Raw genomic sequence first — 576,716 nt, forward strand, 5'->3', positions numbered from 1 at the left:
TGCAAAAAAAAAAAAAAAAAAATTGTCTGAAATCAAAACAGCAGTCTCAGGAACACGTTCATTTTGATAGTTGAGAATCTACCCATCACTGATAATTTCATTCTTATATATACTTATATTCTTTTGAGCCTACACCAATCCCCTTTATTTCTTTTGTTGCTTCTATTTTCCTCAACAGGACCTCTAGTATTGTTATAAATAACAATGGCGATAGCGGGCACCCCTGTCTGGTTCCCTTTGTTATCTCAATTTTGTCTGTGAAGTTATTATTAACTATCAATTTAGCATATTGTTCCGAATAAATAGCCCGAATACCATTTAAACGTTTTTCACCGATATCCATAAATTCTAAATTTCTTTTCATAAAATGCCAAGACACATTATCAAAAAAAAATTCAGCATCCAGAAACATTAGGGCGGCTTGTTTGTCTCTCCTGGAGTCCAGATATTCCATTATATCAATTATATTTCTTTCTCTCCCCCCCCCCCCCACGGAATAAATTTATTCACAGGAAAAAAAGGTGCGTGGGTTTTTTAAAAAGTGAAATCACTCTCATCATTTATTAAGTTAAAAAACAGCAATTGAAAAGCACCGATCAGACATTGCATTTCGAAGCCTCCATCGCAAACTCAAATCTGGTTGCAATTTTTTGGGGGGAGGGGGAGGATCTTGGCTTTTTTAAAAGGGATTCAGCATTCGGGGAATTCCAAGATGCAGGATAGAGACGCATTCGGGGTGGGCTAAAGACCTCAAGGGATCCCACTCTGACATTTGGAAATCTCTCCTCTCCTAGGGCTCCCTTCTGGCTAGCCTAAGGGAGGAGGGAGGGGCGGGGCTGGCTGCCCTGGCGTTGGGAGATGGGGGCCACATGGGGAGAGAACGGGGTGTCAAGGGGCCATGGCGATCCAGCCGAGGATGAGGAGGGAACCACCATACGGGGCTGCCTTGGTCAGGATCGGGTCCCCTGTCACGGCGTGGTAATACAGGACGCCAGAGAACATCCCCATGCCCAGAGACAGGATGCTGCCGGCCATCATGGGATAGCGGCAGTGGGGCACAGCCAGGAGGGCCAGGCTGTGGAGGAAGTGGTATTTGTTGGCCATCTCGTAGAGCTCTTTCAAGTCGTCATCTCGGTCGCTGCGACGGAAATCGTGAGCCCCGTAGGCGGCCGCCCCGACGGCTGCAGCCCCGCTCAGCGCAACAAGCCGTCAGAAAAACGCCCCGGCGCCCGACATACAAATTATATTTCTAACATTGTCCTTCATCTGTCTACCAGGTAGAAATCCAGTTTGGTTCTTTCCAATCTCCTCTCCAAATACATTTTTAAGTCTATTGGCCAATATACTGGCAAATAATTTGTAATCATTATTTAGGAGCGAGATTGGCCTATAATTTTTCACCTGCCTTATGTCCGTGTCTTGTTTGGGAATTAGTGCACTATGGGCTTCTTTCCAAGTAATATATTTTCTTTTTTTAAGAGGAAAAACACATTGGTTTAAAACATTATATATTTCCAGCCTGATGTGTTGTTGTTTTTGAAGCCAAATTCAATGGAAATGCATTGTTTGAAGAGTGAATAGATGTATATGCAGAATATGTAAACGTGCACTGTGAAAGCTTTGTAATATTACTTTTGTGATTTTGGGTAAAATTGATGGATGAAGAAAGTGTTGAACTAAAAGCAAACTGTGTGCTTAACTTGTGTTTGTATCTTTTCATTTCTAAAGGGACCTTTACAAATTGAATTTAAAATAAACAAGCAAACTCCAAAATTAAAAAAAAACAATAGAAAAAATAATATTGGTTGGAGCTTTTCTCTGCTTCCTCTAGCTACTCTCCCACAATATATACTGCCGGGGAGGACAAAGCATATGCACAGCTTTGCCACCCATCTCTCAATATGCCCTATACATTTTACTTCTGGTTGGGCTGGAGCTGGCATTTTTCTGATGTCAGCACATTCTGTCATTGTTGCCTCAAAGCCAATAATATTTATGCTTTAAAAATGCAGAGGAAAAGAACGATAATAGTTATTTTATATGGGTACATGGACAAAGTCTTGTTTGCTATGGCAAGTAAAAATTGCACAAAAGAAGAAAAAGTAATTCCACCAGACTTAAGAAATCCATCTTAATATCATTCATAGAGCAATAAATAGCATTAAGTGGGCCAATCCAGACATAGATCATACAACCCTAAACCACTTGGAGACACAAGATGGATTTTGTTCCAGTCAAATAAATCACTTATTTTCTAAGGGAGCAATATTTACAGCAGTGGAAGGGGAACAAATTAACACTATTTTCAGTATAGAAAAGGCCCAGGGGTGGAATTAAGAAGTATAGGCACATCGATCCCACCCACCCCTCACACCCTTTATTTATTTTTTATTAATGAGAACCTGCAAATCCACTGTTTTATGGAATTGTAGTTGAACAAGGAAAACAAGAAAATAGTATTGCCGCTCTCTTTTATTGGTTTTGTTAAAATAGGATTTTCCATTCTGACTGGCCAATTTGACTGCAGCAGCCTGCTGCTGATATTATGGATAATGTTTTCTGAATGAAACTTGGATCAGAATGTTATGCCGTCCTGCATTTCAGATGGAAATAGGAACACTCTTCCTGGCCCAGTCAATTACCACCACCCCCCCCCCGCTACTTTTTATCAGCCAAGAAGGGCAAGAGTCCGAAGCACAAGTCGTTGCCCTGACTAATACAAACACCTTGTCCACATCCTCAAGCCTTACTATCTGAAAATTATCCAAAACAACAGGACTAGACAGTGCTCTGGACACCCATGAGACTCATCTGCTATAACAGCAGAGTCAAGATCCCAGCGGATGCAAGTGGTTTTATCCTCAAAATGCTTTGCAAACAAGTCACAGTGCTTACACATAGCTACCATTGGTTCCACCACCTCCTTGAGTCGGACTGTCTTTCTTCTTCATTAGCGATCACTTGCAGCTGAGTATACTGCTATCTTCAGTACCACTATGTATGCTTAATGATGAGCCCACACCACTGTTCAGTTGTATGCAGCCAGATCTTTCCTCCATCTTTCAACTTGTTTCCTTTCCCTAAGTTCTGCAGTATACCAAGGAGTCAAGTGGGAGAGGATGCTCAGAAGTGATCATGTCAAAAGCCTGAGCCATTCAGATGTTCCAGAGGCTGGCCAGGGCTTTGATAGGAGTGCCAGTCATATCACAGAAAAAAACCTCAGCGTTACCTGGAAACCCATTAGATACACCAGCCTCCAGAGGCGGATAATCCTAATAGGTCCCTTGCCTCTAGAAAGGTGAAAAGTGGTGCTATGTACTGAGCTGAATAGGATCCAAAATGCAGCAGTCTGATTGGTCCTAGAACAATAGGCTCCAAAATGCAGCAGTCTGATTGGTCCTAGAACAATAGGATTCAGAATGCAGCAGTCTGATTGGTCCTAGAACAATGCAGCAGTATGATTGGTTGGCAGGAGCCACCCAATCCAGCTCCAGATAGAAGTGAATCCACAACCCGATTGGCCTACAGGAGAATTCCGGAATTAGCCAATCACGTGCAGCCCATTGTGTAAATAATGTATATAAAGCAGATACTTTGAGGGGGCTTCCATTCCCTCCTCACCACCATGAGCTGAATAAAGAGCATGAAATCCACTCTCGACTCTGAGTATATTTCACTGGCGACGAGGATGGGATCCCGCTGAGCTGACCACCACACACAGCACCGCGGCACCGCCACCTGCCGCACCGCTGCCTCACACCGTGTATCCAGGCTTCAGCTCCGGGACCCAAGGAACTAAGAATGGCAACCAACAGCAGCTTCTCGCCGTTCAACCCAGCATCCGGAGACTGGGAAGGGTATGCCTCCCGTTTCACCTGCCTCCTAGAAGCCAAAGGGGTCACCGACGAAGAAGATGCCAAGAAGAGGGCGATATTCTTCAGTGTCTGCGGAGAGGAGACGTTTGAAATCGCCCGGGCTCTTCTTGCGCCTGAAGACGTCACTACTGTTCCATACAAAACAATAATGGAACGGCTGGAGGGGCACTTTTCGCCGTAGCCCTCAGTGGTGGCTCGTCGAAATGCCTTCTACGCAAAGCGGCAAGCCCCTGGGGAAACCATAACTGGGTTTGTGACCTCTCCGCCAAGCTGCCCGGTTCTGCAACTTCTCAGAATTGGAGAACATGCTTCAGTGGCCTGAAGGATGAGAAGCTGCAACGACGCCTCTACACTAAGAAGGACCTAACGTTCCAGGTCGCCCTGGAGGAGGCCCTGGCAACAGAAGCTGCCGAGAGGTCAACGCAAGAGGCACGAACCAAGCCTGCTGTCCCAACCGAGGGTCCACCACGAAGACCTCACCGACGACTCAGGATCTGACAGGGAGGAGGTGCACCGAGTACAGCAGCGCACTCAAGCAGCACACAGACCACAGCTGCCTCAGCTGCGGGGAGAGTCACGAGAAGAGGACCTGCCGTTTCCGCAACGCAGAGTGCAGGCAGTGCAGAAAATTGGGACATATCGCCCGGGTGTGTCGGGCTCGGCCCACCCGACGCCAGGCATCAGATGACCAATCCAAGAGCTCCAGGTCCCAGGGCCCAACGCACCAAGGCAACTCGACAGAGCTCACAGACTTCCAGGTATACCAGTTGCCCCACCCCAATGTAGAGAAAATTTATGTAGAGGTACAGATAGAGGGGGCCCCGTGCCACATGGAGCTTGACATGGGTTCAACTCTATCCATAATCTCGGCAAGGACCTTAAAGAAACTGTGTCCTACTGGGGGTCCCAAACTCATGCCGGCCCCATTCACCCTCCGGGACTTCCAGAAACGTAAGGTCCCCACAATGGGGGTGGGGACCTTCAGGGTGCAATATCGAGGGTGGACGCGGCAACTGGACTTGCTTGTGGTCAAGGGCCCCTACATTAGCTTACTGGGATTGGCATGGTTTGGACCACTGGGGCTAGCCGTCACCGGGGTGAACCACACTAGCTTACAAGTGGACGTGGACGCCATATGCAAGGAATTTCCGGGGGTTTTCGATGGGAAATTGGGACAGTATACGCCCCCCCATTGCTCTACAGCTTGACCCCGCAGTACGACCTGTCAGGCTCAAGGCCCGCTGGGTCCCGTTTGCCCTGAAACCTCGTATAGACGAGGAATTGGACCGGCTCGTGGAGCAAGGAGTGCTGGAGCCTAATGCTCCCTGGGAAACCCCAATCCTCACACCCGTCCAGCCTAATGGTACAAATGTACCATAAACAAGGCCCTCACGGCCCACGCATACCCAGTGCCAGTGGTCAGCCATGTCCTTGCCACCCTGGCTGGGTCAAAATTTTTTGGCAAGCTGGACTTGGCCCAAGCATATCAACAGCTGCCACAGCAGAGGCACAGACGACTGTGACGCACAGAGGAGCGTTCAGGGTAAAGCGGCTGCAATTCGGTGTCAGCGTGGCACCAGGAATATTCCAGAATCTAATGGACTCTCTCCTTAAAGGGATTCCTGGCGTCACCCCCTTCTTCGATGATGTGTTGATTGCTGGGCTCACACCAGAGGAGTTTGAGGACCGCCTCCGCACCGTTCTGCAGCGTTTCCAGACGGCGGGTCTCAAGGTGAAGCGGGAAAAATGTCTACTAGGAGTGCCTCAGGTGGACTTTCTGGGATTTATGGTGGACGCAGAAGGGGTCCACCCAACTGGGGACAAGGTACGGGCCATTTGTGATGCCCCAGCGCCCAAGAGCAAGACTGAACTTCAGGCCTTCTTGGGACTATTGAACTTTTACCATTCCTTCCTTCCCCACAAGGCGGCGGTAGCGGAGCCCCTACACAGACTCCTGGACAAGCGGGCTCCTTGGGTGTGGGGCCAGCGCCAGGAGGCCGCATTCCAGGCAGTCAAGGACTTGCTTGTCTCAAACGCGGTCTTGGCACACTTCGACGAGAGGCTGCCGGTGGTGCTAGCATGCGACGCCTCGCCCTATGGCATCGGCGCTGTCCTGGGATTCCCGGATGGAAGAGAAGTACCGGCGGCATACTTTTCCCAGACACTCAACGCAACCGAGCGGAACTACGCACAAATCGACAAGGAGGGTCTGGCAATCGTGAAGGGAGTAAAAAAATTCCATGATTTCTTGGATTACCGTGGTGACTGACCACAAGCCGTTGCTTGGCTTGTTTGCCCCCGAAAAGCAGAACCCCCCCAAGTGCTGTCTCCTCGTGTCCTCAGGTGGTCAATTTTCCTTGCCAGCTACCAGTATGCACTGATTCACCGCCCTGGGAAGGCGATGGGTCATGCGGATGCCCTCAGCAGGCTACCACTACCGGAAACAGGCCCCGACCAAGCACCTGCACAAGAGGTTATGAGCCTGGAGCTGCTTCCCGACCGTCCCATTCAGGCACAAGAAGTTGCACACCATTCCAAGAAAGATAGGGTCATCTCCCGGGTCCTGGACTGGGTGTGGAGGGGATGGCCCAGCAGCAGCCTTGGGCCAGAATTCGCCGGCTACACAACCCACAAACATGAACTGTCTGCCCACAAGGGGTGCCTGTTATGGGGAAGCAGGGTCGTTGTTCCCCAGCCCCTCCGAAAAAGGGTCCTCAGAGCCCTACATGAGACACACCCAGGGGTAGTGAGAATGAAGGCCCTTGCCAGGAGTTATGTGTGGTGGCCGGGGATCGACGGAGAGATAGAGGCCTGGGTCAAACACTGCCAGGCCTGCCAAGAATCCCGTCCAAATCCCACAAGGGCCCCAAACTTTCTTTGAACTAACCGACAGTATGGACTTGATTGATATATGGAGGACAAAGAACCCCTTAGGTAAAGAAGGAACTTTCTTTTCTGAAGCCCACTTGTCATGGACAAGAATCGACCAAATATGGATAACTAGAGGGCTGGCACCTAAGACCAGAAAAGTGGAAATCAGCCCAAAAACCTGCTCCGACCATAATGCTATGAAAATGGAATTGAGACTTACTCAAATCGGTTCCTTCAGATGGAAAATGAATGACACCCTATTAAGAGATCAGGAGATCGTGAAGAAGGCCCAAAAAACTCTAAAAGACTATTTTGAAATAAATTTGAACACCACGGTGGAAAAGAGAACAATCTGGGACGCAAGTAAAGCGGTTATGAGAGGGTTTCTGATACAACAGAATATGATTAAGAAAAGACTCTGGAATGGAAAAAAGGATAAGATTTTAGAGAAGATAAGAGATGGAGAGAAAAAATTGAGATCAAAACCAAAATCTAAGGAGGTTTTGAGAGAAATTAAATTCCATCAAGCACAATATGCTAAATTGATAAATCAAGAAGTTGAGTGGAAAATTAAACAAATGAAACAAAGATCATTTGAATCAGCGAATAAGTGTGGAAAACTGCTAGCATGGCAGTTGAAAAAGAGACAAAAATTGAATACTGTCACTAATCTAGAGATTGAAGGGAGAAACATTCAGAAACCCGAAGAAATTAGAAAGTGCTTCCAGAGATATTTCAAAAAACTCTACACGCAGGGGCCACAGGAAGAGACTGAGATAATCCATTAATTTTTAAAAATTGGTCTATCAAAATTAGCCCAGGAAAAGAGAACAATCCTGAACTGTAAAATAACACAACAGGAAATTGAGGGTGCCATTCAGAATATGCAACTAGGCAAATCTCCAGGCCCAGATGGACTTACCTCCAAGTACTATAAGACATTAAAAGACTACTTGAGACAACCACTAATGGAGGTTTGCAATCAGATTATGGAGGGGAAGAAGGCACCGGAATCGTGGAAAGAAGCATTCATCACATTGATACCTAAACTGGAAACTGAAAAGACTCAACTTAAGAACTGCCGTCCCATCTCACTCCTAAATGTGGATTACAAAATTTTTGCAGATATTTTGGCAAGTAGATTTTAAAAAAGTGCTAAATGAAGTAATTCATAAGGATCAGGCAGGCTTTCTCCCAGGTAGACATTTGTTTGATAACACTAGGAATATTATTGACATTTTGGAACTTTTGCAAACTAATATTAATACGAAAGTAGTGTTAATCTTTATTGATGCGGAGAAGGCTTTTGACAACATTTCTTGGAAGTTTCTGAAGAAAAATTTGGAAGGGATGGGAGTGGGACGGGGGTTTGAAAATGGAATAGAAGCAATCTATTCAGAGCAAAAAGCTAAACTGATAGTGAACAATGTGGTGACAGAAGAGTTTAAAATCGAAAAAGGAACACGACAGGGGTGCCCCCTATCCCCTCTTTTATTTATTTCAGTCCTGGAGGTGCTTTTGAACATGATTAGGGAGGACCGGTTGGTGCAAGGAATACAGGTCGGAGTGAAACAATACAAACTGAAAGCTTTTGCAGATGACTTGGTTTTAACATTACAGGAGCCAGAATCTAGTACAAAAAGAGTTTTAGAACTGATTTATGAGTTTGGTCGGGTGGCGGGATTTAAGTTGAATAAGCAAAAAACCAAGGTTTTGGGGAAAAATTTGACACCTTTAGAAACAGATGGGTTTCTGTTTACCTTTGTCTGCTTCTATACCTTTAACCGGGTTCGCAAACTATAGTCTATCGCCTTTGTTTCCTGAGAGCTCCCCCTCTTCTGCCGTCTCCACTCCCACTACGGCCTCCTCGTCATCTTCATCTGATTCCACTACCCCCTCCCCTACTCCTGTGATGGCCTGGGATTCCGATTCGGAGGATGAAACAGAGGAATCCCAGCCTGCACAGGAGTCCCCGCCTCCAGGGCCGGCTGAACTGGGGCAAGGCCTAGAGGCTGAAGAGCCTGCACCTGTGGCAGTGCAGCAGGAGCTGGGCCCAGGTGAAGTCCTCCTGGCCCCAGAGGGGCCTGATGACTCAGTGGCCACAGGTGAGCCTCCTCCAGGGCCCAGTAACCCTTCGGCCTCTCCTGATCTGCAGAGGCTTAGGGCAGAGAGGCGAAGGGAACTAGTTGCCCCCAGGAGGAGTGCTCGCCTTAAGGCCAGAGTAGGCGGGGCTCCTGGGGGTCGGGACCGCCCCTGACCTTAGAAGAGGATAAAAGCCCACTCATCCCGGCCCCAGGTTGCGGGAGCAACGTCGTTGTTGGCTTCGGACCTTCCTGTGATCCTGATCCTTGCTCGGCCTCCTGTTCCTGACTAACCGGTACTCCTGTTCCCTGATCGGCTTCCTGTTCCTGACTATCCAGTACTCCTGTTCCCTGCTCGGCCTCCTGTTCCCGACCATCCGGTGTTCCTGTTACCTGCTCAGCCTTCTGTTCCAGCGTTCCTGTTCCCCGCCCGTCTCTCTGCATCGGACCTCGCCCCGCTTCGTGTGGACTCTGCTACACTCACGGTACCTTACCCCCGGGACCAGCACAGTTTGCTCCCGCCACACCCGCACTCCCCCTTCGTAGGGGTGCGTTCGGGAAGAGCCAGAGGCCATGGAGGACCAGGCGGCTGCACTGGTGACTTTGGCCAAGGAGAACCAGGCCTTAACTCACACCGTGCAGCAGCTCAGTGACGCGGTCGTGGCACTCCAGCAACGCTTAGAAGCCCTACCGGCTCCTGGGGCCGACGCCCCGACTCCTGGCAAGTACCCAGTGGCTTTGCCTGAGAAATTTGATGGAGCCCCGGCCAGCTTTCCTATGTTCCTGGCCCAGGCCAAGCTATATATTCAGGGGCGAGCCCGGAACTTTCCTGACGACCGCACCAAGGTGCACTTTTTGATTAGTTTGTTAAAGGACCAGGCGGCCAAGTGGGCGTTGCCGCTACTCAGGCAAGACTCCACCTTGCTGGCAGACTATACGGGGTTTTGCAATCGTTTGGAGGCCGCGTTCGGCAACCCCCAGAAAGGGAGTCAAGCCAACCGGGCGATTCGGCGGTTGAGACAGGGCAAGTCCACGGTGGCCGCATACACCACAGAATTCCGGCTGCTGGCACAGGACTTGACCTGGAACGACTCGGCTCTCCGGGACCAGTATCTCGAGGGGCTTTCAGATGAGATACTGGACCAGCTGGCCACGATGGAACGCCCCACCACGCTAGACACCCTTATCCAATGGAGTCTACAGATTGACGATCGGCTAGAGGACCGGCGTCAGGCTCGGGACCGCCGGCACCTCCAGTTCTTGGCCCCAGTGTCGACCAGCAGCCCCACGGGTCCAGCTAAGTCATTGGAGGAACCTATGCAGCTTGGGGCAGTGCGGCCACGCCTCTCCCCCGCAGAGAAGTCGCGGCGTCGGGAGGGGAATCTTTGTCTCTATTGTGGCGGAAGCGGACACTATGCAAGGTCCTGTCCTGAGAAACGCCAGCCGCAGGGAAACCACCAAACCCCAGTAGCTGATGGCCCTGGCTACCGGGGGTCCCAAACAGCACAGAATGGGGCCGCACCAATTGAATTACAACACCTTATGGTTCCGGTACATCTATACCCTCCAGGAGGGCCATGGATTCTTACCCATGCGCTGGTGGATTCGGGCGCAACCCGCTCTTATATGGACGCTGCTTTTGCTGCCCAGCATCGGGTGCCACTGCGGAACAAGCCAGAACCGGTGCAGGTGGAGGCAATCGACGGACGGCCCCTGCGTTCGGGTGCCGTCACTCAGGAGACCCAGCCCCTGGTCCTGTGCCTCCAGCAGCACCGTGAGATGCGAACTCTGGATATTGCCTCCATGCCCCGGTTCCCCCTGGTGCTTGGGATGGACTGGCTGGAGGCTCACAATGTGCGGATTGACTGGGTCAAACGGACTGTACACTTCCCAGACCCCAGTTCTCCGGCTGAGACTGAGATGCTAGCAGCTGCGCCCACTGAGGAGGTTGCTGCAACGCTCCCCGCTGAATACCGGGACTATCACGACGTGTTTGAGGAACGGGGGGCAGACCAGCTGCCGCCGCATCGGTCCTTTGACTGTGGCATAGACCTCCAGCCCGGAGCGCCTCTACCGGTGAGTCGCTTATACTCGTTAACCGAGCCAGAGCGCGAGGCTTTACAGGACTTCTTGCGCAAGAACCTAGAGCGTGGGTTCATTAGGCCTTCTACCTCACCCACTGCTGCGCCAGTGCTCTTTGTTAAAAAAAAATGTGGGGAGCTCCGCCTTTGCCATGATTACCGGGCCCTGAACAAAATCACCATCCCGGACCGGTACCCTTTGCCCCTTATTTCGGAGTTACTGGAGCGGGTGCAAGGGGCGCAGGTGTTCACCAAGCTAGACCTCCGGGGTGCCTACAATTTGATTCGGATCCGCGCCGGGGATGAGTGGAAGACCGCATTTGGGACCCGGTACGGACAGTTCGAATACCTGGTTATGCCCTTTGGTTTGTGCAACGCGCCTGCTGTGTTCCAACGGTACATCAACCACGTGTTCCAGGACTTGCTAGACAAGTATGTGGTGGTGTACTTGGATGACATTCTGGTTTACTCCCGTGACCCGGCGTGCCACGAAGGCCATGTCCGGACCGTGCTGCAGCGCTTGCGCGAGCATCGTCTGTATGCAAAGCTCAGCAAGTGCGAGTTTCATCAGCGGTCAGTGGACTTCCTGGGTCACCGACTCTCACCAGGTGGGGTGCAGATGGATCCTGGGAAGGTGGCAGCGGTTCGAGAATGGGCGGCACCTCGGAACCGCAAGGACCTACAGCGTTTCCTGGGGTTCGCCAACTATTACCGAACCTTCATTGCGGACTATGCTCACCGCACCACCCCGTTGACCCGACTACTGCGCCCCAAGACGCCGTTTTCCTGGGACAAGGAGGCGGAGGAGGCGTTTCAAGGGTTGAAGGCCTGTTTCCAGAGAGCGCCAATCTTGCAACATCCGGATCCTTCTCGACCCTTTGTGGTAGAGACTGACGCCTCCAGTACGGCTCTCGGTGCCGTCTTGTCTCAGCAGCACGGACCGGAAGCGCCACTTTTACCCTGCGCCTTCTATTCCCGCCAGCTCCTCCCAGCGGAGCGTAACTATACTGTGTGGGAGCGGGAACTACTGGCCATCAAGGTAGCCTTTGAGGTCTGGCGCCACCATCTTGAGGGGGCACGACATCCGGTGGAGCTGAGAACCGACCACCGGAACCTGGAGTACCTCCAGACCACCCGCAAGCTGAACCAAAGACAGATCCGGTGGGCGTTGTTCTTTTCCCGGTTCCAGTTTCGGATCCGCTACATCCCTAGCTCTCAGAATCAGAAGGCGGATGCTCTGTCCCGGAAACCTGAAGACAACGCAGACACGGTACAGCAAGCAGAACCCACCACGATTCTACCTCCGGCTGCATTCCTGGCCACCCAGGAGGCGCAGCCACTGCAGGTTCGGGTGCGGGAACAACAGCGGGTCGACGCTTGGGCCCAGGATCGTCTCCGGGAGCTGGCTGAAGGGTCCAGTCCACAATATCCGGGGCTGGTCCTGCATCAGGGCCTGCTGCTGCACCACGGTCGTCTGTACGTCCCGCCAGGGCCACTACGGCTGGAGGTTCTCCGGATGGCCCATGATGCCCCAGCAGCGGGGCACTTTGGACGGTATCGGACCACCCATTTGGTCAGTCGGGAGTTTTGGTGGCCCCGCCTGAAGGCTGACGTGGCTCGCTACGTTGCTGGTTGTGATGTCTGCCGTCGCGCCAAGGGTCCTACCGGGCGACCCCCCGGCCTACTTCAGCCATTGCCAGTTCCACCGCGCCCTTGGCACACGGTTTCATTGGACTTTATAGTGGAATTACCCTCGTCTCGTGGCTGTACCTGCCTTCTGGTTTTCTCCGACCATTTCACCAAGATGGTACACTGCGCTCCCTGTCCATCTGTACCCACAGCCAAGGAAACTGCGCAGCTGTACCTTCAGCATGTCTTCCGCCTGCATGGACTACCTGAGCGCGTGGTGTCCGACCGGGGCGTTCAGTTCACATCCCGGTTCTGGCGAGCATTACACCAGACCCTCGGGACAGAGGTCTGCCTCTCGTCAGCCTACCACCCACAGACCGATGGCCAGACGGAACGGGCGAACGCGGTGCTAGAGCAGTACCTCCGGTGTTACTGCAGCTACCAGCAGGATGACTGGGTCGACCACCTGGCATTGGCGGAGTTTGCCTATAACAACGCGGTGAATGCGTCCACCCAGCAGACCCCGTTCCAGGCCAGCTATGGTTATCATCCACGGCTGTTTCCAGAGGTGCTGCCGGCATCCGCAGTCCCGGCAGTGACGGAGTGGCTTCAGGAGCTCCAGTCCCAGCAACAGCTTTTGGTGGAGCAACTGCACCAGGCCAAGGAAGCGTACAAAGCCCAGGCCGACCGCCACCGCCAGGTGGGGCCGGAACTTCGCGTCGGTGACCTGGTTTGGCTCTCCACTCGCCATCTCCACCCCTCTCGACCTTCGCGGAAGTTGGACGCCCGCTTCACCGGCCCGTTCCCTATCGTGGACCAAGTCTCTCCTGTGGCATTCCGTCTCCGGTTACCCGCAACCCTGAAGGTTCACCCGGTCTTCCACAGGTCCCTTTTGAGTCCTGTGGCCCCACCCGACGAGTTCCACCCAAACCGTCCCCAACCGCAGCCAGTGTTGGTTCGGGGAGAGCCTGAGTACGAGGTGGAACGCATCCTGGACTCCCGATACCGCAGGGGAAAGCTACAGTATCTCATTGACTGGAAGGGGTACGGACCGGAGGACCGTTCGTGGGAACCAGCAGCCAACGTCCACGCACCTGCCTGCCTCCGAGAGTTCCATGCGACGTACCCCGGCAAGCCGGGTCCGGACCCTCGGTTGAGGGGGGGGCCTGGGAGGGGGGATGGTGTGATGGCCTGGGATTCCGATTCGGAGGATGAAACAGAGGAATCCCAGCCTGCACAGGAGTCCCCGCCTCCAGGGCCGGCTGAACTGGGGCAAGGCCTAGAGGCTGAAGAGCCTGCACCTGTGGCAGTGCAGCAGGAGCTGGGCCCAGGTGAAGTCCTCCTGGCCCCAGAGGGGCCTGATGACTCAGTGGCCACAGGTGAGCCTCCTCCAGGGCCCAGTAACCCTTTGGCCTCTCCTGATCTGCAGAGGCTTAGGGCAGAGAGGCGAAGGGAACTAGTTGCCCCCAGGAGGAGTGCTCGCCTTAAGGCCAGAGTAGGCGGGGCTCCTGGGGGTCGGGACCGCCCCTGACCTTAGAAGAGGATAAAAGCCCACTCATCCCGGCCCCAGGTTGCGGGAGCAACGTCGTTGTTGGCTTCGGACCTTCCTGTGATCCTGATCCTTGCTCGGCCTCCTGTTCCTGACTAACCGGTACTCCTGTTCCCTGATCGGCTTCCTGTTCCTGACTATCCAGTACTCCTGTTCCCTGCTCGGCCTCCTGTTCCCGACCATCCGGTGTTCCTGTTACCTGCTCAGCCTTCTGTTCCAGCGTTCCTGTTCCCCGCCCGTCTCTCTGCATCGGACCTCGCCCCGCTTCGTGTGGACTCTGCTACACTCACGGTACCTTACCCCCGGGACCAGCACAACTCCCCTCTCCTCCTCCTGTCTATTCCTTATCTCTCCTTCCTCTTCCTCCTCCCTACTCCTTGATCTGATCTCTGCCTTTCCCAAATCTTTTTCATATCTTCTCAAGAACTTATCCGCCTCCTGTGTGTCCAACAATCTAAATTTTTTCTCTTTATAGAAGAAACCAATCCCTTCCGGGAACTCCCATCGAAATGGTATCCCGTTTCTCTTCAAAGCTGCTGCCACTTGTTTATATCCATCTCTTTTGCGAAGTAGCCTAACCGGTATTTCTTTGTAAATAATAATAGGCCTTCCATCAATTCTTAATCTATTAGTACAGCTCTTTCTCAAAATTAGATTTTTTATTTCCAGAGAGTTGAAGATCACCAAGCAATCCCCCAAGAATTTACTCGCTTTCAAATGTTTGGGCCTAGTCATCCTAAATACATTATCTACGGTAGATGCCATCTCTTCCTCACTTAGACCTAGCCAATTAGAGAGTTCTTTAATCATTTTCCCTAAAATTTTTATCCTGGAATGTAAATGGGCTGAACGAGAAAGTTAAAAGGAATAAAATTGAGAAAGTTGTGAAAAATAAGAAGTATGATGTAATTTGCTTTCAGGAAACTCATATTGCTAAGAAACACAAACATATCCTGGTGAATAAAAAACTAGGAATAGACTTTATTAATTCCGATGTTAAAAAAAAAAGAGGAGTAATATATGTTAAAGAGAAGTGGGAACCAACTCTGATTTGTAAAGACGAGGAAGGAAGAATTCTAGGGATTCAATTAAATTTCCGGGGGGAAAAAATTAATGTTGTGACGGTATACGCTCCGAATACAAACAGAGCAGAGTTCTTTGAGAAACTTGAAAGTATGCTATTAGACCTAGAAGCCCACAAATTAGTCCTGCTAGGGGATATGAATGGTGTTTCAGCGCCAGATTTGGACAGGAGCGAAAAGAAGGGGAAACTGAATAGGGGGAAATTGCCGAAATCATTCAGTGACATGGAGGGAAATTTAGACCTAATTGACATCTGGAGGCACAAAAACCCTACCTCTAAGCAGTTTACTCATTATTCCGAACCCCATCAGAGTTGGGGCAGAATCGACCAGATCTGGATGACAAGAATACTCTCGCTGAGAGTTAAAAAATGTGAAATTCATCCCAGGACAATATCTGACCATTGTGCCCTAGATATGGAAATTAAAAGTGAAGTGAAGGGACAATATAGGTGGAGGATGTGTGAGAACCTATTTGATAACGAAGAGGTGAGGGAAAAAATTAAAGGCACCCTAAAAGAATATTTAGATTTAAATTTGAACAAAGGAACCCCCTTAGATGTGGTATGGGACGCCAGTAAGGCGGTTCTGAGGGGCCTTTTAATACAACAAAGCAATTATAGGAGAAAGGTAAGGGAACGTAAGAAAGAGGATATCCTCTCTCAATTGAGAAAATACGAGAGAAAATTGATTATAAACCCAACAGATGACGATGCCATCCGTGCCTCCAAGGTGCTTCAATCTCAATACTCAGCAATACTAAATCAGGAGATAGAATGGAAAATTAAATTTACAAAGCAAAGGTATTTCGAGTCAGCAAATAAAATGGGGAAATTACTCGCTTGGCAGCTAAGAAAAAGAAAGAAACAAAATGTGATAAATAAAATAATATCGGAGGATAATATCATAGAAGACCCAGAGGAAATAGAAAATAGGTTTACTCAATTCTTTGAAAAGCTGTATGAAAGAGGAAGAGAAAACAGTGTAGAAATTAAGAATTATCTGGATCAAAGCGAAGGGAAATATATACTAGAGGAGGATAGAACACAATTGAACAAGGAGATCACAGTAAACGAGATTAAGGAGGCCATCAGTAGGATGAAGATCGGGAAAGCCCCCGGGCCGGACGGTTTGTCCGCAAAATATTACAAAACGTTAGAGGAATATCTAGCCCCGGTGCTTAAAGACATGATTAATAACATCCTCCAGGGAGGGAAGATCCCGGTTTCGTGGAAAGAGGCTTATATAACCCTGATCCCAAAAACAGAGAAAGAAAAAACAGATATAAAAAATTATAGACCAATCTCTTTGCTTAATAACGATTATAAGATCTTCGCTGATATTATGGCCGGTAGACTTAAGAAGCTTTTAATGAAATATATACATAAAGACCAAGTGGGATTCCTCCCTAATAGACACCAGAAAGAAAATGTTCGCCATATATTAAACATCATTGAATACCTAGATATGAGAATAGATATCCCTGCAGCATTAATCTTCATAGATGCCGAAAAGGCCTTTGATAACGTCTCATGGGAATTTTTATTACAATGTTTGGAAAAGGCAGGCATTGAAGGTCCTTACATGAAAGGTATCAGGGCAATATATTCAGAACAACAGGCCAGGCTGATTATAAACGATAATCTGACTAAACCCTTTAAGATCAAGAAAGGTACAAGGCAGGGCTGCCCATTGTCCCCCCTGTTATTTATAATGGTACTAGAAGTAATTGCAAATAGAATAAGAGAGGCAGTAAATGTGAGGGGGATAAGAATTGGGAAGAAAGAATTCAAGCTTAAGGCCTACGCCGATGACCTGGTTTTGTCCGTGGAGAACCCAGCGGACAGTGCAAGCAGGGTGGTAGAACTTCTGGAGGACTTTGGCAGACTGTCGGGTTTCAGATTAAATAGGAAGAAGACAAAAATTCTAATAAAGAATATGACTGAACAGGATAAAACCCAACTGGAAGAAAAGACTGGCATTAAAATTGTGAATAAAGTAAAATATTTGGGAATTTGGCTCTCACCTAAAAATATAAACCTGGTTGAAGACAATTATAATAAGGTATGGCAGGATATTAAAAAGGATTTAGACACCTGGCATAGACTGAAACTTTCATGGACAGGGAGGATGGCTGCAATCAAGATGTGCATCCTTCCGAGACTATTATTTTTGTTTCAAAATATCCCGATAATTAAAGGTACCTCCCTCTTTAGGAACTGGCAAAAAACCCTGACCAAGTTCATTTGGCAGGGGAAGAGAGCCAGAATAAAGTTTAAATACTTAACAGATTCAAGAGAGAGGTGCGGATTTGCAGTCCCGAACATCAGGCTTTACTATGAAGCAGCTTGCATATGTTGGCTAAAGGAGTGGGCCACCCTCAGAAATACAGATCTTTTAGATTTGGAGGGTTTTAATATCAGATTCGGGTGGCACGCCTACCTTTGGCAAGAGAAAGGGGAGGTTCACAGAGGCTTTTCTAATCATATAATTAGAGGCTCATTATTAGAAGTGTGGAAGAGGTATAAAAAATTGATCGAAAAAGGCACCCCTTGGTGGCTCTCCCCAACTGACATCATTAAAATAAAAAAAATAAATATGACTGATGAAAGATGTACGTATGAGGACCTTCTAGTAAAGACAGTAGTAGGATGGAAGGTGAAGCCCTATGAGGAGTTGAAAGACAAAATAAAAGAATGGCTTCATTTCCACCAGATTAATGCTTTATGGGGCGAGCATAAGAGATTGGGGATGAGCGAAAAAAAATCAAGGTTTCAGGTGGAAATTTTGGAGAGTAATGACAAACTCCTCTCCAAAATGTACAAACAATTATTGGAATGGGATACCAAAGAAGATATGGTGAAGGGAGTGATGGTAAAATGGGAGAAAGACCTCGGTCATAACATAGATTATAACAAATGGCAGACACTCTGGACGAAAGGTGTAAAATTTACAGCATGTGTAGCCCTTCGTGAAAATTTAGAGAAAATGATGTACCGCTGGTACCTGACCCCAGCAAAGTTAGGAAAGATGTATAAATCTGTTGATAATACCTGCTGGAGATGTAGAGACAAGGTTAGGACCTTTTTCCATATCTGGTGGACCTGTGACGTAGTGAAGGAATTCTGGAGACAAATTTATGACGAATTGAAAAAAATTCTGAAGTATAATTTCCCCAAAACCCCTGAGCTGTTTCTTTTAGGTATGATTGGTAAAGAAATAATGAAAATAGACCAAACCTTTGTTCAATATGCCATGGCTGCGGCGAGGATTCAAATTGCACAAAAATGGAAAACTCCTGACTTACCTACGGTCGGAGAGTGGCAAATGAGGCTATATCAATATATTGAACTAGCGAGATTAACACAAAAAATAAGACAAAACAACACAGTTAAATACAAAGACGAATGGAATAAATTCTTAATTTATTTTGAGACCATCCAGGGAATAAATAACTTATCAATAGACGATAATTAAAATCATCGATGTATAACGTTTTAGCAATACTGGAGAAGTAATATAAGAATAGGTAACTCCAAGACCGAGTTGGACGGAAGTTCTGTTATTTGTATGTTTTTTTTTCTTTTTTTGTTTGTCGTTTTCTTCTTTTTTTTTCCTATTCTTCTTTCTGATGGAGACTTTTTTGTATGTATATATTTGTAATACAATGTAATCTGTGTATCTTTTGTAAACAAACTTAATAAATTTTCAAAAAAAAAAAGAAAAAGAAAGAAAGAAAAAAGAAACAGATGGGTTTCATAAAGAGACAGAGTTAAATGTGGTCAAAAAAGTGAAATACCTAGGGGTTAATTTGTCTGCTAAAAATTTGAATCTATTTAAAGATAATTATGAAAAATGTTGGTCAGAAGTTAAAAAGGATCTAGAAACTTGGTCAAGATTGAAACTTTCCTTGTTGGGCCGAATTGCAGCTATAAAAATGAATGTATTGCCAAAGATGTTGTTTTTGTTTCAAACCCTACAGATTGTGGACAGAGTGGAATGTTTTGGAAAGTGGCAGAAAGATATTTCTAAGTTTGTCTGGCAGGGCAAAAATCCCAGGATAAAATTTAAAATTCTAACTGATGCAAAGGAAAGAGGGGGATTTGCCCTGCCGGAAGCTGCAGTTTTCTGTTGGATGAAGGATTGGTTACTCTTAGAGAACACTGATGTCCTAGATCTGGAAGGGTTTAATAATGCTTTAGGATGGCATGCATATTTGTGGTACGACAAGGTAAAGACTCACAAAATGTTCAAAAACCATATTGTCAGAAAAGCAATATTTATTGTCTGGACAAAATACAAAGACTTATTAGAAAACAAGACCCCGAGATGGTTATCACCAATGGAGGCCAAGGCCCGAAAAAAACCCAATATGGAAGCCGGTTGGCCGAAATATTGGGAAATAATAGAAAAAATTGGAGATAATTGGAGGCTGCAGAGCTTGGAGAAATTAAAGAATAAGGTGCAAGATTGGTTACATTACGCTCAAATTCAAGAGGTTTTCAAACTGGACAAAAAAGTAGGATTCCAGGTGGAAAAATCGAAACTAGAGACAGAATTGCTCGAACCAAAGACTAAGGTACTTTCGAGAATGTATAACTTGCTGCTTAAATGGAACACTCAAGACGAGACAGTCAAATCAGCCATGATAAAATGGGCTCAGGATATTGGGTATAACATTATGTTTGAGGACTGGGAAAGGTTATGGACCACCGGAATGAAATTCACGGCATGTAATGCCTTGAAGGAAAATATTATGAAAATGATATATAGGTGGTACATGACCCCAGTCAAGCTTGCAAAGATATATCACCTGTCTGATAATAAATGTTGGAAATGTAGGGAGGCTGAAGGGACATTCTTTCACCTCTGGTGGACCTGTCCAAAAGTGAAGGCCTTCTGGGAAATGATCTACAATGAGTTAAAAAAGGTATTTAAGTATACCTTTCCCAAGAAACCAGAGGCCTTCCTCTTGGGCATTGTTGGCCAGAAAGTGTTAAAGAAGGATAGAACTTTTTTATGTATGCAACTACAGCAGCAAGAATACTCATCGCAAAATACTGGAAGACACAAGATCTACCCACACTGGAAGAGTGGCAGATGCAATTGATGGACTACATGGAACTGGCTGAAATGACTGGCAGAATCCGAGATTTGGGAGAAGAAACAATGGAAGAGGACTGGAAAAAAATTAAGGACTATTTACAAAAACAATATAAGTTGTATGAATGTTAAAATGTTACACGATTCGGAAATTATAGCTTCAGCAATTAGATTTGGGCAATTGGAAATTATGTTTTAGGAAAGGAAAGATTAAAATCTAAGGTAATGCTATGTTTAATTTAAGATATAAGCATCTGATGAAAGTATCTTAAATTCAGAGGTATAGTATTTGAAAAGTACAAAATAAGATATGAAACAAGGTAATAATTTGCTGATATATTTATTATAAAGAATGCAGGGTAAGGGAGATGTGAGGAAGTCCGGTTAGTTATATAAAGAATGTTATGAAAGATGAGGTTTTTTCTTTTTTCTTCTTTTCTTTTTCTTTCTTGTTTTTCTACTTTCTTCTTCAATGTATGCTTCTAAATTTGTATCTGGAAATTTAATAAAAATATTTAAAAAACAACAACAAAAAAACAACAAATCCCACAAGGGCCCCAGTCCAGTCATGGGAGTCCGCCCGATCACCATGGTCATGCCTGCATGTGGACTTCGCTGGCCCCTTTCAGGGGAAAACATTCTTCATAGTGGTGGACTCCTACACCAAATTGTTGGAAGTCACACTGGTACCATCCACTTCCACGTCCGCAGCCATCCGGGTACTACGCAGGCTGTTTGCAACCCACGGGCTCCCTGACACTCTCGTCTCAGACAACGGGACCGCATTTATGTCAGGAGAATTCCAAACCTTCACAGCGCAGAACGCCATCCGCCACCTCCGTTTGGCGCCATTCCACCCTGCCACCAATGGCCAAGCAGAACGCATGGTGCGGACCAACAAGGACACCCTCAGCCGCATGACGCAAGGGGATTGGGAGTACCGCCTTGCCACATTCCTGCTAGCACAGCACCCCCAGCTCAACGACTGGCCGGAGCCCCGCTGAACTACTAATGGGTCGGTGCCTTGCAATCAGATTGGACTGCCTTCACCCCAATAGAGCTCAGGATGAGGTAGTGGTGGGGGAAGGCAGGAACCCCCAGACCTTCGTGGCCCAGGACCCAGTGTACGCAAAGAATTTTGGGGCAGGCCCAGCATGGGTACCCGCCACAGTCACCAGGGTCGCTGGCCCCGTGTCGTACGAGGTGCTAACGGATGGGGGCAATGCTGGCGCCGCCACTGCGACCAGATACGGCGACGATTCCCGGGAGAAAACCAGGAGGAGGACAGGTCAGAGGAGTCCCAAGGGAACAGTGGGGCAGTGAGGCCCATAGAACAGGAGGGGCCAGCAGGAGAGGCAGAATCAGTAAATACAGAGAGGACACGCGAGGCCGAAAGGACACCGGAACCAGAACCACGACTGAGCGAGCCGGTTGCGCCAGACCAAACGGCCCCATCACAGCCAGCATCATTGGAACACAAGCCATAACCTGAACCCCGGACCAGGGAACACCCCAGGCTGCAACGCACACGTAGGCCGTCGGTGTACCTTGAGGACTATGAATGCAACCTCCCGGACAGGACTGGAACTTAGAGGGAAGGGGTGTTATAGAATCATAGAATCATAGAGTTGGAAGAGACCACAAGGGCCATCGAGTCCAACCCCCTGCCAAGCAGGAAACACCATCAGAGCACTCCTGACATATGGTTGTCAAGCCTCTGCTTAAAGACCTCCAAAGCAGGAGACTCCACCACACTCCTTGGCAGCAAATTCCACTGTCGAACAGCTCTTACTGTCAGGAAGTTCTTCCTAATGTTTAGGTGGAATCTTCTTTCTTGTAGTTTGGATCCATAGCTTCGTGTCCGCTTCTCTGGAGCAGCAGAAAACAACCTTTCTCCCTCCTCTATGTGACATCCTTTTATATATTTGAGCATGGCTATCATATCACCCCTTAACCTCCTCTTCTCCAGGCTAAACATGCCCAGCTCCCTTAGCCGTTCCTCCTAAGGCATCGTTTCCAGGCCTTTGACCATTTTGGTTGCCCTCCTCTGGACACGTTCCAGTTTGTCAGTGTCCTTCTTGAACTGTGGTTATGTACTGAGTTGAATAGGATCCAAGCTGCAGCAGTCTGATTGGTCCTAGAACAATAGGATCCAAAATGCAGCAGTCTGATTGGTCCTAGAACAATGCAGCAGTATGATTGGTTGGCAGGAGCCACCCAATCCAGCTCCAGATAGAAGTGAATCCACAACCTGACTGGCCTACAGGAGAATTCCGGAATTAGCCAATCACGTGCAGCCCATTGGTTAATAATGTATATAAAGCAGATACTTTGAGGGGACTTCCATTCCCTCGTCACCACCATGAGCTGAATAAAGAGCATGAATTCCACTCTCGACTCTGAGTATATTTCAATTGGGTTCAAAGTCTAAATTTCAACAGAAAGTCATCTGACCATCAGAGGGCAAGCAGAACCTTAATACTCCCTCCATCCTTCCTCCTATGACTAGGCGGACAATGACCTTTTAACACACTGAAAGCTCCCAAGTCCAAAAGGTGTGAAGGGGGCCAACTCCCACTTGCACGGGCAAAGGCACTTTATCTGCGACTGGTGCCACCCACCCAAGCCACTGTTTGAACGGCTGAGATGTAGGAAACATCACAATATCATACTCTGGGAAGGTACTGTCAGTACAGGACTGGACCAGAGCAGGCAGTCTGAATTGTCAACCATTTTGCATTCTATATTCCCTATCTTTTAAACAACCCTCGTTTGTTGCGGTTGTTGCGGCAGTTTTGCGGCTCTTAAAAGCCAGAAGGGTACTAGCAGCAGGACCAACCTACACCCCTCAGCTGTTTAGAACCTTCCTTAGGCACAATTTATGCATGATCTTTGTTTTGCAGCCTTTTCAGAGCATGAGGTTAATCCCCTGTTCTCCTTGTTTTCCTAAAGAAAATGAGATTTTCAATGTTTCTGGGGGGGTTTCAAAAATTGTTATTGATTTTCCAGCTCCGAGACAGAGCACTCTGCATTTTTTGCCATTTGGGTGCAATCAAACTGCAGATTCTGAACTACACATGGGCTGATACCCCGGGATGCACCACTGAATTGTTCTTCCAAAATCTGTGCTTTCTTATTTCTTCACCTTTTTGTTTCCTCATCGTCTTTTACAAAGGAAATGGGGCTGCTGCAGTTGGACAGTTGCCTTACTTGGTCATATGGCCCAAATGGTTGGAGGCCCATGGTCTTAAAGCTTAAGACATGCCTGCAAGGAGGTGTGGGCCAGCTCTGACACAGAGCACGATGCATTTTCTGCCGTGTGGGTGCAATCAAACTGCAGAATCTGAACTACACGTGGGCTGATACCCCGGGATGCACCACTGAATTGTTCTTCAAAAATCTGGGGGTACACCACCTAAGCTTTGAGCTACCTCTCCAATAGTGACCCATCAACACCAAACAGTTTGTCGTTGGCTTCCTTGGCATAGTTCTTCAAGTAGGAGGCTTCCTTAGCAAAGTAAACAGTAGCAAAGTAAACTGCGCTATTAACGGACAAGGCCAAGCAGGCGTTAAAGATGTCTGTGCAAATAGGCTTTATCCAGGACGCTCCTGTGCCATGGAAAAGGTCTCTGTCCAAGGAGGTCTGGTCCTCTACTGAGTGTATCTGGGAAATGCGCCTCTTCTGCCTTCTGATCGGCTACACCTGAAAAGAGCCACTTCTGCCACTGTGAAAGTTGAGCTCTCTTGAGGTGGTAGGAGGACCCATGCAGCAGGATAAAGCCCACAATAAAAACCGAGAGGATCCTCTCCTGTGAGGGCTACAGTGGGAAGGACTGGAGCAAGAAACCATAAACAGTGTGCAGTAAAGGTAAATGTTTGTAAAACGATCCTGAGAATTTGTTGGGCTGCAGACTTAGGCAAATTTGGGCTGAGGCAAAAAAAAGTCCTGAAAACCATTCTCTTAGAGTTAGTTTTTCCATTATTAATGCCTTAGTTTCATACTTGGATGCTTCATATATAGTTAGTGCTGATGAATAAAGTATACCTGATGATTACTTAGAGGTGCTTAGCTTTCCTTTAAAGCAAATAATGGGTACAATGATGGAGTTTTCTGCTTCTCACAATTCCTTTGTCAGCTGAGTTTCTTCCAAACCTCTAATCTATTTTTGAAAAGAGTCTTGGTAATAGTAATAATAAGCAATAATGGGAATATTGTTGGCTCTGTACCGTGCCATGCTAATGAGTACTCCTTTTTATTTTAATGTTTTCTTGTTTAAGGAGAAATATATTAGTTTGCTCCCTTCCTTGCTAACTTTCCTGCTGTGGAATTCTTGAAAACTGGCAAATTTTAGCCATTAAACAGGAACTTTGAATAGAAAGCATGTATTAACAATATCCCCAATCTTCCCTAGGCAGCATGGCCAGTGGTCAAGGATGATGGGGACTGGCCTCCAGAGGACCAAAGATTCTCCATTCCTGGTGCAGGTAGAAGAATTGTAATTATTCCACCACAGGGAAAAATAATACATAGTGGGGGGGGGGGGATACAGATGTGTGTCTTTGTGTGTCACAATGGAGTTGGCAGGAAAGGGAGCGGCCCACCTAGCACTCACTAGAGCAGCAGCAGTGTCCTGGAAGCCTCCCTCAGGCCTCTCAAGCTGTAGCGATGAGTGCAGGCTCCGCCCCCTAGGCCAGATGGAGTTGGCAGGAAAGGGAGCGGCCCACCCAGCACTCACGAGAGCAGCAGCAGCAGTGTCCCGGAAGCCTCCCTCAGGCCTCTCAAGCTGTGGCGGTGAGTGCAGGCTCCACCCCCTAGGCCAGATGGAGTTGGTAGGAAAGGGAGCGGCCCACCCAGCACTCACTAGAGCAGCAGCAGCAGCAAAGAGCAAGATGATCCACGAGGATACGTGCTTCAAAAACATGTTTTTGGGCCATGGTATGGCCAGGAAGCCGTGGATCCATTTTGTTTGTCGTACAGGCTGTGCTCCTGGCTATGACGTGTGATTTTTACGATGAGTTATGGGTGGCCCAATGCAAAAAGCGTGAGGATCCATGAGGAGCTGTGCTTCAAAACCCCGTTTTTGGGCCATGGAGTGGCTAGGAAGCCGTGGAATTTTTTTTTTAAAAAAAAAAATTGTGGTGCTGCTGTGACCCTAGCTATGGTGTGTGATCTGAAGGTGAGTTAGGGAGGGGCCCAATGCAAAAAACATGAAGATCAATGAGGATTTGACAGTGATTTGACGGTGAGTTACAGTTGGCCCAATGCAAAAAGCGTGAGGATCCATGAGGAGCCGTGCATCGAAACCACATTTTTGGGCCTAGAACGGCCAAGAAGCCATGGATCTGTTTTTTTCCTGGTGCAGGCTGTGCCCCTGGCTATCATGTGTGATTTGATGGTGATTTTGGGTTGGCCCAATGTAAAAAGCGTGAGGATCCATGGGGATACGTGCTTCAAAAACATGTTTTTGGGCCACGGTATGACCAGGAAGTGGTAGATCCTGGATTTTTGTGGTGCAGGCTGTATGTATGATTTGACGGTGAGTTTGGTTTGACCCAGTTCAAAAAGCATGAGGAAACCATGAGAAGGACACACCACTCTTTCCTGCCCCCCCCCCTGTGGGCAGGGGAAAGAGATAGACAGAAACGTATTTACATGTCTTTATTTCTGTCTTTGCAGCGTTACAGAAAAACACGTCTGCTCTCTTCAAACTCCAGCAGCCGAGAGACAAACTCCTCCTGTACTTCCTGCACAGCTCATATTACACTCTGAGCTAATTCCGGTGCTTCGCACTGTGAATAGACTGTCCCTTTGTTTCCCACGGGACAGTCCCAACATTCCTGTTTATGTTTTGCTTTCAAGCTAGCAGCTCGCTGCCTCATTGCTTCTCTATCGTAACATACTCCCCCATATGAATCAATGTGTGCTGTGAGCAAAGTGTGATCCAGAGAAGAAAACAAACAGTTGTTATACATATAACACTCCCCTGTTGTTTCAGTTCCACCCTTGGAACTACCCGCCACTGGTTTCCCCAGTGTACCTCTCTGGTTGTCTGACTTCCAAGGAATGAGTGCATCTGCATTACCTTGGCTAGGGAATGTAGTGTTACACTTAGCAACTCCCTGTTGTGTCTTTGTCTCTGACTTAGACACAGCTTCAACCTGCCTTGAGTTGTCAACAATAGTAACACATGCTACAGCTGAGTTAGCAAACTCTTTTGAATACCTCTTGGTTGGTACACCCTTTGTACCTGTCTCAGACCTACGTATGAGGTGCTGATCTCTCTGCTCACTAGTTCAGTCTCAGGACTCTTTGCAGAACCAGTTCCAATAGTAAACAGTGGTTCATCCTTCATCTGTGAAGGTCTAGCCATTGTGTGAGATTTCCTCTCAATGACTGTGTCAACTGAGCTCTTTGAGCTATCACTGTCACTCTGAGTACCACTGTAATCCGTAAAATCATCATCATCATCTGAATTGTCTTTGGTGGGAAATGTGTGAACAATTACTCTCTCCTGTTCAGGAGCACTCTCTAGAAATTTCGTGAGAATCACCTGACCAGATTCAGACAAAATTACTCTGTAGAGACCCTTTTCATAACCCACAAAAATGCTTCTGGCATTCTTTACTCCACCTGGAGCTTCAGTCCTCACATGAGACCCAAAAACCTTAAAATGGGCAACAGAAGGTTTTCTATGGAACAGCTTCTCAAAAGGAGAATTTCCCAAATCTTTTGAAACCTTTCTCAACCATGTGTGACAATAACACATTAACGACTCCGCCCAAAACTCATGTGGCAAATGTGACCTCAGTAATTGCGCCTTCATGCCTTCTTGCAATTCTTTGTTCACTTGCACACAGACACCTCTGTTCCATGCTTCTGCAGAAACAGCAGTCTTGTGCCTTATGCCTTTCTTATCCAGGAAATCCTGAAAATCCTGTAAAAGAAAAACTGGCTTTTCATCTGTGAAAAGACAATCAATGTTAGCATCATGAACATTTTTAACCTTGTCACAAAACTCTTTAAACCTTTCTAAGGCTTCTTGTGGTTTCTCCAACACATATACCCAGACATAATGAGAGAAATAATCCACACACACAAGATAATATCTTGCATTGCCTCTAGATGGTGCTAGAGGACCAATCACATCAGCATACACCCGCTGAAATGCCCTGTCGACCTTGGTCGTCTTTTTGACGTTCTTCGACACACCTGCAAGAGAAATTATGTTAGAATCAGATGAATTACAATTCATGCAATCACTTTGATCAAAAGTCAACAAATACAGTCCATCTTTCTCTCTGGCAAAAAGATACAGTTCTCCATCTTTGAAGATCTTGCAGCTCTCTCTATCATAGGACAAAGTCAGTCCTTTCTTTGTGATCTGCGAAACACTCAGCAGATTGAACTTTAAATCAGGAACCAAATACACATTGTTGATAGTCAAGTTCAGACTCTCAAGATACACAGTTCCAAACCCGGTCGCTTCCAGCTCCTGACCGTTGGCCTGTTTCACAGTGAAGCTTTGCTTCTTAAACGTTGAAAACAGTCCTTTGTGTGATGTCATGTGTTGAGTCGCCCCAGTGTCCAAAATAAACGTGTTTTCCACTTCTGGTGTGGCTCCTTTCAACATCAAAGCTTTTGCAGGTTTCACCTGGGACTTGGTACGACTTTTGCCTGACGCCTCAGGCTTTGCAGAGCTGCCCTTAGCTCCTTTCTGTTGACGTGGCTTCTTACAGTTCCACTGAAGATGCCCAGTCTGTCCACAATTGAAACAACGGAGAACGTTCAAAGCAACAGCCTGTTCTTCACTAGCAATAGCAGTGGGGGTGTCAGTACTCCGAGCTTCTCTCCCCCTGTCTTTGACATCTATTGCAGCAAGGCGATCTCTCTCATTGAGAACCACGGTGCAGACTCTCTCCGCTGTGAGATCCGCGGCAGGTAGAGAACCAAGCTGACTTGCAACTGTTTTATAAGTCCGATTTAGGCTGTTAATAATCATAAAGCAAAATATCTCTTCCTGTAGAGGGAAATTGCGTTCCGCCATCTGCTGGCGTAAGAATTTCATCTCTGTCAAATGTGCTTGTACATCTCCATCGGGCGCAAGCCTTAGATTGGTCAGCTTTTCAAAATGCAGCAACACTGAAGAACCAGCATCTCTTTGATGTATTCTACGCAGCGTCTGCCAAATCTCGCGCGCGTTATCTAAATCCTGAATATGCACGAGCTGGTCATCCGAGACACACAGAATTATGGCCGTCCTGGCTTTCACATTCTGTGAATTCCAACCTGGCGTTGGTGCTGCAGGGATGGGGTTCTCAATCACCCCAAAAATCCTCTGATTCTGAAGCAGGGCTTTCATCTTTACAGACCATGAGGAATAATTGTCATTAGTCAGTGGAGGTGGGTAAGGTAAGCCTCCCCCCTTCTTAGCATCCATCTCGGATCCAGGCCTCAGCTCTCCTCTCGAGCCTGTAAAATCCAAGAGTCAATTGGTTGTTTACTGCCTCACACCTGGCAGTTCAACGCAAGCTGTTTGAAAGTCTTTCCAAAAGCAGCTATAAAGACAAAACATTCACTGTTTCCCAGCCTCACACTGTGCCAGCCCCTTTGTCCGTTGTTTGCCAGTAACTTTCCACTGCACTGACGTATCGTTGCTTAGCAACTATACATTCCAGGCATACCAAGATAAGCGAAGTATGTGGCCTCTCACAGTGCTGGTTTCATCCAAACGCAGACACTCAGTGAACCGAAGAATGCTTCAATTCGCGTTCACTTTCACAGCCATAAAATCAGCATACCTTAGGGGTTCCGTTGCTTAGTAAACACCTTCGTCGGTGCCCAGCCGTCCGTGTAGCTCCCAGCTGCACGTTACTGTTTCTTCCCTCTTGGTGCAGAGGATGAAGTACAATCCATCAACCGCTCTTGCAGCTTACATGGATCAAAACCATCGGCCCGTTGCTACCAGATGTTGGGATTCAAGCCATTATCAGGAGAAACTGGCCACTCTCCAGGCACCCGGCTTGATCTCCGGTTGACCTCCCTGTCTGCATTCTCCGGCAGGATCCAGGCAGAGGTCGCGATCGGCGATCCTCCTCAGCGTGAGAAGGACACACCACTCTTTCCTGCCCCCCCCCCCTGTGGGCAGGGGAAAGAGATAGACAGAAACGTATTTACATGTCTTTATTTCTGTCTTTGCAGCGTTACAGAAAAACACGTCTGCTCTCTTCAAACTCCAGCAGCCGAGAGACAAACTCCTCCTGTACTTCCTGTACAGCTCATATTACACTCTGAGCTAATTCCGGTGCTTCGCACTGTGAATAGACTGTCCCTTTGTTTCCCACGGAACAGTCCCAACATTCCCGTTTATGTTTTGCTTTCAAGCTAGCAGCTCACTGCCTCATTGCTTCTATATCGTAACAGTTTTTGGGCCATGGTTTAGCCAGGAAGCTGTAGATCCTTGTTTTTTGAAGTGCAGGATGTGCTCCTGGCTACGATGTGTGATCTGGCAGTGAGTTATGCGGGGCCCAATGCAAAAAACATGAGGATGTATGAGGATCCATGCTTCGAAACCACGTTTTTTGGGCCATGGTTTGGCCAGGAAGCTGTAGATCCTTGTTTTTTCTGGTGCAGGCTGTGCCCCTGGCTATGATGTGTGATTTGATGGTGAGTTTGGGGGGGCCCAATGCAAAAAAACCTGAGGCTTGATACGGAAGGGGAGGGGGGCATGTCTTCTTCACCTCCTTCTTAGCTACAATATATCCATTTATTTCCAATTGTCAATGTCAAAAGGGACTAAAATCTATAAAATGCATAGAAAATCAACGTGCCAATTTGCTCAATTTCTCTAGGACTCCATGACACCTCCCCTGTCCTCCATAATCCCTCAAGCAAGGTGCCAAGACCCTAATCCTGTCAAATCACTCTGCCAAGCCTTTTCTCCGGGCAATGCCAGGTGGCAGACCATGCATACATGGACCATTGTCTTCTCATCACTCAGGATGTGCTTATCTGCGCATATCTCCAGCTCTGCATATTCCCCCCCGCCATATGTTAATCCTATGTGACCCAACCTCTTCTTAATGTATTCATGATGTAATCTGTGTAACCCAACCTCTTCTTAATGTATTCATGATGTAACTGGGATGTATTTTGCACTGTATTCTGGGACATGGAGGGAAGTTTCAAAAGTTCATGTCACCCCTTTCTCGCTGTTCAATCTCACCTTGAACCTGTTGCGCAATAAACTTGGATCTTCTGCAGTTTGCTCCTGTCTCCGGCTGAGCTCATTTTCCTCCGCAGGGACCCGCGGACTTAGTCTGACGAGCTGGGTGGCAGAGCAGCCTCGCACCCAGATTTTACCGTAACAGGCTCAATGCGGATCCATGAGAATACGTTCTTCAAAACCACGTTTATGGGCCTAGAATGGCCAAGAAGCCGTGGATCTGAGCTTTTTGATGTGTGATTTCATGGTGAGTTGTGGTGGCCAATGCAAAAAGCAAGATCATCCATGAGGATACGTGCTTCAAGAACAGGTTTTTGGGCCATGGTATGATCAGGAAGCGGTGGATACTAGATTTTTGTGGTGCAGGCTGTGCCCCTGACTACAATGTGTTATTTGACCGTGGGTTTGGGGTGGGCAATGCAAAAAACAAGATGATCCATGAGGGTCCGTGCTTTGAAACCACGTTGTGCTTCGAAACCACCATGATGTTTGATCTGATGGTGACTTCGAGCTGATCTAGTGCAAAAACCATGAGGATCCATGAGGATCCGTGTTTTTTAACCATGTTTTTGCGCCATTGCAGCACCATGAAACAGTGGATGCGTGATTTGTTTGGTTCTGCCTACAGACTAAGATGTGGTCTGGAGTATCATGTTGTTTTTATTTTGTTTCAATATAAAAATCATATGAATTCATGAGGATCCATGCTGTGGATCCATGTTTTTGTGGTGCTGCAAAGTGTTGGATCCACGTTTTTTATAATCCAGTCTGTATCCAGGTGTGATTTGACACTGGATTTGTTGGAGTTATTTTTTAAAAAGTGGAGGATCCATGAGGATCCGTGTAGATCCGCCTTTAACCCAGTCCCCCTACAGAGTAAGACATGGCCTACAGTATCATGGTGTTTTTATTTAATTTGAATGAAAAAATCATATGAATTCATGAGGATCCGTTTAAAATCAGCTGGATCCGCCTTTTACCCTTTTCCTGTGAGGACTCTGCCGCCCAATCACCGCCGTGCTCAAGTCCCGTATTCCCGCCTCGCTTTACTTCTGCCTCAGTATCGTGCAGCCGCAGTGTGTGAGCAAGGCATTGTTGGTTTCTGCTTTCCTTCACTGTGCAGCGAAAGGGCTTGTCACGAGACAGGCGTTTACATTCCACAGTCTGTACTGTTGGAGTTTCTCACGGGAAAGGGAGGCTGGATGTGACGTACACTGGTTTCCTGTTTTTCACTGTGTGATTCTCTCTGAGCTGTCGAGGAGAGAGGATGCATTTTTCTGCTCCGGCAGAGGCAAGATGTCTTTCTGTAATATACCAGCTTTGAACTATAAATAAAGCAATATAGAGTATGCAGCACATACTCCTCATCCTTCTGCTGGGCACGAGACTCTGCTTTAAATTAACACGTGGTTATGGGCTCCAGAAGTCGAATCGGAGTGCCGGCAAAGGATCGGAATGCAGAGGGACAGATCGGATTGGTATCTGCTCTGCGCGTAAAAGTGATTGATGAGGTATGTGCTACTGCTCCGGGCAGCCTGCCAGCTTCTAGTTAATGGCTTTATGGCTTTATGGCTGGACTTTGAACCTTTAAAGCCGTTTTGCCGGGAACAGGCAAAAGGCTCCCAGGCACAGGTCACTATGCTGGGGAAATCGAAAGTAACTTTTGGAATAAAGCAGCTGCAGCATTGACGCAGCAGGATTTAAAGCAGCATATATGACGCTGAAGGCTAATGCCAGAGTCATGATGGCCCTTCAGGATGCTTGTGGGATTCCTAAGCTCAACAAGAAAAACTATGCCGACTGGGTTCTGTATGCAGAGGCAATTCTGCGGAAAGAGGGTTTGTTTGAGGTGATTACAGACACCCCCCCAGTTCCAGTTACAGATGCATGGGAAGCTAAAGATTCCAAAGCAAGGGGAACTCTTACATTGATAGTATCCCCAGAAGAGCTCTGTCTATTGCGTGATAAGACCTCAGCCAGAGAAATTTGGGACGCTTTGAGAGAGGCTCACTTAAGGACAGAAGCTGGATCCACTATGTTTTACTTTAACAAGCTGCATAATATGGCTCTTGCTGAAGGTGGAGATGTGCGTTTACATCTGATGGAGATGCAAAATCTGAGACATGAGCTGCAACAGAGAGGACTCAACTTTCCAGAGGCTGTGTATTCTTTCATGATACTACAATCTTTGGGTTCAGGTTGGGAGTCTGTTGCAACCCAGATTGCTGTGCAGCCAACCGCTCAGCTGACAGTGGACTTTGTTACTGCCGTGATATTGAATGAAGCAGATCGCCGGGGTGCTAGCTGCATGGGCAAGGGGGAGTCTTCACAGACGTCATCCCATAGTGCAGTGGAACCACCAGATGGCGCCAAAGCTTTGAAGGCAGTGAAATGCTACTCGTGTGGACGTCTAGGCCATATGAAGAGGGAATGCAGATATCCCAGGGCCAAGACAGAGCAGCGCAGCGAAAGCTCATCGCGCGGAAAAGGCCAAGGCAAAGGCAAAGGTCCGGTGTCTAGGACAACGCAGCACAAGGCTATGGTTTCACGCTTCACTCCAAAGGTTGCAGAGGTCCAGAAGACGTCTAGATCTTTCTTCGTTGTTGATTCAGCGGCAACTCACCACATGTGCAACGACAAGAGACTGTTTGTGTCTTTTACACCGCAGGAAGGTGCGATTCACCAGGCGGATGACCACACTATTCCGAGTAAAGGCTACGGAACTGTTGTTCTTCACAGTTTGGACTTATCGATACAGAATGTGCTTTACGTGCCAGACGCCAAACATAATCTGCTCAGCGTTGGACAGCTGAATGAGCGGAACATTGACGTGTCCTTCAAGAACAAGAAGTGCATCATCACAAAGAAAAATGATTATGTATTGCATGCTGAATATGTTGATCGTTTGTTTGTTTTGTATTATGATGATGTTGAAAAGGATGACACTTGTTGCATTGCAGGTTCTAACAAAAGTTTGCATGCAGAATGTATTCATGATTTTCACCGAAAATTTGGTCATTTGCATTTTGAGGCAGTATCTAAAATGCCTGTCTTGGTTGAAGGTATGACTATTAAACCCTGCAGGTACCACATGAAGTGCAAAGCATGCGCAGCAAACAAGGTGAAAATGGCTGCGAAAGGTAAGGTGTCTAGTAGGCAAGCTACGGAACCATACCAGGTTGTTCATGCTGATTTGGTTGGACCACTAGCGCCCTCTTTGGGTGGAAATAGGTACTTCATGGTTCTCATTGATGCAGGGAGCGAGGCAAAGCCCCAGAACAGGAGAACGGGCTGGCGGTGTGAGGGTTGGGAAGGAGTGAGAGAGCGCAGCTGACTGCCTCGGAGACTCCTGCCCGGAGAAGCAGGTAAGGGGCGGTGGTGAAGGGGGAGTACAAAAAAATCATCATCATAACAACAGTTAATTATCATGAATTATTGTTATTGGGTGCTGGTGCTTCTATTCTCCTTCTCTCTCAGCTACTCCTCACACCTTTTTTTTTTATTCCTCTCCCGTCATTTCTATCACATCCCAGAAGGTGCCTTTGCTTCTCCTCTCCCCCATGCCAGGAGAGGGGTGCTCTCCTTATATATGGCTGTTTCTCTCCTGACTAGAGATGGGAAGGCCTGGGGGGGGGGGGAATGGGGAAAACCCCCAGGTATTTTCTGTTTTTTCCCAAAGCCGCTTTTTCTGGAAAAATGGAAAAAAAAGTTTGATATAGGTTGAATATTCCACACACTCTTCCCCCCCAATTTTTTCCTGAAAAAAAATGGCTTGGGGGGGAAAAACTGAAAAAAACTGTTCCCTCCCCCCAATTTTCCCACCCCCCAGGCCTTCCAGCACCCACACTTTGGTGCCCCGTGCCAACTGACACCAGGCAGGTGCTCTCACTGTACTCTTTCTGGGTGCTGCTCAAAACATTTTCGTTAGGGCCAGCCCATCTGAACACGTAGAAGCTGCATGTGATTTACCACTGCTGACTTTAAAGATCTTTTGAATACTCTTAAATACCTGCTTTTAACTGTGTTTTATCAATCATTTTAATATTCCGTTGTATATTTTTGTAAACTGTTTAGAAAGCTCTCTTACCATCATGCAGTTTATAATAAAGGTAAAGGGACCCCTGACCATTAGGTCCAGTCGTAGACGACTCTGGGGTTGTGGCGCTCATCTCGCTTTACAGCTTCCGGGACATGTGGCCAGCATGAGTAAGCTGCTTCTGGCGAACCAGAGCAGCGCACGGAAATGCCGTTTACCTTCCCGCCGGAGCGGTACCTATTGATCTCCGCTAACCCAGAAATAGTACCTCGGGTTAAGAACTTTGCTGAGTGGGATGAGAACAGAAATCGTGCTCCGGCGGTGCGGCAGCAGCAGGAGGCCCCATTGGCTAAAGTGGTACCTCAGATTAAGAACAGTTTCAGGTTAAGAACAGACCTCTGGAACAAATTAAGTACTTAACCCAAGGTACCACTGTACTTGCACTTTGACGTTCTTTCAAACTGCTAGGTGGGCAGGAGCAGGGACCGAGCAACAGGAGCTCACCCCGTCGCGGGGATTTGAACCACCGACCTTCTGATCGGCAAGTCCTAGGCTCTGTGGTTTAACCCACAGTGCCACCCGCATCCAGTTTATAATATATAATAACAAATTCAATAAAAAAACCACATACACGCCTTTTCCTTTCAGAGTTTAAGCCGTAGTGCAACATACTATTCAGTAACTGGATGTTGGTTACTTCTTGGCCTGGCATGCAGAAAAATTGCCTTATGCTTTGCGCTGCCTGTGGTCAAGTAGAGATTGAAAGACCTGGGGGGAAACGGGGAAAAACAGGTGTCCCCCCATTTTTCCCCAAAGCCTTTTTTTAGAAGTCCATGAGAAAAATGACAAAGAGGAAGAGGAAGAAGAAATGGAAAATGATAGCAGTAGTTCAAAAAATGAGATAGAATAAACTGTATATGTTGTTTCTTCTGGTTTTGTTTTTGTTTTGGATTTTGTTTTGGATTATTTTTTTAAGCACTACTCAAAGGGTAGACCTTCTATGGAGCTTGAATACTGAGGTGGACCTTAAATTTATTTGCTGTTGGTTCTAAGGGGCAAATCTGATTATTTTTAATGTTGATGGTTTCTTGCGTGCTGAGGTCCCCCAAAACCCCTACCCAATAACTCACACATCACACATAATTTTTGTTTAAGGTTTTTGGCATAATTTTGGCCACAACTTTGTTATCATACAATTGAGAGTGGTTGCTTAGGCATTGGTTATGACTAGCTGTCCCCCCCCCCCGCCTTGGGGGGACAGCACTGACTCCCTAGTCAGTCCCAGAGGAACAAGGTCAGGGTCAGCTGGAGCTGCGACACAGGCCCTCAGCTACTCCGCGCATGTTCCTTGAAGCTTACGCGGCCTGCACCCTGCCGTCAGGGTTTGGACGAAGGGGATGGTAAGCTTCAGAATTCCTTTAACGGAATACCCGTCAGCAGCAGCATTGGAGGGGCAGGCACAGCCTATCCATACCCCTCCACCAACCAATTTTAACCAATGCCTAACCGCTAACCTTACAAGTTGTGACGATTTGCTAAGCAGTAGGCAAAACCCAAAAGGCACGCACTAATCAGCCAATTGGAAAAATTCCTACTGGGCCCCCGCACCAATGCGAACGACCCCATGACAGGCAGAGCAAGGTCAAAGCGCAAGCCCAATCAAGGGAGGGCGGGCGGGAGATCCGGTGTCCACAGCGAAAGAGAAAGAGAAAGCTGTGGACCTTGCTTATATATAACCACTGATCCCACCCCTAAATTGGCAACATCAATTTTACCCCAGTAACAACATCCTCCAATCTGCTCCAGGCCCCATGAACTCTATACTGCCTGGCAACTAGATGGGGTTTTGTTCGGCCCCATCCGCAACACGTGCTCTCTTTTAGTGAGAACACGCTTTGCGTGCTGAGGTCCCCCAAAACCCCTACCCAATAACTCACACATCACACATAATTTATGTTTAAGGTTTTTGGCATAATTTTGGCCACAACTTTATTATCATACAATTGAGAATGGTTGCTTAGGCATTGGTTATGACTAGCTGTCCCCCCCCCCCCGCCTTGGGGGGACAGCACTGACTCCCTAGTCAGTCCCGGAGGAACAAGGTCAGGGTCAGCTGGAGCTGCGACACAGGCCCTCAGCTACTCCGCGCATGTTCCTTGAAGCTTACGCGGCCCGCACCCTGCCGTCAGGGTTTGGACGAAGGGGATGGTAAGCTTCAGAATTCCTTTAACGGAATACCCGTCAGCAGCAGCATTGGAGGGGCAGGCACAGCCAATCCATACCCCTCCACCAACCAATTTTAACCAATGCCTAACCGCCATTCGAGCCCTTACGCTTGCCGCCAACCACTCACAAATCAAGCCACACCCTCAACTTGGACACCAAAGCATCCAACCACGCATCATTCCCAACTGTAGAGAGGTGAACCCCGTCATCTCTATAAAATTCAACCGCCTGGAATGAAATAAGAGGGTGAGGTATCACACACCCGCCCAGATTCACCACCAGCTTACTTGCCGCGGAATTAATCCGCTTCCTTGCTCGTTCAGTGGCAGCTGGGCAAGGACTACCTCGCCAAGTGCGGCGTTGAAGCAGCTGTGACCAAATTAACTTAGAGGTCGGCACCAGTGCCGCCAACTCCCCCAGGTCCTGTAAAATGGCAGCACGCAGCCCGTAGCAGGAAGAGGAAACCATATCATTCTCCCCGAGCTGCACCATGATCGCCGAAGGAGGGCCAAACCGTAGGACACGCCGTTGCATGAGAGGTAAGAATTCCCTCCACAGCATCCCCCTTCTGGAGATCCAGGACACCTGTACGTGCTGCGGAAAGCCCAGGCCATCGCCCAGTCCAGACTGACGAGCTCTGTCCGCAGCCCAATGCACAATACTGTGCCCTACTATCCAGATACGGATAGCGGCCCGACCTGAAGAATTTTATTATTCTTTATTTTATTTTATTTTATTTTATTTTATTTTACACTTCCTTATTAACATGCTTCCCGGCCTCTTTGGTGGTAGTTTGTCTAGGCACTGGTTCCTGACTAGCTGCACCTGACCTCAGCAGGGCAGCACTGACGATTGGGCCCCACCATATCGTCAGTACCAGCAACATTGTGGGGGAGCAATGAATCCCAAGGCAATCGCATCCCGCCAGGTGTCGTTCCCCATAGGGGAAAGATGCACCCCCCCATCTGCCCCAAAGAGGGGAACAGTCTTGAAGAAAATAGCAGGGTGCAATATCACAGAACCACCTAAAGCAAGGACCTATTTTATTTTATTTGTTAGTTTATTTCATATGTTATTTTATTTTATTTTATTTACTTTATTTATTTTATTTTATTTTCCACCGCCATATTAACATGCTTTCTGGCCTGCTCGGTGGTAGTTTGTCTAGGCATTGGTTCCCGACTAGCTGCATCTGACCTCAGCAGAGCAGCACTGACGACTGGGCCCCACCATATCGTCAGTACAAGTAAACAGCGTGGGGGAGCAATGAACCAGGATCAGACTCAAGCTCACCCCAAATGCTCCCAGGGACTCTTGCGTGGCCCTACCCCACGAAAGGGGATGACAAAGCATGGCAAATCCTTGGTTTCCTTTAATGGAATATCTTTGCGCATTGGAGGGGACAGGTGCTCCAACCCCCCCTCCAGACCACCTTGAACCAAATGCCTTAAATTATTTTGAGTCCAGGGAGAGCTGCCATCAACTCAAACCAAGCACTCTTGCATGCAGGAATGCAAACTTATGCTGGAGGAAGACGGCAAATCATTCCCGCCTAGCTGTACCACCAGCCCTGCGGGAGGACCTGCACAGGTCACACTCGACCGCACCAAAGGAAGGACGTCCTCCCAAAGCATTCCCCATCTGGACATCCAGCATATGTTCACATGGGCAGGAAGACTGAGATGGCGCCCCAGTCCAGACTTGTCAGCGCGCTTGCCAGCCCAGTCTACAATGCTGTGGCCCAAATGTGCACCGCTGCTCCTATGAGAAAAGGAAATAACAGACAAGCATCAGCACAGACATCATTGTGACACTTCCTGATATAACCCTTGTCAGCGTCAGACTTCCAATGACCCGTATTCAAAATCCTGTCTACTGACAGGCCCCCAGTGTGCAGCCGTTGCAGCAGCCCTATTCGGAAGGAATGAGGCGTGTCCAGCGGTAGGCAAGCCGCAGGCCGTAATAACTGGTGCACGACGTAAGCACATTAATGCCTGGCTAACGGGAACCCATTTTCATGCACTAGGAGTGGGCCAGCCCCCAGGGGAATGAAAAGCCAAATTTTTCTGGTATCCATAACCGTGCAAGGGCCCTCCTCATCTGTAATGGGAAGCCTGATTGTGGCACTCCTGCCCACTAAGTCTGTTTTAGAGTTCCCAACTCTAATGACAAGCTCCAAAGGATAAGGAAAAGTCCTGAAGCAATAAGCCTCCAGACTCTCAGCCCCGTGCTGGCTCCAACAACCATTTCCCCAACCCTCAGTGCCCAAAATGCAATGGAATACTGAAAGGAGTCTCGCCTTGATCTTTTACCAGCAGACAAGTTTTAACTTGTTGCAGATCCTGCATAGGTAAAATTGCCCGACTTCCTGCCCACTGTCCTATGAGGTTGGAGCCTATTCCAACCTTCCAAGGCCCTGCGCATTACAAACTTTATGCAAGGGTCTCTGAAAAATAAAGCTTCAGTATAACAGACATTGCAGCGGACTGAATTCTTATAGTTATAACAGCACACCCAATCTGCGGCAGGTGGACCAAATACTGCAGGATCTGCTCAGAGGATGGGGGCCAGTTCATCTGAATGGCCGAGGACTGCCAGCTTAAGGCTAAGAAATCCATCCAGGCCTTCCCATAAGAGCTAAAAGCAGAAGGGGAAATGGAAGCTGCTGCTCTCTGTAATTACTAATTGTTGTCAAAATGCCACAGGTGGTCTGGAAAAGTCTGGCAATAGCTGAGTGTCTGGAGCCCAGGATCTGAAGCGCTCCATCTGAAAATGGGATAGAGTGTCAGAGACATCATTAGAGGATCCCGTAATCAGGAGAGCAGAAGGCACAATATTAAACCTAAAGCGGTGCAGCTCAAAAGCGTGAGCGGAGGGGCGGAGACTCTGCTGGAGCGTGAGGACTGTTTAGCCAAGACGCTCACCACTACCTGGTTATCAGACCAAAAGCAGATCCGATGGTCACTGAAACTCCTCGGGCCACATGTGAACTGCTACTACAATGGGGAAAACTCAAAAGTTAGGTCACATGATTGCCTCACCATACCGGGCTTGAGGCCATGGCTTTGCACACCAGCAGCCCCTGAAATAAAAAACCAAAGGGCAAAGATCCAGCAGCATCAGCATGAACCTGAAAAATCCCTGTTCAAGTATCCTGCCATGGCCAACTACTATTGCATACATATAGGAATTGCAACCATTGCATGAGATCCCATTGCATGAGAAAGGTAAGGGGACCTCAGGCCGCAGGCAGCCTGGCCTAGTGGGAAGGGAAGGGGCGGCCTGGGGCAACCACTCTGCATGCAAGATTAATTAAGTGACCCAGCAAGATCGGATCTGATGAAGCATCACTTGCTACAGAGGAAGTATTACAAAATAACTTCCTTCAAGGCAGACAGCTTCTCCATAGGTATGTTGTAGCAACGATATCCAACTGGATCCCTAAATAAAATGGGAATATGGGCAAAAGGTCTTGAGGTATTGCTTGCCAGCTTCCAGCCCCGCTTGGGCAGGGGGCATCTTGTGCTGCCATCATAATACGTAAATTTACAGGGCCGACGCTGGCCAGAACCCCTAAAAAAGTCCCGACAAAACTGCCGCCGAGCCAGCTTCCTTTTCAGACACACACTGTGCAATGCAAAAACACACTCCGTGCAGTGCTCACACAATCCAAGCAATGCAACTATACTCCGTGCGATGCAGCTACACGCTCCGTTCAATGCAACTACACACTCAGTGCAATGCAAAAACGCACTCCGTGCAATGCAAAAACGCATTGCAACTTCATGCAATGCAACTACCCTCCATGCAATGCAACTACACACTCTGTGCAATGCAACTACACACTCCATGCAATGCAACTACACACTCCATGCAATGCAACTACACACTCCGTTCAATGCAACTACACACTCCGTGCAATGCAAAAACGCACTCCATGCAATGCAACTACTCTCCATGCAATGCAACTACACACTCCGTTCAATGCAACTACACACTTCATGCAATGCAACTACACACTCCGTTCAATGCAAAAACACACTCCGTGCAATGCAACTACCCTCCATGCAATGCAACTACACACTCCGTGCAATGCACTCTCTGTGCAATGCAAAAAAAACACACAAAAACACACACACTCTGTGCAATGCCACTACACCCTCCGTGCAATGCACACACACTCTGTGCAATACACACACACTCTGTGCAATGCACACACACCCTCTGTGCAATGCACACACACCCTCTGTGCAATGCACACACACCCTCTGTGCAATGCACACAACCTCCGTGCAATGCAAATGCAAATCTCTCACGCAATGCAATGCAAATGCAGCCCGTGCAGCGCTGAGCCCTGCAACACACAGAGCAAACTGCAGTGCGGGCACACAAAGGTGCTTTCTCCCGCTTGCATATTGCAAACGTGGCGCCTGTTACATCCCTCGCAGTGAGGGAACCACCAAAAGGCCCTCGAGACTGGACCTAAGTGTCCAGGTAGAGCAATGGGGGAGCATGCAGCTGTCCCATACAGGGACCAATCCTGCAACCTAGGCATTACCGGCACTATGCGCTGACCAGCTGAGCTATCCAGGATGATCCCTAAAGACCCAGGACAGCCTCACCCAGACCCCTGTAGAGGTCCAAGGTGATGTCTGAATCATGATCCCTGCTCCTCTTTGCCCTACTCCTGGATTGCAGCCTTCGAAGATGCTTCCTTCTGGAAGAAGACACCTGGGGCGTCCACAAGTCATCCCCTGCAGGAGAGGCAAGCTCTTGAGGCATTTGCAAAAGCCCAGTCATAGTCCGCAAAAACTAAACAATGTAAGGAACCGGTGAAACCAATGCTTCATGGACCACATGGGGACACTATTCAGGCCGGAAACGCTTCCAGGCCATCGAATTCTAGGGCAAAGCCCTAGGATCACCTGCTAGGCCAGGCATAAATGTTTCCAGTGAAATAGCAGTGTTGAGGCAGCCCACAGCTTGTCCAGGCACCCCTGCTTGCCCTTTTAGAGGGACGCACCCCTTCAAGAAACCCAAAGTTCTTTTATCACAAATGGGCCGAACTACCCAGCAACAGAATAGCCCAAAAGGAGCAGTTTGTTTTGTTTTGTTATAACAATGGCTAAGAGGGGGATATGAACCCTGTCTCCCAGGTCCTAGTCCTACACTTTAGCCACTAAACCACAATGGCTCGCCTCTAAAATGGCAGTCGCCACTATCAGGGCAAAACAAACTTAAAGAAAATAAACTTGTTCAGAAACAGCATAGTTCAAGAGCATATACGGAGTGCTCATAGTCATTGGAGGCACAGAGAGCCTCTGTTAGGATATTTCCGTTCCACCTTAAAGGGAGCAGGCTTTGGGAGTCACAGAGTCTGCGCATGTCCTATTCACAGGATGTTTATGTTCTGATATTCCTTTCGATTTCAGATGGTCAGAGACGCTGACTGAGAATGGACGTGTTTTCTTTTGTTCTGTTCATGTTCTAAATAAAGTCTGTAAATATGCTCTTCTGCTCTTCTGCGGTGCAAGCTTTTGACTGTGCTTTCTGCTGAAAGAGGGTGCACCAGCCTAGGAATGTGGCTAGGAATTTCCAAAGGCTTTGTGCCCCTAACTGTTGGATCTGCGTGACTACGGGAGGCCGATGGACGTCCAGAACTCCGGCTTGGGGGCTCAGATGGACGTTATCTCCCTGGCAGTTTCCCAACAACAAGGTTTCGGGCCCAGATTCATAGCACCTACAGGAGAGTAAAGCTGCAACAGACTGCGTTTGAGAGGTATGAAGTGGGGAAAGCGAAAGGAAGGGACGCTTTTCTGTTTTAACCTCGGCAAGGAGCCTTTGATCTCCGGCAAGGCTTAATTGGCCTGGGAGCTGCGCCAAAAAGGCTTCGTGATTAATAGCTGCCAAGATAATGAGTCTCTAAGTTAAAATAGACTCACGGCTAAAGTAAAAGCTGGAATGGAGTTTTTCCAAGCTGATGGGGATACTCAGTGTCCTAAGTTGGATGGGCAGAATTATGAAACCTGGGCAAAATGGTGTGAATCTTTGCTGCGTCAGTTTCGGGTGTGGCATACCGTGAGTGAAGCCCCCCCAGTTCCTCTGACAGAGAAATGGAAATCAGCTGATTCGAAAGCGATAGACGTAATAGTCCTATCCGTATCTCTTGAGGAAATTAAGACGCTGGCTGGCAACACCACTGCATGTGGAATGTGGACTGCTTTGATGAAAGCTCACAAGCCAATAATCCCAGCCCAGAGTTTGACTGCATCGGAGGTCCTAGCTGTTTCCCAGAATGCGAGTGAATGCAGGGATGCTGAGGGCACCGGTTGCAAGCTGCAGGGGGAGCTGACCGTCACGTCATCCCAGGCAGCATTCCAGCCCCCAGGGGGAGCCAAGGAGTCGGCAGCTGAGAGCTCTGTTTCTCGTGAGAACCAAGGTCATCGCCTTTGCAGAGGCCGGAAAGGCAAAGGTAAACAGAGCCAGACGCAGGCGTCTGCAGATGGCCAGGAGCAGAGGGAGGGTGAAGCGTTGTTTGCTGGCACAGCTTCACCAAAGGCTAAAGGCACGTCTGCTGACCAGAAGCAGGGGGGCAAGCTGCAAAAGCCCACGCCAGTGGAAAGCAAGGTTTTGCTTGCTGGCACAGCTTCACCAAAGGCTAAAGGCACGTCTGCTGGCCAGGAGCAGCAGGGGGGCAAGCTGCAAAAGCCCACACCACTGCAAAACAAGGGTTTGCTTGCTGGCACTGCTTCACCAAAGGCTAAAGGCACGTCTGCTGGCCAGGAGCAGCAGGGGGGCAAGCTGCAAAAGCCCACGCTTGTGCAAAACAAGGGTTTGCTTGCTGTTAAGACTGCTCCAACAGCCAAAGGCAGGTTTGTTGTTGATTCAGGCTGTACGCGCCACATCTCAAAGGATCGGCATCTCTTTATCTAATTCAAGCCTCAGGAAGGTGAGATCCACCTGGCTGATGGAAGGACGTTGCAAATTGCTGGAGAAGGGACTGTGAAACTTGCAAGTCTGCACACAACCATCAGCGGTGTACTATATGTTCCAGGCGCTGCAAGCAACTTGTTGAGCGTCCCACAGCTTACTGGGCGTGGTTTTCAGATTTCCTTCAAGAGGAGCATCTGTGTCATCAGTAAAGGCAAAGAGGACTATTTGCATGCAAAGTTTATGGATGGTTTGTTCCATATAACTTATGATGACGCTGCTGTTGTATCTAATGCTGATTCTTGTTGTGTTGCACAAACTAACAAAGTTCTTCATGCAGGTTGCATTCACGATGCGCATCGAAGGTTTTGTCACCTCTCTTGGAAAGCACTGGCCAAGATGCCAGAGGTGGTTGAGGGTTTGAACATCAAACCCTGTAAATTTCACATGAAATGTGTATCTTGTGCAGAGAACAAGGTGAAGGTTGCTCCAAAAGGCAAGGAGTCTAGCAGGCAGGCTTCCAAACCCTACCAGCTAGTGCATGCGGACCTGGTTGGTCCACTTGCGCCCTCTTTAGGAGGAGCAAGGTACTTCATGATTCTGATTGATTCTTTTTCCAGGTACATTCATGTGTATTTGCTCGAACAGAAATCGCAAGCGTTTCCGAAGTTTAAGGAATTCTGTGCTTGGTTGGAGAATGTGCACAGTAAACGTATTTCTTGTTTGTTTACTGATCGGGGCGGGGAGTTTACTTCTCAGCAGTTTGAAGCTTTCCTGACTGAGAAGGGAATCCAGCATGACATGTCAACGCCCAGATCGCCATGGATGAATGGTCTTGCGGAGAGAGCAAATCAAACATTGCTGCAAGGAATCAAAACCTTGTTGCATGATGCCAATCTCCCTGATAAGTTTTTGGGGGAGGCTCTGGGGAATTTGGTTTACTCCTATAATCGCAGATTGTCATCACCCATTGGCTGTACCCCCTATGAGAAGATGTTTGGCAAGAAACCCAACACCAAACACATGAAAATATTTGGTTCGGACATGTGGGTACGCACACAACAAACCAACAAGCTTGGGAAGCGTGGGGCACATGGTTTGTTCATGGGGTACGAAAAAGGTGCATACAGGGTATGGATGACTGACTCTAAGTACATTAAGTTCACAAGGAGTGTTGAGTACAATCCTAAGTGGGGGGGAAATGTGGGAATTTTCCAGAGTTACCCAGAGGAGGATGAAGGTGATGTCAAGCAAGCAGCTAAAGATGAGAAAGCTGCTGCTGCTGATGATGAGGATGATGATGATTATGATGATCAGAGTTCGGATTCCAGTTCAGTGGGCGCTGCTGCTGCTGGTGTCAGTGACAGTGATGACACAGCAGACTACAAGAGCGCACAGGCCTCAGTCAGACCATCTGATGCGTCTGACAATGAACTGGAAGAACCACTGTTCACCATTGGTCATTTTTCGCCTAAGAAAGAGGAGATAAGTCCAGAAGACTTGCGTCTAGTACGTAGGTCTGAAAGGGCGACCAAGGGCAGACCTCCAAAGAGGTATGCTGATGAGTTTGCTAAGACAGCAACTGCTGTTCTTAGTAGCTCAGAGAAGGTGTGGGAACCTTCAAGCTTCAAAGAGGTTCAGGAGTTAACCTCTAAAGATGCTGAGCCTTGGCTTAATGCCATGAAGGCTGAAGTTGATTCCTTGAACAGGAACCAAACTTGGGAACTGGTACCGGTAGTCCCAGGAATGAGACTGGTTGGCAGCAAATGGGTCTTCAAGGCCAAGACAGACCAGAATGGCAAGGTAGTCAGACACAAAGCCAGATTGGTTGCCAGAGGTTTTTCACAGGTACCAGGACAGGATTACCATGAGACCTACTCTCCCACAGTCAAATATGAGAGCATTCGGCTGATGCTCAAGATCGCTGCGGAGGAGAAACTGCATGTTTCCCACCACGACATTAATACAGCTTTTTTGTATGGGATTTTGGGGGAGGAGCTGTTCATGCTTCCACCTGATGGGGTGCAGATACAGAAGGGAATGGTCTGTAAACTGCAGAAATCCTTATATGGTCTAAAGCAGAGTGCCAGGTGTTGGAACACAAAACTCACTGAGACATTGCTTTCTCTAGGTTTTCACCAGGGCAAAGCTGATCCATGTGTGTTTGTCAAGGAGGAGGGGCAAAACAAACTGTATTGTTTATGTTTTGTTGATGATCTTCTGATGTTTTGGAAGAATCAGGCTTTTTACCAAAGCACCCTAGCTCAGCTGAAGGAGCACTTTGACATGAAGGATCTTGGTGAGGTATCCAACTATCTTTCTCTGCAGGTGGAGAAGGACCAAGCAGGTAATTTTCTGGTACACCAAACACAGAAAATTGCTGATGTATTAACCAGGTTGAATTTGGTTGATGCAAACCCAGCAGACACACCGATGGTGACAGGTTACCAGGTAGACAGTACTGCTGAAGCGTTTTCTGACACAACGCTATACAGATGCATTCTAGGCAAGATGAATTTCATTGCCAGATGTTCAAGACCTGACATAGCTGTAAGCTGTAATCTGCTTAGCAGACATGCCAACAATCCTACGGTTCAGGATTGGAAAGCTCTGAAGCGCATAGCCCGCTATTTGAAAGGGACTATGCACTACAGGCTGAGGTTCACCAGTCAGAAGACTGGAGGTCTTGAAATCTTTGCAGATGCAAGTTTTGGAAGTGACACCACAGATGGTACAAGCACTTCTGGAGTATGCTACATGTACAACCACTGCCTGTTTGACTGGTTGTGCAAGAAGCAGACAACAGTGAGCCTAAGTTCCTGTGAAGCAGAACTCAATGCTCTGTCATTTTCACTCATGGATTGTGAATGGTTGATGCAACTGTTTAAGGACATCAGGGTGTCTGTGAAATGTCCTATACAAGTGTATCAAGACAATAGATCGTGTTTGGCTTTGCTGAACTCCGAGAGTTGCAAGCAGAGAACCAAGTACTTGCAGATTAAGCTACATCGTGCAAGAGAGTGTATTCAGAAAGGACTGATTCGGGTGTCCTACATGGCAGGAAATGAAATTCCTGCTGATCTGTTGTCTAAGGTTGTTAACAGAGAACAACTTAAGGTTTACACACAAAGGTTGCAATTGGGTTGAACCACAGGTACTACAGGTTACACGGAAAGGGGGAGGATGTTAGGATATTTCCGTTCCACCTTAAAGGGAGCAGGCTTTGGGAGTCACAGAGTCTGCGCATGTCCTATTCACAGGATGTTTATGTTCTGATATTCCTTTCGATTTCAGATGGTCAGAGACGCTGACTGAGAATGGACGTGTTTTCTTTTGTTCTGTTCATGTTCTAAATAAAGTCTGTAAATATGCTCTTCTGCTCTTCTGCGGTGCAAGCTTTTGACTGTGCTTTCTGCTGAAAGAGGGTGCACCAGCCTAGGAATGTGGCTAGGAATTTCCAAAGGCTTTGTGCCCCTAACTGTTGGATCTGCGTGACTACGGGAGGCCGATGGACGTCCAGAACTCCGGCTTGGGGGCTCAGATGGACGTTATCTCCCTGGCAGTTTCCCAACAGCCTCTGCCGCCCTCTGTCTGCCTCAGATATACATTAGCAGCAAATGAGCCTGCAAGCAGGTACATTCTTATAGAGAGGTCAGAGACTTAACAATTAACTGCTACCTGTAGCATACTTAGGCTTGGAAGTTATGCGCAGGCCGAATAGGGCTCCATGCCTCTGCTCTTGAGAATCTTAGTCTCATAGCAATATTAAAGGAACTCAAAATAGTGCTCCCGCCCAAGGCTAGATTAAAATTTGGCCAACAGCGCTGCACACACTCAAATAAAGCCAACCTTCGGGGTGCTATAAACGAAAGTGATTCCAGCTAAGCTGGGAACAGCCCTGACTAGCCCCACAATTTACAACAGGAGAAATGGGGGAAAACTTTTTGCGAAAGAAAGGCAAGCCACAGATACAGGGAGAATCTTCCCACAGGGCAGGGTAAGGGGTGGGGTGGGAAATCGAACAGGAAAAAGGGGAATTGAATTATTTAAGGGACTAAAGAGGATTAAAAGAAGGGGGAAATAAAGAAATGTAACCAGACAATGAGAAGTTTGCATCACTGTCCTCCAGACAGTCCAAGTGCTCCATGTGATCCGGTGTCCACAGCGAAAGAGAAAGAGAAAGCTGTGGACCTTGCTTATATATAACCACTGATCCCACCCCTAAATTGGCAACATCAATTTTACCCCAGTAACAACATCCTCCAATCTGCTCCAGGCCCCATGAACTCTATACTGCCTGGCAACTAGATGGGGTTTTGTTCGGCCCCATCCGCAACACGTGCTCTCTTTTAGTGAGAACACGCTTTGCTTTTTTTGTTGCTTTTGAGGAAAAGGGGTTGGTTACCTGTTTTATTGCAAGCATAATACTTTTATCTACACTGTGTTTTATGCAATTTGTAAAACTACTCCACACTGACCTTTTTTTCAATTTTTCCAAAATTTCCATTTTCCCCCCGGGAAAAAACAGAGGGGAAATGTTTTTTTCTCGTGGGTTCAAAATTTCCGGAAATTTTACATCTCTACTCCTGACGGACACGCAGAGACCCCGTCCCCCCACTGCATGTGTTTGACTTTTTGCCCCTCACCATGGGCGTAGCCAGGATTTATGGGGGGGGCGGAACCTCATCTAAGTATTTTGTATGGACTTACTTGATTTAGGGGGACAGCTGCCCCCCTTAGCTGTGCCTTGTTGCCTCGACCATCCACGTGCTACCACTTGTTGGAAACTGGCCCCCTTGGGAAGGCTGGCTCATCTTCCCAGGCTTGTTGGGGCCTGTTTGCCGGTGACCTACCCTGGCTGGCATCCCGGCAGACCAGGGAGATCTTGATAGGTGACACCTCCCTGATGAAAGGTGCACACCCCCTTCCCCCTTGCATAGCAGCAGGAGAAAGAAAACAGTCAGAAAGTAGACTATTTCATCTCTACTTTATTCATGACTGTACACTGTACAAAAAGCATGTCTGCTTACTCAGTCTCCTCCGAGCAACTGCGCTAGACTTCCTCGACACAAACAACAGGAAGGTCGCATATTAGACAGAGAACAAATCCCTGAGAATTGCTTGGAACATCCTGTCCCACGGTTAGACCCATCATGAGATGTAAACATCGAACTGCTTGTTCGCAGCTGCGTAGTACTCATATCCCAACAGGCTACGCCCATGCCCTCAACGGACATATTTTCTCACCTCATTTGTTCTCCATGCAACTCAGTTTCCCCCTCACAGCAGGCACACAGGAGCCCCCCTTTCTGCATTTTCTTCCCATATGATTGTTTTCCCCGCTAAACAGCACAGAAGAGTCTCCCCGCCATTTTTTTTATCTCTCTTGCGCCCGCGCACACACACACAAAAACAACAACACCCCATGCACTTGCTGCTTCCCTTCTAATACACACCTGGGGAGAGCCCCCAAATATGTGACTTTCCTTCTTGATCTGCACACACACAGGAGAGGGGTCTTGTGTGTTTGACCTCCTATGACACATACTTCAACCCACCAGAGAACTGCCCATTTATATTTCCCCACCCCCATCCCCACTGCAACCACCTAGGCTGAAATAATTTCCTGGTAGAGCATATACAGTATTTCACATGCAGAAGGTCCCAGTTTAAATCCCCAGCATCTCCAGGTGGCCCTGGAAATGTCCTCTGTGTGAAACTCTGGATGGTTGATGCTAGTCTGTGTAAACAGTGGTCTGAATTGGTTTAAAGGAGAGCCTGATGGGACAGGCTATGACCCTGTCACTTGCTGGGGATTGGAGTGGGGAGCGTTTTAGATAGTATCCTAAATACAGAGCTATATTGTATCGTTGCACAATTGGGGTTTTTTATACTGTAACTTAAGCATGCAAGGGCGTCTACTTGAATAAAACATGGGGGGGGGGAGGTTAGCCCCACCACCAATCTTAGCAAAGGTAGTACCTAGTGCTGGTGAAGGTTTATTCCCTCCTCACCCCACTTTTTATCCACCAAACAGCTCTGTGAGATTGACTGGTCTCAGAAACAGTGACCGATCCAAGGTTACTCTGAATTTTTAAAGTTAAAAAGGGACTTGAATCCATTTCTCCCCATCTGGTTGCCTCCACCCCCCCCCCCAAAAAAAAAATCAACAAGGGTTGGCTGGCTGCAAAATTATGCATTTGCCTGCTTGGGCATATTTTTAGAAGCCACCTTATTTCTGTGACAGTAAATTGTTTCAAATTGCTTTTAAATAATTGTGTTTTAACTGTTGTAACAGTCCATGGACCTTGGATGAATGAATAACAATAATAGTCATTCCACTGGGGTCTCTATGCGGGTTATCTCATTTGACAAAATGATTGGCTTTTGTAAAATCCTTCAATTGGAACATCTTTATTTAATTGCTCTGACTCTTTTAATAATATTGGAAGGTCGAACTCTTGAAGAGTCTCCTGAGAAGAAACATCAGGTAGATGCAAGTTTTTCTTTTGGCCATGTAGCTGTTCTTGCCGAGCAGGAAATATTTGCACAGCAGTTTCTTGCTCACCATTCTCTAGAAGTTCTTGTGCCAGATATTTAAGGTTTGCAGATTCCTGATGCTCGCTGCTGTGGTGTGATTTGTATAACGTGCACAGGTCTACTTCATAGTCCACACAGCCTGTATGCATATGTGGTGTAAGTTCTTTCATGTCACCATTATGGTCTGTCTGATGTTCATCCAGGACTGTATTCAGAGTCTCTCTTAATAAATGCTCTCTATCTGAGCCAAGTTGAATTAGTGGATCAAGTCTTTCTGATGGTTCATCCACTGATGAACATGTGTGAGGATTCCAAGGTCAGCATAGAGGCAAAGGAGCAGCATGATACTACGTTATGAGCCTTTGTGCCTGTCAGTGGGAAGTTTTCCCTAAGTCCCATAGCTTCCACACTATCTGCAGCATCTTTGTTTTGTTGGTCCATCTTCTGTTCTAAGGACCGTTTATTCTGGATCTTTTTTGAAGTCTGGGGAGAGTCTTGTAAGTCTACTTACTGACTCCCTCAACTGAGTCATAGTCCCCTTTTCTGTGAGGTATGTAAATCTGGTCTTGTTGCTATGGAGACGGAGCCTCTGTTCCTCTGGCTTTGCTGTTCTTGGCTGAGCTCTTTATCTCACCAAGGTCATTGCTTAAACACAAGCAGCTCTGGAGGGGAGGGGAGGTGTGGGGGTGGGCTGAAAAAACCAGCTGCTCTGCTGTTTTTTCTACAGCAGACCAGCAGACAATTTGCTTTGCAGCTCTTGCAAACAGTAGCAGAATGGAATCAGATTTCTTCTTCCTGCGTATCTAAAGGCTTCTTGCAGAGTGCCTTAAGCTCAACAACCTGGTAACAGGTTTTCAGCTTTTGTCCTTGCTCTTAGGGATGTTGCCCTTGCTGGAGATTTTAGTCGCAACATTGCAACAGGAAATCTAAACTTGGTTGCAAGGTGGCGCTATTGAATTGCAAAAAGCACGTGTTCGTTTTGAACCCTGGGCCGAATGTACCTCGACCCCAAGGAGTTGGCTCCAATGAGTGATACCCAAGTGAATGTGATATGGACATCAGTGCTTCTGGAGATGTAAGCCTTTGTAGTTTTCAGTGGTGCCCTCAGGGAAGTGGTTCAGTGTAGCTAATACTCTGCCCTCCAACATTCCACATCCTCACCCGTTCTCCAGCAGCCGCTATGAGCTACCCAAGGGAGGGGGTTGGTGGCGGCGGCGGCAATGGCCATGGAGAGTCCACAGGATGCTCCCTCACCGCCGCAGCTCAGGACAAGTGCCGGCTCCTCCCTGAGTTTGGTGGCGGCAGCACTGACATGGGGAGACAGGGACATTCCCAGATCAAATCAGAAGCCAGGATGGCTTTCGTAATTCTGGGACTCTCCCTGGAAAATAGGGATACTTGAAGGGTGTGCAAGGGTATGCAATACTGAGAAAGTTGGGCCAATGGTCCTCAGCAGCACAAGGCAACTTCCTATGTCCTCTCTGTCACTTATACTTCCAAACAGACAAGTATATGAAATTGAGCCCCAGTCCTGACTTGGTTTCTAGGTTGCTCCCCGCTGCCTCTGCGTATCTTCCTCTGCTACTGCATTCCCACCAGCCTCTGTCTGGGCTCTGACCCTCCTAACTACCCCCATAGCAGCAGAGCATGTCTCTCCCCCTCCCCTTCACCACCCTCTCAAGTCCCCTACGTGGGAAGCAGAATGCCTTCCAAATGTTGGTGTGGGACTCTGGGAGAAAAAGGGGGCCACTGCCTCCATACAAGGCAAGTGAGTGTTACTGTGGCACCTATAAAATTCCGGTGAAGCAGTGAGGTGGCTGCTCCTGTGTTCACCATCTGGATGACCCCTGGAAGATTGAAAGAGCAGGTGTGGAGTGGACAGTGGCAGCAGTAGCAGGATACTCTTGGTGATGGGCTCTGGGAAGCCATTCTGGGATGCTCTGCATGTTGCCTCTTCTCTGTACACTGCCCAAAGCAAAGGTGTGTGGCAGATGGGCAAATCCTTTATCACCTTTGTGGGAAGCTTTTGCTGCTTTGCCTGTCTGTGTTCTCTGTACAGTAAATCATAAATAACTTGTCTGCAAAGACAAAAAGATTTCTGGGGCTGGGTCTTCCAATCACTTTGCTACGAGATGGTGCTTGCTTGCCGGTGTAGGGAATCAGTCACTGTTTGTTCCAAACAAGTCTCCCCGTTACGTTACTTGCTCTCACTTACAGAATCTGGTTTTCTTTTCTTTAATGCTGCTCTCCCTTTATCTGTCCCCATATGATGTCTGCACTCTGTGGTGCCCATGCTGCCCAATGTGAAATTCATAGTTACACACAGCAAAGCAAGCTTTTCTTGAATGAAAAGTTTACTTTCTGTGAGGAATGTAGGAGGCACTCTGTATACATTAGTGGCCAAAATTGTGGAAACCTTTTGGAAAAAGTGTATCTATAAAATTATACCATAAAATTATATATCAATGGAAAGATAATTTAATGAAGAAGGTAATGCAATAAATTTTATGAAGGATTATTTATTACAACAGCAGTCATCAAGAAGAAACATGAAACACATAGAAAAAATGAGATATACAAAAATTCTCACCATGTCAGTTAATACTTAGTTGGGTAACCTTTAGCTTTAATTACGGTCTTACAACGCCTTCCCATGGAGTGGACCAAGTTTCTTTAGTTCTGCAGTTGTAATAATGTGAAACCCAGATTGAATTATTGCCTCTATTAATTGGGTTTTATTGCTGAGTTGCTTCTGACTAACAAGGTTCTTTAGTCGGCTCCATAGATTTTGGATTGGGTTAAGGCATGGGTAGGCAAACTAAGGCCCGGGGGCCAGATCCGGCCCAATCACCTTCTAAATCTGGCCCGCGGGTGGTCCGGGAATCAGCATGTTTTTACATGAGTAGAATGTGTCCTTTTATTTAAAATGCATCTCTGGGTTATTTGTGGGGCCTGCCTTGTGTAACAGAGACTTGGTTGGGTGAAGCAGATGGGCCTGTCCTTGCCGCTGCTTGTCCACCAGGTTTCTCTTACGCACAGCAACCCAGGCCTTGTGGGCGGGGAGGGGGGGTTGCAGGGATTTTTAGGAAGTCATTAGTTTGCTCCAGGCATCCTATTGGGAAGACCCAGTTCTCTGAGTGCATGTTCTGGAAGTTGGGCAATAGGGGCAGTACAGGATTCCTTTTGGTGTACCGACCTCCCCGCTGCACCAAGGATTCCCTGCCCGAGCTGCTTCAGGTCATGGCGGATGTTCTCCTGGAGACACCTAGTTTGGTTGTCCTAGGGGATTTTAATATCCATGCCGACACGACCTTACAAGGGGCCGCTCGGGACTTCGTGGAAGGCATGGCCTCCATGGGGCTGTCCCTGAATAAGTTTGGCCCAACCCATAGCCGCGGACATGCCTTGGACCTGGTGTTTACCTCCATGGATGTTGGTGTTCTGACACTAAGTAAAAGCGAAACAAAAGAAGTGCCATGGTCAGACCACTTCCTGGTGCAACTTGACTTCTCCGCGACCCTTCCCCTCTGCAGGGAGGTGGGACCGATTCAGATGGTCCGCCCCCGCCACTTAATGGATCCAAATGGTTTCCAGAGAGTGGTAGGGGATGCTTTATCCCATGTTGATGGCCTTTCAGCTGATTCCCTGGTGGCCCGCTGGAATGTGGAGTTAACCAGGGCTATTGACTGTTTGGCTCCGAAGCGCCCTCTCCGATTGCATGGAGCCCGGACAGCCCCGTGGTTTTCCACGGATCTGAGGGCAATGAAACAATCGTTGAGACGGCTAGAGCGCCGGTGGCGGATGACCCATTCTGAAGCTGACCGGACACAGGTTAGAGCTCAATGTCGAGCCTACCAAGTGGCGGTAGCGACGGCGAAGAAGGCTTTCTTCACCGCCTCTATTGCATCTGCAGAAAACAGCAGCAGGAGACTTTTTCAGGTGGTCCGCAATTTAGCGGAACCACCTGCTACATCGGGGCCCAGTATGATCTCCACATGATCTCCTGCAATGATTTCGCAAAGTTTTTTGCAGATAAAGTCGCTCAGATTCGGGAAGAGGTAGACGCCACCGTGGGAGCAGGGCGGGGGCGGGAGAGTGCTAGAGTCCTGTCTCGTCAAATTGCGTGGGATCAATTCCAATCTGTTACCTCCGAGGATGTGGACAGGCTGCTTGGACGAGTGAAACCAACCACCTGTCTCCTTGATCCTTGCCCATCCTGGCTTATAAAAGCTAGCCGGGAAGGGCTGGGCGAGGGGCTTTGTGGGGTGGTGAATGCTTCCCTCCGTGAGGGAGCCTTCCCAGACCCGCTGAAAGAGGCGGTTATTAAACCGCTTCTTAAAAAACCATCTTTAGATGCGGCCACGATGGCCAACTATCGCCCCGTCTCAAATCTTCCATTCTTGGGCAAGGTGATTGAGCGAGTGGTTGCTGAACAACTCCAGGCATGCCTGGAAGAAGCGGACCATTTGGATCCCTTCCAGTCAGGATTCAGGCCTCATCACGGGACTGAAACTGCCTTGGTCGCACTGGTTGATGATATCCGGCGGGCTAGGGACAAAGGTGAGAGCTGTTTCCTAGTTCTGCTGGATCTCTCAGCGGCGTTTGATACCATCGACCATAACATCCTTCTGGACCGTCTTGAGGGGCTGGGAGCTGGGGGTACTGTCATACAGTGGTTCCGCTCCTTCCTCCTGGGCCGTGTTCAGAAAGTGGTGGGGGGGGTGAGTGTTCAGACCCCTGGGCTCTCACTTGTGGGGTGCCTCAGGGTTCTGTCCTCTCCCCCATGCTTTTCAACATCTACATGCAGCCGCTGGGAGAGATCATCAGGAGGTTTCGGCTGGGTGTTCATCAGTATGCGGATGATACCCAGCTCTACCTCTCTTTCAAATCAGAACCAGTGAAGGCAGTGACGGTCCTGTGTGAGTGTCTGGAGGCGGTTGGAGGATGGATGGCGGCAAACAGATTGAGATTGAATCCTGACAAGACAGAAGTACTGTTTTGGGGGGACAGGAGGTGGGCAGGTGTGGAGGATTCCCTGGTCCTGAATGGGGTAACTGTGCCCCTGAAGGACCAGGTGCGCAGCCTGGGAGTCATTTTGGACTCACAGCTGTCCATGGAGGCACAGGTTAAATCCGTGTCCAGGGCAGCTGTTTACCAGCTCCATCTGGTACGTAGGCTGAGACCGTATCTGCCCGCGGACTGCCTCGCCAGAGTGGTGCATGCTCTGGTTATCTCCCGCTTGGACTACTGCAATGCGCTCTACGTGGGGCTACCTTTGAAGGTGACCCGGAAACTACAACTAATCCAGAATGCAGCAGCCAGACTGGTGACTGGGAGCGGCCGCCGAGACCATATAACACTGGTCTTGAAAGACCTACATTGGCTCCCAGTACGTTTCCGAGCACAATTCAAAGTGTTGGTGCTGACCTTTAAAGCCCTAAACGGCCTCTGTCCAGTATACCTGAAGGAGCGTCTCCACCCCCATCGTTCTACCCGGACACTGAGGTCCAGCACCGAGGGCCTTCTGGCGGTTCCCTCACTGCGAGAAGCCAAGTTACAGGGAACCAGGCAGAGGGCCTTCTCGGTAGTGGCACCCTCCCTGTGGAACGCCCTCCCACCAGATGTCAAAGAGAACAACAACTACCAGACTTTTAGAAGACATCTGAAGGCAGCCCTTTTTAGGGAAGCTTTTAATGTTTGATGTATCACAGTATTTTAATATTCTTTTGGAAGCCGCCCAGAGTGGCTGGGGAAACCCAGCCAGATGGGCGGGGTTTAAATAAATTATTATTATTATTATTATTATTATTATTATTATTATTATTATTATTATTATTATTATTTACTATTATTATTATTTTATTTTACATGAGTAGAATGTGTGCTTTTATTTTAAATGCATCTCTGGGTTATTTGTGGGGCATAGGAATGCATTAATTCCTTTTTTTCAAAATATAGTCCGGCCCCCCACAAGGTCTGAGGGACAGTGGACCGGCCACCTGCTGAAAAAGTTTGCTGAGCCCTGGGTTAAGGTCTCTAGGCTATGTATTTTGGGGCATTTACATTCCCATTAATGATGCAAATTCTGCTCACACCTTTTGCTGTCACACAACCCCAGATCATAACACTAACTGGGTGTTTCATGGTAGGTGTAATGCAAGTAGGATGTAAATCTCCTCTGATTCTTCTCACATATTTCATGCCATCACTACTAAGCAAAGAGATTTTGGTTTCATCACTCCAAATAGCACTGTCCCATTGTTCCGCTGTCCAGTTAACATGGGTTTTTTCCCAGTTTAATCTTTTCAACCTTTGTTTGAGAGATAACAATGCCTTTTTTAAAAACAATGGTGACAGGGAGCGGCTGCCGAGACCACATAACACCAGTCTTGAAAGACCTACATTGGCTCCCAGTACGTTTCCAAGCACAATTCAAAGTGTTGGTGCTGACCTTGAAAGCCCTAAATGGCCTCGGTCCAGGATACCTGAAGGAGCGTCTCCACCCCCATCGTTCTGCCCGGACACTGAGGTCCAGCCCAGAGGGCCTTCTGGCGGTTCCCTCACTGTGAGAAGCCAAGTTACAGGGAACTAAGCAGAGGGCCTTCTCGGTAGTGGCGCCCGCCCTGTGGAACGACCTCCCATCAGATGTCAAAGAAATAAACAACTATCTGACATTTAGAAGACACCTGAAGGCAGCCCCGTTTAGGGAAGTTTTTAATGACTGATGTTTTAATGTATTTTTAATCTTTTGTTGGAAGCCTCCCTGAGTATCTGGGGAAACCCAGCCAGATGGGCGGGGTAGAAATAATAAATTATTATTATTATTCCATGGAATTCTAGCATTTAGACCATATTCCTTCAATCTGCGCTGAACAGTACTAGCAGTCAACTTCACATTACGTTGCGCCATGTCATCTTGTATACACCCAGATGATTTTCTTCTGTCACGTAGGTACAGTCTCTCAGTTCTTCTATCGTCACTTGCTGTTGTGCACCTTTTCCTGCCTTTACCAGTCTGATTTTGTAGTGACTAAGTCTCCTTCTTGTTGTTTAGTCGTTTAGTCGTGTCCGACTCTTCGTGACCCCATGGACCAGAGCACTCCAGGCACTTCTGTCCTCCACTGCCTCCCGCAGTTTGGTCAAACTCATGCTGGTAGCTTTGAGAACACCATCCAACCATCTCGTCCTCTGTCGTCCCCTTCTCCTTGTCTAAGTCTCCTTACACCTCATCAAAAATGTAGGAATGCCACCTTTGGTTAAGTTTTCACCATTTTTTATTCTAATTTCTTCATAACTGTTCACTTGATAGTACTATTTTACATCACTTTCTGGGTGACCAGTCAACTCTTTGTGCCATTCCTTTAATTTTATTACATTTTACAAGCTCACTAAATGAAAGAACACACACAAAAATAATCAACTTGATAGCAATCACATAAAAACACTGACAAATGTCCTCCTCTCAGCTCCAGTACATAACATCAATAGCTGAATCCTCCTCCTCCTTCTTCTTTGGCAATCACTCGTAGCCGAGTAAGATTATCTTCCATAAACACGGATTTAACAATGAGTCCGTAAGTGACTATGGAAGCCAATTCTGGACCCATAAGTCCTTCCACAGTGGGGACATTGGTTTCCGGGCGGGAGTTGATCACAGTGTGGATTTGCCAAGTGTGCCTTCCTCTTAGCACGTTTCTCCCTTGCGTCCTGAGTTCGAGTGTCTTCAAAGCCCAGGACACCTTTGGTAAAGGCTGTTCTCCAATTGGAGCGCTTGCAGGCCAGTGTTTCCCAGATGTCTGCGTTTATACTACATTTTTTAAGATTTGCCTTGAGACAGTCTTCAAACCTCTTTTGTTGACCACCAGCATTACGCTTTCCATTTTTAAGTTCAGAATAGAGTAGTTGCTTTGGAAGACGATAATCAAGCATCCACACAACATGACCAGTCCAACGAAGTTGATGTTGAAGAATCATTGCTTCAAGACTGGTTGTCAGGGGTTTAGGAGCAGAAGCACGGGCAAGGGAGGAAACAGAGAGCGAAGGGGAGGAGGCAGAAGAAAAGATGAGTGACGACGACGACCCGAGATCTCCTAGTCTTTCCAGTGAATCAGAGGATTCACAGAAAGGAGCACCAGTGGCGAGGGCAAGGGGGGAGTCTAGGGGGGCACCCCAGGAAGACAGAGCCAGAGAGGACTCAGGGGGGAGCAGCTGGAAATCGGGACCAGCGTCACCGCCAGGAAGCAGGGAAGAGGAAGGGAGCCAGGGGGGAAGCGCTGGCAGCTCACCACAGGAGGGAGGACATGAGTCAGGAGTGGCCACACCTCCACAGGAGGGAGGGCATGAGTCGGGGATGGCCACACCTCCATCGGGGAGCGAAGAAACGGTTGAGAGGAAAGTGGAAGGTTGGGCGCGCGCGCCAAGTTCAAATGCAGAGGAAGGCGGCGCAGTAAGCAGCCCCGAAAGAGAGCCAGGTCCTAAAGCCCGGCGCAAGGAGGCAGGAGGGTCTGGGTCAGCGTCAGAAGAATCCCGGAAGGAAGAAGCCCCGGGGGGTAGAGGGACCCAGAGGAGGACAGTCAGGAGGAAAAGGTGGAGCAAGGCTAGGATATTAAGTTGGTGCACACAGGGCGGAGACTCAGACGGAGCTTCGCCGACCTAGCTACTAGGCGTAGAGTTGCGCGCAGCAGCGTGAGAATGGAAACTGTAATTCAATAAAGACTTTTACTTAATGACCGCTGGCTAGCGTGATCCTCTGTGAGCTGGGATCTTCAAGCAGCTCTGACAGTAAGCTCCGTCTCATCTTGTGGGCATCTACAGCCTCGAGGAGGGGAGAGACACAGGTGCCTACTAGCAAGCTCACGAACGGCAGACGACATGACGGCTGAGCAGCAGATAGAGGAACTCAGAAACGCGGTGGCACAACTGAACGCCGAGGCTCTAGCATCCAGGAAGAGGGAGGAGGAAGCAGCCGCAGCCTGCAGGGATCTCCAGGTCAGGTTAGACGTGCTGACAAAGCAGACACCCCGGCAGGAGGGCATTGGGTTGGCGAGACGGACAGGCGGGCTGGTCTCTCACTTCGATGGGAACCTGCAACAGTATCCCAACTTTAGAGCCGACGTACTGTGCGCACTGCAACTGCTGCATAAAGACTTTAGAGATGAACAAGAGAGAGTGGGGTTCATCATGTCCCATCTGCATGGGGATGCGAGAGCATGGCTACGCAATTTATGGAGAGATAAGGATCCGGCGCTACAGAATGCAGATGCCTTTATTAAAGCAATGGATGGGTGTTTTTTATCAAGTATTGACGTGGATCTTGCACGGAAGGAGGTCCAACGGTTTGTCGGCTTTGCGAACTTCTATCGCAAGTTTATCAAGGGCTTCGCGATGCAGACAGCGGCCATCACTGACACGCTTAGCTCCAAGAAGAAGAAGTTCGTTTGGACAGCGCAGGCGGAGCAGTCCTTTCAGGCACTCAAGCGTCTCTTCGCGTCGGAAGAGCAGCTGCTTCATGTCAACCCCAGCAAGCCGATGAGGGTGGAGACAGACGCCTCGGACAGAGCCGTGGGGGCGGTCCTGTTGCAGAAAGACCCGCAGGGGGTGTGGCGACCGGGAGCGTTTTACTCCAGGAAGCTCAGCAAGTCCGAACAGAACTACACCATCTGGGACAGGGAGTTGCTGGCCATTCACGCAGCGTTCAAGGCGTGGAGGCACTTTCTGATCGGCGCCAAGCACACGGTGCAGGTTTGCACGGACCACAAGAATCTAGAGCACTGGCGCACGGCACAGTTCCTGAACCAGAGGCAGATACGTTGGGCTGAGTTCTTTGCAAACTTCGACTTCCGAATAGAGTATGTCCCGGGGGACACCAACATCATGGCAGACGCTCTCTCCCGTAAGCCACAGTATCTGGAGGACGCAACACCAGCGGCCGCCATGCACATCTTCGCACCAGCAGTGTGGGCGTGCGCCGCGGCGACCGTGGACCTAGAGGCGGTGCGACGTGCGTTGCAGGAGGACTCCTTCGCACAAGCAAAGATGGCAGAGGTGCAAAGGGGCAAGGCAGCGGCCGACGGTTTCCGGCTACGAGATGGATTGCTCATCCGAAAAGGGGCCATCTACGTGCCGGGAGACGAACTTCGAGCCAAGGTGCTGCAGCAGCTGCACGACGCGCCCACGGCCGGGCACTTTGGCAAGGAGAAGACGGTGGAATTAGTAGCCAGGGATTTCTGGTGGCCTGGAATGAGAGGGGAGGTCGCAGACTACGTGGCGAGGTGCGACACCTGCCAGAGGGCCAAACCAGTGCACAAACCGCCGGCCGGACTGTTGGAACCGCTGCAAACTCCGGTCGAACCTTGGGAAAGGGTGGCTCTGGACTTTGTCACGGATCTGCCCAGCTCAAGGGGCAAGACGGCAGTGCTGGTGGTGGTGGACCTGTTTTCCAAGATGGCGCATTTCATTCCGTGTGCGAAGGTGGCCACGGCGGAGCAAACCGCCAAACTGTTCATAGACCACGTGTTCAAGGTTCATGGTCTGCCACGGTCTATTCTGTCCGACCGGGGGCGGCAGTTCATCTCGAATTTCTGGCAGAAGCTGATGGGCTTCCTGAACGTCAAGATCAACCTGGCGTCGGCGAGACACCCGCAGACCAACGGGCAAGCGGAGCGGGTCAATGCCATCATGCAGCAGTACCTGAGATGTTATGCAAATCAACAGCCTGCGACGTGGGTGGATTACCTACCGCTTGCCGAGTTCGCCTACAACAACACGAAGCACGTGTCCACGGGGGTCACGCCGTTCTTCGCCAACAACGGGAGGCACCCCAGAACCTTCCCGGGACTGGAAAGAATGGGGGAGGGGGAGCCGCAGACAGCGGATGCGTTCGCGTCGGAGCTGCAGGAGGTCCACGATCAGCTGAGGCGCCACCTGGAGCTGGCCAAGCACGCATACAAGGTACAAGCAGACAAGCACAGAAGGGTTGGAGAAGAGCTCCACGTGGGAGACTGGGTTTGGTTAGCAGCCCACGCAGTGCCGGCCAGGTCGTTGGCCAAGAAGAAACTAGGGCATAAGCAACTGGGGCCCTACCAAGTCGAAGAGCAGGTCAACCCGGTAGCTTTCAGACTGGCACTTCCGGAGGGTTCCAGAATGCATCCGGTATTCCACAGATCGGTGCTCACTCCCTACAAGGCACCGCACAGGTTCCAGGAACCCGGAACAGCGCCGAGTCCGGTCAGAGACAGAACAGGGCACGCGGAAGTGGCACAGAAGGAGCGCATCAACGAAGTCACTGAGATTTTGGACTCCAGATGGGGGGAAGAGGGGGTAGAATACTTTCTCGCCAAGGAGGGCACCCCGGCCAGTGCGAACAGCTGGGTGCCGGGCTACGCCTTGGACGAACCTCTCCTCAAAGACGAGTTTCATGCCCTCTTTCCCCATAGACCTATGCCAGCAGAATATTTTGACGACTGGCTTTTCACGCCCACACTTTCGGCCAGCACTTTCCGGGGGTTCGACTCGGACGGGGACCCGACACAAGACGTCCGTTCCCCGGAGGGGTCACCCTCGGGATCTGCATCAGAACCCTCGTATTGGTGGGACGATAGGCCAGAGGAGCAGTGGCGCAGACGGTGGCTGGAAGGCCCAGGACGAGCAACACCGACAGGAGGAAGTGAGGGAGAGACGGACATGGACGTTTTCGGGGACGACCCTGGTTTCGAGCACGGCGGCACAGAGATGGAAGCGGAGGTGACTGTCGTCGACGAGAGCGGGGAGGAAGACCCGGGAGACTTCAGATGGAGGCCTGCCACGGGAAGCGACCGATACCCGACGTTCGTCCCTTTGCAACAGCAGCCCCCAGCTCCAGCACCGGAAGGAGGGGAGGGGGGAATGGGGGGCTTCGAGGGGGGGATGGATGTCAGGGGTTTAGGAGCAGAAGCACGGGCAAGGGAGGAAACAGAGAGCGAAGGGGAGGAGGCAGAAGAAAAGATGAGTGACGACGACGACCCGAGATCTCCTAGTCTTTCCAGTGAATCAGAGGATTCACAGAAAGGAGCACCAGTGGCGAGGGCAAGGGGGGAGTCTAGGGGGGCACCCCAGGAAGACAGAGCCAGAGAGGACTCAGGGGGGAGCAGCTGGAAATCGGGACCAGCGTCACCGCCAGGAAGCAGGGAAGAGGAAGGGAGCCAGGGGGGAAGCGCTGGCAGCTCACCACAGGAGGGAGGACATGAGTCAGGAGTGGCCACACCTCCACAGGAGGGAGGGCATGAGTCGGGGATGGCCACACCTCCATCGGGGAGCGAAGAAACGGTTGAGAGGAAAGTGGAAGGTTGGGCGCGCGCGCCAAGTTCAAATGCAGAGGAAGGCGGCGCAGTAAGCAGCCCCGAAAGAGAGCCAGGTCCTAAAGCCCGGCGCAAGGAGGCAGGAGGGTCTGGGTCAGCGTCAGAAGAATCCCGGAAGGAAGAAGCCCCGGGGGGTAGAGGGACCCAGAGGAGGACAGTCAGGAGGAAAAGGTGGAGCAAGGCTAGGATATTAAGTTGGTGCACACAGGGCGGAGACTCAGACGGAGCTTCGCCGACCTAGCTACTAGGCGTAGAGTTGCGCGCAGCAGCGTGAGAATGGAAACTGTAATTCAATAAAGACTTTTACTTAATGACCGCTGGCTAGCGTGATCCTCTGTGAGCTGGGATCTTCAAGCAGCTCTGACACTGGTGATCTTTGCTTCTTCCAGTACACTGATATTAGTTCTCCTGTCTTCCCAAGTGATGTGTAAAATTTTTCGGAGACACTGTTGATGCTATCTAAACACTCATGCTCATTGGCTACCTTCCAATGAAGGAAAGCTACAGCATATCAACCTAAGCAAGTTGTGCTTCCTTTTTCTGGTTATTTGGCTATAACCTTTGATAGAATACAGATAATTGAACAAAGTTTCTTGTATTACATTCTTCATAAAATTATCTTTCCATTGATATATAATTATATATATATATGTGTGCTTGTAAAAAATAAACATCCTGTGGTCGTCATAGTGCAGGGTTCACTAACCCATAACCCTTCCTGGACTACAACTCCCACCATAGGAAACCTAGGAAGCTGTCTTATACTGAATCAGACCTTTGGTCCATCTAGCCAAGTATTGTCTACACTGACTGGCAGCAGCTCTTCAGGGTTTCAGGCAGGGTTACCTGGCAGTTTTACCTGGAGATGTTGGAGATTGAACCTGGGACCTTCTGCATGCAAAGCATGTGCTCTAACCACTGAGATACAGCCCTTTCCTACCATTGGCCATGCTGACTGGGGCTAATGGATACTGGAGTCCCAGCAACAGTGTTAGAAACTGGGATAGGAAAGCTAGGAGCCATGTGGCTTCTGGGACCTAGGTTGTGGGTGCCAAAACAAAATGTCTAGGTGCCATTTTTTTTTTAATTTTTACTGCCGTGCCACCCCGCAGAACACCTGATTTGGTTTCAGGAATATTGGGGGAGAAGCAAAAAGGTTACAGATGGTGAATAAATGAGGCTGTATTAAATAATTCAGAAGTAGTAACCAAAGGGAAGGCGATTCTAAGATAACAATTTGAACTTAAACTCAACAAAGACGTAGATGCAAATGTGGTGTGGGACACAGGCACGGTGGTCATGAAGGGGATATATGATCCAACAGAATGCATACCAAAAAATAAGAGAGGCAATTATTCAAGGTATTTTAAAGGAACTAACAAAAAGAAAGAAAGAGATTAGTAAGAAATCAGGTAATAGAGTTAGAACAAGAGATAAAAATATTACAAACACAATACTCTGTTAATTAACCAAGACATAGAATCAGGTGGTCTGCAGAGTCTTGTGCAGCCACGCTAACCCACAAAACACCTGATTCTCCCAGAGGCGCTGCATCAGAGAAAAGAGGCATCTTGCGTATTTTGCTGCTGTGGTGCCCGGCAAACCAGCTGACTGTAGCCAGGCAGGCGGAGATACTAGGCCCCAAGGGTGGCGCCCGGACATCTCCAGTCACAAAAGGCCGGTTGCCAGTTGCAAAATGCGACTGGCGCCCGGCTAATTTTGAACGCTGCTATTATGGTGCTTGTTGATATATGGCAGGCATGTCCAACTTCAAGTAGCCTGTGATCTACATCTACCATCCATTATCAAAAACTGGCAGTGATCTACCACACTCTTCCATTGGCATTCTTCAACTGTGAGAACAGGATGCTGGACTCGGTGGGTACTTAGCCTGAGCCAACAGGCTCTTCTTATGTTCTATTTTCTCCACCACTTAGGCTGGGTTCAAACCTTGGAGGTGTGAGAGACACAGCAGCAATGCTCCTTCCCACTTCACCCCAGAAAGGCCAGGGAAGAGCCCATGCTGTGGCTTCCCACTGTGCCACAGTTTGACCCACTTTCCTGAGGTTTAGGCTTGCTGTGGGGGGAGGTGACCTTCTCTGGCCAGCTCCTATAGCACCAAGATAACTTGAAGGATTTTAAAAACACTGAAAAGAGAGAAGTAAAAGCTGAGATGTAATACTAGTTCCTGAATGATATTAAGATAACTCCTTGGTTGCCCATTACCTATCAGTGCCCTGAGATAGCAGGAGCAAAGGTATGCTTCACTTCTGCCAGGAAGTGTGCCATGCCTTGAGGCAGAATCCCCAGCCTGCTGCCACCCAGCTGCTTGGGAGCACAATACTCACCAGCCAGTGTCCTGCCTGGAGGAAGGCTGCCTTAAGGCAGAAGTGCACAAGCTACAAAGGTTGCCGTGAGTGCATTAAATAAAGACATTTGCAAGTCTGAGAGACCCAAACTTCTGTGGCCTGATGAAATTCTTCACCTTTTTCTGACACTTGCCAAAGAAAGCACTATTTTGTTTTTACATGTGGTGGGCTCATTGCAGGCAGGGCTCCTTCCCTTCCTCCTCCAAGACATTTGCAGCTCAGTATTGTCTGTGAAGATGAATGAACTAAGACCCACTTGGCAGAGGACTCAGAAACCCACCACTTTTGAGGTGCCTGTATGTATCTCGCAAGGTCCATTCCCTTCCTCCCTGTCAAAGGGAGCCGTGCAGCTGATGCTGTTTCTGGTCCTGATCCTGCCTTCCCTTGGCAGAGATGCGGCTCCTCATCGTGCCTGGATGAAGTCCCTCCCTCGCCCCACCTGCTTCTCATTGCTGCCTCCATTTCCTGCGCTCCTGCCTCACACATGCCTCAGTTTTTCTCCCCTTATACCACCTCGCAGATCATTTCTATATATGTTTTCACACTGTGTTCAGGAGGGCTTCCTCCCCAGTAAATGTACCTATATATATTTTTAAAAAAATCATTAATAACAATCCAATGGAGGCCACATCAATACAATACCAAATCATGCCAAATCACATACACTCAAAAAAGCCAATTAATCAATTCCGAATTCAATGTTTTTGGATGACTTCCCGTGTTCCGGTTATCTGGAGTTGATGTTAATCCTTGGTCCTGCTCCAATTCTCTTAATTAGTCCAAATTCCACAATTCCGATCTTAATCCTTGGTTTTAGCAGCCACTGGTGTGCTGACTTTCATTTGTAATAATAATAATAATTTATTATTTATACCCCGTCCATCTGGCTGGGTCCCCACAGCCACTCTGGGTGGGTTCCAACAAAACATTAAAATACAATAACCTATTAAACATTAACATCTGTGGGCCTGACAAGATGTCTCGGGAAGTGTGCTGTCTCCCCGGGGCTAAGATCCAAGATGTAACTGAAGGACTGCAAGGAATCATAAAACCCACTGACAAATACCCCTTCCTCTTGGTTCATGTGGGAACCAATGACACTGCAAGCAATAGCCTCCAGAAGATCCAAAGAGAGTACGAGGCTCTGGGCAGGAAATTGAAGCAACTAAATGCACAAATTGTCATCTCATCTGTCCTCCCAGTTGAACGACGTGGCCCAGGGAGAGAGGGAAAAATAGTGGAAGTAAACAGCTGGCTTCACAAATGGTGTAAACAGGAACAGTTTGGATTCTTAGATCACGGACTGCAGTTTCTTGAAGATGGACTTCTGGCAAGCAATGGGCTGCACCTCACAATGGTTGGGAGGAATGTTTTTGCCAAAAATCTCAGAAACCTCATCAGGAGGGCTTTAAACTGACTAATGTGGGGGAGGGAGACAGTGCTCCTGAAGGTAGGAGTCTATCAATTAATGAAGATGATCATCCAAATGTCATAGACCAAATGGAGCAAACAGCACGTGGACCTAGTGGTGGGAGGAAAAAATCCTTAAATAAGAGACACGGGGGAATGATTAATGGACTTCAATGTCTGTACACTAATGCGCAAAGCATGGGAAATAAACAAGATGAGCTTGAGCTCTTGGTACAGCAAACTAAATATGACATAATAGGCATCACTGAAACCTGGTGGGATAAGTCCCACGATTGGAATGTAATAATGGGGGGATACAATCTATTTCAGAGAAACAGACCAGACAAGAAAGGAGGAGGAGTGGCGTTATATGTCAGGGATGTGTATACCTGTGAAGAGATCGAAGATTTAGAACCTCAAAGCCAAAGTGAGAGCATTTGGGTCAAAATTAAGGGAGAGAAGAATAACAGAGACCTCATTGTGGGAGTTTACTATAGATCCCCAAGCCAAACGGAGGACATAGATGATGCCTTCCTGGAACAGATGGCCAAGCATGCAAAAGGAAGGGAGATAGTAGTAATGGGGGACTTCAATTACCCGGATATTTGTTGGATGTCAAACTCAGCCAAGAGCATAAGGTCAAACAGATTGCTCACTGGCCTTGCAGACAACTTCATTGTCCAGAAAGTGGGAGAAGCAACAAGAGGAACAGCCATTTTAGATCTGGTCCTAACCAATGTTTTGTTTTTTTAAAAAGATATTTTATTAGAGTTTTCCAAGTTATAACAAGAAAAGTAAAAACTGCACAAAAAAGAAAATACAAAAAAGAAAAACATACAAAATAAAAACAATTAAAAGCACATTAATTTTCATAACATATCTTCCATACACTTATTTTCCCAGGCCTCCTCAAACCTCCCTTTTTTGTATTCCAGTTCAATTTGTTAGTTCAGCAAATCCTTACCATCAAGTTTTTACCCTATTCTAATCTTTCATTACATTGCCTTACTCTATTCTCCTCATTGTCCTATAAAAACCTTAACCTAAATCTTATTTTTAGTAACTTCTCTTAACCATTATATTCTTTCCTAATCCCTTAAACTTTTATACCAGAGCCAAGCAATTTCATTTCATCCATCCATCTAGTATTCATCAATTATGTAGAATAATCCTAATAACAAAAAAATAGGAAAAAGAAAAAGAAAATCTTCATCCAATGTCCCATCCCCCAGGTCCCGGGTTTGTCAGTCCATTTGTCCATTAAACTGGCACATTAACCTGGTGACCTAATATCCGAGGGTCTTAAATCTCTTCCACGTCCCTTCCACTGTTTTTCTTCATATTTTCTTTTCACTTGTGTAATCTCCAATTCAATAATGCTTTTGCCTCCTTCCAGCCAAAAGGTCCCTTTTCCACAGTCCAAACTGAGCTCCATGTAGTACTTAAAAGCATGTTTCAAAGCCCCCCCCCCCCCAGACTTTAGAATTCCCATTTCTCCAAGCCTCTCACAGTCCACTACCAGACTCGGAAAGTCCATATGTCCCTGCTCAGGGGGGTCAATCCAACCCCCCATTTCCAGTTCGATCCAAACTTCTTCTTTCCGAGTCTGATTTTTTCGAAAGCCAGTTGCCAATTCCAAAGATTCATGTTCCTGCAGGGCTGCAACCTCCGTCTGTGGCTCCATTTCTGACTCCCCAGGTTCAGCAGAATCCTCTTCTTTCTTCTGTTCTAACAAGGCACAATCTTGGTATAAATCCTGGGTAAACTCCATACTTTTTTCTACTGCCTGTCCAAGATTTCCCACAGTCTGCTTAAGGTTCCCAACCAAGTCAGTCATCAAATTCATTCCCTCATGAAATTCTTCCAGTAGAGCATTTGTTTTGAGAAAAGCGCACAACAACATTTCTGAGTACATTGTCCTTCAAGGTCACCATTCAATTCCCACAGGTTATACTGTAACGGCTGGAAAATCCCTAGTTACAGTTTCACTATCTCCCCCTAGAGGGAAAACTTCTGTTACAAATCCAGCCCCAAAGTTTCTTTTACTTTTAGATACTTTGTCAATCGTTGTTAGTTTAAAGTTACAAAAAGAAACAGTGGAATCGCAGCTTTTTTCCCCTTTCTTTTAGCTATCTGTCAAACAGCTTCTTTCGTGGTCAATGAGCTTCAAACGTCAGTCCTGACACCCGGACGGCGGAAAATTACTTTATTTTAAACTTCTGCAGGAATAAAACAGTCCAAAGAAAGCACTCCCTTCTCCTGCTGCCGAAGGGGGGGTTCAGCTATTTTAGATGATGAAATCCACTCCTTTAAAATAGTTTTCAAAACTCTAGTTTACTTTGTCTTTGCTTTGTTCAAACTACAAAAAAAGGAAGGTTGACTTCCTGTTAGACCTTTCCGTTTCAGTACCAAATTGTAATGCCTTTTTGAATCCAATTCCTTTCTTTTCCCAGTTCCTTAAATTGTGGCTCAATTTTCCCGAGTTTAGGTACTCACGGTGGTTATTTTTAAAATCCAAATTGTCCAAGAAGAAGGCAGCGCTCTCCGGCAACGGCTGTGCGGCTTCGCTCCACGGAAATAGCGGTAGACTCTCAGCACCGCGCCACTTCCCCCTCTTCGCTTCGGGGCCCGTTATTGGGCTCCTTTGCGGGTTGGGGGGGCGCTAAGGGTGCCCGCCGAGTCCCAGGGTCACAGGCTTCATCCGCCTGTGATTTCTAAAGGGTCCCCGCTTCGCCGTAGCGGGAAAGACCCGTTTCGTGCGGAGCTTGTCCCTCCGTTTCAGAGGGAGTCCGCCATCGCCGGAGGCGCCATCCCGGAAGTCCCCTAACCAATGTTGATGACCTGGTTAGTGGGGTAGAAGTGGAAGGATCATTAGGTGCGAGTGATCATGCTCTTCTGAAGTTTACTATACAGCGGAAAGGAGCAGCCAAGCATACTAGGACTCAATACTAAAATACTAAAAGGAAAGGGAGTTCATGATGGCTGGGAGTTTGTTAAGAGGGAGATATAGTAAAAGCACAACGTCAGGCAATACCAATGAGACGGAAACATGGAAGGTGCCTAAAGAAGCGAGGGTGGCTATCTAAAGAACTTTTAACTGACTTAAGATTAAAAAAGGATGTGTACAAAAAATGGAAAAGGGGGGAAACCACCAAAGAGGAATTCAAACAAATAGCCAAATGTGGAATACACAAGATGAAACAGTTAAATCGGCCATGATTAAGTGGGCACAGGACATTGGTCATAACATTATGTTTGCTGACTGGGAATGGTTGTGGAACACCGGTATAAAATTTACGGCATGTAATGCCTTAAAGGAAAATATCATGAAAATGATTTATAGGTGGTACATGACCCCAGTCAAGCTAGCAAAAATTTACCATGTGCCTGACAATAAGTGCTGGAAGTGTAAGGAATCTGAAGGTACTTTCTACCACCTTTGGTGGACGTGCCCGAAGATTAAGGCTTTCTGGGAAATGATATATAATGAAATGAAAAAGGTACTAAAATGTACCTTTCCTAAGAAACCAGAGGCCTTTCTCTTGGGCATTAGTAACCAATTGGTGTCGAAGAAAGATAGAAATTTTTTTATGTACGCTACTACAGCAGCAAGAATACTCGTCGCAAAGCATTGGAAGACCCAAGATCTACCCACCTTGGAAGAATGGCAGATGAAGGTAACAGACTATATGACATTGGCTGAAATGACCGACAGAATCCGTGAACAGGGGAAAGAGACGGCGGATGAAGACTGGAAGAAATTTAAAATTTATCTTAAGAAATATTATAAAATTAATGAATGCTAGAATGTTGAGGTTCTTAGTAAGGAAAGGAGATTACAGCGACAAAAGACTAAGTAAAAGAAAAGAACAAACAAGGAACTAAATTTGATAAAAATTTAATTTAGGACTTGCTGAAACAATCTGGGAATTGGGATGTAGAAAGGGTAGGTTTGGGGGAGTCAGAGAAATGAGGTTTATGAAAAAAGGAGATGAATTTATACATGTTTGTTTTGTCTTTTTATTTGTTTGTATTGTTCATAAAAACTTTGTAAAATCAATAAACAATTTTATAAAAAAATAAATAAAAGCAACAAAAAAGGCTTTTATGGGTATGTCCGTAGCAAAAGGAAGAACAAAGAAACAGTGGGGTCACTCAGAGGAGAAGATGGTGAAATGCAAACAGGGGACACAGAGAGGGCTGAACTCCTCAATGCCTTCTTTGCCTCAGTCTTCTCCGATAAAGAAAACAATGCCCGACCTGAAGAATTTGGAGCAAATGATTCAGCAAAGGAAACACAGCCCAGAATAACTAAGGAGATAGTACAAGAATACTTGGCTAGTTTAGATGTATTCAAGTCTCCAGGGCCAGATGAACTGCATCCAAGAGTATTAAAAGAACTGGCAGGTGTGATCTCAGAACCACTGGCAGTCATCTTTGAGAATTCCTGGAGAACAGGCGAAGTCCCGGCAGACTGGAGGAGGGCAAATGTTGTCCCTATTTTCAAAAAGGGGAAAAGAGAGGACCCAAATAATTACCGCCCAGTCAGTCTGACATCAATACCAGGGAAGATTCTGGAGCAGATCATTAAGCAAACAGTCTGTGAGCACCTAGAAAGAAAAAAAATATTCTAAACGAAACAGTGGATGTATGATTTTTGTGGTTCATGCTGTGGCCACAGACATGTGATCTGACGGTGGGTTTGGGGTAGCCCAATGCAAAAATCCTGAGGATCCATGTGGATCCATGCTTTGTAACCACGTTTTAAGTGGGGAGGGAAGGAAAAGCACTCAAGGGACAAGGAGCACACGTGGGGGGTGTGGAGAAGGATGCTGCTAATAATGCAGAAGAGGCTCCTCTCCGGCTTTGCTCCTTTAGAACAAGCAGGCTCTGCGTCTCTCCCTCCTCCCCAGCAAGGAAACCACGATAGTAACCACTCTGAGACAAATCAAGAAAAATTGCGACCAACACTCTCCCCCAACAAGTGCAGTGAGGTCAACACACACACACACACACACACACACACACACACACACACAGAGAGAGAGAGAGAGAGAGAACTGGCCCTAAAGTCGCAGGGCGCTGGAAGTCGCAGGGTCGCTGGGGGAGTGAACGGGAAGCAGAGAACGATCCCTCACACACACAGACACACAGAGTGTCAATTCTAAAGTCGCAGGGGCGCAGGGAGAGCGCAGGGGCGCAGGGAGAGTGAACGGGAAGCAAGGGGAGAAGGAGCCCTCACACACACAGAGACACACACAGTGTCGATTCTAAAGTCGCAGGGAGAGTGAACGGGAAGCAAGGGGAGAAGGAGCCCCCCCCCCACACACACTGTCAATTCTAAAGTCGCAGGGGCACAGGGAGAGTGAAGGGGAAGCAGGAGGAGGAGAACGATAGCTCAAGCACACACACACACACACACACAGCCCCTACAGTGCCTAATCCAAAATCGGACAGCAAAAAACTGCAGGCAGGGACAGAGAGCAGGGGTTGTTTTAAAGCAGCCAACTCCCGCTCTGCTTCTCTCCCTCCTTCCCGGCTCCGCTAGCTGACAGGAGCCACTTACACCTGCTTTGCTGTTTCAAAGCGAGCCACGGACTGCTCACGACTGCAGCAGATTCCCCCGCCATCTGTAGGCATTCGCTCCATAACACGCACAGACATTTCCCCTTACTTTCTAGGAGGAAAAATCTGCGTGTTATGGAGCGAAATTTACGGTACTTTTGTCTCCAAATTGCTAACCTTATCTCCCAATATCCCAAACTGTTCTTGTAGAACTTTGTTTGAGTTCTCAACATCTCTATGTACTTGTTCCTTCAATGATAAATTAGATTTTTCCATGTCACTACGGACCTGTTGTGTAAATTCTTGCATTGATTTCATCATCTCTTTCCTAAATTCTAAAAGCTGCAGTGCAAAAGGGTCTGTCTGTTTTTTGTCGCCTTTTTCCCCATTATCGCCCTGTACACTGGCCCATCTTGCAGCTGCAGCAGCAACTGAAGCTGCTGTTTTACGTGTTGTTATTCTGTCTGGCCCCGACATTTCTTATCTGTTGGTTCCAAGTATTGTATGAGTTGTTCAAGGTCACACCTGCCAGCTCTGAATCTGTTCGGCTGTACAGCTATCACCCCCTCCCAGCTTTCTCCCGGTTTCCCTTTCCCTTTTGTCAGCTATCTCTCTCCCCGTCACACTTTCACATTCACTTTTATCCCCTAAGCAAAGGAAGATAAAAAAAGAAAAAAGGGGAAACTTTCAATAAAACATGTAACATAGAATATGTAAATACAATATTTAACAATAAGGGGGGGGACCAGTTAATATTCCAAGAACAAGGGAGGTAAATTAAAAGATATATTAGGCCAGTCCAATTTCCAATATTGTCTTGGAACAAAAGGTATGCACAAAACAAATAAAAAACCAGCAGAGAAGAAATTATTCTTTAAATTATACTTATCTACTTATAGTCTCTCAAATGGTGGTGGTTTGCAATATTTCCATAACTTGTAGGTCCTTTTAGTTAGTTCTTATTTTTAATCCCATGGCTGTAGTCTTGTTTTCCAAATCGCAAATTCACAGGCAACTAAAGTTCCAGTTATCAAGCAGCTAGGCTTTGATTAACAAATCTTATTTGGAGACCTCTCCCATTTCTTCTTTTTTCTTTTTAAAGGGACGTGGGTGGCACTGTGGCACTGTGGGTAAAACCTCAGTGCCTAGGACTTGCCGATCGTATGGTCGGCAGTTCGAATCCCCGCGGCAGGGTGAGCTCCCGTCTTTCGGTCCCAGCTCCTGCCCACCTAGCAGTTCGAAAGCACCCCTAAAAAGTGCAAATAGATAAATAGGTACCGCTATATAGCGGGAAGGTAAACGGCGTTTCCGTGTGCTGTGCTGGTACTGGCTCGCCAGCTGCAGCTTTGTCACGCTAGCCACGTGACCCGGAAGTGTCTCCGGACAGCGCTGGCCCCCGGCATCCTAATTGAGATGGGCACACAACCCTAGAGTCGGACACGACTGGCCCGTACGGTACCTTTACCCATTTCTTTTTGGGGTACTTTAGAGTACTTGGGAAGCTGTTCCAGGCTCTTTTCTACTTTTATTTTGGAGGTTGCCCCCCAAATGTGCAAGAGTTCCCTGCAGGCTTCCTGTCTTTACTTCCCCCTTTCTTCTTTAGCTCTTCCAAATTTTTTTATAAAGTTGCTTAAACCTCCAGCTGTGTAGATTTTCACTTATATCTCACTGGGTAACTGGATACAGCTAAAGTTGCAAGCCATTAGAATGTAACCATCCTTCCAGTCAAAGTTAGCTGTAGCAATTCTCCATAGCAATAAACAAGGTCTGAGTCCCATTCACAAAAAAGTTCCCTTGCAGAGCCTGTCCGCAAAGATCGGAAACTGGCTTCCTATTTTGTTTCCGTTTCGCCAAATTGAAGTTTTATGGTCTAACTGCGCCTTTAAATTGTTTTATTGGCTTTTAACTCTAATTAGGAAGGTCTGCTGCTTCTGGTGACGGATCGTAGCTTCAGCAGGAGGTTGCGTTGTTGCCTGGAGCGTTCCCAAGCCTCTTCCTCTTTCCTCCCGTGTGCTAAACAGCAGCCGGGGGGTGCTTGGGGGGGGGGGGAAGAATTCTTGCTCTGCAGGAACCCTTGGGTCCCCACACTCCTGTGGGGTTTTTTTGGGGGGTGCGCTGAGCTCTGGCGCTGACCTCAAAGCCTCTCCGCAAGCTCTGTGTCACAGACGACACTCAGCACACCGACATTTTCCTCTGCAGCAGCCGGAATTGAAGTCTGTTTTCATATAATTTAGTTTATTGGATTTTTTACTTTGGTTTATTTTTGTTTAGTTAGAAATTATAAGAAAAGAGTACAGTGGTGCCCCGCAAGATGAATGCCTCGCAAGACGGAAAACTCGCTAGACGAAAGAGTTTTCCGTTTTGGAGGTGCTTCGCAAAACGAATCTCCTATGGGCTTGCTTCGCAAGACGAAAATGTCTTGCGAGTTCCTGCGGTTTTTCCCCCTTCCCCCCTTTTTCTAAGCCGCTAAGCCGCTTATCTGCTTATCCGCTAAGCCGATAAGCCGCTAAAAGCCGCTAAAAGCCGCTAAAAGCCGCTAATAGCGCTAATCCGCTAATCCGTCAATGGGCTTGCTTCGCAAGACGAAAAACCCGCTAGACGAAGAGACTCACAGAACGGATTCTTTTCCTCTTGCGAGGCACCACTGTATGTACAAATACAAGTTTAAATCAATATTTAATGGTATAACTATTTAAGGCTGTACATGCACCTAAGATCGTGTATGGATGTAAATTAATTAAAAAAAGAGAGAGATCGGCCCTTGGGGAGGATTGTGGCACCAGCAAACTATTAAAATACAATAGTCTTTCAGATATTAAAAGCTTCCCTAAACAGGGCTGCCTTCAGATGTCTTCTAAAAGTCTGGTAGTTGTTTTTCTCTTTGACATCTGCTGGGAGGGCATTCCACAGGGCGGGCGCCACTACCGAGAAGGCCCTCTGCCTGGTTCCCTGTAACTTGGCTTCTTGCAGTGAGGGAACCACCAGAAGGCCCTCTGGGCTGGACCTCAGTGTCTGGGCTGAACAATGGCTTTGACAGGGGCGCCAGTCATATCAGCCGAAAAGTCCCCCAGACCTGTTTGAAATCCATCAGCCTCCGAGGGCGGACCTTCCTAATAGATCCCCCTCTGCGGAGGGGGAAAGGTGCTGACATCCTAAATCTCAACAGGAAGTGATCTGACCACGACAAGGGTCTGATGTCAATGCCCCCCACCTTCAAATCACCCTCTTCCTGTCCAGTCCAGAAAACAAGGTCCAGAGTGTGGCCTGCCTTGTGTCTTGGGCCGGTGACATGTTGGAACAGCCCCATGGTTGTCATGGCAGCCATTAAGTCCTGAGCCGCCCCAGAGCCAGCTGTCTCAACATGGATGTTGAAGTCTCCCAGAACCAGTAGTCTAGGAGTCCCCAACACTGCCTCCAAGACCAACTCTGTCATCTCAGGCAGGGAGACTGCTGGGCAGTGAGGCGGGTGGTAAACTAGCAGAATCCCTAATCTGTCCTGATTGCCCAACGCCAGGAACAAACACTCTAGGTCCCCCCCCAAAAAAACTGGACAGAGAGCCTGGAGATAGAGAATCTCTATGTTGTTGTTGTTTAGTCGTTTAGTCGTGTCTGACTCTTCGTGACCCCATGGACCAGAGCACACCAGGCACTCCTGTCTTCCACTGCCTCCCACAGTTTGGTCAGACTCATGTTTGTAGCTTCGAGAACACTGTCCAACCATCTTGTCCTCTGTCGTCCCGTTCTCCTTGTGCCCTCCATCTTTCCCAACATCAGGGTCTCTTCCAGGGAGTCTTCTCTTCTCATGAGGTGGCCAAAGTATTGGAGCCTCAGCTTCAGGATCTGTCCTTCCAGTGAGCACTCAGGGCTGATTTCCTTCAGAATGAAGAATAGGTTTGATCTTCTTGCAGTCCATGGGACTCTCAAGAGTTTCCTCCAGCACCATAATGGAAAAGCATCAATTCTTCGGCGATCAGCCTTCTTTATGGTCCAGCTCTCACTTCCATACATCACTACTGGGAAAACCATGGCTTTAACTATACGGACCTTTGTTGGCAAGGTGATGTCTCTGCTTTTTAAGATGCTGTCTAGGTTTGCCATCACCTTTCTCCCAAGGAGCAGGCGTCTTTTAATTTCGTGACTGCTGTCACCATCTGCAGTGATCATGGAGCCCAAGAAAGTGAAATCTCTCACTGCCTCCATTTCTTCCCCTTCTATTTGCCAGGAGGTGATGGGACCAGTGGCCATGATCTTCATTTTTTTGATGTTGAGCTTCAGACCATATTTTGTGCTCTCCTCTTTCACCCTCATTAAAAGGTTCTTTAATTTCTCCTCACTTCTGCCATCAAGGTTGTGCCATCTGCATATCTGAGGTTGTTGAAAAAAACCCCCACAATTTAAAAGGCTATCGAAACAGTTTAAAAACAGTTTTTTAAAAAAGAGGTCCTCTCTGCTGAGCAGCAGTCCTCATGGGCCTGTCAGGCCCCGCTCTAGGCCAGGTGGAGAGAGGCAGGAATGGGGCCCTCAGGCACTCAGCAGAGGAGTCCTCTGGTTGAAACCCAGATATCGCCCAGCCCTACTATTGCATAGCTCTGTCCAAGTGCTAAGTACTTTTATGCTGCTTTACAAATGTGTCCACCACCTAGTTGATTTGTGCAGTATATTTGCCTGTAAAATAAATATAAAGAAAGTAGTGGGGGTTATTGGGAATGTTTGATGTTTTATTGTGTTCTTTATCTGCAGGAAGCTGCCTAGAGTGGCTGGGGAAACCGAGTCAGATGGGCAGAGTACAAATAATAAAATTATGATTACTATTATTTGGTTACAAAGAACAGGAAGTAAGTGACACAGGGTGGCATCACTAGAAAGTTATCTGTGATTAAGCCAAGAGTAAATGCAAACATGGGAAAAGTGAGACCCACTAAAAACCACAGGCGGGAGAAGCCTGTGGATGTGGGTGAATACCTATACAGAAACTACTCAGGAATCGATTCAGGAATCTACTTTGACATGGCAAGCTGTGGAGAAGACGAGGGAGAAAGCTGTTGTTAAATCTCAAGTAACACAAGTGGAGAGAGCCCCAGCCTTACAGAGGCAATTTGATGAATATAAGCTGTTGCCTTTTACGATTGAATTTAGAGAAAGCTGTGAAGAGAATCAGAACTTACAGGGTTAAACAGTTCTGAGTGACGTCTCACATTCTGAGACGTGGTTATGTTCACATACGGGAGTGGTTTCTCTGTGTGTGAGTCTTTTTTCGGTTTGACCGAGAGGCGAAAGATGTGTGCTATTTCGCCGGGATGATTTAAGATGTTTTGCTACACGATTAAAGACTGTTGGAGATAAGCAACAAGCCTGCGTACAGTCTGATTTATTACCCACACACTGCAACAGTTTCTACCGCTGTGGAGACTCTGCTGAGACCAAGCTACGAGAGGGCTAGGCACGGGAACGCAGTGGCGCAGCAGAATGTGCCGGACGCCATCATAAAGCCACAGGTTATGGGAGGTCAGCCAAGCTTTGGAAGCTGTTGCCAAGTCGTGCTGGTGTGTGTGGGAGCCAGCTGGAGTCCTGCCTAATGTTTGAGGCAGCGGAGCTCGCTGGGGAGGATCTCATCTCCAGGACCGGGTGCCAGGAGGAGCGGCTGTTACGTGAGTAGGCTCAGCCCCGGGGAGGAAGGCAAATGGCTCAGCCCCAAGAACATGGCTTTGAGCTTAAGCTGCCATGTCAGAAACTGGATAGCCAAAATTGGCTGCAGTGGAGCTTTCAAGCAGAGCTGTTATTGGTGGGGGAGCAGCTGTGGGACGTTGTCGAGCCACCACCGAAGGCAGCTGGGAAAGCAGAGGCTAAGAGAGCTGCAGAGCAAAGTGAAGTTGAGAAGCGTGTGCTTGTTTTTTTGGCAGAGAATGTGGATGCTCATCTGGTGCCTGTTGTCCTGGGTGCAAGAAGGCCAGAGGCCGCTTGGCTAGCACTCCAAGAAGCTTGTGGAGCTGGAGTGGGAAGCAAGGGCCGAGAGGTGGCTGCATCCGAAGGGGAGAGGCAAGATGGCGCCGGCCACATTCTTGAGAGCCGATACACAGCTGGGAGGAGCTGTGAGCCCCCACAGGGGGGCAAAGGGACTGTTACTGCTGCTGCTGCTGCTACTGTTGCTGTTGCTGAGTCTGAGGGCTGTGTGGATGCTGCAACGTGTCTGTGTGAGGAGCCTGGGAAGAGGGCAAGTGCTGGGAGCCCTTTACCCACCATAGGGGGTACAGGAAAGCATCCTGGGAGCCTCGTGAGAAGAGGGGGGGCCAGGCCAGCAGAAGACACAGTTCAGGCTTTTTCCACTTGTCGATGTTTTGTCTGTGGGTCAGTCAACCATCTGCGTCGATCCTGTCCGCAGAGAGCCAGAGAGGCCGGGCAGGATGTCTCCAAGGTCGCTTCCCATGGCAGTCAGCCAGGTTCCCATGGCAGCCAGTCCAGGAGAGGAGGCCAGCGTGGGAAAGCGAAGGGAGGACGTGACTCAGGGAGTGAAGAAGGTTCTTATCACCTAGCTGCCTCCATGGCAACGCTACGGGACAACTCCAGTGAGGACAGAATGATGCGTTGGGTCATCGACTCAGGAGCCAGCCATCACCTGATGCCAGCGCCACCTAGTGGCGAAATGCTGAACTGCAGAGCTGTTTCAGCTGGGAAAACTGTTGTTTTTGCTGATGGATCACAGAGGCCTTTATCTAACGTGGGAAATGTGTTTGTTTCTTTTTTACAGGCGGAGCTGAAAGTCTGCGTTGTGCCAGAGATGCATTGTTGTCTTTTATCTGTACCTGCTCTTGTAAAGGAGGGTTATAAGGTTTGCTTTGAAAATGATGCTTGTTCCATTTCCAGGGGTGGGAGACAACTGGTCAGTGTTGCATGTCAGAACAACCTCTTTGTTCTGGAGACACCTCTGGAGGGTAAGGGAGATGCCGAGACAGCACAGGCGAAGTGTGCTAATGTTCCCATTCATGATTCTTGTGTTCACTTGTGGCACAGGAGAATGTCGCACAGCAGTTTGGAAGATGTCCAGAAGTTGCCCCAATGTACGAAAGGTTGCAAACTGAAAGCATGTGGTAAATCCCTGGTTTGTAGGGCATGCAGAAGGGCAAAGGTACAAAGGTGCAGTTATCCCAGAAGGGAGAGGGTAACCACAAAACCTTTTGAGCTTGTGCACACAGACCTTTGTGGGCCCATGCCAAGTCCGAGTCTGGGCGGGGCCAGGTATGTGCTGACGCTGATAGATGATTTTAGCCAGAATGGCTGGTTCTTCTCGCTGAAGCAGCGAAGCGAGGCAGCGCAACTGATTAAAGACTGGGTTGCGGCGGTGGAACTACAGTTCTCCACCAAGGTTCAGGGGTTCAAGAGCGACCGAGGTGCAGAGTTTACTGGGTCTGCTCTGCAGAGTTTTTTCAGCCAGAAGGGAATACGTCACAGGGTGACGGGTGCTACTTCTCCTCAGGAGAGGGGCGTGGCGGAGCACAAGAGTAGAATACTGGCTGCAGTTGCTGATGTTCTACTGTGTGACTCCGGTTTGCCTCAGAGTTTTTGGAGCGAAGCTTGGAGGGCAGCCAACTTTACGATGAATAGGTCCTATAACTCGGTTATAGGTGACACACCGTTTTTCTTGTTGCACCGGAAAAAACCGCAAGTGCATTTCTTCCGTGTGTTTGGTTGCGAAGCCTGGGTGCTTGTGCCAAAGGCTCAACGGAAGGAAGGTGATCCGAGGTTCCAGAAAATGATCTTCTGTGGATATGAGCCTGCGACAAAGGGGTGGAGGTTTGCATATCCAGAAGGTGATCAGACCAAGCTTCTGATCAGCAAGCATGTTGAGTTCTGTGAGCAGAATGGTTGGTCAAGACTCAATGAGGGTCCTGACGTTCTCTCAGAATGTCTGTCTGATTCTGAGGAGGAGGGAGAGCCAGAAGCTGAACCTGTTGCTGAGGACCAGGTCTCTGAACAGGGTCAAGAACAGGGTTGGGCATCTCCACAGGTTGTTAAAAGAGAGCCCAAGAGTGAGCCTTCGTCTCCTGTTAGCAAAGTGCAGAAAGCCCGAAGACGCAGTAAGTCAGAGGGGGAGTCTTCTGATGTAGGAGACACACTTGCTGGCCCCAGTGGGTCAGAAGGAGCACCTGAGACTGTGCTCAGACAATCCGCACGCACAACAAAGGGGGTGCCACCTGAGAGGTTTCAAGTCACCAGCGCGTGGGTTGATTTCGCGCAGTGCGAACCTGGGAGTTTTGAGGAGGTTCAACAGTTGCCTGAGACAGATGCCAGAAAGGGGCAAGAGGCAATGGGAAGGGAGTTGAACTCAAATAGGTCTGTAGATGTGTGTTCACAGTTTCCCTCAGGATGCGAGACGAGAGGGGGTGTGAAGAGAATCAGAACTTACAGGGTTAAACAGTTCTGAGTGACGTCTCACATTCTGAGGCGTGGTTATGTTCACATACGGGAGTGGTTTCTCTGTGTGTGAGTCTTTTTTCGGTTTGACCGAGAGGCGAAAGATGTGTGCTATTTCGCCGGGATGATTTAAGATGTTTTGCTACACGATTAAAGACTGTTGGAGATAAGCAACAAGCCTGCGTACAGTCTGATTTATTACCCACACACTGCAACAGTTTCTACCACTGCGGAGACTCTGCTGAGACCAAGCTACGAGAGGGCTAGGCACGGGAGCGCAGTGGCGCAGCAGAATGTGCCGGACGCCATCATAAAGCCACAAAAGCCAGATTTGGAGGGGTGGAGTCCCGCTTGGATTGGAGAAGGAAAGTTGGATAGATCCCCTTATGCAGGGATGTTCTGGCTTTTGGGATTTGGATTTGGGTCAGGGGGAGATTGGAGTTGTGGGGGCCTTTACCTTCGGATGGATTTTGAAACACGCTCTGAAATATCTCTTGGACTTTAGTTCTGACTATGGAGAATGGGCTGACCTGTCGAGAAGGAATAAAGACATTGTTAGGTTGGAGTTTCCCCGAGATCTACTCCTCAGAGCCAAAGGAAGGAAATTAAGAACAAGATCAGCAGAAGATAAGGTAAAGTGCATGTATAAATATGAAGAAGATCTGCAGAAGGGACATGGAAAAGAGTTAAGAGCCTCGGACAGAAGATCACCAGGTTGATGGACCATATGGAATTGATAGAAAGGACTGACAGAATCCGAGACCAGGGAGAAGAGACGGTGGAAGAAGATTGGAGAAAAGTTTAAAATTTATTTAGAGAAATATTGTAAAATTAATGAGTGTTAGAAAAATGTTGGAATGAAATTACATGGCTTTAGTAGAAACGTTATAAGGAGTTAAGTATAAATAAGTTTTAGGGTTTTAATGGTAAGATAAGGTTAAAATAAATTAAGACAATTAAATGACAGAAAACAGTGAAAGATGGAAAGGATTTGCTGAAATAATTAATAACTAGAACACAAAAAGGGAGGTGTGAGGAGGTCGATGAAACAAGTTAATGAAGGACAAAGATATGGAAATATTGGATGTGTTTTTAATTGTTTTTGCTTTTGTTTCTGTTTTGATGTATTGTGACTTGTGTTTTTTTATGTATTTTTACTTTTTCTCTTTCTCTCTCTTTTTTTTTACTTCTTTCGGTAATCTTTAAACTTTTAATAAATATTATTTTTAAAAAAGTGAAAGTGAAAATTTCACTAGCCTTTATCTGCTTTAATGTTTATTTGAGGTAAATATTTATATTTTATTAGAGAGAAATTTTGAATTGACTTAAAACAAGCCTATCCAAGAAGCAGAGAACAGTTTGCGTATTAAGGATCCATAGCTAAAGCTGAAGTTTGCGCATCCCATTTCTTGTGAGCTTGTGGAATTTATTTATCACTTCAAATTTCTAAACTGCTTCTCCTCTCCAAAAGGAAACTGGGGAGCTAACAACCATCAAACTGCTACATGTAAAAACCTGGAAGACATCAACTGAACCACAGGAAGCTATAGCTGTTAATGCATTCACTCTAAAACTTCCCTAAACTGCATTTCAAAGGCCTTGAGAAATAATAATAAAAAGTGTTAACAATCTTCCTGGGTGCAACTATAGTATGAGACTGCCCAATTTCCCCTGGGAACATAGGAGGGTTGTGCATATATTATCTTCAAGCATTGGCAGATTCCTTGTTCATTTTCTCGGTAGTGGTACTCGCCCTGTGGAACGCCCTCCCACAAGATGTTAACGGAAAAAACAACTACCAGACTTTTAGAAGACATCTGAAGGCAGCCCTCTTTAGGGAAGCTTTTGATGTTGAACAGACCACTGTATTTTAATACTTTGTTGGAAGCCGCCCAGAGTGGCTGGGGAAACCCAGCCAGATGGGCGGGGTGTAAATATTATTATTATTATTATTATTATTATTATTATTATTATTATTATTATTATTATTATTACAACCATTTTGGATTACAACCACGTCAAACCCGGAACCTGTTTTGGTTTACAACCAGACCTCCAGAACGGATTATGTTTGTAAACCAAGGTACCACTGTATTGGTAGTTCTTGTATGTACAAGTATGGGTTTGTGTATGGGAGCTTCTCCCTGAGATAACTTGGGAAGGGCTGTAGCTCAGTGGTGGACCATCTACTTTGAATTTATTTTATTTTTTTTTGAAATTTTTTATTGCGTTTCTTTTCCATTGGTTCACAACATCTGTTACACCACAGTAAACAAGAAACATTTTTATATATAAACAGATATAAAAAAAAGAAGAAAATAAAAATAAAGAAGAAAGAAAAAAGAGAGGAAAGAAGAAACAAAAGCAAGAAAGTTGGGTTACATATTATCTTTTCCAAGAGTTACTCTCTTATGGACCTCCTCACGTCCTCCCAACATTGCATTCTTTAACCTCACATTGTCAGCAATTTGTTACCTTATTTCTAAACTTACTGTACCTTTCAATTATTATGTAACCAACTTCAAAGTAAATTGTAATTCCATTTTAGTACCTTTATAATAAACATAATATATTTGTTTCAAATTTGTCTTATTTTTCTCTGTTAATATCTTACTTTATCATTTGCCTAATTAAATTGCAAGAGCATGGCATTTCAGGATCGTGCACATTTTTAACATTCAATCAACTTATAATACTTTTGTAGATAGTCCTTAAATTTTTTCCAGTCCTCCTCGACTTTTTCTTCGCTCAGATCTCGGATTCTGCCAGTCATTTCAGCCAGTTCCATATAGTCCATCATCTGTGTCTGCCAGTCCTCCAGCGTGGGTAAATCTTGTGTCTTCCAATGCTTTGCGATAAGAATTCTTGCTGCTGTGGTTGTGTACATAAACAAAGTTCTGTCCTTTTTTAACACCTTCCGGTCCACCATGCCCAGAAGGAAGGCCTCCAGTTTCTTGGGAAAGGTATATTTAAATACCTTTTTCAGTTCATTATATATCATTTCCCAGAAGGCCCTCACTTTCGGGCAGGTCCACCATAGGTGAAAAAAGGTCCCTTCTGCCTCTTTGCATTTCCAACATTTATTGTCAGACAAATGATATATCTTAGCTAGTTTGACTGGGGTCATGTACCACCGGTATACCATTTTCATAATGTTCTCTTTCAGGGCAGTACATGCCGTGAACTTCATACCGGTGTTCCATAACCTTTCCCAGTCCTCAGACATGATGTTATGTCCAACATCCTGTGCCCATTTTATCATGGCAGATTTAACTATTTCATCCTGTGTATTCCATTTAAGCAGCAAGTTATACATTCTCGAAAGTACCTTAGTCTTTGGTTCTAACAATTCCGTCTCCAATTTCGATTTTTCCACCTGGAAACCAACTTTTTTGTCCATTTTAAAAACCTCTTGAATTTGAGCATAGTGTAGCCAGTCTCGCACCTTGCCTTTTAGTTTATCCTGGCTCTGCAACTTCCAGTTATCTCCAGATCTCTCAATTAGTTCCCAATATTTTGGCCAGTAGGCCTCCATATTGGGCCTTTTTTTTAAAGCTTTAGCTTCCATCGGTGATAGCCACCTCGGGGTCTTACTTTCTAATAAGTCCTTGTACTTCAACCATACGGCAAAAATTGATTTTCTGACAATATGGTTTTTGAAAAGTTTATGAACTTTCGCCTTGTCATACCAGAGGTATGCATGCCAGCCAAAGAGATTGTCGAACCCTTCCAGATCTAGGACATCAGTGTTCTCCAACAAAAACCAATCCTTCAACCAACAGAAGGCTGCAGCTTCATAATACAACCTCAAGTCCGGCAGGGCAAATCCCCCTCTTTCCTTGGCATCAGTAAGTATTTTGAATTTTATTCGGGGCTTTTTGCCCTGCCAGACAAACCTAGATATATCCTTCTGCCATTTTCCAAAACACTCCACTCTGTCCACGATCTGAAGGGTCTGAAACAAAAATAACATTTTCGGCAAGACACACATCTTTATAGCTGCAATTCGACCTGACAAGGTAAGTTTAAGTCTTGACCAAATTTCCAAGTCCTTTTTAATTTCCAACCAGCATTTTTCATAATTATCTTTAAATAGGTTCAAGTTTTTGGTGGACAAGTGTACCCCCAAGTATTTCACTTTTTTAACCACACTTAATTCTGTTTCTTTCTGGTACCCATCTATTTCTGAAGATGTCAAATTCTTAACCAAAACCTTAGTTTTTTGTTTGTTCAACTTAAATCCCGCCACCCGACCAAAGTCCGAGATAAGTTCAAGTACTCTTTTTGTACTAGATTCTGGCTCCTGTAATGTTAAGACTAGGTCATCTGCAAAAGCTTTCAGTTTGTATTGTTTCACTCCGACCTCTATACCTTTCACCAACCGATCCTCTCTAATCATGTTCAGCAACACCTCCAGTACAGAAATAAATAACAGAGGAGATAGAGGGCACCCCTGTCGTGTCCCTTTTTCAATTTTAAGTTCCTCCGATACCACATTGTTCACTATCAGTTTGGCTTTTTGTTCTGAATAGATTGCATCTATTCCATTTTCAAACCCCCGCCCCACTCCCATCCCTTCCAAGTTCTTCTTCATGAACAGCCAAGAAATGTTGTCAAATGCTTTCTCCGCATCAATAAAGATTAGGGCCGCCCTTGTGTTCCTAATCCGCAAAAGTTCCAAAATGTCTATAATATTCCTGGTGTTATCAGACATATGTCTACCAGGGAGAAAGCCTGCTTGGTCCTTGTGAATTACTTCATTTAGTACTTTTTTAAGTCTACTTGCCAAAATGTCTGCAAATATTTTGTAATCCACGTTCAGGAGTGAGATGGGACGGTAGTTCTTGAGCTGAGTCTTTTCCAGTTCTGACTTAGGTATCAATGTGATAAATGCTTCTTTCCACGTTTCCGGTGCCCTCTTTCCCTCCATAATCTGGTTGCATACCTCCATCAAAGGTTGTATCAAGTAGTCCTTCAAAGTCTTATAGTATTTGGAGGTAAGCCCGTCTGGGCCTGGAGATTTACCAAGTTGCATATTCTGGATGGCACCTTCAATTTCCTGTTGAGTTATTTTGCAATTCAAGATTGATCTTTTATCTTCACTTATTTTTGATAATCCATTTGTCTTTAAAAAATTGTCTATTTCAGGTTCTTTCTGAGGCCCTTGTGCATAAAGATCTTTAAAATATCTGTGGAAGCATTTCCTAATTTCTTCTGGTTTCTGAACTATTCTTCCTTGAATCTCTAAATTTGTAACCGTGTTTAACTTTTGTCTTTTTTTCAGCTGCCAAGCTAGCAGCTTTCCACATTTGTTTGCTGATTCAAACGATCTCTGTTTCATTTGTTTGATTTTCCATTCTATCTCTTGATTAATCAGTTTCGAATATTGTGCTTGATGGAATTTAATTTCCCTCAGCACTTCCTTCGACTTAGGTTTGGTCCTCAATTTTCTCTCTCCTTCACTTATTTTCTCCAAAATTTTTTCCTTTTTTCCATTCCAGATTTTTTTCTTAATTGTATTCTGTTGTATCAGAAACCCCCTCATAACAGCTTTGCTTGCGTCCCAGATTGTTCTTTTCTCCACTGTAGTGTTCAAATTTATTTCAAAATAGTCCTTTAGAGTTTTTTGGGCCTTCTTCACAATCTCTTGGTCTCTTAACAAGGTGTCATTCATTCTCCATCTAAAGGATCCGGTTGGAATGAGTCTCAATTCCAGTTTCAAGGCGTTATGGTCGGAGCAGGTTTTTGGGCAGATTTCTACCTTTCTTGTTTTAGGTGCCAGCCCTCTAGATATCCAGATTTGGTCGATTCGTGTCCATGACAGGTGGGCCTCAGAATAGAATGTTCCTTCTTTACCTAAGGGGTTTCTTGTCCTCCATATATCAATCAAGTCCATATTGTCTGTCAATTCAAAAAAGGTTTTAGGAAGTCTGCCGTCTGTTGTTAGATTCTGGTTTTGAGATTTGTCCATGTTTGTTGAGACTACCCCATTCATGTCACCCATAAATATAATATTAGAATAGTCCAGGTAGTCCATCATAGTCTCATGCAGCTTCTTATAGAATTCTGATTTTCCATCATTTGGTGCGTAAATTCCCAATATCAAAATTTTTTCTCCTTGTGTTTGGATTTCGATTGCCAATATTCTTCCTTGGTCATCCTTAAATAGAAATTTTGGTGACAGGCTCTCCTTTGCATATATCACCACACCTCTTTTCTTGACTTTGTCCGAAGAGATAAATTCTTGGCCTAGTCTTTTATTAATTAGCACTTTCCTGTGGAGCCTAGGCACGTGTGTTTCTTGTAAACATATTATGTCCAATTGTTCTTTTTTTAAGATGTGGAAAATCCTCCTCCTTTTTTCCGGGGAATTCCCGCCATTTATGTTCCAACTAAGAAGCTGCAGAGACATCTTGTTCTAGAGTTGGTCCTAGAGTGGGGTGTCTTCCTTTTCCTCCGATCCCGAGGGCGTAAGCGTTGGCCCACCTCCAGGTGGTGCTGGTGTGGGCAAGGGTGGTAGCCAAGCTGCTCCTTTCTGTAGATCTTCCCCGTGGTCGTGCAGGAACTTTTGGTTGTCTTCAGTTGTTCTGATTTTAATCTTCCTTTCTTTGTAAGTAAAAGATAGTCCTTGTGGAAACTCCCACCTATAGGGTATTGCGTTGTATCTCAGCAATTTAGCTAGCTCTGAGTAGGTAGCTCTGAGTTCCAGTAGCTGTCTCGGGATATCTCTGTAGATCTCCACCCTTTTATCTTGTGTTTCTATTGCTTTTTTGAAATGAAGGCCTAGGATCTTATCTCTCTCCTCCTTTGATCTCAGAATTACTAAACAGTCTCTGGATCTGTCCTTCCTTGCCAATCTTCCCAGTCTGAATGCCGAGACAATTTTAAAATCTGTATCTTCCTTTATGCCCCAGAACTTGGAGAATTCTTGTGTCAAGTATCCAATCAGATCTCCTTTCTCAAGTTCTGGGATGCCTCTCAATTTAAGATTATTCTCACGATTTTTCAATTCCACCATTGACAGATAGGCTTGTTGTTCACCCACCTGCTTGTGCAGAGGCTTAACTTCTCCCTTTATCTCCTCGACCTCCTTCTGTAAAACTCCCACTTTCTGAATAGCTTCCCCAGCTAACTCACGATTTTCAGCTGTTGCTCCTTGCAGGTTTCCTATTGCTTGTGTATGCTGGGAAACTTGTTCAGTCAGTTTCTGGATCGAGGATGTCGCTTTATCTATTTTCAAAGACTGGTCATCCACCTTTTGGTTTAGCTTTGACAACTGATCCAATATTTGTTTCAAAACTGCGTCTGATCCACCTGCTGCCATATCTTCCTCAGTGGACTTCTCAGTCTTTTCAACTTCTGCCTTTTGCGTCACCAACACAGCTGGCACCGATGATCGGCGTCCCTGGGTCAGAGTTGTTTGTAAAAGTTGTGCTGGTTTTTTTTCCTTCTCTTTTTCCTTGGCCTCTTTAGTTTCCTTAGCTTTAGATGCTCTTGTTCTCCCTGCACCACTCATTACACATCTGTCAATGTTCAAGGTCAAACTGTCAATTATCTCATGGGAGAGACAGACCCATTTGTAAGCAGTCAGTAGGGAGGAAGTCAAAACAAAAAGTCAGTTCCCAGGTTTTTATAATTCCACAATCCTCTAGGGGGAGTGCCACCAAATTTCAGGAACAAAGAAAGAAGTTCTCCGCCATTAATATTTCAAATGACGCAATTCAGAAAAAGTACAACAGTTCCTGCATAGCCCAAAAGTTCACCAGAGCACTTTTTGTTTTAAACAAAGTTTCATAGAAGGTGCCTGCCACAATGTCACATCCACTCTGATACTGCTCAAAAGTATCAGTTTAGCTCCACAAATTTCAACAACAGTATCCTCTCTGGCAGTCCGATAATCTGGCTCTTTAAAATTACAGCCCTGCAAACAGGAGGAAAGTTCCAACTTATACTTAAAGCTCCTTTTAATTCGTTAGCAGTTCCTCTCTTCAATTTAAAAGAAAGACAACTTCATAAGCGCACGAAAGTTAAAACTTCCCAAAGTCCCTTTTGAAGTGCGTCCCGCTTTTCAAGTCCTTGCTTTGAACTTGTCAGCAATGCCGGGAGGCGGACTTCCCTTTATCGTCTCCCGGTTTCAGCCAAATTTTCAGCAGATTCTTTGCCAATCTAATGCCCCTTACTCACGGGTATGTTACTTGCAGCTTGATGTTGATTTTAGGAAGAAAGGTCAGCGCTCATCTGCAACAGCCGCGCGGCTTCACTTCCGCGGAAAGAGCGATGAACTCACAGCACCGCTCCCCCTCCTTCACTCCGGATCTCCTTACGGGGTCCCTTCTGTGATTTCGGGGTAGCTTCTGGTGCCCGCCGAGTCCCACGGCCACGGGCTCACTCTACCCGTGGTTTTTCTTTATGGGTCGTCGCTATGCCGCAGCGTACGACCCTTTTCCGCGGAGCCCCTCTTCAGAGAACGAAGAGGACCGCCATTACAGTTTCGCGCCGCCTCCGGAAGTCCTACTTTGAATTTAAACAGTCCCAGAGTCAGTTCTCAGTATCTCCAGGTAGGGCTGGGTGTTGTCCTCTGTAGGAAACCCTGGAGAGCTGGTGCCAGTCAGTGCAGACAATATTGTGTTAGATGGAACACAACGATCCAACAGGAGGCAATGATGGCCACCAAATCAGATGGCTTTAAAAGAGGTTTGGGCAAATTCAAGGAGCATAATGCCGTCAATGACTACTAGCTATGACAGCTATGCTCTGCCTCCATGGTTGGAGGCAATAATACTTCTGGATGCCAGTTTCTGGAAACAGCAGGAGGGGAGAGTGCAGTTGTGCTTGGGTGTTGCTTGTCAGTCTCCCACAGGCATCTGGTTGGCAACTGAGAACAGGGTGCTGGACTAGATGGGTGATTGGCCTGATATGTCAGGCTCATCTGTGTTCTTTTGTGTGGCTCGATATAAAGCAGCTTTCTATGTTGTTGAACTTTACTCAGAACATTTCTGTGTTCGTGTTTTCAAATAATTACAAATAATTATTTCTCTTTCTCTTTTTATTTTTGTGTTTATCTGCAGAATGGGTGCATGTCGTTGGTGCACCTCTGATGATTCAGTCGTCAACCTGCTAAAAAGTTATGCTTCCTCTACATTGCCTGCAAATGAATTTGCTTCAGCCAATAATGATCTCTGTTACTGCATAGAGTGTGTGGATGAGTACCATAAAGCAAAGGATGAGTTGCCATCCTTCCATGAGGTAATTTGCTTTGATTGATAGCCCACTATATCCTGGCTGTGTTGGGGCTGGCTGATGACAGAGACAGTCATAGCAGATTTGGGCAGGCAGAAGGCCAGTAGTTATTTGATAGCTTCAGGGGTGGGTAGCTTGATTCAGCTGGTGGTAGAGGTTGGTGGGGTTGCTCACCTGAAGTCGCAGTGATGTCATCAGGTGTCTCATTCCCCCCTCCCCTATGTGATGTGCAGCACTTTGAAGCAGCAGCAACAACAAAATATTGGGGGTGCCAAACAAATCTCTTCCTTACCTTCCTCCCGCCTGCTGAAATCTGCTTTGGGCTGTAAAGTGGGTGGTAGCCACCCTGGTGTATGATCCTAAGAACTGGCTTAAAATAAGATCTCCAATTAAAAAAAGACAGCCCACATGACTGCCCCCTGGAGAGCTGATGGTCAAGCAGAGCAGGCAATACTTGGATAAATGGGCCAGTGATACAAAGCTGGTTTATATGTAAGAAATAGGACCTGTAAAGGTGCCCTTAGGAATGTAAGCACTGCGCAGTTCCAGCTCACTTAGAATAATAATAATAATTTATTATTTATACCCCGCCCATCTGGCTGAGTTTCCCCAGCCACTCGGGGCAGCTCCCAATCGGATATTAAAAACACAATACAGCATTAAACATTAAAAACTTCCCTAAACAGGGCTGCCTTCAGATGTCTTTTCCTTGACCTCTGATGGGAGGGCGTTCCACAGGGCAGTCACCTCTACTGAGAAGGCCCTCTGCCTGGTTCCCTGTAACCTCACTTCTCACAGTGAGGGAACCGCCAGAAGGCCCTTGGCGTTGGATCTCAGTGTCCGGGCTGGAAACCCAGCCAGATGGGTGGGGTATAAATAATAAATTGTTGTTATTATTATTATCGCCCAGTCCTTCCCGGCTAGCTTTTATAAGCCAGGATGGGCAAGGATCCAGGAGACAGGTGGTTGGTTTCACTTGTCCAAGCAGCCTGTCCACATTCTCGGAGGTAACAGATTGGAATTGATCCCATATAACATGACTAGACAGAACTCTAGCACTCTCCCGCCCCGGCCCTGCTCCCACGGTGGAGTCTACCTCCTTCCGAATCTGAGCGACTTTATCTGCAAAAAACTTAGCAAAAGCATTGCAAGAGACCTTGGGGTCTCTACCAGGCCCCGGTGACGAAGGTGGTTTCAATAGATTGCCAACCACCTGAAAGAGTCTCCTGCTGCTGTTTTCTGCAGATGCAATAGAGGCAGTGAAGAAGGTCCTTTTCGCCGTCGCCACTTGGTAGGCTTGACGTTGAGCTCTAACCTGTGTCCGATCCGATTCAGAATGAGTTTTCCGCCACCGTCGCTCTAGCCATCTCAACGATTGTTTCACTGCCCTCAGATCCGGGGAAAACCACAGGGCTGTCTGGGCTCCATGCAATCGGAGAGGGCGCTTTGGAGCCAGGCAGTCAATAGCCCTGGTTAACTCCGCATTCCAACGGGTCACCAGGGAATCAGCTGAAAGGCCATCAACATGGGATAAAACATCCCCTACCACTCTCTGGAAGCCATTTGGATCCATTAAGTGGTGGGGGCGGACCATCCAAATTGGTCCCACCTCCCTGCAGAGGGGAAGGGTCGCGGAGAAGTCCAGTTGCACCAGGAAGTGATCTGACCATTGGCACAGAATAAAAGTGTGGTGTAGCTTTTTCTGGGGGTGATGCACTTGCTCACTTAAACTTAATGGAGGGGGAAACACAGGGATTTGGACCAGGGAACAGCAATGTGAAAGGAGGGCAGGGATCTGTGAGTGGACAGAAATCTGTTAATGTTAATACATAACATAGCATACATTTAATATTGTTTCAGTTGTGTGTCACAAGCACATTAGCTATATAGCTTGCTGGGTTCTAGCCAACAATGTTTTCCAGGTAGACCCATTGAAATATATATCTGCCTAAATTAGTCATGCCCATTAATCTAAATCGGACTTCAGTTCAAAGAACACTAGATACAATCAACTGCATTTTTTTAAAGTTGCACTCATAAGCTGGCTGCAGCAATTATGAAAGTAAATTTTCTGCATTTAACTCACTTTGTAAATGAGTGTTTCCTTGTGTGAAAAATAAAATTGCCTGCAAGTCCTTTTCTTCCCCTTGCAACCCTAATGTTTCTCTGTCTCTGTCTGTCTGTTTGTCTGTCTCTCTCTTCCTCTCTCCCTCTCCTTAAAAAGAAACGCCTGAGTTCCTCTTTGCTCTGAAAACAGAGCTCAAATTAACTGTTGCTGTTTAGACTTTCAAGTGGGAGCAGCTACTTAGTTTTGTTTTGTCCCAGTCACCCTTGGTGTAACTCAAAATCTGAATTGCACGAAGCATGATCTAACTAATTAAGTCTGCTTAAGTGTACTATACACAAAGCTATTACCAGCTGCAAACTTTGGAGGAGTTTTTTCACCATGCCCAGCTTTTTCCTCTCCTCTGTCTCATTCTTCTGGCATACACATTTTAATACTTATCTAACCCTGAAAAAGAGTTCCGGGGAGTGCCAAGACTTGCTGACTACAGTCTGACATTTCAGCTTCTTCTAACAACAAGACTAAACTAATGAATATAAGAAGAGCCTGATGAATCAAGCCAAAGGGGGCCCACCTAGTCCAACATCCTGTTCTCACAGTTAGTTGTGTGAAACCCATCAGCAGGGCCCGAGCACAAGAGCCCCCTACCAGTGGCGGAGCGGAGAGCAGGCGGGGGTGGGGCTGGCATGCACCACCCGCAGCGGTGTGGTACGCCCAGTGCAGGCGGGGGGGGGGCAGGTGCGATGGCACCCTGCCGGGATCGCGCTGCCGGGGGCGGTGCGCTCCCCCCACACTCCTCTTCCTCCACCAGTGCCCCCTACCCTCCTGTAGTTTCCAGCAACTGGTATTCAGAAGCATTACTTCCTCCCAACTGTGGAGACAGATCATAGTCATCATGGCTAGGAGCCATTGATAGCCTTCTCCATGAATTTATCTAATCCTTCTTTTAAAGTCATCCAGGTTGGTGGCAACCACTGCCTCCTGTGAGAGCAAGTTCAATAGTTTAACTATGTGCTGCATGAAGAAGACCTTTCTTTTATTTGTCCTAAATCTTCAAGCATTCAGCTTCATTGGAAGTCCATGAATTCTAGTGTTATCAGAGAGGTAGGAAAACTTTTTTCCATGTCATGCAAACATTTATAAACTCCTACCATGTCACCCCTTACTCGCCTTTTCTTTAAACCAAGAAGTCCCAAACATTGCAACCTTTCTTCATAGGGGAGTCACTCTATTCTTTTCATCATTTTGGTGGCCCTTTTCTGAAGGTTTCCAAACTTTACAATATCCTTTTTGAGGTGAAGCAACCAGAGCTGTGCACAGTACAGTGGTACCTTGGTTTAAGAACAGCTTAATTTATGAACAGCTTGATTAAGAACGCTGCAAACCCAGAAGTAGGTGTTTTGGTTTGTGAACTTTGCTTTGGAAGCAGAACATGTTCCGCTTCCTGTTGAGTGTAAATTGAGTCCCCTGCTGCTATGGGAAAGCACGCCTTGGTTTAAGAACGGACTTCCGGAACGGATTAAGTTTGTAAACCAGGGTACCACTGTATTTGGAATGTGGTTGCTCCATAGATTTGTATTGGTGTGCTTGGAATTTTTTTTCTCTTAATGGACTAACACTATGCCCTCGTTATTTTAACAATTTTCAAAGAGGTAGCCATGTTACTCTGTTGCAGCCTAAGCAACTAATTTCTTGGTCTTTAGGTGCCACCGGGCTTTCTGGGTTACTGCAGTTTTCTGTTTTTCTTTTGTCTGCCACCTCTTTGCCTTTCTGTTGTATTGCTTCCTTTCCTGTTTGGTTTAATGCTTAAGCGTCTTTTCAGTATTTTGTCTGGCCAGTTAGCCTGACTCATAAAACAGTTTGTTCTTCCTTGCCTGGATCTTCCAGGATCTTGGCTATATATCTTTTCTAAAACCTTGCACAGTTATTGAGAGTCCAAACGTGTGTTTGAAGACTGTGATTGAATTACAAGATGGCCAGGGATATGTTTGTGTGGCTGCTGAATAGACTCCATGTAAGTAAAGTACACAGCACCATTTGCCAGTGCTGAGCTCCATTCTGTCTTGACCCTTCCATTTGCAGCATTTTTGTGTTGGCACAGCTTTTAAATTTCATTTCTTATTTAAAAATGTCTTCTCTGCCTTTGAAATTGTTACAAAGGAAGCTGTCTTGTAGATAATTAGACCACTAGTCAATATAGCTCAGTATTGAGAGTCTCTCCCAGCCCTGCCTGGAGATTCCTGGGATTGAACCTGGGACCTTGTGCATGCAAATCAGGTGCTCTGAGCTGCATCCCTTCCCCTTACAGCCCCTGCTGGGAATCTGAGGTGAGAGACCCACATAGCCCATAGTTGCCCCCAGTTCCAGTCACCACCACACAGAGGCAGCTGAAAGTCCAAAAAGTTTACTGGTGCAGGCGATATTACAGTTCTGGACAGTGCTATATACATACAGCTTGTAGGCTTTCCAGATACTATTGATTTCTGGCAACTTTAACTTGTTGCAGGATCTTAGCCAGACCCAGTTGAATATAGCAGAGCATATGCAGACTTCCAGAAGCAATCAGTTGCAGGCAGGTAGGATCCTCTGTTAGGAAAAAGCACCTGTGCTGGTCCCGGGGGTAAGGTACCTTGGGTGTAGCAGAGTCCACACGAAGAGGGGCAAGGTCCGAGGCAGAGAGCCGGGCGGGGAACAGGTACGCTGGAACAGGAGGCTGTGCAGGGAACAGGAACACCGGATGGTCGGGAACAGGAGGCCGAGCAGGGAACAGGAGTACCGGATAGTCAGGAACAGGAAGCTGAGCAGGGAACAGGAGTACCGGATAGTCAGGAACAGGAGGCCGAGCAGGGATCAGGAACACAGGAAGGTCCGAAGCCAACAACGACGTTGCTCCCGCAACCTGGGGCCGGGCTGACTGGGCTTTTATCCTCTTCTAAGGCCAGGGGCGGTCCCGGCCCCCAGGAGCCCCGCCTCCTCTGGCCTTAAGGCGCGCACTCCTCCTGGGGGCAACCAGTTCCCTTCGCCTCTCTGCCCTAAGCCTCTGCAGATCAGGAGAGGCCGAAGGGTTACTGGGCCCTGGAGGAGGCTCACCTGTGGCCACTGAGTCGTCAAGCCTCTCTGGGGCCAGAAGGGTTTCACCTGGGGCCAGCTCCTGATGCACTGCCACAGGTGCAGGTTCTTCAGCATCTAGGCCTTGCCCCAGTTCAGCCGGCCCTGGAGGCGGGGACTCTTGTGCAGGCTGGGATTCCTCTGTTTCATCCTCCGAATCGGAATCCCAGGCCATCACACCATCCCCCCTCCCAGGCCCCCCCCTCAACCGAGGGTCCGGACCCGGCTTGCCGGGGTACGTCGCATGGAACTCTCGGAGGCAGGTAGGTGCGTGGACGTTGGCCGCTGGTTCCCAGGAACGGTCCTCCGGTCCGTACCCCTTCCAGTCAATGAGATACTGCAGCTTTCCCCTGCGGTATCGGGAGTCCAGGATGCGTTCCACCTCGTACTCAGGCTCTCCCCGAACCAACACTGGCTGCGGTCGGGGACGGTTCGGGTGGAACTCGTCGGGTGGGGCCACCGGACTCAAGAGGGACCTGTGGAAGACCGGGTGAACCTTCAGGGTTGCGGGTAACCGGAGACGAAATGCCACAGGAGAGACTTGGTCTACGATAGGGAACGGGCCGGTGAAGCGGGCGTCCAACTTCCGCGAAGGTCGAGAGGGGTGGAGGTGGTGAGTGGAGAGCCAAACCAGGTCACCGACACGAAGTTCCGGCCCCACCTGGCGGTGGCGGTCGGCCTGGGCTTTGTACGCTTCCTTGGCCTGGTGCAGTTGCTCCACCAAAAGCTGTTGCTGGGACTGGAGCTCTTGAAGCCACTCCGTCACCGCCGGGACCGCGGACGCCGGCAGCACCTCTGGAAACAGCCGTGGATGATAACCATAACTGGCCTGGAACGGGGTCTGCTGGGTGGACGCATTCACCGCGTTGTTATAGGCGAACTCTGCCAATGCCAGGTGGTCGACCCAGTCATCCTGCTGGTAGCTGCAGTAACACCGGAGGTACTGCTCCAGCACCGCGTTCGCCCGTTCCGTCTGGCCATCGGTCTGTGGGTGGTAGGCTGACGAGAGGCAGACCTCTGTCCCGAGGGTCTGGTGTAATGCTCGCCAGAACCGGGATGTGAACTGGACGTCCCGGTCGGACACCACACGCTCAGGTAGGCCATGCAAGCGGAAGACATGCTGAAGGTACAGCTGAGCAGTTTCCTTGGCTGTGGGTACAGATGGACAGGGAGCGCAGTGCACCATCTTGGTGAAATGGTCGGAGAAAACCAGAAGGCAGGTACAGCTACGAGACGAGGGTAAGTCCACTATAAAGTCCAATGAAACCGTGTGCCAAGGACGCGGTGGAACTGGCAATGGCTGAAGTAGGCCGGGGGGTCGCCCGGTAGGTCCCTTGGCGCGCCGGCAGACATCACAACCAGCAACGTAGCGAGCCACGTCAGCCTTCAGGCGGGGCCACCAAAACTCTCGACTGACCAGATGGGTGGTCCGATACCGTCCAAAGTGCCCCGCTGCTGGGGCATCATGGGCCATCCGGAGAACCTCCAGACGTAGTGGCCCTGGCGGGATGTACAGACGACCGTGATGCAGCAGTAGGCCCTGATGCAGGACCAGCCCCGGATACTGTGGGCTGGACCCTTCAGCCAGCTCCCGGAGCCGATCCTGGGCCCAAGCGTCGACCCGCTGCTGTTCCCGCACCCGAACCTGCAGTGGCTGCGCCTCCTGGGTGGCCAGGAATGCAGCCGGAGGTAGGATCGTGGTGGGTTCTGCTTGCTGTACCGTGTCTGCGTTGTCTTCAGGTTTCCGGGACAGGGCATCCGCCTTCTGATTCTGAGAGCTAGGGATGTAGCGGATCCGGAACTGGAACCGGGAAAAGAACAACGCCCACCGGATCTGTCTTTGGTTCAGCTTGCGGGTGGTCTGGAGGTACTCCAGGTTCCGGTGGTCGGTTCTCACCTCCACCGGATGTCGTGCCCCCTCAAGATGGTGGCGCCAGACCTCAAAGGCTACCTTGATGGCCAGTAGTTCCCGCTCCCACACAGTATAGTTACGCTCCGCTGGTAGGAGCTGGCGGGAATAGAAGGCACAGGGTAAGAGTGGCGCTTCAGGCCCAATCTGTTGAGACAAGACGGCACCGAGAGCCGTACTGGAGGCGTCGGTCTCCACCACAAAAGGTCGAGAGGGGTCAGGATGTTGTAAGATTGGTGCCCTCTGGAAACAGGCCTTCAACCCCTGAAACGCCTCCTCTGCCTCCTTGTCCCAGGAAAACGGCGTCTTTGGGCGCAGTAGCCGGGTCAACGGGGTGGTGCGATGAGCATAATCAGCGATGAAGGTCCGGTAGTAATTGGCGAACCCCAGGAAACGCTGTAGGTCCTTGCGGTTCCGGGGTGCCGCCCATTCTCGAACTGCTGTCACCTTCCCCGGGTCCATTTGCACCCCATCTGGAGAGAGCCGGTGACCAAGGAAGTCCACAGTCCGCTGATGGAACTCGCACTTGCTGAGCTTTGCGTACAAACGGTGCTCACGCAAGCGCTGCAGCACGGTCCGGACATGTCCCTCATGGTGAGCCGGGTCACGGGAGTAAATCAGTATGTCATCCAAATACACCACCACGTACTTGTCTAACAAGTCCTGAAACACGTGGTTGATGTAGCGTTGGAACACAGCAGGCGCGTTGCACAAACCGAAAGGCATAACCAAATATTCGAACTGCCCGTACCGGGTCCCAAACGCTGTCTTCCACTCATCCCCGGCTCGGATCCGAATCAAGTTGTAGGCCCCTCGGAGGTCCAGCTTGGTGAACACCTGTGCCCCTTGCACCCGCTCCAGCAGCTCCGGGGTAAGGGGTACCGGTCTGGGACGGTAATTTTGTTCAGGGCTCGGTAATCATGGCAAGGGCGAAGTTCCCCACATTTCTTCTTAACGAAAAGCACTGGTGCCGCGGTAGGCGAGGTGGAAGGCCTAATGAACCCACGCTCCAGGTTCTTGCGCAAGAAGTCCTGCAAAGCCTCGCGCTCTGGCTCTGTTAGGGAATATAAGCGACTCACTGGTAAAGGCGCTCCGGGTTGGAGGTCTATGCCGCTGTCAAAAGGCCGATGCGGCGGCAGCTGTTCTGCCCCCCGTTCCTCGAACACGTCCTGGTAGTCCTGGTACACGGCTGGGAGCGTGGGTGCTGCCTCCTCTGAGGGCGCGGCCGCCAGCGTTCCGGATTGAGCATGGGAACATGGGTCTGGGAAGTGCACGGTCCGTTTGACCCAGTCAATCTGAACGTTGTGGGCTTCCAGCCAGTCCATCCCGAGCACCAGGGGGAAGCGGGGCATAGAAGCAATGTCCAAAGTTCGCAACTCCCGGTGCTGCTGGAGACACAGGACCAGGGGCTGGGTCTCCTGAGTAACAGCACCTGAACGCAGAAGTCGTCCGTCAATCGCTTCCACCTGGATCGGTACTGGCTTGTTCCGAAGTGGCACCTGATGATGGGTGGCAAAAGCAGCGTCCATATAGGAGCGGGTTGCCCCTGAATCTACCAAAGCATGGGTGAGGATCCAGGGCCCCCCTGGAGGGTATAAACGTACCGAAACCATAAGATGTTGCAAGTCCATTGGTGCGGGCCCATTCTGTACGGTTTGGGACCCCCGGTAGCTAGGGCCATCAGCTACTGGGGTTGGCGGTTTCCCTGCGGCTGGCGTTTCTCAGGGCAGGACCGAGCGAAGTGTCCACTTCCGCCACAGTAAAGAGAGAGATTTCCCTCCCGACGCCGCGCCTTCTCTGCGGGGGAAAGGCGTGGCCGCACTGCCCCGAGCTGCATAGGCTCCTCCGTTAAATCAGTTGTGACCGTGGGGCTGCCGGAAAAAGCTGGTGCCGTGAACTGGGAGTGTCGGCGACCCCGGGCCTGACGACGATCCTCCAACCGGTCGTCTATTTGTAGACTCCGTTGAATGAGAGTGTCCAGCGTGGTGGGGCGTTCCATTGTGGCCAACTGGTCCAGTACCTCGTCCGAAAGCCCTTCGAGATACTGGTCCCGCAGTGCCGAGTCATTCCAGGTCAAGTCCTGTGCCAACAGCCGAAACTCCGTGGTATATGTGGCCACCGTGGACTTGCCCTGTTTCAAACGCCGAATCTCCCGGTTGGCTTGACTCTCTTTCTGGGGGTTGCCGAACGCGGCCTCCAAACGATTGCAAAACCCCGTATAGTCCGCCAGCAAGGGGGAGTCTTGCCTGAGTAGCGGCAATGGCCACTTGGCCGCCTGGTCCTTTAACAAACTAATCAAAAAGTGCACCTTGGTGCGGTCATCAGGAAAGTTCCGGGCTCGCCCCTGAATATACAGCTTGGCCTGGGCCAGGAACATGGGAAAGCTGGCCGGGGCTCCATCAAATTTCTCAGGCAAAGCCACTGGGTACTTGCCCGGAGCCGGGGCGTCGGCCCCAGGAGCCGGTAGGGCTTCCAAGCGTTGCTGAAGTGCCACAACCGCGTCGCTGAGCTGCTGCACGGTGTGAGTCAAGGCCTGGTTCTCCTGGGCCAAAGCCACCAGTGCAGCCGCCTGTTCAGCCATGGCCTCTGGCTCTTCCCGAACGCACCCCTACGAAGGGGGAGTGCGGGTGTGGCGGGAGCAAACTGTGCTGGTCCCGGGGGTAAGGTACCTTGGGTGTAGCAGAGTCCACACGAAGAGGGGCAAGGTCCGAGGCAGAGAGCCGGGCGGGGAACAGGTACGCTGGAACAGGAGGCTGTGCAGGGAACAGGAACACCGGATGGTCGGGAACAGGAGGCCGAGCAGGGAACAGGAGTACCGGATAGTCAGGAACAGGAAGCCGAGCAGGGAACAGGAGTACCGGATAGTCAGGAACAGGAGGCCGAGCAGGGATCAGGAACACAGGAAGGTCCGAAGCCAACAACGACGTTGCTCCCGCAACCTGGGGCCGGGCTGACTGAGCTTTTATCCTCTTCTAAGGCCAGGGGCGGTCCCGGCCCCCAGGAGCCCCGCCTCCTCTGGCCTTAAGGCGAGCACTCCTCCTGGGGGCAACCAGTTCCCTTCGCCTCTCTGCTCTAAGCCTCTGCAGATCAGGAGAGGCCGAAGGGTTACTGGGCCCTGGAGGAGGCTCACCTGTGGCCACTGAGTCGTCAAGCCTCTCTGGGGCCAGAAGGGTTTCACCTGGGGCCAGCTCCTGATGCACTGCCACAGGTGCAGGTTCTTCAGCATCTAGGCCTTGCCCCAGTTCAGCTGGCCCTGGAGGCGGGGACTCTTGTGCAGGCTGGGATTCCTCTGTTTCATCCTCCGAATCGGAATCCCAGGCCATCACAGCACCAATGCAAAAGCCAGCTGCAAGTGGCTGGAATGCAAAACAGGATGTTGTTGTCTCGAACTGTACTGTTGGAGAAAAGGGGGAGTCTATTCTCTGTACTGAGCACCGGATGTTAGCTCAGAGTGTCATCTGACCTGTGCTGGAAGTACAGGGGTGGAGTTGTGACTCTTCTGATGGAGTCTGAAGGGTGCAGTCACGTTTCTATGTACTGCTGAATGACAGGAATAAAAGACATGTAAATAGACTCCTGTCTGTCTCATTTCCCCTCTCTGGGGGGAAAAGCTGGGAGAGAGAAGCAGAGGGTGTGTTCTTCTCACATCCGAGGAGAATCGCCGGTTTACGACCTAGCCTGCCGGGAGACGCAGACGGAAGGTAAACAAGTATCTCACTCAGTTTGCCTCGGGGGAGGCCAGTTACCTCTGACTGTGAGCTGAGATACTGACATCCTCTACATGGATCACTGCCTTGCCGTGGCGAAGGGGCTTGAATAACTCAGAGAAGCTATGAGCTATGCCGTGCAAGGCCACCCAAGATGGACAGGTCATAGTGGAGAGGTTTGACCAAACGTGATCCACCTGGAGCAGGAACCGGCAAGCCACTCCAGTATTCCTGCCAAGAAAACTTCATGGACAAAGACAACAGGCACATAAAAGTTATGATGCTGGAAGATGAGCCCCTCAGGTCGGAAGGTGCCAAGGAAGAGGAATGCTACTGAGGAAGAGCGGAGGATAAGTACAAGTAGATTCAGAGCTGATGAAGCAGCTGGGCCAAAGCCGAAAGGATGCTCAGTTGCGGATATGCCTGGAAGCGAAAGGAAAGTCCAATGCTGTAAAGAAAAATATTGCATAGGAACCTGGAACGTAAGAACCATGAACCTGGGTAAGTTGGATGTGGTCAAAAATGAGATGGCAAGAATAAATATTGACATCCTGGGCATCAGTGAACTAAAATGGACGGGAATGGGCGAATTCAGTTCGGATGACCATCATATCTACTACTGTGGGCAAGAATCCCGTAAAAGAAATGGAGTGGCCCTCGTAGTCAACAAAAGAGTGGCGAAAGCTGTACTGGGATGCAATCTCAAAAATGATAGAATGATCTCGATACGAATCCAAGGCAGACCTTTTAACATCACAGTAATCCAAGTTTATGCACCAACTACTGGTGCTGAAGAAACTGAAATTGAGCAATTCTATGAAGACTTACAACACCTTATAGAAGTGACACCAAAGAAGGATGTTCTTCTCATTATAGGGGATTGGAATGCTAAAATAAGGAATCAAGAGATAAAAGGAACAACTGGCAAGTTTGGCCTTGGAGATCAAAACGAAGCAGGGCAAAGGCTAATAGAGTTCTGTCAAGAGAACAAGCTGGTCATCACAAACACGCTTTTCCAACAACACAAGAGACGACTCTACACGTGGACATCACCAGATGGGCAGCATCGAAATCAGATTGATTATATTCTCTGCAGCCAAAGATGGAGAAGCTCTATACAGTCAGCAAAAACAAGACCTGGAGCTGACTGTGGCTCAGATCATCAGCTTCTTATAGCAAAATTCAAGCTTAAACTGAAGAAAGTAGGAAAAACCACTGGGCCGGTAAGATGCAATCTAAATCAAATCCCTTATGAATACACAGTGGAAGTGAGGAACAGGTTTAAGGATTTAGATTTGGTGGACAGAGTGCCTGAAGAACTATGGATGGAGGCTCGTAACATTATACAGAAGGCAGCAACGAAAACCATCTCAATGAAAAGGAAATGCAAGAAAGCAAAGTGGCTGTCCAACAAGGCCTTACAAATAGCGGGGGAGAGAAGGCAAGCAAAATGCGAGGGAGATAGTGAAAGATACAGGAAATTGAATGCAGATTTCCAAAAAAATAGCAAGGAGAGACAAGAACGCCTTCTTAAACGAGCAATGCAAAGAAATAGAGGAAAACGACAGAATGGGAAGAACCAGAGATCTGTTCAAGAAAATTGGAGATTTGAAAGGAACATTTTGTACAAAGATTACCATAATAAAAGACAAAAGTGGAAAGGACCTAACAGAAGCAGAAGACATCAAGAAGAGGTGGCAAGAATACACAGAGGAATTATACCAGAAAGATATGGATGTCTTGTACACCCCAGGTAGTGTGGTTGCTGACCTTGAGCCAGACAGCCTATGGCAAGTTCTTAAAGAACTGGGAGTGCCTCATCTGTCTCCTGAGAAATCTCTATGTGGGACAAGAAGCTACAGTTAGAACTGGATATGGAACAACTGATTGGTTCAAAATTGGGAAAGGAGTACGACAACTCTGTACATGGTCTCCCTGCTTATTTAACTTATATCCAGAATTCATCATGCGAAAGGCTGGGCTGGATGAGATTGCTGGAAGAAATATAGAATCATAGAATCATAGAGTTGGAAGAGACCACAAGGGCCATCGAGTCCAACCCCCTGCCAAGCAGGAAACACTATCAGAGCACTCCTGACATATGGTTGTCAAGCCTCTGCTTAAAGACCTCCAAAGCAGGAGACTCCACCACACTCCTTGGCAGCAAATTCCACTGTCAAACAGCTCTTACTGTCAGGAAGTTCTTCCTAATGTTTAGGTGGAATCTTCTTTCTTGTAGTTTGGATCCATTGCTCCGTGTCCGCTTCTCTGGAGCAGCAGAAAACAAACTTTCTCCCTCCTCTATATGACATCCTTTTATATATTTGAACATGGCTATCATATCACCCCTTAACCTCCTCTTCTCCAGGCTAAACATGCCCAGCTCCCTTAGCCGTTCCTCATAAGGCATCGTTTCCAGGCCTTTGACCATTTTGGTTGCCCTCCTCTGGACACGTTCCAGTTTGTCAGTGTCTTTCTTGAACTGTGGTGCCCAGAACTGGACACAGTACTCCAGGTGAGGTCTGACCAGAGCAGAATACAGTGGCACTATTACTTCCCTTGATCTAGATGCTATACCCTATTGATGCAGCCCGGAATTGCATTGGCTTTTTTAGCTGCCGCGTCACAATGTTGGCTCATGTCAAGTTTGTGGTCAACCAAGACTCCTAGATCCTTTTCACATGTACTGCTCTCAAGCCAGGTGTCACCCATCTTGTATTTGTGCCTCTCATTTTTTTTGCCCAAGTGCAATACTTTACATTTCTCCCTGTTAAAATTCATCTTGTTTGTTTTTGCCCAGTTCTCTAATCTGTCAAGGTCGTTTTGAAGTGTGATCCTGTCCTCTGGCGTGTTAGCCACCCCTCCCAATTTGGTGTCATCTGCAAATTTGATCAGGATGCCCTTGAGTCCATCATCCAAGTCGTTGATAAAGATGTTGAATAAGACCGGGCCCAAGACAGAACCCTGTGGCACCCCACTAGTCACTCTTCTCCAGGATGAAGAGGAACCATTGATGAGCACCTTTTGGGTTCGGTCAGTCAGCCAGTTACAAATCCACTGAGTGGTAGCATAGTCAAGACCGCATTTTACCAGCTTCTTTACAAGAATATCATGGGGCACCTTGTCAAATGCCTTGCTGAAATCAAGGTAGGCTACACCCACTGCGTTCCCTTCATCTACCAGGCTTGTAATTCTGTCAAAAAACGAGATCAGGTTAATCTGACATGACTTATTTTTCAGAAATCCATGCTGACTATTGGTGATCACAGCAATTGAAGTCCCCCATTACTACTATCTCCCTTCCTTTTGCATGCTTGGCCATCTGTTCCAGGAAGGCATCATCTATGTCCTCCATTTGGCTTGGGGATCTATAGTAAACTCCCACAATGAGGTCACTGTTATTCTTCTCTCCCTTAATTTTGACCCAAATGCTCTCACTTTGGCTTTGAGGTTCTAAATCTTGGATCTCTTCACAGGTATACACATCCCTGACATATAACGCCACTCCTCCTCCTTTCTTGTCTGGTCTGTTTCTCTGAAATAGATTGTATCCCTCCATTATTACATTCCAATCGTGGGACTTATTCCAACAGGTTTCAGTGATGCCTATTATGTCATTTTTAGTTTGCTGTACCAAGAGCTCAAGCTCATCTTGTTTATTTCCCATGCTTTGCGCATTAGTGTACAGACATTGAAGTCCATTAATCATTCCCCCGTGTCTCTTATTTAAGGATTTTTTCCTCCCACCACTAGGTCTGCGTGCTGTTTGCTCCATTTGGTCTATGACATTTGGATGATCATCTTCATCAGTTGATAGACTCCTACCTTCAGGAGCACTGTCTCCCTCCCCCACATTAGTCAGTTTAAAGCCCTCCTGATGAGGTTTCTGAGATTTTTGGCAAAAACGTTCTTCCCAACCGTTGTGAGGTGCAGCCCATCGCTTGCCAGAAGTCCATCTTCAAGAAACTGCAGTCCGTGATCTAAGAATCCAAACCGTTCCTGTTTACACCATTTGCGAAGCCAGCTGTTCACTTCCACTATTTTTCCCTCTCTCCCTGGGCCACGTCGTTCAACTGGGAGGACAGATGAGATGACAATTTGTGCATTTAATTGCTTCAATTTCCTGCCCAGAGCCTCGTAGTCTCTTTTGATCTTCTGGAGGCTATTGCTTGCAGTGTCATTGGTTCCCACATGAACCAAGAGGAAGGGGTATTCGTCAGTGGGTTTTATGATTCCTTGCAGTCGTTCAGTTACATCTTGGATCTTAGCCCCGGGGAGACAGCACACTTCCCGAGACATCTTGTCAGGCCCACAGATCACTGCTTCTGTTCCGCTCAGTAGGGAATCCCCTATCACCACTACACGCCTCCTCTTAGGTTTGGTCGGGGTTCTTCCGTGAGCTGTCCATTCCAAGGTCGCCTGCACATTCCCTGAGGACTGACTTTGCTGCTTGTCTTCATATACCTGATCGACTATAATGAGGGAGAGATCCTCAAATGGAGTCTGCTCTTCGTCTTCCATGCTAGGGGAGAGGACCTCAAAGCGATTGTGTACTTCTAAACAATCAGAGCAAACCCTGGGCCTCCTACTTCTTTGAGTCACGTTTCTCCATATATCTGGCTCCTGTGTTGGTGAACTAGCCTCCTTCTCAGGGGTGTCCCCTGTCTCCTCCTTGGTGGAGACGGTGTGCTCTGTTGCTTCCAAGAAGAGCTCCAGCTCTCTAATTCTTTGGAGCGTAGCTACACGTTCCTCCAGTTGCTGGACTTTGTCTTTTAAGAGGGCAATCAACATGCAATTGCTGCAGGTAAAGCTGCCTGCAACCTTTGGCAAGATGGCAAACATTGCGCAGGAACCGCAGGCGACTGCAGCTGTTCCCTCCCCTTCCATCTTGAGAACGTGTCGTTGGGGGTGGCTACAGCGGTCCTCCATCATAAAAAGCGTGAAGACAGGACAAATAACTCCCCCCACAAAAAACCCTAGGTTTCCTCCAACAAACGTTTGAGACTAGCTCCCCTAAATTTAAAAGATGGATCAAACTACCCTGCAAGCTCTGATAAGCTCCTCCAACAGCTAATCACCTGCCTCAACAGAAATCCTGTCCCCTCTGACCTTTGCACAGGGAGAACAGCTAATCAGCCACAAAGAAACACACACACACACACACACACGAAAACCCTTTTTGCTCCTTCTTCAACTGCTGCCCTGCAAGCTCAACTGCTGCCCTCAACAACCTCAGATATCAGGTTACATACGCTTCAGGTTATTGACTCCGCTAACCCAGAAATAGTGCTTCAGGTTAAGAACTTTGCTTCAGGATGAGAACAGAAATTGTGCTACGGCAGTGCGGCGGCAGCAGGAGGCTCCATTAGCTAAAGTGGTCTTCAGGTTAAGACCAGTTTCAGGTTAAGAACGGACCTCTGGAACGAATTAAGTACTTAACCCGAGGTACCACTATACAAAGCTGAGATGCTTCCTTTCTCCCAACAGCTTCACGGGCCCAGAGTGTTCCTGATAAGCATCACCAGTCTCCTCCTCAAAATACCCAAACAGAGAGACAGTCTTTAGACAGTCAGGGATTTGAGGTTAGAGTAGGAAAAGGTTTTTGGTTGCTGCACTTCTGCATTGTTACTTGATTTAACTTTTGGCCCAGTATTTAGTTCTAGTTTTTCTGGTATACTGCTGCATTATTTCCTCTTTCTAGTCCCAGCTTTTGCCTTCTCTTTGAGAGAAGATAGAATTTAATGATTTCAAACACCCATCCCTTCATTATTTTGTTGCTCAGTCTAACTTTTGAGCTGCCATCCTGTGTTGGGGATTGGCTTAGGAACAGTTGTATTTCATTTTTTTTCAGTCTCTCTTTTCTCATTACAGAAGTCAGGTTAATTTTGTTTTTTGATTTCATTTTGTTTCCTTTGTTCTCTGGTGATGCTCAGACAAAACTATTTTCACTTTTAAAGCTATTTTTTACTCTAATGTATTAACGGGATTAATTTTCCCTGGGCTTCCTTTGCTGGATTGATTTAAACTTCTGCTTTGAATAGTTAGCTGTTTTTCTTTTTCTCCCTTTGGAAACCTAATATACTTTTAGGGGGGTGGTGGAGGAGGAAGGCCAGGAGCAGAATTGTCTCAGCAATAACTAATTTTGCCTGCTCTAATCAATGCATGTCACCATATGCTTTAATACAGTTTTATTTCACATTTAATTCACAGGCTAATTATTGTACTCTTCTTTTCTGTGAAGATGCTGTTCCTTAATTTTTCTTACCCCTAAATTTCATTGGGCTGTAGCCAATGTTAGTCCCACTCAGAGTAAACCCATTGAACTTTATGAACATGACTGGTGTACATTAATTTAAATGTGTCTACTCTGAGTAGAGTGAAGTCAAGTGGGCCTTAGAAAGCACTGCAAATAACAAGGCCAGTGGAAGTGATGGTATTCCAGCTGAACTATTTAAAATTTTAAATGATGATGCTGTTAAGGTGCTACACTCAATATGCCAGCAAGTTTGGAAAACTCAGCAGTGACCAGAGGATTGGAGAAGATCAGTCTACATCCGAATCCCAAAGAAGGGCAGTGCCAAAGAATAATAATAATAATAATAATATAATAATAATTTATTATTTATACCCCGCCCATCTGGCTGAGTTTCCCCAGCCACTCTGGGCGGCTCCCAATCAGTGTTAAAAACAGTACAGCGTTACATATTAAAAACTTCCCTGAACAGGGCTGCCTTAAGATGTCTTCTGAATGTCAGGTAATTATTTATCTCTTTGACATCTGATGGGAGGCCGTTCCACAGGGCGGGCGCCAGTACCGAGAAGGCCCTCTGTCTGGTTCCCTGTAGCCTCACTTCTCGCAATGAGGGAACCGCCAGAAGGCCCTCGGCGCTGGATCTCAGTGTCCGGGCTGAACAATGGGGGTGGAGAAGCTCCTTCAGGTATACTGGACCGAGGCCGTTTAGGGCTTTAAAGGTCAGCACCAACACTTTGAATCGTGCTCGGAAACGTACTGGGAGCCAGTGCAGATCTCTCAGAACCGGTGTTATGTTGTCCCGGCGGCCACTCCCAGTCACCAGTCTAGCTGCCGCATTCTAGATTAATTGCAGTTTCCGGGTCACCTTCAAAGGTTGCCCCACGTAGAGCGCGTTGCAGTAGTCCAAGCGGGAGATAACTAGAGCATGCACCACTCTGGCGAGACAGTTCGCGGGCAGGTAGGGTCTTAGCCTGCATACCAGGTGGAGCTGGTAGACAGCTGCCCTGGACACAGAGTTAACCTGCGCCTCCATGGACAGCTGTGAGTCCAAAATGACTCCCAGGCTGCGCACCTGGTGCTTCAGGGGCACAGTTACCCCATTCAAGACCAGGGAATCCCCCACACCAACCATCTCCCTGTCCCCCAAAAACAGTACTTCTGTCTTGTCAGGATTCAACCTCAATCTGTTAGCCGCCATCCATCCTCCAACCGCCTCCAGGCACTCACACAGGACCTTCACCGCCTTCACTGGTTCTGATTTGAAAGAAAGGTAGAGCTGGGTATTGTCTGCATACTGATGAACACCCAGCCCAAACCCCCTGATGATCTCTCCCAGCGGCTGCATGTAGATGTTGAAAAGCATGGGGGAGAGGACAGAACCCTGAGGCACCCCACAAGTGAGAGCCCAGGGGTCTGAACACTCATCCCCCACCACCACTTTCTGGACACGGCCCAGGAGGAAGGAGCGGAACCACTGTATGACAGTGCCCCCAGCTCCCAGCCCCTCTAGACCAGTGTTTCCCAACCTTTTTTGGGCAAAGGCACACTTGTTTCATGAAAAAAATCTCGAGGCACACCACCATTACAGCCCCATGACGTCAGCGCGCAGCGTCACGCCGGGAGGGACATGAATTGCTAGCAAATTACATAATCACCTCCTTGAGGGCTGGCTCATCTTCTCCGAAGGCAGAACCCCATTAATTAACAGCACAGACTCACACCATAGCCAAGACGAGGGGGGAAAACCTCAGTCATGCACAGTCATGCACATGTGGGGGCTAAATGAGGACGAAGACCGGGCAGAGAGCAGGGTTCAAATCACCCCACCTGGCCAGGACAATACCTGGGTGCTCCCTTGGGCCACTCGCCTGACCCACCTCGCAGGGCTGTTGTTGCGAGGATAACACAGGGAGAACCACGCGCGCCCCCGGGAGCTCCTTGGAGGAGAAAGCGGGCGATGAATGCAATGCACGAAATATATGAGAGGCGACCAGGTTTTGCAGGTGAGGGGCCCCCGCCAGCCTCCGCTTCCAACACCCGGTGCAACGACGCCGAAGTTTCCCCCCCGGGCTCGGCTCAGGGAGCAGCGCTGCTCCCCCCCGGCTCCCCTTCGCCCTCCCGGCTCTCTCTGCCGCCCACTGGGGACCCCCCTCACCTGCCAAGTCCGGAGCGCCGGTGGAAGTTGCATGCATGCATGCAGGGCGCCGCGTTGCCATTGCATTGCACTGCACTCCATGCAACGCCTGCACGCATGCATTGCCTTGCACGCCCGCCAAGGGGTCTCCCCGCGGTCCGATGCGTCCCCTCCGGCGCGGATGCAGCATTGCAAAAATAAAACCCCCCCGACGCAGCCCTACCTGGGGGGCAGCCTCCGCCGCTCCGCCTCCGCGGGGATCCCCGGGCTCCATCCTGCCGCCCGATCTCCGCGGGGGCGCAGGCAGGCTGCGCGGGGTCTGCACGGAAGAGCCCCTGCCCGCCCGGCTGCCGCCGCTGCGCTCATTCCATGGCCGGGAGAAGAGCGCTTCAAACAAAACGCCCGGCCCGCCAGGCCACGCTGGGAAACGTAGTTCGCGCACCCCGCGCGGGCGCGGAGCCCAAGGGCGAGGGGACTACGGATCCCGGCAGCCCCCGCGCCGGGGACGGAGGGGGAGAGGCCGGGTGCAGGGATGGAGGGACGGGTGGGCGAGCGAGTGAGTGAGTGGCAGCCGCCAAGCTTTGGCCGAGAGCCAGGAAGGGCCTCCCTGGAGGAGGAGGAGGAGGAGGGAGGCGCAGAGCGGGAGGGAGGGAGGGAACCCCAGGGGTCATCTAGTGACGGCGCCCCAATCGAAAATTTGACTTTTTTTTTTAAAAAAATATCTTTCGAATTTTTTAATTTTTCCCGCGGCACACCAGGCAACATCTCGCGGCACACTAGTGTGCCGTGGAACAGTGGTTGGGAAACACTGCTCTAGACGGCCCAGAAGGATGTTATGGTCTATGGTGTCAAAGGCCGCTGAGGGATCCAGCAGAACTAGGAAACAGCTCTCACCTTTGTCCCTAGCCCGCCGGAGATCATCAACCAGCGCGACCAAGGCAGTTTCAGTCCCATGGTGAGGCCTGAATCCCGATTGGAAGGGATCCAAATGGTCCGTTTCCTCCAGTCGTGCTCCAAAGAATGCTCCAACTACCGCACAATTGCACTCATTTCACACGCTAGCAAGGTTATGCTTAAAAATCTACAAGGAAGGCTCAAGCAGTATGTGGACCAAGAACTGCAAGCTGGATTTCGAAGGGGCAGAGGAACCAGAGACCAAATTGCAAACATGCGCTGGATTATGGAGAAAGCTAGAGAGTTCCAGAAAGACATCTACTTCTGCTTCATTGACTATGCAAAAGCCTTTGACTGTGTCGACCACAGCAAACTATGGCAAGTTCTTAAAGAAATGGGAGTGCCTGATCACCTCATCTGTCTCCTGACAAATCTCTATGTGGGACAAGAAGCTACAGTTAGAACTGGATATGGAACAACTGATTGGTTCAAAATTGGGAAAGGAGTACGACAAGGCTGTATATTGTCTCCCTGCTTATTTAACTTATATGCAGAATTCATGCGAAAGGCTGGGCTGGATGAGATTGCCGGAAGAAATATCAACAACCTCAGATATGCAGATGACACAACCTTGATGGCAGAAAGTGAGGAGGAATTAAAGAACCTTTTATTGAGGGTAAAAGAGGAGAGCGCAAAATATGGTCTGAAACTCAACATCAAAAAAACGAAGATCATGGCCAATGGTCCCATCACCTCCTGGCAAATAGAAGGGCAAGAAATGGAGGCAGTGAGAGATTTTACTTTCTTGGGCTCCATCACTGCAGATGGTGACAGCAGCCACAAAATTAAAAGACGCCTGGATACAACCTACCGTAATTTTCGCTCCAAAACACACACTTTTTTGCTCCTAGAAAGTAAGGGAAAATTCCTGTGCGTGTTACAGAGCGAATGCACGGATCGGAGCCATGGCTGCCGTCAGTCAAGCAAAGCGGGAGCCGCTTACACGCTCTACGAGGCTCTCACTTTGCTTGCTTTAAAGCGACCTGGAGCAGGGGAGGAGGGAGGGAAGGAGAGCCATGGCAGCAAAGCCGGCAGCAGCCGCTTACACGGGAGGAGGGACAGACGCTAAGCAAAAGTCTGCGTGCTCTAAACAGAGCAATGAGGCTGCAGAGGGACTGCAGGAAAGATAAAATTTAAGCAACCAGCAGCAAAATAAAACCAACCTCGAGCTCTGAGCCAGCGCAGTGAAAACCAGGAAGTAAAAAAAAAAGGCTGGGGAGGGCTTGAGGGAGAGGGGAAAACTTCGTCTCAGCTGATCGGCTGGGACAGAGCAGCTTGTTTTCAGGCAGGATAGATTTGAGCATTGTCTGGGTCCTAGTGCCCCTACCGCTTTTTTGTGCTCCATTCTATTGCTGCTGGTGGCTGCTTATCGTTCAGGCTGCAAGGAGGAGCGCTTTTACACAGCTAATGGCGAATCCCCTGCAATCCAAGTCCTCCTCACTTGCTCAAATCTATTCTGCCTCAAAACAAGGAGCGGAAGGAAAAGGCTGCAAACTGTTAAATGGAAAAAACCCCAGGCACAGGGCAAATACCTTAAGTATACCTTTAAAGCAACAGTGCTCTTTCCCTCCCTCCTCCCCGCTCAGCTCGCCGAAAAGCTCCTTCTCCACGCGTGCTCCTTGTCCCTTGAGTGCTTTTCCTTCCCTCCCCACTTAAAACGTGGTTACAAAGCACGGATCCACATGGATCCTCAGGATTTTTGCACTGGGTCACCCCAAATTCACCATCAGATCACATAGCATTTCCATGGCTACAGCCTGCACCAAAAAACACACACGCACCCACTGTTTCATGGGGCCGCAATGGCGCAAAAACGTGGTTACAAAGCATGGATCCACATGGATCCTCAGGATTTTTGCATTGGGCTACCCCAAACTCACCGTCAGATCACATGTCTGTGGCCACAGCATGAACCATAAAAATCATACATCCACTGTTTCGTTTAGAATATTTTTTCCTTGTTTTCCTCCTCTAAAAACTATGTGCGTGTTATGGTCAGATGCGTGTTATAGAGCGAAAAATACGGTAATTATGCATGATGTACTTTTGCTTTCTTTTATCCTATATAATTCCTTGTGATTCCAGTTACAGATAGGTAGCCGTGTTGGTCTGCCAGTCAAAATAAAAAAATTCCTTCCAGTAGCACCTTAAAGACCAACTTTAAGACCTTTAAGACCTTTAAGGTGCTACTGGAAGGAATTTTTTTATAATTCCTTGTGAGTTATACTTCTATAGCCAAGAAGCTTGAATGCAGTCATTTGTTATCTGTTGTGGTATCTTTCTATATATATATAAAATAAATGATTCTGATTTATTCCTTCTTAAAACTGACGTGTTCTCTCTGGTTGTTGCCACTTGACCATTTAAGGCTTTTAAACAGAGATCTTCCTCAGTCTGTATCTCTATTGGAATAGCTTTTAGATCTTTTAATTATTTTATCACTTGTGTGTTTGGTGCCCTGGGTTCCTTTTGGGAGGAAGAGGGGGATATAAATTTAATAAATAATAATCTACAGATTCTGTTGTTTTCAGCTGGTGTCTTCTTAGGACAGCAGAGTCAGTTGCTCTCTCTGTTCTAGAATTTTATAAGGTTCCCCCCCCCCACCAATTGCAGATCCTGTGCAAGCTTGAAATCACTCGCCTTATTACCCACTTGGAGAAATCAATGCAGGAGGAAGATGACAGTGACCTCTTCATTGTAGACAAAGATGGGGAAACGCAACTGTGCCATTATACGGATTCCAACTTTGAGGAGAACCTCAGAGTGCCATTGTTGGAAATGCTGAAGTACCCCTACCTGTTACTTCATGAACGTCTCAGTGAGTATCTGGTGGCACCTGAACATGATCCAGTTCTCCCCCTGCATTAGTAGTTCAATAAAAGCAGCTATGGAAAGTCTTCTCAGAATACAGCTGGAGGTGATATGTTGACTGGGATTTGTTTTTTTGTTTTTTTGTTTTACTACCCCCCCCAAAAAAAACCTATTACAAAAGGAGTATTATTTTTATTTATAGAATATATATTCTGCTGCTCATCTAGGGTTGTAACCTTTGGTTGGGCAAAATATGGGACTGGGGGGGGGGGCTAAAATTACTTTACCTGATGCAGAATGAAATGACTTCAAAGCAATCAATCAATGTTATTACGGCAAACAGCCAGCATACTAAACCAGAATTTCTGCATAATTCTCTACATAAGCAATAAAAATGATAAATATGGGGTTTAACAATCAATATACTAATTGAATGTACTTAAAAAGTGTGTTTAGAGGAATAAAATACCATAAAAGTTTAAAAGAATAGGAGTTTTAACTAAGAACTGTAGCGGTTTATAACATTTTATGCAGCTGTGTAATCTTTTGCTTTCTTTGACTTATGGCTATTGCATAAAATCTAGCTACATTTCCAATGCTGGTCATACTCATAGGGAAGACCCAATGAAATTTATAGATCTAAGTTAGCAATGCACATTAATTTCAATGACTCATATCCTCCACACATGCTGATATACTGGGCCAAGGGTGTATAGGGCTTTAAAGGTCAGCAACAACTCTTTGAATTGTGCTCGGAAACGTACTGGGAGCCAATGCAGATCTCTCAGGACCGGTGTTATGTGGTCCCGGCGGTCACTCCCAGTCACCAGTCTATCTGCCGCATTCTGGATTAATTGCAGTTTCCGGGTCACCTTCAAAGGTAGCCCCACGTAGAGCGCATTGCAGTAGTCCAAGCGGGAGAGAAGCAGAGCATGCACCACTCTGGCGAGACAGTCCGCGGGCAGGTAGGGTCTTAGCCTGCATACCAGGTGGAGCTGGTAGACAGCTGCCCTGGACACAGAATTAACCTGCGCGTCCATGGACAGCTGTGAGTCCAAAATGACTCCCAGGCTGCGCCCCTGATCCTTCAGGGGCACAGTTACCCCATTCAGGACCAGGGAGTCCCCCACACCCGCCCGCCCCCCCAAACCGTACTTCTGTCTTGTCAGGATTCAACCTCAATCTGTTAGCCGCCATCCATCCTCCAACCGCCTCCAGGCACTCACACAGGACCTTCACCGCCTTCACTGGTTCTGATTTAAAAGAGAGGTAGAGCTCGGTATCAGTAGAGCTGGGTACTATTTCTGGGTTAGCGGAGTCTGTAACCTGAAGCGTCTGTAACCTGAAGCTTCTGTAACCCCAGGTACCACTGTATTGGGCAAACCAAGTCCTGCCTATTTGAACAGACAGGAATAGCTTCCCTAAGCAGGTCACCATTTGGAGTTTCACCATTTGTCTAGAGGAAAGTAACTCAGTTATAGCGATTCTGCCAGTCTCTGCTTCCTCTTCCTCCATTTGTAATCTAAGGGGTAGCAAGGTTGGTCTGCAATACAGGGGTATAAGAAGTGCTGGAAAAAATGATGACTTTTTAAAAATCCCACAACCAGTTCTAACAATTGTAGGCGACATGTGCCATCATAAAATATGCATTTAGTTCTGTGTGTGAGAAGGGCGGGGGGAAGCATCTTTCAAAAACAATTAATTGGCAGGATTAATAGAGGACACCTGGATTAACAGAAGACATCAGTGATCACTTGTATTCACACAGACCAGAGCTGCTGCTTTTGGGACAAAACACTAATAATAAAAAGGTAGTGCATCAAAACAAAGAAAGCCCCCTTCCCCAAATGCCTGACCATGTGATTCATTTTGCAAACAAAACAAAGCGAAGCTAAACACACTCCTTTCTGAACTTCATGAAAAGGCGAGTCAGGTATCTCCCTTAAGACGCTTTATAGGATAAAACCATCTGATTAGTGACTGTTCCTGTTCTATGATTCTTTGAGGATGACTTTCATCTTATGCAGGGATCATTTGCCTTCATATTATGGTGGTTCCAACAGCCCTAACATTTGGCGTTCTCTTTTTTAAATTGTTAGGTGAGCTGTGTGTGGAGGCTCTTTGTAAAATGGAGGAAATCAACTGCTCCTACCAGGTGGCTGGGAAACACCCTGGGATCTATCTGCTCATGGTACATCCTAATGAAGTGGTGAGCTGCTTTAATTTCCTTTTTCCGGTTATTCTTTTCATCCTTTTCAGTTTTGCTACGTAGGATTAAGCTGTCCTAAACAGATGACAGATGAAATAGATCCTCCTTGACACAGTGCACAGTTAAACTATGGAACTTGCTCCCACACAGCGGCATGTGGTCAATGGACATGGGGGACTAGGCTAGTCCCCTAAATCAGAGGTTTTCAACATGTGTGCCTTCATAATCTGAAGCAGTAATGCTTCTGATTGCCAGTTGCTGGAAACCACAGGAACGTGGATGCTCTTGTGCTTGGGTCCTGCTTGTGGGTTTCCCACTGGGGCATCTGGCTGGACACTCTGAGAAGAGGTTATAACAACAACAACAATTGATTGTTGTTGTTGTTGTTATTATTATTATTAATATTTATACCCCACCCATCTGGCTGGGTTTCCCCAGCCACTTGGGACGGGTCCCAACAGAATATTGAAAACATGATAAAACATCAAACATTAAAAACTTCCCTAAACAGGGGTGCCTTCAGATGTCTTCTAAAAGTCAGATAGTTGTTTATTTCCTTGACATTTGATGGGAGGGCATTCCACAGGGTGGGCACCAACACTGAGAAGGCCCTCTGCCTGGTTCCCTGTAACCTCACTTCTCACAAGGAGGGAACCGCCAGAAGGCCCTCGGAGCTGGACCTCAGTGTCCAGGCTGAAAGATGGGGGTGGAGACGCTCCTTCAGGTATACTGGACCAAGGCCGTTTAGGGCTTTAAAGGTCAGCACCAACTCTTCGAATTGTGCTCCAGAACATTCTGGGAGCCAATGTATGTCTTTCAGGACCAGTGTTATTTGGTCTCGGCGGCCGCTCCCAGTCACCAGTCTAGCTGCTGCATTCTGGATTAGTTGTAGTTTCCGGGTCACCATCAAAGGTAGCCCCACATAGAGCATATTGCAGTAGTCCAAGCAGGTGATAACTAGAGCATGCATCACTCTTGCAAGACAGTCCACGGGCAGGGAGGGTCTCATCCTGCGTACCAGATGGAGCTGGTAGGCAGCTGCCCTGGACACAGAAATGACCTGCACCTCCATGGACAGCTGTGAGTCCAAAATGACTCCCAGGCTGTGCCCCTGGTCCTGCAGGGGCACAGTTGCCCCATTCAGGACCAGGGAGTGCTCCACACCCACCCACCCACCCCCTGTCCCCACAAAACCGTACTTCTGTCTTGTCAGGATTCAACCTCAATCTGTTAGCCGCCACCCATCCTGCAACCGCCTCCAGACACTCACACAGGACCTTCACTGCCTTCACTGGTTCTGATTTGGAAGAGAGGTAGAGCTAGGTAACATTTGCATACTGATGAACACATAGCCCAAACCCCCTGATGATCTCTCCCAGAGGCGTCATATAGATGTTAAAAAACATGGGGGAGAGGACAGAGCCCTGAGGCACCCCACAAGTGAGAGCCCAGGATTCTGAACACTCATCCCCCAACACCACTTTCTGGACACGGGCCAGGAGGAAGGAGCAGAACCACTGTATAACAGTGCCCCCAGCTCCCAGCCCCTCTAGACGGCCCAGAAGGATGTCTTGGTTGATGGTATCAAAGTTTGCCCTGCGCCTTTGGGGGAAGCAGCCAGCGCCTGCGCGCCCACCCTGAACCCATCCCAGGGTGGTAGATTACTGCCAGTTTTTTATATTGGATCGTAGATCACAGCCTACTTGAAGATAGACATGCCTGCCCTAGGATAACCAAACTAGGTGTCTCCAGGAGAACATCTGCTACGACTTGAAGCAGCTTGGCAGGGAATCCTTGGTGCAGCGGGGAAGTTGGTACACCAAAAGAAATCCTGTACTGCCCCTATTGCCCAACTTCCAGAACATGCACTCAGTAAACTGGGTCTTCCCAATAGGAGGCCCTGTGTACGCTAATGACTTCCTAAAAATCACTGCAACCCCCCCTCCCCACCCATATGACCTGGGTGGCTGTGGGTAAGAGAAACCTGGTGGACAAGCAGCGGCAAGGACAGGCCCATCTGCTTCATCCAACCAAGTTAGGTTACACATGCCAGGTCAAGTCCTCCATACTGGAGTAGATAGATGGGCCTGTTAGAACACGCTTCCTGCAAAAGGATGGTTGCTTCAAGATTGCATTACTACAATGCACTCTGTGTGTGACATTCCTTGCGCTTGATCCAGAAGCTGCAGTTTGTGCAGAATGGTGCATCATGGTTGCTGACAGGAATGAGACCGTGTCAGCATATAACACCTATGCTCACATACCTGCACTGGTTGCCCATTTGGTATATAAAACACTGAACAGCTTGCAACCAGTTTACTTGAGAGATGGCCTTACCCCATATATGCCCATTTGACTGCTTCAGTCTGCAGAACTGACACCGATACAGGTGTCACATAATACTCGTTCTGCCGTTGAAGGAAATCAATCTTTTAGCATGGCAGCACCTACACTTTGGGGCTCCCTGCCTACTAACAATACTGTACTCTTTTCAGCACCTGCTAAAAGCCAAGAAGAACACCATTCCAAAAATGAGTTTGACGATTCCCTTGCCTTTGATGAAAAGAGACACTTAAACTCTTTTTTAGCCCTCTCTTACCAGTCACAGGAAGAAATCATTAGCAGAATGACTTCCTTACAATACACCCTTATTCACTTTCGGCCTCCAGAGAAAGCTAATACAATCACGGATCAAATTATGGAAATAATGTCTAACCAACACAGAGGTAAACAAAGGGAAGAGGTGGAGAACCCCCCCCCCCACATAAACAAAGATAATCAAATTGATAAGGAACACCCTCCTATCAGAGAGTATAACTATGCTGTCCCAAGTTATTCTATAACCTCTGTTGAATGGCTCCAAAGAAGATTTCTTAATCTGGAAGAATTAGCTCTCCCTGACCTGAAATCAACAACCCAAATTCTAACTACTAAAAAGGAGTTCTCTAACCCTTTGATAGGAGGCGGGTCTGTGTTTGTGGACAAAGTTGGGGAATCAAATCAAATTGTAGAACTGGATTGATATAATGATTCTAGTAATGATAAGTTCAATAGAGTTTTCAGCACCCAGTGCCACACAAACCTGGGGGGGGGGGGGAGACACACATGAAGTTCAAGCCTTGTCTGACTATGAAGTTATAACTCCAATAAGGAATTCAGCAGGCCAGACGCACAATCAACCTGTCCTAAACAATACATGCAAGGTCTTATCATGGAATGTGGCAGGATGGTCCCCCAAGTTAGAAGATATGAATTTTAAAGAATTCTGCATAAATTTTGATATTCTCTGCCTACAAGAAACTTAATAAAAACATTCCTTCCAGTAGCACCTTAGAGACTAACTAAGTTAGTTACTGGTATGAGCTTTCGTGTGCATGCACACTTCTTCAGAACATTATCTGTTGCTGGAATTCAGAAGCTGACAAAGACTTGACCAGCAATGAACTTTTTATTGCTTCACACACAGAGATAGCCAGATACACTCCACATTAGTAAGTTGCAGGATTGAGTTTCCGACTTCTCCTTCCCTCATTTAAGCCTCCCTCCCAGCAGCCTTCTGAGACTCAGCTCTAAATTGCTTTGCCCTTTTCTCTGCTCTACCCTCTCAAGCTCTGAAGGGGAGAGGGAAAGGGGCTGGAACAGAACTGTCTTGCAGAGCAGGAGACGTAGCCCTGGCAGAGTCTGTGCCCACACTGAGCCAGTGTCAGGAACTGGCTAGATAAGTAGTGCTGGCAGCCAGTTATCCAGGAGGGACCAGGGAGTGACACTGGGGAAGAAGAGGATTTTGAGCCTGGTTCAGACTGGTGGGACATGGAAGAGCAATCCACGGAGGGAACTAGCAAGGAAGCATCAGAGCTGGAGAGTTTGGGGGAGGGGGGTCCTCTGATTTCCAGCAACAGATAGCGGCCAACGCCTTCGCCAAAGAGAATTTGGCTGCGCCGAGGGAGTGAAGCACCAGGATGGAGCTTTTTTCAGAGAAAGATGGCCAAGTTCTACGTCAGTGCCACGACAGCTCGCTTCGGACAGCATAAAACCTTGTATCACTTGATGTGGCAGGTTTTGGTTTTTCAAAAAATCATTTTTATTGGTTTTCCAATAAAAACAGCCAATCAACATATCCGGATCATAATCCAATTAAAAATAATAAACTAGAATTTTTTTAAATGACAGAGCTTGCAGTGTTTCTTTGTGGCTGATTAGCTGCTCTCCCTGTGCAAAGGTCAGAGGGGGCAGGGTTTCTGTTGAGTCAGGTGATTAGCTGTGGGAGGAGCTTATCAGAGCTTGCAGGGCAGCTTGATCCATCTTTTAGATTTAGGGGAGCTAGTCTCAAACGTTTCTTGAGGGAGACCTAGGTTTTTTTGGGGGGGTTATTTGTCCTGTCTTCACGCTTTTTAAGATGGAGGACCACTGTAGCCACCCCCAACGACACGTTTTCAAGATGGAGGGGGAGGGAACAGCTGCAGTCGCCTGCGGTTCCTGCGCAATGTTTGCCATCTTGCCAAAGGTTGCAGGCAGCTTTACCTGCAGCAATTGTATATTGATTGCCCTCTTAGAAGACAAATTCCAGCAACTGGAGGAACGTGTAGCTACGCTCCAAAGAATTAGAGAGCTGGAGCTCTTCTTGGAAGCAACAGAGCACACCGTCTCCACCAAGGAGGAGACAGGGGACTCCCCTGAGAAGGAGGCTAGTTCACCAACAAAGGAGCCAGATATATGGAGAAACGTGACTCAAAGAAGTAGGAGGCCCAGGGTTTGCTCTGATTGTTTAGAAATACACAATCGCTTTGAAGTCCTTTCCCCTAGCATGGAAGACGAAGAACAGACTCCATTTGAGGATCTCTCCCTCATTACAGTCGATCAGGTATATGAAGACAAGCAGCAAAGTCAGTCCTCAGGGAATGTGCAGGCGACCTTGGAACGGACAGCTCATGGAAGAACCCCGACCAAACCTAAGAGGAGGCGTGTAGTGGTGATAGGGGATTCCCTACTGAGGGGAACAGAAGCAGTGATCTGTGGGCCTGACAAGAGGTCTCGGGAGGTGTGCTGTCTCCCCGGGGCTAAGATCCAAGATGTAACTGAACGACTGCAAGGAATCATAAAACCCACTGACAAATACCCCTTCCTCTTGGTTCATGTGGGAACCAATGACACTGCAAGCAATAGCCTCCAGAAGATCAAAAGAGACTACGAGGCTCTGGGCAGGAAATTGAAGCAATTAAATGCACAAATTGTCATCTCATCTGTCCTCCCAGTTGAACGACGTGGCCCAGGGAGAGAGGGAAAAATAGTGGAAGTGAACAGCTGGCTTCGCAAATGGTGTAAACAGGAACGGTTTGGATTCTTAGATCACGGACTGCAGTTTATTGAAGATGGACTTCTGGCAAGCAATGGGCTGCACCTCACAACGGTTGGGAAGAATGTTTTTGCCAAAAATCTCAGAAACCTCATCAGGAGGGCTTTAAAATGACTAATGTGGGGGAGGGAGACAGTGCTCCTGAAGGTAGGAGTCTATCAATTGATGAAGATGATCATCCAAATGTCATAGACCAAATGGAGCAAACAGCACGCAGACCTAGTGGTGGGAGGAAAAAATCCTTAAATAAGAGACACGGGGGAATGATTAATGGACTTCAATGTCTGTACACTAATGCGCAAAGCATGGGAAATAAACAAGATGAGCTTGAGCTCTTGGTACAGCAAACTAAATATGACATAATAGGCATCACTGAAACCTGGTGGGATAAGTCCCACGATTGGAATGTAATAATGGAGGGATACAGTCTATTTCAGAGAAACAGACCAGACAAGAAAGGAGGAGGAGTGGCGTTATATGTCAGGGATGTGTATACCTGTGAAGAGATCGAAGATTTAGAACCTCAAAGCCAAAGTGAGAGCATTTGGGTCAAAATTAAGGGAGAGAAGAATAACAGAGACCTCATTGTGGGAGTTTACTATAGATCCCCAAGCCAAACGGAGGACATAGATGATGCCTTCCTGGAACAGATGGCCAAGCATGCAAAAGGAAGGGAGATAGTGGTAATTGGGGACTTCAATTACCCGGATATTTGTTGGATGGCAAACTCAGCCAAGTGCATAAGGTCAAACAGATTCCTCACTGGCCTTGCAGACAACTTCGTTGTCCAGAAAGTGGGAGAAGCAACAAGAGGAACAGCCATTTTAGATCTGGTCCTAACCAGTGTTGATGACCTGGTTAGTGGGGTAGAAGTGGAAGGATCATTAGGCGCGAGTGATCATGCTCTTTTGAAGTTTACTAAACAGTGGAAAGGAGCAGCCAAGCATACTAGGACTCAATTTCTTGACTTTAAGAAAGCCAACTTCATAAAACTTAGGGAAGTGCTTGGTGAGATCCCATGGACAGTAATACTAAAAGGAAAGGGAGTTCATGATGGCTGGAAGTTTGTTAAGAGGGAGATAGTAAAAGCACAACGTCAGGCAATACCAATGAGACGGAAACATGGAAGGTGCCTAAAGAAGCCAGGGTGGCTATCTAAAGAACTTTTAACTGAGTTAAGATTAAAAAAGGATGTGTACAAAAAATGGAAAAGGGGGGAAACCACCAAAGAGGAATTCAAACAAATAGCCAGCACATGTAGACACAAAGTCAGAAAAGCTAAAGCACAGAATGAACTCAGGCTTGCTACAGAGGTTAAAAGCAACAAAAAAGGCTTTCATGGGTATGTCCGTAGCAAAAGGAAGAACAAAGAAACAGTGGGGTCACTCAGAGGAGAAAATGGTGAAATGCAAACAGGGGACACAGAAAGGGCTGAACTCCTCAATGCCTTCTTTGCCTCAGTCTTCTCCGATAAAGAAAACAATGCCCGACCTGAAGAATTTGGAGCAAATGATTCAGCAAAGGAAACACAGCCCAGAATAACTAAGGAGATAGTACAAGAATACTTGGCTAGTTTAGATGTATTCAAGTCTCCAGGGCCAGATGAACTGCATCCAAGAGTATTAAAAGAACTGGCAGATGTGATCTCAGAACCACTGGCAGTCATCTTTGAGAATTCCTGGAGAACAGGCGAAGTCCCGGCAGACTGGAGGAGGGCAAATGTTGTCCCTATTTTCAAAAAGGGGAAAAGAGAGGACCCCAATAATTACCGCCCAGTCAGTCTGACATCAATACCAGGGAAGATTCTGGAGCAGATCATTAAGCAAACAGTCTGTGAGCACCTAGAAAGGAATGCTGTGATCACCAATAGTCAGCATGGATTTCAGAAAAGTAAGTCATGTCAGACTAACCTGATCTCGTTTTTTGACAGAATTACAAGCCTGGTAGATGAAGGGAACGCAGTGGATGTAGCCTACCTTGATTTCAGCAAGGCATTTGACAAGGTGCCCCATGATATTCTTGTAAAGAAGCTGGTAAAATGTGGTCTTGACTATGCTACCACTCAGTAGATTTGTAACTGGCTGACTGACCGAACCCAAAAGGTGCTCATCAATGGTTCCTCTTCATCCTGGAGAAGAGTGACTAGTGGGGTGCCACAGGGTTCTGTCTTGGGCCCGGTCTTATTCAACATCTTTATCAACCACTTGTATGATGGACTCAAGGGCATCCTGATCAAATTTGCAGATGACACCAAACTGGGAGGGGTGGCTAACACCCCAGAGGACAGGATCACACTTCAAAACGACCTTGACAGATTAGAGAACTGGGCCAAAACAAACAAGATGAACTTTAACAGGGAGAAATGTAAAGTATTGCACTTGGGCAAAAAAAATGAGAGGCACAAATACAAGATGGGGGACACCTGGCTTGAGAGCAGTACATGTGAAAAGGATCTAGGAGTCTTGGTTGACCACAAACTTGACATGAGCCAACAGTGTGACGCAGCAGCTAAAAAAAGCTAATGCAATTCTGGGCTGCATAAATAGGAGTATAGCATCTAGATCAAGGGAAGTAATAGTGCCACTGTATTCTGCTCTGGTCAGACCTCACTTGGAGTACTGTGTCCAGTTCTGGGCACCACAGTTCAAGAAGGACACTGACAAACTGGAACGTGTCCAGAGGAGGGCAACCAAAATGGTCAAAGGTCTGGAAACGATGCCTTATGAGGAACGGCTAAGGGAGCTGGGCATGTTTAGCCTGGAGAAGAGGAGGTTAAGTGGTGATATGATAGCCATGTTCAAATATATAAAAGGATGTCACATAGAGGAGGGAGAAAGGTTGTTTTCTGCTGCTCCAGAGAAGCGGACACGGAGCAATGGATCCAAACTACAAGAAAGAAGATTCCACCTAAACATTAGGAAGAACTTCCTGACAGTAAGAGCTGTTTGACAGTGGAATTTGCTGCCAAGGAGTGTGGTGGAGTCTCCTGTTTTGGAGGTCTTTAAGCAGAGGCTTGACAACCATATGTCAGGAGTGCTCTGATGGTGTTTCCTGCTTGGCAGGGGGTTGGACTCGATGGCCCTTGTGGTCTATTCCAATTCTATGATTCTATGATTCTAGTCCAGATTGTAATTATTAATTTTCCCGGGCTCTCCATAGTCTGGACCTTTGAAGCATATCTCCAAATCTTTGTTCCTGCCTTTTCTCGTTTTCATATTTTCCGCCTTCTGATCTTAACGCTTTAAAGTTCTCCGTCCCTGACTCTGCGATTCTCAGTCATGTCAGAAATCATATATCCTTTCATCTGTTGAATACAGCTTTATTTGTGTATATATATTTTTTCAACTGTCTATTTGCCTTTGCAGCTTTCACTGACTCCGTTCCAATCTTCCAATCCGGGCTGTTGTCCAAGCTTTTTGTTTGAGATTTAATAACATAGTAGCTTCCACATTGTTAAGTTATTACTGTAAATTGTTAAGCATACTGTTTGTAATAATGCAATGTAAATGAGCTGTATTCCACAGATATAAGTCATTTGGCGATCAATCAGTCTCTCGGAGACCACACAATTCCCCCCCTCTGTGCCCTATGGGGGGGGGGGCTGCTAGAAATCCATCAGCCTTCTCTCTCGCTCATAATGCAAAAAACTTCTGCAAACAGCTGCACTATATGTTGTCCCAAATTGTTATCTCCAGTCATTACAAAGTCAGCCAGCAAATATTTCCCGCTTCTCTCGAAAAGGGAGGAATTCTCATTTTTCCGTGCTGGGTCATATTAACAAGCGCCATCTTGTTTCTACATTTATCTTTATCAAGTCTTTCAAGTCTAAGTAAAGCTGTGCAATTGAATACTTGTTGTGCTCTGGGACCCAGTGTCCTGCTGCGTGCACCTTGATGCAAGCTGACAATCTCAGATGCGGCAGTTTTGGTGGCTGTGGGTGCCTGAGGACGTCAAGGAGTAGGTTCACGCCTGCAAAAGCTGTCAGTGTGCCAAGCGGCCCCAGGAAGCCCTGGTGGGGCTACTGCAACCCCTGCCTACACCGCAGGGGCCCTGGGAGACCATAGCCATGGACTTCATTACTGAACTGCCGTCCTCGTGACAGCAGACTGTGATCTGGGTGGTGGTGGACCTGTTTACCAAGATGGCACATTTTGTGTCTTGCAAGGGGCTTCCAACAGCCTAAGAGACAGCCCAGTTCTTCATAGATCATGTCTTCAAGCTGCACAGTCTGCCACAGCGAATTGTGTCTGAAAGAGGAACCCAGTTCACCTCCCAGTTCTGTAAGAAGGTCATGCAACTTCTGGACATGGAACTGTGCCTCTCTTCAGCTCATCATCCGGAGACCAACAGAGAGGCAGAGAGAACCAGCAACACACTGCAGCAGTACCTGTGCTGTTACGTCAGTTACCAGCAGGATGACTGGGTGGCCTTGCTCCTTTTGGCCGAGTTTGCGTATAAAGAAGTCTGACCCATCTTCTTTAACTTTCCATATGCTGGTGGAATCCCACCACTCCAAATGGTTGGCTCGCATTGAAAGCAGAATCAGAACATGTGGCCTATCACTCGAGTCGCTGCTTATGCTCCCATAATTGCAAGCATTCCAGACAATCAAGTGCAGAATCCTAGAGATTGAATTCCAAGCCCTTAGCAGTACAGCCAATAAAACCTGTTCCCCATTGGGGTTGGGAATTCTACCCTCATTTGGCCAGGGCCCTCCATATTTACATTACCTTTATGCTCCCCACCTAAGCAGAGCTATTTCCCTCTCAAGATTTCACATCTTGCCATCTAGTAAGATGTTAGATTCTTGAAAATCCCTTATTCTGAAAGGTACTGCCCTTGTGGCACAAAACAGGCTGTATCTATCACACACGTTTTGTTTCATTGCCCAGTTTATGCAAAAATAAATGATTAGTATTTGGCCCCCTTATTGAAGGAGGGGATCTTCCAGGGTGACCTATCTGTTGAATAACTGTAGGAATGACTTGGAGAATGCGGCAAGATTTTGGAGTGACGCCATGAAATTACGTCACCATAGGTCCTAAGAGCCACCTTTGTATCTCACAACGTCTGGACAGTTTTATCCTAACTCACAACGTTTTCCAATCCATGTATACGACATACTCTTACTATGCCAATAAAGGAGATTGATTGAGAACTAACTTATACTTAAGAGTACACCCATTGAAGTTAACAAACCTAAGTTGATCGTGCCTGTCAGGGGACTGCCATCAAAAGGGGGGAGGGAGGCAGGAACGATAGGGAAACAGACATGCAGCTTCCGCCGCCTAGTTTTCGCAAGGGAATCAAACATAAGGAAAAGAGGAGGAGATTGGGGGTGTCCAGCTTCTTATGATGGGGGGGAGGAAGAACCCACTCTTGGAATCTGCTACTGACTGAGGCAGACATGAACTTTGGACTTCTGCACTGTACATAGTTTGCACCAAATAAAACCTATAAAAAGGCAGGTCGGAGTCCTGGCTGTTTACTCGTGAGCAACCATACGCATCCTTGACAGCGCCCATCAATTTCAGTGGTCCTGCTCTGCATAGGACTGACACAGGATACAACCCATAGTAACATCCAAACTGTTCTACATTGTTATTAACACAGTTCTATTTTTAGTAATTCTGCCCAGAATCTTTTTTTAGAAAGGTTGTTGTTAAAAGGTGGTCTCTTGTCCCTCAGTGTCTAGGGTGGTTGGGAAGTGAGGAGGCTAGGATGTTCACAACCTTCAAATAAGCATTTCTAGAAATAGATATCTAGGCTGTCTGGTTTGGGATTTGAACCTTTATCTTACGCTTTATAATAGTTGCTTTTCATGCCAACTTGCTTCCTGCCCCAATTTGTCTTAACAATTACTGTTGTGATTCCTTACTGTAGTAATTCCTAGTGTCCCTCCAAACCCACAGATTCGTCAGTGGGCCATCCTGAAAGCCAGGAGCCTGGGGAAGGTGGACAGGGACGACTATTACAACATCCAGGAAGTGTTGACGTGCTTGTTCAGAGTCATAGAGCTGGACCACTTTGAAAACTCTGATACTTATAACCTTGCAATAGTTGAGAAGGGGAATCTTATCTTGTTGCCTCGCCATCTGTATGATACCACCAGTTACAAAAACTACTGGCTAGGTGAGTAGAAGCAAGCTGAGATGTTAGGCTTGAACCATTCTGTAGAGAGTGGTAGCATTGTAGTACAGCAGAGATGGCTAAACCTTTTTGTCTTTTGGCGCATGGGCAACATTGGCTCATAACAAAACCTCTGAGGGCTTCATGCCAGCACTGTGTGTGCCCCCAAAATGGGCATGGGGTGAGCATGGGTACAACCACCCCACACTCAGTCTGTGTGTCTTCCCCTCCAGTGCATGCATGCATGCATGCACACACACACACACACACACACAGACGGGAAGCTACCTTACACTGAATTTGACCATTGGTCCATATAGCTAAAAGCTTACTAACCTGTGGTCTTAGATGTTGCTGGAATATGTTTCTCATAATCTTGGACTATTAGCTTGCCAGTTGGGGCTGATGGGAATCATAGTCTAATAGAATTTAGAGGGCTGCAGGCTTGCGCCCTGAGGCTCCTTTGCTCCTGTTCCTTGTAGAATGAAAACTTTCCTTCCTTTACCTGTATCAGACATTTTTTGTGGCATTTAACTGTTGCATATATCATTTTTAAAAATTACACCATCTCAACTATGTTTGTGCAACCTGTTCAAAGAAATGTGTAATGAAAAACAGGGGAAGCTAACATGATGCCCTCCAGATGTTGTTGGACTCCCAACTCCCATCAGCCCTAGTCAATATGGTCTGCTGCCAGGGATGATGGGAGTTGTATTTCCAAGCTCTAGAGGGCTCCAGAGATTAAAAGTTTGAGTGGCATGCTAGCAGGTGCAATTACAAAAGTAGGTTTTGTTTTGGTTGTGGATTAAGATCGGGAGTTAAGCCAACACCCAGTGATAGCTCCTGAACTTTCTCATTTTCATTGTTGTAGGTATCTGTATGTTGTTGATGGTGCTGGAAGAACAAGCCATGGATTTGTTGTTGTTTGGCCCAGACAAGCAGATTGACTTCATGCCGTGCATAATGAAAGCCATGAAGAAACCAACGGAGGGTAAGTAACTAATAATCATTGGGGGCAGCGATACAAGCAAATTAAAAACAGTCTGAGTGTCCACTCTCTTAAGGTAAAATCATTCCTTTCACAGAACTTGTACGCCAAGTAACTTACTTAATGTGGAAATGTTATGGTATAGTATATGATGGCTGACAGATAGTTTCTTTTTTAAAAAAACTTTTTTATTTATTCAAAATGAAAAAGTAAAAGAAAAATCATTATTCCATTTTGCATATCATACTTTGGAAAAAAACAAAACCAAACCCATATACACAAAAATAAAGAAATACTAAAACTTCCACCCGTGTAGCTTCCCTCCACCACAACTTGACATCCTTTGTACTATAAATAGTTTAACATTGTGTCTTGTATTATCCAATATATATCCATTATTAATTTTACCTTAGTTTGATTCATCTTTACATACGTATTCTACGCATAGCAATATATTATTCTTAGAGCAGTGTTTTTTCATATAGTCCTCAAAACATTGCCATTCCTTCCTTACATTTTGGTTGGACTGATTTCTTATGGCTGCCGTTAATTTGGCCAATCTTATAAATTCACATAATTTAATTATCCAGTCTTCTTTAGTGGGAATGATGTCTCCTTTCCAATTTCTAGCAGGTAGCAATCTGCCTGTGACTGTGGCATATAAAAACATCCTTTTCTTATCCTGTGGGATGTCATTTCCTAAAATACCCAATAGGAATGCCTCCAGTTTCTTCTCTCTAGAAATTTCGAACTTTTTTTTCTTTAATTCTTCATGGATACATCCCCAGAAGTTCTTAACTTTCTCACATCCCCACCATACATGGAACATTGTCCCCTCAATTTTATTACATTTCCAACACAGGTTGGATTTTAGTTTATATACCTTGACTAATTTAGAGGGTGTCATATACCACCTATATAACATTTTTACCAGATTTTCCATAATGGTGTAACAGGCGGTAAATCTGATGTCTGGTCTCCAAAGTTTTTCCCACTGCTCCATCTGCATTGTGTGGCTGATGTCCTGGGCCCATTTTACCATAACATCTTTTACTTGCTCATCTTTCAGGTCCCATTCAAGTAATAGATCTTAAATTTTAGATAATAATAATTTCTTATTGCTCTTTAATAATATAATTTGTAATTTGGATTCTTCTTTTCCGAAACCTATTTTTTCATCTGAATTAAATACATTATTTAAATGGTGGTATTGTAGCCAATCGGTGAGATAATGCCTTATCTCTTCAAATGATTTCAATTTCATTTGCCCTTGATCTTCTTTTAGTAGTTGGCTGTAAGTTCCCCAATTGCTATTCATATTTATATTTTTAACTGCGAAGGCCTCTAATGGGGACAGCCACCATGGCATTTGAGGTTCAAGTAATGGTTGGTATCAGTCCACACCTTATAGAGGGCATTCCTAACTATATGATTAGTAAACCCACTGTGGACTTTGACTTTATTGTAGCCAAGGTAGGCATGCACACTGACAACTGGGAAATACTGGCCTGTGAGTGCTCCAGTTGGAGAACAGCCTTTACCAAAGGTGTCCTGGGCTTTGAAGACACTCAAACTCAGGATGCAAGGGAGAAACGAGCTAAGAGGAAGGCACGCTTGGCAAATCCACACCGTGATCAACTCCTGCCCGGAAATCAATGTCCCCACTGTGGAAGGACGTGTGGGTCCAGAATTGGCCTCCACAGTCACTTACGGACTCATTGTTAAAACCGTGTCTATGGAAGACAATCTTACTTGGCTACAAGTGATCACCAAAGAAGAAAAAGAAGAAGCCACCCATATCTGTTGTTGTAACTCTCCAAGTCCAGTAAATCTGTCTTCTCTAACTAGATCCAATCCTTAATCCACGTCAGGAACGCTGCCTCGTAATACTTTCTTAAATTTAGAAGTGCAAAGCCCCCTCTCTCTTACCCATCAGTAATTCATTATTTATACGGGATTTCTTACTCAGCCAGATAAACATTGTCAAATCTTTTCTCCACCTATCTAAACATTCAATTTTCCCTATAATCGGGATCATTTGAAAAAAGGAAGATCATTTTGGGGAGCACATTCATTTTTATTACCAAGATTTTCCCCCAAAATGAAAGTTTTAGTTTGGTCCAAATTTCCAATTTTTAAAAAAATTCTTTCCAAAATTTATTATAAAAAAGGTTAATATTTTACACTGTTATTTCAATTCTGAGATATTTTGCTTCTTTCACTATCATCAAACCCGTTTTATCCTGTAGCTCCTTTTTCTCCTAACCCCTTAAATTTTTAATCATTAGTTTTGTTTTTGATCTGTTGAGTTTAAATCAAGTAGAATCATAGAATCATAGAGTTGGAAGAGGCCACAAGGGCCATCGAGTCCAACCCCCTGCCAAGCAGGAAACACCATCAGAGCACTCCTGACATATGGTTGTCAAGCCTCTGCTTAAAGACCTCCAAAGAAGGAGACTCCACCACAATCCTTGGCAGCAAATTCCACTGTCAAACAGCTCTTACTGTCAGGAAGTTCTTCCTAATGTTTAGGTGGAATCTTCTTTCTTGTAGTTTGGATCCATTGCTCCGTGTCCACTTCTCTGGAGCAGCAGAAAACAACCTTTCTCCCTCCTCTATGTGACATCCTTTTATATATTTGAACATGGCTATCATATCACCCCTTAACCTCCTCTTCTCCAGGCTAAACATGCCCAGCTCCCTTAGCCGTTCCTCATAAGGCATTGTTTCCAGGACCTTTGACCATTTTGGTTGCCCTCCTCTGGACACGTTCCAGTTTGTCAGTGTCCTTCTTGAACTGTGGTGCCCAGAACTGGACACAGTACTCCAAGTGAGGTCTGACCAGAGCAGAATACAGTGGCACTATTACTTCCCTTGATCTAGATGCTATACTCCTATTTATGCAGCCCAGAATTGCATTAGCTTTTTTATTTTTTTATTTTTTAATAATTTTTTATTGCTTTTTTTTCCAAGGTCAAAATACATCGTCAATAAGACAACAAAAGCGATTTTACAGAAAAAAGAAGAAATTATAAAAAAAGAAAAAGAAAGAAAATTGACTTTTTCAAGTCTATTTTCATAATCGACTGGACTTCCCCACGTCCTCCATCCCCTGCTTTCTTTACAATAAAAATAAACAGCAAATTGATACCTTATTTTATGTGTTTTTGTACTTTCATTTAGTTATATAATCTATAATTTATACTTTTCAAAGTCATAACTTAATTTCCATCATTTACAAATCTCAATACCGAAGCATATTTTTCCCGAAAGCTTAGCAAATTCTCAACATTCATATAACTTATAGTGTTTTTGTAGATAGTCCTTAAATTTTTTCCAATCCTCTTCCACTGCCTCTTCTCCCAGATCTCGGATTCTGTCGGTCATTTCGGCTTGCATTAGCTTTTTTTAGCTGCCGCGTCACACTGTTGGCTCATGTCAAGTTTGTGGTCAACCAAGACTCCTAGATCCTTTTCACATGTACTGCTCTCAAGCCAGGTGTCACCCATCTTGTATTTGTGCCTCTCATTTTTTTTGCCCAAGTGCAATACTTGACATTTCTCCCTGTTAAAATTCATCTTGTTTGTTTTTGCCCAGTTCTCTAATCTGTCAAGGTCGTTTTGAAGTGTGATCCTGTCCTCTGGGGTGTTAGCCACCCCTCCCAGTTTGGTGTCATCTGCAAATTTGATCAGGATGCCCTTGAGTCCATCATCCAAGTCATTGATAAAGATGTTGAATAAGACCGGGTCCAAGACAGAACCCTGTGGCACCCCACTAGTCACTCTTCTCCAGGATGAAGAGGAACCATTGATGAGCACCTTTTGGGTTCGGTCAGTCAGCCAGTTACAAATCCACTGAGTGATAGCATAGTCAAGACCACATTTTACCAGCTTCTTTACAAGAATATCATGGGGCACCTTGTCAGATGCCTTGCTGAAATCAAGGTAGGCTACATCCACTGCGTTCCCTTCATCTACCAGGCTTGTAATTCTGTCAAAAAACGAGATCAGGTTAGTCTGACATGACTTATTTTTCAGAAATCCATGCTGACTATTGGTGATCACAGCATTCCTTTCTAGGTGCTCACAGACTGTTTGCTTAATGATCTGCTCCAGAATCTTCCCTGGTATTGATGTCAGACTGACTGGGCGGTAATTATTTGGGTCCTCTCTTTTCCCCTTTTTGAAAATAGGGACAACATTTGCCCTCCTCCAGTCTGCCGGGACTTCGCCTGTTCTCCAGGAATTCTCAAAGATGACTGCCAGTGGTTCTGAGATCACATCTGCCAGTTCTTTTAATACTCTTGGATGCAGTTCATCTGGCCCTGGAGACTTGAATACATCTAAACTAGCCAAGTATTCTTGTACTATCTCCTTAGTTATTCTGGGCTGTGTTTCCTCTGCTGAATCATTTGCTCCAAATTCTTCAGGTCGGGCATTGTTTTCTTTATCGGAGAAGACTGAGGCAAAGAAGGCATTGAGGAGTTCAGCCCTTTCTGTGTCCCCTGTTTGCATTTCACCATTTTCTCCTCTGAGTGACCCCACTGTTTCTTTGTTCTTCCTTTTGCTACGGACATACCCATGAAAGCCTTTTTTGTTGCTTTTAACCTCTCTAGCAAGCCTGAGTTCATTCTGTGCTTTAGCTTTTCTGACTTTGTGTCTACACGTGCTGGCTATTTGTTTGAATTCCTCTTTGGTGGTTTCCCCCCTTTTCCATTTTTTGTACACATCCTTTTTTAATCTTAATTCAGTTAAAAGTTCTTTAGATAGCCACCCTGGCTTCTTTAGGCACCTTCCATGTTTCCGTCTCATTGGTATTGCCTGACGTTGTGCTTTTACTATCTCCCTCTTAACAAACTCCCAGCCATCATGAACTCCCTTTCCTTTTAGTGTTGCTGTCCATGGGATCTCACCCAGCACTTCCCTAAGTTTTATGAAGTCGGCTTTCTTAAAGTCAAGAAATTGAGTCCTAGTATGCTTGGCTGCTCCTTTCCGCTGTCTAGTAAACTTCAGAAGAGCATGATCACTCGCGCCTAATGATCCTTCCACTTCTACCCCACTAACCAGGTCATCAACATTGGTTAGGACCAGATCTAAAATGGCTGTTCCTCTTGTTGCTTCTCCCACTTTCTGGACAATGAAGTTGTCTGCAAGGCCAGTGAGCAATCTGTTTGACCTTATGCTCTTGGCTGAGTTTGACATCCAAGAAATATCCGGGTAATTGAAGTCCCCCATTACTACTATCTCCCTTCCTTTTGCATGCTTGGCCATCTGTTCCAGGAAGGCATCATCTATGTCCTCCGTTTGGCTTGGGGATCTATAGTAAACTCCCACAATGAGGTCACTGTTATTCTTCTCTCCCTTAATTTTGACCCAAATGCTCTCACTTTGGCTTTGAGGTTCTAAATCTTGCATCTCTTCACAGGTATACACATCCCTGACATATAACGCCACTCCTCCTCCTTTCTTGTCTGGTCTGTTTCTCTGAAATAGATTGTATCCCCCCATTATTACATTCCAGTTGTGGGACTTATCCCACCAGGTTTCAGTGATGCCTATTATGTCATATTTAGTTTGCTGTACCAAGAGCTCAAGCTCATCTTGTTTATTTCCCATGCTTTGTGCATTAGTGTACAGACATTGAAGTCCATTAATCATTCCCCTGTGTCTCTTATTTAAGGATTTTTTCCTCCCACCACTAGGTCTGCGTGCTGTTTGCTCCATTTGGTCTATGACATTTGGATGATCATCTTCATCAGTTGATAGACTCCTACCTTCAGGAGCACTGTCTCCCTCCCCCACATTAGTCAGTTTAAAGCCCTCCTGATGAGGTTTCTGAGATTTCTGCCAAAAACATTTCTCCCAACTGTTGTGAGGTGCAGCCCATCGCTTGCCAGAAATCCATCTTCAAGAAACTGCAGTTTGTGATCTAAGAATCCAAACCGTTCCTGTTTACACCATTTGCGAAGCCAGCTGTTCACTTCCACTATTTTTCCCTCTCTCCCTGGGCCACGTCGTTCAACTGGGAGGACAGATGAGATGACAATTTGTGCATTTAATTGCTTCAATTTCCTGCTGAGAGCCTCGTAGTCTCTTTTGATCTTCTGGAAGCTATTGCTTGCAGTGTCATTGGTTCCCACATGAACCAAGAGGAAGGGGTATTTGTCAGTGGGTTTTATGATTCCTTGCAGTCGTTCAGTTACATCTTGGATCTTAGCCCCTGGGAGACAGCACACTTCCCGAGACATCTTGTCAGGCCCACAGATCACTGCTTCTGTTCCGCTCAGTAGGGAATCCCCTATCACCACTACACGCCTCCTCTTAGGTTTGGTCGGGGTTCTTCCATGAGCTGTCCGTTCCAAGGTCGCCTGCACATTCCCTGAGGACTGACTTTGCTGCTCGTCTTCATATACCTGATCGACTGTAATGAGGGAGAGATCCTCAAATGGAGTCTGCTCTTCGTCTTCCATGCTAGGGGAGAGGACCTCAAAGCGATTGTGTACTTCTAAACAATCAGAGCAAACCCTGGGCCTCCTACTTCTTTGAGTCACGTTTCTCCATATATCTGGCTCCTGTGTTGGTGAACTAGCCTCCTTCTCAGGGGAGTCCCCTGTCTCCTCCTTGGTGGGGACGGTGTGCTCTGTTGCTTCCAAGAAGAGCTCCAGCTCTCTAATTCTTTGGAGCGTAGCTACACGTTCCTCCAGTTGCTGGACTTTGTCTTTTAAGAGGGCAATCAACATGCAATTGCTGCAGGTAAAGCTGCCTGCAACCTTTGGCAAGATGGCAAACATTGCGCAGAAACCGCAGGCGACTGCAGCTGTTCCCTCCCCCTCCATCTTGAGATCGTGTCGTTGGGGGGTGGCTACAGCGGTCCTCAATCATAAAAAGCGTGAAGACAGGACAAATAACTCCCCCCACAAAAAACCTAGGTCTCCCCCAACAAACGTTTGAGACTAGCTGCCCTAAATCTAAAAGATGGATCAAACTGTGCCGCTGCCCTGCTAGCTCTGATAAGCTCCTCCCACAGCTAATCACCTGACTCAACAGAAAGCCTGCCCCCTCTGACCTTTGCACAGGGAGAACAGCTAATCAGCCACAAAGAAACACACACACACACAAGAAAACCCTTTTTGCTCCTTCTTCAGCTGCTGCCCTGCTTGCTCTGATAAGCTCCTCCCACAGCTAATCCCCTGCCTCAACAGAAACCCTGCCCCCTCTGACCTTTTCACAGGGAGAACAGCTAATCAGCCACAAAGAAACACACACACAAGAAAACTCTTTTGCTCCTTCTTCAACTGCTGCCCTGCAAACTCTGATAAGCTCCTCCCACAGCTAATCCCCTGCCTCAACAGAAACCCTGCCCCCTCTGACCTTTACACAGGGAAAACAGCTAATCAGCCACAAAGAAACACACACACACAAGAAAACCCTTTTTGCTCCTTCTTCAACTGCTGCCCTGCAAACTCTGATAAGCTCCTCCCACAGCTAATCCCCTGCCTCAACAGAAACCCTGCCCCCTGTGACCTTTGCACAGGGAGAACAGCTAATCAGCCACAAAGAAACACACAAGAAAACCCTTTTTGCTTCTTCTTCAACTGCTGCCCTGCTAGTACAATCCAGAAACCTCACCAAATGCTGATATTTTTTCCAGCGCTTTAGGTATACTCGATTCTGGGTCTTCTACTGTAATGATTAAATCATCTGCAAAGGCTTTCACTTTGAAAGCCTTTTGGCCCAGGGTAATTCCTTTAATTTCTTCTTCATTCCTCAATACCGAGTTTAGTATTTCCAAAGTCAATATATATATATATTATTAGTTTCAATTATACAACACCAAACATTAAAACAACAAAAAGACAAACAAAACACAAAAAACAGCAAAAAAGGAAATACATTACATAACAAAAGACACCAACAAATTAAACTTACAATAACTAAATAACTAAATCACACAACAATGATTGACTTCCTTCAACTCTGTTTCGGGATATGTTACAAGAGGTTTTCTATCTGCAGTTTCGTTTTCTTAAACCTCTTTACGTCGCAAGCATTATATCGAGCCTACTGTGATTTTTAGGTTTTTTACATCTGTTTCAATATATGTCATAAATTTATTCCATTCATTATTAAACTTTGTACCTTTTTGGTTTCTTATTTTCTGTGTCATTTTTGCCAATTCTATATAATCAAATAATTTAGCTTGCCACTCGTTTATAGTTGGGATTTTTGATGTCTTCCAATTTTGTGCTATTAGTGTTCTAGCAGCCACTGTTGCATATTGGAAAAGTGTTTGGTCTTCCTTTTTAATTTCTTCTCCAATTATCCCCAGAAGGAAGGCCTCGGGTTTTTTTGTGAAGGTATATTTAAATTTTTTTTTAGTTCATTGTAAATAGATTTTTTTAGTTCATTGTAAATCCAAGATTTAGAACCTCAAAGCCAAAGTGAGAGCATTTGGGTCAAAATTAAGGGAGAGAAGAATAACAGTGACCTCATTGTGGGAGTTTACTATAGATCCCCAAGCCAAACGGAGGACATAGATGATGCCTTCCTGGAACAGATGGCCAAGCATGCAAAAGGAAGGGAGATAGTAGTAATGGGGGACTTCAATTACCCGGATATTTGTTGGATGTCAAACTCAGCCAAGAGCATAAGGTCAAACAGATTCCTCACTGGCCTTGCAGACAACTTCATTGTCCAGAAAGTGGGAGAAGCAACAAGAGGAACAGCCATTTTAGATCTGGTCCTAACCAGTGTTGATGACCTGGTTAGTGGGGTAGAAGTGGAAGGATCATTAGGCGCGAGTGATCATGCTCTTCTGAAGTTTACTATACAGCGGAAAGGAGCAGCCAAGCATACTAGGACTCAATTTCTTGACTTTAAGAAAGCCGACTTCATAAAACTTAGGGAAGTGCTGGGTGAGATCCATGGACAGTAATACTAAAAGGAAAGGGAGTTCATGATGGCTGGGAGTTTGTTAAGAGGGAGATAGTAAAAGCACAACGTCAGGCAATACCAATGAGACGGAAACATGGAAGGTGCCTAAAGAAGCCAGGGTGGCTATTTAAAGAACTTTTAACTGAGTTAAGATTAAAAAAAAATGTGAACAAAAAATGGAAAAGGGGGGAAACCACCAAAGAGGAATTCAAACAAATAGCCAGCACATGTAGACACAATGTCAGAAAAGCTAAAGCACAGAATGAACTCAGGGGTCACTCAGAGGAGAAGATGGTGAAATGCAAACAGGGGACACAGAAAGGGCTGAACTCCTCAATGCCTTCTTTGCCTCAGTCTTCTCCGATAAAGAAAACAATGCCCGACCTGAAGAACTTGGAGAAAATGATTCAGCAAAGGAAACACAGCCCAGAATAACTAAGGAGATAGTACAAGAATACTTGGCTAGTTTAGATGTATTCAAGTCTCCAGGGCCAGATGAACTGCATCCAAGAGTATTAAAAGAACTGGCAGATGTGATCTCAGAACCACTGGCAGTCATCTTTGAGAATTCCTGGAGAACAGGCGAAGTCCCGGCAGACTGGAGGAGGGCAAATGTTGTCCCTATTTTCAAAAAGGGGAAAAGAGAGGACCCAAATAATTATCGCCCAGTCAGTCTGACATCAATACCAGGGAAGATTCTGGAGCAGATCATTAAGCAAACAGTCTGTGAGCACCTAGAAAGGAATGCTGTGATCACCAATAGTCAGCATGGATTTCTGAAAAATAAGTCATGTCAGACTAACCTGATCTCGTTTTTTGACAGAATTACAAGCCTGGTAGATGAAGGGAACGCAGTGGATGTAGCCTACCTTGATTTCAGCAGGGCATTTGACAAGGTGCCCCATGATATTCTTGTAAAGAAGCTGGTAAAATGCGGTCTTGACTATGCTACCACTCAGTAGATTTGTAACTGGCTGACGGACCGAACCCAAAGGGTGCTCATCAATGGTTCCTCTTCATCCTGGAGAAGAGTGACTAGTGGGGTGCCACAGGGTTCTGTCTTGGGCCCGGTCTTATTCAACATCTTTATCAACGACTTGGATAATGGACTTAAGGGCATCCTGATCAAATTTGCAGATGACACCAAACTGGGAGGGGTGGCTAACACCCCAGAGGACAGGATCACACTTCAAAACGACCTTGACAGATTAGAGAACTGGGCCAAAACAAACAAGATGAATTTTAACAGGGAGAAATGTAAAGTATTGCACTTGGGCAAAAAAAAATGAGAGGCACAAATACAAGATGGGTGACACCTGGCTTGAGAGCAGTACATGTGAAAAGGATCTAGGAGTCTTGGTTGACCACAAACTTGACATGAGCCAACAGTGTGATGCGGCAGCTAAAAAAGCCAATGCAATTCTGGGCTGCATAAATAGGAGTATAGCATCTAGATCAAGGGAAGTAATAGTGCCACTGTATTCTGCTCTGGTCAGACCTCACCTGGAGTACTGTGTCCAGTTCTGGGCACCACAATTCAAGAAGGACACTGACAAACTGGAACGTGTCCAGAGGAGGGCAACCAAAATGGTCAAAGGCCTGGAAACGATGCCTTATGAGGAACGGTTAAGGGAGCTGGGCATGTTTAGCCTGGAGAAGAGGAGGTTAAGGGGTGATATGATAGCCATGTTCAAATATATAAAAGGATGTCACATAGAGGAGGGAGAAAGGTTGTTTTCTGCTGCTCCAGAGAAGCGGACACGGAGCAATGGATCCAAACTACAAGAAAGAAGATTCCACCTAAACATTAGGAAGAACTTCCTGACAGTAAGAGCTGTTTGACAGTGGAATTTGCTGCCAAGGAGTGTGGTGGAGTCTCCTACTTTGGAGGTCTTTAAGCAGAGGCTTGACAACCATATGTCAGGAGTGCTCTGATGGTGTTTCCTGCTTGGCAGGGGGTTGGACTCGATGGCCCTTGTGGTCTCTTCCAACTCTATGATTCTATGATTCCCAAAACTTTCTAATTACCTCACATGACCACCACATGTGATAAAAATTGCCTTCCTTAATCTTACATTTCCAGCATGATTTGTCTCCGGTTTTGTACATTTTTTCTAGTTTTACAGGCGTGATGTACCACCTGTACATCATTTTATCCATGTTCTCTCTAAGTGTTGTACATGCCGAGAATTTCATACCTTTATTCCAGAGTTTCTTCCACTTATCAAACTCTATGTTGTATCCAAAGTCTATTGCCCATTTCACCATTACTTCCTTTATTTCTTCATCTTTGGTGTCCCATTCAAGCAACTGGCTGCACATTTTTGATAGGAGTTTTGATTTGTTTTCTAATATTTCTACCTGGAATCTGGATTTTTTTTTGTTCATCCCATTCTTTTTATCTTCAGTCCACATAGCATTAATTTGGTGAAATTGGATCCAACCTGTCAGTTTATTCTTTATCTCTTCATATGGCCTAATCTTCCATCCATTTTCTGTTTTTACTAGCAGATCTTCATAAGTCCATCTTTCTCCTTCAATGTTTGTTTTTTTTATTGTTAAGATATCGATTGGTGATAACCACCTAGGGGTATTTTTTCCCAATAATTTTTTGTTTCTCTCCCATACTTCCAACAGTGGCCCTCTAATAATATGATTAGAAAATCCTTTGTGGACCTTTTCCTTATTACGCCACAAATAAGCGTGCCAACCAAATCTTATATTGAATCCTTCTAAATCTAACAGATCTGTGTTTTTGATGACAATCCAATCTTTAACCCAGCAAAGGTACGAGGCTTCATAATACAGCTTCAATTTTGGAACCGCAAATCCTCCCCTATCTCTTTGATCTGTGAGTAATTTGAATCTAATTCTTGGCCTTTTTCCTTGCCAAATAAATTTAGAGAGTACTTTCTGCCAATCTTTGAATACTGAGGTTCCCCTGATTATCGGTATGTTTTGAAATAAGAACAGCAATTTCGGTAATAAACTCATCTTAATTGCTGCCATTCTTCCCGACCAAGAGAGTTTTATTCTGTTCCAGGTATCCAGGTCCTTCCTTATTTCTTTCTATGTGTTTGTGTAGTTGTCTTCCATTAAATTTATATTCTTCATCGTTAGCCAAATTCCGAGGTATTTTACTTTTTTAGTTGCTTTGATCCCCGTCTGTAATTCAAGATGGTTTTTTACCTATTCTTTCATATTTTTAGTCATCATTTTAGTTTTTGTTCTATTTAATTTAAAGCCGGATAACTTTCCAAATTCTTCTAGCAAATCTAACACTTTACCGACACTTTTTGGGGGATCTTCCAGCGACAACATAAGATCATCGGCATATGCTTTCAATTTATATTCTTTCACTCCAATTCTTATTCCGCGTATCTCTGAAGTTTTCCTTATCTTATTTGTAATTATTTCTAACACCATAATAAACAAAAGAGGTGACAGAGGGCACCCCTGTCTTGTACCCTTCGAAATTTCAAAGGATTCTGTTAAGTTGTTATTAATAATTAATTTAGCACTTTGTTGTGAATAAATTGCTTTTATTCCTTCCAGGAATGTGCCCTCTATCCCTGTCATTTCCAAACATTTTATTAGAAAATGCCAGGATACATTGTCAAAAGCCTTTTCGGCGTCAATAAACATTAATACCGCGGGAATTTCATTGTTGCATTCTAGGTATTCAATAAGGTTTATTATATGTCTTATGTTGTCTTTTATTTGCCTATTAGGTAGAAAACCAGCTTGATCATTATGAATGAGATTGGCTAAGCACTTTTTAAGTCGACTCGCCATTACATCTGCAAAGATCTTATAATCATTATTTAATAATGAAATCGGTCTGAAGTTCTTAATATTAAGTTTATCCGAGTCAGGTTTCGGTATTAGCGTAATGTATGCTTCTTTCCAGGACTCTGGTATTCTTCCTCCTCTTAAAATCTCATTCATTACTTCACAAAGCACCGGTGTTAAAAGTTCTTCTAGGACTTTGTAATACTTGGCCGATAAGCCATCTGGCTCCGGAGCTTTCCCCAGTTTCATCTTCTTTATCACCTCCTGAATTTCCTCTACTTTTATGGGTTTATTTAATAGACTTCTTTCCTCCTCCGATATACTGTTAATTCTGTTTTCTTCTAGATATTTTCCTATTTCTATTACATCTTCTTCTTCTCTTTTATATAGATTTTCATAGAATTTAAGGAAGCTCTTTTTTATTTCATTAGGATCCTCCAAGACTTGTTCTTCTACTTTTACTTTATTGATCACATTTTGTTTTCTCCTTTTTCTTAATTGCCACGCCAAGAATTTTCCAGTTTTATTTGCAGACTCGAAATTTTTTTGTTTCATTAACTTAATTCCCCATTCCACCTCTTGATTTATTAATATTGAATATTGTGTTTGTAACATCTTATACAATTGCTTATTACTTTCATCATTCGGTTTCTCTATCAAGTTCTTTTCACATTCTCTTAGTTGGGTAATTAACTCTTCTTTTTTTGTTCTCTCTCCTTTTTTCTATAACTATTTTGTTGTATCAAAAAACCTCTTAGCACTGCCTTACTAGCATCCCAGACTATATCTATATTTGTTTCTCTATTAATGTTTAGATCAAAGTAGTCTTTCAAGGTGGTTTTAGCCTTTTTAATCACTTCCTCTTTTTCAAGTAAATAATCGTTCATTCTCCATCTGTACATACCCTGGGTCTCCCATTTTAAATGTAACATTATTGAACTATGATCAGATAGTGTTCTGGGTTGTATCTCACATTTCGACACTCTTATTGTTAATTCTCTTGAAATCCAAATCTGATTCAGCCTGCTCCAACTCTGATGTGGCTCTGAAAAGTGGGTGAATTGTTTTGTCATGGGGTTTTTATTGTGGCTTGTTTATGGAGTCCGGCACATTCTGCTGCGCCACACTGGACTCCTGTGCGTAGCTCACTGTCAGCGTCCTTCAGCAGAGTCTCCGCAGCGGTAGAAAACTGTTGCAATGTGTGTGTGATAAATCAGACTGTATGCAGGCTTGTTGCTTATCTCCAACAGTCTTTAATCGTGTAGCAAAACATCTTAAATCATCCCGGCGAAATAGCACACATCTTTCGCCTCTCGGTCAAACCGAAAGAAGACTCACACACAGAGAAACCACTCCCGTATGTGAACATAGCCACGCCTCAGAATGTGAGACGTCACTCAGAACTGTTTAACCCTGTAAGTTCTGATTCTCTTCACATTTATGTCTCCATATGTCTATTAAATCTAAATTTTCCTCAAGGTCATTAAACAATCTTGGAAGTTTCCCTTGATTTAAATTCTTCCTTTTCGAGCTTCTGTCTAATTTTGGTGTAGGCACTCCATTTAGATCTCCAAGTAAAACCAATTTATTATTCTCTAGATCCAGTAAAACTTGTTCCAATTTCTTAAAAAACTCCGTTTTGTTTGTATTTGGCGCATAGACCGTTACCACATTGAGTTTTTCTCCCTGATAGTTAATTTGTACTCCTAGGATTCTTCCTTCCTCGTCCTTGCATACTAATTTAGGTTCTATTTTCTCCTTCACATAAATTACTACCCCTCTTTTTTTCTTAGAATCTGAATTGATAAACTCTGTTCCCAACTTTTTGTTTATTAAATATGTTTGTGTTTTTTGGCGACATGTGTTTCTTGGCAGCAAATCACATCAATATTTTTTTTCTTTACAATTTTCTCAGATTTATTTCTCTTAGACTTTTCGTTAAGACCGTTCACATTCCAAGACAGAAACTTAAGGGTCATTTCAATATTTAACTAGCGTACGCTTTATCCTAATTTCTGATTTAAATTCTGGTACTTCTATTTCCAATGGTTTCCTCGTCTTCCCCCTCCTCCTCCTCCCCCGATTCCGCCTCTTCTGCTTCATCCTCTGCCTCTCTTCCCCTCCTCTCTGTCCCTTCAGCCTCTTTCCCCCCTCTTCCCCTCCTCTCTTCTATGCCCATCTCTCCTCCTCTAGGTCTTTTTTCTTCTTTTCCAAGATCCTTTTCATATCTTCTCAGAAACTTTTCCACTTCTTGTATGTCTGTCAATTTGAACCTTTTGTTCTTGTAAAAGGAGGAAATCCCTTCTGGGAATTCCCATTTATACTGTATTGTATTTCTCTTCAGGACACCTGTTAATTGTCTATATCCTTCCCTTTTGCGCAGAATCCTAATTGGAATTTCTTTAAAAATAATAATTGGGCAGCCTCCAATCATTAATTTTCTTTTGTAGCTTGTTCTTAATATTGTGCTCTTCATTTCAATTGAGTTAAATATGACTAAACAATCACCGGGAATTTTTTTTTGACTTAGTTTGTTGGGATTTCACTCTTATTCTGAACGCATTTTCTATTGTGTATGCTACTTGTTCTTTTATCTCCAACCATTCTGCAAGTTCTTTGATCATTTTTTCTCTTATATTCTCGTTTACTTCTTCTGCTACACCTCTAAATTTTAAATAGAGTTGTTTCTGACGCATTTCTGTCATGGCTAGATTGTCCCATAATTGATCTTGCGTTTTATTTAAGTCTTTTATTTCTTCCTTTAATTTTTCTGTCTCTTTCTTTTGGTCCCTCAATTCTTTTTGGGTTCTTTTATTTGTTTCTTCAATTATTTTTGACTTGACTGTCAAGTCTTGTATCTTACTAGAGAGTTCTCCAACAGCACCTTCTATTTTCCTGTCTATCTGTTCCTGTATCTCTCCCAATTTGCTTTCCATATTGTCAGGGAACTGCCATCGGAGGAACAGGTGGTGGAAGGGCTCACGGAGGCTGGGAGAGACCCAGCAGCTGAAGCAGGAACCAGCAGGGGGAGAGGTGGGTCTCTGAGGGAAAGCGAGCAAGAGGGAGGGCTCAGGGATACGTCCAGCGAGAACAGTGGGGAGGTTTCTGAACCTCCCATAGGGAGACCCACTCCTCGCCGGAAACTGTCAAGCTGCGAGTCCAGAAGACGTGTTTCCGTTAAGGAGCTTTTATGCTGGAAGCGATTCCGAAAGCAACCACTGTCGGAATCTGCAAGTGACTAGAGCAGCCATGTCTGAGGGGCTCTGTCACAGACAGAGGTTTGTGGGCTTGAACAAACTCTGAGGGACTACGATTTTACGCACAAGCAGCTCATCATCCCATCACACATATGTAATTCACTTTGCTTAAATTCATTTTTAATCTTTAACCGTAAAAAGTCTAAATCTCTAAATTCTTCTTGTCGGGATGCCTTTCTCTCTCCTGGCGTCCCTCCTACCTTCCCCCCGTTTTTCCCCAACATTTTGTGGTTTATTTCTCAGTAATCAACTTTGATTTCAACTCTCTCCCTCTCTCTTTTACCCTTTCTATATTTTCAACACTTTTATCTATCTATTCTTATATCACTTCCTTATATCTCTTTGTTTTCCTTAATAACGTGTCCCCTTTAATTTCAATCCAGACTTTATGCCCAAAGGAAAAGAGAAATCTTTCAGTAACTTGTTCAATATTATCCAATCCCACTAGCCTTATCAATAACTTTGTGCCATCATATATTTGATTTTATTAGTATGTTAGTATGTTAGTTCCAAAAACAGAAGAACGAAGAACAAAAATAAAGACAAAAATCAAAGATGGTAATATCTTTTTACAGTCCAAAAAAGGTTGTTCAGTCTCTATCAAAATCTGTGATTTTCAGCCACTTGTCGGCCTGGTCCAGTTCACAAAGGATGTTTCAAACATTCATTGCCATCTAATTCCTCTGGTCCCAAGTTCTGTTAAGTCGATCTTTATAAACCTAGGGGGGATGTATATATTTAAATAAGTCCTCAATAGATGAATCGGATGACGCCCAACTTTCAGGGCCTGAAGTTATTCAATATATTTCTAAGTTGTTAGAGTTCAAATGATTATTCAACTCGGGATGTGGGAAGACGTCTTGGATTGGGTACAAGTCCTGCCGATGTTGGTGAGGTCAGGTTAATTTTTTCTCAAGACGGGGGGGGGGTAGGAAAGATGAGTTGTTAATTGTATTATTATGATAGAAAACAAAAGGGGGAAGAAAAGAAGGCAGAAAGTAGAAAGCAAACAGATAGAAAAAAGAAAAGGGTAAGATGGCAAAATAGTTCTCAAATTTAAGACCAAAAAAAAAGGACCAAAAGAGGAGAAAACCTCTAATTTAGAGATGAGAATAACATGAGGAAACGTGGGGAAAAAGAGAGTAGGAAGAGAGAAAACCAAGATTTTATAGGCAAAACATGAATGCAAACTTTGCGAAGAGTTCTAAAATTCAAAGGGTACTAAAGTTCTTAAGTTTAAAGTTCCAGATGTTTTAGATTCTTAGGTTTACCCTCCAAGCCGTTCCAACATACGTAGAAAAAGTCCCAGAGTGAGGAGCGAGGAAAAGTTCTTTTCAGGGTTTCTCTTTTTGTCTCTTTGAGCCGTTTTTCAAACTGTCTTTCTACTCTCCTTCTAATCTCTTCTCCCCCCCCCTTACTCCTTCCAACTGTCCTTTTATGCGGCTCTAAAAGGTTTCATTTTAAACAGGTCTGTAAAGTTTCCTTTCTCTTTCTTATTCCCAAAAAAGGTACACAGAGTTCCCAAGCAATGAAATGTTTCAGATTCTTTAATCTCGACAGTAAAGTCCGAGACGTTTACTTTGTATTCACTCAGTCAGGCAAAGGGATACTTCCTTCCTCAACCTTGTGACTTTGTAACCTGCGCCATTTTAATCCTCTGCCGAGGTGAATTCCTGAGTTAAATCGTCTAACATCCGACGTTCTCTTAGTGTATTTTTGGATTTTATAGCATAAGAAAGTCTACTCACACTAAGGGTTCCGTTCTTGCAGTTTTGGAGGTTCGTCGCATTCTTCAGTGAGAGCCAGAGGCATCGTAATACAGGGTCGGTGCTTTCCCTTTTGCGCTTGCAGTCTCGCCGCTCTCGAGATCTTCCCCCCAAAAAACAAACCCCGAAAAAACAGCGAAACCGCTTCCACACGGCTGGGTATCTTATCCCTCAAGGGTCTCCCCCTTGAGATTTTTGGGGGGGCGCAGTGCCTTTGCGGCTCCCCCAAGCCCGTGTATTACTCGGAAAACTCCTCCAAGGGTTTTCCGCGCTCCCTTTCTGCTCGCGACGAAAACCTGAAGTCATTTCCAAAGTCAATATGAATAATAAAGGAGAGAGTGGAATAGCTGTCAACTTTTCCCTTTTCTTGCAAGGAATCCTATTCGGAATAAGGGAATTTCCCTTAAAAAAAGGGAAATGTTGACAGCTATGGAGAGTGGGCAGCCTGGTCTTGTACCTTTTTCTATTGATATATATTCTGTTTCTGCATTATTGATTATTAGGTTGGCTTTTTGTTTTTCATAAATAGCTTTTATGCCTTTGGTAAATTGTTCTCCCATTATAGCTAGGGCAATAGCTTTCTTTAAAAATTTCCATGATAAATTATCGAAAGCCTTCTTGGCATCCACTAACATGAAAGGAGCTTTCTTATTTGGCTTTAGGTCTAAATACTCAATTAAATCTATCACTACTCTCACGTTAGCTTTCATGTGATGGTCTGGGAGGAATCCGGCCTGATCTTGATTAATTACATCCTTTAGTACCGATTTCAGTCTGTTGGCCAGAATTCCTGCGTACAATTTGTAATCGTCATTTAAAAGTGAGATAGGCCGATAATTGGTAACAGATTCATAAGGCGATTTATTGTTTATGGATTAGAATTATGTTCGCTTCTTGCCATGAATCTGGGATTTTACCATCTTAGATTATTTTGTTCATAAGTGACTTCATTGGTATGGCTAATGTCTCTTCCAATTTCTTATAATGGATTGCTGGTAGCCCGTCTGGATCAGGTGACTTTGAATGCGAAATAATCTGGTGTATCTCCATCATGGTAATTGGCGAATTTAGTTGGTCAATCTTCTCTTCTGGTATTTTGGGAATTTCTTTCCCTTGGAAATACTTTATTATGTCCTGTTCTTCTGCTATTCCTGCCTTATATAAATTTCAAAAGTATCCTAAAAAAGAATTGGTTATTCCTTCTTGGTTGTCAAGGTAAGTGTGGATAAGCCCCAAGGAGCAGAAATCAATTTGGTTGCACCTTCTTCAGATTGCTATTCTATGAATTAATTTCTGCAACTCTCATTCATTTATCCATAGTACATTTGTTGTAGCTGCTCCATGAGAAAAGCATCCAGTTCAGCAACATTAACCCCCCCCCCATTATAACATTGCCTCATATATATTTACTTCTGCTTAAAATCTTCTGTCAGCACAGTTAATTCTTAAAATCATTAGTGTCAGGGCTGCCTCAGATCTCAGCTCACAAAAGATCAACGCCAGGTTCTTCTTATATACAAGGACGTTTATTGCAGTTCATAGTAAGTTCCACAACCGAGGCGCGCAGCCCCCACGTCTGTTAACCTTAGACGGTAGAAGTCCCCTCTGAATCGGTCCCTCCCCTACACCAGTTTAATAAGCTAACGCTGCTCCACCTTTTTCTCTCTTTCCTTTTCCGCTGGGTCTTTCTGCCCGCCGGGGTTCCTCCCCTCCTGGATTCTCCTGAAGCGGAATCTCCAGACTGCTCCTCCCCCCTCCTGCGGGCTTTGGGACCTGGCTCCTCCTCCGGGCTCCCTGTTCTTCTGCGCGCCTCCTCATTTGAACTTGGCGCGCGCGCCCAACCTCTGACCTTCCTTTTGACAGTTATGCTACTCCCCTCACTGCCCTCCTCCTCTTCCGGGAGAACGGCTTGCTCTGATCCCTCCTCTTTCTCTGTCGCCGGAGCTGCTCCCTCTGACACACTGGAACCTCCCCCCCCCCTTCGCTGCGCTCTGGTGGGGAGGCTGGCCCTGATTCCCAGCTGCCGCTTTGGGGTCCCCTGCTGGCCCCCCGCTCCTGACACTTTCCCCCTGGGGCTCCCCTTGCCCTTACCACAGGCGCCCCCTTCTGGGAATCCTCTGATTCGCTGGAGAGACTCATGGAATCCCTTGCGTCATTGCTATCCTCTTCCTCGCTGTCCTGGGATTCCTCTCCATCGCTCTCCATCTCCTGCCTTCCCTGTGTCTCTGTCCCTGTACCCCTGACATCCATCCCCCCCTCGAAGCCCCCCCTTCCCCCCTCCCGCTGCTCGGGTGCAGGTTCCGGAAGCTCCGCAGTTGCCGGGGTAGATCTTGGATACAGTTCGTCGACGTCAATCTCCTCTGCTTCCAGTTCATTGTATGCGTGCTCGAAACCAAGGTCCTCTCCCAACACATCCATGTCCTCCCCTCCCCCTGTTTCTTCGGACGACGCTGTTTGCCAGGGCCCTCTCAGCAATCTCCTGCGCCACTCCTCCTCTGGTTGGTCGTCCCACCAGTAAGAGCGATCCGTGTCCACCCCCGAGCACGATCCCCTTGGAGGACTCGATTCTGGCGTGGTCTCCTCTGCTGAGGAGAACCTCCGGAAGGTGCTGCCTGAAAGTGTGGGCGTAAAAAGCCAGTCGTCGAAATACTCCGCTGGCATGGGCCTGTGTGGGAGAGTGCATGGAACTCGTCCTTAAGAAGAGGTTCCTCCAGAGGATAGTCCGGCACCCAACTATTGGCACTGGCCGGGGTACCCTCTCTGGCGAGGAGGTATTCCACTCCCTCCTCCCCCCATCTCGAGTCCAGAATCTCCGTGACCTCGTTGAGTGTTTCGGCCCTCGGTGACTCCCCCCCCCCCTGGAGACTCCCTGCGTGGGTCCGGTGCCGTCCCTGGCTCCTGAAACCTGTGTGGGGCTTTGTAGGGCGTAAGCACCGACCTATGAAAGACCGGGTGCATTCGGGAACCTTCCGGGAGGGTCAACCGATAAGCTAGGGGGTTGATCCTGGCCTCAACTTGGTATGGCCCCAGCTGTTTGTGGCCTAGCTTCTTCTTAGCTAATGACTTAGCAGGCATCGCCTGAGCTGCTAACCATACCCAGTCCCCCACCTGTATGTCTTCTCCTGCCCTCCTGTGTCTGTCTGCCTGCACTTTGTAAGCGTGTTTAGCTAGCTCTAAGTGCCGTCGGAGCTCCTTGTGGATCTCCTGCAATTCTGCCGCCAAATGCTCAGCTCCCTGCGTCTCTCCCTGCGCCGTCGTCTCCAATCCCGGAAAGGTTCTGGGATGCCGCCCATTGTTGGCGAAGAACGGCGTCACCCCCGTGGACGCGTGCTTCGTGTTGTTGTAGGCAAACTCGGCCATCGGCAAGTAGTCCACCCAAGTCGCAGGCTGTTGATTGGCGTAACATCGCAGATACTGCTGCATGATGGCGTTGACCCTCTCCGCTTGGCCGTTGGTCTGCGGGTGTCTCGCCGACGCTAAGTTGATCTTGACGTTCAGGATACCCAGGAGCTTCTGCCAGAAACTGGAAACGAACTGGCGAACGCGGTGGACAGGATGGACCGCGGCAAGCCGTGCACTCTGAACACGTGGTCTATGAACAGTTTGGCGGTCTGCTCCACTGTCGCCACCTTCGCGCAAGGAATGAAATGCGCCATCTTGGTGAACAGGTCTACAACCACAAGCACCACCGTCTTGCCTCGCGAACTGGGCAGATCAGTAACAAAGTCCAGCGCCACCCTCTCCCACGGTTGCAGTGGCGTCTCCAACGGTTCCAGCAGTCCCGCTGGCTTCTGGTGCACTGGCTTGGACCTTTGGCAAGTGTCACACCTGGCGACGTAATCCGCGACCTCCCCTCGCATCTGGGGCCACCAAAAATCTCTGGCTACTAATTCCGCCGTCTTTTCCTTGCCGAAGTGGCCAGCGCTGGGTGCGTCGTGCAACTGCTGCAGAACCTTCATGCGGAGATCGTCTCCCGGAACGTAGAGAGCACCTTTACGGGTTAGCAGGCCGTCGCGTATCTGGAACTCTTCGTCCTTCGCTGTGCCTCTCCGCACCTCTTCCATCTTGGACTGTGCGAACGGATCCGTCTGCAGCGTGCGACACACCGCCTCCAGGTCCACGGCGGCTGAAGCGCACGCCCACGCCTGCGGTGCAAAAATGTGCTTGGCTGCCACCGGTGCCGCTTCCTCGAGATACTGCGGTTTCCTGGAGAGCGCATCTGCTATGACATTGTTGTCGCCTGGGATGTACTCTATCCTGAAATCGAAATCCGCAAAGAACTCTGCCCAGCGTATGTGCCTCTGGCTTTGTAGCTTCGCCGTGCGCCAATACTCTAGGTTCTTGTGGTCCGTGCGGACCTGCACGGTGTGCTTGGCTCCGATGAGGAAGTGCCTTCACGCCTTGAAAGCTGCGTGGATGACCAGCAACTCCCTGTCCCAGATGGTGTAGTTCTGTTCCGACTTGCTGAACTTCCGGGAGTAGAAAGCGCAGGGCCTCCAGTTCCCCTGCAGGTCTTCCTGTAAGAGGACGGCCCCCACCGCTCTGTCAGATGCATCAGTCTCAACCCTCATGGGCCTGCCGGGATTCACGTGTAGCAGCTGTTCTTCGGACGCGAAGAGACTCTTATGCCTCCTGAAGGACTGCTCCGCCTGGTCTGTCCAGGTGAGCTTCTTCTTCTTGGAACTGAGGGTGTCCGTGATAGCTGCCGTCTCCTTGGCGAAACCCCTGATGAACTTGCGGTAAAAGTTGGCGAAGCCGACGAACCTCTGGACCTCCTTCCGATTTCGCGGGCTCTTCCAGTCCAACACCGCGCGGACCTTGGCGCTGTCCATGGCTAGTCCCTTGTCGGACAGCCTATAGCCCAGAAAATCCACCTCCGTCACGTCGAATTGGCACTTCTCCAGCTTGGCGTAGAGCCTGTGCTCCCGTAGCCTCTGCAGGACTTCCTTAACGTCACTCTCATGAGCCTCCTGTGATTCCGAGAAGATCAGGATGTCGTCGAGGAAGCACACGCACTTCTTGTAGAGGAGTCCCGCTAGCACGTGGTGCATAAATGCTTGGAAACAGTGGGAGCCATTTTGGAGACCAAACGGCATAACTCTGTATTCATAGGTGCCCAACAGCGTGAACATGGCCGTCTTCCACTCATCACCCTCTCGCATGCGTATGAGATTGTATGCTCCGCGCAGATCCAACTTGGTGAAGATCCTCCCCTTCCTCACCGTCGCGAGCAGGTCGTCAATCTTGGGCATGGGAAAGGCCGTGGGCTTTGTCTTCGAATTTTTGAATCTATAGTCTACGATCAATCTTTTTTGGGGTGTGTCCTTCTTCACGAAAAACACAGGACTGCCCCCTACAGCCTTGGATTCCCGGATGAATCCCCGCTGCAGGTTGTGATCTATGAACTCCCTGAGCTCCTGCATCTCATCCTCGGACATGGAATACAGTTTCACAGTCGGCAGCGTTGTCCCTGGCAAGAGGTCAATTGCGCAATCGTAGGGCCGGTGGGGTGGCAACTGGTCAGCCTCTTTTTCGCAGAAGACCTCCAAAAACCCCTTGTACTTGAGGGGTACTGCTTGCGCCATGCTGAGACGTAGCTGCTGCCCCTCCTCTTGGCCCTCCTCCTCCTGACTGGTCTGGATGCAATGCTGCGCGCAGTAGGACGAGCAAAAGGTGAGCTGCCGCTGGTACCACGCCATGGCCGGGCTGTGCCTATCTAGCCAACTCATGCCTAACACTATAGGCGTGTCTGACAGGCGGGTGACGTTGAAACTGATGACCTCTCGGTGATTCCCAATCTGCAGCACCATGGGTGGCGTCTGTTGTACCACCTGCCCACCCAGCAGCTTCCTGCCATCCACTGTGACGACGTTTAAGGGCAGCGTGGCTGGTAGAAGCTCTATGCGATGCTGCTTGATGAACTGCACCCCCACGAAGTCTGCGTTGCTGCCAGAGTCAATTGTGATGGGGACTTCCAGGGTGCGTCCATTAGGTAGCTGGAGAGTTGCAGTGAGCTGCACCACTGGCTTGGGTGGAAGTGGGTCTGTAGGCTGCAAAAGCGCTGGGGACTGCCCTACTGACTCGCCTGGCTGTGCCCCAGCATTTCTGCTTCCAGCCAGGCATTGTCGTTTCCCTGAAACTGCTCTCCATGTTGTGCTGCTGCAGTTACTGTTGCTAAGGCTGCAGTGTGCTTCTGGAGCCTCTGGGGACACTCTTTGGCCATGTGCATCGCACTGTCACAGATGTAACACTTCCTGTTCCCTCTAGGAGGCTTCGCCTTGACTGCTCCGGACGCTGGGGCTCCGGCAGCTGTCTGAGCCTTTGCACCACCAAGTTCCATTGGTTCCTCCCCTGCCTGCAGCTGAGGTGAGGGACGTGTACGTCCTAGATCCCTGGGAATAAAAGGAGGCGCTCTAGACGGTGCGTGGATCTGGCGACCCTCCTCATTGCGCCAAGGGCGTTCTTCGTGGCGCACTCCAATTGCGAGCGCCCGCTGCACATCTTCTGCTAGGGTTTGAGGTCTGTCCCCCCTAGCCAATTCATCTTTTACAGAGCCAGACAGCCCCTCCCAAAACAAGTCTCTTATTGCCAGAGAGTCTTTCTCCCACCTCAGCACATTCAGCAAGGCGAAAAAGCGAGCATGGTACTGACGTACTGTAGCCTTGCCCTGCCGTAAACCATGCATCTCTTTGCGTGCTACATCCACATCCCCGGTAGATTGGAAGCAAGCGTCCATGGCTTTGATAAATTCATCGGAGTCAGGGCTGCCTCAGATCTCAGCTCACAAAAGATCAACGCCAGGTTCTTCTTATATACAAGGACGTTTATTGCAGTTCATAGTAAGTTCCACAACCGAGGCGCGCAGCCCCCACGTCTGTTAACCTTAGACGGTAGAAGTCCCCTCTGAATCGGTCCCTCCCCTACACCAGTTTAATAAGCTAACGCTGCTCCACCTTTTTCTCTCTTTCCTTTTCTGCAGGGTCTTTCTGCCCGCCGGGGTTCCTCCCCTCCTGGATTCTCCTGAAGCGGAGTCTCCAGACTGCTCCTCCCCCCTCCTGCGGGCTTTGGGACCTGGCTCCTCCTCCGGGCTCCCTGTTCTTCCGCGCGCCTCCTCATTTGAACTTGGCGCGCGCGCCCAACCTCTGACCTTCCTTTTGACAGTTATGCTACTCCCCTCACTGCCCTCCTCCTCTTCCGGGAGAACGGCTTGCTCTGATCCCTCCTCTTTCTCTGTCGCCGGAACTGCTCCCTCTGACACACTGGAACCTCCCCCCCCCCTTCGCTGCGCTCTGGTGGGGAGGCTGGCCCTGATTCCCAGCTGCCGCTTTGGGGTCCCCTGCTGGCCCCCCACTCCTGACACTTTCCCCCTGGGGCTCCCCTTGCCCTTACCACAGGCGCCCCCTTCTGGGAATCCTCTGATTCGCTGGAGAGACTCATGGAATCCCTTGCGTCATTGCTATCCTCTTCCTCGCTGTCCTGGGATTCCTCTCCATCGCTCTCCATCTCCTGCCTTCCCTGTGTCTCTGTCCCTGTACCCCTGACAATTAGGTTTTCAGACTTTCTTCATTTCTTACTGTTTGTTAAGCGGTGCTGTTCTATTGCATTCACCACTTGGGAGCACCATAACCATTCAAATGCAGTCATAACAGTGAAAAATTTCCTATTATCTGTTACTTTGTCAGTTGCCAGCTCTGTGGGAGGAGGCCGCTACATATTAAAACACAGAGATAAGGAAGCCAGCCAAGCAAAGGCAAGACATGTAGCAACATCCAGTTAAGGAGAGTGTTAAAATTGATTGATTGATTATATTTCTATCCTGCTTTTCACTCAAATGAATCCCAAAGCGGCTTACAAGCAATAAATAATAACAACACGATAGAACATAAAAGAACATCACAGATGCAGGATAAATCATACAGAATAATTAACAAATTGTCAGTGAAACATCACAATTAAAGCAAAAGTCATATATATGCTTAACAAATCAATGCAGCATTTATAATAAAAATCACTATTAACAATAAAAATATTGCAATCAAAAGATAAACTAAGCACTGTTAAATTCATACAAACACTCTCCCCACCTCCATGACTCATAATCATGACTCGATTCAGCTCACTAAAATACAAGTGCCTTGCACCACCCTCCTTCCCAATAAACCTTCAGAATGGAGGTTTATTGGACATTAGGCGGATGTGCAAGGCAGGTGGAAAAAGCCATTACTTACTGGACAAAATACCATATTGGCCCAAATATAAGCCACACTCTCCCCCCCCCCCCAATTCTGACAGTGAAAAGTTAAAGTGTGGCTTATATTCACAACTTTACATCGTCAACAAAGCAGCGTGGCTCCCCCCCCCCCCCCAGGAAGCAGCCCGGGTATTGTCTTTTTTTCTCCCCCCCCCCTTTCAATTTTAAAGGTGCAGCTTATTTGCGGGTGCGGCTTATATTCGGGCCAATACGGTACAGCTCTGAATCTCAAGTGAGTTCTTTTCAAGCTTTCTACCTTCAACTTTCCCCATTGACCTGGCGCCAGATTCACCCTTCATGTCCTGTTAAATAGTGTATGGTCCATTATGGAAAATTCTGTGGCATCTTCTAGAATCCATGTGTGTATGTGTACACACACACACACACATGGCTACCACCCCTTTGCCTTTCCCATACACCTGACCACCACACCTCCCTTCACCCCTCCCTCCCTTATCCCCCTCACAGAGCAGTTTGCTAAACCGCTGTGTGAATAAATATGGATACTGTTTGGCAGAAATTTGCTGGTGATTAGAAATCCTATCAAGTCAAAAGTTGGATGTGTTTTGGCAGTTAATTAAACCAAAGTTCAGTTCTCCCCAATTTCCAAAACAAGACGGGCATTGTTCTGGAATGAAAACAGCTAACATGAAAAGTAAAGTTGAAAACCACTTAAGAGTGGCATTGCGGCAAAACAATCACTGTAAAAGCATAAGACAAATGGGAAAAAAGCAGAAAGTTGGCGCTGTAAAACATCATCCGGTAATACATGGCATGGAAGACTTGCAGGGGTTACAAGTTGCCCATGAATTCAGCATCAAGTCAGTTCTCCACCCCATTATATGTATTATAATTATATTATACATTATATGGAAAGGAAATATTTATTACAATTTATCCGTCCAATCTCCTGTGTGTGGGTTAAGCAGAGTATTAAAACCCCGTATTTGGCAGCAAAATGTAGAAGCTTTGGAACTAGGCTGCAAAACCTTATCTCTTCTGAGCAATTCCAGCTTATAAACTGTCTTCCCTTTGGTTTCCCTCTTAAAAAAAGAATAGGGTAACAACTTATAATCTTATAAAATAAACTTAAAATATAGTCTTTACTTACTTAACAGTCTTGCATTGGATCACAGGAATGAGTGAGCCTTTTTGTTGTTGTTTTTGCTGACTGTATAGAGCTTCTCCATCTTTGGCTGCAGAGAATATAATCAATCTGATTTCGATGCTGCCCATCTGGGGATGTCCACGTGTAGAGTCGTCTCTTGTGTTGTTGGAAAAGCATGTTTGTGATGACCAGCTTGTTCTCTTGACAGAACTCTATTAGCCTTTGCCCTGCTTCGTTTTGATCTCCAAGGCCAAACTTGCCAGTTGTTCCTTTTATTTCTTGATTCCCTACTTTAGCATTCCAATCCCCTATAATGAGAAGAACATCCTTCTTTGGTGTCATTTCTATAAGGTGTTGTAAGTCTTCATAGAATTGCTCAATTTCAGTTTCTTCAGCACCAGTAGTTGGTGCATAAACTTGGATTACTGTGATGTTAAAAGGTCTGCCTTGGATTCGTATCGAGATCATTCTATCATTTTTGAGATTGCATCCCAGTACAGCTTTCGCCACTCTTTTGTTGACTACGAGGGCCACTCCATTTCTTTTACGGGATTCTTGCCCACAGTAGTAGATATGATGGTCATCCGAACTGAATTCGCCCATTCCCGTCCATTTTAGTTCACTGATGCCCAGGATGTCAATATTTATTCTTGCCATCTCATTTTTGACCACATCCAACTTACCCAGGTTCATGGTTCTTACATTCCAGGTTCCTATGCAATATTTTTCTTTGGAAAAGAAAGCATTGGACTTTCCTTTCGCTTCCAGGCATATCTGCAACTGAGCGTCCTTTCGGGTTTGGCCCAGTCACTTCATCAGCTCTGAATCTACTTGTACTTGTCCTCCGCTCTTCCTCAGTAGCATGTTGGACACCTTCCGACTTGAGGCGCTCATCTTCCAGCGTCATAGCTTTTATATGCCTGTTGTCTTTGTCCATGAAGTTTTCTTGGCAGGGATACTGGAGTGGCTTGCCGGTTCCTGCTCCAGGTGGATCACGTTTGGTCAAACATGTCCACTATGACCTGTCCATCTTGGGTGGCCTTGCACGGCATAGCTCATAGCTTCTCTGAGTTATTCAAGCCCCTTCGCCACGGCAAGGCAGTGATTCATGAAGGCTTTTTAGATGAGTCTAAAAAGCCTGGGACACAAATTTTCACGGCCCTCTAATGGCTATGGTGGCTGATTTACCAGAAGTAATGTATTTAGAAGTAATGTATTTAGAATTCACCTCTATACCACCTCTGTTTGTAACCCAGGTGAGGGACCACCTTTTAAATAAACCACTGGCACTTGGTAAGTGTGGATAAGCCCCAAGGAGCAGAAATCAATTTGGTTGCACCTTCTTCAGATTGATTTAATTAATTTCTGCAACTCTCATTCATTTATCCATAGTACATTTGTTGTAGCTGCTCCATGAGAAAAGCATCCAGTTCAGCAACATTAACCCCCCCCCTCCGATTATAACATTGCCTCATATATATTAAAGGTAAAGGGACCCCTGACCATTAGGTCCAGTCGTGGCCGACTCTGGGGTTGCGGCGCTCATCTCGCTTTATTGACCGAGGGAGCCGGCGTACAGCTTCCGGGTCATGTGGCCAGCATGACTAAGCCGCTTCTGGGGAACCAGAGCAGCACACGGAAACACCGTTTACCTTCCTGCTGGAGCGGTACCTATTTATCTACTTGCACTTTGACGTGCTTTCAAACTGCTAGGTGGGCAGGAGCTGGGACCGAGCAACGGGAGCTCACCCCGTCGCGGGGATTTAAGTATATTGAGGTATAAGATCATAAAAATAAGACAAAAATTAAGCAGAAGTAATAAATTGTCAGGGAACTGACATCGGAGGAAAGGGAGGTGGAAGGGCTCACAGAGGCTGGGAGGGAGTCAGCAGCGAAAGCAGGGACCAGCAGGGGGAGAGAGGGTACTCTGGAGGAGGATCTCAGGAATGCTGAGAGAGACGCAGCAGCCAAAGCAGGAACTAGCAGGGAAGAGGGAGGGATGAGGGACACGTCCAGCGAGAACAGCGGGGAGGTGTCAGAAGCTCCCATAGGGAGACCCATGCTTCGCCGGAAGCTGCCACGTCGTGAGTCCAGGAGACGCGTTTCCGTTAAGGAGCTTCTATGCTGGAAGCGCTTCCGCAGACAGCCACTGTCAGACTCTACGAGTGACTAGAGCAGACATGTTTGAGGAGCTCTGTCACACACAGAGGTTTGTGGAGCCGCACAAACTCTGAGGGAGCACGATTTTACGCACAAGCAGCTCATCATCCCATCACAGCAGTCTGACAGTCTCTGTACGCTGCCTGTGCAGGAGAAAGCATCATGAGCGACCCAGCCGGAACCGAAGGAGCAGGGGTTGGAGCTGGTCCAAGCTTGGAAGAAAGATACCGAGCGTTGGAAGTCCAACTTGCGCTGCAGACGGCGAGGCTTGAGGAGAGAAGGGCTCAGGATGCAGACAAGAAGGGGAGAGCCACCCAGTTCCCCAGAAAGGTACCAGGATTGGTGCAGAGGTTTGGGGGGGACCCCAAGGACTACCATGCCTTTAGGACAGAGATGCAATATGCCCTTAATGTGCAGTTTGATGAGTTCCCTGATGAGGAATCGCGAGTTGCGTTCGTGATTGGGCATCTTGAGAGGGGGGCCAGGGACTGGGTTAGGCCCCTGATGGCAACGCACAATGACGTCTTAAAGGACACTATGAAGTTCTTTCGTGCAATGGATATGTTTTCCAGCGATATTGAGGAAGGGGTGGTGCGCAGACAGCTAATGGCTTGCAAGCAGGGAAGCCGATCTGTCCGTGAGTACTGGACTGAGTTTACCATGCTGGTTCACAGATTGGGGTGGGATTTATCGGCGGCACCCATTCAGATGCTATTTGAAGAAGGTCTTTCTTCGGCTGTGAAAGACGAACTGTCCCGGAGCCCCAGGGCGGTGTCTATGGATCAGCTGACCAAATCTGCGCTGACCATAGGAGCGCGCCAGGAGGCAAGAGCCTTGGAGAGGCGGGAAGGGAGAGGGGAACGTTGGAAGGAGTTCCGCATTCCAGACATTCCTGAGCCAGCTTTCCCGCCGGCAGAGCCGATGGAAATCGGAACAGCGCGCGCGCGCGCAGTTTCAAAGCCCAGTGAGGGGGCTAAGAAGGAGGGAAAGGGCGCCCGGAAATGCTATCTCTGCCAACAGCCAGGCCACTTTGCCAGAGTCTGCCCCCAGAGGAAGGAATGGCAAGGGATGGTGGGAGCTGTTGAGGGAGGAGAGCAGGGAGAAACGGAGCAGGTAAAAGCCAACGCCTGGTTGCCACAGTCGGGGCACTGCAGCCAGGCCAAAGAGCAGTGAAAGTGCCCGTGCCAGAAGCTCCTCAGCCTGCTCTAGTGATTGAAGTGTCGCTAGAGCTGCAAAATGGACACCCCCTAAAAATAAAGGCGCTGTTGGACTCAGGCAGCTCCTGCAATTTTATGAGCAAGGAGTTTGCTGCTGAACACCAGATACAGATGATCCCTTTAAGCAACCCCCTGCAGGTGACCACGATCGATGGCAGGGAGTTGTTGGGAGGAGGAGTCAGCTTGCAGACCGTCCCAATGATAATGAGGGTGGGAAGGCACACAGAACTGATAGCGTTTAATGTGGCCACCTTGGGAGGCGCTCCCATTATTTTGGGAATGAGCTGGCTAGCGCTACATGATCCGCTGGTGGGCTGGCATCAAAGAGTGGTTTCCTTTGGTTCAGCACATTGCTTAGAACACTGCAAAGGGGAAAAGGGTTCAGCAGGGGCCCAAGCCACCCTAGCAGGGACTGAAGTAATGGAGAAGGTGAAGGTACCACCACAGTATGCAGATCTCAGCGACGTGTTCAGCGAGAAGGAAGCTGACCAACTACCCCCGCATAGGCCCTTTGATTGCCAGATCAATTTACTCCCTGGAGCACAGCTTCCTGTAGGCAAGTTGTATGCCATGTCAGACAGAGAAATGCAGGAGTTGCGAGAGTTCATTGACAAGAACCTGAAGAGAGGCTTCATCAGAGAGTCCAAAGCAGCGGGGGGTAGCCCAGTGTTTTTTGTGGATAAAAAGCACACGGACAAGCCGAGACTTGTATGTGATTTCAGGCGGTTAAATGCAGTGACAGAACCAGTGGCTTTCCCTATGCCCAGGATTGATGATATTTTGACCAGGGTGCGGAAGGGAAAAATTTTTACAAAGCTGGATCTAAGGGGGGCGTACAACCTGATACGTATAAGGAAAGGGGATGAATGGAAAACCACCATGTTCACCCCTTTGGGGGCATTTGAATATCTCGTTATGCCTTTTGGATTACAAGCAGGCTCAGCGTGCTTTCAATCGTTTATAAACCACGTACTGGGTCCTTTGCTCTACAAGAATTGCGTGGCCTTCCTAGATGATGTGTTGGTGTATTCGGAGAATGAGGAGCAACATGTGAGAGACGTCAGAGAAGTGTTGAGCAGGCTGCAAGCCAACAGGCTGTGGGTGAAACTGGAGAAGTGTCAGTTTCATACCAAGGAGGTGGAATTCCTGGGGTACCTCCTGTCAGACAAGGGATTGGCCATGGATCCCGGCAAGGTTCAGGCAGTGCTGGAATGGAAAACACCCAAAACCAAGAAGGATGTGCAGAGGTTCCTAGGGTTTGGAAACTTTTATCGTAAGTTCATCCGAAAGTTCGCCCACCTGACGGCGCCCGTTACGGACTGTCTCAGCAGTAAAAAGAAGTTTGTTTGGACTGCGGAGGCGGAGCGAGCGTTTGAGGAACTGAAAAGGGCCTTCGCCGCTGAAGAACAACTTTTGCATGTGGATTTACAAAAAAAGCTGAGGGTCGAAACAGACGCATCTGACAGAGCCATAGGGGCGGTGCTTCTTCTTCTGCAGCCAGGGAAGGAGGAGTCAGAGTGGCGACCGTGTGCCTTCTTTTCGCGAAAGCTGAACAAATCCGAGAGGAACTACACGGTGTACGACCGGGAACTTCTTGCTATTCATGAGGCTTTCCGGAGATGGAGGCACCTGCTAATTGGTGCACAACATAAGGTGCAAGTGTGCACGGACCATAAGAATCTAGAGTATTGGAGAACTGCGCGAGTGCTCAACCAACGGCAGTTGAGATGGGCCCAGGAGTTCTCCAAATTTAACTTTGAGATTTGTTACGTGCCAGGCCCAGAGAACGTTAGGGCGGACGCTCTCTCACGCAAACCTGAATATTTGGAAGGGGAGGGAGCACCCGAAGAGACCCATGTCATTCCAGAGGACCGTTGGGTGTGTGGGGCGGCATTGGTGGGGCAAAGGGAATTGGTAGAGGGTACGGTGCATGATGAATACGCCCAGGACAAACTCAGGGGTCTCAGGAGGGAGGGAGACAAACCCGGGGGTTTTGAGGAGAGAAACGGGGCGTTGTACTACAAGGGAGCGTTATATATACCTGAAGGTGAATTGAGGGAGAAGGTACTCAAGCAACTGCACGATAGCCCCACAGCAGGGCATTTTGGGCAACACAAAACCATGTGGCTGGTTACCAGGGAATTTTGGTGGCCCAAGGTCAGGGAAGATGTGCGGGAGTATGTGAGAGGGTGTGACCAATGCCAACGAGCCAAGGGGGAGAGGCGGGCACCGGCAGGTTTATTAGAACCACTACCCACACCTGAAAGACCATGGGAAACAGTGGCAATAGATTTCATGACTGATCTGCCAAGGTCCAGAGGGAAAACAGCCATCATGGTTGTGGTAGACCTGTTAACCAAAATGGCCCACTTTATAGCCTGCTCACATGCGGTCACAGCAGAAGAAACCGCTAAATTGTTTGTAGAAAATGTGTTTAGGTTGCATGGCGCCCCCTTGAGGGTGGTTTCAGACCGAGGGAAACAATTTACTTCCAGGTTCTGGAGGAAGCTCATGAGCTTACTGCATGTAGAGGTTAATTTCTCAACTGCCCGGCATCCAGAAACCAACGGGCAGGCGGAAAGAGCTAATGGTGTCCTCCAGCAATATTTGAGGTGTTATGTGAATGACAGAGAGAATGATTGGGTGGAAGAGCTGGCGTTGGCAGAATTTGCCTACAACAATGCAGAGAACGTCTCCACGGGGATGAGCCCCTTTTTGGCTAATCACGGGTGCCATCCCCGAGCCTTCCCAGGGGGGGAAGGGGAGAACTGGAGCGTTCCAGCTGCAGAACAGTTCGTTGAAGAAATGGAAGCGATCCATCGCCAGCTCCAACTTAACTTAAACAGGGCTAAGGAGGAATATAAGAGGCAGGCAGACAAAAACAGAAGGGAAGGTGAAAGCATTAGGGTGGGGGACCAGGTGTGGCTGTCAACCCAAGGGTTACCATTCAAAGGGGGTTGTAAGAAGTTAAGACCCAAAAGGCTGGGCCCATTTGAAGTCACGCAGCAGGTCAACCAAGTGGCTTTCAGACTCCGGTTACCGAACCACATGAAGTTGCACCCAGTTTTCCACAGGTCGTTGCTGTCACCGTATAAAGGGGACAGAGAAGGGAGGGTCAATAGGGGACCAGCAATGGAGGAGAAGGAACACAGCTACCATGTAGCGGAGATTCTCGATTCCAGGTGGAAGGGAGATCAAGTAGAGTATTTGGTAATGTGGGAAGGGGAGCCGGAGTCGGAAAACACCTGGGTCATGGCAGAAGATGTAGATGACGAGGTTTTAATAGAAACTTTTCATCAGAGATTCCCACGTAAACCTCAGCCAGTGGCGAGGTTCAGGAGGGAATACTTTGCCACCACCGACGAAGAAGAAGAGTTGGAGGGGTTCTCTGATTCCGAGGAGGAGGAGGATTCAGCGAGCCGGAACGAAGACCGATGGAGGGAAATGTTCGAGACGTCTGAAGATGAAGAGGATTCTTTTCGGGGTTTTATCTCCTCACCGCCCAGAGGAGAGAGTATGGGCGGGGGGGAAGGGGGCCCTGGAGGGGAGGTGGATGTCAGGGAACTGACATCGGAGGAAAGGGAGGTGGAAGGGCTCACAGAGGCTGGGAGGGAGTCAGCAGCGAAAGCAGGGACCAGTAGGGGGAGAGAGGGTACTCTGGAGGAGGATCTCAGGAATGCTGAGAGAGACGCAGCAGCCAAAGCAGGAACTAGCAGGGAAGAGGGAGGGATGAGGGACACGTCCAGCGAGAACAGCGGGGAGGTGTCAGAAGCTTCGCCGGAAGCTGCCACGTCGTGAGTCCAGGAGACGCGTTTCCGTTAAGGAGCTTCTATGCTGGAAGCGCTTCCGCAGACAGCCACTGTCAGACTCTACGAGTGACTAGAGCAGACATGTTTGAGGAGCTCTGTCACACACAGAGGTTTGTGGAGCCGCACAAACTCTGAGGGAGCACGATTTTACGCACAAGCAGCTAATCATCCCATCACATAAATATTTAAAGAACCGGAAGGGGAAGTTGAGGGAAGTCATGAGGAAGGTTTTTTTGTGTGTGCGTTTTATATGACAAATGTTACATTGTGTTATTTGGTTGAATATAAAATTGTAAAATCCAATAAAATTTATTTTTAAAAAACAGCATCATTGACCATATTACATGTATGGGAAACAAAACAGCTTTGACCATATCATTGCAAAAGTGTTTTACACAATAAAATGAACAAGGGCTCTGAGACGTATTTTGTTTTTATTAAATAATCAATAAAACTTATTTTTTTTAAATATATCAGATGACATTGTAACATCAGAGGGTACAATTTTAACTATTCTCACGAATGTGTGAGTGTACCGTATTTTTCACCCTATAGGACGCACTTTTTCCCCTCCAAAAATGAAGGGGAAATCTGGGTGCGTCCTATGGGGCGAATGCAGGCTTTCGCTGAAGCTTGGAGAGCGAGAGGGGTCGGTGCGCACCGACCCCTCTCGCTCTCCAGGCTTCAGCAAGCTATCAGCAAGCCTGGGGAGCCCGTGGGAGTTCCCGCAGGGCTCTCTAGGCTGCAGAAGCAGCCTGCTTCCCGGGCAGACATCGGGCAGCCCCAGAAGCTCGGGGGACAGCGGGGAGGCGCAGCGCCGCCATCCCGCTGTTCCCCGACCTGGTTTGGATTCCCCGACCTGGTTTTTTGGGGGGGAATAAAGGGGGGGGGAATTTTCCTTTATTTCCCCCCAAAAAAACTAGGTGCATCCTATGGGTCGGTGCGTCCTATGGGACGAAAAATACGGTATTTCAGGCTCAAAGAGACCTTAAACCTGTCCAAAAAAACACACCTTCAAAATCAATTTATTTTATAACCACAAAAAACACCCTCCTTATTTTTACAGCATAATAAGTACATGGTTAGCCCATTCTACAACAAAAGTATGATGCACGTGTTAGTTGTGGTTTGTGCGCTATGGCTTATTGAACATACCGGGAATAAAATGACAAAAAATCACTTTGAATGGTTGGTGACCTTTTTCTGTGGCACCTAATACCATTTTTATACCTTATTTTGAAAGAGACCACAATTAGCTTTATTTTGATACCAAAATAAGCCCAATTGGTTGAAAAATAAGCGAAATGAGGTTTTTTCTAAACTGACACAGAAATTGCATTAGCCTAAATTGCACAAAAATTGAAATTTTCAAAAAATTCTCCTGTGCTCAATTTTGGACCAAAAATCTTTTAAAATTTATTTGAGGTTATCTCATAGTGGTGATGGCTTGTGAATGCTCTTCGCAATAAGTACCTCTGATCACTCAATCGCCACTTCCTGCCCACCTCCCTCTGCCTGTTCCTGCTCCTCCCTGGCATTCTCCGGCAGTACCATGACACATTAAAAAAACTGAAGAAAATCTGAGTTGTGAGAGCACGGTCAAATATTAAAATCAGGTGATTTGTGATTTGGCGTGGAATGATCCTCGGTTGAAATTCAATCTGATGGAGCCTTCCAAAGAACTTGTTCACTTATTTTTTGGAAGTTTTGGTTGGTCTGGATAAAAGGTGTTGCCTGATACTGGAGTTTTACATTTTTTCTCTTGTACCCAACAAGTTTTTCTTTACTGTTTTTAAATGTACATGTTTTTATTGTCTTCTAAGTGCTATTTCCCATCTAAGCATGTTTTGATTTGTTTTGGGTTTTTTTTTAGATGAAAGCATCAATCCTTTCTGGCCTGCGCTCCACTGTTTCATGGTGATCCTGGATAAGCTTGGGTCTAAAGTATGGGGACAGGTCATTGATCCAATCCAGGCATTTCAAACTATTGTCAACAATGCGAGCTATCAGAAAGCAAGAGAGACTATTCGCCAAAGTTGCATCAGGTTGGTCCTTTATCCTTTTATTATTATTTTTAAAATACAGCACTTTGCACATTCTCTTTTCACAGAGGTAAATAATTCAGGTAAAATCCCAGTTAGCTGGAAGTATACAATTGTGGTGCCAATTTACAAGAAAGGACAACCTATAGATCTTGGCAACTATAGGCCAATTAGTTTGCTTTCCATAATGGGGAAATTATATGCCCATTTCATTTGCTTTAAATTAGCAACATTTCTTGAGGATAATAACATAACCTTTGAAGCCAAGGCTGCTTTCCGTATGAAGTACTCAACATCTGACCACTGTCTTGTGCTGTCACACCTAGCAGAGAAATATACTAGGACCACTCCAAGGCCATTTATATATGGCCTTTATGGACCTAAAATCTGCCTTTGACTCCATCCCTAGATCCAAATTATGATCAAAGTTGTATTCAGTGATGGAGGACAAGAGACTCCTATACCTTATAAAAGCCTTATATAGTGATAGCAATATGTAGGTTGCTGGGGCAACTCTCTAACAAAATCACAATGTTAAGAGGGGTCAGATAGGGTTGTATTCTGCCCCCCCCCATTGTTTAATCTTTTTAGAAATGACTTAGAGGAAGTCTTAATGGGTCCAGAAGGACACTGTCCAAAGATGGGGGCAAGAAGCACCCCACTTCTGTTTGATTTGTATCTGAATAGAATGTGAAGTCTTTTTCAGTTGGATTTCTCACTCTCCATATGTCTGACAGGTCAAAAAAAACTTTGGTAATCTGCTAGCATTCATTACTTTTTGTGTCTGTGTTTTATCCATAAGCGTTGATGCAACTCCATTCAGGCCCCCATCCAAATCATTTTATAATCCAAATAGTCCAGAAGTCTTGTTTCCAAGTTCTTAAAAAATTCTGCTTTGCCATCATTTGGTGCATAAATTCCCAACAGCAAATATTTTTTGCCTTGTGCATTGATTTCTACTGCAATATATCTTCCCTAATCTTTGAACATCATTTTGGGATTCCATTTTTCTTTCACGTAAACAACCACTCCTCTTTTCTTCACTTTGTCAGATGAAATGAATTCTTGACCAAGTCTCTTATTCTGAAGGAATTTTCTGTGTAATCTAGTAACACGAGTTTCTTGCAAACAAATTATGTCCAAATTCTGTTTTGCTAACACATGGTATACTTGGTTCCTTTTTGGTCGTGAGTTCAAACCATTAACATTCCATGAGTATATTCTCAATACCATCTTAAACTATTCAGGAGCTCCTGCCCCTGGCGTCTGCTCACTTTCCAATCCCAGATCCTTGGCATTTTCCCCCAGGAACCCTGTTTTTTCTTCGACGGTCCTAATTCTTTGTTTCCTTCCTTGAAATTTAAAGGAGAGGCCTTCTGGAAATTCCCACCTAAAAAAGATGTTCTTCCTTCTCAGAGTTCCAGCCAAGTCTGCGTAGTTATTCCTTAGGTTCAAAAAATGCTTTGGAATTTCCTTAAACAAAACAATTGGCTTATCTTTAATCTTCAAGCTTTTTTTGTAATGTAGACCCAATGTCAATCCTTAAGATTATCTTGTTCCAATTGGGGTGCGCCTCTTACTCTCAGTTGATTCTCCCGTTCCTTCATCTGTAAAAAAGCAATTGCATTGAGCGCATCCTGTTGAATCTTCCCCACGTCAGGCACTCTCACTGTTTCCAATTCCCTCAGTCTTGTTTCGTGGGCAGCAACTTCCTCCCTGACCTCTTGAATGCCTTTTTTCACATCTACAGATTCTTGTTTCAACTCCTGTACAGTCTGCTGAGTTCCTCTCACACCTGCTCTTATGTCTGTTAACATTTGCATCACCTCCTCTTCAAAAGTTGGTGCTTTAGAAGGTCTTCTATCTTTACTGAGAAGAATAACAGAGACCTCATTGTGGGAGTTTACTATAGATCCCCAAGCCAAACGGAGGACATAGATGATGCCTTCCTGGAACAGATGGCCAAGCATGCAAAAGGAAGGGAGATAGTAGTAATGGGGGACTTCAATTACCCGGATATTTGTTGGACGTCAAACTCAGCCAAGAGCATAAGGTCAAACAGATTCCTCACTGGCCTTGCAGACAACTTCATTGTCCAGTAAGTGGGAGAAGCAACAAGAGGAACAGCCATTTTAGATCTGGTCCTAACCAATGTTGATGACCTGGTTAGTGGGGTAGAAGTGGAAGGATCATTAGGCGCGAGTGATCATGCTCTTCTGAAGTTTACTATACAGCGGAAAGGAGCAGCCAAGCATACTAGGACTCAATTTCTTGACTTTAAGAAAGCCGACTTCATAAAACTTAGGGAAGTGCTGGGTGAGATCCCATGGACAGCAATACTAAAAGGAAAGGGAGTTCATGATGGCTGGGAGTTTGTTAAGAGGGAGATAGTAAAAGCACAACGTCAGGCAATACCAATGAGACGGAAACATGGAAGGTGCCTAAAGAAGCCAGGGTGGCTATCTAAAGAACTTTTAACTGAATTAAGATTAAAAAAGGATGTGTACAAAAAATGGAAAAGGGGGGAAACCACCAAAGAGGAATTCACAAAGTCAGAAAAGCTAAAGCACAGAATGAACTCAGGCTTGCTAGAGAGGTTAAAAGCAACAAAAAAGGCTTTTATGGGTATGTTCGTAGCAAAAGGAAGAACAAAGAAACAGTGGGGTCACTCAGAGGAGAAGATGGTGAAATGCAAACAGGGGACACAGAAAGGGCTGAACTCCTCAATGCCTTCTTTGCCTCAGTCTTCTCTATGGCAACGGAGAGGTCAGAGTTGCCATGAGTTCCAAGAAAAACAAACATGGAGTCCAGCACACTTCCCTGCTTAGCTCTGCAGCCTGTCCGTGCTGATCCAAAGATCCTTCCTGCCTCTCCCTCTTGCCGGTAGCAGAGATAAACACAGCGGTGAAGCAATTGCAGCGTGTGGTAATAAATCCAAACACACAGGCGTTTCTTATCTTCTTAGCCTTTAATCAAGTAGAATAACATCGTAAATTAAACCTGGCGAAAACTCGCCCATTCTCCCTTTCGGTAGCGTTCCCGAAAGCAGACTGAAACAGACTGAAACCCTCAGAGTCAAACCACTCCTACAAGAGTTTCTATCCACGCCTCAGGAAAGAGACGTCACACTGAACTCCTTAACCCTGTGAGTTCTGAAACCAATAACACCCCCTCTCGTCTCGAACCCTGAGGGAAACTGTGAACCCCTATTTACAGACCTCTTTGAGTTCAACTCACCTCCCATTGCCTTTTGCCTCCCACTGGCCTCTATCCCAGGCAATTGTTGAATCCCTTCCACACTCCCAGAATCACACTGTGCGAAACCCACCCATGCACTGGTGACCTGAAACCTTTCCGGTGGAACCCCCTTTGTGGTCCGAGTTGACCGCCGGAGCACAACCTCGGCCACTCCTCCTGACCCACTGGGGTCAGCAAGTGTGTCTCCCAGCATAGAGGACTCCCCCTCTGACTTGCTGCGTCTTCGGGCCTCCTGCACTTGGCTAACAGGAGATGAAGGCTCGCTCTTGGGTTCCCTCTTAACCTGTGGAGAAACCCACCCCTGTGCTTGACCATCATCAGCAACCTGGTCTTCAGCAACAGGCTCCGCCTTTGCCTCTCCTTCCTCCCTTTCTTCCTCCCTTTCCTCCCCCTCAGAATCGGACAAGCATTCTGAGAGAAATTCAGAACCATACCTAGGCTGTGACCAACCACCCTGCTCAAAGAACTCAGCATGCTTGCTGACCAGCAGCTTGGTCTGATCACCCTCTGGGTATGCAAACTTCCACCCATTTGTTGCAGGATCATATCCACAGAAGATCATGTCCTGGTACCTTGGACCACCCTCCTTCCGTTGTGCTGTTGGTATCGGCACTGAAGCCCCGGAACCGAACGAACGGAAGAAATGCACCTGTGGCTTTTGCTTGTGCAACAGAAAATACGGTGTGTCACCTACATCGTGATTGTAGGACCTGTTAAAAACAAAGCTGGCAAACTTCCAAGCCTCACTCCAAAAGCTCTGAGGCAGCCCAGAGTCACACAGCAAAACCCTGACAACTCCAGCCAGTGCTTCACTCCTGTGCTCTGCCACGCCTCTCTCTTGAGGAGACTTTGCACCCGTCACCTGGTGACGAATTCCCTTTTCCTTGAAGAACTCCTTCAGAGCAGACCCAGTGAACTGTGACCCATGGTCGCTCCTGAACTCTTGCACCTTGGTGGAGAACCTTAGTTCCACCTCCGCAACCCAATCCTGGATCAGTTGCGCCGCCTCTCTCTGCGACCTGAGAGAAAAACACCATAAATTCTGAGAAAAATCATCTGCCATCGTTAGCAGAAACCTGGCCCCACCCAGACTCTCACACTTCATTGGCCCTGTAAGGTCTGTGTGAACCAACTCAAAAGGTTTTGTGGCTACCCTCTTTACTCCGGGAAACCTGCACCTTTGAACCTTACTGCATGCCCTGCACACTAGGGACCTCCCACATTCTCGGAGTTGGCATCCTTCAGTGCAGCTGGGCAGCTTCTGCACATCTTCCAAACAAGCATGAGACATTCTCTTGTGCCACACATGAACACATGAATCATGGCTGGGAACACTAGCACACTGCGCCTTTGCTTTTCCTGCATTCCCACCACCCTCCAGAGGTGTCTCCAGAACAAAGCGATTGTCCTTGCCCTCCACGTCGAAAAGCAGCTTCCCCCCTCTGGAAATAGAACAGGTGTTATTTTCAAAACAAATTTTGTACCCCTGCTTCGCAAGAGCAGGTATCGATAACAGGCAACACTTCATCCCTGGTACAATGAAACACTCCAGCTCCGCCTGCAAAACAGAAACATATACATTTCCAACATTACACACTGATTTTTGTGTTCCATCAGCTAATGTGACAGTCATTTCACTTGAAACAGCCCTGCAATTCCGCAGCTCCCCAGAAGATGGCGTTATCAGGTGATGACTGGCTCCACTGTCGATTATAAACTTCACAGCTGTGTCCCTGCTGGCATTACTCTGTAGCGTTGCCATGCCAACAAACGTCTCGCTGCCCCCTCTGTCCTTGGCAGCGTCCGAAACCGCAACATCCTGCGTTGCTCTGAAGAGTTCCCAGACAACTCTGCAGCACGTAACTCCCTCTGCAGCAGATGGCTGACCTTGAAGCCTTTAGCTGTGTCCTGTTTCCCAGGCTTCGACTTTCGACGCAAACAACTCTTGGCAGCCTTTGGAAAAAGAGGCTTTTCTGTGCTTTTACTGCTCACCGCCCCCCCCACTGCTCCCAGGGCTCCCAGGACGCTTTCCTGCACCCCCAGTGGTAGGTAAAGGGCTCCCAGCAGCTTGCCTCTCTCCAAGCTCCTCACGCAGACACGTTGCATCACCTGCGCAACTTTTAGACCCTGCAAAACTTGCAGCAACAGCAGCAGTGGCAATAGTCCCTTTGCCCCCCTCAGGGGTCCCACAGCCTTTCCCAGCTGTGCACCGGCTTTCACGAAGGTGATTAGTGCCCTCTGGCCTCCCCTGTTCTGATGCAGCCATCTCCCGGCCCTTGCTTCCGCCCCCAGCGTTGCACTCTTCCTGGAGAGCTAGCCAAGCGACCACAGGTTTCCTTGCATCCAGAACTATAGGCCTTAAATCAGCACTCACGTTCTCAGCCAAAAACGCCATCACACGCTCCTCAGCTTCACGTTGGCTTGCAACAGCCCCAGCTGACGTAGACATCGGTGTGACCAATTCCCAGAGATTGGCTCCAACTAGGGACAACTCTGCTAAATAACTCCACTCCAGCCACGTTTGGATTGTTAACTTTTCACATGGCAGCTTAAGCTCAAAGCCATGTTCCTGGGACTGAGCCATCTCCTCCTCCCCCGGGGTAAGCTTACTCACGACAGCATCAGCTTCCTCCGGCCTCTGGCAGATCGGCTCAGGCAGACCGCTTCTCCCCAGCGAGCTCCTTCCAGCCTCAAAGACAGCTCCGGCTGGCCCCAGCAACTTTCCTGCTGGCATCCCCCACATGTGGGACGTTCCTGCAATGCTTCAAAGCGTTGGCAAACTGCCCATAACCTATGGCAACGGAGAGGTCAGAGTTGCCATGAGTTCCAAGAAAAACAAACATGGAGTCCAGCACACTTCCCTGCTTAGCTCTGCAGCCTGTCCGTGCTGATCCAAAGATCCTTCCTGCCTCTCCCTCTTGCCGGTAGCAGAGATAAACACAGCGGTGAAGCAATTGCAGCGTGTGGTAATAAATCCAAACACACAGGCGTTTCTTATCTTCTTAGCCTTTAATCAAGTAGAATAACATCGTAAATTAAACCTGGCGAAAACTCGCCCATTCTCCCTTTCGGTAGCGTTCCCGAAAGCAGACTGAAACAGACTGAAACCCTCAGAGTCAAACCACTCCTACAAGAGTTTCTATCCACGCCTCAGGAAAGAGACGTCACACTGAACTCCTTAACCCTGTGAGTTCTGAAACCAATAACATTCTCCGATAAAGAAAACAATGCCCGACCTGAAGAATTTGGAGCAAATGATTCAGCAAAGGAAACACAGCCCAGAATAACTAAGGAGATAGTACAAGAATATTTGGCTAGTTTAGATGCATTCAAGTCTCCAGGGCCAGATGAACTGCATCCAAGAGTATTAAAAGAACTGGCAGATGTGATCTCAGAACCACTGGCAGTCATCTTTGAGAATTCCTGGAGAACAGGCGAAGTCCCGGCAGACTGGAGGAGGGCAAATGTTGTCCCTATTTTCAAAAAGGGGAAAAGAGAGGACCCAAATAATTACCGCCCAGTCAGTCTGACATCAATACCAGGGAAGATTCTGGAGCAGATCATTAAGCAAACAGTCTGTGAGCACCTAGAAAGGAATGCTGTGATCACCAATAGTCAGCATGGATTTCTGAAAAATAAGTCATGTCAGACTAACCTGATCTCGTTTTTTGACAGAATTACAAGCCTGGTAGATGAAGGGAACGCAGTGGATGTAGCCTACCTTGATTTTTACAAGGTGCCCCATGATATTCTTGTAAAGAAGCTGGTAAAATGCGGTCTTGACTATGCTACCACTCAGTGGATTTGTAACTGGCTGACTGACCGAACCCAAAGGGTGCTCATCAATGGTTCCTCTTCATCCTGGAGAAGAGTGACTAGTGGGGTGCCACAGGGTTCTGTCTTGGGCCCGGTCTTATTCAACATCTTTATCAACGACTTGGATGATGGACTCAAGGGCATCCTGATCAAATTTGCAGATGACACCAAACTGGGAGGGGTGGCTAACACCCCAGAGGACAGGATCACACTTCAAAACGACCTTGACAGATTAGAGAACTGGGCAAAAACAAACAAGATGAATTTTAACGGGGAGAAATGTAAAGTATTGCACTTGGGCAAAAAAAATGAGAGGCACAAATACAAGATGGGGGACACCTGGCTTGAGAGCAGTACATGTGAAAAGGATCTAGGAGTCTTGGTTGACCACAAACTTGACATGAGCCAACAGTGTGACGCGGCAGCTAAAAAAGCCAATGCAATTCTGGGCTGCATCAATAGGAGTATAGCATCTAGATCAAGGGAAGTAATAGTGCCACTGTATTCTGCTCTGGTCAGACCACACCTGGAGTACTGTGTCCAGTTCTGGGCACCACAATTCAAGAAGGACACTGACAAACTGGAACGTGTCCAGAGGAGGGCAACCAAAATGGTCAAAGGCCTGGAAACGATGCCTTATGAGGAACGGCTAAGGGAGCTGGGCATGTTTAGCCTGGAGAAGAGGAGGTTAAGGGGTGATATGATAGCCATGTTCAAATATATAAAAGGATGTCACATAGAGGAGGGAGAAAGGTTGTTTTCTGCTGCTCCAGAGAAGCGGACACGGAGCAATGGATCCAAACTACAAGAAAGAAGATTCCACCTAAACGTTAGGAAGAACTTCCTGACAGTAAGAGCTGTTCGACAGTGGAATTTGCTGCCAAGGAGTGTGGTGGAGTCTCCTTTTTTGGAGGTCTTTAAGCAGAGGCTTGACAACCATATGTCAGGAGTGCTCTGATGGTGTTTCCTGCTTGGCAGGGGGTTGGACTCGATGGCCCTTGTGGTCTCTTCCAACTCTATGATTCTATGATTCTATGATTCTATGATTCTACTTTTACTTTTCTCAGACTTATCTACCCCATTAGCCATAGCTATTCCAAAGTTTCAAGGTCAGCTCACCCAGTCAGAGTCCACCAGATTTTTAGTGCGCAGGCAGCAGCAGGCAGCCCAACAGCTTCCCTCTTTCAAACTCTTATTCTCTTTCCTTATTTTATTTTATTTTTTAATTTTTTTAATTTTATTTTATTGGAACCACAAAATTAGTTCAAACACTTATATCCAGTTCAAGGAGGGTAAAAGAAAATCTGTGTGCTATTTTAACAATCTCAGATAGCAGCAGTTACTTTGTAATCCCCAAAGAGGAGAACGAAAGTTGAATGTATCTGCTCCCTTTGTGACATAATAATGGAGTCTAGCCTTCCCCTGCCGGGAGAACCGCTTCTAAAAAGAAAGAGTCCACGACCTGCAAGGTTTGAAATAAAAACAACATTTTTGGCAAAACATTCATCTTAACAGCAGCAATTCGGCCCAGCAAGGAAAGCTTCAATCTCGACCAAGTTTCCAAATCTTTCTTAACTTCTGACCAACATTTCTCATAATTGTCCTTAAACAAATTCAAATTTTTAGGCGTCAAGTTTACCCCCAGGTATTTCACTTTCTTAACCACAGTTAACTCTGTTTCCTTCTGAAACCCCTCTGTTTCTAAAGACGTCAGGTTTTTCCCCAAAACTTTAGTTTTTTGTTTGTTCAACTTAAATCCTGCCACCCGACCAAATTCTTGTATCAGTTCCAAAACTCTTTTTGTACTAGATTCTGGCTCCTGTAGTGTTAAAACTAAGTCATCTGCAAATGCTTTCAGTTTATATTGTTTCACTCCGACCGTGATCCCCTGTATTTGCCGGTCCCTCCTAATCATGTTCAGCAAAACCTCCAGGACTGATATAAATAATAGGGGGGATAGGGGGCACCCCTGGCGTGTTCCTTTTTCAATATGGAACTCCTCTGTCACCACATTGTTCACTATCAACTTGGCTTTTTGTTCTGAATAAATTGCTTCTATTCCATTTTCAAACCCCCGTCCCACTCCCATCCCTTCCAAGTTTTTCTTCATAAATTTCCAAGAAATATTGTCAAAGGCCTTCTCAGCATCAATAAAAATTAACACTGCTTTAGTGTTAATATTTGTTTGCAAAAGTTCCAGAATATCTATAATATTCCTAGTATTGTCAAACAAATGCCTACCAGGAAGAAAGCCTGCTTGGTCCTTATGAATTACTTCATTTAAAACTTTTTTCAATCTGCTTGCCAAAATGTCTGCAAATATTTTATAATCCACATTTAGGAGTGAGATGGGACGGTAGTTCCTAAGTTGAGTCTTTTCAGTTTCCACTTTGGGTATCAATGTGATGAAGGCTTCTTTCCACGTTTCCGGTGCCCTTCCTCCCCCCATAATCTGATTGCAAACCTCCATTAGTGGTTGAATCAAGTAGTCTTTTAGTGTCTTATAGTACTTGGAGGTAAGCCCATCTGGGCCTGGAGATTTGCCCAGCTGCATATTCTGAATGGCATCCTCAATTTCCTGTTGTGTTATTTTACAGTTCAAGATTGATCTCTTCTCCTGAGATAATTCTGATAAGCCGTTGAGTTTCAAAAATCGTTCCATCTCAGACACTTCCTCAGGCCCTTGTGTATACAGCTTTTTAAAGTATTTCTGGAAACACTTTCTAATTTCACCTGGTTTCTGGATATTTTTCCCTTCCACCTCTAGATTGGTAACATAGTTAAGTTTCTGTCTTTTTTTCAACTGCCAAGCCAGCAGTTTCCCACATTTATTTGCTGACTCAAAGGATCTTTGTCTCATTTGTTTAATTTTCCATTCCACTTCTTGATTTATCAATTTCAAATATTGTGCCTGATGGAATTTAATTTCTCTCAAGATCTCTTTAGATTTTGGTTTAGATCTCAATCTTTTCTCTCCATCTCTTATCTTCTCTAATATTTTATCCTTTTTCCCATTCCAGAGTTTTTTCTTAATTGTGTTTTGTTGTATCAGAAACCCCCTCATTACAGCTTTACTCGCATCCCAGATTGTTCTTTTTTCCACTGAAGTGTTCAAGTTAATTTCAAAATAGTCCTTTAAAGTTTTTTTGGGCCTTCTTTACAATCCCTTGATCTCTAAACAGGGTGTCATTCATTTTCCATCTGAAGGAGCCGGCTGGAGTAAGTCTCAATTCCATTTTCAGGGCGTTATGGTCGGAGCAAGTCTTTGGGCAGATTTCCACTCTTATAGTCTTTGGTGCCAGCCCTCTAGTTGTCCAAATTTGGTCGATTCTTGTCCATGATAAGTGGGCCTCAGAAAAGAAAGTTCCCTCTCTACCTAGGGGGTTCCTTGTCCGCCAAATGTCAATCAAATCCATATTGTCTGCCAGTTCAAAAAAAGTTTTCGGTAGTCTGCCATCCTTAGTTAAATTTTGGTTTTGTGACTTATCCATCAAGGTAGAGACCACCCCATTCATATCTCCCATCATAATGATGTTCGAATAATCCAGATAGTCCAATAATGTCTCATGTAGCTTCTTATAAAATTCTGATTTCCCCTCATTTGGTGCATAAATTCCTAATATCAAAACTTTTTCTCCTTGAGATTGTATTTCAATTGCCAAGATTCTTCCTTGCTCATCTTTAAACAAAAATTTCGGTGCTAGGTTCTCCTTTACGTAGATCACCAGGCCTCTCTTTTTCACTTTGTCTGATGAAATAAATTCTTGGCCTAGTCTTTTGTTGATTAGTACTTTCCTGTGGAGCCTAGTCACATGCGTTTCTTGCAAGCAAATTATATCCAAATGTTCCTTTTTCAAAATATGAAAAATCCTTTTTCGTTTTTCTGGGGAATTTGCCCCATTAATGTTCCAACTATACAGCTGCAGAGACATCCTGTATCAATCTGTTGTTGCTCTTTATGGGGTGTCCTCTTTTTTGTCCGGATCCGAGGGAGATGGTGCTGGTTGTACTTCAGGCTGTGGCGGAGGCCAAGCGACTCCCTTCTGGAGGTCCTCTCCGTGGTCGTGCAGGAACTTCTGGTTGTCCTCTTTTGTTTTAATTCTAACCTTCTTTCCTTTGTATTTAAATGATAGACCTTGTGGGTACTCCCACCTATATGGTATCCCGTTACTTCTCAAAAGTCTTGCTAGGTCAGTATAAATAGATCTGAGATCCAGTAATTGTTTTGGTATATCCTTATAAATTTCCGCTCTTCTGTCCTGGATCTCAAGTGATTTATTAAAATGAAGGTCAAGTATTTTGTCTCTCTCCTGTTTGGTCCTTAGAATAATCAGGCAGTCTCTGGGTCTGTCCTTCCTGGCAACACTTCCCAATCTAAATGCAGTTGTTATTTTAAAATCTTCGTCTTCCTTTATACCCCAGAATTTGGAAAATTCTGCTGTCAAGTAACCAGTCAAATCTTCTTTCTCAAGCTCTGGGATAGAACGTAATCTCAAATTATTTTCCCGATTTCTCAATTCCACCATAGACAGGTAGGCCTGCTGGTCACCAATATGCTTGTGTAGTGGCTTTACCTCTCCTTTCAATTCATCCACTTTTTGAATTGCTTGGTCAGCTTTTTCGTTCGCAGCTTCGGCCAGTTTCCGGTTCTCAGAGGTAGCGTCTTTTAGATTCCCAATTGCTTGTGAGTGCTGTGCCACTTGTTCAGATAGCTTTGTAATAGAGGATGTGGCTAGGTCAATTTTTGCTGTTTGGTCATCAACCTTCTTGTTTAAGATTGCAAATTGTTGTAGCATTTCCTTCAAAAGTGTATCAGTTCCACCTGCAGCCATATCCTCTGTTGATAGTTGTTCAGCTTCCTTTAGTTCAGCTGTTGTTGAAGATTCAATTCCCTTCAATTCAGCTGTTGTTGGAGGTTCAATTCCCTTCAGTACAGCAGGAACTGATGATCTACGTGACTGAGAAGTCAAAGTTGTTTGCACAAGTTGGCCTTTCACTGCTTTCGCTTTTGCGGATCTTGTTTTCGGTTGGCCACTCATTCCCCACCTGTCTATGAGTCAAGGTCAAATTGTCAAATGTTCCATGGGAAGAACAGACCTCAATGTAGATAACACCAGCAGAGAGTCAAAACAAAGTTAGTTCCCAGGAAATTGTAAATCCCAGTCTCCACTAGAGGGAGTGCAGTTAGAGGGAGTACAGTTAGAGTTCATGAGAGAAGGAAAAAAGTTTTAGCCGCCATTAAATTCCTGCAGCTAAATAGTTTATCAATAGTCCTTAAAACTTTTTTCCACTTGCAGAGAACTTTTTTCCACTTGCAGAGCCCTTGCAAAGTTGCCACAAAAGTCACATCCCAAGGTGCAGGATACAGTTACTTAGTTGTATGTTCCAGAATTGCCTCTATGTATCTATTTCAGTTTTTATAGATTGTATCCGCAAAAGGCATTCTTTCCCCCCGCCATCCCGAGGCTGGGTTTTGAACTTTAAAATCCACCAAAGGAGAAGGTTCCCAAATTGCTTCAACACAATAGAGTAGATAAAAGAGAAAACTTGCCTTTCATTTCAGCCACCAATTCTGTCAGACGCGTAATACTTCCAATTTTAAAATCCCTTTCTACGGCTTCCAGCCTGTCAGTTCCTTTGCCTTTGATCTGTAAGCCTTGCCGGAAGACGGACTTCCTTTTTTTCGTCTCCCGCTTTCAGCCAAATTTCTAAATTTGTAAATCCAAAGTAGAGTAACTCTTACTCACGAGTAGATAATTTGAAGTCCAATGGTTAAGGAAGAAAGGTCGGCGCTCATCAGCAGCAGCAGCCGCGCGGCTTCGCTCCCGCAGAAAGAGCGATGAACTCTCAGCACCGCTTCCCCTCCGCGCTTCCGGAACCCCTTACGGGGTCCCTTCTTCGTTTTGGGGGTCGCTCCAGGTGCCCGCCGAGTCCCACGGCCATGAGCTCACTCTGCTCGTGGTTTTTCTTAATGGATCGTCGCTGTGCCGTAGCGAACGATCCTTTTCTGCGGAGCCCCTCTTTAGAGACTAAAGAGGACCGCCATTGCCGTTTCGCGCCGCCTCCGGAAGTGGAATGGAATGTTTTGGAAAGTGGCAGAGGGATATTTCAAAGTTTGTCTGGCAGGGCAAAAAGCCCCGAATAAAGTTTAAAATACTAACTGATGCAAAAGAAAGAGGGGGGTTTGCCCTGCCAGACTTAAGGCTATACTACGAGGCGGCAGCCTTCTGCTGGTTGAAAGACTGGATCTTATTAGAGAATACAGATGTCCTAGACCTGGAAGGTTTTAACAATTCGTTAGGATGGCATGCGTATCTGTGGTACGGCAAGGCAAAAACACATGGAATGTTCAAAAACCATATTGTCAGGAAAGCAATTTTTATGGTCTGGATGAAATACAAAGACTTACTTGAAAGTAAGACCCCGAGGTGGTTATCACCAGTGGAGGCTAAGGCGTGGAAAAAACCCAATATGGAGGCCGGCTGGCCGAAATATTGGGAATTAATAGAAAAAATTGGTGACAATTGGAGGTTGCGGAGCTTTGAAAAATTAAAGGATAAGGTGCAGGATTGGTTTCACTATGCCCAAATTAATGAGGTTGTTAAGTTGGACAAAAAAATAGGATTCCAGGTGGAAAAATCGAAACTTGAGACAGAGTTGTTAGAACCAAAGACCAAGGTATTATCGAGAATGTATAACTTGCTGCTTAAATGGAATACACAGGATGAGACAGTTAAATCAGCCATGATAAAGTGGGCTCAAGACATTGGTTACAATATCATGTTTGAAGACTGGGAAAGGTTATGGACCACCGGTATGAAATTTACGGCATGTAATGCCTTGAAAGAAAACATTATGAAAATGATATACAGGTGGTACATGACCCCAGTCAAGCTAGCTAAGATATACCATTTGTCTGATAACAAATGTTGGAAGTGCAAGGAGGCTGAAGGAACATTCTTTCACCTTTGGTGGACCTGTCCAAGAGTGAAGGCCTTCTGGGAAATGATTTATAACGAGTTAAAAAAGGTGTTTAAGTACACCTTTCCTAAGAAACCGGAGGCCTTCCTCTTGGGCATTATGGGCCAAAAGGTGCTAAAGAAGGATAGAACGTTTTTTATGTATGCTACCACAGCAGCAAGAATTCTTATCGCCAAATATTGGAAGACTCAAGATTTGCCCACACTGGAAGAGTGGCAAACGCAACTGATTGACTACATGGAGTTGGCCGAGATGACCGCCAGAATCCGAGATCTGGGAGAAGAAGCAATGGAGGAGGATTGGAAAAAATTCAAGGACTATTTGCAAAAATTTTATAAGTTATATGAACTATAAAATGACGCATAACCTGAAATGTTAGCCCCAGCAATGAGAGTGCAATATCTATGAAATTGGATAATATTATTGAAAGAATCAAAGTTTAAATGTTAAAAATAATAATATGTTTTGTTTTCAGAGTAAAGGGATAATAAGGGATTTAAACTTAAACTGCAATTGAAAGTACAAAAGAAACACATGAAACAAGGTTATAATTTGCTGATAAATTTATTGTCAAGAATGCATTGTGCGGGAGATGTGGGGAAGTTCGATAGAAAGTTGAAGTAAGCTGTTGAAAGGTTATGATTCTTTATATCTTCTTTTTGTGTTTTTTCTATTTTTTCTTTTTTTTTCTCTTTTCTGTCTGTGATTGAAAAAAATGCAATAAAAATTACTTTAAAAAAAATAATAATTAAAAAAATAAAATAAAAAGAAAGAGTCTAATCCACTGTCAAGTCTATCTCAAGCAGGGTCTCAAATCAATCAAATTCTCCCCCCTTCCCCCTGCAGAAAGAGGGGTTTGACATATTTCCTTGGAAGTTTTGACAGGTCTTTTAAAGTTACGGCTTCGGTCAGTGGTAACTGCTTTCACTTTTACTTCAGCGGAAGGGATCGACCTCCGTAATTTAAATCCCTTTCGTTCCAATTAACTGTCCAAATTAAAATCTTTTTTACTCACAATTGTCCAATCCTTGATAATTTGGTCGGAGAAATTGGTCGCTCACAATTGCCGGACTTGGAGCTTTGCGTTATGAAGAAAGTGAGTAAATTCCACAGCACCCGCGTCTCCAACCCCGCTCGCTCTCGGGGCTCTTATTAGAGCTTACCGGGGAGCAGAGGAGTCACTAAGGGTACCTGCCAGAACACCAGGTCCTCAGAAAGCCCGAGCTGAGGTTTTTTGGGGGCTCTGCGACACTCTTGCGGTCGCCCCAATCTTCAAAACGCTGGGGCTCTTTCTTCCGAAAGAGCTCCCATCCGCCATTAATCGCACGGCCAACCAGAAGCCTTTTCTTTTTTTTCCTTATTATTTACTGAAATTTTATTGATGTTAGCAGCCCTGAGCCCGGTTCTGGCTGGGGAGAGCAGGGTATAAATAAAATTTATTACTATTATTATATCATTTGCTATCTGTACTCCTAGCTCTTTACTCCATTTTTGTCTTTCATATTCTAAATCGTATTTCTTCCTGTTAAGTAAAGTTTTATATAGGGCAAGTGTAGGATTTTTTGTTTTTGTTGCAGAGACTAAATCTTGTAACAGCATGGGTGTTTCCGATGCTGCTATAGCATCAGGGCCAAACTGCTTTTCCAACATATGTTTCAATTGGATATATTGCCAGTGTATTTCACTGGTTAATCCATACTTTACCTGCAAAGTCTTATATTCCACAAATTTGTAGTTCTCATCAATTAAATGATTCAGTGTCAAAATACCTTTTTCATCCAGTTTTGCCAAATTATTACAGTGGTACCTTGGGTTAGGAACTTAATTTGTTCTGGAGGTCCGTTCTTAACCTGAAACTGTTCTTAACCTGTGGTGCCACTTTGGCTAATGGGGCCTCCCGCTGCCGCCACACGATTTCTGTTCTCATCCTGAAGCAAAGTTTTTAACCTGAAGTACTATTTCTGGGTTAGCAGAGTCTGTAATCTGAAGCGTATGTAACCCGAGGTACCACTGTACTAGATTTCCAATTTTTAGTTTTGGGTTGGCCCATATTGTTAATTTCTCATGCTGGTAAGGGTCATCCTTATTATTTTTATATATGTTCATCCAAATTTTTATGGGTGCTTTAATAGTCTCCAGATTAATGGGATATTTCTTATAGTTGTAGCTGAGATTGGTCCACCCCACAAGAGATTCAATGAAACTATATTTGAGAGTAGCCCAACTGGGATTCCTGCTAGCTCTCCAACAATTTGTCTTGCTCAGCAGGTAGGCCTGGTGATATAATTCCAGATTTGGGAGTCCAAAACCACCTTCCTTAGTTGGAAGTTGCATTTTGTGTAATGATATTTTTGGTGGCTTTGTACCCCACAGGCACAATCTAAATATTTGATTTATTTTTTGAAAATATAAGTTGGGAATATATATTGGTAATCCTCTAAGAATGTATAAAAGCTTTGGAACAATAGTCATTTTGAGGACATTAACCTTTCCCCAAAGGGAAAGGTTTGGAGGTCCCCACCTTTCAGTATCAAAATAAATTTCTTTTATAATTTGATTCAAATGTAATTTTACGATTTGGTTAACATCTGATGAAATCATTATGCCCAAATATTTAATAAAGTCTTTGCACATCCAAAATTGATGGTTTTTATACAATGTAGCCTATTTGTATACAATGCCCTATTGGCAAAATCTCTGATTTTGTCCAATTTATGGAATAGCCCAATATTCAGCCAAAGGTTTTTATTTTCTCCATAATTATTGGAATTGTATCTTCTGGTTTTGTAATAAATAGAAGGATGTCATCTGCAAATAATACAATTTTGTAATTTTCTTTCTTGTGTTTCACCTCCTTGATATTACTCTTGTTAGTGGTTCCAGGCATAGATTAAATAGTAATGGAGAGAGAGGGCATCGTTGTCTTGTTCCTCGTTTTAGATTAATCACATTAGATATTCTACCATTTGTAACAGTCCGAGATGTTGGATTTTTGTAAATCATTTTAATCCAGTTACAGTATTCTGTAGGGAAGCCAAATTTACATAACACGATCCCTATGAATTCGTTATAGATTCTATCGAAAGCCTTTTCTGCATCTAGTGACATTATCATAAACTCCTCTTGTTCTTTAAATTTATCAAATCTATTGTTAATCTTACATTATCTGTGGCTTGTCTTGTTTTTATAAAACCTGTTTGATTATTAAGTACCAAGTCTTGGATGACTTTTTGTAATTTTTCAACCAGTATTGCATTCAGAATCTTTGCATCGACATTCATTAATGAAATTGGTCTGTGATTTGCACATTCAGTGGGGTCTTTGTTAGGTTTTGGTATAATTATTATGAAAGCTTCATTAAATGTTGCAGCATAGACACCTTTATACCTCATAAACTCATATTGCTTCCTCATAAACTTCTAGAAGTCTGGGGACTAATAAATTTTTGAATATTTTATACTATTCTATAGGAAAACCATCTGGTCCAGGTGATTTTCCATTACCCATTGTTTCTATTTCATTCTCAATATCAGGGGGGCTGATAGCATATCTTTGTGATATTCTTCAATGGTTGGTAGTTTGATATCCTGAAAAAAGTTTTCCACCTCATCCTCTGGTATATTTTCTGGCCCTTCATATAGCTTTTTGTAGAATTTTAAAAAACCGTTATTTATATCTGTTGATGAGGTCGCTGTGACCCCCCCCTTTCTTATTAAAGGTATTATTTGGTTCATTTTCTTCTGCTTTAGATGATTAGCTAGAATTTTTGTCGGTCTTTCTCCCTGTTCCCAATATGTTTGTCTTAGACATAATAAGCTGAACTCAATTTTTTGAGCTAGTATATTATTCAGTTCTAGTGTTTGTTGTTGTATTCTTTCATATGTAACCCTAGATGGGTTATTTGCCATATTGCCCCATAATGTTTTAAAAGATTTTTTTAGGTTATTTTCTTTTAATTTTTGCATCTTGACCTTGTTGGCAGAGAAAGATATTTTCTTCCCTCTGATATAAGCTTTGTAGCCTTCCCATTCCTTCAGTCTTGGCATTAATGATTTGGAGTTATTTTTAAAATATATTTGCGTATCTTGCGTTATATATTGAATGAAGTTTTTATCATTTAGTAATGATATATTAAGATACCATCTCCTCATACCTTCCTGGGTATTGGATAGATTACATTCCAATATTACTGCTGAGTGATCAGCTATAATGGGAATATCAATGTCACATCGGCTAGTAAAGGAGTGTAGTGATGCTGATGTTAAAAAAAAATCAATTCTGTGCTGGGTATTGTGAATTCCTGCAAAATATGTATAGGATTTTTCCTTAGGATGGTGTAGTTTCCATGAATCCACTAAATTCCAGTATATCATATAATAATTAATTGTCTCTCTCTAACCTTCGTCATTTTTTTCCTAGCTGTAGAAGTGCCGTCCATCTGCAGGTCTAAAATTTCATTAAAGTCTCCACCTGTGATGGCCTGGGATTCCGAGTCTGAGAGCGATCCGGAGGAATCCCAGCCGGCACAGGAGTCCCCGCCTCCAGGGCCGGCTGAACTGGGGCAAGGCCTAGATGCTGAGGAAACTCAAGAGCAGGCACCAGGTGAAACCATTCTGGCCCCAGAGGTGCTGGAAGACTCAGTGGCTACAGGTGAGCCTTCCCCGGGGCCTAGTAACCCTTCGGCCTCTCCTGAACTGCAGAGGCTTAGGGCAGAGAGGCGAAGGGAACTGGTGTCTCCCAGGAGGAGTGCTCGCCTTAAGGCCAAGAGAGGCGGGGCTTCTGGGGGCCGGGACCGCCCCCGGCCTTAGAAGAGGATAAAGGTCAGGCAGCCCGGGCCCAGGTTGTGGGAGCAACGTCGTTGTGGAGGATCTGCTTTACCCAGTCCTTGATCTGCACTCCCGGTGTGCCTGTTCCTCGCCCGGCTTCCTGTTTCTGACTCTCCGGTGTTCCTGTTCCTCGCCTGGACTCCAGCTTCTGCCCTACCAGTGTTCCTGTTCCTCGCCTGGACTCCAGCTTCTGCCCTACCAGTGTTCCTGTTCCTCGCCTGGCTACCTGCTTCTGCCCTACCAGCGTTCCTGTTACCCCGCCCGGCTCCCTGTCTCGGACCTCGCGCCTCTTCCAGTGATCGTCTACCCTGCTAGAGACTCTGGACTGAACTTGGGCTACGGTAATAGTACCTTATCCCCCCTGGGACCAGCACAGTTTGCTCCCACCACACCCGCACTCCCTCTTTGTTGGGGTGCGTTCGGGAAGAGTCAGAGGCCATGGCCGACCAAGCGGCTACACTGTTGGCAATAGCCCAGGAGAACCAGGCTTTGAGGCACACCGTGCAGCAGCTCAGTAACGCGGTTACGGCACTGCAGCAGCGTTTGGACGCCCTACCGGCTCCTGGGGCCGACGCCCCGGTTTCTGGCAAGTACCCAGTGGCCTTGCCTGAGAAATTTGATGGGGCCCCGGCCAGCTTTCCCATGTTCCTTGCCCAGGCCAAGCTGTATATTCAGGGGCGCGCCCGGAATTTCCCTGACGACCGCACCAAGGTGCATTTTTTGATTAGTTTGTTAAAGGACCAGGCGGCCAAGTGGGCGTTGCCGCTGCTCAGGCAAGACTCCCCCTTGCTGACAGACTACGGGGGGTTTTGCAATCTGTTGGAGGCCGCGTTCGGCAACCCCCAGAAGGGGAGTCAAGCCAACCGGGCGATTCGGCGGTTGAGACAGGGCAAGTCCACGGTGGCCGCATACACCACAGAATTCCGGCTGCTGGCACAGGACTTGACCTGGAACGACTCGGCTCTCCGGGACCAGTATCTCGAGGGGCTTTCAGATGAGATACTGGACCAGCTGGCCACAATGGAACGCCCCACCACGCTAGACACCCTTATTCAACGGAGTCTACAGATTGATGATCGGCTAGAGGACCGGCGTCAGGCTCGGGGCCGCCGGCACCTCCAGTTCTTGGCCCCAGTGTCTACCAGCAGCCCCACGGGCCCAGCTAAGTCATTGGAGGAACCTATGCAGCTTGGGGCAGTGCGGCCACGCCTCTCCCCCGCAGAGAAGTCACGGCGTCGGGAGGGGAATCTATGTCTCTATTGTGGCGGAAGCGGACACTATGCACGGTCCTGTCCTGAGAAACGCCAGCCGCAGGGAAACCGCCAAACCCCAGTAGCTGATGGCCCTGGCTACCTGGGGTCCCAAACAGCACAGAATGGGGCCGCGCCAATTGAATTACAACACCTTATGGTTCCGGTACATCTATACCCTCCAGGAGGGCCATGGATTCTTACCCATGCGCTGGTGGATTCAGGGGCAACCCGCTCTTATATGGACGCTGCTTTTGCTGCCCAGCATCGGGTGCCACTTCGGAACAAGCCAGAACCGGTGCAGGTGGAGGCAATCGACGGACGGCCCCTGCGTTCGGGTGCCGTCACTCAGGAGACCCAGCCCCTGGTCCTGTGCCTCCAGCAGCACCGTGAGATGCGAACTCTGGATATTGCCTCCATGCCCCGGTTCCCCCTGGTGCTTGGGATGGACTGGCTGGAGGCTCACAATGTGCGGATTGACTGGGTCAAATGGACTGTACACTTCCCAGACCCCAGTTCTCCTGCTGAGACTGAGATGCTAGCAGCTGCGCCCACTGAGGAGGCTGCTGCAACGCTCCCCGCTGAATACCGGGACTATCACGACGTGTTTGAGGAACGGGGGGCAGACCAGCTGCCGCCGCATCGGTCCTTTGACTGTGGCATAGACCTCCAGCCCGGAGCGCCTCTACCGGTGAGTCGCTTATACTCGTTAACAGAGCCAGAGCGCGAGGCTTTACAGGACTTCTTGCGCAAGAACCTGGAGCGTGGGTTCATTAGGCCTTCTACCTCGCCCACTGCTGCGCCAGTGCTCTTTGTTAAAAAGAAATGTGGGGAGCTCCGCCTTTGCCATGATTACCGGGCCCTGAACAAAATTACCATCCCGGACCGGTACCCCTTGCCCCTTATTTCGGAGTTACTGGAGCGGGTGCAAGGGGCGCAGGTGTTCACCAAGCTAGACCTCCGGGGTGCCTACAATTTGATTCGGATCCGCGCCGGGGATGAGTGGAAGACCGCATTTGGGACCCGGTACGGACAGTTCGAATACCTGGTTATGCCCTTGGGTTTGTGCAACGCGCCTGCTGTGTTCCAACGGTACATCAACCACGTGTTCCAGGACTTGCTAGACAAGTACGTGGTGGTGTACTTGGATGACATTCTGGTTTACTCCCGTGACCCGGCGTGCCACGAGGGCCATGTCCGGACCGTGCTGCAGCGCTTGCGCGAGCATCGTCTGTATGCAAAGCTCAGCAAGTGCGAGTTTCATCAGCGGTCAGTGGACTTCCTGGGTCACCGACTCTCACCAGGTGGGGTGCAGATGGATCCTGGGAAGGTGGCAGCGGTTCGAGAATGGGCGGCACCTCGGAACCGCAAGGACCTACAGCGTTTCCTGGGGTTCGCCAACTATTACCGGACCTTCATTGCGGACTATGCTCACCGCACCACCCCGTTGACCCGGCTACTGCGCCCCAAGACGCCGTTTTCCTGGGACAAGGAGGCGGAGGAGGCGTTTCAAGGGTTGAAGGCCTGTTTCCAGAGAGCGCCAATCTTGCAACATCCGGATCCTTCTCGACCCTTTGTGGTAGAGACTGACGCCTCCAGTACGGCTCTCGGTGCCGTCTTGTCTCAGCAGCACGGACCGGAAGCGCCACTTTTACCCTGCGCCTTCTATTCCCGCCAGCTCCTTCCAGCGGAGCGTAACTATACTGTGTGGGAGCGGGAACTACTGGCCATCAAGGTGGCCTTTGAGGTTTGGCGCCATCATCTTGAAGGAGCACGACACCCGGTGGAGGTGAGAACCGACCACCGGAACCTGGAATACCTCCAGACCACCCGCAAGCTGAACCAAAGGCAGATCCGGTGGGCGTTGTTCTTTTCCCGGTTCCAGTTCCGGATCCGCTACATCCCTAGCTCCCAAAACCAGAAGGCGGATGCCCTGTCCCGGAAACCCGAAGACAACGCAGCACCCACCACGATCCTACCACCAGCTGCATTCCTGGCCACCCAGGAGGTTGAGCCACTGCAGGCTCGGGTGCGGGAACAGCAGCGGGTCGACGCTTGGGCCCAGGAACGACTCCGGGAACTGGCCGAAGGATCATGCCCTCAGTATTCAGGGCTGGTCTCGCATCAGGGTCTTCTGCTGCACCACGGGCGCCTGTACATCCCATCAGGGCCGCTGCGGGCTGAGATTCTCCGGATGACCCATGATGCTCCAGCGGCGGGGCACTTTGGGCGGTATCGGACCACCCATCTGGTAAGCCGTGAGTTTTGGTGGCCCCGTTTGAAGGCCGACGTGGCTCGCTACGTCGCTGGTTGTGACGTCTGCAGGCGGGCCAAGGGGCCTACCGGGCGACCCCCCCGGCCTTCTTCAGCTGTTGCCGGTTCCACCACGTCCTTGGCACACAGTTTCTTTGGACTTTGTAGTGGAGTTACCCCCGTCTCGTGGCTGCACCTGCCTTCTAGTTTTCTCCGACCACTTCACGAAGATGGTGCACTGTGCCCCCTGCCCATCCGTACCCTCAGCTAAGGAAACCGCGCAGCTGTACCTTCAGCATGTCTTCCACCTGCATGGCCTACCTGAGCGTGTAGTGTCCGACCGTGGCGTTCAGTTCACGTCCCGGTTTTGGCGTGCTTTGCACCAGGCCCTCGGGACAGAGGTCTGTCTCTCATCTGCTTACCACCCACAGACTGATGGCCAGACGGAACGGGCGAACGCGGTGCTGGAACAGTACCTCCGGTGTTACTGCAGCTACCAGCAGGACGACTGGGTCGACCACCTAGAGTTGGCGGAGTTCGCTTATAACAACGCGGTGAATGCGTCCACCCAGCAGACCCCGTTCCAAGCCAGTTATGGTTTTCATCCACGGTTGTTTCCGGATGTGCTGCCGGCATCTGCGGTCCCTGCGGTGACAGAGTGGCTTCAGGAGCTCCAGTCCCAGCAACAGCTGTTGATGGAGCAGCTGCGCCAGGCCAAGGAGGCGTACAAGGTCCAGGCCGACCGCCACCGCCAGGTGGGGCCGGAACTCCACGTCGGTGACCTGGTATGGCTCTCCACTCGCCACCTCCACCCTTCTCGACCTTCGCGGAAGCTGGACGCCCGGTTCACCGGCCCGTTCCCTATCGTGAACCAGGTCTCGCCTGTGGCATTCCGTCTCCGGTTGCCAGCACACCTGAAGGTTCACCCGGTATTCCACAGGTCCCTTCTGAGTCCGGTGGCCCCACCCGACGAGTTCCACCCGAACCGTCCCCGACCGCAGCCAGTTTTGGTGCAGGGAGAGCCTGAGTATGAGGTGGAACGCATTCTGGACTCCCGATACCGCAGGGGAAGGCTGCAGTATCTCATTGACTGGAAGGGGTATGGGCCAGAGGACCGTTCCTGGGAACCAGCGGCCAACGTCCACGCGCCTGCCTGCATCCGAGAGTTTCATGCGGCGTACCCCAGCAAGCCGGGTCCGGACCCTCAAGTGAGGGGGGGGCCTGGGAGGGGGGATGGTGTGATGGCCTGGGATTCCGAGTCTGAGAGCGATCCGGAGGAATCCCAGCCGGCACAGGAGTCCCCGCCTCCAGGGCCGGCTGAACTGGGGCAAGGCCTAGATGCTGAGGAAACTCAAGAGCAGGCACCAGGTGAAACCATTCTGGCCCCAGAGGTGCTGGAAGACTCAGTGGCTACAGGTGAGCCTTCCCCGGGGCCTAGTAACCCTTCGGCCTCTCCTGAACTGCAGAGGCTTAGGGCAGAGAGGCGAAGGGAACTGGTGTCTCCCAGGAGGAGTGCTCGCCTTAAGGCCAAGAGAGGCGGGGCTTCTGGGGGCCGGGACCGCCCCCGGCCTTAGAAGAGGATAAAGGTCAGGCAGCCCGGGCCCAGGTTGTGGGAGCAACGTCGTTGTGGAGGATCTGCTTTACCCAGTCCTTGATCTGCACTCCCGGTGTGCCTGTTCCTCGCCCGGCTTCCTGTTTCTGACTCTCCGGTGTTCCTGTTCCTCGCCTGGACTCCAGCTTCTGCCCTACCAGTGTTCCTGTTCCTCGCCTGGACTCCAGCTTCTGCCCTACCAGTGTTCCTGTTCCTCGCCTGGCTACCTGCTTCTGCCCTACCAGCGTTCCTGTTACCCCGCCCGGCTCCCTGTCTCGGACCTCGCGCCTCTTCCAGTGATCGTCTACCCTGCTAGAGACTCTGGACTGAACTTGGGCTACGGTAATAGTACTTTATCCCCCTGGGACCAGCACACCACCAATTATCAGATACTGATACGATAAAGAGCTGAATCTCTTAAAACAGTTGTGAATAAACTTAGTATTTGAAAATATTCAAAGAGGGATAGAGAGAGAAAAGAGAGGAAACTAGGAAATAGCTCTAGCTACAAATAGGAAGAGTTCTGAAAAGGTAGGCACAAATATATACAAATGACCAACAATTTATAATAATAGTAACAGTACTAACGATAAAAAAGGAAAAAGAAAACTACTTAGTGTGAAATATTGCTCAGGGTAAAGGTCCTGCAGGCTTCCGTGGTTCATATCTGCTTTCCCCGGACCTCTGAGCACAGCAGAGTAAACACAGCGTATTTAGCCTTTTAGCCTTCTGCCCTCTGTGCTTGCCTTTAGCGTGCAGAAATCAAAAGTCCAGTCAGCTTCTCTAATCTAGAAGCGTTTATTTACAGCAGTATAAATCATCACCCAGTGTCTGGTAAAAAGTACATCTCTGTTCCGTACAAAAACGAAGCCAGAATAACAGAACAAAGAAACAGATCCCGGATGTGTGACGTAGGATCTCTCCGCCCCCTCAGAAGGCAGGACATACGAACTGAGCTGTTTAACCCTGTAAGCTCAGGTTCTCCTCACACTTAGTACACTTAACAATAAAACACAAATAGATAACAAAAGAAAAAAAAGAAAAAATGCATGACTTCCGCTCTGTAGAAGACGCAAACATTCACCCCCTCGAGCTCCTAATTTCACCAATATAATGATTGGGAGCTTTTGACTTAGCACATAAGGATTTAAAGGAATTGTCGATTTGCTTCATTTCCCCCTTTTGATTATCAACTTACCGTATTTTTCGCTCTATAGGACGCACATTTCCCCCTCCAAAGATGAAGGGGAAATGTGTGTGCGTCCTATGGAGCGAATGCAGGCTCCTTGGCTTCGCGGCGACTCACCTGACCTGGAAGCCGGAGGAGGAACAGAAGGGTTTCCTTCTGTTCCTTCTCCAGCTTCGCTGAAGGGGCGCTGCGCCTTCTCTCTCTCTGCGCAGCGCCCCTTGAGCGACGCGCCTGTCATGCGAAGCCGGAGGAGGAAGAGAAGGGACTCCTTCTGTTCCTTCTCCAGCGACGCGCCTGTCCTGGCTTCTGTCTTAGCCCTGCACAGCCTCTTCGGGCAGGGGAAGCCTTCATCCCGCTGCCCTGAAGAGGCTTGGCGCAGTTATCCCAGAAGCCAGAACAGCCACACGTTATCCCAGAAGCCAGATCCCTCTTGCTGTTCTGGCTTCTGGGATTCAGAATAATTTTTTCTTGTTTTCCTCCTCCCAAAACTAGGTGCAACCTATGATCCGGTGCACCCTATGGAGCGAAAAATACGGTATATACATAAGTAAACAACATACATGGTTTGAGACTTATTGAATGACAAATCAATATTTCCACGGCATTTCGACTTTAATAGTGGTATAAAACCAGTTGACTATTAACCCGAGGGTATATAGAATTCCACCATTATTAAGTTACTAATATATCTAGAGTTTCATGGCTCTATGCCAAAGATACTTTGTTCAGATGGTGAGTCAACATGAGTTGGAGGTTCTTCAAGCAGAAAGGTCAGGTCAAAGAAGAGCTTCAAAATGGAGGGCATTACCCCCACACCATTTTCAATTAGAGTAGGAGAAAAAGGAAAAGCCCCCCTACCCTTCACCATGGCTCTTTATCCACAATTTATTGCTTGGAGGTAGGCTATCGCATTATCATGGTTTTGAAAACGGCGCAGTTCATCATTTATCTTTAAGCAGAAAGTAGCTGGGTATATTGTAAAGTGTTGTATTTTTAATTCCCTTGCTAGCTTGTGAGCAGGAGCAAATAGTCGTCTCTTTTCTGCCACCATGGGAGCATAGTCTGGGAAAATAGAAATTATATTTCCCCTCCATTCAAGGGGTTTAGCATTCGACTTTTCCCGGAAAGTTTTAAGGATATAATCTCGCACCCTTGTGCACGCAAATTGAATTATTGTTATAGAATCATAGAATCATAGAATCATGGAGTTGGAAGAGACCACAAGGGCCATCGAGTCCAACCCCCTGCCAAGCAGGAAACACCATCAGAGCACTCCTGACATATGGTTGTCAAGCCTCTGCTTAAAGACCTCCAAAGTAGGAGACTCCACCACACTCCTTGGCAGCAAATTCCACTGTCGAACAGCTCTAACTGTCAGGAAGTTCTTCCTAATGTTTAGGTGGAATCTTCTTTCTTGTAGTTTGGATCCATTGCTCCGTGTCCGCTTCTCTGGAGCAGCAGAAAACAACCTTTCTCCCTCCTCTATGTGACATCCTTTTATATATTTGAACATGGCTATCATATCACCCCTTAACCTCCTCTTCTCCAGGCTAAACATGCCCAGCTCCCTTAGCCGTTCCTCATAAGGCATCGTTTCCAGGCCTTTGACCATTTTGGTTGCCCTCCTCTGGACACGTTCCAGTTTGTCAGTGTCCTTCTTGAATTGTGGTGTCCAGAACTGGACACAGTACTCCAGGTGTGGTCTGACCAGAGCAGAATACAGTGGCACTATTACTTCCCTTGATCTAGATGCTATACTCCTATTGATGCAGCCCAGAATTGCATTGGCTTTTTTAGCTGCCGCGTCACACTGTTGGCTCATGTCAAGTTTGTGGTCAACCAAGACTCCTAGATCCTTTTCACATGTACTGCTCTCAAGCCAGGTGTCACCCATCTTGTATTTGTGCCTCTCATTTTTTTTGCCCAAGTGCAATACTTGACATTTCTCCCTGTTAAAATTCATCTTGTTTGTTTTTGCCCAGTTCTCTAATCTGTCAAGGTCGTTTTGAAGTGTGATCCTGTCCTCTGGGGTGTTAGCCACCCCTCCCAGTTTGGTGTCATCTGCAAATTTGATCAGGATGCCCTTGAGTCCATCATCCAAGTCGTTGATAAAGATGTTGAATAAGACCGGGCCCAAGACAGAACCCTGTGGCACCCCACTAGTCACTCTTCTCCAGGATGAAGAGGAACCATTGATGAGCACCCTTTGGGTTCGGTCAGTCAGCCAGTTACAAATCCACTGAGTGGTAGCATAGTCAAGACCGCATTTTACCAGCTTCTTTACAAGAATATCATGGGGCACCTTGTCAAATGCCTTGCTGAAATCAAGGTAGGCTACATCCACTGCGTTCCCTTCATCTACCAGGCTTGTAATTCTGTCAAAAAACGAGATCAGGTTAGTCTGACATGACTTATTTTTCAGAAATCCATGCTGACTATTGGTGATCACAGCATTCCTTTCTAGGTGCTCACAGACTGTTTGCTTAATGATCTGCTCCAGAATCTTCCCTGGTATTGATGTCAGACTGACTGGGCGGTAATTATTTGGGTCCTCTCTTTTCCCCTTTTTGAAAATAGGGACAACATTTGCCCTCCTCCAGTCTGCCGGGACTTCGCCTGTTCTCCAGGAATTCTCAAAGATGACTGCCAGTGGTTCTGAGATCACATCTGCCAGTTCTTTTAATACTCTTGGATGCAGTTCATCTGGCCCTGGAGACTTGAATGCATCTAAACTAGCCAAATATTCTTGTACTATCTCCTTAGTTATTCTGGGCTGTGTTTCCTTTGCTGAATCATTTGCTCCAAATTCTTCAGGTCGGGCATTGTTTTCTTTATCGGAGAAGACTGGGGCAAAGAAGGCATTGAGGAGTTCAGCCCTTTCTGTGTCCCCCGTTTGCATTTCACCATCTTCTCCTCTGAGTGACCCCACTGTTTCTTTGTTCTTCCTTTTGCTACGAACATACCCATAAAAACCTTTTTTGTTGCTTTTAACCTCTCTAGCAAGCCTGAGTTCATTCTGTGCTTTAGCTTTTCTGACTTTGTGTCTACACGTGCTGGCTATTTGTTTGAATTCCTCTTTGGTGGTTTCCCCCCTTTTCCATTTTTTGTACACATCCTTTTTTAATCTTAACTCAGTTAAAAGTTCTTTAGATAGCCACCCTGGCTTCTTTAGGCACCTTCCATGTTTCCGTCTCAATGGTATTGCCTGACGTTATGCTTTTACTATCTCCCTCTTAACAAACTCCCAGCCATCATGAACTCCCTTTCCTGTTAGTATTGCTGTCCATGGGATCTCACCCAGCACTTCCCTAAGTTTTATGAAGTCGGCTTTCTTAAAGTCAAGAAATTGAGTCCTAGTATGCTTGGCTGCTCCTTTCCGCTGCATAGTAAACTTCAGAAGAGCATGATCACTCGCGCCTAATGATCCTTCCACATCTACCCCACTAACCAAGTCATCAACATTGGTTAGGACCAGATCTAAAACGGCTGTTCCTCTTGTTGCTTCTCCCACTTTCTGGACAATGAAGTTGTCTGCAAGGCCAGTGAGGAATCTGTTTGACCTTATGCTCTTGACTGAGTTTGACGTCCAACAAATATCCGGGTAATTGAAGTCCCCCATTACTACTATCTCCCTTCCTTTTGCATGCTTGGCCATCTGTTCCAGGAAGGCATCATCTATGTCCTCCGTTTGGCTTGGGGATCTATAGTAAACTCCCACAATGAGGTCTCTGTTATTCTTCTCTCCCTTAATTTTGACCCAAATGCTCTCACTTTGGCTTTGAGGTTCTAAATCTTGGATCTCTTCACACGTATACACATCCCTGACATATAACGCCACTCCTCCTCCTTTCTTGTCTGGTCTGTTTCTCTGAAATAGATTGTATCCCCCCATTATTACATTCCAATCGTGGGACTTATCCCACCAGGTTTCAGTGATGCCTATTATGTCATATTTAGTTTGCTGTACCAAGAGCTCAAGCTCATCTTGTTTATTTCCCATGCTTTGCGCATTAGTGTACAGACATTGAAGTCCGTTAATCATTCCCCCGTGTCTCTTATTTAAGGATTTTTTCCTCCCACCACTAGGTCTGCGTGCTGTTTGCTCCATTTGGTCTATGACATTTGGATGATCATCTTCATCAATTGATAGACTCCTACCTTCAGGAGCACTGTCTCCCTCCCCCACATTAGTCAGTTTAAAGCCCTCCTGATGAGGTTTCTGAGATTTTTGGCAAAAACATTTCTCCCAACCGTTGTGAGGTGCAGCCCATCACTTGCCAGAAGTCCATCTTCAAGAAACTGCAGTCCGTGATCTAAGAATCCAAACCATTCCTGTTTACACCATTTGCGAAGCCAGCTGTTCACTTCCACTATTTTCCCCTCTCTCCCTGGGCCACGTCGTTCAACTGGGAGGACAGACGAGATGACAATTTGTGCATTTAGTTGCTTCAATTTCCTGCCGAGAGCCTCGTAGTCTCTTTTGATCTTCTGGAGGCTATTGCTTGCAGTGTCATTGGTTCCCACATGAACCAAGAGGAAGGGGTATTCGTCAGTGGGTTTTATGATTCCTTGCAGTCGTTCAGTTACATCTTGGATCTTAGCCCCGGGGAGACAGCACACTTCCCGAGACATCTTGTCAGGCCCACAGATCACTGCTTCTGTTCCCCTCAGTAGGGAATCCCCTATCACCACTACACGCCTCCTCTTGGGTTTGGTCGGGGTTCTTCCGTGAGCTGTCCGTTCCAAGGTCACCTGCACATTCCCTGAGGACTGACTTTGCTGCTGGTCTTCATATACCTGATCAACTGTAATGAGGGAGAGATCCTCAAATGGAGTCTGCTCTTCATCTTCCATGCTAGGGGAGAGGACCTCAAAGCGATTGTGTATTTCTAAACAATCAGAGTGAACCCTGGGCCTCCTACTTCTTTGAGTCACGTTTCTCCATATATCTGGCTCCTGTGTTGGTGAACTATCCTCCTTCTCAGGGGAGTCCCCTGTCTCCTCCTTGGTGGGGACGGTGTGCTCTGTTGCTTCCAAGAAGAGCTCCAGCTCTCTAATTCTTTGGAGCGTAGCTACACGTTCCTCCAGTTGCTGGACTTTGTCTTTTAAAAGGGCAATCAACATGCAATTGCTGCACGTAAAGCTGCCTGCAACCTTTGGCAAGATGGCAAACATTGCGCAGGAATCGCAGGCGACTGCAGCTGTTCCCTCCCCTTCCATCTTGAGATCGTGTCGTTGGGGGTGGCTACAGAGGTCCTCCATCATAAAAAGTTTGAAGACAGGACAAATAACTTCCCCCACAAAAAAAACCTAGGTCTCCCCCAACAAACGTTTGAGACTAGCTCCCCTAAATCTAAAAGATGGGTATAACTGCGCGCGCCGCTAGGCACGCGCCGCTGCCCTGCAAACTCTGATAAGCTCCTCACACAGCTAATCCCCTGCCTCAACAGAAACCCTGCCCCCTCTGACCTTTACACAGGGAAAACAGCTAATCAGCCACAAAGAAACACACACACACACACAAGAAAACCCTTTTTGCTCCTTCTTCAACTGCTGCCCTGTTATATATGTTTCCCCTCTTGCTTTCTTGGTTTTCAGTGGAAAACTTTTAACACCATTTATCTCCACCTTTAAATCCAGCTGTAGCTCCAGCATTTCCATTAAACAGCTCTCTATATATTCAGTTACCTGAATTCCTTCAGGAGGAAGGTTTTTAAGACCTAAAATTTTAAGGTTTTTCCTTCGATATCAGATTCCAACTGGAGTAAGCATTTGTCCATCAGGCTTTATGTTGCAAATGACATTTTCTCCAAGACATTAACACGCTGTTCAAGTGTGTTCATATGAGATGTTAAAACTTGTAGATCTATTCTCATTTGTGATGTATCCTGTTTAATCACTGACATTTCTGTCTTAAGCTCCCCAATGTCTTCTTTAATAGACCGTAATAAGTGAATCATCTCATGTGACTCTGACAATATTTGGCCTTCCTGCATTTCCGTTGCTCTTTTGTCAAAGCTCTTCTTTCTTCCTGTGGCTTTTGGGGGAGTTAGAGCTGATGCGTCTCGCTTTGTTTGTTTTGAGACTGTATTATTTTTTTGACATGCTCTTCTAGCCCTCAGCAAGCCCTCCGCGTCTTTTTGACGTTTGATATTGCCCAGCTGCTAAAATGCTGATAAGCTCAGATATAATTGTTCTTAAGTTCCCTCCAAAACCTTCCTCCAGTCCATAAATCCTTAAATAGGTTTTAATCACCTTTAATTTATACTTCTCCTTGCATTCACGCTGCGGAGCTTCTCAGCGTGCCTGCTCACGCCTCCTTCCCAAGACCAGAAGTCCTCAGGACCCCAGCTATGTCACCCCTTGTCTGCAGAGCCGGCAGCCTCTCACCCTTTTTCAAACACCCTCCCTTGAGGAGTGTTCCCTCAGCCTCCTTTCCCCTCTCCTTGGGAGTTCTCCAGGCAGCTGCTGCCGCCGCCCCGGTCTTTGAGCTGCCCCCCTGCCCCAAAGAGAGATGCCTTCTCACACTGCCCCACAGAGGCCTGGGAAGTACCCCCCGGCTAGCTCCAGAGGCACCATTTGCCTGGGGAGCTTGTAGCCAGGGCTGCTGCAACAAACAGCTCTGCAAGCCTATGGGAGGCAGAGATGCGAGGGAGTGAAGGAAAGAGGGATAGAGGCCCATGTTGCTCTCTGCACCCCTGACCATCATCCAAGGCACCCCAGGGTGTCACAGCACATTGTTTGAAATCACTGCAGTAGACCAACATTGTTGTTGTTGTTTTGTCGTTTAGTCGTGTCCGACTCTTCGTGACCCCCTGGACCAGAGCACGTCAGGCACTCCTGTCTTCCGCTGCCTCCCACAGTTTGGTCAAACTCATGTTAGTAGCTTCGAGAACACTGTCCAACCATCTCGTCCTCTGTCGTCCCCTTCTCCTTGTGCCCTCCATCTTTCCCAACATCTGGGTCTTTTCCAGGGAGTCTTCTCTTCTCATGAGGTGGCCAAAGTATTGGAGTCTCAGCTTCAGGATCTGTCCTTCCAGTGAGCACTCAGGGCTGATTTCCTGAAGAATGGATAGGTTTGATCTTCTTGCAGTCCATGGGACTCTCAAGAGTCTCCTCCAGCACCATAATTGAAAAGCATCAATTCTTTGGCAATCAGCCTTCTTTATGGTCCAGCTCTCACTTCCATACATCACTACTGGGAAAACCATAGCTTTAACTATACGGACCTTTGTTGGCAAGGTGATGTCTCTGCTTTTTAAGATGCTGTCTAGGTTTGTCATTGCTTTTCTCCCCAGAAGCAGGCATCTTTTAATTTCATGTCTGCTGTCACCATCTGCAGTGATCATGGAGCCCAAGAAAGTAAAATCTCTCACTGCCTCCATTTCTTCCCCTTCTATTTGCCAGGAGGTGATGGGACCAGTGGCCATGATCTTCGTTTTTTTGATGTTGAGTTTCAAACCATGTTTTGCGCTCTCCTCTTTCAACCTCATTAAAAGGTTCTTTAATTCCTCCTCACTTTCTGCCATCAAGGTTGTGTCATCTGCATATCTGAGGTTGTTGATATTTCTTCCAGCAATCTTAATTCCGGCTAGGGATTCATCCAGTCCAGCCTTTCGCATGATGAATTCTGCATATAAGTTAAATAAGCAGGGAGACAATATACAGCCTTGCCGTACTCCTTTCCCAATTTGGAACCAATCAGTTGTTCCATATCCAGTTCTAACTGTAGCTTCTTGTCCCACATAGAGATTTCTCAGGAGACAGATGAGGTGATCAGGCACTCCCATTTCTTTAAGAACTTGCCATAGTTTGCTGTGGTCAACACAGTCAAAGGCTTTTGCATAGTCAATGAAGCCGAAGTAGATGTCTTTCTGGAACTCTCTAGCTTTCCCCATAATCCAGCGCATGTTTGCAATTTGGTCTCTGGTTCCTCTGCCCCTTCGAAATCCAGCTTGCACTTCTGGGAGTTCTCGATCCACATACTGCTTGAGCCTTCCTTGTAGAATTTTAAGCATAACCTTGCTAGCGTGTGAAATGAGTGCAATTGTGCGGTAGTTGGAGCATTCTTTGGCCCTGCCCTTCTTTGGGATTGGGATGTAGACTGATCTTCTCCAATCCTCTGGCCACTGCTGAGTTTTCCAAACTTGCTGGCATATTGAGTGTAGCATCTTAACACCCCTTCATGGATCACAGACCAACATAGAAGCAGATAAAAACAGTAGATAAAAACACGTAAAACATGTAAATCAAGCCCTTTGTTTTAGACCTGTGGGGCACATACCATCCTCTGACGTATGTAAGGAGCAGTAAGGAGATATTGAACTGCCTTGTGTGTCCTGGGAATTTGTGTATGATTGGCAGAATAAAACTAACACGTATGTTTGTGTAATACTGGCAGTGGAGGAAAACATGGTCAATTGTTTCTATGTGTACAGAACTGCAGGGGCATTTTCTCTCCTCATAAGGTGTCAGAGTGAAAGCTCTTCACTGTTTTGGTATTTCAAGATTGGTTAAATATGCTATTGGATGAGGCGTTCCCAAAGCAAAGGAAGGATTAGACTCTGATAATAAAATACACACAGAGGCTTGAACCAGCAAGACTTTGGGAGGAGTGTGTATCTCACCGTTTTTTATTTATTTAAAATTTATTTATTTTTTAATTTTAATTTTTTTTGTAAGAAGAGTTTAAGATAGTAGAGGTTAAGGTAGCAGGGGTACTGTGTTCTCTTCATGTTCATGTATGTGTTCTTGTATCACATAACGATGTCTAGCAGATATTCCTAAAGGAGAGCGTAACATCCTCTGCCTATTCTTTTCTAAAATTGAGCAACGAGGCAGGACCCATGCCAGTCTGCTGAGGCAGCACTGAGTATCAGATAAATTTGCAGGAATGTAATTATAACTTCTTTGATTACACGTGAAAAACCAGCTATCTGGTAAGCGCACATGAGCATAATTAAAAGTAATCTGTTGAACACGTGAGCAAGTCCAAGTTGGCCTTCCTGTGTCCAGACAGCGAGTTGCTTTCTCACTGCAATTCACAATCTGAGCACAAGAGGTGTCTGGTGGTGCTGCAACTCTAGGTGTGTATAACAATATTGCATCCAGAGGTAACTTTTTTGTCACTGTTCCCCAATCATGGAGATTAGTATAACCAATGATACCTTTAGAAAGGCAGCCAGAAAACCACTTTCCCATGTTTGTTATTAAGAAAGGAAACAGTTAATTGATTTAAGGTAAAGTTCAAATATATAAAAGGATGTCACATAGAGGAGGGAGAAAGGTTGTTTTCTGCTGCTCCAGAGAAGCGGACACGGAGCAATGGATCCAAACTACAAGAAAGAAGATTCCACCTAAACATTAGGAAGAACTTCCTGACAGTAAGAGCTGTTCGACAGTGGAATTTGCTGCCAAGGAGTGTGGTGGAGTCTCCTACTTTGGAGGTCTTTAAGCAGAGGCTTGACAACCATATGTCAGGAGTGCTCTGATGGTGTTTCCTGCTTGGCAGGGGGTTGGACTCGATGGCCCTTGTGGTCTCTTCCAACTCTATGATTCTATGATTCTATGATTCTATGAAAGTTAACAGGAGTTAAAGCACATGAAGGACATCCACCAACAATATCCTTAGCTCGTGTCAGAGGAATGGAAAAAATGTTTTATGCAGCTGCTTAGCTCCCTGGTGAAAAAATGTATGGCTGTCAATTGCATTAGAAAATAATGGTCAGAGAGATTTCAGAGCAGAATCAGCATGTTGATTACCTTCTGAAAGTGCATCTTTGCATCCTGTATGGGAGCAAACGTGAGAGTAAACATGAGCAGCATAGAAAGGCATAGTTCTATTTGTCAAGAGATATTTCAGTGTCAAGAACAAAGAGAGTAGATTAAAATCTAGCATCGGAGAAAGATCGGAATTAGCCAAATGTGATAAAAAGATATCCCACTTCACACAAAATCACAAAATGCAGTGGACGTGTAGGCTGGTCTCTGTCAGTTTTCTGATTAGCTGCAAAAAAAATGCCAGTTATTTTCAGAGTCCTTATACGTTAAAACGTTCTAAAGGTGTTGAATAGGAACCTGTTTGAATCAAAACCAGGCATGAATCTTTTAGGAGGGTTAAAATAAACTATCCCAAATATAATCAGGAAATGCAAACTGATAGGGAAGAGAAGAACTCATTAAGGATTCGTGTTCCTGTTTAGAAAAAAGCAAATAACAAGCAGCAATATCAAATCCAGTGTTAGGCAATTTAGAGTGTAGCCACTCTAAAATCACTATTCTGTCAGCAGTGTCTGGGGGAAAAAGGAGTCCTGTAGGTGAAAACATTGTATTTAAGGAAAATCACGCGTATGAAGTGACCCCAAAACTCTGCAACTCCTGTAAAGTAAATTCATTAGGAATTTTAAGTTCAGGGAGGAAAGGAGAAAAAAGTCTGCAAATAAGCGATGAAGAATGAGTCTCACTGTCTGAGGTGGAATCAGACCTGTATGCTATGTCTTAATTTTATAAACCACCATAGGGAACTGGAACTGAAAAGTAGCAAGTTCTGCTGTCAGTAGATTCAAACCAGCACTGCCCATAGCGGCATGGCGCAGATTTGTCACAGGAGACTGTGTTAAAAGCAAGTGTGTTAGAAGAGCCAGCTATTGCTTCTAATTTAGCTTCAGTAAAAGACTGACAATCAGCTGGCACAACAGTCTTTGTTCTCCCATTTAGACTCAGGCATTGCCTGTCTTTAGCAGGATGAGCTGAAGGAGACAAAGCTGCTGCTAGGAGGGCAGGTTTGTGAGTCTCGGTGTCAATATTCTGGCAAGGCTTACTCATTTGAGCAATCTCTGTTTCTGACTTCTGGTATATCACTTTAAGAGCAGTCTTGCAATCAGCATTTTCATAAGCCAATTGTTTCATTGAAACTTCAGAGGCTTCAAGGTTTGGAATTAAAGTACTGGCTGCTCTTAGCCCATCAAGAATGCCATCCAAGCCATTTTCTGCCACACTTCGCTTCAATTTGTTAAAAACTGCGAAGGGCAATGATTCATGGGCTCTCTGTCCCTGTGCATTCTGAGCAACAGGACAGACTGCTAATAATGGCAATGTAACAGCTTCTTCACTGCTTCCTTCTGCCATAATTTGGAATAGTCAATTTTTGCACTGTAGTCTGAGCCCTTTATGGCGCATTGCCCACTAAATAAGTAGGTGACATGGCATTTACAGTCGACCCAGGCAAATGAAGGTGCCGATGGCAATGGAATTACCTTTGGCATGACCTCAGAGAGAGGCTGAGATGGGAGGAACAATATTACAGCATTTTTAAAGGCAGCTAGGGTGACAGCAGCCACGAAATTAAAAGACGCCTGCTTCTTGGGAGAAAAGCAATGACAAACCTAGACAGCATCTTAAAAAGCAGAGACATCAGCTTGCCGACAAAGGTCCGTGTCAGGGAACTGCCATCAGTACCGGAGGGGGAGCGCAAAAGCCAGAGGGATTCCAGAGGGCGTCCAGGGATCGGGAGAAGCAGCCCATCTTCTGGGGAAGAAAATCGGCGTAGCACCAGTGGAGAAGGGGGGCAGGTGGGGGAAGTGGCAAGGCGGTCCCATGACTCCTTGCCTGGGACCAGCGGAGAGAGTAGGGGTCCTCCGTTGCCCACACCCTCTCTGCGCAGAAGGCTTTTGCGCAGAGAGGGTAGGCGGAGACTAGGCGTCAAAGAACTTCTTTGCTGGAAGAAGTTTAAGAAACGCCCACTCACGGATTCTGCCAGCGATTGAGTCAGCCACGGGTGAGTGGCTGTCCGGACAGAAGAGGTTCACTTTGGCAGCCCAGCCAGGTGTTTGCACCCAGCCAGGGAGATAGGCACCTGCTTACACACGAGCAACCCCTAGAACCATTGCAGCAATCCGTGAGTCCCTGACGTTGCTTGTGCGCAGCCCGGGGGAGACAGCATGATGAGCCAGACAGGACCAGCCGGAGAGACAGAGCAAGAAGCCATGGTGCGAGGTCTGGTCGAGAGGAATCGAGACCTGGAGGCACATGTCGCTACCCTGTCAGCGCGGCTGGAGGAGAGGCGGGCTCAGGATGCGCAGGTCAGAGCCACCCCGATAGGGAGGAAGGTCCCCGGGCTGGTAAATAAGTTTGGAGGAAAGCCCCAAGACTACAGTGCTTTCCGAACGGAAATTCAATACGCTTTGGAATTGCAGAAAAATGACTTTGCTGATGACGGGGAGGGGGTGGCGTACATTATTGGACATCTGCAGGATGGGGCGCGCGAATGGATCAGGCCCTTGATGGCAATGGGGAATGATGCATTAAAAGATCTTAACAAACTAATAAAAAAATGTTGTTGCTTTAAAAAAAAAATAAAACAGAACTCCACTCTGGACTTGTGTAGGCCTTTTCGTCTCCTGAAGATGTTCTGCAAGGCAGCAGAGGTTTAGGATCAGAGTTTTCCTTCTCCTAGATGGGCTACCTTCCCAGGTTGACGAGCCCCATCTGACCCTCACTTCCCTCTACAGCACATGCAGAAATTGCCTTCTTGACCATTGGACCTACTATTTGTCTTGTCTGCTCAATCTGTTGCAGCCTGTCTTTGCATGCAAGGGAAGTCCCTTACTCACTCTGGGTTTGAGACCCATCAGCTACTCTTACCTCATTTAGCTGGCCAGTGAAAGCCAGCTCCGTATTGCTCTCCTTTACTTTGGATCACATCAGCACTTTACATTCTTGGCACAATTTGAATTCCAACAGATATTGGGGAAGTTGAAGTCTCCCATGACTACTATACCTCTCTACCTCTCTTTTTAATTGGAACCAGTGAAGGCAGTTGTCAGGGGTTCAGGAGCAGAGGCGAGGGCAAGGGAGGAAACAGAGAGTGAGGGGGGGGAGTCCGAAGAAAAGATGAGTGATGACGACGACCCGAGATCTCGGAGTCTTTCCAGTGAATCAGAAGATTCACAGAAAGGAGCGCCAGTGGCCAGAGCAAGGGGGGAGCCTAGGGGGACACCCCAGGAAGAAGGGTCCAGAGGGGGTTCAGAGGGCAGCAGTTGGAAATCGGGGCCAGCATCCCCAACAGAGCGCAGTGGAGAGGAAGGGCGCCAGGTATCGAGCTCCGGCAGCTCGCCGCAGGGGGGAGGGCATGAGTCAGGAGTGGCCACACCTCCATCGGGGAGCGAAGAAACGGTCAAGCGGAAAGTGGAAGGTTGGGCGCGCGTGCCAAGTTCAAATGCACAGGAAGGCGGCGCAGTAAGCAGCCCGGAAAGGGAGCCAGGTCCTAAAGCCCGACGCAAGGAGACAGAAGGGTCCGGGGGGTCAGCGTCAGAAGAGTCCAGGAAGGAAGAGACCACGGGGGGCAGAGGGACCCAGAGAAGAACGGTCAGGCGGAAAAGGTGGAGTAAGGCTAGGGTATTAAGTTGGTGTACAGGGGGCGGAGACTCAGACGGAGCTTCGCCGGTCTAGCTTATAAGACGTAGAGCTGCACGCGGCAGCTTGGAAATGGAAACTGTAACTCAATAAAGACTTTTATAAAGTGAATGCTGGCTAGCGTGATCCTCTGTGAGCTAGGATCTGGGAGCAGCTCTGACAGTAAGCTCCCTCTCAACAGTTTTGGCACCTAAAGCCTCACAGAGAGGAGAGAAGGCTGGTGCCTACTCGCGAGCTCACGAACGGCAGACAAGATGACGGCCGAACAGCAGATAGCGGATCTCAAAGAAGCAGTGACACAACTGAATGCCGAGATACTTGCATCCAGGAAGAGAGAGGGGGAAGCAGCTGCCGCCTACAGGGATCTCCAGATCAGGTTGGAAATGCTTACGAAGCAAGGGCAACTGACACCCAAACCGGAGGGGATTGGGTTGGGGAGAAGAGCAGGCGGTCTAGTCTCTCACTTCGATGGGAATTTACAACAGTACCCCAACTTTAGAGCAGATGTACAGTGTGCCCTGCAACTGCTGGACAAGGACTTTAGAGATGAGCAAGAGAAGGTGGGGTTTATCATGTCCCATTTGCATGGAGATGCTAAAGCATGGCTGCGCAATTTGTGGAGAGATAAGGATCCGGCGCTCCAAAATGCAAATGCCTTCATTAAAGCGATGGATGGGTGCTTTTTATCAAGCATAGACGTGGATCTTGCCCGGAAGGAGGTACATGGACTGAAGCAGGGGAGGGCCAGTGTAAGGCAGTATCATGCCCGCTTTTTTGCATTGGTCAGTGCCCTGGAATGGGACAGAGATTCGGCTCCCGTCAGAGACCTGTTTTGGGAAGGCTTGAGCGGCGCGGTTAAAGACGAAATTGCGAGGGGGGAGAGACCCCGGAGCACGCAGGAGATCGTTCAGAGGGCGCTGGCGGTTGGGGTGCGTCTGGAAGAACGTCCATGGAGCAGGGACGAAGGGCGTGGAGGGCGCGAACCAGCCAGAGGCTACTCCTTCGTTACCAGAGAAGCAGCGCGTGCGCAATCCACGCCTCCGCCAGGCGGAGGAGCGGAACCTATGGAGGTTGGAGGTGCAAGGGCTCAGTCAGCAGCCAGAGCCCTAGCACCGGGAGCAGTGAAAGCGAAGCCTCCTAGAGGGAACAGGAAGTGTTACATCTGCGATGATCCACAGCATATGGCGAAAGAGTGTCCCCAGCGGCTCCACAAGCACACTGCAGCCTCAGCAATGGTAACTGCAGCTACTCAGCAAGGAGAACCACAGCAGGGAAACGACGGAGTCTGGCTGGAGACAGAGGCACTGGGGCCCAGCCAGACGAGTCAGTGAAGCAGTCCCCAGAGCTTCTGCAGCCCACAGACCCCCTCCCGCCCAAACCAGTAGTGCGGCTCACCGCATCGCTCCAGCTACCCAATGGACTCACCATGGACGTGCCAATCACCATTGACTCAGGAAGCAATGCGGACTTTATAGGGCAAGACTTTGTCGACCGGCACGCTATACAGTTGCTACCTGCCACGCTGCCCCTGCAGGTCGTCACGGTGGATGGCAGGGAGCTGCTAGGGGGGCAGGTGGTGAAGCAAACGCCACCAATGGTGATGCGACTTGGAAATCACAGGGAAGTCATCAGCTTTAATGTCACTCAACTATCGGACACGCCTATTGTATTGGGCATGAGTTGGCTGGACAAGCACAGCCCGACGCTGGCTTGGTACCAGAGGCAGCTGACCTTCGGCTCTTCCTATTGTGCTGAACACTGCATCCTGCCCCGGCAGGAAGGAGAGGAAGAGGAGTCACAGCTGCAGCTGGGGACGCTGCAAGCAGTTCCCCACAAGTACGCAGAATTTTTGGAGGTTTTCTGCGAGAAGGAGGCGGACAAGCTACCCCCCCCACAGACCATACGACTGCAAGATTGACCTACTGCCAGGGGCGGCGGTGCCAAAAGGGAAGCTGTATTCCATGTCTGAGGACGAACTACAGGAACTCAAAGAGTTCATAGATCACAATTTGGAGCGCGGTTTCATCCGAGAGTCCAAGGCAGTGGGGGGCAGTCCTGTATTCTTTGTCAAGAAGAAAGACACGCCCCAAAAAAGGCTCGTAGTGGACTATCAGACCTTGAACGCTATGACCAAGCCATCGGATTTCCCCATGCCCAGGATCGACGACCTCCTCGCGACGGTGCGCAAAGGCCGCGTGTTCACCAAGTTGGACCTGCGAGGGGCGTACAACCTCATTCGCATGCGGGAAGGCGATGAGTGGAAGACAGCCATGTTCACGCCCCTGGGCACCTACAAATACAGAGTTATGCCTTTTGGATTGCAAAATGGCTCCCACTGTTTTCAAGCTTTCATGCATCACGTGTTGGCGGGGCTCCTCTACAAGAAGTGTGTCTGTTTCCTGGATGACATACTGATCTTTTCTGACTCGCAGCAGGATCACGACAGAGACGTCAAGGAAGTGCTGAGCAGACTGCAGCAGCATAGGCTCTACGCCAAGCTGGAAAAGTGCCAGTTCGACGTGTCGGAGGTGGATTTCCTGGGCTACAGGTTGTCAGACAAGGGGCTCGCCATGGACAGCGCCAAGGTTCGCGCGGTGTTGGATTGGAAAAGCCCGCGCAACCGGAAGGAGGTCCAGTGGTTTGTCGGCTTTGCGAACTTCTATCGCAAGTTTATCAAGGGGTTTGCGATGCAGACGGCGGCCATCACAGACACGCTCAGCTCCAAGAAGAAGAAGTTCATCTGGACGGAGCAGGCGGAGCAGTCCTTTCAGGCACTCAAGCGTCTCTTCGCGTCGGAGGAGCAGCTACTACACGTCAACCCCAGCAGACCGATGAGGGTGGAGATGGACGCATCAGACAGAGCCGTGGGAGCAGTTCTGTTGCAGCAAGACCCGCAGGGGGCTTGGAGACCGGGAGCGTTCTACTCCAGGAAGCTCACCAAGTCGGAACAGAACTACACCATCTGGGACAGGGAGTTGTTGGCCATTCATGCAGCATTCAAGGCGTGGAGGCACTTCCTGATCGGAGCCAAGCACACAGTGCAGGTCTGCACGGACCACAAGAATCTGGAGCACTGGCGCACGGCGCGGTTCCTGAACCAGAGGCAGATACGTTGGGCAGAGTTCTTTGCGGACTTCGACTTCCGTATAGAGTATGTCCCGGGGGACACCAACGTCATGGCGGACGCCCTATCCTGTAAGCCGCAATACCTCGAGGAGGCGACGCCAGCGGCGGCCATGCACATCTTCGCACCGAGAGCGTGGGCGTGCGCTTCGGCGACTGTTGACCTGGAGGCGGTACGGCGTGCGTTGCAGGACGACTCCTTCGCGCGAGCAAAAATGGCAGAGGTGCACAAGGGCACGGCGGCGACCGGCGAGTTCCAGGTTCGCGATGGATTACTCATCCGTAAAGGGGCCATCTACGTGCCGGGAGAAGATCTTCGCGCCAAGGTACTGCAGCAGTTGCACGACGCGCCCACTGCCGGGCACTTTGGCATGGAGAAGACGATGGAATTAGTCGCCAGAGACTTCTGGTGGCCCAGAATGAGAGGGGAAGTCGCGGACTACGTGGCGAGGTGCGACACCTGCCAGAGGGCCAAACCAGTACACAGACCGCCGGCGGGACTGCTGGAACCGCTGCAAACCCCGTTCGAACCATGGGAGAGAGTGGCCCTGGACTTTGTCATGGATCTGCCCAGCTCGAGGGGCAAGACAGCAGTGCTAGTGGTGGTGGACTTGTTCTCCAAGATGGCACATTTCATTCCGTGTGCGAAGGTGGCCACGGCGGAACAAACCGCCAAACTGTTCATAGATCACGTGTTCAAGGTTCACGGTCTGCCGCGGTCTATACTGTCCGACCGGGGGCGGCAGTTCATCTCAAACTTCTGGCAGAAGCTGATGGGCTTCCTGAACGTCAAGATCAATCTGGCGTCGGCTAGACACCCGCAGACCAACGGGCAAGCGGAGCGGGTCAATGCCATCATGCAGCAGTACCTGAGATGTTATGCGAATCAACAGCCTGCAACGTGGGTGGATTACCTGCCCCTCGCCGAGTTCGCCTACAACAACACGAAGCACGTGTCCACGGGGGTGACGCCGTTCTTCGCCAACAACGGAAGGCACCCCACAACCTTCCCGGGACTGGAAAGAATGGGGGAGGGGGAGCCGCAGACAGCGGATGCGTTCGTGTCGGAGTTGCAGGAGGTCCACGATCAGCTCCGGCGGCACCTGGAGCTGGCTAAACACGCATACAAGGTGCAAGCGGACAAACACAGGAGGGTTGGCGAAGAGATCCAAGTGGGAGACTGGGTCTGGTTGGCAGCCCACGCAGTGCCGACCAGGTCGTTAGCGAAAAAGAAGCTAGGGCATAAACAACTAGGGCCCTACCAAGTCGAAGCGCAGGTCAACCTGGTGGCCTTCAGGCTGACGCTTCCGGAGGGATCCAGGATGCATCCGGTGTTCCACAGACACCCTACAAGACACCGCACAGATTTCAGGAACCAGGAACGGCACCGAGTCCGCTCCGAGAGGGGACCGAGCAAGGGGGAGTGCCACAGGAGGAGCCCATCAACGAGGTCACAGAGATTTTGGACTCTAGATGGGGGGAAGAGGGAGTAGAATACCTTCTCGCCAGGGAGGGCACCCCGGCCAGGGCCAATTGCTGGGTGCAAGGTTACGCTTTGGAAGACCCTCTGCTCAAGGACGAATTTCATGCCCTCTTCCCACACAGGCCCATGCCAGCAGACTTTTTCGACGACTGGCTTTTCACACCGACGCTTTCAGCCAGCACGTTCCACGGGTTTGACTCGGACGTGGAACATTCACTGGACACACACTCCCCGGAAGAATCACCCTCGGGATCGGCCTCGGATGCCTCGTATTGGTGGGACGATAGACCAGAGGAACAGTGGCGCAGGAAGTGGCTGGAGGTTCCAGGTCGAGCGACGGACCCGGGAGCGACTGAGGCGGAGACGGACGTGGACATGTACGGGGAGGATCTTGGGTTCGAGCACGGAGGCACAGAGATGGAAGCGGAGGTGACCGTCGTCGACGAGCGCAGGGAGGAAGAACCGGACGTCTTCAGTTGGAGGCCCGCCACGGGAAGCGAACTGTATCCGGCATTCGCCCCCATGACACTGCAGCACCCAGCACCCGCACCTGAAGGAGGGGAGGGGGGTAGGGGGGGCTTCGAGGGGGGTGGATGTCAGGGGTTCAGGAGCAGAGGCGAGGGCAAGGGAGGAAACAGAGAGCGAGGGGGAGGAGTCCGAAGAAAAGATGAGTGATGACGACGACCTGAGATCTCCGAGTCTTTCCAGTGAATCAGAAGATTCACAGAAAGGAGCGCCAGTGGCCAGAGCAAGGGGGGAGCTTAGGGGGACACCCCAGGAAGAAGGGTCCAGAGGGGGTTCAGAGGGCAGCAGTTGGAAATCGGGGCCAGCATCCCCAACAGAGCGCAGTGGAGAGGAAGGGCGCCAGGTATCGAGCTCCGGCAGCTCGCCGCAGGGGGGGGGGCATGAGTCAGGAGTGGCCACACCTCCATCGGGGAGCGAAGAAACGGTCAAGCGGAAAGTGGAAGGTTGGGCGCGCGCGCCAAGTTCAAATGCACAGGAAGGCGGCGCAGTAAGCAGCCCGGAAAGGGAGCCAGGTCCTAAAGCCCGACGCAAGGAGACAGAAGGGTCCGGGGGGTCAGCGTCAGAAGAGTCCAGGAAGGAAGAGACCACGGGGGGGCAGAGGGACCCAGAGAAGAACGGTCAGGCGGAAAAGGTGGAGTAAGGCTAGGGTATTAAGTTGGTGTACAGGGGGCGGAGACTCAGACGGAGCTTCGCCGGTCTAGCTTATAAGATGTAGAGCTGCACGCGGCAGCTTGGAAATGGAAACTGTAACTCAATAAAGACTTTTATAAAGTGAACGCTGGCTAGCGTGATCCTCTGTGAGCTAGGATCTGGGAGCAGCTCTGACAGCAGTGAATGTCCTGTGTGAATGTCTGGAGGCGGCTGGAGGATGGATGGCGGCTAACAGATTAAGGTTGAATCCTGACAAGACAGAAGTACTGTTTTGGGGAGGCAAGGAGCAGGCGGGTGTGGGGGACTTTCTGGTCTTGAACAGGGTAACCGTGCCCCTGAAGGACTAGGTGCGCAGCCTGGGAGTCTTTTATTTTTCATCCTTAACCTCCCATTCCAATAATGTTCCATACATTCTTGAGATCACCTTGTTCTTATTTTGTAATAACTCTGTCTAGTAATGAGATTTCATTTTTAAAACCGTTTTTCTTGTCTGCCTCAAACACTTCATTTAGTTGGTGATACTGAATCCACCCTGTTAGGTGATGTCTTATTTCCTTGTACTCTTTTAATATCAAATTACTATCTTTTTCTTTTAGTAAATCTGTCAGGGAACTGCCATCGGAGGGACAGGTGGTGGAAGGGCTCAAGGAGGTTGGGAGAGACCCAGCAGCGGAAGCAGGAACCAGCAGGGGGAGAGGTGGGTCTCTGAGGGAAAGCGAGCAAGAGGGAGGGCTCAGGGACACGTCCAGCGAGAACAGTGGGGAGGTTTCTGGACCTCCCATAGGGAGACCCACTCCTCGCCGGAAACTGTAACGCCGTGAGTCCAGAAGACGTGTGTCAGAGCTGCTTAAAGATCCTAGCTCACAGAGGATCACGCTAGCCAGCGATCATTAAGTAAAAGTCTTTATTGAGTTACAGTTTCCATTCTCAAGCTGCTGCGTGCAACTCTACATCTAGTGGCTAGATCGGCAAAGCTCCGTCTGAGTCTCCGCCCCTTGTGCACCAACTTAATATCCTAGCCCGGCTCCACCTTTTCCGCCTGACTGTCCTCCTCTGGGTCCCTCTACCCCCCGGGGTCTCTTCCTTCCGGGATTCTTCTGACGCCGACCCCCCGGACCCTCCTGTCTCCTTGCGCCGGGCTTTAGGACCTGGCTCTCTTTCAGGGCTGCCCCCTGCGTCACTTTCCTGTGCATTTGAACTTGGCGCGCGCGCCCAACTTTCCACTTTCCGTTTGACCGTTTCCTCGCTCCCCGATGGAGGTGTGGCCACTCCTGACTCATGCCCTCCCTCCTGTTGTGAACTGCCAGCGCTTGCCCCCTGGCTCCCTTCCTCTTCCCTGCTCTCTGGCGGTGACGCTGGTCCCGATTTCCAACTGCTCTCCTCTGAGTCCCCTCTGGCTCTATCTTCCTGGGGTGCCCCCCTAGACTCCCCCCTTGCCCTGGCCACTGGTGCTCCTTTCTGTGAATCTTCTGATTCACTGGAAAGACTCGGAGATCTCGGGTCGTCGTCATCACTCATCTTTTCTTCTGCCTCCTCCCCTTCGCTCTCTGTTTCCTCCCTTGCCCTTGCCTCTGCTCCTGAACCCCTGGCATCCATCCCCCCCTCGAAGCCCCCCATTCCCCCCTCCCCTCCTTCTGGTGCGGGAGCTGGGTTCTGTTGTGTCAAAGGGACGAACGTCGGATATCGTTCGCTTCCCGTGGCGGGCCTCCATCTGAAGTCTCCCGGGTCTTCCTCCCTGCTCTCGTCGACGACGGTCCCCTCCGCTTCCATCTCTGTGCCGCCGTGCTCGAAACCAGGGTCGTCCCCGAAAACGTCCATGTCCGTCTCTCCCTCACTTCCTCCTGGCGGCGTCGCTCGTCCTGGACCTTCCAGCCACTTCCTGCGCCACTGCTCCTCTGGTCTATCGTCCCACCAATACGAGGGTTCTGAGGCAGATCCCGAGGGTGACCCCTCCGGGGAACGGGCGTCTCGTGTCGGGTCCTCGTCCGAGTCGAACCCCCGGAACGTGCTGGCCGAAAGCGTGGGCGTGAAAAGCCAGTCGTCGGAAAAGTCTGCTGGCATTGGTCTATGTGGGAAGAGGGCATGAAACTCGTCTTTGAGCAGAGGTTCGTCCAAGGCGTAGCCCGGTACCCAGCTGTTCGCACTGGCCGGGGTGCCCTCCTGGGCGAGAAAGTATTCTACCCCCTCTTCCCCCCATCTGGAGTCCAAAATCTCCGTGACTTCGTTGATGCGCTCCTCCTGTGCCACTCCCGCGTGCCCGGTTCTGTCTCTGAACGGACTCGGTGCCGTTCCGGGTTCCTGAAACCTGTGCGGTGCCTTGTAGGGAGTGAGCACCGATCTGTGGAACACCGGATGCATCCTGGAACCCTCCGGAAGCGCCAGGCTGAAGGCTACCGGGTTGACCCGCTCTTCGACTTGGTAGGGCCCCAGTTGCTTATGCCCTAGTTTCTTCTTGGCCAACGACCTGGCCGGCACTGCGTGGGCTGCTAACCAGACCCAGTCTCCCACGTGGATCTCTTCGCCAACCCTCCTGTGTTTGTCCGCTTGTACCTTGTATGCGTGTTTGGCCAGCTCCAGGTGGCGCCGCAGCTGATCGTGGACTTCCTGCAACTCCGACGCGAACGCATCTGCCGTCTGCGGCTCCCCCTCCCCCAGTCTTTCCAGTCCCGGGAAGGTTCTGGGGTGCCTCCCGTTGTTGGCGAAGAACGGCGTGACTCCCGTGGACACGTGCTTCGTGTTGTTGTAGGCGAACTCGGCGAGCGGCAGGTAATCCACCCACGTCGCAGGCTGTTGATTCACATAACATCTCAGGTACTGCTGCATGATGGCATTGACCCGCTCCGCTTGCCCGTTGGTCTGCGGGTGTCTCGCCGACGCCAGGTTGATCTTGACGTTCAGGAAGCCCATCAGCTTCTGCCAGAAATTCGAGATGAACTGCCGCCCCCAGTCGGACAGAATAGACCGTGGCAGACCGTGAACCTTGAACACGTGGTCTATGAACAGTTTGGCGGTTTGCTCCGCCGTGGCCACCTTAGCACACGGAATGAAATGTGCCATCTTGGAAAACAAATCCACCACCACCAGCACTGCCGTCTTGCCCCTCGAGCTGGGCAGATCCGTGACAAAGTCCAGGGCCACCCTCTCCCATGGTTCGACCGGAGTTTGCAGCGGTTCCAACAGTCCGGCCGGCGGTCTGTGCACTGGCTTGGCCCTCTGGCAGGTGTCACACCTCGCCACGTAGTCCGCGACCTCCCCTCTCATTCCGGGCCACCAGAAATCCCTGGCTACTAATTCCACCGTCTTCTCCTTGCCAAAGTGCCCGGCAGTGGGCGCGTCGTGCAGCTCCTGCAGCACCTTGGCGCGAAGTTCGTCTCCCGGCACGTAGATGGCCCCTTTACGGATGAGCAATCCATCTCTCAGCTGGAAACCGTCGGTCGCTGCCTTGCCCCTTTGCACCTCTGCCATCTTTGCTTGCGCGAAGGAGTCATCCTGCAACGCTCGTCGCACCGCCTCCAGGTCCACGGTTGCCGCGGCGCACGCCCACACTGTTGGTGCGAAGATGTGCATGGCGGCCGCTGGCGTTGCGTCCTCCAGATACTGTGGCTTACGGGAGAGAGCGTCCGCCATGATGTTGGTGTCCCCCGGGACATACTCTATTCGGAAGTCGAAGTTCGCAAAGAACTCAGCCCAACGTATCTGCCTCTGGTTCAGGAACTGTGCTGTGCGCCAGTGCTCCAGATTCTTGTGGTCCGTGCAAACCTGCACCGTGTGCTTGGCTCCGATCAGGAAGTGCCTCCACGCTTTGAACGCTGCATGAATGGCCAGCAACTCCCTGTCCCAGATGGTGTAGTTCTGCTCGGACTTGCTGAGCTTCCTGGAGTAAAACGCTCCCGGCCGCCAAACCCCCTGCGGGTCTTTCTGCAGCAGGACTGCCCCCACGGCTCTGTCCGAGGCGTCTGTCTCCACCCTCATCGGCCTGCTGGGGTCGACATGCAGCAGCTGCTCTTCCGACGCGAAGAGACGCTTGAGTGCCTGAAAGGACTGCTCCGCCTGCTCTGTCCAGATGAACTTCTTCTTCTTGGAGCTAAGCGTGTCCGTGATGGCCGCTGTCTGCATAGCGAAGCCCTTGATAAACTTGCGATAGAAGTTCGCAAAGCCGACAAACCGTTGGACCTCCTTCCGGTTGCGTGGGCTTTTCCAATCCAACACCGCTCGAACCTTGGCGCTGTCCATGGCGAGCCCCTTGTCAGACAACTTGTAGCCCAGAAAATCCACCTCAGTCACGTCGAATTGGCACTTCTCCAGCTTGGCGTAGAGCCTATGCTGCCTTAGCCTGCTCAGCACTTCCTTGACGTGTCTGTCATGCTCCTGCTGCGATTCCGAAAAGATCAGGATGTCATCTAAGAAACAGACGCACGTCTTGTAGAGAAGTCCCGCCAACACGTGATGCATGAAAGCTTGAAAAACGTGGGAGCCATTTTGCAATCCAAAAGGCATAACTCTATATTCGTAGGTGCCCAGTGGCGTGAACATGGCTGTCTTCCACTCATCTCCTTCCCGCATGCGAATGAGGTTGTACGCCCCTCGCAGGTCTAACTTGGTGAACACGCTGCCCTTCCGCACCTTTGCTAGGAGGTCGTCGATTCGGGGCATGGGGAAGTCCGATGGCTTGGTCACACTGTTTAAGATGCGATAGTCCACTACAAGTCTTTTTTGGGGCGTGTCCCGCTTCTTAACAAAGAATACAGGACTGCCCCCCGCTGCCTTGGACTCCCGGATGAAACCGCGCTCCAAATTATGATCTATGAACTCTTTGAGTTCTTGCAGTTCGTCCTCTGACATGGAATACAGCTTCCCTTTAGGCAGCGCCGCCCCCGGCAGCAGGTCAATCTTGCAGTCATATGGTCTGTGAGGGGGTAGCCTGTCTGCCTCCTTCTCGCAGAAAACTTCCAAAAATTCTGCGTACTTGTGGGGAATCGCTTGCAGCTTGCCTAGCAGCAGCTGTGACTCCTCTTCCTCTCCTTCCTGCCGGGGCACGATGCAGTGTTCAGCACAAAAGGAAGAGCCGAAAGTCAGTTGCCTCTGGTACCAAGCCAGCGTTGGGCTGTGCTTGTCCAGCCAACTCATGCCCAATACAATGGGCGTGTCCGATAGTTGAGTGACGTTGAAGCTGATGATTTCTCTGTGATTCCCAAGTCGCATCACCATTGGTGGCGTCTGCTCCACCACTTGCCCCCCGAGCAGCTCCCTGCCATCCACCGTGACAACCTGCAGGGGCAGCGTGGCAGGCAGCAACTGTATAGCGTGCCGGTCGACAAAGTCCTGCCCTATAAAGTCCGCATTGCTTCCTGAGTCAATGGTGATTGGCACGTCCATGGTGATTCCATTGGGCAGCTGGAGCGATGCGGTGAGCCTCACTACTGGTTTGGGCGGGAGGGGGTTCACGGGCTGTAAAATCTCTGGGGACTGCGTCACTAACACGTCTGGCTGGGCCCCAGCGCCTCTTCCTCCAGCCAGACTGCGTCGTTTCCCTGCTGTGGTTCTCCTTGCTGCGTTGCTGCAGTCACCATTGCTGAGGCTGCAGTGTGCTTGTGGAGCCTCCGGGGACACTCTTTCGCCATATGCCCTGGATCCTCGCAGATGTAACACTTCCTGTTCCCTCTAGGAGGCTTCGCTTTCACTGTTGCCGGTGCTAGGGCTCTGGCTGCTGACTGAGCCCTTGCACTTCCAACCTCCATAGGTTCCGCCCCTCCTCCTGGCGGAGGCGTGGATTGCGCACGCGCTGCTTCTCTGGGAAGGAAGGAGGAGCCCCTGGCTGGTTCGCGCCCTCCACGCCCTTCGTCCCTGCTCCACGGACGTTCTTCCAGCCGCACCCCCACCGCCAGCGCCCTTTGAACGACCTCCTGCGTGGTCCGGGGTCTCTCCCCCCTCGCGATTTCATCTTTAATCGAGCTGTGCAGCCCCTCCCAAAAGAGGTCTCTTACAGGGGCCGAATCTCTGTCCCATTCCAGGGCACTGACCAAAGCGAAAAAGCGGGCATGGTACTGCCTTACGCTGGCCCTCCCCTGCCTTAGTCCATGCACCTCCTTCCGGGCAAGATCCACGTCAATGCTTGATAAAAAACACCCATCCATCGCTTTAATAAAGGCATCCGCATTTTGGAGCGCCGGATCCTTCTCTCTCCACAAATTGCGCAGCCATGCTTTAGCATCCCCATGCAAATGGGACATGATGAATCCCACTTTCTCTTGCTCATCTCTAAAGTCTTTATTCAGCAGTTGCAGTGCGCACAGTACGTCTGCTCTAAAGTTGGGATACTGTTGCAGGTTCCCATCGAAGTGAGAGACCAGACCGCCTGTTCGTCTCGCCAACCCAATTCCCTCCTGTCTGGGTGTCAGTTGCCCTTGCTTTGTAAGCACGTCTAACCTGACCTGGAGATCCCTGCAGGCGGCAGCTGCCTCCTCCTCTCTCTTCCTGGATGCGAGAGCCTCGGCATTCAGTTGTGACACTGCTTCTCTGAGTTCCGCTATCTGCTGCTCAGCCGTCATGTCGGCTGCCTTTCGTGAGCTCGCTAGTAGGCACCTGCTTCTCTCCTCTCCTCGAGGCTGTAGATGCCCACAATTATGGGACGGAGCTTACTGTCAGAGCTGCTTAAAGATCCTAGCTCACAGAGGATCACGCTAGCCAGCGATCATTAAGTAAAAGTCTTTATTGAGTTACAGTTTCCATTCTCAAGCTGCTGCGTGCAACTCTACATCTAGTGGCTAGATCGGCAAAGCTCCGTCTGAGTCTCCGCCCCTTGTGCACCAACTTAATATCCTAGCCCGGCTCCACCTTTTCCGCCTGACTGTCCTCCTCTGGGTCCCTCTACCCCCCGGGGTCTCTTCCTTCCGGGATTCTTCTGACGCCGACCCCCCGGACCCTCCTGTCTCCTTGCGCCGGGCTTTAGGACCTGGCTCTCTTTCAGGGCTGCCCCCTGCGTCACTTTCCTGTGCATTTGAACTTGGCGCGCGCGCCCAACTTTCCACTTTCCGTTTGACCGTTTCCTCGCTCCCCGATGGAGGTGTGGCCACTCCTGACTCATGCCCTCCCTCCTGTTGTGAGCTGCCAGCGCTTGCCCCCTGGCTCCCTTCCTCTTCCCTGCTCTCTGGCGGTGACGCTGGTCCCGATTTCCAACTGCTCTCCTCTGAGTCCCCTCTGGCTCTATCTTCCTGGGGTGCCCCCCTAGACTCCCCCCTTGCCCTGGCCACTGGTGCTCCTTTCTGTGAATCTTCTGATTCACTGGAAAGACTCGGAGATCTCGGGTCGTCGTCATCACTCATCTTTTCTTCTGCCTCCTCCCCTCCGCTCTCTGTTTCCTCCCTTGCCCTTGCCTCTGCTCCTGAACCCCTGACAACGTGTTTCCGTTAAGGAGCTTTTATGTTGGAAGCGATTCCGAAAGCAGCCACTGTCGGAATCTGCCAGTGACTAGAGGAGCCATGTTTGAGGGGCTCCGTCACAGACAGAGGTTTGTGGACTTGAACAAACTCTGAGGGACTACGATTTTATGCACAAGCAGCTCATCATCCCATCACAAAATCCTTATATGTAGCCCAATTTAATTCCATGTTTTTCTTTTTTACCGTTATCGCTTCTAAGGGTGAAATCCACCAGGGTGTCTTAGGCTCCAGTAATTCTTTGTATTTTACCCATACTCTATATATCAATTTTCTTATGATAGTATTAAGAAATCCCCTGTGGACCTTCACCTTTTTGTATCCTAAATACTCATGCCACCCATAGCAGTTATTAAACCCTTCTAGGTCTAATAAGTCCCCGTCTTGTAATATTATCCACTCTTTTAAGTCTCTGACCCACTCTTAAACCTTTAATTTCTTGATTACATCTTATTATTTATGCTAATACTTCTAAAATAATCATTGTTTAATAAAGATACTGGTCTGAAATTCTTTGGGTATGGGGTTCCTTGATCCTGTTTGGGGATTAGTGTTATATATGCTTTTTCCCATGAAGATGGAATTTCTTCCCCTTGAAGAATTCGGTTCATTACCTCCATCAATGGCAATGCCAATGTTCCTTGGAATACTTTGTAATACACCAAGGATAGTCCATCAGGTTCTGGCGATTTCCCTAATTTGGCTTGGGTCACTGCCGTATTGCTTACATGTGATGGTTTGTGTATGCTATTCGCAATAAGCACCCTCTGCTCACTCAGAGAGGTATTTACAGTTCTTTATTTTGCATGTGTAAAAGCAGCACAGTACAATCATGCATCCGAATCGTCTGGTTCAGATTCGGGGAGTGGTCTTGTCCTGCTTCTCCTCCAACAGAAGAGGCGGCTGGAATGTTCATGGGACGTCTCTGATCCCTGCGCTTTAACCCTCTCCTTTCCTGTGCTTCAGCATCGGAGAGCCTTGCCTCCTCCTGGCTCTCCCCCTCTTCCCCTTCCGTCATCTCCCTTCATCTTTCCTTCTGACTGTTCCCGCTCTGACTCTTTTCTTCCCCGACTCCAAGGCGTCCCTTGCCAGTCCCGTGACATTCCATTCCATCAGAGTTTGTTCTCTCAGTGTACCAGGACACTGGGCACACATAACTTCTTGGTTAAAAATAATGTTTTTTCTCTGTTAGAATAGGTTAGTCAAAGTTCATACACAGATGATAAAACTAATACAGCATGTGGAGTCCTAAAGGCTCAAAATGGATCCTGACAAGATGAAGGAAAATGGAAATTTCTCCTTCACGTAAACTATATCTTAGTGTTAAATTTGAAGCAGGCATTTGAGCAGAACCTGGGTCTCAGTTTAAGTTTGAGAATAATTTAAGTGCTCCTTGTGACAAATTACATTGTAAGACCATAATCATTCCAATAGCCTCGGGACTCCAAGTCAGTGAGGAAATAACACTGAGCTTAATTACATTTTATTCTGTTCTTTTCTGCCCCCCCCCCATCTCGAGCTTTCAGAATAGTGTGTACTACACATTTAAATAAGTAGCTAATGGTATATATATATATATATATATATATATATATATATATATAATTAAGTTTTAACAATAAAAGAAATTTCAAGAAAAATACAAAAACAAGAAAAATACAAAGTCACAAAATACAATACAAAAATACAAACATTAAACACAGCGAAAGAAGAAAAAAGAAAAAAAGATAAAAGATAAAGAAACAAAAATTCCCTCTTTCTTAATTTTCATCTTCAATTAACTTATTTTCCCGACTTCCTCACGTCTCCCGTTCTTGTATCCCTTTTTAGAAATTTATTCAGCAATTTCATATTCTAACAATTTGTCTATTATTATTTCAATCTTACATTTTACTTTGTTGCTAAAGCCCCTGAAATCGTTTCAATGACTTTAACATTCATAAATTTTACAGTGTTTCTGCAAATAAATTTTAAATTTTCTCCAATCTTCTTCCACTGACTCTTCCCCCTGGTCTCGGATTCTGCCAGTCAATTCCGCCATCTCCATATAGTCTATTAGTTGCATCTGCCAGTCTTCCAAGGTGGGTAGGTCTTGTGTCTTCCAGTGCTTTGCGATGAGAATTCTTGCTGCTGCTGTAGCATACATAAAGAAAGTTCTGTCCCTCTTTAACACCGTTTGGTCCACTATGCCCAGGAGGAAGGCCTCTGGTTTCTTCGGGAAAGTATATTTAAATACCTTTTTTAGTTCATTATATATCATTTCCCAGAAAACCTTGATCCTTGGGCACGTCCACCAAAGGTGAAAGAATGTACCTTCAATTTCTTTGCACTTCCAACATTTATTATCGGGCAAATGATAGATTTTTGCAAGCTTAACTGGGGTCATGTACCACCTATACATCATTTTCATAATATTCTCTCTTAAGGCATTACATGCCGTAAATTTAATTCCGGTGGTCCACAACTTCTCCCAGTCAGCGAACGTAATGTTATGGCCTATGTCTTGTGCCCATTTTATCATTGCCGATTTTATAGTTTCTTCCTCAGTATTCCATTTCAACAGCAGATTATACATTCTCGAAAGTGTCTTTACATTGGGTTCTAACAATTCTGTTTCTAACTTCGATTTTTCCACCTGGAAACCAATTTTTTTATCCAAGTTGTAAACCTCTCTTATTTGAAAGTAATGTAACCAGTCTCGCACCTTTTCCTTAAGTTTGTCATAACTCTGCAGTTTCAATTTGTCACCTTCCTGTTCTAGAATTTCCCAGTATTTTGGCCATTTGGTTTCCATATTAAGTTTTTTCAAGGCTTTCGCCTCCATAGGTGATAGCCACTTTGGAGTTTTGGTCTCCAAAAAGTCTTTATACCTTATCCAGACATTAAACAGTGATTTCCTGACAATATGGTTTCTAAATGCCTTATGAGCTTTAACCTTGCCATACCAAAGATATGCATGCCACCCAAATACATTATCATACCCTTCAAGATCCAACACATCTGTGTTCTCAAGAAGCAGCCATTCCTTCAGCCAGCAGAAGGCTGCTGACTCGTAATAAAGTTTTAAGTCTGGCAGGGCAAGCCCCCCTCTGTCTTTAGCATCTGTAAGAATTTTAAATTTTATTCTGGGCTTTTTGCCCTGCCAGACAAATCTAGATATATCTCTTTGCCACTTCTTGAAACAATCCATCTTGTCAATAATTTGCAGTGATTGGAATAAAAATAACATTCTCGGCAATACATTCATCTTAATGACAGCAATTCGACCCAGCAAGGAAAGCTTCAGATTCGTCCAAATTTCTAGATCTTTTTTCACCTCTGACCAGCATTTCTCATAGTTATCTTTAAATAAGTTCGCATTCTTAGATGTCATATTCACCCCCAGGTATTTTACCTTCTTCACTAATGTTAAGTCTGTCTCTTTCTGAAACCTCTCTTTCTCTATCGGTGTCAAATTTTTCTCCAAAACCTTAGTTTTCAGTTTGTTCAATTTAAAACCTGCCACTTGACCAAAATCCTGGATTACTTCTAAGGCCCTCTTAGTACTGGATATCGGCTCCTGTAATGTCATAACGAGGTCATCTGCAAAAGCTTTAAGTTTATATTGTTTAACTCCGACCTGGATACCCTGAATCAGTTGGTCCCTTCTAATCATATTTAGTAAAACCTCCAGGACTGAAATAAAAAGCAATGGGGAAATTGGGCAACCTTGTCATGTCCCTTTCTCTATTTTAAACTCTTCTGTAACCATAATGTTCACTATCAGTTTGGCTTTCTGTTCTGAGTATATCGCACCTATACCATTTTCAAAGTTCTGACCAACCCCCATCCCTTGAAGATTTTTCTTCATAAAACTCCAGGATATATTGTCAAAGGCTTTCTCCGCATCTACAAAAATCAAGACTGCTTTTGTGTTAATGTTCACCTGCAGTTTTTCTAGAATGTCAATTACATTCCTCGTATTGTCCGATAAGTGTCTTCCTGGAAGAAAGCCAGCCTGGTCTTTATGTATCACTTCTGCCAAAACTTTTTTCAATCTTTTGGCCAAAATGTCTGCAAATATTTTGTAATCCACATTAAGTAGGGATATAGGGCGATAGTTCTTTAGTTGTGTCTTTTCAGACTCAGTTTTCGGTATAAGTGTGATGTATGCTTCTTTCCACGTTTCCGGTGCCTTTTTCCCTTCCATAATTTCATTACAAACCTCCATCAAGGGTTGAATTAGACAATCTTTCAGAGTTCTATAGTACTTGGAGGTTAGTCCATCAGGTCCTGGAGATTTACCCAATTGCATGTCTTGAATTGCGCCTTCCACTTCTTGTTCGGATATTTTATGATTCAATAATACTTTGTTTTCTTGAGAAATTTTTTGTAATCCATTGGTATTCAAAAATTGGTCAATTTTCGACTCCATCTGCGGCCCTTGTGCATAAAGTTCTTAAAAAAATCTCCGAAAACAGTTTGTAATCTCCTGTGGCTTCTGGATGTTTTTTCCATCCACTTCAAGATTAGTGACTGTATTAAGTTTTTGTCTCTTCTTCAACTGCCATGCTAGCAACTTTCCACATTTATTAGCTGATTCGAAGGTCTTTTGTTTCATCTGTTTGACTTTCCATTCAATATCCTGATTTATCATTTTCATATATTGAACTTGGTATAACTTGATTTCTCTCAGGATCTCTTGAGATTTTGGTTTAGCTCTCAATTTTTTCTCTCCTTCTCTTATTTTCTCCAAAATCTTCTCTTTTTTCTCATTTTGGATTTTCCTTTTTATTGAATTTTGTTGTATCAAAAACCCTCTCATTACAGCTTTGCTTGCGTCCCAAATTGTTCTTTTTTCCACTGTAGTCTTCAAATTTATCTCGAAGTAGTCTTTTATTGTTTTTTGGGCCTTCTTAATAATTTCTGGATCTCTAAACAAGGCGTCATTCATCCTCCATCTGAAGTATCCGGTCAATATTTGTTTCATTTCCATCTTCACAGGGTTGTGGTCGGAGCAAGTTTTTGGGCAGATTTCTACTTTTCGAATCTTGGGAGCCATTCCTCTGGTTATCCAGATTTGGTCAATCCTTGTCCATGTCTTTTGGGCTTCAGAAAAGAATGTCCCTTCTTTATCTAGGGGGTTCTTAGTTCTCCAAATGTCAATTAAGTCCATATTGTCCGTCAGTTCAAAAAAAGTTTTTGGTAGTCTTTCATCTTTTGTCACCACTTGTCTTTCTGACTTATCCATATTTGTCGACACCACTCCATTCATATCTCCAAGCATAATAATGTTTAAGTCCATAAAGTCCAACAATGTCTCATGCAATTTCTTGTAAAATTCTGATTTCCCCTCATTTGGTGCATATATTCCTACTATCAAAAATTTCTCACCTTGATACTGTATTTCAGTAGCCACAAATCTTCCTTGATCATCCTTAAAAATAAATTTAGGTGATAGACTTTCTTTTGCATAGATCACAACTCCTCTCTTTTTAACTTTATCTGATGAGATGAATTCTTGTCCTAATCTTTTGTTGATTAAAACTTTCCTGTGTATTCTAGTAGCGTGAGTTTCTTGCAGGCATATCAAGTCCAATTTTTCCTTTTTCAATTCTGGGGAATTCAAACCTCGAATATTCCAACCTAATACTTGCAGAGACATTGTGAAGTTATTCTGCTTCTCCTCCAACTGCTCCCAATGTTTGTTCTTGGACTGTGGGTGGTGTCGCTTTTGATTTATCCTCCAGTATTGGCTTTGTTGGGTCTAGAATTCCTGGTCTCGGCCTTTGTTCTCTGCTGTCCACTTCCTTATATAGATCTTCCTCATGCACCTTCAAAAACTTCTCTTTATCCTCTTCCGATTTTATTTTAACTTTTTTCCCTTTGTAAGTGAAGGACAGCCCCTGTGGGAACTCCCACCGGAAAACAATGCTGTTTCTTCTTAATAGGGTCACCAAATCACTATATTTCGCTCTAAGATCCAGCAGGTGTTTTGGGATATCTTTGTAGATCTCTATCCTTGAACCCTCTATTTCAAGTGGTTTCTGGTAGTGTAGGCCTAATATTTTATCTCTCTCTTCTTTAGATCCAAGTGTTATTAAACAGTCTCTTACCTTGTTCTTTCTTCCCTCTTTCTTCCCTCTGCCAAGTCTAAAGGCTGTCACTATCTTAAAGTCTTTCTCTGGATCAAGGCCCCAGAAATCTTCGAATTCCTGTGTGAGAAATTCAGACAAGTTACCTTCTTCTGATTCTGGTACCGCCCTGATCCGCAAATTTAAGTAGCTAATGGTTTAAACCTGTCATGGACTGTCTGGATGCGGGGGAGTGGTGGGAGGTGCCAGCTGGAGAACCCCCAAGGGATCCTCCAGGGGAAGAAGGCTCAGAGCCAGGGGACTGATGGTGGGATGCTGAAGAGTGGTCAGAGGAAGAAGAGGGAGCGGACTGGGAGTAGGTGGTGTTGGAAGCTGAAGAGGTAACAGGGTTTAGTGAACAGGAAGAAGCTGGGGCAGAAAGTCATAATTCAGAGGCTGGAGAGGAAGGGGGCCAGTAGACCAAGAAGAGGCAGGCTGCTGAAGGACTAAGGAGTGTCTCCCTTCTATGACCAGCTCCGCTCCCCCCGGCCTCCCAGAACATGCAGAGAAATGAAAAGAGCAGAGGAGAGATTGGTTGCGTGCAGACGTAGTCTCCGACTGCTTGGAAAAACCCCTGGAGAGGAGAGACCATAGGCAGCTGTGGGAGGGCAGGGACCTTCAGTCCTTGCAACTTCTGCATTGGGCCAAGACCTACTGGGAAGAGTTGCTGGGATCACTAGGCCTGCACTGTTTTTGTTTCCTTGAATAAAGAGTTAACTTCACTGACACCAGTGTTTTTTTATTGCTGACCTTCACATGACTGGCTCCTGACAAAACCCTTGGCTTTCTTAATATTTTTGAAGGACTAAATCTGAGCCCATGTCGGACTATGGAGATGAATTTGTCACTTGCAGCCAACTGGCGTATGACTACCACATTGAAAAGCCCCACAAGGTAACTTGCTTGTTGATCTGTCTTACTGTCTTCTTCCATGCTTGAAACATGGCTATATGGACGGTTCTGGATTATAGTTATAGAGAAGTATCAAATCACATCTGTCCTCTAGAACAGAAGCAGTTTCCCTCCTCCATGTTTGTTTGAAGGGTGGTTTTTTATTGGCGACAGAATTCACCCCCTTGAAAACCTTGTCTTTTTTTCATTTTTTAAAAAAATGTTTCTAGCCTTGTTGGCTGGCAATACCCCCCCCCCCCCCGCAAAAAAAAAGATCACTGTATAGTGACTAGTATAGGGACAGGGGACCTGTGGCTACAACTCCCATAATTTCTGATTGTTGGCCATGCTAGCTGGGGCTGGTGGAATTTGAAGTCCAGCAACACTTGAAGGGTGACAAATCCCCCTTTCCCATCCTAGTGAAATCCTTGAAGTGAGGCGGGTTGTTGTTGGATATGCAGAGCAGGAAAGTTGAGAACATGCTGCTAAACATTGACTTCCTGTTTCCTGTTTCAGGATACCATTTGTCCTGATTACTGCCTCTACTTGTACAAAGATATGCAGACCCTGACCGACCTGTTACATTCTGACATCGGCCAAGACATGCAGTTGCACAACAGCACTTTTTTATGGTTCATCCCTTTTATCCACTCCCTTATGGACCTGAAGGACCTGGGGATTGCCTACAGCATAGTGGTCATTCATCACCTGTGTTTGGAAATCCAAAATGTCCTCAGTGGCACTGTTGAGACTTGTGACAAAGTGTCTGAGTTCTTCATCTGGATCTTGGTGACTGTTGTTGAGTGCAGCCTTAAGAAAAATTGCCTTCATTTTCTGTGGATCAGCTCAGAAATGTGGGTGTGGATAGTGGTGAAATGTGTCATGCTTCCAAGTACGGTGTTCATGCCTGGCATTGAGAGAAGAGTAGTCAGGAATAGCTTAAGAAGCACAGTGACATCACCATCTTGGGAACCTGAGCCCATACAGTTTGCCTGCATGAAACTGATCCGTAACATCCTGAAGGAAGGGTATCAGGTTGTGCAGTCACCCACTTGTAAGCAGTTCCTTGATGAACTCAACTTGCTTCGCCGTAGCCACAAGCACTGGGAGCTGAGTTCCCTGCAGGCTCTAGAATTACAGAACACTCTGAAGGAAATCATATGGAGCATCATGAGCAAATCGTTAAATCCTTCCTCCCTTGTGAAGAGCCCTCCTGTTTGTGTAACTTCACCTACTTTCCTGATGAACCACAAAAGGCAGGAAGACAGGTGTCCAATGAATATGGACAATGAGCACCTACCCTGCTTGTCTGTGTTAGCAAAAAGACACATGGATGCCCAGAAAAATGTGGTGTCTCATCAATGGCCAGGGGTCCAAAACAAGCAAGATCCCTTCTACAAAAGCTTTGGCCTCGGTTTTCAAGACCTGGAGACCAAAGACTTCAGCACAAAGGAGAAGCCCAGTTCTTCCAGATCTCTTACAGAAAAGAATGGTAACAGCAGCAGTGCTTTGGAGAGAAAGGTTGGTCTAAATGACATTACAAGCAAAATCAGATCTCTGAAACCAGGCAGCACCCTGCAATTAAAACTGTTACCTGAAAGCAGTAGGAGAGGAAATACCAATCTGGAGCCAGGAACAGAAAAGCTGCAGTTGGTCAGAGACAGAACAAAGAGCCAGGAAGGGCAGAGGAGTGAAATCATTGTAGCCAGAGGCAGCACATCAGACACATTGCCTTGCAAATCAGAGGCAAGCTCAGGCAAGGCCTCTGTTGTGTGTGCTAAAGGAACCAGTTTACCCATTGACTCTAGCCAGGAAAGCATCATCCGTCACCAAAAATGCATTAAGAGGAAAGCTAAAGGCGCTGTTAAAACTTTGTCTGCCCGAGAGAGCAACAAGTTGTCTGCTGGTGCAGATGATTCCCCAAACCAAGTCATTATTTCTGACGCTTCTTCAGATGAGGATGAAAACAAAATGAAAGCTGGTAGAGAGAGCAGGAAAGGGCAAGTGGACGTGTGCCTTGAGAAGAAATTCAGTGCCCCAGAGCAAGAGCCATTGACTACTCCAGACCTCATACATCATACAGCAGCTCGTGAAGGCCACATCGGCAAGGGAAATGCAGTGGTATGCTCAAATTTCACAGGGATATGTGCTGGCAATGGAAGCTGTTCCAGGTGCACAGATCCAGTTCTGCCCAGTACATCAGCATCTGCCAGTCCTTCAGGGTCAGCACCTGCTGTCAAAGAATCCACTATTCAGCCAGGGAAGAGCTCTGCAGAATATGGGCAGGTTAAAACAGCTAGAGAAAGTCCCAAGGGAAGCATCAAGCCAAGCATGCACAGTAAAAAACCACTGCTGGCAAAACTGGCAAGATCTACTCCTGCTCTGGTCCCACCCAACGAAATCCAGCATATGCCAGCCCCAACCTTAGTGACAGAAAAACATGGCCTATCAGAGAAAGTCCAAAGAGCAGCCGAACTTGCTCAGTGCACACAGGACAGTCTTGCTGAGTTGCGCAGTTACAGGGAAATTGTTGGCGAGGTGGATGTTCCCCAGGAAAGGACATCACAATTAGTAAATGCTCAGCAACTAACTACTAGAAATAAGAACAATTTTGCCTGCCAAAAACGTCAGCTCTATAGGCAGACAAACCCCAAAGAGAGAGAGAATTGTCAGTGTACTCACGGAGAAACTCAGGAGGCTCAGCCAGCCAAAAAACCCAAGGCGGCAGAGCTAAGACCTGTGCAGTCTGCCAGTATGGTGGGGGTGGAAAATCAGAAGGAAAGTTCTGCTGGAGCTAGTAAAACCAATCATTTGACCTTTCCAGAACCCTCCTCTAGCCCATGTGACGAGGATGTGGCTTTGAAAAAGAGAGAGCCCCAATTGAATGAGAACAAAGATGGTGACGGCTTCTTTCTTACACAGTTGGATCCAGTGGACATGGAACTGTGTTCACAAATAGAAGATGGCAGTTACCTCTCAAACATGGAAGTCAATATATCTGCAAGCCCACTGCAGGGTAGTAATGATGACTTGCAGTTCAAGACCCCGACGCTGAGCAGCATTCTCCAGCCTCGGATTTCAAACAACACCCCTCAGTTGCTGAATGTGCAAAATAACCATATTGTCATGGCGCTGCCCACCCCCAGAGCTGGTTCTTGGAACAAAGTGCACCAACCCTTTGCACAAGCAAACATTGTGAATGCCCAGCAGAGAGACCATGGGATTTTCACCAGAGAGGTGCTGAAGTGGAACTATGACATGTTTGCAAACTTTAAACTGTTTGGGCCACCAAGCCATCTCCTTCAGTCTATTGTTGCCCCTGTCACAGCCAAGTTTGAGGATTACAATGACTACTTCAATACTTTCTTCCCCTTAATGATGCTAAATGCATTTGAAACGGTAAGCTGGCAACAGACCACCTCATTTTTCTCTTTCCTCCTCAAAGGAAATCCTCCCACTAGCTGCAATTAAACTAACTCTCTCTCTCTCTCTCTCTCTCTCTCTCAAGTTGACACATGTTTCCAAATACACATCCATTTTGTGTTCAACTTCCCCGCCCCCCTCCATGGTTTCCCCCGTAATTTTTAAATTTGCTGCATATTATCAATATTCTATACCTTGTCTTTTCCACACTGTACTCAACAACAAGTATTCAGTTGCTGTTCTTCATTCAAATCCTACCTACGTTTTAACATGTTTACAATAATTCTTTAAATATTCAACAAAAGGTTTCCACTCCTCCTTAAAACCTACCTCTTCTTGATCTCTAATTTCCATAGTTAAGTTTGCCAATTCGGCATATTCTGTCAGTTTAAACTGCCACTCTTCTTTAGTAGGTGTTTCCTGATTTCGCCATTTTTGTGCATAGAGTACTCTTGCTGCTGTTGTAGCATACAATTGGTTCATCTGTCTTCTTGAAACATCTGACCCAATTATCCCTAAGAGAAATGCCTTGGAGTTTTTTGGGAGCATCACCTTATGTAATTTTTTAACCTCATTATAAACCATCTCCCAAAATCTCTTAGCCACTTTACATGTCCACCACATATGGTAAAAAGTGTCTTCTGCTTCTTTACATTTCCAACATAAGCCTGACTCTGATTTGTACATTTTTGCTAGCTTACTCGGTGCCAAGTACCATCTGTGAGTCATTTTCATAAAGTTTTCTTTCAAAACATAACACACTGAAAATTTTATATTCAATTTCTACAGTTTTTCCTATGCCTTCGTCTCTATATTGTGCCCACATCGCTAGTTCAGTAGATCATAGCAGATTTATCTATTTCAATCTTTAGTTTCTCATCCTAAAAGCCTCTTATACACCTTTGAAATTAGTTTTCCTCTGTTCTCTAAAAACTCTTTTTCAAACTGAGAGCTTTGATTAATAAACCCATGCTTCTTACCTTGTTTAAATACTTCAATCAGTTGATAGTATTGCAACCAATTGATCAACCAATCCTTTTTATCCTCTAACTTCTTAAGCAGGCATAGGCAAACTCGGCCCTCCAGATGTTTTGGGACTGCAATTCCCATCATCCCTAGCTAACAGGACCAGTGGTCAGGGATGATGGGAGTTGTAGTCCCAAAACAGCTGGAGGGCTGAGTTTGCCTATGCCTGTTCTTAAGCATCACACCCTCTTCTGTGAGGTCCAGTAGGTCCCTATAGGTCACCCATTTCTTTTCCATGTTTTGTTTTTTTCTGTGAAATTGCTTTTTTAATTACATTTTTCAAAACTATTTTGACAAAAATACAGATCCAATATTTTCAAACAAATACCGTATTTTTCGCCCTATAGGACGCACCGCCCTATAGGACGCACCTAGTTGTTTTTTTTTGGGGGGGGGATAAAGAAAAAAAAATCCCCCCCAGGCACAGGGCTGGCGCGGGGGGAGCCTAAGCTTCCCCCCACCCCAGCCCCCAGAACAGCCTGCTATCCGCAAGCCTAGGGAGCCGCGCCAGTCTGTTTGGTTTAAGTTAATCCTGCTAATGAGCTTACATGTGTACAATAACATTTCCAGTAAGTCTTTATACTTCTCTCAGACTCTATATAAGTTCTTCCTGAGTACATGATTTGAGAACTTTTTATATATTGTCGCTTTACCATACCATAAACATACGTCCCAGCTAAATTCATTACCGTATCCTTCTAGATCTAGCAATTGTGTATTATCAATACAATCAAAAGTCTGGCATTGCAAAGCCACCTCTATCTTTAGTATCCATCAAAATGTTATGCTTTATTCTTGGCTTTCTCCCCGCCAGACAAATACTGAAATATCTCTTTGCCATTTCTTAAAGCAGCTTGTGTTATTTATTATTGGTATTGTTTGGAATAAGAATAACATCTTAGGTAAAATATTCATCTTTATGGCTGAATCCTTCCTAAAAATGAAAGTTTCATCCTCCCCAATTAAACTTAAGCCACACCTGCACATACATTTAAATCAGTATTGTACCACTTTAAACAGTCTTGGCTTCCCCCAAAGCATCTTGGGAACTGTAGTTCATTAACGGTGTCAAGAAGAGGCTCCTATTGCTTGATTGTTAAACCACTCTAGAAATTGTAGCTCTGTGTGAGAGGAAAAGGGCTCTCCTAACAACTCTCAGCATCCTTGACAAACTCCATTTCCCAGGATGCCTATGTCAAGGACATGGCTGAATCGAATGCCGGGGAAGAGTCCGACTCTGGAGACCAAAGATCGCAGACAGAGCAGGAGGAGGTGGGCTCGACCCCCTTTCATCAAGACTCAGCTAGAGAAAGGGGAGGGGGAGAGATAGACGGCCGTGGGAGGGTTGCTAAGCAACCAGCAGAAAGGCAGCAGACAGGGAGTTCTTCTTTTGAGAGCTGAAAAGGTTAGAATGCAACGGAAGTGCAAAAGGGGAAAGGCTGGACTTTGGCATCCTTCTTGCTGTGACAAGGGTGACTTAGAGTGACTAACTTGTTTCAAGAGTGTCAGGCTGGGAGCTGCACTCTGGATGTAATTTATTATAAATGTACCATAAAACTGACAGGGAGTCATTAAATCTTATCAAGGCTTGCTTGCCTGTCTGAGATCATTACAGCCTATGCGGGAAGGAGCCATGGCTGTTTAAAGTGGTATAACAGTGCTATGTAGGGTGTGGATGTTGTCTTAGGACAGGAGGTGGGGGAACATCTGTGACCCTCCAGATGTTACTCAACTACAACTCCCATCAGCCCTAGCATATGGCCAGTGGCACCAGGGATGGGTGGATGGATGGGCATTGTAGTCCAGCAATATCTGGAAGGCCAAAAGTAATAATAATAATAATAATAATAATAATAATAATAATAATAATAATAATAATAATATTTATTACCCCACCACTCTGGGCGGCTTCCAACAAAATATTAAAAATACAATAAAACATCAGACATTAAAAACTTCCCTAAACAGATTCCCCACACCAGCCTTTGAAAGGTGTGTCTCGTTCATACAAAAGGGATTTTTGTAAGCCTAACTGTTGCACTAGTGTAGTAGTGGACTCTAGGGTTTTTTTGGCAAGGGGGAGCGGGGTTTAAAGTGTCCCATTTGGGGTTTTTTTGGATGGGGCAGGTGTTGAATGTTTTTATTTAGTTTTACAAATGTATGTATCAAAATTATGCTAATACATCAATAGACATTTTTTTTAAGCAATACAGTCCTCCCTCCCAATCCCACTAAGTGAAAGCATGTGTATTTAACAAAATATATTGCATCACAATTGTCCATGAGTAGATGGAGGCTGCTAATTCGATGGATTCCCAAACAGGAAAGTAATAACAGAACATAATATGTCCATAAAATGGTTGGAGTCTTATGTTCAATATAGAGCTTTCAGATATTTGGTAAGTTTCTTCATTAATATCACTGTCCATACCTTTTGTCCTCATAAGAAAAGTTGCAAGTTTGCTAAATTTCTCCAGTTTTGTGCCACCAGTTGTTGGGCTGCTGCAAGCAGGGATTTTATTATTTCCTTAGACTGTAACTCCTTTTGCTCTCTGTGAAAATCAGTCAATAAAGTTAACTGTGGTGAGCCACAGACTCTCTGGGCCCCATTTATGAGCAGGGAATCCTGCCCAATGCTTTTAGCAGCCCACATGTGGTGGAAGAGCAGTCTCTTAAGCCTATGCTTCCATTTCCCTGCAGATGGCACAGGAGTGGCTAGAGAACCAGAAATCAAAAGAGCAAAGGCCTTTTGAGTTGAATTTGCTGAACTTCAACGCAGACACAAATGAAGCAGATTTTACAAGTGAGTGAGAATTTCACTGCATATAAACAAATGGGAAGTAGAAATGCAGTCCTGTTTTTAATGGTGGTTGTAGTAGATAACAGAAGTGTTTGTGTTAACACTAGACTGTTGGGGTGAGCAGTCAAGGGCTATTATACTTTATTCTGCCTGTATCTTTTTTGCTTTTCTGCCCAACACAGAATGTTGATGTGTATTTTAGCCTGTTTTCAGTTTCTCGTTGATTTGATTTTAAAAAAATGTTTTAAATAATTTTTTTACCAATTATTTTATTATTTTAATCTTTTGGTAAACTGCTTTGAAGTTGTGAAAAACCAAACAAGCGGTGTATAAATTTTATGAAATAAAATAAACCAATATCTGTGACAAACAAACTGATATCCAGGTGCTGCAAATGATTAAATGAATAATGAATAAAAATCAATTTTATTTGATTAAAATAAAAAGAAAAAAAACGAGGATTGAGGCAAGGTGTGCCTGCTTTATCTCAATACCCAGAATGATTTCTCTCTCCAAAATGGACCTCAGCAGGTCTCATCTCACCAATGAAAAAGCTCATACAACTAAATTGAGTGAATATTTATTAGAATGTGTGACTGGGTAACCAAAAACATCTGGAATTCAAAGTTCAGCTGTAGCAACTTGTGCTCGACATGCCTACTGTTTTATTAAGAGCTTTTGGTAACAACGTAGTTGTATCTGTATGTGGCTAAATGCTTGCATATTTTTGTTCTGTGTTCAAATTACTTCTCCAGTTAACATCTCAAGAAGCAATTTAGAGAAACAGCTGCACCCAAAGGAATGTGACTTGGTGTTCTTAATATTGTCTGAAAAGCAAAACTTCTATAGCAAAGAAGGCAAGGCAGAGAGCTGTCCATTACGCCATGTGGGCTATGTGACTCGGTTTTATACTGGTAGGTTTTTTTAAAAAAACAACTAATAAGTAAGTGTACAAGACAATTATGTTAGCCAACCCTTGGTGTCAGTAAGTTATTTGATTTGGGATGGGGGACCCATTTCTGCTATTTCAGCATGAAATTCTGGCTCAGTCCAGGTATTGCACCAAGCTTTGTGGTTAAGAAAGCTTATCTATAGTTTGGCATGAAGTTTTGAGTCGACAAACCATGGTTTATCATCCACTGGCAAGCCAAGAAGCCATGGATTGAGATCAGAAGCCATTGTTTGAAGTGGGGTTACAAGCCACAGTTTTGGGAAATGGAAGCAGGCAAAGAACTCTAAACAATGTACAGTCTGTTAATATGTATGCTAGAAAAGCTCTCAAATCATGATTTGAATGCTAGATGATAATGAATGCATACACCGTGGTTTCTGAATTGTACCCCTGTGTATCTCTCTCTCTCAGAGATGAAAGAGCAGGATGCCTGTCTCCTGTCTGTCAAGACACAAGGAAATTTGTCCGGTGTTGATAAGAATGTCAGGTGTGTGGTGGTCAGTTCTTTGGTGACAACGGAGCAAATGTTCAAGGCCCTCCTTCTTCTGAACCGAAGCCCTCTAGCCAAAGCCATAATCAGCCCACAAAACTCTGACTTCTGTCTGACAGGCTCAACTGTGGACTTGGAGACTTCTGTAAGTGTTTGTTTTAAAAGGCAATATAACCCAGTTCTGACTTGGGGAGGTATAAGATATTTTGCTACCCATTACACAAATCGTATGCCAATGAGCCAGGTGTTAAGCTGAAACTCCCTCAGAGATGGGCAGAGAAGACCAGAGAGAGGCAAGAGAATATTTCTACTCCAGCAGCCAACTTTCCGGAGGTGGAGGCAGGGGATAGGAGGAGAGACAGTTAGCTGTTAAGATTAGCAGCAGATGGAAGCTTTCTCCTGCCATCTCCAGGGAAGCCTTCGGAATTATGGTTCACACACCGCCGCTTTTCAAGTGTTGCCCGTAACATGTGGCCACAAATCTGCATCTCTTGGGAACATGGTCTTTTAGATGTGAGACAAGGGTGGGGACCTCAGTCCCAGGGACCAAATGCCACCCTCCAGGCCTCTCTGTTTTGTTTTGTTTTAATCTTTTTTATTAATTTTCCAACACAAATAAACAATCATATCAGAATTTCCACAAATTTAACTCTATTTGGACTTCCTTCAGCTTCTCTGACAATCATCCATATTTGCCTCCCAGTTACGCATTTCTTCTGTTTATATTGCCATTAACCTTCCCTCCCACTTCTATTTCTTTCAAACAATATATCTCAACTTTCACAGTGCTTCTTGGAACCCCACTAGCGTTGTTTGCACATCACACGTTCTTTTCAGATATTCAACAAATTTCCCCCAGTCCTCGATGAACTTTTGGTCTCGAAGATATCTGATTTTCCCAGTTAGTCTGTCCAGTTCTGCATAGTCTGTCAGCTTCAGTCTCCATTCTTCTACCGTCGGTATTTCCTCTTGTTTCCATTTCTGGGCCAGCAGAATATGCTGCTGTAACTGCATATTGGAAAGGTTTACAGTCCTTTCTTCTTATTTCCTTTCCTGTAATTCCTAAAAGAAATATCTCTGGTTTCTTTGCAAATGTACATTTTAACATCTTTTCCATTTCATTGTATATCATCTCCCAAAATCCCTTCACTTTCTTACACTCCCACCACATGTGATAAAACGTTCCTTCTGTTTCCTTACATTTCCAACACTTATTACACGTCTTATACATTTTTGCTAATTTTACCGGTGTAAATATCTTTCATATTCCATTCCAACAATATTTTGTACATTTTTGACAGAATTTTAGAATCATTATTTATCACTTCTGTCTGGAACTTTGAGTCTTTTTCTACATAACCCTTTTCTTTGATATCTTTTTTAAACATTTCATTAACCTGAAAATAATGCAACCAGTCATAAACATAGAATCATAGACTCATAGACTCATAGAATCATAGAGTTGGAATAGACCACAAGGGCCATTGAGTCCAACCCCCTGCCAAGCAGGAAACACCATCAGAGCACTCCTGACATATGGTTGTCAAGCCTCTGCTTAAAGACCTCCAAAGAAGAAGACTCCACCACACTCCTTGGCAGCAAATTCCACTGTCGAACAGCTCTTACTGTCAGGAAGTTCTTCCTAATGTTTAGGTGGAATCTTCTTTCTTGTAGTTTGGATCCATTGCTCCGTGTCCGCTTCTCTGGAGCAGCAGAAAACAACCTTTCTCCCTCCTCTATGTGGCATCCTTTTATATATTTGAACATGGCTATCATGTTCTCTAACTTGTTCGTATGGCTTTAGTTTCCATTTTCCTCCTTCTTTGATTATCAATTGACCATATATAATCCAGTTACCTCTCATATTTATTTTCTTTACACTCATAACCTCTAATGGAGACAACCAGTGTGGAACTCTGGGTTCTAATAGGTTTTTGTACCTATCCCATATTTCTATTAGTGAGCTCCGAAATATGTGGTTCCCGAAACCTTTATGAATTTTATTCTTTTCACACCATAAATACGCGTGCCATCCAAATCTGTTGTCAAATCCTTCTAAATCTAATAACTCCTTATTCTCTAATTTTATCCATTCTTTCAACCAGCAAAGACATGCTGCTTCGTAGTATAGCAGGGCGAAGCCTCCTCTTTCCTTTGCATCTGTTAATAACTTAAATTTAATTCTCGGCTTCTTACCCTGCCAGATATACCTTGAGAGCACTCTTTGCCACTCTTTAAAAATTACTACCCCCTTTATTATGGGGATAGTCTGAAACAAAAATAACATCTTTGGAAGAACACTCATTTTAACCATAGAGATTCTACCCCAAAAAGATAACTTCAATCTTCCCCACATCTCCAAATCTTTCCTTATTCCATTCCAGACCGGTGTATAATTATTCTGAAACAAATCAATATTTTTAGGAGTTAACCAAATTCCTAAATATTTTACCCTTTTCACCACCTCTATCTCTATTCTTTGTTGCATTATTTCTATCATACTTTGATCCATATTTTTAGCAATTATTTTAGTTTTCTTCTTGTTTAGTCTGAACCCTGCCACATTTCCAAATTTCTCAATCTCTTCCAATACTTCTTTTACACTTTCTAATGGTTCTTCAATCGTAATTACTAGATCATCTGCAAAGGCTTTCACTTTGTATTCATTCTGACCAACTGTTACCCCTTTTATTAATTCATTTTGTCTCATCGACCTCAAAAAAACCTCTAGGACCTTTATAAATAGCAGTGGTGAGAGTGGACATCCCTGTCTAGTTCCTTTTGTTATTTTGATATCTTCTGTAATCACATTATTAACAATTAATTTTGCTTTCTGCTCTGTATAAATTGCCTTTATCCCATTAAAAAACTCTATCCCCACATCCATATATTCCAAGTTCTTCAACATAAAATCCCAAGCAATATTGTCAAAGGCCTTTTCTGCATCTACAAACATTAATATAGCTTGTTTCTCATTCCTGGCAGTCAGATACTCCAAAATATTAATTACATTTCTTATATTATCTTTCATCTGCCTGCCTGGAAGGAAACCCGCTTGATCTTTGTGAATAATTTCTTGCAATATCTTTTTCAATCTGTTCGCTAAAATCCATGCAAATATCTTATAGTCTGTATTAAGCAGTGAAATAGGCCTGTAATTTTTAACTTGTGTCAAATCTGAGTCCTGTTTAGGGATAAGTGTAATAAATGCTTCTTTCCACGTTTCAGGGATGTCTCTTTCTTTTAAAATATTGTTCATGACTTCTTTCAATGGTGTCATTAAAGCATCTCTCAGTTCTTTATAGTAGCCTGATGTAAATCCATCTGGTCCAGGGGCTTTCCCCCTTTTCAGTTCCTTTATGGCCTCTTTTATCTCCTCGTTTCCTATTGGGGCATTCAGTTGGTCTTTCTTTTCTGCCGGGATCTTCTGCACTTTTTTTTTTCAAAAATCGTTCTATTTTCCTCATATTATTTCTTTCTCTGTTTTTATATAGTTGTCTATAAAAGTCCAAAAATCCTTTTCTAATTCCTTTCGGATTGTCAACCTCTTCTCCGTTTACAATAATTTTATTAATTGTATTTTGCTCTTTTCTCTTTTTGGTTTGCCACGCAAGCCATTTACCAGATTTGTTCGCAAATTCAAAGTTTTTTTGTCTTAACCTTTTAATATTCAGTTCTATTTATTTATGATCATTGCAAATTGTGTTTGTAAAGTCTTAATCTCTTGTTTTATTTTTAAATTATTTGGTTTTTTAATTAATTTTTGTTCATTGTCCATAATCTGCTTTAGGATTTCTTTTTTCCCTTTTTCTCTATTCTTATTCTTCAAACAATTCTGTTGGATAAAGAAACCTCTCATCACTGCCTTGCTTGCATCCCATACTACACTCATCTTTGTTCCTTTATTGCTGTTGTCCACAAAATACTCAGTTAGTTTCTTTTGTGCTTTTTCAATGATTTTTTGATCGTCGAAGAGGTAATCATTGATTCTCCATCTAAAGGTTCTTTCCTCGAATCCTTTCAATTCCATTTTTATTGGATTATGGTCTGAAATTATTCTTGGTTGGATCTCAATTTGAAGAATTCTTGGAGTCAAATCGTTCGACACCCATATTTGATCTATTCTTGACACTGACTGATTCAGTTCAGAGAAATAAGTGAATTGTTTTTCCAATGGATATCTGAGTCTCCAAATATCGATCAAATTATAATTCTTTACCATTGCGAAAAAAGTCTTAGGCAATTTTCCTTCTTTGCTTGATCCATCTCTTAGTCTGTCCATTTCCAATGAGACCACTCCATTCATTTCTCCCATTACTATGATTTTCTGGTCCATATATTCAAATAGTTTTTCTTCTAAAGATTTATAAAAATCTGTCTTGTTTCCATTAGGTGCATAGATCCCGACAATTATCAAATTTTCGTCCTGCCATTTGATCCGTACTGCAATCATCCTTCCTTCTTCATCTTTGAAGATTTGTTGTGATTCAATTTTACTTTTGATATATAGAACTACCCCTCTTTTTTTCTCTTTATCTGAAGATACAAATTCGTTTCCTAATCTTTTGTTAATCAAAATTTTCCTGTTTCCTTGCGACGTGTGTCTCTTGTAAACATATAATGTCCAGATTGTTCTTTTTTAAAAATTGTTCAGTTTTATTCCGTTCCCCCCCCCTCATTCATCCCATTAATATTCCAATTCCATAATTTTAGTGCCATGGTGATTTCCAATTAAATAAATTTAGTTTGCTTTTTACGCTTTTATAATTTATCTGACTCTTCTTTTTCCTCTTCTTTTTCTTCTTCTACCTTTTCCCCATTCTCTTCTTCTTCTTCTTCTTCTTCCCCCGATTCTAATTCATCCTGGGCACCTGCTCCTTTTTCTGCTCCTTTGACTTCTCCAATTTCTCCATCTTCTACTTTTAGTTCCTTATACCTTCTCAGAAACTTCCCTGTTTCTTCTGGACTCGTCAATCTGCGCTTTTTGGTTTTGTAGAAAAATGAAATTCCCTCCAGAAATTCCCACCTGAATTCAATGTTGTTTTTCTTAAGGACCTTAAAGGTGATTAGACAGTCTCCTGGGAATTTTCTTGTTTTTGATGTTCTTACTCTCATTCTAAATGCATTTTGTACTGTTTTAGCTACCTCTTCTATTGGTAATTCCATCCATTGGGCTAATTCCGATATCAGTCTCTCTTTAATATTTTCATTCTGTATTTCCAGAATAGCTCTCAACCTCAGATTAACTTCCCTCTGTCGCAATTCATTCATAGCAATCAAATCTTTAATTTCTTCTTGTGATTTATTTAATTCCAACATCTCCACTCTAATCCTCTCTTCCTCTCGCTTCACTTCCTTCATTTCTTGTTTCGTCCTCTTAAATCCTTCCTCCAGCGATTGAGTTCTCTTAGATAACTCTTTTAATTGTCCTTTAAGTTCATTAACTGTCTCATCAATTTTTTTATCCATTTTCCCAATCTTGTTATCTACTGATTCTAGTTTTGATTCTAAATTCTTTTCACTTTGTTTTATTTTGGCAAACATTCTCAAAATTTCTGCTTTAAACTCTGTTTCTTGTTTGGACCCCTTCCTCTCTACTGGTGTCCCCCCATCTGCCCCTTTCTTTTGCTGGTGTGACATCTTTATTAATTATTCCTTATTATTCAAACAATCTTCAAATATTGATTGAACCAATTTTTACACTTTTACACTTTGTCAATTTTCCAATTTCTAATTATATCATATAGTTCAACCGTAGTTTGGGGGTGATGAGGATGATGAAGAGTATAAGATCAGAGTAGAAACCGGAACAAAACAAACTAAATCTTCTTGCCACCAATTAGGCTATTCCTCAGAAAAAATTGCTTCCCAGATAAATCCAATACCTCGCCCAAAGGAAAAGGAATTTCCAAAAATTTCCAAAAATCTTCCCACAAGGCTTCCCAGAAATCTTCCCATAAAAAACCCTTTCCAAGATTATATCCAATTAATCACGTTCCAAAAAAATTATATCCAAGTGACAAAATCTCAGAGGCAAAATTCCCAAAAAGATGAAGAAAAAAACAATAAAAACAAACGCAGAACCCTTCACTGGACTAAAAAGGCACAAGTCACTTCTCAGTATTATATCTCTCAGTATTATATTCCTTCGCCAGGAAAAAAATCAGAGAAAAACAAATTGTAGTATCTCGTTCCTTCCACTAGGGTAACAGACAGTTCCTTTAATATACGCAGTTTTAGACTTAAAAGTTCCCAATTCATAAAAAAAGGAAAGAAAAAAAAGGGGTTTCCCAATTGTAATTAATATGCTTAAGTGACAGAGGCAGCTATAATCCTATTTAGCATTAAGGATTCCCATAATAAAGTCTAAAAAGACCTTTATCCGCTGTTTCCACCTAACCGTCGTTCCAATAGAGTTTTAATAATGGAGTCGGAAGCTCCTTTTCCGTTTCACTGTTCTTTGTTCTTTTAAAAGTGAAAGTAACAAAGCACTTCAGCCTTCTATGTTTCCCTCCGTTGCATCAAAGACCACAAACTTCTTCAATCTTAACTTTCTGCTCTCCCTTTCTAACTTTAGCAGTCTTAAAACTTTGTAGCTTCTTAAAGAGTTACTTTTAAATAAAGTTCTAGGAGAGAAAGAAAACAGTAACCGCCAGTGGCAACTCACTTTCCCTTTCCAGCTCTGCGCGCCGCGTTACATCTATCCTGATTCCAGATGACAGCTGAACTCCATATTTTTCTCTTTATATTTCGAATCTTTACTTGATTTGTTACCATGAAATTATAATCCAATTAGGTCCGAATTTCTTCTATTTGAGAATGGAGCGCTTCTCTTGCAAGCTCGGGGCTTCGCTATTTGGGTGTAGAAAATGGCTTCCCGTAGCCCGCAGCCCCGCTCCGCCGTTCTCTTCGCTCCTTTTGGAGTTACCTGATGGCCGGGCGGGCTGCTCCTGGCTTCGCTGGGAACCTGTCACTCCGGGTGACCCCCCCAGAGATTAAATTTGGGGGCTACTGCGCCCTGTAGCACCCCTTTTTGCCCGAAATAGCACAGGATTCTCCTCACAGAAAAATCCTTGCTTGCGGCAGGATCGCGCTCCACCAGAAGTCCCTCCAGGCCTCTCTGACTGGCACTTGCAAGTCTGCCTAGGCCACACACACTGTCCCCAGTGTGCGTACATTCCTCTGTACGCAGGAGAACTGCGACATACATCCAGTGGAGCTGTATGCATGCTTAGCAGAGTTCTGCAAGAAGCGAGGCTGTGTAGGCGTGTGACATCACAAAATTTATTAATTTACAACAAATCAAAACAACAAAACATGACTGGTGTGAGCAGTGTCTCTCACACACGTCTTCTCTGTCCAAAAGCAGAGAACAAAGAGCAGAAAAATACAAACACACAGAACGGAAGTTCTCTTGTCTGAGTTTATGTTCCCACACTTCCAGCAGTGTGGAATGTAGATAAGGATCACATGATCCAGCAATGCGAGAATGAATTAGAGACACCCAGGCCTTGCCCTTCACTGGCCTTGCTTTGCACCCTCCTTGAGTGGTGGTGGTGTTATCTGCCTGGTTGGGATGTGTCCTTGAGCTCTGATCAAGCCTCTTGCTTGCCTGAATTTGGGAGGAGAGTGGTGTCTTGAATGTGAAGAAAGGTAAAACCCACCATGTTTGCGTTGCTCACTTTTGTCCCTGCCATGTGGCCCTCAGAATGTTGTTCTGGAAGGAATGTGGCCCTTGGACTGAAAAGGTCCCCCTGCCACTACCCAGTGCATAATTCCATCTACACCTTTTTTGTCTCCTGTTTGGCTGTATCTCACATGGATGTGAAATTTAGCTGCTTGGGAAATTCACTGAGTCCCACCTGTCTTTCCATAGCCAAAATTAAGCTTGAGCGCACATTAGCCAACCTTCCCCCAGCCTGACACTCCCCAGGTGTTTGGGGCTACAACTCCCATCACCTCCAACCATTGGCCGTGCTGGCCAGGGCTGATGGGACTGGTAGTCCAAAACATCTGGTTGGCACAAAGCTGATGAACATCAGCAGCAGTCTTCCACAGTCTCCTCCTTCCTCTTCATTTATTTATTCAATTTATATCCCACTCTTCCTCCTGAAAGTTGAACTTGGGCCTTAGGAGAGAATGACATTGTGATAACATTCCTGTGGCAATTTTCTGCAAAATGAGAGGTCCATTGAAGAGAGACTTCCAAATCCTTGGGGCTTTTGTACCTCTGAAGTGAGGACAGATAACGCAGGGTCAGTTTGCACAAAATGCTAAACCAAACCATGGCTTAGTGCAAACTTGCAGGTGCTCAAAGAGGAGATGGTGGCTAGTTTGATTCGCCTTGAGGTCCTGCTACTGTGAGCTAAACCATGGTTTGGCTTGCATGTGTCTTCTGGACTTGGACATGTGGTTCAAACTTTAAGCGAGGCAAACCACAGGCTTAAGTTTGGAAAACTTGCTGTAGCCCAAACCAAGACCTAGCTCACAGCAGTAGAATACTGTAAGCAAAGCCATCACAGTCTCCTGTTCTGCGAACCCACATGCTCACACTAAGCCATGGTTTGGCATTGTATTAGTGTGAACTAGGTCACAGAAATCTCGGAACGGTCTGTTCTGGTGAGAGATGCACCTTTGTCCTCTCCTTTGCCCCACAGTCTTCGTACATGAAGGAGCTTAATGAAGATCAAAGGACAGCTATTGAAACTGCTTACACCTTCGTGATGAAGCTGCCTTCATTGCCCAAAGTTTGCTTGATCCATGGGCCACCTGGGACTGGGAAATCTAAGACTATCCTTGGGCTCCTTTACCGAATCCTCAGCAAGGTAGGTCAGGTTAGTAACACCCTGCATGTGCTGGTCCTTGTAAGATGTGTGAGAATATCGAGAAGGCTGGACAACAAATGGCATTCCAGTAATTATTATTATTATTATTATTATTATTATTATTATTATTATTAATAATAATATAATTTATTTGTACCCTGCCTTCCATATGCAGCTTCCAGCGTATATAAAGACGTAGTAAAACATTAAGCCTTAAAAAGCTTCCCTATACAGGGCTGCCTTCAGATATCTACTGAAGGTAATATAGTTACTCATCTCCTTGACATCTGATGGGAGGGCGTTCCACAGGGCGCCACTACTGAGAAGGCTCTCTGTCCTGTTCCCTGTCACTTCACTTCTCGCAGTGGGAACCGCCAGAAGGCCCTCGGTGCTGGTTCTCTGTGTTCATGCTGGATGATGGGGGTGGAGACGCTCCTTCAGGTATACTGGGCCAAGGGTGTTTAGGGATTTAAAGGTCAGCACCAACACTTTGAATTGTATTGGGAAACATACTGAGAGCCAAGGTACATCTTTCAGGACCAGTGTTATATGGTCTCGGCAGCCACTCCCAGTCACCAGTCTAGCTGCTTTCAAGAAGGGCATCTGTGTCATCAGGAATGGCAAAGAGGACATTTTGCATGCAAAGTTTGTTGATGGCTTGTTCTTGATAACTTATGATGACAAAGCTGTTGGTGTATCTAATGTTGAATCTTGTTGTGTTGCACAAACTAACAAAGTTCTTCATGCAGGATGTATTCACGAGGCGCACCAAAGATTTGGTCACATGTCTTGGCAGGCACTGGCCAAAATGCCTGGGTTGGTTCAGGGTTTGAACATCAAGCCCTGTAAGTTTCACATGAAATGTGTATCTTGTGCAGAGAACAAGGTGAAGGTTGCTCCAAAAGGCAAGGTGTCTAGCAGACAGGCTTCCAAACCCTACCAGCTAGTCCACGCAGACCTGGTTGGTCCACTTGCTCCCTCTTTGGGTGGAGCAAGGTACTTCATGGTTTTAATTGATTCTTTTTCCAGGTACATTCATGTGTTTATGCTCCAGCAGAAGTCAGAAGTGTTTCCTAGGTTCAAGGCGTTCTGTGCTTGGTTGGAGAATGCTCACAGTAAACGCATTGGCTGTTTGTTTACTAATCGAGGGGGTGAATTCACTTCCCAGCAGTTTGAAGCTTTCCTGACTGAGAAGGGACTCCAGCACGACCTCTCAAGTCCCAGATCTCCATGGGAGAATGGACTTTGCGAGTGGGCAAACCAAACTTTGCTGCAAGGCCTAAAAACCTTGTTGCATGATGCCAATCTCCCTGAGAAATATTGGGCGGAGTCTTTGAATACTTTTGTTTATACGTATAATAGGAGACTGTCATCGCCTATTGGTTGTGCTCCCTATGAGAAGATGTTTGGTAAGAAACCTTATGTCAAGCACATGAGAATCTTTGGTTCTGACATGTGGGTCCGCACCCCACAGAGCAGCAAGCTTGGGAAGCGTGGGGCACATGGTTTGTTCATGGGGTACGAAAAAGGTGCATACAGGGTATTCATGACTGTCCATTAGGTTCACAGAGTGTTGAGTACAATCCTAAGTGGGGGGGGGGAATGTGGGAATTTTCCAGAGTCACTCAGAGGAGGATGGAGATTATGAGGAAGCTGAGGATGATGATCAGAGTTCGGATTCTAGTTCAGTGGGCGGCGCTGCTGCTGCTGTCAGCGACAGTGATGACACAGCAGACTACAAGAGCGCAAAGGCCTCAGTCAGACCATCTGATGCGTCTGACATTGAACTGGAAGAACCACTGTTCATCATTGGCCACTTTTCTCCTAAGAAGCAGGAGATGAGTGCAGAAGACTTGCGTCTAGCACGCAGATCTGAAAGGGCCACAAAAGGCAAACCTCCAAAGAGATTTGCTGATGAGTTTGCTAAGACAGCAACTGCTGTTCTTGGTAGCTCAGAAAAGGTGTGGGAACCTTCAAGCTTCAAAGAGGTCCAGGAGTTAACCTTGAAGGATGCTGAACCATGGCTTAATGCCATGAAGGCTGAAGTTGATTACTTGAATAGGAACCAAACCTGGGAGCTGGTGCCAACAGTCCCAGGAATGAGGCTGGTTGGCAGCAAATGGGTCTTCAAGGCCAAGACAGACCAGAATGGCAAGGTTGTCAGGCACAAAGCCAGACTGGTCGCCAGAGGTTTTTCACAGATACCAGGACAGGAATACCACGAGACCTACTCACCCACCGTCAAGTATGAGAGCATTAGACTAATGCTCAAGATTGTTGCAGAGGAGAAACTGCACGTTTCTCATCACGATGTGAACACAGCTTTTTTTGTACGGGATTTTGGGGGAGGAGCTGTATATGCTTCTACCTGATGGAGTGCAGGTACAGAAGGGAATGGTCTGTAAACTACGGAAGTCCCTATATGGCCTCAAGCAGAGTGCCAGGTGTTGTGACACAAAACTCACTGAGACATTGCTTTCACTAGGTTTTCACCAAGGCATGCGTGCTTGTCAAAGAGGAGGGGCAAAACAAACGGTATTGTTTATGTTTTTTTGATGATCTTTTGTTTTGGAAGAATCAGGCTTTGTACCAAAGCACCCTAGCTCAGCTGAAGGAGCACTTTGACATGAAGGATCTTGGTGAGTGTAATGTGTATGGGTTGCTCGTGCGTACGTTGCCGCCTCTCCAGGCTTTGTTGCCTTGCTAAACCTTTCAGTCTGGGCAGCCCTTCACTTTGTGGCTGCCTCAGTCGCTAGCAGAATCCGTCAGTGGGCGTTTCTTAAATCTTTTCCAACATAAAACAACAAATGTTTATTCGGCTTTACGCCCATCATGAAGCACAACACAACAAAACAAATCAAATAAAACAGCGGACTCATACAAACCACAAATAGTATAAAACAGTTCACAACTCACAAGGACAGATATTAGCCATTCATAAAAAGTTTAAGATTAAGATTAAAAAATTTTGGCACTACACTAAAAACAATATCTGATGTCATTATAGAAAATTCTTATGACTATCAATAATCAGCTAACATTCCGTTCCGTCTCTTGTACGAGAGGACGGCTGTTAGGAATTTAGCAACCTGTAGGGTAATATAAGGATCCACATCTTGAAGTACCCAGGCAAGCTGTAGGTCTACTGGTTTGTCAGCCGTAGGCTGGATTATGGGGTTTAGTATACTAGCACGGGCTGAACTGTACAAAGGGCAGATAAACATAACATGATGTAGAGATTCAGATGTTTCCATTTCACAAGCACACATTGAAGAGACTTGGCCCTTAGTGAATCTATGTCTCAGCACGTTTGTTGGAAAAACATTGAACCTAGCTCTAATGAAGGCATAACGGTGAGACGCGGTCATAAGCGATGTTAAGTAAGACGGAGCACAGTAGATAGGGGTTATGCCGAAAGTTAACGGCGAGCAGGCTCCACCACCAGCTACGAAATTTTGGTAAAGCTCAGCATCGTCCAGCCTTTGATTTATGCACCTTTTTGCCACATTTAGATCCAGTTTGAGCAATTCAGTGGGTGAGATTTCATAGGACAGCAATTTGGCATGGATTTTTCCTGACCACAAATTTGTGAAGTCATCCCGCCACATGCATTGAATTAGATAGTGGTTCGGGAGTTTATGCCATAGATCCAGTAGATCAAAACTCTCCTCCATATGACTAACTCCACTGAGGGGATCTTCATTTCTAAGCGAATGGCCGCATTACTTACGCATGTTGGTAATTTTAAAAGTCTGCGTAAGAATTGGCTTTGAAGTGTCTCTAAAGGTGAGAGGTTTGCAAAGGCAGCCCATAAAGGAGCAGCATAGGCCATTGTGGCCATCACTTTGATGCTATACACTTTCAAGGCCGCAGGGATGAATAAGGCCCCCTCAGAGTAGAAAAAGCGGAGGAGGGAGTGTGATAGGGCTTTTGTCTTATTTTGAAGATATTCAATGTGCGCTTTCCACCCTAAATTATATTGAAAATAAATTCCTAAATATTTAAATTTATGTACTTGTTCAATTTTCATGCCCTCCAGCTTCCATGAATAAAGTTTTCGACTTCTTGAAAATATCAGTACTTTAGACTTGATGTGGCTGATAGACAGATGATTAGAATGGCAATATGTCGCGAAAATCTTTAATGCCCTCCTTAAACCCACTCTAGAGTAAGAGAGTAGTACCGCATCATCTGCGTAAAGAAGTAAAGGGCAACGGTAATCAGCTATGCGAGGGGTGTGGATAAATTTTTGTGCGATGGCTAATGGGTTCCTCATATCACTGATAAATAAGTTAAAAAGAAGCGGCGCTAAAATACAACCCTGGCGTACACCCTTATTTACTGGCACTGGGTTAGTCAGGTCTCCAGCAGGGGATAGTCTCACCCTGGCCACGGACCTGGCATGAAGTTGGGAGATAAGCCACAGGAGCCTTCTATCTATTCCCCAACAGGCAAGTTTATCCCATAGCAATTTCCTCGGAATACTATCAAACGCAGCTTTCAAATCTATGAAAGCTGCGCAAAGTTGGCCCCGTCGAGGTGTCGAGTATTTCCGGGCTAAGTGATAAAGTATAATTGCCTGGTCTGTTGTAGATCGGTTTGATCTAAATCCAGCTTGCTCATGTCCAATCAGGTCAGCCTCAACTGACCACTTCATCAACCTTGTCAGCAAAAAACGGGCATATATTTTCCCAATGGACGATAGCAGACTGATATTCCGATAATTCCCTGGGTCACCGGGAGGGCCTTTTTTGTAGATAGGAATTATAATGGCCTCCTTCCACGTTCCTGGTATTAAGCCCGTGGCATTTATTGCATCAAACGTTTTAGCTAAGATCCCTGCCCACCATGCAGAATGAAGCTTTATGGCCTCAACTGGGACCAAATCTGGCCCAGGGGCCTTACCAGTTTTCAGCTCAGCTATCAATTCTAGGATTTCAGCAGGGTCGGTATTGGGCCAGACGGGAAGGGGATTAGAAGGTCTCCAATGAGTGGCCGGAGCTTCTGCCACTGAGAAATATTTTCTCAGGAACTGCTCCCATGTAGGGGCCGGGATTACCGTTAAGGGATACTTCGTGTTTCTTCCCTTTATTAAGGACCAAAATTTCCGGGAGTTATGAGATTTCGAGGCAGAAATTATAGTCTGCCAACGATTTGTATGCCATTCCCGTTTGGCCGATTTCTGGGCCTGTTTGTATGCTTTTTTAGCCAGGGAATAAGATGGAGGTAAAGCCGGAGCGCCGGAAAGTTTATAATCATTGTATATTGTATGAAGATGGAGTCTGGCTAGTTGTTTGACCCCCAGTCTCCTCCTACTCTCTCTGCGCGGAAGTCTTCTGCGCAGGGTGGGCGTGGGTAGCGGAGGACCAGTGCTCTCCCCGCTGGTGTCCGGTGAAGAGTCCTGGAGCCCTCTCGCCGATTCCCCCATCAGCCCCTCTATATCCCTGGTGTTGCGCTGATTTGCTTCCCCATCTGCGGAGCTGCCTCTCTCCCTGCTGGGCCCTTCTCCAGCATCATTTGAGAGCCTTCCCTCTGCCTCTAGCTCCGATGTCAGTTCCCTGACATCCACCTCCCCCCCCAGGACCCCCTCTACCCCCGGCCCGACCTGTTGACCCAACTTCGTCCCTTTCTTCGGCCGACGATGCGGGGAACCCCCGGAAGGAGCTGTCGCCATCCTCTGAGGATTCAAAACCCGCTTCCCACCCGCTCTGCTCCCTTCCCACGGGGTGGGCCTCCCAGTCTGATTCTTCTTCCTCCGAAGCCTCTTCTCCTTCCCCTTCGGAGACAGAAAACCCCACAAAATCCTCTTCATCGTCTGTGGTTCCAAATTGCTCCTCCCAGAATCTCGCTAGTGGTTTGGGTTTGGCCGGGAACAGGCGGTGGAATTCCTCCACCAGATACCCGTCAGTGATTGCCTCCGCGGGAACCCACGTGTTTTCCGAACCGGGTTCTCCCTCCCAAGCCACCAAGTACTCCACTTGGCGCCCTCGCCACCTTGAATCAAGTATTTCCGTGGCCAAGTTGTGGTGCTCCCTCTCTTCTACCTGCGGGTTTGTGGTGACTTCTCCCTCTCGCCCCGGGAATCCCCTTCCTTCCCTGTACGGCGAGAGTAGGGACCTATGGAACACCGGGTGTATCTTCATGCTGTCTGGCAATTTGAGCTTGAATGCCACGGGGTTCACCTGCTGTGTTACCTCAAACGGTCCCAACCGCCTGGGTTGCAACTTTTTGCACCCCCTCTTAAAAGGTAACCCTTGGGTTGACAACCACACCCGATCTCCCACCCGTATGGTCTCCCCTTCCCTACGGCGCTTGTCTGCCTGCCTCTTGTAAATTTCCTTGGCCCGCTCCAAGTTCATCTTAAGTTGCTGGTGCAGGGCTTCCATTTCTTCCACAAACTGCTCTGCTGCCGGTACACTCCAACCTTCCTCCCCACTCCCCGGGAAGGCCCTGGGGTGACACCCATAATTGGCCATGAACGGGCTCATTCCCGTTGACACATGTTCAGCGTTATTGTACGCAAATTCAGCCAGCGCTAGTTTTTCTACCCAATCGTTCTGCCTCTCGCTGACGTAGCAGCGTAGGTATTGCTGGAGAATACTGTTCGCTCTTTCTGCTTGCCCGTTGGTTTCCGGGTGTCTCGCCGTAGAGAAGCCCACTTCGACCTGCAGCAAGCTCATGAGCTTCCTCCAGAAACGGGAAGTAAATTGTTTCCCGCTGTCGGAGATGACCCTCGAAGGAGCCCCATGCAACCGGAAGATGTGATCTACAAACAACCTCGCTGGTTCCTCTGCCGTGACTGCATATGAGCAAGCTATAAAATGGCACATTTTTGTTAGTAGATCGACCACTACCATGACCGCTGTCTTCCCCCGGGACTTGGGCAAATCGGTCATAAAATCAATGGATACCACCTCCCAAGGTTTCCCCGGCATGGGTAAGGGTTCCAGTAATCCTGCTGGGGCGGTCCGCTCCCCCTTTGGCAGCGGTCGCAACCCCGTACATATTCCCGTACAGCCTCCCTCACCCTGGGCCACCAGAACTGCCTGGTGACAAGCATCATGGTTTTGTGCTGTCCAAAGTGCCCCGCTGTGGGGTTGTCGTGGAGTTGTTTGAGTACCTTCCCTCGTAGGGTCTCCCCCGGTACATACAGCGCCCCCTTATAGTACAGCACCCCTTCCTTCTCCTCAAACCCTCCTTGGGTTTCTCTTCCGTCTCGGAGTTCCCGGATTTTAGTTTGTGCAAACACGTTGTTTCTAGTAAGTCCCAGCCAGTTCTCGTTGCCCCACCAAGGTTCCCCCACACACCCATCGGTCCTCGGGGATCACGTGTCGCATCTCTGGTGGCCCCTCTCCTTCCAAGTACTCCGGTTTCCGGGAGAGAGCATCTGCTCTCATGTTTTCCTCTCCTGGCACGTATCGGATTTCGAAGGAAAACTTGGAGAACTCCTGTGCCCATCAAATCTGTCTCTGGTTGAGCACTCGTGCAGTCCTCCAGTATTCCAAGTTCTTGTGATCTGTGCAAACCTGGATCTTGTGCTGCTCCCCTATTAGTAAATGTCGCCATCGCCGAAACGCCGCATAGATCGCAAGCAGTTCACGGTCATACACCATATAGTTTTGCTCCGACTTGTTCAGCTTTCTTGAGAAGAAGGCACACGGTCTCCATTCCTGCTTGCTCCTCCCTGGCTGCAAAAGAACCGCCCCTATGGCTCTGTTGGATGCGTCGGTCTCTAGCCTCATGGGTTTCTCCAGATCCACGTGCAGGAGCTGCTCTTCCGATGCGAACGCCTTCTTCAGTTTTTCAAAGGATTGTTGGGCCTCCTCTGTCCAGACGAACTTCCTTTTGCTACTGAGACAGTCTGTGATGGGTGCTGTCAAGTGGGCGAAGTTCTTGATGAACTTCCTGTAGAAGTTGCTGAACCCTAGGAACCTCTGCACGTCCTTCCGGGTTTGGGGAGCCTTCCACTCCAGCACTGCCTGCACCTTGCTTGGGTCCATCGCTAAGCCTTTGTCTGACAACTTGTACCCCAAAAACTCAACTTCTCTGGCGTGAAACTGACATTTCTCCAGCCTGACCCACAACTGGTGCTTCTGCAGTCTCTTCAGCACTTCCCTGACGTCTCTGACATGTTGCTTCTCATTGTCCGAATAGATTAAGACATCGTCCAAGAAGGCTACGCAGTTCTTGTACAGCAGGGACCCCAACACGTGGCGCATGAAAGCTAGAAAACAGGCGGAGCCTGACTGTAATCCAAATGGCATAACTAAGTACTCAAAGGCCCCCAGGGGGGTGAACATTGTGGTCTTCCATTCGTCCCCCTCCCTCATCCTAATCAAATTGTAGGCTCCCCTGAGGTCCAGCTTGGTAAAAATCTTCCCCTGCCTCACCCGTGTTAAAATGTCGTCAATCCTGGGCATTGGGAAGGTCACGGGTTCTGATACCAAATTTAACGCCCTAAAATCTACGACCAATCTGGGCTGGTTAGTCCCTTTTTTGTCCACAAAGAACACCGGACTGCCCCCCACCGCCTTTGATTCCCTTATGAACCGCCTCTTCGGGTTCTTGTCAATAAACTGCCGCAACTCCTTCATCTCCCTGTCCGACATGGCATACAGTTTACCCACTGGTAGCTGGGCCCCAGGGAGCAAGTTGATTTGGCAGTCAAAGGGCCTATGAGGGGGTAGTCTATCTGCCTCCTTCTCGCTGAAGACCTCCTGCAGGTCAGCATATTATGGTGGCACCTCCCCTTTCGGCTCCACAGCTATCCCAGCCACCCTGGCCACGGTCATCCTTGGGGTTTCTCCCCCTAGACAGTGTTCCAAGCAGTAAGCGGACCCAAAGGTGACCGTTCTCTGATGCCATGCCACCACTGGATCATGTTGTGCTAGCCAACTCATCCCTAATATTATTGGGGGCCCTGCCAGTGAGGCTATGTGAAAGGCAATGGTCTCTGTGTGCCTGGAAACCCTCATTCTCATTGGTGGGGTCTGGTGCGTCACTTCCCCTCCCAGAAGCTCCCTGCCATCAATGGTGGTTACTTGCAAGGGGAAATCCAGGGCTGGTGCTCTAGTGCAAAGTCCTTGCTGAAGAAATTGCAGGAACTGCCTGAATCCAACAGCCCTTTCACCTTGACTGGGTGCCCATTTGGGAGTTCTAGCACCACTTCTATGGCTATAGCCGCCCTGGGGGGGGGGTCTGGTTTGGGCACTTCTATTGGTTGCTGGCCTGGCTGCTGTGCCTGCTGAGTGGCAGCCAAGCTTTGGCGTTTCCCTGCTCCTTTACCATCTCCTCCTCACCCCCTGCAGCTCCCACCATCCCTTGCCAGGCCTTTCTTTGCGGGCAGACCCTGGCAAAATGTCCTGGCCGCTGGCAGAGAAAACACTTCTTGGTGGTTTTCCCATCCTTTCCCTCTCTCTTGCGACCTTCACTGGAGTTTGAAATCTCCCCCCCCCCCGCGCGCCCCATCTATTTCCATGGGCTCCGCCGGCGGGGAAGGCTGCCTTGGTATTTCAGGAATGCGGTGGTCATGGTAACGTTGCTCTCTCCCTTCCCGCTTCTCCTGGGCCCGCGCTTCCTGCCTTACACCAATTGCAAGTGCAGCCTTGGTCAGCTGATCCATCGACTGCGGGCAGGGTGCGCGGGAAAGCTCGTCCTTCACCGTTGGGGACAACCCCTCCTCGAACAGCATTTGGATAGGTTCCGAGTCCAAATCCCACCCGAGCCGGTGGACTAACATGGCAAAGCGTGACCAGTAGTCTCTAACTGACTGGTTCCCCTGTTTGCAACCCATCAGTTCCCGCCGAGTCACACTTTGCTGTACATCACTGGAATACATCGCATCCATCGCCCGGAAGAATTTCCTCAGGTCTTTCAAGGCGGCATTCTGCGTTGCCATTAGGGGCCTGATCCAATCTCTGGCCCCATCCTGCAGATGTCCAACAATATAGGCAACCCTCTCCCCATCGTCTGCAAAATCATTCTGTTGCAGTTCCAAAGCGTACTCTATTTCCGTTCGGAACGCACTGTAGTCCTTGGGTTTCCCTCCAAACTTGTGTACCAGTCCCGGTACCTTCCTTGCTACGGGGGTGGGTCTGACCTGAGCATCCTGAGACCACCTTTCGTCCAGCCGCGCCGTCAGCAGAGCCACATTCTGTTCCAAATCTCGGTTCCTCTCCACCAGATTTTGCCCTCCAGCTGCTCCCTTCGTGGCGCCAGCTTCTCCGGTTTTGCTCATGATGCTGCCTGCCTGTTGCTGTGCACGAGCGACGTCAGGAACTGACGGATTGCTGTAATGTGTATGGGTTGCTCGTGCGTAAGTTGCCGCCTCTCCAGGCTTTGTTGCCTTGCTAAACCTTTCAGTCTGGGCAGCCCTTCACTTTGTGGCTGCCTCAGTCGCTAGCAGAATCCGTCAGTGGGCGTTTCTTAAATCTTTTCCAGCATAAAAGCTGTTTGACGCCAAGTCTCCTCCTACTCTCCCTGCGCGGAAGTCTTCTGCGCATGGAGGGTGTGGGTAGCGGAGTTCCCTGACATCCACCTCCCACCCCAGGACCCCCTCCACCCCCGGTCCGACCTTTTGATCCAACTTCGTCCCTTTCTTCGGCCGACGATGTGGGGAACCCCCGGAAGGAGCTGTCGCCATCCTCTGAGGATTCAAAACCCGCTTCCCACCCGCTCTGCTCCCTTCCCGCGGGGTGGGCCTCCCAGTCTGATTCTTCTTCCTCTGAAGCCTCTCCTCCCTCCTCTTCGGAGGCAGAAAAACCCACAAAATCCTCTTCGTCTGTGGTTCCAAATTGCTCCTCCCAGAATCTCGCTAGTGGTTTGGGTTTGTCTGGGAACAGGCGGTGGAATTCCTCCACAAGATACCCGTCATTGATTGCCTCCGCGGGAACCCACATGTTTTCCGACCCGGGTTCTCCCTCCCAAGCTGCCAAGTACTCCACCTGGCGCCATCGCCACCTTGAATCGAGTATTTCCGTGGCCAGGTTGTGGTGTTCCCTCTGTTCTATCTGCAGGTGTGTGGTGACTTCTCCCGCTCGCCCCGGGAATTCCCGCCCCTCCCTGTACGGTGAGAGTAGGGACCTATGGAACACCGGGTGTATCTTCATGCTGTCAGGCAACTTGAGTTTAAATGCCACTGGGTTCACCTGCTGTGTTACCTCAAACGGTCCCAGCCGCCTTGGCTGCAACTTCTTGCACCCCCCCTTAAAAGGTAACCCTTGGGTTGACAACCACACCCCGTCTCCGACCCGTATGGTCTCCCCTTCCCTACAGTGCTCGTCTGCCTGCCTCTTGTAAATTTCCTTGGCCCGTTCCAAGTTCATCTTAAGTTGCTGGTGCAGGGCTTCCATTTCCTCCACAAACTGCTCTGCCGCGGGTACGCTCCACCCTTCCTCCCCACTCCCCGGGAAGGCCCTGGGGTGACACCCATAATTGGCCATGAATGGGCTCATTCCCGTGGACACATGTTCAGCGTTATTGTACGCAAATTCAGCCAGCGCTAGTTTTTCTACCCATTCGTTCTGCCTCTCGCTGACGTAGCAGCGTAGGTATTGCTGGAGTATACTGTTCGCTCTTTCTGCTTGCCCGTTGGTTTCTGGGTGTCTCGCCGTCGAGAAGCCCTCTTCGACCTGCAGCAAGCTCATGAGCTTCCTCCATAACCGGGAAGTAAATTGTTTCCCGCGGTCGGAGATGACCCTCGAGGGAGCCCCATGCAGCCTGAAGATGTGATCCACAAACAACCTGGCTGTTTCCTCTGCCGTGACCGCATGTGAGCAAGCTATAAAATGGCACATTTTTGTCAGTAGATCGACCACTACCATGACTGCTGTCTTCCCCCTTGACTTGGGCAAATCTGTCATAAAATCGATGGATACCACCTCCCAGGGTCTTCCTGGCGTGGGTAAGGGTTCTAGTAACCCTGCGGGGGCAGCCCTCTCCCCCTTTGTCCTCTGGCAGCGGTCACAACCCCGTACATACTCTCGTACATCTTCCCTTACCCTTGGCCACCAGAACTGCCGGGTGACAAGCAACATGGTTTTGTGTTGACCAAAGTGCCCCGCTGTTGGGTTGTCGTGGAGTTGTTTGAGTACCCTTCCCCTCAAGGTCTCCCCCAGTACGTACAACCCCCCCTTGTAGTACAGTAGCCCTTCCTTTTCCTCAAACCCTCCATGGTTTTCCCTTCCTTCCCGGATTTCCCGGATTTTGGTTTGAGCGAATTCGTCGCTTCTAGTAAGCCCGGCCAGTTCTTGTTTCCCAACCAACACCCCCCCACAAACCCATCGGTTCTCGGGGAACACGTGTCTGACTTCCGACGGTCCCTCTCCTTCCGTGTACTCCGGCTTCCGGGAGAGAGCATCTGCTCTTACGTTTTCCTTTTTTAAAATAATTTTTTTTATTGATTTTACAACATTTTTATAGACAATACAAACAAATAAAAAGACAAAACAAACATGTATAAATTCATCTCCTTTTTTCATAAACTTCGTTTCTCTGACTCCCCCAAACCTCCCCTTTCTACATCCCAATTCCAAAAAATATTTCAGCAAGTCCTAAAATTAAATTTTTATCAAATTTAGTTCCTTGTTTGTTCTTTTCTTTTACTTAATCTTTTGTCGCTGTAATCTCCTTTTCTTACTAAGAACCTCAACATTTTAGCATTCATTAATTTTATAATATTTCTTAAGATAAGTTTTGAATTTCTTCCAGTCTTCATCCGCCGTCTCTTTCCCCTGTTCACGGATTCTGTCGGTCATTTCAGCCAATGTCATATAGTCTATTACCTTCATCTGCCATTCTTCCAAGGTGGGTAGATCTTGGGTCTTCCAATGCTTTGCGACGAGTATTCTTTCTGCTGTAGTAGCGTACATAAAGAAATTTCTATCTTTCTTCGACACCAATTGGTTACTAATGCCCAAGAGAAAGGCCTCTGGTTTCTTAGGGAAGGTACATTTTAGCACCTTTTTCATTTCATTATATATCATTTCCCAGAAAGCCTTAATCTTCGGGCACGTCCACCAAAGGTGGTAGAAAGTACCTTCAGATTCCTTACACTTCCAGCACTTATTATCAGGCATATGGTAGATTTTTGCTAGCTTGACTGGGGTTATGTACAACCTGTAAATCATTTTCATAATATTTTCCTTTAAGGCATTGCATGCCGTAAATTTTATACCGGTGTTCCACAACCATTCCCAGTCAGCAAACATAATGTTATGACCAATATCCTGTGCCCACTTAATCATGGCCAATTTAACTGTTTCATCTTGTGTATTCCACTTAAGCAACAAGTTATACATTCTTGACAAATTCTTAACATTGGGTTCTAACAGTTCAGTTTCTAGTTTTGATTTCTCCACCTGGAAGCCAATTTTCCTGTCTTGTTTGTATACCTCCATTATTTGAAAATAATGGAGCCAATCTCGTACTTTTGTTTTTAATTTCTCGTGACTCTGTAATTTCAGTTTATCTCCATCTTGTTCCAAAATTTCCCAATACTTTGGCCATTTGACCTCCATATTGAGTTTTTTCACCGCTTTAGCCTCCAAAGGTGACAACCATCTAGGGGTTTTGTTTTCCAGCAAATCCTTATATCTAATCCAAACATTATATAGTGCTTTTCTAACAATATGATTTTTGAAGGCCCTATGCACTTTAACTTTGTCATACCACAAATATGCATGCCATCCAAATGCATTATTAAAACCTTCTAGGTCCAAGATATCTGTATTCTCAAGGAGCATCCACTCTTTCATCCAGCAGAACGCTGCTGCTTCATAGTACAATTTTAAGTCCGGCAGGGCAAATCCCCCTCTTTCCTTAGCATCCGTTAGTATCTTAAATTTTATTCTGGGCTTTTTGCCCTGCCAGACAAATTTTGAAATGTCTTTCTGCCACCTCTTGAAACAGTCCATCTTGTCAAGAATTTGCAATGTTTGAAATAAAAATAACATTCTAGGCAATACATTCATTTTTATAGCTGCAATTGGGCCCAACATTGAAAGCTTCAGATTTGACCAAATGTCCAAGTCCTTTTTAACCTCTGACCAACATTTCTCATAATTATCTTTAAATAAATTCAAATTCTTTGATGTCATGTAAACACCTAAATATTTCACCTCTGCTGTTACGTTTTCCTCTCCCGGTACAGGGGGAGATCCGGTGGGGGAGGGAGACAGTGCTCCTGAAAGTAGGAGTCTATCAATTGATGAAGATAATCATCCAAATGTCATAGACCAAATGGAGCAAACAGCACACAGACCTAGTGGTGGGAGGAAAAAATCCTTAAATAAGAGTCACGGGGGAATGATTAATGGACTTCAATGTCTGTACACTAATGCGCAAAGCATGGGAAATAAACAAGATGAGCTTGAGCTCTTGGTACAGCAAACTAAATATGGCATAATAGGCATCACTGAAACCTGGTGGGATAAGTCCCACGATTGGAATGTAATAATGGGGGGATACAATCTATTTCAGAGAAACAGACCAGACAATATAGGCAACCCTCTCCCCATCGTCTGCAAAATCATTCTGTTGCAGTTCCAAAGCATACTCTATTTCCGTTTGGAATGCACTGTAGTCCTGGGGTTTCCCTCCAAACTTGTGTACCAGTTCCGGTACCTTCCTTGCTACGGGGGTGGGAAGAACAAAGAAACAGTGGGGTCACTCAGAGGAGAAGATGGTGAAATGCAAACAGGGGACGCAGAAACGGCTGAACTCCTCAATGCCTTCTTTGCCTCAGTCTTCTCCGATAAAGAAAACAATGCCCGACCTGAAGATTTTGGAGCAAATGATTCAGCAAAGGAAACACAGCCCAGAATAACTAAGGAGATAGTACAAGAATACTTGGCTAGTTTAGATGTATTCAAGTCTCCAGGGCCAGATGAACTGCATCCAAGAGTATTAAAAGAACTGGCAGATGTGATCTCAGAACCACTGGCAGTCATCTTTGAGAATTCCTGGAGAACAGGCGAAGTCCCGGCAGACTGGAGGAGGGCAAATGTTGTCCCTATTTTCAAAAAGGGGAAAAGAGAGGACCCAAATAATTACCGCCCAGTCATTCTGACATCAATAGCAGGGAAGATTCTGGAGCAGATCATTAAGCAAACAGTCTGTGAGCACCTAGAAAGGAATGCTGTGATCACCAATAGTCAGCATGGATTTCTGAAAAATAAGTCATGTCAGACTAACCTGATCTCGTTTTTTGACAGAATTACAAGCCTGGTAGATGAAGGGAACGCAGTGGATGTAGCCTACCTTGATTTCAGCAGGGCATTTGACAAGGTGCCCCATGATATTCTTGTAAAGAAGCTGGTAAAATGTGGTCTTGACTATGCTACCACTCAGTGGATTTGTAACTGGCTGACTGACCAAACCAATGGTTCCTCTTCATCCTGGAGAAGAGTGACTAGTGGGGTGCCACAGGGTTCTGTCTTGGGCCCGGTCTTATTCAACATCTTTATCAACGACTTGGATGATGGACTCAAGGGCATCCTGATCAAATTTGCAGATGACACCAAACTGGGAGGGGTGGCTAACACCCCAGAGGACAGGATCACACTTCAAAACGACCTTGACAGATTAGAGAACTGGGCCAAAACAAACGATGAATTTTAACAGGGAGAAATGTAAAGTATTGCACTTGGGCAAAAAAAATGAGAGGCACAAATACAAGATGGGTGACACCTGGCTTGAGAGCAGTACATGTGAAAAGGATCTAGGAGTCTTGGTTGACCACAAACTTGACATGAGCCAACAGTGTGACGCGGCAGCTAAAAAAGCCAATGCAATTCTGGGCTGCATCAATAGGAGTATAACATCTAGATCAAGAGAAGTAATAGTGCCACTGTATTCTGCTCTGGTCAGAGGCCTGGAAACGATGCCTTATGAGGAACGGTTAAGGGAGCTGGGCATGTTTAGCCTGGAGAAGAGGAGGTTAAGGGGTGATAGGATAGCCATGTTCAAATATATAGAAGGATGTCACATAGAGACTCCTTCCTCTGCTTTGTCCTGAGCACATTTGCTACACCTGACCATCTTCGTGTCAGACACCAGCAATCTGGAAAACCCATACACACATCCTGCATGAAAAAGATGGTTATCAGACATAGCATCACTTGTCTCTCCAACTTTCCCACCATCCCCCATGTTAACATCACAACATAGTAAGAACAAGCCATTTATAATGTCGCTTTCGTTCTTCTGGATGGTTGCACGCTGTTTGTTGACATAAACAGAACATCCAGGCTGCATCAGCTGGGCTTCTCAACCTGGAATGAAAAACACATTAGACATCACAACTTTACAGCTTTTCAGTTCCACGATCCCGGTGCTATGTACCTCCAAGAAGTCTCCACCCGACTCTTGGATCAGACCCTTTTGTGGTGTACACGCGGTGAACCAGTTCCATCTTCCACAAAGGTGTTTCTTCGCCTCAGAATCTAGCACAAAAGATTCTTGCATCTCTGTACTGGAACAGCTAGTCACCATATCTGCGCTGCATCTTTGCATCTCTGGCCTTGCTTCATGTCACCTGACGGAAACGCTGCAAATGTTCCTGACTTTTGAACTCTGTCCAAACTTCTCACAGGAAAAACTTTCCACTGCTTCAAACACAGCAGTGCCACCTGCTGGTTGCAGTGAAGATTGGGATGACATGGCAGTCAACTCCCCTTGCTACTCCTGCTTTGGAGATTTCTCACCCTTAACAGGAACAGGAAACACCCCCCTTGTGCATTCTTCCTTCAAAAGCATCTCTTCTGTGAAGCTTTCAGTGTCAGGAACACAACCCTCTCTGGGATACTGTATCAGCTTTCCCTGGGGTATTACTTCTGGCAGTCCGCTCAGCAATTGCCTCCCACTGCGTGTGGGCGTCGGAGACAGCAAATCTAGCCCTCCGAACCTCTCTGTCATCCCGTTTAGCAGCCCCCGCCATCTTGAAGTGTCCATCGTGTGACGCAGCTTCAATTCCTGCTGAACATACACACTGTCTGGCATAAGACACAGCCTTTGTCTCAAACTGCCTTTTCAGTTCCGGGAACAAAACAACCCGCCCGCCCCCCCCCCCCAATTCTTCCCAGGCTTTTTGCCTTGTCTGCTATTATGCAGCTTCATCGGGGGACTTACTCCCCCATAGCTTCACAAGTCTTGCCGCAGCACTCCTCCAGCTTTCACTTTCTGCCGCTACCCATTCTCTGCTCAGGGAATGATTCAGAAGCATCGGGAAATGTCCTCCCTTTGTAGCACATAAATCAGGGCTACATTCTTGGCAAAGGCTTGCAGCACCAAGCAGCTTTTCTCTCTCTGTCGAAAAGCAGCTTTTCCTATTTCCCCTACGTAACTTAGGGAGTGGGATTTTTGCCCCTTCTAGAAAGCTCTATTCCACAGCTTAGTTCAAGCTGAAACTACCTTTTTACAGTCCTTATCAGACGGCCACTATAAATCAAGCCTACTTCTGCTTCTGCCAGCTGTAATTAGTGCCTGGCAAGAACTTCAAAGGGCTCTCGCCTTCTTCTGTGCACGGGCACAAAAACAGTCCAGCCTGTCTTTAGTTTCACTTTTAGGCATTTGCTATACTCACAGACTGTCTCCTTCTGCCTTCACTCTGCCAGTTCCAGGAGACTCCAACTGGGACAAAAACAGCCTCCGGTCCTTCCTCTGCTGGCACTGGGTCTGTGGCCCCGATCCCTGGGCCCATGACCATGTTAGGATCATCCTACTCGCGTGTAGGACCCTGGCAGAGACACATGCCCGACTGCCATTTTCTCTCCCTCCTGGTCGTTCGTTCGGGAGCTTCAAAAGCTTTCTTCAGACGGAACATCACAGCGACTGATACCAAGAAGCATCAGCACACTTAGGGATCCTGCAGAGTATTTGCAGTTTGCATAACAGAACTCAGCAGCACAGCATTTTGGCTAATCTACTTTTATTTACATATAATACACTTGGAGCATTCAGACTTAGCTGCTTCCTCTTTCTCATCAGACGGCAAACAGAAAAAGAACAAAAGACGATAGTCCCACTTCACGGAGCACAGTAACATAAACATCCTGTCTCCGTCACTTCCCACACTGTGGGATGAAAACACACCGTCATGTGATAGACAACAATCCCAAGACTTCAAACATGGAGTAAGAATCCTAACACAGACTACAGCATAATGGCGTCCGTTCTCTCCAGCGCCGAGAGAACAGAAGAAGTGAAAGTACAGTCCAAAGTACATACAATGAAAGAGAGATAAGGCTGTCTTCCGTTCCCACAGTCTTCTCAGACAGGCATGTGATTTACAACAAACTCAAATGCAGCGTCGGTGGAGTGAAATGTTAACACTCCCCCATTTCAGGTAACCAATGCTGCATAGGCTAACACAGCAGTAAGTGAAGTGAACATACTGTTGTCATACACATAATATACCCCTGTAGTACCCGTCCCACGTTTGGAACTCCCTGCAGCTGGACTGGCCTTGTGCCTGACCATTTTGCACTTCTGGTTACCTTCCTTCCATGGGACTAGAGCCTTAGCTCTGTTCCTGTCTGAAGAAACAGTGTTGACCCTTGCAGCCTTTGAGTGTGGTTTCGCATCCTTTGAGGACAAACCCTGTACCCCTTGCAAGACCTCAGGCTCTGAAACCTGTCCTGAGCTGCTAGCCACAGCTATATTTGCAACAGCAGTGTTAGCAAACTCACGAGCATACCTAGTGGGCTTTCCCCCCATAGCTCTTTCAGATCTGCGCATCAGGCACAGGTCTTCTTTATAGGGCTTCTCTTCTTTGAGAGAATAGTGACTCATAGTGAACAGTGGTTCCTCCAATTCTCGATCAGTCTGTTCTGATGGTCTGAGCGATGTAATTGCACTCTGGTAATCTGCTGCATCAGTGGAACTTCTACCTGTGCTCCCACTGTCACTGTCATTATCAGATTCCCCATCTGAGCCATCATCAATGGGATAAATTTGGAAAATGGTTACATTTGTTGGGAGATAACGCCGAGGCCTTGTGCCTTCCCCCAATGCAGCGTCGCCCAGGATTTATCACTCCAGTCTTCCGTCACGCTGATGCAACCCATACCCTCCTGGGACATGAGCACACGACCAGCAGAGTCCAAAATAGACACGTTAGCCTTGAGGTGTAACATCTAATCCTTATTTATTGTAACGAAATCAAACATAACAGTACAAACACTACAAAATAAACATGGTTCCTCTTTCTCTTCCTCGGAGAGAATGCTGAAACAAAACATCACTGTGAGAAAACAGTGGGAGGAAGGGAGCAAACAGTGCATCTCCCTTTCTGCTTATATAGCTGTAACAATCAGCAGCTGAAATGCATTACATACAGACACGTGATCCAACAATCCTATAACTGCAGCATAGGGAGGGGTGAAATCCTAACATCCTCCCCCATTTCAAGTAACCCGTAGCTGCAGTGTTTCAGCCTAACTGCAACCGCTGTATATAAATCTGAAGTTGTTCCCTGTTAACAACTTTTGATAACAGATCGGCTGGAATTTCATTTCCCAGCATGTAGGACACTTGAATAAGTCCTTTCTGAATACACTCCCTTGCACATTGTAATCTTAATTGTAAGTGTTCTTTGCTTACATCCCTCTGTAGCGAGTAAAGACAAACATGCTCTATTGTCCTGATACATTTAAATAGGACATTTCACATTCACTCTTAGGTCTTTAAACAGCTGTAATAACCATTCACAATCTAGAAGTGCATATGACAGTGCATTCAATTCAACCTTGTAAGAATTTAGGCTTACTGTTGTCTGCTTTTTACATGACCATTCGAAAATACATTGGTTATACATGTAGCACACTCCAGAATTGCTCTTGCTGTCTGTGATGTCACCTCTGAAACTTGCATCTGCAAAAATCTCAAGACCTCCAGATTTTTGGTTGGTAAATTTTAGTCTGTAGTGCATAGACCTCTTTAGATAGCATGCTATGCGTTTCAGTGCCTTCCAGTCTTTAATCGTAGGATTGTTAGTGTGTCTGCTCAGCAAATTAGTGCTGACAGCTATATCAGGCCTCAAACACCGGACAATAAAATTTAGCTTGCCTAGAATACATCTGTACAGAGCAACATCAGAAAATGCTTTGTCAGTGTCATCTAACAGCCTGTCACCATTGGTGTATCTACAGGGTTTGCGTCAACCAAATTCAGTTTGGTCAATACATTAGCAATTTTCTGTGATTGGTGTACCAAGATATCACCTCCCTGGTTTCTTTCTACCTCCAGAGAAAGATAGTTTGTTACATTGCCAAGAGCTTTCATATCAAAATGCTCCTTCAGTTGAGCTAGGGTTATTTTGTACAAAGCCTGATCTTTCCAAAAGAAAAGATCATCAACAAAGCATACACAATACAGTTTGTTTTGATAAACAAACATGGATCTGCTTTGCCTTGATGAAAGTCTAGAGAAAACAATGTCTCTGTTAATTAAGTATTCCAACACCGGGCACTTTGTTTGAGACCATACAAGGATTTTTTTAGAACACAAATCAATCCTTTCTTTACCTATATTCCGTCAGGTGAATGCATATAAATCTGTTCACCCAGGTCCCCGTACAGAAATGCAGTGTTGACATCATGATGAGAAACGTTTAGTTTCTCCTTTGCAGCAATTTTGAGCATAAGCCTAATGCTCTCATACTTCATGGTGGGAGAGTAGGTCTCGTGATAATCTTGACCTAGTACCTGTGAAAATCCTCTTGCGACCAACCTGGCCTTATGTCTCAGTACCTTGCCACTCTGGTCTGTCTTGGCCTTAAAGACCCATTTGCTATCAATTAGCTTCATTCCTGGTACCATTGGAACTAGTTCCCCTGTTTTGTTTCTCTCTAAGGAATTTAGCTCAGCCTGCATGGCATTTAACCATGGTTCAGCATCCTTCGAGGTTAACTCTTTGACCTCTTGGAAGCTTGAAGGCTCTTGAATCTTCCCTGAGTTATTTATAACAGTTGTAGCTGTCTTTTCAAACTCATCAACAAATCTTTTAGGTGGTCTGCCCTTTGTGGCTCTTTCAGATCTGCGAATTATGCACAAGTCTTCAGGACTAATCTCCTCTTTCTTAGGAGAATCGCGGCCAATAGTAAACTGTGGCTCCAGACCCCAATCAGTGTCAGACTCTTCGGATGGTCTGAGTGAGGCCTTTGCACTCTTGTAGTCTGCCGTGTCATCGCTGTCATCAGCAGCACTACCACCTCTCACTGAACTGGTGTCTGAACCTGTGTCATCATCAGATTTCTCATCATTATTAGTATCAGGATAACATTGGAAAATTCCTACATTTTCTCCCCACTTTGCATTATATTCAACACTCCTAGTGAATCTCACTGTCTTCGTGTCAGACATTAATACTCTGTAAGCACCTTTTTCGTATCCCACGAATATTCCATGCATACCACGTTTGCTCAGCTTGGTGCTCTGAGGTGTGTGAACCCACATGTCAGAACCAAAAATTCTCAACTGTTTAACAAATGGTTTCCTGCCAAACAACTTTTCATAAGGTATGCAACCTATTGGTGAAGAAATTTTTCTGTTATACACATAAGTAAAACAATTGAAAACTTCGGCCCAATATGAATCAGGCAAATTAGCATCACTCGAGAGATTTCATGCCCTGCTGGAGCGTTTGATTTGCCCTTTCACAGAGACCATTTTGCCATGGAGCTCTGTTGGATTCCTTTCTCAGCTAGAAAAGCTTCAAACTGCTGAGAAGAGTATTCTGCCGTCAGTGAAAAGACAACCCACTTGTCTCTTGTGGGCATTCTGCAGCCAAGCGCAGAATTCCTTGAACTTAGGAAACGCTTCTGACTTCTACTTGAGCAAGAAAACATAAATATATCTTGAAAACTGATCTATCCATACTGTCAGGGAACTGACATCGGAGCAGAGGGGGGAGGCGGTGCTTCCAGACTCTGCAGAAGAGGGAACGAGTAAGGGTAGAGAGAGAACGTCATCTGGGGAAGAATGTCCAGGTGACACCAGGAAGAAGGGAGAGGGAGAAAGCATCTCGGAGGAGAGGCTCCGAGACTCTGGCAGTGAAGTCAGTGAGGAGGGTGGAGGGGCACCACTAGGCATGCCCACTCTGCGCAGAAGGGTTACGCGCAGAGAGGCGAGGCGAAGGTTGTCCGTCAAGGAGTTCTTATGCTGGAGGAAATTTAGGAGACGCCCACTCACGGATTCGTCGAGCGACTGAGCAGCACCACCCAAGCTGCTCAGTCAGGGAAAGACACAACCGCCCCTAAGCAGTTTGGAACAGATAGAGGTTTACACACAAGCAACCCCAATTCCCGTGACAGCAATCCGTGAGTCTCTTACGTTGCTTGTGCGCAAGAGGACTGGGGAACAGTCATGAGTCAAACCGGAGGAGCAGGCGCAGGAGAGGGAGCCAGAGGTGGACAGAGTCTGGAGGAGAGAAACCGAGACTTGGAGCAGCAACTGGCTCTACTAGCGGCGCGGCTGGATGAAAGGAGGACACATGACGCCCAGGGGAAGATTACCCCCATCGCAAGAAAGGTACCGGGACTTGTGCAGTCGTTTGGGGGCAACCCCAGAGACTATAACACTTTTAAGACAGAAGTGCAGTATGTGCTGGATCTGCAGCATGATGACTTTGCCAACGATGGGGGAAGAGTCGCTTTCGTGGTGGGGCACCTGCAGGGGAGGGCCAGAGATTGGGTTCGACCCCTAATGGCGGCAGAGAACGCTGCCTTGAAGGACCTGCGAAAGTTCTTTTCCGCGATGGATCACATGTTCTCGAGCGATGTAGAACTGAGTGTGACGCGCAAAGAACTGATGGGGTGCAAACAAGGAAACCAGTCAGTGAGAGAGTACTGGTCGAGATTTGCTATGCTGATCCATAAACTTGGGTGGGATCTGCTAAACAAACAAAAAACCAAGGTTTTGGCAAAAAAATTGACACCTTCAGAAATAGATGGGTTTCAGAAGGAAACAGAATTAAATGTCGTTACAAAAGTGAAATACCTGGGGGTTAATCTGACTGGGAGAAATTTGAATTTGTTCAAAGACAATTATGAAAAATGTTGGTCGGAAATTAAAAAGGACCTAGAAACATGGTCAAGATTGAAACTTACCTTGTCGGGTAGAATCGCAGCAGTTAAGATGAATGTATTGCCAAGAATGTTGTTTTTGTTTCAAACCCTTCAGATCGTGGACAGAGTGGAATGTTTTGGAAAGTGGCAGAGGGACATTGCGAAGTTTGTCTGGCAGGGCAAAAAGCCCCGAATAAAATTTAAAATATTAACAGATGCAAAGGAAAGAGGGGGGTTTGCCCTGCCGGACTTAAGATTGTATTATGAAGCTGCATCTCTCTGCTGGATGAAAGATTGGTTTCTGTTAGAAAACACTGATGTCCTAGATCTGGAAGGGCATAGTAATGCTTTTGGGTGGCATGCATATCTTTGGTACGACAAGGCAAAGTCTCATAAATTGTTTAAAAACCATATTGTCAGGAAAGCTCTATTCATTGTCTGGACTAAATACAAGGACTTATTTGAAAGTAAGACCCCGAGGTGGTTATCACCGGTGGAGGCTAAGGCTATAAAATTACGTAATATGGAGAGTGGCTGGTTGAAATATTGTGAGATAATTGAAAGAGATGGTGATACTTGGAGGTTGCAGAGTTTTGAAAAACTGAAAGGAAAGGTGCGAGACTGGTTTCATTATGCCCAAATCTTAGAGACTTTTAAAAAAGACAAAAAAATTGGTTTCCAGGTGGAAAAATCAAAACTAGAGACAGAATTACTTGAACCTAAGACGAAAGTGCTTTCAAGAATGTATAACTTGCTGCTTAAGTGGAACACTCAAGATGAGATAGTCAAATCAGCTATGATAAAATGGGCACAAGACATTGGGCACAACATTATGTCTGAAGACTGGGAAAGGTTGTGGACCACCGGTATGAAATTCACGGCATGTAGTGCCTTAAAGGAAAACATTATGAAAATGGTATACAGGTGGTACATGACCCCAGTCAAACTTGCAAAGATATATCATTTGTCTGACAATAAATGTTGGAAATGTAAGGAGGCTGAAGGAACTTTTTTTCACCTCTGGTGGACATGCCCGAGGGTGAAGGCTTTTTGGGAAATGATCTATAACGAGTTGAAAAAGGTGTTTAAATACACCTTTCACAAGAAACCAGAGGCCTTCCTCCTGGGCATTGTGGGCCAGAGAGTGTTAAAAAAAGATAGAACTTTCTTTTTATATGCAACTACAGCAGCAAGAATTCTTATAGCCAAATACTGGAAGGCACAGGAGCTACCCACGCTGGAAGAATGGCATTCGCAGCTGATCGACTACATGGAATTAGCTGAAATGACAGGCAGAATCCGAGATTTGGGAGAAGATGCAGTGGAAGAGGACTGGAAAAAATTTAAGGACTATTTACAAAAACATTATAAGTTATATGAATGTTGAGAATTTGCTAAGTGTTCTGGAAAAACATGCTTCAGTATTGAAATTGGTAAACGTTGGAAATTAAGTTAAGATTTAGAAAGGTATAAATTGTGGACTATATAACTAAATGAAAACACAAAAACATTTGAAATAAGGTATTAATTTGCTGTTTATTTTTATTGTAAAGAAAACAGGGGATGGAGGACGTGGGGAAGTCTGGTTGATTATGAAAATTGATGTGAAAAAGTGAACTTTTTTCTTTCTATAATTTCTTTTCTTTTCTGTAAAACCGCTTTTGTTGTGCTATTGATGATGTATTTTTTACCCTGGAAAAAAGCAATAAAAAAAACTATTATAAAAAAAAAACATAAACTTGGGTGGGATCTGAGTTTGGAACCAGTACAAATGTTATTCGAGGAGGGCTTATCCCCTTGGGTGAGAGACGAACTTTCCCGCTCACCCCGCCTGCAATCGATGGACCAGCTGACCAAGTTGGCGCTCTCTGTGGGAGTCAGGCAAGAGACGCGCGCTCTGGAAAGGCAGGAAGGGAGAGCAGAGCGTTGGCATGACAATCGCATTCCAGACATGCCAGCGTCTACTGTGCCGCCCAAGGAGCCAATGGAGATTGGAGGAGTGAGCGCGCGCAGATTTTCAAACTCCAGCGAGGTGCGTAAGAAGGAGGGGGAAACCAGTAAGAGGTGTTTCCTATGCCAGCAGCCGGGACATTTTTCCAGAGCATGCCCTCAGAAGAAGGCATGGCAAGGAATGGTGGGGGCAGTGGGGAGTGAGGAGGAAAAGAAGGAGGCGCCGGGAAACGGCAAGGCTTGGCTGCAGGAAGGCGGGCACAGCAGCCAGGCGAGCAACCAGTAGAAGTGCCCAAACCAGACCCTCCCCGAGCAGCCATCGCCATAGAGGTGGTGCTAGAACTCCCAAACGGACACCCCATCAAAGTGAAGGCGCTGCTGGATTCAGGCAGCTCTTGCAACTTCTTTAGCAAGGATTTTGCGCTAGAACACCAGCTACAGGTGGTGCCTCTAGAACATCCCCTGCAAGTAACCACGATTGATGGGAGAGAACTTTTGGGAGGGGAGGTGACCCACCAGACCCCTCCTATGAAGATGACAGTTTCTAGACACACAGAGACAATTGCCTTTCACGTAGCCACCTTAGCAGGACCACCCATCATACTGGGAATGAGTTGGCTGTCACTGCACGACCCAGTAGTAGGGTGGCACCAGCGAACAGTCACCTTTGGGTCGGCCCACTGCGTAGAGCACTGCCATGGAGGAGAAAGCCCGAGGATGGCAGTAGCCAGGGTGGCAGGGGTGGCAGCAGGGGAAAGAGGGAAGGTACCACCTCAGTATGCGGACTTGGAAGAAGTCTTCAGCGAGAAGGAGGCAGATCGGTTACCACCCCACAGGCCCTTTGATTGCCAGATCAACTTGCTCCCAGACGCTCAGCTGCCAGTGGGTAAGCTGTACGCCATGTCAGATAGGGAGATGCAGGAATTGCGGAAGTTTATTGACAAGAACCTGAAGCGAGGGTTCATAAGGGAATCGAGGGCGGTGGGGGGTAGTCCAGTGTTCTTTGTGGACAAGCGAGACTCCCCGGAGCCCAGACTCGTGGTAGACTTTCGCGGGTTGAACAGGGTGTCGGAACCAGTGACCTTCCCAATGCCCAGACTTGATGACATTTTGGCCAGGGTAAGGAAGGGGAAGATTTTTACCAAGCTGGACCTTCGGGGGGCATACAACTTGATAAGGATGAGGGAGGGGGATGAATGGAAAACCACCATGTTCACCCCTCTGGGAGCCTTTGAGTACTTAGTTATGCCCTTCGGATTACAATCGGGATCCAGCACATTTCAAGCTTTCATGCACCACGTGCTGGGGTCCTTGCTGTACAAGAATTGTGTGGCTTTCCTGGACGACATACTCATCTACTCAGAGAATGCGGAGCAGCATGTGAAAGATGTCAGAGAAGTGCTGAAAAGGCTGCAGGAGCATCAGCTGTGGGTCAAACTGGAGAAATGCCAATTCTATTCACGAGAGGTGGAGTTCCTGGGCTACAGGTTGTCAGACAAAGGTCTGGCAATGGACCCAGGCAAGGTGCAGGCCGTGCTAGAATGGCAGCCTCCCAAGAACCGGAAGGACGTGCAGAGGTTCTTGGGGTTTGCAAATTTCTACAGGAAGTTTATCAAGAACTTCGCCCATCTAACAGCACCCATAACGGATTGTCTCAGTAGCAAGAAGAAGTTCGTATGGACGGAGGAGGCCCAAAGTTCCTTTGAAAAGCTTAAGAAGGCGTTCGCGTCGGAAGAGCAGCTCCTACACGTGGATCTGCGGAAGCCGATGAGGCTAGAGACGGACGCATCAGAGAGAGCTGTAGGGGGGATATTGCTCCAGCAGGCAAATGGGGAGTGGAAACCGTGTGCCTTCTTTTCCAGGAAGCTTAATAAGTCAGAGCAAAACTACACAGTGTACGATCGAGAACTGCTGGCAATTCACAAGGCTTTTCGACGGTGGAGACATTTTCTTATAGGCGCACAGCACAAGGTCCAGGTGTGTACTGACCACAAGAACCTGGAATATTGGAGAACGGCAAGAGTGCTTAACCAACGACAGGTGCGTTGGGCTCAGGAGTTTTCCAAGTTTAATTTTGAAATTAGGTACGTGCCGGGGAAGGAAAATGTCAGAGCAGACGCCCTCTCCCGCAAGCCCGAATACGAGGAAGGGGAGGGAGGGCCAGAAGCACGTCATGTCATTCCCGAGGACAAATGGGTGTGTGGGGGAGTGTTCGTAGGGAGGCAAGAGCTGGCCGGGTTGACGAGGGATGATCAATATGCACAAACCAAAATCCGAGAAATTGGTATCACTGGGGAAACTCAGGGGGGGGGTTGAAGTAAAGGACGGAGCACTGTACTATAAGGGGGCATTGTACATACCTGAGGGGGATTTGAGAAGCAGAATACTCAAACAGATGCATGACAACCCCACGGCAAGACATTTTGGCCAACATAAAACAATGCTACTGGTCACCAGGCAGTTTTGGTGGCCACGAGTGAGAGAGGATGTGAAGCAGTATGTACGAGGGTGCCAGTGCTGCCAGAGAGCGAAGGGGGAGAGGTCAGCACCTGCGGGGTTACTGGAGCCCTTACCAACACCAGAGAGGCCATGGGAGGTGGTATCAATTGACTTTATGACGGATTTACCCAAAGCCAGGGGGAAAACGGCAGTAATGGTGGTAGTTGATTTGATGACAAAAATGTGCCATTTTATTGCGTGCTCGCATGCGGTGACTGCAGAAGAAACGGCCAAGTTGTTTGTAGAGCATGTTTTCAGGTTGCATGGCGCCCCCTTGAGGATTTTATCCGACAGAGGCCGGCAATTCACGTCCAGATTCTGGAGGAAGCTTATGAGTCTGCTGGACGTTGAGGTGGTTTTCTCAACGGCCCGGCATCCAGAGACCAACGAACAGGCAGAGAGAGCGAACAGCGTGCTGCAACAATATCTACGCTGCTACGTCAACGAGAGGGAGAAGGATTGGGTGGACAAATTAGCGCTGGCTGAGTTTGCATACAATAACGCAGAACATGTGTCCACAGGGATGAGCCCGTTTATGGCAAATTACGGATGTCACCCCAGGGATTTCCCAGGGGAAGGGGAGGGAAGTTGGAGTGTTCCCGCAGCGGAAAAGTTTGTGGAAGAGATGGAGGCTTTACACCAACAGCTTAAGTTAAACCTGGAGAGAGCCAAAGAAGAGTACAAGAGGCAGGCAGACAGGCACCGGAGGGAGGGAGAAAACACAAGAGTGGGGGACCAGGTGTGGTTGTCCACCAAAGGGTTACCGTTCAAAGGAGGGTGCAAGAAGCTACGGCCAAAGAGGCTGGGACCTTTCGAAGTAGCCCAGCAAGTTAATCCGGTGGCCTTTAGGCTCAAATTGCCATCTCACATGAAACTGCACCCCGTGTTTCACAGGTCCTTACTATCACCATTCAGGGAGGGGAGGGAATTTCTGGGTCAGCAAAATGAAACACCCTTGCATCCACAGATGGAGGAAAGGGAACTCAGTGGCCATGCAGCTGAAATTCTCGATTCCAGGTGGAAAGGGTGGAGTATTTGGTGGCATGGGAGGGGGAGCCAGCAGAGGAAAACGCATGGGTCCCAGCAGATGAGGGATGAGTACCTGCAGGAGGAGTTTCATAGCAGGTACCCGAGAAAGCCCAAACCACCAGAGAGATTCTGTGGGGAGCAATTTGGCACCACCGATGAGGAGGAAGCGTTTGCGGGTTTTCCCGCCTCCGAAGAGGAGGGAGGGGGTTGGCCCGAAGAAGAATCCGACTGGGAAGATTGGGAAGAGGGGAGAGACAGCAGCAAATGGAGAGGGGTGTTTGAATCGTCAGATGGAGAGGAGAGTTCTTTCCGAGGGTTTCCTGCATCACCGTCAGAGGGAAGGACGGGGGGAGGGAAGGGCCCTGGGAGGGAGGTGGATGTCAGGGAACTGACATCGGAGCAGAGGGGGGAGGCGGTGCTTCCAGACTCTGCAGAAGAGGGAACGAGTAAGGGTAGAGAGAGAACGTCATCTGGGGAAGAATGTCCAGGTGACACCAGGAAGAAGGGAGAGGGAGAAAGCATCTCGGAGGAGAGGCTCCGAGACTCTGGCAGTGAAGTCAGTGAGGAGGGTGGAGGGGCACCACTAGGCACGCCCACTCTGCGCAGAAGGGTTACGCGCAGAGAGGCGAGGCGAAGGTTGTCCGTCAAGGAGTTCTTATGCTGGAGGAAATTTAGGAGACGCCCACTCACGGATTCGTCGAGCGACTGAGCAGCACCACCCAAGCTGCTCAGTCAGGGAAAGACACAACCGCCCCTAAGCAGTTTGGAACAGACAGAGGTTTACACACAAGCAACCCCAATTCCCGTGACACATACCATGAAATATTGTGCTTTACCTAAAGATGGCTTTAATGGACCAACAAGGTCTGCGTGCACAATTTGGTAGGGCTCTTTGGCTTCCCTGCCAGATATTTTACCCTTTGGAGCAACCTAGACCTTGTGTTCTGCACATGATTTACCATATTTTTCGCACCATAGGACGCACCGGACAATAGGACGCACCTTGTTTTAGAGGGGGGAGAACAAGAAAAAAAAATTCTCCCCCTTTCTGCCCAGCGCCCCTTCAGCGAAGCGGCAGGAGGCGCTGCACAGAGAGGGAGAGAATTTTCCCCCTCTTGTATTCCCGCTCTAAAACAAGGTGCCGTTTAAGGTGCGTTCAGGCGGCTACCTTGGAAGCCTGGAGAGCGAGAGGGGTCGGTGTGCACCGACCCCTCTCGCTCTCCAGGCTTCAGGTTCCTTTCGACCTGCTCTTTGGGGCTGGCGGGGGGAAGCCCACCACCTGCCCCAAAGAGCAGGTCAGGGAGCAGCGGAAAGGCGCAGCGGAGAGGCTGCTGCCATAGTCGCGCGTCACCTCTCCAGCTGGGAGAGGGTCGCGGGGCTATGGCTTCTTTAGCCCCGCACACGCTCTCCCAGGTGGAGAGGTGACGCGCGGCTATAGAGGCTCCTGCCATAGCCGCGCGTCACCTCTCCAGCCGGGAGAGGGTCGCGGGGCTATGGCGTCTTTGCTCCATAGGATGCACACACATTTCCCCTTCATTTTTGAAGGGGGAAAAGTGTGCCCTATAGAGCGAAAAATACGGTACATTTCATGTGAAATCTGCAGAGTTTAATGGTCATCCCCTTTACCAGATCAGGCATCTTGGCAATGGCCTGAAAATTTAGATGACCGAGCCTCCTGTGATGGTCATGGAAACAATTTGCATGCGAAATTTTGTTAGTAGACATTGCACAACCCATCTCATTACTTTGCATATCAACATCAGTATCAACATCATCATAGGATAATAAGAATAAGCCATTCACACAGTCAGCATATAGAAGATCTCTTCTGTTCTTCCTGATGATACATTTCTTCCTGCTGAAGGAAATGTTCAACTCTTGCACTGTGAGCTGAGAAATGCTCAGCAAGTTGTCCACCAAACCTGGAACAAAAAGAACATTACAAATCGTGGTCTGCCGATTCCTTCCATTTTGCAGTGTACTCAATATCCCTAGTGAGAAGAACTATGTTGGTGTCAGACATCAATACTCTGTACTGGCCTTTTTTGTAACCCAGAAATATACCGTGTGCACCACATTTGCCGAGCTTCTTGCTCTGTGGTGTCTCCACCCACACGCGAGACCCGAAAATCCAAAGGTGTTTGACATAAGGTACCTTCTGGAACAGTTTCTCATAGGGTGTGCATTTCATAACTTTGGAGAAAACTTTGGGAAAATTAATCCTGCGTCCAGTCAGGCTTCCCCTGTGCGGCTCTGATCGGGAACTGACCTGGCAGGAAGAGCAGAGTAGCAGCGGTCCTGCGTCCGTGTGAGATGAGGGAAAAATCAAGTCCAGAGACAGTTCGTTGCTATCTCTAAAAAGCGTTTATTTACAAGCCATAAATCAGTCACATTCCATCGGAGCTTTCCGGCATCTTTCCCGTGCTAAAAGCACACACACGCAGCCTCTGAGCTGAGCTGCGTCTCAGGCAGAAGCGAAAGCACTTCTGAACAGTGACACAGACTGTGACGCACTTCTCTGCGACAAGCTCCTCCCAGATACAGGACACCACGGAGTTTTAACCCTGTCAGTTTCAAACTCCACATCTCCTGTTATGAGTTTAAATATAACAATTCAGCAGTTCAGTCCAAAACTCATTTGGCAAGCCTGCACTAAGCAGTAACGCTTTCATGTCCTGTTGCAACACCTGGTTTATCCTTACACACAAACCGTCGTTCCATGAAGACTTCTGGGTAGCAACTTTGTGCTTCACCCCTTGTTCAGCCAGGAAACTCCCAAATTCCCGTGAAACAAAATCCTGTCTCTGATCTGTGAAAAGACAATAAATTTTCACATCATGAACAGATTTTACCCATGCACAAAATTCTTTGAACTTTGTTAGAATCTGATTCTTTCTTTTTAACATATAAATCCATGCATATTCAGAATAGGAATCAACCACAATCAGGTAGTACTTGGCATTGCCTCTAGAGGGTGATAGAGGACCAATTACATCAGCATGCACCTGCTGAAAAGCTCTTTTGACTATTTTACTAGGCTTTCTGCCCTTTTGAGCCACAGTGACCTTTGTTTCTACACATCACACGTGTCACATCATTATCAACATCATCATTACATTCATTACTGTCAAATGAAAGTAAATACAGCCTTCCTCATTGTAGGCAAACAGAAGATCATCTCCATCCTTTGCGATGATGCACTTCTCCCTGTCAAAAGAAACACAGAAATCTTGTGCAGTTAGCTGAGAAACACTGAGCAAATTATAAGTCAGTCCCGGAACATATAGTACATTTTGTACTGAGGTCTGGATGCTTTCAAGGTATATTTTCCTAATACCTTCACTTCGCAGACAACGTCCATCTGCCTGTTTGATGGTGTCATTCTGCTCCTTAAAGGTAACAAACAAACCTTTCTGACTACAGAGATGAAATGTCGCCCCTGTATCTACCACAAAAGCATTATGAGTAGGTGAGGTGGTGCATTGCATGATCAAAGCAAGTGCCTGGGTAGAGCTGGGCTTGGCACAATTCTTGCCTCCGACCCCTCCGCTCCTTGTAGCTTCCTTGGGCTTCTGGCGCTTCCTGCAGTCACGTTGCAGGTGGCCTTTCTCCCTACACTTGAAACACGACAGGGCTTTCAAAGCAACGGCCCCCTCTGCACCTTGCGCCGCCGACAGGGGTGCTTTTGAGGCTTCGGCCTCCCCCTCATCAGCTACAAGTGCCATTTGGCGGTCAGACTCATTCAGAAGCATTGAACAGACTCTCTGGACTGTTAAATCAGCAGCTGGCAGAGCTCCAAGCTGCGATGCAACAACCGCATATGACGTATCCATGCTGTTGATTATCATAAAACAGAAAAGGGACTCCGGAAGCAGGACCTCCCTCTGCTCCAACTGGTCACACCGAAACTTCATCTGTGTAAGATGTTTTTGCAAATCTCCCCCAGTTCTCAGCTTCATATTGGAAAGCTTCTGGAAATATAATAGGGCGGATCCTGCGGCGATGTGAAGATGCGCTTCTCTTAGAGCAAGCCAGACTGCCTGTGCTGTCACCAAACCCTGGATATGGATCAGTTGGTTATCTGATACATGCAACATGATCACAGCCCTCACCTGTTTATTGGCATCACACCACCGTCTGGTTGGTACCTGTGGCATTGGGTCATCTATAACAAACCACAGTCTTTGTCGAAGCAAAAGCGCTTCCATTTTTACACACCATCCTGAATAATTATTGCCCATCAGAAGCAGACAGGACATCGTTCCGATTCCGTGCTTGGAATCCATCTCGGCTTTTACTTTATAGCCAAAAGCCTCTGCAGCATCAAACAGCAGCTAGCAGTCAGCAGTCATCAATTTCAACAAGCAGCTCGCTAATTCCAGTGGCAGCGCTCACTTTCCGAGGTTTTAATTGCCTCATAAATCACAGTACTCGCAGCTCCCCACTCCTGGCTGGAATGCAGGTCTCTTTCTCTCTCTCTTTTTTTTCTAATGATATTTATTAAGAATTTTAAAATTACAAGAAAAACAAAAAGAAAGAGAAAAAACAAAAGAAAAACACACCACAATCAAGCAATACCAATTAATCAAAATCAAAATCAAAAAGTAACAACAAAGCACGTAACACAAGACAACCAAAAAGCAAAAATAAACGACAAAAATTTAAAAACAAATCCAATATTCCAAAAACCTTAACTGTCATTGCCTTATTTCATCGACCTCCTCACTCCTCCCTTTTTTGTATCCTAGTTGTTAATTATCACAGCAAATCCTTTCCATTTTTCATAATATTCTGTCATTAAATTACCTTAATCTGTTTTAACCTTATCTTACTATAAAATAATAATAATAATTTATTATTTATACCCCGCCCATCTGGCTGGGCTTCCCCAGCCACTCTGGGCGGCTTCCAAAAGAATATTAAAATACTATACTACATCAAACATTAAAAGCTTCCCGAAACAGGGCTGCCTTCAGATGTCTTCTAAAAGCCTGGTAGTTGTTCTCTTTGACATCTGGTGGGAGGGTGTTCCACAGGGAAGGCGCCACTACCGAGAAGGTCCTCTGCCTGGTTCCCTGTAACTTGGCTTCTCCCAGTGAGGGAACCACCAGAAGGCCCTCGGTGCTGGACCTCAGTGTCCGGGTAGAACGATGGGGGTGGAGACGCTCCTTCAGATATACTGGACCAAGGCCGTTTAGGGCTTTAAAGGTCAGCACCAACACTTTGAATTGTGCTCGGAAACGTACTGGGAGCCAATGTAGGTCTTTCAAGACCGGTGTTATGTGGTCTCTGCGGCCGCTCCCAGTCACCAGTCTAGCTGCCGCGTTCTGGATTAGTTGTAGTTTCCGGGTCACCTTCAAAGGTAGCCCCACGTAGAGCGCATTGCAGTAATCCAAGCAGGAGATAACCAGAGCATGCACCACTCTGGCGAGGCAGTCCGCAGGCAGATAGGGTCTCAGCCTGCATACCAGATGGAGCTGGTAAACAGCTGCCCTGGATACAGATTTGACCTGCGCCTCCATGGACAGCTGTGAGTCCAAAATGACTCCCAGGCTGCGCACCTGGTCCTTCAGGGGCACAGTTACCCCATTCAGGACCAGGGAATCCTCCACACCTGCCCGCCTCCTGTCCCCCCAAAACAGTACTTCTGTCTTGTCAGGATTCAACCTCAATCTGTTAGCCGCCATCCAACCTCCAACCGCCTCCAGGCACTCACACAGGACCTTCACTGCCTTCACTGGTTCTGATTTGAAAGAGAGGTAGAGCTGGATATCATCCGCATACTGATGAACACCCAGCCCAAATCCCCTGATGATCTCTCCCAGCGGCTTCATGTAGATGTTGAAAAGCATGGGGTAGAGGGCAGAACCCTGAGGCACCCCACAAGTGAGGGCCCGGGGGTCTGAACACTCATCCCCCACCACCACTTTCTGAACACGGCCCAGGAAGGAGCGGAACCACTGTATAACAGTGCCCCCAGCTCCCAGCCCCTCAAGACGGTCCAGAAGGATGTTATGGTCGATGGTATCAAACGCCGCTGAGAGATCCAGCAGAACTAGGAAACAGCTCTCACCTTTGTCCCTAGCTCGCCGGAGATCATCAACCAGTGCAACCAAGGCAGTTTCAGTCCCATGATGAGGCCTGAATCCCGACTGGAAGGGATCCAAATGGTCCGCTTCTTCCAGGCGTGCCTGGAGTTGTTCGGCAACCGCTCGCTCAATCACCTTGCCCAGGAATGGAAGATTTGAGACTGGGCAATAGTTGGCCATCGTGGCCGCATCTAAAGATGGTTTTTTAAGAAGCAGTTTAATAACCGCCTCTTTCAGCGAGTTTGGGAAGGCTCCCTCACGGAGGGAAGCATTCACCACCCCACGAAGCCCATCGCCCAGTCCTTCCCGGCTAGCTTTTATAAGCCAGGATGGGCAAGGATCCAGGAGACAGGTGGTTGGCTTCACTCGTCCAAGCAGCCTGTCCACATCCTCGGGGGTAACAGATTGGAATTGATCCCACACAACTTGACTAGACAGGACTCTAGCACTCTCCCGCCCTGGCCCTGCTCCCACGGTGGAGTCTACCTCTTCTCGAATCTGAGCGACTTTATCTGCAAAAAACTTTGCAAAGTCATTGCAGGAGATCATGTGGCCCCTACTAGGCCCTGATGGAGCAGGTGGTTCCGCTAAATTGCGAACCACCTGAAAGAGTCTCCTGCTGATGATTTCCGCAGATGCAATAGAGGCGGTGAAGAAAGTCTTCTTCGCCGTCGCTATCGCCATTTGGTAGGCTCGACGTTGAGCTCTAACCTGTGTCCGGCCAGATTCGGAATGAGTTATCCGCCACCGGCGCTCTAGCCGTTTCAACGATTGTTTCATTGCCCTCAGATCCGTGGAAAACCACGGGGCTGTCCGGGCTCCATGCAATCGGAGAGGGTGCTTTGGAGCCAAACAGTCAATAGCCCTGGTTAACTCCACATTCCAGTGGGCCACCGGGGAATCAGCTGAAAGGCCATCAACATGGGATAAAACATCCCCTACCACTCTCTGGAAACCATTTGGATCCATTAAGTGGCGGGGGCGGACCATCTGAATTGGTCCCGCCTCCCTGCAGAGGGGAAGGGTCGCGGAGAAGTCCAGTTGCACCAGGAAGTGATCTGACCATGGCACTTCTTTGGTTTCGCTTTTACTTAGTGTCAGATCACCAACATCCATAGAGGTGAACACCACTAAAACTTAAAACTTAGATCTTATTTATACCAGTTTCTTATAACCATAACATATTCTTACATACTTCTTTTAACATTTTTACTAAAGCCAAATAATTTCGTTCCAACATTTTTCTAACATTCATCAATTTTATAAAACAATCCTAATAAAAAAAATTTTAAAAAAACTTTCTTCCAATCTTCATCCAGCGTCTCTTCCTCCTGGTCCCGGGTTTTGTCAGTCCTTTCTATCCCATCAATCTAGCTCACTAACCTGGTAATCTTATGTCCGAGGCCCTTAAGTCTCTTCCATGTCCCTTCCGCAGCTCTTCTTCATATTTATACCTGTACTTTACTTTGTCTCCTGCTCCTTTCACTCGTGGAAACTCCAACTTGACAGTGTTTTTGACCCTTCTCAACAAATCAGCCCCTTTTCCATAGTCCACACTAAGCTCCATGTGTTATTTAAAGACATGTTTCAAAATCCCTCCAGAATTAAGAGCCCCCACAACCCCAAAGATCTCACGGCCCATTGCCAGACTTGGAAAGTCACAACATCCCTGCATAGGGGGGTCTATCCAACCCCCCATTTCCAAACCAAACAAAACTCTATCTCTCCAAGCCTGGCTTTTTCCAAGTTCATTTGTCAAGTCCAACCACTCATGTTCCTGCTGGGCCACAGCTCCCTCCATCTCTGGCACCCAAGGTCCAGCAACATCCTCTTCCCTCATCTGATCTGTCAGAGCACGCTCCTGATTTGATTCCTGGGTGGGTTCTATATAGTTACCCACTACCTGTCCAAAATTTCTGAGCAGTCATCAAGTCCGTCTTCTCATGTAACTGTTCCAATAGAGCACTTGTTTTGCAGAAAGCACGCACCAGAGCTTCTGAATACATTGTTATACAAGGTCAGAAGTCTGTTCCCACGATCGTAATCTGTTACAGCTGCAGAGCTCCCCGATTTAGATTTGGTAACAGTTTCACAGGCTCCCTCTAGGGGATGAACTTCTATTTGATCTTTTCTTTTAAAAGTAGATCTGGCAACAAAGTTTCTTTTTTCAGATATTTTGTCAATATTTGTTCCTTTAAAATGCGAAGGAGAACGATGGAATCACTATGTTTCTCTTCTTTTAACTGTCTGTCAAAGACGTTTGTCTATGGTCAATGAACTTCCCAAAGAACGTCAGTCCTGACACCCCGCTCCCAGGTCCGAGATGGTGGGAAATTACCTTTCTTTACACTCTCTTCTGCAGGTTTAACCAGTCCGGAAAAAATCCCCCCTCTTCTCCTGCTTCCGAAGGGGGTTCAACAATTTTAAATGATGAAAGTTAATCCTTTACAAACAATTTCCTGATCTCTAGTTTGCCATGTCTTTGCTTTAATCTATCTACAAGAAACGGAAGGCTAACTTCCTGTTTAGACCTTCCCGTTTCAGTGCCAAATTGAGAAGAATTTCTTAGTCCAATTTTTCTTTCTACTCGCAGGTCATTATTTAAACTCCAATTGTTCGAAATTGAGCTACTCACGGGTAATTGTTTTAAAAGCCAAATTGTCCCAGGAAAAAGGCAGCGCTCTCCGGCAACGGCTATGCGGCTTCGTTCCACGGAAGAAGCAATTGACTCTCAGCATCGCGCCACTAGCCCCTCTTCGCTCCAGAGCCCGTAACTGGGTTCCTTTACGAGTTGGGGGGGCGTGAAAGGTGCCTGCCGAGTCCCATGGTCACAGGCTTCATCCGCCTGTGATTTTTCGAAGGGTCCCTGCTTCGCCGTAGCAGGAAAGACCCGTTTTCCGTGGAGCCGGTCCCTCCGGATCAGAGGGAGTCCGCCATTACCGATGGCGCTACCCCGGAAGTCCCTGGAATGCAGGTCTCTTTCTCATGGCTCATTGCAGCTTCACACCGTGCTTCTGTGCCGATCGGCAGGCTCCCCCCGGACGCAAAACCGGCATCGCTGCTCCAGAGTGCGATGACCCGGAACCATCCTCTGCTACCAATGGTGGAATTCGCCCTGGGGCTGCCTGCAAGCCCCCGAAACTCCAAACGTCCTCCGATGTGTGCAGCACTGGAAAAGGCATCTCCCTTCTTCTCCAGGGTGCTCCAGCGACATAAATCAGCTTGATTTATGCACGCTATACTTCTAGCGTTACACAGCAACAAGCGTGGGACATTGTAGATCTAAGCTACTATTTATTTACACTCTATATACAGACTACAGCATAATGGTGTCCGTTCTCTTCCGAGAGAACAGAAGAAGTGAAAGTACAGTCCAAAGTACATACAATGAAAGAGAGATAAGGCTGTCTTCCGTTCCCATAGTCTTCTCAGACAGGCATGTGATTTAAAACAATCTCAAATGCAGCGACGGTGGAGTGAAATGCTAACATCAACCTCAATCCATGAGCCACCATTCATCCTCCAACCACCTCCAGACACTCACACAGAACATTCACTGCCTTCACTGGTTGTGATTTAAATGAGAGGTAGAGCTGGGTATCATCTGCATACTGGTGAAGGGAGCCAGGATGGGCAAGGATCAAGGAGACAAGTGGTTGGTTTCACTCGTCCAAGCAGCCTGTCCACATCCTCGGGGGTAACAGATTGGAATTGATCCCACACAACTTGACTAGACAGGACTCTAGCACTCTCCCGCCCTGGCCCTGTTCCCACGGTGGAGTCTACCTCTTTCCGAACCTGAGCAACTTTATCTGCAAAAAAACTTTGCAAAAAACCATTGCAGGAGATCTTGGGGTCCTCACCAGGCCCCAATGGTGAAGGTTGTTCCGTTAGATTGCAAATCACCTGAGTCTTCTGCTGCTGTTTTCTGCAGATGCAATAGAGGCGGCTAAGAAAGGCTCGATGTTGAGCTCTAACCCATGTTCTGTCTGATTCGGAGTGGGATTTCTGCCACTGGCTCTCTAGCTGTCTCAACGATTGTTTCATTGCCCTCAGATCCGTGGAAAACCATGGGGCTGTCTGGGTTCCATGCAATCTGAGAGGGCGCTTTGGAGCCAGACAGTCGATAGCCCTGGTTAACTCCGCATTCCAGCGGGCCACCAGGGAATCAGCTGAAAGGCCATCAACATGGGATAAGACATTCGCTGCCACCCTTTGGAAACCATTTGGATCCATTACGTGGTGGGGCAGACCATCCAAGTAGGTCCCACCTTCCTGCAGTGGGGAAGGGTCATGGAGAAGTCTAGTTGCACCAGGAAGTGATCCGGGCTGTCTTATTTCAACGGCAAATAACAAGAACCACATATATTATGTTACGTAATGTCAGGGAACTGCCATCGGAGGAACAGGTGGTGGAAGGGCTCACGGAGGCTGGGAGAGACCCAGCAGCTGAAGCAGGAACCAGCAGGGGGAGAGGTGGGTCTCTGAGGGAAAGCGAGCAAGAGGGAGGGCTCAGGGACACGTCCAGCGAGAACAGTGGGGAGGTATCTGAACCTCCCATAGGGAGACCCACTCCTCGCCGGAAACTGTCACGCCGCGAGTCCAGAAGACGTGTTTCCGTTAAGGAGCTTTTATGCTGGAAGCGATTCCGAAAGCAACCACTGTCGGAATCTGCCAGTGACTAGAGCAGCCATGTCTGAGGGGCTCTGTCACAGTCAGAGGTTTGTGGGCTTGAACAAACTCTGAGGGACTACGCTTTTACGCACAAGCAGCTCATCATCCCATCACAGCATTCCGACAGTCTTTGTAAGCTGTTTGTGCAGGAGAAGGCATCATGAGCGACCCAGCCGGAACTGGAGAAGCAGGAGTTGGAGCGGGGCCAAGCCTGGAGGAAAGGTACCGGGCGTTGGAGATCCAGCTAGCGCTGCAGACGGCGAGGCTTGAGGAGAGAAGGGCTCAGGATGCAGACAAAAGGGGAAAAGCCACCCAGTTCCCCAGAAAGGTACCAGGATTGGTGCAGAAGTTTGGGGGGGACCCCAAGGACTACCATGCCTTTAGGACAGAGATGCAGTATGCCCTCAATGTGCAGTTTGATGAATTCCCTGACGAGGAATTGCGAGTGGCTTTCGTGATTGGGCATCTTGAAAAGGGGGCGAGAGACTGGGTGAGACCCCTGATGGCAACGAATAATGACGTCCTAAAGGACACAATGAAGTTCTTTCGTGCCATGGATCTGATGTTTTCCAGCGATATTGAGCAGGGAGTGGTGCGCAGACAGCTAATGGCTTGCAAACAGGGGAGCCGATCTGTCCGTGAAAACTGGACTGAGTTCACCATGCTGGTTCACAGATTGGGGTGGGACTTATCGGCGGAACCCATTCAAATGCTATTTGAAGAAGGTCTTGCTTCGGCTGTGAAAGACGAACTTTTCCGGGGTCCCAGGGCGGATTCTATGGATCAGCTGACCAAATCTGCGCTGACCATAGGAGCGCGCCAGGAGGCGAGAGCTTTGGAGAGGCGGGAAGGGAAGGGGGAACGTTGGAAGGAGTTCCGCATTCCAGACATTCCAGAGCCAGCTTTCCCGCCGGCAGAGCCGATGGAAATCGGGACAGCGTGCGCGCGCGCAGTTTCAAAGCCCAGTGAGGGGGGAAAGAAGGAGGGAAAAGGCGCCCGGAAATGCTATCTCTGCCAACAGCCAGGTCACTTTGCCAGAGTCTGCCCCCAGAGGAAGGAATGGCAAGGGATGGTGGGAGCTGTTGAGGGAAGAGAGGAGGAAAAACCGGAGCAAGTAAAAGCCAACGCCTGGTTGCCACCGTCGGGGCACAGCAGCCAGGCCAAAGAGCAGTGAAGTGCCCACGCCAGAACCTCCTAAACCTGCCCTAGTGATAGAAGTGTTGCTAGAGCTGCAAAACGGACACCCCCTAAAGATAAAGGAGCTGCTGGACTCAGGCAGCTCCTGCAATTTCATGAGCAAAGAGTTTGCAGCTGAACACCAGATACAGACGATCCCTTTAAGCAACCCCCTGCAGGTGACCACGATCGATGGCAGGGAGTTGTTGGGAGGAGAAGTCAGCTTGCAGACCGTCCCAATGATAATGAAGGTGGCAAGGCACACCGAACTGATAGCGTTTAATGTGGCCACCTTGGGAGGAGCTCCTATTATTTTGGGGATGAGCTGGCTAGCGTTACATGATCCGCTGGTGGGCTGTCATCAGAGAGTGGTTTCCTTTGGTTCAGCACATTGCTTAGAACACTGCAAAGGGGGAAAGGGTTCAGCAGGGGCCCAAGCCACCCTAGCAGGGACGGAAGTAACGGAGAAAGTGAAGGTACCACGACAATACGCAGATCTCAGCGACGTGTTCAGCGAAAGGGAAGCTGACCAACTACCCCCGCATAGACCCTTTGACTGTCAAATCAATTTACTCCCTGGGGCACAGCTTCCTGTAGGCAAGTTGTACGCCATGTCAGACAGAGAAATGCAGGAGCTAAGAGAGTTCATTGACAAGAACCTGAAGAGAGGTTTCATCAGAGAGTCCAGAGCGGTGGGAGGTAGCCCAGTGTTTTTTGTGGATAAAAAAAACACGGACAAGCCGAGACTTGTGTGTGACTTCAGGGCTTTAAACGCAGTGTCAGAACCAGTGGCCTTCCCTATGCCCAGGATTGACGACATTTTGACCAGGGTGCGGAAGGGAAAGATTTTTACAAAGCTGGACCTAAGGGGGGTGTACAACCTGATACATATAAGGAAAGGGGATGAATGGAAAACCACCATGTTCACCCCTTTGGGGGCATTTGAATATTTAGTTATGCCATTTGGCCTACAAGCAGGCTCGGCGTGCTTCCAATCGTTTATGAACCACATACTGGGGCCTTTGCTTTACAAGAATTGTGTGGCCTTCCTAGATGACGTGTTGGTGTATTCTGAGAATGAGGAGCAGCATGTGAGAGACGTCAGAGAAGTGTTGAGCAGGCTGCAAGCCAACCGGCTGTGGGTGAAACTGGAGAAGTGTCAGTTTCATACCAAGGAGGTGGAGTTCCTGGGGTACCGCCTGTCAGACAAGGGATTGGCCATGGATCCCGAGGTCCAGGCAGTGCTGGAATGGAAAACACCCAAAACAAAGAAGGATGTGCAGAGGTTCCTAGGGTTTGGGAACTTTTATCGTAAGTTCATCCGAAACTTTGCTCACCTGACGGCGCCCATTACGGACTGTCTCAGCAGTAAGAAGAAATTCGTTTGGACTGAGGAGGCGGAGCGAGCATTTGAGGAACTAAAAAGGGCCTTCGCCTCTGAAGGACAACTTCTGCATGTGGATTTACAAAAAAAGATGAGAGTCGAAACTGACGCATCAGACAGAGCGATTGGGGCGGTGCTTCTGCAGCCAGGGAAGGAGGAGTCAGAGTGGAGACCGTGTGCCTTTTTTTCGCGAAAGCTGAACAAATCCGAGAGGAACTACACGGTGTACGACCGAGAACTACTTGCCATTCATGAGGCTTTCCGGAGATGGAGGCACCTGCTAATTGGAGCACAACATAAGGTGCAAGTGTGCACTGACCACAAGAACCTAGAGTATTGGAGAACGGCCTGAGTGCTCAACCAACGGCAGTTGAGATGGGCTCAGGAGTTCTCCAAATTTAACTTTGAGATTTGTTACGTGCCAGGCCCAGAGAACATTAGGGCGGACGCTCTCTCACGCAAACCTGAATATTTGGAGGGGGAGGGAGCACCCGAAGAAAGACATGTCATTCCAGAGGACCGCTGGGTGTGTGGGGCGGCATTGGTGGGGCAAAGAGAACTGGTAGAGGGAACGGAGAATGATGAATACGCCCAGGACAAACTCAGGGGTCTCAGGGGGGAGGGAGATAAACCCGGAGGTTTTGAGGAGAGAAACGGGGCGTTGTATTACAAGGGAGTGTTATATATACCTGAAGGAGAGTTGAGGGGGAAGGTACTCAAGCAGCTGCACGATAGCCCCACAGCGGGGCATTTTGGGCAACACAAAACCATGTGGCTGGTTACCAGGGAATTTTGGTGGCCCAAGGTCAGGGAAGATGTGCGGGAGTATGTGAGAGGTTGTGACCAATGCCAGCGAGCCAAAGGGGAGAGGCGGGCGCCGGCAGGGTTATTAGAACCGCTACCCACACCTGAAAGACCATGGGAAGCAGTGGCAATAGATTTCATGACTGATCTGCCAAGGTCCCGAGGGAAAACAGCCATCATGGTTGTGGTAGACCTGTTAACCAAAATGGCCCACTTTATAGCCTGCTCACATGCTGTCACGGCAGAAGAAACAGCTAAATTGTTTGTAGAAAATGTGTTAAGGTTGCATGGCGCCCCCTTGAGGGTGGTTTCAGACCGAGGGAAACAATTTGCTTCCAGGTTCTGGAGGACGCTCATGAGCTTACTGCATGTAGAGGTCAATTTTTCGACTGCCCGGCATCCTGAAACCAACGGGCAGGCGGAAAGAACCAACGGCATCCTCCAGCAATATCTGAGGTGTTATGTCAATGACAGAGAGAATGATTGGGTGGAGAAGCTGGCGTTGGCGGAATTTGCCTACAACAATGCGGAGAACGTGTCCACAGGGATGAGCCCCTTTTTGGCTAATTACGGGTGCCATCCCAGGGCTTTCCCAGGGGGGGAAGGGGAGAGTTGGAGCGTCCCGGCTGCCGAACAGTTCGTAGAAGAAATGGAAGCGATCCATCGTCAGCTCCAACTTAACTTAGACAGGGCCAAGGAGGAGTATAAGAGGCAGGCAGACAAAAACAGAAGGGAAGGTGAAACCATTAGGGTGGGGGATCAGGTGTGGCTGTCAACCCAAGGGTTACCATTCAAGGGGGGTTGTAAGAAGTTAAGACCCAAAAGATTGGGCCCATTTGAAGTCACGCAACAGGTCAACCCAGTGGCTTTCAGACTCCGGTTACCGAACCACATGAAGCTGCACCCAGTTTTCCACAGGTCGTTGCTGTCACCGTATAGAGGGGACAGAGAAGGGAGGTTCACTCGGGGACCAGCAATGGAGGAAAGGGAACACAGCAACCATGTGGCGGAGATACTCGATTCCAGGTGGAAGGGAGATCAAGTGGAGTATTTGGTAATGTGGGAAGGGGAACCGGAGTCGGAAAACACCTGGGTCATGGCAGAGGATGTCAATGACGAGGTCTTAATAGAAACTTTTCATCAGAGGTTCCCACGTAAACCTCAGCCTGTAGCGAGGTTCCGGAGGGAATACTTTGCAACCACAGATGAGGAAGAGGAGTTGGAGGGGTTCACAGATTCCGAGGAGGAGGAGGATTCAGCGACCCGGAACGGCGACCGATGGAGGGAAATGTTCGAGACGTCTGAAGATGAAGAGGATTCTTTTAGGGGTTTTACCTCCTCACCGCCCAGAGGAGAGGGAACGGGAGGGGGTGAAGGGGGTCCTGGAGGGGAGGTGGATGTCAGGGAACTGCCATCGGAGGAACAGGTGGTGGAAGGGCTCACGGAGGCTGGGAGAGACCCAGCAGCTGAAGCAGGAACCAGCAGGGGGAGAGGTGGGTCTCTGAGGGAAAGCGAGCAAGAGGGAGGGCTCAGGGATACGTCCAGCGAGAACAGTGGGGAGGTTTCTGAACCTCCCATAGGGAGACCCACTCCTCGCCGGAAACTGTCACGCCGCGAGTCCAGAAGACGTGTTTCCGTTAAGGAGCTTTTATGCTGGAAGCGATTCCGAAAGCAACCACTGTCGGAATCTGCCAGTGACTAGAGCAGCCATGTCTGAGGGGCTCTGTCACAGTCAGAGGTTTGTAGGCTTGAACAAACTCTGAGGGACTACGATTTTACGCACAAGCAGCTCATCATCCCATCACACGTAAAATGTGGGGTGCTTGGTTATTGTTGTTAATTAATGGGAAGGGACATAGCTAAAGTGGTAGAGCATCTGATCTGCATGCAGAAAGGGTCCCGTGTTCAATCCCTGGCATATTCAGATAGGAAAGGCTTCCCGCTTAAAACCCTGGAGACCTTCTGATTATTATTATTATTATTATTATTATTATTATTATTATTATTATTATTATTTATTAGATTTATATACCGTCCTTCCTCACAATATCTCAGGGCTGTTCACAGGATGAAAATGCAAGGTAAATAGTTAAAATAAAAACAAAACAATACGCCCCCCTCCCACAAACACATTTAAAAGGCTGTAAAATAGTCTTATAAAACCAAAAAATACAAAACAAAATACAAATTAACATGTAACACATAACATTTAAGAACAACTAAAAACAACCCTACCCCTCAAATAAGCAACACCCACCCAAGTTAAAATCCCATCCCCTTTAACACCATTATTTTTTCAAAAGGGGGTTGGCCCACACCCTCATTGGCCCACACCCTTTGGTGTTGCCCTGCTGGAGGCATCCTTGCTGATGCCAGTCAGTGTACACAATATTTAAGGAGTTCGGCCAGTATAAGGACGCTTCCTATGTTTCCATCTAAACAGTGTTCAATAAATTAATGAATGAATGCTCCTCTATTATATACTGGTTTTAGACTGGTGCTGTTTTTTATTTTAGATAGGGTTGAAATAATCTAATCTGGACCCCATTAAAGGTAAAAAGGTAAAGGACCCCTGGACAGTTAAGCCCAGTCAAAGGCGACTATGGGATGTGGCGCTCATCTCGCTTCAGGCTGAGGGAGCCGGTGTTTGTTCACAGATAGCTTTCCGGGTCATGCGGCCAGCATGACTAACCACTTCTGGCGCAACGGGACACCGTGATAAGTGCCAGAGCACATGGAAACACAATTTACCTTCCTGCTGCAGTGTTATCTACTTATCTACTCACGCTGGTGCACTTTCAAACTGCTGGGTTGGCAGGAGCTTGGACAAAGCAATGGGAGCGCAGAGGCTCAGTGGTTTAGACCACAGCGCAACCCACATCCCTTGGACCCCATTTGTTGGGATGTGAATAGATGCTAGGAAAGGACAATATCTAATAAATATATCCTCTGCTAGCATCTATTCACACCCCAACACTTTCTTCTCTTTTAATTGGGCCTGTTCTTGTCCATTTTGTACTTGCAAGGAACCAATTCTTCCAGGACACAGCACCTACTCTCTGGAATCCCCTGCCCACTGAAATTAAGCAGGTGCCTTCCTTGTACCATTTTATTTATTTTTATTTTTTTAAAAATAATTTTTATTAACCAACCAATCAGATCAAATCACATCACATAAATTCCGAATTACAAAGCCGAATTTTATTTTATTTTGTTGGGGGGACCCATATTTCAAGTTCCGAAGGGGATTCCAATCATCTTCTTGCTGCTGCGTTAACATCCACAAATCTGTCCAAATAATGTTCATAATTCTATCCAGTCCTATCTTGCTGTTCTCACATCTCATCTTGTTCGTATATTTTTCTTTTTTTCTTTAGGATCTCTTCTGATAATCTCCTTAAGCAGGTAAACACCAGTTACCTGCCAACAAAATGGCTGGGGCATGCTCCACAGAGGGGGATGCGCTGGGACAACCGATCTCAGTGATCACAGGTAGGAGGAGGAGTTACGCTAAGACCAGACCATGTCATTACAGAGGAGGCAGGTTTAGTCGTCTGAGGACTATCCCTGCCTCCGGGTCTGGTCCTGACCGGACAGATACTAGAATCAGCAAGGGATACCCACATGCCCTGAAGGTGCTGCTGTGCAATGCCAGGTCAATGATTCATAAGACCACTGCCATCCATGACTTGATCATGGATGGAGGATTTGACCTGGCATGTGTAACAGAGACTTGGTTGGGTGAAGCAGATGGGCCTGTCCTTGCCGCTGCTTGTCCACCAGGTTTCTCTTACGCACAGCAACCCAGGCCTTGTGGGCGGGGAGGGGGGGTTGCAGGGATTTTTAGGAAGTCATTAGTTTGCTCCAGGCGTCCTATTGGGAAGACCCAGTTCTCTGAGTGCATGTTATGGAAGTTGGGCAATAGGGGCAGTACAGGATTCCTTTTGGTGTACTGACCTCCCCGCTGCACCAAGGATTCCCGGCCCGAGCTGCTTCAGGTTGTGGCAGATGTTCTCCTGGAGACACCTTCATAGAATCATAGAATCATAGAATCATAGAGTTGGAAGAGACAACAAGGGCCATCGAGTCCAACCCCCTGCCAAGCAGGAAACACCATCAGAGCACTCCTGACATATGGTTGTCAAGCCTCTGCTTAAAGACCTCCAAAGTAGGAGACTCCACCACACTCCTTGGCAGCAAATTCCACTGTCGAACAGCTCTTACTGTCAGGAAGTTCTTCCTAATGTTTAGGTGGAATCTTCTTTCTTGTAGTTTGGATCCATTGCTCCGTGTCCACTTCTCTGGAGCAGCAGAAAACAACCTGTCCCCCTCCTCTATATGACATCCTTTTATATATTTGAACATGGCTATCATATCACCCCTTAACCTCCTCTTCTCCAGGCTAAACATGCCCAGCTCCCTTAGCCGTTCCTCCTAAGGCATCGTTTCCAGGCCTTTGACCATTTTGGTTGCCCTCCTCTGGACACGTTCCAGTTTGTCAGTGTCCTTCTTGAACTGTGGTGCCCAGAACTGGACACAGTACTCCAGGTGAGGTCTGACCAGAGCAGAATACAGTGGCACTATTACTTCCCTTGATCTAGATGCTATACTCCTATTGATGCAGCCCAGAATTGCATTGGCTTTTTTAGCTGCTGCGTCACACTGTTGGCTCATGTCAAGTTTGTGGTCAACCAAGACTCCTAGATCCTTTTCACATGTACTGCTCTCAAGCCAGGTGTCACCCATCTTGTATTTGTGCCTCTCATTTTTTTTGCCCAAGTGTAATACTTTACATTTCTCCTTGTTAAAATTCATCTTGTTTGTTTTTGCCCAGTTCTCTAATCTGTCAAGGTCGTTTTGAAGTGTGATCCTGTCCTCTGGGGTGTTAGCCACCCCTCCCAGTTTGGTGTCATCTGCAAATTTGATCAGGATGCCCTTGAGTCCATCATCCAAGTCATTGATAAAGATGTTGAATAAGACCAGGCCCAAGACAGAACCCTGTGGCACCCCACTAGTCACTCTTCTCCAGGATGAAGAGGAACCATTGATGAGCACCCTTTGGGTTCGGTCAGCCAGCCAGTTACAAATCCACTGAGTGGTAGCATAGTCAAGACCGCATTTTACCAGCTTCTTTAGAAGAAGAAGAAGAAGAGTTTGGATTTGATATCCCGCCTTTCACTCCCTTTAAGGAGTCTCAAAGCGGCTAACATTCTCCTTTCCCTTCCTCCCCCACAACAAACACTCTGTGAGGTGAGTGGGGCTGAGAGACTTCAGAGAAGTGTGACTGGCCCAAGGTCACCCAGCAGCTGCATGTGGAGGAGCAGAGACGCGAACCCGGTTCCCCAGATTACAAGTCTATTTACAAGAATATCATGGGGCACCTTGTCAAATGCCTTGCTGAAATCAAGGTAGGCTACATCCACTGCGTTCCCTTCATCTACCAGGCTTGTAATTCTGTCAAAAAACGAGATCAGGTTAGTCTGACATGACTTATTTTTCAGAAATCCATGCTGACTATTGGTGATCACAGCATTCCTTTCTAGGTGCTCACAGACTGTTTGCTTAATGATCTGCTCCAGAATCTTCCCTGGTATTGATGTCAGACTGACTGGGCGATAATTATTTGGGTCCTCTCTTTTGCCCTTTTTGAAAATAGGGACAACATTTGCCCTCCTCCAGTCTGCCGGGACTTCGCCTGTTCTCCAGGAATTCTCAAAGATGACTGCCAGTGGTTCTGAGATCACATCTGCCAGTTCTTTTAATACTCTTGGATGCAGTTCATCTGGCCCTGGAGACTTGAATACATCTAAACTAGCCAAATATTCTTGTACTATCTCCTTAGTTATTCTGGGCTGTGTTTCCTTTGCTGAATCATTTTCTCCAAATTCTTCAGGTCGGGCATTGTTTTCTTTATCGGAGAAGACTGAGGCAAAGAAGGCATTGAGGAGTTCAGCCCTTTCTGTGTCCCCTGTTTGCATTTCACCATCTTCTCCTCTGAGTGACCCCACTGTTTCTTTGTTCTTCCTTTTGCTACGAACATACCCATAAAAGCCTTTTTTGTTGCTTTTAACCTCTCTAGCAAGCCTGAGTTCATTCTGTGCTTTAGCTTTTCTGACTTTGTGTCTACACGTGCTGGCTATTTGTTTGAATTCCTCTTTGGTGGTTTCCCCCCTTTTCCATTTTTTGTACACATCCTTTTTTAATCTTAACTCAGTTAAAAGTTCTTTAGATAGCCACCCTGGCTTCTTTAGGCACCTTCCATGTTTCCGTCTCAATGGTATTGCCTGAAGTTGTGCTTTTACTATCTCCCTCTTAACAAACTCCCAGCCATCATGAACTCCCTTTCCTTTTAGTATTGCTGTCCATGGGATCTCACCCAGCACTTCCCTAAGTTTTATGAAGTCGGCTTTCTTAAAGTCAAGAAATTGAGTCCTAGTATGCTTGGCTGCTCCTTTCCGCTGCATAGTAAACTTCAGAAGAGCATGATCACTCGCGCCTAATGATCCTTCCACTTCTACCCCACTAACCAGGTCATCAACATTGGTTAGGACCAGATCTAAAATGGCTGTTCCTCTTGTTGCTTCTCCCACTTTCTGGACAATGAAGTTGTCTGCAAGGCCAGTGAGGAATCTGTTTGACCTTATGCTCTTGGCTGAGTTTGACGTCCAACAAATATCCGGGTAATTGAAGTCCCCCATTACTACTATCTCCCTTCCTTTTGCATGCTTGGCCATCTGTTCCAGGAAGGCATCATCTATGTCCTCCGTTTGGCTTGGGGATCTATAGTAAACTCCCACAATGAGGTCTCTGTTATTCTTCTCTCCCTTAATTTTGACCCAAATGCTCTCACTTTGGCTTTGAGGTTCTAAATCTTGGATCTCTTCACAGGTATACACATCCCTGACATATAACGCCACTCCTCCTCCTTTCTTGTCTGGTCTGTTTCTCCGAAATAGATTGTATCCCCCCATTATTACATTCCAATCGTGGGACTTATCCCACCAGGTTTCAGTGATGCCTATTATGTCATATTTAGTTTGCTGTACCAAGAGCTCAAGCTCATCTTGTTTATTTCCCATGCTTTGCGCATTAGTGTACAGACATTGAAGTCCATTAATCATTCCCCCGTGTCTCTTATTTAAGGATTTTTTCCTCCCACCACTAGGTCCGCGTGCTGTTTGCTCCATTTGGTCTATGACATTTGGATGATCATCTTCATTAATTGATAGACTCCTACCTTCAGGAGCACTGTCTCCCTCCCCCACATTAGTCAGTTTAAAGCCCTCCTGATGAGGTTTCTGAGATTTTTGGCAAAAACATTTCTCCCAACCGTTGTGAGGTGCAGCCCATCACTTGCCAGAAGTCCATCTTCAAGAAACTGCAGTCCGTGATCTAAGAATCCAAACCGTTCCTGTTTACACCATTTGCGAAGCCAGCTGTTCACTTCCACTATTTTCCCCTCTCTCCCTGGGCCACGTCGTTCAACTGGGAGGACAGACGAGATGACAATTTGTGCATTTAGTTGCTTCAATTTCCTGCCGAGAGCCTCGTAGTCTCTTTTGATCTTCTGGAGGCTATTGCTTGCAGTGTCATTGGTTCCCACATGAACCAAGAGGAAGGGGTATTTGTCAGTGGGTTTTATGATTCCTTGCAGTCGTTCAGTTACATCTTGGATCTTAGCCCCGGGGAGACAGCACACTTCCCGAGACATCTTGTCAGGCCCACAGATCACTGCTTCTGTTCCCCTCAGTAGGGAATCCCCTATCACCACTACACGCCTCCTCTTGGGTTTGGTCGGGGTTCTTCCGTGAGCTGTCCGTTCCAAGGTCGCCTGCACATTCCCTGGGGACTGATATTGCTGCTCGTCTTCATATACCTGACCTTGTTTGGTTGTCCTAGGGGATTTTAATATCCATGCCGACACGATCTTACAAGGGACCGCTCGGGACTTCGTGGAAAGCATGGCCTCCATGGGGCTGTCCCTGAATAAGTTTGGCCCAACCCATAGCCGCGGACATGCCTTGGACCTGGTGTTTACCTCTATGGATGTTTGTGATCTGACACTAAGTAAAAGTGAAACGAAAGAAGTGCCATGGTCAGACCACTTCCTGGTGCAACTTGACTTCTCCGCGACCCTTCCCCTCTGCAGGGAGGTGGGACCAATTCAGATGGTCCGCCCCCGCCACTTAATGGATCCAAATGGTTTCCAGAGAGTTGTAGGGGATGCTTTATCCCATGTTGATGGCCTTTCAGCTGATTCCCCGGTGGCCTGCTGGAATGTGGAGTTAACCAGGGCTATTGACTGTTTGGCTCCGAAGCGCCCTCTCCGATTGCATGGAGCCCGGACAGCCCCATGGTTTTCCACGGATCTGAGGGCAATGAAACAAACGCTGAGACGGCTAGAGCGCCAGTGGCGGATGACCCATTCTGAAGCTGGCCGGACACAGGTTAGAGCTCAACGTCGAGCCTACCAAGTGGCGGTAGCGACGGCGAAGAAGACTTTCTTCACCGCCTCTATTGCATCTGCAGAAAACAGCAGCAGGAGACTTTTTCAGGTGGTCCGCAATTTAGCGGAACCACCTGCTACATCGGGGCCCAGTACGGGCCACATGATCTACTGCAATGATTTTGCTAAGTTTTTTGCAGATAAAGTCGCTCAGATTCGGGAAGAGGTAGACGCCACCGTGGGAGCAGGGCCGGGGCGGGGGAGTGCTAGAGTCCTGTCTAGTCAAATTGCGTGGGATCAATTCCAATCTGTTACCTCCGAGGATGTGGACAGGCTGCTTGGACGAGTGAAACCAACCACCTGTCTCCTGGATCCTTGCCCATCCTGGCTTATAAAAGCTAGCCGGGAAGGGCTGGGCGGTGGGCTTCGTGGGTTGGTGAATGCTTCCCTCCGTGAGGGAGCCTTCCCAGACCTGCTGAAAGAGGCGGTTATTAAACCGCTTCTTAAAAAACCATCTTTAGATGCGGCCATGATGGCCAACTATCGCCCAGTCTCAAATCTTCCATTCTTGGGCAAGGTGATTGAGCGAGTGGTTGCTGAACAACTCCAGACACGCCTGGAAGAAGCGGATCCATTTGGATCCCTTCCAGACGGGATTCAGGCCTCATCACGGGACTGAAACTGCCTTGGTTGCACTGGTTGATGATCTCCGGCGGGCTAGGGACAAAGGTGAGAGCTGTTTCCTAGTTCTGCTGGATCTCTCAGCGGCGTTTGATACCATCGACCATAACATCCTTCTGGACCGTCTTGAGGGGCTGGGAACTGGGGGCACTGTCATACAGTAATTCCGCTCCTTCCTCCTGGGCCGTGTTCTGAAAGTGGTGGTGGGGGATGAGTGTTCAGACCCCTGGGCTCTCACTTGTGGGGTGCCTCAGGGTTCTGTCCTCTCCCCCATGCTTTTCAACATCTACATGCAGCCGCTGGGAGAGAGCATCAGGAGGTTTGGACTGGGTGTTCATCAGTATGCGGATGATACCCAGCTCTACCTCTCTTTCAAATCAGAACCAGTGAAGGCGGTGACGGTCCTGTGTGCGTGTCTGGAAGCAGTTGGAGGATGGATGGCGGCTAACAGATTGAGATTGAATCCTGACAGGACAGAAGTACTGTTTCTGGGGGACAGGAGGTGGGCAGGTGTGGAGGATTCCCTGGTCCTGAATGGGGTAACTGTGCCCCTGAAGGACCAGGTGCGCAGCCTGGGAGTCATTTTGGACTCACAGCTGTCCATGGAGGCACAGGTTAAATCCGTGTCCAGGGCAGCTGTGTACCAGCTCCATCTGGTACGTAGGCTGAGAACCTATCTGCCTGCGGACTATCTCGCCAGAGTGGTGCATGCTCTGGTTATCTCCCGCTTGGACTACTGCAATGCGCTCTACGTGGGGCTACCTTTGAAGGTGACCCGGAAACTACAACTAATCCAGAATGCAGCAGCCAGACTGGTGACTGGGGGCGGCCGCCGAGACCATATAACACCGGTCTTGAAAGACCTACATTGGCTCCCAGTACGTTTCCGAGCACAATTCAAAGTGTTGGTGCTGACCTTTAAAGCCCTAAACTGCCTCGGTCCAGTATACCTGAAGGAGCGTCTCCACCCCCATCGTTCTACCCGGACACTGAGGTCCAGCACCGAGGGCCTTCTGGCGGTTCCCTCACTGCGAGAAGCCAAGTTACAGGGAACCAGGCAGAGGGCCTTCTCGGTAGTGGCACCCTCCCTGTGGAACGCCCTCCCACCAGATGTCAAAGAGAACAACTACCAGGCTTTTAGAAGACATCTGAAGGCAGCCCTGTTTCGGGAAGCTTTTAATGTTTGATGTAGCACAGTATTTTAATATTCTTTTGGAAGCCGCCCAGAGTGGCTGGGGAAACCCAGCCAGATGGGCGGGGTATAAATAATAAATTATATTATTATTATTATTATTATTATTATAATCCTGTGTGAATTTTCCGTTCGTCCAATCATCATGTCGAGATGGTTTCCATATATCATCACTTTCATAAATAAAAGCACTCTTTCCGTCATCAGTCTTGCAGATCTGTCGCCCTTCCTTGTACCATTTTAGACGTACTCAAAACATTTCCATTTAGGCAAGCCTACCCAGCTGTACAATTTTATTATGTACATTTGTTCTTTTTTTAAAAATGTTGATTTTTATCTCTTTTATTGCTTTATTATTTTACTATTTTTAAAGTCTGATTTTTTTGCTATTTTGTATGAATGTTTTATTTCACTCTATGTATATATTTTTAATTAAGCAGTATATAATACATGTTAAATAAAAAAAACAGAAAATATGCAGGCACTGTTTTTCTTTGAACAGAAATGCAGTGGTAGCTCGGGTTACATACGCTTCAGCTTACATACGCTTCAGGTTACAGACTCCGCTAACCCAGAAATAGTGCTTCAGGTTAAGAACTTTGCTTCAGGATAAGAACAGAAATTGTGCTACGGCAGCAGGAGGCCCCATTAGCTAAAGTGGTGCTTCAGGTTAAGAACAGTTTCAGGTTAAGAAAGGACCTCCGGAACAAATTAAGTACGTAACCAGAGGTAGCACTGTAAAATGCTGGAGAATACTAAGCCTTCTAAGTTGCTATGTATTGGGTCACACAAGGACACAAAAGATGCAAGAGGAGGGGGGAAAGTGACAACTCTAAATGGTTAAGGACTCCTTTTTTGTGTCATTTTCCTTTAAAAATAAATTTCAGAGTGCACATCTGGGGTGTATCTATAGGAGGCAGTGATGTTAAAAGAGGATTGGATAAATTCATGGAAGGGCAATCAATGGCTTCTTGCCATGATGGCTAGGCTATGCTCTGTTTCCATTGTCAGAGGCAGTAATCCTTCTGAATACTAGTTTCTTGAAACCATAGGAGGGGAAGGTGCTCGTATGCTCTCTGGTTTTGCTCTCTGGTTTCCCACAGGCATCTGGGTGGCCCCCATGGGAACAGGATGCTGGACCAGATGGGTCATTGGAGTAGTCCAGCAGGCTCTTTTTAGTCCTACTTGGAATAGACCCTTTGAAATTACTGTGCATGAGTAACATAGGCCCCATAATTTTAATGTGTGCACTTTGAATAAAACTTAGTTGGTGTTATGTACTGAGTTGAATAGGATTCAAAATGCAGCAGTCTGATTGGTCCGCAGGAGCCACCCAATCCAGCTCCAGGTGGAAGTGAATCCGCAACCTGATTGGCCTACAGGAGAATCCCAGAATTAGCCAATCACGTGCGACCCATTGTTTAAATAATGTATATAAAGCAGACAGTTTGGGGGAACTTCCATTCCTCCTCACCACTATGAGCTGAATAAAGAGCATGAAATCCACACTCGACTCCGAGTATATTTCAGTTGGATATGACCCTTGGGCTTTAAAAAGGGACTTTGATCTGAAAAGGTGGAAGACGACTGCCCTGCATTATTGCACTTAACTTTTTCTCAGTCTTCTTTATGCCCAGAGTGCAGAACTAGAACTAATGGCTAAATATTAGAGGGTACTTCACAGGGGCAGGAGCTTTTCAAAAGTGCACAGGACTGCCTCTGGAGGTGGGCAGGCTTTCCATTACAGTGGGTCTTTTACCCAGCTCTTTTTTCAGGGATGCTGTGGTTGCATCCTGCATTTTAGACCCTTTGCCCGGCAGGGGATTGGACTAGATGACCTCTGAAAGACCCAACTTCAATTACCGTATGCACTCCTAGTCTGGGCATGACTATATGGTTGATTTGTTTCAATGGGTATTTCCTAGGTATATTTTACAACCCTATGACTTTTTTTTTCTTTAAATCTCCAGAGATCTGGGAAAGAGAATCCTGTAGAAAGCAAGATCAAGAGGAACCGTGTGCTGGTCTGTGCTCCGTCCAACGCTGCTCTAGATCACCTCATGAAAATAATGATTGTTGAGTTCAAGGAAAAATGTCAGGACAAGGAAAAGCCTTTGGGTATGATGAGTTCTTGGCCAGTTCTCATCTGTGGAATTCATAGCTGGAGGGAGCAATTGGCTTGGTCATAACGGAAGAATAAGACATTATTCCGTGTTTAAGTTACTTAGACCCTCCCCCACCTGCCAGTATAGGTAGTGGGTGCTTTGCTTTTCCTAAGGCATTTGTCCTTGCAGAGAATCCATCTGAAATCCTTTGGGACAGGGTTGGATCTTGGTGGTGGACCATGTGTTTGGAATGCTGAAGGCCCCCAATCTAATCTCCCTGATGCCCTCTGTTTATCCTGTAGACTCCAAGCAAAGCCTTTCTTGTACATCCTTACACTTTTTAAAGGTTCTTTGGGATCCTTTTAGTGCTGCACTTACCTACTAAAAGCTTTGCTGCACTTATTTTTACTGGTTTTAGTGTTGTATTTTTATTTTGTTGTTTTGTCTTGTTTTCTGTAAGCTGCCCTAAGGGTGTCTGCAGCAAAAGAACCTTGACGAGGAACGAGTTTCATAGTTAACTGTGCACTGTGTGAATAAGTAATTTAGTTCCAGTGTTATGAGACAGAGGGAGAAACTTTTCTGTAGCCACTCTCTCCATGCCTTGCATAATTCTATAAACATCTGGCTTGTTGCCTCTTGCCTTTTCTCTAAACCAAAAAGTCCCAAATGTTACAACCTTTCCTTGTAGGGGAGTTGCTGTATCCCCTTGGTCATTTTGGTTGCCATTTTTTGAACTTTTCTAACTCTTATTGAGGATGTGCAAGATACAGATTTCAGGATTTGCTAAGCAGATCAAAAGTATTTATTTGCCAAATGTCTTTCTAGTTTAAAAAAGCTAGCTGTACTTCAGCAGGGCTCTAAGTGTCTGTTTCACACCCAGGAAACTGTGGTGACATCAACCTGGTGAGGCTGGGGGAAGAAAAATTGATCAGCAAGGACGTACAGAAATTCAGTCTGGATGCCCAGGCCAATCGCAGAATGAGTGAGTAGTTTGTAAAGGGTTCCTCCCTCACACCATTTGCTGTCTCCTAATTAGTCTGCTTAACAGTGGGGTTCAAAAGTTGGTTCTTCATAGCCCCCAGTCTCTGTTCTATCTGGGACAGACCTTTCCCAGATTGTGAGCAGGGATGAAATCCCGTAACACCATCCTATCCCTCCCATCCTATCTTGGTCTGCCGCCAAAGATGTTTATTTTATCAAATATATACTCTGGCTTTTACTCTGGCTTTATCTAAGCATAATTAAACAATAAAGCATCACACACAAAACAAAAAATATAACTGAAATCACTTCAGCTATAAAGTCGTCTTAAAAATCATTCCCAGCAGTTTTAAATCAGTTTCGTAATTGGGGTTTAACAGGAACCTCTGGGTTGTAATGTTAGTAGACCCATTGAAATCAATGGAGCTGACTGGCACTGGATATTGTTATAAAGGTTGGGTGTTACCCCCCACTCTGCTAAGCAGTAGCAAAATTCTAGGCGGTGTTCCAGGTGCTCACCCAGGATCTGTGTTCCTTTGAGAATCAAGGTGCGGCAGAGGCTTGTGTAGCTTTAAGAAATATGATTTATTCACATATTTACACCTGAGTTTAGATAAAGGGAGTCCAGATCTTACAGCATGGTCATCTCAAGAAGGGCTTGTTCCCTGTTCTCCCAGCCTGCCTGCTCAAGATGGAACTTTCTCTCTCCCCCTCCCTTTCTTCTTCCCAGCACACCTTGCTAAAGGCACTCTTTTCATGTTACCTCAAATACAGTCACCCAGGGAAGCCTTCTAAATCCCTGGTTACTGTTCACACCTTAGGACAGTGGGGAAGGACAGCTCTCTTGCATTGCCAATGGCCCTTAATGGCCCTGTATTGTTCATCATGCGAAAGGCGGGGCTGGATGAATCCCTAGCCGGAATTAAGATTGCTGGAAGAAATATCAACAACCTCAGATATGCAGATGACACAACCTTGATGGCAGAAAGTGAGGAGGAATTAAAAAACCTTTTAATGAGGGTGAAAGAGGAGAGCGCAAAATATGGTCTGAAGCTCAACATCAAAAAAACGAAGATCATGGCCACTGGTCCCATCACCTCCTGGCAGGTAGAAGGGGAAGAAATGGAGGCAGTGAGAGATTTTACTTTCTTGGGCTCCATGATCACTGCAGATGGTGACAGCAGCCACAAAATTAAAAGACGCTTGCTTCTTGGGAGAAAAGCAATGACAAACCTAGACAGCATCTTCAAAAGCAGAGATATTACCTTGCCAACAAAGGTCCGTATAGTTAAAGCTATGGTTTTCCCAGTAGTGATGTATGGAAGTGAGAGCTGGACCATAAAGAAGGCTGATCGCCGAAGAATTGATGCTTTTGAGTTATGGTGCTGGAGGAGACTCTTGAGAGTCCCATGGACTGCAAGAAGATCAAACCTATCCATTCTTAAGGAAATCAGCCCTGAGTGCTCACTGGAAGGACAGATCCTGAAGTTGAGGCTCCAATACTTTGGCCACCGCATGAGAAGAGAAGACTCCCTGGAAAAGACCCTGATGTTGGGAAAGATGGAGGGCACAAGGAGAAGGGGACGACAGAGGACAAGATGGCTGGACAGTGTTCTTGAAGCTACGAACATGAGTTTGACCAAACTGCGGGAGGCAGTGGAAGACAGGAGTGCCTGGCGTGCTCTGGTCCAGGGGGTCACGAAGAGTCGGACACGACTAAATGACTAAGCAACAACAATTGTTTCTTAATGGCCATAGCTTGGCTAGGTCGTTTTGCATAGGCTAGCCCAGGAATTCCTCTGCAGCTTGTATATTCCCTTCATATCCCAAATAATCAAAACCTTACCATTTATTAATTTCTAGGGATCCCCCCACCATATAACAATATAACAGTATAAACCCATAGTTTAATGAATGTCAGAAGCATTGAATTTCAGTGTGAGAATGGTAAGCAACCAAAGTTCCATTTTGAAAGTGGGATATAAATTTCTAAATTAAAAGCATTTGGTTGGATTCCTTAGGCCGAGCAGCCCTTGGGAAAGATCAAGACATCCACCAGCGGAAGAAAGAGATAGATCAACGACTGGATGCTCTTTCTTGCCAGTGTGCTATAGACGAAAGCCAAAGCAAAGAGAAGGTACTTGTTAGTTGCCATGTGTAATTTGACCAGGATTATTATATCCTACTCAGTCTGTCTGGTAGGCTGTGGTCTGAAACTGTAGTTCAGACATGCTCTTCAGTTAAAAGTGTGAAGGCTTGGAGGCACAGCGGATGGGCCGAAACCTGATGTGGGGTAGTGGGGAGACACATGTTTTACTTGCTCAAATGCTCAGTCTTCAGTTAAAGTGGGGATCAAGTAGCAGGGAGGCTGTTCAGAACTTTTTCTTTCTTTCCGTAAGCAGCCCTATATTGAGTCAGAAAATAGATCCATCTAGCTCAGGCTTCCTCAAGCTCGGCCCTCCAGATGTTTTGAGACTACAATTCCCATCATCCCTGACCACTGGTTCTGCTAGCTGGGGATCATGGGAGTTGTAGGCCAAAAACATCGGGAGTGCTGAGGTTCAGGAAGCCTGATCTAGCTCATTATTGTCAACATTGACAGGCAGCAACTCTCCAGGGTTTCAGGCAGCCCTACCTAGAGATACCATTGGGGATTGAATCTGGGACCTTTTGCATCCAAAGTAGATGCTCTACCACTGAGCTATGCCCTTCCCCATGATTGGTTGAGTATTCATGTCAAAAACGAGTAAATTCCCACCCACCTCATCTTTCTTTCAGAAACAACAGTTAGAGCAGGAAACTCAGAGGCTTGCAGAAGAGAGCAAGAGGCTCACTGTTCAACTGAAGGAGGTATGAGTTTCATCACTAAGATGCTCTTAAAAACAACCTTGGTGAACTGCTTCATCTCATCATGCAAAAAAGTGCTTGTGTCTTGGATTAGCTCCAGCTAGGAAATCAGAATATCTCTCCTGTTAGTACAGATCACTGATTGTGCTGCTACTCTGTTGCACATCAGCCACGTGCCATTATCTCAGCCAAATCATAGACTAGGGTTGCCATAGGTCTAGGAAATCCTGGACATGTCATCTTTTGTTGGGCCAACATGCCCACCCGGGGGATTTTTACATTTTAAAGGAAATGTCTGGGTTGGGGGGGGGGCTGGTTTGCTTGTTTGTTTGTGTTTGGCTTGGGCATGAGAGGCTTGGGCGCTGGTGGCTTTCTCCCACTTCCTCTTTCAGCTCTATGGACTGCATACAATTAATTTTTACCCACTTAGATTAATGAGCCTAATGGGCTTGTCATGTTCATTCACTGGATTGGATACAACCCTATGTGCTTTCCAAGCTGGGTTAGGGTAACTTTCCTCACCACCTCATGCCATAGAAGGTGAGGCTGTGGCTTGGTGGGCACCGAGAGAAATTCTAAGGGGCACTGTTGCATTCCTGAGCACCACATGGGTGAACACATACACCTTCATACGGACTCTAAGCAGGTATTTGGCTGTGTTTATCCTGAGTCATAGGAGCATTGGGAAGCTGCTTTATACTGAGTCAGGCCATTGATCTAACTTGGTCAGTATTGTTTGGCCTATCTGGAGATATTGGCGATTGAAGCTGACACCTCCTGCATGCAAAATGGGTACCCCTTCACAGAACTATGGCCTGTCATTTTAGCATCCAATCCAGTTCTTCTTCTAAAAGCAGCTGACTTCATCTTCAACCACACACTGAGCATGGACTTGTTTTGCCTGCCTGACCATGGCTGCTGTTGCAAAAACAAAACAGGCAGCTGAAAGAAAACTGGTCTCTGTCTAAAAATTAGGTGCTCTTAAAAAGGAAGTTCCTGGCTCTTGTGTTTCCCAGGTTTGTGGGCGATCGCAAAGCGACATGAAAACGAACATCATCCTGGAGTCTCACATCATCTGCTGCACACTGAGCACCAGTGGGAGCAGCCTGCTGGGTGCAGTATTCCAGCGGCTGGGCTGTGATCCTCTGAGCTGCGTCATCGTGGACATGGTTAGTGGGCGATATAGGCACTACAGTAGCAAGGGCATATTTGGGGCAGGAGGATGGAGGGTGTCTTTAGTACCTTTTACAGATTGCAGAAACAGCCCTGTTCACTTTGGCTGCCTTGTTTTGTATTTATACAAATGTTTCCCCACCACCAGCACCCTCTTCTGACATTAAAAGCCCTCAAGGCAGCTTTTTTGTTTGATGTGTTTTGACTGTTTTTAGTGGTGTTGCCTGCTTTTTTATTTCAAGGCGTGCATAGGTGGTTTGCCAAAGGGGGGTGGGTGGGAAGACGGGGGAGTCAGATCATTGCCAGTTTTTCTTTTGTGAAATGAGTATTTTCTTGTGTCCTTAACTGTTACTTACCGTATTTTTCGCTCCATAGGGTGCACCGGACCATAGGGTGCACCTAGTGTTTTTTTTTTGGGGGGGGGAATAAAGAAAAAAAATTATCCCCCCCCCCAGCTCCAAAGAGCAAAGAAGCCAAGACAGCGAGTGGGATCCAACCCGCTGGCTGTCTTGGCTTCCTCTTTAGCCACGTGCAACCTCTCCAGCCGGGAGAGGCTGTGTGCGGCTTTGTTTTTAGCCGTGGGGCTGGGGCGGGGGAAGCCCCCAAAACAGGTCCAGGAGCGGCGGCAAGATTGCGCGCAACCTCGCTGCCACTCCTGGAGCTTGCGGGGCTGGGGGCAGGGGAAGCTCGAGCTTCCCCCGACCCCAGCCCCCAGAACAGACAGCTATCCGCAAGCTTTCCGAGCGCAGCGGGAGTTCCCGCCGGGCTCCGAAGGCTTGCGGATAGTTGCCTGAAGCCGGGGGAGCGCAGCGGGAGTTGGCACTGCGCTCCCTGGGTTTCAGGCTGCCTGAAGCCTGCATTCGCTCCATAGGACGCACACACATTTCCCCTTCAGCCCAAAAAGGTTGGGGACTCCTTAGGAACATAGGAATGTGCCTTATACTAAATCAGACCATTGGTCCATCTTGCTCAGTATTGTCCACACTGACTTACAGCAGCTCTCCAAGGTTTTAGGCAGGAATCTCTCCCAGCCCTACCTGGAGATGCCAAGGACTGAACCTGGGACCTTCTGCACACCAGACAGCTGCCTTCTGGAGGACATCATGTCAGCTACCCATGAGTAGCCTTAGGCAAGCCCCTCTCTGCAAGAACCTTTTACATAATTACAGAAAGCTCTTTGAATGCTTATGGAAAATCGCTACATAAGTACTAAATAACATTTATGTCAGCGAAGCAGCTCCAGTCAAGCTCTAAGCTTGGGAGGCCATGAACCACTTGATCCAACCAGATGATCACCTGCTAATTCACCTGACCAGCCTAACCCTAATAGCATGTCACAGTGGGGAAAGCATCTCACCTAAATCCCTGATTGGCACTTGTTCTGTAGTGGTGGGTACCGTGGGCCTGGTGTGTGCATGAAGACAAAAAGAGAGAAAGAGGAGGCGAGCTGCTGTGCTTACTGATTAAATGTATTTTTACTGTTGCTGCTCTATACGTTTCGGAGTACATAACTCCCTTCAGGAGCTTTAAATGCTTACAAATTCCTTAGACCCAGAAACACTCTCTTCTGTAAACCTGAGCTCAGAAAACAGCTCTGAATAATCTGCAAAGCAACCTTTTTTCTTTCTGCACCTCTACAATGAATCAGGTTTACAGTTTGTTGTTGGGGTTGTTTTGGTTTTGTTGTTTTAAAACTTTAATCAGTAAGCACAGTAGCTTGCCTCCTCTTTCTCTGACCCTGGGCCTAATCACTACATTGAAAGCCTTCCTTTTGCTGTTCATCCAGCCCAAGCATGTTGGTGCTGAGCAGCATGCCCCTCATTGAAAATTCTTCCAGAGGAGTCATACCCAAAGATACCTGGGGCAGGAAGGGGTGAGCATGGAATTTTATAGAACTATATTAACAGCTTTATAGAATTATATGGACAGGTGTAGGCTGCCAAGACACGCTTCTCACCTGACAGCCTGATGCCTAAATTAAGTGTCCGCATTATAAATGTAGGCCATCAGTTGAAAGCACTCGGTCTTCAACCATGCAGGTTCCCAGTTGTACCATTTAGTGAAAGTTGACACCATCCCTAGCCCTGGTCATGAGTGCTTTGCACATTTTGAGGGTGGAAATTGTGACTTCCATGCCTAGGTATCTTAAATCTCAAGTTGAAGAAGCTGCTGCCACCCTTTAAAAACAAAAACAGAAACAGAAACACCCCCCCCACACACACACACTTCAGAATTCAGTTGCTGTACTCCAGGGGTGGCCAACTCCCAAGAGACTGCGATCTACTCACAGAGTTAAAAACTGGCAGTGATCTACCCCATTTTGGGGGGTTCAGCCAGTGTTCTACTAGTCTTGTTTGCACGCTAACATTAAGATGTGTGGTTTAGCATTATGTGATACAGCTTCAGTTGATGGAACTTGTCGTTCCAACATTTTTTGAAGGCACCATCTGGGGTGGGAAAGCTGAACTATATCAAAGTAATCATACAGGGAAAGCAAATTGTATTGAAGTTGGAGGCAACCAAATAAATGTTGGAGAGCTAGGAATTTATTTTTTTTAAGCAAGATCCTTGAGTAGCTCCCTGCTATGGATTGGATCGAAAGATCCTGGCCTCTTCCCTTCCACCCCAGACTCCTGAAAACTGGATCCAGAGGGTCAGGGGAGGCTATTATGTCAGAATGGATGAGTTGCAGATGTGGTATAGCAGGATTTGATACAAGGCGACTTGTGCGGCGAGATCTTAAGATCTCTCTCGATCGCTCTCATTTAAACTGGTCCCTTTGTCTTTTTAAAAGGCCATGCAGGCTTGTGAGGTTGAAACTATCATCCCACTCATTCATGGCTGCAAAAAGCTGGTCCTGGTTGGAGACCCAAAGCAGCTCCCTCCTGCAGTTAAATCTATGGTGAGTATGTCAACAAGGTGTTTTGACTATCCCAGAAGGAAGTTGTAGAGATGAAAACTGACAGGCTGTTTATAGGCATCTAATGACCCTGCTTTTGGCATAAATAAAGTAAAACATCTATCAGGTCTTTAATGGTGTATGAGCTGCCTACGGTGAAAATGATTCAATTACCGTATTTTTCGCTCTATAACACGCACCCGACCATAACACGCACGTAGTTTTTAGAGGAAAATCCGTAGGCATGCCACCCGTAGGCATTCCCTCCATAACACGCACAGACATTTCCCCTTACTTTCTAGGAGGAAAAAAGTGAGTGTTATGGTGCAAAAAATACGGTAGTTTATCGGATCAAATTATTTACACAATTCTGTGAGTTTCTGTGAAATCAGCCTGTGTGATTACCATGTTAGTAGACAACATCCCTTTTGGTTAAAAAGAAATGTATATACCAAGTAGTGTTTTTCTGGGAGACACTCCAATGGCTGGTAGGGCAGAGGCAAGAGTAGATAGGGCCAATGCTTTAAGAATGTATTTTTGTATATGTATATCAAGGGATATTCCCATAGCAGTAGTCTTTGAGAGACTTTTATTTTTCTCAAGCACCACCATTTCTCTTAGTTCTGATATGCAGCAAAGTGCATAAGGAGAGGGGAGAAGTTCCTGACCCTCTTACGCTGCCATCTTTCCCACTTTCAAATAAATAAAAGATTGGGTTGTTTTGTGGGACTGTTTCCCAAGCCTCTTGGGTAGCCCAGAATAGTTCACTCATTCCTAATCTCTAGTTCAAATACAGGTGAAACTCGGAAAATTAGAATATCGTGGAAAAGTTCATTTATTTCAGTAATTCAACTTAAAAGGTGAAACTAATATATGAGATAGACTCATGACATGCAAAGCGAGATATGTCAAGCCTTGATTTGTTATAATTGTGATGATCATGGCGTACAGCTGATGAAAACCCCAAATTAACAATCTCAGAAAATTAGAATATTAAATGAATTCAGCAAAACAAGGATTGCAAATAGAGCAATATTGGACCTCTGAGACATGAGACCGAGCAATGCAGAAGAGCTGAAGGCTGCTGTTGAAGCATCCTGGTCTTCCATAACACCTCAGCAGTGCCACAGGCTGAGAGCATCCATTCCACGTCGCATTGAGGCAGTAATTGATGCAAAAGGGGCCCAGACCAAGTACTGAGTACATATGCATGCTTCTACTTCTCATCTCTTGTTCTTTAATTGTTGCTGCCTGTGCTTAACCCATTCCCTGAAAGTTTCACTCCTCCTCCCCTCCCTTGCTTTGGCAGAAAGCTGAGGATTACAGCTACAGGCAGTCTCTGATGGGCCGACTCTGCAGACACCTGAATGGGCAAATCCAAGAAAAACACAGTGACAGGCTTCTGTAGCACCCTGCTTGTGGTTAACGCTTAGCTGGAATGAAATATTCAACGCAGCAATAGAGAAATTAAAATAATTATTTATTTGTCAGACAAATAAATGAGAGGCACAGTGGTATATGGTTACCAAGCTCTGGCCTGGCTTCCTGCCATTATGGCCAGCCCTTATATTCCCTTAATCCAGCCCCCTTTGCTCCTCCTGTGGCTGCCTCTGTCCAATCAGCCTGGTTGGATTTCCTATTGGCTGATTGCTAGAACCAATCACAAAAGATACACCCATATCCTCCTGTCCTTATATGGAGGACAAAGAGCTATATTTTGTTACATCTATAAATGACAAATAAGTAGTAATATATCTTACATGTGTCTCAACAAGGAATCTTAATTACCAGCTCACCTCTTGCCCTCCTTGCCCTATTGCCTTCTAAAACAAATGGTTAATCTTAAATTTTTATCTTAAACATATGTCAAGGATCTTGAGTTTCACATCAACATTGAAAGATCTCCTTCATTTGAAGGTTTCTAAACAAATGTCTGACAGCTAATATATCAGGACAGCCCAGATGGCGTCTTCCTGTCTGGCAGGGAGGGCTAGACTGGTGGCTGACTTAATTTCAAGATAAATACAACTCTTACAACTATATGAAAATAAGAATCTAGCATTTCTAAATCCTTTGCATAATTACATTTAAGACAATATATTTAATACACAACACAGGTAGCCTCTTAAAAGGAATAAGGTCTTTGTAAAGTAGAAGTAGAAAAGGGAACTCAGTAAAAAAAGGAACACAGTAAAAAACCGCTTTAAAAGAAGCCTCTTCAGTTTACATCCCCCCCCTTCAGCCAGCTGCTTCAGCCAGCTGCTTTCTTTTCATTAGCTCTTCCCAACATTTATTGCCCTCAGTTTAAGAAAGAAACAGCTTTAAAAAGACTTCCCAAAATTTCTGCCAGCTAAATGCTTCTCCATTTGGTCTTGGCCTTTTTAACCTTAGAAGATCTGGCTCATTTTACTGGGAGGCACATTGGCATTATTTTACTATTTACCAACTATTAATTATGTTTATCTCTGCCTTTTTTATCTTCTATAACATGTAGGGTCAGTGTCCTTACTCAGTCTGTAATTTCAGCTTTTACGACTTTGAGAATTGTTTTCTGCTATCAATCAAGGGGCCCCTTGTCTAGGAAGAAAACACTGTCAGTGTTTTCTTAAGCAGCTAGCCTTCTTGCCTGGCATGAAACTTTTAAAAATCTAAGCCCTCTTTAATATACAAGCCCTGATCAAACATTAATAAAATGCAGGCTTATGCCTGATGCCTCATTCCCCCCTTTCAAGCTCAAGGACCTTCGTCCCAAGTGTCCTTGATAGCTTGACCTTCATCATATTCCTGAGGTAAAGCTCTGTATAGGGCCATGATATGAGGTAGAGTTTCATTTGAAACCATCTTGCTAATTGTACTTCTAAAACATGAAATGATACATGGCATCATACATAAAACCATTACCACTACTGTCAAGAAAAACAAGCAAGACAATAGTATCCCTTTGAGTCCTGTGACATTAGGTAACCAATTGGTGAGCCATCCCATATCCCATCCTTCCCATGTTTGTACTGGGACATGTGCTATATTCTCCATCTTTGTGGCCAACACACGGATTGCCTCACCATTATCTGAAATGTTAAAGCAACAGGCATTCCCTGTCAAGTTCAAGACTCCACATAGGCCTCCCTGCTTGGCAAGTACATAATCCATTCCCATTTTCAGCTGCAAAATGGCGGCTCTACTTTCATCCAACTGTTGTGCAATAAGTCTCAAACTCTGGGCCGTTGCATTGGTTACAAGCTCCACTACTGCTTGCAATCGAATTATTCTGTTTAGATTATAAATAGGATCCCGTGCCCCTTGTATGAGCTCACCAGGATTCCAGGAGGCAGGATCATAATAGGCTATAATGCGCTCTGGTGGCCAATCATCAGTACCGCTCCAACTTTGGGTACTTCCTCCTGCTATATGAGAAATATCAGCGTTTCTTCGTGTACGCTTGGCCAAATTAGTAGGCATAATCCACATTGGTGGTAATACCCATCCCAGGAAACAAGTCCCACTCCATTTGGAGGGGAGTTTCTTGTATGCCCATTCTCCACATATCCACCACAACCATCGGGTCTGAGGTTTTTGGTACGTGGAGTACAGAAGGCGAAATATCAGAAGAGGTAGAGAGTTCACAGTGCAGTATGTTAGATTGCCTTTTTCTGTCACAGTTATGTTCCATACCACTTTCCATGCATGAATAAAAGGAGGTGCACAGGGCAAGGCATTCCGAGTTCGATAGGTAGTATCGTGTGCCCAGGTATTCTTAATATTATCCCAAGTATAGTGACAATGAGAAGAGCCTATCATGGTAGAATCAGCTGCATCTGATGATTTATGTACACAGAATTCCCCTTGTACAGGTATAACTCGTAATGGTTTAGTTGAGTTCCATCCGTGGAAATTCTGTAATTCTGTTTGGTGTGGTATTTCGCTTACCATACCAATGGCATCTAATGGTATCGGTAATAAGGGCATACCTCCCTCTGAATCATCTGGCCCAAGAGAGCAAACAAGGCAATTGGTCCTATTTGCAACATTGGCTACCATTTCAGCTAAACCTACCCACATATTGTGGTCATGGCGGAATCCATATTTAGTCAATTTGGCCAGATTCAAGGACCCTTCCCCTTCCCAAGGGATCAGGATTAATAATAGAATCATGTTGATGTCTAGCATATGCATTCCTTCCACAAAAGATTACCTTATTGTGATAGCAAATAAATATTAGTCCCAATATAATTCCCCCAGTGACAGGAATGGGGAACCACCAAGACCAAAACATATATCCCGAGGATCCCCAATGAGTAATATCTCTGATAATTGTTCCACAAGGGGGGGCATTCAATTAATTGTATAAGAGAATCTTTCCTTTCACAATCGCTGGTTCAGATGCTCCTCAAGCTTCAGGCGTGCGCAGGTCAGCCAGCTTCCAGGTTGTGGCTGCAGCAGGCCGGTCGTCTAATGTTGCCCGTGACCTAGCCCGTTCCCGGTAGGGCTAGATACAGGGGTTTTTGGAGAGAGTCAGTTTAAGAGGATTAGAGGGGTCACCTTTGCACGTCCAACTGCCTTCGGACTTCTTCAAACGGGAGTGATGAATCCAGGGGGTCACCTCAGCTACCTTCACCGCTGTTGGAGTAGAGAGCAAGACGGTGTAAGGTCCACGCCACTTAGGTGCAAGTGGATCACGTTTCCACTCTTTCACCCATACGCTATCGCCAGCCTGGAACTGATGAATCGGCTCGGCACGGCGTGCGCTCGAGGGCCCACCTGTTAAGAGAAACAAAAACACGGGAGAGAGATTGCACTTGTCCCTGTGTCACATGGTCTCCTATTTGTTTAAGATCAGCTGGAATATCCTGAACAAAGGAGGGCGGTCTCCCATACAGGAGCTCAAAAGGTGACAACTTAAGTCTTTTTGTGGGTGCACACCGAACACGAAACAGTGTTATGGGTAACACATCTACCCATCCCAATCCCGTTTCCTGGGTTAATTTTGCCAATTGGGTTTTCAGAGTCCGATTCATTCTTTCAGTTTTCCCTGAACTCTGAGGCCTATAGGCTGCATGCAGTCTCCATTTCACTTGTAGGACTCGACATACTTCTTGTACTACTTGATCAATGAACGCTGGCCCATTATCACTTCCAATGCATCTAGGTAATCCAAACCTCGGGATCAATTCAGTGAGGAGTCTCTTAGTTACCTCTCGTGCCTTTTCAGTTCGGGTGGGAAAAGCTTCAACCCATCCGGTAAGAGTATCTACAAACACAAGGAGATACTTGAATCCCTTAGAAGGGACCAGCTCTGTGAAGTCCACAATTAGGCTTTTTTTTCTTCCATTCTAAGCACTTTCTTGTTCTTTCTTTTTTAATATACTGTATATTAAAAATGATGGTGTTAAATTCCACCCATGTACAATTTTTAGTGAACGTTCCCTAATAGTTGCTGACAGAAATTTATATGGTGCTTTTGTCCATAAATTGTTCTGTTTAACCTCTTCAGTGTTTATATCCCAATTTAATTCCCACCAGCTTTTTAGATTTTGTTGGGGGCAAAATTGGTTCTCAATAAGTGTTTTGTATAAAAGGGAAATGCTATCTCTTATTACCATATTTTCATATTCTGTTAGTTTACTTGTAGCTTCATTTTTAATCTGTGTATTTGTAAGAAATGATCTCGATGGCCCTTGTGGACTCGATGGCCCTTGTGGTCTCTTCCAACTCTATGATTCTATGATTCTATCTCGGCTGATATCCTAACGGCCATGAAATTTGATTATTTTCTAAACGTACTTGCATTTCTGCTATTGTAAGAGGTTGTATAAGCCTCTGGATTTTTCTGTATAAGCCTCTGGATTTTTTGCCCTTCCACTGCTATTCACTGAATATGTTTGTCATGCTGTTTGAATATTCCCCTTCATGTAGAAAACGATGACATCAGGGAGAACAGTTTCTGTCATCCCCCACACCACCTCCCTGACATGCTAGTTTTCTCTATGTGGGGAACATCATGTGAATGATTATGTGACGGATAGTGTTTCCTCCTGCAGTGAAGAATTGAGCAAATAGACCTCAGCACACTGCTTTTTAAAAGCTATTATGATTTCTCATTGCATTATAGGTGGACAGAAGAGAGCCGATTCTCTTTGGAATGGCCCTTCCTACCGTACCTCCTCTTTGATGTTTTGGATGGCCAGGAAGAACAGGAGAGCAAGTAAGTTTTTCATTTATTTGCTTTGTGAATTTGTAGTCGCACTTTTCAAAGTGGCTAGCAGGAGTAAAATAAAGAAACAAAATTTAAAATCCCACATAAAGCCAACACTGTTTTTTATTAAGTACATTTGTTAGCTGCTTTTTACACAAACAAATCTCTTTTTTAATAATATTTTTATTAATTTTCACCAAAAGAAAAATAGATAAACATTTCAACTTAACAAATTTTCTCATTTTTGGACTTCCATCAGCCATTCTGACAATCATCCGAATTAAACTTTTTAGTTACACATTTCCTGAATTTCCTGTTGCCTTTTAACATACCCATCCACACCTGTTTTTCTTTCTTACAATATTTCTTAAGTTTTTACAGAGCTTCTTTAAATGCCACTAACGTTATTTCGTTATCACTTATACCTCCCCAATACTCGACTAATTTTCCCCAGTCCTCGATAAACCTTTGATCTCGTTGGTATCTGATCTTCCCTGTCATTTTATCAAGTTCTGCATAGTCCATCAGCTTCATTCTCCACTCCTCCAAAGTAGGTACTTGTTCCTGTTTCCATCTCTGGGCCAATAATATTCTTGCCGCTGTTACTGCATATTGGAAAAGTTTACAGTCCTTTCTGTTTATTTCATTTCCTATGATTCCTAAAAGAAAAGCCTCTGGTTTCTTAGCAAATGTATATTTCAACATTTTTTTCAATTCTTTATATATCAATTCCCAGAAGCTCTTCACTTTCTTTACATTTCCAACATTTCTTACATGTTTTATACATTTTTGCAAGTTTTACCGGTGTAATATACCATCTATAAATCATTTTCATAACATTTTCCTTTAATGCAGTACATGAGGTAAATTTAATGTTTTCATTCCATAGTTTAATCCAATCTTTAAATTGTACAGTGGTGCCTCGCAAGACAAAATTAATTCGTTCCGCAAGTTTTTTCTTCTTGCGAGTTTTTCGTCTTGCGAAGCACGGTTTCCCATAGGAATGCATTGAAAATCAATTAATGTGTTCCTATGGAAACCGCTTGCCAGGCTGGCGGTGCGGAGAAAGTCTTTTCTCCCCACCGCAAGCCTTCAGGACAGGTACGGGAACAGAGGGGAAGGGGCGCAGCGCTTCTCCTCTGTTCCCGGGGCTTGCGGTGGGAGGAGGGTTTTTCCTCCCCACCGCCAACATTCAGAACAGCATTCTGAATGTTGGCGGTGGGAAGGAAAACCCTCCTCCGACCGCAAGTCTTAAGGACAGCCATCCGAAGGCTGGCGCGGGGAGAAGGGCTTTCCGCCCCACCGCCAGCCTTCCGAAGGCTGGCGCGGGGAGAAGGGCTTTTCTCCCCACCGCCAGCCTTCGGAGGAGCCTTCTGAAGGCTGGTGCGGGGAGAAGGGCTTTCCGCCCCACCGCCAGCCTTCGGAGGAGCCTTCCGAAGGTTGGCTCGGGGAGAAGGGCTTTTCTCCCCACCGCCAGCCTTCGGAGGAGCCTTCCGAAGGTTGGCGCGGGGAGAAGGGCTTTTCTCCCCACCGCCAGCCTTCGGAGGAGCCTTCTGAAGGCTGGCGCGGGGAGAAGGGCTTTCCGCCCCACCACCAGCCTTCGGAGGAGGTCCGAGGATAGTGGGGAAGACGCGCTGCGCTTCCCCGCTGTCCCGGAGATTTCCCTATGGGCTTTCGTCTTGCGAAGGAAGCCCATAGGGAAATTCGTTTTGCGAAGCGCCTCCAAAACGGAAAACCCTTTCGTCTAGCGGGTTTTCCATCTTGCGAGGCGTTCGTCTTGCAGGGCACCACTGTATATTGTACCCAAAATCTCTGGCCCATTGTATCATAACAGATTTAACTTCTTCATCTTTTGTATGCCATTCCAACAATATCTTATACATTTTAGATAAGATCTTATATTCATTATTTATTATTTCTATTTGAAATTTTGAATCTTTCTCTGTATATCCATATTCTTTAAGATCCTTTTTAAGCAATTCAGTTATTTGAAAATAATGCAACCAATCATATACATACTCTTTTACTTCTTCATAGGGTTTCATTTTCCATTTCCCCCCTTCCTTAACAATCAAATTTCCATATGTAATCCAATTCCTTCTCATATTGATTTTTTTAACACTCATAACCTCTAATGGAGATAACCAGTGCGGGATTTTTGGTTCGAGTAGGTTTTTATACCTATCCCATATTTCTATCAACGATCTTCGGAAAATGTGGTTCTCAAAACCTTTATGGATTTTCTTTTTTTCAAGCCATAAGTAGGCGTGCCACCCAAATCTGTTATCAAATCCTTCTATGTCTAACAACTCTGTATTTTCTAATTTTACCCATTCCTTTAACCAACAGAGACATGAGGCTTCATAATATAGTTTCAAGTCTGGCAGGGCGAAGCCTCCTCTTTCTTTAGCAACTGTTAATAACTTAAACTGAATTCTTGGCTTCTTACCCTGCCAGATATACCTTGAAATTACTCTTTGCAGGTCACAGTCCCCTTGATTATTGGAATTGTCTGAAACAAAAATAACAATTTTGGCAGCACGCTCATCTTTATAGATGAAATCCTTCCCCACAACGATAACTTCATTCGTCCCCACACCTCCAGATCTTTCTTTATTCCGTTCCACACTGGGAAATAGTTATTCTGGTACAAATCAATATTCTTTTGGGTTATCCAAATACCCAAATATTTCACCTTCTTCACCACTTCTATACCCATTTGTTGTTGCATTGTTCCTATTGTATCTTGATCCATATTCTTAGCAATTATTTTAGTCTTTTTCTTATTCAATATAAATCCTGCCACTTGACCAAATCTTTCCACCTCTATAAGTATCTTTTTAACACTTTCCAAAGGTTCTTCCACCGTTAAGACCAGATCATTGGCAAAGGCTTTAACCTTAAATTCATTCCGGCCTACTGCCACCCCTTTTATTACCTCATTTTCCCTTATAGTTTTTAGAAAGACTTCCAGGACCATGATGAATAACAGTGGTGAAAGTGGACACCCTTGTCTTGTACCCTTGGTTATCCCTATTTCTTCCGTAATCACATTGTTAACAATCAATTTAGCCTTCTGTTCAGTATATATTGCCTTTATATATACACAAACAAATCTCAAAGCAAGTTAACAGATAAAAACAATGAAAACTTAAAACACAATGTGTAATTTCATACACTTCTATCATGTCGCCTCTTTTCTAAAGTAAAAAGTCCCAAATGCTGCCACCTTTCCTCATAGGGGAGTCACTCCATCCCCCTCATCATTTGGGCTGCCCTTTTCCTGAACCTTTTCCTTTTTGAGGAGGCGACCAAAACTCTACATAGTATTCCAAATGCAGTCTCACTGTAGATTTGTGTAACTGCATTGTGATGTTGGCAGTTTTATTTTTCATTCCTTTCCTAATGTTCCCTAGCCACACACTGGCCATCTAATCCAGCCCTCAGAAAAAGCTAAAGAGCCCTGCTTAGCCCCCCACCCCAAGGGTCCCTCTCTCATCCTAGAGTAAGGAGCTCATGGCTGGTCTGCAATCTCTTACCATCCCCACCCTGATCTATGAGAGTTGGGAGTCCCAACAAAAGGTGCACCACCCCTGATTTAGTCCTGAACTCTATTGTAGGACAGGAATGGGGAAACCTGTTTCCCTCCCAGAGGTGCTGTTATAAATCCAGATTGTTGCTGGACTACAGGTATATGGTGTCATCCCTGCTACATTTGAAAGGTCTGCTGTGTGGTGTGGAACTCTGGCTTGGTGGACAATTTGGGTAACTTGTTGTTGTTGTTGTTTAGTCGTGTCCGACTCTTCATGACCCCATGGACCAGAGCACGCCAGGCACGCCTGTCTTCCACTGCCTCCCGCAGTTTGGTCAAACTCATGTTCTTAGCTTCAAGAACACTGTCCATGTGAAGAGAATCAGAACTTACAGGGTTAAACAGTTCTGAGTGACGTCTCACATTCTGAGGCGTGGTTATGTTCACATACGGGAGTGTTCTCTGTGTGTGAGTTTTCTTTCGGTTTTGACCGAGAGGCAAAAGATGTGTGCTCTTTTGCCGGGCTGATTTATGTTGTTTTGCTACACGATTAAAGACTGTTGGAGATAAGCAAGAGGCCTGCGTACAGTCTGGTTTATTACCCACACACTGCAATAGTTTCCACCGCTGCGGAGACTGTGCTGAGACGAAGCTAAGAGAGAGCTAGGCACAGGAGCGCAGTGGCGCAGCAGAATGTGCCAGACGCCATCATAAAGCCACAGGTTATGGAAGTCAGCCAAGCTTTGGAAGCTGTTGCCACGTCATGCCGGTGTGTGTGGAAGCCAGCTGGAGCCCTGCCTAACGTTTGAGGCAGCGGAGCTCGCTGGGGAGGATCTCATCTTCAGGACCGGGTGCCAGGAGGAGCTGCTGTTACGTGAGTAGGCTCAGCCTCGGGGGAGAAGATGGCGGACAGCCAGGAATCATACACCGTCCCTTTCGAAAAATTAAATGGGAAAAATTGGGAGGAGTGGAGCAGGAAGCTGAAGGCCTGGCTGGTAGCCAAGGGTCTGTGGGGTGCAGTCCAAGAGCTCCCACAGCAAGCTGCAGCCGGTGCAGCGGCAGCAGACGTAGCAGCTGCTCAGGCCTCACAGAGGCGAAACCAGAAAGCCCTGGGAGCTATAGTGCTCAGTTTGGAGGGCTCACAGCTACCTTTGGTGGAAGGGCTTGAGACTGCTCATGAGGCCTACCAGGCACTAGAGAGAGTGCACCACAGGACCACAGCTGGGGCAAAGATCCATACCACTGGACGCTTGTGTGACGAACAGGAACGCCGTGTCAGAGAGGGCTGAGCTGGCACAGAGAGCCCTGCCGGTTGCAGGAAAGGGGGGGCCAGACCAGCAGAAGACACAGTTCAGGCTTTTTCCATTCGTCGATGTTTTGTCTGTGGGTCAGTCAACCATCTGCGTCGTTCCTGTCCACGGAGAGCCAGAGAGGCCGGGCAGGATGTCTCCAAGGTCGCTTCCCATGGCAGTCAGTCAGGTTTCCATGGCAGCCAGTCCAGGAGAGGAGGCCAGCGTGGGAATGCGAAGGGAGGACATGACTCAGGGAGTGAAGACGGTTCTTATCACCTAACTGCCTCCATGGCAACGCTACAGGACAACTCCAGTGAGGGCAGAATGCTGCGTTGGGTCATCGACTCAGGAGCCAGCCATCACCTGATGCCAGCGCCACCTAGTGGCGAAATGCTGAACTGCAGAGCTGTTTCAACTGGGAAAACAGTTGTTTTTGCTGATGGGTCACAGAGACTTTTGTCTTCTGTGGGAAATGTGTTTGTTTCTTTTTTACAGGCGGAGCTGGAAGTCTACGTTGTGCCAGAGATGCATTGTTGTCTATTATCTGTACCTGCTCTTGTAAAGGAGGGTTATAAGGTTTGCTTTGCAAATGATGTTTGTTCCATTTCCAGGGGTGGGAGACAACTGGTCAGTGTTGCATGTCAGAACAACCTCTTTGTTCTGGAGACACCTCTGGAGGGTAAGGGGGACACCGAGACAGCACAGGCGAAGTGTGCTAATGTTCCCGTTCACGATTCTTGTGTTCACTTGTGGCACAGGAGAATGTCGCACAGCAGTTTGGAAGATGTCCAGAAGTTGCCCCAATGCACTAAAGGTTGCAAACTGAAAGCATGTGGTAAATCCCTAGATTGTAGGGCATGCAAAAGGGCAAAGGTAAAAAGGTGCAGTTATCCCAGAAAGGAGAGGGTAACCACAAAACCTTTTGAGCTTGTGCACACAGACCTTTGTGGGCCCATGCCAAGGCCGAGTCTGGGCGGGGCCAGGTATGTGCTGACGCTGATAGATGATTTTAGCCAGAATGGCTGGTTTTTCTCGCTGAAGCAGCAAAGCGAGGCAGCGCAACTGATCAAAGACTGGGTTGCGGCGGTGGAACTACAGTTCTCCACCAAGGTTCAGGGCTTCGAGAGCAACCGAGGTGCAGAGTTTACTGGGTCTGCTCTGCAGGGTTTTTTCCGCCAAAAGGGAATACGTCACAGGGTGACGGGTGCTACTTCTCCTCAGGAGAGGGGCGTGGCGGAGCACAGGAGTAGAACACTGGCTGAAGCTGCTGACGTTCTACTGTTTGACTCCGGTTTGCCTCAGAGTTTTTGGGGGGAGGCTTGGAGGGCGGCCAACTTTACGATGAACAGGTCCTATAACTCTGTTATAGGTGACACACCATTTTTCTTGTTGCACCGGAAAAAACCGCAGGTGCATTTCTTCCGTGTGTTTGGTTGTGAAGCCTGGGTGCTTGTGCCAAAGGCGCAACGGAAGGAAGGTGATCCGAGGTTCCAGAAAATGTGGATATGAGACTGCGACAAAGGGGTGGAGGTTTGCATATCCAGAAGGTGATCAGTCCAAGCTTCTGATCAGCAAACATGCTGAGTTCTGTGAGCAGAATGGTTGGTCAAGGCTCCAAGAGAGTCCTGACGTTCTCTCAGAATGTCTGTCTGATTCTGAGGAGGAGGGAGAGCCAGAAGCTGAACCTGTTGATGAGGACCAGGTCTCTGAACAGGGTCAGGAACAGGGTTGGGCATCTCCACAGGTTGTTAAAAGAGAGCCCAAGAGTGAGCCTTCATCTCCCGTTAGCAAAGTGCAGAAAGCCCGAAGACGCAGTAAGTCAGAGGGGGAGTCTTCTGATGTAGGAGACACACTTGCTGGCCCCAGTGGGTCAGAAGGAGCACCTGAGACTGTGCTCAGACGTTCCGCATGCACAACAAAGGGGGTGCCATCTGAGAGGTTTCAGGTCACCAGTGCGTGGGTTGGATTCGCACAGTGTGAACCTGGGAGTTTTGAGGAGGTTCAACAGTTGCCTGAGACAGAAGCCAGAAAGGGGCAAAAGGCAATGGGAAGGGAGTTGAACTCAAAGAGGTCTGTAGATGTGTGTTCACAGTTTCCCTCAGGATGCGAGACGAGAGGGGGTGTGAAGAGAATCAGAACTTACAGGGTTAAACAGTTCTGAGTGACGTCTCACATTCTGAGGCGTGGTTATGTTCACATGCGGAAGTGTTCTCTGTGTGTGAGTTTTCTTTCGGTTTTGACCAAGAGGTGAAAGATGTGTGCTCTTTTGCCGGGCTGATTTATGTTGTTTTGCTACACGATTAAAGACTGTTGGAGATAAGCAAGAGGCCTGCGTACAGTCTGGTTTATTACCCACACACTGCAATAGTTTCCACCGCTGCGGAGACTGTGCTGAGACGAAGCTAAGAGAGAGCTAGGCACAGGAGCGCAGTGGCGCAGCAGAATGTGCCAGAGTCCAGCCATCTCGTCCTCTGTCGTCCCCTTCTCCTTGTGCCCTCCATCTTTCCCAACATCAGGGTCTTTTCCAGGGAGTCTTCTCTTCTCGTGAGGTGGCCAAAGTATTGGAGTCTCAGCTTCACAATCTGATCTTTGGGTAACTTACCTGCCACAGATTGATTTGATCAAGAACATAAGAAGAGCTTGCTTGCTGGATCAGGCCAGAATCCCATCAAATCCCACATCCTGTCCTCACAGTGAGCAACCAGATGTCCCAATGGGAAGGCTGCAGCAATCATGATGTGGTGTTTTCCCACTTTCCACCACAATAAGAGCATGTGGCAGCTTTTGTGGCCATGTTCTCCTTAGCTGTTGGTGGGTGGGCACACTTAAGAGTTTTTAAAAATGCTAAGATTGAAGCAATCTTTGAGGTTATCTAGCACTGTTCAGGGCACAAATATAAGATGGGGGACACCATCTTATATTACTAACAAGGCATTGTTAGTAGTATGTGTCTTAGTAGATCACAAGCTTAACATGAGTCACCAGTGTGATGCAGCAGCAAAAAAATATAATGATCTTCTAAACTGCATCAACAGAAGTCTAGTGTCCAGGTCAAGGAAAGTAATAGTACCACTCTATTCTGCCTTGGTCAGACCACACCTGGAATACGATGTCTCGTACTGGGCACCACAATTTAAGAAGGGTGATGACAAGCTGGAACGTGCAGAGCAGGGTGACCAAGAAGATCAAGGGTCTGGAAACCAAGTTTTATGAGGAACCATTGAGGGAATTTGGTATGTTTAGCCTGGTAAAGAGGAGACTGAGAGGAGATATGACCCTCATCTTCAAATATTTCAAGGGCTGTCCCATGGAGGATGGAGCAAGCTTGTTTTCTCCTTCTCTGGACGGTAGGACTCAAACCAATGGCTTCAGGTTACAATAAAGGAGACTCCAACTATATACCTGGAAGAACTTTATGACAGTAAGAGCTGCTTGACAGTGAAATGGACTCCCTCAGGTGACTGTGGACTCTCCTTCCTTGGAGGATTTTAAGCAGAGGTTGGATGGCCATCTGTCATGAGTGCTTTAGTTGGAATTCCTGCATTGCAGGGGGGTTGGACTAGATTACCCTTGGGGTCCCTTCCAACTCTACAGTTCTTTGAGTGTATGTCCCAAAAGAACCCTAAGAGAGAGAATCTGTGATAACTTTTAAAATGAGGCACACATCCAAATACAAGGCCTTCAGCTCATCCCTTTCTCCCTCCCCTTCTATTTCTTTCTTGTTCAGTTCCTTCATTAATCTCCAGGAAGTTAAGCTGGTAATAGAATTAATGAAGTTAATTAAGAGCAAAAAGAGAGACATCAGCTTTCGCAACATTGGGATCATCACCCCATGCAGTGCTCAGAAAAGAAGGATCCTGAGCCAGCTGGAGAAAGAATTTGGAGAAAATAGGTAAGAATTTCACAAGCCTTGAACGGCATTAAAATCCCTTTAACTGGGCCTCTTGATTCAGCAGAGTGTCAGTCAAGTTACTGGAGGTGAAGTTTACTCTCAATTGAGTCATGATTAAGTTGTTGAAATACTGCATTCAGTGTGCAATAGGCCCTCCAGATGCTGCTGGACTTCAGCTCCCATCAGTCCCAGGCAGTATGGCCTGTTGGCAGCGATGATGCGGGATACCGTCCAGCATCATCTGGAGGACCATGGGTTTCTCATTCCTGGTGTACAAAAGCACTGTAAGTATCCCCCCTGTCTTCCTCCAAAAGTGATGTCGCTTGTGAGGCCTTGCATGCTGCTGCAGTACATCCCAAGCAAATGAGACTACGCTTGTGCGTAGTCATCCCTTGTTAGCCTTATCTCTCACTTCCCTGAACTTATTATTTAATGAAATAAAAACTTCCCTCTGTTGTTTCCCTGTTGCTAAAATGTACGGTACATTGTTGGTTCCCTGGGGCAGGGATCTTCCCTATTTGTTGATGGTAGTCAGTAAAGCGTCTGTATACTGATAGCTCAGCACAATATCCCTGTGGGATGTAATCCATTGGTGCAGTCAAATGCAACATTCCTTATTTCCCTAGCGTGGGCACAGGCAGAGGGACATCCAGTCAGGGTAACGTCCTCTTCCACTGGTGTGGAGCATCCCTCCCCTGCATGTGACCTAGGAGATGGGCATCGCTCTGGCTGACTCCATAAAAGTGCCGAGTCATGCAGCCATTTTCTCAGTCTTGTTTGTCTTGCTTCACTTGCTTTCTATTCTCTTGTTTATCTTTTGCTGCCATGCTGCTCTCCTCCATCCATTTTGTTGTCTTAATGTAATTTTGCTGTCTGCTGGCTCTCAGCCAGCAGCACATGAGTTCAGTCTCCATATGAGATGAACTCAGACTCTTTATTGTGTAACTACCAAGTAAAGCCTGCCTTTCAGGGATCAAATGAACTGAAATGTGAGTAAACATTTTGTTACTTTACTCAGAAAGACTCTTGTGTCTTTATTCTTTGAAGAGGGATTAAAGGGGACACCAGGAAGGATAAAGTCACTCAGATTCGGGAAGAGGTAGACTCCACCGTGGCAGCAGGGCCGGGGCGGGAGAGTGCTAGAGTCCTGTCTAGTCAAGTTGCGTGGGATCAAGTCCAATCTGTTACCTCCGAGGATGTGGACAGGCTGCTTGGACAAGTGAAACCAACCACCTGTCTCCTTGACAGCCCATCCTGGCTCATAAAAGCAAGCCGGGAAGTGCTGGGCTGGGAGATGGGTGGTGAATGCTTTCCTCTTTATTAAACGGTCACAGACCAGATTAACTCGTACAGCTAGTCAGCGAAGCATAACACCGGAAAAAACAAAGGACAATTTTGATACATAACTGCAATTTAAAATTAGACAGCATAAATAAAATTAAGTATTTGCCTTCGCCTGCATTTTGACATTGGAAAGCTCTTGTTTCCTGCGCCTAATAGCGGCTACACAAAATTTGGCCACATTGATCGTAATTTCAGGAACCTTATCTTCTATCAAGGCTCTCATACGTTGGAGTTCTGGTTCATTTTTAAGCTTTTGTAGAACTGGGGCAATAAAGGTCAAACGTAGATCCTCGTAGTAACTACAGTGCAGCAATACATGCAGACTTGTTTCCACTTCCGATGAGCCACATGGGCAAACACGTGACTCATATGGTTTGCCCTCAAATCTGCCTAGCAGCAGGGCAGAGGGCAGAACGTTAAATCTGGCCAGGGTAAAGGAGTGTCTGTACTTAGGTATTTGTAAATCAGCCAAATAATTTGCGGGTGAGAACCCTCTCCCAAAGTCTCTAATTATGGCATGTTTATCCATTTTGCCCATATGACATTGCAGCTCTATGTCCCTAATGCGTTGAAGCACTTGACTTCTGGCTCTCTCATATCCTGCCGCTATCAAGATCTGCGGGGAGAATCCCAAGCTTCTTATCTTTTCAAACAGGGAGACAACAAACATAAATCATAGCCTTATTGAAAATTACACTTACTAACTTTGTTAAGTGACTTCCTCACTTCCCCTTGGTTGAATTTCATTGCATGTCCTTTTAACAGTTTTCCAAATCCCAATTCTTATGAAATTTAACTTCAACATTAACATCCTTAGATCCTAACCTTATGGAATTAAACATATTAATTCATCACTTAACATAAATAAAATCCTAAGCCAATCAAGTATCTGCAATCTGTTTTCAGTTAATTTAACTTAACAAATTTAACTAGATAATCATTAAATTTAATCCACTCTTCCTGATACTCCTCCTCCTTCTGGTCGCAGACTCTTCCGGTTAGGTTGGCTAGCTCCGAAAAATCCATCATCTTCATCTGCCATTCTTCTATCATTGGTAATTCTTGGGTTTTCCACTTTTTAGCTAACAAAATATGAGCAGCAGTTGTGGCATACAAAAATAATTTAACATCTTTCTTGGGTAATTCCAAACCTGTTATTCCAAGAAGAAAGGCCTCTGGTTTCTTTATAAATGTATATTTCAACATTTTTTTTCAATTCATTATAAATCTTTTCCCAGAAGTCTTTCACCTTGGGACAGGTCCACCACATATGATAAAAAATTCCTTTCTTTTCTTTACATTTCCAACATATATTGTCACAATTATGATATATCTTTGCTAATTTTACAGGAGTCAAATACCATCTATACATCATTTTCTTTTTTTAAGATATTTTTATTAGATTTCATAAACAAATTTTAAACCGGTTTTAAACATAAAATACATAGCACAGGAAAAAAAGAATTCAAGAGTAATAAGAAATACAAAGCAAAACAGAGATTCAACAAAAAGATAGTTACCAAAAAGAAAAGGAAGTCATAACAAGCACCAACCCACCTGTGATGGGATGATGAGCTGCTTGTGCGTAAAAGCGTAGTCCCTCAGAGTCTGTGCAAGTTCACAAACCTCTGTCTGTGACGGAGCCCCTCAGACATGGCTGCTCTAGTCACTTGCAGATTCCGACAGTGGTTGCTTTCGGAATCGCTTCCAGCATAAAAGCTCCTTAACGGAAACACGTCTTCTGGACTCGCGGCGTGACAGTTTCCGGCGAGGAGTGGGTCTCCCTATGGGAGGTTCAGATACCTCCCCACTGTTCTCGCTGGACGTGTCCCTGAGCCCTCCCTCTTGCTCGCTTTCACTCAGAGATCCACCTCTCCCCCTGCTGGTTCCTGCTTCCGCTGCTGAGTCTCCCCCAGCCTCCGTGAGCCCTTCCACCACCTGTTCCTTCGATGGCAGTTCCCTGACATCCACCTCCCCTCCAGGGCCCCCTTCACCCCCTCCCGTTCCCTCTCCTCTGGGCGGTGAGGAGGTAAAACCCCGAAACGAATCCTCTTCATCTTCAGACATCTCAAACATTTCCCTCCATCGGTCGCCGTTCCGGCTCGCTGAATCCTCCTCCTCCTCGGAATCTGTGAACCCCTCCAACTCCTCTTCTTCGTTGGTGGTGGCAAAGTATTCCCTCCGGAACCTCGCTACAGGCTGAGGTTTACGTGGGAACCTCTGATGAAAAGTTTCTATTAAAACCTCGTCATTGACATCCTCTGCCATGACCCAGGTGTTTTCCGACTCCGGTTCCCCTTCCTACATTACCAAATACTCTACTTGATCTCCCTTCCACCTGGAATCGAGGATCTCCGCTACATGGTAGCTGTGTTCCCTTTCCTCCATTGCTGGTCCCCGAGTGACCCTCCCTTCTCTGTCCCCTTTATACGGTGACAGCAACGACCTGTGGAAAACTGTGCACCCATGAAGCTGCACCGCTTCATGTGGTTCGGTAACCGGAGTCTGAAAGCCACTGGGTTGACCTGTTGCGTGACTTCAAATGGACCCAATCTTTTGGGTCTTAACTTCTTACAACCCCCTTTGAATGGTATCCCCTGGGTTGACAGCCACACCTGGTTCCCCACCCTAATGGTTTCACCTTCTCTTCTGTTTTTGTCTGCCTGCCTCTTATATTCCTCCTTGGTCCTGTCTAAGTTCAGTTGGAGCTGACGATGGATCGCTTCCATTTCTTCTACGAACTGTTCGGCAGCTGGAACGCTCCATCTCTCCCCTTCCCCCCCTGGGAAAGCCCTGGGATGGCACCCGTAATTAGCCAAAAAGGGGCTCATCCCTGTGGACACGTTCTCCGCATTGTTGTAGGCAAATTCCGCCAACGCCAGCTTCTCCACCCAATCATTCTCTCTGTCATTGACATAACATAGCTTTCCGCCTGCCCGTTGGTTTCTGGATGCCGGGCAGTTGAGAAATTAACCTCTACATGCAGTAAGCTCATGAGCTTCCTCCAGAACCTGGAAGTAAATTGTTTCCCTCGGTCTGAAACCACCCTCAAGGGGGCGCCATGCAACCTAAACACATTTTCTACAAACAATTTAGCTGTTTCTTCTGCCGTGACAGCATGTGAGCAGGCTATAAAGTGGGCCATTTTGGTTAACAGGTCTACCACAACCATGATGGCTGTTTTCCCTCTGGCCTTTGGCAGATCAGTCATGAAATCTATTGCCACTGCTTCCCATGGTCTTTCTTCGGGTGCTCCCTCCCCCTCCAAATATTCAGGTTTGCGTGAGAGAGCGTCCGCCCTAATGTTCTCTGGGCCTGGCACGTAACAAATCTCAAAGTTAAATTTGGAGAACTCCTGAGCCCATCTCAACTGCCGTTGGTTGAGCACTCAGGCCGTTCTCCAATACTCTAGGTTCTTGTGGTCAGTGCACACTTGCACCTTGTGTTGTGCGCCAATTATCAGGTGCCTCCATCTCCGGAAAGCCTCATGAATGGCAAGTAGTTCTCGGTCATACACCGTGTAGTTCCTCTCGGGTTTGTTCAGCTTTCGCGAAAAAAAGGCACACGGTCTCCACTCTGACTCCTCCTTCCCTGGCTGCAGAAGCACCGCCCCAATCGCTCTGTCTGATGCGTCAGTTTCCACTCTCATCGGTTTTTGTAAATCCACATGCAGGAGTTGTTCTTCCGAGGCGAAGGCCCTTTTTAGTTCCTCAAATGCTCGCTCCGCCTCCTCAGTCCAAACAAATTTCTTCTTACTGCTGAGACAGTCCGTAATGGGCGCCGTCAGGTGCGCAAAATTTTGGATGAACTTACGATAAAAGTTCCCAAACCCTAGGAACCTCTGCACATCCTTCTTTGTTTTGGGTGTTTTCCATTCCAGCACTGCCTGGACCTTTCCGGGATCCATAGCCAATCCCTTGTCTGACAGGCGGTACCCCAGGAATTCCACCTCCTTGGTATGAAACTGACACTTCTCCAGTTTCACCCACAGCCGGTTGGCTTGCAGCCTGCTCAACACTTCTCTGACGTCTCTCACATGCTGCTCCTCATTCTCAGAATACACCAACACGTCATCTAGGAAGGCCACGCAATTCTTGTAAAGCAAAGACCCCAGTACGTGGTTCATAAACGATTGGAAGCACGCCGAGCCTGCTTGTAGACCGAAGGGCATTACTAAATATTCAAAGGCCCCCAAAGGGGTGAACATGGTGGTTTTCCATTCATCCCCTTTTCTTATACGTATCAGGTTGTACGCCCCCCTTAGGTCCAGCTTTGTGAAAATCTTTCCCTTCCGCACCCTGGTCAAAATGTCGTCAATCCTAGGCATAGGGAAGGCCAGTGGTTCTGACACTGCGTTTAAAGCCCTGAAGTCACACACAAGTCTCGGCTTGTCCGTGTTTTTTTTTATCCACAAAAAACACTGGGCTACCTCCCACCGCTCTTGACTCTCTGATGAAACCTCTCTTCAGGTTCTTGTCAATGAACTCTCTTAGCTCCTGCATCTCTCTGTCTGACATGGCATACAACTTGCCTACAGGGAGCTGTGCCCCAGGGAGTAAATTGATTTGACAATCAAAGGGTCTATGCGGGGGTAGTTGGTCAGCTTCCCTTTCACTGAACACGTCGCTGAGATCTGCGTATTGTCGTGGTACCTTCACTTTCTCCGTTACTTCCGTCCCTGCTAGGGTAGCTTGGGCTCCTGCTGAACCCTTTCCCTCCTTGCAGTGTTCTAAGCAATGTGCGGAACCAAAGGAAACCACTCTCTGATGCCAGCCCACCAGCGGATCATGTAACGCCAGCCAGCTCATCCCCAAAATAATGGGAGCCCCTCCCAAGGTGGCCATATTAAACGCTATCAGTTCTGTGTGCCTTGCCACCTTCATTATCATTGGGACGGTCTGCAAGCTGACTTCTCCTCCCAACAACTCCCTGCCATCGATCGTGGTCACCTGCAGGGGGTTGCTTAAAGGGATCGTCTGTATCTGGTGTTCAGCTGCAAACTCTTTGCTCATGAAATTGCAGGAGCTGCCTGAGTCCAACAGCGCCTTTATCTTTAGGGGGTGTCCGTTTTGCAGCTCTAGCGACACTTCTATCACTAGGGCAGGTTTAGGAGGTTCTGGCGTGGGCACTTCACTGCTCTTTGGCCTGGCTGCTGTGCCCCGACGGTGGCAACCAGGCGTTGGCTTTTACTTGCTCCGGTATTTCCTCCACTCCTCCCTCAACAGCTCCCACCACCCCTTGCCATTCCTTCCTCTGGGGGCAGACTCTGGCAAAGTGACCTGGCTGTTGGCAGAGATAGCATTTCCGGGTGCCTTTTCCCTCCTTCTTCCCCCCCTCACTGGGCTTTGAAACTGCGCGCGCTGTTCCGATTTCCATCGGCTCTGCCGGCGGGAAAGCTGGCTCTGGAATGTCTGGAATGCGGAACTCCTTCCAACGTTCCCCCTTCCCTTCCCGCCTCTCCAAGGCTCTCGTCTCCTGGCGCGCTCCTATGGTCAGCGCAGATTTGGTCAGCTGATCCATAGAAACCGCCCTGGGACTCCGGGAAAGTTCGTCTTTCACAGCCGAAGCAAGGCCTTCTTCAAATAGCATTTGAATGGGTTCCGCCGATAAGTCCCACCCCAATCTGTGAACCAGCATGGTGAACTCAGTCCAGTACTCACGGACAGATCGGCTCCCCTGCTTGCAAGCCATTAGCTGTCTGCGCACCACTCCCTGCTCAATATCGCTGGAAAACATGAGATCCTTTGCACGAAAGAACTTCATTGTGTCCTTTAGGACGTCATTATGCGTTGCCATCAGGGGTCTAACCCAGTCCCTCGCCCCCCTTTCAAGATGCCCAATCACGAAAGCCACTCGCGATTCCTCGTCAGGGAATTCATCAAACTGCACATTGAGGGCATATTGCATCTCTGTTCTAAAGGCATGGTAGTCCTTGGGGTCCCCCCCCAAACTTCTGCACCAATCCTGGTACCTTTCTGGTGAACTGGGTGGCTTTCCCCTTCTTGTCTGCATCCTGAGCCCTTCTCTCCTCAAGCCTCGCCGTCTGCAGCGCCAGTTGGATCTCCAACGCCCGGTACCTTTCTTCCAAGCTTGGACCAGCTCCAACTCCTGCTTCTCCGGTTCCGGCTGGGTCACTCATGATGCCTTCTCCTGCACAAACAGCTTACAAAGACTGTCGGAATGCTGTGATGGGATGATGAGCTGCTTGTGCGTAAAAGCGTAGTCCCTCAGAGTCTGTGCAAGTTCACAAACCTCTGTCTGTGACGGAGCCCCTCAGACATGGCTGCTCTAGTCACTTGCAGATTCCGACAGTGGTTGCTTTCGCAATCGTTTCCAGCATAAAAGCTCCTTAACGGAAACACGTCTTCTGGACTCGCGGTGTGACAGTTTCCGGCGAGGAGTGGGTCTCCCTATGGGAGGTTCAGATACCTCCCCACTGTTCTCGCTGGACGTGTCCCTGAGCCCTCCCTCTTGCTCGCTTTCCCTCAGAGATCCACCTCTCCCCCTGCTGGTTCCTGCTTCAGCTGCTGAGTCTCCCCCAGCCTCCGTGAGCCCTTCCACCAGAGACCCACCTCTCCCCCTGCTGGTGCCTGCTTCCGCTGCTGAGTCTCTCCCAGCCTCCGTGAGCCCTTTCACCACCTGTTCCTCCGATGGCAGTTCCCTGACACCACCCCAAGAAAAAAGAAAAAAGAAAAATTATACCTCCAAATATTGTATCTTATTCACTAGTTTTTTGACCTCCTCACACCTCCCTTTCTGTATTCCAATTCAGATATTTAGTTCAGCAAGTTCTTGCCCTCTGTCATTTAACCTTATTCAGCATCATAAACTATGATAAAAATATAATTCCCTTCATTATCAATCCAAGTTTACATATTTTTATTAATCTTCTTACTAACACCACTTATTTCCAATCCAACGTCCTTTTAACATTCATTAATTTTACAGTATTTCTGTAGATAGTCTTTAAATTTTTTCCAATCTTCTTCCACCGACTCTTCTCCCTGGTCTCGGATTCTGCCAGTCATTTCTGCCAGTTCCATGTAGTCAATCACCTTCGTCTGCCATTCTTCCAGAGTGGGTAAATCTTGCGTCTTCCAGTACTTTGCGATGAGTATTCTTGCTGCTGTTGTTGCATACAGAAAAAAAGTTCTATCCTTCCTTGGCACCAAATGGCCGGCAATACCCAAGAGAAAGGCCTCTGGTTTCTTCGGGAAGGTATATTGAAATACCTTTTTCAATTCATTATATATTATTTCCCAGAAAGCCTTAATCTTTGGGCACGTCCACCAAAGGTGAAAGAAAGTACCTTCTGTCTCTTTACATTTCCAACATTTATTATCAGGCAAGTGATAAATTTTTGCAAGCTTGACTGGGGTCATGTACCACCTATAGATCATTTTCATAATATTCTCTCTCAGGGCATTACATGCCGTAAATTTTATACCAGTGGTCCACAACTGTTCCCAGTCAGCAAACATAATGTTATGTCCAACATCCTGTGCCCATTTAATCATAGCAGATTTGACTATTTCATCCTGAGTATTCCATTTTAGCAGCAAGTTATACATCTTTGACAAAATCTTAGTTTTAGGTTCTAAGAGTTCTGTTTCCAGTTTTGATTTTTCCACCTGGAAGCCAATTTTTTTATCTAGATTAAAGGCCTCTCTTATTTGATAATAATGAAGCCAGTCTCGCACTTTATCTTTTAGTTTCTCAAAACTCTGCAACTTCAATTTGTCTCCTTCCTGCTCCAAAATTTCCCAATATTTCGGCCACTTGGCCTCCATATTGAGCTTTTTCTGAGCCTTCGCCTCCATTGGTGACAACCACCTTGGGGTTCTATTTTCAAGTAAGTCTTTGTATCTTGTCCAGACATTAAACAATGCTTTCCTGACAATATGGTTTTTAAATGCTTTATGGGCTTTAACCTTGCCGTACCACAAATATGCGTGCCACCCAAAGACATTGTTGAAACCTTCTAAATCCAAAATGTCAGTATTTTCAAGAAGTAGCCAATCTTTCAACCAGCAGAAAGCTGCTGATTCGTAATAAAGTTTAAAGTCTGGCAGGGCAAACCCCCCTCTTTCTTTAACATCAGTTAATATTTTAAATTTTATTCTGGGCTTTTTGCCCTGCCAAACAAATCTAGAAATATCTTTCTGCCACTTCTTGAAACAATCCATCTTGTCTACAATTTGTAATGATTGAAACAAAAACAACATTCTTGGCAATACATTCATCTTTATAGCAGCAATTTGACCCAGCAAGGAAAGCTTCAAATTTGACCATATCTCTAAATCTTTTTTAACCTCCGTCCAACATTTTTCATAGTTATCTTTAAACAAATTCCCGTTTTTAGCTGTCATGTTAATCCCCAAGTATCCATCTATACATCATTTTCATTATATTTTCCTTTACATGCGGTGAACTTGACCCCTTTCTTCCACAATCTTTCCCAGTCCTCAAACATTATATTATTTTCTTCATCTCTTGCCCAATCTATCACCACAGATTTAACTTGTTCATCTTTTGTGTGCCACTCCAACAATAGCTTGTACATTTTAGATAAATTTTTATCTTTAGTATCCAACAACTCGGTCTCCAACTTAGATTTTTCATAAGCAAAACCATTTTTCTTATCCAATTTATACAATTCATTGATCTGGTGGTAATGTAACCAATTTAGCTTATCTTTAACTTGATCAAATGGTTTAAATTTGTAACCTCCTCCTTCTTCTATTAATAAATCATAATATCTCAACCATTTGGTGTCCATATTTAGTTTTTTCTGGGCCTTTGCCTTCATTGGTGAAAGCCATCTGGGCGTCTTTCTTTCTAAGAGTTCTTTATATTTTATACAAACATACAAAGATTTCCTAATTGCATGGTTTTTAAATGCATTATGGGCCTTTACCTTGTCATACCATAAATATGCATGCCAACCGAACACATTGTTGAATCCCTCCAAATCTAATAGATCTGTGTCTTCTAGTTGCATCCATTCTTTAATCCAGCAAAGTGCAGCAGCTTCAAAATAGATTTTTAAATCTGGCGGGGAAAATCCCCCTCTTTCTTTAGAATCCGTAACTAATTTATATTTAATTCTAGGTTTCCTCCCCTGCCAGATAAATCTAGAGAGTGCTTTCTGCCATTCTTTAAAGCATTTTGCATATTATCTATAATTGGGAGGGCTTGAAACAGGAAGATCATCTTTGGCAGCACATTCATCTTAATCACAGAAATCCGGCCCAAAATGACCATTTTAAATGTGACCATATCTCCAAATCTCTCTTAATTTCATTCCATAATTTCTCATAATTATCTTTGTACAAGTTCAGATTTTTCCCAGACAGGTTCACGCCCAAATATTTAACTTTTTTCACAAAATCTAGGCCCGTTTTTTCTTGTAATAGTTTTCTTTCTTCATTATCCAGATTTTTCTCAATTACTTTGGTCTTGCTCTTGTTTAATTTAAATCCTGCTACCTGACCAAACTCTTGTATCAGCTCCAGTGCTTTGACTGCACTGGAATCTGGATCTTGTAATGTCAGAACTAGATCATCAGCAAAGGCTTTTAATTTATATTGTTTCGAACCTACTGTAATACCTTTGACTTGTTCATCTTTTCTAATCATAGACCTCCAGGACTGAAATAAACAGCAGAGGGGAAAGTGGGCACCTGTCAGGGAACTGCCATCGGAGGGACAGGTGGTGGAGGGGCTCAGGGAGGAAGGAAGAGACTCAACAGCTGAAGCAGGAACCAGCAGGGGGAGGAGTGGATCTCTGAGGGAATGCGAGCAGGAGGGAGGGCTCAGAGACGCTTCCAGCGAGAACAGTGGGGAGGTATCTGAAGCTCCCATAGGGAGACCCACGCCTCGCCGGAAACTGTCACGCCGTGAGTCCAGAAGGCGGGTTTCCGTTAAGGAGCTCTTATGTTGGAGACGATTCCGAAAACAACCACTGTCGGAATCTACAAGTGACTAGGGCAGACATGTTTGTGGAGCTCTGTCACACACAGAGGTTTGTGAAGTGGCACAAACTCTGAGGGAGCACGATTTTACGCACAAGCAGCTAATCATCCCATCACAGCACCCTTGCCTGGTTCCTTTCTCAATTCTAATTTCCTCTCAAACCACATTATTTACAATAATTTTGGCCTTTTGTTCTAGATAGATCGCTTTAATACCATTTAAAAAATCATGACCTATCCCCATACTCTCTAAATTATGTAACACAAAACTCCAAGAAACATTGTCAAAGGCTTTCTCTGCATCAATAAACATTAACATTGCTTTACAACTCTTTCTTGCTTCTAACTTTTCCAAAATATCTACAACATTTCTAATGTTGTCTTTCATATGTCTTCCAGGCAGAAATCCTGCCTGGTCTTTATGAATATACTCAGATAAAACCTTCTTTAGCCTGTTGGCCAGTATGTTTGCAAAAATTTTATAATCCACATTGAGTAGGGAGGTTGGTCTGTAGTTTTTAACATTGGATCGATCTTGACCCTGTTTAGGAATCAGAGTAATAGAAGCTTGCTTCCAGGTTTCAGGTGCTTGCCCCCTCCCAAAATCGAATTAGATACTTCTACCAGAGGTTGAATGAGCCAGTCTTTCAATGTCTTATAAAATTTCACTGATAGACCATCAGGTCCTGGTGTCTTGCCAAGTTGCATTGAATTTATTGCCTGTTCCACTTCCTGGTTTGTAATTAAACCTTTTAGTAGATTCTTTTTATCCTCTGGAATCCGTTGCAACCCATTAGTCTTTATAAATTGCTCGATTTTCCCTATATCTTCTTTATCCTTTTTATACAGTTGTTTATAATAAAGCATTTTCTAATGTCTGCAGGGTTCTCTACAGATTTTCCTTCTGCATCAATGTTTGTAATAGTACTTTCTTTTTGTCTCTTCTTTAGTTGCCAGGCTAATAATTTCCCACATTTATTTGCAGATTCAAAATTTCTTTGTCTCATAGAATCATAGAGTTGGAAGAGACCACAAGGGCCATCGAGTCCAACCCCCTGCCAAGCAGGAAACACCATCAGAGCACTCCTGACATATGGTTGTCAAGCCTCTGCTTAAAGACCTCCAAAGTAGGAGACTCCACCACACTCCTTGGCAGCAAATTCCACTGTCGAACAGCTCTTACTGTCAGGAAGTTCTTCCTAATGTTTAGGTGGAATCTTCTTTCTTGTAGTTTGGATCCATTGCTCCGTGTCCGCTTCTCTGGAGCAGCAGAAAACAACCTTTCTCCCTCCTCTATATGACATCCTTTTATATATTTGAACATGGCTATCATATCACCCCTTAACCTCCTCTTCTCCAGGCTAAACATGCCCAGCTCCCTTAGCCGTTCCTCCTAAGGCATCGTTTCCAGGCCTTTGACCATTTTGGTTGCCCTCCTCTGCACACGTTCCAGTTTGTCAGTGTCCTTCTTGAATTGTGGTGCCCAGAACTGCACACAGTACTCCAGGTGAGGTCTGACCAGAGCAGAATACAGTGGCACTATTACTTCCCTTGATCTAGATGCTATACTCCTATTGATGCAGCCCAGAATTGCATTGGTGTCCAGTTTGGTGTCATCTGCAAATTTGATCAGGATGCCCTTGAGTCAGTGGCGTAGCGTGGGTTGTCAGCACCCGGGGCAAGGCAAGTAATTTGCGCCCCCTAACCCGTGGATTTGCGCCCCCTAACCCTAACCCCCAGATGTTGCGCCCGGTGCGGCCGGCCCCCCCTGCACCCCCCACGCTACGCCACTGCCTTGAGTCCATCATCCAAGTTGTTGATAAAGATGTTGAATAAGACCGGGCCCAAGACAGAACCCTGTGGCACCCCACTAGTCACTCTTCTCCAGGATGAAGAGGAACCATTGATGAGCACCCTTTGGGTTCGGTCAGTCAGCCAGTTACAAATCCACTGAGTGGTAGCATAGTCAAGACCACATTTTACCAGCTTCTTTACAAGAATATCATGGGGCACCTTGTCAAATGCCTTGCTGAAATCAAGGTAGGCTATATCCACTGCGTTCCCTTCATCTACCATCCTTCTTATCTTCCATTCAATTTCTTGATTTACTAACTGTGAATATTGAACCTGTAGGGCTTTAATTTCTTTTTGGATCTGCAAATTCTTTGGGTTTCCTCTAAGCTTCTTCTCTTTATCGTTTAGTTGTTCCATAATTTTATCTTTTGCCTCATTCTGTGACTTTCTCCTAATTGTGTTTTGTTGTATCAGAAACCCTCTCATTACCACTTTGCAGGCCTCCCAAATAACCCTTATTTCCGTTCCTTGATTCATATTAAGTTCAAAATAATCCTTTAGGGTTTTGGGGGCCTTATTAACAATTAATGAACTTCTCAACAGATCATCATTCAGTTGCCATCTGAAGGAGCCTCCCCAGGGCGTTTTCCAACAGGTTGCGGAACAACTCCAGGCACGCGTGGAGGATGCGGACCATTTGGATCCCTTCCATTTGCGATTCAGGCTTCATCGTGGGACTGAAACTGCCTTGGTCGTGCTGGTTGATGAGCTTGCAGGGCAGCAGCTGAAGGAGGAGCAAAAGGGTTTTCTTGTGTGTGTGTGGCTGATTAGCTGCTCTCCCTGTGCAAAGGTCAGAGGGGGCAGGGTTTCTGTTGAGTCAGGTGATTAGCTGTGGGAGGAGCTTATCAGAGCTTGCAGGGCAGCGGCGCGCGCCTGGCGGCGTGCGCAGTTTTATCCATCTTTTAGATTTAGGGGAGCTAGTCTCAAACGTTTGTTGGGGGAGACCTAGGTTTTTTTTGGGGGGGTTAATTGTCCTGTCTTCACGCTTTTTAAGATGGAGGGCCACTGTAGCCACCCCCAACGACACGATCTCAAGATGGAAGGGGAGGGAACAGCTGCAGTCGCCTGCGATTCCTGCGCAATGTTTGCCATCTTGCCAAAGGTTGCAGGCAGCTTTACCTGCAGCAATTGCATGTTGATTGCCCTTTTAAAAGACAAAGTCCAGCAACTGGAGGAACGTGTAGCTACGCTCCAAAGAATTAGAGAGCTGGAGCTCTTCTTGGAAGCAACAGAGCACACCGTCTCCACCAAGGAGGAGACAGGGGACTCCCCTGAGAAGGAGGCTAGTTCACCAACACAGGTGCCAGATATATGGAGAAACGTGACTCAAAGAAGTAGGACGCCCAGGGTGCGCTCTGATTGTTTAGAAATACACAATCGCTTTGAAGTCCTCTCCCCTAGCATGGAAGACGAAGAACAGACTCCATTTGAGGATCTCTCCCTCATTACAGTCGATCAGGTATATGAAGACGAGCAGCAAAGTCAGTCCTCAGGGAATGTGCAGGCGACCTTGGAACGGACAGCTCACGGAAGAACCCCGACCAAACCTAAGAGGAGGCGTGTAGTGGTGATAGGGGATTCCCTACTGAGGGGAACAGAAGCAGTGATCTGTGGGCCTGACAAGAGGTCTCGGGAGGTGTTCTGTCTCCCCGGGGCTAAGATCCAAGATGTACCTGAATGACTGCAAGGAATCATAAAACCCACTGACAAATACCCCTTCCTCTTGGTTCATGTGGGAACCAATGACACTGCAAGCAATAGCCTCCAGAAGATCAAAAGAGACTACGAGGCTCTGGGCAGGAAATTGAAGCAATTAAATGCACAAATTGTCATCTCATCTGTCCTCCCAGTTGAACGACGTGGCCCAGGGAGAGAGGGAAAAATAGTGGAAGTGAACAGCTGGCTTCGCAAATGGTGTAAACAGGAACGGTTTGGATTCTTAGATCACGGACTGCAGTTTCTTGAAGATGGACTTCTGGCAAGCGATGGGCTGCACCTCACAACGATTGGGAGGAATGTTTTTGCCAAAAATCTCAGAAACCTCATCAGGAGGGCTTTAAACTAACTAATGTGGGGGAGGGAGACAGTGCTCCTGAAGGTAGGAGTCTATCAATTGATGAAGATGATCATCCAAATGTCATAGACCAAATGGAGCAAACAGCACGCAGACCTAGTGGTGGGAGGAAAAAATCCTTAAATAAGAGACATTAATGGACTTCAATGTCTGTACACTAATGCACAAAGCATGGGAAATAAACAAGATGAGCTTGAGCTCTTGGTACAGCAAACTAAATATGGCATAATAGGCATCACTGAAACCTGGTGGGATAAGCCCCACGATTGGAATGTAATAATGGAGGGATACAATCTATTTCAGAGAAACAGACCAGACAAGAAAGGAGGAGGAGTGGCGTTATATGTCAGGGAGTTCATGATGGCTGGGAGTTTGTTAAGAGGGAGATAGTAAAAGCACAACTTCAGGCAATACCAATGAGACGGAAACATGGAAGGTGCCTGTCAGAGCTGCTTGAAGATCCTAGCTCACAGAGGATCACGCTAGCCAGCGATCATTAAGTAAAAGTCTTTATTGAATTACAGTTTCCATTCTCACGCTGCTGCGCGCAACTCTACGTCTAGTAGCTAGATCGGCGAAGCTCCGTCTGAGTCTCCGCCCCGTGTGCACCAACTTAATATCCTAGCCTTGCTCCACCTTTTCCGCCTGACTGTCCTCCTCTGGGTCCCTCTACCCCCCGGGGCTTCTTCCTTCCGGGATTCTTCTGACGCTGACCCGGACCCTCCTGCCTCCTTGCGCCGGGCTTTAGGACCTGGTTCCCTTTCGGGGCTGCTTACTGCGCCGCCTTCCTCTGCATTTGAACTTGGCGCGCGCGCCCAACCTTCCACTTTCCTCTTAACCGTTTCTTCGCTCCCCGATGGAGGTGTGGCCACTCCTGACTCATGCCCTCCCTCCTGTGGTGAGCTGCCAGCGCTTCCCCCCTGGCTCCTTTCCTCTTCCCTGCTTCCTGGCGGTGACGCTGGTCCCGATTTCCAGCTGCTCCCCTCTGAGTCCCCTCTGGCTCTATCTTCCTGGGGTGCCCCCCTAGACTCCCCCCTTGCCCTGGCCACTGGTGCTCCTTTCTGTGAATCCTCTGATTCACTGGAAAGACTCGGAGATCTCGGGTCGTCGTCATCACTCATCTTTTCTTCTGCCTCCTCCCCTTCGCTCTCTGTTTCCTCCCTTGCCCGTGCCTCTGCTCCTAAACCCCTGACATCCATCCCCCCCTCGAAGCCCCCCATTCCCCCCTCCCCTCCTTCCGGTGCTGGCGCTGGGGGCTGCTGTTGCAAAGGGACGAACGTCGGATATCGGTCGCTTCCCGTGGCGGGTCTCCATCTGAAGTCTCGCGGGTCTTCCTCCCTGCTCTCGTCGACAACGGTCACCTCCGCTTCCATCTCTGTGCCGCCGTGCTCGAAACCAGGGTCGTCCCCGAAAACGTCCATGTCCGTCTCTCCCTCACTTCCTCCTGGCGGTGTTGCTCGTCCTGGGCCTTCCAGCCACCGTCTGCGGAACTGCTCCTCTGGTCTATCGTCCCACCAATACGAGGGTTCTGATGCAGATCCCGAGGGTGACCCCTCCGGGGAACGGACGTCTTGTGTCGGGTCCTCGTCCGAGTCGAACCCCCGGAAAGTGCTGGCCGAAAGCGTGGGCGTGAAAAGCCAGTCGTCGAAAAAGTCTGCTGGCATAGGTCTATGGGGGAAGAGGGCATGAAACTCGTCTTTGAGGAGAGGTTCGTCCAAGGCGTAGCCCGGCACCCAGCTGTTCGCACTGGCCGGGGTGCCCTCCTTGGCGAGAAAGTATTCTACCCCCTCTTCCCCCCATCTGGAGTCCAAAATCTCCGTGACTTCGTTGATGCGCTCCTTCTGTGCCACTCCCGCGTGCCCTGTTCTGTCTCTGACCGGACTCGGCGCCGTTCCGGGTTCCTGGAACCTGTGCGGTGCCTTGTAGGGAGTGAGCACCGATCTGTGGAATACCGGATGCATTCTGGAACCCTCCGGAAGTGCCAGTCTGAACGCTACCGGGTTGACCTGCTCTTCGACTTGGTAGGGCCCCAGTTGTTTATGCCCTAGTTTCTTCTTGGCCAACGACCTGGCCGGCACTGCGTGGGCTGCTAACCAAACCCAGTCTCCCACGTGGAGCTCTTCGCCAACCCTTCTGTGCTTGTCCGCTTGTACCTTGTATGCGTGCTTGGCCAGCTCCAGGTGGCGCCTCAGCTGATCGTGGACTTCCTGCAGCTCCGACGCGAACGCATCTGCTGTCTGCGGCTCCCCCTCCCCCATTCTTTCCAGTCCCGGGAAGGTTCTGGGGTGCCTCCCGTTGTTGGCGAAGAACGGCGTGACCCCCGTGGACACGTGCTTCGTGTTGTTGTAGGCGAACTCGGCAAGCGGCAGGTAATCCACCCACGTCGCAGGCTGTTGATTTGCATAACATCTCAGGTACTGCTGCATGATGGCATTGACCCGCTCCGCTTGCCCGTTGGTCTGCGGGTGTCTCGCCGACGCCAGGTTGATCTTGACGTTCAGGAAGCCCATCAGCTTCTGCCAGAAATTCGAGATGAACTGCCGCCCCCGGTCGGACAGAATAGACCGTGGCAGACCGTGAACCTTGAACACGTGGTCTATGAACAGTTTGGCGGTTTGCTCCGCCGTGGCCACCTTAGCACACGGAATGAAATGCGCCATCTTGGAAAACAGGTCTACCACCACCAGCACTGCCGTCTTGCCCCTCGAGCTGGGCAGATCCGTGACAAAGTCCAGGGCCACCCTTTCCCAAGGTTCGACCGGAGTTTGCAGCGGTTCCAACAGTCCGGCCGGCGGTTTGTGCACTGGTTTGGCCCTCTGGCAGGTGTCACACCTCGCCACGTAGTCTGCGACCTCCCCTCTCATTCCAGGCCACCAGAAATCCCTGGCTACTAATTCCACCGTCTTCTCCTTGCCAAAGTGCCCGGCCGTGGGCGCGTCGTGCAGCTGCTGCAGCACCTTGGCGCGAAGGTCGTCTCCCGGCACGTAGATGGCCCCTTTACGGATGAGCAATCCATCTCGTAGCTGGAAACCGTCGGCCGCAGCCGTGCCCCTTTGCACCTCTGCCATCTTTGCTTGCGCGAAGGAGTCATCCTGCAACGCTCGTCGCACCGCCTCCAGGTCCACGGTGGCCGCGGCGCACGCCCATACTGTTGGTGCGAAGATGTGCATGGCGGCCGCTGGCGTTGCGTCCTCCAGATACTGTGGCTTACGGGAGAGGGCATCCGCCATGATGTTAGTGTCCCCCGGGACATACTCTATGCGGAAGTCGAAGTTCGCAAAAAACTCAGCCCAACGTATCTGCCTCTGGTTTAGGAACTGTGCCGTGCGCCAGTGCTCCAGATTCTTGTGGTCTGTGCAAACCTGCACCGTGTGCTTGGCGCCGATCAGGAAGTGCCTCCACGCTTTAAACGCTGCATGAATGGCCAGCAACTCCCTGTCCCAGATGGTGTAGTTCTGCTCGGACTTGCTGAGCTTCCTGGAGTAAAACGCTGCCGGTCGCCACACCCCCTGCTGGTCCTTTTGCAGCAGGACCGTCCCCACGGCTCTGTCCGAGGCGTCTGTCTCCACCCTCATCGGCCTGCTGGGGTTGACGTGAAGCAGCTGCTCTTCCGACGCGAAGAGACGCTTGAGTGCCTGAAAGGACTGCTCCGCCTCCTCTGTCCAAACGAACTTCTTTTTCTTGGAGCTAAGCGTGTCTGTGATGGCCGCTGTCTGCATAGCGAAGCCCTTGATAAACTTGCGATAGAAGTTCGCAAAGCCGACAAACCTTTGGACCTCCTTCCGGTTGCGTGGACTCTTCCAATCCAATACCGCGCGAACCTTGGCGCTGTCCATGGCGAGCCCCTTGTCAGACAACTTGTAGCCCAGAAAATCCACCTCCGTCACGTCAAATTGGCACTTCTCCAGCTTGGCGTAGAGCCTATGTTGCTTTAGTCTGGTCAGCACTTCCTTGACGTGTCTGTCATGCTCCTGCTGCGATTCCGAAAAGATCAGGATGTCATCTAAGAAACAGACGCACGTCTTGTAGAGAAGTCCCGCCAACACGTGATGCATGAAAGCTTGAAAAACGTGGGAGCCATTTTGCAATCCAAAGGGCATAACTCTGTATTCGTAGGTACCCAGTGGCGTGAACATGGCCGTCTTCCACTCATCTCCCTCCCGCATACGAATGAGGTTGTACGCCCCTCGCAGGTCTAACTTGGTGAACACTTTTCCCTTCCGCACCTTCGCCAGGAGGTCGTCGATTCGGGGCATGGGGAAGTCCGACGGCTTGGTCCCATTGTTTAAAATGCGATAGTCCACGACCAGTCTTTTTTGGGGCGTGTCTCGCTTTTTAACAAAGAATACTGGACTGCCCCCCGCTGCCTTGGACTCTCGGATGAAACCGCGCTCCAAATTATGATCTATGAACTGTTTGAGTTCCTGCAGCTCGTCCTCTGACATGGAATACAGTTTCCCCTTAGGCAGCGCCACCCCCGGCAGCAGGTCAATCTTGCAGTCATATGGTCTGTGAGGGGGTAGCCTGTCTGCCTCCTTCTCGCAGAAAACTTCCAAAAATTCTGCGTACTTGTGGGGAATCGCTTGCAGCGTGCCTAGCAGCAGCTGTGACTCCTCTTCCTCTCCTTCCTGCCGGGGCATGATGCAGTGTTCAGCACAAAAGGAAGAGCCGAAGATCAGCTGCCTCTGGTACCAAGCCAGCGTTGGGCTGTGCTTGTCCAGCCAACTCATTCCCAATACAATGGGCGTATCCGATAGTTGAGTGACATTGAAGCTGATGATTTCTTTGTGATTTCCAAGTCGCATTGCCATGGGCGGCGTCTGCTTCACCACTTGCCCCCCTAGCAACTCCCTGCCATCCACCGTGACAACCTGCAGGGGCAGCGTGGCAGGCAGCAACTGTATAGCGTGCCGGTCGACAAAGTCCTGCCCTATAAAGTCCGCATTGCTTCCTGAGTCAATAGTGATTGGCACGTCAGTGGTGATTCCATTGGGCAGCTGGAGAGATGCGGTGAGCCTCACCACTGGTTTGGGCGGGAGGGGGTTCACGGGCTGTAAAACCTCTGGGGACTGCGTCACTAACACGTCTGGCTGGGCCCCAGGGCCTCTTCCTCCAGCCAGACTGCGTCGTTTCCCTGCTGTGGTCCCCCTTGCTGCGTTGCTGCAGTCACCATTGCCGAGGCTGCAGTAAGCTTGTGGAGCCTCTGGGGACACTCTTTTGCCATATGCCCTGGCTCCTCACAGACGTAACACTTCCTGTTCCCTCTAGGAGGCTTCGCTTTCACTGCTGCCGGTGCTAGGGCTCTGGTTGCTGACTGAGCCCTTGCACCTCCAACCTCCATAGGTTCGGCTCCTCCTCCTGGCGGAGGCGTGGATTGCGCCCGCGCTGCTTCTCTGGGAAGGAAGGAGGGGCCCCTGGCTGGTTCGCGCCCTCCACGCCCTTCGTCCCTGCTCCACGGACGTCCTTCCAGCCTCACCCCCACTGCCAGTGCCCTCTGAACGACCTCCTGGGTGGTTCGGGGTCTCTCCCCCCTCGCGATCTCATCTTTAATCGAGTTGTGCAGCCCCTCCCAAAAGAGGTCTCTTACAGGAGCCGAATCTCTGTCCCATTCCAGGGCACTGACCAAGGCGAAAAAGCGGGCATGATACTGCCTGACGCTGGCCCTCCCTTGTCTCAGCCCATGCACCTCCTTCCGTGCAAGATCCACGTCAATACTTGATAAAAAACACCCATCCATCGCTTTAATAAAGGCATCTGCATTCTGGAGCGCCGGATCCTTATCTCTCCATAAATTGCGTAGCCATGCTCTAGCATCCCCATGCAAATGGGACATGATGAATCCCACTCTCTCTTGCTCATCTCTAAAGTCTTTATGCAGCAGTTGCAGTGCGCACAGTACGTCGGCTCTAAAGTTGGGATACTGTTGCAGGTTCCCATCGAAGTGAGAGACCAGCCCGCCTGTCCGTCTCGCCAACCCAATTCCCTCCTGCCGGGGTGTCTGCTTTGTCAGCACGTCTAACCTGACCTGGAGATCCCTGCAGGCGGCAGCTGCTTCCTCCTCTCTCTTCCTGGATGCGAGAGCCTCGGCATTCAGTTGTGCCACTGCTTTTCTGAGTTCCTCTATCTGCTGCTCAGCCGTCATGTCGTCTGCCGTTCGTGAGCTCGCTAGTAGGCACCTGTTTCTCTCCCCTCCTCGAGGCTGTAGATGCCCACAATCGTGAGACGGAGCTTACTGTCAGAGCTGCTTGAAGATCCTAGCTCACAGAGGATCACGCTAGCCAGCGATCATTAAGTAAAAGTCTTTATTGAATTACAGTTTCCATTCTCACGCTGCTGCGCGCAACTCTACGTCTAGTAGCTAGATCGGCGAAGCTCCGTCTGAGTCTCCGCCCCGTGTGCACCAACTTAATATCCTAGCCTTGCTCCACCTTTTCCGCCTGACTGTCCTCCTCTGGGTCCCTCTACCCCCCGGGGCTTCTTCCTTCCGGGATTCTTCTGACGCTGACCCGGACCCTCCTGCCTCCTTGCGCCGGGCTTTAGGACCTGGTTCCCTTTCGGGGCTGCTTACTGCGCCGCCTTCCTCTGCATTTGAACTTGGCGCGCGCGCCCAACCTTCCACTTTCCTCTTAACCGTTTCTTCGCTCCCCGATGGAGGTGTGGCCACTCCTGACTCATGCCCTCCCTCCTGTGGTGAGCTGCCAGCGCTTCCCCCCTGGCTCCTTTCCTCTTCCCTGCTTCCTGGCGGTGACGCTGGTCCCGATTTCCAGCTGCTCCCCTCTGAGTCCCCTCTGGCTCTATCTTCCTGGGGTGCCCCCCTAGACTCCCCCCTTGCCCTGGCCACTGGTGCTCCTTTCTGTGAATCCTCTGATTCACTGGAAAGACTCGGAGATCTCGGGTCGTCGTCATCACTCATCTTTTCTTCTGCCTCCTCCCCTTCGCTCTCTGTTTCCTCCCTTGCCCGTGCCTCTGCTCCTAAACCCCTGACAGTGCCTAAAGAAGCCAGGGTGGCTATCTAAAGAACTTCTAACTGAGTTAAAATTAAAAAAGGATGTGTACAAAAAATGGAAAAGGGGGGAAACCACCAAAGAGGAATTCAAACAAATAGCCAGCATGTGTAGACACAAAGTCAGAAAAGCTAAAGCACAGAATGAACTCAGGCTTGCTAGAGAGGTTAAAAGCAACAAAAAAGGCTTTTATGAGTATGGCCGTAGCAAAAGGAAGAACAAAGAAACAGTGGGGTCACTCAGAGGAGAAGATGGTGAAATGCAAACAGGGGACACAGAAAGGGCTGAACTCCTCAATGCCTTCTTTGCCTCAGTCTTCTCCGATAAAGAAAACAATGCCCGACCTGAAGAATTTGGAGCAAATGATTCAGCAAAGGAAACACAGCCCAGAATAACTAAGGAGATAGTACAAGAATACTTGGCTAGTATTCAAGTCTCCAGGGCCAGATGAACTGCATCCAAGAGTATTTCTATTGTGGTGGAGTCTCCTTCTTTGGAGGTCTTTAAGCAGAGGCTTGACAACCATATGTCAGGAGTGCTCTGATGGGGTTTCCTGCTTGGCAGGGGGTTGGACTCGATGGCCCTTGTGGTCTCTTCCAACTCTATGATTCTATGATTCTATGATTCTATGATTCTATGAAAGGAACTGGCAGATGTGATCTCAGAACCACTGGCAGTCATCTTTGAGAATTCCTAGAGAACAGGCGAAGTCCCGGTAGACTGGAGGAGGGCAAATGTTGTCCCTATTTTCAAAAAGGGGAAAAGAGAGGACCCAAATAATTACCGCCCAGTCAGTCTGACATCAATACCAGGGAAGATTCTGGAGCAGATCATTAAGCAAACAGTCTGTGAGCACCTAGAAAGGAATGCTGTGATCACCAATAGTCAGCATGGATTTCTGAAAAATAAGTCATGTCAGACTAACCTGATCTCGTTTTTTGACAGAATTACAAGCCTGGTAGATGACGGGAACGCAGTGGATGTAGCCTACCTTGATTTCAGCAAGGCATTCGACAAGGTTTTCTATGATTTTCCTTAGCTTCCTCTGCAGTCTGTCTAGTTGAGTTAGATTCCTTAACTAGTGTCTCTATAGCTTCTGTGTTAGAATTAACTTTTTCTTCCAAGCTTTTTATACTTTGTGTATTTTGGTCCAATTTCTGTGAATTTTGGTCCAATTTTTTATTCATTTGTTCCAAAGAATTGTTAATTTTGCTTAAAACAAGAGCCCAATCCCCTTCCGATGGCATTCCTCCTTTTGATTTGGTATACATTGACACAGCTGCAGAGGGAGCAGGTGGGCCAGATGTAGAAGCTCTCCGAAAGGTCCTGCCGTGAAGGGAAATTCTGCTTCTCCACATAACTGTGGCATTATGGGAAGTTCTTGCTTCTTTTCTCTTGCATTCTGGGAAGTCTCGCTTATAAGCTTTTCTCTGCTTCTGCACACACTGTACAACCTGTTCTAAATACCAAGACATTCCCTCATTTCCCTAGACTGCTCAGTTCATCTTAAGTTCATGAAAAACACTATGACCTGTACTTAATGCACAGCTGACCACATCTACGGAATTCACTTATTATATTCTTTCATGTTATGATCAATCATTAGTAATTGTTTTAGTCATGTTATATCAATCTTTAGTTATAATTTAATTAGGAGGTTTCATGCCTGTCTAGTTCCAGCTTCGTTTCCCAGCCTTTAATCTATCGGTGATTAATGTTCACATGTAATTCCCGCCTTGTACTTATGTTAACCAATCAGCAACAAGTTGCTTTGTGTTTGTATCGACCAATCAGCCACAAGCACACCTGTGGCAATGTTTGTAATATTCAATAAAAGAGAGTTCCCGGGGTTCGCCCCGGCAGACACCTCTCTCATGACACCTGCTACTCGTCTGTTGTGGTTTCATTCCAACATCTGGTGACCCCGACGTGATTCATTCCAACACTGCCGGATCTAGTTGTCTTTTCCTGTAATGAGTCTATTTTTTCCTTCCCATCTGCCATAACACTCAAAGCTTCTCAAGGTCAGATACAGTCCCAGAGTTTTATCTTTAAAACTGGAAAATTCCACTCCTTATGACAGTTTCAAAAACCTCCTCTAGAGGGAAGCAATTGTTGTTTATCTTATATTAGTCCAAAGTATCCTTTTCTTTTTGTCTTTCTCTTTAAAGTTACTCTAACAAGTTATGCCAGTATATTTAATATCAAACTTTAGTTCAGAAACATAGTTGAAACTTTTAAGCCAAGAGAAAATAATTGCAACAGAGTTTCACTCACTGACAGTCAAATGGTCTATTCGCAGACAATGCGGAGCTCCACAATGCAGCTATTTTAATGGCTGCCGTTCCCAGGTTCCGAGCGGTAAAAAGTTAACTTTTACCCTCTTTTTCTGCAGGCAAATAATGTCCAACCCCCCCCTTTTCCCCTGCAACCAAGGGGGGGGTCGCTATTTTTATACTGAAGATTTAGATGTCAAAAGCAGTCTCTCAGGCTTTAGTTTAAAACTCCTTGCTTCCCACTATTTACAAAAAAAGGAAGGCGGGCTTCCTGTTTTACGCCTCCCCCGTTCGTGGCCAAATTCAGCTTGTTTAAAGTCCAATTTCTTCACTTTACTCACAGGTAGTTACTTTAGATCCAAATGTCCACAGGAAAAAGGTCAGCGCTCCCCGGCAATGGCTGTGCGGCTTCACTCCGTGAAAGTAGCATTCCGTTCACAGCACCGCGCCTCTCACCCCACTTCGCTCCGGAGCCCTTAAAAAGGATTCCCCGTGAGTAGGGGGCGCTCCAGGTGCCCTCCCGAACCCCCACGTTCCCAGGCTTCCTCCACCTGAGATTTCTAACGGGTCCCCGCCTTCGCCGTGGTGGGCGACCCAGTTTTCACGGAGCTAGTTCCTCCGCTTAGAGGAGCTCCGCCATTAGCCGCTGGCGCTGTCCCCAGAAGTCCGACACCTCCCTTTCCATGAAGGCGCAGATTGCAGCTATAACAAAGGCGGCATTTTTTCATCTCCACCAAGCTAAGCAGTTGGCTCCTTACCTCTCTCGCCCTGACCTAGCCACTGTGATCCACGCGACCGTCACCTCCAGACTGGATTATTGTAACTTACTCTACGTGGGGCTGCCCTTGAGACTGACCCAGAAACTCCAGTGGGTGCAGAATGCCGCGGCGAGACTCCTTACAGGGTCCTCGCTGCAAGATCACACTCACCCGGTGCTATACCACCTGCACTGGATCCCGGTGGAGTACAGGATCAGGTTTAAGGTGCTGGCTTTAACCTTTAAAGCCCTATACGGCCTAGGACCCTCATACCTACGGGACCGCCTCTCCTGGTATGTCCCACAGAGGAACTTACGGTCTTCAAACAAAAACATCTTGGAGGTCCCGGGCCACAGAGAGGTTAGGCTGGCCTCAACTAGAGCCAGGGCTTTTTCAGCTGTGGCTCCGATCTGGTGGAACGCTCTGTCACAAGAGACTAGGGCTCTGCGGGACTTGACATCTTTCCGCAGGGCCTGCAAGACAGAGCTGTTCCACCAGGCCTTTGGCCCAGGGCACAGCCTGACTCCCTCCTTTGGCAATCTTCACAGAACTCTAGCCCAATGGTTGCCATCAATTTGATTTGAATTAATTTTAGAATGAAATGGTTTCTAATGTTGCATTATTTTATTGTTGTTAGCTGCCCTGAGCCCGGCTTTGGCTGGGGAGGGCGGGATATAAATAAAATTTGTATTTCAAACGAATCCGCAAGCTAGCTTCCAGGTATATTGAGGGGAATCTGCTCTGCTACATCACTTACTAGCATGAGTGAAGGAAGGATAATACTTATTCAATATATCCTTGCCTACTATCCTTAACATTCCCACAACCCCCCCCCATCTCATTTGTTCTTGCAACAGCAGTGTGTAAAATACAGGTTATATTCCCATTTTACATATGAGAAAAGTGAGGTGCAACAGCCCACCTACTGACTCAAGTAATCTCTCCAATCTACCATGTGCTCCCTCGCTTGCTCTCTCACTGTTTACATAGTTTTCTATTTCAGACAAGAAGTGTGGAGTTTTCTTTAACTTCATAAAAGTGTGGTTTGTTTCCTTCTCAATCAGTTTCACCTCTCTTTTGGGGATGAGTGGTGGTGGTAAAGAGAGAAGTGTATTTAGGATGGCACCATACGACATTCCTTTTCTCTACAGAGTCGGGGAAGTTGACCTTGTGGATGGGTTCCAGGGCCGTGAGAAGGACTGTATCATTGTGTCCTGTGTTCGAGTGAACAGCATGCAAGGATCAGTTGGGTAAGACTTTGCTGTCACAGTGCGAGGTGACAACTGAGGTGCCTCAACTTGGCAATTCTGACACTTAAGATGTGATCCTTGGGGTGGTCAAGTATGTGGGCCACTGTCCACAATTCAAGGTTGGAACAAGGGGTGTTGGAGCCCCTATGGTGGTCTTGTACTCCACTCTTGACCACCTGTGATGCCCATAAGGGATCTTATGAGAGGAGTTCCCAAAGTGTGGCACTCTGGCAGGGCCAAGGCTGTGTTAGCTTCCTCATTTCACCTCCCTTATCCCAATGAATTTACAATTCCTTATGTTGGTGAATCTGGGAGGGGGCTTCCACTGTGTCTAGCTGGGGGGGGGAGAAGAGGGGGCCTCTAACCAGTGGTAGCAACTCTTCTGGCTCTTCCAGAAAAAAGTAGCAGGATGTGAAAGTGCCTGCCTGTCCCACAACCCAAAAACTGTGTGTATGTGCCCTTCTGTCAAACTGCCTAGAAGGAACCTAATGGCAGTCTAGGGTAGCACACAATAAAAGCCAGATCTTGAAGCCAGAAGTTTATATTGTAAGTGGAGGTGCAGTGTGTGTTGAAGGGTGAGGGGCACTTTGTCAGCTTACAACTGAACTATATATCTGGGAGGTGCAAGGCCAGAAGGAAGCATTGGGCTTTGGGGCAGAATGGAGGGCAGAGTGCCTCTCTTGCCTCTCCTCTTCTGTAGCTTCAGATGGGTCACAAAATGGGGAGCCCCTATCAGAGGGCTCCTGGCTTCGATGGGTCCAGTGCTTTTAGACGCGCCCCAGAAGAACTGCTGTTCAAGTGTCAAGGTGGGAGTCGAGAGCAGGTCAGGAATAACTCACAAGGGGCTGAACTCAGGCAAGCAGGGTTGGACTTCTTTTTATTATTTTATTTAAAAGTTGGGGGGGGGGGTTAGAAGGAGAAAAAATTTCACTGTTGTGCTAACGATGCATTTCTGTTTTTCAAGTCACCTGAATCACAACAAATAGTATTACAGTGGTGCCCCGCAAGACGAATGCCTCGCAAGATGGAAAACTCGCTAGACGAAAGAGTTTTGGAGGTGCTTCGCAAAAGGACAATGTCTTGCGAGTTCCTGCTGGTTTTTTTCCCTTCCCCCCTTTTTCTAAGCCACTTATCAGCTGATCCGATCAGCAGATAAGCCGCTAATAGCGCTAATCCGCTAATCCTTCAATGGGCTTGCTTCGCAAGACGAAAAGACCGCTAGACGAAGAGAATCACAGAACGGATTCTTTTCGTCTTGCGAGGCACCACTGTACTCCACCAACAGGTTGTGCTGGATAGGCAGCTGAAGGTCCTGACATGGAATGAAGCTGGTTTCCACCACCAGCCCACTTCCTTTCCACATGTGTTTTTTTATGGTGGTGGGGGTGTCTGCGCTTGGAAGCCACATGGTAGCGGGTAGGGAGCAGCTGAAATTGCAAAAGCAGAGCATGGACTGATTTTAAGATTTATTCCTCCTTGGTGGGAATGCCTGAAACTGTTTTAATGCCTTTGAAATTTAAACAGGGATTTAGTTGAACCCCACAGTGGTAGCTAGTAGGGCACTGTGGACATAGCTGCTCATCCTGAGCCAGCCTTACATACAGGGTTTTTTCCCCATCCCTAGGTGTCAGAGGCTTTATGCTGTCAAGACGGCATAGATAAAACTCCGGGCTCACGGCCAGTTCCAATCTATTTGATTTATTGACAAAGTTCAAAAGTACATCTCCAGTGTTTCAATTAACGTCCGACCCCTTTGGCACAGTTGCCGCGTCTGCTCCCCCCCCTTTATTTTTACCCAGCATGCAAGTCTGCGGAAACCCCGCCCCTGACTTCCTCTGTGTACAGAATGACTTGTTCCAGGCTCCTCCTCCCCCCCCCCCCGCCTCTGACTCGCTGTCAGATGACAGGCTGCTAATGATCTCTTTAGGCTCTCTATAAGTGCTGGTTTCTGTTCTTAAATCTTCTCCCGTCTTCCTCTCCCTGACACTAGGTTTCTGAAGAGTCTGCAGCAATTGAATATCACCATCACCCGAGCCAAGTACAGTCTCTTCATCCTTGGACACCTGCAAACGCTCATGGTACGTGGAAGAAGAAATAAAGACCTTTGTGGAGGGTTAATGGTGGTGTCCTGGGCTTGGCCCAAAGACACCTGGATTTATACACACACACAAACTCCCCATATCACCTCCAAAAGCTATAAATCAAGCCTACTTCATAGGGTTGTTTGGAAGGAGAGCATAACAGGATTCAGGGGTGCCCACAGGATTTTCTGAGCACAGTACCCTGTATAGATTGGGCCCTCTGCCCACACTTGCAAAAGAGGGCACACGTTGGCTCTGCTGGCTGTGGCAAGTGGGAGTTGTAGTTCAAAACATCTGGAAAGCATCAGGCTGGCCAAAAGGTGTCGTAAGTAATTATGTATTTTGAACCAGCAGTGTTAGGGAAAATATTGGGCAGCATTTGCTTATTTATTGAATTTATGTTCTGCCCAAATGAGCCCAGTGTAGTAAACATGCCACACACAGAATAAATGTTAAAGCATTCTAAAAACAGCTACGATTAAAAATCGGGGGGGGGGGGAGGGCTTTCTCTCATCCAGTGATCTCAGCATTGCTAGGAACAGTGTTCTTCAACCACCAAAAGTGCCTGGCTAAACAAACATGTTTTCAAATGCCTCCTGAAAGGCAATGATGAGGGAGAAAGGCATAGCTCCCCAGGGAGGGCATTCCACAAAGAGGGAGCCACCACTGAGAAGGCCCTGTCGCTTGTGGGTGCCCAGAGGAACCTGAAACTCAGGTTTCATAAATTATAAAACAATTAGGTTACTTTAGGTCTTTCCACAATTGAGCTTAAACTGGCAATACTATATTCCAGAGCTAAGGAAGCTCTGCTGCCTCCCAGTGTTGCTGGACTACAACTCCTGTCTTCTGACCTTTAGCTATGCTGGCTGGGGCTGGTGGGAATTGGAACCCAACAACACAGCTTCCCCACCACTGCTATTTTTCATGCAAGACCAAGCATGGCACTTCAGGGGGTGGACCATTTGATCTGATCCACCAAGGTTGTTCGTGAGAGGCTGTAAGGGCAGGGACTGGGAATCCTACAGCCCTACAGATGTTGTACAACTCCCATCAGCCACAGCCAGCATAGCCAATGGTCAAGGGATGGTGGGAGATGTAGTTAAGCAGCATATAGAGGGCCACAGAAGTTCTCCACTCGTCTCAGTGTTTTAAAATGCCAAACTGTGTGGTGGGGAGGGTTTATTTCAAGCAGAGAAAGGGATCGGGTTCTCTACCATGCCAGTTGCTTCTGCGCCATCAGACTCTTCTCTATCCTGACACTTTTCTCCCAGTCAGGCTCTTGGACTGGGAGTGAGCCCTGTCGGGAGAAAAGTAAGTGGAGTGGGGGAGACCTCAGCACCCTCTTTCCCATCCTGCCACTTTTCTGTGTGAAATCACAATCACTCACATACGTATGCACTCAGTCTTATTATGGTCACTTTTGTCAGTCTTGTACTGCAATGACTTTGCCACTAGAGGGCCTCCAATCCAGATTTATCCATTTGGAAGTCCTGGTGATGATGGTTTGCTGATGCTCCTGTAAAGTGGCAGAGTTGTTAGTGGACTTGCATTAAACAATATTTGTTTCTCTGTCACTGGTGGTTCTATAGCTGCAGTGAGGAGGGAAGGATAATTGTAGCCTATGTACAAATGAATTGGAGGGATTCTCTGTTGTGTGTTCAGAAGCCACTGTTTACCAGTGAGTGCAATCCAAAGGAAGTTCTGTGTCCTAATTTCTACTGACACCCATTATTAGTGGTCTTTAGTATTTCAGATTAATTTAGCCAGTCTTTTTCAAGCTAAGGTCTCCTCCATTTTTCCTTGTGGAATGCTGTTGAGAGGCATACTCCAAAAGCAGATGGAGCCAGAGACCCACACAATCACACTCGCCCTCTCCTGCAGTGCAACAGAAGTTAGAAGAATCTCCTTAGAGGGAGCAGGTGGGATTGACAAGTTGAAGGGTGGTGGGCTGACTGGGAATGCTGGGGGGGACTGATTTGGTCACCAGGTTCCTGTCCCTGCCTTCGAAGAAAAGAGAACTGGGAGCAAGCTACAACAGCCTCTACTTTGAGGCAGCAGGATTAACTTCGAATCCATGAATTTTCCCAACTCTTGCTTATAAACCGTCACTACCGCACCTGCCCAGTCTCCTGTCCTAATAATTTATTGTTTCTTAAAATAAAATAAAAACCATTGTAGGAAAATGAAGATTGGAATGCTTTGATTCAAGATGCTCAGAAAAGAGGTGCCATCATCAAGACCTCCAGTGCCAAATACAATGTTCCTTGCTATGCAAGTGATGCTAAGAAGATCTTGAAGCCCATGGCAGTCCAGCAGAGCCAAACAAGGACAGGTGAGTGCAGCATCTGAGTTGCATGGAGCTCCTGGACAACATACCTGGCAATACTCAGCTGGTGCTCCTGCTCCAGGAAACAGTGAGGCATGGCCCTTGCCAGTATCTCAGGATTCCTCTTCCCTAAAGCCATTCTTTCCTACACAGGCTAAACCTGTCTAAGAGCTGGCCAAAAGATCCAGCAATGAAAGTGAAGGCCTCAGATGAATTGCTGGAAATCTAGGCCCCCCTTGATGCCAAGCGACAGAGGACAATGCAGTAGCCCCACAGTCCCTCCCGTATACTCAGAACCTTTTATTGTGGCTGCTGGTGTACTTTGCTCCACAGCCTTTTCCTGGATTGCAAGGTCATCTGCCTGAAAGATAATGCATAGTGATTGTTTTCTATATCATGGAGAGTTAGGCAGCCTGCGTCCTGTGCTGTAAACTTCAAGAAATCACACACTGTAAATGTTGGGTGTAGTGTATATTTGTACGGCATGTAGAGAAACTTATCTTTTAGAGGTGAAACAGGCCTGGCTGTGGCCACAGTTAAATCACATGCCACCGGGGCGAGTGTCCTGACATGTGCCTTGTCACATGCAAACAGCTCACCATGAGAGTTTGGCTTGCTGGTGTCTCAGGTTAGCATGTCCACCCCTCATTGGGCCAGCACGCCTGGGTGAGTGCTGAAGTTGTTCCTGCTGCCATATTTCTTTCTGGCCCTAAAATTTAATTTGGCGAGAGCGACACCACTTATTTCTTAGTTCACATTTTTATTCTTTTGTATACATGATAAAAATATTTATAGATAATAATTTGAAAAGAAGGCACTGTGTACATAATGTTGCAACAGGGAACATAGCAGGCATTTCATAGAAGTGATTTGTGCGGATTTCTGCAAGTGTAAAAGATGAAGATTTCCTTTTGCATTGGATCTGCTGCCACTTATGAGCCAAGGAGCCATGGGCCAAGTGCATCCTCACATTGCAGCCTCCCCGACAAATTGACATCCAGCAGTCTGGCAAGATGAGCTTTGGCAGGAGAGACTGTAATCTAACCTGGTGCCTTCCAGATGTTTTGGGCTACAATTCCCATCAGCCCTGGCCAGCTGTATGACGCTGAAACTGATGTGAGAGCGCAAAACCTTCACTGACTGGGGCTGATGGGAGTTGTAGTCCAAAACATCTGGACAGCATCTGGTTGGAGAAGTTTGCAGGCTGGAGAGGACTGTTATGATTATCACTGATGTTTTGGAATGTGTTTCTAATGTACATCGCCCTGAGATCTTTTGATAAAGGGCAGTATATCGATCAAATCATTATTATTACTACTACTCTGACAGTTAATTCTTGGTTTCCTTCACATAGAACAGGAGATCAAAAAATGCTATTCAGCAAAGTGTTCGAGCAGCATTAACATTTTGGTACAACTGTCTGCTTCTTCAGTGTAATAGCTGAAATGTAAATTTAAAAGTACATTTACATTTTTTGAGAAAAATAAAACCGAAAGTAATGAAATACAAATTGTTTTCACAATATGTTCTGCTTTTTCTGAATTGTATGTGTGTTGGCCTCAGAGATGATTTTTAATAGAGAGGAGTTCCCTTCAGCTATTTCCCTCTTGCTCTCTCTTGTGTCCAACTTGTGAAGTAACCTCAGTGGCCTTACAACTGTTTAGTGTGCTGTACCCAAGGCGGTAAGGTCAAAGGAAAGGAGCTAGACAAAGAATGATCCAATAAGTCCTCAACAGCAGAACAGGCGGATGATAATGGTATGCTACAATGGCTGTGAGGGCGGATGAAGGCTGCAGCAGATAAGAATCTACTGGTTGTCGTGATTACTCAGGCCATCAGAATAGAGGCTTACTGCGAAGACTGCACATTGGTCAGCGTGCACTGATCTACACACACACAAAACAAATTCACAAACAGGCATCTTTCAAAAGCCAGTCCCAAACCTGTTATGACCAATTAGGTCCTTTTAATCTGTTTACATGTTTAGCATAGATGAGACCCAGTACACTCTAGGAAGGCACAAGTAAACCCCAGACAACCAATACTGGATTTTCTCTATAACATTGCTTTATTGATCAACAAACATGACAAGACAGGGAACATGCACTCAGTCATATACGCATCCATACATCTCCCAAACTCACCACTCTTCACTGAATGGGCCAGATTCAGTAAGAGTCACGGGTGACCAGACGCCAGCGCTGTCAAATGTCTGGCACACAACTGAGGCTGGAGAGCTTTGTCATTTATACACCTTGTTCATTTGATGTGTGGCATTACACAACTCCTTGCTCCTTGTTTTTAGCATCTCATATCCTTGTCCTTGGCATCATCTCACAACTCTTATCTGAATGTTGTGTAAAGTTTTGCAGCCCACCTCCAAGCCTCCTTGCTGTACTGTTCCCGGCACACACAGTTTTTGCCAAAACAATGTGATGTTTTCCACATTCCATTAGCGCTTATACATTTTTGTCTACTTGAAGAAGCCATGGTCCGATCTGAAAAATACAAATATTTAGGTTACAAAACTATAAAAAATAAAGAAAAATTAAGTTTGCAAATCAATAATTACCATGTGCTTAGGGTAGATCAACGTGTCAGTGTCCACTTATCCCCAGTGTAAATATGACATATTGGCAAAAGTTGGAAATTGAAAGATAACTATAGCACGTGCACAAAAATCGATTTCAAATTTGAAATCAGCATTGAAAGAACATAAAAGAACAGTTGAAAAATCTCATGCAACAGAAAATGGAAAAAAAATGTTCCCCAGTATACTGTGTATCCCAAGGGAATACATTTTTTTGCATACCTCCAAGTGTACATAGATATACATATTCAATGCTATATAAGTCACTTACATTTATACTCATATTGTACTACTTTGGCTATGTGTTTAATAAAATATTGAATTCTTGCATTGTGAAAAACAAAGCTTATGGTGAAAAGTGGAAAAACATGAATTAAACTAGAGCTTACAGAACAAAACCAACTTCAGATATGAAAACAGCACGTCATCTTTGCAGAGGCCGGAAAGGCAAAGGTAAACAGAGGCAGACGCCTGCAGATGGCCCGAAGCAGAGGGAGGGTGAAGCGTTGTTTGCTGGCACAGCTTCACAAAAGGCTAAAGGCACGTCTGCTGGCCAGGAGCAGGGGGGCGAGCTGCAAAAGCCCACGCCAGTGGAAAGCAAGGTTTTGCTTGCTGGCACAGCTTCACCAAAGGCTAAAGGCACGTCTGCTGGCCAGGAGCAGGGGGGCAAGCTGCAAAAGCCCACGCCAGTGGAAAGCAAGGTTTTGTTTGCTGGCACTGCTTCACCAAAGGCTAAAGGCACGTCTGATGGCCAGGAGCAGCAGGGGGGCAAGCTGCAAAAGCCCACACCACTGCAAAACAAGGGTTTGCTTGCTGTAAAGACTGCTCCAACAGCCAAAGGCAGGTTTATTGTCGATTCAGGTGCGAATCGCCACATCTCGAAGGACCGCCATCTCTTTATCTCCTTCAAGCCTCAGGAAGGTGAGATCCACCTGGCTGACGGAAGGACGCTGCAAATCGCAGGAGAAGGGACTGTGAAACTTGCAAGTCTGCACACTACCATCAGTAATGTACTTTATGTTCCAGGAGCTGCTAGCAACTTGCTCAGTGTCCCACAGCTTACTGGGCGTGGTTTTCAGATTTCCTTCAAGAGGAGCGTCTGTGTCATCAGTAAAGGCAAAGAGGACTATTTGCATGCAAAGTTTATGGATGGTTTGTTCCATATAACCTATGATGACACTGCCATTGTATCTAATGCTGATTCTTGTTGTGTTGCACAAACTAACAAAGTTCATGCAGGTTGCATTCACGATGCGCATCGAAGGTTTTGTCACCTCTCTTGGAAGGCACTGGCCAAGATGCCAGAGGTGGTTGAGGGTTTGAACATCAAACCCTGTAAATTTCACATGAAATGTGTATCTTGTGCAGAGAACAAGGTGAAGGTTGCTCCAAAAGGCAAGGAGTCTAGCAGGCAGGCTTCCAAACCCTACCAGCTAGTGCATGCGGACCTGGTTGGTCCACTTACGCCCTCTTTAGGGGGAGCAAGGTACTTCATGGTTCTAATTGATTCTTTTTCCAGGTACATTCATGTGTTTTTGCTCGAGCAGAAATCGCAAGCGTTTCCGAAGTTTAAGGCATTCTGTGCTTGGTTGGAGAATGTGCACGGTAAACGTATTGCCTGTTTGTTTACTGATCGGGGCGGGGAGTTCACTTCTCAGCAGTTTGAAGCTTTCCTGACTGAGAAGGGAATCCAGCATGACATGTCAACGCCCAGATCGCCATGGATGAATGGGCTTGCGGAGCGAGCAAATCAGACATTGCTGCAAGGAATGAAAACCTTGTTGCATGATGCCAATCTCCCTGATAAGTTTTGGGGGGAAGCTTTGGGGAATTTTGTTTACTCCTTTAATCGCAGATTGTCATCACCCATTGGCTGTACCCCCTATGAGAAGATGTTTGGCAAGAAGCCCAACATCAAGCACATGAAAATTTTTGGTTCTGACATGTGGGTACGCACCCCACAAACCAACAAGCTTGGGAAGCGTGGGGCACATGGTTTGTTCATGGGGTACGAAAAAGGTGCATACAGGGTATGGATGACAAACTCTAAGTCCATTAAGTTCACAAGGAGTGTTGAGTACAATCCTAAGTGGGGGGGAAATGTGGGAATTTTCCAGAGTTACCCAGAGGAGGATGAAGGTGATGTCAAGAAAGCAGCTAAAGCTGAGGAAGCTGCTGAGGATGATGATGATGAGGATGATGATGATTATGATGATCAGAGTTCGGATTCCAGTTCAGTGGGCGGTGCTGCTGCTGGTGTCAGTGACAGTGATGACACAGCAGACTACGAGAGCGCAAAGGCCTCAATCAGACCATCTGATGCTTCTGACAATGAACTGGAAGAACCACTGTTCACCATTGGTCACTTTTCTCCTAAGAAAGAGGAGATGAGTCCAGAAGACTTGCGTCTAGTACGTAGGTCTGAAAGGGCGACCAAGGGCAGACCTCCAAAGAGGTATGCTGATGAGTTTGCTAAGACAGCAACTGCTGTTCTTAGTAGCTCAGAGAAGGTATGGGAACCTTCAAGCTTCAAAGAGGTTCAGGAGTTAACCTCTAAAGATGCTGAGCCTTGGCTTAATGCCATGAAGGCTGAAGTTGATTCCTTGAACAGGAACCAAACTTGGGAACTGGTACCGGTAGTCCCAGGAATGAGACTGGTTGGCAGCAAATGGGTCTTCAAGGCCAAGACAGACCAGAATGGCAAGGTAGTCAGACACAAAGCCAGATTGGTTGCCAGAGGTTTTTCACAGGTACCAGGACAGGATTACCACGAGACCTACTCACCCACAGTCAAATATGAGAGCATTCGGCTGATGCTCAAGATCGCTGCGGAGGAGAAACTGCATGTTTCCCATCATGACATTAATACAGCTTTTTTGTACGGGATTTTGAATGAAGAGCTGTTCATGCTTCCACCTGATGGGATGGAGATACAGAAGGGAATGGTCTGTAAACTGCGGAAATCCTTATATGGTCTTAAGCAGAGTGCCAGATGTTGGAACACAAAACTCACTGAGACATTGCTTTCTCTAGGTTTTCACCAGGGCAAAGCTGATCCATGTGTGTTTGTCAAGGAGGAGGGACAAAACAAACTGTATTTGTTTATGTTTTGTTGATGATCTTCTGATGTTTTGGAAGAATCAGGCTTTTTACCAAAGCACCCTAGCTCAGCTGAAGGAGCACTTTGACATGAAGGATCTTGGTGAGGTATCCAACTATCTTTCTCTGCAGGTGGAGAGGGACCAAGCAGGTAATTTTCTGGTACACCAAACACAGAAAATTGCTGATGTATTAACCAGGTTGAATTTGGTTGATGCAAACCCAGCAGACACACTGATGGTTACAGGTTACCAGGTAGACAGTACTGCTGAAGCGTTTTCTGACACAACGCTGTACAGATGCATTCTAGGCAAGCTGAATTTCATTGCCAGATGTTCAAGACCTGACATAGCTGTAAGCTGTAATCTGCTTAGCAGACATGCCAACAATCCTACGGTTCAGGATTGGAAAGCTCTGAAGCGCATAGCCCGCTATTTGAAAGGGACTATGCACTACAGGCTGAGGTTCACCAGTCAGAAGACTGGAGATCTTGAAATCTTTGCAGATGCAAGTTTTGGAAGTGACACCACGGATGGTACGAGCACTTCTGGAGTATGCTACATGTACAACCACTGCCTGTTTGACTGGTTGTGCAGGAAGCAGACGACAGTGAGCCTAAGTTCCTGTGAAGCAGAACTCAATGCTCTGTCATTTTCACTCATGGATTGTGAATGGTTGATGCAACTGTTTAAGGACATCGGGGTTTTTGTGAAATGTCCTATACAAGTGTATCAAGACAATAGATCTTGTTTGGCTTTGCTGAACTCGGAGAGTTGCAAGCAGAGAACCAAGTACTTGCAGATTAAGCTACATCGTGCAAGAGAGTGTATTCAGAAAGGACTGATTTGGGTGTCCTATATGGCAGGAAATGAAATTCCTGCTGATCTGTTGTCTAAGGTTGTTAACAGAGAACAACTTAAGGTTTATGTACAAAGGTTGCAATTGGGTTGAACCACAGGTACTACAGGTTACACGGAAAGGGGGAGGATGTTAGGATATTTCCGTTCCACCTTAAAAGGGAGCAGGCTTTGTGAGTCACAGAGTCTGTGCATGTCCTGTTCACAGGATGTTTATGTTTGCTATTCCTTTCGATTTCTCAGTCGGTCAGAGACGCTGACTCAGAACGGTCATGTTTTCCTTTGTTCTGTTCAACGCTAAATAAAGTCTGTAGAATATGCTCTTCTGCGGTGCAAGCTTTCTGGCTGTGTTTTTCTGCTGAAAGAGGGTGCACCAGCCTAGGAATGTGGCAATCTATTTCTAAGGCTTTGTGCCCCTAATTGCTGGATCTGCGTGACTACGGGAGGCCGATGGATCGTCCGGCAGCCGGCTTGGGGGCTCAGATGGACTATATCTCCCTGGCAGTATCCCAACAAAAATTAGGTTAGAACAACTGCAGCTGTCAATGCAAAAAAAAAAAAAAATGTTTCCCAGTGTTAATACACTCCATGATGGCTATCAAGATTATACCTCAATGCAGGCTTCAAGGAAGGAAACCAAGGCGTAAAATGAACACTCAAGCCCTTCAAGATCCTATTAAGCAGGATTGCTTCCAAACAACTCTTAAGGACCATCTGTTTTCAGAATTCCCTGATAACATCAAGGAACACTGGGCCAAGCTAAAAACATCCATTAGTGCAGCCTGTGAACAAATTATTGGATGCTGTAATGGTTCTAAGGGGTTGCTTGTGCGTAAGCAGGTGCCTATCTCCCTGGCTGGGTGCAAACACCTGGCTGGGCTGCCAAAGTGAACCTCTTCTGTCCGGTCAGCCACTCACCCGTGGCTGACTCAATCGCTGGCAGAATCCGTGAGTGGGCGTTTCTTAAACTTCTTCCAGCAAAGAAGTTCTTTGACGCCTAGTCTCCGCCTACCCTCTCTGCGCGAAAGCCTTCTGCGCAGGGAGGGCGTGGGCAACGGAGGACCCCTACTCTCCCCGCTGGTCCCAGGCAAGGAGTCATGGGACCGCCTCGCCGCTTCCCCCACCTGCCCCCCTTCTCCGCTGGTGCTACGCTGATTCTCTTCCCCAGAAGATGGGCTGCTCCTCCCGATCCCTGGACGCTCTCTGGAATCCCTCTGGCTTTTGCGCTCCCCCTCCAGTACTGATGGCAGTTCCCTGACAGATACCAAACCAAGAAACACCAGGACTGGTTTGATGAGAATAACAGTGAGATTGAACGCCTTATGAACAAGAAAAGGAAGGCCTTTCAGATCTGGCAAAGAGATAGAAACTATGCCACTAAGTAAAAACATGCCAACACTAAGGCCGAGGTTCAAAGAAGAACCAGAGAACTAAAGAACACCTGTTGGATAAAAAAAAGCTCAAGAGATCCAGCACTTAGCCGACACTCATGATGCACAGACTTTCTTTAAGCCACAAAGACCATCTATGAACCAATAAATCATGGCATATGCCCCCTATGCTCAACAGACGGTACCACACTTCTAAAAGATAAAAGAAGCTATTGCACTGCGCTGGAAAGAACATTACCAACATCTCCTTAACACCAACTCCCCCGTAGCTGCTGAGCTCCTCTCACAAATTCCGCAAAACCAAGTTAGAGATGAGCTTCTACACACATCAACACTACCAGCTTTCTCTAACCAACCCACAACACAACACTAACATTGACCATTCTATATATACAGGTAGAATTAGGTGAAAGGTTTATATTTATTTATTTATTTATTTATTTATTTATTTATTTATTTATTTACGGCTATTAGCCCATAAAATATGTACAAACATAAAAGCACAGGGGCATAAGGGCCGATATATTCGACACTGGAGGGTGAACACCACGATGCAAGGGTGGGCCAGTGAGCAGAGCCAAATAACAGCTTGGGGCCCGAAGAGAAAAAGGAAGACTGAAGACGAGGTCCGACATGCACTCTCATCGTAACTGTCCGATTAGTTTTGGTGTTGTTGTTTTTTGGTTGTTTTTGTGTGTGAGATAACCGCGTTCAGGAATCTCGCCACCTGCAGAGTTACCGAAGGATCTGTATCCTGCAAAAGTAGTGCGGCGTGTGACTCAACAGGCCTGCCCACCAAGCGCAGTAAAGCAGGGCCTAGGAATTTAGTCCTGGCTATGCTATGTAGGGGGCAGTTGAACATTATATGTGGGAGAGATTCAACAGTTTTCCCATCACACACGCATAGCGGAGACACCAAACCCTTGGAAAATCTGTGGCTCAGCAGGTTCGATGGAAGGACATTGAACCTTGCACGAATAAATGCAAGTCGGTGTGGTACAGATGAAAGAGATGACATGTATGATGGAAGGCCGAGTGGTGGGGTTATTCCATGATACCTGGGGGAGCAAACACCCCCACCCCAGGCGAGGTTGTGTTGATTTTCAATGTCTGCTAATCTTTGCTCTATAAGGCTTTTGGCTGAGCATAAGTTCATCTTTAGGGAGTCCACTGGGGAAATTCCGATGCTCAGAAGTTTGGCATGGATTTTTCCTACCCACGGATTGACAAAGTCGTCTCGCCAGAGGCACTGAAAAAGGTAATGGTCGGGAAGCCTATGCCAGCTGTGTCGCGTATTCCACGCGGCGTTTTCAGCAAAACACTAAGAGTTCCAGGTTTTTCAGTGCAGTCCTTTTTAATGTGAGCTATACACAGGCTATATACAAAAGAAACAGTCCATACAGAGTACTTACAAACGAATACTCTCCACCACAGCACCACCACACTACAGCACAACCACCACACCCCCTGTTAAACAGGCTTTCCTTTTTAAAACAGGTGATAGCCAATTACACTAATCTCACTCCTGCTGAGTCACTCTGACCCAGCAGAGTATTGCATCATCCTGTTGAAGCCTGCAGACTTATCCAGTATCCTGCGAATCCCAACACTCCTCCTTAAGTCAAAGGCTTGAGACCCAATAATTCTCTTAAGTCTCGAAATTTAGGAGCATCCAAACATTTTGTATACAAATCTGCCACATTACATTTTGTGTTACAGTGCTGTACCTTTAACACATTTCTTTCTAAAGCATTTTTCACATTTCCGTATCTTATCGCAATATGTTTACTCTTGCTTTTAAAGTTCTGTTGGTTAGCAAGCTGTTGTGCAGCCATGTTGTCACTTAGCACAGTGATTGGCATTTCAGAAGGTATTCCAAGCTCTTTTGTTAGGCAAGCAAACCACTCTATTTGTGATACACATTCGCTTATGGCCGAGAACTCTGCTTCACAAGTACTTGTGGCAACAAATGTTTGTTTCTGGGATTTCCACTGAACCAGGGCATTTCCAATATATATGGCATAGCCAGTGGTAGACTTTCCATTTTCTCTGTCCCCCCAGCTGGCATCAGCGTATGCATACACTTGCTGATCATATCCTGTATCCAGCACCAGTTTGTAATCTTTTGTGCCTTTCAGATACCTTAGGATTCTTTTAAGTGCTACCCAATCTCTCTGAGCCGGGTCTGCACTTCTTTGGCTTAACATGTGCACTGCCAATGTTATGTCGGGTCTTGTCCAACAACTTAAATATAACAAAGAACCCAACAGAGAATGAAACGCTGTCGCATTCTCACATTTTTGCCCTTCTGGTTCATTTTTGTACTGGGTAGTTATGGGAGTGTCAACCTCATTTGCCCTCTCCATTCCATAGGTCTTCAGTAACTTTTCGATTTTTTCCTTCTGACTCAGAGAGTAAACGCCCTCTTCATTTCTCTGAACCTCTACTCCTAAGTAATTCTTAATCTCTCCCAAATACTTCAGTTTGTATTTGTTACCTAGGCTGTTTATAAACCAAGACACTTGCTTTTGTGCAGTTGTTATCAGACAGATATCATCAACATACAAAAGTAAATAACAAACACTTCCTTGCACCATTGCTGAATATAAACAGGAATCAGCCAGGCTTTGTTTGAATCCCATCTTTTTCAAAGTTGTGTCTATGCATTCATGCCATAGACGTGCACTTTGGTGTAAACCATATAGTGCCCTTTGCAGTTTTAACACCATACTGTCTTTTTCTAGCTCATAACCTGGTATTTGCTGTAAATATACCTCGGCGTCAATAGGAGCATTTAAATATGCTGAGGCAACATCAAAATGATTAACTTTTAACCCTCTCAGACTTGCCATTGCTAAAACTGATTTTACTGTTTCAGCCTTTGCTGTTGGGGCAAACACTTCATCATAATGTATCATTTTCCTCTGTGTAAAGCCCCGTGCAACCAACCTGGCTTTCCTCTGACAACTACCATCAGCCAGCTTTTTCACTTTAAAAACCCACTTACAGCTTATGGGCTTTTTACCTTCAGGCAATTCTGTAGGTACAAACACATTGTTGTTTAGCAGAGAGTTATACTCTGCCTGCATTGCCTTTAACCACGCCTCTTTCTCTAGAGTAGGTAACTCTTACACTTCTTCAAAGTTTTCTGGCTCAGTTACACAAACCTGGTTTATGGTGGCTGGGAACCCATAACGGTCTGGAGGTTGACCTTTATTACTTCTTGCAGACCTCCTGGGTTCATTAATCTCACCCCCTGGGCTACCTTCAGGACTGCTTTTGGGGTGGATTGACTCTGGATATCTACCTCCTCCTGTCCCTGTTGCACTTTCTTCTCTCCCCTGCTCCATGCTAGCAGCTGGAGAAAAATGCTCAACCTTTACTTCCTCCCTTTCAGTTTCTCTGGGAGAGCTGCCAATTCTTAGCTTTGTTTTAACTGCCTTATCAGGTATGCTCGGCAGTAAAACTTTTTCTGGCAGCAGGTTTGCATGTATCTTGGGCCAATTTCTTTGCTCATTAAAGCTGGCTGATCGACTATAACTCAAAAGGTTTTTATCATCTTCAAACCTGTAGGCTTTCGTACCACTTTCATACCCAAGAAATAGCAACTGCTGTGCCCTTTTCCCACCTTTTCTTCGGTTTTTCACAGGTATGTCAACCCATGCCTTTGTCCCAAAGATTCTTAAATGTTGCAAACTGGGACTTTTGTTATAGAGAATTTTATAGGGTATGTCATCTAGTACCCTTGACCACAAGCGATTCCCAATATAATTTGCGGTCTTAATACTTTCAGCCCAGTACTTAATTGGAAGATTTGCATCTGCTAACAATGCTTTCATTTGTGTCTGCAAGACACCTCCCCTACGCTCTGCTACTCCGTTCTCCTGAGGCGTGGCCACATTGGTAAGCCTATGTTTAATCCCTTGGGCACGCAACCAGTTTCTTAGGGAGCTTGCCATAAACTCCCCTCCCCTGTCTGATTGAATAGAGGACACCTTTTCACCAAGTTGCCTTTCTACCCTTCTTACCCAGAACTTCAAAGTTTGGGCAACGTCAGACTTTTGCTTTAATGGATAGACCCAGCCAAATCTAGAAAAATCATCCACTAGGATCAAACAGTACTTGTTGTGGGAGACACTAGGTGGAAAAGGACCAGTTACATCAGCATGAATCAACTCCAGTGGTTTTTTGGTTTCTCTCTGGCTTGCTCTTGCTACTGGGCAAGCCCTGCTTTTAACCTCCTTGCAGATATTGCAGTCTAAGTAATTATCACAACTTTTTATGTTTTTCATCCCCCCACACAACTCCAGTGTTTTGTTTAGCACCTTATAGCTAGCATGAGCCAGACGCCTGTGCAGGAGATGAATACACATATCATGGGTTGGGACATTTTGCACATTCGCAACCTTAGATTCATACTGCAGTACATACATATTAGTTCTAAGGCTAGCATTTGCCAACACTGCCCCATTTTGCTTTATCTGGCACTGATCTCCCACAAAATTTACTTCAAAGCCTGCTTTTGCCAAATCAGGAATGCTCAGGAGATTGTTTTGCAAACTAGGCACACACAACACATTCCTGAATGTGTGTCCCAGCTGTGGGAACACAACCTCCCCCTCACAAACCACATTAGCTTTCTGGCCCGTAGCAAGACTTACATGTTTTTTGTTTGAAGCCCTAGCATCAGTTAGCAGTCCTTTTCTTTTACAAAAGGTTTGAGAAGCTCCACTGTCCAAAACCCACAGTTCCTCATTTTCTTGACCATCTGCAGACACCCAGGCGGTAGACTCTCTCTGCTGCCTCCTGTGCTTCTGCTGTTTTTGTTGTTTCCTCGGGCAGTCCCGAAGCAGATGTCCACTGGACTTGCAGCAAAAACACCTTTTTACTTTGTTGACCACCGGCTGGTCTGCAGCAGCTCCTCCTGGCTGTCTCTCCGGCTCCCGACACCTCTGCTCTTCCTGGCTGTTGTTCCCTCTGGGATGCTCCAACAGCTGGGCTGAGGTCATCTTTCGCTCTGCACGCCTGTCCTCCTCTGTATACAACCGTCCGGTCAGCTTATCAGTCTCTACAGACTCGAGGGAGTTGACCAGCATATCATAGCTGTCATCAAGGGAACTCAGGACTATAAAGACTTTGTCCTCTTCCCCCACAGGCCTCCCTCTTAAGGCTAGCTCCTGGAAACAGCCTGTTAGGAATTTTAGGTGGTTTACCAGGGAGTCCCCCGGTTTCTTCCGACACCGGTACAGTCTCCTGGTTAGTGTTATCAGTGAGCCAGCTGTCTCTTGCACATGGACAGCCTTGAGCGCATTCCACGCCTCACTTGCCGTCACCTTATCAGTTACGTAGACTAGCTGGCTGTCGTCCACTCCAAGGATGATCGTAGCCAAAGCTTTCTCATCCTTTTCAAGCTGGGCCTCTGCTAGTGCCAGCTTTTCATCGTCGTCCTCATCCTCAGGGGGCTGCGGTGTAGTTTCCACCACCTTCCACAGGCCCTCACGCTTGAGGAAGTGTTGCATGCGGACCGACCAGGTGCTGTAGTTCGTGGCCGTCAGCTTCTCCAGCAACACGCCAGTTCTGGACTGCTCCATCCCTGCAGCTCACCTCCAGCACCCACGGCTAGATAACTGCTACCTGTACTCTTGCACAGCGGAAGCGTGCTGGGCCCATAACCCTGTCGCGTATTCCACGCGGCGTTTTCAGCAAAACACTAAGAGTTCCAGGTTTTTCAGTGCAGTCCTTTTTAATGTGAGCTATACACAGGCTATATACAAAAGAAACAGTCCATACAGAGTACTTACAAACGAATACTCTCCACCACAGCACCACCACACTACAGCACAACCACCACACCCCCTGTTAAACAGGCTTTCCTTTTTAAAACAGGTGATAGCCAATTACACTAATCTCACTCCTGCTGAGTCACTCTGACCCAGCAGAGTATTGCATCATCCTGTTGAAGCCTGCAGACTTATCCAGTATCCTGCGAATCCCAACAAGCTGGACAGCCAATAGCCAAAAACTCACTTCCAGATGACGGTCTCCAATGATGCAATCCTTAACTCCAGACATATGGCTGCGTTGCTCACACACATGGGGAGTTTCAGGAGGCGACGGAGAAACTGATTCTGCAATGTCCCAAGCGATGTTAAATTGGACCCTGAGGCCCAGAGCGAGGCAGCATAACAGAGGGTGGAAACCACTTTTGCGTGGTATACCTTCAAAGCAGAAGGGATGTGGGAGGCTCTGTCGGCCGCAAAAAATTGGAGTAGAGTATAGAGTATTGTTTTCCCTTTGTTTAGTAGATACTGAATCTGTGGCTTCCAGCTTAGATTGTAGTGAAAAAAGACTCCCAGGTATTTAAATTTGAAAACCTGTTCTAGTTGGACTCCATCTAACTTCCAGCTGTAAGTTTTCCGAGACCTGGTAAAGACCAGGACTTTAGAGCAGTGTTTCCCAACCGGTGTTCCGCGGAACACTAGTGTGCCGTGAGACGTTGCCTCGTGTGCCGCGAGATGTTGCCTGGAGGGAGGCGGGCGAGTCGGGCGGCGAGAGGCGGGGCGGCGGCGGCGAGGAGAGGCCGCGCCTCCTGCTGCTGCCTGGCGCTCCTCCTCGCAGCCGGCAGCGCTGCCTGGGCGCCTCCGTGCGACTCTGCCTCGCTGGGTTTGGTCTCCCAGCAGAGACGGGTCACACGCGCCCCTCCCTCCCTCCCTCCCTCAGCCTGCGCGGAGGGAGAGCCAGAGAGAGGCATCGCTCCTGCGCGGCGGGAGAGGGAGCAGCTGGAGGGCTCCCCCAAACGAACGCATGGGACCGGAGGGGAAATCCTCTCCGAGGAGGATTGAGCGCAGCCGAGAGAAGCCTTTCGAGGAGCTGCCGTGTCCCCTGGAAACCCCCTTCCCAGCTCTGCCTGCCTGCCTGCCGTGGGGCTCGTATCGCCCTTTAAAGGGCGCGGGAAACTAGAAATGTGGGGACTTGGGGTTTTCCTCAGGCTGAATTCCGAGCCTTTTCACAATCTGGTGGCGGGAGAGAGGGGAATCAGCTGCGAGGGAGGAAATAAAAGGAGCTGCTCGCCTTTCCTATGGCCAGGCTACACAGCTGCTGTTTGCAGCCCCGTCTGAACGCCGCCTCGCCAACCCCGTCGATGGTTTCTTAGGCACCCCCCTCCCTCCAAACCTGCTTCGCCCTGGGACGTGCCTATAACTATAACTCGTGGTTCTGATGTCCCAACGCTCCCACGGGGCACATTTCATTCAGGCGGAGTAGGGGGTCGTTGGCTAATGGCCAACAGGCAGAAAGGACTGTCCAACAATGCGATTATCCACACACACGCATCTGATCCATGGATTAACATCAAAATCCTTGCATTAAAGCTCACTCCTAAGGAACCAGTGGGTCATTAGGCTTTCAGATGCACTTTGAACAAAGAGATGTTCAAAGGGAAAGCTGCTTTTAATAACGCTGCTTTTGCAGGTACTATTGGTCTGGGTCTCATCCAGCATCTTTTCAGTACACCCAGTTAGGATTCAGCAGTCCAGTTGTACACTCTTGGGTATTCAGCATTAGCTTAAGGCGTGCAATAATCACATGCCCACTTTTGCAGCATCTTCATAGCATCCCAAGTCACTCTTGGAATGCTCTCTTTATCATACCCTCCAAGTGTTTACTTGTGTAACACACCCTACCATATCTTGCAGAGAAGCACTTCAGAGAGGGCCAAAACCCCCCACACTTGGTGCCATTTTCATCTACACATGCAGCAGAGTAAGTTGACCCAGAATAATACCAATTCAGATGGCAGATGGGAGAATGACAGTGCTGAATGCTTTCCCATGTAGAACAGTCCCTGCAAATAAAAACCTAGCATATTTGGAAGAGGGATGCTAGCCTAACCATTACCTTCTATGCTGTTACTATTTTTTTTTTTTTTTTTACATAAGTAAAAAGTGACCTTTCCCCATCTGGCATGGTGGTGTGCCTCAAGATTTTTTTCATGAAACAAGTGTGCCTTTGCCCAAAAAAGGTTGGGAAACACTGCTTTAGAGTTCCCATGATTAATAGTCAGCTGGTTGAGTTTGCAGTAAGCCGCAAAAATCTTTAGAGCTCTGCATAAACCGACTCTAGAGTAGGAAAGGATCGCTGCATCGTCGGCATATAGAAGCAGAGGGCAGCGAAAATCAGCTACATGAATGTTGGCTTGAGACTCATTCAGAAAGAGCCTCATATCGCTAATAAACAAGTTAGAGAGGAGTGGGGCCAAAATGCAGCCTTGGCGCACACCTCTATTTATTGGGACCTCGTTGGATAGGTTTCCCGCCGGTGTGAGTCTCACTCTAGCTGACGACCCGTGGTGTAATTGAGTTATAAGCCATAACAGCCTTCTATCTATGCCCCATCTCTCTAATTTCTTCCATAGACAGTTTCTTGGGATACTGTCAAAGGCGGCCTTTAGGTCTATGAAAGCGACACATAGGCGCCCCCGACTCGGGGCAGAATATTTTCTGGCAAGATACATAATTACCATATGGTCAGTGGTCGAATAATTGTTCCTAAAGCCCGCTTGCTCATGGCCGATCAAATTTGAGTCGTATGCCCAATGGGACAGCTTAGACAGCAAAAATTTTGCGTAGATTTTCCCGATGATAGACAAAAGGCTGATGTTCCGATAGTTCTCCGGGTCAGCAGGGGGACCCTTTTTATGGACTGGCACGATCACGGCCTCCTTCCATGACCTAGGGATAAGCCCCGTAGAATTAATTGCGTCAAAGACTTTGGCCAGAATTTCAGCCCACCACCTCGGTTGCGCAACAATAGCCTCAGCAGGGACTAGATCCGGCCCGGGGGCTTTGCCCGTTTTCAGATCTAATATCAAGTCCATTATCAGGTCTGGGTCGGTAGAGGGCCACAAAGGTAGATGGTCGGCTCGGAATTCCGTGGATGAGTTGGATTCCTCTGCCAAGGAGAAATATTTACTCAAGAATTTTTCCCATGTGGGCGCAGGGATAATCGTCAGTGGGTACTTCCTTCCTCTTTTGTTTATCAAGGCCCAAAATTCCTGTGATCTGCGGGATCTAGAGGCCGCAATCAAGGCTCGCCAACGCTTTAAATACCACTCACGTTTGGCCAGCTTTAAAGTCTGTTTGTATGCTCTTTTGGCTTGTAAATAGGAAGATGGTAAAGCTTGGGCATTAGAGTTTTTATATTCATTATAGATGGAGCGAAGAAGGGATCTTGCTTGTTTGCAAGAGGTGTTAAACCAAGGGGCCCCAGCACTGCAATGTGCCACTTTCGCCTTCTGAGGAGGTGATGTAAAAAAAGTGGTAAGGTTTGTTATAAGAAGGTTAAAAAGTTTCAAAACCGAACTGGAATCATGTAAATCAGTAGTTATTTGAGGTAGATAGGCAGTGATTTCCCTATGGAAAAAATCCTGGTATTTTTGGGCCACAGCCTCAGACCATTTGATCCCTCTTATTTTGATCGCTGATGAAGTTTCCAGAGGGACTGAGTGTTTATAGTCCTTCTGGCACCAGAACAATGACAAAGTGGTCACTACTGGGAGGTGATCACTGAAATGTTGGTTTTCAACTTGGAAGGAAAGTACACTGACGGCCAAATTTGCAGAGATCAAGAAGTGATCGATAACACTGTTAGATGCTAGTCCCAGGTGAGTGAACTCCCCCGGAATATCGGGGGGGAAGGTGCCATTCAAGAATACTAAATTCAGGCGAATGGCCATTTGATAAAGGGTCACTCCAGCTTTGTTTACTCTGTTGTCCTTTGAAGTTCTAATTCTGGTATGTTCCAAGTCAAAGTTGTCCAAACATGGGGGAGTCCACCATTTGGACTTGGTTAGTAGGTCCCAATTTGTGGCAATTCGAGCATTAAAGTCTCCCCCAATTAAGGAGTACGAGTTTGGGCATTTGGTATGACATGACAATAGGTGATTTTCAAATGATTCCCATCTCCAATCAAGATCAGGTGCTGAGCCTTCGGGGGGGAGATAAACATTAGTAATTAGTAATGAGGACTTCCCTTCTACGATCAGTCCAGATAGAGCAAAAGGCGGGGAAGCCCGTACCAGAGTGAATTTGGCACGAAGTTGGAGTGAGATCCCAATCAGAAGACCCCCTTTGGGGCGACCACCTTTCAAGGAAGGGGAGGCCAGAAGTGTTAGAAGATCGAAACCGTCTATGGTAATCTCTTCCTCATCCCATGTTTCTTGGAATAGGATGATGTTAAATGAATTTATGTACTTCCTGAATTCGGGGTCTGATTTTTTGGATCTCCAACCAGCAATGTTCCAGCTAAGTATTGATAATATTGGGTCCTTATGCTGTCCCGGTAATTGTCACTTTGGGTTGTTTAATGGGTTCTTGGGGGTAGAACGAGGACCCATAAGGAAATCAGTAATTTTAGTTTGTGCGGGTAAAGTCTTCTTCTGTGTTGATTGGATCCATGATTTGGTAACATTAACAGGCAGGAAGGGCTTTGCCGAGGAGGAAGAATTAGACAAAGTTGGTAAGGTCGGATGCTGTTCATTAAGGTGAGTAGTAGCAAGTCTTTGATGGGCTATACTAGTAGATCCATTAGAGTTGTCAGTCTTAACCAGGGTAGCGCTAAGAGGTGTTCCAGCCATCACTTGTAGTTGCTGCGCAGATGGAGAAGAATTGTCACGCAGATGTATAGAAGAACATGAACGTGGGGATGGTACATGCATAGTCATTTCCTGGTGATCTTCAGACAGGGTAGATTCTAGCTCAGGCATTGAGGCAAAGGAATCATCAGCTTCCCTGCTTTGATTAGGCTTAAGATCTAAGACGGGAGTATTAAGTTTATCGACTTCCTCCACGGTGGAATGGTGCTGTTGGTCAACTGGTGACTGCTGATTCAGATCAGTAGGGGGTAACAAAGTAGCAGGTTGAGAGATTATCAAGGCATTTGATGGAGACACCTTGTGAGACGTGGAGCGCCTGCTCTCCCCTCTCATCGGCATAGAGGGGTCCCCTTGCGATAGGAGTCTTTGTTTGAGTAGATCCAATCTATCGAGAATAACCTGCTGTTCTTCTGAAGGGAGTTTTCGATAAGAGAAGATAAGATTTCTCTCTTCAGGGATATTCCAATCTCCGCTTGCAATTGAATCATTCCTCAACGTAGCTAGATGGGCACTTGAGAACGCAGATGGAACAGGGGGTACCCGGCTAGGTGTTTTCCCCATTAATATAGGAACAGAAGGAGGAAACGAGCGTTCATTGCCGGTTAAAATGTTGGCAAAAAGAGGTTTAACACTCGTGTCCTTAAAGACTCTTGTTGTTACAATCTCCCAGGGTGCCAGCCGATCTTTCTGTCTTGCAAGAAGATGTGGGATCCTTGCAGACTGGAAGGAGAGCATAAATTTCCTTGGCCAGGGCATGGCATTTAGGGGTACTACAGATATAAGATCTATCTGGGAAAAAGGAATATTTAACAAGTCACGTAGGTACCCTTTAGCCATCCTCAGGTTATTCCACCTAAGTCTGGGGGCGTCACGGGAGAAAATGGATAGACATTTTTTATTAGGTTGAAAAATCAAGGATTGCTTATTCCTTTGGGGCAGTGGCGGCCAGCGTCTTGAGCTCTTAAGATGAGATTTCTGATCAGGTTGTCTCTTTAAGGCACTTACAAGATGCACAGGAGATTGATGCAAATTAGATAGCTCAGTTGAGGAAGGTAAATGGGCCAGAAGGGCCCGTGAAAGATTATTCAATGACAAAGAAATCCCCTCCAATTCCTTGAAAATGAAGCTTAAAGTCCTGATTACCAGTTGTATTTGATCAGGTACTAATTCGTGGCAGGTTACCCTAATGCGTCCCGTTTCAATGGCGGAGATGTAATTGAGTTGTCGGGGAGGAGGGCTTCCCTATGGCTTCCACCCCCCGCTGGATCAGCTAGCTTTTCCAACTCTCCTTGATCATACAGAGGCCAAAAGTGGTTGTATGTTTCGACCGTAGAAACAATTACTTGCTCTGTTTTGCAGTTATTGTTAGTAGATGGTGGGGGAGATTCAAGCTTCGACTGCTTTACTCTTGGAGGTGAGCAACCTTTCTCAGCAGATCTTGGTCGCTTGCCATGACCCATTTGTCGCTGTCTCACTAACTACGGGGGTTCAAAGTAGAGATAAACAGAGATAAAAGAGAACTTATCTTTTATGGGCGCAACTCCTCTACTACTCCTCCTCCACTCTCAACATAATCCAGTCTTCAAGGCGGTGTTACTAATCAGCTGTGGGCTTTCTCAGCAGAAGGTTTGAATATCCTTGTTGATACGTATATTGACCCCCAACAGGCCAGCCGTGGAAGTAAAACGATTAAAAACTTCTAACAGAGGTAAAATAATTTGAAAGTCTAATAAAAACAGCTATAAAGACGGCTGTAAAAAGCTGTAAAGGCTATAGAAGGTTTGTAATCCGGAGGGTTCACGAAGGAGAAGTTGTTACAGCTGCCATCTTCTTGAGCCACACCGCTCTGTCTAGGTGAAAGGTTGCATGAGTCATTGTAGGCTGTTGACTCATGCTGACTTAGTTCTTTTAGCATTAAAGAAAAAGCGGCCAATTTTTAGCCGTGACACCCCTTCTGCTTCATGCAAAAAACCCCAACAGAAAACAAAACATACATACACTATATACATAAACCCAGTTTTGTCATCAGTTCATTATGACATGTTGCTGGCAAAGGCTTGGTAAACAAATCAGCAATTTTATCTTGTGATTGACAATACTCCAGTTTGATTACCCCATTCTGTACACAATCTCTAACATTTGCATGACGGATAGCAATATGCTTTGATGCAGACTTCGTTATTTCTGAGCCCACTAATTCAATGCACAATTGACTATCTTCATACGCTTGGATAGGCAAATCTACTTTACAATCTAGCTCTTTTAGTATCTGTATAAACCACATGATTTCATTGCATGCTAGCGACAGGCTCCCATATTCTGCCTCACAGGATGAGGTTGCAACAAATCCTTGTTTCTTTGACCTCCATCCAATTATGGAATTGGCAAACATCATAACCATTCCACTTGTAGGTTTTCTGGTAGCTACATAGCTTTCCCAGTTCGCATCAACAAATACTTCTAGTTTTTCATCTTGTGTACTAGATATCTTCAAACATACATTTAATGTCCCCTTTAGATATCTGATAAGCCTTTTCAAAGCACACCAATCGGCAGTACTGGGTTTAGATACACATTGGCTCAGAACATTTGCAGCACATGCAATGTCTGGCCTTGACCACTGGCTCAAATATAACAGTGATCCTATTTTTGAGTGATACAACTCAGGCTGATCAAATTCATCATCACACACTGTCTTTGGGAAATCTGGTGTCATGGGAGTCTGAACTGGCTTGCAGTTTTCCATGCCAAACTGCTCTATCAAATGAAGAATTTTCTCCTTCTGGCTCAATAGGAAGCTTCCATCAGCTTCCTGCCTTACTTCTACTCCCAAGTAATTGCTTACAGGCCCTAAGGCTTTAAGCTTAAACCTCTTTTCCAGCTGACTTGTTAGCTTCTGGATCTCATCTGTGGAACTCCCTGCCACAAGCAAATAATCAACGAAGACTAAGAGCATTAGATATTTGTTGCCTGTCCCCTTGGTGTAGAGGCATGGATCAGCCACACTCCTTTTAAAACCAAGTTTTACAAGGGCTTCATTTAAACGCTGGTTCCAACACCTTCCACTTTGTTTGAGACCATAGACAGCCTTTTTCAAATGCCAAACTGCACCATTCCCCTCTTCAAACCCAGGGGGTTGTCTCATTAACACTTCATGGTCTAAATCTGCATGCAGATATGCAGCATCAACATCAAAATGGTGCACTGCTAATTGTCTTACAGCAGCAATGGAAAGCATTAAATGAAAGGTTTCACTCTTTACAGTGGGATAAAACACTTCATCATAACTCTCCCCTTTAAACTGAGTGAACCCTTTGGCTACTAATCTGGCTTGAAAACATGGTTCCCCAGATGCAAGGGTTTTCCTTTTATAAACCCACTTGCATGACACCACTCTGCCACCAGGTGGCGGCATTATGACCTCAAACACTTACATTTAAAAGAGTCCATTTCTTCTTTCATAGCTTGTTCCCACAAAGAACGTTCCCCAGGGGGTAAGTCTAAGACTTCATTATAACTTTGTGGTTCCACACAACTCACATTGCATACTTTCACTCCTCCTAGGGTCAAACGTTGAGGAGGTACACCCTTGTTTGAACACTGAGAGCGTCTAGCCACAACTACTTCCTGCTCCCTTATCTCTGGCTCTTCTTCCTCTACCTCTAGAGAAATATTATCTATTGCCACATCTTTTGGGAAAACCTGCCTTCTCCTGCTCCTGTGTTTCCAATGGCTGAGAAGAAACCTCTTCTCTTACTTGCAGGAGCAGTAGGTAATCTGGGTTGGCATGGATCATAGTCCATCTGTCCCGGTCAGCAAAGTCTGCACTTCGTGACAAAACCAAGCATCCTGGGAGTAAATTGAAACACCACCCTTTGCCATGGGACTGATACCCCACAAACCGCAGTTTCTGCAATCTAGCACCCCCTTTTTGGTGCTGAGCTTTGGGGAAGAACTTCCTGACAGTAAGAGCTGTTCGACAGTGGAATTTGCTGCCAAGGAGTGTGGTGGAGTCTCCTTCTTTGGAGGTCTTTAAGCAGAGGCTTGACAACCATATGTCAGGAGTGCTCTGATGCTGTTTCCTGCTTGGCAGGGGGTTGGACTCGATGGCCCTTGTGGTCTCTTCCAACTCTATGATTCTATGATATTTACATGTTCCCAAGAACCCCAGTTATGATCATCAACCACTCTGGTTCTTTCCCAAACAACACACGATAAGGAAAATCCTTTATAGAGCTTGACCAGGTTCTAGTAATCAGAAAGTTTGCTGTAAGGAAAGCCTCACCCCACAGCCTATGGTTGTGACCTGATCCTGCATCCACTAGCAGGCAATCCTTTACTGACTTTATTACAGCCCCACGTCTTTCACACAGACCATTTTCAGCAGGGCTATAAGGCTTAGTCAAATGATGAGTGATACCCTTACGTCGCAACCATGCCCCAAATTGTTTGTTCAGAAATTCTCTGCCCCTATCTGTTTGCAACTGCACAACAGGGTGAGCGAAGAGCTTTTCAGCTCGGGCAACCCATTCTCTGAATGTGGGGAAACACTCTGATTTCTGCTTTAACAACAGCAACCAACTAAAACGTGATTTATCATCTATTACCAGAAAAGCATATCTGGTGCCCCCTTCAGTCTTCTGTGGGAAAGGACTTATCATGTCACAATGGACAAGTTCTAAAACTTCTTTAGATACTCTGTCACTTTTAGAAGCCACAGGCTTCCTCTTAGATTTGGCCATTTTACATACATTGCAATCTAGGAAACAGTTACAGCTATTTACTTTTAGGTTCTTGCACCTTTTGCATCTTTGAAAGCACACGAAAATTTGCATGACCCACTTTCCTATGTAATTCACGTACACACCCCTTATGAACTGGCAAATTATCCTGAACCACCTAGGCTTGTCCTGCATTACATATAACCCATTTTCCATCTTTGCATGGCCACATACCTGTGTTCCATTCTTTATCAGACAACCATCCTGCGTGAACTTAACACTATTTGTTGTTGTTTAGTCTAGTCGTGTCCGACTCTTCGTGACCCCATGGACCAGAGTACGCCAGGCACTCCTGTCTTCCACTGCCTCCCGCAGTTTGGTCAAACACATGCTGGTAACTTCGAGAACACTGTCCAACTGTTAGGATATTTCCGTTCCACCTTAAAAGGGAGCAGGCTTTGTAAGTTACAGAGTCTGCGCATGTCCTGTTCACAGGATGTTTATGTTTGCTATTCCTTTCGATTTCAGTCGGTCAGAGACGCTGACTCAGAACGGTCAATGTGGCAATCTATTTCTGAGGCTTCGTGTCGCTAACTGCTGGATCTGCCTGTCTACGGGAGGCCGATGGATCGTCCGGCAGCCGGCTTGGGGGCTCAGATGGACGTTATCTCCCTGGCAGTATCCCAACACCAACCATCTCGTCCTCTGTCGTCCCCTTCTCCTTGTGCCCTCCATCTTTCCCCACATACCTGTGTTCCATTCTTTCCCAACATCAGGGTCTTTTCCAGGGAGTCTTCTCTTCTCATGAGGTGGCCAAAGTATTGGAGTCTCAGCTTCAGGATCTGTCCTGCATATATACCCTGCATTAATCAAACAGCTTACAGAGAGTAAACAATCGTCCAAACTGCTGACAAACAGAATCTCTGGTAGTGTTCAAGCACTGCAGGAAACATATTCCCTGGCCATCAATCTTGCTCCTACGACCATCAGCAAGATAGATCGAGTCTTTTCTGTCGACTGGCTTCTCGAGGGTCCTAAAGTCCTCCTTATTGTTGCAGATAACCCTGCTACTGCCAGAGTGCAGCAACCACATTCCTTGAGGTATCCTCTGCTCTCTGTAGGAATGAAAAATCACGGGAGACGAGAGAGGCAGGTGTAACATGAGGCGTCTGTCAGGGCGGGCCCTGGGAGCCTATTTTATTGAATATTGCAAGCATTGCCACAGGTGGGCCTGTGGCTGATTGGTTGATACATACACAAAGAAACTTGTGATTGGTTAACATAAGTACTAAGTCGGGAATTACATGTGAGAGGTGGGGATTACATGTGATCATTTATCATTGATGGAGTAAAGGCTGGGAATCGGAGCTAGAACTAGACAGGCATGAAGCCTCCTAATTGAATTGTAACTAGAGATTAATATGGCACAAACAATATAACAATCAAGTAGGCATGGAGAACAGGTACAGTTTGTTTTCCATGAGCTTGGGATGTCTGTTACTAATGATTGATCATAGCATGAGACAATGTAATAATCAAGTTCTGTGGATGTGGTCAGCTAGGCGTGAAGAGCAGGTTCGTACAGTGTGTGCAAAAGCAGGGAAAAACCTACGAGCAAGACTTCTCAGAAAGCAAGAGAAAAGAGGAGCAAGGCTTCCCCAAAATGGAGCAGTTTTGTGCAGAAAGAGACTAACAGTTATGTGCAGAAAGAAGACTTCCCTTTAGCTCTCGAGAAAATGCAGACCCAAGCTGAGCAGAACACGTGTTCTTCTTCCCTGAAGAGAACCCCTTCTGCTTACACTTCTGTGTCGGTTGCTGTCTCTGCTCCATGTCGTCTCCTGGAAGTCTTGCCCTGCATTGACGCTGGAGATGCCCAGGTTGGTTGCATCTATAGCACCTCCTCAATGCCATGGCCAAGTCCAAACCTTGGCGTTGCTCCATTGGCAGATTCTGCTGCTGGCCCCCTTGGCTGTAACTCCTTCGCTCTTGGAGTTCAGCCTGTCTATCTGGCCTCCTTTCTGCTTCTTTGGTCAATCTTCCAACCACATACTCAAGGGTCAGATCTCAGGGATGCATACTCTCCATGCTGTTAATCACGGGCAACCAGCTTTCAGGCAAACTTGAAAGGATAATGTACGTTTGGTCAGTCCCATCATAACGCTTACCTCTTTGCTGCAGTTGAAGAAACAGATTTCAGCATTTGAAGAGTTACAATCCCCACAGATCTCTTGTACCAGGCATCTATAGAACTCCAGTTCCCGGCACAAATCCAACAGTGCGCTGTCCTCAGTAGAGGACAGCGCAATGAGACTTTGCTTCCAGAACTTCCACCCAATAAGAGATTCCCCAACCTTTATTACCATCCCAGATACGGACTTCCCGTCATCCAGATTCGCCCAGTTGCTGTCTGTCCAGCACGTGAGCTTCGTCTCACCAGCAGCTGACAGTTTGAGACTGAAGTCCTTGGTATCCTGCAGGTACCACAGTACCCGCTTGATACCATTCCAGGGACTTACACTGGGCTTCGTAGCTTCCCTACTGAGCAGATTGGTAGAAAACGCAATGTCTGGTCTGCTCCATTGGGACAGATACAACAGACTACCCAGAGCTGACTGAAAGAGCTCAGCGTTCTTGAACTCAGCATGTTCTGCTAGCTGACTGTCTTTCATGTAGCTTGTCTCCATGGGTATCCTGAGTCCTGCACAATGAGACATTCTGAACTTCTCAAGCAACTGCTCAATCTTGTCTTTCTGACTGAGCAAGAAGCTACCATTTTCAGTTCTAACTATTTGCACACCTAGGTAGATCTTTACTGCACCTAGGTTCTTGAGCTGAAAACATTTACCAAGCTCTTTGACAAATTTCTGCACCCGTTTGTTTGCCCCTGAGAAGTGAATGATGTCATCAACAAAGACCAAAACCATTTCCTGTGACTCTCCTGACCCTTTAAGGTACAGGCAGCTGTCAGCAAGACTCTTCCTGAAACCTAGCTTCTCTAAGGCTTCATTCAGACACAAGTTCCAATTCCTGACTGATTGTCTTAGCCCATAAATCGATTTGTGCAATCTCCACACAATGCCTTGCCCCTCGCCCTCAAACCCTGTAGGAGGGAGCATGTACAACTCCTCCTGGAGGTCTGAGTTCAAATAGGCTACATCCACATCAAAGTGATGCACCTGCAAACCTCTTTGTGCAGCAATGGCTAAGAGCATGTGCTGTGATGGCCTGGGAATCCGATTCAGAGGCTGAACCAGAGGAATCCCAGCCTGCACAGGAGTCCCCGCCTCCAGGGCCGGCTGAACTGGGGCAGGGCCTTGATTCTGAAGCGCCTGCACCTGTGCCGGATCCTCAGGAGCAGGCACCAGGTAAATCCACTCTGGCTCCGGAGGTGGTTGAGGACTCAGTGCCTATGTGCTGGTCCCGGGGGGGGGGAGGTACTAATACCGTAGCCGAGGTTCAGTCCAGAGTCACTAGCAGGGTAGACGATCACTAGATGAGACACGAGGTCCGAAACAGGGAGCCGGGCGGGGGAACAGGAACGCTGGTAGGGCAGCAGCAGGAAGCCAGGCGGGGAACAGGAACACTGGTAGGGCAGAAGCAGGAAGCCGGGCGAGGAACAGGCACACCGGGAGTGCAGATCTAGGTCTGGGTAAAAGCAGGTACTCCACAACGACGTTGCTCCCGCAACCTGGGACCGGGCTGCCTGACCTTTATCTTCTTCTAAGTCCGGGGGCGGTCCCGGCCCCCAGGAGCCCCGCCTCTCCTGGCCTTAAGGTGAGCACTCCTCCTGGGAGAGACCAGTTCCCTTCGCCTCTCTGCTCTAAGCCTCTGCAGTTCAGGAGAGGCCGAAGGGTTACTGGGCCCCGGGGGAGGCTCACCTGTAGACACTGAGTCCTCCAGCACCTCTGGGGCCAGAATGGTTTCACCTGGTGCCTGCCCCTGAGGATCTGGCACAGGTGCAGGCTCCTCAGCATCTAGGCCTTGCCCCAGTTCAGCCGGCCCTGGAGGCGGGGACTCCTGTGCCGGCTGGGATTCCTCCGGTTCACTCTCAGACTCGGAATCCCAGGCCATCACACCATCCCCCCTCCCAGGCCCCCCCCCTCAATTGAGGGTCCGGACCCGGCTTGTTGGGGTACGCCGCATGAAACTCTCGGAGGCAGGCAGGCGCGTGGACGTTGGCCGCTGGTTCCCAGGAACGGTCCTCCGGCCCATACCCCTTCCAGTCTATGAGATACTGCAGCTTTCCCCTGCGGTATCGGGAGTCCAGAATGCATTCCACCTCGTACTCAGGCTCTCCCCGAACCAAAACTGGCTGCGGTCGGGGACGGTTCGGGTGGAACTCGTCGGGTGGGGCCACCGGACTCAGAAGGGACCTGTGGAATACCGGGTGAACCTTCAGGGTTGCTGGCAACCGGAGACGGAATGCCACAGGCGAGACCTGGTTCACGATAGGGAACGGGCCGGTGAAACGGGCGTCCAGCTTCCGCGAAGGTCGAGAAGGGTGGAGGTGGCGAGTGGAGAGCCATACCAGGTCACCGACGTGGAGTTCCGGCCCCACCTGGCGGTGGCGGTCGGCCTGGACCTTGTACGCCTCCTTGGCCTGGCGCAGCTGCTCCATCAACAGCTGTTGCTGGGACTGGAGCTCCTGAAGCCACTCTGTCACCGCAGGGACCGCAGATGCCGGCCGCACATCCGGAAACAACCGTGGATGAAAACCGTAGCTGGCCTGGAACGGGGTCTGCTGGGTGGACGCATTCACCGCGTTGTTATAAGCGAACTCCGCCAAGGCTAGGTGGTCGACCCAGTCATCCTGCTGGTAGCTGCAGTAACACCGGAGGTACTGCTCCAGCACCGCGTTCGCCCGTTCCGTCTGGCCATCAGTCTGTGGGTGGTAAGCAGATGAGAGACAGACCTCCGTTCCGAGGGCCTGGTGCAAAGCACGCCAAAACCGGGACGTGAACTGAACGCCACGGTCGGACACCACACGCTCAGGTAGGCCATGCAGGCGGAAGACATGCTGAAGGTACAGCTGAGCGGTTTCCTTAGCTGAGGGTACGGCTGGGCAGGGGGCACAGTGCACCATCTTCGTGAAATGGTCGGAGAAAACTAGAAGGCAGGTGCAGCCCCGAGACGGGGGTAGCTCCACTACAAAGTCCAGAGAAACTGTGTGCCAAGGACGTGGTGGAACCGGCAACGGCTGAAGAAGGCCGGGGGGGTCGCCCGGTAGGCCCCTTGGCCCGCCTGCAGACATCACAACCAGCGACGTAGCGAGCCACGTCAGCCTTCAGACGGGGCCACCAAAACTCACGGCTTACCAGATGGGTGGTCCGATACCGCCCAAAGTGCCCCGCTGCAGGAGTATCATGGGTCATCCGGAGAACCTCAGCCCGCAGCGGCCCTGGTGGGATGTACAGGCGCCCGCGGTGCAGCAGAAGACCCTGATGCAAGACCAGCCCTGGATACTGAGGGCATGACCCTTTGGCCAGTTCCCGGAGTCGTTCCTGGGCCCAAGCGTCGACCCGCTGCTGTTCCCGCACCCGAGCCTGCAGTGGCTCAACCTCCTGGGTGGCCAGGAATGCAGCTGGTGGTAGAATCGTGGTGGGTACTGCTTGCTGTACCGTGTCTGCGTTGTCTTCAGGTTTCCAGGACAGGGCATCCGCCTTCTGGTTTTGGGAGCTAGGGATGTAGCGGATCCGGAACTGGAACCGGGAAAAGAACAACGCCCACCGGATCTGCCTTTGGTTCAGCTTGCGGGTGGTCTGGAGGTACTCCAGGTTCCGGTGGTCGGTTCTCACCTCCACCGGGTGTCGTGCCCCCTCAAGATGGTGGCGCCACACCCCAAAGGCCACCTTGATGGCCAGTAGTTCCCGCTCCCACACGGTATAGTTACGCTCCGCTGGAAGGAGCTGGCGGGAATAGAAGGTGCAGGGTAAGAGTGGCGCTTCCGGTCCGCACTGCTGAGACAAGACGGCACCGAGAGCCGTACTGGAGGCGTCAGTCTCTACCACAAAGGGTCGAGAAGGATCCGGATGTTGCAGGGTTGGCGCTCTCTGGAAACAGGCCTCCAACCCTTGAAATGCCTCCTCTGCCTCCTTGTCCCAGGAAAACGGCGTCTTGGGGCGCAGTAGCCGGGTCAACGGGGTGGTGCGATGAGCATAATCCGCAATGAAGGTCCGGTAATAGTTGGCGAACCCCAGGAAACGCTGTAGGTCCTTCCGGTTCCGAGGTGCCGCCCATTCTCGAACCGCTGCCACCTTCCCAGGATCCATCTGCACCCCACCTGGTGAGAGTCGGTGACCCAGGAAGTCCACTGACCGCTGATGGAACTCGCACTTGCTGAGCTTTGCATACAGACGGTGCTCGCGCAAGCACTGCAGCACGGTCCGGACATGACCCTCGTGGCGCGCCGGGTCACGGGAGTAAACCAGAATGTCATCGAAGTACACCACCACGTACTTGTCTAGCAAGTCCTGGAACACGTGGTTGATGTACCGTTGGAACACAGCAGGCGCGTTGCACACACCGAAGGGCATAACCAGGTATTCGAACTGCCCGTACCGGGTCCCGAATGCTGTCTTCCACTCATCCCCGGCTCGGATCCGAATCAAATTGTAGGCACCCCGGAGGTCTAGCTTGGTGAACACCTGCGCCCCTTGCACCCGCTCCAGTAACTCCGAAATAAGGGGCAAGGGGTACCGGTCTGGGATGGTAATTTTGTTCAGGGCCCGGTAATCATGGCAAAGGCGGAGCTCCCCACATTTCTTTTTAACAAAGAGCACTGGCGCAGCAGTGGGCGAGGTAGAAGGCCTAATGAACCCACGCTCCAGGTTCTTGCGCAAGAAGTCCTGCAAAGCCTCGCGCTCTGGCTCTGTTAAAGAGTATAAGCGACTCACCGGTAGGGGCGCTCCGGGCTGGAGGTCTATGCCGCAGTCAAAGGACCGATGCGGCGGCAGCTGGTCTGCCCCCCGTTCCTCGAACACGTCGTGATAGTCCCGGTACTCAGCGGGGAGCGTTGCAGCAGCCTCCTCAGTGGGCGCAGCTGCTAGCATCTCAGTCTCAGCAGAAGAACTTGGGTCTGGGAAGTGTACAGTCTGTTTGACCCAGTCAATCTGCACATTGTGAGCCTCCAGCCAGTCCATCCCAAGCACCAGGGGGAACCGGGGCATGGAGGCAATATCCAAAGTTTGCATCTCACGGTGCTGCTGGAGGCACAGGACCAGGAGCTGGGTCTCCTGAGTAACGGCACCCGAACGCAGGAGCCGTCCGTCGATTGCCTCCACCTGTACCGGTTCTGGCTTGTTCCGAAGTGGCACCCGATGATGGGCAGCAAAAGCAGCGTCCATATAGGAGCGGGTTGCCCCCGAATCCACTAGAGCATGAGTAAGAATCCAGGGTCCACCTGGAGGGTATAGACGTACCGGAACCATAAGGTGTTGTAGTTCCATTGGTGCGGCCCCATTCTGTGCTGTTTGGGACCCCAGGTAGCCAGGGCCATCAGCTACTGGGGTTGGCGGTTTCCCCTGTGGCTGGCGTTTCTCAGGACAGGACCGGGCATAGTGTCCGCTTCCGCCACAATAGAGACATAGATTCCCCTCCCGACGCCATGACTTCTCTGCGGGGGAGAGGCGTGGCTGCACTGCCCCAAGCTGCATAGGCTCCTCCAATGACTCAGCTGTGCCTGTGGGGCTGCTGGTAGAAACTGGTGCCGAGAACTGGAAGTGCCGGCGGCCCCGAGCCTGACGACGGTCCTCTAGCCGATCGTCTATCTGTAGACTCCGTTGAATGAGGGTGTCTAGCGTGGTGGGGCGTTCCATTGTGGCCAGCTGGTCCAGTATCTCGTCTGAAAGCCCCTCGAGATACTGGTCCCGAAGAGCAGAGTCATTCCAGGTCAAGTCCTGTGCCAGCAGCCAGAATTCCGTGGTGTATGCGGCCACCGTGGACTTGCCCTGTTTCAACCGCCGAATCGCCCGGTTGGCTTGACTCCCCTTCTGGGGGTTGCTGAACGCGGCTTCCGACAGATTGCAAAACCCCACATAGTCCGCCAGCAAGGGGGAGTCTTGCCTGAGTAGCGGCAATGCCCACTTGGCCGCCTGGTCCTTTAACAAACTAATCAAAAAGTGCACCTTGGTGCGGTCGTCAGGGAAGTTCCGGGCGCGCCCCTGAATGTACAGCTTGGCCTGGGCAAGAAACATGGGAAAGCTGGCCGGGGCCCCATCAAATTTCTCAGGCAAGGCCACTGGGTACTTGCCAGGAGCCGGGGCGTCGGCCCCAGGAGCCGGTAGGGCGTCCAACCGCTGCTGAAGTGCCATAACCGCGTTACTGAGCTGCTGCACGGTGTGCGTCAAGGCCTGGTTCTCCTGGGCTATTGCCAACAGTGTAGCCGCTTGGTCAGCCATGACCTCTGACTCTTCCCGAACGCACCCCAACAAAGAGGGAGTGCGGGTGTGGCGGGAGCAAACTGTGCTGGTCCCGGGGGGGGGGGGGGAAGGTACTAATACCGTAGCCGAGGTTCAGTCCAGAGTCACTAGCAGGGTAGACGATCACTAGATGAGACGCAAGGTCCGAAACAGGGAGCCGGGCGGGGGAGCAGGAACGCTGGTAGGGCAGCAGCAGGAAGCCAGGCGGGGAACAGGAACACTGGTGGGTCAGCAGCGGGCAGCCGGGCGAGGAACAGGAACACCGGAGAGTCAGAAGCAGGAAGCCGGGTGAGGAACAGGCACACTGGGAGTGCAGATCTAGGTCTGGGTAAAGCAGGTACTCCACAACGACGTTGCTCCCGCAACCTGGGACCGGGCTGCCTGACCTTTATCTTCTTCTAAGTCCGGGGGCGGTCCCGGCCCCCAGGAGCCCCGCCTCTCCTGGCCTTAAGGCGAGCACTCCTCCTGGGAGAGACCAGTTCCCTTCGCCTCTCTGCCCTAAGCCTCTGCAGTTCAGGAGAGGCCGAAGGGTTACTGGGCCCCGGGGGAGGCTCACCTGTAGACACTGAGTCCTCCAGCACCTCTGGGGCCAGAATGGTTTCACCTGGTGCCTGCCCCTGAGGATCTGGCACAGGTGCAGGCTCCTCAGCATCTAGGCCTTGCCCCAGTTCAGCCGGCCCTGGAGGCGGGGACTCCTGTGCTGGCTGGGATTCCTCCGGTTCACTCTCAGACTCGGAATCCCAGGCCATCACAGCCTACAGGTGAGTCTCCCCCTGGGTCCAGTAACCCTTCAGCCTCTCCTGAACTGCAGAGGCTCAGGGCAGAGAGGCGAAGGGAACTGGTTTCTCCCAGGAGGAGTGCTCGCCTTAAGGCCAGGAGAGGCGGGTCTCCTGGGGGCCGGGACCGCCCCTGGCCTCAGAGAAGATAAAGGCCAGTCAGCCCGGTCCCAGGTTGCGGGAGCAACGTCGTTGATGAGCTGTTTCGGCCAGCATCTAGTCCTGTTCCCCCAGAGTTCCTGTCCTTGCCCGGCTTCTCGCTGTGGACCCTGCTTTGCCCGAGGAGGACTGTCTGGCGACCCTCAACTCAGGTCCTGGACCTCGCCCCACAGTAACCTCCCCCCTGGACCAGCACAATGTGCAGAGTTTCACTTCTGGAAGTAGGAGCATATACTTCAGTATAATGCAGTCCCTTCCACTGCGTGAACCCTCTGGCTACTAGCCTAGCCTTGTACTGCGGTTCTCCAGTTGCTTTGGGTTTAAGACAGTAAACCCAGCGGCTACTCACAGCCTGTTTGCCAGCCGGCAACGTTGTGAGGGAGAACAGACCTAGAGACTCCATTGAGCTCATCTCCTTCTGCATTGTCTCATGCCATTTCCTGGCTTCTTCTTGAGGCAGTTTCTGAACATCCTCAAAACACTCAGGTTCACACTGTGCCATACCAACCCACACACTTGTGACTGTAAACCTGTCAGGAGGTTTACCTTTTGTTGTCTGAGTTGAAAGTCTCAACTCAACTTCAGGTACCCTCTCTGACTCACTAGGGCCAGCTAGAACGTCCTTGGCATCAGAGAGCTCCCCCTCTGACTTACGGCACCGTCTAGACTTCTCAGCTGAACCTGTGGGAGAGGAAGGAGCACTCCTCTGTTCAAGCTTCACCGCTTTAGGAGACGTTCTCCCCTCTACCTAGAATCATAGAGTTGGAATAGACCACAAGGGCCATTGAGTCCAACCCCCTGCCAAGCAGGAAACACCATCAGAGCACTCCTGACATATGGTTGTCAAGCCTCTGCTTAAAGACCTCCAAAGTAGGAGACTCCACCACACTCCTTGGCAGCAAATTCCACTGTCGAACAGCTCTTACTGTCAGGAAGTTCTTCCTAATGTTTAGGTGGAATCTTCTTTCTTGTAGTTTGGATCCATTGCTCCGTGCACGCTTGTCTGGAGCAGCAGAAAACAACCTTTCTCCCTCCTCTATGTGACATCCTTTTATATATTTGAACATGGCTATCATATCACCCCTTAACCTCCTCTTCTCCAGGCTAAACATGCCCAGCTCCCTTATCCGTTCCTCATAAGGCATCGTTTCCAGGCCTTGGACCATTTTGGTTGCCCTCCTCTGGACACATTCCAGTTTGTCAGTGTCCTTCTTGAACTGTGGTGCCCAGAACTGGACACAGTACTCCAGGTGAGGTCTGACCAGAGCAGAATACAGTGGCACTATTACTTCTCTTGATCTAGATGCTATACTCCTATTGATGCAGCCCAGAATTGCATTGGCTTTTTTAGCTGCCGCGTCACACTGTTGGCTCATGTCAAGTTTGTGGTCAACCAAGACTCCTAGATCCTTTTCACATGTACTGCTCTCAAGCCAGGTGTCCCCCATCTTGTATTTGTGCCTCTCATTTTTTTTTGCCCAAGTGCAATACTTTACATTTCTCCCTGTTAAAGTTCATCTTGTTTGTTTTTGCCCAGTTCTCTAATCTGTCAAGGTCGTTTTGAAGTGTGATCCTGTCCTCTGGGGTGTTAGCCACCCCTCCCAGTTTGGTGTCATCTGCAAATTTGATCAGGATGCCCTTGAGTCCATCATCCAAGTCGTTGATAAAGTTGTTGAATAAGACCGAGCCCAAGACAGAACCCTGTGGCACCCCACTAGTCACTCTTCTCCAGGATGAAGAGGAACCATTGATGAGCACCCTTTGGGTTCGGTCAGTCAGCCAGTTACAAATCCACTGAGTGGTAGCATAGTCAAGACCGCATTTTACCAGCTTCTTTACAAGAATATCATGGGGCACCTTGTCAAATGCCTTGCTGAAATCAAGGCAGGCTACATCCACAGCGTTCCCTTCATCTACCAGGCTTGTAATTCTGTCAAAAAACGAGATCAGGTTAGTCTGACATGACTTATTTTTCAGAAATCCATGCTGACTATTGGTGATCACAGCATTCCTTTCTAGGTGCTCACAGACTGTTTGCTTAATGATCTGCTCCAGAATCTTCCCTGGTATGGATGTCAGACTGACTGGGCGGTAATTATTTGGGTCCTCTCTTTCCCCCTTTTTGAAAATAGGGACAACATTTGCCCTCCTCCAGTCTGCCGGGACTTTGCCTGTTCTCTAGGAGTTCTCTTTTTTTTTTTAATAAATATTTTTATTACATTTTTTCCAGATAAAGATATACAGTACAAGAAAACAAAGAAAACAAGAAAAGAAAAGAAAAAAAGACAAATTATTTCAAAAGCTTGTTTCAATCTTCCATCGAACTTCCCCACATCTCCCGCACAGTGCAATCTTGATAATAAATTTATCAGCAAATTATAACCTTGTTTCATGTGTTTCTTTTGTACTTTCAATTGCATTTTAAGTTTAAATTACTTATTATCCATTTACTCTATAAACAAATATATTATCATTTTTAAACATTTAAACATTGGTTCTTTCATTAATATTGTCTAATTTCATATATATTCCACTCTCATTGCTGGAGCTAACCTTCCAAATCTTGCGAAATCCTATAATTCATATAGCTTATAAAATTTTTGCAAATAATCCTTAAATTTTTTCCAATCCTCCTCCATTGCTTCTTCTCCCAAATCTCGGATCCTGGCAGTCATCTCGGCCAACTCCATGTAGTCCATCAATTGCGTTTGCCACTCTTCCAGTGTGGGCAAATCTTGAGTCTTCCAATATTTGGCGATAAGAATTCTTGCTGCTGTAGTTGCATACATAAAAAACGTTCTATCCTTCTTTAACACCTTTTGGCCGACAATGCCCAAGAGGAAGGCCTCCGGTTTCTTAGGAAAGGTGTACTTAAACACCTTTTTTAACTCATTGTAGATCATTTCCCAGAAGGCCTTCACTTTTGGACAAGTCCACCAGAGGTGAAAGAATGTCCCTTCAGCCTCCTTACACTTCCAACATTTATTATCAGACAAATGGTATATCTTAGCAAGCTTGACTGGGGTCATGTACCACCTGTATATCATTTTCATAATGTTTTCTTTCAGGGCATTGCATGCCGTAAATTTCATACCGGTGGTCCATAACCTTTCCCAGTCTTCAAACATAATGTTGTACCCAATGTCTTGAGCCCACTTTATCATGGCTGATTTAACTGTCTCATCCTGAGTGTTCCATTTAAGCAGCAAGTTATACATTCTCGATAGTACCTTGGTCTTTGGTTCTAACAGCTCTGTCTCAAGTTTCGATTTTTCCACCTGGAATCCTGTTTTTTTATCCAACTTAAAAACCTCATTAATTTGGGCATAATGAAACCAATCTTGCACCTTATCCTTTAATTTTTCATAGCTCTGCAACCTCCAATTATCTCCAATATTTTCTATTTTTTCCCAATATTTCGGCCAACCGGCCTCCATATTGGGTTTTTTCCAGGCCTTGGCCTCCATTGGTGATAACCACCTCGGGGTCTTGCTTTCAAGTAAGTCTTTGTATTTTGTCCAGACCATAAATATTGCTTTTCTGACAATATGGTTTTTGAACATTTTATGTGTTTTTACCTTGTCATACCACAAATACGCATGCCATCCTAACGAATTATTAAAACCTTCCAGATCTAGGACATCAGTGTTCTCTAACAAAATCCAATCTTTCATCCAGCAGAAGGCTGCAGCTTCATAATATAACCTTAAGTCTGGCAGGGCAAACCCCCCTCTTTCTTTTGCATCAGTTAGTATTTTAAACTTTATTCGGGGCTTTTTGCCCTGCCAAACAAACTTTGAGATATCCTTCTGCCACTTTCCAAAACATTCCACTCTGTCCACGATCTGCAAGGCTTGAAACAAAAACAACATCTTTGGCAATACGTTCATCTTTATAGCTGCGATTCGGCCCAACAAGGAAAGTTTCAGTCTTGACCAAGTTTCTAGGTCTTTTTTAACTTCTGACCAACATTTTTCATAGTTATCTTTAAATAAGTTCAAATTTTTGGAAGACAAGTTGACCCCCAGGTATTTCACTTTTTTAACCACATTTAATTCTGTTTCCCTCTGAAACCCATCTGTTTCTAAAGATGTCAAGTTCTTTCCCAATACCTTAGTTTTTTGTTTATTCAACTTAAATCCCGCCACCCGACCAAATTCTTGAATCAGTTCTAAAACTCTTTTTGTACTAGATTCTGGCTCCTGTAATGTTAAAACCAAGTCATCTGCAAAAGCTTTCAGTTTATATTGTTTCGCTCCGACCCGTATTCCTTGTACCTGCCGGTCCTTCCTAATCATATTCAGCAGCACCTCCAGGACTGAGATAAACAATAGGGGGGAAAGGGGGCACCACTGCCGTGTTCCTTTTTCAATATGAAACTCTTCTGTCACCACATTGTTCACTATCAACTTAGCTTTTTGTTCTGAATAAATTGCTTCTATGCCATTTTCAAACCCCCGTCCCACTCCCATCCCTTCCAAGTTTTTCTTCATAAACTTCCAAGAAATGTTATCAAAGGCCTTCTCTGCATCAATAAAAATTAACACTGCTTTAGTGTTAATATTTGTTTGCAAAAGTTCCAGAATATCAATAATATTCCTAGTGTTGTCAAACAAGAGCCTGCCTGGGAGAAAGCCTGCTTGGTCCTTGTGAATTACTTCATTTAGTACCTTTTTAAGTCTACTTGCCAAAATGTCTGCAAATATTTTGTAATCCACATTTAGGAGTGAGATGGGACGGTAGTTCTTAAGTTGAGTCTTTTCAGCTTCCACTTTAGGTATCAGTGTGATGAAAGCTTATTTCCACGTTTCCGGTGCCCTTCCTCCCCCCATAATCTGGTTACAAACCTCCATTAGTGGTTGTATCAAATAGTCTTTTAACGTCCTATAATACTTGGAGGTAAGTCCATCTGGGCCTGGAGATTTGCCCAACTGCATATTCTGAATGGCATCCTTAATTTCCTGTTGTGTTATTTTGTAGTTCAAGATTGATCTCTTCTCCTGAGATAGTTCTGGTAGGCCGTTAGCTTTTAAAAACTGATCCATCTCAGACACTTCCTCGGGCCCTTGCGTATACAATTTTTTTAAATATTTCTGGAAGCACTTTCTAATTTCACCTGGTTTCTGGATATTTTTCCCTTCCACCTCTAGATTGGTAACATAGTTTAATTTTTGTCTTTTTTTCAACTGCCATGCCAGCAGTTTTCCACATTTGTTCGCTGATTCAAAGGATCTTTGTTTCATTTGTTTAATTTTCCATTCCACTTCTTGGTTTATCAGTTTCATATATTGTGACTGGTGGAATTTAATTTCTCTTAGAATCTCTTTTGATTTTGGTTTGGATCTCAATCTTTTCTCTCCATCTCTTATCTTCTCTAATATCTTATCCTTTTTCCCATTCCAGAGTTTTTTCTTAATCGTATTCTGTTGTATCAGAAACCCTCTCATTACAGCTTTACTTGCGTCCCAGATTGTTCTTTTTTCCACCGAAGTGTTCAAATTAATTTCAAAATAGTCCTTTAAAGCTTTTTGGGCCTTCTTTACAATCTCTTGATCTCTTAGCAGGTTGTCATTCATTTTCCATCTGAAGGAGCCGGCTGGGGTAAATCTCACTTCCATTTTCAGGGCGTTGTGGTCGGAGCAGGTCTTTGGGCAGATTTCCACTCTTGTAGTCTTAGGTGCCAGCCCTCTAGTTGTCCAAATTTGGTCGATTCTTGTCCATGACAGGTGGGCCTCAGAGAAGAAAGTTCCTTCTTTACCTAGAGGGTTCCTTGTCCGCCAAATATCAATCAAATCCATACTGTCAGTTAATTCAAAAAAAGTCTTAGGTAGTCTGCCATCCTTGGTTAGATTTTGATTTTGTGACTTATCCATAAAAGTAGAGACCACCCCATTCATATCTCCCATCATAATGATGTTAGAATAGTCCAGATAGTCCAGCAGTGTCTCATGCAGCTTCTTATAAAATTCCGATTTCCCCTCATTTGGTGCATAAATTCCTACTATCAGAACTTTTTCTCCTTGTGTTTGTATTTCAATTGCCAGGGTTCTTCCTTGTTCATCTTTAAACAAAAATTTCGGTGACAAGTTCTCCTTTGCATAAATCACCACTCCTCTCTTCTTCTTTTTTTATAATTTTTATTAGAGTTTCAAAAAAGAAATATATCAAATACAGAAAAGAAAAAAAATAAAGATAAAAATAAAACCATATGTACAACAAATCATATTCCTTTTGAACTTCCATCAACGTTGCTGACATCATTCGTAGTTTCCTTTTAATACACATTCCATCTTTTTTATTCATATTGCCAGTTATTCCACCCTTCCTCTTAATCTCTACTAAACAATATTTATTGGTATTTTACAAAGCCTCTTTAAATCCCACTAGCGTTATTTTTACACCATAATTATTTTCCAAATAACACACAAATTTCTCCCAGTCCTTTATAAATTTCTGATCCTTAGTATATCTGATTTTCCCTGTTAATTTATCCAATTCAGCATATTCTATCAGTTTTGTTCTCCACTCTTCCACCGTTGGAACTCCTTCCTGCTTCCACTTCTGGGCTAACACAATTCTGGCAGCTGTCACCGCGTACTGGAAAAGTCTACAGTCCTTTCTTCTGACATCCTTCCCTACGATACCTAATAGAAATGCTTCTGGTTTTTTCACAAAAGTATACTTCAGCATCTTTTTCATCTCATTGTATATCTCTTCCCAAAAGCTTTTAACTTTCTTACACTCCCACCACTGATGGAAGAAAGTCCCTTCTTTATGTCTACATTTCCAGCATTTGTTGTCCACCTTATAGATCTTTGCCAGTTTGGCGGGTGACAGGTACCATCTGTAGAGCATTTTCATCATATTTTCCCTCAGTGAAATGCAAGCCGTAAATTTTATATTCTCTTTCCACAACCTTTCCCAATCCTCTAGTTGAATGTTATAGCCTAGATCCCTTGCCCATTGTACCATCACCGTTTTCACCTCCTCATCCTTCATGTGCCACTCCAGTAGTATTTTATACATTTTTGACAGGTTTTTATGTTCGTTATCTATTATCTCTTTTTGATAAATTAATTCTTTTTCTACATAGTTCCTTTCCTTCAACTCCTTTTTAAACATTTCGTTTATCTGAAAGTAATGCAGCCAATCGTATGTTAACTCCTTAACTTGATCATAAGGTTTTAATTTCCACTTCCCTCCTTCATTAATAACCATTTCTCCATAGTTTCCCCATTTCCCTCTCATATTAACTTTTTTTACACACATCATTTCTAACGGGGATAACCAGTGCGGAATTTTTGGTTCCAATATGTTTTTGTATCTATTCCAGACCTCTATTAATGCACCTCTAAAAATATGATTCATAAATCCCTTGTGTGCCTTCTTTTTGTCACTCCACAAATACGCATGCCACCCGGCTTTGTTGTTGAACCCTTCGAGATCTAATAGTTCCTTATTCTCCAACTTTACCCATTCTTTAATCCAGCACAGACATGCTGCCTCATAATAGAGTCTCATATCAGGTAGGGCGAAGCCACCTCTTTCTTTTGTGTCTGTTAGTAATTTAAATTTAATCCTGGGCTTCTTCCCTTCCCAGACATATCTTGAAATCGCCTTTTGCCACTCTTTAAATATTTTTGTATCTTTGATTATGGGTATAGTTTGGAATAGGAATAGCAACTTAGGAAGTACCGTCATTTTTACCATCGATATTCTTCCCCAGAATGATAATTTCATTCTGGCCCAACTCTCTAAATCTCTTTTTATACCTTTCCATACAGGGATATAGTTGTATTGGTATAGATCTATGTTCTTATCGGAAAGCCATATTCCTAAGTATTTAATCTTTTTCACAACCTCAATTTCCGTTCTTTGTTGTAATAATTCGATCTTATCGCCATCCATGTTTTTTACTATCATTTTAGTCTTTTTCTTATTCAGCCTAAATCCTGCCATCTTTCCGAATTGTTCCATCTCATCTAAGATCTCTTTTATACTTTCTATAGGTTCTTCCACCGTCAAAACCACATCATCCGCGAAGGCCTTGATTTTATATTCATTTACTCCTAATGTCACCCCTTTAATTTGGTTATTTTGTCTAATTGCATTTAGAAGGACTTCCAAGACTACAATGAATAATAGAGGCGAGAGTGGACAACCCTGCCTTGTGCCTTTACATATCTTTATTTCTTCTGTGATAATGTTATTTACTATCAATCTTGCTTTCTGATCCGTATATATTGCTTCGATGCCATTAAAAAAGTCTTGACCCACCTCCATAAACTCCAAGTTCTTCAACATAAATTCCCAAACCACATTATCGAAGGCTTTCTCCGCATCTACAAATATTAGACTTGCTGGTTTGTCGCATCTATCGGACAGATATTCAATAACGTTCACTATGCTTCTTATATTATTTCTTATTTGTCTGCCAGGTAGAAAGCCTTCTTGATCTTTATGTATAATCTTTACTAGTATCTTTTTTAATCTCTTAGCTAAAATTCCTGCGAAGATCTTATAGTCTATATTTAATAACGAGATGGGTCTATAATTCTTAACTTGTGTAAGGTCCGAATCTTGTTTTGGTATTATTGTAATAAATGCATCTTTCCATGTTCCTGGGATATCTTTTTCTTTTAAGATGTTATTCATTACTTTAATCAACGGAGCCATTAGTATGTCTTTCATTTCTTTATAGTAGCTGCAGGTGAATCCGTCCGGTCCTGGTGCTTTCCCTCTTTTTAACTCTTTTATAACTTCTTCTACCTCTTCCTTACATATTGGTGCATTCAGCTGTTCTTTTTGATCTACCGGGATTTTCCTTACCATTTTTTCTTTCAAGTATCTTTCTATTTTTCTTTTATTATTTCTATCTTTGTTTCTGTATAATTGCTTATAAAAGTCCGCAAATGCTCTCCTAATTTCCTTCAGTTCTGTTGTTTCTTCTCCATTCAACTCAATTTTGTGAATTGTATTTTGTTCTTTTTTTTTCTTAACCTGCCAGGCGAGCCATTTTCCTGATTTATTGGCAAACTCGAAGTTTATCTGTCTTAATCTTTTCACGTTCCATTCAACCTCTTTATTTATTAACATTGCAAATTGGGTTTGGAGAATTTTTATTTCCTGTTTTATCTTCACGTTGTTGGGTTTTTTAATCAACTTTTGTTCATTATTCATAATCTGTCTCAGAATCTCTTTTGTCGCTCTTTCTTTGTTGTTCCTTTTCCATACATTCTGTTGAATGCAGAGGCCCCTCATCACTGCCTTGCTCGCATCCCACACCACACTCGTTTTTGTCCCTTTATCCATATTATTCATGAAGAATTCAATTAGGTTTCTTTGTACTTTTTCAACAAACTTTTGGTCATTCCATAAATTATCGTTCAATCTCCACCTAAAAGATCGTTCTTCCAAACCTTTTAACTCCATTACTATTGGATTGTGATCGGAGATCACCCTCGCTTGTATTTCGATTCTTTGTATTCTTGGGGTTAACTCGTTCGAAACCCATATTTGATCTATTCTTGAGAAAGATTGATTCGGTTCTGAGTGGTGGGTAAACTGCTTCTCCAATGGGTGTCTGAGCCTCCACATATCTACCAGGTTACAATTCTTCATCATCGTAAAAAATGTTTTGGGTAGTTTCCCTTCTTTATTCATCGTTTTTCTTAATCTATCCATTTCTATTGAAGTCACACCATTCATATCTCCCATTAGTATAATTTTCTGGTCCATATACTCAAATAACTTCTCTTCGAGCGATCTAAAGAATTCTGTCTTATTCCCATTTGGTGCGTAGATCCCAACAATTATTAGTTTTTCCCCTTGCCAATTAATTTGGACCGCAATGATTCTCCCTTCTTCATCTTTAAATAATTGGTGAGATTCAATTTTATTTTGAATATATAGAACAACGCCTCTTTTTTTCTCTTTATCCGAAGATATAAATTCGTTCCCTAATCTTTTATTGATCAGAATTTTCCTATGTTTTCTTGCCACGTGCGTTTCTTGTAGGCATATGATGTCCAACTTTTTCTTTTTCAGGATATGTTCAATTCCATTCCGTTTCCTCTTATCGTTCATTCCATTAATGTTCCAGTTCCATAATTTTAGCATCATTCTTTTAACTATTTGGATTTAAGTTTGCTTTATAGTTTTTCTGTCCTTTCTCCTTCTTCCTCTTCCTCCTCTTCTTCTAATTCTCTCCCCGTCAGTTCTTCTTCTCCTCCTGAAGTAGAGTCCTCCTTCCTTCTTGCTCCTCCTTCTGCTCCTTTTACCTCTTCTTCTCCTTGTTGTAATTCTTTATACCTTCTTGTAAATTTTCCTATTTCCTCCGGACTTACTAATCTTCTTTTTACACCTTTATAGGAGAAAGAAATTCCTTCAGGGAATTCCCATCTGAAGTCGATCTTGTTTTTCTTGAGTAATTGCACCAGCGGTTTATAAGCTTCTCTTCGTTTCAACAGTCTTATTGGTATATCTTTGAATATAATTATATAATTCCCGTCTATATATAATCTTCTCTCTCTATTCCTTTGCAGTACCAAATTTCTCATTTCTCTATCTTTAAAGGTTATTAAACAGTCACCCGGGAATTTCTTTAGCTTATTTGTTTTGATTTTCATTCTAAATGCATTTTGTATTGTCTTTGCAACTTCTTCCTCCGACAAGTCCACCCACTGCGCAATTTCCTTTATCAATCTTTCTTTTATATTTTCGTTTTGTATTTCCGGTATGTGTCTCAATCTTAAATTCACTTCTCTCTGTTTTAGTTCATTCATTGCAATAGAATCTTTCAATTCTTCCTGTGTTTTATTTAGGTCTGCAATCTCGTTTTTCATCTTCTCTTCTTCCCGTTTCAACTCTTTCATTTCCTGCTTTGACTTCTTAAATCCTTCATCCACTCTCTTTGAAACCTCTTTGATCTGTCCCTTCAGTTCACTAACTGTCTCCTCAATCTTTTTGTCCATCTTCCCAATTTTATTATCTACCTGTTCTAATTTCATCTCTAAATTTTTCTCACTTTGCTTTATTTCTGCAAACATCTTCAATATTTCTGTTCTAAATTCTGTTTCTTGCCTTGAGGGTCTCCTTTCTGTTGGAGTCCCCCCCTCGCCTCCTTTTTTTTGTGTATGCGACATTTTCTTAAGTATTAAGATATCAGATATTCACACCACTTGCTTACTATACCGTTACCACCCAGTTCTAATTAGTTATTAATAAAGTACCAGCCAGAGACAAACAGTATAACAGATTCAGCCTAAAAAGAACCAATATAACAGATACAGTTTCTACTTCTTTAACTTATCACGCCCAGAAGCTTTCCATTAGGTATTTCTACCCCCCCCCCCGGGGAAGGGGAGAAAAAACAAAAGAGAAGTTGAGAAAAGTTGTTAATTTGTCGCCTCTGTCTGTATCTTTCTGTTTTCTTCTTGCCCCTAATTGGGCTAATCCATCCGTGACATTGGTTGAACAGTACACTGATTTGTCAATCCAAAGTCTAATTTCTAGGGTCAGGTAAAATTCAGATGAAATTCAATTATAATCCAGAGGAGGGCGTCAAAATAGGGAAAGTAGTCAAGCCAAATTCTAATTTGTAGGCTCCAAAATCTAATCAATATACTTTATACTGAGCAGTTCATGGAATGTGAGCTGTTAAGAGAAGAGGTTTCTCCAGAGCAGTTTCTAGTCAGCTGAGTTCCCAAACTTTATACAGTCTCCATTAAAGGTTTCAGCATTAGAATGTAGTAATTAGTTCAGACCACAGGAGGGGGTCAGAGAGCCGAGCTTAAAGGGAAAGTTTTAAATAGTTATTTCCGCTACTTTCTTTCAGCTCTACCCCTTAATTTTGATAATCTTATTCAAAGGAGAAAAGTAAACCCTCGAAAGACGGCCAAAGGAAACGTCTAAGTACTCTTATCTTCTCAACCAAAATGTCTTTTAAGTCTCTTAGTCTGGCGTCAGAGTCGGAGATTCTTCTTAGCCCCGGGTTAATATGGTGCCGGAGCTTCCTCTTAGTGAAATAGTTTAATTGCAAATGCAGCAACAGGTGGTCCCTCTGTATTCAATTTACAATAACACAGTGTCCACTGAGATCTCTGTTCTATCCCAAAGTTTCGCTACTCCCCCTTCTCATTTCTTTAGAGAGAAACTTAATTCCAAAAGTTACAGGGAAGGCGGCAACAGTAACCGCTAGCGGCAACTTACTTTCGCTTTCAGCTCTGCTAGCAACGCTGCGTCTTTCTTTTACGATACCAGACAACCGCTGAGCTCGGATTCTTCTCTTTGTTTTCGGAGACTTCCTTGCTGTTTTAAATCCTCAGGTCTTGCAAACTTATTGTTAGAATCCGAATTTCTTTGTGTCGAGAGCAGAGTGCTATTCCCTGCAGGCTCGGGGCTTCACTATTTGGCCGCTGCAATGGCTGCCCGATTGCCCGCTGCGCGTTCCGTCACACTCTTCACCAGAGGCTACCTGGCGACCGAACGAACAGCTTTTGGCACCGCCGGGAACTTGGACCTCCAGACACCCTCCGGAAGGTCAGCGGGGGGTTTTCCGCCCTAAAACCCCCTTTTTTTGGCCAAAAATAGCTAGGGCTTTCTCTCCGGAAAAAACCCTCGCCTGCCACGGGTCCGCGCTCTACCGGAAGTCTCCATAACCCAGAGTTTTTTCTTAATCGTATTCTGTTGTATCAGAAACCCTCTCATTACAGCTTTACTTGCGTCCCAGATTGTTCTTTTTTCCACCGAAGTGTTCAAATTAATTTCAAAATAGTCCTTTAAAGCTTTTTGGGCCTTCTTTACAATCTCTTGATCTCTTAGCAGGTTGTCATTCATTTTCCATCTGAAGGAGCCGGCTGGGGTAAATCTCACTTCCATTTTCAGGGCGTTGTGGTCGGAGCAGGTCTTTGGGCAGATTTCCACTCTTGTAGTCTTAGGTGCCAGCCCTCTAGTTGTCCAAATTTGGTCGATTCTTGTCCATGACAGGTGGGCCTCAGAGAAGAAAGTTCCTTCTTTACCTAGAGGGTTCCTTGTCCGCCAAATATCAATCAAATCCATACTGTCAGTTAATTCAAAAAAAGTCTTAGGTAGTCTGCCATCCTTGGTTAGATTTTGATTTTGTGACTTATCCATAAAAGTAGAGACCACCCCATTCATATCTCCCATCATAATGATGTTAGAATAGTCCAGATAGTCCAGCAGTGTCTCATGCAGCTTCTTATAAAATTCCGATTTCCCCTCATTTGGTGCATAAATTCCTACTATCAGAACTTTTTCTCCTTGTGTTTGTATTTCAATTGCCAGGGTTCTTCCTTGTTCATCTTTAAACAAAAATTTCGGTGACAAGTTCTCCTTTGCATAAATCACCACTCCTCTCTTCTTAACTCTGTCTGATGAAATAAATTCTTGGCCTAGTCTTTTGTTGATTAACACTTTCCTGTGGAGTCTGGTCACATGTGTTTCCTGCAGGCAAATTATATCCAAATGTTCTTTTTTCAAGATATGAAAAATCTTTTTCCTTTTTTCCGGGGAATTTGCTCCATGAATGTTCCAACTATAGAGCTGCAGAGACATCCTGAATCAATCTGTTGTTGCTCTTTATGGGGTGTCCTCTTTTTTGTCCGGGCCCGGGGGGGGAAGTTCTCTAGGAGTTCTCAAAGATGACTGCCAGTGGTTCTGAGATCACCTCTGCCAGTTCTTTTAATACACTTGGATGCAGTTTCTCTGGCCCTGGAGACTTGAATACATCTAAACTAGCCAAGTATTCTTGTACTATCTCCTTAGTTATTCTGGGCTGTGTTTCCTCTGCTGAATCATTTGCTCCAAATTCTTCAGGTCGGGCATTGTTTTCTTTATCGGAGAAGACTGAGGCAAAGAAGGCATTGAGGAGTTCAGCCCTTTCTGTGTCCCCTGTTTGCATTTCACCATCTTCTCCTCTGAGTGACCCCACTGTTTCTTTGTTCTTCCTTTTGCTACGAACATACCCATAAAAGCCTTTTTTGTTGCTTTTAACCTCTCTAACAAGCTTGAGTTCATTCTGTGCTTTAGCTTTTCTGACTTTGTGTCTACACGTGCTGGCTATTTGTTTGAATTCCTCTTTGGTGGTTTCCCCCCTTTTCCATTTTTTGTACACATCCTTTTTTAATCTTAACTCAGTTAAAAGTTCTTTAGATAGCCACCCTGGCTTCTTTAGGCACCTTCCATGTTTCCGTCTCATTGGTATTGCCTGAAGTTGTGCTTTTACTATCTCCCTCTTAACAAACTCCCAGCCATCATGAACTCCCTTTCCTTTTAGTATTACTGTCCATGGGATCTCACCCAGCACTTCCCTAAGTTTTATGAAGTCGGCTTTCTTAAAGTCAAGAAATTGAGTCCTAGTATGCTTGGCTGCTCCTTTCCGCTGTATAGTAAACTTCAGAAGAGCATGATCACTCGCGCCTAATGATCCTTCCACTTCTACCCCACTAACCAGGTCATCAACATTGGTTAGGACCAGATCTAAAATGGCTGTTCCTCTTGTTGCTTCTCCCACTTTCTGGACAATGAAGTTGTCTGCAAGGCCAGTGAGGAATCTGTTTGACCTTATGCTCTTGGCTGAGTTTGACGTCCAACAAATATCCGGGTAATTGAAGTCCCCCATTACTCCCTTCCTTTTGCATGCTTGGCCATCTGTTCCAGGAAGGCATCATCTATGTCCTCCGTTTGGCTTGGGGATCTATAGTAAACTCCCACAATGAGGTCTCTGTTATTCTTCTCTCCCTTAATTTTGACCCAAATGCTCTCACTTTGGCTTTGAGGTTCTAAATCTTGGATCTCTTCACAGGTATACACATCCCTGACATATAGCGCCACTCCTCCTCCTTTCTTGTCTGGTCTGTTTCTCTGAAATAGATTGTATCCCCCCATTATTACATTCCAATCGTGGGACTTATCCCACCAGGTTTCAGTGATGCCTATTATGTCATATTTAGTTTGCTGTACCAAGAGCTCAAGCTCATCTTGTTTATTTCCCATGCTTTGCGCATTAGTGTACAGACATTGAAGTCCATTAATCATTCCCCCCGTGACTCTTATTTAAGGATTTTTTCCTCCCACCACTAGGTCTGCGTGCTGTTTGCTCCATTTGGTTTATGACATTTGGATGATCATCTTCATCAATTGATAGACTCCTACCTTCAGGAGCACTGTCTCCCTCCCCCACATTAGTCAGTTTAAAGCCCTCCTGGTGAGGTTTCTGAGATTTTTGGCAAAAACATTCCTCCCAACCGTTGTGAGGTGCAGCCCATCGCTTGCCAGAAGTCCATCTTCAAGAAACTGCAGACCATGATCTAAGAATCCAAACCGTTCCTGTTTACACCATTTGCGAAGCCAGCTGTTCACTTCCACTATTTTTCCCTCTCTCCCTGGGCCACGTCGTTCAACTGGGAGGACAGATGAGATGACAATTTGTGCATTTAATTGCTTCAATTTCCTGCCCAGAGCCTCGTAGTCTCTTTTGATCTTCTGGAGGCTATTGCTTGCAGTGTCATTGGTTCCCACATGAACCAAGAGGAAGGGGTATTTGTCAGTGGGTTTTATGATTCCTTGCAGTCGTTCAGTTACATCTTGGATCTTAGCCCCGGGGAGACAGCACACCTCCCGAGACCTCTTGTCAGGCCCACAGATCACTGCTTCTGTTCCCCTCAGTAGGGAATCCCCTATCACCACTACACGCCTCCTCTTAGGTTTGGTCGGGGTTCTTCCGTGAGCTGTCCGTTCCAAGGTCGCCTGCACATTCCCTGAGGACTGACTTTGCTGCTCGTCTTGAGGGAGAGATCCTCAAATGGAGTCTGTTCTTCGTCTTCCATGCTAGGGGAGAGGACTTCAAAGTGATTGTGTATTTCTAAACAATCAGAGCGAACCCTGGGCCTCCTACTTCTTTGAGTCACGTTTCTCCATATATCTGGCACCTGTGTTGGTGAACTAGCCTCCTTCTCAGGGGAGTCCCCTGTCTCCTCCTTGGTGGAGACGGTGTGCTCTGTTGCTTCCAAGAAGAGCTCCAGCTCTCTAATTCTTTGGAGCGTAGCTACACGTTCCTCCAGTTGCTGGACTTTGTCTTCTAAGAGGGCAATCAACATACAATTGCTGCAGGTAAAGCTGCCTGCAACCTTTGGCAAGATGGCAAACATTGCGCAGGAACCGCAGGCGACTGCAGCTGTTCCCTCACCCTCCATCTTGAAAACGTGTCGTTGGGGTGGCTACAGTGGTCCTCCATCTTAAAAAGCGTGAAGAGAGGACAAATAACCCCCCCCCAAAAAAACACCTAGGTCTCCCCCAACAAACGTTTGAGACTAGCTCCCCTAAATCTAAAAGATGGATGAAGCTGCCCTGGAAGCTCTGATAAGCTCATCCCACAGCTCATCACCTGACTCAACAGAAACCCTGCCCCCTCTGACCTTTGCACAGGGAGAGCAGCTAATCAGCCACAAAGAAACCCCCACACACAAGAAAACCCTTTTGCTCCTCCTTCAGCTGCTGCCCTGCAAGCTCTGATAAGCTCCTCCCACAGCCAATCACCTGACTCTATGGAAACCCTGCCCCCTCTGACCTTTGCACAGGGAGAGCAGCTAATCAGCCACAAAGAAACACACACACAAGAAAACCTGTTCTGGGTCAGGACTCTGTGCCTCAGCAGCAGGTTCAACCTCTTCCTCTTCTTTATCAGCAGAGTCAAGCAGACTCTTTGAAAGAACATCAGCTTTCCCATGTATGCGTGTCCACCCACTCTGCTCACAGAATTCAGCACTGTTGCTGAGCAGAATCCTGGACTGGTCGCCTGTTGGATAGGCAAATCTCCACCCCTTGGTCCCTGGCTCATACCCACAGAAAATCATCTTTTGAGACCTAGGGCCACCCTTTCTGCATTTGGCCTTTGGTATAAGGACCCAAGCCTCACAGCCAAAAACACGGAAGAAATGCACCTTTGGCTTCTTGCCGTGCAGCAGAAAATAGGGTGTGTCCCCTACAACAGAGTTAAAACAACCTGTTCAAAGTGAAGTTGGCCATCTTCCAAAATTCCCCTCAAAAGCGCTGGGGAAGCCCGGCATCAAACAGCAACGCTGCAAACATTTCCTGCAGTGTTCTGTTCCGGCATTCTGCAACGCCATTCTGTTGGGGACTGTATGGTACTGTCAACCTGTGTTGTATTCCCTTCTGGTGGAAGAAACTTTGCAGAGCAGACCCGGTGAATTCCCCACCACGGTCACTCTGAAAGTTCTACACACACATGGAGAACTGCAGTTCCACTGCCGCAATCCAGTTTCTGATCAGTGGCGCAGCCTCACTCTTATGTTTAAGCATGAAAACCCAGGAATTTCTTGAGAAATCATCTATCAGCATGAGCACATACTTGGCCCCGCCCAGACTGGCTACTGACATAGGGCCACACAAATTTGCATGCACCAGCTGAAAAGGTCTAGTGGTCACCCTTTCAGACCTTGGGTAGGTGCACATTTTCACCTTTGCGGGCTTACACGCTCTGCACTCAAGAAAATTAGCATATGACTTCATTTTGCACCCCTCAGTGCACTCTGGGATCTTCTCCATGTAACCCCACGACACGTGAGCCATTCATCTGTGCCAAAGATGTGCACATGCATCATGTACTGGAACGTTGGCACATTGTGCTTGAGCTGTTTCCGTGGTACCTGGACCTGCAAGAGAAGCTTCTAGCACAAACAGCCTGTCTTTACATTCCACACTGACTAGTTGTTGCTCATCCCTGGAAATAGAGCACATTATTCTCAAAACAGACTCTATAATTATCAGCAATAAGAGCGGCGACGGATAGCAGCCCGCAGGACAGTCCAGGAACGACAAACGCCTGTATCGAGTCCTGTAAGAAAAAGCAAAACAGTGAGCCAGACTCTGTCAGAGCACGTTTAGTCCCATCTGCAAGACAGACGGATTTTCCAGAGACTACAGAGGTGCAGTTCTGCAAAAAACCACCAGAGGGCACAAGGTGGTGTGAAACTCCTGAGTCAATCACGAAGGTCAGCACAGTGTCCTGTTTACAGCTCTTGACTGTTGCCATGGAAGCTGCCAAGTGTTTATGTTCAGGGCCATCCCTGCCAGTTGCTTTTGGCTTTGGTTTCCCACGTCTCACAGCTGTGGAAGAGCCTCTAATCTGGTTGCCACGGGAGACGACCTTGGGCCTCTACCGGGCAGTCTCTCACGAGATGGGAGGGGGAGCCACATTTGTAGCAGCGTCTCAAAGCAAATGCTCTGTTCGGGTCTGGTACGTTTCCACAGCTCCAGAATTCCCGGACTTGTAGCAGAGCGGCACAGCGAGTGCTTCTTGTGTGAGTGAAGAAAGAGTCCACACTGTTGTTCTTCTAAACTAACAGCTTTATTTACATCAGACAGATAAAATAAACAGACCATCAGAGACAGCCGACATGGCTCCTCCGTCTCTCGGCAGAAAAGTGAAAGTAACTCACAGACAAAGAATTCAGCTTCCCGGATGTAGGGATAGCTCCTCCCCAGATGCAGGACACACAGAGATGTTAACCCTGTAAACGCCAAGCCTCACACCCCCTCTTGCCCTGCACTGGGGAGTGTAAGTGTAACCACTTACCCCAAACACAGACCTTCACAGAACTCCCCATGATGCTGGAAGGTCAGCGGTTTCGTGAACCCATCTGCCAGGTTCTTCGAACTGGGACAGTATTTCAGTTCCACTAATCCCAACCGAACACTCTGACACACATTCTGGAAATGGATGTCTAGGTGTTTGGTTCTGGCCTGAAACTGCCCAGACTCTGCTAACTTCAGACAGGGTTGATTGTCCTCCCAAACCGTAATGGGCAAGCAACACTCTACGCAGATCTCTTGAACCAAGCACGCATAGAACTCCAGTTCCCTACAAATCTCAGACAGCGCACTGAACTCAGCCTCAGTAGAGGAGAGCGCTATGAGACTTTGCTTTCGGGACTTCCACCCAACCAAAGAGTCCCCGAGCTTCACTACCATACCAGAAACACACTTCCTGTCTTACAAATTCACCCAATCGCTGTCTGCCCAGCATGTCAACTTGACATCGCCCTTGGCTGACAGCTTGAGACAGAAGTCTGGTATCTTGCAGGCAACACAGCACCTGCTTGACACCATTCCAGGCTTGTACACTTGGGTTTGTAGCTTCCTGGCTGAGCAGATTGGTAGCAAAAGCTATGTCAGGTCTGCTCCACAGGGACAGATACAACAGACTACCCAGGGGTGACTGAAAGAACTCAGCATTTTCGAACTCAGCTCGTTCTACTTGCTGACTGTCTTTCACGTAGCTTGTCTCCATGGGTGTCCTGACCCCTGCACATTCAGACATCCTGAACTTCTCAAGCAACTGCTCAATCTTGCCTCTGACTGAGCAGGAAACTTCCATCTTCAGTCCTAATTATCTGCACGCCTAGGTAGATCTTTACTGCACCTACGTTCTTGAGTATAAAACGTTTACCAAGCTCTTTGGCAAATTTCTGCACCCGTTTGTTTGCTTTGCCCCTGAGAAGTGAATGATGTCATCAACAAAGACCAAAACCATTTCCTGAGACTCTCCTGACCCTTTAAGGTACAGGCAGCTGTCAGCAAGACTCTTCCTGAAACCTAGCTTCTCTAAGGCTTCATTCAGACACAAGTTCCAATTCCTGGCTGATTGTCTTAGCCCATAAATCGATTTGTGCAATCTCCACACAATGCCTTGCCCCTCGCCCTCAAACCCTGTAGGAGGGAGCATGTACAACTGCTCCTGGAGGTCTGAGTTCAAATAGGCTACATCCACATCAAAGTGATGCACCTGCAAACCTCTTTGTGCAGCAATGGCTAAGAGCATGTGCAGAGTTTCACTTCTGGAAGTAGAAGCATATACTTCAGTATAATGCAGCCCCTTCCACTGCGTGAACCCTCTGGCTACTAGCCTAGCCTTGTACTGTGGTTCTCCAGTTGCTGTGGGTTTAAGGCGATAAACCCACCTGCTGCTCACAGCCTGTTTGCCAGCCGGCAACGTTGTGAGGGAGAACAGACCTAGAGACTCCATTGAGCTCATCTCCTTCTGCATAGCCTCTTGCCATTTGCTGGCTTCTTCCTGAGGCAGTTTCTGAACATCCTCAAAACTTTCAGGTTCACACTGAGCCACCCTAACCCATACACTTGTGGCCTCAAACCTGTCAGGAGGTTTACCTTTAGTGGCCCGAGTTGACCGTCTTAGTGTGAGCTCCGGTACCCCCTCTGACCCACTAGGGCCAGCTAGACCATCCTTGATGTCAGAGAGCTCCCCCTTTGACTTGCTGCACCTTTTGAACCTCTCAGCTGGACCTGTGGGTGAGGATGGTTCACTTTTTGGCTCTGACTTGACAGCTTTAGGAGAGGTTTTAGGCTGCTCCTGCTCTGGACTCTGTTCCTCAGCAGCAGGATCAGTCTCCACCTCTTCCTCATCAGCTGAGTCAAGCAAACTCTCTGAAAGTACATCTGGGTTACCATGTATGCGTGTCCATGCACTTTGCTCACAGAACTCAGCACTTTTGCTGACTATAAGTCTGGACTGATAGCCTTTTGGATAGGCAAATCTCCACCCCTTGGTCCCTGGTTCATACCCACAGAAGATCATCTTCCTGGACCTTGGTCCACCCTTTCTGCGTTTGGCCTTTGGCACAAGAACCCAAGCCTCACAACCAAAAACATGGAAGAAATGCACCTTGGGCTTCTTGCCGTGCAGCAGAAAATAGGGTGTGTCCCCTACAACAGAACAATAGGAGCGATTCTGAGAAAATGAAGCACACTGCCAGGCTTCGGCCCAAAATCGTTGTGGGAGCCCAGAATCAAAGAGCATAGCTGCAACAGCCTCTTGTAGCGTTCTGTTCTTGCGTTCAGCAACACTATTCTCTTGAGGACTGTGTGGGACTGTCAACCTGTGGCGTATTCCCTTTTGGCGGAAGAAATTCTGCAGCGCAGACCCGGTGAACTCTGCACCACGATCAGACTGAAAGCTCCGGACCTTTGAAGAGAATTGCAATTCTACAGCAGAGATCCAGTCTTTCACCAATGTTGCACCTTCCCCCTTTTTTTTAAGCGGGAAGACCCAAGAATTCCTTGAAAAATAATCCAAAAGCAAAACAATGTGTTTTGCCCCACCCAGACTGGCTACTGGCATAGGGCCACACAAGTCTGCATGCATCAGCTCAAAAGGCCTGGTTGTCACTCTGTTAGACGTGGGGTAAGAGCACGTTTTTACCTTGGATTGCTTACAAGCTCTGCTATCTAAAAACTTATCACATGTCTTCATTGTGCACCCCGGGACGTTCTTACCGTAACCCCAATTCACATGTGCCATATGTCGATGCCATAAATGCTGACAGGCATCATGTGTTGGAACATTGGGTGTAATCTTCGACACCTCTCTTTCCATGGAGGCGCAGATTACAGCTATAACAAAGGCGGCATTTTTTCATCTCCGCCAAGCTAAGCAGTTGGCTCCTTACCTCTCTTGCCCTGACCTAGCCACTGTGATCCACACGACGGTCACCTCCAGACTGGATTATTGTAACTTGCTCTACGTGGGGCTGCCCTTGAGACTGACCCAGAAACTCCAGTGGGTGCAGAATGCCGCGGTGAGACTCCTTACGGGGTCCTCGCTGCGAGATCACATTCACCCAGTACTATACCAGCTGCACTGGCTCCCGGTGGAGTACAGGATCAGGTTTAAGGTGCTGGTTTTAACCTTTAAAGCCCTATACGGCCTAGGACCTTCGTACCTATGGGACTGCCTCTCCTGGTATGTCCCACGGAGGACCCTTACGGTCTTCAAACGAAAACATCTTGGAGGTCCCAGGCCACAGAGAGGTTAGGCTGGCCTCAACCAAAGCCAGGGCTTTTTCGGCTGTGGCTCTGATCTGGTGGAACGCTTTGTCACAAGAGACTAGGGCCCTGCGGGATTTGACATCTTTCCGCAGGGACTGCAAGGCAGAGCTGTTCCACCAGGCCTTTGGTCAGGGCGCAGCCTGACTCCCTCCTTTGGCAATCCTCACAGAACTCTAGCCCAATGGTTGCCATTAATCTGATTTGAATTGATTTTATAATGAAATGATTTTAGAATGTTGTATCATTTTACTGTTGTTAGCCGCTCTGAGCCTGGCTTTGGCTGGGGAGGGCGGGATGTAAATAAATAAATTATTATTATTATTATTATTATTATTATTATTATTATTATTATTATTATTCCATCCTCACTAGCTTTGCAGGATCCGTCTCTTTCATCCTTCCTGAGGAGTCAAGGAGCCAATACAAGCTGCAGGGTCCTGGGAGAGAGGAAGAAGCAAAGGGAGCCTCAGAGGCCCTGCAGGGATTCTCCTACTCTTGATATTCCCCTGCCCCTGGAGAAGCACAAATGGGGCAGCCCCTTCCCAACAGAAGCCCCATTTCTAAACATCTCCAGTGGTTCCAATTTCATCTGTTTGCTCCTGACCCCACTTCATAAGGCTGGCATGGTCTGCACAGTAGTGACCTGAAAGTAGATCCCGTTGAACTCAGTGGTTCTTATGGACAGAACTTGGTGCCAAAACCAGTCGCCGTCCTGTCCCCAAGCCTGAAAACTGCAACACCAGGCATGCTTATCTATGGTATCATAAGGCAAAAGTTCATAAAAGTTTTTATAATCATAATTATAATTGATTCTTAAAGTTTTGGAGAACTATAAAGCTTCATTAGAACAGAAAACACCATTTTGACTTTCCCCATTAGAAGCAATATCTTTGGATAAAGTAAATATGAGAATAAATTGGCCGACATATCGAGAGCTGTTAACAGAAATTGACAACCAATTAAAATTAACAGACTTTGAAGAAGTAAGAGAAAAGGTAATAGATGGGTTACAATATTTCCAACTAAAACTTTTAAAAATGACAAAAATAATTTAGATATGAAGTGTAAGATTTCAGAGAGAAATAATAATAATAACAACAATAATAACAATTTTTTATTTATACCCCGCCCTTCCCGGTTCAGGAAACCGGGCTCAGGGCGGCTAACAACAAATTTAAAACAATTGATGCTACGAAAAACAACAACAGCATAAAATACAGTATAAAGCGTAAATAACAATAAAATCAGAAATCAATTTAGAGGGGAAATCCATCCAATAAACATTAGATGATCACCAGGGCTAGCTGGCTAAATTAGTCCCACTTGGGCCAGCGAGGAGAGCAGGGGAGAACCAGCTGTGGGATCCCAGAGCGGGCAATCTTCACAAAAAGGGGAGGCGGAGGGAAGGAAGGGGAACAAAAGATCAGGCTGAGTTCAAATGGAAAGCCAGGCGGAATAGCTCTGTCTTACAGGTCCTGCGGAAGGAAGTTAAATCCTGCGGGGCCCTGGCCTCATGGGACAGAGCATTCCACCAGGTTGGAGCCATCACTGAGGCGGCCCTGGCCCTGGTGGAGGATAGTCTGACTTCCTTAGGGCCCGGGACCTCTAAACTATGATTATTCATGGACCTTAACAATAGTAGAAGGTAGTACAAAACTGCTGTCAAAAATGAACAATCTGCCTTTGGAATGGGACACTGAAGAGGAACAGGTCAAATGTATTATGATAAAATGGGCAAAGGATGTGGGACATAATATATTAATGATGGATTGGGAAAGGCTTAGATTTGACATTTTCTGCATGTAATTTACTGAAAGAGAACTACATGAAAATGATGGCACAGGTGGTATTTAAGCCCGGTTAAATTAGCAAAAATGTACTTCTCACAGCACCTTCCCCCTCGTCACAGAAGGAGACACAGTTACAACCATCTCAACCATCACCCAATGCGCAGCTATTGCTCCTGCAAAAATTACCCACCCAGGCCCTGGTTCACAATGCAACTGCTTGACAACCAAGTGACCAGCATAAGGTCACCCTTTTATCCTGGAATGTGGCCAGGTGGTTTGCTCCCACCAGAGATCCTTGTTTTAAAGACTTTCTCTCCCATCATGACATCCTAATGATCCAGGAAACATGGACAGCGGATGAGCTGTTACTCAATGGATTTCATTCATTCTCAACTGGGGCAGATCTAGGGTAAAGCGTGGAAGAGCGAAAAGGGGCATGGTGGGTCTCCACTACCCTACATGCCATTTCAAGCCCTCTCCCCTCATTCAAGTCATAAGCCAGGGCAGTGTTAATCCAATTCAGCCACCAGGCCTTGTTGGTAATTAACACTTACATGCCCCCAATGAGGCAGAAATATCAGATCAGAACCTTGTGGGCTGAACTTTAAATTTATACCACTGACCTTCTTTTGCTTAATCCAAATGCACCTGTAGTTTTGGGAGGGGACCTCAATGCCAGATTGGGCTCTAATGATCATGCCCTTTATGCACAGCACAAATGTTCTCCTCCCAACCTTGAAGCCGATGGATTCCTCCTCACCCGTTGTTCAAAAGATCAGAACTCAAACTTTGCAGGCACCTGCTTGGCTCAAACAGCATTTAGGCTAAACCTCTACATCTTAAATGGTGCCTTTGAAAGTGACTACCTAGCTGAATTCTGGCTCCAGAAGGCGTGCTATAGACCAGGGACATCCAACTCCCAAGAGACTGTGATCTACTCCCACAAAGAAAAAGAAAAAAGCAGTGATCTACCCATGGGGTAGCCAAAGCCAAAGCTGTTGAGCTTTTTTAAGGGGGAGACACCATAGTTATGCTCGCCAAGGTACCAACCCCAGCAGCGATAACTCCGTCTTCTGTTTTTGCAATCACACGCGAATGACACAGCAAGGGGGTGATACTCTCCCCCCCCCCCCGTGGGGGAATTTTTTTTTTTTAAATAATTTTTATTGAATGGTTTTATGTGACAAAAAGCAATACAGCCATACTGCCACAAAATATGATTAAGAAATAAAAATTACATACATCGATATTTAGTTTGTTATTTGTTATTTACTGTCTTATTTCCTCCCAAACATTGCATACAACAACACACATATGTGCAGACAGACACCCACACCCGCACAGAAAATGATAATAATGAAAGTAAATATTTTCCCCCTTTTATCTTCCAAAATCTTTTCTTCCTGTCAAGTCCCTTTGCATAGGATTTATCTTACATTTGAATGTACACAAAACAATAAACCTTTCTATACAATTTTTCTAATACATTCTGAAAACATATTAAATCCTTAATTATAGTCCACCTCCTTTTAGTTCCTTTATCACTCGAATGCTAGCATGGAGTCAAAACTATTATTGTATTTTTGAACATATTTTTTTATAAACATCCCATTTTTTCGCTAATCTTTGCTTTGAGTTTCCTCTGAGTTTACTAGTCAGTTGAGCCGTCGCCACCAATTCCTGTAATTTGATTTGCCAATCTGTTATTTTTGGAGCCTCGTGATCTTTCCATCCCTTGGCCACAAGTATACGAGCTGCTGCGGTTGCATACAAAAATACCTCTCTTAGATTTTTGGGGATCTCTTTATCTAAAATACTTAATAGAAATGCCTCCGGTTTTTTGGTAAAAGTTATCCCCATCATCTTTTGTAGTTCATCGTATATTTCCCCCCAAATAATCTTAATCTTTCCACATGTCAACCACATGTGGATCATGTCACCGTTATTTCCTCCACATCTCCAACAAGCATTCACCAAATTATTATACATTCTTGATAATCTGGAAGGAGTGAGGTACCACCTATGAGCCATTTTCATCATGTTCTCTCTTATATTATAGCTGGCTGTAAATTTCAAATTTACCTTCCATAAGTTTTCCCAATCTTTTAGCATAATTGGACGGCCCACATTCCACATCTTGGGCCCACTTTATCATTGAAGCCTTAACCTCCTCATCCATTACTTCGTAGTCTAAAAGAAGTCTATACATTTTTGCGATTATTTTAGTTTTACTATTCGGTAATTCTCTTTCAAATTGTCAGGGAACTGACATCAGAGGCACGGGAGAAGGAGAGGGTCTCTGATTCTGCAGGAGAAGGGCCCAGCGCTAGGGGGAGACTCAGCTGGGAAGAAGGGGAAGGGAATAAGTGTAACACCAGGGATCCAGGAGAGCAACGGGACAGGGAGGTGCAGGGGCTCCAGGACTCTTCATTGGAAGTTAGTGAGGAGAGCCCAAGCACCCCGCTGCCCATGCCCACCCTGCGCAGGAGACTCCCGCGCAGTGAGAGGCGGAGACGCTTGGGCATCAAACAGCTCTTATGTTGGCAGCGCTTTAAGAAACGTCCACAGACAGATTCTACGAGTGACTAAGGGCAGCCACGCTAAGATGGGCTGTGCAGTCCGGAGGGTTTAACCAGGCAATCTAATGCTCAAACGGGGCAGGATTACGCACGAGTAACTCCCAACCACTACAGCAATCTGTCTGTCACTGAAAGTTGCTCGTGCGCAACAAGCAGAAGGGGGCATCATGAGTAAGACCGGAGAAGTCGGAGCCACGAAAGGGGTGGCTGGAGGCCAATCGCTGGAGGAGAGAAACCGCGACTTGGAAGAGCACATAGCCATCCTGACGGCGAGGCTGGACGAACGACGGTCTCTGGATGCTCAGGGGAAACCCACCCCCATAGCGAGGAAGGTACCGGGGCTGGTGCATAAGTTTGGGGGAAAGCCTCAAGAGTATGGGGCGTTTAGAACAGAAATAGAATATGCCTTGAAGCTGCAGCAAAACGATTTTGAAAATGATGCAGCGAGAGTTGCTTATATTGTGGGGCACTTGCAGGACGGGGCTAGAGAGTGGATTCGACCGCTTATGGCGACGCAGAATGACGCCATGGAGGATCTACAGAAATTCTTCCAGGCAATGGACGCAATGTTCAGTAGCGATGTGCAACAGAGTGTAACCAAACGGGAACTGCTGAGCTGTAAGCAGGAAGAAGGGTCAGTTAGAGACTATTGGTCACGTTTTGCGATGATCGTTCACCGACTGGGGTGGCAGCTGGACTCGGAACCCATACAAATGCTATTTGAGGAGGGGTTGTCACCAACGGTCAAAGATGAGCTTTCGTGCACACCCCGCCCACAGTCTATGGATCAGCTGACCAAAGCAGCCCTTGCGATTGGCGTAAGACAGGAAGCGCGGGCTCAAGAGAGGCGGGAAGGGAGAGAGCAGCGTTGTCATGACTACCGCATTCCTAGAATACCTAGGCAGCCTTCCCCGCCGGCGGAGCCAATGGAAATAGGCGGTGCGCGCGCCCAGGAGGTTTCAAACTCCAGCGAGAGTAGCAAAAAGGAGGGAAAGGATGTAAAAATGACCAAGAAATGTTTCCTTTGCCAACAGCCAGGACATTTTGCCAGAGTCTGCCCACAAAGAAAGGCCTGGCAAGGAATGGTGGGGGCCGTGGGGGGTGAGGAGGAGGAACCCCAGACCCCGGAGCAGGGAAACGGAAACGCTTGGCTGCCAATCAGCGGGCACAGCAGCCGAGCCAACAACCAATGAATGTGCCCAAACCAGATTCTCCAAGAGCCACAATTGCCATTGAGGTGGTGCTTGAACTCCCAAATGGGCACCCAGTGAAGGTTCAGGGTATGCTGGACTCAGGAAGCTCATGCAACTTTTTTAGCAGGGACTTTGCCTTAGAGCATCAGCTTCACCTGCTACCTTTGGATGCACCTCTGCAAGTCACCACCATTGATGGGAGGGAACTGACTGGGGGGGAAGTTACCCACCAGACCCCACCGATGAGAATGAGAGTGTCTAGGCACTCAGAGACAATCGCCTTCCACGTTGCCTCATTAGCGGGTCCCCCAATAATATTAGGGATGAGCTGGCTAGCGCAACATGATCCGGTGGTGGCGTGGCATCAGAGGACCGTCAGCTTTGGGTCTGACTACTGCCTGCAGCACTGCCTAGGCGGGGAAACGCCAAGGATGAGCGTAGCCAGAGTGGCAAGCACTGCAGTGGAGGGTAAAGGGAAGGTGCCACCACAATATGCTGATCTGAAGGAGGTTTTTAGTGAAAAGGAGGCAGATAGACTGCCACCCCACAGGCCGTTCGATTGCCAGATCAATTTGCTCCCTGGGGCGCAGCTGCCTGTGGGTAAGCTGTATGCCATGTCAGACAGGGAGATGAAGGAGTTACGGGACTTTATCGACAAGAACCTAAAGAGAGGGTTTATAAGAGAGTCAAAGGCAGTGGGGGGCAGTCCAGTATTTTCTGTGAACAAAAAGGACACTGATAAACCGAGGCTTGTAGTGGACTTCAGGGCGGTAAATTTGGTGTCAGAACCTGTGACTTTCCCTATGCCCAGAATTGACGACATTCTGACGAGAGTGAGGAAGGGAAAGATTTTCACCAAGCTAGACCTTAGGGGGGCTTACAACTTAATCCGGATGAGAGAGGGAGATGAATGGAAGACCACCATGTTCACACCCCTGGGGGTCTTTGAATATCTCGTTATGCCTTTCGGATTACAGTCAGGCTCCGCCTGTTTTCAAGCGTTCATGCACCACGTGTTGGGGTCTCTGCTGTACAAGAACTGTGTAGCATTCCTGGACGACGTCTTGATATATTCAGAAAATGAGGAGCAACATGTGAGAGATGTCAGGGAAGTGCTACAACGATTGCAGAAACACCAGTTGTGGGTCAAGCTAGAGAAATGTCAGTTTCATGCCCGAGAGGTGGATTTCCTGGGGTACAAGTTATCTGACAAAGGCTTAGCGATGGACCCAAGCAAGGTGCAAGCAGTATTGGAGTGGAAAACCCCAAAGACACGAAAGGATGTGCAGAGGTTCCTAGGTTTTGGCAATTTCTACAGGAAGTTCATCAAGAACTTTGCACACTTGACAGCCCCAATCACGGACTGTCTCAGTAGTAAAAGAAAGTTTGTGTGGACGGAGGAAGCCCAGCGATCCTTTGAAAGATTGAAGAAGGCGTTCGCGTCGGAAGAACAATTACTACATGTGGATTTGGAGAAACCACTGCGGTTGGAGACTGACGCGTCAGACAGAGCCATAGGGGCGGTTCTGTTGCAGCCAGGACTGAACAAGCAAGAATGGAAACCGTGTGCCTTTTTCTCAAGGAAGCTGAGCAAGTCGGAACAAAAGTACACCGTGTACGACCGAGAACTGCTAGCAATTTACGCCGCCTTTCGTCGGTGGCGCCATTTGCTGATAGGGGCGCAGCGCAAGATCCAGGTCTGTACAGATCACAAGAACTTGGAATATTGGCGGACAGCACGAGTGCTCAACCAGAGACAGATTCGATGGGCGCAGGAGTTTTCCAAGTTTTCCTTCGAAATCCATTTGAAGTTATACAACAGATAAACCCCGTGGCGTTCAAGCTCAGGTTGCCCGACAACATGAAAATACATCCCGTGTTCCACAGGTCCTTACTCTCACCACAAAGAGAGGGGTGGGAATTCGAGGGGCGGGAGGTAGAATTCATGCCACAACCACAGGTAGAAGAAAGGGAACACCAAAGTTCGGCCGCAGAGATAGTTGATTCAAGGTGGCGAGGTCGGCAAGTGGAGTACTTGGTGGCGTGGGAAGGAGAGCCCTGGTCAGAAAACACGTGGGTGCCAGCAGAGGCAGTTGGCGACGAGCATATGGTGGAAGTGTTCCACCGACGGTTCCCAAATAAGCCCCAGCCCTTAGAGAGATTCTGGGAGGAACAATTCGGTACCACAGAGGAGGAAGAGAGTTTCGAAGGGTTTTCAGAATCCGAAGAAGAATCTGATTGGGAGGGTCATTCCATGGGTGGGAACCTTAGCAGGTGGGAAGAGGTTTTCGCACCCACAGATGAGGAGGACAGCTCATTCCGGGGTTTCCTTGGCTCACCGACCAGAGAAGAGGCTACAATAGAGCCCACAGGTCAGAGGGGGAGTGAAGGGGGCCCTGGGAGGGAGGTGGATGTCAGGGAACTGACATCAGAGGCACGGGAGAAGGAGAGGGTCTCTGATTCTGCAGGAGAAGGGCCCAGCGCTAGGGGGAGACTCAGCTGGGAAGAAGGGGAAGGGAATAAGTGTAACACCAGGGATCCAGGAGAGCAACGGGACAGGGAGGTGCAGGGGCTCCAGGACTCTTCGTTGGAAGTTAGTGAGGAGAGCCCAAGCACCCCGCTGCCCACGCCCACCCTGCGCAGGAGACTCCCGCGCAGTGAGAGGCGGAGACGCTTGGGCGTCAAACAGCTCTTATGTTGGCAGCGCTTTAAGAAACGCCCACAGACAGATTCTACGAGTGACTAAGGCCAGCCACGCTAAGATGGGCTGTGCAGTCCGGAGGGTTTAACCAGGCAATCTAATGCTCAAACGGGGCAGGATTACACACGAGTAACTCCCAACCACTACACAAATCTTGAAGGCTCCTTTTCAAAACCTATCTGCTTATCCTGTCTGAACATTTCATTCACCTGGAAGTAATCTAGCCAACTAGAAAAGTGATCTTTTATTTTCTCATAACTTATCAATATTATTTGACCCTCTTCCCTTAATATTGTAAAAATTCCTTCCAGTAGCACCTTAAAGACCAACTAAGTTAGTTCTTGGTATGAGCTTTCGTGTGCATGCACACTTCTTCAGATACGTATCTGAAGAAGTGTGCATGCACACGAAAGCTCATACCAAGAACTAACTTAGTTGGTCTTTAAGGTGCTACTGGAAGGAATTTTTTTATTTTGACTATGGCAGACCGACACGGCTACCTATCTACTACTGGAACCCTTAATATTGTGTTATACGTTATCCAGTTCTCTTTGATGTTGTTGTTTTTTTTAACAGTGATTGCTTCTAATGGAGAGTGCCATCTTGGGGTTTTCTGTTCCAAATATCTTTTGTATTTTTCCCACACCTTATATATAGCATTTCTTATTATATGATTTGAAAAACTCCGGTGCACCTTTATTTTCCCATAATTAAGATAGCCATGCCATCCAAAACGTGTGTCATGACCTTCTAGATCTAAAGTATCCCAATTTTTTAAGAAACACCAATCTTTCAACCAGAAAAGACATGAGGCTTCTTAATATAGCTTCAAATCTGGTAACCCGAAGCCACCTCTTTCTACAGTATCTATTAATATCTTATGCTTTATTCTTGGTCTTTTACCCTTCCACAAAAAGTTAGAAATTTCTTTTTGCCACTTGTCAATACTGCTGGTCTTTCCTATAATTGGAATCGTTTGGAATAAAAAGAATAGCTTCGGTAAGACTATCATTTTAATTACTGAAATACGGCCCAGGAATGATAAGTTTAGGCTTGTCCATGTCTCCAACTGTCTTTTGATATCTTTCCAACAATTAATCTAATTATCTTCATACTAGTTAATATTCTTTGGTGTTATCCATAATCCTAAATACTTGATTTTGGGGTAGATTTTAATTTGTATTATTTTTTCTAATTCTGCTTTTTCATCTGGCGACAAATTTGTAACTAATAGTTTTGTCTTGTTTAAATTCAGTTTGAACCCCTCAACTTTACCGTAGGCATATATTATTTCCAACGCCTTTGTTAAACTGTTTTGGTTGCTCCGTAGTTATAATTAGATCGTCAGCAAATGCCCTCATTTTGTAACTTCTATTTCCCAGCATAATCCCTTTTATTTCTTTTTCCTCCCTAATTCGTTTACATAAGACTTCCAATGTTAGTATGAAAATTAGGGGGGATAGTGGGCAACCTCGTCTGACCCCTTTACTGATTTCACACTCCTGTGATAAATTTCCATTTATTATGATTTTAGCTTTTTGTTTTGAATATATTGCTTCAATCCCTTTTATATACTGTATACCAAAATCCATATGGTGTAATAGACCTTTCATAAATTTCCAGGAGACCCTTTCGAAAGCTTTCAAATCCGTCTTCTGACTTAACTGATCCAATAGGGCATTTATTTTACAGAAAGCACCCAACAGTGCTTCTGAAAACATTGTCCTGCAAGGTCACAAGTCCTTTCCCACGGGTAATCTGTGGCAGCTGCAAGCTCCCTAGAACTTGTTACAGTTTCACAGTCCCCCTCTAGGGGGAAAACTTCTGGTTGTTCTTTCTTTTAAGGACAATAGCAACACAGTTTCTTTTTAGATATTTTGTCAATATTTGTTCCTTTAAAATGCGAAAGGAAACAGTGGAATCACAATGTTACTCTTCTTTTAACTATCTGTCAAAAACATTTGTCTCTGGTCAATGAGCTTCAAAACGTCAATTCTGACACCCCGCTCCAGGGTCAGGACGGTGGAAAGTTACTTTACTTTAAACGCACTTCTGCAGGTTTAAACAGTCCAAAAAAAAAAAAAAAAAGGATCCCCCTTCTTCTCCTGCTACCGAAGGGGGGGTTCAACAATTTTAAATGGTGAAAACCAATCCTTTAAAAGTGATTTTCTAAGCTCTAGTGTACGTTATCTTTGCTTTCTTCTGACTACAAGGAAACGGAAGGCTGACTTCCTGTTTAGACCTTCCCGTTTCAGTACCAAATTAAGGTGAATTTTTAAGTCCAATTCCTTTCTAATCGCCAGTTCTTATTTGAAGTCCAATTGTTCAATGTTTAAGTACTCAAGGGTGCTTATTTTAGAAGCCAAATTTTCCCAGGAAAAAGGCAGCGCTCTCCGGCAACGGCTATGCGGCTTCGCTCCACGGAAAAAGCAGTTGACTCACAGCACCGCGCCACTTCCCCCTCTTCGCTTCAGAGCCCGTTAGTGGGTTCCTTTGCGGGTTGGGGGGGCGCTAAGGGTGCCCGCCGAGTCCCATGGTCACAGGCTTCATCCACCTGTGATTTCTAAAAGGGTCCCCGATTCGCCGCAGCGGAAAGGACCCGTTTCACGCGGAGCTGGTCCCTCTGGTTCAGAGGGAGTCCGCCATTGCCGATGGCGCCACCCCGGAAGTCTAATTTGTAGTATTTTATCTCTAATATCCATATTCACAAAAGTTACCAGACAGTCCCCTGGCCAATTATTAGCTCCTGCAATTCTTGATCTGATTCTAAAGGCTCTCTCAATTTTATTTCTCATTTCCTGTTCTTCTATTCCAATCCATTTGGCTAATTCTGATGATATTTTTTGCTCTATCACTTCATCTGGTTCTTCTGGAATAGATCTAAATCTCAATGTTTTTTCTCTTCTGTGCATTTCAGTCATAGAGATTGAATCTAGGACTGCCTCATGGGTTTCTTTCATATCTGCCAGCTCTTTCTTAATTTTTTCTGTTTCCCCTTTTTTTTCTCTGTTCTCCTTCTGTACTTTTCTTAGCCCTTCCTCCAAACTTATCGTTTTCCCTTTTAATTCTTGTACAGTCTTTGTTATTTCCAAATTTTTAACCACCAGATCATTGATTTTAACCATCATTTCTAACACCATTTTTGCATTTTCCTCTATTTTTTGCCCCATCTTATCCAACTTTTGATCTGTTGATCTTATACTGTCGTTCATCTCTTTCTTCATCTCTGAAATGTCTTTTCTCAGTCCCAGGAGAAGATCTCTCATTTCCGAATTCATTTCTGTGTCTTGATTTGCGTTTCTCCTGTTAGGATTTGCAGATAACACCACTCCCGCTAGATTCATAAATTTCTTATTCACATTTGACATAACCAATTGTTATATAATCCATTAGTACCCGTAGCTACTTCTTTTCCTGACAAATTGTGTTTTATAATACTTCTATATTACACCTCTAATGCACACTGTCTCATCGATGATGATAATAACATAATAATAATAACATTTAACAGGGAAAAGGAGAAAAAATAAATAAATAAATTTTTAATCAGTTACCAGTTTTGTCCACTAGTTGTCCGAAATCCCCTTGTCCATTTCCCTACACATGTAACCAGCCTTTATATAACTTTCCTGTTACTTGCAGAGTAATTTCCTCTTGCCACCAATAGAGGGGAGCCCAGTAACCCCCCCACCCTGTCAGGAGGGGCTTATTTACTTAACAGTTCTTTAAAATCTTCTCTTGGCTTCCCCAGGCTCTTCTCACCACAAAAACTTTTTCCCCCACACCCCCTTCAACAGTCAAGAATAGTGTGAAGTAAATCAGCAAAACTGGTGCGACTTCTGCAAATTTTAACACAAGGAAGTCAGGCCTCCATACTACACAAAAACAAGAGCTTGAATGTCTATTGTCTCTCTCATTCGTCTAAGAAAGAGCTGGCTCAATAAGAATCTCAAGTCCAGAAGTCCAAAGCACCTTTTGCTCTTTCCTCCACCAAGAATCCTTACTTGCTCTGTGGAGTGCAGCACTAGGATTTGGGATGATCTACAGAACCTCAGATGCATTCATCTCTTTCCATCATTTCGACCATCAATTCAAATAACTGTCAGGAATTTTTTAACGAAAGGGAGAAAGGCTTTCTGCTGCATAAAAGCCTGTATATCGAATGTCTCTCACACATAAGCTCTCTCAGCAAAACATTTTCAATCACTCCATTAATGTAGCACTGGGGTTTGGGTAGGTCTTTAAGTCTTCAGGCCCATTCATTCCTTTCCTCCATATCGTCCATAATTGCCTCAGACGTTCTCCAATATATTAAAGGGATAGGTCACCTTTTAGTCTTTCCCCCCCTTATTTCTTTCTTGATTTGATATTACAGCAGTCCATGCAAGCTGTTGTAAAACAATATAATTGTAATTCTCTTCTCCACCTTGTTTTTTCCTGGATTGTATTTCAAAATGCAATGGGTTTGACCTCCTCTTTCTCTTGCATTAATTAAGCGTCTGGTTAATCTCAGCTATCTTTCCATTCACTTCGGTTGAACTCCCAGTCCTTTGTACAGCTTCCAGCTCAAAGAAGCCTCTAGCTGCCGTAAGATTTATGCTTAATTACCTATGTTTTGATAGCTTTTTCCGGGGGACCAACCGTGCTTGCAGATACCAGACGCCTCTTTTCTTTGGAGCATCTGCCGCAGGATCACTCCCGAAGTCAGGCTTTCTCTCCGTGGTGAGGGAACGCTGTTTTGGGCGTCTGTGGTCTCCTTCAACTCCGGAGACCCCTCCAACGCCTCAGCGTGTCCTTTTAGATGCAGGAAGCCGTCCTGGATCTTTTGGGAGTTGTGAAGCCTAGCAACCCCCTCTTTCACCCCTTCGGTGAGTGCTCACCCCTCGGAACTCCCGAGATGAGCGTCTGGAAGCAATCAGCGGCAAAGCGGGGGAAAAGTGGAGGAAAATAAGCCCACAATCGACCACAATCTACCGCTATCACCCGGGGATCGACCGGTTGGACATCCCGGCTATAGACTATATAACGGTTTCTAGGGACCTCCTTCCTCATGTTAAGACCCTAGAAGTTATGCCTAAATTTGACACTGATCACTTCTCAATCCTGGTCCAGCTAAAAGCCTTCACTCAAGAGACACATACTGAAGACCAACCCTTCCTAATGCCAGAAGGAAGAACTTACCACACAGCAAAGTTCATCTGTTTGCTCCTGACCCCACTTCATAAGGCTGGCATGGTCTGCACAGTAGTGACCTGAGAGTAGATCCCATTGAACTCAGTGGGGCTTATGGACAGAACTTGGTGCCAAAACCAGTCACTGTCCTGTCCCCAAGCCTGAAAACTGCAACCCCAGAGCATGGGCAGAAAATAGCAGAGTCGCTATTACATATAGGTGCCCCCATGCTAGGTGCTTGGGGACTAAATCTTGGGGAAGCTTTTCATCTCCAATTGGTAGGAAAGGGTTCAGTAACCTGCTGGTGGTGAGGGGAGGGGGGCTTCTCAGCCCATAAATTCAACTCACGGTGGAATATTTGGGGGGCTGGATCTGGAGCACAAAGGGTCAAGTTTTGCTTGCATGAGCCCTTCTGTTCCTTCTTCCAACTTGTCAGGCAGGAACGTAAGAGGTCAAATCTGGAGAGTATTTCATTCTGGGCGTCTTGTGGCAGAGCACAGAAGGCGTGTAATAAATTCTTTTCAGTTCTGTCAAGAAGGTCATTCCCCAGATTCCACAAGTGCAAAGACCCAGGGGTGTCAGAGTTATGGGGGTTCTTGGGGTCCAGGTCAGCTGGCTAGTCAGGATTGTCACCTGCAGAGTCTATGTCAACTCTGCTGCTCTGCCGTGAGTTTGTGGGAAGGACCGCTCCCCCCTGAAGCCCTTTTTCCACCTTGGGCCTGGGGGCGGGCCCCATACTCCACCACAGCATATAAGGCTCCAAGGAGGCCTCGGGACATTGCTGCTGCCGCTTTGCCGGTGAGTCTTGGGGAGGACCGCTCCCCCCTGAAGCCCTTTTTCCACCTTGGGCCTGGGGGCAGGCCCCATACTCCACCACAGCATATAAGGCTCCAAGGAGGCCCGGGACATTGCTGCTGCCGCTCTGCCGTGAGTTTGTGGGGAGGACCGCTCCCCCCTGAAGCCGTCTTTCCACCTTGGGCCTGGGGGCGGGCCCCATACTCCACCTCAGCATATAAGGCTCCAAGGAGGCCTCGGGACATTGCTGCTGCTGCTTTGCCGGTGAGTCTTGGGGAGGATCACTCCCCCCTGAAGCCCTTTTTCCACCTGGGGGCGGGCCCCATACTCCACCACAGCATATAAGGCTCCAAGGAGGCCTCGGGACATTGCTGCTGCCGCTCTGCCATGAGTTTGTGAGGAGGACTGCTCCCCCTGCAAGCCCATTCTCCACCTTGGGCCTGGGGGCGGGTCCCATACTCCACCACAGCATATAAGGCTCCAAGGAGGCCTCGGGACATTGCTGCTGCCGCTCTGCCATGAGTTTGTGAGGAGGACCGCTCCCCCTGCAAGCCCATTCTCCACCTTGGGCCTGGGGGCGGGCCCCATACTCCACCACAGCATATAAGGCTCCAAGGAGGCCTCGGGACATTGCTGCTGCCGCTTTGCCGTGAGCTTGTGGGGAGGACCGCTCCCCCTTGAAGCCCTTTTCCACCTTGGGCCTGGGGGCGGGCCCCATACTCACCTCCACAGCTTATGGGGCTCCAGGGAGGCCTCGGGTGTGTGGGGTGGGGTGGGTGTTTAGTTGGGTGGGGGAATTTGTTTAATTTAATTATGTTGTTTTTGTAACTTTGTTTTTTGTTTTTATAGTTTTATTGTTCTGCTAGTTTGTTTTTTGTATAGGCTTTAATTTGATTTTAAGGGGAGGGGTCAGGGCTGCCTGGGAGTGGGTCCCAGCAAACAAAATGGCTGGGGCAGGTTCCATGGGGGGGGATGCACTCGGACAACCGATCTCAGTGATCATGGGTAGGAGGAGGAGTTACGCTAAGACCAGACCATGTCATTACCGAGGAAGCAGGCTTAGTCGTTGTCTGAGGACTATCCCTGCCTCCAGGTCTGGTCCTGACCGGAAGGATACTGGAATCAACAAGGGAAACCCACATGACCTGAAAGTGTTGCTGTGCAATGCCAGGTCAATGATGAGTAAAACCACTGCCATCCACGACCTGATTGTGGATGGAGGCTTTGACCTGGCATGTGTGACAGAGACCTGGTTGGGTGAAGCAGATGGGCCTGTCCTTGCCGCTGCATGTCCACCAGGTTTCTCTTACACACAGCAACCCAGGCCTTGTGGGCGGGGAGGGGGGGTTGCAGTGATTTTTAGGAAGTCATTAGTTTGCACCAGGCGTCCTATTGGAAAGACCCAGTTCTCTGAGTGCATGTTCTGGAAGTTGGGCAATAGGGGCAGTACAGGATTCCTATTGGTGTACCGACCTCCCCGCTGCACCAAGGATTCCCTGCCCGAGCTGCTTCAGGTCGTGGCGGATGTTCTCCTGGAGACACCTAGCTTGGTCGTCCTAGGGGATTTTAACATCCATGCCGACACGACCTTACAAAGGGCCGCTCGGGACTTCGTGGAAAGCATGGCCTCCATGGGGCTGTCCCTGAATAAGTCTGGCCCAACTCATAGCCACGGGCATGCCTGGTGTTCACCTCTATGGATGTTGGTGATCTGACATTAAGTAAAAGCGAAACCAAAGAAGTGCCATGGTCAGATCACTTCCTGGTGCAACTGGACTTCTCCGCGACCCTTCCCCTCTGCAGGGAGGTGGGACCGATTCAGATGGTCCGCCCCCGCCACTTAATGGATCCAAATGGTTTCCAGAGAGTGGTAGGGGATGTTTTATCCCATGTTGATGGCCTTTCAGCTGATTCCCTGGTGGCCCGCTGGAATGTGGAGTTGATTGAGCGAGTGGTTGCTGAACAACTCCAGGCACGCCTGGAAGAAGCGGACCATTTGGATCCCTTCCAGTCGGGATTCAGGCCTCATCATGGGACTGAAACTGCCTTGGTCGCACTGGTTGATGATCTCCAGCGGGCTAGGGACAAAGGTGAGAGCTGTTTCCTAGTTCTGCTGGGTCTCTCAGCGGCGTTTGATACTGTCAGGGAACTGCCATCAGAGGGAAGAGGAGAGGAAAGTCGCTCCAGTGATGCAGGGGAGGGAACTAGCAAGGAGAGAGAGAGGGTTCCCACGGGGGAAAGAAATCCAGGGGACACCAGGGAGAAAGGGGAAGCTGAGAGCAAGGCGGAGGGGAGGCTCAGAGACTCTTCCAGTGAAATCAGCGGAGAGAGCACAGGACCTCCGCTTGGCACGCCCACGCTGCGCAGAAGGCTTCCACGCAGGGAATCTAGGCGGAGACTTGGAGTCAAACAGCTCCTATGTTGGCGCAAATTTAGGTCCCGCCCACTGACGGATTCTGCCAGTGACTAAGACAGTCGCGTTTCAAGGGCTGTCAACCGGGGAAAGTTTTAGCTACACGGCTAGCTTGGAGCAGTTTGCAGTTTACGCACAAGCAACCCCAATTCCCATTACAGCAATCCGTCAGTCCTTCGTTGCTTGTGCGGAGAGCAGCAGAGGCAGTGTCATGAGTCAGACTGGAGGAGCAGGTGCCGGAGAGGGGGCCAGGAAGGAACCAACGCTCGAAGAGAGAAACAGAGAGTTGGAGCAGGAACTGGCTATACTAGCGGCGCGGCTGGATGAAAGGAGGACTCAGGATGCTTGGGGAAAGCCCACCCCCATCGCAAGGAAGGTACCGGGGCTTGTACAGAAGTTTTCAGCCAACCCCAGAGACTATAATGCATTTAAGACAGAAGTGCAATATGCGCTGGACTTGCAATATGGGGACTTTGAAGACGATGGGGGAAGGGTCGCTTTTGTGATAGGGCACCTGGAAGGGGGGGGCCAGAGAATGGATTAGGCCCTTAATGGCATCGGAGAATGCCGCCTTAAAGGACTTGAGGAAATTCTTTAGCGCGATGGACCACATGTTTTCAAGTGATGTGGAGCAAAGCGTGACACACAAAGAGCTGATGACGTGCAAACAAGGGAACCAATCAGTGAGAGAGTACTGGTCACAATTTGCAATGCTAATCCACAAACTCGGGTGGGAACTGGGTTCCAAACCAGTACAAATGCTATTTGAGGAGGGCTTATCCCCTTGGGTAAAAGATGAACTTTCCCGCTCACCCCGGCCGCAATCGATGGACCAACTGACTAAAATGGCGCTTGCTGTGGGAGTACGCCAAGAGGCGCGCGCTCTGGAATGGCGGGAAGGGAGAGCTGAGCGTTGGCATGACAATCGCATTCCAGATATGCCTGAGCCACCTGCACCGCCCGCGCCGCCCGCGGAACCAATGGAAATTGGAGGAGTGCGCACGCACGGGGTTTCAAACTCCGGTGAGGTTCGCAAGAAAGAGGGGAAAACGACCAGGAAGTGTTTTCTCTGCCTACAGCCGGGACATTTTGCCAGAGTCTGCCCTCAGAGAAAGGCGTGGCAAGGAATGGTGGGGGCTGCTGGGGGAGAGCAGGAGCAGGGAAACGGCAAGGCTTGGTTGCAGGAGAGCGGGCACAGCAGCCAGGCGAGCAACCAGTGAAGGTGCCCAAACCAGACCCCCACCCCGGGCAGCCATAGCCATAGAGGTGGTGCTAGAGCTCCCAAACAGACACCCTATTAAGGTGAAGGCATTGCTGGATTCTGGCAGCTCTTGCAATTTCTTTAGCAGGGATTTTGCACTAGAACACCAACTCCAGGTGGTGCCTCTCAAACACCCCCTGCAAGTAACAACTATTGCGTGGCAAGTCCCCTCCCCCATGTGCAATAAAGACACTAGACACGGTATTTAAGGTTAATGGGCATGAAAAGGCCACAACTTTATTGATTACAGAATTGAAAGGTATTGGCCTTAGGCATTGGCTCCTAACGACTACCCGGCATGGGGACCGGGAAGGGTTGTCCACAAGCCGTGGGAGTCCTGTTGAAGTACACCAACTAGGATCCCAGCGGGTGTCACCGCTCTGGGGCGTGCCGGAGGCCCTTACCTCACAAGGTTACGGACAAGGCAACGCCCCCCGGAGTCCTCTACCGGACTACCCTTAGCCTTGGGGAAGGTGATGGCTTTTCCTTCCCCCCTTCATTTGCATAACAATTGACCCCTGCCAATGCCTAACCGCCACTCGAGCGAAGCTCACCGCCAATACCTTCAAGCCTGTAACCAACTCCTAATCCCAGCTAAGATGTCCCCCAACCAGATATCGTTTCCCACATCAGATAGATGCACGCCATCGCATCTGTAGAGGGCCTCGTTGCTGTACTGGATGCCGGGGTGGCCGATGACACACCCGCCCAGAGCCGCCACTCTACGCTCCACGGCCCGCTGCAAGACCTTTCTTGCCTTGTTGATTCCAACCGGGCTCACACAATCCCTCCATGTCCTCCTCTCAAGCAACGAGGACCACAAAATAGTCACATTTGGGTAAACCGCCATCAATTCTGCAAAGTCGTCAAAAATGTTCCATCTCAAGTCAATAGCTTTGCGGTACGCTAGGTCATTCTCCCCCAATTGGATAACCAGGGCATCCGGGGGGCCCTCAGAGGCAGCCCTCGCCATCACAACTGGCAAGAATTCACACCAACGCATGCCTCTTCTCGCCATCCAGGTCAACTGGACACCCGCCGGCAAGTTCAAGTTTTTCCCCATTGCACGCTGCCTTGCCCAATGCACGATACTATGGCCTACCAGCCAGATGCGTACCCCTCGGCCATCTGAAAATGAAATAAACAGGGAAAGCGAGGTCAGGCGTGCACCTAGTAGTCATAAAGTCCCCCTTACATAAGCTCTGAATGCATTCGACTTCCAGCGGCCCAGATCCTTTATCCTCTCTGCGGAGAGACCAAGATGCGTCGCCGTGGTTGCAGCGCCAATCCGAAAAGAGTGAGCCGCAAATTCACCCGCGGGTAGCCCGCATGCGGCCAAAGCCCTTCGCATCACCCGTGTAAACTGATGCCTGGCCAAAGGTGAGCCGTCGGCGTGAATTAAGAGGGGGCCTGGGCTACCAGGCCTTAGGTAAAGAAAACGCCTTGTATCCCTAACCGAGCATGGGCCAGGGCCTTGCACCGCCGGTAACCTTAGAAGGGCCCCCCTCCCCTGCTGGTCGGTCTTGGAGCTTCTAACTTGGACTATAAGCTCGTTTGCTGACAGGGTCAGATCACCTAAGAGGATACCCCTCCGGGCTTGGACGGCCCCTCCATCGCAAACCACCTCCCCTATGCGAAGGGCCCCGAAGAAGGCTATGGGAGTAGGCAGCCGAGAACAGGCGAGCCTCATATTTTGACCAGCATATGGCACGTAATTTTTTGTGTATTTGGGTCAGAATGTCAAAGGTTATTGGCCTCCTCATGTCAGCACCAGGTGGTTGCTGCCGGCACCACCCATCTAAAGCCTTGCGCACTATAAATTTGGCGCATGGGTCAGTGTCGAAAAATATTTTGCAAAAATATGAAATCCCTGCAGACTGAATATTGAGAGTCCTAGGGGCCCTGCCCAGCTCCCTCAAGTGAGCTAAATAATGGAGGACTTCTCTCGCTGAGGGAACCGGGTTGCGTTCTGACTTGGGAAACTTATTGCGGAACACTAGGAAGTCGGCCCACGCTTTCTTGTAGGATCTCATTGTGGGAGGGGCGACTGCACCGAATACTCCCTTCAACACTTCTTCCTCCCAAGACTCCAGAGATGCTCCGGGAAAGGCATCGATGACTGATCCGCATCCGGCGCTAATAAGCGGAAGCGCTCCATCTGAAAGCGAGACAGAGCATCCGCGATGTCATTATTAATGCCGGGCACGAATTTGGCCGAGAAATATATATTGTTCTCTAGACACAGGAGGACGAGGCACCGCAACAAGATTCCCACCCTAGGGGAGCGGGTGGCCTGCCTGGCAAGAACCGCTACCACTGCCTGGTTATCTGTGTTGAAGCAGACCCTATGATTGCGAAACTGGTCTGTCCAGAGGTGCACTGCCACCAAGATGGGTAAAAATTCCAAAAATGTGAGGTCCCGGGAGATAGGCTGGCCCTGCCAGTCTTTCAGCCACCTTTCTGCACACCACTGGCCCCTGAAATATACTCCGAAACCTAGGGACCCCGCAGCATCTGACTGAACCTGGAAGTCGGCATCAAGCGTCAAGGAGTCCTGCCACAGGGATATCCCGTTATAATTTTCCAGGAATTGCAACCAGACTTCCAAATCTGCCTTGACTTCTTTTGAGAGGCGAACCCTATGCTGTGGTGCCCTGAGACCTGCTGACAGTCTTGCCAGCCGGCCACAGAAAGGGCGACCTGGGGCCACTACCCTACAGGCGAAATTTAAGTGACCTAGCAGAGATTGAATTTGCCTTAAAGTCACCTTCTTCAGCGGCAAAAGCTGCAGTATTGTTTCTTTAAGGGCACACAGTTTTTCCCGAGGCAGTCTGGACGTTTGGGCTATAGTATCTAATTCAATGCCTAGGTAAACCAAAGAAGTGGAAGGACCCTCGGTTTTTTCTGCGGCTAAAGGCACCCCTAGCTCGCCTGCTAAGGCGGTGAAGGCCTCCAGGAGGGTGGAGCACCGCTGTCTGCTATCGGCCACCAAAATAAAATCATCGAGGTAATGGGACACGCCCGATGACCCTGTCCTAAAGCGTAAGGCCCAGTCGAGAAATGTACTGAACGACTCAAAAGCTGAGCATGCCACGGAGCAGCCCATAGGCATTGCTTTGTCAATGAAATACGCCCCCTCGAATCTAAACCCCAGCCAACAGAAGTCAGCCGGATGGACGGGAAGAAGGCGAAACGCCGACTCAATGTCACATTTGGCAAGAAGTGCCCCACGCCCGAACTTGTGGATCATTTTTACTGCTTGGTCAAAGGAGACGTATTTCACTGTGCAAAGCTCTTGGGGGATCGCGTCATTAACCGACCCTCCCCTTGGGTATGAGAGGTTGTGGATCATGCGGAATTCCCCTGGGGTCTTTTTTGGTACAATGCCTAACGGGGATAGATGAAGACCTTCCACTGGAGGCTCAACAAAAGGACCTGCCACCCTACCTGCACTGATTTCCTTCTCTATCTTTTTCTTTACTACCTCTGGCCTCTCCCTGACTGATTTCTGATTTTGTGGGTCCCCGGTGTTAGGGGGGAAAGATACAGGGATCCTGAAACCCGTGGAGAACCCCTCCCACAGGTACTGCGCAGCTTTTCGATCGGGATATTGATCCAACAGGGTTTTGAGGGGCTGAAGGCGGATGGGGGAGAAGGCTAAGCCAAGATGCAAGTTACTGGCGGCCACCTGGCCCTTGTTGGGAGGATCCGGGGGCACCCCTGTTATTACCGTGGGAGAACCCCCGGCCCCCACGAAAGGGCTGCTGCTTGTTCTTGAAGCATGCAGAGGCAGGGTGGTTGCCCCAGCACCGCTCACATTCGTGCAGATACTTACAGGAAGTCCGCGAGCATACTCCCCTGTTGTATTCCCAGCAATGGCGGCGCCCACTAGCCTCTGTCTTACCCGCCTTGGCTGAGTCTTGGCCTTTATTTCCGATGTACGGGTTGACGTCCTCACCCCAGAAATTAGGATCTGTCAGATCCCATCGCGTGGAAGGCAGGAGAGAAGCGTTTCTACGGAAATTCTCATCGTACGTTAGAGCGGCATTTTGCCCCGCGAGCGCGTGGGCCCTCCTCACGTGAGCCAGGTACGCAACCAAATCCATGGAACGCCGCGGATAAGCCGCAGAAACGACTCCCATAAATACCTGGTATCCATCCAGCCAGTTCTCGAAGGTGCGCTCTGCCCTAGGCGTCCTATACCTCCGCCTACCGTAGGAGCGCCTCTTCTCACCTTTACCCGTTATCTTAGTTGGGGGGAGAAGGGTAAACATGTCAACATAGTCACCATTGAGGATCTTATTCCTCTTCTTCTGTGACAAATGGTTCCCCAAAATATAATCAGTGGGTTGATTAGTAGCGACTTTTACATCTTCCACCAATGCCCCATCCTTCCATTCTAGCACGCCATTAAAGGTTCTACGATGGGAATTGGCCCTCCTTTCATGTGCCCAAAGTGGAATCCCATGATTCGCCTCACCCAAACCCCAGTAACCATCCAAGGGGCCCTCGCTATCTGAATCCGAGGATGACGTACCTGAGTCGTCCTCCGTCTCGGACTGCTTACTTCTTTTCTTCTTCGAAGAGGTATGTTTCTTCTTGGACTTTCTTTTCCCTCCTTGCACCTCGACGTTGGCTGGGTTCACGCTGGCGGCTGCCTGGACAACTTGGGGCTGCGCGTGCTCCTCCTCCAAGGCGGAGCCCGCACTGTCCTCGGTAGAGCTGTGCTGGGTCTGCTGCTCCTGAAACACACTAGGGATATCTACAACGTGTGAGACCGCGCTGCCACTGGCACCCGTGGCTGTCGCCCTCCCCTTCCCGGTACTTTTTGCAGGTGCCTTTCCTTTACCACTGCTTTGGTTGGCTTTTCTAGCGATGGCTGCCTGGGCACGGGTATTGGGGTGGCTGACGGTAGCCGTGACCGACGGGGTGCTAACTCCGCCCCCCGCTGAGCTGCCCTGCTGCCCTTGACAGCTGGGAGGAGTATCCGGTATCACGTCCTGTGATGGTTCAGGGACCGGCGGGGACAAAGTCCCTTTGGACCTGCACTGTTTGTAAAAAGTTTCGAAAGCTGCCATGAAACATTGGGCAAAAGCTTGGGGATCGCATGGCATGGCCAGCACCTGGGCACCCCCAATGCCTGCGGCGGGTGCGGCTTGATTTCCTGAGGTGGATGGTTGCTGGTCCCCACCGGAAGCCATTTGCTCTCCTGACGTAGCAAGGGTAGGTACTAAGACTATTCGTTCGATAATACAGTGCTGTCCCCCCCTAGGAGGACTGTGTTCCCCGCTAGTCAGTGCTCACTAGGATGACCTAAATTGTGCTCAACTCAGAATTGACTGTGAACTCCCCCCTAGTTCAGTATATCCTAAGCAAACGTACAAACCACCACCGGCCAATGCCCGGCTGTTGGCAACACCACCTAAAGCTGCACCCAGTTCAGTATTGTTTACAATGACTTGGCACAACGTTGAATCTTGAAAGGGCTGGTTGCCCTAGTTCAGAATTATCAACACTGACCCAGCTGTTCCTTTACCTGTGGTACTGGCTGCCAAGTTCAGTACTATCGGCACTGGCTAAGGTTCAACTTAAAATAGAAATGCAAGCTGCAACAAAGTTCGATAATCTCAACACTGGCTTAGCCGTTACTTAACTCTTTAGACGTTAGCAGAACTAATTCTAAGAAATACCTACGCTGGTGCAGCTGTAACTTAATCCAGTAAAAGCTAGTTCAGAACCACTAGATGTTGGCAGGACCTGTTCTAAAAATACCTACGCCGGTGCAGCTGTGACTTAATTAAATAAAAGCTAGTAAGACCCACTAGCTCTATTAAGTAAAAGAATTTAATTTTTCCTATAAATCAAATACTGCTATTATTAGCTTTTAACTATATCTTGAATTGTATATCCTATCCAGAAAGCTCAAATTAAATTTTCCTAACCAATTGGATCAAGCAAAACCCAAATCCCAGTGAGTGAGGACGTTTATATATATAGAGGCTATTAGTTCAACTACCTGAATGAAGGAGAGGGCTTAACCAACCATTGCCAAATAATCTCCACTATACCAGGCACTGTGCCCCAACAGCATAAAAGCCACTTAATTATTTACAGCACTCAGCACTTTAGCACCAACAGCATAGAAGCCACTTAAAAATACTAAAGCACACTTACAAATACTAAAGCCACTTAATTATTTACAGCACTCAGCCCTTTAGCACCAACAGTATCGAAGCCACTTACACTATACCAGGCACTGTGCCCCAACAGCATAAAAGCCACTTAATTATTCCCAACACTCAGCACTTTAGCACCAACAGCATAGAAGCCACTTAAAAATACTAAAGCACACAGCACTTTTTGCCCCCCAGCCGAATGAAAACCAAGCAATCCAAGAATTAATTCCCAATGCCTTCAGACTTACTGCCTAAATCAATGCACCACTATACCCAGAAAAGGAAAGTTCCTAATCAGTATAACTATGAAACCGCATACGTAAAGGTTCTGATTGAACTGTGTGCAAACCTTGGTTGCTCAGTTGCTGCTTGCAAAGCTGCTACCTCCGCTTTTTTCAAAGAATACTCTGCTTGTATTCAGAATATGTTCCTAACACCACACCTAAAATGGCCGCCCGTGCCTCCACAAGTGTCCCTTCCCAAGATGGCGAGCGTGATCTCTTCCCCTTCCCTCAACAAAGATGGCCGCTCGCACTACCACCACGTGTGCCCACAAAGATGGCGCCTGTTCTCTGCCCTTAACAAGCCCTTAACAAAAATGGAAGCCTCAGCTTCAAAACCCACACTTAGTGGAGGCGGGGGTTAGAACGGGGGGGCGCGGACCTGGCGCTAAGAGGGAGAAAAGCAGGAGAACAGCTAAGTGAGGCAGCCAGCCGTTAAAGCCAAGAAAGTAACAAACAACCAAACGCACAAACAAAATAGAAAACTGAAGGGGGAAAGCCAGGAAACCCGAGAGCACAGCAGGGAAGACAAGAAAACAAACAGCTGGCGAGTACCCCCGCGATCCAGCGAGAAGGGGGGGGAGCGGAAGGTGGCTGCTCCGTGTACTTTACCCCTCCTGCTCTCCGCCTTCAAACGATAGGCTCCCTGCGTTGCCTGATCGTCGGTGTTGCAGCCACTGCCTGGTCCTCCAAACTAACAAGGTAAGTGTCCTCCACGCGCAGGCAAGCAAATCGGAGAAATCCCCAGGAGCCGCTGGTGCCTCCCAACCTTCTTTCTGCCGTCAAAACACCCCAGCCAAAGTGATTTCAGCTCTAGTGGGGACCGTGGTCTCCTTAGTGATTTAGCTCTGTAGGGGTGAAGCCAAGCACGAGGCAGAAGGTGCGGCACGCAACGGCTCCAAAACAGCGACGAAAACCTCACAGAAAAAACCTGCTCGGCTGGAAGGGGCAAAGAGGGTGGTCCCCGGGTGTGCCTAGCCTTAAATAGGCTAGACCACGCCTCCCCGGCCCGCTGATTGGCGGGCCGGGTCGCCGACCCGCCCGGGGATTCCCTACTCTCGCGGGGGCAAAGGCTAGCCCCCACGTAAGGATGTGGGAGGATTTCTGCCCGCAACCCCCTCTCCTCTGAAATCGGAAATGGCTTTGATGGGAGAGAACTCTTGGGGGGGGGGAAGTGACCCACCAGACCCCTCCCATGAAAATGAGGGTCTCCAGACACACTGAGACAATTGCCTTTCACGTTGCCACATTAGCCGGGCCACCAATCATACTGGGAATGAGCTGGCTAGCCCTGCACGATCCAGTAGTGGGGTGGCACCAGCAAACAGTCACCTTTGGGTCAGCTCACTGCGTAGAGCACTGCCACGAAGGGGAAACCCCGAGGATGGCAGTAGCCAGGGTGGCAGGGATGGCGGTGGGAGAAAAGGTGAGAGTACCACCTCAGTATGCAGACCTGGAAGAAGTCTTCAGCGAGAAAGAGGCGGATAGACTACCCCCTCACCGGCCCTTTGACTGTCAGATCAACCTACTCCCAGACGCTCAGCTGTCAGTGGGTAAGCTGTACGCCATGTCAGACAGGGAGATGCAGGAGTTGCGGAAGTTCATTGACAAGAATCTGAAGAGGGGCTTTATACGTGAATCAAGGGCGGTGGGGGGCAGTCCAGTGTTCTTTGTGGACAAAAGAGACTCCAAGGAACCCCGCTTAGTCGTAGATTACAGGTCCGTCAACCGGGTGTCGGAACCAGTGACCTTCCCTATGCCCAGGATTGATGACATTTTGGCCAGGGTAAGGAAAGGGAAGGTTTTTACCAAGTTGGACCTTCGAGGGGCGTACAATTTGATAAGGATGAGGGAGGGGGATGAATGGAAAGCCACGATGTTCACCCCTCTGGGGGCCTTTGAGTATCTCGTTATGCCCTTCGGATTACAATCGGGATCCAGCACATTTCAAGCATTCATGCACCACGTGCTGGGGTCCCTGCTGTACAAGAATTGCGTGGCCTTCCTGGACGATGTGCTTATCTACTCAGTGAACGAGGAGCAGCATGTGAAAGATGTCAGGGAAGTGCTGAAAAGGATGCAGGAGCATCAGCTGTGGGTCAAACTGGAGAAATGCCAATTCCATGCCCGAGAGGTGGAGTTCCTGGGCTACAGGTTGTCAGACAAAGGTCTGGCAATGGACCCAGGCAAGGTGCAGGCCGTGCTAGAATGGAAGGCTCCTAAGACCCGGAAGGACGTGCAGAGGTTCCTGGGGTTTGGCAACTTCTATAGAAAGTTCATCAAGAACTTCGCCCACCTGACGGCACCCATAACTGATTGTCTCAGCAGCAAGAAGTTCGAATGGACAGCAGCAGCTCAGGAGTCTTTTGAAAAGCTAAAGAGGGTGTTTGCTTCGGAGGAGCAACTCTTACATGTGGATCTGCAAAAGCCTATGAGGGTGGAATATTTGGTGGCCTGGGAAAGGGAACCAGAGTCGGAAAACGCTTGGGTTCCTGCGGAAGAAATCAGGGATGAGTACCTGCAGGAGGAGTTTCATAGCAGGTTCCCAAGGAAGCCCAAACCCCTTGGTAGGTTCTGGAGAGAGCAATTTGGCACCACGGAGGATGAAGAAGAGTTTGAGGGGTGGCCAGCCTCAGAAGAGGAGGAAGGAGGGGGAGCCGAGGAAGAGGAATCCGACTGGGGAGATTGGGCAGTGGAAGGAGATAGCAACAGATGGAGAGCGGTGTTTGAATCCTCTGAGGAAGGGGAGAGCTCTTTCCAGGGGTTTCCCCCGTCGCTGTCCGAGGAACGGAGGGGAGAGGGGGAGGGCCCTGGGAGGGAGGTGGATGTCAGGGAACTGCCATCAGAGGGAAGAGGAGAGGAAAGTCGCTCCAGTGATGCAGGGGAGGGAACTAGCAAGGAGAGAGAGAGGGTTCCCACGGGGGAAAGAAATCCAGGGGACACCAGGGAGAAAGGGGAAGCCGAGAGCAAGGCGGAGGGGAGGCTCAGAGACTCTTCCAGTGAAATCAGCGGAGAGAGCACAGGACCTCCGCTTGGCACGCCCACGCTGCGCAGAAGGCTTCCACGCAGGGAATCTAGGCGGAGACTTGGAGTCAAACAACTCCTTTGTTGGTGCAAATTTAGGTCCCGCCCACTGACGGATTCTGCCAGTGACTAAGACAGTCGCGTTTCAAGGGCTGTCAACCGGGGAAAGTTTTAGCTACACGGCTAGCTTGGAGCAGTTTGCAGTTTACGCACAAGCAACCCCAATTCCCATTACAGATACCATCGACCGTAACATCCTTCTGGACCGTCTTGAGGGGCTGGGAGCTGGGGGCACTGTTATACAGTGGTTCCGCTCCTTCCTCCTGGGCCGTGTTCAGAAAGTGGTGGTGGGGGATGAGTGTTCAGACCCCTGGGCCCTCACTTGTGGGGTGCCTCAGGGTTCTGTCCTCTCCCCCATGCTTTTCAACATCTACATGAAGCCGCTGGGTGAGATCATCAGGGGATTTGGGCTGGGTGTTCATCAGTATGCGGATGATACCCAGCTCTACCTCTCTTTCAAATCAGAACCAGTGAAGGCAGTGAAGGTCCTGTGTGAGTGCCTGGAGGCGGTTGGAGGTTGGATGGCAGCTAACAGATTGAGGTTGAATCCTGACAAGACAGAAGTACAGTTTTGGGGGGACAGGAGGCGAGCAGGTGTGGAGGATTCCCTGGTCCTGAATGGGGTAACTGTGCCCCTGAAGGACCAGGTGCGCAGCCTGGGAGTCATTTTGGACTCACAGCTGTCCATGGAGGCACAGGTCAAATCTGTATCCAGGGCAGCTGTTTACCAGCTCCATCTGGTACGCAGGCTGAGACCCTATCTGCCTGCGGACTGCCTCGCCAGAGTGGTGCATGCTCTGGTTATCTCCCGCTTGGATTACTGCAATGCGCTCTACGTGGGGCTACCTTTGAAGGTGACCCGGAAACTACAACTAATCCAGAACGCGGCAGCTAGACTGGTGACTGGGAGTGGCCGCAGAGACCACATAACACCGGTCTTGAAAGACCTACATTGGCTCCCAGTACGTTTCTGAGCACAATACAAAGTGTTGGTGCTGACCTTTAAAGCCCTAAACGGCCTTGGTCCAGTATATCTGAAGGAGCATCTCCACCCCCATCGTTCTACCCGGACACTGAGGTCCAGCACCGAGGGCCTTCTGGCGGTTCCCTCATTGCGAGAAGCCAAGTTACAGGGAACCAGGCAGAGGGCCTTCTCGGTAGTGGCGCCCGCCCTGTGGAACGCCCTCCCACCAGATGTCAAAGAGAACAACAACTACCAGGCTTTTAGAAGACATCTGAAGGCAGCCCTGTTTCGGGAAGCTTTTAATGTTTGATGTATTATAGTATTTTAATATTCTTTTGGAAGCCGCCCAGAGTGGCTGGGGAAGCCCAGCCAGATGGGCGGGGTATAAATAATAAATTATTATTATTATTATTATTATTATTATTATTAAGCAAGATGGTCTGCTTTGTACTGAGGGCTTATTGGAGGTGTTGCTGTATGTGGAAGCAGAGGAGCTTGTGATGCCACACTCTTGGGGGTCTCTCCGCCCAGCTGAAGTAGGGCGGTACCTTCAGGTGCCAGTGCTCATGGGGCGTCCTTCCTGCCATGATGGCTTGGCCTCCACAGGGCAGCCTCTCTCCTCGCCATGTTGGCCCAGTGGAGGAGGCCTCTCCATTGGGATATGCCAGGCAAGCGGCCTTGGGGGATACGCCAGGTTCTCCACTAGGACAGGTGAAGGGGGCGAGGAGGGAAAGCCCCTCTCTGTCTCTGAGGCCTAAGAAGGAGAATAATAATATAATAATAAGGGCTTTATCTCCTCAGAGGTGGATGGTTCCCTCAGGGGAGTTTGACCCCCCCAGACCAACTTCCTTCGTCACCTCAAGAGTCAGCGCTAGGAGAAGGGCTCCACCTGCAGGCCTAGGGGAAAGGGGGGCTCTTCCCCAGACAAGGCTGGAGGCTCCCCTTCTGGCCCCTCGGGGTCCCAGGAGTCCTTTCTGGACGGCCCTCACTTGCCTCCAAAATGGGCCAAGACGTCTGTTCCTCTCCCTCAGGCGGTATTTCCACAGGAGCAGTCGCTCCCCCTCCAAATCCCTGCAGGTCTCAGGGGGCCACTGGAGCCCAGTGGGGGGACTCTGGGGAACTGGCTTAACTGGGGTCCTCCCAGTACAGCCCAGACGAGAAAGAGAGGGAGCTCTCAGAAGAAGAAGCCATTGCAGAGAAGAGCTGGACTTGGCTGTTCTCTGCTGAGGGTCTCCTGCCTTTCTGAAAAGGCTTCCTGGGGGCTGCAATGCCTTGAAGGAACCTTGGGGTGCGGAATGAGGAACCCCAAATGGAGCTCAGGCTCCTGGCAAATGGGGAAAGGAACTTCATATGGCATCTTTCCAGATGAGTCTAGGAATCTAGTTGTGTGTGTATGGAAACCCACAAAGACCACTAGATGATCTAATTTCTGTTTTTCACCCATGGGTGTTTTTGAGATACCGCTTACTTTATCACACTTGCCTGTACTATCTATTACACTATCAAGCATTCTAAGCACACTATAAACATGGGTACAGTTTAAACTTCTGTTGACTTTAAGCACCCCACCCGCTTTAGCCAACAGCCTACTTTGTACTAAGTCAGGGGTCTGCAACCTTTAAGACAAAAAGAGCCACTTGGACCCGTTCCCGAAGAAAAAAAAACTGGGAGCTGCAAAACCGGGAAGGTGACGTCGGGATGGTGCGTGACTAATGCACGCACCGCCCCCATGCGACGTCACAGCCAGTACAGCGCTCGCCACAGTGGGGAGTGTCGGGGCGCACAATGCGCCTCCTCCCCTCGCTAGTATCCGCCCCGGAGCCGCAGCAAAGGTGTAAAAGAGCCACATGCGGCTCCGGAGCCGCGGGTTGCAGACCCCTGTACTAAGTGAAGCTTGCAGTTACAGAAGCAGATGAGCAGATAAACAGATTCCTTGCTAGTTTCTTATTTTTCATTGATCCACGTTGTTAGATTATTCATAGGCTTAATGGCTATATGATTTATTATTTGTCAGCTTTGGCTATTGGCTTTCTGTTAGCCCTGCTTTTATGGTCATATCACATTTTTCCTACACATAGAAACTAGGGAAGGTTCTGTTCTTTTCTGCTGAGGCAGCTGGATATATTATGATTTGCCTGAGAAGGGCTGGAAGGGCCCCGCCTTGCCTCTTTCCACCTGGCTTGGGGAGGGGTCTGACAGGCTTCACAAAGGCTGCAGCAGCTACTCAGCAGGGAGGACTCCTTTTTTTAATTGGTTTTAAGTTATATTTTATCTGTGTCATTTTAAGTGGTGGGGGTGTTTTAAATTTTGGTTTACGATTTGGTTTTTACTGTGTTGGGGTGGGATTAATGTCTAGATGGGGCTGGGGGTTCGTTCATTTTTAATATAATTGTGAATTGTTTTTCTTTTTGGTTCTTTGGTTTGCTGGGGGTTTTTTTCTATTGTTTTATATAGTTTGTATCTGGTTCTTAAGGGGAGAGGGTCAGGGCTGCTGGGGAGTGGGCCCCAGCCAATAGAATGGCTGGGGCAATTTCCACAGGTGAAGATGTCCTGAGACACCAGATCTCTGTGATCACAGGTAGGAGGAGGAGCTATGCTAAGACCAGACCACACCATTACCAAGGAGGCAGGTTTAGTTGTTCTCCGAAGACTATCTCTGCCTTCAGGTCTGGTCTTGACCGGATGGATATTGGAATCAACAAGGGAGACCCACATGACCTGAAGGTGTTGCTGTGCAATGCCAGGTCAATGATTCATAAGACCACTGCCATCCACGGCTTGATTGTGGATGGAGGACTTGACCTGGCATGTGTGACAGAGACTTGGTTGAATGAAGCAGATGCGCCTGTCCTTGCCACTGCTCGTCCACTAGGTTTCTTGTACGCACAGCAACCCAGGTCATGTGGGCAGGGGGGGGGTAAAGTGATTTTTAGGAAGTCATTAGTCTGCAAAGGCGTCCTATTGGGAAGACCCAGTTTTCTGAGTGCACGTTCTGGAAGCTGGGCAGTAGGGGCAGTACAGGATTCCTTATGGTGTACCGACCTCCCCGCTGCACCAAGGATTCCCTGCCCAAGCTGCTTCAGGTCGTGGCGGATATGCTCCTGGAGACACCTAGCTTGGTTGTCCTGGGGGATTTTAGCATCCATGTCAACACAACCTTACAAGAGGCTGCTCGGGGCATTGAGGAAAGCATGGGCTCCATGGGGCTGTCCCTGAAAAAGTTTGGCCCAACTCATAGCCGCAGACATGCCTTAGACCTGGTGTTCACCTCTAGTGACATGGGTGAACTGACACCAAGTAAAAGTGAAACAAAAGAAGTGCCATGGTCTCATCACTTCCTGGTGCAACTGGACTTCTCTGCGACCCTTCCCCTCTGCAGGGAGGTGGGAGCGATTTGGATGGTCCGCCCCCAAATGGTTTCCAGAGAGTGGTAGGGGATGTTTTATCCCATGTTGATGGCCTTTCAGCTGATTCCCTGGTGGCCCGCTGGAATGCGAAGTTAACCAGGGCTATTGACTGTTTGGCTCCAAAGCACCCTCTCCAATTGCATGAAGCCTGGACAGCCCCGTGGTTTTCCCCGGAGCTGAGGGCAATGAAACAATAGCTGAGAAGGCCAAGGAGTACTATCTGGCAAAATCAGCTTATAAATATGTGCAAAAAAAGGCCAAACAGGAATGGCAACTGAACCGCTGGCAAGCACTTATAGCTGCCTCAAACACCCGTAATTCCCGAAAATTCTGGCTGTTGGTTAACAGAAAATCTAAAAGATACCCCTTAACGGTTATTCCTGCCCCAATTTGGGAATCCTTTCTAAGGAACTATTTTGCCTTACCTGACCTTAATATTAATACAATCAATGGAGTCTATGAGCAGCTCCCTCTTTGGCCACCCACTGACCCGGAAGAAATCCATGGACTCATTTCTAATCTTAAAATCGGAAAAGCCTCCGGTCCTGACCTAGTCCCGGCGGAAGCTATAAAACTTCATGCAGACTGGTGGGCGAAAATCCTGATCGCTACTTTTGATGCCGTAAATAACAGTGGGAAGGTACCAAGAATATGGAAGGATGTGATTATTGTTCCAATTCATAAAAAAGGCTCGACAGATGATCCGGGAAATTACAGGAATATCAGTTTATTGTCATTAATTGGGAAAATATATGCACGGTTCTTGTTAACTAAGCTTACTAAGTGGGTCGAAGAGAACAACCTGATTGGGCCTGAACAGGCTGGTTTTAGACTGAATCAGTCAGCGGTTGATCAGGTCTTAGTTTTATACCACCTTGCCCGGAAATATTCCTCCCCAAATAGAGGCCTTTATTGATTTAAAGGCTGCTTTTGACAGCATCCCCAGAGGATTACTTTGGGGAAAATTAGCCCGATGGGGAATAGACAAAAGACTTTTGTGGCTAATAACTAAATTGCATGCCGGATCGGCCGCTAGGGTGAGAATCACTCCGGCCGGAGACCTCTCAAATCCAGTAACTATCAATAGAGGTGTTCGTCAAGGATGTATCCTTGCTCCGACCCTTTTTAATCTATTTATAAGTGATATGAGGGCGTCTCTGATAGAGTCTCAAGAAACGATCCACGCCCCCCGTCTTGCCCAATATCGTTGCCCCCTTCTACTCTACGCAGACGACGCAGTGATCCTATCCTTCTCAAGAGTCGGCCTCAGGAGGGCATTAAAAATCTTCGATGTTTACTGCAAATCAAATTTTCTTACAATTAACCATGTTAAGTCCAAAGTCCTAATTTTCACCAAGAGTCGAAAAACCTAAAATTGGAGAATAGACGGGAAAGCCATAGACCAAGTTTTTAAATTTCAATACTTGGGAGTCCTTCTCCAACACAACATGGGCTGGAAGGTCCATCTTGCACATGTATTAAATAGAGCTAAAGCCCTTTCCTTTGCGCTACTGCGTTTTTTCTTTTCAGATGGGGCTTTCCATATTCCATCAGTGTTAAAAGTTTTCAAGGCAAAGGTGATTGCAACAACAGCATATGCAATCCCATTATGGGGGTCCTTTGTTAACCTAACCCATTTGGAGGTAATCCAAAACCAGCTTTTAAGAAGGTTGCTAAAATTACCCAGGTGTGTAAGCAACACTGCTATACGACTGGAACTAAATGTTACAGCTCTAGAAACCACATTATGGAAATGCATCCTCTGTTACTGGTTGGCATTATGGCATAAACTTCCAAATCTCCACTTGATACAGTGTCTCTCGAGAGATGACTTCCCTAGCCCCTGGGAAAAAAATAATACATGGGAAACTTGTGTCCCTAGGACTATCTCCATCTGAACTATTAAAATTGGATTTAATTTCTGCTAAAAGAATTATATCTCACAAATTAGAGGAGATGGATTTTCAATTTAATATTGCGACAGGTGGTGGCACCTGTTCACCGATAAACCTTGGCTTAACACCACCAACGAAACTTCCATCTAACTTAACTACCTTATCGGTGGTGACGCACAGGTATGCCTTTATAAAGGCTAGATTCAATGTTTTCCCATCAAACGTGTTGGGTAACAGACTCTCCAACGGACAGATCTCACTCCTCTGTGACTGTAAAAGTGGATCTATAGAATCGTTATATCATATAATCTTCTGTTGTCCATTACATTCGGCAGCACGTTCCATGTTTCTGGCCCCATATTTATCGAGAATTGCTGACGGTCCTCGGAAGCCCAAATAATATACTTATTAAATGACGAAGATACAAGTAGATCCCTTGCAGTCGCTAGATACCTGATTAATGTTTTATTTCAAAAGAGGAGAAAGGGATCGCTGTATGTCTCTGACAGCTTAGCTAAATTTAAGAACCATCAATAAGTGCCAGAACTAAGACATATACCCCGCAAAATCTGATGGATCTGAACTGCGGTTTACATAGAGGGAGCTTATTGTGTATAGTGTTTACTTAACTGAAGTAAAATTGGTTCTATATGGGTGTTTTAACTTGGAACTGTTTAAACTGTATTGTTTATGGATAAATTCTGATGTATTGTTTTCGATATGGGCCAATGGCCGCAATAAATCTATCTATCTATAGCTGAGAAGGCTAGAGCACTGGTGGCGGAAAACTCATTTTGAATCAGACTGGACACGGGTTAGAGCTCAATGACGAGCCTACCAAGTGGCGATAGCGACGGCGAAGAGGGCTTTCTTTTCTTTCTTTCTTTTTTTAAAATTTATTCAGTTTTCCTTTTATAAGTATTAATTACAACCATAATTACAAATTTACAGTTTTTAAACTTCCACCAGCACCTCCCTCAATCATCCATTTTTCTTATTTTCCCGCATTTTCTATATAATATTGCCAATTTACCATTAACCTTTCACCTCTAATTCTGTCTTGCAATATACCTTAAAATATTACAAAGTCTCTTTAAAACCCGCTAGCGTTGTTTGTTCATCACATATAGTTTCCAGATATTCCGTAAACTTTCCCCAGTCCTCGATAAATTTTTGATCTTTCTGATATCTTATTCTTCCAGTCATTTTATCCAACTCTACATAATCCATAAGTTTCATCCTCCATTCATTCAAAGTCGGTAATTCCTCTTGTCTCCACCTCTGGGCCATCAATATTCTTGCCGCTGTAACAGCATACTGAAACAGTTTATAATCCCGTCTTTTTATCTCTCTTCCTGTTATTCCTAGCAAAAAGGCTTCTGGTTTCTTAACAAACGAATATTTAAGCATCTTTTTCAACTCACTGTATATCATTTCCCAGAACCCTTTCGCTTTCCTACAATCCCACCACATATGAAAGAGAGATCCTTCTTTTTCCTTGCATTTCCAGCACCTATTACATATCTTGTACATTTTTGCCAGTTTTACCGGTGTGATATGCCACCTGTATACCATCTTCATTATATTTTCCTTTAGTGCCGTACATGCAGTAAATTTCATGTTTTCGTTCCATACCTTTTCCCAATCCTCCAGTTGTATATTATAACCGAAATCTCTGGCCCATTTAATCATGACCGACTTTATCTCCTCATCTTTTGTTTGCCATTCCAAAAGTATTTTGTACATTTTTGAGATTATCTTAACATCATTATCAATTATTTCAGATTGAAATTTAGATACCTTCTCTGTATAGCCCCTCTCTTTAAGATCTTTGTTAAACATTTCATTTACCTGAAAATAGTGCAGCCAATCATAAACATGCTCCTTAACTTGTTCATATGGCTTCAATTTCCATTTCTCGCCCTCTTTCATAACCAGTTCACCATATGTTATCCAATTTGCCCTCATGTTAATTTTTTTTACCGACATTACCTCTAATGGTGATAACCAGTGTGGGACTTTAAATTCCAAAATATTTTTATACCTGTCCCAAACCTCTATTATGGAACTCCTAAAAACATGATTAGTGAAACCCTTATGGACTTACTTCTTCTCCGACCACAAATAGGCGTGCCATCCAAATCTATTATCGAAACCCTCTAGATCTAATAGTTTGTTGTTGTTTAATTTTATCCACTCCTTTAACCAGCAAAGACAGGATGCTTCGTAATATAGTTTTAAATCTGGCAGGGCAAAACCGCCTCTTTCCTTGGCGTCTGTTAGTAACTTAAATTGTATTCTTGGCTTTTTGCCCTGCCAGATATATTTCGAAATCGTTCTTTGCCACTCTTTGAACACACTTGTTCCCCTGATTATAGGGATCATTTGAAACAAATATATCATCTTTGGAAGCACACACATTTTGATCGTTGATATTCTGCCCCAAAAGGACAGTTTCATTCTGCCCCAGGTTTCTAGATCCTTCTTAATTCCGTTCCAAACCGGGATATAGTTGTTCTGATATAAATCGATGTTTTTTGGGGTCAGCCAAATTCCCAAATATTTTACCTTTTTAGCCACATCAATCCCTGATTCTCCTTGCATTTCGTCCGTTAATCTCTGGTCGATATTCTTAACCATTATTTTAGTTTTCTTCTTATTTAACGTAAATCCAGCCACTCTACCAAACTGATCAATTTCATTCAATACCTCATTTAAACTAATTTTGGGGTCTTCCATCGTTATTACATGTGAGGGTTTGATTAGCTGCTTGTGCGTGAAAACGTGCTCCCTCAGAGTTTGTGCGACCCCACAAACCTCCGTGTGTGACGGAGCTCCTCAGACATGTCTGCTCTAGTCACTAGTAGAGTCCGACAGTGGCTGTCTGCGGAAGCGTTTCCAGCAAAGAAGTTCCTTAACGGAAACGCGTCTCCTGGACTCACGGCGTGACAGTTTCCTGCGAGGTGTGGGTCTCCCTATGGGAGACTCCGATACCTCCCCACTGTTCTCGCTGGAAGCCTCCCTGAGCCCTCCCTCCTGCTCGCATTCCCTCAGAGACCCACTCCTCCCCCTGCTGGTCCCTGCTTCAGCAGTTGAGTCTCTCTCATCCTGCCTGAGTCCCTCCACCACCTGATGCTCTGATGGCAGTTCCCTGACATCCACCTCCCCTCCAGGGCCCCCCTCACCCCCTCCCAATTCCTCCCCACTGGGAGGTGAAGGGCTAAAACCCCGAAACGAGTCTTCCTCATCTTCTGACGTCTCGAACAATTCTCTCCATCGATCGTCGTCCTGGCCAGCTGAATCCTCCTCCTCTTCAGAATCTGGGAACCCCTCCAACTCCTCTTCCTCGTCGGTGGTGGCAAAGTATTCCCTTCGGAACCTCGCTACAGGCTGAGGTTTACGTGGGAACCTCTGATGAAAAGTCTCTATTAAAACCTCGTCATTGACCTCCTCTGCCCTAACCCAGGTGTTTTCCGACTCCGGTTCCCCTTCCCACATTACCAAATACTCTACTTGATCTCCCTTCCACCTGGAATCGAGGATCTCCGCTACATGGTAGCTGTGTTCCTTCTCCTCCATTGCTGGTCCCCTAGTGACCCTCCCCTCACTGTCTCCTCTATACGGTGACAGCAACGACCTGTGAAAAACTGGGTGCAGCTTCATGTGGTTCGGTAACCGGAGCCTGAAAGCCACTGGATTGACCTGCTGTATGACTTCAAACGGACCCAGCCTTTTGGGTCTTAATTTCTTACAACCTCCTTTGAATGGCAACCCTTGGGTTGACAGCCACACCTGGTCCCCCACCCTGATGCTTTCACCTTCCCTTCTGTTTTTGTCTGCCTGCCTCTTATATTCCTCCTTAGCCCTGTTTAAGTTGAGTTGGAGCTGGCGATGGATCGCTTCCATTTCTTCCACGAACTGTTCTGCAGCTGGAACGCTCCAGTTCTCCCCCTCCCCCCCTGGGAAGGCTCTGGGATGGCACCCGTGATTAGCCAAAAAGGGGCTCATCCCCGTGGACACGTTCTCTGCATTGTTGTAGGCAAATTCTGCCAACGCCAGCTTCTCCACCCAATCATTCTCTCTGTCATTAACATAACACCTCAAATATTGTTGGAGAACCCCATTTGCTCTTTCCGCCTGCCCGTTGGTTTCAGGATGACGGGCCGTCGAGAAATTAACCTCTACATGCAGTAAGCTCATGAGCTTCCTCCAGAACCTGGAAGTAAATTGTTTCCCTCGGTCTGAAACCACCCTCAAGGGGGCGCCATGCAACCTAAACACATTCTCTACAAACAATTTGGCGGTTTCTTCTGCTGTAACCGCATGTGAGCAGGCTATGAAGTGGGCCATTTTAGTTAACAGGTCTACTACAACCATGATGGCTGTTTTCCCTCTAGACCTTGGCAGATCAGTCATGAAATCTATTGCCACTGCTTCCCACGGTCTCTCAGGTGTGGGCAGTGGTTCTAATAAACCAGCCGGCGCCTGCCTCTCCCCCTTGGCTCTTTGGCATTGTTCACACCCTCTCACATACTCCCGCACATCTTCCCTGACCTTGGGCCACCAAAATTCCCTGGTAACCAGCCACATGGTTTTGTGTTGCCCAAAGTGCCCTGCTGTGGGGCTATCGTGCAGCTGCTTGAGTACCTTCTCCCTCAATTCCCCTTCAGGTATATATAACGCTCCCTTATAATACAATGCCCCATTCCTCTCCTCAAAACCACCGGATTTGTCTTCCTCCCCTCTGAGATCCCTGAGTTTCCCCTGGGCGTATGCATCCTGCACCGTACCCTCTACCAATTCCCTTTGCCCCACCAAAGTCGCCCCACACACCCAGCGGTCCTCTGGAATGATATGGGTTTCTTCGGGTGCTCCCTCCCCCTCCAAATATTCAGGTTTGCGTGAGAGAGCGTCCGCCCTAACATTCTCTGGGCCTGGCACATAACAAATCTCAAAGTTAAATTTGGAGAACTCTTGGGCCCATCTCAACTGCCTTTGGTTGAGCACTCGCGCCGTTCTCCAGTACTCTAGATTTTTATGGTCCGTGCACACTTGCACTTTATGTTGTGCACCAACTAGCAGATGCCTCCATCTCCGGAACGCCTCATGAATTGCAAGCAGTTCTCGGTCGTACACCGTGTAGTTCCTCTCGGATTTGTTCAGCTTTCGCGAGAAGAAGGCACACGGACGCCACTCTGACTCCTCCTTCCCCGGCTGCAGAAGAAGCACCGCCCCTATGGCTCTGTCAGATGCGTCTGTTTCAACCCTTAGCTTCTTTCGTAAATCCACATGCAGAAGTTGTTCTTCAGAGGCGAAGGCCCTTTTCAGTTCCTCAAACGCTCGCTCCGCCTCCGCCGTCCATACAAACTTCTTTTTACTGCTGAGACAGTCAGTGATGGGCGCCGTCAGATGGGCGAAGTTGCGGATGAACTTACGATAAAAGTTTCCAAACCCTAGGAACCTCTGCACATCCTTCTTGGTTTTGGGTGTTTTCCATTCCAGCACTGCCTGTACCTTGCCGGGATCCATGGCCAATCCCTTGTCTGACAGGCGGTACCCCAGGAATTCCACCTCCTTGGTATGGAACCGACACTTCTCCAGTTTGACCCACAGCCTGTTGGCTTGCAGTCTGCTCAACACTTCTCTGACGTCTCTCACATGTTGCTCCTCATTCTCAGAATACACCAACACATCATCTAGAAAGGCAACGCAATTCTTGTAGAGCAAAGGGCCCAGCACGTGGTTCATAAAAGATTGAAAACACGCGGAGCCTGCTTGTAATCCAAATGGCATAACGAGGTATTCAAACGCCCCCAAAGGGGTAAACATGGTGGTTTTCCATTCATCCCCTTTCCTTATGCGTATCAGGTTGTACGCCCCCCTTAGATCCAGCTTTGTGAAAATCTTTCCCTTCCTCACCCTGGTCAAAATATCATCAATTCTGGGCATAGGGAACGCCACCGGTTCAGTCACTGCATTCAGCCGCCTAAAATCACATACAAGTCTCGGCTTGTCCGCATTTTTTTTGTCCACAAAGAACACTGGGCTCCCCCCTGCTGCTTTGGACTCTCTGATGAAGCCTCTCTTCAGGTTCTTGTCAATGAACCCTCGCAACTCCTGCATTTCCCTGTCTGACATGGCATACAACTTGCCCACGGGAAGCTGTGCTCCAGGGAGTAAATTGATCTGACAATCAAAGGGTCTATGAGGTGGTAGTTGGTCAGCTTCCTTCTCGCTGAACACGTCGCTGAGATCGGCATACTGTGGTGGTACCTTCACCTTCCCCATTACTTCAGTCCCTGCTAGGGTGGCTTGGGCCCCTGCTGAACCCTTCTCCCCTTTGCAGTGTTCTAGGCAATGTGCTGAACCAAAGGACACCACTCTTTGATGCCAGCCAACCAGCGGATCATGTAGAGCTAGCCAGCTCATTCCCAAAATAATGGGAGCGCCTCCCAGGGTGGCCACATTAAACGCTATCAGTTCTGTGTGCCTTGCCACCCTCATTATCATTGGGACAGTCTGCAAGCGGACTCCTCCTCCCAACAACTCCCTGCCATCAATCGTGGTCACCTGCAGGGGGTTGCTTAAAGGGATGGTCTGTATCTGGTGTTCAGCAGCAAACTCCTTGCTCATAAAATTGCAGGAGCTGCCTGAGTCCAATAGCGCCTTTATTTTTAGGGGGTGCCCATTCTGCAGCTCTAGCGACACTTCAATCACTAGAGCAGGTCGAGGAGCTTCTGGCACGGGCACTTTCACTGCTCTTTGGCCTGGCTGCAGTGCCCCAATTGTGGCAACCAGGCGTTGGCTTTTACCTGCTCCGCTCCCCCTTCTTCTCCCCCCTCAACAGCTCCCACCATCCCTTGCCATTCCTTCCTCTGGGGGCAGACTCTGGCAAAGTGGCCTGGCTGTTGGCAGAGATAGCATTTCCGGGGGCCCTTTCCCTCCTTCTTAGCTCCCTCGCTGGTTTTTGAAAATGCGCGCGCGCGCGCTGTTCCGATTTCCATCGGCTCTGCCGGCGGGAAAGCTGGCTCAGGAATGTCTGGAATGCGGAACTCCTTCCAACGTTCCCCTCTCCCTTCCCGCCTCTCCAAGGCTCTTGCCTCCTGCCTCGCTCCTATGGTCAGCGCAGATTTGGTCAGCTGATCCATAGACTCCGCCCTGGGGCTCCGTGCCAGCTCGTCTTTCACCCCCGAAGAAAGACCTTCTTCAAATAGCATTTGAACGGGTGCCGCCGATAAATCCCAACTCAGTCTGTGAATCAGCATGGTAAACTCAGTCCAATATTCACGGACAGATCGACTTCCCTGCTTACAAGCCATTAGCTGTCTGCGCACCACCCCTTCCTCAATATCGCTGGAAAACATGATATCCATTGCACGAAAGAACTTCATTGTGTCCTTTAGTATGTCATTGTGCGTTGCCATTAGGGGTCGAACCCAGTCTCTAGCCCCTTTCTCAAGATGCCCAATTACAAAAGCAACTCGCGATTCCTCATCAGGGAACTCATCGAACTGCACATTAAGGGCATATTGCATCTCTGTCCTAAAAGCATGGTAGTCCTTGGGGTCCCCCCCAAATTTCTGCACCAATCCTGGTACCTTTCTGGGGAATTGAGTGGCTCTCCCCTTCTTGTCTGCATCCTGAGCCCTTCTCTCCTCCAGCCTCGCCGTCTGCAGGGCCAGTTGAACCTCCAACGCTCGGTATCTATCTTCCAAGCTTGGACCAGCTCCAGCCCCTGCTCCTCCGGTTCCGGTTGGTTCGCTCATGATGCCTTCTCTTGCACAGGCAGCGTACAAAGACTGTCGGACTGCTGTGAGGGTTTGATTAGCTGCTTGTGCGTGAAAACGTGCTCCCTCAGAGTTTGTGCGACCCCACAAACCTCCGTGTGTGACGGAGCTCCTCAGACATGTCTGCTCTAGTCACTAGTAGAGTCCGACAGTGGCTGTCTGCGGAAGCGTTTCCAGCAAAGAAGTTCCTTAACGGAAACGCGTCTCCTGGACTCACGGCGTGACAGTTTCCTGCGAGGTGTGGGTCTCCCTATGGGAGACTCCGATACCTCCCCACTGTTCTCGCTGGAAGCCTCCCTGAGCCCTCCCTCCTGCTCGCATTCCCTCAGAGACCCACTCCTCCCCCTGCTGGTCCCTGCTTCAGCAGTTGAGTCTCTCTCATCCTGCCTGAGTCCCTCCACCACCTGATGCTCTGATGGCAGTTCCCTGACATTACAATATCATCAGCAAAGGCTCTAACCTTGTATTCATTTTTACCGACTGTCACTCCTCTTATTTTATCATTTTTCCTTATTGTTTTTTTAAAAAATATTTTTATTGCATTTTTTCCAGATACAGATCAGATATATAAAGAAATAACAGAAAAAGAAAAGAAGAAAGAAAAAGAAAATCATCCTTCAAAAAAAACATTTTTCCGTAACCAACCGGACTTCCCCACGTCTCCCTCACCCTGCTTTCTTTACAATAAATATATCAGCAAATTGTAACCTTGTTTCGTGCGTTCTTTTGTTCTTTCAAAAAATTATATTTTAAGTTTAAAATACTAATTATCAATTTACTTTTGCTCTAAAACAAATATAGTGTTATTTTAAACATTAATCCTTTCCTTAATATAACTTAATTTTTCATACCATAAAATCTTGTTGCTGGAGCTAAATTTTCCAAATCATGCAAATTCTTAACATTCATATAACTTATAAAATTTTTGTAAATAATCCTTAAATTTTTTCCAATCCTCCTCCGTTGTTTCTTCACCCAAATCTCAGATTCTGCCAGTCATTTCGGCCAGTTCCATATAGTCCATCAATTGCGTCTGCCACTCTTCCAGTGCGGGTAAATCTTGTGTCTTCCAGTATTTTGCGATGAGAATTCTTGCTGCTGTAGTTGCGTACATAAAAAAAGTTCTATCCTTCTTTGACACCTTCTGGCCGACAATGCCCAGGAGGAAGGCCTCTGGTTTCTTAGGAAAGGTGTACTTAAACACCTTTTTTAACTCATTGTAGATCATTTCCCAGAAGGCCTTCACTTTTGGACAGGTCCACCAGAGGTGAAAGAATGTCCCTTCAGCCTCCTTACATTTCCAACATTTATTATCAGACAGGTGATATATCTTAGCAAGCTTGACTGGGGTCATGTACCACCTGTACATCATTTTCATAATATTTTCTTTCAAGGCATTACATGCCGTGAATTTCATACCAGTGGTCCATAACCTTTCCCTATCATTTTTCCTTATTGAACACAAAAGGACTTCCAGGACTGTTATAAATAACAACGGCGAAAGAGGACACCCCTGTCTGGTACCTTTCAATATCTTAAATTCTTCGGTAAGTATATTATTCACAATCAATTTGGCTCATTGTTCCGAGTAAATTGCCCTTATTCCATTATAAAAATCATTCCCCACCTCCATCATTTCTAAATTTTTTAACATAAATTCCCACGATATATTATCGAAAGCCTTCTCTGCATCCACAAACATTAATAAGGCTTGCTTCTCATTCCTTGCAGACAGATATTCCAAAATATTTATTATGTTTCTAACATTGTCTTTCATCTGTCTGCCCGGGAGGAAGCCTGCCTGATCTACATGTATTACCTCCTGCAGTATCTTCTTTAATCTTTTTGCTAGTATTCCAGCAAAAATCTTATAGTCTGTGTTCAGCAGAGATATTGGCCTATAATTCTTTACTTGTGTCAAATCAGAATCTTGCTTGGGGATGAGTGTAATAAAGGCCTCTTTCCACGTTTCGGGGATATCCTGTTGTTTCAATATATTGTTCATAACTTCCTTCATTGGTACTATTACGGCGTGCCTCAGTTCCTTATAATAACTAGATGTTAAACCATCTGGTCCTGGTGCCTTTCCTTTCTTCAGTTCTTTTATTATTTCAGTTATTTCCTCATTTACAATTGGAGCGTTCAGTCTGTCTTTCTTATCTGTCGGGATCTTTTGCACCTTTTTTTCTCTTAAAAATCTTTCTATTTTCTTCATGTTATTCTTTTCTCTATTATTATATAAATGATTGTAAAAGTCCAAGAATCCTTTCCTGATAGCTTTTGGATTTTCTACTTCTTCTCCATCTAAGATAATTTTGTTAATTGTGCTTTGTTCCTTCCTTTTCCTAATTTGCCACGCAAGCCATCTGCCTGGTTTGTTAGCAAACTCAAAGTTTTTTTGTCGAAGCCTTTTGATGTTCCATTCCACCTCTTTATTTATAATCATTGCAAATTGTGTCTGCAGGACTTTGATGTTCTCTTTTATTTTTAAGCTGTTTGGATTCTTGATTAATTTTATTTCGTTGTCCATTATTTGTTTTAAAATTTCCTTCCTCCATTTCTCCCTGTTCTTGTTCTTAATCGCATTCTGTTGAATGAAGAATCCTCTTATTACGGCTTTGCTTGCGTCCCAGACTGTACTCATTTTTGTACCCTTATTCATATTGTCCATAAAATATTCCGTCAGTTTTTTCCTTGCCTCTTGAACGAGCTTTTGGTCATCCAAGAGATAATCGTTAAGTCGCCATCTAAATGATCTTTCTTCATATCCTTTAACCTCCATTTTTATTGGATTATGGTCTGATATTGTTCTTGGTTGAATCTCAATCTGACGGATTCTTGGAGTTAACTCATTAGAGACCCAAATTTGATCAATTCTTGATAGTGACTGATTTGGTTCCGAATAAAACGTAAACTGCTTCTCCAGCGGGTGTCTGAGTCTCCATATGTCAATTAAATTAAAGTTTTTTATCATAGAAAAGAAAGTCTTAGGTAATTTTCCTTCTCTGCTTACATCTTTTTCTCTTAGTCTATCAATTTCCAATGAAACTACCCCGTTCATATCCTGTGCTTTCTTGCCACATGTGTTTCTTGAAGACAGATGATATCGAGATTTTTCTTTTTTAGGTATTGTTCGATTTTATTTCGTTTTTTCCTATCGTTCATTCCATTAATATTCCAATTCCATAATTTAAGCGCCATCTTTCCTTCCCAATTAAAAATTTATCTAATTAGTTATAATCTGGCTTCTTCTTGTTCTTCTCCTTCTTCTTCTTCTTCTTCTTCTTCTCCTTCTTCGTCCTACTCTCCGTTTTTCCTTTCTTTTTCTTCCAGATGCTTCCTCCCCAATGGACCAACTCCTCCTACTGCTCCTCTTTTTTCTTCCTCTTCTTCCATCAACTCCTTATAGCGCCTCTGGAATTTACTTGTTTCCTCCGGACTAGTAAGTCTGTGTTTCTTACTTTTATAAATAAAGGAGATCCCTTGAGGGAATTCCCATTTAAATTCAATCTTGTTCTTCTTGAGAATTTGGACCAATGGCTTATATGGGTCTCTTCGTTTCAACAATCTTACTGGAATGTCTTTAAAGATAATTATATAGTTCCCATCGATGTTTAATCTTTTTTCTCTATTTCTTTGCAGAATTAAATTTCTCATATCTTTGTCTTTAAAAGTAATCAGACAGTCTCCAGGCATTTTCTTTGTTCTAGTTGTTCTTATTCTCATTCTAAATGCGTTTTGAACTGATCTTTCAACTTCTTCTTTTTGTATTGCCAGCCATTGTGCTATTTCTATTATCAGTTTCTCTCTGATATTTTCACCTTGAGTTTCAGGGACTGCTCTCAGCCTAAGATTCACCTCCCGTTGCCTCAATTCGTTCATCGCGATTGCGTCCCATACTTCTTCCTGTATTTTGTTGACTTCCGATAATCCTGCTTTTAATTTCTCTTCTTCCCATTTCACTTCCTTCATTTCTACTCTTGTTTTTTTCATTCCTTCTTCCAGAGATTGTGTTCTTTTGGAGACATCTTTAATTTGGCCTCTTAACTCTTTTACCGTTTCATCAATCTTTTGGTCCATTTTCCCAATTCTCGTATCCACCTGTTCTATTCTTGTATTCACGTGCTCCAATTTATCCTCCATATTCTTTTCACTCTGTCTAATTTCCGCAAACATTTTCAGAATTTCTGCCTTAAAGTCTGCATCTGGTTTTGATCCTCTTCTATCTCCTGGTGTTCCACCCTCCCCACCTTTCTTGGGTACGTGAGACATCCTCCCAATATAGCCTTCAGCTTAAAGTTAACACCTCCCTAATGTCACTTCGACCTTATAAGGGTTCAAACCTTATTCACTTACAGCATTCAAAATCAGATTCAAATTCACTGATTCATATAAATCTAGCTTAAGAGCATCAACATTAAACCCTTTGCCAAGAGTTTTCAGGTTTCACCCCCTCTAGGATCAAGGGAGGATGGTTAATTGAGTCCAGGAGACTTCAGAAAGTGTCTTCTTGCCACCAATTAGGCTATTCCATTTAGAGGTCAAAGTTTTCCCCAGTTATAATCCAGTTGTATCGCAAAAAAGAAACAGCAAAAATAAAAAAGAAAAAGAAAAGAAAAAAGAAGAAATTCAAAGTTCCAGTCGCAGAAAAAAAAATCCCTTCTGCCCCCAATTGGGCTAATCCTTATAAGTTCTTATGGAGCAATTATAAGATCAGAATCAGTCAAAACTCCAAACGAAGAAGTCAAATGGAATACAAACAGCAAGTAAAAAACAGGTTGACAAGAAGAAAAAGGGAAGCAGGTTGTAATTGTCCTTCTGACCACTAGGTGCCCAGAATCTCTGAAAGTTAGCTGTGTGGCATGCAAGAAAAAAAGAAAAGGAACAATAAAAATGAAAAATATTTCCAACTACCGAACCAGATTCTCAATTCTCCAATGCCAGTTAAGTGTCAAATGTTATAATTTTAGTCCAAATAAACTATCTAGAGGGCACCAGAAAAAGGAATCTCTTAAAAAGAAGGAAGAGACAAGAGAAACAAACAAAAAAACAAACAAACCCGGAAGGCTGGCCAAGCAATGGAGTCGAAAACACTTTCTCTGTTGCGCAGTCTTTTTTTTTTAAGAGTGAGATCACAGTTAGACTTCAGTTTCCCCTTTCGAATTTCCAAAGAGGACCTTTAGTATAGCAATTTTTAACCCTCCGTTCCCCCTTTTAGCTTGATCAAAGAGTTAGTTTGTATCTATTACCGTATTTTTCGCTCCATAGGACGCTCCTGACCAAAAGACGCACCAAGCTTTTAGAGCAGGAAAACAAGAAAAAAAATCTGACTCAAATTTTGTACTAAACTATTTAAAACAGCAAAGTGTGTGGCTCCTGTCCACTTTGCTGCTTTAAAGCGAGCCATGGTATATAATGATGAGAACGGAAAAAGGACACAATCCATTATAATGTAGCTGTTTTCATTATCGCTGGGAAGTCAGTATTGGCAGCAGTCACAAAAACTAAAATTTGAGCATTTTACTGTTATTAATCAAGAATATTAATAGTCAGGGAGAGAAACCAGGGCTGTGCAAATGAGAAGTGCTTGGAGTATGGAGGAACAGCAAAAAGATGATATAATAATAATAATAATAATAATAATAATAATAATAATAATAATAATAATAATAATTTATTTATACCCCGCCCATCTGGCTGGGCCTCCCCAGCCACTCTGGGCGGCTTCCAAAAGAATATTAAAATACTGTGAAGCTAAAGATCAAATGATTGTGCTCCAGTTCCTAAATCTCTGAAGTTTTCTCAAAACAGGCATGGTTGTTTTGAAAGGAAGATTCAAAATGGAGTGACTGAGCAAAGAACAGAGGAGGAAAAGAGGGCAGATGAATAGCTTCCATTCAATACTGTTGGTATTAAAGGGTTAAGAAGCTCTAATCAAGACGCTCTAGTCACTGAGCAGCTGGAGGTCGTTAAGCTTCCAGGAATGTGAGTTTGTATAAATAGTCAACTCACTCCTGTGTTTGCTTTTTTCCCCCTTCCCCTTTCTTTTGGGACGTGTTTGCTGAAATGTGTGATTCTTCACCAGGGTTTTTTGTTTTGTGTGAATAAACCTTTTATTTGAGTTTCAAACCGCTTGCTCCAAGATTCCTTTATTGACAAGATGCTGACTCTCCAGCCCTTCTTGAGCTGCTGTGCGAAATGCTCTGCTGTAATGGGACATAGTCGCATCGGAAGCGCACTGGACATTTGATTAGCATTAAACTAATTAAAGTTTAATGGGACAGGTTATGGTTGTTTGTACGTCAAGAAGGAGATAAGGAGTGCAGTTCAGAGTGATTTATGAAAGGACTGGAGCGAAGACAGAAGCGGTTGCCGACAACGAAAGCCTTCAAAGCAGCTTGAGTCCTGCAACGTGCCTAGGAAAAGTTTTAAAGAGGCACTGCGCAGTTTGTACTCGCTGGAAGACGTCTTATTCCTCGAGGAGCCACCTCAGCAGCTGGGAGACGGTCTACAGGTCTGTGAGTATCGTTCCTAAGCCCCAGGGAGGATGGCAGAGTCCCAGGAAAGTTTTACTGTCCCATTTACGCGACTCAATGGGAAAAATTGGCAAGATTGGAAGGCTAGAGTAAGGGTTTGGTTGCAAGCAAAAGAGTTGTGGAGTTGTACTGAAGCACCGCCTTTACAGGCAGCTGCAGACGCGTCTGCAGAAGACAAAGCAGCAGCGGCAGCTTCACAGAAACGCGACAGGAAAGCCCAAGGTCTACTAGTTTTGGCAGTGGGACCAGAGCAAATGCCTTATATTTCTGAGTTAAAGAACACGCATGAGGTCTGGACGGTTCTGCAGCGGTTAAATTCCAGAAACACTGCGGGGGCCAAGATCCATGCTACAAGATGTTTGTTTGATTTACGTCTCCAACCGGGAGCGTGTGTGAAAGAACATATTGCCAAAATGGTGTCTGCCTTTAATCAACTAAGACAACTGGGCATTCCTTTCTCTATGGAGCAGCAGTCATACATTTTGTTGTCTTCTCTTGATAAAAGCTATGAGACTCTAGCTTTAACTTTGGAAGCTATGCCTTCAACTGAATTAACCCTTGAATACATTTCTTCTCGACTTGCAGACGAACAGGATAAAAGGCAAAGAGAAAGAGCTTTGTCTTCAAAGGGGAGTTATGCTGTGCCTAAGAGTGGGGATGCTGAGTTTGAGAACACAGTAAATGCTTTTTCAGCTAGACACTGTTTTCGCTGTGGTTCCTCTTCCCATTTAATCAGGAATTGTACACGTGAACCTGGTCAAGACAGCACCAAGGCCGTTACCCCTAGTTACCAGACAAGGAGTTCCAGGGGACGTCGAAGAAGAGGAGGAGGTCGTGGCTACTCCCACAGCACACAGCACATGGCTTCAGCAATGGCGTTGATGCAAGGGCGTGGCCAAGGCAGCAATCTACGCTGGTTGATCGACAGTGGTGCATCTCACCACCTGGTGGCGCCATCTAGTGTCCGTTTGCAGAATTGCAGACATTTGCAAACCCTTAAAGTTGTGACAATGGCAGATTCAACTAAACGTTCCTTAGAGACCGTAGGCACAGTGTTCTTGAAGTGTTTGCAAACAGAAATTGATGCCTACGTGCTAAAGGGAATGAAGGGGTGTATTTTGTCTGTGTCAGAACTTGATAGAAATGGGTTTAAAACTGTGTTTGAAAATGGGGTTTGCACTATTTCAAAGAATAACGTATCTCTTTTGCAGGTGGAATGCAGAGATGGGTTATATTATTTTGAGACAAGTCCAGATGATGTTGAACAGGTTCATGCTGGTTGTGTGAACTCGCCTACCCATAATTCTTGTGTTCATTTATGGCATCGCCGTTTGGGACATATTAATTTTCAGTATGTTAAAAGACAACCTGAATTATCAGAAGGGTGCAAATTGAACAAATGTGCTAAGTATTTGGATTGTACTGCATGCAAAAGGGCGAAGGTTCATAGATGCAGCTATCCCAGTTCAAATAGGAAATCTGACAAAGTATTCCAACTTGTGCATATGGACCTATGTGGCCCAATGCCTGTTACTAGCATGGGAGGTTCGAGGTATGCACTGTGTCTTTCAGATGACAAAACAAAGGTTACATGGTTTTTTCCTCTCAAAACAAAAGCAGATACTGCAGAAACAGTTAAAAATTGGGTTCATGCAGTAGAACTTGAATTCGGTACTAGAGTACTTGCTTTTCAGACAGACAGAGGGTCAGAATTTACCGGGTCTGTGTTGCAGAATTTCTTTAAGAAAAAGGGAATTAAGCATCGTCTGTCTACACCTTATTCCCCCCAAGAAGGAGGTGTGGCCGAACGTAAAAACAGGGTTCTGCAAGAGTTGGCAAACTCTATGTTGTTTGATGCTAAACTTCCTCAAAGTTACTGGGCGGAAGCCTGGAAGACGGCTACTCATGTTCTGAACCGAGTATATAATTCGGTAATTGATACTACGCCATATTTTGCTTTATATGGGAAGAAGCCCAAAGTTAATTACTTTCGGGTGTTTGGATCTCAAGCCTATGTACTTATCCCAAAAGCGTTAAGGAAAAAGGGAAGTCCAAGGGCTAGGAAACTCATCTTTTGTGGGTACGAACCGCACGCCAAATCTTGGAGGTTTGTGAACCCAGATGGGGATACTACAAGAGTGGTCCTCAGTAGGAGCGCTGAATTTTGTGAGCAATCCGGATGGACTCACTTACATGCTAACCCTGACATTTTGAGAGATGATTTAGGCATTTATGCTGAGAAAGAAAGTCCAGAGGGTGATGAAGCAGAAGGGGATGGTGCACATGGTTCAGATGCAGATTCTGACCAGGCACAAGGTTCTTCTCCTAAAGTAGAAAAGCCAGAATCTAAGAGTGTTCCAACATCGCCAGTCAGTAGGCCTAGCAGACAGCAAAAGCGAAGCAGGTCGCCTGCAACACCAAGCCCAAGGGAGGTATCTAAACGGAGGTCTTTATCCCTAGAGGCACGTCCAGACATAAAGTCTGAGACAGATTCTGACAGCCAACGGTCAGAGGGGGCACAAGAGGAGCAATTACGCAGGTCAAAACGTGCCACAAAGGGCAAGCCGCCAGAGCGGTTTAAGGTGACAAGTGTATACGTAAATATGGCACAGTGTGAGCCAGATAGCTATATGGAGGTACAACAGCTTCCAAGCTCAGAAGCCGTAAAGTGGCAGGAAGCAATGGAAAAAGAGATGGCTTCAATGAAGTCTCTCGGTGTGTTTACAAGTACAGAGCTTCCAAAAGGCCAACAAGCTGTAGGTTGTCGATGGGTATATCGTTTAAAGCCCACAACTACTGAGGAGTTGCAATATAAAGCCCGACTAGTTGCAAAAGGGTTTTCGCAGCGCAAAGGAGTTCACTATTCTCAAATTTATGCCCCTACTTCAAGATCGGAGTCATTAAGAATGCTTTTAGCCTCTTCAGCTAAGAAGGGAAATAAGCTGTTTCATTTTGATGTCAATGTGGCTTATTTAAATGCAGACTTACAGGAGGAAGTCTATATGACGCCACCACCAGGTTTTGAAGGAGACAAGCCAAACCAGGTCTGGCGCCTACACAAATCCATTTATGGGTTGAAACAGTCCGCCCATAATTGGAATTCCTGCTTAAACGATGCTCTAGAGAGCATGGGGTTCAGAAAGAGCGCAGCAGATGCGTGTCTTTATCTAAAAGGCTCGGGATGTGAACAAGAAGCAGTCTTGATATTTGTTGACGATTTATTATACAGTGGAAAGGACGATAAACTTGCACAACAATTTGCCACAAAGCTTGGAGAAAGGTTTCAGATAAAATCACTAGGCAATGTATCTGTTTATCTAGGAGTTAAAATTCAGCAAGATGAAGATGGGAACTATTGGCTTAGCCAAGAAGCTAAGATCCAGCAGTTGCTGGAAAGGTTTAAAATGGACAACTGTGCTGGTGTTAAAACCCCAATGGAGTTAAGTTACACAAAGGATGCTCAAACTGAGCAACAGAGAGAGTTCTGTAATCCCGGGGTTTATCAGTCAGCGATAGGCAGTCTACTCCACATTGCACAGTGGACTCGGCCCGATATAACATATGCTGTCAACATGCTGTGTAGACAAGCTGAAAAACCATCAATGCATGCTTGGCAAGGAGTAAAAAGAGTTTTAAGGTATCTCCAAACTACCAAAAGGTTTCGCTTAAAACTATCAGCAGAGGGCAGCACACAACTGGAATGTTGGGCCGACAGCAGTTGGGCAGATGCTGGACCAGATAGAAAATCAGTGTCAGGAATGGCGATAAAATTTGGAAATGCACTAATTGGTTGGAGATCAAGAAAACAATCACTTATAGCTTTAAGTTCAACTGAATCTGAGTTCAATGCATTATCAGATGTATGTAGAGAACTGGAATTTTATAAGCAACTGGTACAAGAATTGTTTGGAGAATGTTCCCTACCTATCAGAGTGTGGGAAGACAATCAACCTTGTATTAAACTAGCTAAATCAGGTCAATTCAAGGCACACACAAAACACTTGGATATCCGTTATCAAAATGTATGCCAAAGTGTAAAACAAGGTTTAATTGAACTAAAGTATTGTCCAAGCCAAGAAAATCTCGCAGACGGTTTTACAAAAGCTTTGAGTCTGCAATCTCATAAATGTTTCTGTTCAGGTTTAAATTTGAATTAAGGTTGGTACAGCTCAGTGTTACGAGCGAGAGGGGGTGTTGGTATTAAAGGGTTAAGAAGCTCTAATCAAGACGCTCTAGTCACTGAGCAGCTGGAGGTCGTTAAGCTTCCAGGAATGTGAGTTTGTATAAATAGTCAACTCACTCCTGTGTTTGCTTTTTTCCCCCTTCCCCTTTCTTTTGGGACGTGTTTGCTGAAATGTGTGATTCTTCACCAGGGTTTTTTGTTTTGTGTGAATAAACCTTTTATTTGAGTTTCAAACCGCTTGCTCCAAGATTCCTTTATTGACAAGATGCTGACTCTCCAGCCCTTCTTGAGCCGCTGTGCGAAATGCTCTGCTGTAATGGGACATAGTCGCATCGGAAGCGCACTGGACATTTGATTAGCATTAAACTAATTAAAGTTTAATGGGACAAATACCAAGAGAACACAATGTTTTTGGTTTAGTATAGGTGGACTGTACTTGTAAGAATTTGTATAATGAATTATAGAGTTGGAGTGGAATATCAGAGCCTCTTTTCAGCAGTAAAGATTAGCTACTAGGAACATGGTCCACACACACACAGGATGTCTGGTTATAGCTGTGCAGTTTAAACTGTTCCTGAGCCAGATATCTGCTCAGTTTTAGCTGAAATTACTATTACTGGTTTGTAGAGATGCTTTGCATGTATTTATGACTATTTCCCCAAAACTGCTACTTGAAGAAATCCCCAAACTTAATATTTTTAAACTTCAAATGGAGCTCAGAATCCAGTTAGGCAATCCTTTGCAGTTGAATTAGGAGGCACTGAGAGACAGCAATTTGCTGCTCCCCACCCCCACCCTCCACCCCAGGAGCACACAGCCTTCCCTCTGCTTGCAAACCTTGCAAACCTTGTCCGGACTTCAGGGGAAAGCAAAGTCTGTAGGCAGAGCAGTGTAGCTCCCCACCCCCACCCCCAAAAAGCACCCCAGCAGCACACAATCTTCCCTCTGCTTGCAAACCTTGCAAACCTTGTCGGGACTTCAGGGGAAAGCAAAGGCTGTAGGCAGAGCAGTGTGGCTCCTCTCCCCACCCCCAAAAAGCACCCCAGCAGCACACAGCCTTCCCTCTGCTTGCAAACCTTGTCGGGACTTCAGGGGAAAGCAGAGGCTGCCGGCAGAGCACCGTGGCTCCTCCCCCCCACCCCCAAAGAGCAGCCCAGGAGCACAGGACAACAGCGATTTGGCTCCAGGGAACACACATTCGCTCCATAAGACGCAGACTTTTTCCCTTACTTTTTAGGAGGGAAAAAGTGCGTCCTATGGAGCGAAAAATACGGTAGTTTGTAACAGCCTAAAAGGGGAAGAGAAACAGTAGCCGCGAGCGGCAGCTCACTTTCGCTTTTAACAACTTTGCTTCCCGAATGCGCACAAGTTGATTGTAGATAGTGCCAGTCTCGTAATTACTTATTTTTCATCCGGTACTTTCCTTTAAAGTCCTGGTTATCTTTGAAGATATTCTAAGCCCGAATTTCTCAGTTTCGAGAGTTGGGAGCTCCCCCAGCAAGCTCGGGGCTTCGTTTTACGGAGTTAGCTATGGCTTCCCTTCAGCCCGCTTCTCCTCCCTGCCGCTCTCTTCGCTCCAGTGTTTCCCAACCTTTTTTGGGCAAAGGCACACTTGTTTCATGAAAAAAATCTCGAGGCACACCACCATTACAGCCCCGTGACATCAGCGCGCAGCGTCACGCCTGGAGGGACGCACGAAAGTGTAAGTTTCAATTTTCCCCCTCCCCCTTGTCTTCCTTCTTTGCCAACCGCCAAAAAGCCAAGAAAAAAGCCAAGACTTTAGGGCAGCAGGTCGACACGGAAGAAGCTCCTACCTAAGGACAGGTGCGACGGCCGTGTCCTCTTCTGCCACACTTGGCAGCCCTGCCTCACGGTCATGACTCCCACCCTGATTTCTCCCCGCAGGTCGAGCGGCACAGGCAGCCCAATGTGTCCAGCCCAGACACAAGCCCCGCTTCCCCACTCTAGATCCTGAATGCGACCAAGTGCTCTGGACTCCCGAGCAGGGTGGGAAAGAGGACTCGCATCTGGTAGCCTCCGGGCTCCTCGCCTGCTCGAGGGATGGCATTGCAGGCAAGCTGCCGGCCGTCGCCATCGCCGCCCCCTCATGCGAGTGGACCTGCCCGGAGTGGTGGGCCGGGGGAGGCTCGCTCTCTGTGGGGATGTGGCCCGCACGCGCAGCCCCGCTTCCTCCTGCCCAGGGCTGAGCTCCTTACCCGCGATCTCCGTCTCGCGCACGCGGATCCCACTTATTCCGAAGCTCGCGCCACTAGCCGGGGCTCTCACACCGTGCCAGGGCGAGGTGGCGCGGCCCACTGACGTCATCGCGGCTCGCCGCCGCCCTCGACTTCCCTGTTCCCTCCCCTCCCTCGGGTCGCCGTGGTTACCGAGGACTGCAAGCTGCTCGGGCGAGCGTGGGGCATTAAGTGGGAGAAGGAAAATTAAAATTAAAACTCGCCTGAAGGCCGCCTCTCCGGATATGAAGCTATCTTTCGATTTTTTTAATTTTTCCCGCGGCACACCAGGCAACATCTCGCGGCACACTAGTGTGCCGCGGAACAGTGGTTGGGAAACACTGAATTAACCTAAAGAAATGATTGGTCCCTAAACCTGTCCTCCACGTGGGGTTTTCAAGGATAAAGGTTTGGGGAATTCAGATGCAAATTGCAGAACATCTTGCCCTGCTGTTTCACCTGAGGGCGTTTGACCAGTGAAAGGACTTTGACTACTCGCTGTGCTTTGAACTGTTACTGTGTGAATATGATTTTAGTTAGCTATATTTTTCAACGTTTTTATTTTCTGTTTGTAACCCTTTCAAGAACTGTGCAAACTTTTTGAGTGGCTTTTTCAATAAACCTGGAAAAGGACTTTTGCCTTTTGTATTTTGTGCCTTTGCTAGGAGAAGCCTTACCGTTTGGACACCTACCTGTTGAATTTCTGTCTGCGTCACGGTAAAGTGACTCAGGCCTGTGCAACCTGGTAAATATCGAAGGGGGGTTCTCCTCCTTGAACCCCATTTGAGGGTGGCCCAGGAAAGGAGGTGGTGGTAGCTTTACTGTTTGGGCTTGTGACTTGCAACACCTAGCGAACTCTCCCTCTTCCTGCCAGGTCCTGCCGGTGTCTAGAGGACTGGTCGGGGGGGGGGGGAATAGTCCCTGCTATTGCTACACAGGTGGTTCGCAATTTAACAGAACCACCTTTGACATCGGAGCCTGGCAAAGACTCCAAGATCTCCTGCAGTTTTTTGCAGATGAAATCGCTCAGATTCAGAGAGAGGTGGACTCCACTATGGGATCAGGGCCAGGGTGAGAGAGTGCTAGAGTCCTGTCTAGTCAAGCTGCATCGAATCAATTCAAATCTGTTACCTCCTAGGATGTGGACAGGCTGCTTGGACGAGTGAAACCAACCACCTGTCTCCTTGATCCTGGCTAATAAAAGTGATCTGGGAAGCCACTGACAGAGACCCACTGCTTCTTTACAAACATCTTTAGACCCGGCTTAGCTTCATGCCAAAGCTGCTTTCTCTCTCCCTACCCCTACCCCTTTTCTTTTTGGCTCAGAGTCCTGCTCCCTCCATTTTATCATTCCCTTGGAGGAAATGGAGAAAGAAAGAAAGAAAGGAAGAAAGGAAGAAAGGAAGGAAGGAAGGAAGGAAGGAAGGAAGGAAGGAAGGAAGGAAGGAAGCCACACAGGCGTCCGCCCCCCGCCGTCTGCAGCCGCTGGCAGGGAAGTGCCTCCTTCCCTGTCAACCAGCGGGGAAAGAAGCAAGCAGCAGTGTGCTGGTCCCGAGGGTTATCCGTGCGGCTAGGTCCAAGTCCAGTGCAAGGTCGAGGGTGCAATATGGAGGCAGTCCGTCAAAGCTGAAGCTGGGTCCAAGGCAGGGAGTCGGGTGAGGTCAGGAACTCTGGCAGAAGAGCAGGACAGGGTGCAGGCAGGAACAGGCTACCAACAACGTTGCTCCCGCAACTTGGGACTGGGGCTGGCTGGCTTTTATCTGCCCCGAGGCATAGGGTGGCCCCGGTCCACAGGTGACTTGCCTCTCCTAGCCTGGAGGCGAGCACTCCTCCTGCAAGAACTTAGTTCCCTCCGCCTCTCTGCCCTGAGCCTCTGCAGCCCAGGAGAGGCTGGGGGGTTACCAGACCCAGAGGCAACCTCAGCTTCCCCTGACAGGGCTGAGAGTGGAGCACCTGCAGGCAATGGGTCCTCCATCACCTCAGGAGCCAGAGCAGACTCAGCTGGTGCTTGCACCTGAGGATTCGGCACAGGTGAGGACCCTTCAGGCTCAAGCCCCAGCCCCGGTTCAGCTGGTTCTGGAGGCAGGGAATCCTGTGCAGGCTGGGATTCCAGAGGTTCAGCCTCCGAGTCCGAATCCCAGGCCATCACAAGCAGCCTTGGAGGCAGGCGGGACGTGGCGAGAGCAAACAGCTACACACGGGCGCTCCAAATGCATGTGTGCCCACCCCTTGAAGCCGGCTGTGAGGTCCCTCCTCTCTCCAGCCTCTGCCTGAGCCCAAACCGGAGGCACGTTCACGGTCCAAGGCAACACGTGCGTAGCTGGCCGGTGAGGTGTCCTCCCTGAGAAGAGGAGGAGGCAGAGCCACGGCCGGGCTCGAGGGCCAGTGTCCTGGAGTTTTGGGCTCGTGCTGACCTCTCCTCACCCTCCACCCCCACCCCGCCCCACTTCTCCTTTCCCACCAGGGCAACCGGTGGCAGCCGAAAGAACGTGGCAGCATTGTTCACCCGAAGCCACTGCTTTCTTTCAGGGCCGGGAACGTTGAACATTTTGTCTCCCCCCTCATGATAATAATAATAATAATAATAATTTTTATTTATATCCCGCCCTCCCCAGCCAAAGCCGGGCTCAGGGCGGCTAACAACAATCAAATAAACAATCAAATAATAACACATTCTAAAAATATTTCATTATAAAAATTAGTTAAAATCAAATTGATGGCAACCGATTAAACAAAATTCTGTGCAGGTTGCCAGAGGAGGGAGTCAGGCTGCGCCCTGACCAAAAGCCTGGCGGAACAACTCTGTCTTGCAGGCCCTGCGGAAAGATGTCAGGTCCCGCAGGGCCCTAGTCTCTTGTGACAGAGCATTCCACCAGTTTGGAGCCGCAGCCGAGAAGGCCCTGGCTCTAGTTGAGGCCAGCCTAACCTCTCTGAGGCCTGGGACCTTGAGGATGTTATTATTTGCAGACCGTAGGTTTCTCTGTGGGGCATACCAGGAGAGGCGGTCCCGTAGGTACGAGGGTCCTAGGCCGTATAGGGCTTTAAAGGTTAAAACCAGCACCTTAAGCCTGATCCTGTACTCCACCGGGAGCCAGTGCAGCTGGTATAATACCGGATGAATGTGCTCTCGCAGCGAAGACCCCATAAGGAGTCTCGCCGCGGCATTCTGCACCCGCTGGAGTTTCTGGGTCAGTCTCAAGGGCAGCCCCACGTAGAGCGAGTTACAATAATCCAGTCTGGAGGTGACCGTCGCATGGATCACAGTGGCTAGGTCAGGACGAGAGAGATAAGGGGCCAACTGCTTAGCTTGGCGGAGATGAAAAAATGCCGCCTTTGTTATAGCTGTAATCTGCGACTCCATAGAGAGGGAGGTATCGAAGATTACACCCAAACTCTTAGCGGACGGTGCTGGCACTAATTGCACCCCCGCAAGAGATGGGAGTTGCCCCCTCGATCCCATATCGTCCCGCCCCAGCCAGAGGACCTCTGTCTTCGAAGGATTTAACTTCAACCGGCTCCCACGTAACCATCCACCCACCGCTTCCAGACATCTGGTCAGCGTGTCTGGGGCCGAGTCAGGATGGCCATCCATCAACAGATAGAGTTGGGTGTCATCAGCATACTGATGGCAACCCAGCCCAAAACACCGGACAAGCTGGGCGAGGGGGCGCATAAAGATGTTAAAAAGCATCGGGGAGAGAATTGCACCCTGAGGCACTCCACACACCAAGGAGTGGCGTGATGACAATGGCACCCAGGGCGGCTTGCCCCCACCCCCCTTTCTCCACCACTGCCTGGTACCTGATCCTTCTCCAGTCTGGTCTACTAATCCTATTTTAAACATGCATGGAACCACACAATCATGGCATTTTGACGCTAAATTACTAACCAGCTAAATTACTAACCAGCCAATTAGCTGTGGAAGCCATCTCCACAACCATCTCGGAACATTTTGAACCTATTGCAGATACAGATTTACCAGAAAAAATGATGTGTGGTACTATGAAAGCAGCAGTATGGCAGGAAAGAATAAGATATGTAAACAACATGAACAAACAGCAACATCCTTACATATTGAATTGAAACAATTAGAACAGCACCATAAACCAATTGGTTCTATAAAAATTAGGAAGCAAATCAAAGTTACATGTCAGAAATCGGAAACTATAGAAATTCAACAAATAACAAAAAGCCTGCTGTATCTGAAACAAAAATAAATATGGGAAAAGGAATCAAAATTTAAATTATTTGCCAATAATTTAGGCCACTACAAAGGCCACTACACTGTCTCCCTGCACCTCCAAATGCTCCCTCTAAGATGAGTGCAATGATGGGAGGGACTGCCAACTCCTCCAGCCCCCAACACCCACCCCGTGTTTATTTTTACACCCCCCCCCCAGCCAAGTGCATAAAGCTGATTTTGTACAAATTAAGTTGTGAGTTGTCCATACAGATATTTGGAGAAACAGTAAAGAGGTGTTTCTTGGGACCCAACTTCTGAGTCTGTTTCCTCCACAGACTTCCGTCAGCCTCCAGGTTGTACTACTGCCTACAGGTGTCATGGAACTCCTCCAGTGTCCAAAAGTCCCGCCATGTGGGTGGTAGACCATCTTGCAGATACCTTCCACGGTGCTGGCATGGAGCCTGGAACAGCTTCATGTAGCTTCTTAACCAGGTCTTTAAAAGTCGGAAAGAAAAAGAAAGAAGGGAGGAAACTTAATATGGACACTCCCAAGGTCATCACTTATGTCAAGACCAATGATGCAGAGGATGGGAAATGTATCTTGGCTTGAGTCCAGAGAGAGGCAGACTTTAGAAGGAAGTATACCAAAAACCCACAAGGTCACAGTATAGCTGATAGTCTATTTTATTGGAATGCCTGTCCTCTCTCAATAAGCAACAACATAAACAGAAATTCCTGTAGTGACAAGCAGGTATTTGTAACTGAAGGGTCACCATGGACAGCCAGGACTTCCTTGCAGCTAGACCAAAATCAAATTCAGCTCATAAAAAGTGACCTTTTCATTATGAGATGCTGGAGTCTGCCTCTTGCATCCAAACGATATCTATCCAAGAGCCACATGCTTCAGGAATGTGAAATCATACAGAAACATTTCTAAAACCAGTTTCACAGCTATCCTTTCAAACACGTGCCTTAAGTCTCAGCAAGAATATATGCAGATATCTTTTGTTCATGGCCAACATGGATTTAAATCTTGATCAGAAAGGAGGGCCATGACTAGGCATGAAGAGTTGCCAATTTTAGGGCAGGTCTGTTTGGCAGCGCTGCCTTTGTTGGGGAAATATATAATCTGATATTTACCATCTCTCTTGTCTTTGGCACCTAATGAAAACCATCCTCTTTCAACAACCATTTTAAATAGAGGTATTTCCCAGTCTGTTTCTGTATTGGGGATGTTTTTAGATGATTAAACTGTTAATCACTCATGTATCTGCCACCCTGGGCTCCTTAAGGAGGAAAAGCAGGATATAATAAATTTAATAAATAAATATGATCAGGTCCATTTTGGCTGCAGTGATAAAAAACATACCAGTTTCTGCGACTCCTGGGCACAGAAGGGAACAAAAACACACGAAGCTGCCTAATGCTGAATCACATTATTGGTCTGTATGTTTTGCTATTGTCATAGGGAACCTGCAGCCCTCCGGGGGTTAGAAGATTGGGAAAGGTTGTGGAAGAAAGGGGTTAAGTTTACTGCATGTACTGCATTAAAAGAAAACATTATGAAAATGATGTATAGATGATACCTGTCAGGGGTTCAGGAGCAGAGGCGAGGGCAAGGGAGGAAACAGAGAGCGAGGGGGATGAGTGATGACGACGACCCGAGATCTCCGAGTCTTTCCAGTGAATCAGAAGATTCACAGAAAGGTGCGCCAGTGGCCAGAGCAAGGGGGGAGCCTAGGGGGACACCCCAGGAAGAAGGGTCCAGAGGGGGTTCAGAGGGCAGCAGTTGGAAATCGGGGCCAGCATCCCCAACAGAGCGCAGTGGAGAGGAAGGGCGCCAGGTATCGAGCTCCGGCAGCTCGCCGCAGGGGGGAGGGCATGAGTCAGGAGTGGCCACACCTCCATCGGGGAGCGAAGAAACGGTCAAGCGGAAAGTGGAAGGTTGGGCGCGCGCGCCAAGTTCAAATGCACAGGAAGGCGGCGCAGTAAGCAGCCCGGAAAGGGAGCCAGGTCCTAAAGCCCAACGCAAGGAGACAGAAGGGTCCGGGGGGTCAGCGTCAGAAGAGTCCAGGAGGGAAGAGACCACGGGGGGCAGAGGGACCCAGAGAAGAACGGTCAGGCGGAAAAGGTGGAGTAAGGCTAGGGTATTAAGTTGGTGTACAGGGGGCGGAGACTCAGACGGAGCTTCGCCAGTCTAGCTTATAAGACGTAGAGCTGCACGCGGCAGCTTGGAAATGGAAACTGTAACTCAATAAAGACTTTTATAAAGTGAACGCTGGCTAGCGTGTTCCTCTGTGAGCTAGGATCTGGGAGCAGCTCTGACAATACCTAACCCTGGTAAAATTAGCAAAGATTTACCACACAAATGATAATTTATGTTGGAAGTGCAAAGAAAAAGAAGGCACCTTTTATCATATGTGGTGGACATGTCCCAAGGTGAAGGACTTCTGGGAAAAGATTTATAATGAGTTGAAAAAAATGTTGAAAAATACATTTGTTAAGAAACCAGAAGCCTTTCTACTTGGAATAATAGGATTGGAATTGCCCAAAGAAGATGTTAGGTTGTTTTTGTATGGCACTACAACAGCAAGAGTGCTATTAGACAAAAACTGGAAATCGCAAGAAATACCAACAGTAGAAGAATGGCAGATGAAGCGATGGAGATGAATCCCAGGACAGCGAGGAAGAGGATGACAATGACTCAAGGGATTCTATGAGTCTCTCCAGCGAATCAGAGGATTCCCAGAAGGGGGCGCCAGTGGTCAAGGCAAGGGGAGCCCCAGGGGGAAAGTGTCAGGAGCAGGGGGCCAGCAGGGGATCCCAAAGTGGCAGCTGGGCATCAGGACCAGCCTCCCCGCCAGAACGCAGCGAAGGGGGTGGAGGTTCCAGTGTATCAGAGGAAGCAGCTCCGGCAGCAGAGAAGGAAGGGAGGTCGGAGCAAGCCACCCTCCCAGAAGGGGAGGGGAGTAGTGGAGGGAGTAGTATAACTGTCAAAAGGAAGGTTAGAGGTTGGGCGCGCGCGCCAAGTTCAAATGTGGAGGCGCGCGGAAGAACAGGGAGCCCGGAGGAGGAGCCAGGTCCCAAAGCCCGCAGGAGGGGGGAAGAGCAGTCTGGGGATTCCGCTTCAGGGGAATCCAGGAGGGGCGAAACCCCAGCGGGCAGAAAGACCCTGCGGAAAAGGAAAGAAAGGAAGAGGTGGAGCAGCGTAAGCCTCTTAAACTGGTGCAGGGGAGGGACTGATTCAGAGGGGACTTCAACGGTCTAAGGCTAACAGACGTGGGGCTGCGCGCCTCGGTTGTGGAACTAATAATGAACTGCAATAAACATCTTTGTGTATAAGAAGAACTTGGCGTTGGTCTTTTGTGAGCTGAGACCTGAGGCAGCCCTGACAGTAAGTCCCCTCTCTAAAGAACGCAAATTTTTTTTTTGCAAAGCTCATGAAGTTTGGCGGACATGAGTATGGAGGAGCAGATAACAGCCCTGCGTAACGCAGTCACCGAGCTTTCCACTGTGGTAGTGGTCTCCCAGCGGAAGGGCGAAGAAGCAGAAAAGCGGTGCCAGGATCTGCAAGCCAGGTGGGACCATGCATGCAAAGAGGGGCTCCCGGGGTCCAGATCAGAGGGAATCGGACTCGGACGGCGGGGGGGGCAGTTTAGTAGCCCACTTCGATGGGAACCTGAAGCAGTATCCCAGTTTCAGAGCAGACGTCGTATATGCGCTGCATTTGCTTCGGAACGACTTTAAAGATGAGGAGGAGAAAGTGGGTTTCATTGTGTCCCACTTGCATGGGGAAGCTAGAGCCTGGTTACGCAATTTGTGGTGCGAAGATGGTCCTGCCCGCAGGAATTCTGATGAATTTATCAAAGCCATGGACGCTTGCTTCCAATCTACCGTGGACGTGGATGTGGCGCGACGGGAGATGCATGGATTGCGGCAGGGCAAGGCTACAGTGCGTCAGTACCATTCTCGCTTTTTTGCATTGCTGAATGTGCTGGGCTGGGAAAAAGACTCCCTGGCAGTGAGAGATTTGTTCTGGGAGGGGCTCTCTGGCTCTGTAAAAGATGAATTGGCCAGGGGGGACAGACCTCAAACCCTAGCAGACGTCGTGCAGAGGGCACTCACAATAGGAGTGCGCCACGAAGAACGCCCTTGGCACAGTGAGGAGGGTCGCCAGGTCCGCGCACCAGCTAGGGCGCCTCCTTTTCTTCCCAGGGACCTGGGACGTACGCATCCCTCGCCTCGGCTGAGGGAGGGGGAGGAACCGATGGAACTGGGTGGTGCAAAGGCTCAGACAGCTGCCGGAGCCCCAGCGTCCGGAGCAGTCAAGACGAAGCCTCCTAGAGGGAGCAGGAAGTGTTACATCTGTGACAGTGCAAAGCACATGGCCAGAGAGTGTCCCCAAAGGCTCCAGAAGCACACTGCAGCCTTAGCAACAGTAACAGAAACAGCGCTCCACGGAGAGCAGTTTCAGGGAAACGACAATGCCTGGCTGGAAGCAGAGATGCTGGGGCTCAGCCAGGCGAGTCAGTAAAGCAGTCCCCAGCGCTTTTGCAGCCTACAGATCCCCTGCCACCCAAGCCAGTGGTGCAGCTCACTGCAACTCTCCAGCTACCTAATGGACTCACCCTGGAAGTCCCCATTACAATTGACTCTGGGAGCAACGCAGACTTCGTGGGGTGCAGTTCATCAAGCAACATCGCATAGCGCTTCTACCAGCCACGCTGCCCTTAAACGTCGTCACGGTCGATGGCAGGAAGCTGCTGGGTGGGCAGGTGGTACAACAGACGCTACCCATGGTGCTGCAGATTGGGAATCATCGCGAGGTCATCAGTTTCAACGTCACCCGCCTGTCAGACACGCCTATAGTGTTAGGCATGAGTTGGCTGGATAGACACAGCCCTTCCTTAGCGTGGTACCAGCGACAGCTCACCTTTGGCTCATCCTACTGCGCGCAACATTGCATCCAGACCGGCCAGGAGGAGGAGGGCCAGGAGGAAGGGCAGCAGTTGCAGCTCGGCATGGTGCAGGCAGTGCCCCACAAGTACAAGGGGTTTTTGGAGGTCTTCTGCGAAAAGGAAGCTGACCAGCTGCCGGCCCTACGACTGCGCAATTGATCTCTTGCCAGGGACAACGCTGCCGACTGCGAAGCTGTATTCCATGTCTGAGGATGAGATGCAAGAACTCCGGGAGTTCATAGATCACAATTTGAAGCGGGGATTCATCCAGGAATCCAAGGCAGTGGGGGGCAGTCCTGTGTTTTTCGTGAAGAAGGACACGCCCCAAAATAGACTCATTGTGGACTATAGGGCCATAAACTCGATGACGAAGCCCAAGGCCTTTCCCATGCCCAAGATTGACGACCTGCTCGCGACGGTGAGGAAGGGAAGGATCTTCACCAAGTTGGATCTACGCGGAGCATACAATCTCATACGCATGCGGGAGGGTGATGAGTGGAAGACGGCCATGTTCACGCCGTTGGGCACCTATGAGTACAGAGTTATGCCGTTTGGTCTCCAAAATGGCTCCCACTGTTTCCAGGCTTTCATGCACCACGTGCTAGCGGGACTCCTCTACAAGAAGTGCGTGTGCTTCCTCGACGACATCCTGATCTTCTCGGAATCGCAGGAGGCTCACGAGAGGGACGTAAAGGAGGTCCTGCAGAGGCTACGGGAGCACAGGCTCTACGCCAAACTGGAGAAGTGCCAGTTCGACGTGACGGAGGTGGATTTCCTGGGCTACAGGCTGTCCGACAAGGGACTGGCCATGGACAGCGCCAAGGTCCGCGCAGTTTTGGACTGGAAGAGCCCGCGCAATCGGAAGGAGGTCCAGAGGTTCGTCGGCTTCGCCAACTTTTACCGCAAGTTCATCAGGGGTTTCGCGAAAGAGACGGCAGCGAGCACGGACACCCTCAGTTCCAAGAAGAAGAAGTTCACCTGGACGGACCAGGCAGAGCAGTCCTTTCGGAAACTTAAGAGCCTCTTCGCGTCCGAGGAACAGCTGCTACACGTGAATCCTGGCAGGCCCATGCGGGTTGAGACTGACGCATCAGACAGAGTGGTGGGGGCCGTCCTCTTGCAGGAAGATCCGCAAGGGAACTGGAGGCCCTGCGCTTTCTATTCCCGGAGACTCAGCAGGTCGGAACAGAACTACACCATCTGGGACAGAGAGTTGTTGGCCATTCACACGGCTTTCAAGGCGTGGAGGCACTTCCTCATCGGAGCCAAACACACCGTGCAGGTCCGCATGGACCACAAGAACCTAGAGTATTGGCGCACGGTGAAGCTCCAGAGCCAGAGTCACATACGCTGGGCGGAGTTCTTTGCGGATTTCGACTTCAGGATAGAGTACATCCCGGGAGACAACAATGTCATAGCAGATGCGCTTTCCAGGAAACCGCAGTATCTCGAGGAAGCGGCACCAGTGGCGGCCAAGCACATTTTCGCACCGCAGGCATGGGCATGCGCTTCAGCAGCCGTGGACCTGGACGCGGTGCGTCGCGCGCTGCAGACGGATCCGTTCGCGCAATCCAAGATGGAGGAACTGCGGAGAGGCACAGCGAAGGACAACGATTTCCAGATACGAGACGGTCTGCTAACCCGCAAAGGTGCTCTCTACGTGCCGGGGGACGATCTCCGCGCGAAAGTCCTGCAGCAGTTGCACGACGCGCCCAGCGCGGGTCACTTCGGCAAGGAAAAGACGGCGGACTTAGTAGCCAGGGACTTTTGGTGGCCCCAGATGCGAGGAGAGGTCGCGGATTACGTCGCCAGGTGTGACACTTGCCAGAGATCCAAACCAGTGCACAAGAAGCCAGCGGGACTGCTGGAACCGCTGGAGACGCCACTACAACCATGGGAGAGGGTGGCGCTGGACTTTGTTACTGATCTGCCCAGTTCGCGAGGCAAGACAGCGGTGCTTGTGGTTGTAGACCTGTTCACCAAGATGGCGCATTTCATTCCTTGCGCGAAGGTGGCGACAGCGGAACAGACCGCCAGGCTGTTCATAGACCACGTGTTCAGAGTGCACGGCTTACCACGGTCCATCCTGTCCGACCGCGGTCGCCAATTCATTTCCAGTTTCTGGCAGAAGCTCCTGGGTATCCTGAACGTCAAGATCAACTTAGCGTCGGCGAGACACCCGCAGACCAACGGCCAAGCGGAGAGGGTCAACGCCATCATGCAGCAGTACCTGCGATGTTACGCCAATCAACAGCCTGCGACTTGGGTGGACTACCTGCCGCTGGCCGAGTTTGCCTACAACAACACGAAGCACGCGTCAACGGGGGTGACACCGTTCTTCGCCAACAATGGGCGGCATCCCAGAACCTTCCCGGGGTTGGAGATGACGACGCAGGGGGAGCCGCAGGGAGCTGAGCACTTAGCAGCAGAATTGCAGGAGGTCCACGAGGAACTCCGACGGCACCTGGAGCTAGCTAAACACGCATACAAAGTGCAGGCAGATAGGCACAGGAGGGCAGGGGAAGACATCCAGGTGGGGGACTGGGTATGGTTAGCGGCCCAGGCGGTGCCGGCCAAGTCGCTAGCTAAGAAGAAGCTAGGACACAAGCAGCTAGGGCCATACCAAGTTGAGGCCAGGATCAATCCCGTAGCTTTTAGGTTGACCCTCCCAGAAGGTTCCAGAATGCACCCGGTCTTTCATAGGTCGGTGCTCACACCCTACAAGGCCCCACACAGATTTCAGGAGCCAGGGACGGCACCAGACCCACGCAGAAAGTCACCAGAGGGGGGGAAGTCACCGAGGGCCACGACACTCAACGAGGTCATGGAAATTCTGGACTCGAGATGGGGGGAGGAGGGAGTAGAATACCTCCTCGCCAGGGAAGGCCAGCGCCAACAGTTGGGTGCCGGACTATGCTCTGGAGGAACCTCTTCTTAAAGACGAGTTCCATGCACTCTTCCCACACAGGCCCATGCCAGCGGATTATTTCGACGACTGGCTCTTTACGCCCACACTTTCAGACAGCACGTTCCGGGGGTTCTCCTCCGCGGAGGAGACGCCGCCGGAATCGAGTCCTCCAAGGGGATCGTGTTCGGAGGTGGACACGGACCGCTCTTACTGGTGGGACGATCAACCAGAGGAGGAGTGGCGCAGGAGGTGGCTAAGGGGGCCTTGGCAAACAGCATCGTCCGAAGTAATAGGGGGAGGGGAGGACATGGATGTGTTGGGGGAGGAGCTCGGTTTTGAGCACACATACACTGAACTGGAAGCAGAGGAGATCGACGTCGACGAACTGTATCCAGCATCTACCCCTGCAACTACGGAGCTCCCGGAACCTGCGCCCGAGCAGCGGGAGGGGGGAAGGGGGGGCTTCGAGGGGGGACGGATGTCAGGGGTTCAGGGACAGAGGCACAGGGGAGGCAGGAAATGGAGAGCGATGGAGATGAATCCCAGGACAGCGAGGAAGAGGATGACAATGACTCAAGGGATTCTATGAGTCTCTCCAGCGAATCAGAGGATTCCCAGAAGGGGGCGCCAGTGGTCAAGGCAAGGGGAGCCCCAGGGGGAAAGTGTCAGGAGCAGGGGGCCAGCAGGGGATCCCAAAGTGGCAGCTGGGCGTCAGGACCAGCCTCCCCGCCAGAACGCAGCGAAGGGGGTGGAGGTTCCAGTGTATCAGAGGAAGCAGCTCCGGCAGCAGAGAAGGAAGGGAGGTCGGAGCAAGCCACCCTCCCAGAAGGGGAGGGGAGTAGTGGAGGGAGTAGTATAACTGTCAAAAGGAAGGTTAGAGGTTGGGCGCGCGCGCCAAGTTCAAATGTGGAGGCGCGCGGAAGAACAGGGAGCCCGGAGGAGGAGCCAGGTCCCAAAGCCCGCAGGAGGGGGGAAGAGCAGTCTGGGGATTCCGCTTCAGGGGAATCCAGGAGGGGCGAAACCCCAGCGGGCAGAAAGACCCTGCGGAAAAGGAAAGAAAGGAAGAGGTGGAGCAGCGTAAGCCTCTTAAACTGGTGCAGGGGAGGGACTGATTCAGAGGGGACTTCAACGGTCTAAGGCTAACAGACGTGGGGCTGCGCGCCTCGGTTGTGGAACCAATAATGAACTGCAATAAACATCCTTGTATATAAGAAGAACTTGGCGTTGGTCTTTTGTGAGCTGAGACCTGAGGCAGCCCTGACAACAATGAAAGTTAAATGGGGTTTTAGAAGTAATAAGTGTTTATATTTTTGTTTCTTTTTTTCTTTAGTATTGTAATGTGTTTTCTTTTGTGTGTTTTATGTTATGTCTGTTATAAATGTGGAAAATTAATTTAAAAAATTGGAAAAGAGAAACACATTATTGCTCTGTATGTTTTGCTAATGTCATAGGGAACCTGCAGCCCTCCAGATGTTGTTTGACTACAACTCCCATCATCTCTGAGCATTAGTGATACTGGCCAGGGCTGATGGGAATTGGAGTCCAACAGCACCAGGGTAGGAAGATTGGCTGACAAAAACTGGCAGCTGCCCCCCCCCATGTTTCAGGCAGGAGTATTTTCTGCACTTTCAGTATACAAAGCATCTGGTTCGTAGCCTTATCTCTACAGAGATACTTTTTTACTATATTGACCCCAAATGCCTACTTGCAGGTGCGCAGACTGAATTTTAGTTGCATCTACTTATGGAAAGTAGTGGGACTGCAGAGTATATAGGGAAAGGCCCATAGCTTGGTATTGATCATCTGCTTTGCATGGAAAAGGTCCCAGATTCAATGCTCAATGGCATCTCCAGGTAAGGCTTGGAAAGACCCCTGCCTGTGTATGGGTTTCTTGAAGACATATTATATCAGCTCCTTGTTCTCTGGCTAGCCTGGATAACCTATATCGTGTACGGTTGGATGTAAGACCATTGACATTCAGTGAAATAATTTTGATTGAATTAACCATATTCTTTGTTGCTTTGAATTTTGTGTACGTTAAGCTGAGGATTTCTCCCCCCCCCTTATAATTCTTTACCCCCCTCTCCCCCATGGAAGAGAAAATATATCGAGGAAGAATTTTCATCCCCTCTCTTCACATTCCGAAAAAGCACACATCCCCTCCCTCCCCTTAACCAAATCATTTCAATAAAACAGTTTGTTTGATGGCCTCTTTACTCCTTTAAGACGTAACATCATGCGAGTGTGTTCTTGGTCTTTTCTCTGGTCGTGTTGAAGCTTCACCTGAGTGTCCTTCTCCTGCACCCACCTCTTCCGCCTCCTCCTCCTCAATTACCTGTAGTAGTAACTCATCAAGTTCGATTCCCAGCTGCGTCAATAAAATCCCAGCTTCTGTTGGGTTCTCGGCTATAAACCTTTTACCATCTTTAAAAATCAGTATAGAGGCAGGGTATAGCCAGGTAAACCTTATGTTGTTATTATGCAGTTTTTGTGCATAAGGTTTCATTTGGCTTTTTTGCCTTAGAGTAGCCTGGCATATGGGACGCGGGTGGCGCTGTGGGTTAAACCACAGAGCCTAGGACCTGCCGATCGAAAGGTCGGCGGTTCGAATCCCCGCAGCGGGGTGAGCTCCCGTCGTTCGGTCTCGGCTCCTGCCTACCTAGCAGTTCGAAAGCACCCCTAAGTGCAAGTAGATAAATAGGGACCGCTTTCTAGCGGGAAGGTAAACGGCGTTTCCGTGTGCTGCGCTGGTGCTGGCTCGCCAGATGCAGCTTAGTCACGCTGGCCACGTGACCCGGAAGTGTCTTCGGACAGCGCTGGCTCCCGGCCTCTTGAGCGAGAAGAGCGCGCAACCCTAGAGTCGGACACGACTGGCCCTGATGGGCAGGGGTACCTTTACCTTTACCTAGCCTGGCATATGTCTCGACTCACCCACACTCTTTTCCCTTGGAAACTCAGTTCTTTAATTTTCTTCAAAGTCTTGTATACCTGCTGTTGCAGCTTCTCTCTAGAAAATTTAACTATTACATTCCTGGGGGATTTTCTTTTTTTATATATATATAAAATTTTTATTGGTTTTTCAAATTTTATAAGAACATAACACACACATAAAAGACAAAGACAAGAACACGTAAAATTTCAAAAAATCTTACTTTCTTAACCTTAGTCATTGACTTCCCCCCACCCCCCTTCATGCATCCCAATTCCCATAATTCTGTCAGCAAGTTATTATTTTCTCTCCTTACCATGTTAATATTACATCTTTTATAAAAAATTAAGCTCTTTCCTAAGTTGGACTCAAGATCTCTTCCATCGATTTCCCATTTTTTATAAAACATGAATCATATTGACTAAACCCAAAAGTCATAAGTGTTTTTGAAATTCTGTTTTCCCCCATCCCATCCCCGGTTTCCGTCCCTTCCCTAATATATGTCCAAAATAACAGTTCTTAGCCTGGATTCCTCACGTCCGAGGCCTTCAAATCTCTTTCAGTCCCTCTCCGCCGGTTTTGTTGGTGATCCTTCATGTTGGTCTTCGAATCTCGAAGGAGTCCTTTCCCAATCAAGCCAGGTTTTCTTCCCACAAAAGCACTTAAAACCAACTGCTGCAAAATTTCCACCAATCCTTCATCTTCAGAGTCAGAATAAGAATGAAAATAAGAGTAAGAATGAAAATGGAGGCCCCAGTCATATTTCTTCTTTCTTTTAAATTCTTGAATTCCAAGTATTCCAGGGGCCTTCTCTTTCATCTTTCGGATCTTTTGCAAATTTGTAATCCACATATTCCAAGGGTCTTCTTGTTTATAAACCATTTGTATAGGCTTCTGATTTGTGCTTTCCATCTGTACTTTCTCCTTTGCTTGTTTAGTCTCGTTTCCTTCTTGCGTTATCTCTTTCTGTTCAGCTGCAGATTTTTTCTCACTCAAATCCTCCATACTTTCAGCAGAGCTGCTTATTCCAGAAGTCAAGGTCATGAGTTGTTTATTCATAGCAAGACTCTGCTCTTGTAGAATTCCCACAAGGTAAAACGTTTTTTCTATTTCAGCTAGTAAGTTTCCATCCACAGCCATTGTAATGTCTCAGAATTCCCCCTAGGGGGAATCTAGTTACTTAGTAATCTTTTCCCAACAATCCTTTACCTCGTTGTTTATTTCTTTGTTTCCAAACACTTTAGTTAAATTATATCACATTTAGTCCAGAGAGATCTTAAGTATCAAACTTTTTCGCTTTAAATCACCCGTTTGACAGCTTTTGACAGCTGTCAAACTCCTTTCCTCTTCAGCAAGCTCAAAGACAGGACGCTCCCGGGCCCGGGAGGGGGGGTTGCATACGGCAAAAGAAAAACTTCTAAAAAACCACTCTTACACTCCAGCTCCACACTTCTTTTATCCAATCGTGAAAGTTAATGTCTTTTTAACTCACCCCAGAAGGGTAGGCTCTCCAACTTAGTTTTTCCTGCTATTGCTTTAAATCGTCTGCAGGAGGGGGGGTGCGGATTTCCCTTTGACACATCCCCCGGTCGTACCAAATTCGCGGATAAATATTTTAAAGTCCGGATTCCGATCTACTCACGGGTTGCTTCTTTTTTGGGTCCGAATTTAAGGAAAAAAGTCAGCGCTCTTCAGCCATGGCACACGGCTTCGCTCTGCTGGGATAGCGGTCTACTCCCAGCACCACGCCACTCTCCGTACCCTCTCCGCAGCCTTTAAAAAGGCTCTTCATGGGTCGGGGGGCGCTTAAGGTGCCCACCGAGTCACCAGGTCCGCAGGCATCTGCGCCTGCGGTTTTTAAGGGTCTCCGCGTCGCCGTCGCGGCAAGACCCGTCCTACATTCCTGGGGGATTTTCTCCCCTTGGGCCCTCGGCAGCAATGGGCTCGTTCCACATCTTCTGCCTTCAAACTAACTCCTTGAGTACATAGCCAGGTTCTCAAAGTTTCTTCCAACTCTTTAGCCTGTATTTCTTCTGGAATTCCTCCCAAAATCATATTAGCTCTTCTCTGGCGGTCCGACAATTCTGCCACCTGTTTAGATAGAGTAGTTACCTTTTTTTTCATTTTTTCTGGGCTAGCTCTTTAGCTTGAATTGCTAATTGCTTCACCCCCTTAATTTGACTCCTATCCGTAAGACATCCTCCTTCACCGACTTGATATCTTCTCTAATGTTGTTTTGGGAGGCAAGCATTAAGTCCTGAAAAGTTGCTAGCTGAACTGATAAATTTTTCAACGTTTTTGCCATCCTTAGGCTGTTGAATAGAGTCATAAATAAGAGGGAACTGCTGGGCGTCTCCGTTAGGCTTGAAGTTAATTTAGCGACTTTCTTACAAAGTTTGCAGGCTTGAATTCGGCAACCCCGGTTTCTCTACAACTTCACTCTCTCTCTTTAGTCCTTATTCTCTTTTTTCAGTTTATCTTACATTCCTTTAGGCCAAAACAAAAAAAATCCTTCCAGTAGCACCTTAAAGACCAACTAAGTTAGTTCTTGGTATGAGCTTTCGTGTGCAAGCACACTTCTTCAGATACACAAGTGTGCTTGCACACGAAAGCTCATACCAAGAACTAACTTAGTTGGTCTTTAAGGTGCTACTGGAAGGAATTTTTTTGTTTTGACTATGGCAGACCAACACGGCTACCTATCTGTAACTGGTCCTTTAGGCCATAAATTGTTTAGCTTGGCAGGGGAGTTCCAGGGCAGATGACAGGCTCGAGCTAGAGCATGCACACTCTCTCCACAAGCTGTCTTAATAAGACAACACGTATGGCATGTTATAGGTGACCCCATGCCACAGGTACCGAACAGAGGGTGACGCGAAGCTGATAAACAAGCGAGAGCTGCGATCACCTTGTCTGTGTTGGACAACCAGCTTATCCATATTCAAGGATTGAATACAGCACAGGAGGTGTGGCTTGCTTTACGAGAAGCACATCTTCATGTCGCAGCAAGATCCGCCCTGTTGCACTTCCAGAGGCTTTCCAATTTGAAGCTGAAAGTGGGGGGAGACTTGCAGAAACACCTCACCCAGATGAAGTTTCTGCATGACCAGCTGGTGCAGAGGGAGTTTGAACTTCCGGAGTCGCTCTTTTGTTTTATGATTATCAACAGCATGGATGCATCGTATGCGGTTGTGGAATCACAGCTTGGAGCTCTGCCAGCTGCTGATTTGACTGTTCAGAGTCTGCTCAACGCTCTTGAATGAGTCTGACTGCCAGGTGGCGCTTGCAGCTGATGAGGGGGAGGCCAAAGCCACAAAGCACCCCTCTCAGCAGTGGAAGGTACAGGGGAGGCTGTTGCTTTGAAAGCCCTACGGTGGTGGAAGTGTGGGAAAGAGGGCCACCTGCAGAAGAACTGCAGGAACGGCAAGAAGCCCAAGAGCTCCGGGGCACTAGGGGCCAGTGGCAAGAATTATGCCAAGTCTAGCTCTACCCAGGCACTTGCTTTAATCACACCAAGCACCTCCCCAACTACCCAGAATGCCTTTGTCATAGATACTGAGGTGACAGTCCATCTAACTGGACAGAAAGGTTTGTTTGTTACCTTTAAGGAGCAACATGACACCATCAAGCAAGCAGATGGTCTTTGTCTGAGAAGTGAAGGGATTGGGAAAATATTCCTTCAGGGCATCCAGACCACAGTGGACAATGACTTATAATTTCCTCAGTGTGTCTCAGCTAACGGTGCAAGATTATTGTGTTTCTTTTGACAGGCAGAAATGCGTCATTGCCAAGAATGGACATGATCTTCTGTATGCTTACAATGAAGATGGCTTGTATTTACTTTCATTTGATAATGATTAATGTAATGATAATGTGACACAAGAGGTAAGAGTCAATGTGGCTCTGAAAGGCAAAACGACTTTTCAACAGGTGGGTCCTCTATCACCCTCTAGAGGCAATGCCAAGTATTACCTGATTTTGGTTGATTCTCATTCTAAATATGCATGGGTCTATATGCTAGAGAAGAGAAATCAAGTGTTGACAACGTTCAATGAATTTTGTGCATGGGTAAAATCTGTCCATGATGTGCAAATTGATTGTCTTTTCACAGGTCAGAAACAGGATTTTGTTTCACAGGAATTTGGAAGTTTCCTGGCTGCACAAGGGATGAAGCACAAAGTTGCTACCCAGGAGTCTTCATGGAACACCAATTTATGTGTAAGGGTAAACATGGAGTTACAAAAAGCCACGAGAGCGTTACTGCTTAGTGCAGGCTTGCCAAATGAGTTTTGGGTTGAATCTCTGAATTGTTATGTGTATTCTTATAACAGGAGATACTCCAAAGCTGTCAAATGCACACCCTATGAGAAACCGTTCCCGAAAGAGCCTTTTGTCAAACACCTTAGGGTTTTTGGGTCTGACATGTGGGTGGAGACACCACAGAGTGAGAAGCTCAGCAAAAGTGGTGCACATGGTATATTTCTGGGGTACAAAAAAGGCTAGTACAGAGTACTGATGTCTAACACCAACACAGTTCTACTTGATAGAGATGTGGAGTACACTGCAAAACAGGGGTGGGGGGTGGGATGTTGTTGGGATGTTCCATTCCACCGTAAGGAACAGACGTGGGACTGTTGCGTGTCACATGTCTGTAACACATACCAGCATTGCATGCTGGAAACTTTCTGTTTTGCTTTGGACACGAAGGAGATCAGACATGTTTCCTTTTGTCCTGATCTACACTGAATTAACCTGCTTGTAAATATGCTCACACAGCGTATTTGCGTGCTCAGTCTTCAAAAGCCTTGGCCGCAGATTTATGCTGCACCAAGGACCGGAGTTTGCCCAGCACACCAGCCAGTGGGCTGGAGCCAGCTGGGGGCCTGCCAATGGCCCTCATTTCCTTGGGTGCATGCCAACAAATGTAACTATTTTCCAAAGTTATCCTGTCAATGATAGCTCAGGTGAGGGATCTGACACTGACAGTGACAGTGGGGGCACAGGTAGCGATTCAACTGATACAGCAGACTATAAGAGTGCAGTCATGATGATTAGACCATCTGAACAGTCTGATCATGACCTGGAGGAACCACTGTTCACAATAGGTCACCATTCTCCACAGGAGAAGCGCAGTAAGGAAGACATGAGCTTAATGTGCAGGTCAGAGAGAGCACCAAAGGGTAGAAGACCCATCAAATATGCCCATGAGTTTGCCAACACAGCTGTTGCAAATATAGCTGTGGGTAGTAGCACGAAACAGGTTTCAGAACCTGAGGTCTTGCAAGGGGTACAAGGTTTGTCTTCAAAGGACGCGAAACCACGCTCAAAGGCTGCAAGGGCCAACACTGTTTTCTCAGACAGGAAAAGAGCTAAGGCTCTAGTCCCATGGAAGGAAGGTAACCAGAAGTGCAAAATGGTCAGGCACAAGGCCAGTCCAGTTGCATGAAGTTCCAAGGGTAGAACGGGTACTACAGGGGTATACTATGTGTTTGACAACTGTAAGTTTACTTCACTTACTGCTGCCTTAGCTTATGCGGCATCGGTTACCTGAAATGGGGGAGGATGTTAGGATTTCATGCTCCCTGATGTTGATTTTGTGATTGGTATATTTCACACGCCTGTCTGAGAGGAGTGTGAGAAAGGACGTCTGTCTTATCTCTCTTCCGGTGTGAGTCTGTGAAACTTTACTTTCACTTTTACGCTGTTCTGTTTGTTCTTTGAGCTGGCAAGGACAGATGCCATAATGCTGTTGTCTGTAAATATTCTGTAAATAAATAGTAGTTTAGAACTACGATGCCTCTTTCCTTTTGCTGTGTTAAGCCAGAAGGCTAGTGTGCATAAACCAAGCTGGTTTATGTCGCTGGAGCGCCCTGGAGAAGAAGAGGATGCCTTTTCCAGAGCTATGCTCACCGGAGGACGCTCGGAGAGCGGGGGGGGGGGGCTGCAGATAGCGCTTTCCCAACAGAAGAAGAAGAAGAAGAGGAGTTTGGATTTGATATCCCGCCTTTCACTCCCCTTCAGGAGTCTCAAAGCGGCTAACAATCTCCTTTCCCTTCCTCCCCCACAACAAACACTCTGTGAGGTGAGTGGGGCTGAGAGACTTCGAAGAAGTGTGACTGGCCCACGGTCACCCAGCAGCTGCATGTGGAGGAGCGGAGACGCGAACCCGGTTACCTAGATTACGAGACTACCGCTCTTAACCACTACACCACACTGGCTCTCAGGGAGTTCCACAGACTTGGGCTCACAATACTGAATGCCTGGCTCCTGGTGTATATGAAAGGTGCATTCGAGGCATGAGGGACCACTAACAGTGGCTCCTCCAAATACCTCAGTGATTACATGGGATATAAAGGTTCAGGTGGTATCTGAGGTATCATGGACCCAAGTTGTTAAGGGTCTTGTAAATTAATACAATGAGATGATAGCTGTTGTAAAACATAGGATCCAGGGTAGAATTCTTCAGCAGACACACTAGCCCTTTTTGAAGGGCAAAAGGCATCATTCTGTAATTGCTCTAGCCAGGATTAGCTTGTGCTCCTTGCTTTCTCTCCCCATTATATTGTTGAATAGCTCCACCGATACACTTTCAGACATGCTCTGGTAAACACCAATGGCTGTAGTTTCCAATATGCTCCCTGTCCAGACTTCCAACATCTTCCCACAGCATCCTGGGGTGGGGATGAACAACAGATGCTTCCCTTTCGTGATACAGACTCTTGTCTTGACCAAAACAGCCTTTCAAGACATTCATAAAACCCCAACATGCAAAGTTATGCCAATTGAGAGAGTTTGTATCAAACTTACCATAAATGACCTGACCACCACATCTGGCATTTGAGGCAACTGGTAATGCAGTAAGGCAGTAGTAGCATGATCAGTTACCTGGAGGTGACAAGAAAGGGGAGAGGGAGGGAGAGAGGAAGACTTGTCAGTGATGTTTTGGCAACATACAACTCCTTCCATGTATATTCCACTTGGCCCTTCTCTTGACTTGTCTAACAGAAGCGGTCGCAATGAAGTAGACTAGTAGAGCATGACTTCAGGTATCCAAAGTATTTTGGTGTCAAATAGCTAGGTGGTAGGACGAGATATTATTACAAAATATTAATGAATAATGAATGTTCACAGTATTGGGCTTTCCTGTGCCCCACTGTTCTGCTACAGCCAGTAGTCCCATCCACCCCCCCAAAAAAGTCATTATTGAGGTTCATTGGATTTTGTAGAAAGACTTAGGATGCTGTAGCATGTGGGGTTGCAACTGGAAGGGAGAATTGGGAAACCCTATGTGATGGCTTGTGAATGCTCTTCACAAGAAATGCCCCTGCTCACTCTGAGATACATATATACAGTCTTTATTTTACATATGTACAAGCAGCGCATTACAATCATGCATCCGAATCCTCCGGCTCAGATTCTGGGAGTGACTTATACCAGTCCCTTCTCCAACAGAAAAGGCGGGGAAGTTTCTGTCGGTTTGCAAGCCCCCTCCACAGAGGCTGGCCCCTCTCACAGTTCTCGGAGCTTGCTTACCGGTAACCTCCTCTGGCTGACTTCCCAGACAGACCAGGGAGATATTGATAGGCGACATTTTCCCAAGCGTGGGTAAATGCACACCCCCTCCTCCTGCTTCCGCAGGGGAAAGAAAAGTAGTCAGAAATCTATTTACATGATTTTATTTCTGTCTTTGCGGCATTACAGAAAACGTGTCTGTACTCTTCAAACTCCAGCAATCAAGTGACAAAGACTTCCTGTACTTCCTGTACATACACAAGAGGAAGTTCTCAAATTACACTCTGAGCAAATTCCGGTGCATTGCCCTGTGAACTGACTGTCCCACTGTTTCCCACAGACAGTCCCAACATTCGCATCATGTGATGTTTTCAAGCTAGCAGTTTGCAGCTGCATTGCATCCATATCGTAACAGTTTCATGTGATGCCTCTCCCCCTTCCTCTTTAACACTCTCCTTTCTTTGGCAGACGGACTAGGCATTGTCTCACTGTCTGTGCCAAAACTTCCTGTGCGGTGTTGAGGCTCTGGTACAACATCTGTGAGCCGTCCCGCCTCCTGGCTTTCCCCTTTTTCCTCAATCGCCACTTCCTGCCCCCCTCCCTCTGCCTGTCTCTGCTCCTCCCCTGCATTCTCTGGCAATACCATGACACCCTACCCCCTTGAACACAAGTACCTACGTGATCAAAGGTAACACAGACTAGAAAGCAACAATGAATGGAGAACCAAGGCACATCAAAAACACAAGGAGACAGAAGAAGCAACCCCCCTCCACCACAAAAAAAATAGTGATGTCATCTGGGCTCTTTTGGAGTACCAAGAGACCTAATCTACCCCAGTCATAGCTAGGGCTGGCCTGAAGGGTGGGAAGGCCCCTTCCACTGTAGAGCATGAGATTGGAGTGGATCCTGACTAATCCAGATCAGAGGAAGGTGCCATCCCTGGGTGCGGAATGCCCTCTAGAAGCAAGCAGAATTCAAATCATAGAATCACAGAATCATAGATTCATAGAATCATAGAGTTGGAAGAGACCACAAGGGCCATCGAGTCCAACCCCCTGCCAAGCAGGAAACACCATCAGAGCACTCCTGACATATGGTTGTCAAGCCTCTGTTTAAAGACCTCCAAAGAAGGAGACTCCACCACACTCCTTGGCAGCAAATTCCACTGTCAAACAGCTCTTACTGTCAGGAAGTTCTTCCTAATGTTTCGGTGGAATCTTCTTTCTTGTAGTTTGGATCCATTGCTCCGTGTCCACTTCTCTGGAGCAGCAGAAAACAACCTTTCTCCCTCCTCTAGGTGACATCCTTTTATATATTTGAACATGGCTATCATATCACCCCTTAACCTCCTCTTCTCCAGGCTAAACATGCCCAGCTCCCTTAGCCGTTCCTCATAAGGCATCGTTTCCAGGCCTTTGACCATTTTGGTTGCCCTCCTCTGGACACGTTCCAGTTTGTCAGTGTCCTTCTTGAACTGTGGTGCCCAGAACTGGACACAGTACTCCAGGTGAGGTCTGACCAGAGCAGAATACAGTGGCACTATTACTTCCCTTGATCTAGATGCTATACTCCTATTGATGCAGCCCAGAATTGCATTGGCTTTTTTAGCTGCCGCGTCACATTGTTGGCTCATGTCAAGTTTGTGGTCAACCAAGACTCCTAGATCCTTTTCACATGTACTGCTCTCAAGCCAGGTGTCCCCCATCTTGTATTTGTGCCTCTCATTTTTTTTGCCCAAGTACAATACTTTACATTTCTCCCTGTTAAAATTCATCTTGTTTGTTTTGGCCCAGTTCTCTAAATCTGTCAAGGTCGTTTTGAAGTGTGATCCTGTCCTCTGGGGTGTTAGCCACCCCTCCCAGTTTGGTGTCATCTGCAAATTTGATCAGGATGCCCTTGAGTCCATCATCCAAGTCATTGATAAAGATGTTGAATAAGACCGGGCCCAAGACAGAACCCTGTGGCACCCCACTAGTCACTCTTCTCCAGGATGAAGAGGAACCATTGATGAGCACCCTTTGGGTTCAGTCAGTCAGCCAGTTACAAATCCTCTGAGTGGTAGCATAGTCAAGACCGCATTTTACCAGCTTCTTTACAAGAATATCATGGGGCACCTTGTCAAATGCCTTGCTGAAATCAAGGTAGGCTACATCCACTGCGTTCCCTTCATCTACCAGACTTGTAATTCTGTCAAAAAACGAGATCAGGTTAGTCTGACATGACTTATTTTTCAGAAATCCAGCCTGATCATTGGTCCATCTATCTCTGTACCATCTACAAGAGGGAAGGGGTGTCGGGATGAGCAGAATGCTGTGTGAGATAGTAAGTCTGCAGGCTTGAGTTTGCTAGCTGATGCAACTGGCTGATGCAATCAGCCTGCAATACTTTCTATGGAAGTGCTGGGTCAGAATGACTCAGCAGTAATGTGCTGACAGTTGATTGGCTGTCATCGGTTTAAAAGGGAAACCTGTCCAGCAGGAAAGGTGTGGTGTAGAAGAGTGTGGTCAAAGAGAGAGAGATAGAAAGGTCTTCCTATTTGCCTTAAGGTGCAGCCAGGTACTCTGTTTGACTATATGAACTGCTCGGGTATTATAGCCTGTAGATATTTGTATATATAACTCTAAAGCGCCGCAAAGAATTCGTGACAGGGTTACGGGCCCAGCACGCTTCCGCTGTGCAAGAGTACAGGTAGCAGTTATCTAGCTGTGGTTGCTGGAGGTGAGCTGCAGATATGGAGAAGTCCAGAGCTGATGAGCAGAATGCTGTGTGAGATAGTAAGTCTGCAGGCTTGAGTTTGCTAGCTGATGCAACTGGCTGATGCAATCAGCCTGCAATACTTTCTATGGAAGTGCTGGGTCAGAATGACTCAGCAGTAATGTGCTGACAGTTGATTGGCTGTCATCGGTTTAAAAGGGAAACCTGTCCAGCAGGAAAGGTGTGGTGTAGAAGAGTGTGGTCAAAGAGAGAGAGATAGAAAGGTCTTCCTATTTGCCTTAAGGTGCAGCCAGGTACTCTGTTTGACTATATGAACTGCTCGGGTATTATAGCCTGTAGATATTTGTATATATAACTCTAAAGCGCCGCAAAGAATTCGTGACAGGGTTACGGGCCCAGCACGCTTCCGCTGTGCAAGAGTACAGGTAGCAGTTATCTAGCTGTGGTTGCTGGAGGTGAGCTGCAGATATGGAGAAGTCCAGAGCTGGCATGTTGCTGGAGAAGCTGATGACCACAAACTACAGCATCTGGTCGGTTCGCATGCAATACTTCCTCAAGCGTGAGGGCCTGTGGAAAGTGGTGGAAGATCCACCGCAGCCCCCTGAGGAGGATGAGGACGAAGATGAAAAGCTGGCACAAGCAGAGGCCCAGCTAGAAAAGGATGAGAACGATTTGGCTACGATCATGCTTGGAGTGGACGACAGCCAACTAGTCTACGTAGCAGATAAGGTGATGGCAAGTGAGGCGTGGAATGCGCTCAAGGCTGTCCATGTGCAAGGGACAGCTGGCTTGCTGATAACACTGACCAGGAGAATGTACCGGTGTTGGATAAAATCGGGTGACTCCCTGGTAAACCACCTAAAGTTCCTAACAGGCTGTTTCCAGGAGCTAGCCTTAAGAGGGAGGCCTGTGGGGGAAGAGGACAAAGTCTTTATAGTCCTGAGTTCCCTTGACGACAGCTATGATATGCTGGTCAATTCCCTCTGGAATACTCTGGAATGACTTGGCAAAAGTAGGCTTTGAAGTAAACTTTGTGGGAGATCAGTGCCAGATAAAGCAAAATGGGGCAGTATTGGCAAATGCTAACCTTAGAACTAATATGTATGTACTGCAGTGTGAGTTTAAGGTTGCGAATGTGCAAAATGTCCCGACCCATGATATGTGCATTCATCTGCTGCACAGGCGTCTGGCTCAGCTTTAAGGTGCTGAACAAAACTTTTGAGTTGGGGGGGGGGATGAAAAACATTAAAAATTGTAATAATTACTTAGACTGCAATATTTGCAAGGAGGTTAAAAGCAGGGCTTGCCTAGTAGCAAGAGCAAGCCAGAGAGAAACCAAAAAACCACTGGAGTTGATTCATGCTGATGTAACTGGTCCTTTCCCACCAAGTGTCTCCCGTAACAAGTATTGTGTGATCCTAGTGGATGACTATTCTCTTGGGAAATTAATCCTGCGTCCAGTCAGGCTTCCCCTGTGCAGCTCTGTTCGGGGAGCTGACCTGGCAGGGAGCAGAGTTAGCAGCGGTCCTGCATCCGTGTGAGATGAGGGATAAATTAAGTCCAAAGGCAGTTCGGTTCTTATCTCTAGTAGTTTATTTACACAGCAGTAAATCCATCAGAACATTCCGGCATTTTTCTCCCCGTGCTTTCCAAAAGCACACTCGCAGCTTCTGCTGCCTTAGCTGTGTGTGTCAGTCAGCAGAGAAAACGAGACTGAAAGCAGACACAGACTGTGACGCACTTCTCTGCGTCAGGCTCCTCCCAGATACAGGACACCACGGAGTTTTAACCCTGTCAGTTCCAAACTCCACACCCCCTCTTGTCCTGCATCTGGGGACAACAGCCAACAATGCTTTCCCCATACACAGGCCCTCACAGAACTCCTCATGCTGCTGGAAGGTCAATGGTTTTGTGAAACCATCAGCGAGGTTCTTTGTTGAGGGACAGTATTTCAGAGCAACTAGCCCCTCACGAACGCTCTGACATACATTCTGGAAACCTATGTCCCAACACACATAGAACTCCAGCTCTCTGCAAACCTCTGATAGCGCACTGAACTCAGCTTCAGTAGATGAAAGCGCTATGAGACCTTGCTTCCGGGACCTCCACCCAACTACTGAGTCCCCAAACTTCACCACTAGGCCTGACACTGATTTGCGGTCTTCAGAGTTAGCCCAATCCGAGTCCACAAAGCAAGTCAGCTTCACTTCTCCTTGTGCTGGCAACCTAAGACAAAAGTCTTTGGTTTCCTGCAAATACCTCAGAACTCTCTTGATGCCATTCCAGGCTTGCACATTAGGGTTTGATGCTTCCCTGCTGAGCAGATTGACAGCAAATGCTATATCAGGTCTGCTCCACTGGGACAAGTGCAACAAACTCCCTAGGGCTGATTGAAACACTTCAGTATTTTCGAACACAACGCGTTCTGCTTGCTGACATTCTTTCACGTATCCAGCCTCCATGGGTGACCTGGTACCTGCACAGTCAGACATTCTGAACTTCTCAAGCAACTGTTCAATCTTACCTTTCTGGCAAAGCAAAAACCTACCATCCTCAGTCCTCGCTATCTGGACGCCTAGGTAGGATTTGACATCCCCAAGCTGCTTGATCTTGAACCGCTTTCCAAGCTCCCTAGCAAACTTCTCCACCTGTTCACTAGTCCGTGCCATCATCAATAAATCATCAACAAACACAAGAATCGCTTCCTGTGTCTCTCCTGACCCCTTCAGGTACAAGCAACTGTCTGCAAGACTTCTCCTGAAACCTAGCCCTTCTAAGGCTTCATGTAGGCACATATTCCAATTCCTGGCAGATTGGCGTAATCCATAGATGGATTTGTGCAACCGCCACACGACGCCTTGCTCACTGATTTCAAACCCTGGAGGAGGAAGCATGTACAACTCCTCCTGGAGGTCTGAGTTCAGGTAGGCAACATCTACATTGAAATGGTTCACCTTCCAACCTCTCTGTGCTGCTATCGCTAAAAGCGTTCTCAAAGTCTCCGCTCTTGAGGTTGGCGAATAGACCTCTGTGAAGTGGACACCCTTTTTCTGTGTGAATCCACGTGCCACTAATCTCGCTTTGTACTGTGGTTCTCCCGTTTCTGTGGGTTTTAAGCGGTAAACCCACCTGCAACTAACAGCTCGCTGGTTAGCAGGAAGCTGAGTGAGTGAGAACACACCAAGAGACTTCATTGAGTTCATCTCCTTCTGCATCGCCTCACGCCATTTGCTAGCTTCTTCCTGAGGCAACTTCTGTACATCCTCAAAGGATTCAGGCTCACATCTAGCCACACCAACCCAGACACTAGTGGCTTCATACCTGTCAGGAGGCTTACCCTTGGTTGATCTTGCTGACCTCCTCAGCGTGAATTCTGGAACTGCGCCTGATTCACCTGGATCAACCCTACCATCTCCTGTGTCAAAAACCTCCCCCTCTGACCTGCTGCGCCGTTTCGGGCGTACAGCTGGTTCTGCTGGTGAGGATGGTTCACTCCTCGGCTCAGACTTGACAGAGACCTGTGGAGGGGTCTTGGGACTCCCTTTTGGAGAGGTTGGGAGCCTCTGCCTTGGAGATCCCGGCTCTGGACTCTGTGGCTGTGGACCGTGCACCTCAGCAACAGGTTCAGCCTCGTCCTCCTCCTCCTCATCACCTGAGTCTAACACAGGGGTCTGCAACCTTTAAGACAAAAAGAGCCACTTGGACCCGTTCCCGAAGAAAAAAAACTGGGAGCTGCAAAACCGGGAAGGTGACGTCGGGATGGTGCGTGACTAACGCACGCACCGCCCCCATGCGACGTCACAGCCAGTACAGTGCCCGCCACAGTGGGGAGTGTCGGGGCGCACAATGCACCTCCTCCCCTCGCTAGTATCCGCCCCGGAGCCGCAGCAAAGGTGTAAAAGAGCCACATGCGGCTCCGGAGCCGCGGGTTGCAGACCCCTGGTCTAACAGAACATCCGGGTTCCCGTGAAGACGCTTCCACCCACTCTGCTCGCAAAACTCAGCACTGCCGCTAATAAGCAGCTTAGACTGGTTGCCAGTAGGGTATGCGAAACGCCACGCCTTTGAACTCGGCTCATAGCCTACAAAGATCATCTTCCTAGACCTTGGCTCACCCTTTCTGCGCATGGCCTTTGGAATGAGAACCCAAGCCTCAGAACCAAAAACGTGCAGAAAGTCCACCTTCGGTTTCTTCCCATGAAGCAGAAGGTATGGAGTGTCTCCCACACTTGAATTGAACACCCTGTTCTGCAAAAAACATGCTGTCTTATAACTTTCAGCCCAAAAGCGCTGTGGCAAACCCGAGTCTGCCAACATAGCATTCGCTGATTCCTGTAGGGTCCGGAACTTTCTCTCCGCCACCCCGTTCTGTTGTGGAGAATAGGGGGCCGTCAATCGATGACTGATACCTTTCTGCCTGAAAAACTATTGCAGCGCAGAACCTGTGAACTCCCCCCCCCCGTGATCAGATTGAAAGGAAACCACCCTGGTAGAGAAACGCAGCTCTACCGCTGTGATCCAATCCCTGATCAGTGCAGCTGCTTCTGACATGCATTTAAGCGTAAATAGCCATGTGTGTTTCGAAAAATCATCAATCAGAATCAGAACCCATTTAGACCCAGCTAAAGAAGGTGTTGGCATGGGTCCTGACAAATCTGCATGCACAAGTTCAAAAGGTTTACTGGTTCTCCTCTCTGACCTGGGGTATGTGCATGTTGTGACATTTGATTGCTTACAGGCTTGACAATCTAGGTATTTGTCACTCTCCAGCACCATCACACAGACGTGTCGAAGCATGGACACAGCTTCCCAAAACAGCTCCAGCCCCCTCTGGACATAGGGCTTTCTCTGGGCAACTCTCAGCCCCCTCTGGTGTGGCTCCCACTGAGGCTTGACATGCCATCTTCAGTGCCTGCCACGCGACCCAGGGCTTCCCTTGGAGCATTGGCAACAGCCAAGCATCAACGCTGGCCCTTAAAATGGCTAGCGCCCTTTGCTCTCTCTCCAGAGCAGCCACGTCTGCTTCAGAAGCTTCTGCAGACTTCCCACTGGACTGGGCAAAGACTGGATCGGCCTGGGTGTAGTCCCAAAGCTTCCTTTCTCCCAGCCAGTAGTGCATGCGCTTACTCCAGGCTTCCCAATTGGCCCCATGCAGCCTCTCACCGGGGTAGCTCTCATGGCCTTGCTGTGCCTGAGCAGCATCCATCTTCCTCCCCCCGGGGCTTCAAGCGTACTCACAAGTCTGCCAGCAAACTGGACCTCCGAAGCAGCCGTCTCTCTTGGCTCTTGGCTCCGATCTCCAGCATTCCACCAGCGTCTCCCACTGCCCTTCCTGGCAGGAGCTCAAAGCTGGCAGCCTTCCTCCCTCCTCACACGTGTCAGGAAACACGGAACCGCCATAACCTCTTGGGAAATTAATCCTGCGTCCAGTCAGGCTTCCCCTGTGCAGCTCTGTTCGGGGAGCTGACCTGGCAGGGAGCAGAGTTAGCAGCGGTCCTGCATCCGTGTGAGATGAGGGATAAATTAAGTCCAAAGGCAGTTCGGTTCTTATCTCTAGTAGTTTATTTACACAGCAGTAAATCCATCAGAACATTCCGGCATTTTTCTCCCCGTGCTTTCCAAAAGCACACTCGCAGCTTCTGCTGCCTTAGCTGTGTGTGTCAGTCAGCAGAGAAAACGAGACTGAAAGCAGACACAGACTGTGACGCACTTCTCTGCGTCAGGCTCCTCCCAGATACAGGACACCACGGAGTTTTAACCCTGTCAGTTCCAAACTCCACATATTCTAGGTTCGGCTGGGTCTACCCACTGAAGCAAAAGTCTGAAGTTGCCCAAATTTTGAAGTTCTGGGTAAGAAGGATAGAGAGGCAGCTTGGCCAAAAGATGTGCTCTTTTCAGACAGACAGAGGAGAATTTATAGCAAGCTCCCTAAAAAACTGGTTGCGATCCCAAGGGATTAAACATAGACTTACCTACGTGGCAACTCCTCAGGAGAACAGAGTAGCAGAGTGTAGGGGAGGTGTCTTGCAAACACAAATGAAAGCATTGTTAGCAGATGCAAATCTTCCAATAAAATATTGGGCTGAGAGTATTAAGACAGCCAATTATATTGGAAATCGTTTCTGGTCAAGGGTATTAGACGACATACCCTACAAGATTCTCTATAACAAAAGTCCCAGTTTGCAACATTTGAGAATTTTTGGGACAAAGACATGGGTTGACATATCTGTAAAAAACCGAAGAAAATGTGGGAAAAGGGCACAGTAGTTGTTATTTCTTGGGTATGAAAGCGGAATGTAAGCCTATAGGTTTGAAGACAATCAAAATCATTTGAGTTATAGTCGGTCAGCCAGCTTTAATGAGCAAAGAAATTGGCCCAAGATACATGAAAACCAACTGCCAGAAAAGGTTTTACTACCGAGCGTACCTGATAAGGCAGTTGAAACAAAGCTAAGAATTGGCAGCGCTCCCAGGAAAATTGAAAGGGAGGGGGTAATGACTGAGCATTTTTCTCCAGCTGCTCATGTGGAGCAGGGGGAAAAAGAAAGTGCAACCGGGACAGGAGGAGGTAAATCTCCAGAGTCAATCCACCCCAAAAGCAGTCCTGAAGATAGCCCAGGGGGTGAGATTAATGAACCAAGGAGGTCTGAAAGAAGTAATAAAGGTCAACCTCCAGTCCGTTATGGGTTCCCAGCCCCCATAAACCAGGTTTATGTAACTGAGCCAGAAAACTTTGAAGAAGTGCAAGAGTTACCTACTCTAGAGAAAGAGGCGTGGTTAAAGGCAATGCAGGCAGAGTATAACTCTCTGCTAAACAACGTGTTTGTACCTACAGAATTGCCTGAAGGTAAAAAGCCCATAAGCTGTAAGGGGGTTTTTAAAGTGAAAAAGCTGGCTGATGGTAGTTGTCAAAGGAAAGCCAGGTTGGTCACAAGGGGCTGTACACAAAGGAAAACGATGCATTGTGATGAAGTCTTTGCCCCAACAGCAAAGGCTGAAATAGTAAAATCAGTTTTAGCAATGGCAAGTCTGAGGGGATTGAAAGTTAATCATTTTGATGTTGCCTCAGCGTATTTAAATGCTCCTCTTAACGCTGAGGTGTATTTACAGCAAATACCAGGTTATGAGCTGGAAAAAGACAACATTGTGTTAAAGCTGCAAAGGGCACTATATGGTTTACACCAAAGTGCACGTCTATGGCATGAATGCATAGACACAACTCTGAAAAAGATGGGATTCAAACAAAGCCTGGCTGATTCCTGTTTATATTCAGCAATGGTGCAAGGAAGCGTTTGTTATTTACTTTTGTATGTTGCCAATATCTGTCTAATAACAACTGCACGAAAGCAAGTGTCTTGGTTTATAAACAGCCTAGGTAACAAATACAAACTGAAGTATTTGGGTGAGATTCAAAATTACTTAGGATGAGAGGTTCAGAGAAATGAAGAGGGCGTCTACTCTCTAAGCCAGAAGGAAAAGATTAAAAAGTTACTGAAGACATATGGAATGGAGAGGGCAAATGAGGTTGAAACTTCCATAACTAAACAGTACAAAAATGAACCAGAAGGACAAAAATGTGAGAATGCAACAGCTTTTCATTCTTTGTTAGGTTCTCTGTTATATTTAAGTTGGTGGATGAGACCCGACATAACATTGGCAGTGCTCAGAGAGATTGGGCAGCACTTAAAAGAATCCTAAGGTATCTGAAAGGCACAAAAGATTACAAACTGGTGTTGAATACAGGATATGATCAGCAAGTGTATGCATACGCTGATGCCAGCTGGGGAGACAGAGAAAATGGAAAGTCTACCATTGGCTATGCTATATATATTGGAAATGCCCTGGTTCAGTGGAAATCCCAGAAACAAACTTTTGTTGCCACAAATACTTGTGGAGCAGAGTACTCGGCCATAAGCAAATGTGCATCACAACTAGAGTGGTTTGCTTGCCTAACAAAAGAACTAGGAATACCTTCTGAAATGCCAATCACTGTGCTCAGTGACAACATGGCAGCACAACAGCTTGCCAACCAACAAAACTTTAAGAGTAAAAGTAAACATATTGTGATAAGATATGGCAATGTAAAAAATGCTTTAGTTACATTGTACTGGTTGGCCATGCGATTAATGGCGGATGGGAGCTCTTTCGGATGAAAGAGCCCCTGCGCTTTAAAGATTGGGGTGACCGAGAGCATCACGGAACCCCCCAAAAAACCTCAGACCGAGCATTCTGAGGACCTGGTGTTCCAGCGGGCACCCTTTGCGACTCCCCTGCTCCCCGGTAAGCTCTAATAGAGCGAGCGGGGTTGGAGACGTGGGTACTGTGGAATCTATTCGCTTTCTTCATTGTGCGAAGCTCCAAAGTCCAGTGATCGTGAGCGACCAATTTCTCCGACCAAATTACAAAAGATTGGATAATTGTGAGTAAAAAAGGTTTCAAATTTGGACTGTTAATTGGATTGGAAAGGATTTAAATTATGGAGGCCGATCCCTTTCCAATGAAGTAGAAGTGAAAGCAGTCACTGCTGACCGAAGCTGTAACTTTAAAAGACTTGTTAAAACTTCCAAGGAAATAATTTAAGCCCCTCTTTCTGCAGGGGGAAGGGGGAGAATTTGATTGAATTGAGAGACCCTGCATGAGATAAATTTGACAGTGGAATAGACTCTGGCTTTTTGGAAGCGGACTTCCTGGAGGGGGAAGGCTAGACTCCATTATTGTGTCACATTTAACTTTCGTTTTCCTCTTTGGGGATTACAAGGTAACTGCTGCCGTCTGAGCTTCTTAAAACAGTACACCGTGTTTCTTTTACCCTCCCTGAATTGGATACAAGTGCTTGAATTAATTTTGGATGGTTCCTAAAAAGAATAAGAAGAGTAAAGAGAATAACACTTTGAAAGGGGGGAGCTGCTGAGTTGTCTGCTGCTGCCTGCGCACTAAAAATCTTGTTGACTGTGACTGGGTGAGTTGACCTTGATACTTTGGAATAGTTATGGCTAATGGTGTAGATAAGCCTGAGAAAAGTAAAATTAAAGACAGAAGAGGCTCCAAAACACCAAATTTTGAAGAGGAGGTGATGCAAATGTTAACAGACATAAGAACAGATGTCAGAGGAACGCAGCAGAGTGTACAGGAGCTTAAACAAGAATTTGTGGATTTGAAAAAAGGTGTTCAAGAGGTCAGGGAAGAAGATGCTGGTCATGAAACAAGATTGACGGAATTGGAAATAGTGAGAGTGCCTGACGTGGAGAAGATTCAACAGGATGCGCTCAATGCAATTGCTTTTTTACAGACGAAGGAACGGGAGAACCAACTGAGAGTGAGAGGCGCACCCCAATTGGAACAAGATAATCTTAAGGACTGGCTAGTTGAGGAGTTTGCAGCGTGTTGGGATCTGGGAAAAGAAGAGCTAAATTCTTGGATTGAGAGGGCCTATAGGTTTGGGCTTAAGAAAGACCCAAAAAATGTACATGACTATATAGTGGTCTTCAAGACGAAGGAACAGAGGGACAATATTCTGGGTCTACATTATAAAAAAAGTTTGAAGATTAAAGATAAGCCAATTGTTTTGTTTAAGGAGATCCCAAAACATTTCCTGAATTTAAGGAATAATTACGCAGATTTGGCTGGAGCTCTGAGAAGGAAGAACATCTTTTTCAGGTGGGAGTTTCCAGAGGGCCTCTCCTTCAAATTCAAGGAAAGAAACAAAGAATTAGGACCGTCAAAGAAAAAACAAGGTTTTTGCGGAGAAAACGTTAAGTATTTTGGATTGGAAAGTGCAGACACCGGGGGCAGGGGCAGGAGCTCTCTAATAGTACAAGATGGCATTGAGAATCTACTCTTGGAATGTTAATGGTTTGAACTCATGACCAAAAAGAAACCAAGTATATCATGTGTTAGCAAAACAGAATTTGGACATCATTTGTTTGCAAGAAACCCATGTTATTAGATTACATAGAAAAGTCCTCGAGAATAAGAGACTTGGTCAGGAATTTATTTCATCTGACAAAGTGAAGAAAAGAGGAGTGGTTTTCTATGTAACAGAAAAAAGGAATCCCAAAATGTTGTTTAAAGATTAGGAGTGAAGATACATTGCAGTAGAAATTAATGCACAAGGCGAAAAATACTTGCTGTTGGGAATTTATGCACCAAATGATGGCAAAGCAGAATTTTTTAAGAACCTGGAAACAAGACCTCTGGACTATTTGGATTACAAATTGATACTGATGGGGGACTTGAATGGAGTGGCATCAACATTTATGGATAGAACACAGAGACAGAAAGTAATGAATGCTGGCAGATTACGAAAGGCTTTTTTTGAAATGGTGGATAAATTTGATCTGTCAGACATATGGAGAGTGAGAAATCCAACTGAAAAAGACTTCACATTTTATTCAGATACAAATTGAGCATTTTTGAGAACTGACTATTTATGGATATCCAGAGTAACTAAAGTTGAAATTTGCCCAAAGACTTGCTTCGACCATAATGCAGTGTTGTTGGAAATGAAAGTATTTCTGCAGGGATCCTACAGATGGAGAATGAATGATGATTTCTTGAGGAATGAACAGACGATCGGAAAGGCCCAAAAGGCTCTAAAGGATTACTTTGAGACAAATATGATTTCTGAGGTGGAAACAAGAGTCGTTTGGGATGCAAGTAAAGCGGTGATGAGAGGATTCCTCATACAACAAAATTTGATTAAGAAAAAGATACAGAATGAGAAAAAAGATAATATTTTGTCTCAATTAAAAGATAAAGAGAAGAAGTTGAGACTCAACCTAAAGAATCAGCAGATCCAAAAGGAAATCAAAGCTTTACAGACTCAGTATTCTCAGATTATAAATCAGGAAATAGAATGGAAATTAAGGATGATGAGACAAAGGAATTTTTAATCTGCAAACAAATGTGGAAAATTGCTCGCTTGGCAATTAAAAAAGAGACAGAAACAAAGTACTATTATTAATTTTGTATCAGAGGGAAAGTCTGTGGAGAACCCTGCAGAGATAAGAAGATGTTTTCAGAAATATTATAAACAGCTGTATAAAAGTGGAAAAGAAGATAAAGAAAAAATTGAGCAATTTATAAAAGTAAATGGACTGCAAAAAATTCCCGAAAATAAAAAGATCCTGCTTAATGGATTGATTACAAGACAAGAGGTTGAGAAGGCAATAAATCAGATGCAGCTTGGCAAAGCCCCAGGGCCAGATGGGTTGTCAGCAAAGTATTATAAGACTTTGAAAGATTGGCTTATTCAGCCGTTGGTGGATGTATGCAATAAGATATTAAGAGGGGACAAAGCACCTGAAACCTGGAAGGAAGCATTTATAACCCTGATACCAAAACCAGATCAAGACAGATCCAATATGAAAAATTATAGACCAATCTCATTACTCAATGTGGATTATAATTCTTTTGCTAACATTTTGGCCAATAAGTTGAAGAAGGTGCTAACAGATTATATTCATAAGGACCAGGCAGGATTTCTGCCTGGGAGACATATGAAAGATAATATTAGGAATATAATCAATGTGTTAGAAAGGTTGGAAGTTAAAAAAAATTGTAAGGAATGTTAATGTTCATTGATGCTAAGAAGGCCTTTGATAATGTCTCATGGAGTTTTATGAAAAGGAATTTAACATGTATTGAGGTTGGGCGAGAATTTCTAAATGGTATTAATGTGATCTATTTTGAGCAAAAATCAAAAATTATAGTTAATAATGTGGTTTCAGAAGCAATTAGAATTGAGAAAGGAACCAGGCAAGGGTGACCACTTTCCCCTCTGCTTTTTATTTCAGTTCTGGAGGTTTTGCTAAACATGCTAAGGAAAGAGGAAGAGGTTAAAGGTGTAACAGTAGGATCTAAACAATATAAGCTAAAAGCCTTTGCTGATGATTTGGTGATAACTTTACAAGATCCAGATACCAGTGCAGTGAAAGCACTGGAGCTGATTCAGGAGTTTGGGCAAGTAGCAGGATTTAAATTAAATAAGAGCAAAACCAAAGTGTTGGAAAAAATTTAGATAACGAGGAGAAAAAAAATCCTCCAGGAAAAGACAGGCCTTGTTTTTGTGAAAAAAGTGAAATATTTGGGTGTAAATTTATCGCGAAAAAATTGAATTTATATAAAGATAATTATGAAAAATTATGGAATGAAATTAAGAGAGATCTTGACGTCAGGTCAAATTTAAAATTGTCATTAATGGGCTGAATATCGGTGGTTAAGATGAATGTATTGCCAAATATGTTGTTTTTGTTCCAAGCTATACCAATTATTGATAATGTAAGATGCTTTAAAGAATGGCAGAAAGCATTGTCTGAATTTATCTGGCAGGGGAAAAAACCCCAGAATTAAATATAAAATATTAACAGATTCAAAGGGGGGGGATTTTCCCTGCCAGATTTGAAGATATATTTTGAAGTTGCGGCTTTCTGCTGGATCAAGGAATGGATTCAACTAGATAATGCTGATGTGCTAGATTTGGAAGGATTTGACAATGACAAATATGGCATGCATATTTATGGTATGACAAAGGTTTAAAAAACAATGTAATTAGAAAATCTATATATAATGTATGAATAAGATATAAAGATATAAAGATCTCTTAGAAAGGAGAACACCCAGGTGGCTTTCACCAATGGAAGCAAAGGCACAGAAAAGCTGAATATGGAGACTAAATGGTTGAAATACGCTGATTTATTGTTGGAAGATAATGAAGGATTTAAATTGAGACCATTTGATCAAATTAAAGATAAATTGGATGGATGGTTACAATATTATCAGATTAATGAATTGTGTAAGCTTGATAAGAAAAATGGTTTTGCGTTTGAAAAATCCAAATTGGAAATGGAACTGTTAGATACCAATGTTAAAAATCTCTCTAAAATGTACAATTTATTGTTGGAATGGCATATAAAGAATGAACAAGTTAAATCTGTGATGATTGATTGCCCAAGAGATGTTGGACACAATATAATGTTGGAAGATTGGGAAAGGCTGTGGAAGAAAGGGTTTAAGTTCACTGCATGTACTGTATTAAAAGAAAATATTATGAAAATGATGTATAGATGGTACTTAACCACAAAGAAATTAGCAAAGATCTATCATACAAATGATAATCAATGTTGGAAATGCAAAGAAAAAGAAGGTACTTTTTATCATATGTGGTGGTGAAGGAATGGGTTTCCCAAAACCCAAAAACTGACTGCACCAAAATCCCTATTTTTCCTTAGCTAAAATGCATAAAGTTGAGCCGTTGAGCAAATCCATAACAAAAACAAAGCTCTCTCCCTTATCAGTCCGTGGCGGCAATGAGTGACCTTGCCAAGTTCCAGTACAGCAGGGATGATGCGTGTGTGCCTTACCTTGTGTGCTGACCACAAAGACGCGCAGAGCCACGTCTGGGAATAACGCCAGAGTGTGTTCTCGGAAATGGTGACCCCTGCGCCCCAGATAAGAGTAGGAAGAGGAAGATCCTTTTATGGTCAGAAGTACAGGAAGGAAGATCCTTTTATGGTCGAGAGTACCAGAGCAGGAACATATGTGATGTCAACCTGCGTACGTAGGCCGACGTGGTTGGGCTCCTAGGGGAGGAGTGAGAGGGTGCCTGGAGGATATATATACTGCATGAAACCTGTCATTTCTTTGGACTTGCTGTGGACTTGATCACGCAAGTGCCTTCTGCTATCCGGACAGCAGAAGAAACTCTTTCTTTGAACCAACTCGGTGTCATTTGACTTCCTTCCTCCTGTCCCGGAGCAACGCAGACCCAATCGGTGAACTCCAATAAGGCTACAGTGGACGTGTCCTAAAGTGAAAGACTTCTAGGGAAAGATTTATAATGAGTTGAAAAAAATGGTGAAAAATACATTTATTTTTCTACTTGGAATACTAGGATTGGGATTGCCCCCAAAAGATGCTAGACTGTTTTTGTATGCTACTACAGCGGCAAGACTTTTATTAGCCCAAAACTGGAAATCGCAAGAAATACCAACTGTAGAAGAATGGCAGATGAAGATGTTGGACTTTTTGGAGCTGGCCAACCTGAGTGGAAGAATCCGCGACCAGAAAGAAGAGGAGATACAAGAGGATTGGAAGAAATTTAAAGAATATTTAGCTAAATATTGTGATATAAGATAAATAGAAAATTCCTGGAAGTAATAAATGTCGGAATCTGCGTTCGACCGAGCTGATAAAGCTCATCTTCCGGAATCGCCCTCTGACGTGATTAACGACCTGAGCCTTTGACGTGGCGTCAGGCACATTCCCATTCAGCAGAGAATCAAAGCAGCACGCGGAAGTGATGTGATTTATGGCTACATCACTATGCTTTATTTCTTACTACGTAGAGAGAAAACACATCCTCTCTCTGTGAGAGCAGAGAGCAACTGGAAAACAAAGGAACAGGAAACCAGTAACTTCACATCCGTCTCCTGTCTTCCGTGAGACTTCCAACAGCCTGGAATGTCTCTGGAATGTAAATTCTTAAATGGTGTTTCCTTTGAACATGTTTGTCTCTATTTCTGTGCTGGAAATAGAATTCAGAAGCACACATGTTTCATAAACTTCCAAAATCATGATAGCATAGGAAAGACCTGATTGTGGAGACTACTGCTACCACATGCGTGGATCAAGCCAATGCCTATTTAATAACATTTAGATACTGCTTAAATAAAAACAGTACCAGCAACCAGTACTCTAAGCTGTTTACATCAAACATCATAAAATTTTCATTTTAAAAATGCAGATAAAATTAAACGTTAAAAACAACCTGACATAAAATTTAAACCATATATATTTTATTTATTTGATGCCTATCCAATTCCCTGCTCTGAGTTAAATTGAGAACCACCAGACTAAACTAAATGAATGTTTTGAAACCTGTCTATTTGTATTCTCAGCGTTTATCCCTGTCTTACTGGGCCAATGACTGCTACCCTATGTTTTACACATACAGTGGGCCTGCCCCTTATGAGGGGGTTCAGTTCTGGGGATTCATGGGCAAACGCAAGATCATGCAAAGTCAGGAACCCCCCCAGAACTGCCCCCTGTGTGGTATTGGAGTGCTACTAACTGGGGTCTGGGAAGCTTGTGTTTGTAACCCGAGGTGTTTGTAACCCGAGGTACCACGGTATATATTCCCCACACACTCCCAGTGTAAAGTTGTGAACGTGTAAATAAATCGAGCGCAAGTTGTGGGCTTACTGTATGTGTTTTATGTTTATATTGTAATGGCCATTGGCTGCAATCAATAAAAATTAGAATCACAGAATTGTAGAGCTGGATGGGGCCCCTGAGGGTCATCTAAGTCCAACCCCCTGCAATGCAGGAATTCTGCCCTCAGACATCCCTGGATGGGCTTAAACCACCAGCCTTCCGGTTAACAGCCTTTGAAAAATTAAAAAAAAATCCAGTTGTTGCAGTTTCACAATTCAGCCATGCAGGGTAACAATTCTATAGGCTGACCCTGGAACTGCCCATCACCTGTCCTTGAGCAGATACTGTCAATATATAGTTGACTCATACATGTATTCATTCCACACACCTATTCACAGAGGTTAATGACAGGAATACATCTTCATACATTACAATACTTATGTGCCCTTGTACTGGAGGAAAACGATACTTTAGGACTGCAAACCTTACAGAGAGACAACCTGGATGCAAAACTAGGCCAGGATCATAAGGGGTCCAGGGTGGCTTGTGGTGGCAGCCCCTCTACTTTGAAATTCCTGTCACATTGAGACCTGGCCCAATCTCAAGGCGAGGTGTATTCTGGAAGCAGTGTGAAAATTCTTCATTTAAACTGGGTTTTGGTGGACAGGATTAGAGTCAGTGGGTTTTAACGAATATACATACACTGAAATAGAAATAACAAACAAACAATTGTTACCAATCCCAAGTTATTGGGTTGGGAAACAATTATTGATGACGATGTTACCTGATTCTTTTTCTTCATTTTTAAAGCTATATTCACAGTCTGCTCCCAAGCTCTTGGGATGGGAAGGGAAACAATAATTAATAAATTATGTTATTACAAAAAAAAGAAAAATAAAGGCATTCACAAAGATTCTATGATGTACTGTTGGGTCTCCTCCTCAAACAAAACACCCACCCACAATGATGATTACATTTAAATGCATCATTTTTTCTATATACTGTGGTACCTCGGGTTAAGTACTTAATTCATTCTGGAGGTCCGTTCTTAACCTGAAACTGTTCTTAACCTGAAGCACCACTTTACCTAATGGGGCCTCCTGCTGTCACTGCGCCACTGGAGCCCAATTTCTGTTCTTATCCTGAAGCAAAGTTCTTAACCTGAAGCACTATTTCTGGGTTAGCAGAGTGTGTAACCTGAAGCGTATGTAACCTGAAGCGTATGTAACCCGAGGTACCACTGTAATCTGATGCTTAGCCCTCTGTTGTTGAGAAAGATGTAAGAAGCTTATTCTCATTCGTGTAAAGCATGTCTGGACTTGTGGTTTTTTTAAAAAATAAATTTTTATTAATTTTCCAACAAAATTATACAATTATACAATTTTGTCCAAATTTTAACAAATTAAATCTTTTTTGGACTTCCTTCAGCTTCTCTGGTAATCATCCATAGTTATTCTTCAGTACGCATTCCCTTCATTGTATTGCCATTTGACATCCCTCCCCCTTCTATTTCTTTTTGACAATACATCTTAACTTTTACAGTGCTTCTTGAAACCCCACTAGCGTTGTTTGCACATCACACACATTTTTCAGATACTCTACAAACTTTCCCCAGTCTTCGATGCACTTTTGTTCTCGCAGATATCTAATTTTCCCAGTTAGTTTGTCCAGTTCCGCATAGTCTGTCAATTTCATTCTCCATTCTTTTATTGTCGGTATTTCCTCTTGTTTCCATTTCTGGGCCAATAAAGTTCTTGCTGCTGTAACTGCATACTGAAATAGTTTACAATCCTTTCTTCTTATTTCTTTTCTTGTAATCCCTAAAAGAAAAGCTTCTGGTTTCTTTACAAAGGTATATTTTAACATCTTTTTCAATTCATTATATATCGCTTCCCAGAAACTCTTCACTTTCTTACATTCCCACCACATATGATAAAATGTTCCTTCTTTTTCTTTACATTTCCAACACTTATTACATGTCTTATACATTTTTGCTAATTTTACCAGTGTGATGTACCATCTATAAAACATTTTCATAACAGTTTCGTTCAACGTCATGCATGCAGTGAATTTTAAATTTTCTTTCCACAACTTTTCCCAGTCATCAAATTGAATATTATACCCAAAGTATTCTGCTCCTTTCTCTTTTTAATTTGCCACGCAAGCCATTTCCCTGATTTGTTAGCGAATTCAAAGTTTTTCTGTCTTAACCTTTTGATGTTCCATTCTACTTCTTTGTTTATTATCATTGCAAATTGAGTTTGTAGAATCTTGATTTCTTGCTTAATTTTTAAATTATTGAGTTTTTTGATTAGTTTTTGTTCATTGTCCATAATCTGCTTTAGAATTTCTTTTTTCCCTTTTTCCCTTTTTTTATTCTTCAATGAATTCTGCTGAATAAAAAATCCTCTCATGACTGCTTTGCTTGCGTCCCAAACAATGTTCATCTTTGTACCTTTATTGATGTTATCCATAAAATATTCGGTTAATTTCTTTTGCGCTTTTTCTATGATCTTCTGGTCATCCAACAGATAATCATTGATTCTCCATCTGAAAGTTCTTTCTTCAAAACCTTTTAGTTCCAATTTTATTGGGTTGTGGTCTGAGATTACTTTAGGTTGTATTTCAATTTGTTGGATTCTTGGAGTCAATTCATTCGAAACCCATATTTGATCAATTATTGACATTGACTGATTCGGTTCTGAATGATACGTAAATTGCTTCTCCAATGGGTGTCTAAGTCTCCAAATGTCAATCAAATTGTAATTCTTGGTCATTGTGAAAAAAAAGTCTTAGGTAATTTCCCTTCTTTGTTCCTTCTCTTAATCTATCCATTTCCAATGAAACCACTCCGTTCATATCTCCCATTATTATGATTTTCTGATCCATATATTCAAATAGTTTTTCTTCCAAAACTTTGTAAAAATCAGTCTTATTTCCATTAGGTGCATAGATCCCGACAATTAAATTTTCGCCTTGCCATTTGATCTGGACTGCTATGATTCTTCCTTCTTCATCTTTAAATATTTGTTGGGATTCAATTTTGTTTTTGAAGTATAAAACAACCCCCCTTTTTTCTCTTTATCCGAAGATATAAATTCATTCCCAAGTCTTTTGTTGATCAAAATTTTCCTATGTTTCCTTGCCACATGGGTTTCTTGTAGGCATATAATGTCCAGATTTTTCTTTTTTAAGAATTGTTCAATTTTATTTCATTTCTTCTTATCATTCATCCCATTAATATTCCAATTCCATAATTTTAGCGCCATGTCAAATTCCAATTAAATAAATTTAGTTTAGTTTCTTTATGACCTATCTATCTCTTCTTCTTCTTCTTCTTCTTCTTCTTCTTCTTCTTCTTCTTCTGACTTCTTTCATTTCTCTTCTTCTTCTTCCCCCGATTCTGAAGATCCTACTCCTCCTTCTGCACCTTTGACCTCTTCTTCTTCCACTTGTAACTCCTTGTACCTTCTTGTAAATTTCCCTATTTCTTCTGGGCTTGTCAATCTGTGCTTCTTAGTTTTGTAGAAAAATGAAATTCCCTCTGGAAATTCCCATTTGAAGTCGATCTTGTTTTTCTTAAGAATCTGCACCAGTGGCTTATATGGGTCTCTTCGTTTCAACAGCCTTATAGGGATGTCTTTAAAAATGATTATGTAGTTTCCATCTATATATAGTCTTTTCTCTCTATTCTTCTGTAGTATCAGATTTCTCATCTCTCTGTCCTTAAACGTAATTAAACAGTCTCCCGGAAATTTTCTTGCCTTAGTTGTTCTTACTCTCATTCTAAATGCATTTTGTACTGTTTTTGCAACTTCTTCCACTGGTAGCTCCAACCACTGCGCAATTTCCGTTATCAATCTCTCTTTTATATTTTCATTCTGTATTTCTGGCACATATCTCAGCCCCAGGTTCACTTCCCTCTGTCTCAGTTCATTCATAGCAATTGCATCTTTGATTTCCTCCTGAGATTTATTTAATTCTATCATTTCCGCCTTCATCCTTTTTCCTCTCGTTTCACTTCCCTCATCTCCGATTTTGTCTTTTTCAACCCCTCTTCTAGTGATTGTGTTCTCTTAGATACCTCTTTAATTTGCCCTTTCAGTTCATTAACTGTCTTGTCAGGGAACTGCCATCGGAGGAACAGGTGGTGGAAGGGCTCACGGAGGCTGGGAGAGACTCAGCAGCGGAAGCAGGCACCAGCAGGGGGAGAGGTGGGTCTCTGGTGGAAGGGCTCACGGAGGCTGGGAGAGACTCAGCAGCTGAAGCAGGAACCAGCAGGGGGAGAGGTGGATCTCTGAGGGAAAGCGAGCAAGAGGGAGGGCTCAGGGACACGTCCAGCGAGAACAGTGGGGAGGTATCTGAACCTCCCATAGGGAGACCCACTCCTCGCCGGAAACTGTCACGCCGCGAGTCCAGAAGACGTGTTTCCGTTAAGGAGCTTTTATGCTGGAAACGATTCCGAAAGCAACCACTGTCGGAATCTGCAAGTGACTAGAGCAGCCATGTCTGAGGGGCTCCGTCACAGACAGAGGTTTGTGAACTTGCACAGACTCTGAGGGACTACGCTTTTACGCACAAGCAGCTCATCATCCCATCACATGTCTCATCAATTTTTTTATCCATTTTCCCAATTTTACTATCCACTTGTTCTAATTTTGTTTCCAAATTGTTTTCACTTTGTCTAATTTCTGCAAACATTTTCAATATTTCTGCTTTAAAATCTGTTTCTTGTTTAAATGCTCTCCTGTCTGTTGGCGTCCCGCCATCCATCCCTTTCTTCTGTTGATGCGTCATTTTCGACAAAATATCACTTAACACTGATCTCGTAACACGTTCCCCACTTAGTCAAATCACAGCACAGATAAATATAAAATTTAACCAATTTTCCAATTTTAAATTGTAATGTATCACTTTTAGAAAAGACAGAAAAAAGAAAAAGTAAAAAAGAAAAGGGGGTGAAGGGAAGAGTGTCAGAAATAGCAAAAACAGAGTCTTTTTACGAATAGAGATATCTCACAACTTAAACCCCAAAATAGAATTTAATTAATCTCCCTCAATAATTTGGGAGAAATAACAGTCAAATCAGAATCAAATCCAAAGTTCCAATCTTCTTGCCCCCAATTGGGCTAATCCTTAGTTGGGTTATCTTTCTGGATTTATGCTTGCATCAATTGTAATCCAAATGGGGTTGTAATCCGAACAAATTTGTAATCCAAAAAGAATTGTAAACCAAATAAATAAATTGTAATCCTGATGGGCTTGTATTGTAATCCAGAACACGTCCAACTTGTAGTTTGAAATTAAAATGTATTTAGGAGTGTGCTTATTGAAGTAAAAACAACATTAAAATCCAAGTTCAAATTATGTTGTAATCCAGATGAAATGAAATGACCCCTACAAAATAGTAATAGTGATGATAAAAAAAAGAACCAGGAGAGAATTAAAGTATCTGCAAAAATTAACCAATACTATTCCAAAGGGAAGCGTTCCGCAAGAATACAGCACAGAAGGGGAGAAAAGCCAAAGTCACTTCATAAATAATCCACTAACCTTGGAATGAACCATGAAAAACAAGTTGTACTGTCCCATTCCATCCACTAGGAGATCAATGTCCAAATTTGAGTGACATAAATTAATAAGTCCAAATATACAAACTCCAACTATTTCCAACTTTCAATTTTAGTATGCCGAATTTATAAATTTAGTTAATAGGGAGAGTGAAAGAAAAATGTATTAATTCCTCTTCACTGCAACTGCAGCCTTTCCGAAGCTTTTACTATTAACAATGGAGTTGGAAACTATCCTTCCGTTTCTCCATTCTTTGTCTTTAAAAGCGAAAGTGGAGAGACAAAGAATCTTGTTCTTTATATATCCTCCTTTACATCCAAGACCTCTATATGCCACAATAATAACTTTCTGTTCCCCCTTTTTTGTAGTAGCCTTGTACTTCTTTATATCTTCTGCAAAAGTTACCTTTAACGTCTTTACTTTGTTCCTAAAAGTTACGAGGGAAACAGAGACAATAGCCGCTAGCGGCAACTTACTTTCATTTTCGAGCTCTGCATGTATTGCTGCGTCTAAGCTGATTCCAGATAGCAGCTGAACTCAAATAAATCCTTGTTATTTTGGAGCCTTCCTTAAATCCACATCTTCTAATTTGTAGTTTAATTGGGTCCAAATTTCTTAGTTTTGAGAGCGGAGTGCTGTTCCTTGCAAGCTCGGGGCTTCGCTATCCGGATGCAGCAATGGCTTCCCGATAGCCCGCTATCCCGTTCCACCGTACTCTTCACCCCTTTTTGGATGCTACCTGACGGCTGGGTGGGCAGCTTTTTGGGCACTGCCGGGAACCTGAGACCCTGGACACCCTCCAGAGGCTTAATAGGGGGCTACTGCGCCCTGTAGCACCCCCTTTTCCTTCCGAAATAGCCGGGATTCCTCTCACCGAAAAATCCCTCGCTTCCGACGGGATCGCGCTCCACCGGAAGTCCCCATGTCTGGACTTGTGTTGGTCCCACCATGCAGAATGGCGGCTGCCTCCCATGTTGTGTTTCTAGGGGTGATTCATATAGCACCCAGCAGCTGCTGTGTGTAACCCTGAAGGGAGGTGGTCGCCTGTAGCCTCTGACTATGCACTGAAGCACCCTTAAAACTATTTCCCTTTTCCACGAAGGTTTGCCTAGTGCCAACTATGCTGCGTTTTAAGCAAAGATGCTGATGCTGATGATTTGCCTTCCACAATGGAATGTGCAAAGTGGCTGGTTAGGTTTTACTTGTTCTGCGGAGTTTCTATGCTCCTGGTCTGTTTTGTCTGTGTTTTTGTATTTCATTGTAGAAAAGAAAAGAAAAGGTTTTACTATTTCTTTGTATACTGCCCTGGTAGCTTTGCTGAAGGGTGGCGTAAAAACAGAGAAAAGCAAACAAATAAATGAAACATCAGCCTTATTTTCTCTCTCTTCCCAAACCCATCGCATCCTGACAACCAGCCTTGTGCAATAGGTAGGCTGGGAGATGGTGACTGGCCCAAGATCACACATAAAGCTACATGTCTGAGTGGGGATTTGAAGCTTGGTCTCCCAGGTCCTAGTCCAACACTCTAACCAGCACACCATTTATTTCCACTCCAGAGTTCCCATCTTATCTGCTAAGCTAAGGTTACCAGACTTTTTTTCAATGAATCCAGGGACACATTTCAACTTCCTACTAAATAGATGAATTTTGTCAGGGGACTGATTTGTAAATCCAGGGACTGTCCCTGGGAAACGGGGACGTCTGGTAAACTTATGCTAAGCTCTCACCCTCTCTCAGTCTTATGGCTTGACCAATTTTTTCTCAATCATCTGTTAATTCTCACTTGTCTCTCGGGTAACAGACTAACGTACTGTGTTATTCTGCCTCTTAATGCTAGTCAGGGAATGGGCTGATACCTACCTCCCTGAAGCTATTCTATGATCTGGAGGAAGCTGGCATCACAGGTGTCAGGGGTTTAGGAGCAGAAGCACGGGCAAGGGAGGAAACAGAGAGCGAAGGGGAGGAGGCAGAAGAAAAGATGAGTGACGACGACGACCCGAGATCTCCTAGTCTTTCCAGTGAATCAGAGGATTCACAGAAAGGAGCACCAGTGGCGAGGGCAAGGGGGGAGTCTAGGGGGGCACCCCAGGAAGACAGAGCCAGAGAGGACTCAGGGGGGAGCAGCTGGAAATCGGGACCAGCGTCACCGCCAGGAAGCAGGGAAGAGGAAGGGAGCCAGGGGGGAAGCGCTGGCAGCTCACCACAGGAGGGAGGACATGAGTCAGGAGTGGCCACACCTCCACAGGAGGGAGGACATGAGTCGGGGATGGCCACACCTCCATCGGGGAGCGAAGAAACGGTTGAGAGGAAAGTGGAAGGTTGGGCGCGCGCGCCAAGTTCAAATGCAGAGGAAGGCGGCGCAGTAAGCAGCCCCGAAAGAGAGCCAGGTCCTAAAGCCCGGCGCAAGGAGGCAGGAGGGTCTGGGTCAGCGTCAGAAGAATCCCGGAAGGAAGAAGCCCCGGGGGGTAGAGGGACCCAGAGGAGGACAGTCAGGAGGAAAAGGTGGAGCAAGGCTAGGATATTAAGTTGGTGCACACAGGGCGGAGACTCAGACGGAGCTTCGCCGACCTAGCTACTAGGCGTAGAGTTGCGCGCAGCAGCGTGAGAATGGAAACTGTAATTCAATAAAGACTTTTACTTAATGACCGCTGGCTAGCGTGATCCTCTGTGAGCTAGGATCTTCAAGCAGCTCTGACAGTAAGCTCCGTCTCCCTTGTGGGCATCTACAGCCTCGAGGAGGGGAGAGACACAGGTGCCTACTAGCAAGCTCACGAACGGCAGACGACATGACGGCTGAGCAGCAGATAGAGGAACTCAGAAACGCGGTGGCACAACTGAACGCCGAGGCTCTAGCATCCAGGAAGAGGGAGGAGGAAGCAGCCGCAGCCTGCAGGGATCTCCAGGTCAGGTTAGACGTGCTGACAAAGCAGACACCCCGGCAGGAGGGCATTGGGTTGGCGAGACGGACAGGCGGGCTGGTCTCTCACTTCGATGGGAACCTGCAACAGTATCCCAACTTTAGAGCCGACGTACTGTGCGCACTGCAACTGCTGCATAAAGACTTTAGAGATGAACAAGAGAGAGTGGGGTTCATCATGTCCCATCTGCATGGGGATGCGAGAGCATGGCTACGCAATTTATGGAGAGATAAGGATCCGGCGCTACAGAATGCAGATGCCTTTATTAAAGCGATGGATGGGTGTTTTTTATCAAGTATTGACGTGGATCTTGCACGGAAGGAGGTGCATGGGCTGAGACAAGGGAGGGCCAGCGTCAGGCAGTACCATGCCCGCTTTTTCGCCTTGGTCAGTGCCCTGGAATGGGACAGAGATTCGGCTCCTGTAAGAGACCTCTTTTGGGAGGGGCTGCATAACTCGATTAAAGATGAGATCGCCAGGGGGGAGAGACCCCGAACCACCCAGGAGGTCGTTCAGAGGGCACTGGCAGTGGGGGTGAGGCTGGAAGGACGTCCGTGGAACAGGGACGAAGGGCGTGGAGGGCGCGAACCAGCCGGGGGCCCCTCCTTCTTTCCCAGGGAAGCAGCGCGGGCGCAATCCACGCCTCCGCCAGGAGGAGGAGCCGAACCTATGGAGGTGGGAGGTGCAAGGGCTCAGTCAGCAACCAGAGCCCTAGCACCAGCAGCAGTGAAAGCGAAGCCTCCTAGAGGGGACAGGAAGTGTTACGTCTGTGAGGAGCCAGGGCATATGGCGAAAGAGTGTCCCCAGAGGCCCCACAAGCTCACTGCAGCCTCAGCAATGGTGACTGCAGCAACACAGCAAGGAGGACCACAGCAGGGAAACGAGGCTGTCTGGCTGGAGGAAGAGGCACTGGGGCCCAGCCAGACGTGTTAGTGACGCAGTCCCCAGCGATTTTACAGCCCGTGAACCCCCTCCCGCCCAAACCAGTAGTGAGGCTCACAGCGTCTCTCCAACTGCCCAATGGAATCACCATGGACGTGCCAATCACCATTGACTCAGGCAGCAATGCGGACTTTATAGGGCAGGACTTTGTCGACAGGCACGCTGTGCAGTTGCTGCCGGCCACACTGCCCCTGCAGGTTGTCACGGTGGATGGCAGGGAGCTGCTCGGGGGGCAAGTGGTGAAGCAGACGCCACCAATGGTGATGCGACTTGGGAATCACAGAGAAATCATCAGCTTCAACGTCACTCGACTATCTGACACGCCCATTGTATTGGGCATGAGTTGGCTGGACAAGCACAGCCCAACGATGGCTTGGTACCAGAGGCAGCTGACCTTCGGCTCTTCCTTTTGTGCTGAACACTGCATCGTGCCCAGGCAGGAAGGAGAGGAAGAGGAGTCACAGCTGCTGCTAGGCACGCTGCAAGCGATTCCACACAAGTACGCTGAATTTTTGGAAGTTTTCTGCGAGAAGGAGGCAGACAGGCTACCCCCTCACAGACCATATGACTGCAAAATTGACCTGCTGCCGGGGGCGGCGCTGCCTAAAGGGAAACTGTATTCCATGTCAGAGGACGAACTGCAGGAACTCAAAGAGTTCATTGACCATAATTTGCAACGCGGCTTCATCCGGGAGTCCAGGGCAGTGGGGGGCAGTCCCGTATTCTTTGTTAAGAAGCGGGACACGCCCCAGAAAAGACTGGTAGTGGATTACAGGATTTTGAACAGTCTGACTAGGCCATCGGACTTCCCCATGCCCCGTATTGACGACCTCCTCGCAAAGGTACGGAAGGGCAGAGTGTTCACCAAGTTGGACCTGCGGGGGGCGTACAACCTCATTCGCATGCGGGAAGGAGATGAGTGGAAGACAGCCATGTTCACGCCACTGGGGACCTACGAATATAGAGTTATGCCTTTTGGATTGCAAAATGGCTCCCACGTTTTTCAAGCGTTTATGCATCACGTGTTGGCGGGACTTCTCTACAAGACGTGCGTCTGTTTCTTAGATGACATCCTGATCTTTTCGGAGTCGCAGCAGGAGCATGACGGACACGTCAAGGAAGTGCTGAGCAGGCTAAAGCAACATAGGCTCTACGCCAAGCTGGAGAAGTGCCAATTTGACGTGCCGGAGGTGGATTTTCTGGGCTACAAGCTGTCTGACAAGGGGCTCGCCATGGACAGCGCCAAGGTTCGAGCGGTGTTGGATTGGAAGAGTCCGCGCAACCGGAAGGAGGTCCAACGGTTTGTCGGCTTTGCGAACTTCTATCGCAAGTTTATCAAGGGCTTCGCGATGCAGACAGCGGCCATCACTGACACGCTTAGCTCCAAGAAGAAGAAGTTCGTTTGGACAGCGCAGGCGGAGCAGTCCTTTCAGGCACTCAAGCGTCTCTTCGCGTCGGAAGAGCAGCTGCTTCATGTCAACCCCAGCAAGCCGATGAGGGTGGAGACAGACGCCTCGGACAGAGCCGTGGGGGCGGTCCTGTTGCAGAAAGACCCGCAGGGGGTGTGGCGACCGGGAGCGTTTTACTCCAGGAAGCTCAGCAAGTCCGAACAGAACTACACCATCTGGGACAGGGAGTTGCTGGCCATTCACGCAGCGTTCAAGGCGTGGAGGCACTTTCTGATCGGCGCCAAGCACACGGTGCAGGTTTGCACGGACCACAAGAATCTAGAGCACTGGCGCACGGCACAGTTCCTGAACCAGAGGCAGATACGTTGGGCTGAGTTCTTTGCAAACTTCGACTTCCGAATAGAGTATGTCCCGGGGGACACCAACATCATGGCAGACGCTCTCTCCCGTAAGCCACAGTATCTGGAGGACGCAACACCAGCGGCCGCCATGCACATCTTCGCACCAGCAGTGTGGGCGTGCGCCGCGGCGACCGTGGACCTGGAGGCGGTGCGACGTGCGTTGCAGGAGGACTCCTTCGCACAAGCAAAGATGGCAGAGGTGCAAAGGGGCAAGGCAGCGGCCGACGGTTTCCGGCTACGAGATGGATTGCTCATCCGAAAAGGGGCCATCTACGTGCCGGGAGACGAACTTCGAGCCAAGGTGCTGCAGCAGCTGCACGACGCGCCCACGGCCGGGCACTTTGGCAAGGAGAAGACGGTGGAATTAGTAGCCAGGGATTTCTGGTGGCCTGGAATGAGAGGGGAGGTCGCAGACTACGTGGCGAGGTGCGACACCTGCCAGAGGGCCAAACCAGTGCACAAACCGCCGGCCGGACTGTTGGAACCGCTGCAAACTCCGGTCGAACCTTGGGAAAGGGTGGCTCTGGACTTTGTCACGGATCTGCCCAGCTCAAGGGGCAAGACGGCAGTGCTGGTGGTGGTGGACCTGTTTTCCAAGATGGCGCATTTCATTCCGTGTGCGAAGGTGGCCACGGCGGAGCAAACCGCCAAACTGTTCATAGACCACGTGTTCAAGGTTCACGGTCTGCCACGGTCTATTCTGTCCGACCGGGGGCGGCAGTTCATCTCGAATTTCTGGCAGAAGCTGATGGGCTTCCTGAACGTCAAGATCAACCTGGCGTCGGCGAGACACCCGCAGACCAACGGGCAAGCGGAGCGGGTCAATGCCATCATGCAGCAGTACCTGAGATGTTATGCAAATCAACAGCCTGCGACGTGGGTGGATTACCTACCGCTTGCCGAGTTCGCCTACAACAACACGAAGCACGTGTCCACGGGGGTCACGCCGTTCTTCGCCAACAACGGGAGGCACCCCAGAACCTTCCCGGGACTGGAAAGAATGGGGGAGGGGGAGCCGCAGACAGCAGATGCGTTCGCGTCGGAGCTGCAGGAGGTCCACGATCAGCTGAGGCGCCACCTGGAGCTGGCCAAGCACGCATACAAGGTACAAGCAGACAAGCACAGAAGGGTTGGAGAAGAGCTCCACGTGGGAGACTGGGTTTGGTTAGCAGCCCACGCAGTGCCGGCCAGGTCGTTGGCCAAGAAGAAACTAGGGCATAAGCAACTGGGGCCCTACCAAGTCGAACAGCAGGTCAACCCGGTAGCTTTCAGACTGGCACTTCCGGAGGGTTCCAGAATGCATCCGGTATTCCACAGATCGGTGCTCACTCCCTACAAGGCACCGCACAGGTTCCAGGAACCCGGAACAGCGCCGAGTCCGGTCAGAGACAGAACAGGGCACGCGGAAGTGGCACAGAAGGAGCGCATCAACGAAGTCACTGAGATTTTGGACTCCAGATGGGGGGAAGAGGGGGTCGAATACTTTCTCGCCAAGGAGGGCACCCCGGCCAGTGCGAACAGCTGGGTGCCGGGCTACGCCTTGGACGAACCTCTCCTCAAAGACGAGTTTCATGCCCTCTTTCCCCATAGACCTATGCCAGCAGAATATTTTGACGACTGGCTTTTCACGCCCACACTTTCGGCCAGCACTTTCCGGGGGTTCGACTCGGACGAGGACCCGACACAAGACGTCCGTTCCCCGGAGGGGTCTCCCTCGGGATCTGCATCAGAACCCTCGTATTGGTGGGACGATAGGCCAGAGGAGCAGTGGCGCAGACGGTGGCTGGAAGGCCCAGGACGAGCAACACCGACAGGAGGAAGTGAGGGAGAGACGGACATGGACGTTTTCGGGGACGACCCTGGTTTCGAGCACGGCGGCACAGAGATGGAAGCGGAGGTGACTGTCGTCGACGAGAGCGGGGAGGAAGACCCGGGAGACTTCAGATGGAGGCCTGCCACGGGAAGCGACCGATACCCGACGTTCGTCCCTTTGCAACAGCAGCCCCCAGCTCCAGCACCGGAAGGAGGGGAGGGGGGAATGGGGGGCTTCGAGGGGGGGATGGATGTCAGGGGTTTAGGAGCAGAAGCACGGGCAAGGGAGGAAACAGAGAGCGAAGGGGAGGAGGCAGAAGAAAAGATGAGTGACGACGACGACCCGAGATCTCCTAGTCTTTCCAGTGAATCAGAGGATTCACAGAAAGGAGCACCAGTGGCGAGGGCAAGGGGGGAGTCTAGGGGGGCACCCCAGGAAGACAGAGCCAGAGAGGACTCAGGGGGGAGCAGCTGGAAATCGGGACCAGCGTCACCGCCAGGAAGCAGGGAAGAGGAAGGGAGCCAGGGGGGAAGCGCTGGCAGCTCACCACAGGAGGGAGGACATGAGTCAGGAGTGGCCACACCTCCACAGGAGGGAGGACATGAGTCGGGGATGGCCACACCTCCATCGGGGAGCGAAGAAACGGTTGAGAGGAAAGTGGAAGGTTGGGCGCGCGCGCCAAGTTCAAATGCAGAGGAAGGCGGCGCAGTAAGCAGCCCCGAAAGAGAGCCAGGTCCTAAAGCCCGGCGCAAGGAGGCAGGAGGGTCTGGGTCAGCGTCAGAAGAATCCCGGAAGGAAGAAGCCCCGGGGGGTAGAGGGACCCAGAGGAGGACAGTCAGGAGGAAAAGGTGGAGCAAGGCTAGGATATTAAGTTGGTGCACACAGGGCGGAGACTCAGACGGAGCTTCGCCGACCTAGCTACTAGGCGTAGAGTTGCGCGCAGCAGCGTGAGAATGGAAACTGTAATTCAATAAAGACTTTTACTTAATGACCGCTGGCTAGCGTGATCCTCTGTGAGCTAGGATCTTCAAGCAGCTCTGACAACAGGTCAAAATTATTTACTTCTGGGTGAACACAGAATCCTGGCACCAAAAGTTTCAAGAGATATCTATACAGGAATTGTAGTGGAATGCCTCCAGGCCAGGCCCAAGCTCAAGAGTCTCCTGCTGGTATTTGTTTGACAAACTTGAGCAATGGCTTTTCGAAACTTTCAACTTTTAGTGAACTATTTTCCACATCTGTTGAAGAACTTCTCCATATGTGGCATTCTAGGATGTCACATAGGATGCTGGACAGGTCCTAGCATGGACAGGCCCCTCAATGTCATTCCATGTGAACCAGGTTCCTTAGCAAGTGTATAACACAGTCAGCCATATATTGGAGGGAAAGATCGGTAATCTTCCTGATCTTCCTGTTTGGATATTCCGTACCACCTTAAGAACAGACGTGTGGATTGTTGCATGTCACATGTCTGTTTACAGTCCAGCACAGCTTGCTGGGAACTTCCGTTTGTGCATTGCTTTTGCTTTAGCTGTCTTGCTTTGGACACAAAGGAGATCAGACATGTTTCCTTTTGTCCTGATGTATGCTGAATAAACTGCTTGTAAATATGCTCACACAACCTCTCCTGCCACTTCTGTTTGCGCATTTACGCTGCTGAGTAGCATGCTCAGTCTTCAAAAGCCTGGGCTCGAGTCACAGATTCATGCTGATCCAAGGACTGGAGATTGCCCGGCACACCGGCCTGTGGGCTGGAGCCAGATGGGGGCCTGCCAACGTTTTTTTTTTTTTAAAGATATTTATTAAGGTTTCCAAAGAGAAAAATTACATATAAAAAAAAGAAAAATAGCAAAAAGAAAAAATACAAAGTACAGAAAAAATAAAAAAGACTTAAAAAAGAAATCAATCTTTTCATGCCTTACATTTCATTTACTTGTTTCCCAGACCTCCTCACACCTCCCTTTTTTGTATTCCCGTTCAGTTAATTAATTCAGCAATTCCTTTCCCTCTTTGTTTTTATCTTAATCCTTTAACTTAATATATTATAACTTTAGGCTCTCACCTATTAACAATCCATTTTTACATACGCCTTATAACATTACTGCTAAAACCACTTAACTTCATTCTGACATCATTCTAGCATTCATTAATTTTACAGTATTTCTGTAAATAGTCTTTAAATTTCTTCCAATCTTCTTCCACCGACTCTTCTCCCTGGTCTCGGATTCTGCCAGTCATTTCCGCCAATTCCATGTAGTCCATCACCTTCATCTGCCATTCTTCCAGAGTTGGTAGATCTTGTGTCTTCCAATACTTTGCAATAAGTATTCTTGCTGCTGTTGTGGCATACATAAAAAAAGTTCTGTCCTTCTTTGGCCAGGACAGATGGGGGCCTGCCAACTGCCCCCGTTTCCTTGGTCGCATGCCAACACTTCCTACTGAGAAACCATCAATACACTCTGACGTATCACAAGGTTCTTCAGAACAGTTTGTAAGCCACTGTACCAAAGGGGGGAAATGGGACGGGAAATTATGCAAAGTATATTGGACTTTTAAAGTTCCTTCAACTTAAGGTTTGGATCCCATAAAATGAGAATGGGTTTAGCTTAAACTTGGAATGTCAAGTCATCCCCTTGGGGTTGGGATTAAAGCAGTTGAGGCAAATCTGCTAGTGTCTACCATCTTTGACCTGGTCTCCTTATGGAAGTGATTTTTACTCAACACCACAGACACCATTAGGCAAGTGGTTACTTACACCACATCATCAATAGGTCTTTTAATGCACCAAAAGTCTTGTAATTCTTAGGTCATTCATCAACCCCTAGAACTTGAAATAGGCATAGAAACCAACATTGTATAGGTTCATAGGGGAATGATTTAAGCATTTCTCTCCCTGATGTGTCAAATCACATTTAAGATGGACACTTAAAATAATAATCTTTCTTATTTTGAAGAAAAATAGTAAGTTTAAACATATACATGTAGATGCATGTGTGTGTCTGCCCACACCTGAAACTAGGACCTTCGTCACCAGCACTCTAACTTGCCAGGTAAGCCAGTCAAACAGAGCTCAATGGAATGTAGAACCAGACAGAGTGAATATTATTAGCTGCACAGGTCAAACAGGATCAACAAGGACCTATAAAGCCCCAGGCTCAAAACCAGCTTCTAGGGCCTAAGCAACTTGTCAAGAGTCTGAGTATTTTGCTTTGTCCTGAGCACTGTCTTCTTTACTGTTGTCCCAGTGCCGATGAGATCTCTGCCCTTCCTTGGGTTGACAACCTGTTTCTTGGACGTGGTAAACAACACCTGCTAAAGCCTAACATGTTGTACACACGTGGTAATCTTTACTCACCAACTGTGACCCTGCCAAGCAAGTGGCCATTTACAATACAATTACTACAGTTTCAATAGCTCTTATAATGGAGCAAATGTCTTGTAATGTGTGTGTGTGTGTGTGTGTGTGTGTGTGTGTGTGTGTATTAGAGAGTATGTATCAATAGCTCAGCTTACATATGAAGTTTAAGAACAGCAACAACAATTCATGCCCCAAATTTACAGAAGCTTAAAATGAAAATTCACATGAAAACTGAACCATCCAACCAATCCTGGTTGTTACATGTTACATTCCTGCATTGCAGGGGGTTGGACTAGATGACCCTTGGAATCCCTTCCAACTCTACAATGTTTACAAACAAAGTTCAAGGCAAAAATGATAATATAGGCTACCTGCTAGGAACAGAATAACCAAAATTAATCTTGACATAAATGTAATATTTAAAAACACTGTAAATCCATGATTATTTTTTAAATATAATTTAAATGTGTTAATTACCCATTGAGACAAGTTCCTATATTTTATCACACCCTTCCTTAATAAATGGTGCTTTTGACAATCCCTATTTTCTGCATATAAAATTCTAGGTGCTGTTACCATTGAAAAACATTTCATACGATTCAACAAAAATAAACAAAAACCGAGTCATAAGAAGTCTCATATTCTAAAACCTTTAGTCGACTATTGTTTTCCAAAACCTTATTGCTTCCAGACATTCCCACCACATGCAGCAAACATCTAATTTATTTTTCTGACATGTGGGTGGATAAATACTTTTTACCAATCATATCTAGTACATGCACACGTACATATGCTTTATATTTTGCTTGGGAATTTAGAAGAGTTGACTACTGGATCTATAGACTCAACATCCTAATACTTCACAGACGTAATACAGAAGACAGAATGAAATTGAGTGTTTTCTTTTAAACCAAATTGTGAGCTCTCTGCATATGCAGAGAATTACTTCAACCTGTTCTTAAAATGGCCACCTTTGCCTTCTAGCACATCTGTGAAGCTCCAAGTGTGTTGAGGAAGGTGGAATCCAGAACAGTTGCCAGAACATTTAACTAAACAAGCATTCACTTACTTCAGAATGCATATGTGTCAGGGCTGCCTCAGGTCTCAGCTCACAAAAGACCAACGCCAAGTTCTTCTTATATACAAGGATGTTTATTGCAGTTCATTATTAGCTCCACAACCGAGGCGCGCAGCCCCACGTCTGTTAGCCTTAGACCGTTGAAGTCCCCTCTGAATCAGTCCCTCCCCTGCACCAGTTTAAGAGGCTTACGCTGCTCCACCTCTTCCTCTCTTTCCTTTTCCGCAGGGTCTTCCTGCCCGCTGGGGTTTCGCCCCTCCTGGATTCCCCTGACGCGGAATCCCCAGACTGCTCTCCCTCCCTCCTGCGGGCTTTGGGACCTGGCTCCTCCTCCGGGCTCCCTGTTCTTCCGCGCGCCTCCACATTTGAACTTGGCGCGCGCGCCCAACCTCTAACCTTCCTTTTGACAGTTATACTACTCCCTCCACTACTCCCCTCCCCTTCTGGGAGGGTGGCTTGCTCCGACCTCCCTTCCTTCTCTGCTGCCGGAGCTGCTTCCTCTGATACACTGGAACCTCCACCCCCTTCGCTGCGTTCTGGCGGGGAGGCTGGTCCTGACGCCCAGCTGCCACTTTGGGATCCCCTGCTGGCCCCCTGCTCCTGACACTTTCCCCCTGGGGCTCCCCTTGCCTTGACCACCGGCGCCCCCTTCTGGGAATCCTCTGATTCGCTGGAGAGACTCATAGAATCCCTTGAGTCATTGTCATCCTCTTCCTCGCTGTCCTGGGATTCATCTCCATCGCTCTCCATTTCCTGCCTCCCCTGTGCCTCTGTCCCTGAACCCCTGACAATATGCAACCTAAGAGACAGTACAGTCAAACCTCGTCCTGCGTCTGCCTCCGCTTGCGTCCATTCCGGTGAACGTCCGCAGCAAACCCAGAAGTACAGGAACGGGTTACTTCCAGGTTTGCCGCTCGTGCATGCACTTTGGCCTGCATCATTTTTGGTTAGGGACCGGGGCTCCGGAACGGATCCCAGCCACAAAACGAGGTTCCACTGTATGTGCACATTTTGAAAACGGTGTATATACAAGGTCATATTCAAATATGAAATAAAATAACATAACATAAAGCAGACACCATTTAGAAACAAAGAAACTTGCCTTTTGAAACACTTGATAGTTGGACTTGGACCATATGTCAAGCTGCAGAAAAAGAAACAAGTCCCATATCATCATCATCATTAAATGTATATCTTCATCTTCATCTGAGGATTACAGGGAAGTTTACAATATAAAAACACAAAAATATGTAACATAGTAATAAGCGAAAACAGTACCCCCCCAGTTTAAAAGGCCATAGGTTGTTTAATTAGGCCTGGAAGAAGAGGAATGTTTTTGTCTGGTGCCTAAAGATATGCAACGATGGCGTCAGGCAAGCCTCTCTGGGGAAAGCCTTCCACAAGTGGGAAGCCACCACAGAAGAGGCCCATTCTCATTTTGCTGCCCTCCAGACCTCTCATGGTGGAGGCACACAAGCAAGAGCATCAGAGACGGCGCATATAGGAGAGGTGGTCCTTGAGTTATTGCATTCCTGAGCTGGTTAAGGCTTTATAGGTCAAAACCAGTACTCTGAATTGGGCCCAGAAACTAACTTGCACGCAGTGCAGTTGGGTTAGGGTTGGCATTTTATGCTCAAACTGTATTGCCCTGGTGAGCAATCTGACTACCAAATTTTGCAGCAGCTTTCTTGAGAGGCAGTCCTATGTATAACACATTGCAGAAATCTAACCTAGATCTTGCCAAAGCACAGATGATAGAAGTTAGGTTAGCCCTGTCCAGATAGGGTTGCAGCTGGACCATCAGCCAAAGCTTATGGAAGGCACTCTGCCCCACCAAGGTCACCTGAGCCTCAAGTGACAGCAATGGACCCAGGAGTACTCCCAAGCTGTGTACCCATTCCCTCAGGGGGAGTGCAAACCCATCAAGAATGGGCAACCTCCACTCTATTCAGTCCAGAGAATGACCCACTAACAGTGCCTGAGCCTTATCCGGATTAAGCTTCACTTTACTGGCTCTTGTCCAGTCCATTACAGAGGCAAGACAATGGTCCAACACATCCACTGCCACACCTGCAGATGCAAAGGAGGAATAGAGATGTGTGTCATCAGCATATTGCTGACAACGTACTACAAAACTCCAGTTGACCTCACTCAGAGGTTTCATGTAGATACATGTTCAACAACACAGGGGATAAAATTTGGGGTTCCAAATGGAGACGAAGAGCACTCACCAAGCATCACCCTCTGGACCATCCAAGTAGAAGGATCATAGAATCATAGAATCATAGAATCATAGAATCATAGAATCATAGAGTTGGAAGAGACCACAAGGGCCATCGAGTCCAACCCCCTGCCAAGCAGGAAACACCATCAGAGCACTCCTGACATATGGTTGTCAAGCCTCTGCTTAAAGACCTCCAAAGTAGGAGACTCCACCACACTCCTTGGCAGCAAATTCCACTGTCGAACAGCTCTTACTGTCAGGAAGTTCTTCCTAATGTTTAGGTGGAATCTTCTTTCTTGTAGTTTGGATCCATTGCTCCGTGTCCGCTTCTCTGGAGCAGCAGAAAACAACCTTTCTCCCTCCTCTATGTGACATCCTTTTATATATTTGAACATGGCTATCATATCACCCCTTAACCTCCTCTTCTCCAGGCTAAACATGCCCAGCTCCCTTAGCCGTTCCTCATAAGGCATTGTTTCCAGGCCTTTGACCATTTTGGTTGCCCTCCTCTGGACACGTTCCAGTTTGTCAGTGTCCTTCTTGAATTGTGGTGCCCAGAACTGGACACAGTACTCCAGGTGAGGTCTGACCAGAGCAGAATACAGTGGCACTATTACTTCCCTTGATCTAGATGCTATGCTCCTATTGATGCAGCCCAGAATTGCATTGGCTTTTTTAGCTGCCGCGTCACACTGTTGGCTCATGTCAAGTTTGTGGTCAACCAAGACTCCTAGATCCTTTTCACATGTACTGCTCTCAAGCCAGGTGTCACCCATCTTGTATTTGTGCCTCTCATTTTTTTTGCCCAAGTGCAATACTTTACATTTCTCCCTGTTAAAATTCATCTTGTTTGCTTTTGCCCAGTTCTCTAATCTGTCAAGGTCATTTTGAAGTGTGATCCTGTCCTCTGGGGTGTTAGCCACCCCTCCCAGTTTGGTGTCATCTGCAAATTTGATCAGGATGCCCTTGAGTCCATCATCCAAGTCGTTGATAAAGATGTTGAATAAGACCGGGCCCAAGACAGAACCCTGTGGCACCCCACTAGTCACTCTTCTCCAGGATGAAGAGGAACCATTGATGAGCACCCTTTGGGTTCGGTCAGTCAGCCAGTTACAAATCCACTGAGTGGTAGCATAGTCAAGACCGCATTTTACCAGCTTCTTTACAAGAATATCATGGGGCACCTTGTCAAATGCCTTGCTGAAATCAAGGTAGGCTACATCCACTGCGTTCCCTTCATCTACCAGGCTTGTAATTCTGTCAAAAAACGAGATCAGGTTAGTCTGACATGACTTATTTTTCAGAAATCCATGCTGACTGTTGGTGATCACAGCATTCCTTTCTAGGTGCTCACAGACTGTTTGCTTAATGATCTGCTCCAGAATCTTCCCTGGTATTGATGTCAGACTGACTGGGCGGTAATTATTTGGGTCCTCTCTTTTCCCCTTTTTGAAAATAGGGACAACATTTGCCCTCCTCCAGTCTGCTGGGACTTCACCTGTTCTCCAGGAATTCTCAAAGATGACTGCCAGTGGTTCTGAGATCACATCTGCCAGTTCTTTTAATACTCTTGGATGCAGTTCATCTGGCCCTGGAGACTTGAATACATCTAAACTAGCCAAGTATTCTTGTACTATCTCCTTAGTTATTCTGGGCTGTGTTTCCTTTGCTGGATCATTTGCTCCAAATTCTTCAGGTCGGGCATTGTTTTCTTTATCGGAGAAGACTGAGGCAAAGAAGGCATTGAGGAGTTCAGCCCTTTCTGTGTCCCCTGTTTGCATTTCACCATCTTCTCCTCTGAGTGACCCCACTGTTTCTTTGTTCTTCCTTTTGCTACGAACATACCCATAAAAGCCTTTTTTGTTGCTTTTAACCTCTCTAGCAAGCCTGAGTTCATTCTGTGCTTTAGCTTTTCTGACTTTGTGTCTACACGTGCTGGCTATTTGTTTGAATTCCTCTTTGGTGGTTTCCCCCCTTTTCCATTTTTTGTACACATCCTTTTTTAATCTTAACTCAGTTAAAAGTTCTTTAGATAGCCACCCTGGCTTCTTTAGGCACCTTCCATGTTTCCGTCTCATTGGTATTGCCTGATGTTGTGCTTTTACTATCTCCCTCTTAACAAACTCCCAGCCATCATGAACTCCCTTTCCTTTTAGTATTACTGTCCATGGGATCTCACCCAGCACTTCCCTAAGTTTTATGAAGTCGGCTTTCTTAAAGTCAAGAAATTGAGTCCTAGTATGCTTGGCTGCTCCTTTCCGCTGTATAGTAAACTTCAGAAGAGCATGATCACTCGCGCCTAATGATCCTTCCACTTCTACCCCACTAACCATTTTTCGCTCTATAAGGCACACCTTGTTTTAGAGGGGGAGAACACGAAAAAAAATTCTCCCCCTCTCTGCTCAGCGCCCCTTCAGCGAAGTGGCAGGAGAAACGGAGCCCCTTCCATTTCTCCTCCCGCTTGGCTGAAGGGGCGCTGCACAGCTCTCCCTCTCTGCTGAAGCCGAAGCCGGGAGAGTCTTGCTCTCCTGGCTTCAGCAAAAGGAACCTGAAGCCTGCGGAGCGCAGTGGGAACTCGCGCTGTGCTCCGAAGGCTTCAGGCGGCTATCCCTGAAGCCTGGAGAGCGAGAGGGGTCGGTGCGCACCAACCCCTCTCGCTCTCCACGCTTCAGCGAAAGCAACGCGAAGCCTCTGAGGCGCGGAGGGAGCGCTCCCTCTGCGCTTCGGAGGCTTCGCGTTGATATCGCTGAAGCCAAGGAGCCGGCATTCGTTCCATAGGACGCACACACATTTCCCCTTAATTTTTGAAGGGGAAAAAGTGCATCATATAGAGCGAAAAATACGGTATCACTTGTTACAGGTATCAGGGGGTTGCTCAAGTGCAATCAGGCAAATGCCTCCCTAGTCTGTTGTAAAGCCTTGTTATTGGTGCAAAAAAAACCACCTTCAGCATGCAGAGCTCCTCTATTCTGTGGCTTGCTCATTCACTGGCAGAATCTGAGAGTGGGCGGTCCTTAAACCTTCTCCAGCAGAGTAGTTGCTTGATGCCCAGTCTGCGCCTCCCCTCTCTGTGCGGAAGCCTACTGCGCAAGGAAGGCGTGGGTAACGGAGGACCTCTCTCCTCCCCACTTTGCTCAGGCAAGGTGTCCTGGCACCGCCTCACCTCCTCCGAGCCCTGAAGCTCCTCTCCACTAGAGGCGTGGCTATTCTCCTCCGCTGAGGAGGTGCTGCTTCCCACAATCTTTGGGGGCTCTCTGTAATCCATCCGGCTTTCCCCCTCTCGCCCCTGAGCCAATGGCAGTTCCCTGACATCCACCCCCTCCTCAAGACCCCCCTCCCCGTTGGTGTGGTCTTTAACCATCTCCTCCTCTTGAGCATCGGCCGGCGATGGAGGAAAACCCCGGAAAGACCCGTCATCCTCCTCCGTGGATTCAAAAGCTGCTTGCCATCCTCTCGGGTCCCTTCCCGCTGGTTGGACTTCCCAGTCTGGTTCTTCTCCCTCGGACACTTCCCCGACCTCGTCCCTGTGGCCTTCCTCCTCCTCTGAGGCAGGGAAACCTACAAAGTCCCCTTGGTCGTCCGTGGGTCTGAACTCCTCCAAGAACCTTGCTGGGGGTTTAGGCTTATGCAGGAACAAACCATGGAATTATTCCACCAGATAATCCTCTGTGATGGATCCTGTGGGAACCCACGTGTTTTCGGAGCTGGGTTCTCCGTCCCAGGCCACCAAGCACTCTACCTGGTGCCCTCTCCACCTGGAATCAAGTTTTCCCATTGCTTCATTACAGTGTTCCCTCTCCTTTGCCCATGGATGGGTAGGCACCCCTTCCTCCTTCCCTGGGAAGCCCCACCCCTCCCTGTAATGCGAAAGCAGGGACCTATGAAACACCGGATGTATCTTCATGCTGTCTGGCAATTTCAGCCTGAAGGTCACTGGGTTAACCTGCTGTATTACCTCAAAGGCCCCCAGCCATCTAGGCTGCAATTTTTTGCAACCTCCCTTTAGGGGCAAACCCTGGGACGACAACCACACCCTGTCCCTCACCCGTATTACCTCCCCTGGCCTGCGGTGCCTGTCTGCCTGCCTTTTGTAGACTTCTTTAGCCCTTTCCAAATTTAGCCTGAGTTGTTGGTGCAAAGCCTCCATCTCTTCTGCAAATTGCTCCACCACTGGCACACTCCAATCCTCCTCTCCGCGCCCTGGGAAGGCCCTGGGGTGACACCCGTAGTTGGCCATAAAGGGGCTCATTCCCGTGGACATGTGTTCAGCGTTGTTATACACAAACTCAACTAGCGCCAATTTCTCTACCCAATCGTTCTGCCTCTCACTGACGTAACAGCGTAGGTACTGCTGCAATATTCCGTTCGCTCTTTTGGCCTGGCCGTTGGTTTCTGGGTGCCTTGCCATCGAGAAGCTCACCTCTACCTGCAGCAGGCTCATGAGTTTACGCCAGAACCGCAAGGTAAACTGTCTTCCTCAATCGGATACAACCCTCAATGGCGTCCCATGCAGCCTAAAAATGTGGTCCACAAACAGCCTGTCTGTCTCCCCTGCTGACACCGCATGGGAGCAGGCCACGAAGTGACACATTTTGGTCAGTAGATCGACCACCACCATCACCGCTGTCTTTCCCCTTGACTTGGCAGATCTGTCATAAAATCAATGGACACCACCTCCCAGGGCGTCTCCGGGGTTGGTAAGGGTTCCAGTAACCCCGCTGGTGCGGTTCTTTCCCCTTTGGCCCTCTGGCACCTGTTGCACCCCCAGACATATTCTCATACATCCTCCCTTACCTTGGGCCACCAGAACTGTCTGGTGACTAGTAGCATGGTCTTATGCTGCCCAAAATGCCCGGCTGTGGGGTTGTCATGGAGCTGCCTAAGTATTTTGGCCCTCAATGCCTCTCCCAGCGCATACAGTGCCCCTTTGTAGCACAAGAGCCCTCCTTTTTCCTCAAAGCCCCCATTTTCTCCTTTTCCATCTCTGAGCTCCCTGATTTTAGTTTGAGCAAACTCATCGTGTCTGGTGAGCCCAACCAGTTCTTGCTCCCCTACCAGTGCTCCCCCACATGACCAGCGGTCCTCTGGGAACACGTGCCTGGCCACAGGAGGTCCTTCCCCTTCCATGTACTCAGGTTTCCTGGAAAGTGCGTCCGCCCTCACATTCCCCCCCCACCCACCCAGGAACGTATTGTATCTCAAAGTGATACTGTGAGAACATCTGCGACCACCGGACCTGTCTCTGGTTGAGTATGCGCGCTGTCCACCAGTATTCCAGGTTCTTGTGGTCTGTTCGGACCTGGATCTGGTGTTGCGCCCCAATCAAAAAGTGTCTCCACTGCCTAAAGGCCAGAATTTCTTTGTCATAAACAGTGTAATTTTGCTCTGACTTGCTCAGTTTCCTGGAGAAAAACGCACAAGGTCTCCAGTCCTCCCCTGACCCTTGTTGCAACAGTACTGCTCCGATGGCCGGGTCTGAAGCTTCTGTCTCCACTCTCAGTGGCTTCCCCGGATCCACGTGCAGGAGCTGCTCCTCAGAGGTGAAGGCCTTCTTTAACCTTTCAAAGGACTTCTGTGCTTCCTTGGTCCATGCAAACAACTTCTTGCCGCTGAGACAATACGTTATGGGTGCTGTCAAGTGAGCAAAGTTCTTGATGAACTTCCTGTAGAAGTTTCTGACACCCAGGAACCTCTGCACATCCTTCTTTGTTTTGGGGCTCTTCCATTCCAGCACTGCTTATACCTTCTCCGGGTCCATGGCCAGCCCCTTGTCCGACAGTCGGTACCCCAGGAACTCCACCTCCCGAGCATGGAATTGGCATTTCTCCAGCTTGACCCACAACTGATGCTTCTTCAATCTCTCTAGCACCTGCCTGATGTCTTTCAGGTGCTGTGCTTCATTTTCAAAGATCAAAACGTCATCCAAAAAGGCCACACAATTTTTGTACAGCAGGGGACCCAACACGTGGTGCATAAAGGCTTGAAAGCAGGCGCTGCCCCCTTGTAATCCAAACGGCATGACAAGATACTCAAACGCCCCCAGGGGGGTGAACATGGTCGTCTTCCATTCGTCCCCCTCTCTCACTCTTATCAGATTGTATGCTCCCCTGAGGTCCAGCTTGGTAAAATTTTCCCCCTGTCTCACACGAGTCAAAACATCGTCAATTCTGGGCATGGGGAAGTCTACAGGTTCAGTTACCTTGTTTAGGAGGCGATAATCATCTACAAGGCGATGCTGATTCGTCATTTTCTTGTCCACAAAGAATACTGGGCTCCCCCCCCCCCCCACGGCCTTCGATTCCCTTATGAAACCCCTCTTTAAGTTCTTGTCAATAAACTGCCTCAACTCTTGCATCTCCTGGTTGAACATGGAATACAGCTTACCCACCGGCAACTGGGCCCCTGGAAGCAGGTTGATTTGGCAGTCATAGGGCCTGGGGGGGGCAGCTTGTCAGCCTCTCTGTCGCTGAACACCTCCTTCAAATCTGCATATTGTGGTGGCACACATCCCTTCTCCTCCAGAGTCACCCCAGCAACCCTGACCATAGTCATTCTTGGTTCCTCCCCCCCCCCCAGGCAGTGTTCCAAGCAGTGAGCTGACCCAAAGGGTGAAGGAACGTTGATGCCACGACACCACTGGGTCATGGAGTGCCAACCAACTCATTCCCAGTATAATGGGGGGTCCCGCCAGTGTGGCCACGTGGAAGGCAATGGTTTCCGCGTGCCTAGAAACCCTCATCCTCATTGGGGGTGTCTGGTGTGTCACTCCCCCCCCCCAGTAGCTCCCTGCCATCAATGGTGGTCACTTGCAAGGGGAAATCTAGTGGCAACAGGTGTAGTTGGTGCTCCAGAGCGAAGTCTCTGCTGAAAAAGTTGCAAGAAGAACCCGAATCAAGAAGAGCGTGGACTTCTACTGGGTGCCCATTAGGGGGTTCTAGCACCACTTCAACTGCTATGCCTGCCTTGGGAGGGTCTGGTTGGGGCTCTTCTACTGGTCACCTGCCTGGCTGCTGCCCCTGTTGGTCTGCAGCCAGGCTTATTCGTTTCCCTGCACCTGAGCCTTCTCTCCCTCCTCTTTGCCTGCTGCCCCCATCATGCCTTGCCAGGCTTTTTTCTGGAGACAGACCTTCGCGAAATGTCCAGGGTGCTGACAGATGAAATACTTTTTGGCTGTTTTCCAGTCCCTCCCCTCTTTCTTCCTGAGCTCACTGACGTTTGAAAACTCTCTCGCACAAGCTCCATCAATTTCCATTGGCTCGGCTGCCGGCAGACTTTGGGAAGTCCCTGTAGGCATCTCCGGAATGCGGTTGCCATGGAAACGCTCTCCTCTGGCCTCCCGCCTTTCCTGAGCCCACGCCTCCTGCCGTACTCCAACCGCTAACACTGTTTTAGTTAGCTCATCCATGGACCGTGGGCAGGGGGCTCTGGATAATTCATCCTTTACTTCGGGATTCAAGCCTGCCTCAAACAGAGCTTGCAGGGGTTCAGAATCTAGGTCCCGGCCTAGCTTGTGCACTAACATTGCAAAACGCGACCAGTAGCTCCTGACGGTCAGAGACCCCTGTTTGAAACTCAGCAGCTCCCTTCGTGTCACACTTCCTTCCGCCTCGCTGGAGAATATAGCGTCCATCGCCTGATAAAATTTCTTCAGGTCTTTCAAAGCATCGTTCCCCGCTGCTATGAGTGGCCTAATCCATTCGCGAGCGCCCCCCTCAAGGTGTCCAACTACAAAAGCAACGCGCTCCTGGTCGCTAGTAAACTCCCCTTCTTGCAATTCCAACACATATTGTATCTCTGTTTTAAACGTGTTGTAATCTTGGGGCTTTTCTCCAAACTTATTCACTAGCCCTGGGACCTTCCTTCCGATCGGGGTAGCTCTGACCTGACCATCCTGTGCTCGCCTCTCCTCCAGCCGGGCTGACAGCATAGCAACGTGCGCCTCGAGGTCTCAGTTCCTCTCAATTAGCCTTCGCACCATAGCTTCCTGCTCCGTCTCTGTGGCTGGTCCGGTCTGGCTCATCATGCTGCCTTCACATGGCTACCCTCGAGCAATGTCAGGGACTCTCTCAGATTGCTGTTACGGGTATCAGGGGGTTGCTCGAGAGCAATCAGGCAAATGCCTCCCTAGTCTGTTTTAAAGCCTTGTTATTGGTGCAAAAAAAAAAAAAAACCCTTCACCATGCAGAGCTCCTCTATTCTGTGGCTTGCTCGTTCACTGGCAGAATCTGAGAGTGGGCGGTCCTTAAACCTTCCCCAGCTAGTTTCTTGATGCCCAGTCTGCGCCTCCCCTCTCTGTGAGGAAGCCTACTGCACAAGGAAGGCGTGGGTAACGGAGGACCTCTCTCCTCCCCGCTTTGCTCAGGCAAGGTGTCCTGGCACCGCCTCACCTCCTCCGAGCCCTGAAGCTCCCCTCCACTAGAGGCGTGGCTATTCTCCTCCGCTGAGGAGGTGCTGCTTCCCACGATCTGTGAAGTGGGACTATTGTCCTTTGTTCTTTCTCTCTTTGCTGTCTGATGAGAAAGAGGAAGGAGCTAAGGTAGAATGCTCCAAGTGTATATGTAAATAAAGTAGATTAGCCAAAATGCTGTGATACTGAGTTTTGTTATGCAAACTGCAAATACTCTGCAGGTTCCTAAGTGTGCTGATGCCTTTTGGTATCAATCACTGTGATGTTCAGGCTGAAGAAAGCTTTTGAAGCTGCCAAACAACAGACCAGGAGGAAGAGAACTTGCCAGTTGGGCATGTGTCTCTGCCAGGGTCCTACACGAGAGTAGGACGATCCCAACACAGTGCACATGCAACGTAAGGCCTATTCAGGCATCCAGCCTCACATGAGATAGGAGCAGGGTTGGCCTACTCATATAGCAAGGTGAGGCAACTGCCTCTGTCAGCAGGATCCACAGAAGTGGCAAATCAAGCCTCTGAGGAATGCATTGCCTCTGTTGCTGCTGCAGTGCCAGGGTTCCTTGGAGGCCCAATCTGCTGCCTCCTCAGCAGCTGCTCCAAATGTTGCCTCCACAATGGCCTCTTGGCAAATAGGAGGGACTGCTGGTCTTCCTCCTATGGAGACTGCCCTCTGGGGTCTCCTGGACTCTGCACCTGCCTTTGATTACCAGTCCAACCATCAGGTAAAGTTGCTTTGACCCTCACCCTTGTTTTCTATGTAGATCTTCACTCCTCCCTTCTTCCCTGGTGTGGGGGACACCATTTTATGGCTTGCCTCAGGTGCTAAAATGTATTGGGCCAGCCCTGGTGGGAGAGTGGGTCTGTGCATGTTGACCCTGCTTAGACACCCAAACCATTCCCTCACAAATGCTGCCTGCATGCTAGAGATATGCCTATTGTGGAAAAACCTCCTGAACATGTATCAGCTGTCCCTGTGACCTGTAACTCTGAGCACCATAATTTTAAAATGGGGACTGGAAATACACTGGCAAACAGCATAATTAATACACTATAAACATAATGTGAACTGACTGACTGGCACCGAACAGTACCTAGGTGGCCACAATTTTGCACCAGCTGAAATTTCCAAACCGTCTTCAAAATCAACCTCATGTTGTCTGGGCAGCCTCAGTGCATTACAATAGTCAGGATCCCACTAGTGCATAGATAACTGAGACAACTGGCATACCTTCCCTAGCTCCTATAAAGGATTCTTGGCTGCCATCATCTGGGCAAACTTGGTTGGTCCTTCAGGGGAGAGTGCAACCTTCATCTAAGACCAGCCAAAAACCTCTATCCCGTGCAGTCTGTTTCCCTACTTATAGTGCCTCCATTTTGTCTGGACTAAAGTCTCTGCTTGTTCTCCCTCATTTAGCCCAAAACAGCTTCCAGGCACCAGTTCAGGAGTTTAACTGATAATAATAAATATAATACTTTATTATTTAGACCCCACCCATCTGGCTGGGTTTCCCCAGCCACTCTGGGTGGCTTCCAACAGAATATTAAAATGCAATGATTCATCAAATATCAAAAGCTTCCCTAAACAAACAGGGCTGCCTTCAGATGTCTTCTAAAAGTCCGATAGTTGTTTATTTTGTTGACATCTGATGGGAGGGTGTTCCACAGGGCGGGAGCCACTACCGAGAAGGCCCTCTGCCTGGTTCCCTGTAACTTCACTTCTCACAGTGAGGGAACCGCCAGAAGGCCCTTGGTGCTGGATCTCAGTGTCCGGGCAGAACAATGGGGGTGGAGACGCTCCTTCAGGTCTACTGGGCTGAGGCCGTTTAGGGCTTTAGAGGTCAGCACCAACACTTTGAATTGTGCCCAGAAACGTACTGGGAGCCAATGTAAGTCTTTCAGGACCAGTGTTATGTGGTCTCGGCGGCCACTCCCCGTCACCAGTCTAGCTGCCGCATTCTGGATTAGTTGTAATTTCTGGGTCACCTTCAAAGTTAGCCCCACATAGAGCGCATTGTAGTAGTCCAAGCGGGAAATAACCAGAGCATGCACCACTCTGGCAAGAGAGTCCATGGGCAGAGAGGGTCTCAGCCTGCATACCAGATAGCAATAGAAAAAAGACAGTCACGGAACTGAGAAATTGCACAAAACAAATGAAATACCGTGAAAATCCCTGAAACGAGAAGTAATCGACTAGAAATATTATCTTGTGGAAATAAACTAAATAATAAAAATCAAAAAGGAAAAAATTAGAAAAACCTAAGATTGAACAGAGCCTTAACGGGATGCCGGCTACAAACCTCGTTTCACTGAACTATTCAGTTTCCTCGGAAGGAAATAGAAAAATCATAAACTTTAAATGAACAAAATTCAAAAAAAGGGGGTAGAACCCCCAAAATTCTGAAGTATTATAATCCTAGCTTGACCTAGGTAAGGCAAAGCGCAGTAATAAAGGATTGAGGACTCAAAAGTACAGTTTCTAATACTGAATTTACAAAAAAAGTTTGAAAACCTAAATGGCAAGTTTTAAACAAAGCCCAACTTGAAGAAAGCAAAGCACAGTAATAAAGGGTTGAGGACTCAACTGTGAAAATTCTAGTGCTGCTTTTACAAAAAGGTTTAAAAACCTAAATGGCACAAATTCAAAGAAAGGATTACAAGATAAGCTGTTTTAGATTTCAAACAAACTCAAGAACAGGGCTGAAACGCTCCCATGGTCTAGATGTTACTGGGTGTTTCCAATCACAGGTTAATATACTATAGGGTGAAAAAAAATTTTTAAGGGACAGGCCATTTTGTTCAAACAATGGGCGGGATTGGAAAGGTTTGGAAAAAATAACAAGAATGGTATTGAATGGAGTTGTAGAAAATTATAAAAATGAACTAAAGTCAATATAAGCATTGAGACCTGACGGAATTAAGGAGCCAAATCTAAAAATCCAATATAATTCTTTCTGTAATAATTTCTTTCTTAAGATATCCATGTTTGCCTCAGGAGTGTGATGTTTATAAATGATAAACCATCTGAAATTTGTTGCCTTATGTTTAGCCTCTAAGAAGTGAGATGTAAGAGGTGCTTCCAACACCTTGTTAAAAATACGATTCTTATGCTCTAGTATTCTAGTTTTAACCGTTCTTGTAGTGCTGCCCACGTACCAACGGTCGCAAATACATTGAATTGCATATACCACTCCACGGGAATTACAGTTGGTAAATGCTTCCAGTTTGATAATGCTGTTGGTTCCAGGTATAATAAAATATTTCATCTCAACTGTTAAACTATACGCTGCACATCTTCCGCATTTAAAATGTCCCTTTATATTGCAGTCTTGCGGCTGGTTCTTATCTGTTATATCTGCGTGTACAAGCATGTCTTTAAAGTTCCTGGTTCTACGGAAACTGATGCGTGGAGTTATAAAAGGGCAGCCTGGTACGTCTTGTATCAGGTGCCAATGTTTTCTGATTGTCTTATCAATCGAATTGGATAACGGGGTGGCTTGTTCTTGATAACTTATGATGACAATGCTGTTGATGTGTCTAATGTTGAATCTTGTTGTGTTGCACAAACTAACAAAGTTCTTCATGCAGGATGTATTCACGAGGTGCACCGAAGATTTGGTCACATGTCATGGCAGGCACTGGCCAAGATGCCTGGGTTGGTTCAGGGTATGTCCATCAAACCCTGTAAGTTTCACATGAAATGTATAGCTTGTGCTGAAAACAAAGTAAAGATTGCTCCGAAAGGCAAGGTGTCTGACAGACAGGCTTCCAAACCCTACCAGCTAGTCCATGCAGACCTGGTAGGTCCACTTGCACCCTCTTTGGGTGGAGCAATGCACTTCATGGTTTTAATTGATTCTTTTTCCAGGTACATTCATGTGTTTGTGCTCCAGCAAAAGTCAGAAGCGTTTCCTAAGTTCAAGGCATTCTGTGCTTGGTTGGAGAATGCTCACAGTAAACGCACTGGCTGTTTATTTACTGATTGAGGCGGTGAATTCACTTCTCAGCAGTTTGAAGCTTTCCTGACTGAGAAGGGAATCCAGCACGACCTCTCAAGTCCCAGATCTCCATGGGAGAATGGACTTTGCGAGTGGGCAAGCCAGACTTTGCTGCAAGGCCTTAAAACCTTGTTGCATGATGCCAATCTCCCTGAGAAATATTGGGCTGAAGCTTTATCGTGTCTCCTTTATTCCTATAACAGGAGACTGTCATCACCTATTGGTTGTACTCCCTATGAGAAGATGTTTGGTAAGAAACCTTACGTCAAGCACATGAGAATCTTTGGTTCTGACATGTGGTTCCACACCCCACAGAGCAGCAAGCTTGGGAAGCGTGGGGCACATAGTTTGTTCATGGGGTACGAAAAAGGTGCATACAGGGTATTCATGACTGACTCTAAGACCATTAGGGTCACAAAGAGTGTTGAGTACAATCCCAAATGGGGGGGGGGGTGTGGGAATTTTTCAGAGTCACTCAGAGGGGGATGAAGATGATGAGGTAGAAGAGGAAGCTGAGGATGATGATCAGAATTCAGATTCCAGCTCAGTGAGCAGCGCTGGTGCTGCTGTCAGCGACAGTGATGACACAGCAGACTACAAGAGCGCAAAGGCCTCAGTCAGACCATCTGATGCGTCTGACATTGAATTGGAAGAACCACTGTTCACCATTGGCCTCTTTTCTCCTAAGAAGGAGGAGATGAGTGCAGAAGACTTGCATCTAGCACGCAGATCTGAAAGGGCCACAAAAGGCAAACCTCCGAAGAGATTTGCTGATGAGCTTGCTAAGATAGCAACTGCTGTTCTTAGTAGCTCAGAGAAGGTGTGGGAACCATCAAGCTTCCAAGAGGTGCAAGAATTAACCTCTAAAGATGCTGAACCATGGCTTAATGCCATGAAGGCTGAAGTTGGTTCCTTTAATAGGAACCAAACCTGGGAGCTAGTGCCAGTAGTCCCAGGAATGAGACTGGTTGGCAGCAAATGGGTCTTCAAGGCCAAGACAGACCAGACTAGCAAGGTTGTCAGGCACAAAACCAGATTGGTCGTCAGAGGTTTTTCACAGGTACCAGGACAGGATTAGCACGAGACCTACTCACCCACCGTCAAGTATGAGAGCATTAGACTAATGCTCAAGATTGCTGAAGAGGAGAAACTGCACGTTTCTCATCACGACGTGAACACAGCTTTTTTGTACGAGGTTTTGGGGGAGGAGCTGTATATGCTTCCACCTGATGGAATGCAGATACAGAAGAAAATGATCTGTAAACTACAGAAGTCCCTATAGGGTCTCAAGCAGAGTGCCAGGTGTTGGGAAACAAAACTCACTGAGACATTGCTTTCTCTAGGTTTTCACCAAGGCAAAGCTGATCCATGTGTGTTTGTCAAAGAGGAGGGGCAAAGCAAACTGTATTGTTTATGCTTTGTTGATGATATTCTTCTTTTCTGGAAGAATCAGGCTTTGTACCAAAGCACCCTAGTTCAACTGAAGGAGCACTTTGACATGACGGATCTTGGTGAGGTATCCAACTATCTTTCTCTGCAGGTAGAGAAAGACCAGGCAGGTAATTTTCTGGTACACCAAACAGAAAATTGCTGATGTATTAACCAGGCTGAATTTGGTTGATGCAAGTCCTGTAGACACACCGATGGTGACAGGTTACCAGGTAGATAGTACTGCTGAAGCATTTTCTGACACCACACTGTACAGATGCATTCTAGGCAAGTTGAATTTCATTGCTAGATGTTCAAGACCTGACATAGCTGTAAGCACTAACCTGCTTAGCAGACATGCCAACAATCCTACTGTTCAGGATTGGAAAGCTCTGAAGCGCATAGCCCGCTATTTGAAGGGGACTTTACACTACAGACTGAGGTTCACAAGTCAGAAGACTGGAGGTCTTGAAATCTTTGCAGATGCTAGTTTTGGAAGTGACACCACGGATGGTACAAGCACTTCTGGACTGTGCTACATGTACAACCACTGTCTGTTTGACTGGCTGTGCAAAAAGCAGACGACAGTAAGCCTAAGTTCCTGTGAGGCAGAACTCAATGCCCTGTCATCTTCACTCATGGGTTGTGAATGGTTGATGTAACTGTTTCAGGACATCAGAGTCAAAGTGACATGTCCTATACAGGTGTATCAAGATAACAGATCCTGTTTGGCTTTGTTGGCCTCAGAGAGTTGCAAGCAAAGAACCAAATATTTGCAGATAAAGCTACATTGTGCAAGAGAGTGTATTCAGAAAGGACTCATTCTGGTGTCCTACATGCCAGGAAACGAAATTCCTACAGATCTGTTGTCTAAGGTTGTTAACAGAGAACAACTTAAGGTTTATGTACAGAGGTTGCAATTGGGTTGAACCACAAGTACGACAGGTTACATGGAAAGGGGGAGGATGTAGTTCCATTCCACCTTAAAAGGGTACAGGCATGATATTTGTGTGTCACATGCCTGTTTACTTCCAGCACTTTCTATATAGCTTTTGTATATAGCTTTTGTGTTACTGCTTTTTTTTGCTGCAGACAAAGGGAAGCAGACATATTTTTTTCCTTTGTTCCTGCTGCTGAATAAAATGCTGTAATATAATGCTTACACGTTTCTCTGTCCACCTCTTCTGCTGTGAGAAGATTTACACACTCTGCTGATAGAGCATGCATGGGTCTCTAAACATATCTGAGACTGGTAATACCACCCTGGTATTACCTTCTCTAATGCAGCCCTGTTTAGGGCAGATGGAGTGCATTTATCTGACAAAGGTGGTTGGCCAAGGTCCCAGATGGCTTGAAGGACTGTTTGCGAAGTAAGGGTGTTGGCGGCGAGCGCTAGGCTCGTGTGGGAGTTAGGCATTGGCTTATTGAAGTGGGTGGGAGGGGAGGTGCAGCCATCACCTGCCCCTCCATGAATAAGGGTATTCCGGTAAAGGAATCTGGGGGTCCTGGATCTCGTCCGAAGTCCGTTTGAGGGGCTAGGGCCATGCCAGGACCACAGGAACCCTGGGGTGAGCTTTGGTTGGTCTTCATCAATGTTGTTCCCTCGTTTGGTGTTTACCCTTTCAGACTTCCAGCCAGAGAGGCAGGAGTCAGTTATAGTCTGTTGCCAATGCCTAAGCCAACACCGCTCACTTTGCTGTAATCAATAACGTTGTGGCCTAACTTTTGCCCAATAACTTAAACTAAAATTATGAGTCAGTGTGAAGTTATTTTCAGGGGAAGGGCTTGGGGGCCTCGAAACGCAAGTGCTTGTCTGGTTATTATGAACCTCATGTTTTTAATGGGTTTTGTAATAAGGAGAGAGAGAGATCCAGAGGGGCGGGGGAAGAATGTGAGAGACAAGAGTGCCTAAAGGTAAAGGTAAAGGGACCCCTGACCGTTAGGTCCAGTCACGGACGACTTTCGGGATGCGCGCTCTATAGGCCGAGGGAGCTGGCATTTGTCCGCAGACAGTTTTTCTGGGTCATGTGGCCAGCATGACTAAGCTGCTTCTGGAGAACCAGAGCAGTGCACAGAAATGCCGTTTACCTTCCCGCCGGAGCGGTACCTATTTATCTACTTGTACTTTGATGTGCTTTCGAACTGCTAGGTTGGCAGGAGCAGGGACCGAGCAACGGGAGCTCACCCCGTCGCGGGGATTCGAACCGCCAACCTGTTGGGAAACTGCCAGGGAGATAACGTCCATCATGGCCCCCAAGCCGGAGTTCGGAGTTTCCATCGGCCTCCCGTAGTCACGCAGAACCAACAGTTAGGGGCACAAAGCCTTAGAAATTCCTAGCCACATTCCAGGGCTTGGTGCACCCTCTTTCAGCAGAAAGCACAGTCAAAAGCTTGCACCGCAGAAGAGCAGTAGAGCATATTTACAGACTTTATTTAGCGTAGAACAGAACAAAAGAAAACACGTCCATACTGTGTCAGCATCTCTGGCCAACTGAAAACGAAAGGAATATCAGCAACATACACATCCTGTTAACAGGACATGCGCAGACTCTGACTCCCAAAGCCTGCTCCCTTTTAAGGTGGAACGGGAATATCCTAACATCCTCCCCCTTTCCGTGTAACCTGTTGTACCTGTGGTTCACCCAATTGCAACCTTTGTACATAAACCTTTAGTTGTTCTTTGTTAACAACCTTAGACAACAGATCAGCAGGAATTTCATTTCCTGCCATGTAGGACACCTGAATCAGTCCTTTCTGAATACACTCTCTTGCACGATGTAGCTTAATCTGCAAGTACTTGGTTCTCTGCTTGCAACTCTCGGAGTTCAGCAAAGCCAAACATGATCTATTGTCTTGATACACTTGTATAGGACATTTCACAAAAACCCCGATGTCCTTAAACAGTTGCATCAACCATTCACAATCCATGAGTGAAAATGACAGAGCATTGAGTTCTGCTTCACAGGAACTTAGGCTCACTGTTGTCTGCTTCTTGCACAACCAGTCAAACAGGCAGTGGTTGTACATGTAGCATACTCCAGAAGTGCTTGTACCATCCGTGGTGTCACTTCCAAAACTTGCATCAGCAAAGATTTCAAGACCTCCAGTCTTCTGACTGGTGAACCTCAGCCTGTAGTGCATAGTCCCTTTCAAATAGCGGGCTATGCGCTTCAGAGCTTTCCAATCCTGAACTGTAGGATTGTTGGCATGTCATAGAATCATAGAATCATAGAATCATAGAGTTGGAAGAGACCACAAGGGCCATCGAGTCCAACCCCCTGCCAAGCAGGAAACACCATCAGAGCACTCCTGACATATGGTTGTCAAGCCTCTGCTTAAAGACCTCCAAAGTAGGAGACTCCACCACACTCCTTGGCAGCAAATTCCACTGTCGAACAGCTCTTACTGTCAGGAAGTTCTTCCTAATGTTTAGGTGGAATCTTCTTTCTTGTAGTTTGGATCCATTGCTCCGTGTCCGCTTCTCTGGAGCAGCAGAAAACAACCTTTCTCCCTCCTCTATGTGACATCCTTTTATATATTTGAACATGGCTATCATATCACCCCTTAACCTCCTCTTCTCCAGGCTAAACATGCCCAGCTCCCTTAGCCGTTCCTCATAAGGCATCGTTTCCAGGCCTTTGACCATTTTGGTTGCCCTCCTCTGGACACGTTCCAGTTTGTCAGTGTCCTTCTTGAATTGTGGTGCCCAGAACTGGACACAGTACTCCAGGTGTGGTCTGACCAGAGCAGAATACAGTGGCACTATTACTTCCCTTGATCTAGATGCTATACTCCTATTGATGCAGCCCAGAATTGCATTGGCTTTTTTAGCTGCCGCGTCACACTGTTGGCTCATGTCAAGTTTGTGGTCAACCAAGACTCCTAGATCCTTTTCACATGTACTGCTCTCAAGCCAGGTGTCACCCATCTTGTATTTGTGCCTCTCATTTTTTTTGCCCAAGTGCAATACTTTACATTTCTCCCTGTTAAAATTCATCTTGTTTGCTTTTGCCCAGTTCTCTAATCTGTCAAGGTCGTTTTGAAGTGTGATCCTGTCCTCTGGGGTGTTAGCCACCCCTCCCAGTTTGGTGTCATCTGCAAATTTGATCAGGATGCCCTTGAGTCCATCATCCAAGTCGTTGATAAAGATGTTGAATAAGACCGGGCCCAAGACAGAACCCTGTGGCACCCCACTAGTCACTCTTCTCCAGGATGAAGAGGAACCATTGATGAGCACCCTTTGGGTTCGGTCAGTCAGCCAGTTACAAATCCACTGAGTGGTAGCATAGTCAAGACCGCATTTTACCAGCTTCTTTACAAGAATATCATGGGGCACCTTGTCAAATGCCTTGCTGAAATCAAGGTAGGCTACATCCACTGCGTTCCCTTCATCTACCAGGCTTGTAATTCTGTCAAAAAACGAGATCAGGTTAGTCTGACATGACTTATTTTTCAGAAATCCATGCTGACTATTGGTGATCACAGCATTCCTTTCTAGGTGCTCACAGACTGTTTGCTTAATGATCTGTTCCAGAATCTTCCCTGCTATTGATGTCAGACTGACTGGGCGGTAATTATTTGGGTCCTCTCTTTTCCCCTTTTTGAAAATAGGGACAACATTTGCCCTCCTCCAGTCTGCCGGGACTTCGCCTGTTCTCCAGGAATTCTCAAAGATGACTGCCAGTGGTTCTGAGATCACATCTGCCAGTTCTTTTAATACTCTTGGATGCAGTTCATCTGGCCCTGGAGACTTGAATACATCTAATCTAGCCAAATATTCTTGTACTATCTCCTTAGTTATTCTGGGCTGTGTTTCCTTTGCTGAATCATTTGCTCCAAATTCTTCAGGTCGGGCATTGTTTTCTTTATCGGAGAAGACTGAGGCAAAGAAGGCATTGAGGAGTTCAGCCCTTTCTGTGTCCCCTGTTTGCATTTCACCATCTTCTCCTCTGAGTGACCCCACTGTTTCTTTGTTCTTCCTTTTGCTACGAACATACCCATAAAAGCCTTTTTTGTTGCTTTTAACCTCTCTAGCAAGCCTGAGTTCATTCTGTGCTTTAGCTTTTCTGACTTTGTGTCTACACGTGCTGGCTATTTGTTTGAATTCCTCTTTGGTGGTTTCCCCCCTTTTCCATTTTTTGTACACATCCTTTTTTAATCTTAATTCAGTTAAAAGTTCTTTAGATAGCCACCCTGGTTTCTTTAGGCACCTTCCATGTTTTCGTCTCATTGGTATTGCCTGACGTTGTGCTTTTACTATCTCCCTCTTAACAAACTCCCAGCCATCATGAACTCCCTTTCCTTTTAGTATTGCTGTCCATGGGATCTCACCCAGCACTTCCCTAAGTTTTATGAAGTCGGCTTTCTTAAAGTCAAGAAATTGAGTCCTAGTATGCTTGGCTGCTACTTTCCGCTGTATAGTAAACTTCAGAAGAGTATGATCACTCGCGCCTAATGATCCTTCCACATCTACCCCACTAACCAGGTCATCAACATTGGTTAGGACCAGATCTAAAATGGCTGTTCCTCTTGTTGCTTCTCCCACTTTCTGGACAATGAAGTTGTCTGCAAGGCCAGTGAGGAATCTGTTTGACCTTATGCTCTTGGCTGAGTTTGACGTCCAACAAATATCCGGGTAATTGAAGTCCCCCATTACTACTATCTCCCTTCCTTTTGCATGCTTGGCCATCTGTTCCAGGAAGGCAGCATCTATGTCCTCCGTTTGGCTTGGGGATCTATAGTAAACTCCCACGAGTAAACTCTATAGTAAACTCCTATCTATAGTAAACTCTATAGTAAACTCCCTATGTCTGCTAAGCAGATTACAGCTTACAGCTATGTCAGGTCTTGAACATCTGGCAATGAAATTCAGCTTGCCTAGAATGCATCTGTATAGCGTTGTGTCAGAAAACGCTTCAGCAGTACTGTCTACCTGGTAACCTGTCACCATCGGTGTGTCTGCTGGGTTTGCATCAACCAAATTCAACCTGGTTAACACATCAGCAATTTTCTGTGTTTGGTGTACCAGAAAATTACCTGCTTGGTCCTTCTCCACCTGCAGAGAAAGATAGTTGGATACCTCACCAAGATCCTTCATGTCAAAGTGCTCCTTCAGTTGAGCTAGGGTGCTTTGGTAAAAAGCCTGATTCTTCCAAAACATCAGAAGATCATCAACAAAACATAAACAATACAGTTTGTTTTGCCCCTCCTCCTTGACAAACACACATGGATCAGCTTTGCCCTGGTGAAAACCTAGAGAAAGCAATGTCTCAGTGAGTTTTGTGTTCCAACACCTGGCACTCTGCTTGAGACCATATAAGGATTTCCGCAGTTTACAGACCATTCCCTTCTGTATCTGCATCCCATCAGGTGGAAGCATGAACAGCTCCTCCCCCAAAATCCCGTACAAAAAAGCTGTATTAATGTCATGATGGGTAACATGAAGTTTCTCCTCCGCAGCGACCTTGAGCATCAGCCGAATGCTCTCATATTTGACTGTGGGAGAGTAGGTCTCGTGGTAATCCTGTCCTGGTACCTGTGAAAAACCTCTGGCAACCAATCTGGCTTTGTGTCTGACTACCTTGCCATTCTGGTCTGTCTTGGCCTTGAAGACCCATTTGCTGCCAACCAGTCTCATTCCTGGGACTACCGGTACCAATTCCCAAGTTTGGTTCCTGTTCAAGGAATCAACTTCAGCCTTCATGGCATTAAGCCAAGGCTCAGCATCTTTAGAGGTTAACTCCTGAACCTCTTTGAAGCTTGAAGGTTCCCACACCTTCTCTGAGCTACTAAGAACAGCAGTTGCTGTCTTAGCAAACTCATCTGCATACCTCTTTGGAGGTCTGCCTTTGGTCGCCCTTTCAGATCTGCGTACTAGACGCAAGTCTTCTGGACTCATCTCCTCTTTCTTAGGAGAAAAGTGACCAATGGTGAACAGTGGTTCTTCCAGTTCATTGTCAGACACATCAGATGGTCTGACTGAGGCCTTTGCGCTCTTGTAGTCTGCTGTGTCATCACTGCTACCGACATCAGCAGCAGCAGCAGCGCCGCCCACTGAACTGGAATCCGAACTCTGATCATTATCATCATCATCCTCATCATCATCATCATCATCCTCATCCTCATCAGCAGCAGCTTTCTCATCTTTAGCTGCTTGCTTGACATCACCTTCATCCTCCTCTGGGTAACTTTGGAAAATTCCCACATTTTCCCCCCACTTAGGATTGTACTCAACACTCCTTGTGAACTTAATGGACTTAGAGTCAGTCATCCATACCCTGTATGCACCTTTTTCGTACCCCATAAACAAACCATGTGCCCCACGCTTCCCAAGCTTGTTGGTTTGTTGTGTGCGTATCCACATGTCAGAACCAAAAATTCTCATGTGTTTGGTGTTGGGTTTCTTGCCAAACATCTTCTCATAGGGGGTACAACCAATGGGTGATGACAATCTGCGATTATAGGAATAAACCAAATTCCCCAGAGCCTCCCCCCAAAACTTATCAGGGAGATTGGCATCATGCAACAAGGTTTTGATTCCTTGCAGCAATGTTTGATTTGCTCTCTCCGCAAGCCCATTCATCCATGGCGATCTGGGCGTTGACATGTCATGCTGGATTCCCTTCTCAGTCAGGAAAGCTTCAAACTGCTGAGAAGTAAACTCCCCGCCCCGATCAGTAAAAAAACAAGAAATACGTTTACCGTGCACATTTTCCAACCAAGCACAGAATTCCTTAAACTTCGGAAACGCTTGCGATTTCTGTTCGAGCAAATACACATGAATGTACCTGGAAAAAGAATCAATCAGAATCATGAAGTACCTTGCTCCTCCTATAGAGGGCGCAAGTGGCCCAACCAGGTCCGCATGCACTAGCTGGTAGGGCTTGGAAGCCTGCCTGCTAGACTCCTTCCCTTTTGGAGCAACCTTCACCTTGTTCTCTGCACAGGATACACATTTCATGTGAAATTTACAGGGTTTGATGTTCAAACCCTCAACCACCTCTGGCATCTTGGCCAGTGCCTTCCAAGAGAGGTGACCAAACCGGCGATGCGCATCGTGAATGCAACCTGCATGAAGAACTTTGTTAGTTTGTGCAACACAACAAGAATCAGCATTAGATACAACAGCAGTGTCATCATAAGTTATATGGAACAATCCATCCATAAACTTTGCATGCAAATAGTCCTCTTTGCCTTTACTGATGACACAGACGCTCCTCTTGAAGGAAATCTGAAAACCACGCCCAGTAAGCTGTGGGACGCTCAGCAAGTTGCTTGCAGCTCCTGGAACAAAAAGTACATTACTGATGGTAGTGTGCAGACTTGCAAGTTTCACAGTCCCTTCTCCTGCAATTTGCAACGTCCTTCCATCAGCCAGGTGGATCTCACCTTTCTGAGGCTTGAAGGAGATAAAGAGATGGCGATCCTTCGAGATGTGGCGATTCGCACCTGAATCAACAATAAATCTGCCTTTGGCTGTTGGAGCAGTCCTTACAGCAAGCAAACCCTTGTTTTTCATCGGCGTGGGCTTTTGCAGCTTGCCCCCCTGCTGCTCCTGGCCAGCAGACGTGCCTTTAGCCTTTGGTGAAGCTGTGCCAGCAAGCAAAACCTTGCTTTCCACTGGCGTGGGCTTTTGCAGCTTGCCCCCCTGCTTCTGGTCAGCAGACGTGCCTTTAGCCTTTGGTGAAGCTGTGCCAGCAAACAACGCTTTGTTTTTCCCTTGCGCGGGCTCTTCACCCTCCCTCTGCTCCTGGCCATCTGCAGGCGGCTGCCTGTGTTTACCTTTGCCTTTCCGGCCTCTGCAAAGGCGATGGCCTTGGTTCTCACGAGAATCAGAGCTCTCAGCTGCCGACTCCTTGGATCCCCCTGGAGGCTGGAATGCTGCCTGGGATGACGTGACGGTCAGCTCCCCCTGCAGCTTGCAACCGGTGCCCTCAGCATCCCTACATTCATTCGTATTCTGGGAAACAGCTAGGACCTCCGATGCAGTCAAACTCTGGGCTGGGATTATTGGCTTGCGAGCTTTCATCAAAGCAGTCCACATCCCACGTGCAGTGGTGTTGCCAGCCAGCGTCTTAATTTCCTCAAGAGATACGGATAGGACTATTACGTCCATCGCTCTCGAATCAGCTGATCTCCATTTCTCTGTCAGAGAAACTGGGGGGGCTTCAGAAACGACATGCCATACCCCAAACTGACGCAGCAAACTCTCACACCATTTTGCCCAGGTTTCATAATTCTGCCCATCCAACTTAGGGCATTCAGCATTTTCAGAAGCTTGGAAAAACTCCATTTCCAGCTTTTTCTTTGAGCCGTGAGCCCTCTATGCCTTCAAAGACTCCTTATCTTGGCAGCCATTAATCACGAAGCCTTTTTGGCTCAGCTCCCAGGCCAATTAAGCCTTGCCGGAGATCAAAGGCTCTTTGCCGAGGTAAAACAGAAAAAGCGTCCCTTTCCTTCGCTTTTTCCCCCTTCATACCTCTCAAACGCAGTCTGTTGCAGCTTTACTCTCCTGTAGGTGCCGTGAATCTGGGCCCGAAACCTTGTTGTTGGGAAACTGCCAGGGAGATAACGTCCATCATGGCCCCCAAGCCGGAGTTCGGAGTTTCCATCGGCCTCCCGTAGTCACGCAGATCCAACAGTTAGGGGCACAAAGCCTTAGAAATTCCTAGCCACATTCCAGGGCTTGGTGCACCCTCTTTCAGCAGAAAGCACAGTCAAAAGCTTGCACCGCAGAAGAGCAGTAGAGCATATTTACAGACTTTATTTAGCGTAGAACAGAACAAAAGAAAACACGTCCATTCTGTGTCAGCATCTCTGGCCAACTGAAAACGAAAGGAATATCAGCAACATACACATCCTGTTAACAGGACATGCGCAGACTCTGACTCCCAAAGCCTGCTCCCTTTTAAGGTGGAACGGGAATATCCTAACACAACCTTCTGATGTGCAAGCCCTAGGCTCTGTGGTTTAGACCACAGTGCCACCCGCGTCCCTCAGGAGTGCTTAGTACTTGTTATTGGCAAAAAGGTGAGCCTAGGTGGGTGTCTCAGCAAGTGTCTCTCCCCCACACGACACAACTCCGGCAGTTAATTATTGCAGATTTATTACTACATTACAAGGAGCTCTGGTAAGTCCTCTGATGATGATCCAGCTGCCGAAACATGGTGATTCCTCCCTTTCCTGTCCCAGCAGGAAATCCCCCACCTTTTCCTCCTTCCAGCCCCCTTCTTCTCGGCTAGCTTCAAAAGTCTCCTGCTTCTGGGCGATTCCACCCCTCCTATCTCCCCCTCTCCTTCTGTTTTGTCTTCACTGGAGCCTGTCAGTTGCATTCCAGTTCGCTGTGCCTCTCTGTACAGAGGTCAAATTCCTGCTACTCCCCGCTTCTCCCTCCTCTCTGAGGCATTCTCTTCCCTCTGCCTCTGTACTTGCTTGATCTACCCTTTTCAGTGAGGGAACCTCTGACAGCAAGAGCCCATTCCACTCTGAAGAGAGAAAGAAACCAACTTGAAGGCTGTCAGGTCCCATTAACATCCTCTAAAGCGCCACAGAAAGCCATATGGAGTGCATGCAGTCAAGAGAAATTAGGGGTTCAAGCCAGGTGATTCCCCCTCCCCCCATGAAGCAGATCACTCATGGAAGCAGGCTGCACTTCCTTAATAGCTGCCATTCAGAATGCTGTGGCTGCCATCAGATTAAACCAACTTGGGACAAGCCCCCAATTTCTCACCAAAAAGAGGTTTTTCCTTCTTGAATGGAAAATTTGTGTACAATTTCCTGGTGGCTCGGGGGGGGGGGTCCAAAGCCTGGACAACTGATGTGCCCCAGCAATAGTAGATACTAATGATGATGCAACATGGGCCTAAGGCAAGTGTGGAGAACCTTTGGCCATTCAGAAGCTGCTTAATGATAACTCCCATCAGCTTTAGCAAGCATGGGTAATGGCCAAGGATTGTGATACTTGCCATCCACCAACATCTGGGGTGCCAAGGGTCCTCACACCTGGTCTAAGTGCTGAGGATATAGTAAATCAGTAGATAAGTTATCTAAAATTAAAAGTGGGATGCTTTACATAAATAACATTAGGACAGCTTCTTGGGCCAGAGATGCATCAGTTGTAGAGACTTGCTCTTTTGTAAATGTCTGAGCACCAAGTTCCATATAAACATCCATAGCAAAGGGAAATATGGAAGAGACACTTACCTTGCCATCGTCCGTGTATACATTTTCATGATACCCCTTGACAATTGTTCGGTAAATGAAGAGGCTCCGCATTATCACTATGACTTTTAACACTTTTCCTAATGTGACCTGTCAGGGGGGTGTAGGGAAGTAAATGTGACAAAAAAAGACAATGGTAAGAAACACATACTTCATAATTTAAAAGACTGAAAAGCAAATGGGGGATTTTCTATGTGAGCATCAGAGAAGAACCCTTTCATCATAGTGCTTAGGTTCTGAACTATATATTATGCATGTCAAAATGGCATCCCCATGTTGAGTTCTCCCCTCCTCCCCACCAATATTTAGGGTTATCTAGCTCCTAAATACCACCACCTCGCAAGTTTTTCTGTTTCCAGTAGTCCCTTTCCAACAGGGAGGCTGATGATGTCCAAGCCAAGGAGGGGGAAACTTATGTCACAATTACTTTCCACATATCAATCCTGCCCCACTCTTGAACCTTCAGCTATGGATTTGGATAGAGCAAATAGTATTCAGCATGGATTTATTAAAAGTATTTGCTGATGTCATATTTGGGTCAGAACAGAAGCAACCTCATCCTGAGCTCCAAAGTTAAAGTTGAGCTTTGGGTTACCAAAACCAGAGCAGGAACTAATCTGGAAAGAAAGCATGAAATCATGTCTTTTGATTTTGAAAAACACTGGCAAGTAAAGGCTGTGAAAAGTAATATTTCTGCATTTCACAAAATGAATAAATAAAACTAAAACAGAGCCCAAGAGAAATGCCAAAATAGCCAGAAGCCTCTAGGCCCACCTGCTCAAGAGAGGGGGATGAGCAAGATGGAAAATGATCAAGTTGAGTGGAGGGTTTGGTGAAGAACATGAGATATACAAAAAAACTCACTTGATAAACACAGTGATAACAGTGTGGTATTCTCTACCACAATATAATGTGTTGAAGTGTATACTGTTTTGGAGGGTAAAATAAGCGACAGCTGTAGCTGTGCAGAGGAAAGAAAAGACAAGCAGATTAATTGAAGCCTTCAACAGACTCTCTTTTGGGGGCATTTTGCTTGATAAAAATGATAGCACAACCTGCCCTATACTCCTAGATCTAAGGAAGGAAATAACTTTATATAATGTGCATTCACTTCTGCTGAACACTTAAGCACTATTTGTTCATGAAAACACAGGTTTTTCTAAAGTTTTCACAACAGGCATGTTAATATTAAAAACTTCCAGTTCTGTGCTGTCAGGGGTTTAGGAGCAGAGGCACGGGCAAGGGAGGAAACAGAGAGCGAAGGGGAGGAGGCAGAAGAAAAGATGAGTGATGACGACGACCCGAGATCTCCTAGTCTTTCCAGTGAATCAGAGGATTCACAGAAAGGAGCACCAGTGGCCAGGGCAAGGGGGGAGTCTAGGGGGGCACCCCAGGAAGATAGAGCCAGAGGGGACTCAGGGGGGAGCAGCTGGAAATCGGGACCAGCGTCACCGCCAGGAAGCAGGGAAGAGGAAGGGAGCCAGGGGGGAAGCGCTGGCAGCTCACCACAGGAGGGAGGGCATGAGTCAGGAGTGGCCACACCTCCATCGGGGAGCGAAGAAACGGTTAAGAGGAAAGTGGAAGGTTGGGCGCGCGCGCCAAGTTCAAATGCAGAGGAAGGCGGCGCAGTAAGCAGCCCCGAAAGGGAACCAGGTCCTAAAGCCCGGCGCAAGGAGGCAGGAGGGTCCGGGTCAGCGTCAGAAGAATCCCGGAAGGAAGAAGCCCCGGGGGGTAGAGGGACCCAGAGGAGGACAGTCAGGCGGAAAAGGTGGAGCAAGGCTAGGATATTAAGTTGGTGCACACGGGGCGGAGACTCAGACGGAGCTTCGCCGACCTAGCTACTAGACGTAGAGTTGCGCGCAGCAGCGTGAGAATGGAAACTGTAATTCAATAAAGACTTTTACTTAATGATCGCTGGCTAGCGTGATCCTCCGTGAGCTAGGATCTTCAAGCAGCTCTGACAGTAAGCTCCGTCTCCCTCTTGTGGGCATCTACAGCCTCGAGGAGGGGAGAGAAACAGGTGCCTACTAGCGAGCTCACGAACGGCAGACGACATGACGGCTGAGCAGCAGATAGAGGAACTCAGAAACGCAGTGGCACAACTGAACGCCGAGGCTCTCGCATCCAGGAAGAGAGAGGAGGAGGCAGCCGCCGCCTGCAGGGATCTCCAGGTCAGGTTAGACGTGCTGACAAAGCAGACACCCCGGCAGGAGGGAATTGGGTTGGCGAGACGGACAGGCGGGCTGGTCTCTCACTTCGATGGGAACCTGCAACAGTATCCCAACTTTAGAGCCGACGTACTGTGCGCACTGCAACTGCTGCATAAAGACTTTAGAGATGAACAAGAGAGAGTGGGGTTCATCATGTCCCATTTGCATGGGGATGCGAAAGCATGGCTACGCAATTTATGGAGAGATAAGGATCCGGCGCTCCAGAATGCAGATGCCTTTATTAAAGCGATGGATGGGTGTTTTTTATCAAGTATTGACGTGGATCTTGCACGGAAGGAGGTGCATGGGCTGAGACAAGGGAGGGCCAGCGTCAGGCAGTATCATGCCCGCTTTTTCGCCTTGGTCAGTGCCCTGGAATGGGACAGAGATTCGGCTCCTGTAAGAGACCTCTTTTGGGAGGGGCTGCACAACTCGATTAAAGATGAGATCGCGAGGGGGGAGAGACCCCGAACCACCCAGGAGGTCGTTCAGAGGGCACTGGCAGTGGGGGTGAGGCTGGAAGGACGTCCGTGGAGCAGGGACGAAGGGCGTGGAGGGCGCGAACCAGCCGGGGGCCCCTCCTTCCTTCCCAGAGAAGCAGCGCGGGCGCAATCCACGCCTCCGCCAGGAGGAGGAGCCGAACCTATGGAGGTTGGAGGTGCAAGGGCTCAGTCAGCAACCAGAGCCCTAGCACCGGCAGCAGTGAAAGCGAAGCCTCCTAGAGGGAACAGGAAGTGTTACGTCTGTGAGGAGCCAGGGCATATGGCAAAAGAGTGTCCCCAGAGGCCCCACAAGCTCACTGCAGCCTCAGCAATGGTGACTGCAGCAACGCAGCAAGGAGGACCACAGCAGGGAAACGACGCTGTCTGGCTGGAGGAAGAGGCACTGGGGCCCAGCCAGACGTGTTAGTGACGCAGTCCCCAGAGATTTTACAGCCCGTGAACCCCCTCCCGCCCAAACCAGTAGTGAGGCTCACAGCATCTCTCCAGCTGCCCAATGGAATCACCATGGACGTGCCAATCACCATTGACTCAGGCAGCAATGCGGACTTTATAGGGCAGGACTTTGTCGACAAGCACGCTATACAGTTGCTGCCGGCCACACTGCCCCTGCAGGTTGTCACGGTGGATGGCAGGGAGCTGCTCGGGGGGCAAGTGGTGAAGCAGACGCCACCAATGGTGATGCGACTTGGGAATCACAGAGAAATCATCAGCTTCAACGTCACTCAACTATCTGACACGCCCATTGTATTGGGCATGAGTTGGCTGGACAAGCACAGCCCAACGATGGCTTGGTACCAGAGGCAGCTGACCTTCGGCTCTTCCTTTTGTGCTGAACACTGCATCGTGCCCAGGCAGGAAGGAGAGGAAGAGGAGTCGCAGCTGCTGCTAGGCACGCTGCAAGCGATTCCCCACAAGTACGCTGAATTTTTGGAAGTTTTCTGCGAGAAGGAGGCAGACAGGCTACCCCCTCACAGACCATATGACTGCAAAATTGACCTGCTGCCGGGGGCGGCGCTGCCTAAAGGGAAACTGTATTCCATGTCAGAGGACGAACTGCAAGAACTCAAGGAGTTCATTGATCATAATTTGCAGCGCGGCTTCATCCGGGAGTCCAGGGCAGTGGGGGGCAGTCCCGTATTCTTTGTTAAGAAGCGGGACACGCCCCAAAAGAGACTCGTAGTGGATTACAGGATTTTGAACAGTGTGACTAGGCCATCGGACTTCCCCATGCCCCGAATTGACGACCTCCTCGCAAAGGTACGGAAGGGCAGAGTGTTCACCAAGTTGGACCTGCGGGGGGCGTACAACCTCATTCGCATGCGGGAGGGTGATGAGTGGAAGACAGCCATGTTCACGCCACTGGGGACCTACGAATATAGAGTTATGCCTTTTGGATTGCAAAATGGCTCCCACGTTTTTCAAGCATTTATGCATCACGTGTTGGCGGGACTTCTCTACAAGACGTGCGTCTGTTTCTTAGATGACATCCTGATCTTTTCGGAGTCGCAGCAGGAGCATGACAAACGAGTCAAGGAAGTGCTGAGCAGGCTAAAGCAACATAGGCTCTACGCCAAGCTGGAGAAGTGCCAATTTGACGTGCCGGAGGTGGATTTTCTGGGCTACAAGCTGTCTGACAAGGGGCTCGCCATGGACAGCGCCAAGGTTCGAGCGGTGTTGGATTGGAAGAGCCCGCGCAACCGGAAGGAGGTCCAACGGTTTGTCGGCTTTGCGAACTTCTATCACAAGTTTATCAAGGGCTTCGCGATGCAGACGGCGGCCATCACTGACACGCTTAGCTCCAAGAAAAAGAAGTTCATTTGGACAGAGCAGGCGGAGCAGTCCTTTCAGGCACTCAAGCGTCTCTTCGCGTCGGAAGAGCAGCTGCTTCATGTCAACCCCAGCAAGCCGATGAGGGTGGAGACAGACGCCTCGGACAGAGCCGTGGGGGCGGTCCTGCTGCAGAAAGACCCGCAGGGGGTGTGGCGACCGGGAGCGTTTTACTCCAGGAAGCTCAGCAAGTCCGAGCAGAACTACACCATATGGGACAGGGAGTTGCTGGCCATTCACGCAGCGTTCAAGGCGTGGAGGCACTTTCTGATCGGCGCCAAGCACACGGTGCAGGTTTGCACGGACCACAAGAATCTGGAGCACTGGCGCACGGCACAGTTCCTGAACCAGAGGCAGATACGTTGGGCTGAGTTCTTTGCGAACTTCGACTTCCGAATAGAGTATGTCCCGGGGGACACCAACATCATGGCAGACGCTCTCTCCCGTAAGCCACAGTATCTGGAGGACGCAACACCAGCAGCCGCCATGCACATCTTCGCACCAACAGTGTGGGCGTGCGCCGCGGCGACCGTGGACCTAGAGGCGATGCGACGAGCGTTGCAGGGGGACTCCTTCGCACAAGCAAAGATGGCAGAGGTGCAAAGGGGCAAGGCAGCGGCCGACGGTTTCCAGCTAAGAGATGGATTGCTCATCCGTAAAGGGGCCATCTACGTGCCGGGAGACGAACTTCGAGCCAAGGTGCTGCAGCAGCTGCACGACGCGCCCACAGCCGGGCACTTTGGCAAGGAGAAGACGGTGGAATTAGTAGCCAGGGATTTCTGGTGGCCTGGAATGAGAGGGGAGGTCGCAGACTACGTGGCGAGGTGTGACACCTGCCAGAGGGCCAAACCAGTGCACAAACCGCCGGCCGGACTGTTGGAACCGCTGCAAACTCCGGTCGAACCTTGGGAAAGGGTGGCCCTGGACTTTGTCACGGATCTGCCCAGCTCAAGGGGCAAGACGGCAGTGCTGGTGGTGGTGGACCTGTTTTCCAAGATGGCGCATTTCATTCCGTGTGCTAAGGTGGCCACGGCGGAGCAAACCGCCAAACTGTTCATAGACCACGTGTTCAAGGTTCACGGTCTGCCACGGTCTATTCTGTCCGACCGGGGGCGGCAGTTCATCTCGAATTTCTGGCAGAAGCTGATGGGCTTCCTGAACGTCAAGATCAACCTGGCGTCGGCGAGACACCCGCAGACCAACGGGCAAGCGGAACGGGTCAATGCCATCATGCAGCAGTACCTGAGATGTTATGCAAATCAACAGCCTGCGACGTGGGTGGATTACCTGCCGCTTGCCGAGTTCGCCTACAACAACACGAAGCACGTGTCCACGGGGGTCACGCCGTTCTTCGCCAACAACGGGAGGCACCCCAGAACCTTCCCGGGACTGGAAAGAATGGGGGAGGGGGAGCCGCAGACAGCAGATGCGTTCGCGTCGGAGCTGCAGGAAGTCCACGATCAGCTGAGGCGCCACCTGGAGCTGGCCAAGCACGCATACAAGGTACAAGCAGACAAGCACAGAAGGGTTGGAGAAGAGCTCCACGTGGGAGACTGGGTTTGGTTAGCAGCCCACGCAGTGCCGGCCAGGTCGTTGGCCAAGAAGAAACTAGGGCATAAACAACTGGGGCCCTACCAAGTCGAAGAGCAGGTCAACCCGGTAGCTTTCAGACTGGCACTTCCGGAGGGTTCCAGAATGCATCCGGTATTCCACAGATCGGTGCTCACTCCCTACAAGGCACCGCACAGGTTCCAGGAACCCGGAACGGCGCCGAGTCCGGCCAGAGACAGAACAGGGCACGCGGGAGTGGCACAGAAGGAGCGCATCAACGAAGTCACGGAGATTTTGGACTCCAGATGGGGGGAAGAGGGGGTAGAATACTTTCTCGCCAAGGAGGGCACCCCGGCCAGTGCGAACAGCTGGGTGCCGGGCTACGCCTTAGACGAACCTCTGCTCAAAGACGAGTTTCATGCCCTCTTCCCACATAGACCTATGCCAGCAGACTTTTTCGACGACTGGCTTTTCACGCCCACGCTTTCGGCCAGCACGTTCCGGGGGTTCGACTCGGACGAGGAACCGACACGAGACGTCCGTTCCCCGGAGGGGTCACCCTCGGGATCTGCCTCAGAACCCTCGTATTGGTGGGACGATAGGCCAGAGGAGCAGTTCCGCAGAAAGTGGCTGGAATGCTCAGGACGAGCAACGCCGCCAGGAGGAAGTGAGGGAGAGACGGACATGGACATTTTCGGGGACGACCCTGGTTTCGAGCACGGCGGCACAGAGATGGAAGCGGAGGTGACCGTCGTCGACGAGAGCAGGGAGGAAGACCCGGGAGAGTTCAGATGGAGGCCCGCCACGGGAAGCGACCGATATCCGACGTTCGTCCCTTTGCAACAGCAGCCCCCAGCTCCAGCACCGGAAGGAGGGGAGGGGGGAATGGGGGGCTTCGAGGGGGGGATGGATGTCAGGGGTTTAGGAGCAGAGGCACGGGCAAGGGAGGAAACAGAGAGCGAAGGGGAGGAGGCAGAAGAAAAGATGAGTGATGACGACGACCCGAGATCTCCTAGTCTTTCCAGTGAATCAGAGGATTCACAGAAAGGAGCACCAGTGGCCAGGGCAAGGGGGGAGTCTAGGGGGGCACCCCAGGAAGATAGAGCCAGAGGGGACTCAGGGGGGAGCAGCTGGAAATCGGGACCAGCGTCACCGCCAGGAAGCAGGGAAGAGGAAGGGAGCCAGGGGGGAAGCGCTGGCAGCTCACCACAGGAGGGAGGGCATGAGTCAGGAGTGGCCACACCTCCATCGGGGAGCGAAGAAACGGTTAAGAGGAAAGTGGAAGGTTGGGCGCGCGCGCCAAGTTCAAATGCAGAGGAAGGCGGCGCAGTAAGCAGCCCCGAAAGGGAACCAGGTCCTAAAGCCCGGCGCAAGGAGGCAGGAGGGTCCGGGTCAGCGTCAGAAGAATCCCGGAAGGAAGAAGCCCCGGGGGGTAGAGGGACCCAGAGGAGGACAGTCAGGCGGAAAAGGTGGAGCAAGGCTAGGATATTAAGTTGGTGCACACGGGGCGGAGACTCAGACGGAGCTTCGCCGACCTAGCTACTAGACGTAGAGTTGCGCGCAGCAGCGTGAGAATGGAAACTGTAATTCAATAAAGACTTTTACTTAATGATCGCTGGCTAGCGTGATCCTCCGTGAGCTAGGATCTTCAAGCAGCTCTGACATGTGCCAATATTGTATTGACACTGGAATTCCAGCAGCTGTTATGTTGACTGGAAAAGCAGAGGCACAGCGTTTCAGCAAATGATGGTGGTTTTGGAAATGAGGAGCAGTCCTGTGGGATCAGAGATGCCACTTCCAAAAGGCAGGTGACAGAAGGGAGAAAACCTGAAGCTCTTTTTAAAAAAAACAATTTTTATTAATTTTCCATTAATAACATTCCAATTAATAACATGTCAAATCATACCACATCATAGCACAAATAATAAAGCCAATTCTACATTCCAAATTAAATACTTTAAAAAGGACTTCCCATGTTCTGGCCGGAAGGAGAGACTCTTTTATTCTTGTTCCTGCATTTTTCTCTGTTGTTTATTCCCAAGATCATAATTCCGATCTTAATCCTTTATCGTCATCACAATCACTGGTATGCGACTTTCAATCGTGTTTAACAAATCCATATATATGTTGGCTTGCAAGAGGAATTTTATTCTTGTTGTTACCGTTTCACGCTTTTATCTCTAAAACTCTTCCAGCTTTCCTTTAATAAAATTCAAAGTAGTCTTTCAAGTCTCTTAATGAGCAGATGTTTCCCGGATCCAGATAAGAATCTTCTGTAGAAGGCAATGCCATCGAGTATATTCCAGAGTTAATAATTATTTGGTTCCTCTAAAATCCAAGCTTGCCCTCCCTAGGGAAAGCTCGCAAGGACCAGAGATTCACCTTCACTTTATAGATTCACCTTCATCCATATACGACACAAATCCATACAAGCAGATGCAGTTTTTGTGTGAAATATACCCCAATTGTAATCTACCAGCTGTCTTCCACCCCTTAGGCTCCTTTCTTTTTCAACTGTGTCACAGTTTGCCATTTTATTGTCCCAAACTGGAAGCACATCAATCTTGTTTTTGCCAGTTCTAATTAGAGCCCTCCACAGAGGACTGCACCATGAAGCATCAGATTCTCATATTTTTACACAGTTCCTCCTGCATTCCGTTTGATTAATTAGATCTTTCTAAGTGAGGCTTGCCAAAACATGAATTAGCAAGTATAGGAAAGAAACAGTCGCTCACCTCACATAAACTGTAGCAAAGCGACAAAAGTCCTTCTCCGATCAAAGCCTTGGCACTCAGCGACTGAATTATTTAGCAGGTCTTTTTTTTGTCTCCTTCTTTCCAGAACATGCCTGTTTCAGAGTCTGAATTCAAATATTTTTAAAGAACAGGGATCCTCCTGCTCATGGCGATGGCTCTGGAGAGTTTCCAATTTGTGCAATGCTCAGCACCCAGTGTCTCTGCCCCCGCATTCTGTAGTGAGCGGCAGTTATCGGACAACCCTGGGGGGGTTGGCAGGGATAATTACCCCCATATCATCCCTGAATAAATGCATGATTGGGGTCCGGTGCTCTGGGAAAGCAGCCAAACGCCATGGCGATCAGACCTGAAACTCTGACATGCAGAAATCTTGAAAGGGTTAGCATGTTGAGCAGCTGCAATTAGCTTTTCAGAAATGACCCAGGTTAGCTCTGTAGTCACAATTAGGTACCAAAATAGGATTGAGGGTTCACCAGAGTTTTAAAATGGTGTTAATGGCTCACAAAAATATTGTTCCCAATGCAGAATATGATGTTGTGCCAGATGAGCTTTTCAACGTAGCTCTTGACCTTTTAACTGCATTTCCCAAATGATTCAGCAGTTTGTGGGAGGTGCTTTATCTGACGGGGAGTATCTGAGAGCAAAAGTCGCCAATGGTACTACACCTCTTAAAAAACAGTCATGACTGAAAATTATGCAACAAGGTGAGTACCCGGATGACTTTAAAGTGTATTAGACAACCCTGTGGAGGATAGAACCATGTTCTACCTTTACTCTTGGAGACAGTATGCCTCCAAATACCAGTTGCTGGAAATCAAAATTGGAGAGAATGCTTTTGCTGTTAGGTCCTGGTTGTGTTCTTTCCACAGGGGCATTCAGCTGGCTACTGTGAGAACAAGATGCTGGACTAGATGGGTCTCTGGTCTGATCCAGCAAGGCTCTTATGTTCTTGTGGTTTTTGTGCCAAGCAATGTAAACAAAGGCTCACAAGTACTGTGTGAGATCTTCTGGCAAGCTGAGGACTGAGAATGATGGGGACTGTAGCCCCAGATCAGTAGCATGGAAAATACTGTAGTGGTTCCATGGTGGAGCAGCCTTTAGTACTGGGTAGTACCTCATCTTTGTTGATAGTCAGAGCCCCTAAGACTGTTCCCAGTGGTGGACCTTGGCATCTCAAATTTCAATGGCACCCTGCGTGATGTCAAAATCTGGTGCCCCACACATCTTGCCTTCCATTGGCTGTCATAGTTGTTGTGCCTGCTGCAGCATGCTAGAAACTCTCGTGTCCGGTGCAACCACACTGGTACTGCTCCCCTAGATCCATCTTTTCTGTTCCTGCATGGTTTGTAGCAACAGGGTTCTGGCACCACTTGAATTAAAGTGGATACAATTCCATTTTGAAGTTTACTTCATAAGGTTATTTCTTTTGTGGGTGAGAGGCCCCATTTCAACTGGGGATGAGAGTCACTTTGGGATTTGTGCCATGGCTCTGTTGTGTCCCGACCTTGAAAATAGAGCAGCTCTGAGTCAGCAATCTTTCCTCCCCTTGGTTGGAGTGGGAATAATATGATGGTGATGATGACGATGTATACCCCACCCACCTGGCAGGGTTTCCCCTGGAAAGCAGCTGGTGCTGCTCTTACTTTGCTCCACATCTTCCCTCACCTTTGGGAGAGAAGCAAAGCAGCTGCTTGGCCACAAGAACCCACCCTTTGTGTCACTTGGTCTGACCCTGTTCTTCAAAGCTCAGAAGGAGAAACACATCCAGCTGTAATTCTGCAATATGCTTTCCTCGCTATCTAGTTGTTTTCTAGTGTCTAATAGCCAGCAAGATCTAAAATTGATAGCAGTATATACAGTGAGGGGGGAAAGTATTTGATCCCCTGCTAAATTTGCCCGTTTGCCCTCTGACAAAGAAATGACCAGTCCATAATTTTAATGGTAGGTTTATTGTAGCTGTGAGAGACACAATAACAACAGGAAAACCCCCAGAAACCCAGAAGACAAAAGTCAGAGATTGATGTGCATTATAATGAGTGAAATAAGAATTTGATCCCTTTGCAAAAGATGACTTAGCACTTGGTGGCAAAACCCTTGTTGGCAGTTACAAAGGTCAGATGTTTCTTGTTGGTGGCCACCAGATTTGTTACAAGTGCTGTTCGACTAAGCATCTGTGGAAGTCCTGTCCGGAGGGGGCTGCTTCCAAAGGTCATTTGCACCGTCAACAGCAGCAAAAGAAGCAAGAGGAAGCAGACGGTGCACCTTGTGACTGCAGTGGACGAGAGTTCCGAAGATGAGCAGCAAATCACTTGGGTCATCAATTCAGGCAGTTCTAGACAACTGATTGCTTCAAAGGTGTTTTTTGCCAAGAAGGCCTCTTCGCCACGAAAACAGGTCGTGTTGGCAGACGGGAGGAAGTCCAACGTGAAATCGGAGGGATCTGTCTTCGTACCCTGTCTGCACACGCAGCTGGACAATGTACTGTGCATTCCCTCGCTGCAGAGCAACCTGATGTCTGTCTCTTGTTTGGTGAATTCTGGGTTTTATGTTCTTTTCAAAGACGCATGTTGTGAAATCCAGAGGGACGGAGTAACATTGGGGAGGGCTCTAGCAGACTGCCCGTTCTGCTGGAAGGGTGAGCTCTTTCGCCTGAAATAGCACCGGTGCTTTGAAGGTCGGGGAAACCGCTAGAGCGACGCGGTGTTACGATATGAGAGCAACGCAGCTGCAAACTGGCAGCTTGGTGAAGACATCACATGATGTGACTAGCTGTGGGAAAGAATCTTCCCGGAAGTTCACAGGCTTCTCAAAGCTTTGTGAAGTGTGTAATATGAGACCTTCCTGTTGCGTATGTGAAGGAAGTCTTAGTCACTTGCTTGCTGAACACTGAACTGTTTGGACATGTTTTTTTGTAGAGTTACATCAGTCAGAAATAAACAAGATGTAAAAGGATTTCTGACTATCTCCTTTCTCTTGCCGGTATGCAAGGAGGGAGGGGGTGTGCATTTTCCACGCTGGGAAATGTCGCCTATCAAGATCTCCCTGGTCTGTCCGGGATGTCAGCCAGAGGAAGATCACCGGTAAACAAGCTCCGAGAGCAGGGAGAGGGGCCAGCCTCTCCAGAGGGGACTTGTTTTTCCAACATATGGTAGCAGAGGATGGTTGCTGGATCGTATACATCCTCTGCAAGGAAATGGTAGCACGCGGATGGTGGCTACAAAGTAACGACTAAGGACGGCTGGTGGAGACGTGTTTGCTGTTTTGCTACGTTCCACGGACCCCTGATGATTGCTGATTTATGGCTGTATGGTGAACGCGGATTAAAAATTCTTCGGTTCACTGAAGGGCTCCTCTTTTTGGATTAAAACAGAGCGGAGAGAAGGCCACATACCAAGCATTCCGGGGGAGAGCTGATAACTGCCGTTGCCTAGCAACAAGACGTGAGTACTTTCTGGGGCTGATTTATGAGCTCGTTAGCTTCAAAGGCAAAGGGAAGCAAGCCAGAGCAGTAAAAAGGCACAAAGGCTGCAAAGGGCTGTTGGAAGGGACTTTCCTTATTTGTATCTGCCCATTCTTCTAGTCTCCCAAGAAGGAGCCTGGCATATAGTTTGGAGGCTACATCTAACAAACTACTGGGTCTATAATTGGCAGGGTTTTTCTTATCACCCTTTTTATATATTGGGGCAATTATACTCAACTTCCACCCTTCAGGTATGCGACCTGAGCTGTTAATGTATGAAAACAATTTTGCAAAAATGGGTGACCAGAAATCAGGTATTATCTTATAGATCTCCATTGGGATCATGTCTTCTCCTGGAGCTTTATTAGCTAGTTGCCTTGCGATTAGCCTCTTAATCTGATTGGGCGTGACGTCTGGCCATTCTGTCAGTTCTGATAACTGAGTATAGTAAACTTGTGGGGGTGGGTCAGGACAGGGGCCATATATTTCTGTAAAATATGTCACCCAATCCTTTCCTTGGACAGATGCTTCTAACGAGTAGCCCAGCCCATTTGTGCCTTGGGCAACCAGATGCCAAAATTTCCATGAGTCCTTTTGAAGTGCTGCATCTCCCAATTCTTTCCACTGTTGTTCATAATATATTTGTTTCTTGCTTTTAAGTAATGTCAGGGGTTCAGGGACAGAGGCACAGGTGAGGGGGGAGACGGAGAGCGATGGGGAAGAATCCCAGGACAGTGAGGAAGAGGATGACAATGACTTGAGGTCTTCCATGAGTCTCTCAAGTGAATCGGAGGATTCCCAGAAGGGGGCGCCCCTGGTCAGGCCAAGGGGGGTCACAGGGGGGACTTGCCAGGAGCAGGGAAGCAGCAGGGAAACCCCGAGTGGGAGTGGGAGATCGGGGCCGGCTTCCCAGCAGGAACGGAGTGAAGAGGGTGGAGTTCCCAGTGTGACACACGGAGCAGAGCAGGAAGGAGACAGGGGAAGGAGATCGGGGCAGGACGTCCTGCCGGAAGGGGCGGAGAGTAGTACAGGGAGTAGTGTAAGTGTCAAGAGGAAGGTCAGGGGTAGCGAACGCGCGCCGAGTTCAAATGTGGAGGCGCGCGGAAATGCAGAGAGCCCGGAAGAGGAGCCTGGTCCCAAAGCACGAAGGAGGGGGGAGCAGGCATCTGAGGAATCCGCGTCAGGGGAAAGCAGGAGGGAAGGAACCCAGGGGGGCAGAAAGACCCTGCGGAAAAGGAAGGACAGGAAGAGGTGGACTAGCACAAGCCTCTTAAGCTGGTGTAGGGGCGGGACCGATTCAGAGGGGACTTCAAACGTCTAAGGCTAAGAGACGCGGGGCTGCACGCCTCGGTTGTGGAACCAATAATGAACTGCAATAAACATCCTTGTATATAAGAAGAGCTTGGCGTTGGTCTTTTGTGAGCTGAGACCTGAGGCAGCCCCTGACAAGTAATAATTTATAATTGTTTCGTAACTGGCCTACCTCAGCTTGTAGAGCAGGATTGTGCTTATCTTGTTTTAACTTCAATTTTCTAAGTACCCTAGCTAGGTATTTTTTGCTATTCTGACATTCCTTATCAAACCAAGTCTGTCTCTTAAACTTTTTGTTTTTTATCACATTAGCTGTGGTCATCAGTGGGCGCATTCGGTTGATTATATTCTCATAAAGTCCAATTATGTTTCCTGTTTCTACCAACATTTCCCCCTTTAATAAAGCAAATTCATGGGAATCCAGGATCCGAATAATTTTTTCTTGGACCTGTGCATTCCATTTTAACCTTCTATTTCCAAGTATCAGATATTCCGTTTCATCCAATAATTTAGGAAAGGCAGGAGAAAAGAATGATGTCAGAGATAACTCAAGTGGAAAGTGGTCACTTTCAGCTCTGGGAATTATCATAGAATCATAGAATCATAGAGTTGGAATAGACCACAAGGGCCATTGAGTCCAACCCCCTGCTGAAGGGAACTGCTTCTGCACATAACTGTGGCATTATGGGAAGTCTTGCTTCTTTTCTCTGGCATTCTGGGAAGTCTCATTTATAAGCTTTTCTCTGCTTCTGCACACACTGTACAAACCTGTTCTAAATACCAAGACATTCCCTCATTGCTAAGTTCATGAAAAACACTATGACCTGAATTGGAGACAATTGGAGGTTGCAGAGCTTGGAGAAACTAAAGAATAAGGTGCGAGATTGGTTACATTATGCTCAAATCCAAGAAGTTTTTAAATTGGACAAAAAGATAGGATTCCAGGTGGAAAAATCGAAGTTAGAGACAGAATTGTTAGAACCAAAGACTAAGGTGCTTTCAAGAATGTATAACTTGTTGCTTAAATGGAACACCCAGGATGAGACAGTTAAATCAGCCATGATAAAATGGGCTCAGGACATTGGGTATAACATCATGTTTGAGGACTGGAAAAGGTTATGGACCACCGGAATGAAATTCACGGCATGTAATGCCTTGAAGGAGAATATTATGAAAATGATATATAGGTGGTACATGACCCCAGTCAAGCTCGCAAAAATATATCACCTGTCTGATAATAAATGTTGGAAATGTAGGGAGGCTGAAGGGACATTCTTTCACCTCTGGTGGACTTGTCCAAAAGTGAAGGCCTTCTGGGAAATGATTTACAATGAGTTAAAAAAGGTATTTAAATATACCTTTACCAAGAAACCGGAGGCCTTCCTTCTGGGCATTGTCGGCCAGAAGGTGTTAAAGAAAGACAGAACCTTCTTCATGTATGCGACTACAGCAGCAAGAATACTCATCGCAAAATACTGGAAGACACAAGATTTGCCCACACTGGAAGAATGGCAGACGCAATTGATGGACTGGCTGAAATGACTGGCAGAATCCGAGATTTGGGAGAAGAAACAATGGAAGAGGACTGGAAAAAATTTAAGGACTATTTACAAAAACAATATAAGTTGTATGAATGTTAAGAATTTGCATGATTCGGAAACTTTAGCTCCAGCAATTAGATTTTGTGAAATGGGAAACTAAGTTATAAGTAAGAAAAGGTCGAAATTTAAAGTAATATTATGTTCAACTTAAGGTATAAGTAATTGTTAAAAAAGAACTTGAAATTTAGAAATATAACATTTGAAAAGTACAAAATAAGGTACGAAACAAGGTAATAATTTGCTGATATCTTTATTATAAAGAACGCAGGGATAGGAGGATGTGAGGAAGTCCAGTTAGTTATATAAAAAATATTTTGAATGGTTGGCCTTTTTTTTTCTTTTACTTCTTTTCTATACTTCTTTCTTTTTCTGTGTATATTTCTAACTTTGTATTTGAAAATTTAATAAAATATTTTTTTTTAAAAAAGAAAAACACTATGACCTGTACTTAATGCACAGCTGACCACATCTACGGAATTCAATTATTATATTCTTTCATGTTATGATCAATCATTAGTAATTGTTTTAGTCATGCTATATCAATCTTTAGTTATAATTTAATTAGGAGGTTTCATGCCTGTCTAGTTCCACCTTCGTTTCCCAGCCTTTAATCTATCGGTGATTAATGTTCACATGTAATTCCCGCCTTGTACTTATGTTAACCAATCAGCAACAAGTTGCTTTGTGTTTGTATGAACCAATCAGCCACAAGCACACCTGTGGCAATGTTTGTAATATTCAATAAAAGAGAGTTCCCGGGGCTTGCCCCGGCAGACGCCTCTCTCATGACACCTGCTACTCATCTGTCGTGGTTTCATTCCAACATCTGGTGACCCTCGACGTGATTGCCAGATCCCTTACGCAGCCAGCCCTCATACTTCACTCGACTGGAAAAGTCTCAGCGCGCTACTTCGTGAGTATGGGAGGGGAATTGACTAAATTCCAAAAAGAGCATGCTAAAGAATTGCTTCATCTAGTTAGACAGCGGGTGGTGGGTGCTCATATTTCTTTAAAGGAAATTGAAAGATTGTTATGTGAGATTGCTTGCCAGTGCCCCTGGTATCCTGAAACAGGTTCCTTGGGGATAAAGACTTGGCAAAAGATCGAAAAAACCCTCTTTGCAGAACCAAGGGCTCCGATTCATTGTCTGCTTACTTGGCAGAAATGTGCAGGTGTCGTTGCTAAATTAGGACCCCAGGCCCCCCTGGCCCCTCGGCCCCTGCGCTTCTAGCCATTGCAGACAATCCCGCACCTTACCCCAAGCTTTTGCCTCCTTCACAACCCTGCCAATCCCTCCCTCCTTCGCCTGCTTCGCCTCAGCCTACATCCACCCCCCTATCCCCCCTCCCCTCCCTCCTTCGCCTGCTCCTACAGGAGCTGTGTGCACCGCACTTTCTCTGGCTAGGCAGAAAGAGCTCCTGTCCTTAGAGGGGGAATCTGAATGGGCTGGTGAGCTGCCATCTGCTTTCCCTATCACCTATACAAACCCAGGAACTGTTCAACAGCAGGTTTTTTACGAGACTCTTCCTTATTCTATAATGAGAGAATTAAGAAAAGCCATTACTGATTCCGGTCTAAAATCCTCCTATGTAATAGGAATGTTGGAGGGAATAGCAAATGGTTATACAATGCTACCTCAAGATTGGAAAGATCTGATGCGCATGCTGTTATCCCCGGCTCAGTATGTAGTTTTTGAGAGTGAATTTAAACATAGCGCATCAGCCCTGTCTGATCCGCAGCATACAGCCAATCAACTTTATGGCGCGGGTCAGTATGATAATATACCAGCCCAGGCGGCGCTGACAGCTTCACATTTTAGTTGCACCGCGACCTGTGTACAACGCGCCTTCCGGAAAGTCCCTGTCTCAGGGCAACCGCTGAGCTCCTTTGTCAATATTAAGCAACAGCATTCGGAGCCCTACCATCAGTTTATAGATAGATTGAAAGAATCAGTCACTAGGCAGATTGATAACACTACAGCTCAGAATGAATTGATGAAAAAATTGGCCTTTGAAAACGCAAACACCGATTGCAAGAAAGCATTGCAGTCAATCATACATCGCCCTAAATATGACCTGGCCGATATGATTCAAGCTTGTGCGGATGTCGGTAGCCAGAGCCATGCGATGTCTTTGCTTGCCGGCGCTATCCAAGCTACCACCAAACCTACAGGAAATTGCTTTAATTGTAAGTGCCCAGGTCATTTTGCTAAGCGATGCAGAGCCCCTGGCGGGGGGGCAAACAAGGATGGTGCTGCCAACAGGGCTAGACCTTCCAAAAAATGCCCGAAATGTGGTAAAGGCTATCATTGGGCTAATCAATGCAGGAGTCCGGGAAACTCCATTGTGGCCCCACTCTCGGGCCAGGACAATTAGAGAGTTTTCCGCCTTTAGTTTCCGCTGCTGAAAAACTTTCTAAAAATACACCTTCTGATTTTGCCATTGATTTAATCAATCAAGAAACCAAAGACACTGTTTTACCAGGTGAAATTGTGCTTATGCCCACCCAGTTGGCTGGACCACTACCTCCTAAAGTCGCGGGTTTAATTTTACCCAAATTTTCTGCGGCAAAAGAAGGTATCCAGGTTATTCCGGGAGTTCTGGATCCTGACTATGTGGGCACAATAATGGTTCAACTTTGGGGCCATATGCCCATGCAGTTAAATAAGGGTGAGTCCTGGGCGCATTTGGTGGTGCTCCCTTCTCATCCTACTGCCTCTATTATGGATAGTAATTTGCACGAGCTCTCTTCTTTCCATCCACAGCTGTTAGCTGTAGTCCAGAGGATTGGAGGGAAGAAACTTCTTCGTAAGTATAAAATCAATGGTATTGTGCTGGAAGGCTTGATTGACACGGGCGCAGATGTTTCTGTAATTTCCAGTAGTTGCTGGGACCCCACATGGCCCCTTGAGTCTGCCTCGGCAGTCTGGGGTGTGGGCGGCCCCCAAACCTCTTCCAAAAGCGTACAGTGGCTGCCTGTTTCTCTGCCTGATAGCTCTGAAACCATTGCATACATCCAACCCTGTGTGTTAAAAATTCACCTCAACTTGTGGGGCAGAGACTTATTACAACAATTACAAGCCACCATTCAATTTAATGAGTAAGCTTGCGCTTCCCCTCAACTGGAAATCAACCACACCGGTATGGCGTGGGGCCAAATAAAATCACTCTCATTTCAAGCTGAACAGCTTAGAAAGGAAAAGCAGCTTGAAGCAACCCCTGAGAATTTGCTTCTGTGCGTTATTTCTTGCCTTAACATAAATTCCATGATAGTACTCCTTTTCAGCGTTTTGTTTTTGCCCCTTTCCGCTTCCGCTCCTAATAGCGGTGGCTCCACACCGATAAATGTGTGGGAATCTTTTGCAAAGACCCTTAATGTTTCTTCCTTCTGCCTCACCCAGCAGGTATCCATAGGTGAAATCCTTGGCTCTTGCCTTATCCCTGTTTGCCATGACCCTCTAGATTTGCAAAATGATAACTGGTTTTATTCATCTTTACCCCAAAATGATTCTCTCCGCACTCTTGGTTATTCTGGTTACCATAACTGGGGTAACCAAGTACGCCGACGCCCACCTTTGGCTATTGATTTATTGACCCCATACGTGGCTTCCTTTAATGTTACTTGTGCCCGTATGGTGAATTGCACAAAAACCAATTGTGTGAAAATGGGCAAGGATAATTTTAATTGCTCTGATTATGTAAATATTTCCTATGTATATAAATATACAGAGCTGCCTGAAGGCTGGTTCTGGTTGTGTCCAGGCTATACATTTAATTATATTCCTGTGAACATCAGCCATGGCACACTTTGTTGTTTAAGCTGTTTGTCCATCATATTACCCAAAAAACATCACCTGTCCCGCTCCAGATATCGCCGCTCTATTGCATTGACTAACGATTGTGACGATTCATTTTCTCTTCCTAGCAGGTCTGAATATATCTCTTTAGCTGTTTCTCTCCTAGGAGTCCCTGGATTGGCTGTACGCAATAGTAGGAACATTAACTCTTTAGCTTGTTCTGCAGCAAAAGCCCTGAATTATACTTCTCAAGCCCTTCACCTTTTGAATAAGGAGCAAAGTGAACTCCAGCATGGACTTTTACAGAACCGGGCTGCTATTGATTATCTATTGATGCTTCATCATTACGGCTGTGAACAAGTGGACGACATGTGTTGTTTTAATATTACTGATAATTCTAAAGCCATTCAAAGCCAAATTTCTCATTTGCAAAATCTTACACACCACGTTAAACAAGACGTTGGATTTTCTGGCCTCTGGGATTCTTTCACCCAGTGGCTTACCGCTTGGCTGCCTAACCTTACTTGGCTTCGTAATCTCTTTCAATATGCCATTGTCATTATATGTATCTTAATTTTGTTATGTTGCTTCCTCCAATGCGTTCCTGGCCTCATAAGTCTCTTGTCTCGGCTCCTCTCTCCCCCTCTGCCACCCAATAAACACTCCTTGCTGCCTACTTTGCGAAATGGCAACACCAACAGTAAACCTAAGGGGAGATGTGGGCAGGCTTATTTTGGGCATGCGCTGGCATACCACATATCCCGAAGCATTTTTGTCCCATCAACCCTGGCGAACTTATTTCGGGCATGCGCTGGCAAACCACGTATCCTGAAATATTTTTGTCTTATTCACCCAGAACACCTCGCAAACAAGAAAAGAAAGGGGGAGATGAAGGGAACTGCTTCTGCACATAACTGTGGCATTCTGGGAAGTCTTGCTTCTTTTCTCTGGCATTCTGGGAAGTCTCGTTTATAAGCTTTTCTCTGCTTCTGCACACACTGTACAAACCTGTTCTAAATACCAAGACATTCCCTCATTGCTAAGTTCATGAAAAACACTATGACCTGTACTTAATGCACAGCTGACCACATCTACGGAATTCAATTATTATATTCTTTCATGTTATGATCAAACATTAGTAATTGTTTTAGTCATGCTATATCAATCTTTAGTTATAATTTAATTAGGAGGTTTCATGCCTGTCTAGTTCCACCTTCGTTTCCCAGCCTTTAATCTATCGGTGATTAATGTTCACATGTAATTCCCGCCTTGTACTTATGTTAACCAATCAGCAACAAGTTGCTTTGTGTTTGTATCAACCAATCAGCCACAAGCACACCTGTGGCAATGTTTGTAATATTCAATAAAAGAGAGTTCCCGGGGCTCGCCCCGGCAGACGCCTCTCTCATGACACCTGCTACTCGTCTGTCATGGTTTCATTCCAACACCCTGCCAAGCAGGAAACACCACCAGAGCACTCCTGACATATGGTTGTCAAGCCTCTGCTTAAAGACCTCCAAAAAAGGAGACTCCGCCACACTCCTTGGCAGTAAATTCCACTGTCAAACAGCTTTTACTGTCAGGAAGTTCTTCCTAATGTTTAGGTGGAATCTTCTTTCTTGTAGTTTGGATCCATTGCTCCGTGTCCGCTTCTCTGGAGCAGCAGAAAACAATCTTTCTCCCTCCTCTATATGACATCCTTTTATATATTTCAACATGGCTATCATATCACCCCTTAACCTCCTCTTCTCCAGGCTAAACATGCCCAGCTCCCTTAGCCGTTCCTCATAAGGCATCGTTTCCAGGCCTTTGACCATTTTGGTTGCCCTCCTCTGGACACGTTCCAGTTTGTCAGTGTCCTCCTTGAACTGTGGTGCCCAGAACTGGACACAGTACTCCAGGTGAGGTCTGACCAGAGCAGAATACAGTGGCACTATTACCTCCCTTGATCTAGATGCTATACTCCTATTGATGCAGCCCAGAATTGCATTGGCTTTTTTAGCTGCCGCGTCACACTGTTGGCTCATGTCAAGTTTGTGGTCAACCAAGACGCCTAGATCCTTTTCACATGTACTGCTCTCAAGCCAGGTGTCCCCCATCTTGTATTTGTGCCTCTCATTTTTTTTGCCCAAGTGCAATACTTTACATTTCTCCCTGTTAAAGTTCATCTTGTTTGTTTCAGCCCAGTTCTCTAATCTGTCAAGGTCGTTTTGAAGTGTGATCCTGTCCTCTGGGGTGTTAGCCACCCCTCCCAGTTTGGTGTCATCTGCAAATTTGATCAGGATGCCCTTGAGTCCATCATCCAAGTGGTTGATAAAGATGTTGAATAAGACCGGGCCCCAGACAGAACCCTGTGGCACCCCACTAGTCATTCTTCTCCAGGATGAGTCACTCTTCTCCAGGATGAGAGAAGGTATCTCAGTTAACTGGCACATTATTAGATGTTAGGATATAATCTATGGTGCTAGTAAATCCTCTGGGGGAGATAAAAGTAAAATAACCCTCTTGATCCCCTTGACCGTGCCCATTGCATAACAAAAGGTTTATTATAAGTTCACAAAGATATTTCCCAGCGCGATTAGAGGTGGTGCCCATTGCTGCCCTCTGACAGATTTCAGGTTCGTCCTCCAAGTTTAGACCAGATAATATTGTATTTTGTGGGGAAACAAGGCCGATCCGGGCATTGAAGTCACCTCCCAAGACAAGCCGAGGGTTAGGTGACACAGAGTCTATACTTTCGAGTAGTTGGTCAAGTTTATCCCAATATGATCTCAGTTCCCCACAAGACTTTACTGGAGGTATGTACACACAGATGCAATAAGTATTTCTCAGAAGACTATCAGAAAGGGACAACACTAAAAAATTAGGGGTGGTCAACGAGGGACACTGTTGAATTGATACATTAAGAGAGGTTGACACCAGCACTGCCAGCCCCCCACTAGGCCTTCCATACTTTACAGTTTTAAGAGCTGGTTGAGTGTAACTTGTAAAACCCTGTAGTTCAACCATAGTACCCTCTTTTGCCCAGGTTTCTTGAAGAAAGATGATATCATGTGTTTGTAGATAAGAACAGAAATCACTGTCTTGGATCTTGTCCATCCACCCTGTTACATTCCATGAGAGAAGTTTAATTGTTTTACAGTGATTTACTCTTAGTCAATTGTTGGCCAATGTACTCTCAGAGTTTACCAGTTTTTGAGGCAACAGAGTATTGCTAATGCTAGTGGAATAATCCAGATGTTCGATTATTTCAGTCGTAGTACATAAAGTGCTCACATTTGCAATCATTGGGCCTTTTCTTTGCAAATTGTATGCCAATGGGGATTTCTTGGGTGTGTTTCCTGACTCCTCCTCTTCTAAATATCTCATCTTTGTCCAGTACTCCAGTGGTTCTATAGTTATCATTCTGTTGTGGCCATTGGGTCTATTATCAATCTCTGCCTCCGGTTCTTTAATCTCTTTCAATGTCTGGCTCATAAGATCAAGCCTCTTGATAACTGTTTGTTGCTCTTCCCGAGGGAGATTCCTAAAGGAGCTGAGAAAATCCCCTTCCAAAGGATTTACAGAGTGCTCAGATTCCTGAAGATGATTGTCTAGAGGAATCTGCTGTTCCTTTTGGCTCACCTGGTTATTTTGATGTTGGGCATGATCCTGCGTATTCAACTCAGGCATGTCTGTTTCCTCCCCACCTGTCAAGTTTTTTTGTGATGTCATTACTTCCATTGGGGATCCAGGCTTTGGTTTTGTGAGCCCCTCTGAAGCACCAGTCATCATCTTACATAAGGGTGCAACAATAGAATTGCGAAATACCCGGGTTGGAAAAACTCCTCTGCTTGACAATCTGAATTTCAGCTTGTGAATCAGTGAGGGCAGTCTAGTAGAGGAAAAAGTTAACATAATTTTTTGGATTTGATTTGTGGTATTCAAGAGTTCAGTCCTAACGAGGTCGATCTCTGGAAGTCCCATGCCAAGTAAGTCTGATAAATGTCGTTTGGAACGCTGGGCACCTTTCCAGCTAGGAGTTTGATCTGGCCTTCCACAAATTGTCATGCAGATCTTTTTTGGTTGGAAGATTAAATAAGAAGAGTTTGTTTTAAGAGCCTCTGCACGTTCTATGTTGAGCTTAGGGGTCCTTTCTTGTTGTCGCCAATTTCCTTTGGTACTATGGTGTTCTGTTGATGCCTGCTTGGTATTAACTGATAAACTGTGGACCTCTTTGGATAATTGGGTTATTTGAGAGGCAATACCTCTAATTTGCTGGAAGATATGTTCAACCGTTCTTGCAATTAGAGTTAATTGGGTGCTCTCCCTATTTGTTATTCCTTCCTCTCTGAGGAGCACAGGATCAACTTGCCCCATTGCTGTAGCCAGTTCCACGCTCTCACCTTGAATACTCTCCCCACACTCACAATCATCTTCAAGAGGAGAAAACCGGTTTTTTGTTGGAACTATAAAAGCAGATTTGTTTAAAAAGTCCTCTATTTTAGATTGTTTGGGAACCGGTGAGGGAGCTACATCCTCTGGGTCCCTGTGGCGTTTACTAGCAGGCATAGCGTCACCGTGGGGAGTAAACAAGGAGAGGTTTCACCAACCAAAAAAGACAGAAAAAATAGAAAGTGCTCAGTTTGTTCAGTTTAAGAGCTTCTCTGTGTGGAGACTGCCAGGAGTTTCAGGAACAAAGTATAGAAGGGAGTTGGCGGTTAATAGCTAGCAGCTGGCGGCCTGCCCAGGATGCTTCACAGAACTTGCCCAAGATGTTTCTCATAGCATAGACAAGAAGGTGCTGTTAGAATCTCAGTAAGTTAAAAAGTAGAGAAGTAAAAAAGGAAAAATTACTTCCCTGGGTGGCAGTGAATGCTAATTACAGTCCTGTTATCTACGGAGCTCCGAAGCCTGCTTGCTAAGCCGTCGCCATCTTGGACCCAAAGTCGGGACTTTCCAAGCGGAGCTTGCTGCCAGCTTGTAAACAGCTCATAGACTTTTGGATTTTCCAGCTTGTAGCTGAAAGCTGAAGCTTGGAATCAAGATGGATGCCAAGAAAGGGGCAGGTTTACCTTATCCACCTCCCCTGACTAATGACAATTATTCCTCATGGTCTGTGAAAATGAAAGCCATGCTTCAGAGTCAGAGGGTGTTTGGAGTGATTGAAAATCCAAACCCAGCTGCACCCACACCAGCTTGGAATTCTCAGAATGTGAAAGCCAGGTCAGCTATGATTCTGTGTGTCTCAGATGAGCAGCTCGTGCATATAGCAGATATGCAACACGCGCACGAAATTTGGCAAACGCTGCAAAGAGGAGGCTGCCCAGGAGGACTACCCTGAGTGAGTGCTTGAGGGCCCTGCTCTTGCCACTTACCATCTGGCCTGGGGCGGGGCCTGAAGCCTCATAAGGACTGCCTGCTGCTTGCGGCCCGCTGCCCAGGAGGACTCCCCTGAGTGAGTGCTTGAGGGTCCTGCTCTTGCCAATTACCATCTGGCCTGGAGCGGGGCCTGAAGCCTCATAAGGACTGCGTGCGGCTTGCTGCCTGCTGCCCAGGAGGACTCCCCTGAGTGAGTGCTTGAGGGCCCTGATCCTCCCTGCCACTTACCACCTGGCCCAGGGCGGGGCCTGACAGGCCTCACTAGGACAGTTGTTACTGCTGGAGAGGCACAGAGTGTTTTTAAAATGTTTTTAAAAATTTTCCTTGGATTTTTTGTATGTGGGGGGTGGGGGTGGGGGTGGGATGGATGTTTGGTTGGGCTTGGGGAATTATTATTTTTTATTTTGATGTTTTTGTAATTTTTACATTTTTTGTTTGTATTGTTTTATTGGTTTTGTTTGTTGGTTTAAGGTGTTATTTTGTTTTTAGGGGGAGGGTTCAGGGCTGCCGGGGAGTGGGCCCCAGCCCATAAAATGGCTGGGGCATGTTCCACAGGGGGGGATGCACTGGGACAACTGATCTCAGTGATCACGGGTAGGAGGAGGAGTTACACTAAGACTAGACTCATTACAGAGGAGGCAGGTTTAGTCGTTGTCTGAGGACTATCCCTGCCTCCGGGTCTGGTCCTGACCGGACGGATACTAGAATCAGCAAGGCATACCCACATGACCTGAAGGTGCTGCTGTGCAATGCCAGGTCAATGATTCACAAGACCACTGCCATCCATGACTTGATCATGGATGGAGGATTTGACCTGGCCTGTGTAACAGAGACTTGATTGGATGAAGCAGATGGGCCTGTCCTTGCCGCTGCTTGTCCACCAGGTTTCTCTTACGCACAGCAACCCAGGTCATGTGGGCGGGGAGGGGGGGGTTGCAGTGATTTTTAGGAAGTCATTAGTTTGCACCAGGCGTCCTATTGGGAAGACCCAGTTCTCTGAGTGCATGTTCTGGAAGTTGGGCAATAGGGGCAGTACAGGATTCCTTTTGGTGTACCGACCTCTCCGCTGCACCAAGGATTCCCTGCCCGAGCTGCTTCAGGTCGTGGCAGATGTTCTCCTGGAGACACCTAGCTTGGTCGTCCTAGGGGATTTTAACATCCATGCCGACACGACCTTACAAGGGGCCGCTCGGGACTTCGTGGAAAGCATGGCCTCCATGGGGCTGTCCCTGAATAAGTCTGGCCCAACCCATAGCCGTGGACATGCCTTGGACCTGGTGTTTACCTCTATGGATGTTGGTGATCTGACACTAAGTAAAAGCGAAACGAAAGAAGTGCCATGGTCAGATCACTTCCTGGTGCAACTGGACTTCTCTGCGACCCATCCCCTCTGCAGGGAGGTGGGACCAATTCGGATGGTCCGCCCCCGCCACTTAATGGATCCAAATGGTTTCCAGAGAGTGGTAGGGGATGCTTTATCCCATGTTGATGGCCTTTCAGCTGATTCCCTGGTGGCCCGCTGGAATGTGGAGTTAACCAGGGCTATTGACTGTTTGGCTCCGAAGCGCCCTCTCCGATTGCATGGAGCCCGGACAGCCCCGTGGTTTTCCACGGATCTGAGGGCAATGAAACAAACGTTGAGACGGCTAGAGCGCCGGTGGCGGATAACTCATTCCGAATCTGACCGGACACAGGTTAGAGCTCAACGTCGAGCCTACCAAGTGGCGATAGCGACGGCGAAGAAGAATTTCTTCACCACCTCTATTGCATCTGCAGAAAACAGCAGCAGGAGACTTTTTCAGGTGGTTCACAATTTAGCGGAACCACCTGCAACATCGGGGCCCAGTACGGGCCACATGTTCTCCTGCAATGATTTTGCAAAGTTTTTTGCAGATAAAATTGCTCAGATTCGGGAAGAAGTAGACTCCACCGTGGGAGCAGGGCCGGGGCGGGAGAGTGCTAGAGTTCTGTCTAGTCAAGTTGAGTGGGATCAATTCCAATCTGTTACCTCCGAGGATGTGGACAGGCTGCTTGGACGAGTGAAACCAACCACCTGTCTCCTGGATCCTTGCCCATCCTGGCTTATAAAAGCTAGCCGGGAAGGACTGGGCAATGGGCTTCGTGGGGTGGTGAATGCTTCCCTCCGTGAGGGAGCCTTCCCAGACCCGCTGAAAGAGGCGGTTATTAAACCGCTTCTTAAAAAACCATCTTTAGATGCGGCCACGATGGCCAACTATCGCCCAGTCTCAAATCTTCCATTCTTGGGCAAGGTGATTGAGTGAGTGGTTGCTGAACAACTCCAGGCACGCCTGGAGGATGCGGACCATTTGGATCCCTTCCAATCAGGGTTCAGGCCTCATCATGGGACTGAAACTGCCTTGGTCGCACTGGTTGATGATCTCCGGCGGGCTAGGGACAAAGGTGAGAGCTGTTTCCTAGTTCTGCTGGATCTCTCAGCGGCGTTTGATACCATCGACCATAGCATCCTTCTGGACCGTCTTGAGGGGCTGGGAGCTGGGGGCACTGTTATACAGTGGTTCCGCTCCTTCCTCCTGGGCCGTGTTCAGAAAGTGGTGGTGGGGGGTGAGTGTTCAGACCCCTGGGCTCTCACTTGTGGGGTGCCTCAGGGTTCCGTCCTCTCCCCCATGCTTTTCAACATTTACATGCGGCCGCTAGGAGAGATCATCAGGAGGTTTGGGCTGGATGTTCATCAGTATGCGGATGATACCCAGCTCTACCTCTCTTTTAAATCAGAACCAGTGAAGGCGGTGAAGGTCCTGTGTGAGTGTCTGGAGGCGGTTGGAGGATGGATGGCGGCTAACAGATTGAGGTTGAATCCTGACAAGACAGAAGTTCTGTTTTTGGGGGACAGGAGGCGGGCAGGTGTGGAGGATTCCCTGGTCCTGAATGGGGTAACTGTGCCCCTGAAGGACCAGGTGCGCAGCCTGGGAGTCATTTTGGACTCACAGCTGTCCATGGAGGCACAGGTCAAATCTGTGTCCAGGGCAGCAGTTTACCAGCTCCATCTGGTACGTAGGCTGAGACCCTATCTGCCTGCGGATTGTCTCGCCAGAGTGGTGCATACTCTGGTTATCTCCCGCTTGGACTACTGCAATGCACTCTACGTGGGGCTACCTTTGAAGGTGACTCGGAAACTACAACTAATCCAGAATGCGGCAGCTAGACTGGTGACTGGCAGCGGCCGCCGAGACCATATAACACCGGTCTTGAAAGACCTGCATTGGCTCCCAGTACGTTTCCGAGCACAATTCAAAGTGTTGGTGCTGACCTTTAAAGCCCTAAACGGCCTCGGTCCAGTATACCTGAAGGAGCGTCTCCACCTCCATCATTCTGCCCGGACGCTGAGGTCCAGCGCCGAGGGCCTTCTGGCGGTTCCCTCATTGCGAGTAGCAAAGCTACAGGGAACCAGGCAGAGGGCCTTCTCAGTAGTGGCGCCCGCCCTGTGGAACGCCCTTCCAGCAGATGTCAAAGCGATAAACAACTACCTGACATTCAGGAGACATCTTAAGGCAGCCCTGTTCAGGGAAGTTTTTAACATGTGATATTTTATTGTATTTTTGGTTTTTATGGAAGCCGCCCAGAGTGGCTGGGGAGACCCAGCCAGATGGGCGGGGTATAAATAATAAATTATTATTATTATTATTATTATTATTAAAGAATCCATCGAAGGGATGCTGCAGGTACTGTGCTGTTGCATTTTGAAAAACTCACAAACATGAGACTGGCGCCTGATGGGGATGTGATGGTGCATTTGACAGAGATGAAACATTTACGCCAGCAGATGGCGCAACACAATTTCCCTCTTCAGGAAGAGATATTTTGCTTTATGATCATTAACAGCCTTAATCGGACTTACAAAACCGTTGCAAGTCAACTTGGATCTCTACCTGTATCTGTTAACTTTTGATAAGAGTGATTACAAAAGTTGTACAGCATGTGAGTCTAAAATGCTTTCTCTTGCAGGTATATCAGACGGAGAAAAGGATAAAAAGGCACCTAAGATTACCAGTGTTTGGGGGGGCCACTAGGGGGCGCATCGGAAGATGGCTGACAATAACATCTCTCCGACCCACACGAGGTAATTTGGAGGCTATGATGGGGGTAATTAGCCTCCTTACCCCCCCCCCCCAGGATGGTGGGGGGGACTGCCCTTGCTTGCTGTGCCCTACACCACCCCCGAATTTGTGGGGGTGAAGGCACTAGGCACAAAGCCCTCCTGTGGGATTCCGGCACTCCTGGACGCCGTCCCTGATCCGCGCCACTAGCTGCAAGAACTTCAAAAGAAACAATTTGGATGAAGCTAATTGCACATATTTCAACGAAGAAGGGGGAGTAAAGACTGCTGACAGAAGAGATCTCTGATAAAACAAGACAAGAATAAATCATGAGAAGATACGCCAAGATACGGTATGGCAAATGACTGATGGGGAAGGGGGGGGAAACTTTCTTTCCTTTCCTTATGTGATTAAACAAGAACCCCCTCCCCTCACGAGTCATAAATGTCGTTTTAAGGACTTAAGCTGTGGATTTAAGACTGTGTGGAGATAAACTTTCGAACCAAAGCATGTTTTAAGAAGAGCGTGGAATGTACAAGAGCTCTGGAATGACACAGTTAAAATTGCCATCGCCATATTGGGAAGTTCTGTCGGAGGTTTTGAGTCTGGGAGGAGAAATAGAGCTGCTTTTATACTGTGGGTGAAACTCCTCAGAGGGACTCAAGAGCAACAGTTTTGCGAGATAATGATGGAAAGAGCGATGTTATCTATGAAGGTGATGATATATGAAAACCATCTCGATTTGAGGATTGGAAGAACGGAAAAATTCACACAGGATTAATATTGGTGTTTATTGGCTTAAGGAGACTATCAGAAGAGATCATAAAGAAAAAAGAGAAAATATATTGTCAGAGCTGCTTGAAGATCCTAGCTCACAGAGGATCACGCTAGCCAGCGATCATTAAGTAAAAGTCTTTATTGAATTACAGTTTCCATTCTCACGCTGCTGCGCGCAACTCTACGTCTAGTAGCTAGATCGGCGAAGCTCCGTCTGAGTCTCCGCCCCGTGTGCACCAACTTAATATCCTAGCCTTGCTCCACCTTTTCCGCCTGACTGTCCTCCTCTGGGTCCCTCTACCCCCCGGGGCTTCTTCCTTCCGGGATTCTTCTGACGCTGACCCGGACCCTCCTGCCTCCTTGCGCCGGGCTTTAGGACCTGGTTCCCTTTCGGGGCTGCTTACTGCGCCGCCTTCCTCTGCATTTGAACTTGGCGCGCGCGCCCAACCTTCCACTTTCCTCTTAACCGTTTCTTCGCTCCCCGATGGAGGTGTGGCCACTCCTGACTCATGCCCTCCCTCCTGTGGTGAGCTGCCAGCGCTTTCCCCCTGGCTCCTTTCCTCTTCCCTGCTTCCTGGCGGTGACGCTGGTCCCGATTTCCAGCTGCTCCCCCCTGAGTCCCCTCTGGCTCTATCTTCCTGGGGTGCCCCCCTAGACTCCCCCCTTGCCCTGGCCACTGGTGCTCCTTTCTGTGAATCCTCTGATTCACTGGAAAGACTAGGAGATCTCGGGTCGTCGTCATCACTCATCTTTTCTTCTGCCTCCTCCCCTTCGCTCTCTGTTTCCTCCCTTGCCCGTGCCTCTGCTCCTAAACCCCTGACATCCATCCCCCCCTCGAAGCCCCCCATTCCCCCCTCCCCTCCTTCCGGTGCTGGAGCTGGGGGCTGCTGTTGCAAAGGGACGAACGTCGGATATCGGTCGCTTCCTGTGGCGGGTCTCCATCTGAAGTCTCGCGGGTCTTCCTCCCTGCTCTCGTCGACAACGGTCACCTCCGCTTCCATCTCTGTGCCGCCGTGCTCGAAACCAGGGTCGTCCCCGAAAACGTCCATGTCCGTCTCTCCCTCACTTCCTCCTGGCGGTGTTGCTCGTCCTGGGCCTTCCAGCCACCGTCTGCGGAACTGCTCCTCTGGTCTATCGTCCCACCAATACGAGGGTTCTGATGCAGATCCCGAGGGTGACCCCTCCGGGGAACGGACGTCTTGTGTCGGGTCCTCGTCCGAGTCGAACCCCCGGAAAGTGCTGGCCGAAAGCGTGGGCGTGAAAAGCCAGTCGTCGAAAAAGTCTGCTGGCATAGGTCTATGGGGGAAGAGGGCATGAAACTCGTCTTTGAGGAGAGGTTCGTCCAAGGCGTAGCCCGGCACCCAGCTGTTCGCACTGGCCGGGGTGCCCTCCTTGGCGAGAAAGTATTCTACCCCCTCTTCCCCCCATCTGGAGTCCAAAATCTCCGTGACTTCGTTGATGCGCTCCTTCTGTGCCACTCCCGCGTGCCCTGTTCTGCCTCTGACCGGACTCGGCGCCGTTCCGGGTTCCTGGAACCTGTGCGGTGCCCTGTAGGGAGTGAGCACCGATCTGTGGAATACCGGATGCATTCTGGAACCCTCCGGAAGTGCCAGTCTGAACGCTACCGGGTTGACCTGCTCTTCGACTTGGTAGGGCCCCAGTTGTTTATGCCCTAGTTTCTTCTTGGCCAACGACCTGGCCGGCACTGCGTGGGCTGCTAACCAAACCCAGTCTCCCACGTGGAGCTCTTCGCCAACCCTTCTGTGCTTGTCCGCTTGTACCTTGTATGCGTGCTTGGCCAGCTCCAGGTGGCGCCTCAGCTGATCGTGGACTTCCTGCAGCTCCGACGCGAACACATCTGCTGTCTGCGGCTCCCCCTCTCCCATTCTTTCCAGTCCCGGGAAGGTTCTGGGGTGCCTCCCGTTGTTGGCGAAGAACGGCGTGACCCCCGTGGACACGTGCTTCGTGTTGTTGTAGGCGAACTCGGCAAGCGGCAGGTAATCCACCCACGTCGCAGGCTGTTGATTTGCATAACATCTCAGGTACTGCTGCATAATGGCATTGACCCGCTCCGCTTGCCCGTTGGTCTGCGGGTGTCTCGCCGACGCCAGGTTGATCTTGACGTTCAGGAAGCCCATCAGCTTCTGCCAGAAATTCGAGATGAACTGCCGCCCCCGGTCGGACAGAATAGACCGTGGCAGACCGTGAACCTTGAACACGTGGTCTATGAACAGTTTGGCGGTTTGCTCCGCCGTGGCCACCTTAGCACATGGAATGAAATGCGCCATCTTGGAAAACAGGTCTACCACCACCAGCACTGCCATCTTGCCCCTCGAGCTGGGCAGATCCGTGACAAAGTCCAGGGCCACCCTTTCCCAAGGTTCGACCGGAGTTTGCAGCGGTTCCAACAGTCCGGCCGGCGGTTTGTGCACTGGTTTGGCCCTCTGGCAGGTGTCACACCTCACCACGTAGTCTGCGACCTCCCCTCTCATTCCAGGCCACCAGAAATCCCTGGCTACTAATTCCACCGTCTTCTCCTTGCCAAAGTGCCCGGCCGTGGGCGCGTCGTGCAGCTGCTGCAGCACCTTGGCGCGAAGGTCGTCTCCCGGCACGTAGATGGCCCCTTTACGGATGAGCAATCCATCTCGTAGCTGGAAACCGTCGGCCGCAGCCGTGCCCCTTTGCACCTCTGCCATCTTTGCTTGCGCGAAGGAGTCATCCTGCAACGCTCGTCGCACCGCCTCCAGGTCCACGGTGGCCGCGGCGCACGCCCATACTGTTGGTGCGAAGATGTGCATGGCGGCCGCTGGCGTTGCGTCCTCCAGATACTGTGGCTTACGGGAGAGGGCGTCCGCCATGATGTTAGTGTCCCCCGGGACATACTCTATGCGGAAGTCGAAGTTCGCAAAAAACTCAGCCCAACGTATCTGCCTCTGGTTTAGGAACTGTGCCGTGCGCCAGTGCTCCAGATTCTTGTGGTCCGTGCAAACCTGCACCGTGTGCTTGGCGCCGATCAGGAAGTGCCTCCACGCTTTGAACGCTGCATGAATGGCCAGCAACTCCCTGTCCCAGATGGTGTAGTTCTGCTCGGACTTGCTGAGCTTCCTGGAGTAGAACGCTGCCGGTCGCCACACCCCCTGCTGGTCCTTTTGCAGCAGGACCGCCCCCACGGCTCTGTCCGAGGCGTCTGTCTCCACCCTCATCGGCCTGCTGGGGTTGACATGAAGCAGCTGCTCTTCCGACGCGAAGAGACGCTTGAGTGCCTGAAAGGACTGCTCCGCCTCCTCTGTCCAAACGAACTTCTTTTTCTTGGAGCTAAGCGTGTCTGTGATGGCCGCTGTCTGCATAGCGAAGCCCTTGATAAACTTGCGATAGAAGTTCGCAAAGCCGACAAACCTCTGGACCTCCTTCCGGTTGCGTGGACTCTTCCAATCCAATACCGCGCGAACCTTGGCGCTGTCCATGGCGAGCCCCTTGTCAGACAACTTGTAGCCCAGAAAATCCACCTCCGTCACGTCAAATTGGCACTTCTCCAGCTTGGCGTAGAGCCTATGTTGCTTTAGTCTGGTCAGCACTTCCTTGACGTGTCTGTCATGCTCCTGCTGCGATTCCGAAAAGATCAGGATGTCATCTAAGAAACAGACGCACGTCTTGTAGAGAAGTCCCGCCAACACGTGATGCATGAAAGCTTGAAAAACGTGGGAGCCATTTTGCAATCCAAAGGGCATAACTCTGTATTCGTAGGTACCCAGTGGCGTGAACATGGCCGCCTTCCACTCATCTCCCTCCCGCATACGAATGAGGTTGTACGCCCCTCGCAGGTCTAACTTGGTGAACACTTTCCCCTTCCGCACCTTCGCCAGGAGGTCGTCGATTCGGGGCATGGGGAAGTCCGACGGCTTGGTCCCATTGTTTAAAATGCGATAGTCCACGACCAGTCTTTTTTGGGGCGTGTCTCGCTTTTTAACAAAGAATACTGGACTGCCCCCCGCTGCCTTGTACTCTCGGATGAAACCGCGCTCCAAATTATGATCTATGAACTGTTTGAGTTCCTGCAGCTCGTCCTCTGACGTGGAATACAGTTTCCCCTTAGGCAGCGCCACCCCCGGCAGCAGGTCAATCTTGCAGTCATATGGTCTGTGAGGGGGTAGCCTGTCTGCCTCCTTCTCGCAGAAAACTTCCAAAAATTCTGCGTACTTGTGGGGAATCGCTTGCAGCGTGCCTAGCAGCAGCTGTGACTCCTCTTCCTCTCCTTCCTGCCGGGGCACGATGCAGTGTTCAGCACAAAAGGAAGAGCCGAAGATCAGCTGCCTCTGGTACCAAGCCAGCGTTGGGCTGTGCTTGTCCAGCCAACTCATTCCCAATACAATGGGCGTATCCGATAGTTGAGTGACATTGAAGCTGATGATTTCTTTGTGATTTCCAAGTCGCATCGCCATGGGCGGCGTCTGCTTCACCACTTGCCCCCCTAGCAACTCCCTGCCATCCACCGTGACAAACTGCAGGGGCAGTGTGGCCGGCAGCAACTGTATAGCGTGCTTGTCGACAAAGTCCTGCCCTATAAAGTCCGCGTTGCTGCCCGAGTCAACTGTGATGGGCACGTCAGTGGTGATTCCATTGGGCAGCTGGAGAGATGCGGTGAGCCTCACCACTGGTTTGGGCGGGAGGGGGTTCACGGGCTGTAAAACCTCTGGGGACTGCGTCA

The 576,716-nt window shown here is 47.2% G+C and overlaps 2 protein-coding genes and 1 pseudogene across 3 annotated transcripts; 2 read left to right on the plus strand and 1 right to left on the minus strand.

The window, feature by feature from the left end:
* Positions 1 to 740: 740 nt before the first annotated feature.
* On the minus strand, positions 741 to 1,236 carry LOC310697786 (transmembrane protein 256 homolog; annotated as a pseudogene). The gene has a single exon. The product of its transcript is annotated as a transmembrane protein 256 homolog (transcript).
* Positions 1,237 to 33,758: 32,522 nt separating this feature from the next.
* LOC310697844 (putative helicase senataxin) lies at positions 33,759 to 303,461 on the plus strand (the record flags this gene model as incomplete). The annotated part of the gene is made up of 20 exons (XM_083484468.1): positions 33,759 to 33,859; positions 89,383 to 89,560; positions 112,298 to 112,502; positions 114,595 to 114,704; positions 125,970 to 126,189; positions 127,058 to 127,177; positions 163,341 to 163,512; positions 222,221 to 222,311; positions 222,825 to 225,707; positions 229,458 to 229,560; positions 230,313 to 230,471; positions 230,921 to 231,144; positions 239,657 to 239,824; positions 294,781 to 294,928; positions 295,796 to 295,897; positions 297,918 to 298,033; positions 298,675 to 298,746; positions 299,760 to 299,912; positions 302,711 to 302,818; positions 303,450 to 303,461. Exons 2-20 carry the CDS (start codon positions 89,384 to 89,386, stop codon positions 303,459 to 303,461), a joined length of 5,343 nt encoding a protein of 1,780 aa, XP_083340594.1. The 5' UTR covers positions 33,759 to 33,859; position 89,383.
* Positions 303,462 to 308,931: 5,470 nt separating this feature from the next.
* On the plus strand, positions 308,932 to 350,174 carry LOC310697767 (putative helicase senataxin). Its single transcript, XM_083484426.1, has 6 exons — positions 308,932 to 309,017; positions 317,560 to 317,724; positions 344,159 to 344,257; positions 346,248 to 346,335; positions 348,517 to 348,670; positions 348,833 to 350,174. Exons 2-6 carry the CDS (start codon positions 317,603 to 317,605, stop codon positions 348,856 to 348,858), a joined length of 489 nt encoding a protein of 162 aa, XP_083340552.1. The 5' UTR covers positions 308,932 to 309,017; positions 317,560 to 317,602; the 3' UTR covers positions 348,859 to 350,174.
* Positions 350,175 to 576,716: the final 226,542 nt, after the last annotated feature.

Source organism: Podarcis liolepis (assembly GCF_965112155.1).
Source record: "Podarcis liolepis genome assembly, chromosome: W".
In the NCBI taxonomy this organism is placed as follows: domain Eukaryota; kingdom Metazoa; phylum Chordata; class Lepidosauria; order Squamata; family Lacertidae; genus Podarcis; species Podarcis liolepis.

What these genes read in the sequence shown, in the direction of transcription:
- LOC310697767 (XM_083484426.1), top strand. Translation starts at nt 317,603, where the DNA reads ATGAAGTTAATTAAGAGCAAAAAGAGAGACATCAGCTTTCGCAACATT. An exon ending in GACACCTGCAAACGCTCATG is followed by an intron (nt 346,336 to 348,516) that starts GTACGTGGAAGA and finishes AAACCATTGTAG; the next exon opens with GAAAATGAAGATTGGAATGC. An exon ending in GCAGAGCCAAACAAGGACAG is followed by an intron (nt 348,671 to 348,832) that starts GTGAGTGCAGCA and finishes AAACCTGTCTAA; the next exon opens with GAGCTGGCCAAAAGATCCAG.